This window comes from Erythrolamprus reginae, chromosome 1 (assembly GCF_031021105.1).
Source record: "Erythrolamprus reginae isolate rEryReg1 chromosome 1, rEryReg1.hap1, whole genome shotgun sequence".
Taxonomy (NCBI): Eukaryota; Metazoa; Chordata; class Lepidosauria; order Squamata; family Dipsadidae; genus Erythrolamprus; species Erythrolamprus reginae.
Genome location: NC_091950.1, coordinates 166,102,556 through 166,552,054, shown reverse-complemented (window position 1 = coordinate 166,552,054; position 449,499 = coordinate 166,102,556). Strand labels below are relative to the sequence as shown.

Genomic DNA, 449,499 nt, shown 5'->3' with positions numbered 1-449,499 from the left:
TATCACTTTGAATGTACATTAATTGACATACATTAAAATAAAATTTTGTTGCATACAGCTCTCAAAGGGTCTCCACCTCCAATACACACAACATAAATATGACAAATAAATGATAAATAAATAAATACAAGATTATGCATACATTATGGAAAAACAACAGTCTAGTTAAGATGTACATGGCGAGAAAAACAAAGTTTGCAAATTTACCAGATGGATGGCATAAGTAATAAAGCTGTTACAGAATCTGGTAGTTCTGCTAGAAATACTTTAAAACCTCCTCCCAGAGGGGTGAGCAACAGAGACAGACCATGAAGTGGATGTGTGGGGTCTCTAGCAATGCTTTCAGCGCTAGGCACATAGTGCTTATAAGCAGCATTTATTTATCTATTTATTGGATTTGTATGCCACCCCTTTCCATGGACTCGGGGCGGCTCACAACATGTCAACAATAAAAGTGTAAAAAATACAATTGGATCCAATTAATATAAATAGTTAGTAAAAAACATTATAAAAGTTAGATATCAGAAATCATTCACTCAAATACAAACCAAGCATACTAAGCATTCAGTGGCCAGAGGCTGGGATCTAATGACTCCAAGCCTGGCGGCATAAATAGGTTTTCAAGTTCTTATGGAAGGCAAGGAGGGTTGGGGCAGTATGAATCTCTGGAGGGAGCTGATTCCAGGGGCTGCCACAGAAAAGGCTCTTCCCCTAGGCCCCGCCAAGCGACATTATCTAGTTGATGGGACCTGGAAAAGGCCGACTCTGTGGGACCTAACCGGACACTGGGATTCATGCAGCAGAAGGCGGTCCCATAGGTAATCTGGTCCAATGCCATGTAGGACTTTATAGGTCATAAGTATCCTGAATAACAGGAAGGGAGCTTCCTATAATCTCCTCAGCTATGCTTACCTCTCTCTGAATGGACTTTCTCACTCAGGCACTGCAGCCTGAAAAGGTCTCAATTGTGTTCCTTTAAAAAGTAGCCAGGACAGGAGAAAGATGTGCTCTCCTCATCCAGGAGATGTAGACGTTGGTTTGCATGCTTCACTAAGGATGCTGTGTGGAGAAACCAGATTGTTAATTATCTGTACCTCCAGATACTTAATATTGCTGACCACTTCTACAGCTGCTTCCTTGATACTGAGTGGAATATGACCATGCCTGCTTCTACTAAAATCTATGATGCTCCCCTTTCTTTTATTAACATTTGGAACTAGGTTATTTTTATTACACCAGCCCACAGAGCCTTCACCTCTTCTCTATAAGCATCTTCACTGTAGTGCTGGTTAAGATCCATCATTGCTGTGTCATCCGCATGCTTCACAATATGATTGTAACAGATTTGGCATAGCAATCGTAGGTCGTCAAGGTGAACAGTAGTGGACTCAAGACACAATCCTGTGGGGAACCTGTACTCAAAGAGATAGAGATGGAAGCTTTTCTCCCAACTCGCACAAACTTGGGCGTATCAATAAGGAAATCCAGTATCCAATGGACTTATATCCAAGTATACACTGAATATATTCACTGATAAGTTGAAACTGTTTTTTAAATGCATTTGGGATCCTAAAATACTTGATTTATTTGCAAGTACAGTATAAATTAATATGGTATTTACTGGAATTTTGTTATATTAAGAATTGGTTTTAATACTATGCTGTAAAATGTCCATACCATCCACTTGCAAATGGAAGAGCAGTTTTCCTTACTACCTTTAGCTCCTTTTTAGTTATCTTTTGGTTTCCATTGTAAACTTCTTCTGACTCATCCTATCCTTAGACTATCTACTGTTGCCCTCTCCCGATTCCTAAGAGGTCAGTAAGAGGCGTGCATAAGTGCACCAGCGTGCCTTCCGTCCCCTGTCCTAATGTTTCTTTTTTACTAGCATCATGTATATGAATATTATGATATCTTTGCATATCACCAATATATACTTGACAAAACAAATAAAAATAAATAAAAAATAAATAAATTGTCAACATTAACACATATTTATGTTTATAGCAGTCCCCTGCCTTGTTTCTTGCTGGTCTACAAAACATTCCTTCAATGTTTTTAGCAAATGTATCTTTATAATGAAATATTTATGAATTGCAGTAATCTGGGAACAAAGAACCTAGTAAAAATTCTCATCTGCAGATTTGGTATCCTTCATATATTGCTTCCTATGTGAAAAGACAGTAATTGAGAAGCATGCAAATTTGTACAGAATAAGAAATCTAATTTCCCTTAATTTCACATTATATTTTTTATACTAAATATACCCTTATCTAGAAGTAAATTACTAATTGTCTGCCTTCTATGTTTCATACTTAAAACTGGCAGTGAATTCTGATAATTTTTAAAAAGATCTCTGTATTTGGAATCTTGCAGTTTCTGTGTGAAACATTTAAAATGCTTCCCAAAACCATATATACCAGTTGCTCAGATTCCTTTTAATGGGTAAAGAAATGTGAAAACTTATTTTATTGCATATTTCTGAAATTGACCAGATCATAGCAGCATAACAGCATGAAAATTGCTTTGGTCGCGCTGACGGATGATTTCTGGCAGGCCCAGGATAGGGGTTTATCCTTTATCCTGGTGCTTCTTGACCTCTCAGCAGCTTTCCATACCATCGACCATGGTATCCTGTGCTGGCTGGAGGGGTTAGAAGTGGGAGGTACGGTTTTACAGTGGTTCACCTCCTACCTCTCCAGTCAGCTGCAGTCGGTGTTAAGTCCTTCCCTTGTGGGGTTCCTCAGTGGTCGGTGCTCTCCCGTTTAATATCTACATGAAACCACTGGGTGAGATCATCCAAGGGCATGGGGTGAATTACCATCTGTATGCTGATGATACTCAGCAATACATTTCCACCCTGTGTCCACTCAGTGAAGCAGTGGAAGTAATGTGCCAGTGTCAGATTCAACTCCCCCCACTCGCCTTCCACAAGAGTCTGAAGACTCGTCTATGCCGGCAGGCTTGGGGCCACTAGCACACTGGCCGACAAACATAATTATGTCTGTTGTTTTTGAATGGGAATGAGTGATTTTTAATATTACCATGGCTTTTAGATTAATTAATTCAATTGGATTTAGGATATTTATATTGCTTCTTTTATATTGCATAAGCCTCCCCAAGTCCTTGGAGGGGCAGCATATAAATCCAATTAATTAATAAATAATAAATAATTGGAAAGGAAATAAGTTTCTTCTGAAGTAAATATTTTAAGCTAGTATTATTCCCTAATACAGCAATGGATGTGCCAGTCCCAATTCTGCTTGTAACTTGAAATTTGCCTATAATTTATTCAAGCTTAAATATGAGCCACCTCAAAATAAAAAAAATCCATATTTAAATGCAAGAATCAAAGTCATGCATGTATGAGTTAATCAAAACTCAGAACAGTAGTCTTTGTCAAAATGAATTAAATATAGTAGACAGAAATGTGATATTTTCAGGGTTTGGCTTTATAAGGCTATCACTTCTGATGTCTGACAAGGTCTGCTAAGATTCATTGCAATTATAGTCAAAATCAACTTATCTACAGTGTGGGGAGGAGTATTTAGTCACCCACCAATTGTGCAAGTTCTCCCACTTAAAAAGATGAGAGGTCTGTATTTGACATCATCGGTAGACCTCAACTATGAGACAAAATAACAAATCCAGAAAATCACATTGTCTTAATTAGAAAGAATTTATTTGCAAATTATGATGGAAAATAAGCATTTGGTCAATAACAAGTTAATCTCCATATCGTTATATATCCTTTGTTGGCAATGATAGAGGTCAAATGCTTTCTATAAGTCTTTATAAGGTTGACACACACCATTGCTGGTATGTTGGCCTATTCCTCCATGCAGATCTCTTCTAGAGCAGTGATGCTTTGGGGCTGTTGCTGGACAACACAGACTTTCAACTCCCTCCAAAGGTTTTCTATAGGGTTGAGATCTGGAGACTGGCTAGGCCACCCCAGGATCTTGAAATGCTTCTTACAAAGCCACTCCTTCATTGCCCTGGTGTGCTTAGGATCACTGTCATGCTGAAAGACCCAGCCACATTTCATCTTCAATGCCCTTGCTGATAGGATATATGGCCCCATTCATTCTTTCATGTACATGGATAAGTTGTTCTGATCCCTTTGTAGAGAAACAGCCCCAAAGAATCATGTTACCGCGCCCATGCTTCACAGTAGATATGGTGTTCTTTGGATGCAACTCAGCATTCTTTTTCCTCCAAACACGAGTTGTGTTTCTACCACAGTTCTACTTTGGTTTCATCTAACCATGTCTCTCTCCCAATACTCTTCTGGGTCATCCAAATACTCTCTAGCAAACTTCAAACATGCCCAGAAATTTACTGGCTTAAGCAGGGGGACACGCCTGGCACTGCAGAATCTGAATCCCTGGTGGCATAGTGTGTTTCTGATGGTACCGTTAGGTTGGCCCCAGCTCTCTGCAAGTCATTCACTAGGTCCCCCCTGTATGGTTCTGTGATCATTCTTGTGATCATTTTTGTGATCATTTTGACCCCACAGGGTGAGATCTTGCATGGAGCCCCAGATCGAAGGAGATTATCAGTGGTCTTGTACGTCTTCCATTTTCTAATTATTGCTCCCACAGTTGATTTCTTCACACCAAGCTGCTTGCCTATTGCAGATTCAGTTTTCCTAGCCACAGTGCAGGGCTACAAGTTTGTTTCTGGTGCCCTTTGACAGCTCTTTGGAGCGTGACTGAAGTTGGGGACAGGTCTTCTATACTGATAACAAGTTCAAACAGGTGCCATTACTACAGGTAATGAGTGGAGGATAGAGGAACCTCTTAAAGTTGTTACAGGTCTGTGAGAGCCAGAACTCGTTTGTAGGTGACCAAATACTTATTTTCCACCATAATTTGCAAATACATTCTTTCCAAATCAGACAATGTGATTTTATGGATTTGTTTTCTTTTTCTCTCATGGTTGAGGTCTACTATGATGTCAATTACAGGCCTCTCTCATCTTTTTAAGTAGTAGAACTTGCACAACTGGTGGCTGACTAAATACTCCCCCCCACTGTATACTCCAAGCTTCACAATTATGCTTTTTCCCCCCACCAAATGAAAACCTATTTTCTTTTGGCAAAAACATCTTTATTTTCAGAGATTTCAAATTTCTTACACTAATTAAATGATTTTTTGTTACAATACAAATTGTCTAATTTTCTCATTTCTTTCAGATTCTCTGAACTTTAGTTATTTAAATCAGATGCTACTACTGTATATGCTATTCTTACCCAAGACTATTTCCTTGCAACTTCACTGTTCTTCTATAATAGTTTCATCTCCAATCCCTCTTTGCTAAAAATGCAAAAAAACCCACACCCCTCCCTCTTTGATACAATGTTTACCTATTTTCTGAATGGAATAGATTCCTTAAAAGCATATTTGGAATGAGAGGAAATATCTTAAGTTCCTAAATTAAAAATAATTTTCAGTTAAATGCTAGAGCCACATGGAATACAAAGTTAGCAGTTTCAGGTGTTAAATTGATTTTCAGAGATTTTATACATTTTTAAACTTTAAATAGTGCACGCGCTCCTAGGGAGCCTGACATATGCTTTAAACAGGATGTATACACTGACTACATTATTTCAAATTAAATTTAGAATATAAGAATATGAATAGAATTCCTCCACTGAAACGAGCAGCAAGAGATCAAACACTTCTTCTTTGTGATTTTTCTCCAAATTTCATGGCCAAGAGTAGACATTGAATTTCATTCTTATCAAAGCAAATGTCCAGGAATTAAGCCATGTTTTTGCACTTAATATTTATCTTTCTTGGGACCATTCCTTCTTCCCCAGAGTAAATTTCTTAACTATAAGAGTTAATAATGATTATAAACAATTATAATGGATTATAAAATTCAGTAACTTTAGATCATATTAATTGTAAAGTGAGAATGCAACCTGATCAAAGAATTAAGCCATTACAATTCCATACATCTCTATAAACTGCCTTGAAAGTTACATGGAATAGACTTCTGCTGTGAGTTTGTGTGCCTAAAAAGGGGAAGATTTATATAAATCCCTCAAGTACACATTCCAGTGTACAATAATGGAGAAATGTAAAAGTACATTTCCAAGTGAAGTAAAATAATCCTTCCTCTTCTTCTCCAGTAGGACCCATTTTCTATGAACAGGAGTTCTTGTATTGAGGGAACAGCTAATCATTATAAACACATTAAGCAAAATTCTACAGATCTGTTAGCTTGATCAACATCATAGAATTTGGAGTTTATTTGCAGCTCTTCAATTAGGTTTATATGTTAAAGAGAATCCAATCTGTAGGAAAATGAAAATGTACAACCCCCCCAGGCCCCATCCCCAGTCCATAGATACTAAATTTAAAGAGCAGGAGAAAGGGCAGACTTGAATCCCAATCCTATGGGTTACTTGTGTTGAAATACAAAGGATTGGGTTCCAAGTATCTAAATTGAAATTCAATTATTATTTCAACAAATGTAAAATTCAGAAGTTGTTTTTATTTAAATCTATAGCCACGTGTCCATTATATCTTCAAACTGTAATGGATAAAATGCATTCCAAGGCAAAGCTACAAGCTGGGAAGCAAATACTATGAGATTTTGTAAATAAATTTTATTTAAAGCAAACATTTACTGGTTTGTCTTCTTCCTACTGGGAATCACAGTTTAAAACATTTAATCTTTCTTACACTGTATGTCAAAAGCTCTTGAGGATTTCATAGCATAAATGAGGTAGTGAAGAAAGTCTAAAAAGGCTTAAAATGCAACAACGCAGGATCAAATTTCACAATACAGGGTTTAAGAAATATTCTCAATATAAAAATTACAAGGGTGAAGAAGTAACAAGTATGGATGAAAGAGACTGAAGAGCTAAGGAGATTAAAATTTGAATATACATTATTCATAGTGCCCATGTTAAAGTATTAAAAAGACACCCATAATTCAAATAAATGTATTCAAGTATGCAGTACAAAGTTTTGCATTACCGGCAACTAAATATTACATAGTAATTGATGCAACAGTAGTTACATTATTTTGTAACCACTAATTGGATACATGCTCAACAATTATCTAAAGCACTTTCAATGTAGCTAAAGGGCTTAAAACTTCAGATTTTTTCTGAAATGTCTGTAACCAATTAGAGCATAAACTGTGCAAGAACTGATTTTACCAAGTAGTGGATCCCTCTCAGATATGAGGATAACTTAACAAAATCTTTTAGATTTTACACCCAGTAAGCAACAGTTGCTACTGTACTGAATTTACGCTGAGGTAATTTCCATGCACTTAAGTGTCACAGCTGGTAATAATGGGACATCAGCTTGGAACAAGAACTCATCAACATTTACAACAATAATTTGATTTTTAAAAAAGGCAGGTGAATGAAAACAGTAATATGACACAGCCATAAAAATGTATACTAGTGGTTTAATTGGAGAGTGATTATTCAGATCTGAAAAAACCTCCATTTTCATTACTACAATCACAAGTACAATTCATGTAGCGCACATGACAATTATTTTATTGTCTGAGATAAGGGAGAAGTTGGTATACCAACAATTGTACTTATTTATTGCAAAGATAGTATTCCACCTGTAAAGGAAATGGCATTTTATTCACATAGCACTTTTTAAATTCAAAATGTGGCATTCTGTATGAAATGCTAATGGAAAACAGTGATACCTGTCCACTAATAACTTAAGTTTTAAAAAAAATACTTAATGTCACTATAGAAATTTTATGTATTTCAGCTCTTAAATCACTTTAATCTATATAACCATTATTAACAGCTCTGTGTGTCTATTACTGCATCAAGCCAAACATTTAAATGCACTTTCACATCAAAAGATTATTATATAAACTTTTTTATTTTCATTCCCCCTTCTGAAAGTTACTGACATTTCAGCACTCGATTGGTTTATGTCAAACTGAGGCCCATGCCATTTTCACATTGCGTGGCTGGGGTCATCCTGCCATGGTTGTTCATCCACTTCCCACCAGCACATGATTCCCCAGGCAGTGGATGGTGTTCAGGAAGTGGCTCCCAAATAAGGCCCAACGTTTAACATGAAGTGCCACTGAGGTTTCTTCCTTATCGATGCTGACACAAGGGAAAAAGTTAGGTACACTGGTTATACTTACAAGCAGCTCCAATCCTGAGTTATTTATGGTATATCTTAAACATACAAAAATGTATGTACAATCTCTCCACTTTTTGTTGTAAACATTGTCAGTATACTTTACATATCCCTTCTGTGAAACATGCAAATCATACATACAGTATAAATACACAAAAAAAATGAACACTCATTCATTCACTAAGCAACAAAAATCGTGGCTGGCGTAGTCAATTATAAATAATGCATGAGGCATTCCATACAGCTAAAAGCAGCCATTTCATCTGTTCTTAACTGTGGTTGTGGAAATACTGTGATTTTGCACCTTCTGTATCATTAGAGTATTTATAACACTATCATATGTGGAGACAGGCTCATTTACTAATCTCTTCAGAGTGAAAGATAAAGCAGCACTTAGATATATATATATATACATATTTATATATGTATAAATTACATATATCTATCTATCTATATCTATATAAAGTGGACAACAGCTGCTGGATTTGCTCTTCTTAGACGATGATGATTTTTTGTCTAATATTCTTAAATTTTTAAAAAAGGGAAAAGGAATCTAAACAACTGATTACATATTCATTCCTTGGGCACTTAACAGTGAATCCAGCATGTCGAATGTGTCTTTGTAGTCCATATGCTGGCTGTTTGTACTGTACTCGTGACTGGCATCAGGACCGTTCTCCACTGGGTTCTTGTCCAGTTTCACGAGGGTGCTGAGATGTCCGTAGCCCACCTGGTATGTGACATGGGGAGGAGGGGGTAAGGGAAGGTTAAAAACAGAGTTGAGAGAGGATACATACTGCTTAACAGAGGAAGAACTAGATGAACTACCTGAACTTTTGGAACTTTTGCTCATTTTGGAATGATGGTTGTGAGAAGCATCATTGCTGAAGAGCCTCTTTCTTGAAGAGCCGGAACTAGAGACACTGCCATCGGAGCTCAAACCAACAGGACTCCTCAGAACAGCTGGGGTTAATCCGTCACTATGTTTACTGCTGCCACTATGCTTGTGACTGCCACCGTGGTGACGGTTCATGGAATGTTCCTTGTGCTTTTCCTTGCTAACATGGGGACTCGAGTGCTTGCTTTTCCCACTTCCTTCATCGGAAGAACTATGCCTCTCCGAGGAAGAGACTTTGATTTTCATTTTCAGATCTTCTTTAGTGTTATTTTTTTCCGTGGGAGGAATGGGTATCCGCAGCTTGAGCGAGCCACTTTTGTCTTTTTTGTCTGGCATGTATTTTTCAAGTTTCTCTGCACCCCCAATAGGAATTTTCATTTTAATAGGGGAAGTTACAGAACTGCTGTTTGCAGGTTGGGATTGTGTGTGTTTTTTATAGGGAGGCTCAGATCCCATGTAGTGTTCTCTTATATCCAGTTCTAGAGTTTCTAGCTTACGTTTCTCTCTGTATTTATCCAGTGACATTTTCTGAGGCATTATCGCAGGTGCAGAGGCAATCTGTCCATGTTTGTTTCCTGCTTTGTGGCCCATAGAATACTCAGAGAGTTTGTCGGCTCGATGATGCAGTCCAGAATGTAACTGCAGCGAAGAGCTTGGTGGATAGTTGATGTTGAACTGAGCACCTGGCAACGAAGTCTCCTGTTTCTGAGAATACAATTGCTCTGTCCTCGTTTGTTCTTGGTGCTGAGGCCATTCTTGGTGTGTCGACATATTATATGAGGTACTTGGCATTCCTGCAGCTAATATTGCCATATTATCTTGACTATCTTGAACAGATATATTTCCTGAGTTCAAAGGAACTGGGGCAGGAAATGTGGACGTTGATGGTTTTTGGAAATTTGCATTTGCAGATACACCAGCAACAGCATCCACCAAAATGGAATTCTGAACCAAAGAGGATCCGAGAAGAGAGTTTTCAGATGCCTGGCCATCTCCTTTAGGTTTCCTAGCAGCCTGATTAGCCTGTAGAAGAACATATGAGTAAGTCAGCATCTATTCTCAACTGTACAATCTCCAAGGATGTTTCAAGTTCTATGTGGGTTACACAGATCTCAAAGAGAGTAGAATGCGTAAGCATAATGATTACCTACGCTATGAACAGAAAGGCTAGCATCCAAATTTGGAAAACATTATTTGTACTCTCCCATGTCATTCCATTGCTCCTCATACTCTCTTTCATACTTATCCTAAGCCCTACATTTTTGAAAACATGGGAAAATAAAGAATTTTCAAGTATCATTCGCCAGCCCTCATACTTTGGTTTGAGCACAAATCTGCTTACACAGTAAACTCTCTTTTTTAGTGAGCTAGACTACGTAGACATTTTCATATTCTTGTTTAATAGCAATATAGAGTCCTTCCCCATTATCATCTTTCAGGATGTTTTCTTCAAATTACCAGTCTAGCCTACACTTCCTGGAAGTTTCCCAATCATGTTCCATGGACCGGCACCGGGCTGTGGCATGCCAAAAACTAGGCTACACAAACAAGCAAAGCCCCATCATGCCACACCCCGCTAGTCTGTGGAAAAAACTATCTCCATGGAACCAGTCTGATGCCCAAAAATGGCCACTGATCTAAAAGGTGACTCCTCAAGAAGTAAGGAATCTGTGCATTAGTCAGAGGTAGCCCAGTTGTATTCCATATTCCACCAATGAAGAGGAGCAAATCATTTAATTGCATTTTTGCTTCATACTTATTTAACAGAGATTTACCCAGAAAATCAAATAGTTTTAAGAACATCAAGGTTCACTCTAAAATTGAAGCAAATTCCAATTACCAAATGCAACTCTGGAGGAAGATGGACCCTCAAAATCTGCTCAGCAGATCTCTTAACAAACAAGCAGATAATTTAAATGGTATATGATGATTATAGAAGAAAAGGAAAGTAAAGGAAAATATATAACATCAGATTCTGTTTAGGATTTGTCCAGATACTTAAAGAAAGCTAAACTAGAACATCAGGGCCCACATATTAACATGTTAGTAACAACAGTATTTACCAAGAGAGATTCTTACCCTCCAATTTCGAATTCTCTTTAGTCTACTAGGAGTTTTCTCCAGTATCTGAAGAAATTCATGTGTTAACTCTGTGAAAGAAAATAGATGTAAAATTAATGTATTTGAAATGCTAGCTTAAATCCTTAAGTGAATTATCAGTCAAAGAAAAAAGATGTTTTACCTTTATAAAGAAAGCATACACAAATTAATGTTTAAGACTTGCTGTTAACTATTATTATCTCCTCCCATCAAAATTTACATATGACAATGCTTAAGGATATGAAAGAATTAAAGGAAGGCACTTTTTTCTAATACATACTACATGAAAAGCAAACAACATGTGTTGAATATTAGCGCTCTCTTCTGTACCCAAAGATTTCACTGGTGCAATGTTAGCTAGTGTTCTTATGGGGGGCTTTCCCTCAAGCAACATTTTGGTAATTTTTGAGAGGCTTCTAATATGTTGGCTATTCTCCTTCCATTAACATCACAGCATCACCATTTTGTTTTTGTTTTTAATATTGGGAAGTGGAGCTGCAAGTCCTCATGGCTCAAATATTGATCACATCATGTTAAGGCCTAATATCACTTGTTTTATCATAGTTTGATGTTTGAACCCAATTACTGCTTGTGTCCTAATGTAATATGGGAAGCAGGATATTATGTCTTTTCATACAATCACAGCTAAAATGTACTTTCAGTAATAAGCATTGAATTTACTACTTGCTTTGTATTAACAAGAGTCTTTATTTTTACATAGCATATTTTTTCAAATACTACAAACTATAGAAAAAACTACTTGGTACGTTTGTTATGATCTTAACGACTTGTAATAACATATAGGTTAAGAATTACTGATACGGTGAACCAGATTCTTCAAAAGCAGTTAATGGTTAAAGTGTCAATATTTTGTTATACGGTAATTATATCCTTAACCTCTGAAATTTATCCAATATGTAAAGGATGTTGACTAGTGCTAGGAAGAATTATATATTCAAGGAAAAATGTCTATATCCTAAGTCTAAATGCTGGTTTAAAGAAAGTTGTTGGTCTCTGAATTCATTTTGTATTCATGGAGAGACAAGACTGGATAATATAATTCCTTATGATCTAGGTTCAATTCATTGTTTAAAAGTTGAATTGCAATCTGCAGTTGATAATTCCAGAGGAAAAAGTTCCAAACATATCCATGTAAAATAAACAAGAAGGAAAAACCTGTCTATCAGGACAGTCATTTTAATTAGACAGAAAGAGAAGAGAGTAGCTTATGGAAAGAATGAAATTATGACATATCCTTAGAGAGAGAGAGATGGCCACCCATCTCACAAAAAGTGACCATGATAGCATACAACAACTTTTTAATATATTTCTGATTTTCTCTTACCTATACACTATTCTTCCTCATTTTCTTTGTTTCTTTTCTAATATGTATATTATTTTTATAGCTACAATTGCATAGGTACGTAGGAAGTCAGGAAGGAAATAAATTTCATACTCATTTTCTTACTTTTGAAAACAGACCCTTACCTCCAGAAAAACTTTTCCTCCCCAAATGGCCTATTTGACAGTTAATTGGCACTGAAAGAATGCTACTTGTTAGATAAATAGTTCTGAAAATCTACATTTTAATGGATTGCCTAAAATTAATTTAATATTTTTATTAGGATTTCTTCTTGTGCTGCAGTTGGCAACTAACTGAAAAGGTCAGCAAAAGATGAAAAATACAGAGCCAGACTGACTCTCCTCACATTATTTTCAATCAGAATACCAAAACACTTCCAGTCAGATAGCCACAACTTACTTCCTCTCTTACTAAATCTGCATCTACTAAACTTTGAACTTTCCGCATGCCCCATTTTAGGCCTGTTCCAGGCTGTGGGAATCGCCACAACACATCGCTGCCGACTGCTGCCTCCATGAGTTACATTTTTGGCTGGTTCCAGGTGGCAGGGACACTGCAGCCTAGAACTGGCCGAAAATGCAACATGTGGAGGCCAAAAATGCAATGCATTGAGGTGATGATGTGCTGCGGAGATCTCGGCATTCTGCAACTGATCTAAAACGGAGTGTACGGAGGCTGACAATATGATGTGCTGAGGTGGCAGTGGGCTGCGGTGATCCCTGCAGCCTGATCAGCTGATTGGTGGTACTTCAGAGGCAGATCCAACCGCTAATCATCTGGTAGTGCTGAATCAGGTTGCGATAACATGCTGATGCTGACCAGGTTGTTTGCTGCAAGAACACGAGCCAGATGAATACTGATGGAGGCTGGTAGGCAAAGGCAGATATGGTAATTTAAACCCAGAACAGAGAGGGGGTTTTGCCTTCAGTTTTGTAATTGTATCTATACCATCATCCCACTGATGATATCATATCATCTGGCAGAATATTTTCTCTCTCTTCCCAAATGTTTTGCAGAAAGATTGTTTTGAAATCTGAAGACAGCATAGATGGTTATGGAAAACTCTACTGCAAGCCAATAGCGCAAACATTCTTAATTAAAGTGTAGTAAGTTGGCTCACATTACATTCTGAAAGATCAAACATTAGTCTTCAGGAAACTAAACACGATGTATAAATTAGCCAATATCACCTTAAGAAAGTTAATATTAACACAGTGTATCACAATTAAAGTTAATTATTTTTAAAAGGATGTAGGGATTGTATTACTTACCATCAAGTAATTCTAAAGTTACAGAAGCATCTACATATTCCCACCAATGTTTTCCATCCGTTGATACGGGGATTTCCCAGTTAGACCACTTGCAAGCCAAATGTATACATACACATGCTATCACTGTTGGTTTGTACTGAAGACAAAATGTAGTAAGGTGCAGACTGTGGTCGGGAATGTTTCATAAGTGACAATCATGGAAAAGACAAAAAACAGGGGGAAAGAATTTGTCAACATATATTCAAGGCAATTGTTATGGATAGTATTTTTTTTTTTAAGTTTTAAATTTTGGACTTTATGAAAAAAATTAAGATATGTAACAATTTAATGCTTCTCATGCTAAACACATGGAAATATTCAGTTTTACATTTAAAACATACATTTAATATTGAAAAAAAGCCAAAATATTGATGCATATAACTTTTTTTTGCAAAAATCAGCTCATCTAGATTTTACTCCATCGTTGTTGTTGTTTTATTTTGAAAGTCACTGAGATAATAGCTGAGCTATCAAGGAAGGAAAAACCAAATTTTTATCTTCAAATCCATCCTGGAAATATAGAATGTATTAATTGTTATTGTTTAAAAAACGATGAATTTATGCCAATTTTATATGCTAAAATAGACTTAAAAAGGGTTAGAATAGCAGCTATCAACCTGTTCCTTTGCCCAAATTATATGTATACATCTGTTCTTGCATTTTTACATATAATAATGTTAATCTTATTCTTTAAATAATATCTGTCATTTCAAACACTTCACTTTGCCATTTTTTCCCTTTTTATTAGTTTAATATCTTAATTGAGTTCAAAGTTCCCAGGATATCTCCTCTTCCCTCAGGTTGTTTTTTCTTATAATTTTCCAGATGAAATCTTTAATCCCATTTTAATGTCTGTTACATACATGCTAATCAACTTCTAGCTGTCTTTTGTTTTTTTCTTTCATTGTCTCAAGGCAGAAACACTAAGTTAGAAACTAAATAACTAAGGCAGAATAATTAAGGAAATAACTAAGGCAGAATAACTAAGGAAATAACTAAGGTAGAATACCAGCAAGTAGCCCGAGCCTGTAAAGGTGAAGCAAGGAAAGCTAAAGCTCACAATAAACAAAGCCTTGCAACAAAAATAAAATAACAAAAAAAGCTTCTCCCAAAATATTAAAACAAGAAAAAAGTCAAGGAAACAATTGGTCCATTGCAGGGAGAAAGTAGTAAAAAGGTGACAAGCAAAAGGGAGAAAGCAGAGCTACTTAACACGTTTTTTGCATCTGTCTTTACACAAAGGGAAAAAACCAGTCCAACCTATCAAAAACAGCATCACAAAAACATATTAGGAACACAACTTAAAATAGGGAAGAAAATGGCAAGGGAACACCTGTCTACCCTAGATGAATTCAAACCATTAGGACCAGATGGATTACACCCCAAGATTCTGAAGGAACTGGCAAATGAGATTTCAGAACCACTGAACTATATCTTTCAAAGATCCTGGAGCACTGGGAAACTGCCAGAGGACTGGAAAAAAGCTGATGTAGTTCCCATCTTCCATAAAAAAAAAAGGGGGGGGACACAGATCCAGGAAACTACAGGCCTATGAGCCTGATCTTAATACCAGGGAAGATTTTGGAAAAGATAATCAAGCAATGAATCAACAAATACCTAGAAGCAAACTAAGTAATAATCAAAAGCCAACATGGGTTTGTCAAAAACAGATCATGCCAGACTAATCTTATTGCATTCTTTGACAAAGTGATAAAATTAGTGGACCAGAAGAATGCTGTTGATGTGGTTTACTTGGACTTCAGTAAGGCTTTTGACAAAGTAGACCATAACCTACTACATAAAGTAGAAAAATGTGGGATGGACAGCAACACCACCAGATGGATTCAAAACTGACTAACCAACTGCACTCAACATGTAGTGCTCAATGGAACTGCATCTACATGGAATGATGTATGCAGTGGAGTACCCTAAGACTCTGTTTTAGGCCATCTTCATCAATGACTTGGACGAGGGGATAGATGGGGAACTCATTAAATTTGCAGATGACACCAAACTGGCAGGAATAGCCAGCACTCCAGAACACAGGCACAAAATACATAAGGATCTTGACAGACTTGAACATTGGGTGCTATCTAACAAAATGAAATTCAAAGGGTAAAAAAGTAAGGTTCTACATTTAGGCAAGAAAAACAAAATGCACAGATACAGTATATGTGGTACCTTGCTCAACAGTAGTAACTGTGAGAGGGATCTTGGAGGATCTTAGTGGACAACCATTTAAATATGAGCCAGCAGTGTGCAGCAGCTGCCAAAAAAGCCAACATAGTTCTAGGCTGCATTAACAGAGGGATAGAATCAAGATCACGCGAAGTGTTAATACCAATTTATAAGGCCTTGGTAAGGCCATACTTGGAATACTGCATTCAGTTTTGGTCACCATGATGCAAAGAGGATGTTGAGATTTTGGAAAGAGTACACAGAAGAGCAACAAAGATGATTAGGAGACTGGAGGCTAAAACAAATGAAGAATGGTTGCAGGAACTGGGCATGGCTAGTTTAATGAAAAAAGGACCAGGGGAGACATGATAGCAGTGTTCCATTATCTCAGGAGTTGCCACAAAGAAGTCAACATATTTTCCAAAGCACCTGAGGGTGGAACAAGAAGCAATGGGTGGGAACTAAACAAGGAGTAATTTAGAACTAAGGAGAAATTTCCTGACAGAACAATTAATCAGTGGAACAGCTTGCCTCCAGAAGTTGTGAATGCTTCAACACTGGAAATTTTAAGATGGTGGATAACCATTTGTCTGAAGTAGTATAGGGTTTCCTGCCTGAGCAGTGGGTTGGACTAGAAGACCTCCAAGGTCCCTTCCAACTCTGTTGTTATTATTATTATTAAACTATGGTATTTCCCAATTCTTAAAAACCTTTTACCCACAAAATTACCAAATGAATTGCCGTGTATTTTATGCTGCGTTTCTTAGCATTAAATATCTGCCTTTCTCCTCTGATATGTTTACCAAGGTTACGTTGATTTTCACTGCTGTATTTTATTTTGATTTAAGTCTGAAGACTCACTGGACAGCATTTAACTAGTTAAGTTGTAAATAGGGTTTAAAAAAAAAGACAGTAAATACAGAACCAGATAGCTTCTGTAACGGGAAAATTGAAGCTGGTTCTAATGTATCTAAGAACGTATTTTAACTAATGCCTTAATTTCATTTTTTTAAAAAAACAATCTGATATTTTTATTAAGAAAAAAATTGGCATTAACTACAAGGGTAAACTAGAAACAGCTTTGTACTTACCAAGAAGCTCGGATTTCTAGGTTAAGTTTATCTCTCTGTAATCTTTAGCTGCTATTCAGGCTACCAATTTTAGACTTATGCACTCACAATCGAGAAAATGCCACCAGAAAGCACCACTACACTTCACATTGTGCATTTAACCCCTTTGTGCCATTAGGCCCTTGTACAATACACCGCACTGCAAACAGGAAGGTACTACCACAGTAGACAGCCCAGTCGCCTGTTGCAACAAGGGTTAGACACAGGTAGGGGACCCTGCAGTAAAGGAAGCTATAGTGTGCTACAACAGTGCAACAAAGAGGTTCAGGATAACAACCTGTTGGTAGCCATGAAATAGGATGTCTGTGCCAAATCCTTGCTTGCTGTAAGAAAGAAAAACAATTGAACATCAGTAACAAGGATTTAATTATTAAAATGCCATATATGCGATGCTCAAAAGCTTCTCACTTGCAAAAATAATTATCCAATACTGCACAACATTTTCACTCTCTCCACCAGAAAAACTAATTGCTTCTTTAAAACTGAGGTCAGAAGAACACAATCTCTCATCTCACATTATGACTAAGATAAATTATATGTTTGTGCTAAACCCACTAATGTGAATATTTGCATAATTTCAGGCTTGCATGTCAATTATGTAATTGCTTATATTATTCAATCCACAGAACAAGTGCTGCCAAATAAGGAAGTACAGCACGTGTAAACAGTACTTTCAACAGAAGATTTCCTTGTGCTTTCAAAGGACATTCTCTGCTACAGTGGTGGAGAAAATGCCTTTGTGCATTCAGTGGATATTGAAATACAATATAAATTAAAATCAGGACTATACGCACTAATCTCACAATGCCTTACTTCTTTTTACAGCAAACAGTCTCCCAAAGAGACTACATTTAGGGATGTTCCAGTTCAAATTCAATCTAAAGTGTACTCAAATGTTATTTATTTCAAATGTAAGTTAACTCTGAATTATATTTCATGTAAAAAGGATTTTTTTCCTTAAAGGACCAATAATCATAATGTTGCTAACATACTTGACTTCTACTTAGACAATGAAAATGCATTTCTTTTCTTCCTTTAAAAAATTCTTCTCCATTGCCTGAGTTTTGTGACCAGGGCAGGCCTCAAACAAGTGAAGGGAAGAACTTATGGAATAACTAGTTATGCAAACATATTAGTTTGTTCCCCATAAATTCTGTATATACTAAAAATGAAGTGGAAAATATATATATATATATATATATATATGACGGTCTTGGTATATTCGGGTTTCTTCCCGTGTAGGATTTGGAAATTTCTGGCGACGTTTCGACGAGGTCCCACTCGTCATCTTCAGGCTGGTGTTTCTGTCCTTGTTCTAGGGCGAACACTAGAACAAGGACAGAAACACCAGCCTGAAGATGACGAGTGGGACCTCGTTGAAACGTCGCCAGAAATTTCCAAATCCTACACGGGAAGAAACCCGAATATACCAAGACCGTCATACCTGTATCCGTGAAAATCTACGAAAACATATATACACACACATATATATATATATATATATATATATATATATATATATATATATATATATATATACACACACACACACACACACCTTTTTACAGGTAGTCCTCGACTTACACAAATACAACTGAGCCCAAGATTTATATTGCTAAGTAAGACAAGCTGTTAAGTGAATTCTGCCCCACTTTATGACACTTTAGTTATTAAGTTAGTAGAAAGGTTGTTAACTGGCTTCCCCATTGACTTCTTCTGCTTGTCAGAAGATCACAAAAAGTGATCCTAGGACAGGAGTCTTCAACATTGGCAACTTTAAGCCTTGTGGACTTCAATTCCCAGAATTCCTCAGCCAGCTGGCTGAGGAATTCTGGGAGTTGAAGTTCACAAGGCTTAAAGTTGCCAAGATTGGCAATCCTTGTCCTAGGACACTAAACTGTCATAAGTATTGTGCCAGCTGTCAAGCACCTTGATCATGTGATCTTAGAGATTCTGCAATGGTTGTTAAGTGTGAAAAACAATGCCACTTTTTTCAGCGACATTGCAACTTCAAGCTGTCACTAAACGAACTGCTGTAAATCAAGGACTACCTGTATATTATTTTTTCTTAAAAACATTTAATATGGGGAATTAAAAATTAAATAAATATGAAAAGTGATGTTAATTCAAGAAATTAAACATTTTGAATTAAAAACACCTTCATGTCAAAGTATTAAACAAATATAAGGGACAAAAAAAATCCGTAGACAAGATGGGAATGTTCTACAAATGTAGAAATCTAAAGCTTAGAAATAGATCAGAAATAATAGTACTAATAATTGATGTGTCACTGAGAAAGTTCAAGAGATTTATATTTCGCATCAAAAAGCCTAGAAGGGAGCCTCTGCATCAGTTATTAATATACTTGAAAGGTAATTTAGTCTAGCTCTTCAATAATCTGGATTTAAACCATCTAATGTCCATGTAAAGAAATAACCAATATTTTATACCTGGGTTCTGAAATTTTACAATATGATAATCACATGAATTTAAGATCATGGTGTTTTAAAGAGCCATATTGGTGCTGTGGTTAAAGTACTGTATTGCAGGCTACTTTTGTCCATAGCCAGGAGTTGGATCCTAACTAGCTCAAGGAGTTCTAACAAAGGCCCAGAACATAGCAACCCTCAAAGTGAGGTCTGCTCTCACCCATCCTTTTGGCCTTATGTAAGAACCTTAAGATTTGGCTCTGCCAGTTGGCCAGGAGTCCAAAGTGTTTTCCTGGAGGTGATCATAAGATTAAAGCCATGTTCTCACCTCCCTACTTCATTGTAAGGTTCTCCTATCTTAGCTACTTTTCTTAATCTTTTATATTTTATCAGACTGTAAGCCACTCATCAGAGTTGTATGAGTGTAAAATGGGTGTCAAATAAATTAAATAAAACACATGTATTTACAATTGAAAGAAATATTAACAGTTGCTAATGTCCCATGAAATTAATTACATTCGATTATGAATTTTGAACAGGACATTCAGCAAAAAGTATTTAAAAAGTATGACATGTTATTTCAAAGTGCTACAAATTATACTCACAATTTGCTTATGAAAACTATAAATTGCCTCAAAAACCACCAAATTCTACTGGTGGACGGTAAAATAGCCTATATGGATCTTTTTGGAAGAATTTCAAGGTCAAAAGACTAAAAATGTATATAAAAAGACTAAATTATTAAATCAAAGAGTTTCAAATTTAAAACTGAGTTTTCAATCCACATATGCAGCATTTTACAGTATCCATTCTGCTCTTTTTAGATATTTATTCCAGTTATTCTCCATTAATTCCAAAACTGTCACAAGGAATCAATAATAAATCCTCAATTGCATTTGAAGTCCAAGCTTGGGTGTAGAAAAAAGCAAAAAGGCAGTGAAACCCTGTACATAATGCTATGATTATCTGGCAATATGTCCCATTAAATTCAGTGAGAGCCATTACTGGGTTATTAAAATGAAATCACCATGGTTTAAAAGTTTTCCATTACATGGTGCATTATTTAAAAAAGTATATTAGTCATGTTCAGAAACTGAATTCTATCAATGTTCAGCTCATATTAATGCAGTGAAAGATTCTGTATTCAGATTTACTTGAAACCCGCCCCCACATAAAAAGATATGCTTTTTATGGCATGTAAACACAATAAAAGTCTTGGCTAGACAGCATTAGAAGTTTTAGATTACATTATTATTATTATTATTATTATTATTATTATTATTATTATTATTATTTATTAGATTTGTATGCCGCTCCTCTCCGAAGATTCGGAGTGGCTCACAAGAATATATTCCTGAAGGGAGATCAGTGTGAACATAAAGTCAGTGGCTATTGATAAATATAAATCATTTTTTTTTCTTTTGTGGTACTATAACTTTAAAGATTGTTTGGCAGAAGTAGTAAATAAAAAATGGGAAAGGAAACCCTTCAATAATAACTGATGAACAGAGTTTTTTTAAACTTATGTTTACTTTTGAAACAAGACCATGTTTAATGCTTTTATAAATCCCATATACCAAAGCAGAGAGTTGATATAATTTTTCTCTCAAAATTCTCCTAAAGTGACCAGTACATGAGCTACTTTTTAAAGAGTTTTCTTGCAACTGACTATACCACTGATGGTGAATCTTTTTGTCACCGAGTGCCCAAACCAAAACATGCGTATGTCTGATCTCTGAAAACTCAGACCAGATTGGCCAGTGTGCATGCGCAAGCTGGCCACCTGGTCTTCTGATTTCCAAAATGTGTATGTGCACCGCCAGTTGGTCCTCGGCATGTACAAAGATCAACTGGTGATGGCACACGTGCTCACAGAGAGGGCTCTGTATGCCACCTCTGGCATGCATGCCATGGGTTTGCCATCATGGGACTTATACCATTTATTTCAAATTAAGGAAAGATTTGGCATTTAGTTAAACTAATTCAGACATGTTTCCAAAATCAGTAACAGAAACAGTGGTGAATTCTTATTGTATTTCTAAAAAAGATCAAAATAAGATCAAAATAAGATAGATGCTTATTTCAATCTCTGAGAAAATATTCACAAAACAACATCAAGCTGTCAATTTTGAGTTTAGTAACTTTAAAACTGAAAAAAATCCCACTTATTTAGTGGTTAAAACTGTGGAGACCTTTTGGGGGAAAGTGTATTTTTGAGGTTTGATGACTAATAGCACTACTTATTCTTGGAGTAGTGTCATAAAATTATATAATAATGGAAATATAATTTTATCAATAATGTAATGCAACAAAATTTATTCAATTATCTGAATTCTATGAAATGTATAGCCAAATGATCAGAAAAAAGAAGCACAACTTGAAATTGGTATCATGTAGCTTTCCTTCATCTGTAGCTAATGAGCATGAATGTTTTAGAGAGCCAATCAGGTGTCATTTTGTTTTGGCAAGGGGCCAATGAGATCACAGTAGGATTCAGTTATTGATGTTATTAATGTAGCTGAGAGGACATTTGTTGGTGTAATGTGATCATTATCAAGTTGGTTGGGTTTTTTGTATTCTTTCATTTAGTGAGCTTGTAAAACGTAACAAAATTAAAGTAATGGTGCAAAGAGTTGACTGGTTGCCCAGAAAGCGATGTAAAATAGTATTATTAAGAGAACAAGGCTATAGTTATAAAGAAATTAGAAGAAAAATTGGTGGAAACTTAAACAAAGGTGGCATTTCTAAGTTTTGAAGAGATATAAGGAGACTTATAACCATGCTGGTAAAGACAGGAAGAGGTACACAACAACAAGTGATGATAGAAGAATTAAGAGGCTGTGCCTACATGACAGAAAAAAAATCATTTGGGTGTATCCAAAATGAAATGGTGCAATGCAATATGAAGTTGAGTGCAAGGACTGTTTGACGCAGATTGCAGGAATTTGGCCTAAAATCTAGTATTTCATGAAAAAAACCACTTTTATCTCTCAAAGGTTGAAAAGATTAAACTGGGCTAAAATCCATGTTACGTAGACAGGGTACTACTAAAAAAAAGAGAGGTGTTATTAGCCATCAAACCTCAAAAATATGGTAATTACCCCAAAAGGTTCCCACAATTTTGGCCACTACTGTAATTTATAATTCTTTAATTTTAAGCATGCTTATTGAACCAAGAAAACCAACATTTGAATACTGTAATGTCTTATTCACAAGAATAATATTCCACAAATAATTTAATAAGCCACAACATCACTATCTCCCTTGTGAGATGGAAAAAAGGAATCAGATAAATAGTTACTGACCTCTCACTAACTGCGTACATTTCACAACATCTGTATGTGGATGTTCAATGGTAATCTCAAAACCTGAAAAATTAAATGTGTTATTTCACAAATTATATGTTCTCGTAACCGTATCTTTAAATTTTATTCAATAACCTCATTAAGAAACAAAATATATCATTGATTGTATTGAATACTTTCTAAAATAATAAAAAATGTACAACATATTAGTATCATTCTGAGAGACATAAATATATATTTAAAAGATATTTTGTGTTACGAAGGCTCCTCTAAAACATATTAAATTAATAGGCACTCCATTATTGAAAGTACTATGCTTACCTAAAGTTTGAAGCATTATTGTTTCAAGTAATACCAATTCCTGGGCCTGCTGAAGATATGCCTAAAAATTGGGAAACAAATTTGGAAATATTAATATAATTTTAACATGTTAATAGTTCCAAGAATGATTCCCCAAAAATAGATGGGCTTGTTTTAGGTATATTGTTTGATCAGGTCACAAAAACTGAAGCAGCTAAAAAAATTACAAGGATAGAAAACAGAAAAGCTTTAATTCAAAAATTTCTTTTTTTCCAAATAGGTACAGGTAGGCCTTAACTTACCAACACATCTGGGATTGGAATTTCTGTTGCTAAACAATGCCGTTGTAAAGTGCTTAGTGATGCAATCCAATGCTAGCTGTTGTAATTCCAAACACATGGACGTTAAATGGGAAGTAGAGAATTCTCAAGTAAAGAGTGCAGGCCTGTTGCATGGGAATGGGGGAGTGCTGTGGTGCTGCACAAGGACAGGGAAAGAATATGCTGCAGCTCAGTGATTTTTTTTGGAACACTGTGGGTCTGGGCTCCAAGAAAACCCTGAGCTGTAGTAATTACTCCCGGAAGCCTTAGCTGCACAGGGCAAAGTCCCCCAAAGCAGCCACCACACAGGAGGCCCCAGTATGGTAGTGCCCCAAAAAGCCCCAGCAGAGCTGCACTGCACTCTGAGATTCCTGTCACCTACTGTTATTTCAAATATTACTTTCCAATTTTATTTTAGCCAGATGGGATGAAGAGTTTAGGATTCACAGTATTTCCTCTGATACTTTCTGCTGCTTCCGTCATTCAACCATGACAACTTATTCTTCAGGTATTATTTTCCAAAATAGCAAGGAATGGTGGAATAGGAAAATGTACAATATTCCAACCATTATTATTACTATTGGTTTCTGTGTTGCTTTGCAAGTTCGCTGAGCGCTTTTGCACTGGAGATAAATTCCTTGCGTGTCTAATCACATTCAGCTAAATAAAGTATTTGATTCATTTCTAGGAAAGCAATGCCATAATGTTCCCTGAGAGCAGAGATCCCCAAATTCCTCTCTGGATGAAGAGGAACATCTGGGATTGCCCATCGTTTTCCATACAGATGATCCCCATGACGAGACTGTAAAACCGTGGTCTTCCTTGGGTTTCAGAGTTATGGGAGTTGGAAGAATCAGTTTGCCCAAGCCACAATTCAAAGCCTTCACAGGGACACTAGTTCAACCATGTCCTTTCGTAATCACTTTTCACTGGGAATAGTTTGTAAACTGAGTTTTAGATGTTAAAAAATTCAAAAACACAGGGTGATTTTCTTCAATCCTCAGCAAAAAAAACCCCAAAACCATGCAAGTTTAAAACTTTAAAAAAAATATTTGGAAAACAAACAGCAGGAGTGATTGCAATGTTAATTTTGGAAAGCTTTTACATGGGCAAGGGGAAAATTCACTTGAAATAGGATTTTGAAGTAATTTTAAGAATACTTTCTGTGGTTTTAAAAAATCTTATTAAAATATATGTGAAGATTTTGAATTTAAGTAAGAAACATTTCCCTGGGAAAATATTATGGATTAGAAAAAAAATTAAAGACTAGTTACTAGAGGCGATCAAAAAATCCCAAAAAGATTACAATTAAAGGAAAAAAACCACTAATGCATAATAAACAGTATTTCACCTCTGAAGAATTCAAGGATATTTTGCAACAATGTACCAGAACTTTGTCTTAGGATTGTTTGATACTATACAACAGGTTCAAAACAAAAGATACAAAAAAATGCATGAGCCTTTGAATGAGTCTCATCTTTTGAAGTAGGGAGTCAGGTTGCTTTGCATATGTATTTTAAATTGATAGGCTACAAAACAATGATGCTGACAAAAATGCTATACAAGTCTTATAAATGAAACCAGCTGATGTTTTAATAGCAGGAAGGTACACATAAGTAATAAAAAAGAAAAATGATTTGGATATGTGGATTTCAAATAAGATAATTTCCTTAGTTTGGATTGGCAAGGTATTCCTTACAGTTATAAGGAATTTCTAGAAAAGTTAAGCAAAAAGAAATAAGCTTTTGGGATATTACTTAATAACTATCAAGCAGATATATTTTGTTATATTTTTAGAGAAACTGATAAGTCCTGGTATTAAAATTGAAAGGAAATGAAGGAGATAAAAATTTAATTTGTGGGACATTGAAGGAATTAAAAGATTAAAATTTTCAATGTTATTTCTAGTAGCTCCTGATACAATGTTTCTTAATTAACTTTGAATAGTGAGGCTTTAAAGATTTGTTTATAGACATATACATGTGAAAGGATTTGCTGTATTTTAAGAAAAAAATAAGACACTGTAAAATAAAGGAATACAACATTAATTTACAGTTTAAATACATTCTTATTTATTATACTGTATTGTTATTTTTAGTAATTCTTAATGGGCATTAGATAAAAGATGAGATACGGGATGAAGAGATTTTTGGCTGAAATGTTAGAAAAGATATTAAGTTACTGAAATTGCTTCTACTTGTCATAATAAATAGAGAAGTCAACTTTTTTTCACTTTTTATATATTTTACTCCATTTCCCTTCCCTTTTTTTCCTGCACTTTACATTTTTTGTTTGTATTATTTTTTTTCTTTGTATTTTTAAATTTCAATAAAAATATTATTTTGAAAAACACACAATGTCCTAAAGACTTTTTATTTCTTTACAACTAATACAGTATAGCAGTGATGGCGAACCATTTCCCCCCCAGGTGCCGAGAGCGTGTGTGCACGCACTATCGCACATGCCTGAGTGCCCAGACCTCTAATTCAGTGTATCAGGAGGGCAAAAACGGCTTCCCCTGCCCCCCGGAGGCACTCTGGAGGCCAGAAATGGCCCATTTACTGACTTCAATTGGGTTCAGTAGGCACGTTTTTCAAATTCCCCAGGATCCAGAGGCTTCCCTATAACCTGGGAAGAGCGAAAATTCCCTCCCCTGCCCATCGGAAGCCAAAAACTCCCTCCCAGAGCTGTGTGAGCCAAAAAATCAGCTGGCCAGCATGCACATATACAATGGATCTAAGCTGGGGCAACAGCTCAGGTGCCAGCAGATACAGGTACACATGCCACCTGTGGCACACGTGCCATAGATTCGCCATCACTGCACTATAATATTAATGGAGATTGACAGCAAATTAGAAGCAGAGAATAAGGAAAAACATTTTTTTTTTACAATTCCATAGGTTGTCACAGAAAATATAAATGATAAATGATCTTCCTGCTAAGGAGAATCTTGTCAAAGTGAAATAGTAACTATTTCATTTTGACAAGATTCTCCTTAGTAGGAAGATTTTCCCTCCAATGAAATCTATACTAAGTCATTTACTGATGATTACTGTGATAGCCTACTGTTAATAATTTTTAATAATGGTAGAATGTTAAGCAGAAGTGAATTACATTTGCATTTAAATTTTTCAAAAAGGAGAAATAATAAAAATATATATTGTTGTTAATTAACAATGAAAGTTAAAGCATATAAATGTTTCATTTGAAAAAGAAAAAATAGGCAAATCCTTCTAGTTAAAGCTCTATATAAACATACCTCACTCTTTGTGTCCAGCTGGGGCTCTAGAGGGTGAAGGCAAGCGTGTGCTACTTTGATAACATGTTCAAGTTTCCGTGGTTGTTCTTCTACTTTTGCAGCCAAAAATAACGCAGTAGGAGAGATAATCTGTGGGTAGGAAATGCAGTTTAAAATATTATTTATTCATCTATAATTAAATTATTTAATTATAAAGTATATGCTTTATAATATGCTATATTACTTACTACTGGTCACTGGGAGAATATTAACTAAGTACAGTGGTACCTCAAGATACGAAACCCTCGTCTTACGAACAACTCGTGATACGAACTCGGGGTTCAGAAAAATTTTGCCTCTTCTTACGAACTTTTTTCGAGTTACGAACCGGCGTTCGGAGACTGCTGGGAAGCCGCGCGGCTGTTTTAAAAGGTAACAGCCGGGCGGCGGGGCTTCCCAGAAGCCTCCTGAACGCCGGTTCGTAACTCGAAAAAAGTTCGTAAGAAGAGGCAAAATTTTGCTGAACCCCGGGTTCGGTTCGGGAGGTTGCTGGGAAGTCCCCGAGGCCGGCTGCGACCTTTTAAAACACCTGCGCCGCTTCGCAGCTGTCTCCCGAAGCCGAACGCGGAAGTTCGGCTTTAGCGTTTGGCTTCAGAAGACAGCTGCGAAGCGGCGCGGGTGTTTTAAAAGGTCGCAGCCGGCCTGGGGGGCTTGCCAGCACCCCCCCGAACTCCGAACTTTTGCCGAACTTCTGGGTTCGGGGTGGTGCCGGCAAGCCCCCCAGGCCGGCTGCGACCTTTTAAAACACCCGTGCCGCTTCGCAGCTGTCTCCTGAAGCCGAACGGCAAAGCCGAACTTCTGTGTTCGGCTTCAGGAGACAGATGGGAAGCGGCGCGGCTCTTTTAAAAGGTCGCAGCCGGCCTGGGGGGCTTCCCAGCACCCCCTCGAACCCCGGGTTCGGGGGGGTGCTGGCAAGCCCCCCAGGCCGGCTGTCACCTTTTAAAACAGCCGCGCGGCTTCCCAGCAGTCGCCGAAAGCCGGTTTTTTGCGGGGGGTTTTTTGGTTGCACGGATTAATTGACTTTACATTGTTTCCTATGGGAAACAATGTTTCGTCTTACGAACCTCTTCCTTGCACCAATTAAGTTCGTATCATGAGGTATTACTGTATAATAATACTGTGTTGTAAACATTGAGTATTGTAAGTCTTATTTTGTCACTTAAAAACATTAGACCAATTGTATACTTCGAAATATTTTTAACAGAAGTTAAGAATCAAAAGGTACACTTATTTTGGCTTGTGCCCAATGCAATGCTGATCACAATCAATGCGGAATTTTTAAAAGATTTTCAATGTGTGAAGCAACAAAATTATTTTAATCTTCATCTTATAGCCAGTAAATTTGATTGCTGTCTGGGATAAAAAGTCTAGTAAGTACCTAAATTTGGAATTTTAAATATTCCTTCTCATGTCAAACTCTCTCTAACTAATACTACTTTTATTAGAAGACAATTAGCTTCATCTCATGGATAGACCTTGGAGTTCTTGGGAGGTCGTTTCATGTAAAAAAAAATTTTAACGAAAAAGGACGCCGCAGCGGCGCTGCAAGCAGAGAGGTCTTTTCACGAAAAAATTATTTTTATTTTTACATGAAAGGACCTCCCTTTGCTTGCGCAGCCGCATCTTTTTTCGTAAAAATAAAAATAAATAAAAATAAAAAATCTGTTAAAGTAAAAAACAATGGGATTCCGGGGGCGGAGCTTTGGTGCCACGGACCGTTCGGGTTCGGGCAAACTTTGCGTGAAGTTCGTCCGAACTTGCCGAACCTGAACATCGTTGGGTTCGCCCATCATTAATACTAACATATAACCAGAAAATATTTGACCAATGAGCATTTGTAAAAAAAAAAAGGCTGTACAGTAAAGGAGGATATGGCTAGTCTCAAAACTCCAATTTATTAAATGGCAACTCTTCCCATCTACCTAACCCTCTTAATAACTCTATCCAGTTTTCTAGCTCAGAACAGTTCTTGAAAATAAAATAGTATTTAGAGGTAGAATTCTGTATCATGAGAACTTCCTTTTAAAAAACACAAGGCAACATCCCAAACATCAAGTTACCTGCAATTACATTTTGCCAGATTACACTAAAGTCCATTGATGGTTTTTTTGTTTAAAGAATATTACTTTGTTGTTGTTAGACTAGGCTATTAGAAAATACCTTCAGGGCGAACTGCATTCAGAAAAGCATGCTAGGCTGAGATTACCATTACTAAAGTACCTGCAGTTTAGTCTGAACTATAGCCTTTATGTTTTCATTGCTAACCTGTTGACTCCTGGAAATGCTAATACGGTTTACTTCCAGTGGACTTAATAAGCAGCATCCCATGAGAAAACAATTCCATCTAAGTTCATGAAGCTGAATACCCCAAATTACGTTGTCCCTTTTTAATTTTGTGCAAAAGTAAATTTGAATTAGGCTTTAGCTTCTTTCCAAAACATATGGATTTTCATAGCACTGACACAAGTTGAATATAGATCATTTATCATTTTAAAAAATCTTATTTCATTGGTTTGGGATCTGGATTTCTGATTAACCTCTTTTGCTCCCATGTGCTTGTTGACACCAAGCATATGGCTACTGGTTTCTATAGTATATAGTTCTTGGTTTACAGAAGACAACATGATTACTGGTCAAATATATATTGAAAAGCTATTAACTCATATATCTTGTTCACCCATTATGTATATTAGAAAATTGAAACCCTGATAAAAACAAACATTTTAAAAAAGTATTCTGGGAAACTGTCCAGAACACATTCTTTATCACAAAGAAGATACTATAAATAGATTATATTACAAAACAAACACATCCCCCCCCCCAAGTTTCTAAAGCCATGAATCACAGGATAATATTTCAAAAGCCATTTCTAGTTACATGTTATGTCAAGTTGAGATATACTTACATTTCTATTGAATTTTGTGAATGAATGGTGCATATAAAACCGGTGCATATAAACAATTGCAGTGTTTATTGTAAGTTGAGATCTTAAACTGTGTCAAGGAAATACTACATATGCATCCTCTATTTTAACTGTTTTTTATTTTTTATAATGTACCCTGACAAGAGACCCTTGTTCAGATGAGGGGCTATAGAAATAAAAACAAATAAAGCTTGCATTCAGCTGCTTTGTAAAAAAGTTATGATTTTTTTCAAGTTATAATTTTCATGGGACTGAAGTAGTTTGCTAAAATAGATCTCGTAAACACAAGCGTGCTATTTGCAAAAGTCCTAACCAGTAGGACAGGGATCCACAGCCTCCAGCCCATTCAGAATTTGGTTGCAAGGGCAGCGAGCATGTGCTGTGCATGCAAATGGAGCTGAGAGCGTGCATCTACCACTCTCACAGGATCATCTCCTCCTCCCCACCTGGCCACCAAGACAAAAAGGGTGAAGACCACTGAACTAGAACAAAGTTTGGGCAAAAAAAAAAGAAAAAAGCAATCCTTCTTGCCCCCAGGCAGTTCCCTATGCCCATAGAAAACCCATTTGGGAGGGAACTTCCAAAATGGTGTATACAGTTATTATACAGACATTACAGCATTCCTTTTCAATAAGAACATTCGGAAAGGAACTCTATGTGCCCACATTGGCAAAATAAAACCTGGATTCAATTCAATGATTATATCCAGTTGCACAAGTAAAATTTCTGACTTCTATGTTCCAACTAAAAAAAATCCATTCAGAGAATAAAAAGGTGTCCATGAAATTTTTGAAATAAGTGATTAAAAGTTACAATGGTGATACAACTGTGGATAATAAAGCATCCTTAGGGTTGGATCAGGCCCTCCTTTCAAGCACTTTCAGTTCTGAGTCACCTATGCCTGGGGGGTGAACAGGTCAAGAAAAGTTGCTGCCACCATGCAGCATATATAAACCAGATTCATCCTTCCACACTAGTCTTCTGGTGAACCAGGAGAGGACTTAATGGTAAATCACCACAGCTTTGGCCTGGCTAAACTACTGAAAGGGAAAACAAATAAAATTTCAGGAATCAATAGTTCAGTCAAGCTGAGATGTGCCCTAGAAGGCAGGCAGACAACTCCAGGATTTAACTATAAATCCACTTTATTATTGGTGCCAAAAGAGTGTAAGGTTCCACAGACACAAGATACAGTTAAATGTTTACAGCCATAATCCTAATGCAATTCCAGCTACAGCCTAACAACTTATTGTCTAAGGTAAACCCCCTTGTGCAAGTCCAGCCAACTCTCTCAAAAGGCACCAGTGTTTTTCCTGCTGAAAATCTGACAGAACTCCCTTTTCATTTATTGGCTTTTGGGATCAGACAATTCCCTGTGGGCAGATAAGGCTGGTTTGTGATTTAAAGGGCCAGATGCTCTCCACTAAAAGGCAAATGCAATTTGTGCTAATGTTACATATTAAACACTAATATTTTTTAGAAAATTATTTTTCCCATAGTGCCATTTTAAATGACATTATTCTATAACCTGAGTTTTAGAACCACATCTTGACTTAGCATAAATGTTGATTTTTTTAGAACTCAGACTATTCCATTTCAAAAGCTTAACAACTTGTGTCTGTTACAAAATGTTGGCTTTTAAAATTCAGCATTCATGTTGCCAAGATGATTCAGAAATAATCTTCTGTTAACATCTTGTGTACTAAAAACTAAAATAATTATAGAAATTATCAATTATAAAAACTATAAAATGTGTTAGCTTTAAACATTAAGTATTCACAAAGTTTATTTAAATAGATCTATTCTCCTTTTCAGTGGTTACTACTTTCACAGATTTCACAAGCAATATGTGAAATGTCAAATAACAAGTTTATTTCTAAAAATGTTCTAACTGATCTGCACTGTGCAGCTTTGCATTACATGAACCATAAAAACTCCAATTGATATGAAATATCTCAAGTTGAGGCAACTTCGATGATTTCATGGACATAGCCATGCAATTTTCTTGGCAACAGTATGAAAGTGATTAGTAGCTGCCTTCTGCTGGGAATTTATTACTTGCCAATCTAGAATAGTACTGTGGAGTTTCTGCAATGTTTCATCCAAGTAATAATCAGATCCAAATCTGGTTAACTTTTTTAGATAAGCTTACCAGAGTCAACTGAATTAAAACAGGCAACTATAGAAATGAAATATTGGTCTAAATTAGGTTTGCTAAAAAATTCTGAAAGTACTCTGATATCTTAATTACATTTCATTAAATATGTTCTTGTATTTATACAAAACTAATTCAGTCTGGATACAGAACTACAAAAAATAATGATAGCAGTCACTCCTTACGTCAAGCTCCAAAAAACCTGTTGAGAATACCAGAGAGGCTATACAGTATTTTCAATTTCATTACTCAAAAATACCAAAAGTTCGATTTAATAATCTTATTTTTCATGATATTTAACTTGCCTAGATTGTTTTACTCTCCTTTAAAACAATTTATACACCCTTTCCTATTTAAAACAACTGGATGAAATTTCTTTTCCATCGTTCCCATCAAATGTCTCAAAATTGGCATTTGGAAAAAAAAAGTGGGGGGAAACTGCTGTCTGTTCCTTACTCTGCCACCAAACCATGAAGTAAAAGCATCAAATCTTTTAAGCTTGACCTACTGATAAAAAGAGGGCATGGGGGAGGGGAGAAGGAATTTAGTTTAACCAACAGTTTTTTGTTTCCTGATTGCTTATTTGACCCCTATGAAAATCATTAAGTGTTGTACCTCACGATTCTTGACGAACTTATCTTTTCTTTTTATGTACACTGAGAGCAAATGCACCAAAGACAAATTCCCTTGTATATCCAATCACACTTGGTCAATAACGAATTCTATTCTATTCTATAAGTGTGGTACCTCATGATTCTTCACAAATGTATATTTTCTTTTATGCACACTGAGTGCATATACAGCATAAATTCCTTGTGTCCAATCACACGCGGCCCATAAAGAATTCTATGTACTAACCGTCTACATGTATTAACCAACGGAATGTATTAACCGCCTCTCTTGAATCGCAATTTTTAAAAAATCACCACCAACGGTAAAAAAAAAGGAAGAAAAAAACCACCATTACAAATCTGAGATTCCCAAACCGTGTTTAAGCAGCCATTAGACAGCCCACGATCCTTTTAACAATCAACCAAACAGAAAAAAAAAAAGGCCCCTGGCTAAAACTCCAACCGCCATTCTCCTCGAGACCCGGCCAACCGAAGGGAATTGAGTGGGTGGACGGTTGTAAAACAAGCCAACTCGCACGTGTCCGCGTGGAAAAACTTTAAGCCCCAGCCCGGAGCGCAAAGGGAGGCAGGCAAGCGCCGAAAACTCGGCCTCGCTTTTTTTTCTCCTTGACTCCCGGGGGAGCCCGTGGCGCCTTCCCGACTCTCCCCCCTGAAGACGGGAGCGGAGGCCGACGGGGGGTGGAGCCACAGCAGGCGAGGCCTCTCAGGCTCGCCATCGGGGCGGCCTTCCGAAAGGAGCCCCCGGGACCAGGCCTCGTTTCTTCCCACACACACGAAAGGCTCTTTTTCCTTCCCCTCACACACCACCCCGGCCTCCCCTTTCCCCGTTCCGAGCCCGCCGGGCGGCCGCTTTTAAGGATACACGTTGAGGCGCTGGCCCATATCCTGGATGAGATTGGCCGCCTGCTGCCGGTAGGAGAGCTCTTTGTCGGCCTCGACGCCGCAGTGCCGCGACGGCGTGTTCTCCAACCGTTCCCGGCTGAAAAACCAACGCGAACTCCCTTGGCCGCCTCCGCTAGGTCCGCGCGACCCCGAACTCGCGCAAGGTCCGGAACTCAACGCTGCCGCCATGACACTTCCTCCTCCTCCTCCCGAAGCAGCACTCGCCGCCGGCGCGCCCGGCTCCTCCTCTTCCATCGCGGCACTTCTCGCGAGAATTCAAAGTCAAAGCGCGGGCAAATCGGGTCTCGCTCTGCAACTCTGTGTTTAATAAATCACAGAGTTGCAAACTGGTGGGGGTTGCGCCGGAAGGAGAGGCTGGCGGAAGACTACTGGAGCGCGGATTTAAATAGTGTCCCTATCGAGTCGGAGGACACGCTGGGTCCCCCCCCCCCCCCCTCTATGGAGGCTGCGCTGAAGGTTTTTCATTTTTAGGCTGTTTATCAGTACTGTATAATAGAAGCTGAGGGAACAGAGCTCGTGCGTGCAGAAGAAGCCTCCTGATTTCTTCGGGATTTTTGCTCTCTCCATATTTTTCCGGGTCATAAATAATATTCAAAAAGGTATTATTAAGTAAACGACTCAGCCATAATAGTAAATAGGTGATTTCATCTTACGTTTTGGTCTGTGCAACGGTGCCTTCTACCAGCATCAAAATCTTTTTGAGGGGGGCAGTGCAATTTAAAAAGGGAATCCTCAACGCACGACCACAATTGAGCTCAAAATTTAGGTTGTTAAGTGAGAAATTTGTTAAGTGAGTTGTGCCCTATTTTATGACTTTTTTGCCACGTTAAGTAAATCACGGTGGCAGTTAAATTAGTAACACGGTTGTTAAGTGAATCAGGTTTCCTTGTTGGCTTTGATCGCATGACTTGGGGACATGGCAACTGTCATAAATGTGAGTCAATTGTCAAGCATCCCACTATAAATCATGTGACCATGGGGATGCTACAGCAGTTGTAAGTGTAAAAAACGGTCATAAATCACTAAATAAATTGTAAATTGAGGATTACAGTGGTACCTCTACTTAAGAATGCCTCTACTTAAGAACTTTTCTACATAAGAACCAGGTGTTCAAGATTTTTTTGCGTCTACTTAACAACCATTTTCTACTTAAGAATCCGAACCCAGAAAAATTTCCCAGGAAATTTGAGAACGGCATGAAGGCCCGGCCAGTTTCCTGCCATTTCCCCTTTAATCCCGGCCATCTTGGGCTTTTCTGAGCTGCCAGAGGAGCTTTTCGGTGGCGCTTAAGGAGGCTTTGACAGCCCAGAGCGAATGGAGCGTTTTCTCTGGGCGCTTGGAGAAGGAATAAACCACTTCGCTGTGGTGACTGCCTCATGCTGCCTCCCATACACCTGGCGTGAGGTTGCCTCCTGGAGCATCTGGGCATGGAAAGGCAAAAGGGGGTGCTTCGCTCTGGCCGGATCAATTCGGCTCAGAGTCCCTCTTTTTTTTTAAGCCTTAAAGTTTTGGGTTTTTTGATTCCCCTCACCTCACCTTCTTCCTTCAGCAGTGACTGTCCTCCTCCTCTTCTTCCTCCTCCTCCCACCCAAATTCCAAGCTTTTATTTCTTTCCTAATGGGTTTACACGCACTATTTGCTTTTACATTGATACCCATGGGAAAAATTGCTTTTACTTAAGAGCCTTTCTATTTAAGGACCTGGTCACAGAACAAATTAAATTCTTAAGTAGAGGTACCACTGTACTTGTATTAACACGAGAGGATCAACCACCCACCATTTCTCTTTAATTTAATTTATTCCTATCTCATTTGTTTCTTGCTAGATAGATGTTTCTGGTGAAAAAAAAAACCATTCTGTGTAATTTGCAATAGATTATCCTTCAAAATAATAGTAATTATATCATTTTCATTCATCACCCAGTTATAGGCTTGTCTTACATAGACTATCCTGTGGGTATTTTTCATTTCAACTGCTTTGTAAAACTTTCGAAATTCAAAAAAATCCCATGCCAAATGAAATGTCATGATTTGCAGAAAACGTTCTAAGGTTGATTCTCAGAAGGATGCCAGTTGCTGGACTTGGAGATTTCTCCATTGTTTTCAATAGGCATGGAAAGCCAAAGGACACATACCCCTGTAAGTCAGCCAGGCACAGGTAAGTCCTCAACTGAGCCCCAAATGTCTGTTGCTAAACAAGGCAGTTGTTAAATGATTTTTCCTCCATTTGATGATTTCATTTGCCAGGGTTGTTAAGTGAATCACTAGAGTTAAGTTAGAAACCCGGTTATTAACCCCATTGACTTTGGTTCTTAGAAGATTGCAAAAGGTGATCACATGATCCCGGGACACTGCAACGATCATAAATAAGAACTAGTTGCCAAGCATCCAAGTTTTGATCATGTGACCATGGGGATGATGCAACGGTTGTAAGAATGAAAAATGGGCATAAGTCACCTTTTTTCAGTGCCATTGTAACTTTGAATGGTCATTGAATAAATTTGTAAAGCGAAGGCAACATGTGTTCCTCTATGTACAGCTATTCTTTTAAGACCATTCTAAGTTACAATGGCACTGAAAAAAGTGACTTATGCCCATTTTTCACTCTTACCGTGTTTCCCTGAAAATAGGACATGTCCTGATATTAAGCCCAACAGGGCTTTTCAGGACATGTGCTGTAATAAGCCCCCCCCCAAAATAAGCCCCCCAACTACTTTCCTGGGAAAGGGGGGACCTGCCCCATGCACCTGGGATGAGCCCACTCGGCAACAGAGGCAGCCACTCCCTCGCCCAGTACAAGGGGCTCCTATTTGTTCCAAGCCCCTCATCATTTCCTTGGAAAGAAGGCAGTGGCAGCAGCAGCAGCAGCAGCAACTTATCCAGTGGGAGGAAATGTTTGTTGTCCATGTGCATGATTTCACTCATGGCCAGCAGCACCGAGTAGCAATTAGCGGTGGGAAAGAGCCGAGGTGGTGGGAGGGCCCCGCTATGGAGGCTGCTGAGACTCAACGCCAGAGTCAGAGGCGCAAGAAGGCAGATCCTGGAGCAGGCAGGTGGAAGGGCACTTTCGTATCTCTCCATGTCACGCCTGCTCTCTCCATGCATCTTTCAGCCTAATTCTAATGTCATTTCCCATTCTAATGTAAGATCTACAATAGCATTATAGTCCCCAATTATGCATATGTTTTCATATCCCAATTCTATTAATTTTTTATCTATTTTCTCATAAAATTCTAACTGATTATTGTTGGGTGCATAAATTACTGTTAATATTAATTTTTGTTCTATTTCCAATTCATTCATTAAAATCGTGCCTTCTTCATCCATATACATTAAACCAGTTTATAGTCTCTTTAACATATGTCACTATTCTCCCCCCCCTTATTTGTTAATGTTGTATAAAGTTTCCCCAATTTTGGGTTTTCAAGTAACTTACAATCTTCTTTTTTGATGTGAACTTCTTGAAAGCCTATCACATTAGAATTTAATTTCTTTAATTTTGCAAATGTTTGTTTTCTCTTCTTCGATATGTTTAATCCATTAATGTTTATTGAGGTTATTTTGATTTCCTCTTCCATTTTTACCTATATTGGGTTTTTTTTGTGTTTCTTGTTTCTCTTAATACTCTTTCTTTGGCTCCTTCTCTTTCTTTTTGTTCCCTTTTTTGTCTCCTTTTTTCTTCTCTTTCTTTTTCTCTTTCATTTGTCTGGTCTTCTTCTTCCTGACTTATAATTTTCACCTCTTATCTACTTTCGCTACTCTCTTGTTCTTCTATTTCACAATGATTATTATAGAATTATTGAGCTTTCTCCAACATGTCTACCTTGAATCTTTTATCTTCACAAATACACTTTTGGGCATTAACCAGAACATGTGAATATTGATTTATGTTTCACTAAATAATTTGTTAGGAGTTGATGTTGTTTTCTATTATTTGCCAATCTCTGTGAAATCTTCTTTAATATTATAATTTCTTTTCCTTTGTATAATAATGATTCCTCTTGTTTTTTTGTATATTTTGTCCCTTATCGTTCCCCTAGTAAATTTAATGTGGACTTCTTGTACTAATCTATATAATTTGTGTGTACCCTATATGTCTCATCCATGTCTCTTTTCACTTCTTATTTATCTATTTGTAAATAAGAATTTGTAGTACAGCGATCCCTCGATTTTCGCGATCTCGTTCTTCGCGAAACGCTATATCGCGATTTTTCCCACCTGATGACGTCACTCTCTTCCTTCCTTTCTCTATCTTGCTTCTTCCTCTCTCACACTCTCTTCCTCCCTCTCATCTCTTTCTTTCCTTCTCTCTCTTTATCTCTCCCCCTCTTGCTGGCGGGCGGCGGGCGGGCGGGCGAGCTGGGGCATCAGCGAGGAAGACCCAGGGAAGGTTCCTTCGGCTGCCCAGCAGCTGATCTGCTCGGCAGCGCGGTAGCAGCGAGGAGCCGAATCGGGGTTTCCCCTTTGCGTGGGTGGCGGGGAAACCCCGATCTTCGTCTGCTCGCTGCTGCTGCGCTACCGAGCAGATCAGCTGCTGGGCGGCCGCAGCAGCAGCGAGCAGACGAAGATCGGGATTTCCCCGCCGCCCACGCAAAGGGGAAACCCCGATCTTCGTCTGCTCGCTGCTGCTGCGCTACCGAGCAGATCAGCTGCTGGGCGGCCGAAGGAACCTTCCCTGGGTCTTCCCCGCCGCCCACGCAAACTCCACCATCTGCGCATGCGCGGCCATAAAAAAAGGGCGCGCATGCGCAGATGGTGTTTTTACTTCCGCAACCCTACATCGTGAAAAATCGATTATCGCGAGGGGTCTTGGAACGGAACCCTTGCGATAATCGAGGGATCACTGTAATTCTCTTTCAGTTAATTTATGTCTAAGGATAAAGCAAAATAGAACAAGAATAATCTTATTGATACACAAACTATATAAATAATACAATAATCAATTTTCAATATTAATTAATTAGAGAACTTCTTCAATAATTATCAACAATTTTGCGTAATATTGAACAGTTTTAGTTTTTGTTTCCTTTGCTACTCTGATCTCCCTTGTTAATACATTTCTGACCTGGTTGTACAGCATTCTATCACTTTTTCTGTAGGCTTCCTCTTTGGAATGACGTAGCTGCCTAAGTTTTGCTGTGAACCAAGGTTTATTATTACTCTATATTTGCAAGTTCCTGGGTGATACACATAGGTCTTCACAGAAAGTGACATGATGTTATAGTATCTGTGAGTTCATCCAGGTCTGCACAGGTATCTTTAAAAATATTCCAGTAGGTGCAGTCAAAGCAAGCCTGTAACTTTAACTTTGCCTCCTCAGTCCAGGTCCTCACTGATTTAATTGTTGGTTTCCTGGTTTTAAGTCTTTGTCTGTAAGCAGGTACAAGGTGAATCATGTAATGATCAGAGTGGCCCCCAGCTGCTCATGGTAAGGACCAATAAGCATCTTTTAGTGCTGTATAGCAGTGATCTAAAGTATTCCTGCCTCTGGTGGGACAATGGACATCCTGAAAGTATTTTGGAAGCTCTTTCCTTAAGTTACCTTTGTTGAAATCATCTAGAATGATGGCCAGTGAATCTGGATATTTGGCTTCAGCCTCCAGCTAGAGTTCAAAATGCTGATTAACAAATGTTGCAGGAAAAGTGGTAAAATGGGACAAACCTCACTTCATAAATGTCTTGCTTAGCAATGGAAACTTTGGGGTCAGTTGTGATAAGCTGAAGACTTACCTACTCAAATAGTTTTGCCTGATTTGGGGAGGTGAATACAGGGAGTGAAATGAAAGCGGAAATGATATTTGGTCAGAAGCAAGCTTATGATATAAACTTTCAGGCTTTCAGTAATTTACTGAGCACTTACTCCACATGCCATCCTTAGTGAAGCATGCTAACCAGCATTGTCATTTCCTGTGTTGGATGAGAAGAACATCCAAAGAATCTAACATTAAATTATCTACTGTTGACCTCTCCCCTTTTCTAGGTGGTCTGTAAGGGGCATGCATAAAAACACTATTGTGCCTACCATCCCTATCCTTCTGTCCTATTATCCTTTTTATCACCTCTTTATACTTTATGTTAATACAAACTATAATTCTATACTTGTATGACAAATATATAAATAAAATAAATAAATAAAATAAACACATCTTTCCCCTTCTCTTCTGGCCCCTTTTTACAGAGGCATGATCAAGAGCATTTGGTTTGGTGGCTGCAGTGTCTCAGAGAGAAAGCGAGTGGCAAAAGATGATTATAGGAAGCTCGCTTCCTGTTATTCAAGATACTGCTTATAAGCACTATGTGCCTAAGGCTCCAAGCATTGTTAGAGATTCTGCACATCCACTTTATGATCTGTTTCTGTTGCTCCCCTCTGAGAGGACATTTCAAAGTATTTCTAGCAGGACTACCACATTCTGTAACAGCTTCGTTGCCCTGCCATCCATCTGGTAAACTTGCAAGCTTCGTTTTTCTTGCCATGTACATGTATACATCCGAGCAAGATTGTGTTGTTTCTCTGGGTCATATAATGTATGTGGGCATGTGCATATTTATTTATTTATTTATTTTGTCATGTTTATATAGTGTATATTGGAGGTGATGATCCTTTGTGAGCTGTATGCAACGTAATTTTATTTCAATGTATGCTGATTAGTGTACATTGAAAGTGACAATAAAGTTAGTCTAAGTCTACTACAGGCCCTGTTCTCCCAGTATGAGGCCAACCCAGTACAGTAAATATTTTTCAGTTGTTGTGGTGGGAAAAATAGGAAGAGGAAGGTACTGCATGTGGGATATTTTCATTGACATGAGTTATTTTTAAAATTGAAAAGGCTGGATATAAATAAATTCTCCAAGTCTTTATATAACAATGCAAACTTTGTGTAAAAGAGGCAAACGTATATAAATTTAAGTGATAATCATTCATTAATGTCATGCTGAAATTGTCTATTCCATATATAACAAGAAAAATTCTTCTCAAAAGGTTCTTAGTTCATACAGTTTTATAAGGTTTTATTAAAACCTAGATTCAGGTTTTCAGCACATGTATATTATCTGAAATTGGCACGATACTGCATAAATATGAAGATGAAGTTTATGGTTGTCCTTCAGAACCTAAAGATGTTGATATATAATTACAGCAGCTCTGTTATTACTCAAATTGTTTTCTGTCAATATTCAAAAATGAAAGAGCATTGCCAGACTTGAGTTTCTCCTGTAACAAAAAAGAATGAAGATTTTGAAAAGCATACACACACACACATATGCAAATGATGTCTTAGAAGACTTCTTAATCAAATACTCAATGGATTGCTGTTTACAAATAAATTCATAAATTAATTATGTATTGTAATGAACTACATTAAGTAGATGCTTCTCAGAATCGCTCAGAACATGCTAATGATATGGGGAGAACAGATAGACAACAGATAGGTATGCCTGAAAAACCTGTCAAATGTATCTTATTCTCAGGTTAATATGATTTTTAATCACTTTATGTGGCTTCAGGTGCAGAGCAAGTTACCAATACATCTCCATCAGATATCAGTGTTATTGCAATAGAAATGTTCAGCCCTTCCTATTCTATCAAATATTGCGGAGAGGTAACTTGAATTAGAAGATAAGGGCATATATCAAAAAGTAAAATTGATGGAAAAAAGGCATGGATTCTCTGATAAAGTAAAAACTCTACTGAATCTAGTTGATTCCTGGTGACTATTTAAAATCCCTCTGATTATCAGGGGATTATCAGATATCCGCTGATAATAAGCACAATTAGGTTTTTGAGTGTGTGGCAATAAGGCCCAGTGCTTATTTCTGGGTTCCAAAAAATATAAGACAGGGTCTTATTTTTGGTGAAACGTGGTATCTTCTCACAAAAAAATGCCCACTGTTTTAAACATGGAATCATAACCATTTAATTTTTGCCACTGAAATTTTTAATTACTTTTCAAAAGCTTCCTGACATAATTTGACGTATTATCGTCAAATGATAGTGAGATGGGTTGCATATAAATTAAATACATTTTTAGAAACCCAAATTATAGCACTTGGATTTCCTGATAGTTTTCTACTCAGTTACTCACCACACATTAAAATAATTTAATATATTATTTCCTACAGTTTTTAAAATGACAGTGGGTAATTCTTTGCCAGGCTTTGAATGGAAATCTACTTTATGGTAGGGCAAAACAGGTTTACTGTTAAATGGCCCAAAGAGGCAACATTTATTCTATTCTGGAGGTAGATATTTTACTTTAAATCTCACTGCCATAATACTGAAACGATAACCTTAGAATTTTTATAGGGAGCTTGTTCTTTTCTATTAGACTTTTTAAAATTTGTAACCCAATACTCCAGCCATTGGAAAAGGGTGCTGGTATTATAGTCTGTTTCTCATTTATTCAGAGGACCAGTTATTAGGAAAAAATAACATTTTATAAATTCTTCCATTCTTGCCCTCAGATTTCCTATGATGGTAAGTGACCACATATTAACTTTGCTCCTAATGTCTCATAATATTTCAAAACATGATCTTGTGTGGAAACCAGTTTGATCCATTAGTTAAAGTGCTGAAGCAGGAATGGTGAAACTTGAATCCAGGGATGGGCATGGTCAGCACCTTATGCATTCTCCACTGCATCTGGAAGGAGAGTCTAACATGGGTAATTCTCTAGTCCTATTGGTAGAGACTGAGTTTAAATTAACATATTAACTAGGCACCGCCCCTTGCCTGCCCCCATGTACACCTCCTGTGTAGGTACAACGGTTCTTCAGCCCACAGGCCTCGAGTTTGACACCTCTGGGCTAGTTATTTCCTTTTAACCTTGAGAGAAAGCAGTGGGAAACTACCTCTAAACAAGAAGCTAAGAAAAATTATGAAATCTATGCAGTCACTAGGAATCAAGCAAATTTTAAAACAACTGTCCCCATTGTAAATTTTTGCGAATTTTCTCATAAATTTTTATTTACATTATTTTTAATCTACTTTTTTCCTTAAAAAGAAGTCTGTCTGACTAAAAGCTTATATATTCACCATAACTAATAAGATATGCCATATACGCTTCCCACCAAGGCCAATGAATTACAAACTACACTACTGACAGCCACATTAAACATTAAAGCATAGACTCAAAATCTGATAACATACTTTTAATTGCTCATCAAAGTCATCCATAGATTCAATCAATTTTCCAGGTTCATGTTCCCCAAGTGGAAATGGATAATCTGTTCCCAACATCACTTTCTCCTGAAAATAGAAACAAATAGATTGATTGACCTGTTGACATTTTAATAGATGTTTGTGGAATGATATTCTTTAATGGCCAAGTGTGATTGGACACACAAGGAATTTGTCTCCCGTGCACAAGCTCTCAGTGTATATACAACAATAAAATTAAATAATAATAAGATATCAATAGGAGATAGTAACAGGAAAGATGAGAAGGATATTATATTGTTTTTCATTGCAATAGCAAACTTATATATCACTTCATACTGCTTTACAGCGCTCTCTAAGCGGTTTACAGAGTCAGCGTATTGCCTCCAACAATCTGAGTCTCATTTTACCAAACACAGAAAGATGGAAGGCTGAGTCAACCTTCAGCCCGGTGAGAGATTCAGATTGGCAAATTGAAGTCAGCAGTCAGTCAGCAGAAATAGCCTTCAGTGCTGCATTCTAACCACTGCATCACCGTGGCTATGTATAGATAAAAGTATGTACTTTATGTACGGAGAGGGGAGGCATACAAATCTAAATAATAATAATAATAATAATAATAATAATAATAATAATAATAATAATAATTTCAATATGCAAGAATTTCTCGCTTTTATTTACTAAAAGATTATAATGAAGATGATAATTTAGAATAAAATATAGAATCTGTTTTTGAAAGACAGCATATAGCTGATGAACAATATTCATAAAGTATTTGAACCAAAGGCTTATGCAGGAGAAGAGACAATGTGCAACATTGTGACTATAAACATATGACTGTAGCCCACCATGTTTTTTTACACGGTGCACCACACAAACAACACATGTAAACATGGAGTAAGATGTAAACACGGAGTAAGTTTTCAATCACTGATTTTAAACCCCAAAGAACCCTGAGTGAAATTGCATTAAATTAATTCTAATATTGGAAAAAATATATACCTGTACTGCTCAAAAAAATAAAGCAAACACTCAAATAACACATCCTAGATCTGAATGAATGAAATATTCTCATTGAATACTTTGTTCTGTTCAAAGTTGAATGTGCACAACAGCATGTGAAATTGATTGTCAGTTTTGCTTCCTAGTGGAGAGTGACTTCACAGAAATTTGATTTACTTGGAGTTATATTGTGTTGTTTAAGTGTTCCCTTTATTTTTTTGAGCAGTGTAGTTTGCCTTTGGAGCATTTTAGTCAATATCTGTATCACAGGATGGGAAAAAAAGGAAAATTTTGTAAACTATCAATCGAAGACAATCAATTTAACCTTTCATATATTTTTAGTTAGCCACTTATTAACAGCTACAAATAGCTTTGGTAGCTATGCTTCCATCTACAATAGGAATCTTGTTCATTTATAAAAGTATGTCTTGCACCAAAGGAAATATGAGTAATAAATAAATCAGTAATGAACTTATGCTTCCCTCCATAATCCCTGTGTTTCTTCTCATCCTATTCCACCATAGAGTGTTTTCTGAGAATAAAGCATGCCTTTTAAGCATAGACTACAGTATATTGAACAACTGGGAGAAAGATACTTCCTGGACATATAGACTAAAATAGAAAAAAAAAGTGGCTTTCATATTTTGGAAATGAAGCCCAATTTATTGAACTGTGAAGTAAAAAAAGCAAAAAACAAAACCATTTTTGAGCCATGGCACATTTTTTACATTTACAAAATCCTAGGGCACATTGAGTTGGGGGGGGGGGGCCTAAAAAAAGTTTGGACAAAATTTTTTTCTCTCTCTTCCTCCCTTCCACTCTATTTCTCTCTCCCTCCCTATTTCTCTCCCTTCTTTTTTCTCTCTCTCTCCATCCCTCTTTCTCTCTTCCTTCCTTCCTCTCTTTTTTGCTCTCTTTCTCCCTCCCAACCTCCCTCTATGTCTTTCTCTCTCCCACCTTCCCTCCCTCTCTCTCTTTCTTTCTCTTGTTCTCTTTATCTCTTTCTTTCTTTCTCTCTCTCTCTCTCTCTCTCTTTCTTTCTTTCTTTCTCTCTCTTTCTTTCTTTCTCTCTCTTCCTTTCTTTCTTTCTCTCTCCCTTGTTTTCTTTCTCTCTCTGAGCTTCGCGGCACACCTGACCATGTCTCATGGCACACTAGTGTGCCGCGGCACACTGGTTGAAAAACACTGCTTCTTACAATTAGAGATGCAAAGAAAGAGTAATAATATGTTACATATTATTTCCAGTAGGTGTCACCACAGGGTTCTAAAATAAATGCTCCAATCTAAGCCCTTTAAGCCAAAATAGAGCTACCTAATTCAGTCTAGTCTCTCCCTCTCTGTCTCTGTCTCTCTCTCTCTCTCTGTGTCTGATCAAGAGATGATATTGTAAAACAATGCTAAAGGTTTGTACCTCTGCCAGGATGTCAGTCTATCAGAGATGCCACTTTAAATTTTCTTTAAATTTAAAGAAAATGTTCATGCTGTTGCTAATTGAACAAATGGAATGATGTCTCATTTGGCTTTCAGTCTCAAAGACTTCTTTTGTGGAATAGTATTTACCGTCTAGGGATGAACAGTATCTTGTAGTAGAGATTCTTACTTAGAGAAAAAAGTGATGGTACCAAGGCGCAAGCAAGTAATATATATAAGATGTTAGTGCAGTAGATGGGTATGTGACCCAAGGATTGACGAAATGGTGGCAGAGTGAATTACAAGTAGATGTGCAAAAGATGAAGAGCATAGTGGAGAATATAAGGAAAATTAAGAATACAAGGGTTAAGGAAATGAGAAGGAAAATATTACATGTGGAATTATACACCCGCTCAGCTTGCATACTTTCAACAGAATGTTAAGAACACTTGTTGGCACGGGTATCAAGTTAAAGGGGTATTTATGCATATGATTTGGGAATGTCCTGTAGCCAGTGTTCCCTCTAATTTTTTTTTTGTGGTGGGCGGAAAAGTATAGTGTCTGAGCGGCAGTCCCTTCGGGACTGGGCGGCACAGAAATAATAAATAAATAAACAAATAAACAAACAAATAAAAAACCCACCCTGTTTTGCCTCAGAGAATTTCAAAATAAAATACTGTACTGTGTGTCTATAACAGTGAGCTCATAATAGGGCAACTCTATCAATATCAAAATGCCACTTAAATAGTTGAGCTAGTTTCAAACTAGATTTTGATTTTCTTTCTCTCTTCCTTACTCCCATTTTTTTTCTTTCTCTTTCTCTTTTTCTTCCTCTCTTTTTTCTATCTGTTTCTCTCTCTTCCTCTCTTCCTCCCTCTCTCCTTCCCTCTCACTCTTTCCCTCTCGGCTTCTGGGCAGGTTTGGAAAACTCTGAGTTGATGATGATTTTTAAGTGAGCGATTGCTCACTGCTCAGCTTAGAGGGAACTATGCCTGTAGCCAGAACTTTTGGAAAGAAGTGCAAGAGGACATCAATAGGATGTTAAACATACGTTGGACAATTACAAAGGAAATGGCGGTACTAGCCAAAAGGAACGAGATGGGAGAATTTAGAGAAATAAAAGAAGCAGTGATAGAAAGTGCTCAGGTGGTAATAATCCTAGATTCGAAGGATGTGACAAAATGGACAATACAAAATTGGTATTGGCACATGGTGGATCATATTCAGTTTGAGATCATGAATAAGAGGATGAATTCAGCCAATGAAACTGAGTTGCGGGAACTGATGGGATGATGGGACAAGGTAAGAGGATATGTGGTCAGTAGAATTCGAGAGCAAGCTATAAAGAAAAAATTAGAATTACTTTATAATATGTAAAAAGATATATTGCTCTTGAGTTAAAGTGGTATATAGAAAATATGTCCCCATTTTGGTGGAGGGGTATGAATGCTGTCTGGTGGTGAGCACATTGTTTTATGTGGTGTGAATGTTTTCTTGTAATAAAAAAATATTTTTTTTAAAAAAAGAGATTCTCACTCACCTTTCCTATTACGTTTACCAGCAGCTTCAGTGCTTGTTCATCATGAACCAGTGAATCTGTGTAGAATGAACCAAGGTATTGTCTTGGATCAGTGTTGTTATGGATTGCACACAAGTCAGGTCTCACTGTGAATCCATGGGAGATACGTCCCACTGTGTAAGGAAAGGAGCCACCTAGAAATATTTTTTAAATGTTAATTTACATATTTTATGCATTCCTTTATATTCTACCTTTCTCTGCAGGAGTACCGGCTGGCATATTACTCTTTCTTTCATGATTGTCCCTTCAACAACAATAGCAGGTGGCGAGTTGGGTTCAAAAATAGGACTGACCGTCAACTGAGTTATCATGGCTGAGAGATTCTGCAGTTCTACGCCAATAGTGTAATCACAATACTACCTTGGCTCTGATACTTACCTCCATGGGCAAAGCAAACTCTCAGATTGGGGAAGCGCTCAAAAGTTCCTCCCATAATCATGGAGCAAATGGCAATAGTTGTTTCCGTGGGCATGCCTAGTAATAAGAATATTCAGGATTGAATGATTGCTACTCATATGATGGTATCGTACCAGAAAATTCTTACAACGTTCTTGGACAGATCTTCAACCAAGGAATAGGAAGAAGAGCAGGAGCAAAAAAACCCAACAACTCTCAATTCTGGGGACTCAGCCTAGCACTACTGCAGAGATAAGCTGTACAATTGCTGGCACCAATGGATTTCAGCCCTAAAAGTTCACAAACCCAATCCATGAGAAACTTTATGTCATTTATTGGAGTCCTAAAGGACAGAGAGTGGTAGTAGCTTCCTTGGAAAAGCATAGTGGGATATAATATTCACACTGTGATATGAGAGATACTGAGTCCCATGTAGCTTTAAGTAAAATATTACAAAAAGTATATTGACTCTAAGGAAGAGGGCATGTTGCTTGTTTGATCTACTGGTATTTAGTATAACCAGTACTGGATTATCATTAATATGTTGGCTAGCCATACTATTGGAGAACATAATGTAGGTGCTACGAAAGAATCTTGTATATTTATTCTTTCTTTGTTCTAGTACTGATATTGTTACCTGGTCGGGTAATGAAACGTCTATAAGAAAACAACCAAGCTCAGAGAGCACCAGGGACCTTTCAGATAGAAGCACTGCTGTTATACGCTTTGCCTTCTACACACCACCACCTCTGCCTGAGCTGCTGGATTCTGACACTGAATTGATGATTGAGATTCCATGCCATGGAGTCCAGAATGATTCCAGAACTCATGGTCTCCATGACAACCAGGGAACTTCCCTTTGTAGGCAAGGTGGTACAGCAGTGATGGCGAATCTTTTTTTCATCAGGTGCTGACAGCACGTGAGTGCACAATATCGCATATATGCGAATGCCCATACCCATAATTCAATGGCCTCCCCTGCCACCCCAGAGGCCCTCTGGAAGCCAGAAATGGATTGTTTTTCAACTTCTGGTAGGCTGGGTAAGCTTTCCTGGAGCCTGGGGAAGGGAAAAATGCCTTCCCCCATCGCCCCAGATGCCCTCTGGAAGCTGAAAATACTCTCCTGCAGCCTCTGTGCAAGCCGAAAATCAGCTGGCTGGGCTGCACATGTGTACTCGAGCTGAGCTAGGGCAATGGCTTGCATGCCAGCAAATATGGCTCCGTGTGCCACCTGTGGCACATGTGGCATAGATTCGCCATCACTGTGATAGAGAATATGCTTAGGCATCAAATTTGGAGAAGTCTGGAGAAGTGGATTATTTGGACTCATTTTTGTTAGGTTTTCGGATAGGGTTTCGTATGAGGATGGCATTGGTCATGCTTGCCGATGACCTGTAAAGTTTTGGGGGTCCTTTACAATAAATAGAAATACAGCCAGTTATTGAGTTACCACCTTTCATTTAGTGGTCATTTGAAGTTACAATGGCCCAGGAAAACAGTGACTTATGACAGTTTTTCACACTTACAACCACTACTCATTCCCACGGTCACGTGATCAAAATTCAGATGCTTGGCGACTGGCTCATACAGTGGTACCTCGAGATACGAGTTTAATTCGTTCCGGACCTGCGCTCTTAAGTCGAGCAGCTCTTATCTCGAACGACTTTTCCCCATAGGAATTAATGTAAATAATTTTAATTGGTTCCAGCCCTCAAAAAACTCACAAAGTTAGTCTAAATTATGCAAAAAGACATTGCAAGAATAAATGTAACTTTACTTATTAATAAGATGATAAGCTGAGAGCTTTCCTTCCCTTCCTCTTTTTACCCAAAACAATCAACATGGCAAACTTTTATTTTTATTCATTAAACTGTAGTTATTTATTCAACTTCACTGCCACCCAATCCTGTAGAGGGAGGAAAGAAGGGAGGAAGGAAAAGGAAAGCAAGAAATGGAGGGAGGAAAGGAAGGAAGGAAAGAAAGAAAGGAAGGAAGAAAGAAAGAAAGGGTGAAGGGACAGGAACAGAGGAAGGAAGCAAGGAAACTTATGAAAGGGGAGAGTAACTTCACTGCCACCCAATCCTGTAGAGGGAGGAAAGAAGGGAGGAAGGAAAAGGAAAGCAAGAAATAGAGGAAGGGAAGGTAAAAGAGAGAAAGAAAAAGAGCAAGAAAGAAAGCAAGCAAGAGAGAAAGAAAGAAAATGAAAGAAATAAAAATAGAGAGGGAGAATGAAAGAAATGGAAGGAGGGAAGGAAGGAGAGAAAGCAAGAGAAAGAAAGAAAGCAAGAGAAAGAAAGAAAGAAAGAAAGAGAAAGAAAAAATAATGAAAGAGCAAGAGAGCAAGAGAGAAAAAGAAAGAGAGAAAGAAAGAAAGAAAGAAAGAAAGAAAGGCAACTTCAAAGAAAGGCTCACTGAGCATCTCTCACTCTCTTTCTCTCCCTCTCTCTTTCTCTCCCCCCTCTCCCCCCCTTTCCCTCTCTCTTTCTCTCTCTCCCTCTCTCTTTCTCTCCCCCCTCTCCCCCCTTTCCCTCTCCCCCCCCAGGCCGGCAGCGATGTTTTAAAACAGCCGCGCCGTTTGCGAGCTAACTCCTGAGGTGCGGAAGTTCGCCTTTGGCGTTTGGGCCACTCGGAATGTGAAATTCAAAACAGCATTCGGATCCCCCCACCCCCAGCAGAAGCCAAGGACCCCCAGAGTGGGGCGGCAGGGGAGGCGACCGCCTCTCCACTCACCAAGTGCTGGGATACGAGCCGAGAAGAGCCGGGCTGGCTTACTTTCCTTCCTTCCCGCGCTGATGCAGAGCCACTCGAACAAAGCGTCACGCCCCCCTGACGCTTTTGGCGGCAAAAGAGCCCAGCGTCGCTTCGGAAGCCGCCGAAAGCATCAGAGGGGCGCGACGCTTTGTTCGAGTGGCTCTGCATCAGCGCGGGAAGGAAGGAAAGTAAGCCAGCCCGGCTCTTCTCGGCTCGTATCGCGGAGAGGGGCGGCATACAAATCCAAGTAATAAATAAAATAAAATAAAAAAATGTCTCTCCTCTCCCAGCTCTTATCTCGAGTAGCTCTTAAGTCGAGCAGCTCTTATGTCGGGGTTCCACTGTATTTATGATATTTGCAGTATCTTGGGATCATGTGATTCCCGTTTGTAATTTTACGGCAAGCAAATTCAATGAGAAAGCCAGTTTCATTTTACAACTGTTTTACTAATTTAACAAATAACTGCATGGATTCACTTAAAAAACAGTGGCAAGAAAAATGTAAAAGGGGACAAAATTCAAGTGTTTCACTTAGTTGAAATTTTATGCTCAGTTGTGATTGTAAGTCGAGGACTATCTGTAAATAGTTCCTCGTCATAAATGTAATTCCTGTGCCTACTTTAATGAGGCTGTCCGAAAACTTCCTTGTATATTTCCAATCCTCCCATGTGCATAAGTGATTTTAAAAAAAGTCTCTTGATTGCAAAAATCAAACCAATAAATCAAACCAATGATTGTCACAGAGAATGCCAATTCTGCACAGTAATTACTGACCTACAAGCCAGGGAAGCCAGTATTTTGACATCCTTCCATCTGTCTGCATGTCCCAAGGATGCACAAAGAGGCAGCAGTTTAATTGTTCAGCAGCCTTAAATCGCCGAGAGAGAATTTAAAAGATTATTAAATAGAGGACAACAGGGATGGTATCTCAGGCCATTAAGCTAAAGCTTTTAGATAGGGGAAAAAACAATAAACTCTTCTCATTACAGGACTTGTGGGGGCAGGAGAGACAGAACACGTTTACTTACGGCATAAATGGGAGCAAGTTCTGGAGCACTCAATTCCCAGTTGTTGATATGGGATCCTATCTGCACCCCTGGGAATCCAAGTTCCTTCACACAGCGGTGCATTTCCTTCACGGCCAGATCTGGAGCTTGCATGGGGAGAGTGCCGAGTCCAACAAATCTTTTTGGGTGCCTCTTTACTGTAGCAGCTAAGTCGTTGTTTAACAACTGACACAAGTCTAGAGTATCCTGTGATTTAGCCTGGAAACAAACGATTGGAGAATTGAGTAATTAAAACATCATTTTCAGGTTAAAAGGATTGGCTGAACCTTAAGTAGAAAGAGTTTTGGAAAACAATATTGAACCAGAGGCCAAAATATATTTACTTGATGCAACAATTAACCCATGTAGAGGTAGTCCTCAACTTACAACAATTTTTTAAAGTGAAATTACGATGACACCGAAAACGTGACTCATATATTGTTTATGCAACTGCAGCAGCATCTTCATGGACATGTAGACGTGGTATTCAGCAGGTTCAGACCGGTTCTGGCAGACTGGTAGCAGAAATTTTGACTGGTTTGGAGAGTCGGCAAATACCACTTCTGGCTGATCCCACCCATAGAAACATAGAAGTCTGACGGCAGAAAAAGACCTCATGGTCCATCTAGTCTGCAGTCTATATAGCGGGATCATAATCTCCCTCTTCCTGCTTGTTATACCTCTAGCTATGCAGCCAAGCATCCTACTTGCTTTCCCTACCGCCTGACTGCACTGTTCACCCATTTTGAGACTGTCAGAAATCACTACCCCTAAATCCTTTTCTTCTGAAGTTTTTGCTAACACAGAACTGCCAATACAATACTCAGATTGAGGATTCCTTTTCCCCAAGTGCATTATTTTACATTTGGAAACATTAAACTGCAGTTTCCACTGCTTTGACCATTTATCTAGTAAAGCTAAATCATTTACCATATTACAGACGCCTCCAGGAATATCAACCCTATTGCACACTTAAGAGTCATTGGCAAATAGGCAAACCTTCCCTACCAAACCTTCCTCTATCCTCACCCATCCTCACCAGAGGTGGGTTGCTCCCAGTTCGGACCAGTTCTATAAAACCGGTAGCTGGAATTTCCCCCCATTCAGTGAACTGGGAACGATCGCCAGCCGGCCACAACTCCGAATCATCTCTTGCAGCGCCATAGGTGCCACCATTTTCTTTTTTTGGCTTCTGAGCACCTGCAGAAGCTCTTTTTGCTTCCGCACATGTGCAAAAGCCAGGTTGTTGGTACTACATATGGGCCCATGGCTATGTGGCATACAATGCACATGTGCTCACGCGGCACAGGAGGAAGTGAACTGGTGGCAAGATAAATTAGAACCCACCCCTGCTTCCCACTCTTTCCAGAAGTCACCATGTGCCCAATTTTGACTCCCAGGTAAATGCAGAAAGGTCCACTGGACATTTTTGACCTGCAAAATGCTTTGGGAGGCAGGGAGAAAGAGGGCACCCAGATGCCCAAGGAGGCCAAAATATGGACCATTTTCAGCTTGCAGAATGCTTTGGGAGGCAGGGGAGGTGAAAACGGGAGCTTACAGATGCCCCAGGAGGCCAAAAAATAAGCCATTTTCACAGAATGCTTTGCGGGTTGGGGAGGTGAAAAAGGGCCCATTTTTCACCTTCCCCGCCTCCAAAAGATAGAAAGAGAGAGGGGGGGAGAGACAGACAGAGAGATGGGGGGGAGAGATAGACACACAAGAGAAAGACAGGGAGAGAGAGAGAGAGAGAGGGAGAGTGCAGTCCCCTGAGCTCCATTATATCTGGCAGAGGGTTGCAGGAGGCCTTCCCCACCAAAAACGGAGCCTGGGAGGGCTGTATGTAGCCCTCCCAAACTCTATTTTCATTGGGAGAGGCACTGTGAGTCGGTCTGTCAGGGCAGTCCTGTGGGTCAGATCTAAACACCCTGTGGAGCAGATCCGGCCCACGGGCCTTGAATTTGATACCCCTGTTGTAAAGAATCCCTACTCGAACAATCACCTCCACATGCTAACCATTTTTTCTGTTGGAATTTTTAACTTATTGCTTGGGCTTTAGGAACAGAAGTGGAGTAGATGCTTTAGAAGTCAAGAGGAATTGTGTGCTGCAATTGATGTTGTTAACTGAACACTGTTGGCATGGTAACCTCCATCAGCAGGAATGTTTCTTAGTGAAGAGCTTCCTGAGAAATTGGCAGGGGGCCTGCTATGAGATTAAAAAAAACAACTTAAAGTGTGCTCATTGGTTAAGACAACAATTACTCTTTCTTTCTTTCTTTCTTTCTTTCTTTCTTTCTTTCTTTCTTTGTCAAACAAGTATAGAATTATAGTTTGTAGTAACATAACGTAAGTAGGAAAGTAGTGATAGAAAAGATAAAATGACAGGACAGGGACGGTAGGCACAATGGTGTGCTTATGCATGCCCCTTAGAAAAGGGAAGAAGTCCACTATAGATAATGTAAGGTTGAAGATTTTGGGGTTAGGGGAAGAAACAACAGAGTCGGGTAGTGAATTCTAGGCCTTGACCATTCTATTGCTGAAATCGTATTTTCTGCAATCTACTTAGAAGCGATTTACATTTTGTTTGTATCTGTTACATGCTCTTGTGTTGTTGTTGAAGGTGAAGTAGTCACCTTCTCTTGTTTTCTATGCTTTCTCCATGACATTTTCCTCTCATAGACACATACATGCACCCCATCGCCAAACATGTAGCATATTTTGATCCAAACCAAAATATAATTTACATACTGTTTAGCCAACCTCAGAGTGACTGAAGGGTTAGAGATATCTCCAGCAGGTGGAAAGAGAGGGGGACAGAGATTTTAAAAAAAAACCTTTAATCCTGAAGAATCTCTGCTAAAATCATGATTGGTTCTCATTAGTTGATTCAAATGTGGCAGATAAATCTGGGATAATATCAGGGGTGGGATTTAAATTTTTTAGCAACCAGTTCTCTACCCAGTTGCTGGGTGGGCATGGCCATGGTGGGCATGGCCTACTCACCCTCTTGAACCACAACGGCAAGGGGGGCATTTTCACCCTCCCCAGGCTTTGGATGCTAAAGCCTCTGGGAGGGTGAAAACGGCCTTCCCTGGGCTTCGGAGGGACACCAGAGGCCAGAAAGGGGCCCATTTCTGGACTTCTGGAACTTCAGGGAAGTCCATTTTTCACTCTCCTCAGGCTCCAGAGGCTTTCCTCGAGCCTCCAGAAGAGTGAAAACATCTCTCCCAGACTCCAGATGCCCTTCAGAGGCTGGAAATTGGCTTGTTCAGAGGTTGGAAATTGGCTTGTTTCTGGACTTCTTGAACTTCTGGGAGGCCTGCTTTTCACTTCTCACAACCTTTGCATGGGCCCTGCACCTTCCTGGCATCCAAAATGGGTCATGAGAAGACTCCTGGGAGTGTTGGAGAAGGAATGGCAGGGCCAACCAGTCCTTGCAACTACAGGTTCAGCGAATCAGATGTAAAATTAGTATCTGGTTCACGTGAACCGGCCCAATCTGGCTGAGTCCCACCCCTGGATAATATGCCTGAACACTTCCATCTTTGGAACTTTCAAAAGAAGATTGTTGATAAATACTCTTTTGAATAGCTAAAACATGAAAACGAAATATGGAAGCACTATTTACTCAATTGTTTTGGCAAACACATTTCTAACACAAAATCCTGTTGGAAGAACAATATCTGTTCAAGCTATTGCACAGTGGAAGATCAGAATTTACATAAGGGATTACAGTCCTAGTTATAATTCTGCAATGGTTTTAGTTCTCCCGGCACTAATACGTGAACACTATACACACTTGAACACTCTTAAGGACTGAAGCTACAGTAATTAAAGAGTAAATAAGTGTAGAATTGGTGCCATAACACTTAAATGTATGGGAAGCTGTAATTTCCAACTTTATTATGTTGCAATAATACACATTAATTTTAACTGTTATCTGGATTTAAATGTGGGAAGATTTTAATTCATTTGATGTGTTCATCATGTTAGAGAAGGAAGAAGAAGGTTATCTGTTTTCAATTTCTGTGAAATCAAAATTGCATGCTTGAACACATTTTTTCATGGTGTTGAAATATTACTGGGGAGGAGGAATTTTCCTAAAACTTTAGGCAATGGCAGTCTCCTGTGAAAATTGTACCAATATCTCCTCTTTAAGAATTCAATTTCTTTGGAACAATAAAGAATTTGCTTGTCATTGCTTTCTTCTGGAAACAAGTATCAGGCAATATCAAAATTGTATTGTTGGAGGAGGTATTTGGAATACATAATACTGATGACCCAATTGCAAGATTTCTTGAATCAAACCAATTATATAGAACTATTCCAGTTTCACTTCAATAAGAACTGGCTCCCTATAAACAATACTTGATAAGTGATACCCTATGCCTCCTGCTACTGGGACACTATTCACCAATTCTTAATACTATTGATGTTGGTATACCTCTGAATAATTGTGTGTGCAAACTATTCTCATTCCGAACAGAACAACAATAAGAGAGTTGGAAGGGACCTTGGAGGTCTTCTAGTCCAACCCTCTGCTTAGACAGGAAACTCTACACCACTTCAGATAAATAGTTATCCAACATCTTCTTAAAAACTTTAAAAAGTGTTGGAGCATTCACAACTTCTGTAGGCAAGCTGTTCCACCAATTAATTGTTTTAACTGTCAGAAAATTTCTCCTTAGTTCCAAGTTGCTTCTCTCCTTGATTTGTTTCCACCCATTGCTTCTTGTTCTACCCTCAGGTGCTTTGGAGAATAGCTTGACTCCCTCTTCTTTGTAGCAACCCCTATCATGTCACCCCAGTCTTTCTTTTCATCAGACTAAATATATCCAGTTCCAGCAACCTTTCTTTATATGTTTAAGCCCCCAGTCCCCTAAATCATCTTTGTTGCTCTTCTCTGCACTCTTTTCTGGAGTCTCAACATCTTTTTTATGAATCATTTATTATTCCAAAGCTTTTATTTGCAGAAATAAATGAAGCAAATGATACTTTGGAAAAGAAGAGAATGTTCTAGTGTTGCTTAGAACATTCTGTCCCTGGAATGAAGAACTTTGCACATGCCTAATTCTGATCCATCTTTGGGATGGTCTGAGCAGCAAAGTCCAAGTTCACCCGGGCAAAAAAAAGAGTTCAAAATGAATAATAATTTAAGAATACAGTGGTACCTCGAGATACGAGTTTAATTCGTTCCGGACCTGGGCTCTTAAGTCGAGCAGCTCTTATCTCGAACGACTTTTCCCCATAGGAATTAATGTAAATAATTTTAATTGGTTCCAGCCCTCAAAAAACTCACAAAGTTAGTCTAAATTATGCAGAAAGACATGTTTTTAATGAAGAAATGTACATGTACATATAAATGAATAATGAAGTTTCTTTCACTTAACTTGTAAACTTTCTTAAACTTTTAAATTTACATATGTTCAACTTCTCTGCCACCCAATCCTGTAGGACAGAGGTCCCCAACCCTTTTTGCACCAGGGACCAGCTTTAAGCGATCAAGAGAGGAATGGGTGAATGAATGGACGGAGGGTGGGAAGGAAGGAAGGAAAGAGGGAAGGGACAGGAACAGAGGAAGGAAGCAAGGAAACTTATGAAAGGGGAGAGTAAGAGAGGAATGAGTGAAGGGAGGGAGGGAGGGAAGAAGGTGGGAAGGAGAAAGAAAAGAAGAAATAGAGGAAGGGAAGGTAAAAGAGAGAAAGAAAAAGAGCAAGAAAGAAAGCAAGAAAGCAAGAAAGAAAGAAAGAAAGAAAGAAAGGGGGAAGGGACAGGAACAGAGGAAGGAAGCAAGGAAACTTATGAAAGGGGAGAGTAAGAGAGGAATGAGTGAAGGGAGGGAGGGAGGGAAGAAGGTGGGAAGGAGAAAGAAAAGAAGAAATAGAGGAAGGGAAGGTAAAAGAGAGAAAGAAAAAGAGCAAGAAAGAAAGCTGCAAGCACCCCCCCCGAGCCCCCCAGGCCGGCTGCAACCTTTTAAAACACGCGCGCCGCTTCGCAGCTGTCTCCTGAAGCCGAACGCGGAAGTTAGCGTTTGGCTTCAGGAGACAGCTCCTTGGCGCTTGTATCTCGAATTTGGGCTTGTAAGTAGAACAAAAATATCTCTCCCCTCCCAGCTCTTATCTCGAGTTGCTCTTAAGTAGAGCAGCTCTTATGTCGGGGTTCCACTGTATTGTGTTCTGTCAGTTAGACCATAGGAAACCTATGACATTAATGTACTGAGAAATCAGCATACTCTTATTAGAAGCAAATCAGCATCTTGTACAAATTTTATTTTTACATGTTCCATTGGTTTTTTTTTAATGTTCCATTCATTTTCAATTGTTAGATCTTTAGACTGAAAAAAATACTTCGCATAACTTACCCAGCATAGGTAAGTTGCATTCTATAATGTAAAGCTAAGGGTTTTTTTGGTATAACTTTGCCTATTTTTTTTTCTACACAGTCCTCTGAAACCAATTTATTTCTAAAGAAGGAAAGGCTAAGATCCCTAGTCTTATATACTTTGACACTGTATGGCCAAGAGTTGGCCTTAGAGCAATTATTTATTTTTCACTTTTACTCTGTAATTGCCAGGGTAAGGTACTCCTTTCTCTCTCATGTGCCAGAGTTAGAAGGAAGGTGCCAGAAAAGCACCCCTAAAAAATGAGAGGTATGTAGTAACAAGCCACTACTCCAAGGGTCAAGAAACAGGGCAGTGTGTGAGGACTATTAAGAGAATGAGATGAAAACCTCCACCCTTCCATACCGTGAGCTCTACCAAGCTGCCACCTGTATTCCAAGAACATGGAGTGGATTTTTATCACTTATTGAAGATATTGGGCATTGTATTTCTTTTCAAGTATCAGAAGAGACTTGAGAGAGGGGAGTATCAAATCGATATTTGGAAGAGTGAGCTGCAACTGCAGAGGAAATAGTTTAAAAAGCCAATGACTTACCCAATAGCTAAACATGACAGGAACTGTCGAAAGTACCTGAACGGAGACTCCTATGGAAGTGAAAAGGCATATGTGATTTTAAATATTGAGCTGATTTATCCAATAGCAATGAGAGAGACTAAAAAATGCTGAATCAACATACGTCTTTTTGTTACAGTTTTACCCAGAGTGACAGGAATTGCTTCAAAAGTCATCTTGTCAGTGGTAGACATTAAATTATTATTGGTTTACCACAACTGATGGCCATCATTGTATAACTTACAAAAATCTCTTTGACCAACGGGGCTTAGAAAATAATGGTTCCTTTTGATATTTATCCATACATTTTTGAAGGGAGTGTGTGGAAATCTGTAGACCCTCCAAAACCGTCTCTCTAGGGCAGTAAAGAATTTGGTAGTGTTAAGTGAAACTCGCAGTATGCTACTGAATGTTAGTTTTGGAGGAGGGTGGCGGATCCCTAAAGAACCAAATGCCATCCTTCACAGAGTAAGTACAGATAGCATCTATTGTATTTAAGAGTCTCAGAGTCCTCAGAAAAGACTCTGAATACATATTATACTTGTTATTAAAGACAAAATAATAGCTCCAAAATAAAAACCAGGAATCATTTAATCCAATCATTTAATCCAATTACTACCCTACAAAATTACTACCCTACAAAAACTCTAAGCAGAGAATATTACAGTACGGATAGAATAGTCACAGTACAATTAATCAAATGTTGATCAACCCAAATTAACCCAAAGGGGTGCAATTGCATTACCATTTGGAATATCTAAATTAAACTGGGATTTAATAAATGAACCGGTATAAAATGCAAGAAGGGTTGTGTACTTTGAATGTAATTTTTAAAGAAGTACTATCAATATGAACAATGTTTGAGGAAAAGAAGATAATATTTAACGGGAAAAGAAACATTCAGATACCTTAGCAAAGTGATGGCAAACCTTTTAGACACCGAATGTCCAAACTGCATTAGCGTGCATACCAAAACTGAAAGATGCATGAGTTTGTGAAAGCGCACATGCACAGACATGCATGTAATGTGCAGCAGAGACCCAAAAACTGTCTGGTCGGCGGGAGGCAGGGCATCCCAATATTGTCAGCACGGCAAGAGGTAAGATCTTTTTCTTTCCATGAGCTGCTGTTTCATTGTTTGCAGGGAAACAGAAATTTGCGAAATAACGTAACAAAAATCTGACCTGGGGCATGTGTGCCAGCAGAGAGGGCTCTGCGAGCCCCCTCTGGCACGTGTGCCACCGGTTTGCCATCACAGCCTTAGTGGGGTAACACACTTAGTTTACTAAATAAATCAATTCATCAATGCTAAAACATTCCCAATTGTTAAAATTCATAAAACGTTCAAATAATACATCTCCCAAACTTTTATACACAAATAGAGAAAGCAATATATACTGCTCAAAAAAATAAAGGGAAAGCTTAAACAACAGAATGTAACTCCAAGTAAATCAAACTTTTGTGAAATCAAACTTAGGAAGCAACACTGATTGACAATCAATTTCATTTTGTTGTCAGCACATTCAATTTTATACAGAACAAATTATTCAATGAGAATATATTTCATTCATTCAGATCTGGGGTGTGTTATTTGAGTATTCCCTTTATTTTTTTTGAGTAGCATATTATTTAAAATAATTTATTTAGTGGTACCTCTACTTAAGAACGCCTCTACAGTACTTAAGAACTTTTCTAGATAAGAACCGGGTATTCAAGATTTTTTTGCCTCATCTTAAGAACCATTTTCTACTGAAGAACCCGAGCCCAGAAAAATTTCCCAGGAAATTTGAGAGCGGCATGAAGGCCCGGCCAGTTTCCTGCCGTTTCCCCTTTAATCCCGGCCATCTTGGGCTTTTCTGGGCTGCCAGCTGTAGCACTTAAGGAGTCTGTGGCAGCCCAGAGTGAATGGAGCATTTTTCTTTATCTGGGCGCTTGGAGAAGGAATAAACCTCTGCCAGCATCCAGAGAAAAAAACACTCCCCACTGGGCAGTCCCTCTTTTTTTAATCTTAAAGTTTTGAATTTTTTGGATTCCCCTCACCTCACCTTCTTCCTTCGGCAGCGACTGTCCTCCTCTTCTTCTTCTTCCTCCTCCTCCCACCCAAATTCCGAGCTTTCTTTCCTAATGGGTTTGCACACATTATTTGCTTTTACATTGATTCCTAAGAACCTGGTCACCGGAACAAATTAAGTTCTTAAGTAGAGGTACCACTGTATTTTGTTGTTGGCTCTAATCTTTCTTGATGCCACAGGATATCCTATCACTTGTTGGGGCATCTTGTGATCCAGATCAGCCAACAAAATGTATTGACACCACTTTTAAAATCCCATATGTGGCAATGCAGCAAAGAGTATAAATTAATTGAGTTATGGGAATTTATCCAATTATAATTCAGAACATTATGAATTTAATCTTCAATAAAGATGATGCTCCTAAATTTGGATCCTTGATACTGCCTATTTATTTATTCATTTATTTATTCATTCATTCATTCATGTATTTATTTATTTATTCATTCATTCAATCAATCAATCAATCAATCAATCAATCAATCAATCAATCTATTTATTTATTTATTTTTCTATGCTGGCCTTCTCTGTAGACTCAGGGCAGCTCACAACAGAGATAAATACAAAGAATAGAACATATAAGAAATCTAAACTTAAAATATAATCGCAAACCCCAATTCTTAAAAGCACTCCTCCACATTCATCCCATAAATTATACATTCACATCATTGGCCAGAGCTGGATGTTAGCACTCAACAGCCCCAGGCCTGTCGGCACAGATAAGTTTTTAAAGCCTTGTGGAAGGCCAAGAAGGTGGGGGCGGTACGAATCTCTGGAGGGAGTTGATTCCAAAGGGCCATTTAAATATGCTGAAGCAATTGATTAGAGATGTTGCTCAGGAAAGATTTCAAAAATAGGTTGGGTTGGACCCATTGAAGATCAGTCTATGCTAGCCTTGCTGGCAGAGGACCTACCTTGGAAGGCCATCTACTGGGAGATGAGGGTTCTTCTTTGGATGGCCACTGTAAGAACAGACAGCTAGGCTAGATGAGTCAGGGGACTGATCCAGGAGAGCATGGCTTATGTTCTTATATTCTAGGACCCCTTCCCCTCCCTCCCTTTTCTTGTTCTTTCTGAGGACAAAAAAGCAGCTACTCTTTCCACACGATCTATCTTGGTCAGGATTCATCCTCAGTTTATTGCCCCCCCCCCCAAAGCTATCCTATCGCTGAAAACTGGTTCAGATCATGCACAGGTCTTAATGGAGAAATAGTGTTGAGCGTTATCAATGCACAGATAACATGTATAAGAGGATTCCTGATTATCAGCCCCAGCAGACATGATACTAAAAAAAAATAAAAATAAAATCTTCTCATGATGTTGCAGATCATTTTGTTGATAAGGATTGATAAGGTTTAACTGATTTGACATAAAGACATTTTAAAGGTTAATTACAAATGTTTCATTAAAACTGCTGCTATCACAGATACCTAAATTGTACACACTGAGGCTGAGGGTACCTGATTCATCCATCTGTTTAATCCGAACTTCTGGATCCCAACAGTTTTCTTGGATAACTCTGAAAACTTTTCCATCTTTCATCATTTTGGCTTCCCCCTGCAATATACATTTATGTATTGTACTGTACGGTATGTTAGCACATTTTTTTCATTTCTTTCAGAAGTATACATTTCACAAATTGTCTTGAAGCACCTAAAGGCTTTTGTTGACCTTCTCTTAAAAGTATGGAAACTCCTGCAATATAGTTTTCTCCTGTCAATACTAAGCTAATATTGGATACCTGCCTGGTATTGTATCTCATATAAGAAATCTACCATACAGCTACAGTAATATTGCCCTAATGTGTATAGTCTTCTCCCATGTGATCACAGATTTTTGAACCTATATAATAACACGAGCCAATGTCATGTACTGTAATGATTAAAGTGGTGACCTTAGAATTGAACACAATTGGATAGGGAAACCTTTTATGTATGTATGTATGTATGTATGTATGTATGTATGTATGTATGTATGAATGTATGTATGTATGTATGTATGTATGTATGTATGTATGTATGTATGTATGTTTGTGCAATATCTATTTATGTATATGTAGAAGAAAATAATTCCAGGAAATAGTAGAATGAAAGGCAAAGAATTGAAGAAGATCACAAAATATTCAGATATGAAAATCAAAATTGGAACATTATGCATAAACCAGCCATAGTGATCCTAGTGGTTATTGGCATACTGAATGTCATACTGAAAAATGATACTTAGAAAGTCTGAGCATTCATAAAATTTCCATCAGTCAATTACTAAAGGTTACATTACTCGGCTCCACAAATATACTACATCAATACATTATGACAACTTAGGAAAGAACTTGATGCATTTGAAGGTCAACACCAGCTAAAGAGCTGGCAGCTGTGATTTCACATTTTTATGTATATAATAATATTGGTTGATAAGAAAGACAAAAAGGTCTGATTAGGGAATATTGCTGCACCTGAAGACAGCAGAACAAAAGAGAAACAACTGTAGAAAATTACCAAATAACAAAGATCTGCAAAGAGTATAATGACATGGTAAAATTAAGCAGGTAGTATTAGTAGTATTCCCAAAACACCTAGAGCACTATTTGAATGTCATTGACATTGATAAAATCACCAGTCAATTACAAAAGGTGATTTTTCATAGATAGCTTATGTTCTGCTATACCTTTAACACCATCAAACAACAATATCTATCATTCAGTAGACTTGCAGAAATTGGCTGGAAGCCCGGAGCTAATCAGTGCAGCTAAGTATGTGGTTCTTTTAAACACAAGCTGAAGACACGAGTTGCAACAAGATTTCTGAAACAAACTGCATTGTTCCCTGCGCCAAAGCAACACGTGACTCCCCCTTAAATAGCCTGAGTGCATGTCCCAATAGCCAACAGTACTACTCACGAGAAAGCCTCCTCCTGAGTAACCACTCATGCCTCCTAGAGGCCCTGTGAATCCTAGCATCAAGAAGAGGCTCCTCCTCTTCTGAATCTCAAGAGGTGCAGAAGGCCCTAGTTACTCTTCAGCCTTGGACACCACGTCCTCTTTGCTGTCAATCTCGGGTGCCAGAAACACAGGATGTCTGTACTGCGCCTCCACTGTCTCTGAGTCCTCTGGGTCCATTACTAATTGTGCAGGACACGAACGGACCACAACATATATATTACAAAAGGGTACCTAAAGTTAAGAAAACCCATGAGATGTTCATGTAAAACTGCAAAAAAGAATCATGCCTAATATACAGTATTAGTATAAAGCGTATATAGTATTTAAAATGAATAATAATTAGTTTGGCTGGGAAGGTAGTGACATTTCTTTTGTAAGTCCAGTTCCAGGCTCAGTCTGTGCCTATAGCTAGTATTTGGAACTTAGAGGCACACCCTGAAAATCAGAAATAGTAGTTTTTATGTAAGCCTGAGTTTATTCCTTAGGTTAAAAATAATCACTTGTAGAGGAAATTCTTCAGCTATATTGTTTTCTGAATCAGGATAGGACAGTTGGACTAAAAGGTCTGAATGCACATATGTACACTTACATTTTTATACATAGGATTCTTAAGTATTTTTTTAATCCTAAAACTAGATTTAACACTGCCTGTATTATGGATTTATATATTTTTCATAACTAATCCTTTTTATAACCTCAAAGTCATCCTCCCCATTCCCTGTAACTCCAAATTCTGTCATGTTTTAATAAAATAGTTCCAAATATCACAGGCAATAATTACACAGCCATTATCTAATTTTTCTGGCAAAACACTGTTGGAGAATTGATTTTCCAAAGTGCAAGTAGAGCAAATTTTAATCATATATTCCTACAGGCTATGAATAATGGATGTGATCTTTCTGTTGACTGTTACATAACAATAGATGAGAAAGTATTTAGGGAGAAAGGATATTCAAACTGACTTGGTTGTATAAAAATAGATCTTTGGGATTCATTTTAGTTCAGCTCAACAAGAATATTTTTGATATGTGATTATTTTTCAAACAAGCTGTTAAGGTGGAACCATGAGAGTGATGAAGGCAATGCTAAAGAATTGTAATTATTCCAAGAATTCTCTTAAGTCTTCAGACATAAATGCCATCCGTAGCAAGAGAAACAATAGTTTTTCTAATGCTGAAAAGAGCTGTAGTGTGAGCGTAGCAGAACAAGAATACACCCAAATAAACTGCTTTGATCAATATATAGCAGAGCCAGGGTGTATAGTTTTCAAAATGATTTTATACGTCTATTAATTTTTTGATTGGGCGCTGCCCAGCGTGGGTTGAAAAATGGGTGGCCAGATAAAGGATTTAAACGAATACATTTCTGAATCCCAGAAACGATGGAACCATTCTGCTTTCTATTTAAAACTAGATTTCTGGCAGCTTTGTCTTTCACTAAAACAGCATGAGCTCGGATCTGCACCAAGCTGTTCAGTCCTGCGTGAGTTCTGAATATTTAGTCTGCCAGAAAAAAAATCTATACACTATCGTTCTTGCCTTCCTTACCTTGCTTCATGGAATTTTTAGTTTTGTAGTAGAACCTCTGTAAGACTGAGAACACAGCTCAGGACAGAAGAATACACTTCTATTAACCCTTGCATTAAATCCTTGCATTTACTATACACTTGTTACCCTCCGGGTCCTTTTAGACCCGGATTATAAAAAGGTTGGTTCTAGCTACTGGAATGGTCTTTTTGAATACTTTTTTCACTAGTATACTAATTTGAACATTTCTGAACACAATGAAATGAAAATTGAAGTGAAAAAAATGATGCTGATTTGTTTATTTTGCTCAGAGAAGGGCCTCCCCCCACACACCTGTGTGCACTTTTTTCAATTTATAGATAGAATAGCCTGCCAAATCAGAATTTTTTCACCATCTTTGGCATTGGCATACTAATTTGAACATTTCTGAACCTAATGAAATGAAAAAAATATGTTTTGAACACTTGGAGTCCTCCGGGTCATATGTGACCCGGAGTAAAAAAGGTTGGTTCTAGCTACTGGAATAGTTTTTTTGAATACTTTTTTCACTAGTATACTAATTTGAACATTTCTGAACACAATGAAATGAAAATTGAAATGAGAAAAATTGATGTTCGCAAAGATTATACACTTGTGCTCCTCCGGGTCCTTTTAGACTCGAAGTATAAAAAGGTTGGTTCTACCGTGTTTCCCCGATAGTAAGACCCCCCCGATTGTAAGACATATGGGGGGTTTCAGGGGGGTCGGCTTATATAAGCCATACCCCGAAAGTAAGACATATGTCTTACTTTCGGGGAAACACGGTACTAAAAGCGAGGGAGCAGTTCGCAGCGCCCTGGCGGCGGTTCCCTCCGCTTTGACGGCGCTGGTCCGCTCGCTCGTCCCCGCAACCGACCCGTTTCTCCGACACGCGTCTGGAGGGGAGGAGCCGCTCTGCGCAGTTGGGCAGCCCCACCTGCCTGCCGGAAAGGAGGAGGGCGCAGCTCCGGCCGCCCGCTCGGCTCGCTTCTACAACTTCGGACCAGCGCCGTCCTTCGCCTCGCATTTCCGGGTTGGCGAGCCTGGATTGTTTTTCCTGCGAGCGCTGGTCCCCGCTAAGCCTTCTGCGCCTGACTCTGCGAGGCGAGAGGGAAGAAGGAGAAGCGCTTCTCCTTCTTCCCTCTCGCCTCGCCGAGTGAGGCTTTGGACCAGCGCCGTCCTTCGCCTCGCATTTCCGGGTTGGCGAGCCTGGATTGTTTTTCCTGCGAGCGCTGGTCCCCGCTAAGCCTTCTGCGCCTGACTCTGCGAGGCGAGAGGGAAGAAGGAGAAGCACTTCTCCTTCTTCCCTCTCGCCTCGCCGAGTGAGGCTTCGGACCAGCGCCGTCCTTCGCCTCGCATTTCCGGGTTGGCGAGCCTTCTGCGGCTTAGCGGGGACCAGCGCTCGCAGGAAAAACAATCCAGGCTCGCCAACCCGGAAATGCGAGGCGAAGGACGGCGCTGGTCCGAAGTTGTAGAAGCGAGCCGAGCGGGCGGCCGGAGCTGCGCCCTCCTCCTTTCCGGCAGGCAGGTGGGGCTGCCCAACTGCGCAGAGCGGTTCCTCCCCTCCAGACGTGTGTCGGGGAAGCGGGTCGGTTGCGGGAACGAGCGAGCGGACCAGCGCCGTCAAAGCGGAGGGAACCGAGCAGATCAGCTGCTCGCCGGCCTCCCTGGGTCTTCCCGACTTCACCCTGTCAATTTGGTTAGTGGAGGCGGGAAACGGCAGGGGGGGGTATGTAAGACATACCCCGAAAGTAAGACCTAGTGGGGCTTTTGCGGGTAAAAAGATAGTAAGACACTGTCTTACTATCGGGGAAACACGGTAGCTACTGGAATGGTTTTTTTAAATACTTTTTTCACTAGTACACTAATTTGAACATCCCTGATCACAAACAAATGAAAAATGAAATGGAAAAAAATGGATTTTGCAGGCTAATCTATCTATAAATTGAAATAATTGCACAGAGCCAGGGGGGGGGAGCTTTTCTCAGCAAATTAAACAAATAAGCATTAATTATTTCATTTCAATTTTCATTTCATTGTGTTCAGAAATGTTCAAATTAGTATACTAGCAAAAAAGTATTTTAAAAAACCCATTCCAGTAGCTAGAACCAACCTTTTTTACTCCGGGTCACATATGACCTGGAGGACTATAAGTGTTCAAAACATTTTTTTTTCCATTTCATTATCTTCAGAAATGTTCAAATTAGTATGCCAATGCCAACGATGGTCAAAAAATTCTGATTTGGCAGGCTATTCTATCTATAAATTGAAAAAAGTGCACACAGACGTGGGGGGGCCTTTTCTGAGCAAAATAAACAAATAAGCATCAATTTTTTTCATTTCAATTTTCATATCACTGTGTTCAGAAATGTCACAACTATCCATGAGGTAATATATTCCTCATTAGTGGCACAAAGACTGTTGGTTGACTCTCAAAAATCCCATGAGTGACTTGGAGGGAAATGACTTTATATAGTAAATGAGATTCAAGCAATAGTTGTTAGGATGACCTTCATTAAAATAGTTTAGATAACGATTCGGAGAACAAAAACCACAGGAACAAGCCTCTTAGTGTTTGAAATGTAATATTTGTTCAAATGCATATATTGGTTGTTGTTTCTCCTCTAGAGAATAAGTGCTAGGGAAAATTGAGAAGAACATCAATAGCTGCCATATTGCCTCCATGGATTATTTATTCAATTGCTTGCTGGTTCCTTAAAAGCCAATTTGGGAAATCTATAGAATTGGAAGAGAACTGGTATCTAGTGCATTTTTATAATGGAAAATTCAGCTTTCTGACATTCAATTGTTCATTTATGTGAACAGAAAGGAGAGTTCTCACAAATATATTTATGATTACTTCTATGGAAAGCTAAAGTACAGTATAATTTTTAGGTCACAGATGTAATTTTATATTGATGCTCTGCTGCTAAATTATGTGCACATTCATTTTACCATGGTTTGGGCAGGTTGTTTTTTAAATCCCTGTAATTAATTTATGGAATAACAAGAGACTAATATTTATAACACCAGTCTTTCACTTGTAATTTTTGTTCAATGTGTTCTACTGATTATATTTCTCTTGAGCAATCTTAGTGATTTTTTTCAGCTTCATTTCTCAGTCAACTTTAGGTAATAATTAAAAAATTTATATCAACAAAAAAAGAAAAACCTATAAAATACACTCAAATTATGCAGTCAAATACAACTATCAGAAGCAAGGTCAGACATTTTAGACCATCTAAAATTATTTTTTATATTATACTATTTTATATTACAGGTAGTAATTTACAGCTTTAATTTAGCTCAAAATTTCTGTGTTGTTCAGTGAGTTTTGTTCCATTTTTCGAACTTTCTTGCCACAGTTGTTAAATGAATCACTGCAATTGTTAAGTTAGTAATATGGTCATTAATTGAGTCAGATTTCCTCATTGATTTTGCTTATCAGGTGGCAAAAGGTGATTACATGACCCCCAGGAAGCTGCAGTTCTTATAAATATGAACCAGCTGCTAAGCATCTGAAGTTGGATCATATGAGCATGGGGATGCTGCAACGGTTACAAGTGTGAAAATGGCCATAAGTCACTTTTTTCTAAGCCATTGTCACAGCCACCAAATGATTGATTGTAAGTTGAGGACTACCTATATAAGTTGAGGACTACCTGTATATTGTTTATTTTGCATCACCTTGTTAATTACGTAAGGCTAGAATGAAAGAGAAATGTGGAAAATAGAAAAGGTGACCAAATCTGTAAAGAGATTCTTCTTACTCTAATTCAGGGGTCTCAAACTCAATTTACCCGGGGGCCGCTGGAGGTAGAGGCTGGGTGAGGCTGGGCCGCATCAGGTTTTCGACAAGAAAAGTTCTTACAAAAACATTCCAATGTTCTCAAATGTCTTGTGTTAAAAAAATAAAAATAAATTAACAAATTCATAAGAAAAAAATAAATAAATCAGTAATAAATAAATAAAATGAAAATAATAATAATAATAATAATAATAATAATAATAATAATAATAATACAGAAGAAACCACATACAGTTGCTGACTAGATAAATTTAATTATTATTATTCAGATTCAAATGTCTGTATCGACAGTTCTTTAACATTTAACTTTTGAACATGAATGGAACATTGAACATAAACTGTTTTGAACATGGCTTCTTCTGCCTACTTCTTGCTGCTAGAGATCTGGCAGTGCTTACTCTCGTATAGCCGAGCCACATTTGGCTTAAGGGAGGAAGCAGTTGAGAACCTCAGTAGGGCTTGAAGATGCTCATCAGTAAGTCTGGACTTAGACTTATTGAAGTTCAAGGTAGAGAAGAGCTTTTTGCACAAGTATGTGCTCTCCAAAGGACGCATGGTCCGCTTGAACATTTGGGAAAGCTCAGGGAAGCTGGGGGGCAATTCTCTCAAAAATTGTCCGAGCTTGTCTGCTTTTCCACTCACCTCCCTGAACTTGGGTTTGAGTTCAGAGTTGCACTGCTGATCAATGAGCTCCATTTGAAGCACAGGAGGGGCATCTTGCACATCAAAGGAGAAGGGGTTCGCAAAAATTTGAAATGTGGCTCTGTGCGTCTTGAAGTCTGCAAATCTGTGATCAAATTCCTCCTGTAGTTTCAAAATGACATCCACATGCTCCTCACCACTGAATGGTGTGCCTGCATCCATGAGTGCCTTGCATGCTGGGAAATGGCAAAGGTTTGTCTGAGAAAGCTGGGCTTTCCATAAGTTCTGTAGAGAATGCCCTCACATTGTCATAGGCAACACTGACAAGTTGCCCCTGGCCTTGTAATTTATTGTTCAGTACATTAAGCTCATGTGTGATATCAACAAAAAAAGCTAAATCCATAAGCCATTTTGGATCACTTAGCAACCCCATCTTTCTCCATGAAGGTTTTCACTTCCGCTCTCAACTCAAAAAATCTCTTCAATATGTTTCCCCTGCTGAGCCAACGTACTTTGGTAAAGTAGAGCACATCTCCATATTCTGACTCCATTTCCTCTAAAAAAGCACAAAACCTTCTCTGCTTTAAGCCCCTGGATCTGATACTCCTCAGCATGTCTAGTTGTATAATGACATTCCAAATTGTATTCTTTGTTCACCGCAACTTTCTCTGTGCAAATAAGACACGTCGGGATACCCTGTGCTCAACAAAGAAATACTGCACTTCCCACTTTTTCTGAAATTATCTGTGCTCATCACCAACCTTTCTCTTCACTGCAGGCTTTGAAAAAGACATGTTTGGGGCTGTGTAATATATAATTCCACTTGGTGTCACGGTTTCAGTGTTTAACCGATGTGTCTTTCCCGCTTTTTTTCCTGTCTTGCTGAGTAGCAATTTCCGCAGCCATCTCTGTTTATGAGCCCGGGGTAATGGAGCAAGTTTGTAATAGCCCTGGCTGATGTCCCACCTCTGCTGTAGTTCAGCCTGAGGCTGGACAGGGACCGGCTGCGTCTCTGCTGGCTCCATGCCCGGAGGAGGATGACAGCGCAGAGGAGGGGGCTGAACAGTCGGACGGGGGAGAGGAGAGTCAGGAATGGGATGAAGGAGAACAGCATGAGAGCCCCCGGGGGGGGGGCTCTCCCCAGCCAGTAGCTTGGAGTCATTAGGTGATGACGCACAAGCTGTCATTGACATGAGACAGAGACGTTCAGAGCAACGAAAGGAGCAGTTAAAGAAATATTATCACCATTGAATTAGAAACAGCTGGGTTTGGGTGTGGTCCTCATCAGCAGGGTTTAAAAGGCAGGCAAGCCCTTGAAGCCATGTGGAGTGTTATCAATTGGAGTTGCGGTGGCCTGCTTTGATTCTCAGCGTCTCTGATCTTGGCTTGTGGCCTAGCAGTCTGGAAGACTCGTGGGAGGCGTATGTTTGCTATCTACAGCTTCGTCTTGGCAGCAAGAATCTGGTATTTCCTTCGTTTTTCCTGTTTGTAAGGACATTTTCTGTTACCTGTGTTTTCCTTGAATTATATAAACTGCCTTTGCCTTTTACCCGTGTGTCTGGCTTCTCTTTTTGGGTTGGTCTTGGCTTCCGGAGTGACCCAGACAGAACAACCTCCAAGAGCAATATACCCCATCGTGATTGGTAGGTTCATTCAGCTCCGCACACAACACTGAAAAGTGCCGTTTGTATCAAACTCGGACCGCACTAACATTAAACTTTGATATTGAGGTGGGGACCGCAAACTATTGTCTCAAGGGCCGAAGTTGGCCTGCAGGCCACGAGTTTGAGACCCCTGCTCTAATCAGAATAGAGCTGGAAGGGACCTTGGACGTTTTCTAGTCCAACCCCTACTCAAGTAGGAGACCCTATACCCTTGATGGCAAACCTATGGTACACGTGCCACATCTGCTGCCATGTGAGCCATTGCCCTAGTTCAGCTCCAGCTGATTTTTGGCTTGTGCTGAAGTTCTGGGAGGGTGTTTTTGGCCTCCAGAGTACCTCCAGAGGGGTGGAAGAGGCGGTTTATGCCCTTCCCAGGCTCTAAAAATGGCACCTGGGGAGGGTGGAAAACAAGTCTACCAGACCCACTGGAAGTCGGGAAACATTCATGGGGGTGGGGCAGTGTGTGGGGGTCATACACACATGCATGGGGACTGGGGAGCGGGGCCATTGAATTATGGGTGTGGGCACGCAGGTATGTACATGGGTGGGTGCTTTCGGCATCTGGGAAAAAAAGGTTTGCCATTTCAGACAGTTCAGCTGGGGGAAGGCAAAAACACTCCCACTTTTGCAAAAAAAAAGGCAAAAAATTGACCTTTTTTGAAAAAACAGGAGCCTTTTTGCCTTTCGTCAGCCCTCAGGAGCTCTCTGCAGGCTTCCCAGATCCTCTACCCAATTCATTTGTGCGAGAGAAAAAAAGGGTAAAACGGGCTGTTTTTGTCAAAAATTGGGTGGCTTTTTGCCTTCTCCCAGCCCTCAAGACCTCTCTACAGGCCTCCTAAACCAACCCAAAACAAAAACCTTTTTTATTTCTTGCCTCTTTGAAATCTCGGTGTGTCTTATACACCAGTCCATCATAAGGTCTGAAAAATACTGTAAGTACTTGTTCACACTAAATTAATTATAGTAGTGTCATTCATTCCCAGACCTATTGGTCTTTATTATGTTAATATATCTATCAGTATGGTTCCAAGCTATTATTTCCACTGAGTATCTCTAGAGGCAGGAACTGATATTGTCTTTAATACCAGAAGTGCTACATTGGAAATAAGATGCTGAATTTGATAGTTCTTTGGCCTGATTCAGCATGACTACAAGAGTATTCTTTTCAAAAAAATTCAAATATATACTGGTGCTTATCAACCACAAATGTAACCTACCTTATGGTCTTTCTCCAACTGCACCCATCCTCCATAGCCGTATCTCTGTGAAAAGAAAGGCAGAGTTAACCAATACACATAAGTCATACATTATGGTTCACCAACTAGGACATGTTAATTTAAAACCAAGCAAATCATTTTTTTTATATTCAGACTGTATAATATGCAGGTAGTCCCCAATTGTCTGTTGCTAAGTAAGATATTTGTTAACTGAGTTTCGCCCCATTTTACAACCTTTTTTTTTGCCTCAGTTGTTAAGTGAATCACTGAAGTTGTTAAGTGAGTTAGCAACTGAATTTGATTTCCGGATTGATTTAGCTTGTCAGAAGGTCGCAAGAGATGATTACATGATCCCGGGACACTGCAGCAGTCATAAATATGAGTCAACTGGCAAACAGCTGGATTTTGATCACACGTCTACAGGGAGGCTGCAGTAGTCGCAAGTGTGAAAAATGGTCATAAATCATTTTTTTAGTGCCATTGTAACTTTGAACAGTCACTGAATGAACTGTTGTAAGTCAAGGACTACATGTATTGCAACAGTATGATATTTTCCAGATGTAGATCCTTGGGTATGAGAAAATTGCTATAACATTTTTCATTGCTTAAAGTCAAACTATAAATAACTATCAATTATACATGCATACTCAAATACAAATCTATTTATTCTAATTATATTGAAATGGAGTATAATTATTCATATCTCCTTTTGAAATAAAAATAGCAAATACTATATTACACCAACACTGTAATGTATTGTACTGTGAATACACCAAGAGAAATGTGATGTTACACAAAGTGAAGACAGAGAAAGGGAAAATCACTGTAATGTTTTGTTGTTTATATATATATCTATATATATATGTGTGTGTGTGTGTGTGTGTGTGTGTATGTGTGTGTGTGTGTGTGTGTGTGTATATATATATATATATATATATATATATATATATATATATTTATTTATTTATTTTCGTAAATTTTCACGGGTATATGTATGTAGATTGTTCTGAGTTCGGGTTTTGCCCTGTGTAATATTTTGCATGTTTATGCGACGTTTCGGTGAAATCACATTCACCATCATCAGGCTGAAGTTTCCAAGCTTCGTGCTGTTGTAAAATGGAATGTTTGCAACTGTCATTTCTTCCTAGTATATAGTGTGGGGGTGGAGATTTGGTTTGAAAAAAATAGATTGGGTGATTATGTTTCAGTGATCTGATTGGTTGGTGTAATCATAATTATTAGAAGGATTGACATGGTGATTTTTATGAAGTGTTTTTTGTTTAAGGTTGGTTTCCAAATTTCAAAATTCCAAATTAATAATTATTAGAAGGATTGACATGGTGATTTTTATGAAGTGTTTTTTTGTTTAAGGCTGGTTTCCAAATTTCAAAATTCCAAAATCATAATTATTAGAAGGATTGACATGGTGATTTTTATGAAGTGTTTTTTTTGTTTATTTTGTTTAAGGCTGGTTTCCAAATTTCTGGTAGGCGGGACGTGTCATCTCTTTTATTTATGCAAAGGGGTCTCCTCTCAATTTCTATGGCTTCTAGAGCAATTCTTCTATATAAATTCTCTGTTTTGTGAAGTAATTTAGTTTTTTCAAAGTCAAACACCCGCGCCGCTTCGCAGCTGTCTCCCGAAGCCGAACGCGGAAGTTCGGCTTTAGCATTCGGCTTCAGGAGACAGCTGCGAAGCGGCGCGGGTGTTTTAAAAGGTCTCAGCCGGCCTGGGGGGCTTGCCAGCACCCCCCGAACCCCGAACCCGGGTTCGGGGGGGGGTGGCAAGGCCCCCAGGCCGGCTGCGACCTTTTAAAACACCCGCGCCGCTTCGCAGCTGTCTCCCGAAGCCGAACGCGGAAGTTCGGCTTTAGCGTTCGGCTTCAGGAGACAGCTGCGAAGCGGCGCGGGTGTTTTAAAAGGTCGCAGCCGGCCTGGGGGGCTTTCCACCCCCCCGAACCCCGAACCTGGGTTCGGGGGGGGTGGCAAGCCCCCCAGGCCGGCTGCGACCTTTTAAAACACCCGCGCCGCTTCGCAGCTGTCTCCCGAAGCCGAACGCGGAAGTTCGGCTTTTGCGTTCGGCTTCAGGAGACAGCTGCGAAGCGGCGCGGGTGTTTTAAAAGGTTGCAGCCGGCCTGGGGGGCTTGCCAGCACCCCTCAACCCTGAACCCGGAAGTTCGGGGTTCGGGAGGTTGCTGGGAAGCCCCCCAGCCCGGCTGTGAAATGCCGCTCATAGCAGCTGCTACGAGCGGCATTTCACCTTCCCTCCCAGGCAAAAAGATGCCGGCATTCTGGGATGATGGGGCTGGACTTCCCAGGCGGAAGGCGTGCCCCTCTCCCCGGCATCTTTTTGCCTGGGAGGGAAGGTGAAATGCCGCTCGTAGCAGCTGCTACGAGCGGCATTTCACTTTCTCTCCCAGGCAAAAAGTTGCCGGCATTCTGGGATGATGGGGCCGGACTTCCCAGGCGGAAGGCGTGCCCCTCTCCCCGGCATCTTTTTGCCTGGAAGGGAAGGTGAAATGCCGCTCGTAGCAGCTGCTACGAGCGGCATTTCACTTTCTCTCCCAGGCAAAAAGTTGCCGGCATTCTGGGATGATGGGGTCGGACTTCCCAGGCGGAAGGCGTGCCCCTCTCCCCGGCATCTTTTTGCCTGGGAGGGAAGGTGAAATGCCGCTCGTAGCAGCTGCTAGAGCCGCCGGCATTTCACCTTCCCTCCCAGGCAAAAAGAAGCCGCGCTGCTGCTCCAGTCGCCCGGTCCTCTCCTGCCTCCCGCGCCGATGTTCCCCACTGTGTCGGGGGCCGCCAGCCCCGAATCGGACGCACCCTCGCCGCTACCGCTGCTGCCGCACCCACTGCCCACCCCATTCTCGCTGGAGGTCTAGCCGGAGCCGGAGCCAGGTCCGCTCAGCTGCGCCTCCTCGCCCGCCGCCCAGCCGCCCAGGATGCTGACCTGCTACCTCGCGGCGTGCCCACCGCCGGCCCGATCCTGCGCCTCCTGCTTCCCCCCCCCAGCCAAAAATACAAAGGCGGTCTGCCGCTCCTGCGGAGCAATGGGAAGCTGAAGCCGCCGGCGGTTTCAGCCTCCCTTTGCTCCACGCTGCTCCGCCCTGCCTGTCTTTGTGTTTTTGGCTGGGGAGGTGAGCAGGAGGACCTTCCTGACTCCCTCCCCCCAGCACTTCACCCAGGACAACAGGCAGGGCGAAGCAGCGTGGGGCAAAGGGAGGCTCAAGCCTCCTTTGGTGGTGGCGGCCGGCTTCCCGGTTTCTGAGTTTTGGGCTTGCACGCATTAATTGCTTTTCCATTGATTCCTATGGGAAACAATGTTTCATCTTACAAACTTTTCACCTTACGAACCTCCTCCCGGCACCAATTAAGTTCGTATCTTGAGGTACCACTGTATTTCTGTCTATGGTGTCCCTGGAAAAAACGGTCAAAATTCCGGTTTCTTGCTACAAAAGAGGTGATATAATTTTGTTATCATTTAATTGAAAGAGAGATATACTTCCCCTGATATATCTTTTACTATTTGGCTTCCTAAATCTCATATAATGAGGTTTCTGATAGGGCAGGTTTTTGCACATCCTGAACCTACAGTCTTCATTATGTAACTAGAAGCAAAATAAAGATACAGTGAAATGCTCAGCTGAGCAGCATTTGTTAATAATTAGTGTAGTCATGTATTGACCCTCTTTAGGCCTTGATGATTCAATAGTAGGGATGAAGGTCACCTTTGTCTATTAATATTTAAAGAGCAGTGAAAAGCTTCTTGTACATAAGTAAAATATCTCCTCATTATCCCAAAGAGGATTGTATCTTTCCTTACAGCAGAAAATACCACGACAAGAATAAGGGCAGTTTTTTCTTTATTTCACTTTCGTTTCCTTTGAACTATCTCATAATCACAAAAGGGAAAAGTACTCAGCATTTTTTCTTTCTACTTATAAAAAGGTTCACCAAAGGGCATTTTAAGAAATCAGTAACAACATCCTGGCATAAATCCTCTGATGTGGTTTTCAAACTGATGTCAATCTATATTTGAGTTACATTTTAAAAGAGCAGAATCGAGGTGTTAGCAATAGCAACACCTCCATTGTTCATTCATTCATTTACATGCATATAGGAGAAGATCATTAAACAACCTTGTGAAATTTGATACAACCAGTATTCATGTTCAAATATTTTTGGATGTGAACTTGAGTTTGCTGAAGAATCTAGAGAATCTAGAGATCTATTCTTATAACAGAATTACAGACAAAAATTTACAGCAAGACAAGAGTTATTTTCTCATTTGCCTCCCCCTGGTCTTATTCTGGATATTCTATTCCATGACTAAAACCTTTGATAGTTATTTTCTCAATAATCACAAAACAGGTTCATTTTTAACTGAGCTGTTTTCATGAAAAAAACTGAGGGTTTTCTTTCCTCTGTGTGTTTGTGTGGATGTGGGTGTTTGCGTGCACGCGCACATGTGTTCTCCAATATTTGAGTATAGCAGGATAATTCGACAGAAAAAAACATGTATAACTCCTCCCTGGTACAAGCTGATACAGGAGGAGAAACTGGCCTAGAGGTTAAAAGCTACTGCTCTTATAGGCAGACTGTCCAGGTTCAAATCCCAGTAAAAGTATGGCTAGCTGATTCAATTCAATTCAATTCAATTTATTGGATTTATATGCTGCCCCTCTCCGAAAACTCGGGGCAGCTAACAACAGTCATGAACAATATACATGAATAATATACAGTAAAAATCCAATACTAAAAACTAACTTAAAACCCCTTAATGTATAAAACCAGCATACGTACAAACATACCATACATACAGTTGTATCAGCCTAGGGGGAGAAGAAGTCTTAATTCCCCCATGCCTGGCGGCAGAGGTGGGTTTTGAGTAGCTTACGAAAGGCAAGGAGGGTAGGGGCAGTTCTAATCTCTGGGGGGACTTGGTTCCAGAGGGCCGGGGCCGCCACAGAGAAGGCTCTTCTCCTGGGTCCCGCCAAGTGGCATTGTTTCGTTGACGGGACCCGGAGAAGACCCACTCTGTGGGACCTAACTGGCCGCTGGGATTCGTGCGGCAGAAGGCGGTCTCGGAGATATTCTGAGATATTCTGATGAGAGCTAAATAGCATGACTAGTCTCCCTTCATTTTCATTATCAGCAAAATGTCACGCTGTGTATTGCCAGCCCCAGAGACATTCAGAGACATTCAGTAATTAAATAGTTAACTGTGTGTATGTTAGTTTAGCTCCACCCATTATGATGTGAAATCCTGCCTGGACTGCCAGCATCACTTCCTTTCTCCTCTGAAGGATCCATCTTTTTCTAAACCTTCAACGATGTAAGACGCATAGAAATTGCCTGGGATCAGGCATTAGCTATTTTTGTTATTTTTATCATAAAAGTAACTTTGTTTGAAAGCCGTTTCTGTAACTTAATCCATCACCTCCAGATTTGATTTATTATAGCTCACGCGGGCTGTAATTTATCTACAAAATCTGTCACAAAAATATGTTATATATGTGTAGCTTATGGGGTGCTCAAGGAGGGATATCCTGTTACAGCAGCTCATTTAGGGCAGCTTGTTCACCTTTGGTCCCCACCTGTCACTCAGCTCCCACCTGTGGCTCCTAGTAACTGTAGCATATGCAGTGGGTACACCCCAGACCACAGGTTGCCCAAACTAGGCTGAGAGCAGCCGATGGGTCATTGACCTTCAGCGAGATAGGGAGTTATCTATCCCGAGCACGTGAAGAGATTCCAGCAAACTGAGTGGATGAAACCTACTAGAATAAGTTAACGGTGATGAAGGCGATCTCTGCAAACGATGTGGTACGCTAAGAGCACGACAAGACACGAAAGACACCCTGGTCAACCACTAGGAAAAGGGAAACTCTGACTGCAAACCTCCATTGTCTTGTGGCTATATCCATCATTGGAAAAGGCTTCAGGAGTAAACCTCGAGGCAAAATCCAGAGCCGGAGTCCCAGAGGCAGTTTGTGACTGTACAGCCAAATTTTGATAACTCCTGCAATGTAGCTGGAACCAATTGTATTGGCCTTTGCCATTCCATTGGATTATTTCAGAGAGGTGGAGATGGGGGATCTGCTACTTGGGTAACAGTCTATCCTCCATACTAACCTACCCAGGCTTCATGCTCCAGAGACATGATACCATGGTCTTTCGAGACTGAAGGATGCTAATGCAATGCATATACAGTGGTACCTCGGTACTCGAACGCTTCCTTTCTCGTACATTTCGGATAACGAACAAAATTTTTGGCAAAAATTTGCTTCGGTATCTAAACAAAAATTCGGATACCGAACAGCAACAGAAAATTTTGTTTATTATCCGAAATGAGGGGACGGGGTGAGAAGGAATGGGAGTCAGAATCCGACACGCCCATTCTGGCTGCCCACTAAACAGCCTCCCAGTCGTGCTCCAAGCTGTAGGGAGTGGGGGGGGGGGCGGCTGCAATACCGTCAGTTTCGGGGGAGCTCCTTTCCTCAGTGGTTCATCTTCCCTTTAAGCAGTTACACCAACTTTCTCTTTCCCGAGAGTAGCGACGGCAGCAGAGGCTTTCCTTAGAGCAGTAGCAGCGCCGGGAATGTCAGCAGCTTCCCTTTCTTATCTCACGTTCCCGGCGCTGCTGCTGCTCTAAGGAAAGCCTCTGCTGCCGTCGCTACTCTCGGGAAAGAGAAAGTTGGTGTAACTGCTTAAAGGGAAGACGAACCACTGAGGAAAGGAGCCCCCCGAAACTGACGGTATTGCAGCCGCCCCCCCCCACTCCCTACAGCTTGGAGCGGAAGGGTGTAGGAAGGGTGGGGCGGCTGCAGTACCGTCAGTTTTGGGGGGGGGCTCCTTTCCTCAGTGGGTCGTCTTCCCTTTAAGCAGTTACACCAACTTTTTCTTTCCCGAGAGTAGCGACGGCAGCAGAGGCTTTCCTTAGAGCAGCAGCAGCGCCGGGAACGTGAGATGAGAAAGGGAAGCCGTTGACGTTCCCGGCGCTGCTGCTGCTCTAAGGAAAGCCTCTGCTGCCGTCGCTACTCTCGGGAAAGAGAAAGTTGGTGTAACTGCTTAAAGAGAAGACGAACCACTGAGGAAAGGAGCCCCCCTGAAACTGACGGTATTGCAACCGCCTCCCCACTCCTTACAGCTTGGAGCGGAAGGGTGTAGGAAGGGTGGGGGCGGCTCAATACCGTCAGTTTCGGGGGGGGGCTCCTTTCCTCAGTGGTTCGCCTTCCCTTTAAGCAGCTACACCAACTTTCTCCTTCCTGACGGCGGCAGAGGCTTTCCTTAGAGCAGCAGCAGCACCGGGAACGTCAACGGCTTCCCTTTCTCATCTCACGTTCCCAGCGCTGCTGCTGCTCTAAGGAAAGCCGCGGCCGCCATCGCTACTGCCGGGAAAGAGAAAGTTGGTGTAACTGCTTAAAGGGAAGAAGACGAACCACTGAGGAAAGGAGCCCCCCCCCGAAACTGCCCCCACCCTTACTACAGCTTGGAGTGCTTAGACCTCATATCTTTATCCCATAGGAAATAAAGGAAATAGGGGCTGGAAACCAATTAAACCCATTTCCATTATTTCCTATGGGATAAATTAATTCGGTACTCGACCAAATCGGTTCTCGACCACACTTCTGGAACGAATTGTGGTCGAGAACCGAGGTACCACTGTATATATGATTCGACACAAAAATATTTAACCCTTCCCTGGTGCAGAGCTGAAGGGATTGGATACTGTAGCCTAGAGATTAATTCTCTGCCTTACAAGGCAAAGGTTGCAGGTTCAAGTCCCAGTGAGGGTATGGCTAGCTGATGAGGCCAAATTAAGGCCGAAATAGATCTATCCTAGTCTCCCTTAATTTTCAAATTCAGCAAAAAAACATGTGGCACATACAGATAGAATTGTCGGCAATCAATAAAATTAACTGCCTTGGAAATGGCCCTGGGTTGGGCCGAGAGGCAAATAAGGAGCTGTGATGTTCCTTCAATACATCAGGGTGATTCGACACAAAAATATGTAACCCTTCCCTGGTGCAGAGCTGAAGGGATTGGATACTGTAGCCTAGAGGTTAATTCTCTGCCTTACAAGGCAAAGGTTGCAGTGAGGGCATATAGTCCCAGTGAGGGTATATATATATTTCTTCTTTTCTGTCAAATCACATAGCAGCTTTTTTTTCTGTCAAATCACATAGCAACATAGAAATCCAATTAATAAATAGAAATCCAATTAATATTTCCCCCCCTGTCAAATCACCCTGGTATACCCAAATATGGGAGGGAGCATAGCTTGAAATAGATCTATACTAGTCTCCCTTCATTTTCATTATCAGCAAAATATGTTACACACCCACATGCACACACACACACACACACAATCATAAATGGACGTTATTAAATTTTTAAATATAATAATGATTACATTTGTAGATTTCTGTCTTGCTTCTTTTCAACCTTTTTATCTTAATCCATAGGTACATTTTAAAATAGTTTATCTTGACAGCAGGTGCCCTTTTCAGACAAATAAGTGGCCCATCTTTTACAACATCAAATATTTTATTGTTGCATTGAACTATATACGACAAATCTATTAGCTAACATTTTAATTGCCACATATTTTAAATGTCATATATATATTTTTTATGGGAGAAAAAAATTCAATGTACAGTGATACCTCTACCTAAGAACGCCTCTACTTAAGAACTTTTCTAGATAAGAACCAGGTGTTCAAGATTTTTTTGCCTCTTCTTAAGAAACATTTTCTACTTAAGAACCTGAGCCCAGAAAAATTTCCCAGGAAATTTGAGAGCAGTACGAAGGCCCGGCCAGTTTCCTGCCATTCCCCCTGGATTTCTCTCTCTGGCGCAGTGTATGGGAGGAAGCCTTGTGCCGGGTGTATGGGAGGCGCGTGCTCCTCCTCGCCGCCTCACAGTCCCTCTTTTTTTTTAAGCCTTAAAGTTTTGGATTTTTTTGATTCTCGTCACCTCACCTTCTTCCTTTGCCAGCAACTGTCCTCCTTTTTCCTCCTCCTCCCCCCACCCAAATTCCGAGCTTTTATTTCTTTCGTAATGGGTTTGCACGCATTATTTACAATACAGCATGTCAAGCCCACAATTAAATTATTTTTATTGAGGTTCTTTAGCTAATGCAATTAATATAATGTTGCTAATATTGTTCATAAGCAATTTAAAGCTTTGTAGAAGGCACAATTTACATAACAAATAGTCAAAATGAAAACCCAATTGATATAAGTAGTGTTAATTTGCAAAAAAATGGTTCGTTGTTTTACACAGATGCTGCCATTCATGCATGCATCAAAATCTATCCTAAAAAAAACCACACAGTGTTCAATACTTTATTTATATTGTTTGTATCAATGTATTAATTGGAAAAACTAAATCCATCTAAATTTATTGAAGTTAGCTGCAGTGCCAAATATGTTATATGCTCTAGCAAATAAATTGACTTACAATTGCACTGCACAGCGATCCATTGCTTTTGACCAATTCTGAATACAGCTAAATTGATCTTTATATACTGAGAGCAATTTAGAGAGAAGTTTAAGGATTCCATTAGTTAAACATATCTTTGCACAATACTTAAACTCAGCATTCCTCCTAGGCCATTTTCTTTGGCCACAGTACAAGTAAAACTACACATTATTAATGATCATAATTTGAATATAGTGGAATTTAACTGGGGAAAGTAAATAAATACTCTGAACCTCTCCGCCCCACTTTTCTTTTGCAAAGAGCTAGCACAGAGATACATCCACCCAAACTTTCTGCTTTACCAAGCAGTTCAATAAATTTAAATGTACACCACTGTTCAAATATTGAGACACAGAGAGTTAGAGTACCAGAAGCATTTTGAAATGAATATCACTCTAGTTTCTCACTTCAAGGAAGTTCAGTCTTAAAGGAAAAGAATAAGCAAATAATTTAAAATTGGGAATTACCCAAGATAAAGTTCTAGTGAACCCATCGAGAACAATCAGGACAAAGAAGACTTCCTAGGAATTCTTTTTTGGTACTAGTTATCCAAAAACTGCCACTGTTACCTGTTTCAGATCAGGCCATTCCTTAGGCAGAATGTGACAATGAATGTCAATTTTCATTTCTGCAGGTTCACCTGAGGATTAGCTGGCAATAAAGGTGTTTTTCCACACTTTTTAAACTTCAGCTAGGCCTATGTGGTATTTGTTGATTAACCTAATTGGCTACTCAGATCCTCCAACCATCTGATTGGGGTGGCTACCTAAATGAACCAATCAGGCAGAGTTTCAGGAGAGCTGCACTGTGCAATACTAAGCTACGGATGACTTTGCAAAGCCAGATAGTTTTATGTAAAAAATTGAGCCACACAAATATAAATTTCCTTACATTAATCTGCCTGAGAGGTTCAATTGCAGGACAAAGTAGTATACCTTTAATTTACAAGCTGAACAGCCTATAGACAAAGTTGTACACCAATGATGTAAATTCCATAGATTTAATAGTGAGGTTTTAACTAATGATCCCTTATGTTTTCCTAATTTATCTGAAACCCCTTTTCATTTAAAAAAGAATCTCAAGTTTACAATAACAAACATAATGCAAATTTATATTATTGTAAATCACCTGAGATTTTTTTTTAAATGAGAAATGGTTTTACATAAATTAGGAAAACCTGAAATAGTTTTAAAATTTTCAAATACAGTAATCCTATGCCAGACACAAGAGCAAACAGTAAGAATACTTTTCACAAAACAAAACATGATATGTAATTGTCCAATGTCAATTCATGTTCTGTATTTTCTAAAGAATGTTCATTTAAAGAATGTCATGCATTCTAAATTTAAAAAAATGAATTAGTGTGACTCCGTCCTTGAATAAAATAATTTCATTGCATTAGAGGCAAAAATATACCACTTTTAATATGTGGGAAGGAAATCAACCCCCCCCACCAGTTAACCTCCTATTACATCTCTCATCTTCTGATCTTCCTTTCAGCCAAATCCTGGGCAAAAGATTAGAGATTGTATTTACAAACAGATTTAACACCAAAACTGAAGTGAGCAAAAGGAATCTGCCTATTCAAATAAAGGAAATCTCTTTATGATATCTTCATGACTTCCCCTTTCTGACCAACATTTCCTCACTTTCTATGACGGAAGTGGCAGACTTGCATTGCTGCAAAAATGTTGGTTCTAGACGCAACAATTCTAATCCTGACATGCTTTGGCCCCATTCGAAGGACAGAAGGAAAGTGAAAGTAGTCCCCCACTTATGACCACAACTAAACCCAAAATTTCTGCTGTTAAGTGAGACAGTTGTTAAGGGATTGAAGAAGAAGTTAAAGAAACTTTACACCCTTTCTTGTCGTAGCTGTTAAGTGAATCACTGCCATTGTGAAGTCAGTAGCATGATTGTTAAGTGAATCTGGCTTCCCCATTGATGTTGCTTCTCAGAAGGTTGCAAAAAGTGGGATGCTGCAAATTGTCATAAGTACATGCCAGTTGCCAAGTGTCTGAATGTTGATCACATGACAGTGGGGATGCTGCAATGGTCATACGTGTGAGAGATGGTCATAAGTCACTTTCTCAGTGCCGTTAATTTTGAATGGTCATTAAACAAATGGTGGTAAATCCAGGTCTATCTCTATATACACACAGCTATGTGGATATGCCCACAGAAAAATAGTAACATAAAATATTTTTCTGTGCATAGATATGTTTGGGGAAAATGGGTTAAATACTTTCTCTTCTCAAGTTATGGACCCAATCTAGACTCTGACTTCTATTTAGCAAATACAAATACAAATAAGCACAGGTTCATCTTGGGAATAGTCCGATGCTTTTATTAACTTCAACAAGGCCAAATGAAAAATGATGAAGTAATTAAGCGATAGAAAAAAATAATTACAGCCAAATTGCTGTACTGGCATAATAGTTCCAGCTTGTAACTGAGAAAGATAAAGCACAAAAGGGAGTCACAAAAGAATGATGGAAGCGTGGTAAATGTTGTTGCTATGGAGAAAAAGCCAAGGATAGTAGCATTGTACAACCTCAGCCTCTTGACTTCACATCGGGGCAGGGGGTGGGGGGGTGGGGAGGTAATTCTGTGCTGCCTGATGACATATTTCAACAAATTATAATCAAATCTAGATTGAAAGAATATAAAAATATTGACAAAACAGTGTTGCTGCTGAGAGGATATTGATTTGTTTATCCAATAGATGTTGTGAAATAAGTGATATCAATCACTGACCTCAGCATTTTAGAGTAAGCCTTCCAGGAATAGCAACTAATTTTTATCCCAAAGGTGCTTCCCCCTGCCCCCGCAATGGCAACTGAACTTTCTTGGTTTTTTTAAAATTGGAAAACATTTTCTAGATAAGAACCGGGTGTTGAAGGTTTTTTTGCCTCTTTTCAAAAACCATTTTCTACTTAAGAACCTGAGCCCAGAAAAATTTCCCAGGAAATTTGAGGGCGGCACGAAGACCCAGCCAGTTTCTTGCCATTCCCCTGTTAATCCCGGCTGTTGAATCCTATGTAAATAGTTGCTCCTATGTAAAAAATGCTGTCTCTATGCAAGCTGTGTAAAAATAGAAGTCGCGCCTGATTGGCTCAGACGCTGACAGTTCTCTTTTGGCGGGAGCCGCAAAAGTATAAAAGGAGCGCTTGTTCTCTGTTAAAGTTAGACGCATTCCAGCTGAATGTCACTTGTCTTAAACAGCTGAAATAAAGGAACCGTCTTGTTAGCCTCCTGTCTCTGGACTCTTCACTGGCGACGTCGGACGGAAGAACCACGCTCTCACCATGAACAACCTTCCAGTCGGCCGGGCTCCTGAGTTCTTCGATCCGGAGAAAACCTCCTGGGATGCCTACATGGCCAAGTTCGAGATCTTCCTCGAAGCTGCCGGGATGAGGGACGCCAACACCGAACGGAAGCGGGCAATCTTCCTGAACTACTGCAGCTCAGAGATATTCGATCTCGCCCAGACCCTAACTGATCCGCTACTGGCCAACTCCGTCACTTGGGATGTCCTGAAAACCAAGCTCGCCACCCACTTCAAGCCCACGAAGCCAGCCGTCGTGTTCCGGCACCAGTTTTCCAGAATGGGCCAGCTCGAATCCGAGTCAATAAACCAGTACGCTACGCGTCTTCGTACGGTGCTGTCAAAATGTAAATTTGACAACCCAGAAGCTCGCCTCACCGATGCCCTCATTTTCGGCATGAAAAATGCTACGGTCCGCAACAAGCTCCTCACAGAAGACGAGCCTTCTCTCCAAGCAGTAATCAAGCTGGCACAAACCGCAGAAGTCGCCGACGTTGCTGCCAAGGAGTTGAAGAAACATGACAAGCAGGAAGTCGTCGCCCAGATCGACTCCAAAGCTTCCCGCGCCGAGGCCCCAGACGACCTCAGCCCACCTGCCTTCTCCGAGGACAGCTGTTTCCTGCTGCAACAGGACCAGTCGAGACAACCCAGATACCCTCGCCCCGTCGCCCCCTGCTCCGGCTGCCGAGGGAACCATCCGCGCCAACGCTGCCCTTTCCGGGACGCCATCTGCCGCCTCTGCAACCTCCGGGGCCACATCGCCGAAGCCTGCAGAGCCCCCATGCCAGAAGACTCTTTTTCCACCCCGCGGCCTCCTCGGTTCCAGACCCAAACAGCTCAACCGCGCAAAAACCGACTTCCTCGGTTTTCCGGCTGCAGAAACTACTCAACCGTCAACCGCGACTACGCAAGAGGTAAAAAACATTTTTCCGTAAATAGCATGGCAACAAAAAACAGGAGCAAAATCATAATTTTGCTGCTCCTAAACAACAAGCCGTGCAACATGGAACTGGACACTGGGTCTAAGTATACCATTATGCCATGGGAAAAGCTAAAATTGTACATGCCTAGTCTCTCAAAATCTGATCTTATGCATACTACTTTAGTAATTAAGGATTTTCAAGGGGGAATAATACCAGTATTGGGAAAGGTAAATGTGCCAATTATGTTCAAAAATGTCAAATGTAACCTTCCCTTGATTGTTGTTGCAGGGGCTAGGCACTCTCTTCTGGGATTGGCATGGATGGATCCTTTGGGTATTGAAATCTCTGGTATTTGTAATGTCAAATCTGATGACATTCCCAACTTCTTGCAGGAGTTCCCTGAGGTCTTTAGCTCCACTTTGGGGTCTTACAAAGGGCCACCTATCTCCTTTTCTATTGACCCTAAGGTCCCCCCTGTCAGGCTCAAACCCCGTAGGGTTCCCCTACCGCTTCTTCCAAAGCTTGATCTACAGCTTGACAAGCTTATAGGCCAGGGCATTTTAGTCCCCGTGGATCAAGGGCCTTTGGAAACACCCATAGTCACGCCTTTAAAGCCTGATGGCTCTTTGAGGGTTTGCGCTGACTATAAGTCAACGCTTAATAAGGCCCTCCAACATCACCCTTACCCCATTCCAGTGGTGCAACAACTTCTTCACTCCCTGGGGGAAGGGAAAGTGTTCGCCAAGATCGATTTGGCGCAAGCTTATCAACAGCTCCGTCGATGAGCCAACCGCACTCGCGCAGACTATTGTCACTCACAGGGGGGCGTTTAAATGTACCAGATTGCAATTTGGGGTAAGCATAGCCCCTGGGATTTTTCAGAGCATAATGGAACGCTTGTTGTCAGGAATTAAGGGCACTATTCCCTATTTTGATGACATATTGATTTCAGGAGAAAACCAATCTCAACTCAACCAGAGAATAAGGGAGGTATTACATAGACTGCAAGCTAAAGGTCTAAGAATCAAACCAGACAAGTGCGTTTGGGGAACTAGCAGTGTGGAATTCTTAGGGTATAGGATTGATGGCGAAGGCATCCACCCCACTACTGAAAAATTAAAAGCCATTAGAGAAGCCCCAGAGCCACAGAATAAGACAGAATTGCAGGCATTTTTAGGCCTTCTAAATTTTTATTCTGTTTTTTTAAAGCAGAAGGCAACAGCAGCAGAGCCTCTACACCGGCTGCTTCAGAAGGGAACTCCTTGGACATGGGGGAGAACTGAGCACGAAGCCTTTTCGCAAATAAAGCAGTTGTTAACTTCCAAAAGTGTGGTAGTTCAGTATAGCACTTTGCTACCCGTCAGGCTTATGTGCGATGCGTCCCCGTATGGGGTCGGGGGGGGTCTTGGCACATGTCTTGCCAAATAATACAGAAGCCCCAATTGCTTTCTTTTCCAGGACAATGACTAGTACTGAGAGAAATTACAGCCAGCTAGATAAAGAGGCTCTAGCTATAGTGGCTGGGGTAAAAAAGTTTCATAACTACCTTTTTGGCAGGAAATTTGAGTTAGTCACTGACCACAAACCCTTGCTAGGCCTGCTAGCCCCTAACAAACCAACACCTCCGTTTATGTCTCCTAGACTAATCAGATGGGCATTGTTTCTTTCAGGTTACCAGTATGAGCTTATTCATAAAGGAGGTAAAGCCATCAACCACGCAGATGGTCTAAGTAGGTGCCCCATGGCAGAAATAGTTGAGGACCCAGCCCCATCTGCTGATGTTTTAATACTAGAGCTTGAGGATAACCCACTAACAACAGCAAAAGAGGTTGCTGACCACACTCAGCAAGATCAGATTTTACAAAAGGTGGTAAATTGTGTACTCAAGGGGTGGCATAACAACTCTTTAGAAGCAAACTTAATTGAGTTTAAAAACAAAAGACTGGAACTGTCATATGTAAAGGGTTGTCTGTTGTGGGGTGATAGAGTAATCATTCCTGAAAGTCTAAGGACTAAAGTACTCACTATGTTACATGTGGGCCATCCTGGTATTGTCAGGATGAAGGGTTTAGCTAGGGGGCACTTATGGTGGCCTGGTCTGGATACAAACATTGAAAGGTGGGTAGCCAAGTGTGACCCATGCCAAGAGTCACAGCCAAATCCCCCCAAAACAGCTCCAGTTGAGTGGGAGCAACCTGCAGGGCCTTGGTCCAGGGTCCATATTGATTTTGCAGGGCCAGTGGGGTCTCAATATTTCTTGATAGTGGTAGATGCATTTTCAAGGTGGGTTGAAATTATTGCAATGAATAATATAACCACTAGTGCTACAATTAAGGTTCTGCGCCATTTGTTTGCCACCCATGGCTGTCCTGACATCTTAGTGTCAGACAATGGGCCACAATTGACAGCCAGGCAATTTGAATTGTTCTTGGATAACTTGGGGGTCAGACATGCTCTCATCTCGCCTTACTCGCCATGGGCTAATGGGTTGGCAGAACGGTACGTTCGGGTGGCCAAAGAGGCATTGCACAGGTCAGGCCCTGGGGATGTACAACAGCATCTGGACCAATTTTTGTTAACACAACATATTACACCTAACTCCCACTCCCACTGATTGACCATTAATATTGACCGTAGTTAATGCATCTTAAGAGCTCTTTCAAGTTTTCATATGTTTCTTTCATTGCAACTGCATATGCAGCTGAAATGGATGGTAGCTGATTGCCATTATGAAGCAATACAGCTGCATAATATATCATATACAGTGGTACCTCGTGATACAAACCCCTCGTGATACAAACACTTCGAGATACGAATCCGGGGTTCAGAAAATTTTTGCTTCTACTTACGAACTTTTTTCGCCTTACAAACCCACCGCAGATCGCAAAATGGCGCTCCGCTGGGTGCCACCGCCCGGCTGACACCTTTTAAAACAGCTGGGGGGCTTCTCGGCGTTCTCCTGAACCCGAACCCAAACCCGAACTTTTCGGGTTCGGGAGGCCGCCGAGAACCGCGGCCGAAATGTGGCTTCCAGGAAGGATGTCTTCGAGACGTCAAAGTTCCGCCCATGGAATTCCCTATTGGGATTCCCCACCTCCTTTCCAGCCTCCAGATCGGCCGAAAATGCCGCCATCGATCGCAAAAACGGCGCTCCGCCGAGTGGCACCGCCCAGCTGTAACCTTCTGAAACAGCCGGACGCTTCTTGGTGGCCTCCGGAACCTGAACCCGAACCCGAACTTCCGGGTTCGGGTTCGGGAGAACGCCGAGAAGCCCCCCTGCTGTTTCAGAAGGTGACAGGCGGGCGGCGGCGCCCAGCGGAGTGCCATTTTGGGATTTCCCCCCCCTTGCACGCATTAATCGCTTTTACATTGTTTCCAGTGGGAAACGTTTCGTGTTACGAACTTTTCGCCTTACGAACCTCCTTCCGGAACCAATTAGGTTCGTAAGACGAGGTATTACTGTATATCATATCATATTGTATCATGTAAACTAGAGTTAATATACATTTTTAAACGTTATTTTCATTTTAGCACCCCAAAATTATGTAAGAAAATCTGTTTTCATGCTTGCAACATTTTACCTGTAAAACAGTGTAATCTTTATTCTTGATGAACTTATCTTTTCTTTTATGTACACTGAGATCATATGCACTAAAACAAATTCCTTGTGTATCCAATCACACTTGGCCAATAAAATTCTATTCTTTTCTGTTCTGTTTGTTTGTTTATTTGTTTATTTAGTCCAATACAAATTGAAAGTTAAAGAGAATAAAAACAGTAGTAGTAAATATCAGGGAAAGGATAGAAGAAAAGATATGAGAATAGAATACGTCAATGAAGAGTAGAGGAAAGGATATATGAATGGGAGAAAAGATATATAAAATATAGGAGAGACAATTGGACAGGGGACGGAAGGCATCCTAGTGCACTTATGCTCGCCCCTTACTGACCTCTAAGGAACCTGGTGAGGTCAATCGTGGATAGTCCATTCCGTTCCATTCTGTTCCATTTCATTCCTTCCTATTCCATTCCATTCTATTCTATATAAAGAATAATAATTCTTACCTAACAGCTGGTATGTGACCCACTTATTTGTAGATTAGTCTGACTTGTGAATTCAGTCTACATTTGGGATTATCTTCTGATTGTACCTTTATTTTTTTTCTAGGGAATAAATAAATTCTGCAAATTGAACCAGAGGTGGCTTCTTCCCAGTTCGGACATCTTGTTTTTTGGTTTTTGCATCTGCGTGTGCTCAGAAGCTGTTTTTTTAGCACTGTGTGTGCGTGTGTGCGCACAGCATGCTACACACATGCGCATCTAGGCAGAACATCAAGGAGCGAACCGGCAGCAAAGCAAACCAGAACCTACCCCTGGTTTGAATATTATTTAGGAGTTAACTAGAGGTTTCCAAAATCTCTATGGAAGAGAGAGCAGAATGTAATATAGTGTAGACCAAAACCCTGAAAGTTGAAAACTTTTATCTATGCTAGTCAGACCCATACCTTACCAATAAGGAATTTAATTCCTGCTAAATGTAGAGAACAGCTTCATACAATACCTTGACATCATAAACAATTCTAACAATGGGAAGAGTTTTTAAAAATTATTCTAATATTTAACAATAGTTTGAGATCGTCCGGATTTCTAGAGTGGGAGAGTAGAATTTTAACATTTTGGCAGGAATTGAATTAGATTATTCTTTGTACTATTAGTACTAACATTTATTTTCATTATGATTCAGTCTTCAAGCAAATTCTATTATTATCATTATTATTGCTTCTGCAGTTTGCAGTACTGTACTGATAAAATGACCATTCACAAATATATATTTAAAGTTAATGGACAATGCCATCTAGTGGCATGACCCATAACTAAATTTCTGCCTTCATATTTGTATTGACAAATGACATTACCTACAGTAATTTAACAGAAATAATTAAAATAAGAATTTAAAAATGTAATGGAAACGACTAGTTACATATTATTGCTCGTATACGAAGAGTGCATATTTTTCTAAGTTCAGTGTCCTCCACTGATACCTTAAATTGGCCTGTTGTTCAGATCTGTAAAAGTGGTTACAATTCCCAAACCGTGCTGCAACACCCTGGTAAACTCTGAGGGTTGCTGTGGGATATATTTATTTATTTATTTATTTATTTATTTAATTTTATTTTATTTATTTATTTTATTTGTCATACAAATATAGTATTGTATATATTATGTTTAACATAATATAAGATTAAAGTAGAGATAGAAAAGATAAAAAAGACATTTGGACAGGAACCGTAGACACAAAGGTGCACTTATGTACATTCCTTAAACCAACTATGCTGATATTTTATCCTGAAAGAAAATTTATATGTGTGTGTGTAAATACATTAATGCTCAAAATATTAATTATATACAATTAACTAACCCCAGTCTTTCTGTTTGTTTTTTTAATTTTTAGTTAATTATGTTTGCCTAGCACAGAAATTTCCAAATGTTTCAATTGATGGCATCCCAATGGTTCCTTACTTCAGCATCTACACCAGCAAACTTTAGGATTTTAAATATTTCTCTTGGAACAAATGTTGATAACAGTTTTCTCAATTTATTTATAAATCTTTCACATAACATAACATTATTATTGTATAGTGGACTTCAATAGACAAGAAGCAGAACAGCATAGTTACAACAGCATTTATTGACTCAAAATTGGAAACGAGAAACTGCAGGCAATTCTTTTTTTAATTTATACTCTGGGCCCACAGGACCTTAACCAATCATAATACTTCAAAAAGCCCACCCAAATATGAATGTGATAAATTTCCCACCAAAACAGTTGGAGTTAACAGTTAGGGTCATCTAAAGCAGTGTTTTTCAACCAGTGTGCCGCGGCACACTAGTGTGCCGTGAGACACGGTCAGGTGTGCCGCAAAGCTCAGAGAGAGGAAAAAAAACAAGAGAGAGAGAAAGAAAGCAAGAGAGAGAGAGAGAAAGAGCAAGAGAGAAAGAAAGAGCAAGAGAGAGAGAAAGCAAGCAAGCAAGAGAGATAGAAAAAAACAAGAGAGAGAAAGAAAGCAAAAGAGGGAGAGAAAGAAAGCAAGAGAGAGAGAGAAAGAGAAAGGGAGAGAAAAAGAAAGAACGAGAGAAAGAGAGGGAGGGAAGGTGGGAGAGAGAAAGAGAGCAAAAAAGAGGAAGGAAGGAAGGAAGAGAAAGAAAGGAATGGAGAGAGAAAAAAGAGGAAGGGAGAGAAAGATGGAGGGAGAGAGAAATAGAGCGAAAGGGAGGAAAAGAGAGAATTTTTTTTGTCCAAACTTTTTTTAGCCGCCCCCCCTCTCCACTCAATGTGCCCCATGGTTTTGTAAATGTAAAAAATGTGCCGCGGCTCAAAAAAGGTTGAAAATCAATGATCTAAAGGTTAGTTTCACTTTAGCAGGACTTAACACAACCATATATATTTTCAACACATAACAATTATCTTCCCCAAAGAAACCTCTAAAATATTTCTTCTGTATTCTCTTACTATATTTTATTCCAAACCATTCAACTGCTCTGATTTTTAATTCCATTGACCATATTTTTGGAGTATAAAACACATTGGAGTATAAGATACATCTTAGTTTTTGGAGAGGAAAATAGTGGTAAAGAATTCTGCCTACCAGGTAGTCATCTGGCTAGTTTTCTTAGTCTGGTCAGCTTCAGCACATTATTTCGCTGTTTCTGAGTACACACATGCACCTTTTATCCCCTGGTGGGGATAAAAAAACCAGCTTCTAAAGCACAGCTGATTGTTGAAGAGAGAAACAAAAGTGGAAGATCGCTTCACTTGCTAGCGCCTTATTAGGGCTGAAAAACAGCTTTGAAATAGCTACATTCTGAGCATAAGAGGCATCCAAATTTTCAGCTTCTTTTAGGGGAAGCTGAAAATGTCTGAAAAACATAGTACTTTGCTGAAAGCTGAGTTTTTGGGTCACTTTATCCACTTCTAAAACCACTTTGGTTTTCATCAAGATCATTCTGCATTTTCTCTCTCGCTTTTAGTTTTAACTGCTCCTTGCTGTCTTGGACTACTACAGTCTTTTATCTTTTTTTCTATACTCATTGTATTGTATTTCTGTGTCATCCTCATGTGCCATTATGTTGGTATTAGCTCTTAATGTTTACATTGATCAGTGATGGCGAATGTTTTTTTTCCTTGGGTGCCAAAAGAGCGTGCACATGCACTATCGTGAATGCGTGAGTGCTCACACCCATAATTCAATGCCTGGGGAGGGTAAAAACAGCTTTTCCCTGCTCCCCAGAAGTGATGGGGATGGCGATGGCTGGTGATGACGAACTTATGGCATGGCCATATCTGCTGGCACACAATCCGTTACCCAGCTGAGCTCCCCAGAAGGCCTCTGGAGGCCAAAAATGGCCTGTTTCCCAACTTCTGGTGGGCCCAGTAGGCTCGTGTTTCATCCTCCCCAGGCTCCAGAGGATTCCCTAGAGCAGGGGTCCCCAAACTTTTTACACAGGAGGCCAGTTCACTGTCCCTCAGACTGTTGGAGGGCCGGACTATAAAAAAAACTATGAACAAATCCCTATGCACACTGCACATACCTTATTTTAATGTAAAAAACAAAATGGGAACGTACTATTTGGGGGGGGAAAGAAGTCTGAGATTCATATATGTTTATGTTTTGTTTTTAATTTTCTTTTGTTAACATCTGATTGGTTATAAAAGGTTTTCTTGGTTTATAGAAAAATATATAAAAATATTTATAGAAAAATATATAAAGAAAGAAGAAAGCACTTTGGCATAATGGTTAAGTTAGAAATATAATTGGTGTTGTACTTTTAGAAGGAACATTAAGGAGGGAATTTAATTAAAAGAAAAGTATGTACCTGGATCACAACATTAGAAAAAAAAACTTTTGCAACTTTTTTGATGATTGATATTAGTTACTGACAAAATACTGCATTTTATTCAGGGAAAATTAGATGGTACATTGTATTGTTTGAATGTATGTTGAGAGAATTTTTTTAAAAAATTTACACCGCCCCCCCAAAAAAGTCCTTCCTTCCTCCACCCCTCAATTCATTTCATTCTTCCTTCCTTCCTTGTTCCCTCCATTTCTTCTTCTTTCCCTCCCTCCCTCCTTCCCTCCTTTCCACTTCTCTCTTCCCTCTCCCTTTTTTTCCTTCTGTCTCATTTGTTTTGTTTCCCTCTCCCTCGTTCTTTCCCTCCATCATTTTCTCATTTTTCTCTTTCTCTCTCTCACATTCCCTCCCCCTCTCACTTGTTTTCTCTCCCTCTCTCTCATGCTTTCCTTCTCTCTCTCTCCTTTTCTTCTCTCTTCCTTCCTCTCTTCTTTTTTTTTCTGCCCTGCAACGCGCCGCGAGCCAGTCGGCTGCAAGCAGAAGCTCCAAGACAGTGGCACCAACGTCGGGTCGCAGTACATTGCTGGCGCTGCGCTGGGCCTGGGCACAGGGCTGGCACTGGCCCGCTGGCTGGGCCGGGACGGAGGTGCCAGCCCCATGTCCAGCGCAGCGCCAGCAATGTACGTAACACATCAAGCCGCCGGCGCCGGTGCCTTGCAGCCAACCGCCCCACCGCCGCCTTACGGCTACTGCTTAGTGCCCCCCCCCGCTCGACCCACATTTGGCGGCGCCACCTTCGCGGCTTGCCCTGCTGCCCCGCGCCCGCCAGAGCTGCCCAGTGCAGCCGAAGCCCGGGGCAGAGTAGGCGGCGGTGGCTGCTTCAGGCCCGCCCCCAAGCTGAGCTTCCTTTGGCTTCCTTCGATGCAAAGCTGCAAAGCTCACCTGCCGCCTCGAAGGAAGCCAAAGGAAGCTCAGCTCAACGAGGACCGGGTGTTGGTCCCTTGAAGCTGCAGCCGCCGCCGCCCACCAAGGAGTTCCCTTCGCCCGAACGGAGGCGGCGGCGGCGAGCTCAAGGAACCAAGAGCCGGTCTTTCTCCGTGCTGAATTGTTGCAGCTTCTGAGGCCGCCTCCGCCTCCAGGCGAAGGGATCTCCTCGGTAGGCGGCCTCGGTCCGAAAAGGACCGACTGTTGGTCCCTTGGCGGAGGCAGAGGCGGCCTCAGAGGCTGCAACAATTCAGCACCGAGAAAGACTGGCTGTTGGTCCCTTGAGCCCGCCGCCGCCACCTCCGTTCAGGCGAAGGGATCTCCTCGGTGGGCGGCGGCGGCGGCAGCTTCAAGGGACCAACAGCCGGCCCTCGTTGAGCTGAGCTTCCTTTGGCTTCCTTCCTTTCTCCACCAAGGAGATCCCTTCGCCCGAACAGAGGCGGCGGTGGCGGGCTCAAGGGACCAAGAGCCGGTCTTGTTTACTGCCCCCTCCAGACGCTCTTGCAGGGCTTCCAGGCTCCCCGCGGGCAGCGAAGAAGCAAAAAAGCAGCACTCTCCCGCTCTCTCTCTCCCTCTCTTTCTTGCGTTATTTCTCTCTCACACTCCCTTTCTATGTCTCCCTCTTTCTCTCTCTCTCTCTCCCCCTCTCTGCAGCAGACCCCCCACACGCCAAAAGTGCCCAAGCGCGCGCAAACCTCACCGGTGCAAAAAAAAAAAAAAGCAAAAAAGCGGCACTGGAGGGACAAAGACGGTCTGCAGCTGAGCGTCTGGAGGAGGAGGAGGCGGAAAGCCAGTGGGCGGGGAGGAAAGCAATTGGCCAATTTCTTTCTCAGAGGAACTGTTGCTGCTCTGCCATAGGGTGCTTTCCTCCCCGCCCTCCTGGCTTTCCTCTTCCTTGCCGCCGCCAGACGCTCGGCAGCAGAGTGGAGATGACATTCGGAACTTAGTATATTATAGATGGTAAAATCTCGTACGCTGCCACGGGCCGGGTAAATGACCTCAGCGGGCCGCATCCGGCCCGCGGGCCGTAGTTTGGGGACCGCTGCCCTAGAGCCTAGGAAAGGGTAAAAATGCCTTCCCTCACCCCCCCGGAGACTTTCTGGAAGCCAAAAACACCCTCCCAGAACCTCTGTGCAACCTAAAAATCAGCTGGCCAGCACATACATACATGTTGTAGCTGAACTAGGGCAACGGCTCGCAAGCCAGCAGATATGGCTCCGTGTGTCACCTGTGGTACCCGTGCCATAGGTCTGCCATCACTGACATAGATAGATTTTCTCCATGACAATCTATTCTTAACCTGTACTTTTGGTCTTCCAATGTTGCTCTCAACTGCCACAGAGTCCATCTGTCTTCCATCTTCATTTTTGCTTTCCATCCACTGTCTCCAGCATTAGAGGCTTCTCCAGTGAATTGTGCAATGGGTGCAGAGCAGGATCATTTGAACCTGGTCATTTGTGCCTTGAGTGAGAACTGAAAGTTGATTTTTTTTCATGATCCATTTGTTTGTTTTCTTGGATGTCGAGAGTATTTTCAGGACTCTTTTCAAAAATGAAGTTCAAAAGTATCAATATTTTCTCTATCCCACTTTTTCAAAGTCCAATTTAAGCTGCCATTGAGTACAGTACAACAGAGAACACCATTGCTTGCACAATTTTAATCTTCACATTTATTACTACAATTCTCTTAATGGCAGAGTATCATTTATTACTATAATTCTTTTCTCCTTTACTTTGATATTCCACTGAGCATCCCATTTGAGTGACTCCACACATTTCCATGGTTGTGACTTAAAGTGCCATGGTTTCCACATCCTCTTTCCAAAACAATGTGTGTCTTAACACATTTTCATGTGGCATGCTTTCCCTTGTTCTATTTCCCCTTTTGTTTGATTTACTTCTTTTGTTTTCTTCTATCCCCCCCCCAGTATATTCTTGATACTATATTAAAAAAATGGTCATACAGAATGGTCATCCTTCACCAATTTTCATAATAAACGATCAGAAAATTCTCACTTTGGGAGTTAGTCATTTGACATATATTAGGGCAGTGTTTTTCAATCAGTGTGCCGTGGCACACTAGTGTGCCGCGAGACATGGTCAGGTGTGCCACGAAAAAGGAAGCTCAGATTCCAGTCCCGCAACTTTTTGCTGAGAGAGAGAGAGAAAGCAAGAGAGAGAGAGAAAGAGAGAGAGAAAGAGTGAGAGAGAAAGAAAGCAAAAGAGAAAGAGAGAGAAAGCAAGCAAGAGAGAGAGAGAGAGTGAGAGAGAGAGAAAGAAAGAAAGCAAGAGAGAGAAAGAGAAAGAAAGCAAGATAGAGAGAAAGAAAGCGAGAGAGAGAGAGAAAGAGAAAGAGTGAGAGAGAGAGAAAGCAAGAGAGAAAGAGAGAAAGAAAGCAAGAGAGAGAGAGAGAGATAAATGAGCAAAAAGGAGAGGAAAAAAGAGAAATGAAAAAATGATTGAGACAGAGAATGAGAGGCAACAGAGAGAAACAAAAGAGAGAGAGAAGTGACTCTTGATTTAAAGCATATGATAAAAAGCACCCAAAGAATAAAAGACAAAAAAACCCCAGCCCTCACCTGTTTTTGGAAAGGGTTCAAGAGTGTGTATACACATACACACACAAGGGTGGGGAGGAGACAGGGATGGAAAAAGAGAGGAAAGTGTCTTAGGGTGTCATTTTGGTTGGTGGTGTGCCCCAGGATTTTAAAATGTAAAAAATGTGCCGCGGCTCAAAAAAGGTTGAAAATCACTGTATTAGGAAGAATAGACCTATCCTCAGATATTCCTCAGTCATCATGCCAATTTATTTCTGGGTCTCCAAAGGACCCAATTTTTTTTTGTACTTTCTCATCTTGTTCCCACCCCTCTCCTTCATGTGCGCTAACATAATAATGTTTTCCACTGGATTTAATTCATTCAGAGTGTTGCATAATTTCCCCCAAAATGTCATGTGTAGTTCTTTCATTTATAACCATTCCATGAAGTTTCTGTGTAAATATGTCATCACATAGGTAGTACTTGAGTTCTTGCTTAATGACCTCCTTTTTTAGTGACCATTCACACTTATAACAGTGATGAGAAAATAACTTTGCAACTAACTTTTGTATTTGTAACCTTTGCAGGTCTGAAAGCAAAGGTGAGATTATGATTGTAAACTTGCAGCTGCAATTTCATTTTGTGATTCTGTTGCTTGTTGACCAAGTTGCCAGTCCCAATTGTGGTTGCTAAACGAGGGCTACCTACCATACTTTTGGAGTATAAGACGCACATTTTTACCCCCAAAAAGAGGATAAAAACTTGGGTGCATCTTATACACCACATGTAGTCCTACCCATCCACCCTACCCTTTGGTCTCTGCCTGCCAGCAGTTTACCTCCTTGCAGCAAACAGCAGCAGAGTCTGCTTAGCACAAGCCACTGATTATCTGCCTTTCAACACTCAGCTGATTGATTGAAGTTGCTGGCAAGCTCATGTGCTAAAATGAAACTAAAGATTCACTGAGGCAAATTGCTAGAGGGATCAGACTGTGCTGAAACTGGCTGGCTGTTTTTTGCTGCAAGGAGGGAAGTCAATAACTATAAATGCCTATGTTCAAATTATTAGAAAAACTGCTTTATTATTAACTGAACAAAATGAAGAACCTTTTTAAAATAAATGCTTGATTTGAAGAGACCAAGTGCTATTGTAATTAGCAATAGCAGAGAATAACTATACAGTGATACCTTGTCTTATGAACTTAATTGGTTCCAGGACAGGTTTGTAAGGTGAAAAGTTCGTAAGATGAAACAATGTTTCCTATAGGAATCAATGGAAAAGCGATTAATGCGTGCAAGCCCAAAATTCACCCCTTTTGCCAGCCGAAGCGCCCATTTTTGCACTGGTGGGATTCTCCTGAGGCTCCATGGGAAACCCCACCTCCGAATTTCCACGTTTTTGTAATGCTGCAGGGGAATCCCAGCAGGGGAATGCCAGCATTGCAAAAATGGGCACTTCGGCTGGCAACGGAAGTCCGGAGGCGGGGCATCCCAGCGGCGGGGGCGGGTTCGTAAGGTGAAAATAGTTCGGAAGAAGAGGCAAAAAAAGCTTAAACCCCGGGTTCGTATCTCGAAAAATTCGTATGATGAGGGGTTCGTAAGACGAGGAATCACTGTACTTCCAGAAAACCATATGAAATTTAAAGATTTGTAAAAGTATAATTTGAAATGTAACAGTGTCCCTTTTAGTATTAAGATAAGGCAGCTGAGTTAAACCCTGATTTAGTCATGTTTGGAGTAGAATTATATAAATAATTGGGAAGAGTTAGTGTGACTACATTTAAGAAAACTTTCTGGCATTAATATATTGCCATAATGTACATTTCTCCAATTCTTTTCTATTACTATACATGCTCAGAAATACAGAGCAGACAGTGTATATCATCTGTGCTGCTTGCTATTTGGAAGAGAGGCAGAGGCCTTTTTTCCTTGTTTTCCTCCCCCAAAACCTACCATAAGTTGTGTCTTATACTCCGAAAAATACGGTAGTATTAGTCTGCAATCTTATGCTCCCTTACAATAATTTGATGGTCCCTATGTTTTGTGGATTTTCTCCTCCAGGTCTATAAAAAGACTTCTAATGACAGAGAAATTCTATAAAGGAATCTCTTTGCCAGCTTTCTGGACTGACATGTCTGACATTGGAAATAGCAACTTGCCAAGAAATACAAAAAAAGATTAGGTGGGAAGGGGGATAAAACCAAGAAAAGGAGGTGCTAGATTTTTAATCCAACAGGCTTCTAACCCTTCTTGGAATTCTGACATGTTCCTACCTAGCAAGTAGGTAGTCTGAATATTTTTTATCACTGTGAGAGGAACATGAGCCATGAAAAATGGTTTGGGGCTTTGTTTGGTCAAGTGATGCGCGCATATTTCTGTCTTGATTTCCACCTGCTAAGTGGAAATAGCTCTGAGAGCACCGGTCGTCTCTGAGCCATAAAGTCTGAGTGCTTTGAAATGGGAGACAGAATTGCTATATAAATGATAGAATTGGATACTTTTAAAAATACACTGCCTTCATTAAGTGTAATAATTTAGGGCAAGTAGTGCATGATCCAGATGCTGGAGATTTCTCCCTGGATTAATTTCACATTCATTTAAAATATAAATGTGGCATGGATAATAAAAAGAGAAAAAAAATTGAAATCCAAGGCATAAATGCATGTGCTTAATTTAAAATAAATAACATCTACAGCATATTTACCAATAGTTGCCTAATTCCTGATTTTTAGCTCACTCTTGGGATACTGTCCTGTGCCAGCTTGTTTAATTTTTTTTAAAAAGCTTGTTAATTTAAAAAATGCTCTCACAGGTACATATCACATGATGTTTTCACATTAAATTAAATGCAAATTAGATCTCAGCTAATCTCTTGCAAATTAGGTTTTGCGGGTGAGCGTTGCATGCCCAAGTCACACAATCCGTGTTTGTGGCACTTCTGCTGTTATTCTTTTCAGCTCTCAAGAAGTGTGATGCCAAGAGGAAGAGGGGAAAGAACAGGCAGCTTGACAAAACAAGAAATACAGAAATAATGAGTTAGAAAGGAAGCTGCATATCCAAAAACAGATGATATATTAATTTTGTTTAAAATCCAATGACATCAAATCAAGGAGATCCTAGCGCACCATTAAAAATATATGTAGAGAGAAAAAAAGCAGTTGATCAGATGTCGGCTTCCTATCTTGTGCTAATTCACTATGCAGTTCAACTTTACCACACTATGCTACATAAACCTGGTTACTATGTGTTGTGGTTAGCTCTGGCCCAGCTCCTGCCCCAAGGAATGTGGAGGTGCATGTGGGGGAGACATCCACATGCTGCAGGCCTGTTTTGCTCCCAGTAGAACCTGCTGACGAAGTCTCCTCTGACCAAGGAAGTGTGAGTGACAGGGAAGAGGGGAGTTTGGCAGACATCCCAGGAGGAGATCAGTCATCTGTATCATCCCTGGATTCTGAACAAGAATTAATGACATATCCATGCATGCATAGAGTGATGCATAGGAGACAACAACTGAAGGATTATTACAAGAGAAAATGAGGCCACCTGTGGTTGGGGAGGCTGCTGTAATTAGTGCTACAGATAAAAGTGTTGCCTGGTGTTTTAGCCTCATGGCAGTTTATCTGATTCATTGTTTCGTCAAGATCGTGGTTTTTGCTGCTCAGGATTGTGTGTGTGGACTCTCTGGACTTTAGAATTGGACTCAATTTCCCAGTTATTGGGTGAGCAATTGGACTGCATTTAACCTGTGCCTTGTGTGTACCAGAAAATCCCTTTGACATTTAAAAAGGGAGCTGTTTCTGTTTTTCTGTTTATAAAAACTTTTGGATTTTCCTTTTATCATGTGGTGTCTTCCTGGACTAATTACCCTGTAATTACGGGCGGTTGAGACACGCCGGCAGAACACTATGGTTTGTGAATCATATCTTTTGATATTAACTGGTATGTGAATTCAGACATGCATGGAATACTGAGAGAGAGAGAGAGAGAGAGGAAGAGAGAGAACACAAAACTGACCGAATATGATTGTTCTGTTTCAAATACCCACAAAACCTCCTCCCAGAAGATAACAAGGAAAACAGATCATGAAAGGGTTGCATAGCATTCCAGACAATCCTACAGACCTTGCTCAAGAAATGCTTATATGCCAGTGATGGAGAACCTATGGCATGGGTGCCATAAGTGGCACATATCTGCTGGCACATGAGATGTTGCCCTAGCTCAGTTCCAGAGTGCATGTGTGTGCCAGCCAGCTGATTTTTGACTCGCACAGAGGCTCTGGGAGGGCATTTTTGGCTTCCAGAGAGCTTCCAGGGGGATGGAGGAGGGAGTTTTTACCCTCCCCTGGCTCCAGGGAAGCCTTTGGAGCCTGGGGAGGGCAAAACACGAACTTACTGGGCCTAACAGAAGTTGGGAAACAGACCATTTGTGGCCTCCAGAGGGTGGGGGAAGCTGTTTTTGAACCAATCAACATTCAGCGGGGACACAACACCATGGACTGGTTGGGGACCCCTGCTTTAAGTAAGATCCAGTCAACTAATTTGTGATATAAATGTTTGGCATAGAGCTTGCCTTGCTATACTTAAAAGGATAATGATCTTATAATTAACAGGCAGGTGCCCTTTCAATAAGTAGGTACTATGAGAAGTAGGCCCAAATCCTCTGGGATTTGTGCAGTGACCAGTATAAATAAACAGCATAGAACAAAATAACTTTATTGTCACTTTGAATGTATACTAATCAGCATCGCCTCCAATATACACTATATAATCATGACAGAATAAATAAATGCATATAAAAATATGCATATAGGCACCTATATCATATGACAGAAAGAAAGAACACAGTCTAGTTCCAATGTATACATGTACATGATAAGAAATAGCAGGAAAGCAAGAACTGGGGTCAACCATTTTGAATTGTTAGCGTATTTTTCGGAGTTTAAGACATACTTTTTCCCTCCTAAAAGAGGCTGAGATTTTGGATGTGTCTTATACTTCAAATGTAGCCCCACCCACTCATCAGCCTCCACGTGTCCTCTTCCTGGCCGCAGAGATTGCCACTGACAATGGCTTTTGTTTTTGGGCTCCGCATGTTGCATTTTCAGCCTTTAAATGCTCACACGGTGGCCAAAATGGCTACTTGGAACAGCTGCTGCCCTTCAATGCTTTGCCTGCTTTAGTCACTAGAGCTCCCTCCGAGGATCAGCTGTGCTTTTGAAGCTGTTTTTCAGCCCAAAATTGCTGCTCCCTCTGACAATCAGCTGTACTTTAGAAGCATAGCCCCAACCGCCCCCAACCCGAAAACCAGCAAATGAACACATGTGCTGAAACAGACTCCCCCCTATTTTCCTCCCCCAAAACTAAGGTGCATCTTACACACCGGTGCATTTTATATTATGAAAAATATGATATGTAACATTTCAGCATTAATACAAATAATTGCTTGGAGCTTTACCAAGCTGTAGTTGATTCGAAAAATTCCTTATTTCAGCAGCTGAGATTGGGATCTAATTGGGATTTAAGTCGAATATTGAGATTTAAGTCGAATTTAGGGGATTTTTCTTGTGAATATATGAAATAAACAAAATATTAAAAAGTTATGACATGTATGTAGTTACTTACCAAACACATCTAAATTATATTAAAGTAACCAAAACATCTTTACAATCCCCAAGGCATGTCAAAACTTTTGAGCACCCCTAATGTGTGAAATTGAAAGTTGAAAAATTAACCCTCCTAACAGAAATATTGAGAAATTACTTGATTCTGTGCATATAAGAGAAGAAATTATTGATTTAATCTAAGAAAACTGCTTGAATGTAATCACTGTATAAGTATGTGATTGTTGTACAGTATACATTATTTTAAGTAATGGTGTGTATGGGGTGTTCAGGAGGGGTAGCACCTCTGGTGTAGGAGCATGTCATGTCCTTTTACCGCAGCCCATTTTAGGGCAGCTTTAAGGGCAGATTGCTCACCTTTGGTCCCCATCTGTCACTCAGCTCTCACCTGTGGCTCCCAGTAGCTGTAAAATGCGCAGCGGCCACACCCTGGGCAACAGCTCTGACATGCTGGCCAAATCAGGTTGAGAGTAGCCATTGGGTCATTGACCTTTGGTGAGATAGGGACTTGTCTATCTCGAGCATGTGAAGACAGGTTCTGGAGGACTGAGCGGATGAAATCGACTAGATTAGGACAATGGTCAAGGCAGGTCTCTGCAAGCGATGTGGCATACTAAGAGCATGGCAAGACACAAAAGACGTCCTGGTCAACCACTGCACCCAGACCATTTCCAACTGTCTTGACTGTTGTCCTGCTATTAGAGCAAGATGGAATCTGGGAAGAGAGAGTAGGGCTGACTATGTGCACCTCTCCCTCACTTTAATCCAATTCACATGCAAGTCTTGACATCCCCTCTAAGATGTCACGGTCCTCTTCAAAAACAATGGAGGAACATCATTTTAAGTAATGGTTTGCCTTGTGTTGATTGAATATATAGTTATAATTGTTGACTGAATGTTTACATTATATTAGCCACAATTAATCAAAACACATAAAGTTTTAACTTCTGTTAAACTTAGCCTAAACACAGATTAAAACTATAATTCAGCATCTAAATATGTACTGCTTTCTCCTAAACTAATATGAAAGAGTGACTTTATATTGTTTCTCCCAGCCAATTGATTTTGATTAAGTGTCATTAAGTTGGTGTCAACTCTCAGCAATAATAATTTATTTTCTCTATGACGATATGTCCCTAATCTTTGTGTTGTGTTACATGCAAAGTTATGGAATCAATTATAAACCAATCCATCATTCTCCACTTAAAGACAAATAATTTGCTAACTGACAAATAGTTTGGCTTTAGAAAAAAACTCATCCTGTAATTTACAACTTTTGCACTGTAAAAACCTTTTGACTATGTCTTGATTAAGGTAAAGCTGTTGATGCAATTTACACAGATTTTTGTAAGGCTTTTGATACAGCAGTACATGATAAATTGCTGTTGAAATTAAACTCTTGTGGCATTTCTGGACCTTTGCATAAGTGGATTGTTGCTTTCCTGTCTAATATATTGTGGAAAGTCAGAATAGGGAACTCACTGTCTAATCGTGCATCAGTTAATAGTGGTATCCCACAAGGCAATATTTTAGGTCCCACACTTTTTTTGCTCTATTTCAATGATTTATGTGGGTTCTTTTTGCCTATGGCGTACAATTATTCAATTCTACAGATAATTCTCTTTACAAAGTGATCTGGACTATGTGGCTGAATGGTCATTTGTTTGGCAAATTCAAATTTCAATTAATATATGCTCTGTTTTACATATTGGTAAATGTAATCAAGTATAAGCTAGGTGGCATCGATCTAGCAGAGGATCCTCACTTTGTTAAGGACCTAGGGATACTTATCGCTGATGATTTATGCTCCAAAGTTCACTGTAACAGTGTTGCAAAAAAAAGCATTAAGAGTTGTAAACTTAATTTTGAGCAGCTTTTTTTCTAGAAACATTGTACTGCTAATTAGAGCTTACAAAAGTTATTCTAGACCAATTTTAGAATATTGTTCAACTGTTTGAAATCCCCACCATATATCTGACATCAGTACAATGCTACTAGGCTCAAAATTCTCAGTTTGGATAACTTAGAACTGTGTTGCTGGTAGGTATTGCATAGAAAATTATACGTAGTAATGTATTACCTGTAAATTACTTTTTTTGTTTTAATCGCAATAATATTCTTGTGAACAACCACTTTAAACTCAATGAAAAACATTCTAAATTTGACTGTAAAAATATTATTTCTGTAACAGAGTTGGAGTCTGGAATGCCCTACCTGATTCAGTTGTCTCAGCTACAAATTTTCAGTTTCAGTCACAAATTTATTTATTTGGACCTTACTTCATAATTAAGTGTTTAATAGAGGGAGTGTGTATAAGTGAACTAATATGCCTATAATCTCTGTCATTGTATTTTTATTTTCTTATTCTTGTTCACATTTTAGTTTAATAAATTCCAATAAATAAATAAATAATGTGGTTTATTGTTGTTATTATTATTATTATTATTATTATTATTATTTATTAAATTTGTATGCCGCCCCTCTCTGCAGACTCGGGGCTTAAGTTTTACTTAATAGACCATTGTTAAATACTGTATTTTTCAGAGTATAAGATGCACCTTTTCAACCCCCAAAGAGGGTGAAAACCTGGGTTGTCTTATATACCGAATGTACCCCACACCCACCCAGCCACCCACACCCTTTGGCCTCTGTCTCCCAGCCATTTACCTCCTTGCAACAAACAGAACAGACCCTGTTAAGCCAAGCAACTCACTATCAGCTTCCCGACGCTAAGCTGACTAAGGCTGCAAGGCAAGCCACGTGCTAAAATGAAAGTGAAAAGTGCAGCTTTAGCTGTAAGGAGGCAAATTGGGAGCAAGGCAAAGGCAGAATTTTATTTTCTTGTGTTAATCATTTGAGTCTGGATGCAAAGAGGTAAGTCAAAAACTATAAATGTTTATAGAATGTTCAAATTATTAGACTTATTTTTTAAAGACTGTTTTATTATTGTTGTAGGCAACTTAACAAAATGAAGAAGCTTTTTAAAATAAATACCGGATCAGAACAGGCCCAGTGCTATGGTATCTTCTTTTAAATAATAGAGAATAATGTATACCTCCAGAAAGCCACGTCAGTTTTAAAGATGTGTAAAATTATAATCTGAAATGTAATAGTGTCCTGTTTTAGTACTAAGATAAGGCATCTGAGTTAAACCTTGACTTAATCATGTTTGGAGTAGATCTATTTAAATAATTGGGAGGAGTTAGTGTGATTACATTTAAGAAAACTTTCTGGCATGAATATACTGCCAAAATATATATTTCTCCAATTCTTTGCTATTTTTACAGGTCAGGTTCACATGTACAGAAATACACAGCAAACAGTGTATATCATCTGTGCTGTTTGCTCTTTGGCAAATTGCTGGGAGGCAGAGGCCTTTTTTTCTTGTTTTCCTCCCCCCAAACTAAGGTGCGTCTTATACTCTGAAAAATACAGTAGCCATGGCCAGATGATAGATGAAATATGCATGCCTGCCCAGTCCTTTTGGATGATAGAATGTAATACAAGTAGTCTGACATGATCGGGGTGGGTTGTTTACCTTTTCCTACTGGTGCCTTGCATGCGCATCTCAATGTTTCACACTTGTGCACGCTCCCAGCATGATTTTGTTTCTGCGCATGCACAAAGGGATGATTTTCCTTCTGTGCATGCTCAGAACCCACCACTGCTTGTGACCACAACTGAGCGCAAAATTTTCATTGCTAAGTGAGTTGTTAGGGGATTTTGCCCCATTTTACAACCATTCTTGCCACAGTTGTTAAGAGAAGCATTGCATTTGCTAATTTAGTAACGCCATTGTTAAGTGAATCTGGATTACACATTGCTTGTCAGAAAGTGGCAAAAAGTGATCACATGACCCCAAGACCCTCATAAATATGAGCTAATTGCCAAGTACAGTGGTACCTCTACTTAAGAACTTAATTTGTTCCGTGACCAGGTTCATAAGTAGAAATGTTCTTAAGTAGAAACAATTTTTCCCATAGGAATCAATGTAAAAGCAAATAATATGTGTAAACCCATTAGGAAAGAAATAATTACTCTATTTTTCTACTTTAAAATTTTTGACATTATTTTTACTTTCTTTTTACCCTTGTTTTTGGACTTGATGGGACTATTTTTCTGCGTTATAATAGAGGTGTAAGGATATCTTTTATATTTTTACTTTTTTCTGCCTTTTCTATAAAATAAAGAGACTTGGATTATTTTATAAGTATTTGAATTTGGAAATTACACTGGACATTGGTTTTGGATTTATTCCTATCTTTCTTGGATAATTTTATTGGAACATAATTTAGGTTCACTTTAATTGGATTTATTGTTAGAAATATCCTTTTTTTTCTTCTTCTATGGACTAAGTGGAACTATTTTTTTTTCTTTTCTTAACACAAATTTGGAGGCGTAAGGATACTTTTTGTGCTTGTCTTTTCTCTCCTTGTTCTTTTTTTCCTTTTTATACAATAAGAAGATACTTATTTTAACTGGACGTTATATTGGATATTACATTGGACATTTGCTTGGACATTTTTGAGATTTTTATCAAAGCATAACTTATATTTGGTATTTTTTGGACTTAATAGTTTCCTTTCTTTTTTGCTATTTTTTCTACCTGTTGGATTTTTCCTTTAGATTTTTTAGATCTTCTCCTTTTTTACCCTTTCTTAGTTAATAATCATTACTATTGTATTGTTATTATTTTCTTTATATATATCCTTTCATATTTTCTTTTTCCCTTTTCTCTTTTAAAGAAATTTTTCCAGTTTTTTTTTCTTCTTCCCTATCACTTTCCTCTCCTTAAAGAAATCTCCCTACCTTTTTACTTTTTTTCTTCCTTATCTCCCTTTTTCTCTCTCTCCCTTTTCTATCTCTGATCTTTAATTATCATTAATTTTTAATTATTATTAATTTTTCCCCCTTTTTTCCCTTTTAAAATCACATTTATATTATTTCTTTCTTTTAGTATTAAATAGCTATGTGCTAGAATATTGGTTTCTTCCTTTCCCCCCACCTGACCCCCCCTTTAAGGAGCCTAGGTACTTACTGAAATATTTTTCTACCTTTCCCCCCTTCTTTCTCTTTCTCTGTCTTTTCCATTTTCCTTTCCAATTAAACCAAAATAATTAATTACAACATCAATTGAATTGAATTGATATACTCAATTTCCCTATTTTTTGTTTTCTTTGTTCCATTTTCCATTTAAGAATATATAAGATTTAGATTAAAATAATTTTTAAAATAAAATAATAACAGTGATTTTGCATGATGAAAGGTTCCCACAGGACACAGAGTGTGACTTCAGTGACTACATTAACATCGCGAAAACAACCAACTACTCCCATCCCAACCTCTTCACCCAGGGTCTCCCCAACTTCATCACCGTTACAACAAAGGACCATACCCACAATGTTGGCCAAAGAGAAAGAAAAAGACAAGCCTACGATGGACCTTAGCCTCCAGATTATTCAAGAAGCATTAGCAGACATCAAGGCATTACAAACCCAGGCAAAAACTGAAAGTGACACAAACAAAGAAGAAATGAAAACCTACTTATAAGAACTGAGGCAAGAGATGAAGGAGATGAAAGATGAAATTAAAAAAGAAATTGCGGAACTTAAAACTGAATTAACTGAAGTAAAAGGAAATGTTGTCGTAATGGATGGTTGTCGTAATGGATGTCGTAATGGATGGTTTCTCCTCCCGGAGGCGCGCTCGGCGCTCGCTGCAGCCGAAGATCCTGGTTTCCTCTTTCCGTGGGCAGCGGACGAAGGAACCTTCCCTGGGTCTTCCCCCGCTGCAGCGAGCGCCGAGCGCGCCTCCGGGAGGAGAAACTCAAAGCGCTGCAGACAGCGAGCGGGTTGCCTCCGGGTCTGGGCTCTTGCGCTTTGCGTTGGGCGAGGCGGCGGCTGGCGCCGTTCATTGACTCTTCTTCTCCCTTCCTGGCGACCTCGGCGGCGAAGGATGGAAGAGCGGGGAAGAAGAGGAGGAGGAGGGAGAAGGAGACACGGCCTGGGGGATCGGAGCCGGCCTGGGGGGGCTTTCCAGCAACCCACGAGCCCGGGTTGGGGGCTCGTGGGTTGCTGGAAAAGCCCCCCCAGGCCGGCTTCGATCTTTTAAAACAGGCGTGCCGCTTCTCCGCTGACTCCTGGCGAACTTCCCCGCTTTAGGAGTCAGGAGAAGACCCAGGGAAGCCGCCCAGCAGCTGATTTGCCCGGCCCATCTACGCATGCGTGCCCATAGAAAAAAAAAGGGCACGCATGCGCAGATGGTGTTTTGACTTCCGGGTTCAAAAATCGCAAATTACCCTGTTCGCAATGGTTGGGGACGCAATAACCGGGGGATCACTGTATTGACAATAGGTAAATTACCAAAAACCTGGTCAGAAACTTTAATAACTTTAATACATAAGGCTGATACTCAGAAAGAAAAAATCGAAAATTATAGACCCATATCATTATTGAACGTTGATTATAAAATCTTTATATCAATATTTGCTAATAGACTTAAAAGTATTATGAATAATATGATACATAGTGATCAAAATGGATTCTTACCAGGAAGACAAATCAAAAACAATTTAAGAATAATAGTTAACACTCTGGAATACTATGAGCAGCATCCAGAAAAGCAAATGGCACTTATATTTTTGGATGCCAAAAAAGCATTTGACAACGTGGATTGGAATTTTATGAAAATACAATTAAATAAGATGGAAGTAGGAACAATTTTTTTTAATATAATAGACGCTATATATTCTGAACAAACTGCTAAAATTATTATAAACAGTGAACAGACAGAAAAAGTAGTTATACAAAGAGGAGTAAGACAAGGTTGCCCAATATCACCATTGTTATTTATTCTAACTTTAGAAGCATTGTTGATAAAAATAAGAGCGGATAAGGAAATAAAAGGATTGGAAATCAGAAAGGAAACTTATAAAATACAAGCATTTGCTGATGATGTAGTGTTTGTTTTGGATGACCCAATAGAATCTATTTTAAACTTAACAAATGTGATCGAAGAATATGGGAAAGTCGCAGGATTGAAAATAAACAAGGAAAAGACACAGATATTAACAAAAAATATGACTGAAACACAGAGAAAATATTTAGGAGAATTATCAAACATGAAGATCACGAAAAAAGTTAAATATTTAGGGATATGGATGACTTCTAAAGCCTTATCCTTAAAAAAATGATAATTATTTAAAATTATTAAGTCAGATTAAAAAAGACTTAGAAATATGGAGCAATTTTCAATTATCACTTGTAGGAAGAATCTCCACAGTTAAAATGAACATTCTTCCAAAAATATTGTTTCTTTTCCAAGTGATCCCAATAAATCCAGGTACGAAATTCTTTGCTGACTTGAATAAGATAATAAAAAAATTTATTTGGCAAGGCAAAAAAATCAAGAATAAAACAAAATTCACTAGAAGATAGCAAGGAAAGAGGAGGCCTAGGTCTCCCAAATTGGAAACTATATTATCATGCCACAGCCTTGACATGGCTAAAAGAATGGCTGACACTAGAAAATCAAAGATTGCTCAATCTAGAAGGTCACGACCTGATGGTCGGATGGCACGCATTTGTATGGTATGACAAATTAAAAACTCACTCATATTTCAAAAACAATGTTATTAGGAAAGCATTAATAGAAGTGTGGAATGAAATAAAGAAAAATCACTTTTTAGTTATGCCAGAATGGGTTTCACCCTTTGAAGCTATTGTACACCCGAATCTTAAAGGAAAAGGTAAGATCTGGAAATATAGTGACTTGTTAGATAACCAATTAAAACTAAGAACAAAACAAGAGTTATACGAGTTAGGTATAGATTTAGATTGGTGGCATTATATGCAGATTAGTTCTAGATACCAAATAGACATAAAGACTTATATTTTCAAAAAAGAAAATAATGTATTGAGTAAATTATTATTCCAAAGTCAAACAAAGACAATTGGAAATGTTTATAAATATTTATTAAATCATAGAACGATAGGCTGGATATTGAAAGATAATATGATCAGTTGGTGCAAAAATTTTGGTAAAGAGATTGATTTAGATACTTGGGAAAAGGTATGGAAGTATAATTGGAAAATAACAAAATCAATCTCGTTCAAAGAAAATCAAATTAAGATGTTTTATAGATGGCACCTTCCACCATACAGAATTTCTAAAATGTTTCCATCTGTATCGCCTATTTGTTGGAAATGCAAAAAAGAAGTTGGCACATATTATCATGCATGGTGGACCTGTTCTGAGACAAAAATATTTTGGAATAAAGTAGAGAATTGGATAAATGAAATAACAAAGGAGAAGATCAAAAAATCTCCTGAATTTTTCCTATTGGGTATTTCAAATATAAAGTATAAAAAAGAAATTTACTATTTAATAATACATATATTGGTGGCGGCACGAATAACATTTGCACAGAAATGGAAAGAAAAGACGATACCGAAAGATACGGAGGTATTTAAAAAAATTATAGAATGTGCAGAATTAGACATGATGACTAAACGTTTGAATAACCAAACTGAAACAGAATTTTACAAAATATGGGATAAAGTATATGATTGGTGGAATGTTAAAAATAGTACAAAAAATTAAATATATAAGAATAAATGACTATTTGAAAATTATAAGATAGAATTAAATAGTTTATATGATAACTAACTTAGAAGTGTTTATTTTATTTTATTCTTGTATTACTAATAACTTGTTTATTGTTCTTCATATATATGTATATATATATATACAAGCATATTATCTTTAAAAAAACATAAAGAAATTTAATTAATGATTTTAATCCTAAAAACACAAAATTAAATTTAATGATAAAGTAATCTGCTAAGATCTGGTAATAGTTATAGTTTTTTATATTCTGTATTAGGTAGACTTCTACGATAAGCGGAGCAATGGTAGCTCCTTAAATGTTCAATGTTGTATGTTTTTGTTTGTCTTTTTTTTTGAAAATAATAAAAGAAGGTGAGGTGAACGTCGCCTTTTGCCTTTCTGCACCCAGATGCTCCGGGAGGCAACCTCGCGCCATGTATATAGGAGGCAGTGCGAGGGAGTCACCACAGTGAAGTGGTTTATTCCCTCTCCAAGTGCCCAGAGAAAGGAAAACGCTCCGTTCGCTCTGGGCTGCCAAAGCCTCCTTAAGCACCACCTCCTCTGGCAACCCAGAAAAGCCCGAGATGGCCAGGATTAAAGGGGGAATGGCAGGAAACTGGCCGGGCCTTTGTGCTGCTCTCAAATTTCCTGGGAATTTTTTCCGGACTTGGGTTCTTAAGTAGAGGCAAAAAAATCTTGAACACCCAGTTCTTATCTAGAAAAGTTCTTAAGTAGAGGTGTTATTAAGTAGAGGTACTACTGTATCTGAATTCTGATTATATGACCATGGGGATGCCGCAACAGTTGTAAGTGTGGAAAATAGTCATTGGTTGCCTTTTCCCAGTGCTGTTTTAACTTCAAATGGTCACTAAATGAATGGCTGCAAGTCAAGGATTACTTATAACTTGTTTTAAAGGAAACTAGGAGAAGTGGAAATATCTTGGATATTTGGTCTCCTGCTCTAAGGGTGTGAGAGAATGCTTGAGAGACAGGAGGAGAGGACAGACTAGGCAAAGGTCTCAAAATATGCAAATGAATGTTTTTAGTACGATTGTTGAATGAATGGTAATGGAAGTTTTTAAGGTAGATTTTTATGGATTATTTTTTATGTATTAATTGGATTGATTTTACTATTGTCTCTTTATATATGTTGTGAGCCACCCCGAGTCCTCAGAGAGGGGCGGCATACAAATCCAAACAAACAAACAAACAAGCAAGCAAACAAACAAACAAACAAACAAACAAACAAACAAACTCAAAATTAGTTTCTTTTAATTCCTAACAACAAACTTGCTTAACTATTTTCATGTCAAAATATACCAAAGTTCTTTGTTCTTTAGAAAGGCCAATAGACAAATGAAATGTTTCCAAGTATCTGTAATGTAACACTTGGTCTGTAGTCTGTACCCAGTGATGGGCTCCTACGGGTACGGTCAGGCACGCAGTACCGGTAGTAAAATTTTACTCAGGTACACAGTACTGGTAGCAAAATTTGATTTTTCCCCCTTTTTTTCCCGTTCTGGGCTCTGGGCATGTTTTTCCTATCACAGTAAATGAGGTTGAATGTGTATAATTTTAGAAGAGCTGTGCGTGCGTGTGTGTACATACACTTTATGAGGTGTTCTGGTTTCTGGTAGAACTTTAGCTATTAAAAATAACTCTTACTAAATGCAGTATTTCATAAACAAAGAAACTCCATCTTTATTCTCTTTGCTTCCATATTCAAAATGCAGTTCATACTAGCACATTCCTTTTCTCCCATTATCTGTCTTAATTACATTCCACATGCTTTTCTCCCAGCCTTCTCCGTCTACCAAGATTTATGTACTCACTGATTCAAAAACAGCAGAAATGACTGTAAAATAACACAGAATGAACTTGCTCGCTCAGGGAGCTGAACGAAGACACCTTTCATTTTAGCACTACAACATTGAAACTCCACCCTTCTTCCCCACTGGCCCGCTGATGTACCAAATACATCACTCCAGTATTTAACTCATTCCTCCCATTAAGATCTTCTTCCAAACACTTGTTCTTTACATTTTTGGACCCTTCTGAATTTAGGATTGACCCAGTGAATGTCTGTTTCTTCCTCACTAGATTCTGGACTCATAGCAACATCCTGTGGCTGGCCTCCCACTGTTCTACTAACTGTAACCAGAGCCTACCACTAATTCATAAACACTATCTGTATCAGAGTCCTCAAGTTCTTCATCATCCTCCAACTGACCAGGAGTATGTACAACATGAGGTAGATAATCAGAAGTGGGCTACTGCCCGGACAGGGGGGAACACAGTGGGATAGTGAAAATGGAGCTCCATCTCAGAACACCCAATTTGCACTGAAAGATGTTGAAACAAAATGCATAAGCCACACCCACGGTGTGGTAGTGAAAATTGTGGTAGCCCATCACTGTCTGTATCATATTAACCTGAATAACAATTTATGATAACATGACACATATTGTATTTTTAGAACACTACTGAGGAAACAGTGGCTTTTAGTTGTTGTTTTTACTCCCATCAGATGTTTTAAAGCACACATTACAGTTTAAGCACACATTACAGTGAGTTCTTTGCCATAATTTTGTGGGAAGTTGTACTACTGATTTTTTAAAATGATAAAAATGTGAACAGCTGGGAAAGTCTTAAGAGGTTCAATTCTTCAATTTAAAAAAATTAGAATTCGGAGTCTTCTGTATCCTTTCGCTATTAATCAATCAACTGGTAAGATAAAACCAAATTTTACAGTAATTATTTCTCCCATTGCACATGTGAACCAATCAACTAGAACTATTGTGGTATTTCAGTACGCTGGCTATTTTGTTGAAATTTAAATGTAACAATATTCCTTTAACCGATGAAATTATTTCTGAAAAATAGTCAAGTTCTTTGCAATATTATTCTAACTTTCTCCATTGGATGATTATAAACTTGTTTTAATGCTACAGTCAAGATTCATAATGACTCATTCATAATGATCTAGAAAATCCCATTCAAAAATATACAAGAGGTGTGGCATTTTAAACCCAGTCCTGATGACTTGGAGTGCTAATAGGCAACTGGATGAGTTTGTACAATTTTGTAAGTTAAAGTGAGCTTGATCGAGTTGTGACTTAGCAAACAACAAATCTGTCATTAATTTATAGCACAATGCATAATGCAGACCCTGTCTATAGCACTAATTGGTATATGGTACTGTAAGAAGTTCAAGTCACAATATATGGAACAGAGGACTATTAAATGCATGGATGGGGAACTATGGCCCTTTCATACTTATGAACTTCAACTCCCAGAATTTCTAAGTCACCTATTGCTAGACATTGAAGTCCACAAGTCATAAAGGGGCCATTTTCCACCTTTGATGTAGTGTAATTATCATGTTGCACTTGTGGACTGCATCCCACTGGCGCTTGCTTTTCAAATATAAATTTGCACCTCCTTTCTTTCTTTCCTTTAAGCATCACCATATGAAATGATAGATGTTGCTAAGAACTGCATTTTCAATCTAATAATTTAAATCGCCTGCATTTATTTTCTAGGTACAAAATATAATCTTCAGAACAAGATACCCTTCTCTTTTCTCTCTGGCTAAAATAAAGTTTCTATCCCCCCAAAAAGTGATATGGTTAACAAAAGGTAGGGGAGAAGGAAGGAATGATCTGCTATGTTGGCTGCATTTCACCAGTATACAGAAACTATTATTTCCACTCATGATAAACAAGATGTTGACAGAGTCAAGACAGTTTAGGCACTGTGCTAAGCTGGAATTTATTTAAGGATGGTTTATAGAATAAGTTGTGTTTCAAATTTTTATTGATTTTATGTTGTGAGATAAAATAGAAATAAAAATATGAAGTAAAGTCAAGAGAGGTGCAAACAAAGAAAAAAAAAGTAGTGACTTCCATTTTTATCCCTCAGAAGAGTAGGAAAAAAAGCTACAGATTCAACCTTTTGTTTTGTATTTCCAATTGTTTCAAACTGCTTATATAGCAACAAAGTCAATCTAGACATTAAAAACTAAAATCAAAGTTTCATATTTTTCTGCCCAAGTCCAGAAAAAGTTAACAAGTAAAAAGAAAATGAGGTAGATTTTTCTCTTTAATTAAAACAGTCAATTTTGCCATCTCACCAACTCTTACTGCCTTTACCATCTATTCTTCCATTGGGGCAATTAGTGTACCTTTCAATCTTTGTGCATAGAGATTTCTCATAGCTGTCAACATACAGTATATATTAACATAAAATAAACTGCAATTCACACAATAATTAAACAATTAAAATTACAAATCTGTTAGTCACATTATACAATTTTTATGCTAACTCATGGACTCCTTAAGTAGTTAAGCACCATAATTTACATACTTCACAAAAAGCCAAATATGATGTTTAAAAATGAATAGCTGTCTTCACCCAATACACTAAAGCCACATTATAATTTAATATAATGTGTGAACCTCTTTATACACTTATTAATATAACTGTATTTACATATTACCAATTCCAGAGGCTGTATTCACACCCTTGAGTAAGTCAAAAACTTTGAGACACATTCATGATTTCTATTGTTTTCTTAGATTTTGACCTCTTTATTTGGTATGGGGCTAATAGCAAAAATAAAACAGAGCACCCTTTATTTCAAATCTCAGTTTTGATTACCATCAAATTGTTTTGTATTGTATGTTGTGAGCTGCCTGGGGTACTCGGAGAGGGGGCGGCATACAAGTCAAATGAATGAATGAATGAATGAATGAATGAATGAATAAATAAATAAATATTGTTTATTGCAAAACAATCATAAGAAAATATTTGCAAAAAAAAATAATTACGGTACATTAATATGTAAATACCTATAGGAGGTGGGGAATGAATGAAACTGTCAGCTGAGTATACCAAGTAGTACATAGTATAGGAATAATTCTCATAGGCATAGTAGAGTATGGGGTCCTCACTACTACAATTTGATTTAGAAAGTCAGTGTATTTAGTGGTATTTACTATTTCATAAATATTTAGGATAGATCTTAAACATTTATTTATTTATTTTATTTATTTATTGAATTTGTATGCCGCCCCTCTCCAGAGACTTAGAAACATTCTAAGTACCTAGATGATATTTGTTCAAAGCTTAAAAAAAAAATTACAAGAAAAACTAGCAGATGAGATTCAGTAACATAATTACATGTAACATTACAATCAATGAATAGCTAATAAAGACCCAAACTTAGGATAGAAATTATAGAGACTGGGCAATTAGATGAAAAGAGCATTTTAGCCCATGCAATTTGGTAGAGTGCTACTTCTGCTAAAATCTTTTTTCAGACATTAATTGTTCCTTATAAATGTTCCAGTGCCTTCTCTGATGGCACATGAGCCATCACCCCTGTTCAGCTGGTCTTTGGGTCTTGGCTGTGCATGCATGGGGGGGCATGCGGGGGGGGTCACACCTGCATGCACGGGGGCATGCAGGGGAGGTCATGTGCACATGTGGTGTGGTGGTGGGGTATATGTGAAGGGGTGCATGCATTACATTTTGGAGGTTCGGATGCATGGGCGTGCATGGTTGCGTGCTTTCGGCACACTGACCGAAAGAGGTTAGTCATCACTGCTGAGTGAGTAGGCAACCATGGCAATTTTAAGCAGGAATTCTAGGAATTGAAGTCCACAAATTGTAACACTGCTATAGTTGCCCATCCCTGCGCTAGTTACTCCCTCTTTTAACACTTCTTACATGACACTGAAATCTTAAAATAAATTGGATTTTAGTTTAACTAAAGCATTTTTGCATAATGACATTTTTTCATTTAATACATTTATGTTTAAAATTTTAGCTGAATCCACCTTGGGCATTAGTTTCAGAACTCTATTCAAAACACTGTTATTATATGCAAATACTTCTAAATGACTTCTACAAAAGACCAATTTGCTCTCATTAATGGAAATGCTGACTTTAGCAAGCATCCTTGTTCTAAAAGAACAAGAAGATGTGTTTGAGCCAGCAAGTTTATTTTTAAGCTCATTTTTAAAAAAAAATTGCTAATAATGTCTAATAATTGTTTACAAACACACATTTTCAGATGACAGATTTTCAATCTTGCTTAAGAGATGAAGGTTGTCAATCTTGTTCTTCATTACCTAGAAGTAAGTTTCAGCAAACTATAGTTTGCTTCCCATAGTGATGTAGTAACTACAAAGGTGTCAAAAGGACTCGAATCTAACGTGCTGCATGAATCCATCCCATATAATTAGGTCATAGTTCAAAATATCATAGGACTCCAGGGAACTGGGGATGAAAAACCATGGGTAAGCAGGTCAGGTAAAAATAGGCATAGGATGAGAAAATAACACTACAGTACTCGTGAGAAAAATGGGTATGCATAAGATGGTTAATTTAAATAAACTCAATTAACCTAAAATACTTTGAACCATAAGCCAACTATATAACATGAATTTGAACAATGTGATAACTAAAATCTTACCAAACCATTTGGTAATTCATTGCCATGTGAACATAGCCTATTTATTGTGACTACATAACAATATATTTCATGTTAACTTATTATTCAGTGTCTTATAAATTCAAGCGATTGGAATATTTCAACAAGCCATGATTCAACCAACTATAGGTGACCTTGTTGTGTAAGTTTGTGTAAGTTTATGAAAACTATCTCCTTCCATTTCCCCCATTCAGGGCTTTACTACTATTCTAAGATTTTCAGAACTTCCTTCCAAAGGATTATGGCTATCTTGGCCAGTAGAAAATAACTATTTCATTAGGTATACCTCTTCCTGGGAGTATAGCTCTCAGCTGCTCTTGGGTCTGGCTTAGATTGGAAAGCCAGAAAGAATCCAGAAAGCAGTAAGGACAAACCACATCAATACTTACTGCCAAGGAAAAGGCATTAAAGTGCCCACAAAGCCTTCCGAAATTAGGTTTTTCCCAAGATCCATATGATCCCCAATATGCTGTTGCCTAGTTCAGGGGTGGGCAATTAATTTTGCCATGGGGCCGCATGAGAAACTGGGATAGTTTTAGAGGGCCGGATTAATATAATTAACTCAGTTCTACCCAATACTGTATATTATTGGGTAGAACTGAGTTAATTATATTATAATTATAAATTAATTGCCCACTCCTTCCTTCCTTCCTTCCTTCCTTCCTTCCTTCCTTCCTTCCTTCCTTCCTTCCTTCCTTCCTTCCTCCATTTCTCCTTCCTTCTTTTCTTTCTTCCTTCCTTCTTTTCTTCCTTCCTTCCTTCTCCGGGTGGAGAGAAGCTTATGTCTCTCTGATTTTATTTCTGCTTTTGGGCAGTTCTTTACTTCTCTTTCAAAATATTCCTTTCAGGTGCCTCTCTTCAACTGACCTACATTGTCAGTTGAGAAAACATAGTGGAGGCTTTGCCTGAAAGTAGCTTTGGATTCCTTTTCTTCTTCCTCCTCCCTCCCCCCCCAGAGGTGGGGTGGGGGGGTTTGCTTTACATTTCTTGGAAAGGCCAATGAAACCAATGAACAATTAAAAAATGAACATTTATTGGACTTTTGCAAAAGGGCATGGAAAGATAATTTCTCCTTCCTTCCTCCCTCCATCCATTTCTCCTTCCTCCCTCCCTCCATTCCTCCTTCCTTCCTTCCTTCCTTCCTTCCTTCCTTCCTTCCTTCCTTCCTCCATTTCTCCTTCCGTCCTTCCTACCTACCTACCTCCGCGGGCCGCACTTTGCCTAGGTCTGGCCTAGTTGGTTGTCCCAAAAGTGCTTTTTGTTTGTTCTGAAGCTGTTTTTTCAGGAGGCAACTGGAGTTTCTTGTTTTTTCTTTGAAGACATTTTTTTCTCATCCAAGAACCTTCTTCAGCTCTGACAGGAGCTCCTTCCATTCTCCATTATCCTGTCAAAGCTGAAGAAGCTTCTTGGATGAGAAAAAAAATGTCTCCAAAGAAAAAACAGAAAGTCCAATCGCCTCTTGAAAAAGCACTTCGGGACACTTTGCAGTTTTTTACAACAAGCCCTGGTTCTTCATCCAGGCCTTTAGAATGGGAGAGTGAGATCCTTTGCTTCATTCAATCTGGCCTGCTGTGCTTATTGTTTATTCATTTTATTGCAATTTCTTCATTGCTTGTTGTGAGCTAACCAGAATTGTTGGGAGTTGGATGGAATACAAGTTTAATAATAATAGTAATGATGACGTTTCAAACTTGAATCAAGGCAGGCATTGCCTCAGTGGTGAAATTCTTTTTTTTTTTACTACTGGTTTGGGATGTGTGGCTTGGTGGGTGTGCAAAATCTCCATTGCCATCCCACTCCTGGGGGGAGGATACTGCAAAATATCCATTCTCACTCCACTCTGGGGCTAGCCAGAGGTGGCATTTGCTGGCTATCTGAACTACTCAAAATTTCCGCTACCGGTTCTCTGAACTACTCAAAATTTCCATTACCAGTTCTCCAGAAACTGTCACAGCCTGCATTGCCTTCTATACTTATTCTCAAACAAAACAAAAGGCCAATGATTTCAGTAAAGCTCATTCCCAAGTAAATGAGGGTTGGATGGTATGGTCAGAATAGTGGGGGGGAGGGGGAGAGAAGGATTCATATTCTTCATAATGATTCAATTAATTACAAGTCAGTAAACTATGACTTAATGGCCAGTTATCAAAATGGGTTCTTTCAAATACACCCAATGAAGCAACATGGTTCTAAATGAGTGATTGGAAGAACAGAACCCATCACGCTTATTCTTCCAATTACCACTGCTTTGGTTGAAGTACCCTCACTCTGACCCTCTTCCTACAAAGGTATAGGAATTGTCTTAGTCTTATTACTCTCATGTCTCTTCATTGAACTGTACCCCTTTTGCATTCACTGTGACCCTGAAGTAGAAGATGGATTGTAGACTACAATCCAAAATGTTATCACCCTTCTTCCTTTCCCACTGAAAACTCTGTCAATAGCTGGATGGGTTCACTAGCCAATCTGCTTTTGATTATGCTAACTGAAATAAATATGCCACCAGTTCCAGGTTCACTCTTCTCTTTCTGTTAAATCTCTAGCTGGTGAGGGCTGTATGCAATGAAATTTCAATTTGATCTATGCCAATTAGTATACATTCAAAGTGACAAAGTTATTCTAAGATGGATTCTACATTTGAAGAGTTGAGTCTAATAAATGTAAGTGCTACCAGGGAGTAACAGCAGGTGTGTTAAACTAAAGGATTTGGAGCCCTGAACAGGGTTGCATTGGAAGTTCATTCCTTATTACAGCATAATCACCTGGAGCTTCCCAACAAAAATCCTTTGGGCTGCCGTTAACCGGGAGGAGGCCCAAATTTACTGGGAATGGGGCAACATATACATTTAATATATGATGGTACAGCAGAGTTGGGAAAACTCCAGCAATTGCCTTAGTCCCAATGAGAGGGAGTCCTTGGTGCTCTCTGAGCTTGATTGTTCTTCTGCAGACGTTTCATCACCCCCCAAAAATGGGTAATTAAACATCTGCAAGAAAGCCACCAAGCTCAGAGACCACCACATTTCAACTCTGAGTTACAAACCATCATCTTCTACCATGGTCCCAACCAGTGAAGGGCTACCAAAATTTTTACTACCACATTGTGGACGTGGCTTATGCAGGATGCCCTGCATTTTCTTTCAACATCTTTCAGTGCAAATTGGGTGCTCTGGAGTGGAGGTCCATTTTTGCTACCCCACTGCTCCCCCCTCCAGGCAGCAGGTCACCCCTGGCCCCAACCCATGGGACACTTCGTGCTAAGTCCTTAGTTTACAACCCCACCAGAAATGCAAAGTCCTCGACTTATGACTGGGGAGGAAAGCTGATGCTGAAGCACAAGAGGCCTTTTGAGCGAGAAGTTAAAGCATTGTGATTGGTCGGCTGTCTGACAGCCTCACTATAAAAGGAGTTTTCAACAGGCTGCTGGCTGTTCTATTTAAGCTGAGTGGGAGTGGTGCTGAAAAAGCCAGAATAAAAGTTCCCTGTTTTAAAAAAGTCAAGCCTCTGCTATGTTCTGTCACCTATCCAACACTTAGAGACTCTTCCGCAGATAACCTTCTCTTCAGGGTCCCCCCAAACTTGTTAGCTTTTAAGACTTGGGGACTTCAACTCCCAGAATTCCAGCATAGCTGGCTGGAGAATTCTGGGAGTTGAAGTCCCCAAGTCTTAAAAGCTATCAAGTTTGGAGACCTCTGGCTTTTACAAGTTAAGAAGTCGAGGGGGGGATCTTTCAAAGGGGGAGGGGCTGAGGCACGTGGCCGATTCCAGCAGTTCCCTTTCACGTCCAGCTTTTTAAGGGGCTCGGGGCGGCACGGGCCAACAGCTTGTGGTTGGGAGGCGAGAGGGAGCGCGCAGCGGGCACGAGCGCCAGGCAAGAGCTCCGCGCCGAGCGAGCCCCTTTCTGGAGCCGGGACGTTCTTTCTCTCTCCCGCTTTCCCAAATCTCCCGCTTTCCCCTCCGTCGAAGGAAGAGTTGGCGCGCGCCGCCGCCTCGTGAAGGGGGAGGAGGAGCAGCACCTCAGCGGCCAGGCAGATTGCTGGCGGGTCCCACCTGCGGTTGATTGGCGAGGCAGAGCGGCGGGTCCGGGTGGGGAGGGAAAGCGAGACGAGAGGCATTTTTCCGCTTCTCCGTCCGTCCGTCCCCGCAGCTTCAAGTCTTTCTCTCCCCCTTCCCCACCTCTCCCCGCTCTTTCTCCTCCTCCTCCTGGAGCCGCCGCCGCCGCCTTATTTCGCCGCTCCGCTTCCCATCTTTCTCGCTCAGCCCCCAGCCATGGATTCATTTCCAGTCAGGGACGAACCGGGCAGCACCCCAGAGCCCACCATTTTGCAGCCCGGCGGGACGGCTCCCGCGCCGGCTTATCCTGCCCACGAGTCGCAACAAGGCGAGCACCTGCGCGTCGGGGAGGACGTCCAGTTCAGCGAAGAGGTGGAAGACCGAGGTGAGCCCTTTCGGTCCGGGGGACGCTGCCCGCCGCCGTCACCGCCGCCTCGTCCCAGGTCCAATCCTGCGGCGCCCGTTGCCCCACCCACCTTCCTACCCACTCACTCGCTCAAGCCTTTCTCCGCTTCTTCTGCTCTTGGCTCTCTCCCGGCGGCTTCGTGGCCGGCTTAAAGTTGCCGCTTTTTTTCGAAGCCCTCGCGCGCGGCACCAGCCGCCCCCACCCCACCCCGGCGACTTCTGGTGGGAACCCCGTTTGGATTGATGGATGGATGGATGGAGGTTTCTCCACAGAAGAGCGCCCCTCCCTTCCCCCCCTCCCCGTTGACTTTCTGTATAGTCGGCACCTTGCCCGGTCTTCGCTTCGCTTTTTAAAGCCGCTTCGGCGGAGCCCGCCAAGCTCTCCTCAACACCAAGCCCTCCTCAACTCCTTCCCACCGACGGCTGGCTCGCGCTCCTTTGCGCAGAGCTACATTTTGCTAGGTCACTTGGCCACCTCACACCCGAGCGTTGCCTTTACTCCTGCAGCTCGTCCAATGTTTTACGACCCCCTGGCCCGGTTTGGGGCCTGGGACCTCGACTTGGCTGGGACTCGCTCGGATCCTCGTCCCGAAACCCCACGGCCTTTCCCTTCCCTTCCCCTCAAAGCCTCCATGTCTCTGCCTCAAAACTCTCCTTCCCTCTTCTCACCTCAGAAAGCCTCCCTTTGCCCGCTCCTGGCCTGACCGTCGTTCCTGAGGCGCTGAGGCGTCAGTACAAGTTTATGCGACAAGAAATCGCCTTTATTCACCTTTGAGGGACCTCCGTTGACTTCTCCCTTCCTAAATAGGAGGGGGGGGGAGGTTTTCCTCATCTAGGAGCCTGACAAATGAATGGTGGAGTTGGTTCCTGCATCTGCTCCCCCACCATCCTTTATTTGAAAATATGCAGTAAAAGCATCTGCCAGGGTAGAAAAATAAAAACATCTCGTGCCACCCACTTTTTTGTGTTTTTTTGTTTTGTTTGGGTGTTCTTGAACACTAGCATTCAAAATGCAAATCCAAAAGCATTCACTGACGGCCTCATTCATTTGTCCTCATTCATTGCAAAGAAAGCGCGCTGTGTATCCATCTCCACCCTTCCTTAAAGGAAGGGACAGTCGGTCTATTGTCTCCTGCTGGTGGTGTTACCTGCCCTGCACGTGCCTATTCATTGGCTTTGCATATTTCCCCCCCCATTTTTCTCACCCCCCCCCACTCCCGGTCTTTGGTCTCCCATAATGGCAAGGGAGTTCCCTTTGAATTCATACATTCCTTTGAACGCCTTTCAGTTATTGTTTCTAATTCTTTTCATCTTTTTAGATCTGTTCCCCATATAATGTTCTGGCTGTAGTTCCATTGTCTAAAATTGGGTGGGGGTGGGGTGAATGAGATGGGTGTGTGTCAGTTTTTAAATTAAAAGTCTTAAATTTTAAGTCTTAAAATCTGGAGGTAGCTTGCTTGTTAATTTGCAACTCAAGAGGAATGTGTCAACTATATAAGGTGCAATTTCAAGAGTTTGTGGACAGGAATAGCATGGTCTTTATTTAAACAAGGATACTGCTCCCACTGTTACCTTTTGCAGTATATGCTCCTGCATATATTTTGCTCAGATATGAGAGAGGGGAACTAAAATGATAAAAAAGAAAAATAATTGTTGGGGACATAGATGCGCGTTGGAGACAAAGAGTCCCCTAAACTTATTTCTATATTTATCTTATTTCTTCTCATCTCATCTGGTTGATTATTTCCAGGAAAATGCTAGAAATATTTGTTATCCTTAAATGTTTGTTAATAACACTATCTGTAGTTTTCAAGTGCTTTTCAGTGGAGGTTTTAAATGCAGCCCATTTAGAAAGTTTAAAGTCAGCCTCTCAGAATATTATTTATATATTTTTCTCTATCCAATTTGTTAGAAAGCAGAAAAATTTATGCCATTAACAGAGCAAGAAATGATCAGAAAATATAAAATGTGATATTTTATACAACATAAATTTCATTAAGTGGTGAGCAGAAATAAATTTTAAAACTTATGTTTAAATAAATGTAGATATAAAACAGATCACATCACAATGTATGGTAGAATTTTATAATATAAAAGCATTTAGAATAATTTTAAAAGAGAATAATTTAAGTAATGTGTATTCTATAAATTTTTGTACTGCTTTTGTAATTTAATTTATTTTTGAACAGTTATTCTAGAGGAATTTTGTGCACTTGGCTCAGATGTATGCACATAAGAAAATATTTTCTATATAGTTGGTAGGAATATTATGTTTGTATATAATTGCAAATGTCTCATGTATCTGTATAATGCATAGCTCTTTAAAGAATTAACAATTGTAACTAAATAGCAACTATATCACTTTCAGCCCGAAGAACAGAGTATCTATTTTATCTGGCTTAATTTAACAGATTTAGTTATTTTTGTTTCATTTAGAATGTATTGATTTTAATTAGGTAGCAATAGTAAACATATTAAATTAGAAAATATAGAGAAAGGTTGTAAGTCTTCCACAGACATTACGATTTTATTATTATTATTTTATTGTCTTGTGAATAGCTTTGCTTAAGGCCTTGGCAACAAAGCCCTACAGTACTTTTTATCCTAGAATTCACTAATTCAGAGGGCTTTGTTAATCCTCTGTTAGACCTGATTTGATAAAATTATTTGTGTTTCCATGTAAGATAATAGTACTAAAGTAGGAATGTGTTTTTTATCCAAAAATTTAAATGATATTTAAAGGAAAGGGGGAGCCAAGAACAATTTTTCATATGTTGTTAAGCAGACAAGTTAAAATTGCTGATATAATAAAGTTAGAATTGAAAAAAAAAAGATAGAAATAAATTCTATTATCACTTATATCTACTGTAGATATGTCAGCTCTCTCTTCCTCCCTCCCTCTCTCTCTCTCCCCCTCTTTCCCCCTCTGTCTCTCTCTCTCTCACACACACACACCAACCACAAATCAGGTTTGTGCTTTTGACTGACCAGCACCCCAAGGAAGCGTTCCTTTGTGCTTTGTTATCTAATTAAGAATTGCAGTGTAAATACAGAGCCATAAGGATAGTGTGAAACCTCCATATATACACAACCTCCTGTATGATTACAGTATGCTCCAGGCGGTAATTAGGCACCTTCAGTTCTGAACCTAGATTTCTATAAGGCTGAATCAAGACATCTTATTTGTAATAGAATGATTGACTGGCCTCTACTGTAAGATACAAATACACATAGGGCGTATTTGGTAGATTTCGTAGAAATCCAGTTATAATTTGTGGTAAGGAACAGACTAAAGTAACAGACATATGTTTGTTTCTTCTCATCAGGTTTGCTAGAAAGCAGTACAAGATTAAAACCTCATGAAGCTCAAAACTATAGAAAAAGAGCACTGTGGGTTTCGTGGGCCTCCATTATTGTTACACTGGCTCTGGCAGTGGCTGCTTTCAGTAAGTATTGAACCACTTTCTCATCTTTAGATTGTATCTTCAGCAACTGCACGCTATACAATGCACAATATGATACTGCTGAAATTACATAGAAAAAGCTACCTGGTTCAGTTTTCCTGAAAAAGTCATAATTGCTGAAATTTAGAAGAAAGACTAGATGTTGAATTTTTTTTTACTTATATGGATATGGGTATGCATTATTAGTGGAAAAAATATTATATGGTTTGACTTTTTTTTAAACAAAAAAGAGTTCCTTTAATAACTTAAGTATCCTACAAGGATACAAAGACAGTGCATGCAATAACCTAACTAAAGATAGAATAATTATTGCAACATAACAGCTAGTTAATATTTGAACTGGAGCCTACCGTTTTGATGGGATTACATCTTCCTTGAGGTTACTAATGATGCCCATGTGGATATGATTTTCTGCTTTAGGCTATTTAAGTTAATATTCCATTGAATTTATTATTTTTTGTCAATTAGCCTATGCGGACACCAAAACTGAATGTAGCTTTTAAAAAAAAATCAGATGAAGGAAGGAAGGTTATTTCATTTTAAAAGAAAGTAAATAGCTCAGCACAAAACGTTGCACTCTTGCTTGTAGGGAAAGCTAACCCATGAATAATGCAAAAATGATCTTGAATTCAACAAAGTGAGCTTGTGGTTGTGAGATGCAAAATTTGTTAATGATTACAAAAATCAACTGCATTTTTATTTGAGTTGCCAGAATATTTATTTATTTATTCACTATAAAAACAGAATGAAAAAGACAAAGGATTTGTGTGAGATAGTGAAAATAGGATTTTAATGCGAGAAAGGCAGACTGGATGCCTCTGCAGCATATGTTCTAGTGCTAATCTGCAGTAGTGGGCTATTGCTGAAAGTTGGTGTCAGCTCCCTAGGGGAGTTATTAGTCTTTGGCCAAATGGGCTCTGCAGAATTTAGCATATATTACTTGGAGTATTTTGTATGGAAAACGCACACCCATGTATCTATTTTTGAGAAGGAAGGAAGGAAATATAAATGCAGGACTCATTTGTAAATCAAAATACAGCCCTCTGTAGATTTGTTCTATGTCACTGATAAAATTTGTTACCTAGAAACTGGGTCAGTTATCAAACCAGGGGATAGCAGTCTTTGGCATTTTAGGTAAAAGGATTAGTGGGGGAAAATCATCTTTCCAGAGATCTTTGCCATTTTCTTTTAATCTGACAAGAGATAGTATCAGTAATACAGTACTGCAGTGTGTGTGTTCTAGATATGTTAATAATCCTGTTGTAGCATTTGCTTTGAAGCATGTACAGATGAAATCACTGGAGTGTAATTCTTAACATTGACCAAATGTGCTAATTTGCATTAAAAGTTTGGGACAAAACTTTCTAAGCATCACTTGATATTACTGTATTGAAATATATGAGTAACGGGCTTTCATTGAAAGTGGGGGAACAGACTATGTTTGAAACTGAAGTGCCATATCTAAGGAACTGAGAAGATAAAGCTAAAGGTTTTTAGAATTCCAGTTATTTATTTTTATTATTTATTTATTTAGTGAATTTATAGGGTGACTCAAGGCGGCTTACAGAATATAAAACTTCATTTAAAACAATAAAACTAATAAAAAAGAATCAAATGAATTAATAAAATATAATAAAATTACCAGGTCTTCAGTGCCTTGGTTGGGGGCCATTCTAATCTCTGAGGGAATGATGTTCCAGGGAGAGAGAGCCACCACAGAGAAGGTCCTTCTTCTGGATCCTACTAAGGGATGGGACCTGCAACATTCCCTGCCTCCCCGCTCTGATGGGTCGGGTAGATATTGTTTATTATCCTTAGCCAAATTCTTCAAAGTTGTAGTTTATATTCACAAACTTGATAATTGGTCCATTGCAACTTTTTACCATCATGTAGAGACATCTTGTTTTTTAACTGAAGCTCAAATCTCTCTTAGCCAGCAACATGAACAGATTTAGTGCAATGCAGTACAGCCCTAGGCATTTTATTGAGAAGGAACCATCATTGTATTCAATGGAAATTAAATTCCAAATAAATGACATTGAGAAGACCTGTGTGGGTAGATGAACAGGTTATAAAGTGATAGGTAAGATAGAATAGTTTCAAAATTTTTATTAGGAAATCAAAAGTGCAAAGCACAAAAGTATTTCAATATTTGTGGGATAAAAGGCAAACTTTTTGTTCAAGGTTAATAATACAGGAAAAGGCTAATGACCTTCAGAATTAATTTCCTATGTTTTTATAATGTTATATAGGAAAGACCATAGGAGTTTGAGGTAAAAGGTGCTATTTAGGGAATGCTCAGATAAATGAGGGTGTGGCTGAGACTGCAGCTGCATGACCTGTGCAGGAAAAGAAACATCCTTCCTAAATATCCGTTGAGATTCTTAATTATCCATGTCATGGTTGTCCCAAAGGTGCTTTTTCAAGAGGCAACTGTACTTTCTGGTTTTTATTTGAAGACATTTCTCTTCTTATACAAGAAACTTCTTCAGCCTTTTGGGACATCCTTCCTAAATTATTAGACTGTAAAAAGAGACTGATAAGGATTTGAAGTTTTAGACTTGCAAAATTCTGTTAATGTACTCTTAGAATAAAATAGAATTAACTCTTCTTGTTTCCCGTCTTCTCTAACTGGGAGGACTGATAGTTTCAGCACTGTTTAAAAACAACCCACAGGTATATAGATTTAGAAGTACAGTGGTACCTCTACTTATGAACTTAATTCATTCTGCGACTAGATTCTTAAGTAGAAAAGTTTGTAAGAAGATTCAATTTTTCCCATAGGAATCAATCTAAAAACAAATAATGTGTGAGATTGGGGAAACCACAAGGAGGGTGGAGGCTCTGTTTCCTCCCAGGATATTCCTAGAGAGGCCCCACGGAGACTTCTCCCGGCCTTTTCCGGTTACAGTTTCAGAGGCTTGGGTTTGTAAGTGGAAAATGGTTCTTGAGAAGAGGCAAAAAAAATCTTGAACACACGGTTCTTATCTAGAAATGTTCGTAAGTAATAGAGGCATTCTTAGGTACCACTGTATTTGTTAACATATTTAAATTCAGTAGCTGGGGTAGAGTGATCTGTAATTTACCTGATGATGCTTCTGTTTGCTTGATGTACAGTATATCAAAAAGCCAGCTGCACTGTTCACTGAAATACATCATTCTGAGCACTGGGAAACATAGAAGAAACTAAAGGATATAGGAGTTCCATAAAAGATGCAGGAAGTTTCAAATGTAATTATGCTGCTCAGATGAGTAGTGGTGAACATTCCTAAGAATTTATTTCATATTTTTAATCAAAGTTTAAGATACAAAGATAAAAAACTAATACAACTAAGAAAAAAAGTGTAGAGAAAAAAAAGGAAAAAGAAAAAAAATATTTAAAAAGCAAAAAAGGAGCTGTTCACCAAGACAACTACAATTTCAGTAAATTGTAACTTTTTTCTAACTTTAATTTTTCAACCAAATTTTCTTCATCCCACATTTTATCTTTTATCTATTTGGAAATAATACATCCCCACCATTCAATCGTAACCAGTAATGGTTCATTAAGAGTTTTTGGAACTTAAACAAGTAAATCATTTCATATCCACTTTACTTTATAATGATTTACCATTTTCTTTTGAAATATAACAAAAAACTCTTCTTCCCATTTCTTATCTCATTTCTATAAGCAAATCTTTAAAGTCTTATTTATTTTTAAGAAATACATTAAGACTACCAGAAGCAAAAAAAAAAGTTGATTAATCTCTTCAAATATTTAACTTTTTGTCTTATTCTCTTCTCAGAAACCCCTTCACAAGTTTATTACTCTACTTTTAATATCATAGCTTCTCAATTCCTCTAAAAATACAGCAATAAAAACCTATTCCAATATTTTATCTATAAATAAATATTTAAAGCCTCTTTCAGCTGTAGACAAAAACCTATTAAATGCTACTGCAAAAATATACATTTTAACCTTGATCAAATAAGCTAACTTTATAACACTTCTTAACTTTTAAAGTTAACTCTTAAACTTCTTTTCATTTCTTTTAAGAAATGTCCCAAACCAAAAGATTATTTCTTTTCATTTTCTCTTTATTTTTTCTCAGGAACACCTTCAATTTTGTCAATATTATTTTAAATAATTCAACTTTGAATTATATCCAGAACAGTCTGATTCACAGTTGTATCATCTTCTAGCTCCTCTTTTAATCTCATTCAGAGAGGGGCGGCATATACTGTAAATCCAATTAAATAAATACAATTTTATAATAACAGGAAATCTTAACAGAATGTTCTGAGTTCATTATTGCTAAATAGTCTTACAAAGTTAAAATACATTTTTCCATTCCAAATTAGTGGGTCTTTCCCTTTAATTTTAATCTTTATGGTCACTTTTAGTGACCAGCCTTTAAGGTTTCCTCTTGTCATGTTTTTCCTCTAATTCAGTGGTTCTCAACCTGGGGGTCAGGACCCCTCTGGGGGTCAAATGACTGTTTCACAGGGGTCATCTAAGACCATGGGAAAAGACAAATTTCCCATGGTGTTAGGAACTAAAGCTTTTATTCTGGCGCCTTGGAACATATTTTTACAATCTGACCAATCAGGCTTTTACAGTGTGTGTGTGGGGGTCCCTCTGACTCTCCTGCCAATCTTCTTAAAGCTCTGTTGGGAGAATTGGTGCTAGGCTAATGGTTCAGGATTACCACAACATGAGGAACTCTATTAAGGGGACGTGGGATTAGAAAGGTTGAGAACCATTTGTCAAATTCACAACATTTTCCCAGTGAAAGATTTCTTACACTGAAATTAAAGATCTCCATATATTTTAATGGATTTAAAAAAAACACACAGGAAGTATTATAATTATTTTATAAGTATTTTAATTATCTTATTCCAGTCAATCTGACCACTTAGTCCATTTAAAACTTTTTAAAATCAAAGTTCTAATCATCCTTTTGCTGCTTATTTTGAAATAAAATATTTTTCTTTGAATTCTTCAACTTACATGAAACTTTTTTCACTGAGGATTTAAGGAAAAATTACCCAATGTAATAAACGGTGTCCTTCTGAAGGTTGTTAGTATACAAAAAAACAATTTACAAGTCATTTCTAGCAAAAGTGATTAAAAGGGCAAAATTTGTGTCTTTTTATAGGCTTTGAACCATGGTTTGGCCAAAGCTGATTTTCTTGACTCCCAGAGTTCTAAAACTTGCTGGAGACTACTGTGTTACCCTCACAGTCTTGTTATGAGGAGCATCAGTGGGGAGCATTCTGGACAATCCCAGGTCCCCTTTTAATCTGGGGAAGAGTTCAGGGAAACTGATTCATTCACCGGATCCTCTTTCCCACCGTGATCATGGGCTCTGCTCTTGTGGAGCCATCTTCAATTCCATAGTAGATTAGATCCCCCCCCCCCATATAGATTGTGTCCAAAGAAATTTCTCCAACAAAGACTATGGTTATCCATATGCATCACTGAAACAGTTCTTTACAAGTTGTGAGAGCATAAATTATTCATGGAGTTAGGATTAGGATTCCTTATTGTTCAATGAAACCTTGGAGTATTTTCATTTTGTATTTCTCTTCTACTGTCAGCAGTTTCCATGTTTAGGCAATTCAAATGCTAGTTGACAGCTTGCTGATAGTCACCTGTGTGATGTGATTGGTTTTTGCTGGCCTGAGAATCCTTTTAGACACCTGCTATTTATGGCACACGTTTTCTAGCACACAATTCTTTAGCTGCTGCTGTTTAGTCAAACTGCTTCTCATTCAAACTGTTCACAATAGCAAAGTACTCAAAAGGCAAGTTGGATCATGTAGTCCATGATTGTAACTATTTTTTGTGCTCCATTGACACATAATACTAAATTATAATGTGATTGTTGGGCTCTGTCTCCATATGTTGTACAAACCAGTTAACACGACTTGTTTAATGAACCATGGTTAAATTACCATGCAGGGTGCAGCCATTTATATGTATACATATAACAGATAATGATGAGGCATATGAATTCATCTATAGTTGCAAAATAACATTTCTAGAGTATGGCTGAATATGTAAGCTCTATTTTAGACTGAAAAATAGAGTATTTTCAGTAGTAAATAGAACTATTTGTTCCTACCTAAACATATCAAGCTGAAACTATAAATTTAACACGAGTTCATCAAACATACTTAACAGACCATGGCTAATAAGATATCATTTGTCATTGGTGTTACCAATTGGCTTTTCTAGTTAATAGGAGTGTTTTTATTTTAAGGAGTAAGAATAAGATTAAAAGTTATTTTTATTTAGTAAAAATATCAGGATCTAGTTTTAGGTAATACATTGATTTTGACCAGAAAGAAAAGTCTTAGCTTCTCTGTCAAGATCATTTCAACTATCAAAATTAGTTTTAAATTTCTATTTCATATAGTTACTTTTTTCTTATGGTGTGAGAATTGGTAATGAAAAATATATTGTCGTAAAAAGAAATTTATGCTTTCTTTGATGTTGATTGCAAAAAGAAAATGGAGAGCATTATTTCTTTACTACATTTCCTTTGGCATAGAAACATGACATGTCACACAATATAGTTTGTTGTCTTTAATATTTTAATTGGTTGAGTTTTATCATTTCTGAAATGATTTTATGGATCTTTTAATTTTTGATGTGGAACTGCCCAGAGTTATTTGAAACAAGGGGACCTGTCATAAGTGCTTTAAATAAATAAATAAAATACAGTAATTTGTTTGCTTCCGGCTTAGTTTGTTTCTGTGGATTCAGCCACTGTAGTTTGTAAGGTATGGTTTATGGCAGGGGTTGGCAAACTTAAATGCTCTAAGAGCCATTTGGATGCGTTTCTCACAGAAACCCCCCCACAAAACCTGGGTGGGCATGGCCAACTTGACAGCACTCACTCCCACCTAGTCATATGACCTCCTAGCCACGCCTGCCCAGCTGATCATTAGGACAAAGAACTGGGAACAAAACCTTTCTCTCTCTCTATCTCTCTCTTGCTCTCTCTCCCCTTTCTCTCTATCTTTGCCTCTCTCTCCACCCCTCTCTGTATCTCTCTCCCCTTCTCCCTATCTCTCTCCCCCTTCTTTCTGAATCTCTCTCCCTCTCTCTGCATCTATCTATGGCTCTTCCAGCTTTCCCTCTCTATCACTCCCTTCTCTCCCTCTCTCCCTCTTTTTATCCTTCACAATTTCTAATTTAACTGGAATACATTGTTTTCATTCTCAGTTCTTCTGGCTACAGAAATCACTCATAATTTCTCGCTTTAATTATGTTTGCACATACTTGCAAGAAAAGGAAGCATTTAATTTTGGAGCCGCCCGGGTGAGGGCAGCCCACCGGATTCAAGCCCAGCTTCATTCTCCACCTTCCAGTCAGAGCTGAAGAAGTTTCCTGGATGAGAAGCAAACCGTCTTCAAATAAAAACCAGAAAGCCCAGTTATCTTTTGAAAAATATACCTTTGGGACAAGATAAGAGAGTATTAATAAAGATAAAAGAAAAGCAATGTAGAATTTGTTGTTCAGTTGAATAAAGTATTGTGGTTGATGTATCTCTAGAAACAGAAACCTGTATTCTATATCAGGGTTTTTCAAACTTTGTTCCATGCAGTGTGATTATATAAGAGATCTGGAAGTCTACCTTTCATGGGGATTCTATAGAATCTAGTCTACAGAAGGAGGGAAAAAAAGCTAGTTTATGTCTTATTAAACTACATTGTATGAATGCTGCCAATATTTGTAATGAAAAAAGATTATGTTGTATGCTTTGATTTTGCTGGTGGTATGCATCCAAATTTTAATCTTGCAACAAATAGCTCTATGTCTATTTTAAAATATGATTATGACTTCAGTATGAAAACAAAACTGTATCAAGAGTACATAAATATTGAGTTAGAGTGCCATGAAAGAGAACTCCAATAAATGAATTATATCTATATTACATAAATATTGAATTAGAGTCTAATGGAACAGGACTCATATAACTGGAAGTCCACGCTGGAGGACAGAATTAGATTATTTATTAAATTTAGTGGCTGCGCAACTTTATCACAGTTAAAATAATGCAATACAGACGATATTAAAAGCAAGTATATGAGGGGGAGAAACCCAATTCTGCTTCTATTGTCCCAGTAATCTCCAGGTGCACCTCTAGTTATTGATTACAAAGATTCTTCACAAGTTAAGAGAACTTTTTGAAGGCCAAAGAGCCCATCAACGTTCCTCTGCCAGACCAGGGAAATTCAAATGAAATCTTCTGATTGTCAACAAACACATTTCCCATGGTCGAGAGGTTTCAAACTTACAGCGTCATGTTGTCACGGGACGTATCATGACTTTTCCCCTCTTTGCTAAAATGGGGGTACACATGGCCAACACATGAGATATCTGGCCCACAGGCTGTGAGTTGGACACCCCTGCTGTATTCCTATGCCCCTAATCCTGTTTTCTCTTTGACAGTCTTTTCACATAGTTGTTGACTGTTTAAAGACGGCTATCAGATTTTCCATCTTCTTATGTAGGCTAAACATATCTAGATAATGATGTAGAAGCCACAGGCATCTTCTGTGACATCATGATCATTGCCTATTCACATGGCTTGAAAATTAATGCCAGCAAAACAAAGGTTTTGAATCACAGTAATGAAAATGTGAATGGCCTTGTGTGAGGAGGGGAAGAGATGCTGCCTAGGAAACAGTAAGACAAGAGAGGCAGGAGCCCCCAGTAGCTTAATAGAGAAAGACACTTAGGAAAAAAATCCTAATTGCCCAGGTGGTTAAAAGTGGCAGAGAGAGGTTTGTACTTTCAGACTTGTAAGAATATGTTGATTTTACTTTATAATAAAATAGTATTACTTCATTTAGTCATGTTTCTTATCTAATTTACTTGGAAGGGCTAATATAAGGTGAATATTATGATTAAATTCATGGAAGTCTTTGCTAAGGTCCAGGTATACTGTCATTCGCTTAATTTACTAAAATAGAAATTCTATCATATTACATTAGTCTGATATACAGTAGTTTGTGATACTTCCATGCTGGTTCCTATTAATTGTGGTATATCTAAGCTCCATAAAATTGCTATTTTACAAAATGTTTGATGATTTTTTCCGATAAATTGGTTTGGCAATAAATGCATATCACGCTGACTGATCTGTAATTTTTCAGATCTTCTTTCCCTTTTTTGAAGATCACTATTGCATTATATTTGTGGTACTCTATTGTTTAAGGACTTTACCAATCTTCCCAGGAGTTCTCAGAAATTAGCAAAAAGATTTCTGCAAACATCCTTACCAGTTCCTTTAGTATTCTGGTATATAAGGCATCTGATGCTGGAGACCTGAATCTATTTACATTAGCTAAGTTCTCTTTTATCCTCTCCTCATTTATTCTAAGATGCACAAACCTTTTTTTCCAGTGGCATAACAATGAGCAACTAAGGATTCATTCCTTGCTGAAAAAAGACAATACGAAATAAAAGTTCCCTTGAGCACCATTTGTTGGGGGTCAGTGGAAAGGGGGGGGATCTTGCCTTCTCTTTGTGCTCAAGGATAATTGGTGGGCCACTGTGTGACACAGAATGCTGGATATGATGGGCTTTGGCCTGATTCAGCATGGCTCTTCTTAAGTTACTGTATTTTTCGGTGTATAAGACGCACCTTTTTACCTCAAAAAGGTGCATTAAAAACGGGTGCATCTTATACACCGGATATGGGCTGGGGGTCAGCAGCTGCGGGGCTATTCCCAAGGCCGCCTGGCAGTCGTTGGCTGGAGGCTGGTGGCTCAGCCCCAGGGATGAATGGGGTACATGGCTGCAGCTTTGGAGAAGTGGGCAGGTGTCACTTCAATGCATCCAGCTGGCGGAGGAGCCCCTGGGGCGGCTTGGATCATCTGACAGGATGGGGCTCGGCTCCATCATCCCCCACCCCAATCTACTACCTTTGGGGCCCCTTTGGGAGGGCGCAGCAGTCGGCGAAGGCACTCCAAGAAAAGCTGCCTCAGCTTGGGAATTTTGCAGCAGGCTTCCTCTGCTCGGAGGACAATCGCTGACCGTTGCACCTTCCCAAAGATGTTCCCGAAGGTGGGAGATTGGGGTGGGAGCTGATAGAGCCGAGCCCTGTCCGCTACCCCACGTTCTCCTCCACTGTCTGGATGCCATGTGCCCCACTCATTCCTGAGGCTGAGCTGCCGGCCTCCAGCCAATGACTGCCGGGCAGCCTTGGGGACAGCCACCGCCACTGCTGGGGCAGTGCCAGCAGGGACCCTGGGAGGAACGCCTGGAAAGCTCACCGCTGGGCAGTTGAGTTGAGGCACTTGGCAGCAGCTTCCAAGAAGTGGGAGGATGTCCCCTCAACATATCCAGCCGGCAAAGGAGCCCGCGGGGCAGCTTTGATCATCTGATGGGATGGGGCTTGGCTCCATCAGCCCCCACTCTAATTTCCCACCTTTGGGGGTGCCTTTGGGAGGGTACAGCGGTTGGCGAAGGCACTCCAAGCAGAGGGGACGGGGGCTGATGGAGACGAGCCCCGTTTGGATGATCGAAGCTGCCCCGCGGGCTCCTCCGCCGGCTGGATGCCTCGCGCCCCACTCAACCCCAGAGGAAAAACTAAGAAGTGGGGTAAGCTGCTGGCCTGTCCCTGGAGAGACAGAGAAAGGGGAAAAGAGAGGGGAGAGGGAAGTGAGAGGTGGAGAGAAAAGGAGAAAGAGAAAAATGAGAAACTGATGGAGGGAAAGAACAGGGCAAGGAAGAACAAACAAATGAGAGAGAGAAGGGATGAGAAGGAAAAAGTGAGGGAGAGGGAAGAAAAAAACAAATGAAATGAAAGTGAGAGAAATGAGAGCAAAAAGGGGGAGAGAGAGAGAAAAAAAGGGAGAGAGAAGTGGAGAGAAAGAAAGAAAAGGGAAAGAGAGAGGGAGGGAAAGAGGAAGGAAGGAAGGAAGGAAGGAGGAAGGGAAGGAAGGAAAGAAGGAAGGGAGATATTTCTCACAGAAAACACTATGAGCCACAAACCCACCCCCTCGTGGTTGGAGAGGTTACTATTACACTGCACACCAAGACAACTAGACACAAGAACAGTTTTTTTTCACCTGAACGCCATCACTCTACTAAACAAATAATTCCCTCAACACTGTCAAACATTTTACTAAGTCTGCAGTACTATTACTACTATTTTTTTCTCATCATTCCTATCACCCATTTCCTCCCACTTAGGACTGTATGATTGTAACCTGTTGCTTCTATCCTAAGATTTTTATTAATATTGATTGTTTCTTCATTGCTTATTTGACCCCTATGACAATCATTAAGTGTTGTACCACATGATTCTTGACAAATGTATCTTTTCTTTTATGTACACTGAGAGCATCTGCACCAAGACAAATTCCTTGTGTGTCCAATCACACTTGGCCAATAAAGAATTCTATTCTATTCTGTTCTGTTCTATTCTATTCTACTATTACTATTTAATACTACACCATTTGGTTCAGAATACTTTTTTCCTTGTTCTCCTCCTCTAAAATCTAGGTGCATCCTAAACACCGGTGCGTCTTATTTATTTATTTATTTATTTATTAGATTTGTATGCCGCCCCTCTCCGTATTTTATACACCAAAAAATACGGTAGGTAGTTCTGCCTTGAAACCATTGCTGTTCATTACTTTATCCTTATAAAGGATCTTACTCATATTTAACTTTTATTTCTAATATATCCAGAGAAACCTTTGATATCTCTTTTACTATCTTGCACAATCCTTAGCTGATTCTGAGCTTTAGCGTTTTTGACAAAATCTCTGAAATTTATTTACGGTTATCATTTCCTGTATACGTCTCTTTCTCTTTTCATTATTTTACAGGTATTTATCCGCTTTGCTCTCTTTTCATTTCTCCTATTTTTTCTTTTTTGGGAGGGGTTTTCTGCACTTTTCTTTTAAAGGATTTAAGCTGAATCTGACTTAACTTCTCTTGCAATTTATTAACATCTGCTTTTCTGATATCCAGTATTTATGTTTTAGTTGCCTTTCGTCTGGATATCATAAATTCAAATATAATATAATATAATCAATTTTCCCCCTTGGTTCTGGTCACCGTCACTGTTTCCTCTAATGTGCAGAGCACGCTGGGGCACAGGCAAATACCAAACACGGCACAGCCTTTTTCAAGCCCGTACAGTGGAGCCAGCACTGTTTGTCCCTGCCGACAGCTGATCTGCCCCTCCCAAGCTGTCAGCGGGGGAGAAGCCCCTGGTTTCTCGGCTCTGTCTGGGGCTGCCGTCGCGCATGCCCACCTCCCCTGCAACCTCCCGAAAGTAGAAGATTGGGGTGTGGAGGCTGATGGAAGCCAGCCCACGGGCTTTCTCGAGCGTCTGGATACACAGAGCACCAAGGGATGCCCTTCTGCTTCCCCTCAGCTGCCGGTGTGCCTCGTTTCAACCCATCTAACATTTAGCCAGTTAATACTTATCTACATTTCTTACTTAATTATTAATCTTAAATTTCAGTCAATTTGAGAAAAGAAAAAAAGGGAAAAAATTCTAAATATTCTCTATTTTCAATCAATTAAAAATCATTAATATTAATCTCCCCAACAAGTCTAAATTCAATTCCATCCATGCATTAATCCAAATCAGTATCACCTACTACATATCTTATTATAATCAATACTAACTTTATTAAAACAGATCAGCAATTCCTAAATTCATATATCCAAATAGAAAAAATAATTAAAGTTTAAAAGGAGCAAACAAAACAATACTCCAAGCTTAATCAACCCTTCTCAAACTTCAATTTCTTTAATCTGAGCAGAACTTTGAACCAAATCCTTTTCTTTTTTATTTTTTGTATCCCCTTTTAATCCCCTTTTCCATTTTATTCTTTCTATTCTTCCTTCTAGGAAGGAAGGACTTTGTTAGAAAAATAAAGGGATTATTGAATCAAACTTTGGACACTTGACAACGTAGTTATGTTGGTGGCAAGGTCCCATGGTTATGTGAACATCTTTTGGGATCTTCTGACAAGCAACTGCAAGGATTCACTTAACAACTGTGGCAATAAAGGTGGTAATAATAATAATAATAATAATAATAATAATAAATAATAATTTATTAGATTTGTATGCCACCCCTCTCAATAGACGGGGCGGCTCTCAACAAAACAGTGACAGTGTAACAAATCTACTATTAAAAACATTCTAAAACCCAACATTGGAACCATACAACACAAGAACCTCGTCAAATGCCCTCCTCGCCACAGCTGAAAGATGGTACTCTAATGTTAGCTGAGGATCGAGGAGGATGCCCAAGTTGCGGACCCTCTCCGAGGAGGTCAATAATCCCCCTCCAGAGTAATGGATGGACAGATGGAATTGTCCTTGGGAGGAAAAATCCATAGCCACTCCATCTTGTCAGGGATGAGTTTGAGCCTGTTGACACCCATCCAGACCCTAACAGCCTCCAGGCACCAGCACATCACTTCCACTGTTTTGCCGACTGGACATGGGGAGGAGATGTACAGCTGGGTATCATCAGCGTACTGATGATACCTCATCCCATGCCCTTGGATGATCTCACCCAGCAGTTTCATGTAAATATTAAATAGTGGGGGAGAGGACCGACCCCTGAGGCACCCCACAGGAGAGAGACCTAGAGGTTAACCCCTGATCCCCCACTAACACTGACTGCAAACGACCGGAGAGGTAGGAGGAGAACCAATGCAAAACAGTGCCTCCTACTCCCAACCCCTCCATTCAGCACAGAAGGATACCATGGTCGATGGTATTGAAAGCTGCTGAGAGGTCAAGAAGCACCAGGACAGAGGACAAGCCCCTGTCCCGGGCTCGACAGAGATCATCCATCAGCATGACCAAAGCAGTTTCCGTGCTGTAGCTGGGCCTGAATGCTGACTGTTGAGGGCCTAGATAATTGGCTTCTTCCAAGGATCGCTGGAGCTGGCGCGCCACCATCTTCTCGACAACCTTCCTCATGAAGTGAAGGTTGGAGACTGGACGATAGTTATTAAGTACGGCTCGGTCCAGGGAGGGCTTCTTGAGGAGGCGGCGCACAAGTACCTCCTTGTAGGGAGCTGGGAAGGACCCCCTCCCCAAGGAAGCGTTGACAATCTCCTGGACCCAGCTCCGTGTAACCTCTCTGCTGGCTGAAACCAGCCAAGAGGGACATGGATCCAGTAAACAGGTGGCGGAACTCACAGCTCCAATGGCCTTGTCCACTTCATCAGGTGTCACCAAGTCAAACTCCTCTCAGACAGGTGGACAAAGATGAGCCCCAGTCACCTCGACTGACTCATTGTCAATCAACTCTGCTATCCAATTGGAGTCAAGTTCCATCCGGATCTGAGCGATTTTATCAGCGAAAAATTTATTAAAATCCTCAGCACTACTCTGCAAGGGCTCCCCAGCTCCTCCCAATTAAGAAGGGAGCAGGTCACCCTAAACAGAGCGACCAGGCGAGATTCCGCTGATGCAATCAAGGTGGCATGATATGCACATCTTGCCGCCTTGAGCGTCACTTTGTAAGTCTTAATATGAGCTCTTACAAGTGTTCGATCGGACTCGGACTTACTTTTCCTCCACTGCTTCTCTAGACGTCTTTTCTGGCATTTCAACTCCCGGAGTTCCTCGGTGAACCAAGGAGCTCTCTGGGGTCTAGTGCCACAGAGAGGTCATAATGGCACAATCTGGTTAAGAGCCTCAGTCGCAGCCTTGTTCCAGGCCATGGCAAGAGACTCTGCTGAGCTGTGGATGAGTGAGTCTAGTAGAACCCCAAGAGCCCTCTGAAAGCCCTCTGGGTCCATCAGGTGTCTGGGGCGGAACCACCTAATTGGTTCCACCTCCCTGCGGGGAAAGATTGGAGCTATAAAGTTGAGCTGTAGCAGAAAATGGTCTGACCATGACAAAGGCAAAACATCTAAGCCCCTTAGTCTCAGACCATTGCTCAGTTGCTCTGAGAGAAATATCTCATGAGTTGGACCCTGAACTACTTGAGTCAGGTCCATGGCTCTCATGGTGGTAAAGTGAGGCAGAACTCACTTAATAACCATCTTACTCAAGAGATAGAAACGTTGACCTCCATTGGGTTCAGAACAGAAGTTGAGGAGTATCTGTCTGACTAGTGCACTCTTTTAGAAGCAGATCAGCAGATCAGGAGTCCACTTTGAAGCTCCACAGAAAACATCTAGGGGCGGAGGCAGGTTGTCCTCGACTTACAATGGTTCATTTCCTGACCGTTCAAAGTCGCAACGGCCCTGAAAAAAGTGACTTATGCACCCTTTTCACACTTAGCACCTTCGCAACAGCCCGATGATCGCAGGATCAAAGCTTTGCTGCCATTTCATATTTATGACCGTCGCTGTGTATCCTGAGGTCACGTGACTCCCTTTTGTTTCTAACCGATCCACGCCCAGGCATGAAAATGTGCCGCTCAGACATTATACTTTTCCGCCCACATCAAAAAAAAAAAAAAAAATTAGAGGGAACATTGGACACTGACTGTTATAACAAATTTCTCTGTTGGCAAGGATTAGGTACAAGGAATAGTTTATTTCTTTTATTTTTTTCTTCCATCTGAAAAATAAAGTTGTCAGCAAGAGGAGAAAAGAATTTGTTGGTCATATGGTTATTGACAGTTAGATTCCCAATAGATGTCAAGATAATTGAAACTTCCTTTATCTTTATTATATGCTTTTTTAAAAAAAAGACTGATTATCTGATGCAGGTAAACTATATTTGTATTTTCTGACTGCTCAGGTGGGCTTTAGTACAGTATCTTCAATGGTATCCTTTTTTTCAGGAGTGGGTTCTAATTTACCTCGCACATGTGCAATTGTAAAAAAAAAAAAGTCCCACCCCCTTCAAAGCTGAAAACAATATGGTGACATATGCACATTCCTCAAAACTCTGCTTCTTCACATACGCAGAAGTAAGGAAACCAATTAAAAAATTCCCCCCAAAGGATGGTGATGCCCATGGACCAACTGATGCGGTTCCATGACAACATTGTGACATCGCCAGTTAGGCTACTATTTGGACAAACTGGTCCAAACCGGGAGGAACTGACCTCTGCTTTTGTTTCTCTCTTTTTACTATTTCACACACATCTCTAGGCCTATTTGATAGAAAGTAAAGTAATAGCAATGTGTGTTTACTTTTTGATTAAAAAGTATTTATTTGACAATGTAATGCTTTGAAATCGGAAAATAAGTCTTATGATTCTGTGTATCATACTGATCAGATTTGCTAGCATGACATTCTTCTTAGAATGTCAAAGTTACCATAAGGTTGTAGTTTCTGGTTTAAATTCAAAGCTCAAAAGTTGCTAAAATATGTGTCTAATTGCACGGACCTCTTGATTAATTGCAAAACTTTGTGGCAGTAGATAGATATAATGTTATTTGTTAGAAATAAAATTAGTTTTCTGTTCAAATATTTTTGCATATTCAGAGAACATACTTTAATAAGCTTTTTATTATTGGAAAATAAAACATTTATTGTAAATTAAAGTGCACATTATAGAAAATTATTTTGTTTAGCCTTAGTACTTAATTCATAGGTATAATTGTAATCAAAATTCAAATGTGAATCTTAGATTAGATAACCTCACTGTTACATTATGTTATATACGTACACATCAATTTGACAGAAATGTTGCAGACCATCACACATTGCATTTGTTTTTGTTTTTTAAAAGTTTAAATTTAAAGATGAAACTATATATTTTAGAAGAGTTTTGTTCAAAACAAAGCTCATTAAAACTTGAAGCTCATTGGAGTTTCTATACTATTAATGCAAATTAACTATTTGCTGAAATAATAGAAATTAATGACCTGATTTTTTTCTAGCTATAATATATAATTTTAGTTAGAATAATCCAGTTTCTGGATTCAAATGTCAAATGATTTAACTGTGGTATATGGAATAAATAATTGGCTGGATTACACAATGTACTAAAACCAAAAGAAAACCATACTAATCTAATAATGCTTAGAAGCATGATTCCTAAAATTAGATACAGTGAATGCCTAATATGACCCCTGCCTAGGCTTAGTTTCCTATCTGACATTTTATAACATAAAAATGATGAGGGATACATCCTGGGGAAAAAAGTGGTAACCAAGCATTTGATATTAGCACTATCTTCTTTTCATATATTGTTTCATATGTATAAATCACATTTGTGATTTTGACTTGCTTGACTAAAGTTGTTACATAAATAAAAATTGAATGTGTTCATTATCATCTAGGTCAGTGGTCCCGAACCTTTTTTGGCACTAGGGTCCGATTTCATGGAAGACCATTTTTCCTGAACTTGGAAGGAAAGGATAGTTTCAGTTTTGGTCATTTGTCCTCTTCTCACCTCTAGCTGTACAGTCTGGTTCCTAATAGGCCCCAATCAGTCCATGGCCCAAGGATTGGGGATCCCTGATCTAGGGTATAACTCTAATTGTAAATCATGTTTGGGCTTGTATATCAGAAGACAAAATTATCTTCAAGATGTGCATTGAACCATTGACTGGGAGGTGTAGCAACATATTACCTTGAACCATTATGCAACAGCATGAACTAAGTTTTTAAAATTAATTTCAAACTCTTATCAATTGAAAAAGAGTGATTAAGAGGTGCTGTAGGTAAGAGACTCTTTGTAGGATATGAAACATTAATATTTTGAGTAAATAAACCCATATTACTTAATCCTTACTTCATGATACAGTAGACCTACTGTTCTGTGATTTGCTTTGCTTTGGCAGTAAACATTTATCAGGCCATCATTTCCTGCTGTGTGGAACTAATAATACCCAAAGGAGTCTCTTTTCATGGCTTTGACATGTGAGATATGAGGTCTGCAAAAACCAACTCACCACTTTAATGAACAAGGCATAGTATTTCAGATATAATGAAGTGTAACTAAGTAGAATAAAATTTTAATTAAAAAATTTAGGAAATCTAAAGGGCAGGCTTTCATAATGTCTGTTATGCAATGTATAGGAAAAAAATACTGATCTTAGGTAAATAAAACACACCAGGCAAATAGATTAACCATTGTTTTATTCTCTAATATATAACATAGAATGATATCCTTTCTATTCTTTCCTATTCTTTCAATATTCCAATGTGTTTTGATTGGGTGAGATCATCCAAGGGCATGGGGTGAGGTACCATTAGTACGCTGATGATACCCAGCTGTACATCTCCACCCCATGTCCAGTCAGTGAAGCAGTGGAAGTGATGTGTCGGTGCCTGGAGCTGTTGGGGTCTGGATGGGTGTCAACAGGCTCAAACTCAATCCTGACAAGACGGAGTGGCTGTGGGTTTTGCCTCCCAAAGACCATTCCATCTGTCCATCCAATACCCTAGGGGGGGAATTATTGACCCCCTCGGAGTAGGTCCGCAACTTGGGTGTCCTCCTCGATCCACAGCTAACATTAGGGCACCATCTTTCGGCTGTGGCGAGGAGGGTGTTTGCCCAGGTTCACCTGGTGTACCAGTTGCGGCCCTATTTGGACCGGGAGTCACTGCTCACAGTCACTCATGCCCTCATCACCTCGAGGTTCGACTACTGTAACACTCTCTACATGAGGCTCCCTTTGAAAAGTGTTTGGAAACTTCAGATCGTGCGAGCAATCATGGGCTTTCCCAGATATGCCAATGTTTCATCAACACTCCGCAGCCTGTATTGGTAGCCGATCAGTTCCCGGTCACAATTCAAAGTGTTGGTTATGACCTATAAAGCTCTACATAGCATCGGACCAGAATACCTTCAGGACCGCCTTCTGCCGCACGAATCCCATTGACTGGTTAGGTCCCACAGAGTTGGCCTTCTCCGGGTCCTGTCGACTAAGCAATGCCGTCTGGCGGGACCCAGGGGAAGAGCCTTCTCTGTGGCGGCCCTGGCCCTCTGAAATCAACTCCCCCCGGAGATTAGAACTGCCCCCACCCTCCTTGCCTTTTGCAAGCTCCTAAAACCCCACCTATGTTGCCAGGCTTGGGGAAGGTGATATTCTCCATAGCTACTGTGATTTATGTATGGTTTGCTTGGTTTTTGTGATTAATTTTTATGATAAGGGGTTTAATCTGTTTATTAAAAAATTTGTACATCATGTATTGTGTTGTGAGCCATGATCTATGAAAGAAGACTGACTGGATGGAGATAAAGGAGAAGGTTAAAGTTGTAGTTGCATGAGGGTGCTGAAGAAAGAGGGAGGAGAAAGTGTATGAAAAAGAAAGTGGAAGTGGTGGAAGCAAGATTGTCTTGTAAAGATAGAATAACATGAAGGGATATAATAAATCTAGTTGTTATCTCATATCTGTAATTTCTTTGCTTGCTATTTCTTCTTTTCATTAATGGGTATGTACTAAATTATTTGATAATTATTTTGGAGATTTTTTGTTGTAGTTTATTTATTAAAACATTTAAACAAATAGAATAGATAGCTATGTAAAAAAACGAAGTTTAAAAAGGATACACAGGTGGTCCTTGGTTAATGACAACCTGTTCAATGTCAGTTTAAACTTATAATGTCATAAATGATACTTATGTCCAGTCTTTGGAATCCTGGCCAACAGAGCATCTCATGATCACATGGTTGCCATTTAGAGTATCCAGTATCTTTTGGGAACACCTTTAAACATGGGATCACATATCAGTTGCAATGGTCAGTCATTGGAATCCAGGAAAAGTTGTGGCTGCTTTAAGAAATACTTATCAAGTGCTATCTGCACGCCAAATTTCATTTTATGTTTCAGATCTGGATTTTATTCAGAACTAAGAAGGAAGACAAATATTGTATCATCCTTGTACTATACTAGTTTAATTCATACTAGACAACTCATGACCTGTTGGGTCATTATTTCAGAGATATACTTTAAATGATGGCAGAGATTCTAATGTAATGGGCAAGTTCTTTAAAAATTCAGGAAAATATTAAGAAATGCATCTGCCTTGGAAGTAGTCCATGTTGAATTGTATAACATAGTCAAATGTCAACAGTTGACCAAAGGAAATTTTTTTTGACATGTTGTATTGTATTGCTTTATGTCATAAAATAACATTTTATAAAATTTGAGGAGATACCTTGGTTGAAAAGATTTTGCTCCATGATGCACCACTTTACTCAATTATAGGTTAGAGGCACAAGAGATTTAGTAATATATAGAAATATGCTTTAAGAATACTGGATTAGAAGAGATGGCAGTTGTAATCAAACTAAAACTTGTGAAACAGTTCAAATAAACAAACAACATTACTTTAGTAAATGAAAGACAATAAAAGTTACAGAACTCTTATGTGCTATCATGTTGGTGAGGTCTCTTAGCTGTCATATAATATATTTTTCACCTTTTTCCTCCTTAAAAGTGGCTGAAAATTTGGGTGTCTTATATTCTGAATGTAGCTCCCCCCCCTGCCCGCCAAAGCTTTTGCCCCCCAGCTCTAACTAGGTGCTAATGATCTTCTCAGCTCTTACCTTTCAGTCTCTTTCATTGTTACTCGCTCCAAATAAGGTTTTATTAAGCCCTAACCAGTGGATAAAATAATGTGCTAAAGCTAACCAGACTAAGGATGCTAGCCAGATGAATATCTGGCCAGCAATTTTTCCCACCTATTTTTCTCCCCAAAACAAAAATGCACCTTATACTCTGGTGCATCTTATACTCCAAAAAATATGGTAGGTAGATTTTTCCAGGAAGATTTGCACCTAATTTGGTCCTTGGGATCTTCCAGCAGTGTACCTAGTGTAATTGAGTCCATCCATCTTCTTTCTGGTCATCCTCTTTTTCCTTCTACCTTTCCAGGCTTCTCTCCAGAGAAGTCTAATTGAGTCTAATTATTATGCTTCAACCTAGGTTAATTTGTTCAATGATCCATTTGTTCTTTTATTTTGTTTGGCTATCTATGGTATTCTCAAGAATCTTCTCCAACACCAAGTTTTAAAAATATCAAATACTCTGTTTATCCTACTTCTTTGAAATCTAGCCTTTGCTTTCGTAGAGTTTCATATGGAAAAGCATTGCCTACACAATTTTCAGCTTCCTTAGTATATAACCATATCCCAGCATCTGAATATGTTTTTCTAAAGCTCCCATTGCTGTCCTAGCAAATGGTAATTTGTGGTATATTTCTTGATGGCTGCTTCATTACTTTTGATAGTCAATTCCAAAAGGCAAAAATATATTCATTGTTAATTCTAAGACTGCTTGCTGTATCTATTGTCATTAGTTTGACCTTTTTATTTAATCCTAGTCCTATTTTTTTCCATAATGTGCCTTGGCTTTCATTATTTGAGCTTGCAAAGTATTTGGATATTCAGTTATCAGAATAGTGTCATTAGCTTGGGAGAGGTTATTGATTTTTCTTCCTCCAATTTTAAAACTCTGCTAAATTTCTTCCCATCAATATATATTCTGCACATACAGTACATTGTACAAGGGAGTGTACAACTTTGACTTATGCCTTTGTCATTCTGGAGCTGGTCTGTTTTACTACTTTTCCTGACTTACATATACGTTTTGTGGCTTTCCATTTTTCTAAACACGTCCAAAACTGATATATTGACACAATTGAAGGTATTTCTATAATCAATGAATCACAGACCTACTTTGACTTTTTCAAATATCTAAAATGCATCAGCAATAAGGTCTAACTTGAACATCTGGCATCCAACTAGCCTGAATTGAATAATATTATTTTGCTAGCATATGAAAATAAAGTTATTGTATTCTAAATCACACATTACCTTAAATCTTTTTTCTTTGGTAGTGGTATGTAGTTAACTTTTTCCAGTCTCTGCACCACTGTGTTTTTCTCCAGGTTTTCTGGAACCACTTGATTAGAATAGTTTCTTCTGTTACCTCCCAAATTGCTGTAAATAATCCATTCCATTTCTTTAGCCTTCTTATTTAAAGTTCAGAGTATTTATCTATCTTCTAGTACCAGTAATTCTTGTACGTAGAGGTAAAGTATCCTGGATGGGGACTTCTGTTCTGTAGAATTTTGCTAGATTTTCTCATTTTTGTTTAATCTTCTTTGAATTGGTTACTATCTATCCGTTGATGTTCTTTAGCATACCAATTTAAGGTTGAAACCTCAGAACCTGATAAATTCAGAGATGGTTGGAAGACAGTTTTTCCATGTTTGTTTCCATTTTCTTAGTAAAATTTTTGCACTATTCTTCTAACAGCTCTCTGAAATTCTAAGTTCCTTCTTCAGATCTTTGTGTTTGTCTTTCTTGACTTGGCATCTTTTCCCTTGTCAATTTCCACAATTTGGTCTGGTATTTTCACTGAAGGGCTACCAAAATATTTACTACCACACTGTGGGCGTGGACGCCCTGCATTTTCTTTCAACATCTTTCAAATTGGGTGCTCTGGGTGGAGGTCCATTTTTGCTACACCAATGTGTTCCCCCACTTCCAGGCAGTAGCCCACCCCTGGATATTTTAGTTTGCTTTCTTTTGCCTCTTGATCTCAACAGTCTCTTTTCATAGTCATCCTTAACAATATCTTTGATTTTATTCCACAGTCCCTCTGGTTCTTGTTTCAGTGAGGTTCAAGACTTTAAAGTGATTCCTGATGTTCTTGAAAATGATGGTTATACATAAGGTCATATGGTGGAAAGAGATTGGTTTTTCATTTCTGCTTTAGTTTAACTTGAGATTGACCCATGAGCAGTTTCACATTCTCCATCCTATAGGAGAGTCTACAGTTGGTGGGTTAACTTCCGTCTGTTAACCAATCAGGACTGAGCCCATGTTATAAAAGCTCAAGTTCTGTCAATCATCCCGCTTTTTTCCTTAGTCCTCAGCAGGACATGACGTGTGGTCAACTCACTGATTGTTGTCTTTTCTCTTCAAACTTGATCTTTACCTACTACTTTCCTTCAGGTAATTCTTAAAAACAAAAAAAAACCCCAAAACCCCCCTCCCATTCTTGTTCCTCCCTTTTAACCGCTGCCTTGGGAAGGGAAGAAGGCTGAGCCTTCCAGGCTGGCTTGCCAGCCGAATCACTAGGGAAAGCGATTCACTTGCCGCTTATTTTCCTTTTGAGCAACCGGACAGGGAGGGAAAATTATTTAATTATTTCAGCAGCTGAAAAGACCTTCCCAGAGACTCACATAACCGGCAAGCGAGCCCCAAAGCGGAAACACCCGAAAGATCGATTTCGGCTTCTTTTACTTGATCGGCTTGCTAATCCACCCCGTTCCTCATAAAAACAAGAGCCAGCACCTAACAGCTGATCGGCTCTGGCGGCAACGCGTTGCACTGCTCCTGCTCATTAGGCCATCGACAAGCTAACCTTTGCCAATTCCCAACTCTCGCAAGGCAATTCATGAGTGCTATTATAGCGGTTAAGCCAAAATCAAGTCCCCTTAATTGGTTGTATCAGGGTAGAGAGGGAAAACCAAAAGCGCCGCTGGGCAGTTGAAGAGATTCAGCTCTGAGGCCTTAATTAGTCAGCCCAATAGGCCTTCCACCATTTTGTTCCTTGCAATCACCACAGCAGCGGCCATTTTGGGTATCTCAACTGCCTTTTTGCCTCTTATTATTGGGCCTATCTATTATATTTAACAATGTCAGATATTTCTGTAAACCGGGAGGCAGGGCCTAGTAGTGCCCCCCCTGAAGGGGATTCCTATTCTCCAGGCCCCAGCAATGTGGGGTATTCCTTTGCACATTCAAGGAAATGAGCCCTTAAGGCCAAAGACACATGGCCTAAAGCAACCAAGGCCTCCAAAAAATCAGAAACTCGAATGCATAAAGCATTAACTAAAATGTGTGACAAGGCCTCCAAAGCAGCCTCTATTGACGAAGCCCTGCCCTCTCCTGACCCGGCAGACAAGGCCTTAATGGAATCACACAATTTAATTCTTGTGGATTCTGATATCTGGGGGTCCACTGGACAGTTTTTACCCTCTACTCTTCCTCCTCCTCCTCCCTCTTCTCTGCCTTTCACATTCCAAGCCTTCCCTCAGTCTCCTCCACCTTCTGCCATGCCAATGCAGCCTTTCCCAGCCACGCAGGGCTTGCATGACCCAGCAAACATTCAGGCTATTATTTCTGCTGCTGTTTCTCAGAGTGTCTCACAGTGCATGTAGATTATGAAAGGCTCTAGCATGAATCAGGCAGGCGCGTTAGGGGTAAACACAAGTCAAACTCCTTCTCAAATAAGTCAGCCATTACTACAGCCCACTTATGTGGCAGAATTTCGTAGCCTGGTGGAGGAGGACAATAGGGGCCCAGATCTAGAGTTATCAGATGATGAGGGTATTCCACCAGAACCCCCATCTGCTGTAGGCCTTTTTCACCCGGCCTTATTTTGCTCTCTGTTGTTTAAGGCCAGGAATGCTGCCAATATAGCGAATGCGTCTCCTTCTCTGAATACTGGATCAGACATTAATCCTCTCTTTTTCTTAAACACCCCAGAGACTCAGGTGATCCCTTGTCCTCCCTTATTCGTCCAAGCAGTGCAGCAACAGTGGCTCTTCCCTTCAGCAGGGGCTATGCCATCAGCCAATGATAAGAAGTTTTTTAATGTAGGGCCAGAGTTAGATCCTTGTCTCCAGCCCCCCTCAGTGGATGCTCCCATCACCGCCCTCCTTTCTCCCACGAATCTTCGATTGGAAGACAAGAGCTGCTTCGATTGGTAGACAAGTGGGCTGAACAAACTCTTGTCAAGAACCATCAGACGGGCGCCTGGGCGGTAAGAGCAGCCACTTCGGTTTCCTTCTTTGCTCGTGCTAATCTAACCTGGTTGCAAGATTTACAGGACAGAATTCCACCTATAGACACCAGATTGCACCAAGACATTGCCAAGATGCTAGTTGCAGCACACTTCATGGCAGATGCTTCCCTTAAAGTGGGCAGATTTGCGTCACGTATCATGGCCACCTCTATTGTAGCCCGCAGGCTACTTTGGCTACACTTCTGGCAGGTGGACGCCAAGCACAAATGGAAGCTTGCCATATCCTCCTTTGATGGACAACACTTCTTCGTCTCAGCTTTGGATCCACTTCTGACCGAAGATAAGGACAAACGTAAGATTTTGCCACCCACTAATCGCAGGGGTAACTCCAAATCTATTCCTAATTCTAGAAGGTCCTTTCGTTCCCCTGCCCAACCTGCTGCCTCCTTAAGGCAGCCCTACTTTTATGGGCAACACAATTTCTATGGTGGGAGGCAGAGACCTTTCCAGAATCAGTCCTTTCGGGGTAGGGGGTCTAAATGCCCCTTTCAAGGCGCAGGAGGCTGTTCCTTCCACTGCACCAAGTGAGTCACTGGAGGATCTGGGTCCTCCCATTGGGGGCCGCCTGTCTCTTTTTGCAGACCAATGGGAGGAAACCACATCTGACGTGTGGGTCAGGGAGATGGTAAAATTTGGCCTCTCCCTAGAATTTCTCTCTACTCCCCGCAATTCTTTATCCAGTGCCCTGTGTCTAACAATTTAGCCAAGAAACGCTTCATGAGGGAGGCTATTGACCATCTTCTTAAGATCAGGGCCATTCAGCAGGTACTGGGTCCAGAATCTGGATCAGATTTTTATTCCATCCTATTTCTGGTTCCTAAAGCTTCGGGGTGGGGGTGGGGTGGGGGTGGGTTGGAGAGCCATTCTGGACCTTAAAAGATTGAACCGTCATATTCGATACCGATGGTTCAAGATGCACTCACTTCAGTCCATCTTGGCGTGCATATGAAAGGGCGATCTCCTGGCTTCCATTGATCTACAGAGGCTTACCTCCATATTCCCATTCATCCTGAATTTCAGAAGTTCCTTAGATTTTGTTATAGCGGTGTATATTATCAATACTGGGCTCTGCCCTTTGGCCTTTCCTCTGCTCCCAGAGTGTTCACCAAGGTGCTAGTAGCCCTAGCGGCCCATCTTAGGACTCTTCCAGTACGAATTCATTGCTACCTTGATGACATTTTGTTGTTGGCTTCCTCCAGGTCGCAAGCCCTACAGGACATCCAGGTAACCCTATCTGCGCTAGTTGACCATGGGTTCTCTATTAACAAGGACAAGAGTCACCTTGTTCCCACTTCCTCTATTGTACACCTGGGAGCCATTATTGATTCCCTGGAGTGTAGGCTGTTCCTTTCCCAAGAGCGCCAGGCTAGTATTGCGGATTTAAATCTTTCCATTCTGCGACAGTGCAGAATTCCACTACGCCTACTCTCTACACTTCTGAGAAAATTCATAAATAGAATCAAATGAAAATCCTTGGAAGAAATAAAGTTGTCATGAGAAACAGATCATCATGATGAAAATAATTAATTATTAGAAATCAACTTCATTTGATGACCTCTAACGATTTTTAGCACAATATAGTCTTGTGTTCTTTATGCAGTTTGTAGCTTTATGAATCCAATGTTATTGATATTTCAGGGTGACACAGCAACTGATTTAGAATAAAAAGATCGCTGTTATGTCATGGAGTATATCTAATTGTCTATTTAATCTAATCAGTTCTTGATTATCTCTGCATTAGTAATTTCAAAAAAGACTTTTTTTTATATAAAAAAGTTGTTTTTGAGGATGATCTGTAAATTGAACTTCAGAAATCAGCTTTTTTAAACTAAGTAAATGTAAAAGTTTTAAGGTGCTAGCACAAATGGTAATGGCTTCTGCCCAAATAAAAATGAAGTCTTGACCACTTGCCATCATGTGCCTTCTTAAAGTTTGAGGCAGTGGTTAGGATATAAATTGCTAAAGCTGAAAGAAGCTTTGGATAATATTGCTGTCACAGCAAGATTTTATACAGAACACATCACATATTTGAGGTTGTCTGGGTAGCATAATACAGTCTCATGAGGGGACTTAAACTAATTTAAATTACAATTAGGCAGCAATTAGGCAAAAATTTCTTGTAGGAAAGCAAGGTTTACTAGAATTTGGAGCTGATATATTACAGACATAAAATGCTATTTGTTGTATCCTGAAATGGCTACCTTGTATCTCTGTAAATAGTTTGTTCCTTGCTAAAGCGCTGTCTGAGCTGGAAATCAGGAAGTCGCTCCTGATTGGCTCAGACGCGCCCTGCTCTTGCTTTGGCGGGAACCGCAAATGTATAAAAGAAGCGGTTTCTCCCAAGCAGAGCAGACGGTACTCGCTGAAAGTCACTTACCTATGCTGAGCTGAATAAAAGTACCGTTCTAACCAACCCTGCCTCTGGGTTTACTTCACTGGCGACGACGGACGAAAGAAACTACGCGTGCAACATGAACAATCTCCAAATCGGCCGGGCTCCTGAGTTCTTCGACCCAGAAAAGACTTCCTGGGACGACTACCTAGCCAGCTTCGAGATCTTCCTCGAGGCAGCAGGAATACGGGACGCCGACGCCGATCGAAGACGGGCCATTTTCCTAAATTACTGCGGTCCAGAAATCCGCGCCCTCGCCCAGACTCTCACCGACCCGCTGCCGGCAAGATCCGTCGCTTGGGACGTCCTACAAGACAAGCTCGCGAGCCATTTCAGGCCAACAAAACCAGCCATGGTTTTCCGGCACCAATTCTCGAGAATGGCTCAGCGCGAAGCGGAATCAATCAACCAATTTGCAACGCGACTTCGAACGGTGCTTGCGAAATGCAAGTTTGACAACCCGGAAGCTCGCCTCACCGATGCCTTAGTCTTTGGCATGAGAAACGCCGCGGTCAGGAATAAACTCCTCACCGAAGACGAACCGACCCTACAAACAGTGATTAAGCTAGCGCAAACCGCAGAGGTCGCCGATGCCGCTGCTAAAGAGCTGATAGATCACAAAAAGAAAGAAGTCATCGCCAAGATAGACTCCACGTTCTCCCGCGCCGAGGACCCAGATGACCGCAGCCCACCAGCTTCCAACGAGGACAGCTGTTTCCTGCTGCAAGACCAGCCGAGACAACACAGACTTCCTCACCCCGCCACCCCCTGCGCCGGCTGCCGAGGAAACCATCAGCGCCAACGTTGCCCTTTCCGGGACGCCATATGCCGCCGCTGCAACCGACGGGGCCACATCGCCGAAGCCTGCAGAGCATCAGCACCGGAGGAAACCTTCTCCACACCGCGCCACCAACGACCCCAGAATCAAACACCGCAACCGCGAGAAAACCGACCTTTTTGTTTTTCGAGCCGTAAGAACTACTCAGCCGCTAACCGCGACTACTCAAGAGGTAACACTCAATTTTCCGTGAATACCACGGCAACAGAAAATGGGGGCAAGATTGTTATTTCCTTACTTTTAAATAACAAGCCATGTTCTATGGAACTTGACACGGGGTCTAAATACACCATTATGCCGTGGGAAAAGCTTAAATTGTACATGCCTAGCCTGTCTAAATCTGAGCTATTGCAAACCTCGTTGGTAATTAGAGATTTTCAAGGGGGGATAATCTCTGTTCTGGGCAAAGTGAATGTACCTATCGTATTTAAGAATGTTAAATGTACCCTACCCATGATTGTTGTTACAGGGGCTAAACACTCTCTCCTGGGGTTGGCTTGGATGGAACCTTTGGGAATTGAAATTTCTGGTATTTGCAATGTTAACTGTGATAGCATGCCTAACTTTTTACATGAGTTCCCTGAAGTGTTTAGCCCCACCTTGGGGTCATATAAAGGGCCCCCTATCTCATTTTCCATCGATCCAAAGGTCCCACCTGTCCGGCTCAAACCTCGCAGGGTACCCCTTCCGCTACTCCCCAAACTTGACCTGCAGCTGGATAAGCTCATAAGCCAGGGCATTCTAGTTCCTGTGGAGCAGGGACCATGGGAAACACCCATAGTCACCCCTCTAAAACCGGATGGCTCCTTAAGAGTTTGCGCTGACTATAAATCTACGCTAAATAAGGCCCTCCAACACCACCCTTACCCCATTCCAGTGGTACAACAACTCCTGCACTCCCTGGGGGAAGGGAAAAGGTTTGCAAAGATCGACCTCGCCCAGGCTTATCAGCAATTGCCGGTCGATGAAGCGACAGCAAATGTGCAAACGATTGTGACCCACAGGGGTGCCTTTAAATGCACCAGATTACAGTTTGGAGTAAGCATAGCCCCAGGGATATTCCAAAGCATAATGGAAAGATTGTTATCAGGGATTAAAGGGGCCATTCCCTATTTTGATGACATCTTAATTGCAGGGGAAAACCAAGAACAGCTCAACAAAAGGATTAGGGAAGTACTCCAGAGACTTCAAGACAAAGGGTTGAGAATTAAGCCTGATAAATGCGTATGGGGAACCAACAGTGTAGAATTCCTAGGGTACAAAATCGACAAGGAAGGTATCCACCCCACCACTGAGAAACTGAGAGCTATTAGAGAAGCCCCAGAGCCACAAAATAAGACTGAATTGCAAGCCTTTTTAGGCCTTCTTAACTTTTACTCCGTTTTTTTAAAACAGAAGGCAACAGCAGCAGAGCCTCTACACCGTTTGCTACAGAAAGAAACCCCTTGGACATGGGGAGAACTGAACACGAAGCCTTTGTACAAATAAAACAATTATTGACCTCTAAAAGTGTGGTAGTCCAGTATAGTACTTCGCTACCTATCAGGCTTACGTGCGATGCCTCCCCGTACGGCGTGGGAGGAGTCTTGGCTCACGTTTTGCCTAACAAAACAGAGGCCCCAATTGCTTTCTTTTCCAGAACGATGACCAATACTGAAAGGAACTATAGCCAGCTAGATAAGGAGGCACTAGCTCTAGTGGCAGGAGTAAAAAAGTTTCATAATTACCTTTTTTGGGAGGAGTTTCGAATTGGTTACCGACCACAAGCCTTTATTAGGCCTTTTAGCCCCCAACAAGCCTACTCCTCCATTTATGTCCCCAAGATTAATCAGATGGGCCCTTTTCCTCTCAGGATACCAGTACGAGCTCATCCATAAAGGGGGTAAAACCATCAACCACGCAGACGGCCTCAGTAGGTGCCCCATGGCAGAGTTAGTGGAGGACCCTGCCCCTTCTGCGGATGTCTTAATGATAGAGCTCGAAGACAACCCACTAACTACTGCAAGGGAGGTGGCTGCACATACGCAGCAAGATCCAATCCTAAAACAGGTGGTTAACTGTGTACTAAAAGGATGGCAATATGACTCTGTGAAACCTGAATTGTGTGACTTCAAAACCAAAAGACTTGAATTGTCATATGTAAAAGGTTGTCTACTGTGGGGGGATAGAGTAATCGTTCCTAAAAGCCTAAGGGAAAAGGTACTTGAAATGTTACATGTGGGCCATCCTGGGATTGTCAGGATGAAAGGCCTAGCTAGAGGGCATTTATGGTGGCCAGGTTTGGATGCTGATATTGAAAATTGGGTAGCCAAATGTGACCCATGCCAGGAATCACGGCCTAACCCCCCCAAAACAACTCCAGCAGAGTGGGAGCAACCTGCAGGGCTTTGGTCACGGGTCCATATTGATTTTGCAGGGCCAGTGGGGTCACAATATTTCCTAATAGTGGTTGATGCATTTTCCAAATGGGTGGAAATCATAGCAATGAACAACATAACCACAAGTGCCACCATCAAGGTTTTACGCAGACTGTTCGCTACCCATGGTTGCCCCGATATCCTAGTGTCTGACAATGGGCCTCAATTAACGGCCAGGCAGTTTGAATTATTTTTAGATAACCTAGGGATCAGACATGCACTCATCTCACCTTACTCGCCCTGGGCTAATGGGTTGGCGGAACGTTATGTTCGCGTGGCTAAGGAAGCATTACGCAGGTCAGGCCCAGGAGATGTACAACAAAATTTGGACCAGTTCTTGTTAACCCAGCACATTACCCCAAACTCTCACACGCACGTGAGTCCTGCTGAGTTACTAATGGGAAGGAAATTAAGGTCCCCACTGGATAGGTTACACCCAAGGTTTTGTACTAATGACCCAATATATGTGAATCCGGAAAGACAAATGTATTTGGGACAAAATGTATTTGTAAAAAATTTTGATGGAGGTGTAAACTGGATGAAAGGAATTGTTATTAAACAGACTGCTCCAAAAACATATTTGGTGAAACTGGAGGATGGTCGAATGTGGAAACGGCACATTGATCACATTCGGAAATGCATGGGAAACCCCCTGGAGCAAACCGCTGACAAAAACTCTCCCATTCCAGCAGACTGTAACTCGCAACCCGATTTACTAGACATTCAAATGGACTTATCGGGTCAGGGGGAATCCTCCAGCGACGCCGAACCATCGTTCTCCTCCGAAGCCATCGTCGTGCCGGCCAGGCCGAATCAACAGGCCGGAGCCCCAACTAGGCCCCAGCCGCGCCGGGGGAGCAACAGCGAGCCAACCTCCACCGCCGATAGCGAGGACGCAACTGAACTGCGCAGGTCGGAGCGAGCCTCGCAGCGACCCAACAGATTGGACGACTTCGTCACATGGCTTTCGTGATGGATGCATCCAACTAAGGAGGGAGGGGTGTTGTATCCTGAAATGGCTACCTTGTATCTCTGTAAATAGTTTGTTCCTTGCTAAAGCGCTGTCTGAGCTGGAAATCAGGAAGTCGCTCCTGATTGGCTCAGACGCGCCCTGCTCTTGCTTTGGCGGGAACCACAAATGTATAAAAGAAGCGGTTTCTCCCAAGCAGAGCAGACGGTACTCGCTGAAAGTCACTTACCTATGCTGAGCTGAATAAAAGTACCGTTCTAACCAACCCTGCCTCTGGGTTTACTTCACTATTGATATCAGATAATCTGATTATTCTTTCAGGCTGCAATGCATTACAATACAATGTAAGCCCCCCAGATTCACCTTTTAGGGGAAATGGGTACATAAAAATTTAGTAAATAAAATAAATAATAAATGCCAGTTAGATATCTGTTTTTTAATCTTTATTTAGAAATCTGAGATATATGGAATAAATGACCTGGAAACACTAAGTTACAAATTCATAATAGGCATAGCTAAACCATGCCCACCAATCAGCAGACAACACAATGACCAACAGACTGAAAAAAGTCAGCCTATATATTAATACCATAGAAAAGAGATTTAATATATTATTATTATTCCTGAGAATATCATAGATATGAAAATAAAACAAATGGATTGTGAAAGAAATCAATCCAGAGCCCTTGCTCATGGGACAAATGTCCAGGCTCAAAGTCACATTTTAGACACACTGTGCAAATGTACAACTCCATTGTGAATTCCATAATGCTAGAAAAGATAAAGAAAAAGGATGAACAGTAATAAGAGGGGTGCATTTGATTACAATATCAGTGAATGCACTATTGAAAAGACTCTTGAATCAAAGTGTTTATGGAACATATTTAATTAATATTAACTTACAGTTGTTTTTTAAAAATATTTTTTTGAAGTTTTTCAAGTTAAAAACAAAACAACGTAAGTCACAAACAAATACCGTAAAACACACACACATAAAATATAATTCCACTAATACAGCTTTACAACATTGGAATTTTCCTTCTTGATTCTACATTCTTCTTAATTATGGCTATTGTTGTATACTTAAACATTTTTTATCTTTATTCATTTTATACACAATTAATAATTATACACTATTACATACATTATTTTACAACCATTTAGATTTTAAAGTTACGTCTATCACATTTCCACCCCCACTATTGTAACACTTCTTTTTTATCTTATTTTACAAATTAATTTTACTTTTCTTTTCGAGCCAATCATACCATCTGTCCCATGTTTTATAGTAACCTGTTTCATCTCTCTCTGTCTCAATTCCATTGTTAGTTTACTCATCTCTGCACATTGTAGCACCTTTTTTATGATCATTGAATTCAGTGGGTTGTTTTCTTCCAATTTTGTGCAAATGTGATTCTTGCTTCTGTTATTATGTGTTGTATGATATAGTAGATTTCTTTTCTGATAGTTGCTTTTACTATTCCCAAAAGAAATAATTCTGGTCTCATTTCAAACTTTTGCTCTGTTATTTGCTCAATCCAATTTTTAATTTTCCTCCAATATCTTTGTCTTTGCATTGGGACATTGGGTTTTTTAAAAAGCTAATGATGTAGTTTTTCCATCAGAATGATGCAAAATCAGCTTTCATAAATTTTTTAACATACTTTTATGTTGAGTATGCTCAAGTATACTTTTCAAGTCACTCTATTTGATATAGTATTGAATTGATACTGTAGCTGCTGGGCTTTCAAGCAGAATTGAAGCTTTTTTAAAAAAACTGACTAATACAGCTCCTATGAAATAATTAGCAAAAGTATGGACATTGCATAACTACATTCTAATAGTACTTTAAAAAATAAAATCAAACAATCATGTTGGATTTCCCCTCCTGTATCTAAACTACTAGTATAACCTTTATGGGTAATATTAATTTGATATAGAAAAATGGTGTAGCCTTTAAAATAGGTGTTTTAAACCTGTTTAATGCAGCAACATTTGCACAGCTCTATAAAATTTCCAGACAGAGAACTTAAATTATTCATGTATCAATCATGCCCCGGTCACATAATGGTCCTTTGAGAAATCAGCGATGTAAGTCTTCAATCAGTTGATAGCGTGACAGTTTAGCAATTAGTGCCTGTGTAAAGTCAATAGAAAAAAAAACCAGCAATAAAATTGCCTCAGAAAGTGTGACATTGTGCATGTATTTTCCTGGGCACTCTGGTATACTTAAAATGTATACAGAAACATGTCCATCTCTTTGGGTTTTTACTGTTTTTCTCATGTTTTTTATCATTATCAAGCCAAACTAGATACAAGGCCTGTCTGTTTATTGCTGGATCCTAGCCAACAGCATAGAAATGGATGAGGTTTAACCCTGCTCCTATGCTTGGGTCTGTATGACCTGAAATGAAATTTGAGACCCTGTAGATTATTTGTCATGCGGATCTGAAACTTGTGATTAATTGACTTTTCCTCATTTGAGGATTTCTTACTATAAGTGTGGGGTTTCCCCCCCCCATTTTGTTTACTTTTGTTTACTACACGCTGATTGTTACATTTTGTTACACCCAAAACAGTACAAGTGTATAGTAAATGCGAACACAACAGCAGGGTTAAAAGCAAAAGGTACAGTAATACCTCGTCTTACGAACCTAATTGGTTCCTGGGGGAGGTTCATAAGATGAAAAGTTCGTAAGATGAAACATTGTTTCCCATAGGAAACAATGTAAAATCAATTAATCCGTGCAACAACCCCCCCCCGCAAAAAAAACGCCACCACCTGGCTGTCACCTTTTGAAACAGCCGGGGGGGGGGGCTTCTCGGCGGCCTCCCGAACGCCGAACACCAAACCCGAACTTCCGGGTTCGACATTCGGGAGGCCGCTGAGAAGCCCCCCAGCTGTTTCAAAAGGTGACAGCTGGGCGGCGGGGCTTCTCGGTGGCCTCCCGAACCCCAAACTTGGAAGTTCGGCAAAAGTTTGGTTTCGGGAGGCCGCTGAGAAGCCCCGCCGCCCGGCTGTCACCTTTTAAAACAGCCAGGGGGACTTCTCAACATCCTCCTGAACCTGAACGCCAAACCCGAACTTCTGGGTTCGGCATTCGGGAGGCCTCCGAGAAGCCCCCCGGCTGTTTTAAAAGATGACAGTCGGGCGGCGGGGCTTCTCAGCGGCCTCCCGAACCCGAACTTTTGCTGAATTTCCAGGTTCGGGGTTCAGGAGGCCGCCGAGAAGCCCTGCCGCCCGGCTGTCACCTTTTAAAACAGCCGGGGGGCTTCTCAGCGTCCTTCTGAACCCGAACGCCAAACCCGAACCTCCGGGTTTGGCATTTGGAAGGCCGCCGAGAAGCCCCCCAGGTGTTTTAAAAGGTGACAGCGGGGCGGCGGGGCTTCTCGGCGGCCTCCCGAACCCCGAACCCAGAAGTTTGGCAAAAGTTCGGGTCCTCCTGAAGCCGAAGCCCCCCGGCTGTTTTAAAAGACGACAGCCGGGCAGCGGGGCTTCTCAACAGCCTCCCGAACCTGAACTTTTGACGAACTTCCGGGTTTGGGGTTCGGGAGGCCGCCGAGAAGCCCCGCCGCCCGGCTGTCGCCTTTTAAAACAGCCGGGGGGCTTCTCGGTGGCCTCCTGAACGCCGAACCCGGAAGTTCGGGTTTGGTGTTCGGGTTCAGGAGGATGCTGAGAAGCCCCCCGGCTGTTTCAAAAAGCGACAACCGGGCGGCGGGGCTTCTTGGTGGTGGCGGCGGCAGGTTCGTAAGAAGAAAAATGTTTGTAAGAAGAGGCAAAAAATTTCTGAACCCTGGGTTCGTATCTCGGGTTGTTCGTAAGACGAGGGGTTCGTATCATGAGATACCACTGTATATCTGAATCTCTGCCTTGCATTTAGATTGTCCCTCTTTGAGGGAGATGGGCAGTTTAGAAATATGAAAAACAAACAATAAAAAGGATCGAAAGACACTGGAGAAGAGACCACACAATAGGAAGTTGGGAAGAAAAGACTTTGTTATTGGTTATTTGCTGGTGTCAGACCTTACTCCATCCAATCCCTTAGGAAACAAAGGCTTTTGACTCCATGGTTAAAAGCAAAGGGTTCTTTACCAAGGGGGTTGTTGTTGTTGTTATTATTATTATTATTATTTAGATTTGTATGCCGTCCTTCTCCGAAGACTCGGGGCGACTCACAGGACACAATGTAAACAATACAGCAACAAATCTAATCAATTAAAACTAAAAACCCAATACAGTAAAATCAATCAGCCCATTCATTCACAACATGAATGCAGTAATCTCAAGCCAGCTCTGAAACCAACCAATTAGATACAAAAAGGCGTTGATTTGCTCACAGTCCACCTCCCCACCCCATGACCAGTCCCATTACCAGCCAACCAGAGCTCACCAAGATGTTTTCAGAAATCTGAGATGCATTGGGGTAGTCCACATATTTCTCAGGGCACCTGGCCATGGGATGCTGGTACAAACAGGATCTGGACACTCTAGTCCTTATCATCTGTCATTCCCCCTCCTGATTTCCCATCACGCACACACTAAACTTTATTGCCCTCTTATCCTGCACCCCTTCTTCCCCCTTCCATCTTTTGATGGCAGAATGTGAGGTGCTTAGCCAAATTAGGCAGAACTGACAACTGGTGTTTCTAAGATTGGATCCTTCTGCATGTGACCATTGATTCTATGTGAATAGAATAGGAACTTGCAATAAACTTGGCAGTTTAAGACTTGTGGACTTCAACTCCCAGAATTCCTCCCCTTGGCATGCTAGGAATAGGAGTTGAAGTCCACAGGTCTTAGTTTGAAGGCCATTGCATCCCTAATCCCTAACCCAGGGGTTTTCAAACTTGACAGCTTTAAGACTAGTGGACTTCAACTCTTAGAATTCCTCCTCCAATCATGCTTAGATGGGGTAATTAGAAGGCAAAAGCAGCCTTGTTTTTGTGAAAACCAGGCTGTTTTCACCCATTTCCCCCCACAAAAATGGGGTGGGCAAAGGGTCTGGGAAGCCTGTAGAGAATTTCTGGGTGCTGGGGGAATGCCCCCATTTTTGTGAAAAACAGGATGCGGGGACAAGGCTTTGGGACAGAAAAAAATGTCTGCATTCGGTTTATAAGGCGCACGGACATTTCCACCCTCTTTTAGGGAGGGGGGGGAGGAAAGGTGTGTCTTATACTTCAAAAATGCGGTAAATGATTTAGTTACATCAAATTGCTGCTTACTGTGTTTGTATTCCCTAGGCAAGTATGTTGCATGTACGAAAGACTGAATGCAGTTGTTCAAGCATACCTTTTAAGTGAAGTAGATATTTTTAATCTTATCCACAAAATTTCTAGTCACGGTGGTTATACTGACTGGTGATTCTGGGATATATAGTTCAAGATATCTGAAAAGGTACACAATAGGAAAAACTGCCCTAAAGGTTCAACAATAGCCTGTAAATTAAGATTGTTTGTGTAATGGTCTACGTGGGTTTCTCTAGGGAGGGTGGAAGGAATTTTGAAGCTTGGTTGGCAAAGCTGGGAGGTATTAAGTGGAACATTGAATTAATATTTATGGTGACTGTCACATTGAATCATGACAAGACCTTGTGCTACTGGAAATCTATACACTCCATACAATGAATATATATTATTCAGGGACAGTCCTTAAATTCATTTGGAACACAACACTGGACTATAGTTTTTGGAGCATCACTGGCTTTGTAATGAATTGTATATGTAGTATGTTTATTTACAGGATTTGCTTATTTCCTTCTTTATTTAAAAAAAATAGAAACAATTTGAGAATTTAAAAAAATGATTGTAATAGTCAGATAACGTAACTTTAAAGATACATATAATTTTAACATATGGTACTGAAACTATACTGCTCAAAAAAATAAAGGGAACGCTCAAATAACACATCCTAGATCTAAATGAATGAAATATTCTCATTGAATATTTTGTTCTGTACAAAGTTGAATGTGCACAACAGCATGTGAAATTGATTGTCAATCAGTGTTGCTTCCTAAGTGGACAGTTTGATTTCATAAAAGTTTGATTTACTTGGAGTTATATTGTGTTGTTTAAGTGTTCCCTTTATTTTTTGAGCAGTGTATTTTCTGCCTTTCTTTTTAAGTGCAAAAATTTAAAATGTACTATTCCATCACCACCCCTGTATCTTTGGGACATCTATAGAACACATTAACGAACCATATTCTTTTTTCCAGATTTGGACAAGATTGTGAATTTTTTTGAATTCATTGATTGATATTCCTTCACTAAATCATTGCCTTGCTCCACTCTTTCTGATTTTTTTTCTACATAAAATAAGTTCCAACATTGGACTTGGCTAAGGTTAGATAGGTATTTCTGAGGTGATCTTAATTTGTGAAATCCTTTTACCATGAGTGAAATGCTACCAGTTTGGGCCACTTCTTCTGAACCAATAGTAAAAAAATGCTACAAATACTCAGAACAGGTAGTAAAAAATAGTAGTAAAAAATACTTAAATAAGTTAAAAAAATGTTCCGTACAGCTTATCTTCAGAGCTTGCCAATTTCCTTGTTTCTTCTTATTTTGTAAAATGCAAATTTGTATTTCCCAAAGGTAGAGAATAGGGTGGTGTAAGCCTGCTAAATGGATTTGTAATAGATAAAATTGTTCAATTAAGCATGCCTTAGGGGTGAGAGTGTCCAGGACATGTACTTCTGCATGCTTGGAACAAAAGATGACCCTATAAACATGAACCATTGGTGTCTGAAGTACTGAGAGGTCTCAAGGGAATCACAGAAATAGGATCAGATTGACCCAAACTGGACATCATTTTGTGACTGTTGGTATTGATGTCTTGGGCTTCAGTCTACTTAATTATCCAGTTCTTCCTCCTTGGAGGTCTAGTTGTTATCCATTTAAGTGCTAGGAAAATTTTTAATAACGTGGGAGAGCTGCATTTTCTTAGACCAGTGTTTCTCAATTATTTTTGTTATGCCCCTCCCCCGGAAGAAGTAAACATTTCATGCCCTCCCAAACTCCCCCTGGGATGATTGTTTGCAATATTCAGCATGTTTTCGCTGAAAAAAACCTCAAGTGGTTTATCAGCGTGATTGAGATGTAATGTGTTTAAGTGTCACCTTAATTTATTTGGCTTCATGCTGTCCGCTGCCAACATTTTTGGACACAGTAAACATACCGGTCTTTCTTCATCTCTTACCATAGTTTCAGTGAAGCCAAGTGCTACACATGCTTCATCATATTTCCTCATCTTAGCTTTCATAAGACTTATGTTTGTCTCATTATTTTCGTCCCTCTCCTCCTCTCTTTTCATCCCTGTTAAATATTTTTCCATGGTGTCTCTTAAGGGTTTGTTATATGCACTTCATATCTCCCACTTTGTGCTGTGCAAAAAAACCCTACTGCCTGTGGCACCACCCCCCACATTCCCCATGGTCATGCCCCCCCGGCACTATTTGGGAAATACTGCCTTAGACTCAAATATTTTTTGAGTTATATTTCTCAGTCTTATATTTCTACTGCAAATTGAGTGCAAAACAAAGACTTTTGATTTACACATATAAAATTACTAATAACTTTCATCTAACCTTTTTCCTATTACTTTTAGAGTTCTATAAATTCTAAGTCCTTTCTGATCTTTAGTTCTAAATACCATATTTTTTGGAGTTAAAAACACACCTTAATTTGGGGGGGGGGGGGAGAAAACAAGAAAAATTTCTACCTCTGCCATCAGTATTCATCTGGATAGCATCATTGCAGCAAATGGTGTAGTCAGCTTCAGCACATTATTGCATCCTTATTCAGCAGGAGCAGCTGATTGGCAGGTAGATGGGCCTCCTGGAATACTCCCAATCAGTTGTTCTGGGCTGCAGGGATTGCCACAGACCATCGGCACCTCTGTGGCCATCTCATAAAACATGCTGCAAGCCCCATGTGCCTTGGTCGGAGCCTGATTCCTGAAACAGCCCAGGGAAGTGCAGAGATTGGGAATTGGCGAAGCAGACACTGCAGAGGAGGCATAAGGCAAGGCAGTTCACTGCTCTACCTGCCCCTTCTCCAAATGACCCAGGTGGAGGGTGGTCAGCTTTTGCTCCTGGCCCAGGAGACTGATGTGGCCAGGAGAAAAGAGAAGGTGGAGACTGCAGAGAAGGAGGAGGACAGTGTGGGACTCTGCGATGTGCATCGGAGAACTGGGGAGGAAAGCATTTTCTGGCTGCAGCGATTCCATTTTTGGAATCGGAGAGGAAAGCTTTTGGAATCGGAGAGGACACCGCCAGCCATATGCCCTGTTTTGGAATTGTGGAGGAAAACATTTTTGGGCAGCAGCACAGGCCCCCATGACCCATTTTTGGAATAGGAAGGAAACCATTTTGGGGCACCAGTGCCAGCCGCATGCTCCATAGAAACATAGAAACATAGAAGACTGACGGCAGAAAAAGACCCCATGGTCCATCTAGTCTGCCCTTTTACTATTTCCTGTATTTTATCTTACAATGGATATATGTTTATCCCAGGCATGTTTAAATTCGGTTACTGTGGATTTACCAACCACGTCTGCTGGAAGTTTGTTCCAAGGATCTACTACTCTTTCAGTAAATAATACTTTCTCATGTTGCCTTTGATCTTTCCCCCAACTAACTTCAGATTGTGTCCCCTTGTTCTTGTGTTCACTTTCCTGTTAAAAACACTTCCCTCCTGAACCCTATTTAACCCTTTAACATATTTAAATGTTTCGATCATGTCCCCCCTTTTCCTTCTGTCTTCCAGACTATACAGATTGAGTTCATTAAGTCTTTCCTGATACGTTTTATACTTCAGACCTTCCACCATTCTTGTAGCCCGTCTTTGGACCCGTTCAATTTTGTCAATATCTTTTTGTAGGTGAGGTCTCCAGAACTGAACACAGTACTCCAAATGTGGTCTCACCAGCGCTCTATATAAGGGGATCACAATCTCCCTCTTCCTGCTTGTTATACCTCTAGCTATGCAGCCAAGCATCCTACTTGCCTTTCCTACTGCCCGACCACACTGCTCACCCATTTTGAGACTGTCAGAAATCACTACCCCTAAATCCTTCTCTTCTGAAGTTTTTGCTAACACAGAACTGCCAATGCAATACTCAGATTTAGGATTCCTTTTCCCCAAGTGCATTATTTTACATTTGGAAACATTAAACTGCAGTTTCCATTGCTTTGACCATTTATCTAGTAACGCTAAATCATTTACCATATTACAGACCCCTCCAGGAATATCAACCCTATTGCACACTTTAGAGTCATCGGCAAATAGGCAAACCTTCCCTACCAAACCTTCCCCTATGTCACTCACAAACATATTAAAAAGAATAGGACCCAGAACAGACCCTTGTGGCACACCGCTTGTAACCTGTCTCTGCTCAGAATACTCGCCATTAACAATAACTCTCTGATGTCTATGCTTCAGCCAGCTTGAAATCCACTGAACTATCCAGGGATTAAGTCCAATCTTCACTAATTTATCTATCAGCTCTTTATGTGGAACCGTATCAAAGGCTTTGCTGAAGTCCAGATAGGCAATATCCACGGCACCACCTTGATCCAACACCTTTGTGACATAGTCAAAGAACTCAATGAGATTAGTCTGACACGATTTGCCTTCAGTAAAGCCATGCTGATTTGGGTCCAATAAGTTATTGTTTTTTAGATGCTGATTTATCCTCTTTTTGAGTAGAGTCTCCATCATTTTAACTACAACTGATGTCAAGCTAACTGGCCTGTAGTTTCCAGCTTCTTCTCTACTGCCCTTCTTGTGGATAGGCACAACACTGGCCATTCTCCAATCCTCAGGAACATCTCCTGTTAACAGGGATTGGTTAAACAAATCAGTCAGGGGGGTAGCAATGACAGATCTGAGTTCTTTAAGAACTCTGGGATGGATGCCATCTGGACCCATTGCCTTATTTATCTTTAATCTTTCAAGTTCTTCTAAGACATCGGCTTCTAAAATCACTGGAGCTGAATCCGTACAGCTGGAAGCAATGCTATATCCCTCTATAGTATTATTTTGTAAGGTGTCCTTTGAGAAAACTGAACAGAAGTAGCTATTGAAATGGTCAGCGATCTCCTTATTCCCATTAATGCATATATTATTCCCGGTACTAAGCTTTGTGATGCTGCAGTTTTTCTTCTTCCTATCACTAATATATCTGAAGAAGGTTTTATCCCCCTTCTTTACAGATTTTGCTATTTCTTCCTCTTTTGAGGCTTTAGCAGCATATATTATCTGTTTCGCCTCCTTCTGTCTCATTTTATACACCTCTCTATCAGCTATACTTCCAGACTCTTTATACCTCCTATAGGCAGCCTTTTTTTCATTGACTATAGCCCTTACATCATTGCTAAACCATAGCGGTTTCTTCTTCCTTTTACCTTTAGTTACTTGCTTTACATAAAGTCTTGTGGCTTTTAGGATGGCCTTTTTTAATACAGTCCACTGGGTGTTCGCTCCTGCCATTTTATCCCTCCCCTTTAATTCATTATTTAAATATTCCCCCATTGCATTAAAATTTGTTTTTCTGAAATCCAATACTTTGGTTGCAGTATAGGATTGCTCACAATCAGTTTTTACATCAAACCACAAACATAGATGGTCGCTGCAACCTAAATTTTATCCCACCTTGACCTCTGAAACCCGATTCCCATTTGTAAAAACTAAATCTAGAATATTCTCCCCTCTAGTTGGTGTCTTAACTAGCTGTGCCATAGCTGCTCCTGTAAAGGCCTCTACTATATTCTTACTTTTGCATGTAAGGGCACTGGGGATATTCCAGTCAACATCAGGCATGTTGAAATCACCCATAACCACAATATCTCCCTTTACTGCCATTAGGGTAATCTCATCCACCATCTTGTTGTCATGTTCCTCAGATTGCCCTGGAGGCCTATAGATCACCCCAATTCTAATGACAGAACCGTCTTTATTTTGCATGCAAATCCAGAGGGTCTCCAGATCTTTACATGTATTTTGAATTAGTATTGTTTTTAGACTTTCTTTAACATAAATGGCTACACCACCTCCCCTTCTCTCTATTCTATCCTTCCTATACAGTGTATATCCTGGTATGGATATTTCCCATTCATTGGAATCCTTAAACCATGTCTCAGTTATGGCAACCAGATCCAAATTATCTCTAGATATTATGGCCATTAACTCACAGAGCTTGTTGCTCAAGCTTCGAGCATTCGTGCACATTACCCGAAGAACATTATCAGCCCCTTATCATCAACAACTACATCTATTTTATTTTCAGCTCCCTTTTCATAAGCTTCCAGAAACTGATGTATCCTCATTGGTCGGGGACAGAAATCCTCCACATCTGGTACATCTCTGTCCCCTTTACCTAGTTTAAATGCCTGTCCAAAAAAGCTCTGAATTCCTCACCGAGCACCTGGGTACCTCTGTATGATGGATGCAAACCATCCCTCTTAAACAACTCCCTATTAGACCATCTACTGACATCATGACTTACATAACCAAAACCTTCAGCTTTACACCACTGCCTTAACCACACATTAAACTCTCTGATACAACTTGTTTTACCCTCCTGGCCACAAACCGGTAACACCTCTGAGAAAGTCACTGAATCAGTTATTTTACCCAGCTCCACACTTAGACTTTGAAAATCTCTTTTTACTACATTAACATTTCTCTGGGACAGATCGTTTGTGCCAAGATGCACCACCACATCAACTTTATTACCTTTACTCACAGCCCTGACAATGTTTGTAATCCGCCTCCTGTCCCTGTGGGCAGTGGCTCCATTTTTGGAATTGTGGTGCTTCCACCCGAAAATGCTTTCCTCCCCAATTCCAAAAATGGGGTATGTCAAGTCCAAAAAAGTGCATCACGTTTCAGGCAGTGGGTGGCTCTGGCCTATGCTGCTGCCCAGTGTGGCTGGCACTGAGCCTGAAAATGCTTTCCTCTTCAGTTCCCCAATGCACACATAGGTTGATAGGGTTTGTTTTAAATGGATAAAAAGATTCTGTGCTGCTCGTCATCAAAATCCAAGTGGAAGTGAAGATCCCTGCTGCCTGGAACTGTCTGAAAATGTGACATGTGGAGGCTGAAAATGTCCAAAGGGTGGGGGCCAGTGGGTGGGGCTACCTTTGAAGTGTAAGGCGTACCCAAATTTTCAGCCTCTTTTGATGGGGGAGAGTGCATCTAATACTCTGAAAAATATGGTACTTATATATCCATCCTAAGATAAAATACAGGAAATAGTATAAGGGCATACTAGATGGATCATGAGGTCTTTTTCTGCCATCAGTCTTCTATGTTTCTATGTTTCTCTGCTTTTCTCACTCTGTTTCTAAGAAACCCAAATGCTGATCTGCCCCCTATGTTATCAACTATGTTATCTGCATTTCCTGCTGTTACTATGTATTATTTTGGGGTATACACTCTATGGCTCGCTTTTTAAAACATTTTTTTTTTCATGAAACAAGCACGAGTATGAAATCTACAGGTTTTCCACAGCTGATTTTGTGGTGTAAGGGGAGAAGAAGAAAAGGAAATTGCAGTCATGGAACTATTCCCGCCTGTAATTTCTAAGTGAATTCATAATTAATGTAATTCATAAGTAAAATCTTGATTTTATGCACCCCCTTCAGTGGACTGAATGTATCGGACAACATCTGGATTCAGATTGTTTTTCCACATAGAATTTAGTCCAGACAATGTTCATACATTTTATGTAAATTATATAAATTTTAAATAATCTATGAAAATTTCTGTGTTAGATATCATGTGAAGATAGTAACAAGATGCGTTGTTTGAATTAATTACTATAATATTTCGTTGCCTGTTGTTAAGATCACAGATTACATGCAAAGCATTGCCTCCTTATTAAAGTAGAGCTTTTACATGTGCATGGACAACTTTAATAATCAGACCAGGAATACACTATGTGAAATTGCTTTTCAAGATGCTATTTGTATCAGGTGCATTTGAGTCTGGGGGCATGACTAAGAGATGCTCTTATGAAATCTCTGGGGAATTTCAGTAGGACATTAATTTATCAGTGCTTCTGTTACATTGTAATAAACTATGCTGGAGTGGGTGGATATACTGTAATGAATTTAGATGACAGATATGTTCGTATAATTGATCATATGTTATATCAGATTTTTAAATTTAGAATTATTTGCTTCTGCTTATGTCTCCAAGTATACTTTTTATTGTTCTTTATATATATACATAACTCTGACAGATTTTTAGAAATACAATCTTTTAAAAAATAATTAATTTAAAAAAATAAAACTTAAATAAATTCCTTAGAGGGTATCATTGAGTTTAGAAATACATAAATGTACATGTCAGAATATTCTTTGCATAATAATAACTGGTCTTTGCTATGAATTTCACAGCATTCTACTTTAAAAGTCATTACTTACCTTGTTTTAATGAGTATTTGTTTGCTAAGTGTTTAAACTTGAGCAACTTTGAAGCTAATTTAAAAGCAATGTATATATTTAATAGCAATAGCAATGCCATTTAGACTTATATACCGCTTCACAGTGCTTTATAGTCCTTTCTAACCGGTTTACAGAGAGTAAGCATATTGCCCCCAACAATCTGGGTCCTCATTTTACCGACCTTGGAAGGAGTCAACCTTGAGCCTACTGAGATTCGATCTGCCAAACTCCTGGCAGCCAGTCATCAGCAGAAGTAGCTTGTAGTACTGCACTCTAACCACTGCGCTACCGAGGCTCTTAATCACAATGTGAAATGAAGGTACAACAAAAGAAACACATTTTTAAAAAGCAGCCTCAATAATGCTTTCTTGTTTTTAAATAGAAAGGAGGGACTATGAGACCAAATTTAAAATACTTATAAGATTACATATTAGGAAGTGTGTGTGTGTGTAATTCAAATATGATACAGGGATAGAACAAGTTTTTAAAAGCATGATAAAGTGGATGCAGATAAATGATTACAGTACAACAATGGAAAGAGCTATGGAAAACTAATAAAACGTACAAATTTTAAGGGATTATTTAATTAATGTCAAGTGTTTTTTCAGACAATACATTACTGTTGATAATTATCAAATCATATAACAATAAATGCCATAAAAAGAAAGAACATTTAAAAAGAAGCAACATTTGATCGAAGGTTAAAATGAAATGTGTCTTGGGACTGTCATTTACTCTCTGCATACAATTTCATGTAGATTAAGTAGTATGTTTTATTAGAAAGCCTATGTGCCTTCTACATGCCTTTTAATAAAACGTGTTAGTCTGAAAGAATATAACCAGGCTCCTCCTCATTCAGAGGTTGTAATTTACCTTCAGGTTAATAGTTCCTTGCCCATAATATAATAATACTTAAATCAAGCACAAAGGGATATCTCATTAATCTATAATTTCTTATGGAATTAAATAGTTAGAATAATTGCACGGCTAGAGCCACTTACTTTCCCTTTCTTGTTAACACCTTATTGAATACATGCATTTTATTTCAGTAAACAATATGAAAAAAGCTAGAAAAGATGTATGATTTTTGTTTTCAATACCAGTACTTGGTACTGGGGTATAACTAAAGTCTGTGAAGTTTAAAGAGGCGATTTAAGCATGCAGACACAGAACAGAAGGAGGAAATACATATACCAAATAGATTGTGCTAAAAAAAGATTCTTTTTCATCACATTTTGAAATACATACACATTCATTTTTAGAATCAGTTTTCAAAGATAAAAAATAATTAGGTTTGGGCTCCTAGCAATGAAACAAGGACCAGCTGCCTATCCAACCATTTATCAGAAATATTTGGAATACATAATGATAAGGTAAAATAAATCTATCATCATTTAACTACAACAAAAAATCATCGGTTTTAAGGCATATGTCCTTTCAGCTCTCTACAATGTAGAGATAGTTACAACTTTTCTTTATAGACTATTCCTATAAATGATTGTGTGCTTGTGTGTGTGTATGTGTGTGTGCACGCACATGTGTGTGTGCCTATTTGTTATTTCTAGTCTTAGTGGGGAAGGGCAGTTTGGAAAAAAAAACATTTTCTCCTTTTCATTTTGTATCATTCTTATATGATAAATGGAGCCCACTGAATCCCTATGCAGGTCTGACAAATAGTTGGGTTTGTTTGTTTCTTGTCCTAGTGCTTAGAGGAGTTCTTCCCAATCTTTTACCTTCAGAGAGCCAGTTTGGTCTACTAATTAAGGCTCCAGGATGGAAACCAAGAGACTGAGAGTTCTAGTCTCACTTTAGGTATAAAAGCCACATAGGGTGGTTGTTGTGGGGGATAATAGGAGGAAGAAGGAGTGCTGCATATGTTTGCCACCTTGAGTTAAAGTAATTAAGGTAGGATAAAAAAAAAGAATCTAATAAAAAAACTCCCAACCCCATTTGTAAGAAAATCCTTTTTACCCAATGTAAGTGTTGTGGTTAGCTCTGGCCCAGCTCCTGCCCCAAGGACTGTGGATGTGGGGGAGACATCCACATGCTGCAGGCCTGTTTTGCCCCCAGTGGAATCTGTTGATGAAGGCTCCTCTGACCAAGAAGACATGAGTGACAGGGAGGAGGAGAGTGTGGCAGACAGCTCAGAAGGAGATCAATTATCTAGCTCCTCCTTGGATTCAGAATAAGAGTTAATGATACAGCCACGCATGCGGAGAGCGATGCATAGGCAACAACAACTGAGAGATTATTATCAAAGAAAATGAGGCCACCTGTGGTTGGGTGGGGCTGTGGTAATTAGTGAGGCTGCTATAAATAGCAGCCTGTGGGTTTGGCCATTGTGGAGGATTATCTGATCGTTGTGTTTCGTGACTGCTTTACTGACTTTGATCTTTTTGTGTGCTGATTTTTCCCCACTTTGAAACTAAACCAGAGCAAAGTGTGTTTCACTTTGTGAAAGAAGAAAGACTGTGAATTGCCTCACAGCTGCAAGCTAAGTATCACAGAACTGATAAGGGACTTGTACAAATTACCAGTTTGTTTGGAGATGAGTGCTCTTTGCTATACCAGAAGAGGGCTTAGTTTAAGTGAATTTTCATTATAAAGAACATTGTTTTGAATTTTCAAATGTGTGTGTGTGTCTGAAATTTGTACCTGTGAATTTTTGGGAGAAATCTACCAGCGAGCCCGACAGAACAGTAAGTAAGTTAATTGTTCCAGTTGTGGTTTATATGTCATTACCTTTTTGGAGAGCTGAGACTTCAGACCTTGCTTGTTTGCTGGTATAGCGTAGTTTGCACTTCTTTAAGGACCCACACTGATTGGCAAGCTGATAGCAGCCATTTTGAGGGTGACACCTTCAGTGTCTTTCATCTGCAATAGCAATAGCATTTAGACTTACATACTGCTTCATAGTGCTTCTACAGCCCTCAGAATTAGCATATTGTCCACACAATCTGGGTCCTCATTTTTCCCACCTTTGAAGGAGGGAAGTCTGAATTAGCCTTGAGCTGGTGGTGAGATTTGAACTGCTGAACTACAGCTAGCAGTTAGCTGAAGTAGCCTGCAGTGTTACACTCTAACGACTGTGCCACTCTGGCTCTGCAAGCCTCGGAAAAAGAGCTTCTTGCCCAGAGGATGACTTTGAGGCTGCGAAAGAGCCTCCAATGACTGAGGCTTTGGTTGGGAGCCAAGAAGGCAGCTTTTACACGCAATTAACCGTGTTGCCAGCTTCAGGCATGGCTAGTTGATTGAAGGCATTAGTAACTGTGTTGCTAGTTTTGCACCAATTTATTTCTGTAGCTACTTGTAGATCACCCAGTGCTAACAAATGTCCCCCTCGCCACAGTTGAAAGATGATGGTCTAAAGACAGCTGTGGATGGAGGAGGATGCCCAAGTTGTGGACCCTCTCTGATGGGGTCAGAAGCCCCCCCCCCAGGGTGAGGGATGGACAGATGGAGGTGTCCTTGGGAGGCAAAACCCACAGCCACTTCATTTTGTTGGGATTGAGCTTGAGCCTGTTAGCACCCATCCAGACCCAAACAGCTTCCAAACACCGGCACATCACTTCCACTGCTTAGTCAAAATGAGAATTTGAATAGGCAGAAAGAAGTCAGAGAGTCAGTGGAAAGAGGCAGTTCTTGCCGGGGGGATGCAGGGGGATCTATATGAAACCCTTGAAACTCTCTTCCAACAACTGAAGAAGAATTCCCTACAATGTGTTCCTTCCCCTGAAGCTACAATCTGTATGTTGAAGCTCTTCTAATCCGCAGTGAAATTTGTCAGGCAGAGGTCACAGGCTTTTCTCTAGCAATCTTTGTTCTTTTAGTCTATTTCTCTCTTCTTATGTTCACATAAAGAAAGGGAAGGTTTACTAATGCATATTTTGAATGGTAAAAAATTATAATTTGACGATGGTTTATATGCTCAAAGCTCTTTATGCTGTAATTGTAGGACTAGCAAAGTTGGCTGTGGAATTCTGTAGTTGAGGTCTACCCGCCTTAAATTGCCCAAGGTTGAGAAACACTCTCTTAGGATGTTGAATACATCTGAAATTTATATTTCAGCTTAAACCATAACAACACAAAAACGAAAATTGTTATTGGCTGGGGTTGATCTGAGCAACTAATGAAAAACAAACATATGAACGTTTTATTTCTTAAAAATGGTTCTGATAGCAGTATCCTTTATTTCAGTAACAATAACTCTACAGAAAATTCTTGTGAGCAGAAATCAAAATATAATTTCAAGGAATTGAAAGGATTCAAAGAACTGCAAGTAATAGGAAGAAGCATCTCTTGTCCTTCCATATAAAAAAACAGAACAATATAACTGCATAGAGACACTCTTCTATGTTTAATAGATTATATCTCACTAAAATTTAAAATTAATTCTAAAAATTATTGTTTATAAATATTCGTAACAAAACAGTGAATTTATATATTCAGCATGTGATGCATGTTTTCTTTTCAGATATTTCTTATTGTTCAGCCTTTTCCTAGTTTCTGAATAACGATTCTGATATCTTCATTTTGAGGCTATTGTACTATAGTAGTATCATTTATTTAGAGTGAGTGACGGACTAATCAAGAATGCAATTTCAATGAATGTAGATTTTAAAATTTCTTTTTCCTTTTAGCTGTCTCTGTAATGAGGTACAGTGCTTCATCATTTGGATTTGCAGTAAGTATTCTCATAACACAAATGTATATTTGCTTTTTCTGATCAAATCCACCCAATAGTTTCATCCACAGTTGCTACAAATACTATCAATTCACACAAAGAAATTTAAGAAAGAGAGAAGCCATAAGTAAAGTTAAACAATCAGACCAGAAGATTAATTGGATTTTAGTAGGATTTCTTATTTGAATTTCACAGAAGTATTAGAAATGGGTCCCTCTAAAGCATGTTCCTAGCATGGACCATTATTTGTTGTATTAGCTAGTATAATTCAACAGAGGCTTAGTCTAATTTGTGGAGGCTTGTTTTATCAATAGTGTTAAGCAAGAGCTAACTTAATTTTCTGTGTACAGTGATCCCCCGCTCGTTGCGAGGGTTCCGTTCCAGGACCCCCCGCAATGAGCGGGTTTTCGCGAAGTAGCGCTGCGGAAGTAAAAACACCATCTGCGCATGTGCAGATGGTGTTTTTACTCCCGCAGCGCTAGCGAGGAGCCGAAGATTGGGGGCGGCGCGGCTGTTTTAAAACATCGCCGCCGGCATGAGGGGCTTCCTAGCAGCCCCCCAAACCCGGGTTGGGGGTCCGGGGGGTGCTGGCAAGCCCCCCCATGCCGGCGGTGACGTTTTAAAACAGCCGCGCCGCCCCCAATCTTCGGCTCCTCGCTAGCGGGCAGGCAGGCGGCGAGACCGAGCGCCAGCGAACGGCTTGTCCGCGCTCGGCCTCGCCGCTTTCGAGCTGAGTCCTGCAGTGAATTCGCTTCAGAACTCAGCTCGAAAGCGGCGAGACCGAGCGCCAGCGAACGGCTTGTCCGCGCTCGGTCTCGCCGCTTTCGAGCTGAGTCCTGCAGCGAATTCGCTTCAGAACTCAGCTCGAAAGTGGCCGCTTTTGAGCTGAGTCCTGCAGCGAATTCGCTTCAGAACTCAGCTCGAAAGCGGCGAGACCGAGCGCCAGCGAACGGCTTGTCCGCGCTCGGTCTCGCCGCTTTCGAGCTGAGTCCTGCAGCGAATTCGCTTCAGGACTCAGCTCGAAAGCGGCGAGACCGAGCGCCAGCGAACGGCTTGTCCGCGCTCGGTCTCGCCGCTTTCGAGCTGAGTCCTGCAGCGAATTCGCTTCAGGACTCAGCTCGAAAGCGGCGAGACCGAGCGCCAGCGAACGGCTTGTCCACGCTCGGTCTCGCCGCTTTCGAGCTGAGTCCTGAAGCGAATTCGCTTCAGGACTCAGCTCGAAAGCGGCGAGAATGAATGGCGTGGGCGGGCGAAGGGCGGGCGGCAGCGAGGAGTTTGCGTGGGCGGTGGGGAAACTCCTTGCTGATGCCCGCTGCTCGCCCTCCCGCCAGCAAGAGGGGGAAGACCCAGGGAAGCCACCCAGCAGCTGATCTGCTGGGCGCCATCTACGCATGCGTGCCCATAGAAAAAAAGGGCACGCATGCGCAGATGGTGTTTTGACTTCCGGGTTGAAAAATCGCGAATTACCCTGTTCGCAATGGTCGGGGACGCAATAACCGGGGGATCACTGTATACTCTCAGGTTAAATCTCAGTACCAGGAGATTAATCAGTTTCATATGCTGATTTGCAAGAATTGGGAGCTCTGTTAGAAGCAAAGTCTTTACAGTAGTTCACTATTTGCATAGTATTAAAAAGTTATAATACTAAGGGAAAATTTCAAATAAACAATCCTCCTCCAACCCCAAAATTAATGATTATATTCCACCTCTATGTTATCGTAATGCCATAGAGACCTGACATTGTACAATGGACTAGGAGTTTAAGGCCATCCTCATCCACAGAGGTTCAGTGGGTGATTTTGATACTGTCACAGCCCAATCCATTAAATACCGGTAGTGTTTTTTTGAGAAAATAGGAAGGGAGGGAGGGAGGGAGGGAAGGAGTGCTATGACTGCCTCTTGAGCTGGAGGAAATTTGGAAGATCTATCCCATAAATACATCAATCAGTTAATGAAAGAAATCCTCTTTTGATAGCTCTGTTCATGTTCATATATTCAATAAGGACTCTTTTAAAATGTTTGTTCCTCTGTTCATCATTATCATCATCATCATATGCATCTAGTAAGAATTTTAGTTTGAACTAGTAACTGTTGTCATTCAGGTGTCTAAGAAAACAAGTAATTCTGGAAGTGTTGTTCATGTGAATCCATCAGAGATATGAAGTTGGTACTATAATTTGCTAATTTGGAAAATTCAGTAACAATCTGCATTCTGATTTTTATTATTTAACAGTAATGTTCATTGCTTTGCCATAGTTTGATCCTTCTGCCCTGACAGAGGAGTCTTGTTTTTAAATATGTATGTGTTTTGCAGCAGAAAAGAGGTTGCACTGTACGATTGATGGGTTTTAAAATTTTATTACTCCTAGAACTGACATAATTGTATTGCCTTTTGTTTCTTTTAAAATAAAGTCCATTTTTAATGTCCCTTGCTTTTTATTCCAATGATTAATGCTGCATCTATACATAGCCTTGCAGCACCTTTAGCAATCTTTCATTGCAACATATTTTGCCTTAGTTGCCCCAATTAAATTGTTTATTATCTTTTCTAGTTTGATGCCACTTTGGATGTGTTGTCTTCAGTGATAGTTCTGTGGCGTTACAGCAATGCAGCAGCAGTTCATTCGGCACACAGAGAATATATGTGAGTACTTAAAGCTATTTTTATCTCTGCTGAAGCTTTCATTAATACTTTATTTCCCTTGGACCAATTATTTTTTTCTGCCCTCATGATTTCTGGAAACCTCCTGGTGGCACCATACTAAAAATCTTTTCACAGCACCACAGGAAAGCACCCTATGTAATATAGCTCCTTTGAACAGTGGTTGCTGAAAACCTTGGATGCATCTTTCAGTGGGGGATGCATACATTGGTACCTTCAGCTTGAAATTCACATTGAACAAACTGACCCTGCTGCATTAAGTTGCACGGTGGGTGATCTCAAAGCAGGCAATTTATCAAAGCATAATTTGTGTAAAGGTGCAGCAGTAACTCATTATTTTGATTTTATCTTATTCCACTGACATAATATGATCTATCAAGATTCAAAGTGCAGTGGTACCTCAGTTCTCGACCACAATTCATTCCAGAAGTGTGGTCAAGAACCGATTTAGTCGACTACTGAATTAATTTATCCCATAGGAAATAATGGAAATGGATTTAATTGGTTCCCAGCTCCTGTTGACTCACTGGGAACCAATTAAATCTATTTTCTTTATTTCCTATGGGATAAAATTCTGAGGAGCTCTATAGTCTAAGTGCTCCAAGCTGCAGGAAGGATGGGGGAGGCTGCAATCCTGGCAGCTTCGGGCGGCTCCTTTCCTCAGTGCTTCATCTTGTTACCTGTAGGCAGCTCCACCAACTTTCTCCTTCCTGGCGGCGCAACGGCGGCGGCTTCCCTTCGAGTAGCAACAGCGCCGGGAATGTCACGTAATGAAGGGAAGCTGCTGGAGTGGCGGCAACTGCTGAGATGACTCTGGCGGCTTCCCTTCATCACATGACATTCCCGGCGCTGTTGCTCCTCGAAGGAAAGCCACCGCCGTTGCCGCCGCCGGGAAGGAGAAAGTTGGTGCAGCTGCCTACAGGTAACAAGATGAAGCATTGAGGAAAGGAGCCCCCCCGAAGCTGTCAGGATTGCAGCTGCCCCCGGCGGTAACATTTCAGATAATTAACAAAATTTTCTGTGGCTGTTTGGTATCCGAATTTTTGTTCGGATACCAAAGGAAATTTTTGCTGAAAAATTTGTTCGGTATCTGAAATGTACGACAACCAAGGCATTCGAGAACCGAGGTACCACTGTATAATGATTTTGTGAGATACTGTTACTCAGATATATTGTTGTGAGCCGCCCTGAGTCTATGGAGATGGGCAGCATACAAATCTAATAAATAAATAAATAAACAAATAAACAAACAAACAAACAAACAAATAAATAAATAAATAACTATCTGCTAAGGTGGTGCTTTTTAATAAACTTTTCAACAAACTGCTATTTGACTTTTAGTGTTTCATCACAAAAAAGGTAGTTACTTGTTTTAGGTGCATAATTACCAGGTGTGTAGCTATATCGGAAATCCATGATTTTTATTTATTCATCCTGCTGAGGTTGCAATTGGTTAGGGTGTCACCCCTATTGGATTATTTGTTTGGGGCAGGAAAGATACAAATTTTATTCTCTTATTTTTATTACGAAGGCGTTTCCTACAAGAGGCGGTGACTGGAAGGAGAAGTAAACTGAGTGCAACTGTGCATGTTGGGAATGTAGGGCTTGTAGAAAACATGCTTGCTCCTGAGTGATTTTGTGAATGTATGCAGGAAAAATAAATGTTTTATATAATGAAACAGTACTGAAGGAAGTTACTTATAGAGGGAAAGTACCAGTAAGAAAAGATTAAAATAATTGATACAACTCTCATGTACACCTGTCTAGCAAATCTTAGAAAATGATATGAGCAAATGAGTTCTATGGAGGTATCTTCTGAAGAACTTTGTAATCTCATTGAAAATGAGGGAAAGAACTGAGTACTGTATATAATAATCCATGGCTTTATTTATCATAATTTCACCTAGTCTAGGTTCAAGGTTCTAGGACAGTGATGGCAAACCTTTTTTTGGCTTGGGTGTCAAAAGGGTGTGCATGCATGTGATAGCATGTGCATGTGTGCCCACACCCATAATGCAATGCCCTCCCATGCGCATGCTCACAGGCCTCACTGAAGACTTCAGCCTTCTTGTTGGCCTATTGGACCATTTTTCGCCATCCCCAAAGCCTGAAGCCAGAGGAGAGCGAAAACGGCCAAAAAGAAGGCTGAAAATCAGCTGGCCAGTGCGTGTATGCATGCTGGAGCTGACATAGGGCAACATCTTGCGTGCCCTCATATGTGATTTGGCAGGCCCCCTGTGGCACACATGCCATAGGTTCGCCATCACTGTTCTATGATATCAGGGCATGAGTACTGATCTTGAATTTCCTAGACATAGCCTAGGGTTGAGTAAGTGTGATCAGAAAAGTGGCATTAGAAGTCAGACATGAATAAACAACTATATAGTCAGGCAAACTTAAGTTATACTTACAGTATACCTCTTGCATTGCTCATTGTTTTGTAAATAACCAAAACAAGGGCCCTCTGGATAGGAAAAAAAGGATGGAGCTGTAATTAATTTTACCACTGCATACCTACTGCAACATTTGGTACAGAAAAAAATACAAAGTAAATAATCTTATGTGAAATTACTTGGAATCATTAGATAGATATAATCATATTGTGCTTCAGTGTTTCATATTCAATAGCTAAGTAAATATATTGTAAATTAGAATAAATGTGAATTACTAGGATAAGCATGAATACTTCTAATCATAGTGCTTTGATATTTTCTAGTATGTTTCTCAGTTTGTATTGTAGAATAGGTAGGTGAGCGATACTTTTATTTTAAATTTTTGGGTAAAGTTTTTAAAGATAAATGAGGATTCAGAAGAAAAGAAATAATAATAATAATAATAATAATAACAACAACAACAACAACAACAATAACAATAACAATAACAATAACAATAATAATAATAGAAAGATGGCAGTGCCCACGGACCGGCACTGACCACATCGGAACAGTGACGTCATTAGCAGATTCCTACAGCCCCGAGTCTTCGAAGAAGGGAGGCATACAAATCTAATTAATAACAATAATAATAATAATAATAATAATAATAATAATAATAATACCGGTGAGGGCATACTGAACTGCACCAGTAGGAACCCACCCCTGATTCAGTTCCAGATTGTTCCGGTTGCACCAAAAGGTTTGTTTGTTTGTTTGTTTGTTTGTTTATTTATTTATTTATTTATTTATTTATTTATTTATTAGATTTGGTTGTTCAACCTCTTGTCTATATGCGGATTCATCATTGTCTTGAATGAGTCTTGAATCACTGTTGTGTCATCTGCAAACTTCAGTAGTTTAACAGATGGATCGTTAGAGATTCAGTCATTGATATATACGGAGAAGAGAAGTGAAGGAAGCACACAGGCTTGTGCTGATTGTATAGGTATCCGATGTGATTCTGCTTAGATTCACCTGCTTGTTAGAAAGCTTATGATCCACATACAAATGTGTTCAGGTACTGCTATCTGGTTCAGCTTCATTAAAAGAATGCCTGAAATGATGGTATTGAATGCTAAACTTTGAAGATTCAAGATGTTGTAGGACAGTGGTGGCGAATATATGGCACAGGTGCCACAGGTGGCACGTGAACCGTTGCCCTAGCTCAGCTCCAATATTGATGTGTGTGCAGCCAGCTGATTTTTGGCTTGAACAGAGGCTCTGGGAGGTTGTTTTTGGCTTCCAGAGAGCCTCTGGGGGGGGCATTTTTACCCTCCCCTGGCTTCAGGGAAGCTTTTGCAGGCTGGAAAGGGTGAAACAGGAGCCTACCGGGCCCACCAGAAGTTGGAAAACAGGCTGCTATCCGACCTCCAGAGAGCCTCTGGGGTTTGGGGAAGCTGTTTACACCCTCCCCAGGCATTGAATTATGGGTGTGGGCAGTCGCATATGCACGATAGCATGCACACACACTCTTTCAGCACCTGAGGAAAAAAAGGTTCGCCATCACTGTTGTAGGATGTAGTGCAGAGCCATATTAACAGCATCATCTGTTAAAGAATGCATCATATATGAATGCAAACAATTTATCATATTAAATGTACTAATGTGGTACTTCCGGAACAATCCTTTTAAAATTCTGCATTCAGAATTATTAAAACAAGTTTGCGTATGTTAGAATAGAAACCTATCATTTATATTTCAAAAACAGATATAATGAACTGCTCTGTAGTATCAAGAGCAAAAGCTCTTGTCACTTGCACCGAGAGTCCTATAAATAACTTTGCAAACATATTGAGTGATTCTGTTTGCTCTGTCTGGCCCTCAGAATTACGATCTGGCTGTAAAAAATTATGTCTTCCTTCTATTCCTTGTTGACCCTTGCATCATTCTGAACTCTTCATTCCCTCAGCTGAACTCCCTTGTTCAGAAACAGAAATGCTACTTCTTTCCTTAATTGTTTTGATGCATGAGACTGCTTTTTTGGTGACTTTTTCCTCGCTGAATCCTCAGCCTGATTCTATATCTGTTGTACAGGTTCCCCTTGACTTAGAAACACTGTTGAGCCCAGAATTGCTTTGCAGAAGAGACGGAGTAATGACACGGACACAAGAGCTGGATTTAAAACTGGGTCATTTTTATTAAAATAAATTAGCATAATTTATTCAACTAAATTAGCATAAATTAACATATTTAAATATGGCCCAAACAATGGACCTGCAGGGTCAAACAATTGCTTCCGGGGCGGAAATGACGTAGCAATCAACATTCCTGGGCAACTATGGGCGTAGCTCGATGCTAGTCCAGGTGAGGGACCACTCCCTCACCTGAGACCCTGCCATGCACTTGCATGAGGGGGGTCCCGCCGGCTAACCCCTACCCGGGGGCTTCAAGGTGCGGGACCCAAAGACAGGTTCCCCACAACTGCTCAGGTAGCACCCCACCATGAGCTTGGAGAGAACCTGTCAATCATCCCCAAAGATGCCCAAGGGAGAACGCGCAGTTGCTAAACCACCACCCAGTTTTCCGCCCCTAACCTGCCTACCCAAATGACCAAAGGTAAGCCAATTAGCCTAAAAAGGTGCAAGCACCCCCTAACCGCTTATCCCCTTCCCCAGTGTGGAATGGGCGAAAAAACGGCCCAGCTAAAAGGCCAAACCGGAAAAAATTCCCATTCGGCCCCCTAGGGCGACCCATAATAGCACACTGCAAACATAGGGAGGGCGGGCGGGTGTCTGCTCTTCTGACGTGGCCCGGGCGAACAGGCCGAACCTGGGCCTGCACGCCCTTTTATAGGGCTGGCAAGTCCCACCCGGCCACGTCAGCAATCAGGCCACCCTGGCCTGACTCTCGGCCGAAGCCTCGCAATCTCGCGAGACTTCAGCTGAGATCCAAGATGGCGGCGGCCATGTGTCCGTGTCGTCCCGACCCTCCTGCAAAAGGCACCTGCCGGTAAGTCTGCTGGTGCTATTGCAGAAGAGACGGAGTAATGACACGGACACAAGAGCTGGATTTAAAACTGGGTCATTTTTATTAAAATAAATTAGCATAATTTATTCAACTAAATTAGCATAAATTAACATATTTAAATATGACCCAAACAATGGACCTGCAGGGTCAAACAATTGCTTCCGGGGCGGAAATGACGTAGCAATCAACATTCCTGGGCAACTATGGGCGTAGCTCGATGCTAGTCCAGGTGAGGGACCACTCCCTCACCTGAGACCCTGCCATGCACTTGCATGAGGGGGGTCCTGCCGGCTAACCCCTACCCGGGGGCTTCAATGTGCGGGACCCAAAGACAGGTTCCCCACAACTGCTCAGGTAGCACCCCACCATGAGCTTGGAGAGAACCTGTCAATCATCCCCAAAGATGCCCAAGGGAGAACGCGCAGTTGCTAAACCACCACCCAGTTTTCCGCCCCTAACCTGCCACGGAGCGGGGGTCAGATCTCTATCTTGGCCCCCCGACTCCCCCCTCTAACTGCGCCAGCTCACGCAGAGACACTGCAGGTCCTGTAAGAAAAATGGTGTTCCTCAGTTCTGACAGAGGAAGACCAGCAGCCAGGTAAAGCCACAGCTGCTCTATGGTGATGCGGGGATGGGCCACAACCACCCCGCCTAACCCTCTGACTACCGTACCCAGGGCCTTAACTCCCCGTCTAACCCGGTGAAGGGCCCTAAGGGAAATGGCGTCCCACCAAGCGATCCCCGTGAGGATCTCGACCACACCCCTTGCGTGGAGGGCCGCACAGTGCGAAGCCACCGCAGGCTTCGCGAGCCTGGCAGATCTAAAGTAGACCCCCAGGCCCACACAGGTCCTTGCCACCGAGGTGCAAGACCCACCACCTGGGCGCCGCAATGGGATGCAGCCCTCCCAGTACCATCTGGGCGCAGCAATGGGATGCCGCCCTCCCAGCACCAACTGGGCGCAGCAATGGGATGCCGCCCTCCCAGCACACATCCAGGCACAGCAATGGGATGCCGCCCCCGGCACTAACTGGGCGCAGCAATGGGATGCCGCCCTCCCAGCACCAACTGGGCGCAGCAATGGAATGCCGCCCTCCCAGCACACATCCAGGCGCAGCAATGGGATGCCGACCCCCGGCACCGACTGGGCGCAGCAATGGGATGCCGCCCTCCCAGCACCAACTAGGCACAGCAATGGGATGCCGCCCTCCCAGCACACCTCTGAGCGCAACGATGGGATGCCGCCCCTGGCCACCGACTGGGCGCAGCAATGGGATGCCGCTCTCCCAGCCCCACTGGGATGCCAGCCCCACTGGGATGCCGCCCCCCCCCGACACCACCTGGGCGCAGCAATGGGATGCCGCCCTCCCAGGACCAACTGGGCGCAGCAACGTGATGTCGCCCTCCCAGCACCTCCTGGGCGCAGCAATGGGATGCCGCCCTCCCAGGACCACCTGGGCGCAGCAATGGGATGCCGCCCTCCCAGCAATAGCGGTAGAAACGCCCGTCCCACCACACACCCCGTCTCCCCAGCCAGACAACCAGGACCCAGCCGCCACGACGGCAGGGTCCCCACCCCCGATGGTAACTTGTTGCTGAGTGGTCTCGGAGCGCTCATGACCCCAAGCAACACCGTCGGTCGCGTCCTGGCGGGGTTGAATAGAAGGGGACCAAAGGAGGAACCTGGCCTAAGATCTTACCCGGACCCTCAACAGGCCGTTCGTACCCTAAAACAGGCCGTTGACCGCCGGCGAGCGACTTCCCGAATCCTCCGTATCGAGAACGCCATTACCGCACTAGTGGCAGCGCCTCTCGAGAACGAGCGTTCCCTAATGGCGGGATCCATACTTGGCCTGGCCAAACCCTACACACTAGCACCCACCTAACTGAAGTAATGAGATGGAAGGCACCAAATTGACCTGGCGGCCCGCGATGCGGCCCCGGCCCAACTTTCCCGCACTGTCACAATGCGGAAGTCACCATAAAACCAATAACCCCGCCCCCGCCTTAAACAAGGCGAAGCTGGCCAACCTGGACCTAATAGTCCTAACCGAAAGGCCACGCTGCCTAAGATGGACACAAATATGGCCAGGTACACAACTGGGGCAGGCCAGTTATAGGGGTAACCCGTATACTGCCTGCAATCCCAAACAGTTCACCTGCCCGCTGCTAAGCCCCCCAGAGTGCCAGACACTCCCGAGAGTGCCGTAGCCCAGCAAGCCTCTACTCTCTACTGCCCAGGAGCCCCCCGGCCCCAAGGTGGACAGGAAAAGCCCCTGGCGACATACGTGCCCGCAGGGCCAGGGTCCAAAACCGGGACAACTGACCATGGGACAAGGCGTCAGCAACCCCGTTATCTAACCCGGGGACATGCCTAGCTAAAAACAATGTGGTCAGGGACAAGGACCTGTGCCCCCCAAAAAATTGGCAGACAAGCCGCATGACCCTGTCCCTCTTGGAGGACAGGGCGTTCACAACATGGACAACCACTAGGCTGTCACACCAAAATGCACAGTCTTGTCCCCAAACTGCTCACCCCAAAGCTCTAGGGCCACTATCAAGGGGGAGAGCTCCCAAAAGGGTCAAATCCTTAACCAAAGAAGAGGCCCTCCATTCTGGAGGCCGCGCAGACCAGCACCACTGGTCACCCAACACAACCCAAAGCCACGAGTACATGCAGTATCAGAACACAACTGCAATTCAGCTTCCAAAAGAAGCTCTTGCCTCCAAAAAGGACAACCCATTAAAACGTTCTAAGAACTCCGCCACACGCAGAGGTCAGCCCTGACCCCTGCACATAAGCGGGTACGATGATGGGGCAAACGGAGCCCCCTCATCGCAGTATATAACCTCCTAGAAAACCCTGCCCGTCACCACGACCCGGCGGGCAAAATTAAGTATCCCAGCTAGCTCCCGGAGCTGCCGAAGAGGACCTTCCTGCAGCCCCAGAACCGTACCAAGGTTATCCCTGATTTGTGTCAACTTGTCCAGGAGCAAACTAGAAGATTGCACCTCTGAGTCCAATTCAATACCGAGGAAGGTAATCCCGGTGGCGGGGGCCCCGGTCCCCGTAGAAGCTAAAGGCACCCCCAACAGAGCGCAAAGGGCTTCGAAGACCCGCATTAGAGCAAATCAGTGCTCTGCACGCGCAGTCCCCGCCATCAAGAAACCCTCAAGGTAGTGAACGCCGAGCCCAGACCGCTGCGCCTCCTGAGCGCCCACTCCAAGAAGGTGCTTGAGCTCTCCCAAAAGAGAGCATGAGACGGAGCCACCCGTGGGTAAAACCCCGACCACATAAAAACCACCTATGAAATGGAAGCCCAACAGCTCGAAGCCGTCCGGGTGTATGGGGAAGAGCCGGGATGCTGACTTAATGTCGCATTTATCCATAAGGGCTCCAACCCCACACTGCCTTACCATGGCTACGACCGCATCAAAGGATGCGAGCCGGATTAAACAAAGTTCGTCAGGAACGAAATCCTTCACTGACTCCCTTTTAAGAAAAGACAAGTGGTGAATCAACCTAAATTCATCACCCACCTTTCAGGGGACCCCCCTAATGGGGAGACCCCAAGCTTCGGGAAGGGCGGCTCCGGGAAGGGCCCAAGGCCCCTCCCCACGGCCACCTCTTATGCTATTCCGGACCGAACAATGCCGTCATGTCCTACAACCAACCTGAGGTTGTTGAACCCAAAGGCTTGCTCGAACCCCCCATGTAAGGGATCCTGAATCCCTTGGAGAAACCTAGCAAGAGAGCGGCCGCTCTCGAGCGAGGGTGGTCGTCCCTCAACCAACCCCCATGTTGTTGTTGTTGTTTTTGTAAATTAATTGGGCTGGGCCCAGTTTCCCCCCAGTAGGTGGGGTTTGTACCCTGGACCCCCTCCCCTCCTAACCGTCCCCTTTTAGGGGCAGGGGCACATTGAAGCAGCATGGGAGCCCCGCCTTCCCGCACGCATGGCTGTACATACAAAAGGGGGGAAACAAGTCCCTCTGCAGCAAACCCATGACATGCAGCAAACGGGTCCCACACTGTGGTGGCCCCCATGTCCAATCTCCCTGGCCCCGACGGGTAAGCCGTCAAAAGGGGCGGAGGCCCTATGGCCTGCGTTGGCGGGGTCAAACCCCCCGCCCCCGACACATCAGGCCCTGGCAAAAGCTGCCCCAGGGGCCTGTGCTCCCGCACTAGGAGCCGGGGGGGGAGGGGGCAAACCTGGTTACAGGTGTGTCCCCCCCGAAAAAACCCCAAGAAACTGGGACCGAGTGGCAACAATATTTAAATAATTAAGTTAGACCATAACTGTACTGAAGTTTGGCCATGATTTTACTGAAATAGTAAAGGCTTGGAACAAACTTCCAGCAGACCTGGTAGATGAATCCACAGCAACAGAATTCAAACATGCCTGGGATAAACATATATCCATCCCAAGATAAAATACAGAAACAGAACAAGGGCAGACTAGAGGGACCAATGGGTCTTTTCTTGCCGTTATATGTCCATGTTTCCATATAAATATATGAAATAATTTCAACCATCATCAGTCTCATTATTATTATTATTAATATGTTCTTGTGTACACCATGGTTCTTATTTTACACATGAAGGAACTGGGGCCACCCAGGCCCCAAGAGGGCAGCAAAAGGCCTCTGCCCAAATAGGCAGCGCAGCAGCAGGAAGCTGCCGCCAAGGGCCCAACTGTCCTCCGTTTTTATTTTATTTTATGTTTTATTTTATTTTTATTGTTTTTCGGGGGCCACGAACCGGGAGGGGCCGCACACGCGAGCCCTCCGCCCGAGCCCCCCACGTCCCCAAGGGGGCTACCAGAACGATCCCCCCCCAGAAATAGGGGGGGCAACAGCCAAACGGCACAAGGCCCGGCCTTCCCGCCGGACCCGAAGCCCCCAAACCATTCCCCGAGCCTCCAATGAGGCTCTCAAAATGGCGACCGCAACACGCGGCCGCCTTTTACCGAGCGGGGTGGGGGTGGGGGCCTCACGCGGGACTCCTGCCGAAAGCCCGTTGCTGCCCAAGAGCTCCCATTGAAGATGGGCAGACCGCCAGCCTCGGATGGGCCGAAGCCTGCTGCCCGCGACGAGCAGTGCCACCTCAAGCCTCCAACGAGGCCTCCAAAGCGACGGCCGCCTCCACGCGGCCACCGAAAGGCTCCAAGAGCAGACAGCCAAGTGTCTGCTCTTCTGACGTGGCCCGGGCGAACAGGCCGAACCTGGGCCTGCACGCCCTTTTATAGGGCTGGCAAGCCCCGCCCGGCCACGTCAGCAATCAGGCCACCCTGGCCTGACTCTCGGCCGAAGCCTCGCAATCTCGCGAGACTTCAGCCGAGATCCAAGATGGCGGCGGCCATGTGTCCGTGTCGTCCCGACCCTCCTGCAAAAGGCACCTGCCGGTAAGTCTGCTGGTGCTATTTGCTAAATGAGATATTTAAGTGAATTTTGATGCATTTTACAATTTTTCTTGCCACAATTGTTAAGGGAGTCACTGCAGTTGTTAAGTTAGTAATAGGCTTGTCTTAAGTGAATCTGGCTCCCACCTTGACTTTGCTTGTCAGAAGGTCACAAAAGACGATCACATGACTCCGGGACATAAATATGCCAGGTGCTAACTGTCTGAATTTTGTTCACATAAGCAACAGAGATGCAATGGTCATAAGTGTGAGAAACAATCATATGTCCCTTTTTTCCAATTGGTTTAAGTTCAAATGGTTACTAAATGAATGGCTGTAAGTCCAGAACTACCTGCATTCCTAATATTTCTGGTCCTTGAGTATTTAATGAAGCTCCTGAAATACAGCATGTAACAACATCTAGATATCTACTTCCAGGTTTCACAGCAAAGGCCATGCTATTTGAGGAATATTATAGTTTAAGTACACATATATGGAGAATGTCAGAGTCAAGGAAGACGAATGCAAGTACATTTCTCTTGCTGATTATTTATTTCAGTAGTGAAAGAACCTATGATGAGTAAATTGGTATAAAAGCAATGTTAACTAGTTGCATTATTGATTACTGTACAGTTAAAGCTAGTTGAATAGGCTTGGATGCCCAATTACTTTAATAATGAATTTAGCTTCTGTTTAGTCTTTTCATTTCAGGCAGACTCTTTGTCCAGAAGATGTTGTGGGCACCACAAACATAAGAGGCATTTGATCTTGCCTACATTGGCTCTACTTTATAGATTGCAAAGTCTAGCCTATTGTAGAATTATCCAATCTAAACAATATAACTCACACAGAGAAAGAAAAAAACCCATTAAAATAAGAGTTTTATTGTTTGTATTTTGTGTGTTTAAATAAAGTTTATTTTTAAAATAAAAAAAAATTATCCAATCTAGGACTGATAATTCTGTTTAGCAGTTATTTTTCTTCTCTTATTAATTTATATTCTGTATCTATCAACTTATTTTCTAAATGCTCTATATAACCATCCTTTTCCTTGTATTCTGTCAATACTGTTTCTTTTCTCTCCACATTTTCATTTCTTAAATTAGAATACGTAGAACAAGCATGCTAGTCAATATGTTAAGCATGTGTGCGTGCTAGCTTCCAGCTCTCTTTTGTAAACGTATATGACTACTTCCCCCCTGCTATTTATATGTAAAGGAAATTGTCAATCTTTTTTGAACTTTAATACCTATTAAATCTCCTACTTGAATACTGTGTGGATCTTTGTTGAGCTAATTACCCTTGTTCAGAGACCTATCACCTTCTTCATTATAGGAAATTAGCCCATCAGAAATAACTATTCCCCAAATTTTAAAAAATTGGCAATCAATAAAATAATATTATGCATTTCAAACCTTTTCAAAATATCCTAGAGGTCAGATCTTATCTACATACCTGAAATTATGTGTATAGGTGGATAAATTCTGAAAATTATGCCTAAAATACAATTATGCCTAAAATATTATGGCCACTGCTTCCTAATGAATTTAGAATGTAGAGGCATACTATATGCAAAAGGAAAGAAGTTTTTGAAGGTTTTTTGATGTCATTTGGAATGTGAAATGCACTATTTTTAGTTAATTTAATGAAAATTAAATTACCAGTTTCCTTTTCTCTTTTAAACTTCTTATATTAAATGAATAAAACAAGATTTGAATTTCTGACAGCTCTGTCAGACTGTAGGATAACCACAAACTAACAAGCCCACCCGCTAGTTATATGACTGATATTGATAATCTTGTTTTATTCAGCAGTGTCATCACAGTTCAGTGAATATTCTAATTAACTTTGTGGAGAGCTGCTAAAATTCGTTCCAATTCCTTGCAAAACACATACTGCAAAAATACAGTGGATAACATGAGGAAGACAACACAATTTCTATGTGTTGTCACGTTCAAGTGAAAACGTTTGCACAGATTGTATTTGCATGCATCACTGGGTTTTTCTTAATCCTTAATTCTGTTGCCACACCTTTATTGCTCTTAGAACAGATTGAGTCAAGAGTAGTAATTACCAAGGGCTTTATTATATTCCCAGTTAGACATATTGTTGTCACTATATTTCATTTGCTGAAAAATTAGGAGGTGATTATGTAGTGTTGTTTTTCAAAAACTAAATTATATAAGGAATGCATAATTATTTAGGTACACAAAAGAAATGTTATACAATACAAGATTTACAACAAAGTATATATATAAAACATATATATATATATATATATATATATATATATATATATATATATATATATATATATCTCACATGTTTTTGCTGAATATTTAAAATTAAGGGAGACTAGGATAGCGCTATTGCTATTTCAGCCTTGTTCTGGCCTCATCAGCTAGCCATACCCTTACTGGGATTTGATCCTGGGGCTTCTGAATTAACCTCTAGGCCACCAGATCTGATCCCTTCAACTTTGTATCAGGGAGGGGCTATATGTTTTTTCTGTTGGATCACCCTGGTATGGTATATTGAAGGAATGTCACAACTCCCTTTTACCTCTAGGCCCAACCCAGGGCCATTTCAAGGCAGTTAATTTATTCATAGCCAACAAACTATGTTCTGTATGTATCACATGTTTTTGCTGAATATTTAAAATTAAGGGAGACTAGGATGACACCATTTTGGCCTTATTCTGGCCTCATCAGCTAGCCACACCCTTACTGAGATATATATATCAATACTTTGTTGTATATCTTGTGTGTGTGTGTGTGTGTGTATGTATATGTGTGTATATGTATATGTATGTATATGTATGTATGTATATGTATGTATATGTGTGTGTGTGTGCGTGTGTGGTACAGAGCTGGAAGGGATCAGGTCTGATAGCTCAACTGCTAATTCTCTGCCTTACAAGGCAGAGTCCACCAGATCAAATCCCAGTAAGGAAGGGTGTGGCTAGCTGATGAGGCCAGAATAAGGCCGAAATGGGACCTTCAAATTCATCAAAAACACACACACACACACACACACACACACACACACACACATATATATATTTGTTTGTTTTTGTAGATTTTCACAGGTACAGGTATGACGGTCTTGGTATATTCAGGTTTCTTCCCTTGTAGGATTTGGAAATTTCTGGCGGTGTTTCGACGAGGTCCCACTCATCATCTTCAGGCTGGTGTTTCTGTCCATGTTCTTTTGCTGAATTTGAAAATTAAGGGAGAGTAGGATAGATCTATTTCGGCCTTATTTTGGCCTCATCAGCTAGCCATACCCACTGGGACTTGAACCTGCAACCTTTGCCTTGTAAGGCAGGGAATTATCCTCTAGGCTACAGTATCCAATCCCTTCAGCTCTGCACCAGGGAAGGGTTACATATTTTTGTGTCAAATCTATATATATATATTTGTATTTGTATTAATGGCAGAGTGATTAATGTTACTATCAAATGTTGGTGATAGTAAAGCCTGTGTTTGTTGTTAAAGAAATGGCTAATATATGCCAAGTATGCAAGAGTAAAGAGTTGAGGCTATAATTCTATTACCTTTAGTCTACTGTGCTGAAAAGAGTTGAAGTTAATGCTTTTTTCCTTTCCTCCCCCTTTACCCCATAATTCTCTCTTTCCTTTCTTTCGGTCCACCACTTCCTTATCACATTTAGTTAGTGTTTATATACTGCTCAAAAAAATAAAGGGAACACTCAAATAACACATCCTAGATCTGAATGAATGAAATATTGTTCTGTACAAAGTTGAATGTGCACAACAGCATGTGAAATTGATTGTCAATCAGTGTTGCTTCCCAAATGGACAGTTTGATTTCACAGATATTTGACTTACTTGGAGTTGTGTTGTTTAAGTGTTCCCTTTATTTTTTTGAGCAGTGTATTTTGATTTATATATTGGTAATATACATAAATTGAAAAATAGTAAAGCCTAAATTACGGTAATCCATTACTGTAGAATGTTCCACTCTATTCTTCCATCTACTACAGGTAGTCCTCAACTGACAACCACAACTGAGCTCCAGATTTCTGTGGTTAAGTGAGACATTTGTTAAGTGAATGTTGCTCTGTTTTATGACCTTGTTTTGCCAGAATCTGGATTCCTCATTGATTTTGCTTGTCAAAAGTTTGCAAAAGGTGATCACATTACCTTGGGACACTGCAACAGTCATAAGTATGAACCAGTTGCCAAGTATCTAAATTTTGATCACGGGGTCATAGTGATGCTACAAAGATAGTGTGTGAAAAATGGCCATAAGTCACTATTTTCAGTACTTCGATTGGTGACTAAATGAAATGTTGTAAGCCAAGGACTACTGTATCTGTATATACACCGATACATTTTTCATTTTGATAATATGACTTTGAAGTGTGATGGTCAGAACACCAACTGCAGCTGTATTCAGTTTTATTACTATACTAACTATTTTTATTACCATTTGTTTTTTTTTACAACTATTACAGTGGGTTTATATTTGAATTGGGTTGTTTAACATGAGACCAAGGTCCCTTTCTTGATCAACTCTAATATCACTGAACTCCTTAGAGGGTTAAACGCATTGTTTTGCTTTTACTGTTACTGTATTTTGTTCCCTCAGGCAAAAATTATAAATCAAGGAAGCAATAATACTCAGGCTCCTGATTCAATCAAGTTTATGTTACTTAAATTTGGCAATCAACTAATAGTCAAGTATGATTGTCCACAGAATTTTGGTAAACAATCAAGACAAATAGATTCATTAAAGTTGCAAGAGTTATTAATATTTTTTTAATTGAACAAATATACGAAAACATTACTATTTCTAAATTGATATACCGTAGATGTTTTCTGACTCATGTTTGAAGAAAATGGAAACGATATACATAATAATATGGATAAACAGGAGCTAATTGTTTAAAGAGAAATATTACATAAGGAATTGACTTGTGTGTCTATTGGAAACAGAATTTAACCCTAATTTTAAAAAGAAATGTAAATGACAATGGCCTTAGATAATCTCAAAAGGGAATCAAGTTCACATTGTTTAAAATGGCTAAGTAATACTCCAGTTCAAGCAAAGCCTTCATTTGTTGCTGTCAACAGTTAAGAAACTGTGAGAAACACATTCCTTATAAATTGTATAGGTTGATACCACTGAGGAAATGATTTCTGAATACAGATTGTCTGTAGTGGGAAGATTGTTTATATATAAGAACTTTCTTGTGTGATGAATCATCACCAATTCATAAGTGTTGCATGTGTTACCTGAACAGAGTCAATATTGGGGTGGGGAGGATACTGCTTCTGTTCAATTTCTAAATTGAATTTTTTACATAAAAGTAAAGCTGAGAAATATGTTATGACAGCAAATTATGTTTTATATTTTGTTACTAAAATATGAACAGTTCTTTTTTTATAACAAGGATGTCGTACTTTACAAAGGATTAATTGATGTACAATTTAAAATATAGGTATTTATATCTATTATTTATTTTCTTAAATTACTTTCTGGAACTAAAAATAAATAGTGATTAAGCATTTCATGGTTAAAGGAACATATATGTTGTATCTAAACCTTAGTGTTATTCTTATCTGTAATTGGGTGTTGTTGTTTTTTGGAGTAGATTGATTCTTTGAGAATCAATCCATTGAGTTGAACTGGGGAGGAATCTTAGAGGTCTTCTAGTCCATCCCCCTGCTCAAGCAAGAGATCCTATACCAGTGATGGCGGACCATTTTCCTCTTGGGTGCCAAAAGAGCAAGTGTGCACGCTATTGTGCATGCATGAGTGCGTGAGTGCAATGCCTGGGGAGGGTGAAAACAGCTTCCCCTGCCATCTGGAGGCCTGCTGGAGGCCGGAAACAGCCTATTTCCCAACTTCTAGTGGGCCCAGTAGGCTCATGCTTTGCCCTTCCCAGGCTCCAAAGGCTTCCCTGGAGCAGGGGGAGGGTAAAAACGTCCTCCCTTATCCCCCCAGAGGCTCTCTGGAAGCCAAAAATGCCCTCCCAGAGCCTCTGTGCCAGCCAACAATCAGTTGGCGGCACACACATGAACATTGGAGCTGAGCTAGGGCAATGGCTCGCCTGCCAGCAGATATGGCTTCATGTGCCACCTAAGCCATAAGTTCACCATCATTCTCCTATACCATTTCAGAAAGGCGGCTGTCCAGTTTCTTCTTAAAAACCTCCAGTGACGAAGCATCCACAACTTCTGAAGGCAAGCCATTCTGCTGGTTAATTGCTCTCATCATTAGGAAGTTTCTCCTTAATTTCAGGTTGCTTCTCTCCTTGATTAGTTTCGGAATCAAGCTTACATTACCTGTTTTATCTGCTAAAGTCAAATATGATCCTTTTGATATATTTCAATCAAAACTTCCACAGTCAACTTCTATGAATATATGTAGAGATGATAATACAATCAGGAATACTGGTAACTGATGGAGACAGCACTGAAAGAGAAATTTTTAGCTTTACAACAATATAACACAATTTGATCATGAAAAGCTAAGGAATATCTTTAAAGCAGAAACTAAGTGTCCCAAACTGGATGTCTTAGGAATATGAGTCAAACGTATAGATATGGCCACTTTAAAGCAGATTATTACATGATCTACCATACAGAGCATGAGTCCATACAAAGGAATAGAACGTTGTTTGTTTGCTTGGTTACTTATTTATTTATTTATTCATTCATTTATTTGATTTTTATGTCACCCTTCTCCTTAGACTCAGGGCGGCTTACAACATGTTAGCAATAGCATTTATTAACAGAGCCAGCATATTGCCCCCACAATCCGGGTCCTCATTTTAGCCACCTCGGAAGGATGGAAGGCTGAGTCAACCTTGAGCCGGTGATGAGACTTGAACCGCTGACCTACAGATCTACAGTCAGCTTCAGTGGCCTGCAGTATAGCACTCTACCTGCTACGCCAGCCCGGCTCATATTTGTTAGAATTAATTCATGATATCCAGTGCATCAATGTTACATAAATGCATGGGCCAACCTCAGATGCTTTAGTGGAAGCAATTGAGAAATTTTATGGCAAATTGTAAGAAAGGCTAATTGCAGCATAAAGAAGGTAGTGGGCATTTGGAATGCAAAAACTGGAAAAATAGAGGAATCCTGAATTATTGGAAAATCTCAATTATGTAAAACAATCATATTAAGTTTATAAAAGAGTATTATTCATTTATTGCATCACCTGTTTCAAGCAGCATAAATGAGGACATATGACATAATCAGATAAAAAACATCAGAATAAATATGTTATTTAATGAAAGATGGAAAACTCTAGTTCAGTCAGGTTATTTTATATCCCAATACTGATGATAGAATCACTCATGAATTATTTGGTAGCAAATACTGTATTTGGACCTAAATTTAAAAAGTTAAAGATGCTATATATACTAGTTGTGTATGATCAGATGACAAGTATGTTATAAAACACAGAAATTAGGACATATTGCTGTATATGCTTGATTTTTCAGGCAAGGGAAGTGGGATAAAACAAAACAACTAGGCAGAGATTTTAGAAAAAGTGGAGATTTAATTTTTGCTTCAGGGACTACAGCAAAGTTTGTGAGTTATATTAAGGAAAATGGTATTCCAGACCAATTAATTATCTTCTGCAAAATCTTTACAATGAATAACGATAAACCCTGAGAAAACTAAATTGGAAGCTGTGGCCCAAACAACATTATTTTGCTCAAGTGCACAACTTATACTCACTACAATTAAGATATCTGCAGCTATACAAGATCAGAACCTTCGGTTTCCAAGAGAGGAACACAGATGTTGGTTATGGGGTTGCCAGACTGACATCCTCATCCATGACAATATCATGAACGGGGGCAGATTTATTGCAAATGGACAAGGCATGCTCCAGGGTCATCTGATTAACTGATTGAATACTGAAATCTAGACAGAGGAAGTATTCTCCAGCAGTGACCATGACCTCCTTGAGTGTAGTTTGTCCCCAGATTCATCCTGTATTTTGATGATGATGCTTCACCAATAGCTTTTGCCATCCTAATTCTGGAGAAGGACTGAAAGAAGGAGCAGAAGTCTTGCAATCTGCCCTGGAAAATTCTCTTTCCACATTCTGTAGGTTGGTGCTATAGAAACCATGGTCTATATCTATCTTCATTGCAACTTTTACATGGATGTTCATCTCGAATTCGATTCTAGGCATTCTAATAATTTTTATTTACACTGTTTATTCTGCAAATATAAGAAAATTCTGATATACTATATATAAACTCTACCCCCACCCAGATGGCCGATAACAGCTAATGATTTAGTTTAGGTACTTATTTTATTATATACTGTATGATCCATGACTATACTGCCACAATAAATTTACCCATGCCATTAGGACCATTTAATTGGTAAAACCTATGCCCATAAATGTGCATATTATCAATTTTAAAGTATTAATTTTTATATTATTTTATTTTTACAGTACTATTATTATAATTTTTACTAAAGAAATTAATGGTATTGTGATTTTACATTTCACATTAGCTGTTTTTATTTCTTTTTAGATATTCCCCTATGGTTTTATACAAACGATCCTTCTAATTTTTGAATCTATACAGCTACTATATTATAAGAATGGCAGGATGAAAGGTTGAAACCCTTATAATGCAGACAATTTTACATTGTTAAATTAAAATAAAAAAACATTTAGAAAAAAAATCCATTATGAAAGTTAAAAAAAAAGATTAATCTTCAGTGAAAGTGGAAAATAACTTTTCTTTTAAAAATAGAAGGGACATGATGCTTGAGAAATAAGGAAGTTTAATTCTAGGAATGAAAATAATCGTAAACTTTGACAAGAGCTTAAAGATTAGGAAAATCCATTGAGGAGAAAGATCAAAATAATTAAAGCTATGTTTTTCCAGTATTGATGGATCACTGTAAAATTGAACATGGTGAATTTTTTAAAAAAATTATGTGTTTGTAGACAGTAAAATAAAATAATGAAGAACTACTCTATTTTTTGGAGTATAAGATGCACTTTTTCTCCCCCTAAAAGAGGCTGAAAATATGATTGCATCTTATACTCTGATTGTACCTTTTTTTCAAAGCTTTCCCCCCCAGCCTAACTAGTTGCTAATGACGTTCCCAGCTCTTACCAGCTTGCAAGTGCTTTCATTGTTGCTCTCTGTGAAGACTGTTTTTCCAGCCCTAAGTCTTTCCAGCCTTTTTTTCATTGCTCTACTTGTTCCAAATATTTCTTTCCAGCCCTAACAAGGTGTTAACAATGTTCCCACCTCTTACTGGCTTGCAGGCTCTTCATTGTTACTCCCTACGAATAAGGTTTTTTTAAAGGCCTAACCAGGGGATAAAATAATGTGCTGAAGCTGACCAGACTAAGGACTAGGTAGATGGATACCTGGTAGACAGACCCCCCCCCCTATTTTCCTCCCCCAAAACTGAGTTGTGTCTTATACTCCAGTGTTTCTTATATTAAAAAAAAAATACAGTAGTCAGTTTTAACCAAACAAAAACTTATTGATCCCTTGAATCGATGGACATGTGCACTTTGGACATACAATTTAAATGAGGAAGTAGAAACAAATTTACACATGGTACAGCAAGTTAGAAAAAAAATCAAAGAATGCAAATGTAACATTTTAGGCAAGTAGATGGATGGGACATTTCCCCCCCTGAAATAGCCTTTGAATAGCTATGTGCTGTTTTGAAACATTTATTCTTGTAAACAAGTTAAGTTGATGAGCATTTGTCCATATTATGACTGAATTGAAGGCACCTAATTCTATCAATCCATACACACTCTCCATAGATTTTAGATGAAGTTAAAACAGATTTCCATTTTTATTCCCACATTACCTTTCCTTCCCACACCATGTGCCAAATACCTTTGCTTTACTGATTGTGAGGCATCAATGGGAGGTGTACTGTCCTTCATCTATAACATGTCCAGCCGGTGGCTCTGCAACTTGGTAGTAACTTGTATCCTAACATGCTGCAAAATAGCCCATAAGGCCATAAAATGGGAACAGAGACTAGCAATGACTGAGGAAGAGATTGACAACTGTCTTTTCCTTTCTTATTTGATACCAAGCTAATCCAGTAAATGAGGAGAAAGGTAGATAGTGTGGCTCACTACGGAGAAAAAAGAAACTCTAGATTTTACTAAGGTTGAAAATAAGAAAATGATTACATAATACAACATTTTTTTTTGACATTTCTGAATAGGCTGTATGAAAAATAAATAAAACTGCACTTCTAAAGGAAAGCTTTTCTGCAGTCTCTTTCATGCATCTGGTCTCTATTTGTGTATGCTTCCAAACCAGCAGATTGACTGATGTGTATAGGTTAAAAAATAGTAGCACATTGCTGTGCTAATTATAACAGACTCAAACTGTCTTAGCAATAGGTGACAAATTTTTGAATGTTACATGGAAAATGTCGCTTCCTTTTTCATGTAATATGTAAAAGAAACAGATGCTTGTTATAGAGCAAATGGATGTACAGTATCATTTGTTTGAATAAATGCCAAAATATTAAAACATTTTTCTGGCCAAAATGAAGATCTATTTGAACTAGTTAATAAAATCTGTTAGTTATGAACTTCAACTTCCATCTTGAAATGTTTTAATCAGTTTATTATGGTACAGCTTCATATGTCAATTGAAAACAGGGTTGCCCTCCATCAAAACTCAGCCTAAGACAAATGCTACACACCAGGTCTCAGCCAGTTTAAGTGGGCCTGGCAGAATAAACTGAGCCAGGACACAAATATGGCAAAACTCTAGTTTACAGGCCAAAGTTTCAGAACGCGACGAGATGGCTTAATCAAGGTCCATGAAGTCAGCGTTGGGAGCGTCTGCCTCCCAGCCATGCTTTTAAGCTTTTGGGCCGCACCCCCAGTTGTCCAGCTGCCATGCCCACTGGTAGCCATAATCCAGCACCAGGTTAATTCACATTTATGCAATTTACATTTTCAGACTATTTCCTAAATCCTGAATAAGTGACAAGAGCAATGTGGGTATCTCGCTATATGAGCAATTGTTTGAAACTTTGGCATGCCTGACAATGATTTTGTTTCCGTGTCCTGCTCTTGAATGTTGTTGTGTAAAATGTTGATTCTTTAAAAATGTTTACTGTGTGTTCTGCCGGCGTGTCTCAACCACCCATAATTACAGGGTAATTAGTCCAGGAAGACACAAACCACATGATAAAAGGAAAACCCAAAAGTTTTTATAAACAGAAAAACAGAAACAGCTCCCTTTTTAAATGTCAAAGGGATTTTCTGGTACACACAAGGCATAGGTTATATGCAGTCCAATTACTCACCCAATAACTGGGAAATTGAGCCCAATTCTAAAGTCCAGAGAGTCCACACACACAATCCTGAACAGCAAAAATCACGATCTTGATGAAACAATGAATCGGATAAACTGCCATGAGGCTAAAACACCAGGCTGCACTTTTATCTGTAGCACTAATTACAGCAGCCCCACCCAACCACAGGTGGCCTCATTTTCTCTTGTAATAATCCTTCAGTTGTTGTCTCCTATGCATCACTCTACGCATGCGTGGATGTGTCATTAATTCTTGTTCAGAATCCAGGGATGATACAGATGACTGATCTCCTCCTGGGTTGTCTGCCAAACTCCCCTCTTCCCTGTCACTCACACTTCCTTGGTCAGAGGAGACTCCGTCGGCAGATTCTACTGGGAGCAAAACAGGCCTGCGGCATGTGGATGTCTCCCCCACCTCCACTTCCACATTCCTTGGGGCAGGAGCTGGATCAGCGCTAACCACAACACTGTGTAACCGTTCTGCATATTATTTAGTCCCATGTTTTCATTAAACATTAAGCTGCAGGGCATAAAAGTTCCTAAAAATCTTTCTTTCTTTACAGAGCTTGTGTCATTCTGGGTGTGATATTTCTTCTGTCCGGTTTGTGTATAGTGATCAAAGCCATCCACGACCTTGCAACTAGGTTGCTTCCAGAAGTGGTAAGATCTTTTTTTAAAAAAAAATTCTAAATTTCAGTGTTTCAGAAAGAAAGGTGGTTTCTTTGCATAGTTCTATGGAATTGTATAAAAATTGCAAACTTATCTTTTATAGCATCAGACAATATGATGTCAATTTTATCTTTATTATTTCCTTTTGTATTAACATACTAAATCCATTCACTTTTAGAAAAAAAAAATTCCAGAAATGTACTGTGGCCAAAAGTTGGATTAGGAGTAGTTAGCATTGGGGAAATGTTAAAAAACTGGAATTTGCTCAGATTTCCTGTGTTGTACTCTGCAGGGTATGTTACAGTTGAGGAAATTTTGTAATGGTATAGTACAAGGTTATTCAGAATAGTTGCATTGTAGAGTGCTCTAGAAGCAGTTTACTCTGCTGTAGCTAAATGTTGTTACAAGGTACTATTTTCTTGAGGTGCCACAGATTTAGAGCTGCTTAAAGTGAAATTATATTCTCCAAAATTCTATTTTATGTACAATCAAAATTGCACTTATTATTATTATTGTTCATCACATATCCAGCCAGATGTTTAGGCTAGATTTGCCATTTTTATCGATCTATTAAGTCCTTCCCAAGGACTAGAGATAGCCAATAGAGTTGCTGTTTGATGGTATTAAAACTATTGTTGCAATATGTAAACTTTTCCAAGTAAAGCTGCCTTTTGCAATTGACTGGTTGTGATTTTGTTCAAAGCTATTATCATCATCAGATTTAGATGAGATATCATGCATTTTTATATGTAACCCATGATGGCAATCATACCTAATAGTCTTATCAATTTTCTTCTTAACAACAATTAATGAGGGGGATTGGGATGATAAAGTTCATCAGCCAATTTTTGTGCTTAAAGGAAGCACAAAAACTCCAGGTTTTACATATTTACATACTATTGTCTAAGAATTAAGTCTAGAAGAAAATCAACTAAATCCTCTGTAATAATGGCACAAGGGAACTAAGCTTGATAGATTTCTTAACTATCTTCGTACAATCATTTTACAAAGCTTGGCATGAAATTTTAATAGCATGACTTTCATTTTTAATTATATGATTTTGGCACAAACTTTCTAATACACAATTTTCTCTTCATGATCTGGTAAGAATACTAACTAACAATATTAACTAATCGAGCAAAACAAAGTATTAATGGAACTATGATTTAAGGATATTATGGTTTAAATCAGTTTTAATGTATTTATAATTCATATTTTAAGGCCACACAATCCATAGTTAAGCAAATGTAGGATATAGAATAGAATAGAATTCTTTATTGGTCAAGTGTGATTGGACACACAAGGAATTTGTCTTGGTGCAGATGCTCTCAGTGTACATAAAAGAAAATATAGATTTGTCAAGAATCATGAGGTACAACACTTAATAATTGTCATAGAAGTCAAATAAACAATAGTATGTCAAGAGAATCCAGTCATAGGTTGTATTGTCATTTGCCCTTCTGCATTAGACTTACTTTTACAGGGAGTCCTTGACTTAAAACCGATAATTTAGTGGCCATTCAAAGTTGCAATGGCGCTGAAAAAAATGACTGGTAACCTTTTTTTACACAATTGTTGCAGCATCCCTATGGTTACATGATCAAAATGTTATTCAGCTTGGAAACTGAATAACAGATTTAAAAACTATTCTAACTTGGAGGTCTTCTAGTCCTATTCTCTGCTCAGGCAGGGAACTCTGTACTATTTCAGACAAATGGTTGTCCAATTTTTTCTTAAAAACTTCTGGTGACAAGTTATTCCACTGATTAATTGTTCTAATTGTCAGGGCATTTCTCCTTAGTTTTAGGTTGTTTCTCTCCTTGATTAGTGTCTATCCATTACTTCTTGTCCTCCATTCAGGTGCCTTGGAGAATAGCTTGATTCCCTCTTTTTTGTGGCAAAAAGATATTGAAACATTATTGTCATGTTGCCTCATATCACTGGCTTGTATTTATGATGGTTGCATTTAGCCAGTATCATTTTTTGCAACCCTCAAAAATACAGAAACCAGATTCACTTAACAACATGATGCTAACTTAACAACTGTAGTGATTCACTTAGCAAGAAAGTTGTAAAAAGGGGCAAAATTCATTTAATAACTATCTTAATTAGCAATGGAATTTTGGGCTCAATTGGAATAGTAAGTCGAGGACAATCTGTATTAAAAGGTAAATAAGTTGAGAAAGGAAAGGGAGAGAACATTCCTAAATCCTAGGCCAGTGATGGCGAACCTTTTTTCCCTTGGGGGCCGAAAGCGTGTGCGCACACACTATCGCTCGTGTGTGAGTGCCCACACCCATAATTCAATGCCTGGGGAGGGTGAAAATTGCCTCCCCTACCCCCCTGGAGGCCCTCTGGAGACCAGCCCATTTCCCAACTTCTGGTGGATCCAGTAAGCTGGTTTTTCACACACACCCCAGGCTCCATAGGCTTCCCTGGAACCTGGGGAGGGTAAAAATGTCCTCCCCCATCCCCCTGGAAGCCCTCTGGAAGCCAAAAATGCCCTCCCAGAGCCTCTGTGCAAGCTGAAAATCAGCTGGCCAGTGCATACATACATGCTGGAACTGAGCTAGGGAAACGGCTTGTGTGCCAGCAGATATGGCTCTGTGTGCCATCTGCGGCACCCATGCCATAGGTTCACCATCATTGTCATAGGCTTAAGACCTGCTTTAAATCTCTGCTAACTGTAAGAAAATGAAAAAGAAGACTCTGAGATATACAGTAGAGAAGTCCAGCCATTTTTTTTTCCAAAATGTATTTTGTCAGCTTCCAATTTTGAGTCAAGTTATTAATTGTATGTCTAATGTAGTCCAGTACTCTTAAGAATATTGAATCACAGTTTGAAACCTTCAGATTAAAATGCTTGATTTGACATGATGACTTGCGTGTTTTCAAAGCTTCTAGGCAGTAGACCGTATATCTGTAATTAAGCCCATTAGAAGAGGTTTGAAGAACTAACTTCTCAACTCTAATTTTTAAAAAGAGTTTAGGTTTGTCTGTCACATGTATTCTACTTTCCTATGTAAAACAAGCTTGATCAGATTTGACAAGGATACATGAAGAGGCTATGATGTGATTCAATGTTGTGATCAAAGATTCAGGGGCAAGCCAGTTTGATTTGAACCATTTTGATACTCAAGATTCTATTAAAAAGATTTCTTTGTTTGGGCGCAATGGGAAAATTATAAAATGCCTGAAACTGTCTTCCTTTTGGGGAAGGTTTAGACAATTTTAAACTTTAAGTGGGATACCTTTAGGAGTTTTACCACAAGACATTCTTGAAGTCTGCCCCTTTAGCAGGGATGAGAAAAAGATAATAAAATGGTCTCTAGGTCTGTGCTGGTGAACCTATGCACGTGAAGGCATTTCTACGGGCATGTGAAGTGTTGCCCTACATCAGGGCAGCTGATTTTTGGCCTGGGGGAAGGCCGTTTTCGCCCTCCAGAGGCTTCAGAAGCCTTCCCTGACGCCTAAGGAGTGTGAAAAATGGCCCAATGGGCAAACCGGAAGTTTGGAAAAACAGACTTCCGGTTTGCCCATTGGGCTATTTTTTGCCATCCTCAGGCTTCAGAAGTCTGGAGGCTTCAGTGAGGTCTGTGAACATGTGCAGGGGGGAAGCATGGAGGGGGTTTATGCGCATGTGTGTGGGGAGGGTATGGGTGTGGGTATGTGCGTGCACTAGCATGCACACACACAGGGCCACCATCAGGAATTTTGGGGCCCCATACAGCCTAAGTGTCTGGGCCCCCCGCCATTTTAAAACTATTTTAAGTCACCAAGTCACTCCATCCCCTGGGGATCATTTCCCGCTTCACGCCAAGCGAGGCGGTCCCATAGGCCAGTGTTTCCCAACCTTAGCAACTTGAAGATATCTGGACTTCAACTCCCAGAATTCCCCAGCCAGCAAACGCTGGCTGGGGAATTCTGGGAGTTGAAGTCCCGATATCTTCAAGTTGTCAAGGTTGGGAAACACTGCCATAGGCTATTTCAGGAACTGGGTTAAGCCGATTGTGTGGACTCATCCATGAGAAAGAAAGAAGCGGGAGCAGCGAGGGAAAGAAAGAGCCTCCTGGCATTGGTCAGGCGAAGCATGGCTTATTTACGGCTCCTTGGCACTTCTCCCTTCTTGGAAGAGGCCTTGTTGACAAAACCATGTGCTTTCTAGCGAGGGGAGAGGCGAGGGGGATCCCACACCTGGCAGCCACTGGCGAGGAGCTGGAAAGGATACCAGCAGTCGGGCAGGTGTCTTGAGGGGGCATTCCCATCTGGAAGGAAGGGAAGAAAGGCGAGGGCGAGCTATGAAGGAAGGAAGGAGAAAGGAAGGAAGGAAGGAAGGAAGGAATAGTAAAAGGGGCGATCAAGAGAGGAATGGGTGAATGAATGGACGGAGGGTGGGAAGGAAGGAAGGAAAGAGGGAAGGGACAGGAACAGAGGAAGGGTGCAAAGAAAGCAAGGAAAGGTGTGAAAGGGGAGAGTAAGAGAGGAAGGAGTGAAAGAAGGGAGGGAGGGAGGAAAGAAGGGAGGGAAGAGAAGGAAAGCAAGAAATGGAGGGAGGGAAGGAAGGAAAGAAAAAAGGAAGGAAGGAAAGAAAGAAAGAAAAGAAAGAAAGAAAGAAAGAAAGAAAGGGGGAAGGGACAGGAACAGAGGAAGGAAGCAAGGAAACTTATGAAAGGGGAGAGTAAGAGAGGAAGGACTGAAGGAAGGGAGGGAAGAAGGTAGGAAGGAGAAAGAAAAGAAGAAATAGAGGAAGGGAAGGTAAAAGAGAGAAATAAAAAGAGCAAGAAAGAAAGAAAGAAAGAGAATGAAAGAGAAATAAAAAGAGAGATGGGGAATGAAAGAAATGGAAGGAGGGAAAGAAGGAGAGAAAGAAAGAGAAAGAAAGAAAGAAAGAGAAAGAAAAAAGAATGAAAGAGCAAGAGAGAAAGAGAGAAAGAAAGAAAGAAAGAAAGAAAGAAAAAGAAACGAAAGAAAGAAAGAAGGAAAGAAAGAAAGAAAGAAAGAAGGAAAGAAAGAAAGAAAGGGAAAAGAAAGAAAGAGAATGAAAGAGAAATAAAAATAGAGAGGGGGAATGAAAGAAATGGAAGGAGGGAAGGAAGGAGAGAAAGCAAGAGAAAGAAAGAAAGCAAGAGAAAGAAAAAAGAATGAAAGAGCAAGAGAGAAAGAGAGAAAGAACAAAAGAAAGAAAGAAAAAAAGAGAGAGAGAGAGAAAAAAAAGGCAACTCCAAAGAAAGGCTCACTGACCGGATGCATGAAAAGAGGGACCTGGATCTCCACTTGCCTCCCCCTCGCGCTTACCTGCTCCCAGCGCCAGCAGCAGGAATGCAAGCGAGTAAGCCGGCGCCCGCCCAAAAGAAGCTATTGGCTCCGGGTGGCGGGTGGTGTTCACGGCCTCCCCCCCGAACCCACAGCCCAGCACCTCCGGAGGCCGAAAGGCGCGGCTCTCTTGCCCTCACAATCCTCCGGGGGACACAAGACCGGCAGAGAAGCCGGCCAGGCTCAGCCCTCTCCCGGCTTCCTCAATTCTGCTTCTCCAGCAGCGTGGCATGGCTTCCGGAGGGCCGAGACACCCCTGCGGTGACTCCTCCTTCCGCGGCTGCCATCGGGGCTCCCTGCCTGTCTGCCGGCCTCCCTGCCTTCTTTCCTCGCGGGGGTGGGAAGAAGGTGCGGGGCTGCTGTCGGAGAAGCTCCGCATAGGCAGAGTTCGTCGCAATCGGGATTGGGGAGTTTTTGGCGGGCGCCGGCCCCCCCCCCCATTTTTCAATTTGGCCGGGCCCGTGACACCACTCCCAGTAATACCGGTCTATCGGCGGCCTGCACACACACCCTTTTCACACACAAGACAAAAAAAGATTTGCCATTACTGCTCTGGCTTGTCTCGGTAGCAGTTGTAAGACAGCAGAATTATGCAACAATGCCACAGAAATAGGCAAGTAATTCAAAAGTACTTTAGGTAAGAAAACAGACTTCCTACACTATACCTCCAAAAGCAGGAAAAAGTTTGGACAGTGTTTGTAAATGTTAGCCTGGCAACTATTCACTCCAATTTTCCCCAGTCGTGCAGGATTAAACAATTAAATTTGACTAAATCAGTAATTGTTTGCAATATAGGCAGCATCTGCATATTGCATACAATTTTAATATGCTTGGATCCTGCTTTCATTCCCGTAGGGAACAAAACAAATCATTTATGTATTTCATCTATTACAACAAAGGAGGACACAATTATTCAGTAAAAGATATTTTGATATGATTATTTATGCATGACACTTACAAGACTTATTTGGTCACCTGTGTCACATGATGACTTCATTAAAAATATAGCTAAAAATAAAAGTACCCTCCTCTTAAAGACATTCAAGAGGACCCCTCTAACAAATGTCCCGCTATGTCAAGGGAAAAAATTAATAATGTGACAGCTTGAGGGAAGAATTAGTGGAGTGCTAAGAATACAAGAAGAAAGATCAGTGGGCAGGAGCCTGCAGTTGTGACATTTTGTGCAAGTGGCATGATTACCTGATTGTCTAAAATTCATATATTCATTATTATATGAATTGTCCTAAGATTTATGGAAAAGCATTTGGTAATAAAATATGATTAAAATGGTTTTTTTTAAAAAAAATACAAATTTGATCCTTTTTTTAAGTGCCAAGTAAAAAAAAAAATCAGAAATATATCTAATGAATATACAGTGCTTGTTTATGTAAGTTTCTGTGTCATTCGAATAAATAAGACTCTGAGAAGTATACAGTTTTAATATTTTATAGTAATTGTTACAGCAATTAATATTAAAGTAATATAAATATATGCCCCAAAGATCCATAAAATAATGCAGTCTAAAGTCATATTCTCTCTTTTAAATAAATATACGAGTGTTATTTCCCTCAAAACAATGGTAGCTGCTTTATATTGAAAGGCCCTTCAGAAGGACCAGCTCTTCACTGCTGCATGAGATATTAAGTGGGAAGGAGCCATTGTTATCTCTAGAGGTAAGCTATTCTAGAGAGCCATCATCAAGATTGTTTGCCATCATATTTCCGAGGTCAACATGCCTCTCAGAGGTGGAACTTGCTGCCTACTTTTTTTTCAAAGACCTCACTGAAGTGGCATATTCCACAATTAGCATGCATTCTCAAAACATACTCAGATCATAAGCCATATAGCAGTGATGCTGAACTTTCTTTTCCTTGGGTGCCAAAAGCATAGCATGAGTGCTATTGTGCAAGTGCTCACATCCATAATTCAATGCCTGTGGATGGCAAAAATGGCCTCCCGTGCCCCCCCCCCCCGGCAAGGCCTGTGGAGGCCTGAAACAGCCTATTTCCCAAACTCCGATGGGCCTGGTAGGCCCATTTTTCACCCTCCCTAGGCTCTGGAGGCAAAAATGGCCTTCCCCATCTCCTAAAAAGGGCCCTCCCAGATGAATCTCCTGTAATTTGTATTATCTCTTTTGATATTGTGTCAACACAGGTTTGCAAGTCCATAGAAAACTTCACCTTTTGATTATTTGCCATTTGTTTGGGACATTTTTGCTCATTTTGTGTCTTTAAGTAAGTGTTGATTGTCTGGATTAGTACTTGAGGTTTTCTTGGCAAAATTTTAAAAGTGGTTTGCCATTGTCACCTTTCTAGGCTGAGAAGAAGTGAATGGCTCAAGTTGGCTTTGGGTCTAAGGTGTGAATAGAATTCCTGGTGTCCTGATTTCTTACCTGATGCATCAACCACTATATCAAACTGGTTCTCAAATGGCATGGATTTGGATCATCACAATATTTTGATAGACTTGCTTTTGATTTTCAGTGTAGATCCCACGTGTAGAAGACTTTACAGTTTTTTATAATCAAAGTTTCACTATTCTCCACCTTACAACATTTAAGTGTCCCGGTGCAAAGGCTGAGAATTAAAAATTAAAGACGGAATGTAGGCTGAAAGTTTCTACTTCATAATTTGGTGATATTCAAATACATGTTTCTTCTCCCTTCATGAAAACAACATTTGCCATTCATTGTGCAGGGGCATTAGACAGTTTGGAAATAGTAGGTTCTCTGCCACTTAAATGTGATTTTATGTTTATAAAATCTTTTTAAAAATTATAGGCTGTTTATAAACCAGTCTTTCAAAGAAGCTGTAATTCTTGATCCAGGCACAATGGCGACTTATATGAAACAATTATTAGGATTTTTTTCCCATCCAGCAAAGTGCTGATCTTGTTTGATCTTTATTGTATAGTTTCTATGGCAACCCTCTGGCAAATACATCTCGGTACACCTAGGAAAGTATTGAGATATATTTACTAATAAGACACAATGTATGATAAGATTAATACATTTCATAATACATCTCAATAAATACGTAATGTAGATTAAAAAAAATGATCTCTCTTCCAAATGTGCAAGGAATTTAAGGTAATAAAAAAAATCTGTTAGTGTCCTTTTGTCTTTTGATCTTTACTTTTTTTGAAATGTTAGCACTGGTTTCCCATAAAATTTAAAGTATTGTGGCAGAAAGCTTAGAATGTTGATGAAGTAGCAAAAAAGTAACATCATTGTATATAAAAGGAAAATATCCATAGGCTAAAATTCATACATTTTATTTTCACTTTTTACCAATAGAAGATACGTTTTAAGAATAATAATAATTTAGTAAAAATATATAAAATAATTTTTCTGCTTCTGTACCTAAAAAGCCTTAATGAAAAACAATACATTTATTGCACAACAGATAAAGGAACATTGCTATTATATAATTTAATTCCGTTATCAATTAAACCAACTTTAATTTTTACTTTGGCTCCACTTATATCTTTCTATTTATCCCAGCTGCATATTTAGCTGACTTGTGCAGAAAGCCAAAACTGTACATCCCTACCGTAATGAGTAATGTAGAATAAAAATGATCTCTCTTCCAAATGTGCATGGAATTGAAGGTATTTTTTTTAAAATCTGTTAGTGTCCTTTTGTCTTTTGATCTTTACTTTTTTTTTTGGAAAGGTTAGCACTGATTTTCCCTAAAATTTAAAGTTTTGTGGCAGAAGGCTTGGAATGATGATGAAGTAGCCAAAAGTAGCATCATTGTGTTTAAAAGGAAAATATCCGTAGGCTAAACACACAAACACAGAGAGAAGCAACATAGAGAGCAGCTCCTTCCCTAGAGATATCCTTTTGAGAATGAAGCATAGTTGCAAAATACTGTCTATTGGAAGAAAAGTAATTATTGATGCTAGCAAGACTTCCCACTGATATTTAATATTTTATGATCAAAAATAGAATATTATTTTATACTGTTGTCTTTGTTCTTGCAACCAAGTCTTGCCTTTCTCTCTATCTCTATTTTTATCCACCTAAATATAAATATTCATGTTTTGTTTTCAATTTTTTCCAATAGAAGATGTTTTAAAAATAACAATTTAGTAAAAATATTTAAAATATTTTTTCTGCTTCTGTACCTAAAAACCTTAATGAAAAACAATACATTTATTGCACAAGAGATAAATGAACATTGCTATTATATAATTTAATTCTGTTATCAATTAAACCAACTTTAATTTTTGCCTTGGCTCCGCTTATATCTTTCTATTTATCCCAGTTGCATATTTAGCCGACTTGTGCTGAAAACGAAAATTTACATCCCTACCATATGGAGTCTTCCTTGCAACCAGCATCTGTGAGAGTTTATGAAAAAAACAGAATGCAAAATAATCTTATAAAACCATTTTTTTCTTCCTTTTGGGTCACTTAGTTTAGCAAGTCTAGCAATATCCATGTGCTATCTAACCATTGTTAGAAACAAATGCAGCCTTTTTTGAGGTTTAAAATGAAAAGAAAATTTAAGTTAAATATAATAGAAATATTTGCATATTTGACCCAAAAAGAAATATTTCATCACTTCTATCTGGTTAGAAATCAACTGGAAAGTCAGCTTGCTCTAAATGGTTCAGGCACCAGGCTATAAAACAGGTCATGGTGAATTTTAGTCCCACCATAGACAAGAAAGCTGGCTGGGTGACTTTGGGCCAGTCAATCAGTTTCAGCCCTATCTTCCTCACAGGGTTGTTGTTATGGGGGAAATAGAAGGAGCAAGAGGGATTAGGTATATTCTTTGCCTTGAGTTGTTTACAAAAATACAATAAATCCTCAACATATATGATGGACCCTGCCCATTACAGTTGAATATAGCAACAGTTGTTGTGTGAAGCTCAGCTCAGCTCAGCTAACTTCCCATCCCAGTAAGACGAGGAGGGTTACTTTAGACCAGGGGTCCCCAAACGTTTTACACAGTGGGCCAGTTCACTGTCCCTTGGACTATTGGAGGGCCGGACTATTAAAAGAACTATGAACAAATCCCTATGTACACTGCACATACCTTATTTTAAAGTAAAAAACAAAATGGGAACGTACTATTTAGAGGGGAGGAAGAAGTATGAAATTCATGTATGTTTATGTTTTGTTTTTAATTTTCTTTTGTTAACATCTGATTGGCTATACAAGGTTTTCTTGGTTTACAGAAAAATGTATAAAGAAGGAAGAAAAGTATGTACCTGTATGACAACATTAGAAAAAAAAACTTTTTGCAACTTTTTTGATGATTGATATTAGTTACTAACAAAATACCGCATTTTATTCATGGAAAATTAGATGGTACACCGTATTGTTTGAATGTATGTTGAGAGAAAATTTTAAAAAAAATTACACCCCCCTCCCAAATGTTCCTCCTTCCTCCATCCCTCCAGTCATTCCTTCCTTCCTTCCTTCCTTCCTTCCTTCCTTCCTTCCTTCCTTCCTTCCTTCCTTCCTTCCTTCCTACCTACCTACCTACCTACCTACCTACCTACCTACCTTGTTCCTTCCATTTCTTCTTCCTTCCTTCTTTCCTTCCTTCCTTCCTTCCCTTTCTATCCATTTCTCCTTCCTTCCCTCCTTCCTTCTCTCCTTTTCTCTGTTTTGCTTTCTTTCTCTATCTCTTTCTCTCTCTTGATTTCTCTCTCTCTCTCTCTTGCTTTCTCTCTCTTGTTCTCTCTCTCTTTCTCATTCCTTCTCTTGCTATCTCTCTTCCTCCCTCCCTTTCTCTCTCTCTCTCTTTCTCCCCCTTCCTTCCTTTCCTCCCTCCTTCCTTCCTCTCCATGTCTCTTTCCCTCCCACTTTTCCCCTTCTCTTTCCCTTTTCTTTTTTCTCTCCATTTCTCTCTCTCTCTCCTTCGGGCACAATCCCCACCTTGGCAGGAGGTGCCAGCAATAGACACAGGCGGTGGGGAAGGAGAGGGAGCCACTGTGCCCCAGGCACCACCCACTGCGGATGGGCCAGTGCTGGGCCTCTTTGAAGTTCACGGTGGAGTGCTCAGCCTCCCCACACACCCCCAGGCGCATGGTGGGCTGGCAGTGGAACCGGCTGATGCAAGACTTCCCTGCACTTTCCTTGCCACTCCCCACCCAGCTCCCTTGGAAAAGATTGCGTGGGGGGTTGTTTTCGTGTGCGCGGCCGCACGCCTTACAGGGAACATTGCCGTGGTCCCTGGACACAGCCGGAGAAGCCAGGCAGGGCTCAAAGCCCACAGGGGTTTCTCCTGGCCAACAGACGCACCCGCAGGCTGGATAAATGGCCTCAGTGGGCCGCATACGGCCTGTGGGCCGTAGTTTGGGGACCGCTGCTTTAGACCCTTAGAGACCTAGTACAGACCCACATCCACTTTCCCTGGCCTTCCCCAGGCCTTCCCACCCCATGAGCTTTTCCACACCTTGGGTCTCAAGAGGTCTTTTCTCACTCCCAGAGAGTCCTTCCAGTGCTTGGGCCTGTTTCCCACCCCACCTGGGCCAAACATCTTCTTCCTTTCTGATCTTTTGAAGAGCTCCAAGGGTTTCCAGAGGACTGGGATGGATTGCTTCATTGCATAGTCTCATGGCATGATTCTGGAAGCAGTCATCATGTTTCCAGCAGCTAAATTTCATTTTGGTACAGCCACCACTTGCAGAATTGTATCATGCGGCCAGATAATAAAGCAATCCATTTTGATGTGATTTGCACAGTGCTGCAGTTGATTTCTGCAGCATTCAGAAGCTTCTGCAGTGCTATGCAGATCTTGTTAAGGCATCAAAATGAAGCGGTTTGTCTAGCCAGCCTCCTTCCCCAATATAAGATCTGGAGAGCTTCAAAAGGTAAGTGCAATAGGAGAGGGGGTGGTGGTGCTGGAACAATCCTTTAATCAATCATAACGGTGAATAGCCGCAGGTGCTGCAGCCATTATAATTTGAAACAGGGTCATATATCTTTTTTGGCATCTATTGTAACTTTGAGTGTTTGTTAAGCGATCTGTTGTACCTCAAGGACCATCTGTAATAAAGGTGGGGTAAAAATAAACAAACACATCAGTCAATAAATATTAGATTAACCTAACTTCCAAGGCAATCCTTTGTAAAGCTTTAAACTTGAATCTTCAGGTGCTCCAGGAACTTTGTGTTTTTTTACCCCAGAATCCATAAGTCATAACTACTCCCTCGTGGTTATTCAATTGTTGTTAAGCAAACAAGAAAAAAATCTCTCTGAAGGAAAAACAAAAAAGGACAAGTTTCCAACTTCAAAAGCTGATATAAAAGCATTTGCAATCAAATAAAAGCAGAATGCCTCAACTACTACAGCAAACAAGAAGAAAACCCCCTACGCACCAAATCTAATGGAGCTTTCTACAACTTTGTCAACAATAAACTCAAAGACTCTAGACCTATCCCACCTCTCAAAGGACCCAACAACAAAGAATACCATGATGATTCATCCAAAGCCAACCTTCTCAACTCTTTCTTTGGCTCTGTCTTTGTTAACAGCAATGGCTCATTCCCCAATTTCATCAATCGCATCTCAAACTCCCTCAATGACCTAACCCAAGTAGACTTCACTGAGGACCAAGTTGAAAAAGCATTATGTGACCTTAAACCTTCTCTATCAGTCAGATCAGATGGTCTATGTGCTTCCTAAAAAAGCTCTCTTCTGCCATAGCTGAACCACTAAGCATACTTTTTGAAAAATCCTTTAGAACCAGCACACTTCTTAAGCTATTGTCGAAAGCAATGGTCATCTCCATCTTCAAAAAAGGAGAGCCCTCTCTTGTCGATAACTACAGACCAATTTTACTATGCTGCGTCCCATGCAAAGTCATGGAATCAATTATAAACAAATCAATTACTCTCCATCTAGAAACTAATAATTTGCTCTCTAACAAACAATTTGGTTTCAGAAAAAACCTATCCTGCAACCTGCAGCTCCTCCACTGCAAAAATATATGGACAACTCATCTAGATCAAGGGAAATCTATCGATGCAATTTATATCGACTTCTGCAAAGCCTTTGATTCAGTGGTCCATGACAAACTACTCCTAAAACTCAAATCCTATGGCATCTCAGGATCCTTCCATAGCTGGATTACAGCATTCCTGTCAAACAAACAATAATTGGTCAAAATAGGAAGCACCATATCTACCCCTCCGTCCCAGTTAAAAGCGGTGTTCCCCAAGGTAGTGTACTGGGACCAACGCTCTTCATTCTCTACATCAATGACCTTTGCGATTACATCACAAGCAACTGTGTCCTCTTCGCCGACAATGTAAAACTCTTCAACACCACCGATAACACAACTACTCTCCAAAAAGACCTGAACTCTGTTTCTGAGTGGTCTAAAACATGGCAACTCCAAATCTCAACTAGCAAATGCTCTGTCCTACACATTGGAAAGAAGAATCTGAACTCCAAATACGAACTGAATAATCAAATTATTACAGATAATCCCCACTTGATTAAAGACCTCGGTATACTAATAACAAAATATTTAAGTGCTAAAGCCCACTGCAACAACATAGCCAAGAAGGCTTCAAGAGTTGTAAACCTAATCCCACATAGCTTCTGCTCTGGCAATCTCACACTATTTACCAGAGCTTACAAACTTTTGCCAGACCCATCCTCGAATACAGCTCATCTGTTTGGAACCCATATCGCATCTCAGACATTAACACCCTTGAAAATGTCCAAAGATACTTCACCAGAAGAGCCCTTCACTCCTCCACTCGAAATAGAATACCCTACGAGACTAGACTTTCAAACCTGGGCCTAGGAAGCTTAGACAAGATCTAAGTATTGCCCACAAGATCATATGCTGCACCGTCCTGCCTGTTGGCGACTACCTCAACTTCAACCACAACAACACAAGAGCACACAACAGATTTAAACTTAATATTAACCACTCCAAACTTGACTGTAAAAAATATGACTTCAGTAACCGAGTTGTCAAAGCGTGGAACTCATTACCGGACTCCATACTGTCATCGCCAAACCGCCAACACTTTACCCTTAGATTATCTACGGTTGACTTATCCAGATTTCTAAGAGGTCAGTAAGGGGCGAGTACAAGTGCACTAGAGTGCCTTCCGTCTCCTGTCCTATTGCTTTCCTATATCTCCTATACCTTCCTTCTTTTCCTATATCTCTTCTTCTATTCTTTCATCGATATGTTCTATTACTATATTTTCTTTTCTATTCTTTCTTAAATATATTTCACTATGAGTATCTCCTCTATAACCTTCATCATGTATTTTACTATGTGTGTATATATATATACCCACTAAAACCCCCATTGTGTATTGGACAAAATAAATAAATAAAATAAATAAATATTTGACTTCCATAATTGACTTTGCTTGTCAGAAGCTAACTGGGAAGGTTTCAAATAGTGATCACATGGCCACAAGATGCTGCAACAATCACAGTCCAAACACTTTGTCCTTTGTTTATAGGGGTGGTACGATGGTTGCAACTTCACCTTTTGCAAGACCATTGTAACTTCAAACTCTCATTAAACAAACAATCTTAAGTTAAGGACTATCTTTATATTGATTTGATGCTGTATGATATTCAAAGTAGATGCATTGATTCAAATAAACAGTAGGGGTAATAAAGGCATATTTACATGTAAATATCTAAAGAAATATACATCATAGACACATGCACTTATATAAAATTTATATGTTTAATATAAAATGTTAAATTTATTTTAAATAAAAATGTTTTTTTCTCATTATGGTAGTGTTTAAATGTTAATCTTCTGGTTGTAATTCAGCACTGCTGTTCTAATTAAAATAGTCTAGTGAAGCAATGAACAATAGGAGTCGATGGATTTGTTGCCCTGTTTAATGATTTTCAGAAGCAATATCAAGAAGATATGTGGCATCAGAGAGGAAAGGTCCTGAGGGATATGGCAGCAGATGGCTAGGATTATTTTATTCATTTACCGCTGAATTAAAGTATGTCTCATCATTTTTGGGAGGTGAATTAATTCTGAAAAGTAATAATTCACTCCTAGGGCTCTTGTACTGTTTCCAGAGATTGTGGACATATTCTCTCATCTCTGCATTGGACCCTTTGGCTGATATCAAAAATTTGGATGAGAGGTGTTTTTAAACTCTCCAGAACTTCATGACCTTAGTCGTACTCAGTCGCAGGCTGTTCATTTTCCAAAGTAGAATAGAAAGAGGACCGGTTTAATTTTTGTGTGTGTAAATACCTGTGAGATATTTGCAGAGAGAGTTAGGAAAAGCAGGCAGGTGTTGCAGTCAGCAGCTCTGATGCAGAAGTGTTAATAATAGTTCATTGAACATGTTCTGGTGTGTGGTTGTTTGTTTGACAGCCTTTGGGCCAGAAACCAGAATTCTCTTTATTTTGTGTTCTCTTTTATTCCTCTTCTTTGTTCAATCCTTGGTTTGCACATCAAGAAGCTGCAAATTGTCAATAATATTTTGATCACCAAATATGAAAGGGTCATGTAGCAGTATTTTTTAATGCAATTGTCAGAAAAAACAGAGTACCTTTGCGTTAGACGCAATTAGTAGGAAAGCGTAAATTTAGACAGCTGTCAGGTGTGTGTGTGATTTGGCACAAAATGCTTCTCTCCCCATTCTCCATAGCCTTCTGTTCCAAAGTGGCTAAAGCCCTGACATATTGTTGTCTGCCTGGCAGAAAGAAAGAAAGCGACAGGGAACCAATTCTTTTTTCCCAGGTTTGAGTCTTGGATCTTCTGCTCTCTATAGTGTCCAAGATCTCAGATTTGTTTTTCTGCAACTGCTGGCTCTGAATGTGAATTATTTCTGTGGGTGTGTGCAGGGTGGTGGTGGTTTGCAGAGAAAGATCGATTTTCTTGCTTCCTCCAGAGGCACACAGATGTCTTCTATTGAAATATTCATCTGCAAGATACCTCTCTCGTCCCCCTCCTCCCATGCCTAAAGTCAAGTCTTTGTCAAGCTAACTTGGCTGTGTGTGGCACCACCTAGCAAGGTATTAAAAACGAGGCATCTTGCTTTCCAGAGTGATTGCAATTCATACAGCTGCTAAAAATTATAGCATTCTCCTTGTTAACACTTGTTGTTTATCTTAAAAGTTATTTTGTTTCATATTATTAATCTTTATTCTTTTTCAGAATATATTAATTTTTTTACCAAAAATATTGTATTTTTCAGAGTATAAGGTGCACCTTTTCCCCCCTCCCTAAAAGAGGCTGAAAATTTGGGTGCATCTTATACTCTGAATATACTCAAAAGCTTTTTCAAAGCTTTTTTCCCCAGCCCCAATGAAACTCTAACAATCTTCCCGCTCTTCCCAGCCTTTTTTCATTGGTACTCCCTCTGAATAAGAGTTTTCTAGCCCTAAGTCTTTGTAGGCTTTTTTTCCTTGCTACTTGCAATGAAGAAGGTTTTTAAAGCTTTAACGAGAGGATAAAATAATATGCTGAGAGATGCTAGCTAGATAAATACGTGGTTGGCAGATTTACGCCCTATTTTCCAAAAACCAAGGTACATCTTATACTGTGTTGTGTCTTATACACTGAAAAATATGGTAGATAAAATACAAAGATAACTCATGGGGGAAAAAAATCACACAGTACTAAATAATAATTAAGAAACAATGCTAGCCCCTCACTTAAAGCTAAAATAAATGAAACAGAAAAAAGACTCCAAAGACTAATATAATGTAATATCTTACAATAGTAAAAAATCTAAGATAATGTCTTAAATGCCACTGCTTTACAAAAGTTCTTGTAGTATACTATATTAGCACGAAAAACAAAAATTTAGAAAGAAGTGCCCTAATAATATTTCTGTATCATTGTAAAATATCATAAAATCTATGCCAAAAAAGAACATATTATTTCATAATTTGATTAGTTGGAAATACTGCCTTTTTCAGAAGGATAAATTACCCTTTTTCAAACACCAATCTTTAGAGCAGTATACAGTGGTACCTCGTGATACGAACCCCTCGTGATACGAACCCCTCGTGATACGAACCTGGGGTTCGGAAATTTTTTGCCTCTTCTTACGAACTTTTTTTGGCTTATGAACTCCGCAAAATGGTGCTTTGTTGGCCGCCGCCACCAGGCTGTCAACTTTTAAAACAGCCAGGGGGCTTCTCGGCATTCTCCCGAACCCGAAAAGTTCGGGTTCGGGTTTGGGTTTGGGAGGCCGCCGAGAAGCACCGCCGCCCAGCTGTCACCTTGTGAAACAGCCGGGGGGCTTCTGGAAGTTCGGGTTTGGGTTCGGGTTCTGGAGGCTGCCGAAAAGCGCCCGGCTGTTTTAGAAGGTTACATCCGGGCGGTGCCGCTCGGCGGAGTGCCATTTTTGCGATCGGCGGTGGCGTTTTTGGCCGATCTGGAGGCTGGAAAGGAGGTGGGGAATCCCAATAGGGAATTCCATGGGCGGAGCTTTGACGTCACGAAGACGTCCGGATGGTGCCTCTTTGGAGAGGACATAATTCTTGCCCCAATGCTGGGCTATTATTACTTTCAAGACCCTATGTGATACAGTACCAGGATTTATTGAGTCCAACTATCAAGAGGACGCCTGAACTAGTGATTCCCACTTTATGAGAATCACTAGTTCACCTCGTCGAGCACCTTCTGAAGATACAGATTCATTCAGTTTGTAAAGCTGCCTAATTAACAAGTGAATTTGAATGTCAACAGCTCAGACTCTGTTGAGGTTTTGTAAATCAAAATCAAAACAGGGTTTTTTTCTTAGCATACTTTTGGGCTTTAAATTGGACAAAGTATTTGCTGGCAATAGTTTGTAATTGTTTTCCATTTTTATTTTATCTTTGTTATCCTACCCAAGTCTGCCAGAATGAGGGAGTTTGTATATATTATAAAACCAATTAGTCAATCTTAGTGAACTTTGATTCAGAACTATTCTATCTTTAAGTTTATTATTTGAACTATGTGGCAAAATGCCATAGAACGTTTCCCTTTTCTTTTTCAGGATGACTTTCTATACAGTGTTTCAATTTTAAGTGGAATCCTTTGTACTGCTTTAGCAGTGATCAAATTTATGTTGGGAAAGGTGCTTACAAGCAGAGCATTGTTAACAGATGGTAAGTAGCAAACAGGTATTTCTTTCTTGATATTATTAAATCAAAGGCTAGTGAACTAAGAGGTAAGTGACGGTTCTGTGTGATTGGATGAAATTACAAAGAGGAGACTTGGTTAATGTATATATAACAGGTTTGGTTAACTTTTTGGAGTTCACTGAACCTTTTGTCCTCTCACCTGTTAAAAAAAATAATTTAGAAGCAAACATTATGCACAGAGGTCATTCAGGGACTACCTAATCTTGTAGCTTGTTGCTCTAAAATTATGATCATTATTAAAGCCACTAATAGTTTGTCTAAATTTGAGGTCTTCAAAATTGGCAACTTTAAGACTTGTGGACTTCATCTCCCAGAATTCTCCAGCCAGTCCTCAAGTCCTATAGTTGCCAAGTTTGAAGACCTCTGATCTAAATAAATAATACATGGAAAAATAAACTTTGAAATGAAATTGCCAGATAAAATGTTTTAACGAGTCATTCAGTCAAATTGAAAACATTGTACCAAAATTGACTGTAAAAATCAAAATTACTTTTCACACTCAACATTTGGCCAAACATTAAAAAACAAACCCTAAGCATGTTCATTTTATTAGATTCAATAATTGTCCACCTGCATTTTGCTTGAAATTGCTGTTTATCTTTTGCTTGTTGTTTTTCAGACTTCAGGAATTCTGTAAATTGTATCACTCTTAAATCATGTTAATGTGTGCAGTGACAGGATTTTCAGAAATCTGGTGTTTTACTATTTCAACTGATACACACTTACATATACACGTTTCTTTAGCCAATAAATCACTTTTAAAATTAAAATTTAAAAATAGGACTTGGATAAAAAAAGCCCTTAGCACAAATTTAAAAACTGGATTTTTTACTTATAACTATATTTATGGTTTGGAACTGAATTAGGTTAGCTAAAACTGGCACCATATAACTGTTATAAATAAATAAATAAAAGTAGTAACATCAACAATAGAATAATCCTTCAAAAATAATATTGCAGCTATGATTTTATAAAGGTCATGGAATTTTCTCCATGTTGCCAACATCATTTATTGTGTTTCTCAGCAACAATGACTAATAGTTCTCACTGGGAATTTTTAATTCTGGTGACATTATCTTTTTTCCTCTGCAAATTTTTAGAAGAAGCATCAACTGATGTATCTCTTGTGAAAAATAAAAAGATGTGTTTTTTCTGCATGACAAATTAAGGTATTCACCTGAGATAAACAAACTGAGTGAGAAGTGCAACATTAACAGGCATAATTTCATTCTTTACCGTGTCTCTCATGCATGTACAAAGGAAGTCCATATTTTTAAAAAAAATAATGTGTGGTTTTTAACCAGGTACTAGCGTAATTGAATGCATCAAGAGAATTCCCAAAGAAAATGGGCAAGAGTAATCATATTTATGAAACATAGAAAACATAGAAACATAGAAGACTGACGGCAGAAAAAGACTTCATGGTCCATCTAGTCTGCCCTTATACTATTTCCTGTGTTTTATCTTAGGATGGATATATGTTTATCCCAGGCATGTTTAAATTCAGTTACTGTGGATTTACCAACCACGTCTGCTGGAAGTTTGTTCCAAGCATCTACTACTCTTTCAGTAAAATAATATTTTCTCACGTTGCTTTTGATCTTTCCCCCAACTAACTTCAGATTGTGTCCCCTTGTTCTTGTGTTCACTTTCCTATTAAAAGCGCTTCCCTCCTGAACCTTATTTAACCCTTTAACATATTTTAATGTTCCAATCATGTCCCCCCTTTTCCTTCTGTCCTCCAGACTATACAGATTGAGTTCATTAAGTCTTTCCTGATACATTTTATGCTTAAGACCTTCCACCATTCTTGTAGCCCGTCTTTGGACCCGTTCAATTTTGTCAAGGGTCTAGTAAGTTTCCTACTCCAAATGAAAATGAAATTTTTTTTCAGGAGCCAAGACATTGGAAAGTTAATTTGTGAAACAAGTTGTAATCCAATAACACATTTTAACACACAAGCAAATTGTTTAGAAATAAATTTAATTCAGTTGGCACAGCCATTATCTCACAGAGCTGTTCTATCAATTAAATTTTTAGGTTACCAATCCTGAATCCTGAGATTCATATATTTACTAATATTTGGGCAGATAGCAGTGTGAAGCTTGAATTTTCTCAGACATACCAAAGTTGAACATCAATATTTAATCACTACTGTTAGACCACAGAAACTGAAAAATACATCTTTGGCACTCTGGGCATCTTCATTGAATTCTCTAACAGAAATGCAAATCGGAATACTTCCTACCCGATTACCAAGCTTCTGCCCTATCCTGTAGCCAGAAAACTCTGCCCCCTTATGTGACATCAGCCCTGAGACTCTTGGAAATTAGAAGGGAGACTCCTTTCTTATTGATTCAAATTTTACAGGATCTCCTTCACTTGGGTATGAAAAAATCTGTGACACATTGGCCAGCTCTTATTCCTTTCATTATTTTTTAATTAATAAACGTATACATTGCTTTGAAGGAAAAACTCTTGCAGCTCTATGTGATAATCAGCCAACTGGACATTTTGGAGTATTTGTAACTCATCTCTTTCTCTACAATCTAAGGCCATAATGGTGAATCGTTGGCACATGTGCCATAAGTAGCATATGGAGCATTTGTGGGCATAGGAATTCAAGTCTAGCATGCATGCGCACGCTGGCCAGTGATGTTTGGGCCTTCTAGGCCCACTGGAAGTCAGGAAACAGCCTGTTTTCAGCCTTGGGGGGGGGCATTTTTTTTGCTCTCCCAAAGCTCTAGAGCCTTTCTAGGAGCCTGAGGAGGGTGAAAATGGCCTCCCCCACAGGAGGTCTTCTGGAGGCCAGAAATGTCCCATTTGCTGACTTCTGGTTGGATCAGAAGGTCCGGGTTTTTTGTTCTCTCCAGGTTTCAAAGCCTTTCTAGGAGCCTGGGGAAGGTGAAACTGGCCTTCCCCATCCCCCTGGAGGCTCTCTGGAGGCCAGAAATGGCCCATTTCCTAAATTGAAATGGGCCATTTCTGACCTCCCGAGGCCTCTGGAGGGTGCTAGGCTGTTTTGCCCTCCCCAGGCTCCTTGAAAGACTCTGGAGCTTGGGGAAGGCTGTTTTCATCTTCCCCAGCTCCTAGAAAGGCTCTGAAGCAAGGGTAGAGTGAAAAATAGGCATGCCACTGTGTGCCAGGAGTGTGGGGGGGTCGCATGTGGTTGGCACATGGAATAATGGGTGTGGGCCCACAGGCATGCCATCCCCCCTGCACTCTCTCTTTAGGCATGCAAATAAAAAGGTTTGCCATCATTGATCTAAGGTGACCTTATGTTAGGATACTTCTGGAACTTTATGTCAACTTACAGAAGATGTCTCCTATATGCAAGGCCAGGCAAGAATGGCCAACAGTTCATAGACTTGAAAGGGCATGAAGAAAATTCTATGATTAGAAAGTTTATACTGTTGTCTATAGAAGGCTTGATTCTGGTGTTCCACAGTAAATCTGGTCTAACCCTGTCAACTCTGTGACGATTTTGCTGCTAATGAATTTGGGGCAGGTTGCCGGAGACATGAATTTAAGTCTTTTCTGATGCCTTTAGGAAAGTAAGATCTATTCAATTGATATTTTTTCTATTATTCTGGCTCCCTGATGATTTCCAGCATATTATACAAAAAGAGCATGTCTTCTTACTTAATTAAATGTATAAATCTTATCCCCGCTCTACCACTCATCTAGGGCAAAGTATAATGAAATATAAATTAAGGCTGATCAGAAAACAAAATAACACTTGAGAATTAGCATTAGAATTTAAAGAGTGATGCCGCATCATAGAGTTAAAAATCAAGCTGGGTCTTTATTGCACGTTAAAACCTGACCAGCGAAGGAGACAGTCTTACCTTGAGACTGTTCTAAAGCAGTGGTGTCATGTGAAGGGCACACTACCCCAGATCCATGAAGGGGGGAAATGTCATGAAATGTCAAGTGACGGTAACGTGATGCAGTGAGTTTGACACCCGTGTTCTAGAGTTATGGTTTTGTTATTGAAAATGTTCTGTCTGAATATTTTCCAAGCTGGGCTTTCTATTTGGTAGACAATGTCAGAGGCTCTGATGCTTTAAAATATATTATAGACAGGTTCAGTAAGGGGGTCTTGACTTTTTAAATATCTCAACTCCAAGCTATTTAGGCTTATAATCATACTGATTTTGTTGTGGCCTATTGGCCATTGACCCCTCTAGCAGCTGAATCAGAGGAGGAGGAGGCGTGGGAGTCAGGATCACCATCAGCATCAGCATCAGGGCAACATTAGAGCTCTGAGGGGAAAGAGAGAATGGAGCTGGCAGAGAGAGACCAGAGGCAGAGCCTGGATCATCCGTCAGCCCTCAGATGGAGAATCAACCGCTCCCAGGACTGGAGGTGGTTGATAGGGAAGAGAAGAAGCAGCTGGGTCCAGTGCCTGACCCGCGGCAGAAGGCAGAGGAGAACAGTGGAAAGGTGTGGGCTGATCCTGGGGAAGGAAGAGCTACTGCTATTGGTGAGGCCCCACTCTAGCTCTGGAGATGAAAAGCAGATGAATAGATGTAACAGTAAACTATTCATCTTCCGACCTGACTTGTTAGTTGGTGAGATAAACTTTTTGTTGGGGCTGCCAGCATTCCTAAGAAAGGAATCTTTTGAGTTCATGTCAGAGGGTTTATCGTATTTGTTAGAATGTCTAGGTAATATAATAAACCTTCAACAATCTTTAAGTAGAGTTAATGTAGCAATGAGGATTAGTCAGTCAATGAATCAGATTTAGTACAAAATAGAACAATATTATTATATACAGATAGGCCAAAACAATAGTAGTTCCAATATAATACACATATAAGTCTAATAATGGTTTACAAACCAGATTATCGCACACTGCAAGTATACATACAGCAAATATAAATCTCTCTAGTATAAACTCCCCCAAGAGGAACATCATTGGCTCCCTCTTATGGCCAACCAGCACATGTCTCTTAAAAGTACAGTCTTAAACTTACATTGTTAGCCTATTGCATACAGTATATTAACAGTATTTGGGGAGCTGGGTCAGAACAAATTTCACACACAAAGGGCTCCCTGGAGAAGTTTCCAAGTGAGCTCCTCTTTGAGGGATATGGTGGTACAGAAATGTAAGATAAATACAAATAATCATAGACAGATATGGAGAAGGAAAAAGATTGAAAGAGTGATTCTGCCTATAAAGTTCTTGCAATAAATATGAATTTATTACTATTAACCCTGCTGGAGCTTTCAGCAGTATTTGATTGTCCCTAGATACCGTCTGAAAAGTCTGTTTCTGAAATAGATGCCATGCTGGACACGAGCAGCTGCAAACATTTATCTGATTTAAACTGATTCTCCCGAGTGCTGTAGAGCCATAGGCATTACTACAAAATATATACCGTGATATAATATCAGAAAATTATTTTCTGATGTGGATTTTTATTTAATTTTACTATTGGCAAAAACTATGGATGTGGTAAACAAGAGTTGCTTTACAACATGTAGAAGAATATTCTGCTGTTTTTAAGCAAAGCTCTGCATGGAAAAATGTAATTTAGTAAATAGACATAAACCTTCTTGACATTTATGCTAGACCCTTTCCTAAGACTGTAGCACAGTGGTTCCCAAACTTTTTTTGCCCATGCCTCACCTAAGCATCTCTAATTATAAATCATATAAACAATATATAATTGGCATATAAATTCAATAAACAAACAAACAAACCTACCTGGCAGGGGAGACACCATGATCAACAAACAAACAAACAAATAAATAAATAAATAGCTCATCTCCCCCCCCCACCCCGACATATAATTCTTACTATTCAAAAAGTGAACTCCTACTTGTGTGGAGGGAGCCTAAAAAGCCATTAACTTGGTTTAAACAAGGTTGCAATTGCCACTATTAAAAATCAAATTGCTCCCCCTGGGAACCAGGGCTGTAGCATCTCCCTAATTTCTGAGTTTAGAGCAAACAGACTTCTAGTTTCGGCAAATAGCTGAGAATGTTCCTTTTTTTCTTTTAATTATATGCTTGTAATAATTGCACTGCTGCTATTTTTTCCCATTAACAAAATTAAGGAGTGAACTGTGTAATTAGTCTGCTGTCTATGTGTTTAACCTATTTTAGTTAAATATAGCTAAGCCCAGATTTCTCTAATTTTGCATCATTATATTGAATGGAATAGAATCTCTGGAAAATGAAGATCTCACTCACAAGATATGAAAAATAGGGTAATCTCTGTTTACAAAATTCTTAATTTTAAATTTAAAGTCTCTTTTGATCAAACTCAGCTCCTGGTAATTACATACCAGTAGACATGTTGAAAAAGTGGCTTTCACTTGGATTGCTGTGAAGTTTTGTGTTGTTTGTAAATAGATGGCATATATATAAGTTTGAGACACAACAAGGAAATCCAAGGATTAAAAATTAAAAATGAACACTATAAACTTCAAGCTTTTGCTGATGACATGGTGTTCATTGTACAAGACCCCTTAAAATCTGCACCTATCCTAATTAATGAAATAAATAAATTTGGAGAGATTGCTGGATTAAAAATTAATAGAGAAAAAACAAAAATGATAACAAAAAATATGACAAAACAGCAGATATCGAAATTAGAAGAATCCACTAAAATAAAAACCGCCAAAAAAGTTAAATACTTAGGATTATGGATTACCGCAAATTGCAGCACTATCAAGAAAGACAATTATGATAAACTAATCAATGAAATGGACAAAGATTTTTGCAGATGGTCGAAACTCCCACTCTCTATAATGGGGAAAATTGCTGTAATTAAAAGCAATATACTTCCTAGATTTCTATACCTTTTCCAAACTGCACCCATTAAACTAAACAGGACCTTTTTCAAAAACTTACACAAAAAAATTCGTAAATTCATATGGACAAAAAAAAAGGCCAGGATAAAACTTAAGGACCTACAAGACCATAGGTCAAGGGGTGGATTTGGGTTACCAAACATGGAACTATACTACCATGCCTCAATTGTAAACCTACTGAAAGAATGGATAATACTTAAAAATTCTAGAATATTAACACTTGAAGGCTATGACCTTCAATCCGGGTGGCACAAGTTTCTGATGACAGACATAGATAAAATACCAACATATTTCAGATCACACTACATCCGAAAAACCTTAATTAACACCTGGCACTTCATTAAAAACCCCCACTACCTCTGCATCCCAAAATGGATTTCACCAACAGAAGCCATTATATACCCGAATGCATTAACCCCTGATAAAATTATAACATACGACCAACTACTAAACGAAAATAATGAACTAATCCCTAAGCAAAAACTCATGGAAAAAGGTATTAAAGTAGATTGGTTACACTACCTACAAATAAAATCAAAATATAATGAAGATAAGAACAAATCAGACTTCCAAAAAAATAACCCCCTCGATAAAATAATTTTTGGTCCACAAAAAAAGCAAATATCAAATATATACAATATCCTCCTTCAACACGATACTGTTGAAGAAATAGTTAAAGGAACTATGATAGCGTGGTCACAAAACTTTGGGTACACAATTTATTTAAACGAATGGGAAAAAATTTGGACTGCTAACTATAACGATGGCAACCTCATATAAGGAAAACCACTATAAAATGTTCTACAGATGGCACTTGCCACCTGCTAGACTTGCAAAAATGTATCCAAATCTATCACCATTATGTTGGAAATGCAGGGAAAAACCAGGTACATATTACCACATCTGGTGGACATGTGAAACCACCCAAAAATATTGGGAAAAATTTAAAACTATACTAGAACAAATTACTTCTCAGACTATCCATGCGAAACCCGAACTATTTCTACTAGGAATCACAAGACAAAATTTTAGTAAAGAAAACAGATATATTATAAATTATTACAGCCGCATGGATTTTATATGCACAATTTTGGAAGCAAGAAAAAAACCCAACTACCCTATCACTCTTGATTAAAATAATGGAATGCGCAGAAATGTCCAAACTAACAATGGAACTGCAAAACAAGGATGAGACAGATTTCTACAAAGCTTGGGATAAATGGTACCTCTGGTTAAAAAAAAGGAATTATCTAAAAATTATTCATCAAGAAAAATATCCAACAAAAACAACTTGAAAAAATAGCAATTTACACCACAAATCATAACATCAAATTGAAACAACAAACTGTAAACATCGATCGACACGAACTCCAACTTTACAAAGAAAATAAACCCCTAAATCAATTATACATATTGGCACTAAAAACTACATACAAAACATATTGATAAAGCCTTAGGGTAAAACACACCAACTACGAGCTCAAACTACAGGCCGCAAATCATGAAAGACCCAGCTCTAACGCTGGTTTTCGCTTCTCTATCCCCCCCTCCTTCTTTTCCCTATCCCTCTTCCTTCTATATCTACCTCCCTCCCTTCACAACCCCCTTCTCCCACTCCCCAATTACTACATAAGTAGAGTGTAAATGTTAAAATGTACAATATGTATATCTCTTTTGTCTTTCTGTATTTGGTTTTTATTGTATATATTTAATAAATTTATTAAAAAAAAAAAGTTTGAGATGACACATGTATAATTTCAAGATGATGTTGGGGCAGTCTCAGAATGATTTTATCATAGCTTATAAAGAAGTCACCATGTACTATATATATACCGTGTTTCCCCGAAAGTAAGACAGTGTCTTACTTTCTTTTTATCCCCAAAAGCCCCACTATGTCTTACTTTCAGGGTATGTCTTATATTGGAAAAAAATTGTCGAATTTTTTGTTTTAACCATAAAATTAACATTTAGACGTGGTGACGTATGGAGGGGGGGCGGCGCGGAAGTGGGCAGGAGGCGGCGCTCATTAAGATCAGAGGGAGGTGGCAGACGCGGCGACGTATGGAGAGGGGGACGGCGCAGGCGGGGCAGGAGGCGGCGCTCATTTAGATCAGATGGAGGCGGCAGACGCGGTGACGTATGGAGGGGGGCGGCGCGGAAGTGGGCAGGAGGCGGTGCTCATTAAAATCAGAGGGAGGTGGCAGACGCGGTGACGTATGGAGAGGGGGACGGCGTAGGCGTGGGCAGGAGGCGGCGCTCATTTGGATCAGACGGAGGCGGCAGACGCGGTGACGTATGGAGGGGGGGCGTCGCGGAAGTGGGCAGGAGGCGGCGCTCATTAAAATCAGAGGGAGGTGGCAGATGCGGCGACGTATGGAGAGGGGGACGGCGCAGGCTTGGGCAGGAGGCGGAGCTCATTTGGATCAGACGGAGGCGGCAGACGTGGTGACGTATGGAGGGGGGCAGCGCGGAAGTGGGCAGGAGGCGGCGCTCATTTGGATCAGACGGAGGCGGCAGACACGGTGACGTATGGAGGGGGGCGGCGCGGAAGTGGGCAGGAGGCGGAGCTCATTTGGATCAGACGGAGGCGGCAGATGCGGTGACGTATGGAGGGGGGGCGGCGCGGAAGTGGGCAGGAGGCGGCACTCATTTGGATCAGACGGAGGCGGCAGACGCGGTGACGTATGGAGGGGGGGCGGCGCGGAAGTGGGCAGGAAGCGGCACTCATTAAGATCAGAGGGAGGTGGCAGATGCGGCGACGTATGGAGAGGGGGACGGTGCGGACGTGGGCAGGAGGCGGCGCACAGCTAGATGAGAGGGAGGCGGCAATACCCCCGTGTTTCCCTGAAAGTAAGACATATGTCTTACTTTTGGGGTACGGCTTATATTAGCCGACCCCCCTGAAACCCCCGATACGTCTTACAATCGGGGGTGTCTTACTATCGGGGAAACAGGGTACCTCTCAGTCTATCTGGGATATTACTTCCAATAAGGTTTTAATTCTGTCTTTATAGAATTGTCATTTTCAGTTGCTTCTGGAGAAATGCATTTAAAATGTCCGTGAAGCCCACAAAGGCCATTAAACATGTCAATTAAGCTATTCAGTAAAGCTAATTAACATATGGGGGGGAAATTGATGAGGTAAACAAAGTATGCCGCAGAAGAGCATCTCTGGAGCCAATAGAGGGAATGTTGCTAATTTTAGAGGATTTTTATTGTAATCACTTGCCTTAAACCAAAAAGCAAGAGTAAGGGCTGTGTGTGTGTGTGTGTGTGTGTGTGTGTGTGAGAGAGAGATAATATCATAGTGGGGAGAGGTGATACCTGGGAGTGTCAAAGGAATTAACCATGCATATTACTTAGGCAGTAATGTGGGTGGTGTTTAAATTTAATAATAAATATCAGATTGTGGCTAATCTGGGTTTATGGATGTGTGAGAGAGATGTGATCAGGCTGACATCTTATGGCCAGAAGTTGAAAACACAGAGCTGGAATATGACCATTATTTTCAGCTTTACTTTTTGAGAGTTCTGTTGTTATTAGTCAATGCCTAGCATTCACGACTCCAATGGGTGATTCGGTGGAGTACTGAATTCCTCACAAACTCTGATGGAGCTCTTGGCTGCAATTATTGCCATTGGAGAAACCCTTTGGTGTCTCTTGTGAATCCAAAAGCACAAATTGAAACTTCCCCCGCTTCTCCCTCTCTTTTTCTCTCTCCTTTCCCCTCTTCCCAATCATTGTATATTCAGTGTGGCCATTTGTTCCCTTCTGTCCTTCTGGTTAAGCCTTGCCTGTGTTGCTTGAGCCTGAATTGCTGTGAGTGAGAGCTGACTAATTTAACAGTTCTAGGCTGCAGAGGGATCGAATCAAGATCACATGAATTGTTAACACTACTTTATAATGCCTCGGTAAGGCCACACCATACTGCATCCATTTTTGGTTGCCACGATGTAAAAAAAGATGTCGAGACTCCGCAGAGAAGAACAACAAAGACGATTAGGAGACTGGAGGGTAAAACATATAAAAGAAACAGTTGCTGGAATTGGGTAGGTCTAGCTTGATGAAAAGAAGGACTGGGGTGACATGATAGCAGTGTTCCACTATCTCAGGGGTTGCCACAAAGAAGAGGGAGTCAGGCTATTATCCAAAGCTCCTGAGAGTAGAACAAGAAGAAATGGATGGAAACTAATCAAGAAGAGAAACAACCTAGAACTAAGAAGAAATTTCCTGACAGAACAATTAATCAGTGAAACAACTTGCCTCCAGAAGCTGTAAATGCATCAACATTGGAGTATTTCCAGTGCTAGGCAAACGGGTTGTTACAGTATGTGAAGCCCACCTCTGATCATGGGTAGAGGGTATTCTGCCTAAGAAGTGGGTTGGACTAGAAGACCCCCTAAGGCCCCTTCCAACTATGTTCTGTTAGTTCTGTTCTATTCTATTCTATTTTATTCTATTCTATTCTGTTTGATTATGGGGTGGGGATGAATTGGGAGCATCTTGTAGGAATGGAATGGACATTTACTTTAAATAGTTTTTATCAGATTTTAGTAATAAAAGTGCAACTTTGCACTTTGATATAGCCCAAGTCCTAATAAATAAAGGAAACTAGAACATTGGATGATGGAAGTAAAAATAATTGATTAAAAAAATCACAAAAGAACAACCTTTGGGTTGTCAGTAGCCTTTTTGTCAATAATGAGTTCAAACAATTATTTTATAAACATTGATGAAATATCAAACCTGGCTAGCCTTTCCTTCTTGCTGCACCATGTTTCTGCTGTTGGGGCTGTGTGTTTTCTAACCCCCATCTACAGCCAGCATGAATGTGCTGTTTGTTTGTTTTACAAAACTGAATAGACTTTCCTTAGCAGCAAGCTTCATTTTCCTCCTCTGCCATATTTGCATAGCTGTCATGTTGTCCCTGCAGGATTGGATCTACTGCAGAGTTAGTAAAGTTACGACTCCAGCTTCTAGAAAGCAGATGGTCAGTATTAATTTGAATGCAGTCCACAGAATTTGACATTGCCCTGCCTTAAAGACCCAGAACTCAACTCTAGTCCAGCAGCAGCACTGATGGGATAAATGGTTTTGCCTTACGTTGTGGTGCGACTGGCTATTTAAAAAACAATACTTCCAATTCCAAAGCCTTGCACGGATGGCCATATTAAGACAGCAGTTGCAAAGGATGAGGAGAGTTAAAGGGTTAATAGGAACCTCATTGTGTGAATTGGGACAACAAAGATTTATGATAACAATCCTGGGCCTAGAAAGCCTAGAACTACGGCGCCTAAAACATGATTTGAGTATTGCCCACAAGATCATATGCTGCAACGTTCTACCGGTCAATGACTACTTCAGCTTCAACCGTAATAACACAAGAGCACGCAACAGATTCAAACTTAATACGAACCGCTCCAAACTTGACTGTAAAAAATATGATTTCAACAATCAAGTTATCGAAGCGTGGAACTCATTACCAGACTCAATTGTGTCAACCCCTAACCCCCAACACTTCTCCCTTAGACTCTCTACGATTGACCTCTCCAGGTTCCTAAGAGGCCAGTAAGGGGCGTACATAAGTGCACTGGAGTGCCTTTCGTCCCCTGTCCAATTGTCTTTCCTTTCTTTGACCCATCTTATATATTCTCTCCCTTTCATATATCCTCTCCTCTAAGTTCACTTTCACCCTCATTTATATTACCACATGTCTATTTTTCTTCTTATGTATTTGTGTATTGGACAAATGAATAAATAAAATAAATAAATAAATAAATAAATGATATTGTGGATTAGGTTTCTGAGCTGTAAAATAACCCTCTCTGAAGTGGGCTTTGGTTAGTCACAGGCTACATTTTAAAGCTTTAGGGAATTGTAATTCGGCTAGTGGGAATCGGGGTCCTGAGCTCAGACGTAACAGAGTACAAATCTTGCATCCATTGACTTTTGCTATTTATTGACTTCTCCTGTTTTTGCTAGGAGGGCCTAATCTTAATTTATTTCATTGTAGGTTTCAACTCCCTGGTAGGAGGAATTATGGGCTTTTCCATCCTCCTGAGTGCAGAGGTTTTTAAGCACAATGCTTCTGTTTGGTACCTGGATGGAAGTATAGGAGTTCTGATTGGACTTACAATATTTGCCTATGGTGCCAAGTGAGTGAAACCTTTTTGTTTTAAAGAAATCATGTTACAATTGGCATTTGAATGTTGCTCCATGATTGTGGCATTTCTCTCATGTGCCATTTATTCAATGCTGCATATATACTTTTGATTATTATATTCTTACCAAAAAGCTATATTGATTGAAATGTAATGTCTTCTTACCAATAGAAAAGAATATTTGTAGCTCAGGGTTGAACTGAGGGAGCCTCTCTGATGAAACTTGGTGGTTTTCTTTGCAGACGATTCATTACCCACCAAGATAACATCATCAGAGATGATGTTGCCAAACTGGATAAATGGCAGAAATTATGGGATAGGAATTCTAAATTAACGATGTCAACTGCGTATAAAGAAAATTTATATAAAATGTTTTAAAGATGGCATTCCCCCCCAACAAGGTCGACAAAGATGTTTTAAGGACATATCCACGAAGTGTTGGAAATGAAACCATACACCTGGTTTGTACTATCACAGTGATGGTGAACCTATGGCACGGGTGCCACAGGTGACACTCTGGCACACAAGCCGTTGTCCTAGCTCAGCTCAACACGTATGTGTATGCCGACCAGCTGATTTTTGGCTTAAACAGAAGCTCGGAGGGCATTTTCGGCTTCTAGAGAGCCTCCAGGGGGATGGCGGAGGGCATTTTTACCCTTCCCTGGCTCCAGGGAACCCTTTGGAGCCTGCGTAGGGCAAGCATGAGCCTACTGGTTCCACCATAAGTTGGAAAACAGGCCATTTCCGGCCTCCAGAAGGCCTCTGGGGGCCAGGGGAAGCTGTTTTCACCCTCCCCAGGAATTGAATTTTTGGTGTGAGCATTCACACATGCACGATGGCACATGCCCATGCTCTTTCAGCATATGAAGGAAAAAAGGTTTGCCATCACTGTACTATCATATGTGGTGGACATGCCCAAAAGCAAAAACATATTGGATGAAAATAAACACATAGTTTGAAAAAATGCTAAAGCAACATATAGATCTAAACCCGGAAATATTTTTGTTGGGCATTTTATTGGAAGAGTATGATAAAGAGACTACAACAGGGGTGGGTTCCCTTTACCTTTGCCACCAGTTTGCATCATGACGTTTCGCGCACATCCACCCCCATGCAATCTCACTTCCATGCATGCTCAGACATTGGATTCAGCTCAAAACACAGCTAAGGAGCTGATCAGCTGGGCTTTGGGCAGAGAAATAAAGGTCAATATTAACCCGCGAGTGGGTGGGAAGGCTTTTTTCAAAGCACAGAACAAGGACAAAGCAAACACAGGAAAAGTGGCCGAAAATTCAGAAAAAAAGATGGTGGCGAGCACGCACTGTCACAGAGAGAAGCAGAATCCATGATGCCAAAATGAAATCACCAGCGGGTCACTAACGGTTTGGGCAATCTGGTCCAAACCAGGAGGAGCCCACCCCTGGACTACATATTTGATTTTACATGTGCTAAATACAAGAATTGTATTTGCACAACAATGGAAAAGTGAAGAGATCGCTAGAGGGGAAAAGGTAATTTTAAAATTACTAGAATGTGCGGAAATTGATAGGTTAACAGTTACAATTAAGGGAAAGGAAGAAACTTTTTGGCAAGGGACTTATTTTATCTATGGTTTGCTAATAAAAACAGAAGTTAGAGACATGGAAATATAAGAAGATTAATGTTATAAGGGAGATTTGTTAAAATGGATAAGTAAATATTAGTATTATTATAAAATTAATACCAATGCAATGAACATTGCTGTAACAATGATTATTAAAATTATTATTAAAATTATTTGTAATCGGACAACACACTGTTTAACTGAAAATTGATTTTTTTATATGTTATAAAATAATACTTTAAAAGGAGAGATATTACCAAATTGGATAATGTCACCAATAAAACATCAATGATAATGTTGCCTAGTTGGCTAATGAAATGTCTGTATGAAAAAAAAAACCCCCAAGCTCTCGGAGCACCCAATTTCCTGTTTTGGGGATAGACAAGTACTGATTAGGAGAATGTTTTAGAACATGCAAAAATTTATGGCTGGATCTTTGCAATTATAACTGATAGGCTTGATCTGGGCTTGTTTTTATTTTCAGGCTGCTTATGGATATGGTTCCCCGAGTACGGCAAACACGTCATTATGAAATGTTTGAATGAAGGCAACTCAGCTATTGGACTGAATACATTTTGCGGGATTTGGAAACATCCTACATCCTGGCAAGTGGGACCAATCCTACTTGCAAGATTGAATTTTGCGGCTGTTCATATTAGTTTTGCATCATCATTCAAGGGGACACCAATCTGTACAAATAGGCAAATACATGCACTGCTTAGATCTCTGCAATCACATTTGACATATGCTCCCTCAAATACAGCAAGCTGCAGTAGAAATGAATAAGACTTCTAATCCTTTTTGCTACATGTTTAAGTCACTTGACAGCTGCCCATTTAAAGGGGCCAAATTAAGATGAGTCCCAGTCTGACTGTGACTGTTTAGAGACAAACAGATACCATGGAGTTTGAGTTTCACCAGGAAAAGGGACTAATCTTTTAGTTTTGTTACTGCTAAAATCCACAACGGGTGAAGGGCACTACCTCATTAGTGTCTCATCAAGTTACCAACAGGTTTCCAACAAATCAGACTTGCTATTTTTATTCATTCAGTATTAAAAATATGAAGTATTTTCTTCCTACAAGATGCACAGTTTCAGTAAAAGGTGCAGTTCACTCCCTTAGCTGCTCAGTCTCCCAAATGTTAGGATATGGTTTAATTTCATAGTTTTATTACAGTATTTAAAATGTCTCACTCCTTCTCCCCATTCCCTCTTTCTCTCTCTCTCTCTCTCACTCTTTCTCTCTATATATATATCAAGCAACATATATTAAGCTGCACAGTCAAAATAAGCACAAAGTGTTCATGTACAGTTAAAAAGCCAAAAAAGGATTGAGGTTTCATGTGTTGATTTATAGTAGGCACTTATGTAGCAGTATGTCTGGCAAAAACACGGGTGTCATGTGGAAATCATGGTTCCATTCTGACAGTAATGTAGACTCTAACTATGAAGGGTTAGGCTTTTCTATAGCTATTCATGTGCTCACTCATTTTATGTTATTTAACATCTGGATTACAGAATCCATTTCCCATCTTGTATAATATATAAAATGTTTCTTGTTTTATAAAGGACCTATAACTAACCTTTAAAAAAGTGGTGTATATAGTACATTAAATTGAAAGTCTTCCTGTACAGAAGCACCTTCCATAGACAGGTTACTTCTGTCATTTTTTTGTAGGTGGAATGTTTTAGCACAAATTTAACATATGGCTAAGTAAATTATGTTCTGGAAGTTTACTGCTTAATCCATGTGTTATTAGCTCCACTAGTTTGAAAATGGTGCATTTGTAAAGAAAACAAAGTAATTTTATATCTGGCAAAAAGTGAAAAGTTTATTGAAAGTATGTATATTGGTGTGGAATAATGATTTGCAGAGGGACATCAAATTTGCAGTTGACATCTTTAATAACACTCCCTACTGTCATTTACTGTTTTTTTTTGCTTCTATATGCCATGTTTCAGTGAATGTATTTTTGTGGAAATGCAAATAGAAACTGACAGAAGGAATATTTATTTCATTTCATTGAATCGGATGCAATGCAATCTTAATTAACTGTTTGAAGATGTTTCCATAGGAATAGAAATTTCTCCAGTACATTTCATCACCTCGGACCAAAAGTGTCCAGCCTTGTAGTAATGTTTTTATTACATGCAGTCTTCTGAAATAAATACATTGAACATGATACAAAATCAGTATGTATCTTGGTGTGATCATAAAAATAACTTTCTGCAGAGGGGCAGTTAAGCTAGCAGCTCATTAATTTATCAAGTTTTCTAGAGGGATTGATAGTGGGATTAAATCCTCTGGCAAGTTAAAATCTAACAAATGTATTACTACATGAAAGGCATTTTTGTGTACTGTATTTTGACAGAGCAAGTCATGATTCAACCAAAGCTTATGGAGTATAGTAGACCAGTGTTTTTCAACCGGTGTGCCGCGGCACACTAGTGTGCCGCGAGACATGGTCAGGTGTGCCGCAAGGCGGTTCGGCCCCCCCGCTATTGCCCCCCCGCCGCCGCCGCTATTGGCACCCTCCCACCGGAGGCCGGCAAAGGTTGCTTTGAAAGTCGGCCCCCTCGCGCCCATGGCTTCTCGTCGCTTCCCCAAATAGACTATGTACAGTATATGCTATAGCATAGATTACATGGCCATTTAAAACTTTCACAAATCTTCATGAACTCTGAGAGTCAACAACATTGTTCATGAAGATGTAAGGGATAAAAAGGTAAAGGTAAAGGATTGCCTTGCCCAGTCATGTCCAGGATTAGGGGGCAGTGCTCATCTCAGTTTCTTAGCTAAGAGAGTCAACATTTCCAGGGTCATGTGGCCAGCATGACTATATACTAAGGTATATGAACCCGTTACCTTCCAAAGTGATATTTATCTACTTGCATTTGCATGCTTTTGAACTGCTAGGTTGGCAGGAACTGGGGCAGGAAGAGGAGCTCACTCCATCACACAGTAGCATTTTGGTCTTGGTCTTGAACCTGGGCTGTCCATTTTCCAGCTGACAAGCTCAGCGTCTAACAACTGAGCCTTCGCACCCACTGTAGGGACAACAGGTGTCCAAATTCCAATATTAAGAGAGCCACAAAATTTCAAACATTAAACTTTTAAAACAGCTTTGACATCCACAATTACAGTATCCATATGGATATGTTGGAAACAATTGGACTGAATAGGCAAGCAGCATATATTCCTATTTGCATATAAATACAAAACTCATCTCGGTTTTCTCAAGTGCAATAAGCATTCATCAATTATCACAGTGAGCAGGCAAAGGTGAGTCACAACAGAATTAGAACACTTACAATTGATACATTCCTATGGTGCCATTTTAAGAAAATCAAAGTTATTCACTGTATCATTAAATTTAAATATAGACTTACATGATAATATTAGCATCATGGGGGACCCAGTGGTATTGTTTAACAATGTAAATAACTTCTTGCAACTTTTCAGAGGTAAATAGATCAAATAGAGAAAACAACTTAATTTACTGAAAAATAAGATGCTTCCTTGTGATAAGGAAAGCCTGCATGTTCACTTTTTAAAAATGATTGTGATCAAATCTATATTTTCCAGCAACAATTTTCTGGAACAAAATTGAGCAGGACACAACGTGCAAATAAATCCAAATACTTAGGTTTTTTAAAAAGTGCTTTTCGAGTGGCTTCAGTTGAACTTAAAATACATGCTAAAAATTTGCCCAGTTCTTAACTGAACATAATGGTGAAATTAAGCCTATCTAGCTTATTTCCATCACTGGCTTCACAAAGAGGGGCACCTAGGTATTTAATGCCCATAGAGACTGTTTTGGGATGCTTTCTCCCACTTCTCCCACTAGAGTTATTGAGGTATTATGCAGACAAGTGATTAACAAGAATAAGCAGATGTTGGAATTTGTACCTGCTTAAATTAGACCGGGAAAAACCCAGGAGTATTTATTTTTGAAAATGGAATTTTTAAATTCACATGAAGAGCTTTACAGTGACTAATTTTCTTTATTTTTTAAGAATAATCTTCACTTCTGCTGTGAAGTATTATTAGAGCTGCTCTCAATTTTAATATTTAAGTTTGAGGAAGTGAAAATAACATTGGATAGATGGCACTAACAACTCATGCAATCTAATCAGCTATAAAATATATAATTCCCAAATCATTCTTTCCATGCAATTTCCCCTCTCCCCAAAGTTGCTGTGACAGATGCTAATTCTAGAATTCTTAGAAATTATGATTCCTTCTTTGAACATGTTTACATGGAAGAATTGATTAAAAATAAACTGAATCCTCTTCAATTTATAGATTTACTTATTTATATTGTTTGGTTCTTCCGAATTGCTTCATCCAATTCTCACTTTATTGCACTTGCCTTTTTAAAGAGTTTTCTTTTATTGATTTTCTTTGTAATTTATTTGATAGAGCCACCCAGAGTTGTTGAGGGTTTGGCAGCATACAAATTTTTTAAAAAATTACTACCTGAAAAAAAGGGATAAAGCCACTTTAAAGCAAGATGTGTGTTCGTCTTGTCATTGTAGACTTTGCAAGCAGATTCACAATGTCATACAAACAATTATGAGACCTTTCCTGTGCCAGAAGCTGGGAACTGGATTTTCATAGCGCAATGGACATGAGCTCAGGCACATAGAAGATGGAATGAATGAACTGTACTATAATGTCATTTTGTTAAATGAAAAAGCATGACAGTAGATTTTCCCTTCCCCTGCAGTCTGCTACTTCACTGTATTTAGTGTAAGTGCTACTGGAGTCTTTTCCTATTTTCCATTTACAACATTGAGTGGATTTAAGAACTGGTAACAATATATGACACATAGGAATACTAAGTACTGTCAATCACCCCTATGCATCGGGGCGGGCTCATCTTACCTTGATACTGGCACGCATCACCATGTATTCCCATGTGTGCATGTTTGCTACGTGCATGCACATCCTCTCGCATGATTTTGCTTCCTGTGCATGCGCGGAAGCAAAATCTCACGAGGGGAGGCTCTTTTGTGCGATTTCAGCGAGTTTTTGCTTCCTGTGCATGTGTGGAACCAAAATATCGCCAAAATCTCATGCGCACGAGCATCCCGAGAGATTTTGCTTCCACGCATGCATAGGAAGCAAAAAAAAGAAGCAAATTTAGGGGGGAAAAGGCACACATGATGCCCTGGCAAAGACAGTACTGGAGCCATCACGTGCAAATTACACAATCGGTGGGCTGCTACTGAAATGTAGAGTGGACCGTAGCGGTAGGAACCCAATACTGATGTGCATTCAGGAAATAATTTGGCTTATCAAGGGCTGGTTTGCTGTACTATAAATTATCCTCTAATGCTGATCAGGGATTGTGACATATATATTTTCCATGTTGACATCACTGAAACAAAACAAATGAAGCTGGGAGGCCGAAAGTTGCTTAGATTTTGGGTGGTCATTTCTTTTTCCTTTTACAAAGCACACTGTAGTTTTCCCTAGTTGTTGTGGGTGTTCCAACACTGGAGGTTTTAAAGAAGAAACTGGGCAATCATTTGTCTGAAATGAATTTCCTCCCTGAGCAGGGGGTTGGACTAAAAGACCTCCAAATCCCTTCCAACTCTGTTATTCTGTTTGCTGTTTGGATTATTGGGTTATCTAGCACTAAACTATTAGAAAAGCACAGAACAATGAAACCAAAGTGTATGCACCATCAGTATCTAAAAAGACCCATGGTCTCCTAAATTTCCAGTGTTCTAAAATAACATTGAGAACATGAAGCATGATTATGGGAGTGCACATATTGGTCTTCATTTAAATGCTGTTCATGATTCCCTACATTTAATATTTGGAATTGACTGACACTGGTCTTTTATTTTCCACTTAGAAATTCATTATGCTGAGATCCCTTCAAGCACACACATCAATAAGCAATGATGTATTTTTGGTGCTGGATGTAGAATATTCTCTTTTTTCTTCTTCCAGAAAACCCCCTTTGAAACATAGATGAGCAATTTTTATTGCATCTATTATTCCTCAAGTCTAGTTCTAGTCATATTTCAATTCACCATTGTTTGAAAATTCAATTTATAAAAAATAAAGGCACCATTATTAACAGAATGAGTTAGATACCACCATGGAAAAATCAAACGCAAACCAAAACTAAGATGAATTACATAAAAGACTATATAAAATATATTTGAGACAGAACTATAGATAGATGTACAAATCAACTTAAGTATATGAAATAAATGAGGTTTTTATTGGCATTTTTAAACAGTGTATTCATTCTTTTCAAAGGCAAACTCAATGTTATTTTTAAAATAAATTATGCAAATGCTTTATCAGGTTTTGGTAATCTCAGATTTTAAAAATATCAGTTCAAACAAATTTGTAAAATAATGTTCTTGACACATGAATATTCATAGTTTAGGATTAATCTTTCCATGTTTTTATTTTTTAATCCATATCTAATTCATTCACCCATGTTTATTTCTAATAATCTACCCCTAAATTTGCACGATGAAATTGTAGTTCTGCTTATCTTCCACCCAACATTCCTTCGGTTGGTTCTATATTTTCTTTAAGAAAAAGGAATAACAGGTTCATCTATACATCAGTAATTTTTAATGACATATTGGATAAACCCTTAATATTCAGCTTATATAACTGCTCAATAGAACTTGATATTGTTAATATCTGTATTTTAATAGATATGGAAAAAGTGTTAAGTCAATCTAGCCTGTATTGACAAAAATGTATTTGGTTCAAACTTTCTGCTTTTACTCCACCAAATTGGGATAGTAAATAAATACGTAATTTCAGCAGAAAGGCCTGATATACAATTTTCCTTCAAGGATCAACACTATTTTACTGTCATAAAAAACTTCAATAAACTATGAAATAATAATGGAATGAACTTATTGAAGATCTGACCCTACTTTCAATGACATCATACATCCTACTGCAAAAATATAAGAACTATAATAATTCTACTTTTCCAAAAACTGTCTTCATTTTTTAACTTGCAACTGTTTTTCCCTCTCTCTCAGCAAATGTATATAATCTATGTTTAACTACAAGACTCAGTTAGCAAATCTACCTCTGCATGAAGGTCTCTAAGTACTGATTCGACCAACCAACAATTTATTCTAGGTTTTAGGGTTTGTTTGAACGTTAATATATTATTACTCTCTGAAGCAATTTATGAATACAAACACACACACACAGGCACACGTTCACAATTCAGCATGAGAATATAAAATCCACAACGAAGTTGAAGGAAAGATTCTAAGCAGATCTGGTTTCTGATCATTTTCATTCTTTCCTGCAAAATTTGCCTGGATTTTTAAATTCGTGCTTTATTGTTAACTTTTCTGGAAAAGAAATACTGGACTTAAAGCAGTCCACCATTATGCAGGATAAATTAATTTGAACACATTAACAAAGTTGTATTTACAGCACAAATATCAAATTCTTTTGCTGCTACAGCAATTAGAAGTGCTAAGTCTGTGGGTTTAGGTGAACTCATGATATACATACATATAATTCTTGGCCTTAGAAATTATCTAGGTTTGATAACTTAAAAAACACACATGCTTAGATCCCAAGAGTTACATTCTGCAGAACCAAGAAAGTAATGTTTACAATCTGACATTCAATTCACTGAATCCTAATTTTGCGTTTTAATCCTTAGTCATTTTTAATTCTACACATAACATGTTTCAATTTAGGTAATATATTGTTACAAAGTGAGTGTTTCTGAATATACAATGTAAACTTTTAAAAAATGTCATTTTTCTTGTTCAAATTTTATTCAGACCTGGCAATATGTCCCTTAAAATAAATAACGGGCTTCCGTAAATACTATGTTCATACAGATTTCAACTTATTTTAACCAGATTTTCTTTTGAAAAATCGATTTTAAAACTAGGCAATTTCTTTGAAAATGTTTCTTTTGTGGTCTTCTGCAAGTGAAGAGATATGCAATGACCTTCAGATATGAAATAATGCATCAAGTAATGAGTTGATAGATTACAAAAGATTAAAAGCAGGCATATTGTTCTATCAGTAGAAATAGCAATTAATGATTACAAAGTAGGGAAATAATAGTTTTGATTTTGCAAATGGTCCAGGAGTCTCCTCTCTTCCCTCCCACTCGCATCCAAATCTGATAAAAAAATGGATAACACATTCATTTTCGATTCAATGCTACTTTCCTACCCACTAACAGTGCATTTAAAGATGTGTCAGTTGTGCTAAAAAAAAAAAAACATTAAAAAGGTACTGTGCATTTTAAAAAAAAAGAAAACAGCTTACGGTATATCCTGTCCACGAACAATGTTTAAGTTAAATATTCTGGATTAATTGCAATTTAAAAAATAAATGGCCCATTTCTACACATCCACTTTTTAACAAGGGCTGCAGAAAATAAACCATTATTTCAAGACCAAAATTGCTCTTTAAATTGTTATAAGATACCAGGGCAGACCGTTCTTCCACCATGTATCTATTTTCATTATTTTAGACACTGTTTTGCTATCTTACAGCAAATTCAAGAAATTAAATATTGCTTCAGTGAAACTATTTTATCTCCAATGATTACACAGTATTCCTAACACCCTAAGCAAAACCTTTGGACAAGTCAGAAAGGGAATACAGAGTTGAAAAGAAGTATTTTTAAAAAACAAACAAACAAACAAACAAACAAACAAACAACAAATTGAGTGTTTACGTGGCTATTTAAACTCTGATTAATGCCACCATCATAACCCATCATCAAGCCTAAACGATCCTTCAGTCTGTCAGCTACTAGTCCTATTTTGGAGGGCTCTCTAAAATGATGGTCTCAAAAGAGCGATGCTGGAGAAAGTCCATTGAATTAGGCTGGGTTAGGCTAGAAAGTGACCAAGAGTGTGGTGATGTTTTTCAGCAGCTGCCTGGCCTTTTTTGACGGGAACAGCACCACCATTTTGCCTACCTACGGCAAGTCTTAAGTCCTTTCTGCACCATCCAATCCTTTCAGGTTGATATTTTGTTCAGTGATAAACCGTCAATCAAGGGGTGTCACTGGGGAAGAAGCCCCAACATTATCTCAAGCTCTTGTCGGGCCTTGATTTGTCGTTGAATAAAGAGATTTCTGTGGCTGGAAGTAACTCACTTCGGAAAACAAAAACATAAAAAGTTGAGGTTTATTTTCCTAAACATTTAAATCGCTTCTCTGCCCTTTCCCCAGGGCAAGATTTCTGCTCTTTTGCAGTTTTGTTTGCAGTAGCAAAGTGCACAGTGTGGCTCTCTCCAAGCCACTTGGAAAAGTCACATTAACTTCCTGCTATAGACAGTCTTTACATAGTGCAACTTGTCCTTTAAGGTAGTCTCTACAAGGGCAAATCCTTTTATGGTTTAGATGAGATCCTGCACAGCTGAACAACAAAAGATCGCCCTGGAAAACACAGTGCTTTCTCTTTTCATCAAAAGATGGAACCAGAATATCATTTGCAGACTCAGTGGTATGACACTGAATGTTGTATCTGGAAAATGAAGGGGAAAAACTGATGAGGTGTCTAATTCTATATTTTACATATTGTAGTACAAACAATTCAGGTAATATTCATATTTTATTATTTTCATTCTTGCTCACGTCTCAGGTCTGTCTGTCTGTCTGTTTACCTATCCATCTGTAGTGAGTGGTCCACCTCTGGTTCAGTTGGCCACTGATTTTGAGGACCAGGAGACGGATGAGTACCGGCATCGCAGGCCAGTGTTCTTGTCACCCGAGTCTGAGAGTGAGAGTGAAGGGGAGTTGGAGACTGGGGAACCACCAGAGATTGTAGAACCCCCAATTATGGTATTGTCTGATTCAGAGGACGATGGGGACTCTGAGGATCAGGACCCCCTTTTAGATGCAAGTGTAAGGAGGATGAAATCAAGACATGAATATCTGTCAATAAGAGGTTCTTGGCATTACGATTTATGACTCTACCAGGCTGGCATCCCAGACTATTCTTATCTCCTGCTAATCAGAGAAATGAGGCCAGCATAGAATTCCTTGTGGTTAACCCTTGTGTAGCAGAAATTGTGTTACAGTGATCCCCCGGTTATTGTGTCCCCGACCATTGCGAACAGGGTAATTTGCGATTTTTGAACCCGGAAGTCAAAACACCATCTGCGCATGCGTGCCCTTTTTTTCTATGGGCACGCATGCGTAGATGGCGCCGGGCAGATCAGCTGCTGGGCGGCTTCCCTGGGTCTTCCCCCTCTTGCTGGCGGGAGGGCGAAGCCCCCCCCAGCACCCCGCTCGCCCGCCCTTCGCCCGGGAAGTTCGCCAGGAGTCAGCGGAGAACGGCGCGCCTGTTTTAAAATGATCGGAGCCGGCCTGGGGGATCGGAGCCGGCCTGGGGGATCGGAGCCGGCCTGGGGGGATCGGAGCTGGCCTGGGGGGGCTTTCCCTTTCAGGGCGGGCGAGCGGCGGGCACGGCAGCAGCGAGGAGTTTGCGTGGGCGGCGGGGAAACCCCAATCTTCGGCTCCTCGCTGCTGGGAAGTAAAAACACCATCTGCGCATGCGCAGATGGTGTTTTTACTTCCGCAGCGCTACTTCACGAAAACCCGCTCGTTGCGAGGGGTCCTGGAACGGAACCCTCGCAACGATCGGGGGATCACTGTACCAATAGATTTTGCCTATGGGTACTTTTGAAACAGTGTGTGGGTCTTTATTTCTGATAATTGATCCAGCCGGACAGAACACTATCTATCATCCTCTATCATCTTCTATCTAATCTAACTTCTAGCTCTATAATCTATTCATCTATCATCTATATCTAGCTATCTGTCTATCTATCCAACTACATCACCACCTTCTGTCTCTCTCTATCATCTATCTAGTATCACACCTTTATAATTTTTTTACAAATAACTTAAGGCAGCAAACATACTTACGGTAATATTCCTTATTCTTCCCATTTTCCCCACAACCACCATTCTGTGATTGAATTAATTAACCAAATGGCAAAATATTTTCATGTTAATTGTTCCTCTAGGACTTCAAGCAACCTGAAGAGCACTGCACCACATATGCAGGGGTGGACAATAAAGACTTCCTGTACATCTCATTGGCACCAATCAGCATGGGCAATACACTGCTAGAAGTTGCCACTGAACAACTGCTAGAGGAACCCATGGCTTCACGCTTGTACAATCTGACACAACTGGAAGAAGGCGGCCAGCTGATTTGCTTTTCCCCCCAATTGCAGTTAAACTGTAAACAATTCTACTTCCAACATCAACAACTCCAAGTAGTGAAAGGGAATCTTAATGAACATAGAAACATTCCTTATGAATTTCTATATAATTGTATCAATAAATTACACTGGGCAATTAATAATGCTAAAGCTGAAAGTGAATAATGTCTTGCCACAGGTTGTCACACCTAAGTATATTGGGAAAATTCTCTATTTAAGATAATTTATTTATTAATCAAATCTATATAGCTGCCCAACTCATAAAAAAGAAACTGGGAAACCACCAAATGAAAAAAACAAAAATTCACAATAAAAATTCACAAAAATAAATATTGTAAAAAGGAGTTAAACAAGTCCCAGGCAAAGAGGATAAAAATGGCAACCTCAACAATGGAGTCATCTAAGTACATTTACAACTAATGCAGGATCCCCATAATCACACAATCAAAATTCAGGTGCTTGGCAACTGGCATGTATTTTGTGACAGTTCTACTGTCCTGGGGTCATGTGATCACCATCTGTAACCTTCCCGGCCAGCTTCCAAAAAGCAAAGTCAATGGGAAAAGCCAGCTTCACTCAATGACTGCATGATTCACTTAACAACTGCAGTAATTCAGTAATTGACTGTGGCAAAACATATTCTAAAATGAGGCACAACAGCATGTGAATCTGAACTTGTGTCACCAGTGCAAGGGTTTCAGGGAAAACTTGTGGCCACTGCTTGTATGATATGCATAACCCCTTTTGTAATATTTCTGTAGAGAAGTAGTTCCTCAGTATGCATTTCAGATTAAGGAAACATTTCAGAATTTCCTTGCATTCATACTTACTTCAAGAGGTCTTTGTCCTTATTCAAGTGCTGGAAAAAAGATGGTTCACAGATGAGCTGGTTTTCTTGACAAACCTGCTTACAAGATTTTCCAGTATCAGCTATTTTGACTTGAAGAGCACTTAACGGAGGCCACATCACTTGACCATGACAAAAATCCTGAAACAACACATGAGTTATTCCCATGATTTCCTGAGGGAGAATTATTATTCTCCTATGAAAAGCTGAAAAGACTGCAGTGCTTAGTAGCTGGGATGCATAGATAAATAATACCAAATGTATCCCTTTAAAAATGATAATCATCCACACACATTCTCACTCACCCATTTTGGGGATACATGTGGTGGTATAGGTCTTATAAGATGTATATTCATCATTGAATATACAAAGGTATAAGATGGTATTCATCTCTGGAATGAACTCCCTCCGGAGATACGTACCACCCCCTCCCTCCTAAGCCTTTCGTAAAGCTTTAAAAACCTACCTCTGCGGGCAGGCATGGAGACCGTGAGTGATGAAACTGTCTCAGGCTGTTACTAGATATGATTGGATTGGATGAATGTGTGTGAGTGTATATGGGATCTTTTAAAATGTGGTTTTTTAGTAATTTTTAATAATTCCTATAGTTATTTAGTTTTCTTGTATATTGTTATATTTAATGTTGTATGCCGCCCTGAGTTGTCTCGAGAAGGGCATAGAAATCTAATTAATAAACAAACAAACTAACTAATCAATCAATCTTACTGAGTCTGTCATCTGCACCTCCATAGCTTTCTAATTTGGCTCTGATACTAAACAAGACAAACACAGACTTCAAACGGATAATTAGAACTGCAAAAAACCCCAAAACAATTGCTACCAACCTGCCTTCCATTGAGGACTTGCATACTGCTTGAGCCAAAAAGGGGGCTGTAAAAATATCTACAGATCCCTCACATCCTGGACATAAATTCTTTCAACTTCTACCCTCAAAATGGCGCTATAGAGCACCACATACCAGAACTAGACACCAGGACAGTTTTTCCCCAAATGCCATCACTCTGTTTAACAACTAATTCCCACAACACTGTCAAATAATTTACTATGGCTGTATTATTATTATTTTTCTGTCCCTTACTAGTATCTCTCTCTTTCCACTTATTTCTATAACCATGTTGCTTGTATCTTTCAATTTACATTGCTTTTTTATTTGTTTCTTAGTATGATTTGATAGCTATTAGTAACCTTGACTATAACTAAGTGTTGTATCTTTTTATTCTTGATGAATGAATTTTATTCTCCTTATGTACACTGACAGCATATACACCAAGTGTGTCCAATCACACTTGACCAATAAAGAATTCTATTCTATTCTATTCTATCCTATTTGAGTAACAGCATAGTTGAACACAGTATATCACAAAAACTGTAATGTTTAAAAGTTGAAATCTCTGTCCGTCAATAATTTTTGCCTCTATCCTTTTGATATAGCACATAATTAGACAGAATGTGAAGAAAAATGGCAAAGTTCAAAGCCCATTTTATAAAGGTTTAACAACCAATTCTCTTGGCTGGGAAATTTGAAGGATAAAACAGATAATTTCATTCCACTGAAATATTTTATCCTCTTAGGCTAACATTATTTAACTGACAATCCGAAATGAATGCTTAATTGGTCTTGCCTAACCCTATATACTCATTTATCTGTTACTGCAAATAATTTATTATTGCTGCCCTGAATCATGCAGATATCTGCAACATTATGCACAACCGTCACTATTATTCTAATTGCCCAAATATATTCCTGTAGAAAAGAAGTAGGCTCGCTTATCCCAGTTTCCAAGGACTACTTGGGAATATCAAAGCCTGCTAAATCCCCTCCTCCTGAAATTTTTTTTTTCAATTATTGTCCCAAAAGAAAATTTTGTCCCAATCCTTCTTCCTCCTACGCTCGAATCTGTCTTGCATAATGGGCAGGCTAGAACTCATCAGCACTTATCTTTCAATTGGAATACTGCTCTGTTAATTACAACTCCCATTGATTTTTGTAAACAAAAATGGATGGGGGCAATGCAATTAGAGCCGTGATAGCTCGGTGGTTAGAATGCAGTATGACAGGCAAATTGTGTCCACAGGAGTTCAATCCCTTTGATCCTGACCAGAGGTCCCCAAACTTGGCAATTTTAAGTCTTGTGGACTTCAACTCCCAGAACTCTCCAGCCACTTATGCTGGCTGGGGAATTCTGGGAGTTGAAGTCCACAAGTCTTAAAGTTGCCAAGTTTGAAGACTTCTGATCCTGACCATCAAGGTTGACTCAGCCTTCCATCTTTCCAAAGTTAGTAAAACGAGGGCCTAGATTTATGAGGGAAATAGGCTGACTCTGTAAACCGCTTAGAGGGCTGTAAAACACTATGAAGCTGTATATAAGTCTCAGTGTTATTGCCAAGTGGTATTTCTGTAGCCCCAGTATTTCATTTCTCTATGTTTCCCCTCCGAGATACAAGTTTGTTGCAAGCTGATTTCCTGCTGCTAAATAAGATATTACTGGATTCTGCAGAATGACTGCTCACAAAAACAAATACTTTCCACATAAGAGTTCAAGATAGAGCTGAAGCACTAGCAGATCTACTTTCTATTTCTGGGTTGAATGATAATAGCATGTGTAGTACAAATACTAGGAACTGGTGTGATACCAATTATCCTACATGGAACTCTATTGAGCAAAGTATTGCTTTATGGTGCCCACTTTGTTTTGAGTCTTGATATTATCTAAGAAATCATATTATTTGATTCTAAAGAAAAAGAAAAAAATATAGTACTGTATATACAATGAACCTACTTAACATTTGGGGCAGAGAAATTATTAGCATTTTGTCTAGAGATATTTAACTATAAGTCAGCACACTGTAACATCCAAAGCTAAGGAATATTACTGAAACGAAAAACAGCTTAACTGGACAGCCAAGGTTGGATCTAAAGTAGGATATAGCATGTGTAATTGCTTTCAATATTTGCAATTATTCAGCAACATTTAATAGAGAAAATTGAATCAGAGAATTCAATATGTCAAAAATCTATATGCATTTTCTTAATGGGAAAGTAGCTTTGAAAGCATATTATTCTATTGGTGAGTATGACCCCAGACAGAGATCTGATTAGAGGTGCAGGCAAGGAATAAATGCCATCAATCCCTGACTTAAATCTTGAGGTATGCTCAAAATAAAGGAAGAGAAAAGATCAGCATATCAAAATTGCTCGTAGAAGACAATTAAAAGCTAATGGGTATTTGGTTCTGAAAAATAACTGAATTAAAAAATAAATTATGAACTATGATTTCTTACGGACAAAGGAAATGACTATTGATACAAAAATCATACCTGTTTCTCAATGAACACATTCATTCTCTGAAGCATCCCTTCACACGTGAATTCCAAAGGCAAGTAAGGTTCAATCTGTTATGTAAGTAACATAAATACATTTCAATTGTGCAAATACAGAACACACTGTTCAAAGCGCATCAGTCTGCTAAGTAGTTGAACATATGCTCAGTTAAATTCCTTAGCAAGTTTTGAGTGGTCGCCAAGGGTTGATGGCATGGCCAACAGGAGGAATTCCTCCTTACAACCTTAGGTGTACTGGGATCTTTTGGGAAGGTAATAAAAAGCATTAAGACCATGAACCCCAATGTTCATTTAAGTAACATTGAATTATACCAGTAAATATCAGATTTCTGGGCATTACACTTTCTAGTATTGTCAGTCATGTGGCTGGGAATTATATCAGCTGTAACTCTATTGCATGAAAAGAGCACATGGTTTGAGAAGGCTTCCATTCTCATCTATAATTCACTTTTTTCCCCATTGGAAATATTCTGGTTCTCAACAGAGCAGGATACCCAGCAAATACTGTTAGTCCTCAATATACGAGCACAACTGAACCCAAATTTCCACTGCTAAGGCAGTTGTTAAGTGAATTGTGTCCCATTTTACAACCTTCTTTTTGGCCGCAGTTGTTAAGCATTCACTGCAGTTCTTAAGGAAAACATGCAGTCCTTAAGCTAAACTGGCTCCTGCCACTGGACTTTGCTTATTGGGAAGGTTACAAATAGTGACCATATGACCTGGGAAAGACAACTGCCATAAATTTTATTTATTTATTTATTTATTTATTTATTTATTTATTTATTTATTTATTTACTTACTTACTTACTTACTTACTTACTTACTTACTTACTTACTTACTTACTTACTTACTTACTTACTTACTAGATTTGTATGCCGCCCCTCTTGGTGGTTGCCAAGAGAACCTAATTTTGATCACATGATCAAGTTTAAAAAATGGACTTCAGTCACTTTTTCCAGTCCTGCTGTAACTTCAAACGGTCACTACATGAATAAATGGAGCTGGCTGTATTACAGCAACAATATCTTCAAATCCAGTATTTTGTTAATTAAAATCTCTTTTAAAATTTTATGCTTTCCCTAATATCCTTATTCCAAGTATCTAATCTTCAGTACTGCAGCAACCTGTTTCAGTGCATAATGTGGTACTATTTCTGTTAAATAAATACCCATGAAGTTAGAGACATCCATGCAGAAATGTATGAAGTTACATAAAAACATGATGTTTTAGTGATCTCAGATGAGCACTCCCTTCCCCCTAAATGATCAATGTGAATACTAAAATATGTGAGTACCCACATATTCCTCCAATGCATCTTCTCCTCCAGACAATGGAAAAATACTTGACATCTGTTTTGATCCTACAGATTTTAATATATAGGTAGTCCTCACTTAAGCCCTATATGGCTCAGGACCAGACTATCTTCGGGAACATCTTCTGCTGCATATCTCCCAGTGTCCAATAAGTGCCCACAGAGTCGGCCTTCTCCAGGTCCCACCAGCCAAACAATGTTGGCTGGAGGGCCCACAGGTAAGTGCCTTCTCTGTGTGGGCTCCGACTCTATGGAACTAACTGCCTCCAGAGATTTGTATTCTTCCCACTTTACCAGCCTTTTGCAAAGCTGTCAAGACCTGGCTCTTCCGGCAGGCCTGGAATTGTTGAGTGAATGGATCCTAGATTACTAGGTATATGATTGAGAGTATGTGTGTCAATCAGGTTTATTAATGTTTATAATGTTTTTATACTTCTTTTTATATAGGTTTTTATACTGTTGTTATATTGTTTTAATGTATAGTTTTTATTCCTTGGAAGCCACCCAGAATCCTTTGGGAGTTGCGCAGCATACAAAAACAGCTAACAAATAAATAAATAAATAAATAAATAATAACCAAACTTAATTGGGACTGGCAACTTCACTGCTAAGCAAAATGGTTGCTAAGTGGGAAGTCACATGGCCGTGATTAGGCTTTTTGAATGGAAAGAGACAAATCCTGTCAGTTCTTTGGCTTTATTTGCCTCCTTTGGAATCCTTACTGCCTTGGCTTTGGAATACCAGGGATTCCCCTACCCCCACCTTTTGGAATACTTATTGTCTTGTACACATTGAAAGCATGATGTGGGCATGATTACTTTGCTTTCAATCTATGAGAAAACAAAAAAAATTACTCTCTTGAAATATCTCCAATCTCCACACTCAATGGGGGATAGAGGGGCCAGGCAAAGGAGAGATGGCTTCCAGAAACCCTTTGATTTTCCCCACTTCCTCTTTGCAGAGCAGAGAGCATAAAGAGGAAAACTTTTCAGGAGAGTATGGTAATCTGTTTGTATAGCATGCCCACAACGTGGGCTGTGTAGAAGATCAGATTACTCCCTTACAATCCCCTTTTCTCCAATGCCCCTGTTCTGAAAGTAGTGAAATAAAATAAAACCACAGATCAGGCACAAGATAATGCACACTAAATATAATGGCAGTCACATGATTGAGGGATGCTGCATATGCGGAGTTAAATGGTCTGTAAATTTTTTTTTCTATTTTAATTTTAAATGGTCACTACATTAATGGCCAGTAAGCAAGGATTACCTATAATTTATATTATGTTAACATTATTATACTCAAATTCTATGTTACTTTCTGCTAATATACTTAAGGTATTTTTATTCATAAGAAATGTTTAATGCTACTTCATCATCAATGGAATTAGCCGGGGTGGCCCAGCAGGTAGAGTGCTGTACTGCAGGCCATTGAAGCTGACTGTAGGTCAGCGGTTCAAATCTCATCACCGGCTCAAGGTTGACTCAGCCGTCCATCCTTCCGAGGTGGGTAAAATGAGGACCCGGATTGTGGGGGCAATATGCTGGCTCTGTTAAAAAGTGCTATTGCTAATATGTTGTAAGCCGCCCTGAGTCTAAGAAGGGCGGCATAAAAATTGAATGAATGAATGAACGAACGAACGAACAAAACAAACAAACAAACAAACAAACCTTTCTCTGGGTTTAAGTATTAAAGCAATTTTTTTTCTAGAATGTTTATGTTTGTTTGGTAAAACATTTTCTTCATAATAAACTCTTACAATACAGCCTAGCATGTTTTATTTCATAGTAAACATTAAGAAGATAATTATCTTTATTAACCTTTTGGTTCAAAATTGCTTTCACGGCCTGTTCCACTTCAGAAAGATCATTGATATTTACTGTCCAAACATGAGGTTTCCCGATGTAGACTTCAGCATAGGGATGTTGAGATGTCAACTGAAAGAAAAGGGAGAGAAATGCCATATTTTCAGAGCTTATGTTCACTTAATAACATTCAAAGTTGTATATTCAGAAGACTTTAATTATTATTTGAAACCTTGGCTATTAAAAAAAAATTACTTTCTGGAAAAAAATCTGCAATTATCTCTGGTATTCTTCCTACCAGCGATAATTGCAGATTTTTCCAGAAAGAAATTTTTTGCAGGGTTTCCTACTTTTAGGAAACCTTGCAAAGTGATGAGAAAGAAACAATTGTAAGCCCTATTTTTTCTTTTTCAGAGTATCTTGGAGTCAGTTTTAACTCCTGGTTGACTGACTGCGGCTTGCCTGGAAATTCAGGAAAGCTTCTTTGGGCAGAATGTGGCCCAGCCAAACTGATATTCAGAACATCTTGATTGTTCCAGTTTTGAGCTGAAACTAAAGCTGGATAAATCATCTAAGGCATGGAGGACACATCCTGGCCTTCCAATGCATGGCTCGTGATTTTGTGATCTGCTCAGTGCCCCCTAATCCACTGAGGTGTCACCATGCTTGAATTTAAAGGAGATATGTATGCAGTGGGCTATCCCGTCAACACATTCTTTGCATTTCTCTTGTACTTACCTTCCCTTAGCCGTCACTGTTAAAAAAAACACCACTGCCAAGGGTTTACTTTTTTGGGGGCTTTTTTTAGATCTGTCCCTGTGTTCAGTTGTCTGCCTGAACACTCTGTGCCATCCCTAACTTTGTCACCAAGAAGCCAAAAGACCGGGAGCTAACTTTAGCTTTGATGGAAGTCTGTTCTGTAATTTATGGTGAAACAGGCCAACTTTTATCTGATAAGTAGGTCTATCTGTGAACAGAGATGTTCTCAATATAGCTGCTTCCACAGGCCTTAATAGCTGGATAAGTTAATAATGGAATTGAGGCAGAGCATTAAGCCATAAGTGGTTCTTTAAAACATGAGTGATCAAAACTAGCTTTCAAAAAATTGTTGAACAGCCATTCCATCATGTTTACTGAAGAAGATTCAATGGGATGGAAGCCAATGATGGAAATTATTGCTGGATCAGCCTGATTAAAAACAAGAACATTTGCGAAGTAAATTATACAATGTTCCCTTGACTTTCGTGGGTCTGACATTCGTGAAAAGTCTATACCACGGTTTTTTGAAAAATATTATTAAAAAAATACTCCGTGGGTTTTTTGCACACCAAGGGTTTCCCGGGGCTGCCCAATGTACAATTCTGTACTGTCTCCTCCCTCCCTCCCGCCCTCCACCCCAGCCGTCCTGCTTCTTTAAATAAAAGCTCCGCTTCCACCCCAGCCTCCCGATCCCTCCCCTTTAATTCTCGGAGAGATGGTACGCTCCACTTGAAGCCGAGCCTTACTGCTGCCCGCCACCACTGCAGCGAGCGCAGCAAAGCCCCCAGTGGGTTCTGGGGGTAAGTAAAACCAGGAATGAAGGAGGGAGGGGGAGGGAAGAAGGGAGGGAGGAAGGGAAGCAAAAATTTGACTTTCGTGAGCGGTCTTGGAACATATCCCCCGTGAAGGTCAAGGGATCACTGTATCTTTCTATCTTGGATTTCTCCTCTGATTTGAACTCTGTCAATAGCTTGGTAACAATATACCGTATTTTTCGCTCTATAAGACGCACCTGCTGATAAGACGCACCTAGATTTTAGAGGAGGAAAATAGAAAAAAAATATTTTGAGCCAAAAAGGGGAGAGGAAGAGAGGAAGGAGTGAAAGAAGGGAGTGAGGGAGGAAAGAAGGGAGGAAGGAAAAGGAAAGCAAGAAATGGAGGGAGGAAAGGAAGGAAGGAAAGAAAGAAAGAAAGAAAGAAAGGGGGAAGGGACAGGAACAGAGGAAGGAAGCAAGGAAACTTATGAAAGGGGACAGTAAGAGAGGAAGGACTGAAGGGAGGGAGGGAGGGAAGAAGGTAGGAAGGAGAAAGAAAAGAAGAAATAGAGGAAGGGAAGGTAAAAGAGAGAAAGAAAAAGAGCAAGAAAGAAAGCAAGAAAGAGAGAAAGAAAGAAAATGAAAGAGAAATAAAAATAGAGAGGGGGAATGAAAGAAATGGAAGGAGGGAAGGAAGGAGAGAAAGCAAGAGAAAGAAAGAAAGCAAGAGAAAGAAAAAAGAATGAAAGAGAAAGAGAGCAAGAGAGAAAAAGAAAGAAAGAGAGAAAGAAAGAAAGAAAGAAAGAAAGAAAGAAAGAAAGGCAACTTCAAAGAAAGGCTCACTGAGCATCTCTCACTCTCTCTCTCTTTCTATCCCTCTTTCTTTCTTTCTCTTCCTTTCTCTCTCTCCTCTTCCTTTATTTCCTCTCTCTCCCTCCCTCTCTCTTTCTCTCCCCCCTCTCTCCCCCTTTCCCTCTCTCTTTCTCTCTCTCCCTCTCTTGCTATCTCTCCCCCCTCTCCCTCTCTTTTTCTCTCCCCCCTCTCCCCCCTTTCCCTCTCTCTTTCTCTCTCTCCCTCTCTTGCTATCTCTCCCCCCTCTCCCACTCTCTTTCTCCCTCCCACTCTCTTTCTCTCTCTCCCCCTCTCTCTTCCTCTCTCTCTCCCCCTCTTCCTCTCTCTTCTTCTCACTTTCTCTCTCTTGTTTTCTTTCTGTCTCTTTCTGTCCCGGGCTCTCAGCAAGGGGGTTGCAGGAGAGGCGGGGCCGGCGAAGGTGATATTCAATGTCGGGGGCGCTCGGGCGGTTGCGCGCGCTCCCTATCTCCCTGCTAGCCCACTCGGAATATTCAAAATAAGAAAAACCTTCGCTGGCAAAGGCTTTTCTTATTTTGAATATTCCAAGTGGGCTAGCAGGGAGATAGGGAGCGCGCGCAACCGCCCGTGCGCCCCCGACATTGAAGACCTCCGCTGAGAAAAACCTTTGCCGGCATTTCCTCTCGGCGTCAAGGAGGCGCAGCGGCGGGCGGAGAGAGGGAAGGGGGGGCAGCGGCATCCCTCCTGGCCTTGGCGGGCCGCCCAACCCTCCCCACCTCCTGCAAATGCGGCGGGCGGCGGGGGGAGAGCGAGGAGCCGGTTCTGGCGGGGCGCGGGGCTTGGCTGGCTGGCTGGCGGGGGGGAGCGCCGCTGGTGGTGCGGAGGGAGACCCTCCTCTGGGAGGGAGGGGGCCAGGCAGCAGCTAGCCAGCCAGCCAGCCGGCGGGATGGCACTTCCGAGTTCGCAGCCTCCCCCCCCTCCCTGCCTGCATCTTCGCTCCATAAGACGGGGCTGATTTTTCTTCCTACTTTGGGAGGAAAAAACCTGCGTCTTATGGAGCGAAAAATACGGTAGTATTGTCAATGGCCTGGTAACTCTGTCAATGGCCTGGTAACAATATACTATTGTATTTCGGTACAAGGTTGTGCTAGAAGATGTGCTTCAAAGGACACTCTTCATGAATCTAATCAACAGTAATTACAAATAAAAACATACCTCTCTAAGAGTTGGCTTTCCTTTGAAGAAGTCTGTGTTTTTGCTGCTTTTGGGTGGATTAAACTTCGGGTTCAAAAACGCACATCCATTTGCAATAGCCTCCAAGGGCGCGGGGCCCTCATATGGGAAGCCAAGGCCCACAAAAAGCTGTAAAATAGAAACTTCTGAGTCAGGTTTTTCTACATTTGCACCTTCAGAAAACTTGCTTGAACCCAAGCTTATATTTTTGAACAGTCCTGAGAACCTGAAAACTAATTAAGAGTCATTTCTTTCCCCAAATCTTTCATCATCTTTGCAAGTTCTGTTCCAAAATATCTTGCAATTTCTTACTTTTGCTGTCAAAAAAAAGGCTTTTCTGACAGAAAAGGTAACTAGGATTTAGGTTAAGCTTGGCTGGGCTTGAGTGTGTTGTCAAGCAGAAAATAACTTGATGGCAAGAGGGGGAGACTCTATCTTTTTAGAAAAAAAACATTTCCAAAAATGGACTATGCTGTCTTTTGTGATACAGTTTAAGGACGAAGAAGAATTCTGCTTTGTTTAGTTGTGTTCATTTTCTCAATAATCGTTTCAGAAAATAACTCAAGCAGGAGAAGTAACAAACCTGTAATATCAAAGTACAGTAGTATCTCTACTTAAGAACTTAATTCGTTCTGTGACCAGAAGTAGAAAAGTTTTTAAGTAGAAGCAATTTTTCCCATAGGAATCAATGTAAGAGCAAATAATGCATGCAAACCCATTAGGAAAGAAATAAAAGCTCAGAATTTGGGTGGGAGGAGGAGGAGGAGGAGGGAGAAGAGGAGGAGAACAGTCGCTGTCCAGAGCAAAGGGAGAGTTTCATTTTTTCTGAGTGCTGACAGAGGTTTATTCCCTCTCCAAGCACCCAGAGAAAAGAAAATGCTTTGTTCGCTCTGGACTGCCAAAGCCTCCTTAAGCACCACCAAAAGGCTCCTCTGGCAGCCCAGAAAAGCCGAGATGGTCGGGATTAAATGGGGAATGGCAGGAAACTGTCTGGGCCTTTGTTCTGCTCCCAAATTTCCTGGGAAATTTTTCTGGGCTTGGGTTCTTAAGTAGAAAATGGTTCTTAAGAAGAGGCAAAAGAATCTTGAACACCCGGTTCTTATCTAGAAAAGTTCTTAAGTAGAGGTACCACTGTATTCAAAATTCTTCACAAACATGTTCAGCCAAGAAGCTTCAGTTGCTCAATCCAAAAATAGCCCTAAAATATGTTTATAAATAACATTAAAATAGGACTGTTAGAATCATGTCTTCATTCACAGCTCTTAAAGCCTATCTAGCCCAGATTAGAAATTAGTGTGATGTGTATTTTAGTACAAGTTTTCTTAGTTTGTATTTCTTAAACACAGTGATCACAGTGATATTTAATAATTGTATTTTTGTGAATTTAGCAGCAGCTTTGCAAAAAAAGTACAAAAGTGGAAATAGGTGGAAAATATTCACAAGTTGTATGTGAATACAAACATGAAATTAATTAAGAGCAATATATTATAATGGGGCAATTTGATCTAAAATGTCTGTGGAAAAGTGTCCCAAATGCACAGAAAGCAGATTTTACAATTAAATTTAATCGCTTAAGCCATTTTTTGTCAACAGTTGCCCCCAGTGCTGTCGATTGTTAAATGGATGGTTAAATCATTCAAGGAATCAAAAAAATCCCATCTACAAACAGTAGATGGCAGCAAAGTTTACGGGAATGTGAATTTATCCACAGCTGCACAACTTCATGGAAAGTTGTATTAAAAAGCTATTCTTAGAAATTCACATATTGCCAGGGAATTGAACGGAAAACACCAATTATTTTGAAACAGAAAACACAACAATTATTACTGGAATTCTAATACATTTTAAAACTGTTTTCTGAAGACTAAAATACTACGAAAGTTTGTAGGGAAAAAACAGGATGAAACCACAGGAGAAAGCTGCTGTTTGATTGTAAGACATCATATTGCTTATAATAGATATATTTTGGTAAGAGGCTAAGAATGACATTTAGACTTTTTAAGAATACGTGCCAAATAAAATGCAGAATGGTAGGTTAGGTCAGAATTGTTTGTTATCCCCTTGTATTTTACTTCCTCATAAACACACTGGTTTAAGCAACACTGTGACACACGAAATTACCCAGTTCTGAACTTTTGACTAAAATGTCTGATTGAAGTAAAAAATTAGGCAACCTGAGATTTTTTAAATATTAATTGCTGAGTGGCATAAAAATGACCAATAATTTAGTACTGATTTGATCTTAAATAAACATTCTTTGTTACTGCAGTATAGAGTCATTGTTTTCTTGTCTGTATACCAATATGTTAAGGAAAATCTCCTTTTCACTGAACCCAGCAGCTTTGCTTTTTGACAGATCTAAAGCTTCTGTCACCATTTAACAATAAATACAAACCCAATTGCTTTTCAATCACTTTAAATAACTATTACAAACTATAAAGCCTATTTTAGAAGTTACTACATTATCCACTATGTCAACCCGATTAAACCAGAGGTAGCACATTGATATACATCTTCATTTTAAATGAAAAGATTTTGTCTATACAGTATCATTTAAAGTTAGTCATTCTGCAGGCATGACCTTTTAGAATTAATACAGCCCATGCCAACTTATGTAATATAAAATCTTCAAAATATTATTAGTAATGTCTATGCTGTGAAGGGATAAACTAGAGTTTCATCCAGATCCTGGCTTAGGTTAAATTACAAACTATCCAGGGTCCAAATTAGATCCAACGACCTAAATTTCTTCTTTGGGATTTTCAGAAACTCTATCCGCTTGCCACTTCCAAACTTTAAAGTGTACGATTTCAAAGAAAATTAATATGAACAAAAAAAATCTATGATTCATGATTTCTCAATGTGCCTGGCCATATTGAAAGTCAACAAAATTGTTCTAAAAACAAGGAGATCTGATTCCCATTCCCCCCCTTTTTTCTTCCTGTCATTTTGGAAAACCGATAGGGTGTTCGGAGGAATGCCGTGGTTATTTTGCACAGCATTTCAGGAACCTCTGGAAATGAACAGGCAGAGATAGTCCATAGAAGAAGTGATCCTCAATGGCATGAAAAGAAAAACTGCAGCAGCTGAATAGAATGGATTTGGAATAAACAATATGGTTTTTCTCATTTGTAGGCTACTCTGGAGGCTTCTCTTCCTTCTTTGAAGATCATTTCATATTTTTAAGGGAAATTCTAAATGTTTACTGAGAATGTCAATATATATATATATATATATATATATATTATAAACATAGCTGTGTTCGCCCTAGAACAAGGACAGAAGCACCAGCCTGAAGATAACGAGTGGGACCTTGTCAAAACGTTGCCAGAAATCTCTAAATGCTACACGGGAAGAAACTCGAATATGCAAAGACCTTCATACCTGTATGCGTGAAAATCTAAGAAAACACACACACACACACATATATATGCAGGTTCAAATCCCAGTAAGGGTATGGTTAGCTGATGAGAGCATAATAAACTCGAAATATACTAGTTAAATATACTAATAGTCTATACTAGACTACTAGTCTCCATTCCTTTTCATTATCTGGGATATATGTTATATATAGATATATAGATATACAGTGATCCCCCGATCATTGCGAGGGTTCCGTTCCAGGACCCCTAGCAATGATCGGGTTTTCGCGAAGTAGCGCTGCGGAAGTAAAAACACCATCTGCGCATGCGCAGATGGTGTTTTTACTCCCGCAGCGCTAGCGAGGAGCCGAAGATTGGGGTTCCTGTTTTAAAACGTCGCTGCCGGCATGGGCGGCTTGCCAGCACCCCCCCGGACCCCTCAACCCGGGTTTGGGGGGCTGCTAGGAAGCCGCCCATGCCGGCGGCGACGTTTTAAAACAGCCGCGCGGCTTTCCAATGAGTCCCGAAGACAAACGTCAAACTTCCGTGTTTGTCTTCGGGACTCATTGGAAAGCCGCGCGGCTGTTTTAAAACGTCGCTGCCAGCATGGGCGGCTTGTCAGCACCCCCCCGAACCCGGGTGAGCAGTGAGCGAACGGCGGGTGGCCGGGCGAAGGGCGGGCGAGCGGCGAAGGGTGGGCGAATGGGTGCTGGGGAGGGCTTCTCGCCCTCCCGCCAGCAAGAGGGGGAGCGAACGGCGTGGGCAGGCTGCGGACAAGCCGTTCGCTCGGGCCGCTTCCCAGCTGAGTACTCAGCTGGGAAGCGGCCCGAGCGAACGGCGTGGGCGGGAGAAGGGCGCGCGAGCCGCGGGCAGGCAGGCTGCGGACAAGCCATTCGCTCGGGCCGCTTCCCAGCTGAGTACTCAGCTGGGAAGCGGCCTGAGCGAACGGCGTGGGCGGGAGAAGGGCGCGCGAGCCGCGGGCGCGCGGGCAGGCAGGCTGCGGACAAGCCGTTCGCTCGGGCCGCTTCCCAGCTGAGTACTTAGCTGGGAAGCGGCCCGAGCGAAGCGGCAGCAGCGAGGAGTTTGCGTGGGCGGTGGGGAAACTCCTCGCTGATGCCCGCCAAGAGGGGGAAGACCTAGGGAAGCCGCCCAGCAGCTGATCTGCCCAGTGCCATCTACGCATGCGTGCCCATAGAAAAAAAGGGCACGCATGCGCAGATGGTGTTTTGACTTCCGGGTTCAAAAATCGCAAATTAGCCTGTTCGCAATGGTCGGGAACGCAATAACCGGGGGATCACTGTATCCCATAGATCTATCCTAGTCTCCCTTAATTTTCAAATTCAGCAAAAAAACATGTGACATATATATATATATATGTGTGTTTGTATATGTGTGTGTGTATTTATGTATATGTATATGTGTACCTATCCTATCTATCCTACCCTACCCTACCCCATCCATCCATCCATCCATCCATCCATCCATCCATCCATCCATATATCTATCTATCTTACCTAGAAGCAATGTGCTTCCCTTTCAAGAAGCTATTGCTTCTTGGTAATGTCTGACTGGTCTTCATCTTCAGATTGATGAGAAAATAATGGGGATCTGGAATAAAGAGATTACTTAGACATATTTCACTCAGCTTCTGGCCCAGGTATGATATGGATATAGCACTAACTGCAGTTATGGATGATCTCTGGTGAGACCAAGATAGGGAGTGTATGGACCTTCTATATTACTTGTCCTTTCATCAGGTTTGAATATCGACAACTACAGGTAGTCCTTAATTTACATCCACAATTAAGCCCAAAATATTCTTGCTAAATTTTGTCCCATTTTTATGACATTTCTTGCAACAGTTGTTAAGTGACTCACTGCAATTGCTAAGTTGCTAACGTGGTTGTTAAGTGAACCTGGATTCCCCTCTGGCTTTGCTTGTCAGGTCGCAAGAGAGGATCGCATGACCCGAGGACACCCCAACCATCACAAATGTTGCCAAATGTCTGAATTCTGATCACAGGGCTATCGGGATGCTGCAACAGTCGTAAGTATGGAAAACGATCCCAAGTCACTTTTTACAGTACTGGTATAACTTTGAAACATCACAAAGTGAACTATTGACAATCGAGGAATAGCTGTATGGTATTCTTCTTCCCCTGAAAGTTGAGAGTGATGGATACTGTTCTGCAGGAGTTCTCCTCCTTTTAAATGGGGTGCTTCCAGTCATTGGTGGTAGAGAAAGACTGGGGCCGTAGTTGTGGGGTGTCACAAGGCACAGTTTCCTCCTTCCTTCTATCCAACATCTGCATGAAATAGGTGACAGATCCTTGGTGAGCTTGTTCTCTTGCAGACATTTCATTACCCTACCTAGGTAACATCACCATTGCTAGTAAGGAGTGCTCTTTGCTATCAGTTTATATTCTAATGTCTTGCCTGTCTGGATGGGCAGCCATTTGCCAACATGGCAAAGAGTGGGTGTCAGTTGTTAGATGGTAATATTCAATTTCAATTCCAACTCTGGGCTAACCAGTGATGCCAAGAGGCTGTTTGGATCCTTTAAACTCAAAACAAGGCATGTCAATGTTCTGAGCACAATTAAAAGAAAGGTTGAATTGGAGCCATGGTGGTGCAGTGGTTAGAATGCAGTACTGCAGGCTACTTCTGCTGACTGGTGGTTGACCAGGTCAAAGTTGACTTAGCCTTCCATGCTTCTGGGGTCAACAAAATGAAGACCCACATTATTGGGGGCAATATAATGAATCTGTAAATCACTTAGGGATGGCTGTAAAGCACTGTGAAGCGGTATATAAGTCTAAGTGCTATTGCTATTAAAAAAAACCCAATTTCCCTTAACAATGTAACATCAAAAATTGAGGATGAAAACTTTTATGAGCACAGAACTAATTCTGAAAGCACCTGATTGGGAAAAGACAGTTGAATTGAACTGCAGCAGAATATGTATTACATTTATGTATTATTTATTTTATTTATTAGATTTGTATGCCACCCCTTTCCCTAGACTCGGGGCGACTCACAACACAATAAAAACATTTAAAATATTTAAAAAACCCCATTATTAAGCAGACATACATACAAGCATACCATACATAAATTGTATAGGCCCAGGGGAGATATTTCAGTTCCCCCATGCCTGATGACAAAGGTGGATTTAAGGAGTTTACGAAAGGCAAGGAGGGTAGGGGCAGTTCTAATCTCTTGGGGGAGCTGGTTCCAGAGAGTCGGGCCGCCACAGAGAAGGCTCTTCCCCTGGAGCCTGCCAACCGACATTGTTTAGTTGACGGGACCCGGAGAAGGCCCACTCTGTGGGACCTAATCGGTTGCTGGAATTCGTGCGGCAGAAGGCGGTCTCGGAGATATTCTGGTCCAATGCCATGAAGAGCTTTAAACATTACCCAACATAATGAAAAGAATGAAATACAATGGGGTTATTGTGAAATTGGACTGAACCAATATTTTGGGTTTGTTCTCCCCAAATGCTTCAAGACATAAAGGTTCACAAATTAACTTCTATCTACAACATTTAAAGCAATCATTCCCCCCCTCCCCAACATCACATAGTATAGTTGCAGAAAATGGTCATGTGATTCTGAGAAAAAATTCTGGTCATTTAGAAAGGCGTGGAGAGGTTCTACAGTATGTTGACCCTTCGGTACATTCCAAATGACTTTTTTGGACCTGAACATACCCATTTCAACTTTTGAAAAGGCCAGCTAACTTACTTTTGTTCCTCTCAGCAAGAATTGTAAATCTCGGCCGCTGAGAATGCCATGGTTTTTGACGTAGCTGGGCATATGGACAGCACTTGTGCCATGGACAGTCCCATGAACTTCTGTATAGGTATGAATGACATCCAAATAAGACTTTTTATCCTAGAAAGAAAGAAACACAAATTAGGTAGAAGAAATAACCTAGAGCATCTGGGTGCAATTGTTTATTAATCCAGCAGTGATTTACCTATTTTAGGCAGTCCTCGATTTACAGCCATTCATTTAATGACTGCTCAAAGTTACAACAGCACTGAAAAATGTGACTTATAACAATTTTTGACACTGCCTGAATCTTATGGAGTATAATGGCAAGTGCCCATAATTTATGTTTAAACGCCTCAAAAATAAATCAGACATAAAATGATCCTTAACAATAAATTATATTGATTAGGTAGCAACAGTAAAGTAACATAATAATTTTCAATCTTATCAGATGGAATTATGACCTATTATTTATATTATAAATGTGTTCAGATTATATACTGGCAAGCATCAAAAGCATCTCTTCACTAGAACAATAATACAATTTTGTCTGCATTTTGTAGATTTGTTTTTGCAGGATCCTCTTTAAAAAAATCAATATACTCGATAGTCAAATACTTGATTATTTATACAACAATACACTTTAGTCTCCTTTTGGGATATTTTTTTTACATAATGAAGTTCTTAGGCATACTTTAAACTGAATTGCAAAATTCTGATTAATGGATGCTAGATAAATACTTTATAGATTCAGTATATCCGTGGTGTCCAGGTTTAATACTGCAGGAGATAATAATTGCACATTTACAGAATACATTTCTGTACACTGCTTTGAAATTGTGAACTCTGAAAATGTACAAGAGGAAACTGCAAAGAGATAATTTTATTTCTAAACCATAACACAGTTTTAGAGCTCATTATGTATGAATGCAGCAGAAGCTGAACATCATAATTATAGCATTCTCAGCATGTCCTCACAACATATCCAAAAATACCTACTGACCTAATGAAGCAATATAACACAGACAAAGGAATAATTAGTTGGACTGATTATAACATAATGTTCTTGATTTGATAATTCATTCACAATCCAAACTTGATCATGCATCTGTAGTCTGCCTCATTTTCTACTTCATTCCCATAAATTACAATTTTTCCATTCTGATGTGATTCGCAGAAAAATATGAATTAAGCTATCAAATTTGTAAATATAGTAAGAAGAAGAGGTGGAAATATATTACTTATTTATAAATTGATATATCATAAATCACACTAGACTGCTAAACAAATAATTCCTTCACCATTGTCAAATTATTCACTAAGGCCGCATTACTATTACTATTAGTTTTCTCATCATTCCTATCATCAATCTCCTCCTGATTGTAATTTGTTACTTGTATTATTTCAATTTATATTAATATTGATTGTTTCCTGATTGCTTATTTGTACCCTATGACAAACATGTGTTGTATCTCATAATTCTTGACAAATCCATCTTTTCTTTTATGTACACCAAGAGCATATGCACCAAAGAATTCTATTATTTCTGAATGGTGCTATATTTGAAGTCAATCAATGTTAAATGAGCAACACTATGACTTAGTGAACCCCCAAAAACTGAGTGTGCTTATGTTTGTTCAGAGAAGAATCAAATAATAAACCAAGGATTAAGGGAACTTTAAGGTTCTGGGTTTTTGAGGGTTTTTACTATTGAAAGTTTAAAAAAAACAGGAACACAAGAAACTCTTTGGATACATGTTGGTTAGAAACAGAGAATGAGCTAGTATACAGGTAGTTCTTGAATTGTGACCACAACTGAGCTCCAAATTTCTGTTGTAAAGTGAGACATTTATTGAGTTTTGCCCCATTTTACGACCTTTTACGAAGCCAATTCCTCTGTTTCTCCAGAGGAAAGAGGTTTAAAAGATAAGTTGGAAATTTTTGGAGGAGAAAAGGGGACAAGAATGTTAAAGTAATCATAATCCATAAAAGGGAACAAGATTTTTAAAGTAATCATAATCCATTCTAAAAGTAAGGATACCATTCTCAGGTTCTCTTCACCTCTTGCCTAGAGAGAATTTAACACTCTGTCAGCATTGTGACTTGAGCTGGAATTGGCCAATGCGGTAACTGTATATCCTCAATTGCTCTATAATTATTCTTACAGAGAATAATTCTTATAGAGCAAGACATACATGATTAAAGCTTGAAGATTAAATAAACATTAGAAATGGCAGAATATGGATTAAAATATTTTTCCTAACATTTAATGCAGCAAAATGAGCAGAAAGAGAAATTAATTATAGCTCGTAATGATATTCCTTTCAAAATTTCATAGGGGCATAAGCTCAGGCTAAATCCATTTCTGGCATTACTTTTCAAATCTGCTTATTTCTTTCTAGAGCAATACTAGAGTTTCTGGGGAAAATATTTTCCAAGAAACATGTGTGCATACTATTTTTCCACAAGTATTAGCTGGATGAAATCTTGTGTAAATATTCTTATGATATAATTTGATGTATATATCTCCCTCCTATCCTTCATCTCATTAGAAAATTTAAAGCAACAGAATTGACTTAACAGAAGAATGTTTTTTACATCAGATACCTAATGTGAAATTTTCCATACTTGCACAATTGGAAGGAAATTATAGAAACTGAAATATAGTGCATCTGGAGAATTGATTAGGAAAGACTATTTTGAAAACTTTTAATAAAACTATAATTTTATATGCTTTCCTCTTTGTTACAAAAATATGGTAGATTGATTTGGGGAAGGAAAAAATAATAATTTTTAAACATCTAGCAATAAAATAAATAGTACTTACTGAAGTATATCAACATTAAAGATAATTTTGTACTTTATTAATTCTAGAAACTGCAAAAGCAAAATCAACATATATACTCTACAGAATACTGAGCTGATTAAACTATGTAATATATTTTCCCAAAATGTAATAGGGAAATATTAGATGACATTTGGGAAGAAACTGCTAAACAGAAGAGACACTGATAGATGGACATATATGTGTTAGAGCCAATGGCCAGTCTTTACAAACAAACAAGGAAATAAATAAATAAATAAATAAAAGGAGATACAACTATTTTCAAAGCATAATGTGACACAGTATGTAAATCTTTTATATATAAGCAACTGTAAATGTATGCTTTGTCCCCCATATATATATATATATAAACTTACTTATGCATATATTAATAGTGTGCTGTAGTTTTAAATTCTATGACTTGGTTTTGAACCGTAAGTAAATAAATACAAAAGATTCTACATGTGAGAGCCAGTTGGACATAAAGGTCTTAAAAAGTATAATCAAATTAAAAGTTTTCAATCTTGTCTTATGCTCAACTGAAACAAATTTGCTTAACCTGACAAACTCACCTTCCAGAAGTTATCAACTTTCCCATAAACAAGTGATTGATCCTGCCTTTTAATGACATTAAAGTGTTTGATATCGCTGGAATTCAGATACTGTTCCACAACAAATCCAAGGAAACTGTTATCTGGAGTGTGAGCTGCAAATTAAACAACAAAAGTATGTTAGTGTATCATTCATTGTAACACTTGCAAAAAAAGGGATAACTCATAGCCTGTAAATGTCTGGAAGATGCATTGACATGAATTTGTTTCAACTATTGAGTTACATTTTCAAAGGAAAATATTTGTAATCTTATTTATCATCTTATTTATCTGATTTATCTCTTATTCATAAAGGACTTTTCTTTCCTGTATTGCATTTATTTTAAAGTTATAAGAGACTAATTAAACATTATCTAATGCAACTCCTTTTGGAAAAGAATACCAGGACAAAATGTCAAGCTCCTTATTCCAGAAGTTGCACAAAAAACTTGTTCAAATCCCTTTAAAAATTGTTGTATTTATGGAACCAAAATTAATTCCTGTAGAGCAGTAGTCCCCAACATGGGGCCCACGCCCTACAGGGGGGCAATTTTATTTTTAATGGGGGCAATTGGAACCTTGTTTAAACCAAGTTAATGGCCTTTTAGGCTTCCTCCGCATGAGTAGGAGCTCACCTTTTGAATAGTAAGAATTATATGTCATGGGGAGGGGGGATCGGGATTTTAGAGATGCCTAGGTGGGGCATGGCCAAAAAAAAGGTTGGGAACCACCATTCTAGATTCTCCAACTATTGTGGAACTTCAGGAGCAGGAAGAACATCTGAATCAAGCAAAAATGCATGAGTTGAATGCTCTGTTAAGAAACACTCTGAGCCAAATCAAACTTGCTTTTTATTTCTGCAAATATTTTAAAAACAAACTCTTTGGACTGAGTTAATTATTATGGGAGACTCTGTTTATTTTAAAAATATATTTTTCCACTTTTACAATACCTAGGATTATTCTATTACCTAAGCTTTTCACAGTGAAATTATATTTGCTACTGGGGTTCATATGAGTAACCATCTCTACATTAAAGTAAACCATGAGAGATTGAGAAAGGGATAAACTCTAAGAATCTCTCTAGATGAACTCACAGCAATTAGCAAAATGGCTAAACAATTTGGCTTAAGTGTGACACAGGGTCTTATTGGATGGAAGCATCATGAAGTTAAATCTATTTTCTACTCCCAAAAAGGGACATTTCATAGACCTTAGGGTGTCTTTACCATATTATTCAAAAATCTAAGACATTTTTACCACGTGCATATTTGAAATAATAAAAAAAGTAGTCTTTCTCATCCAAAAGTCCATTAAGTGCATTATCTCCCCAAGCTCAACAATATAATAGCTATTTTAAGCAATATATTACTAGCTGGGGCAAAATTCCAACTAGAGACAAAGGAGCCCTAGCGGCACAGTGGTTAAAGTGCAGTGTTGCAGGTTAACTCTGCCCATTGCCAGGAGTTCGATCTTGAGGCTCGAGGTTGGCTCAGCCTTCCATCCTTCTGAAGTTGGTAAAATGGGGACTCAGATTGTTGGGGGCAACAAGCAAATAATAATGCTGATATTGTAATCCAATCAAAAATGTAAAGCACTGTGGAGCAGTATATAGCGTATTTTTTGGAATATAAGATGCACCGGAGTATAAGACACATCTTAGTTTTGGGGGAGGAAAACAGGGAAAAAATCTGCCTACCAGATGGCTAGTGTCATTAGTCTGGTCAGCTTCAGCATGTTATTTTATCCCCTGCTTAGGGCTTAAAAAAACTTTGTTTGGAGAGAGTAACAATGAAAGAACTTGCAAGCCAGTAAGAGCTGGGAACATTGTTAGCACCTGATTAGGGCTAGAAAGAAACATTTGGAGCAAGTAGAGCAATGAAAAATAGCCTGCAAAGACTTAGAGCTTAGAAAACATTATTTGCAGAGAGTAACAATAAAAGAGCCTGCAAGGTAAGAGCTGGGAAGATCATTAGTATCTAGTTCGGGCTAAAAAAGCTTCAAAAAAGCTACAGAGTATAAGATGCACCCAAATTTTCAGCTTCTTTTAGGGAGGAAAAAGGTAAGTCTAAGTGGTATTGCTATTGTTAATAATGCAATTATTGGCTTAACTTTGAAGACAGCATGAAAAATCCTCCTAAGACAAAGTCTGAGTGACATTGACTTATTTTATTGACAAGACTAACTTACGAAACATTGTATAAAACTGCTGTGGATTAAGATTCCACTTCCCCCATGGTGTTTTGTGGCCTTTAGACTGGGCGTAGTGAGCATGATTAAACTCTGGTTCGGTTCCAAAGGAGTCTAGCACCCGTAACATACACCTGGAAGGGAAAACAAAGCACAATCCCAAAAGAATGTTATAAACTGAATGTTATAAAAATGATACAATGTGGGAAAAGAACTGTGCGGAACAGCAAGATGCTTGGACATCGCCTGCATTCCCTTAACCCCCTTCTCCATTTGTTCACGTGACCATTGGCGGGTGCTGCAACAGTTGCAGGTGTGGAAAATGGTCATAAGTCACTGGTTTTTAAATTAGCTTTTTAAATCTTTAAAATAAATTTAATGACAACAGTCAAAGACAAAAGAGGATATAGAAAGTATTTTATAGTTGCTCCTAGATCTTGGTTAAACAAAAAGGTTTCTAATTTTAAACACGGGTTAAACATTTTGTTGTTTTTCTCATAACCATAGAAGGTATCATTAAAGAATGCACGGACTTTATATGAAGTACAACATTTATATTCCACATCCGAACAATCTTGATGTTTTAATATACAGCTCTCCATCCCAATGGCCTTCAGTGAGATATAACTCCAATTTACAAAATGTTCAGCTAATGAAAGCAGCAAATATGCTGGTTGGGAATTTTAGAACATTCCCAATGAGCGCTTGGTTAAAGAAGACTGTTTTCATCCAATATGAGAATAAGATAAATGACTTGTGTTATGTTATACTTGTGTTACTTTATACCAGTGTTGGCAAACCTAGGGCACGTGTGCCACTTGTGTTACTTTATACCAGTGTTGGCAAACCTAGGGCACGTGTGCCACCGGTGGCACCCGGAGCCATATCTGCCGGCATGTGAGCTGTTGTTCTAGCTCAGCTCCAGTACGCATGTGCGTGCCCGCTGATTTTCAGCTTGCACAGAGGCTCTGGGGGGAGGGGTTCTGGAGGGCTTCTGGCGAGAATGGGAGAGGGTGTTCTTGCCCTCTCCAGACTCCTGGGAAGCTTCTGGAGACTGGGGAAGGTGAAAAACGGGCCTACTAGGCCCACTAGAAGTTGGGAAATGGTTTGTTTCCAGCCTCCAGAGGGCTTCCGGGAAGGCCATTTTCACCCTCCCCAGGCACTGAATTATGTGTGTGGGCACTTGCGCATGTGTGATAGCTTTTGGCACCCGAGGGGGAAAAAAGTTCACCATCACTGCTTTATACTTTAAAAACCCCTATCCACTGCTTTTCATAAGAATATTTTAAGCAGTAGATGTAGGTTTCCACCTGAGTATCTCTAATGGAAGCAGCTTACAATTTCACAGAATAAAGCCATCTGTGCAGCTGAATGTTCAAATCACAGGGACGCCTATGTCTGCAAACAGCTATTCATCCATAAAGATTTCTTCGTCTAAGCTCAGCAAATATACATCAAGCGCTAAGCCAGGTATGTAATAGAGGCTTTCTTTGTCTGTTCTGTCTCAAAATGCTCTGTGTGAAAGCTGCTCATGAATAGACAGAAAAACGAAAATGTCAGGATCAAGAGTTAAGTATGGAAAGAAATAAAAAAATTACAGTTAGTATAGGTAGGTAGTCTTCGACTTACAAGCACAACTGAGCTCAAAATTTCTGTTGTTAAGCGAGACAGTTGTGAGTTTTGCCCCATTTTATGACCTTTCTGGCTTCCCCATTGTCTTTGCTGGTCAGAATGTTGCAAAAGGTGACCATATGACCCTGGGACACTGCAACCGTCATAAATACATGCCAGTTGCCAAGCTCCTGAACTTTGATCATGTGACCATGGGGATCCTGCAATGGTTGTAAGTGTGAAAATCACTCATAAGTCACTTTTTTCAGTGCTGTTGCGACTTTGAATGGTTGTAGGTTCAGGATTACCTGTAAAGAGATTTGTTTTGTAAAGGACAAATACTTACTGATAATGAACCCAGGATGGCCCAAGAGTTTTCTTAAACTGAGTGAGTCCCACAATGTCGATATAAATAAGTTCCACCACTTTATCCCCTTGTGTAGGACACCCAGATCTGTTACCAACTACCTTCTTCATAATCCTAGCCAAAAAACAAAAAAACCACAGTAAAACACATTTTAAGGAAAATTATTTTTACAGACAGAATAATTAATAAAATGCTGATGTAAAGGCAAGTTTATTGAAAAGGAGCACTATATCTGAAGTTACGAAATTTCAGGCATTTTCCCTAAGAAGTACTCTAACCCAGAAAATTAGTTCTTCTAAAACTGTAATAATTAATGTTAAACGTAAGACTTTCATTCATACAAGAAAATAATAACATTTGATAGCCTGATAGATATATAAGCAAAATAGTCTGCTCGTACAACTTATGTATATATATTAATCCTGGCTTTATTAATTTTGTAAATAACTCCAGGCACACAACATACAATATTCCTATTGTTTACATTATCTATCTATCTATCTATCTATCTATCTATCTATCTATCTATCTATCTATCTATCTATCTATCTATCTATCTATCTATCTATCTATCTATCTATCACCATCTCCTAGCATTATTACTTTTGTAAATAACTGAAGATGGCAAATACACACAATATACAGTATACCCATTGTTTACATTTCCTATCTATTTCCTGTCCATCCGTCCGTCCGTCCATCCATCCATCCATCTATCCATCCATCCATCCATCCATCACCATCTACCATGTCCTGGCATTATTCCTTTTGTAAATAACTCAAGGCGGCAAATACACACAATATACAATACTCCCAACAACCCTATGAGATGAGTGGAGTTCAGAGAAAGTGACTAGTCCAAAGTCACTCAGCCTGCTTTCATACCTCAGGCAGTACTAAAACCCATAATCTCCTGTCTTCTAGCCTACCGCCTTAACCACTAGAATAAATTTATTGTTATACAAGAAGAAAGAATGTCAACAAGTGTTTAATATCTGAAGTCAACAGTGTAGATACTTGCTTTCATTACACTTTCTATATAACCGAAAGCAGGACAGCTACAGCTACAGCCTTGTTTGCTTTATGGGAAAGCAACCTATAATGTCTTTTGGGTTTGTTCTAATAGAATGTGAATAGCTTAACATATCTGTGGCCTTATCATTAATTGTCATTGATTTGTTGCTATTCAGTCGTTAAGTCCTGTTTGATTCTTCCTGACCCCATGGACCATAGCATGCCAGACTTTTGTCTTCCACTCTCTCCCAGAGTTTGCCCCAGTTCATGTTTATTGTGTAATTGACACTATCTGTGGCTTCCTCTTCTCTTTTTACCCACAACAACAGTCATTGATGTGACATAACAAAGTTCTTCTATTAAATAACCTCTGCTGTGAAACAAAATCTTCAGTACTCAAGGTCTTTCCAGTGTAATATTCTAAATCAGTAAATTTAGAAATTATGCCTCTTATGCAATAAGGCTGTCAAAATAGATCAAAATCATAGCAAAAGAAGTATTTTCACATAAATTACAGTCAATTTATCCATAACAAGTTTCTTATTAAGAAATAAAGTTTCATTTAAGAAAGAAAGGCAACAAATTAAGCCCATTTAGTTTTTCTCCAGATGTCTAACACACCTGTAACGGAAGGGAATAAAGCTCCATAGTCTAGTATTCATTTATTCAAAACTCAGGAGGAAGCAACTACAAGTATACTATCTGTTTCACAATGCATTTATTTAGTTTATGAATGTAATTTTTATCACTGTTTAGGGAATTTATCACTTTCATTTCCCTCTTTCCAAAATTACAGGCTGTACAATGAGAAGAATAGTTTTGCTGCTTCACTTTTCAAGTGGATTATAAGCTCCTTACTCCTTGAGTTCTGCCAGTGAAGCCGAAATCCTTATGTCATGGCCCAGTAAATAGAGAGATGTAATTAAATCACTCCACTGGACTAGTTCTCCAAGTGGGCCACCACTGAAGGCATTTTCTGCAATCTTGAATCCAGATTCTTTTGTGAGAAGTCCCAGATGAACAAGGACCTGAAAAAGGAATAGACAATGAGGAACAATTTCGGCATCAACTGATGAAAATTAACAACCGTGTTACCACCTTAACAACTGAAGTGATTCACTTAGGAACCATGACAAAACAAGATTATAAAATGGGGCAAATTCCAGAACAATTGTCTTGCTTAGTAACAGAAATTTTGGGGTCAATTGTGAGTCAAAGACTACCTTTACACAAGGACTAAAATTAATATTTTATATGTTAGTTTTCCTTATTACTTTTCACCTTGAACATCTCCAGATTGTCATAAGATCTAATTTTCTAACAGTTTTCCCAGTGTTGTTCTAAACAATTTTGGCTGAAAACACTGAAAACTATTTATGAATGAATATATACAATTATTCATTCATTATTACATGCACTTCAACCAGGTAAAACAAAGAACCCCCCCTCTTCATTTAATCAATCAATCAATCAATCAATCAATCAATCAATCAATCATGTTTGATTCTTGGAGATTACCCAGACAAGTTCCTTCATTTTCTTGACAAGGTTTTTTTTAGAGGTGATTTGCTATTGCCCCTTTTCTTGATCTGAAAGAAAGTGACTGATCCAAAGTTACTATGGAGGTTCGTGCCCAAGGCAGGACTAGAACTCACAGTCTTCTAGTTTCTAGCCTGATGCTTTAACTACTACACTAAACTAGAACTCTTAAATAATATAATTATAAAACTGTAAATAATACCATAATATAAATTAATCAATAGTCCAATCATCTGCATATTTCAGCCTTCTTAAAACCACAAAAATAGCCTCATCCATATTTAGGTTTTTCACACCCATTCAATCCTTTTATCCCCACTTAAATAACAATTTTGGCAGTATTAATCATCAAGGTACTTCTCATTTATTCTTCATATTTCTAAGGATATAGAGTTCCACAGGAAGAAAGGTTTAGTCACAAATGTATTTTCTCCAAATCAGTTCTTTCTGCAGTTTTATTTTCTACTGACCCAAATTGGGCAGGCAGATTTTAATTGAAGCTAGTGATCTCATGGAAACTTAGATCCTATGGCCTGTAAAACCTAAGTAGGCTATTACCAGCACCTTTAATTGCATCCAGAAATAAATTGGTAACCGATTCAGCTCCTTCAGTACAGGCTTTACAAGTAAGCATTTCAACACTGTCGTACACAAACTGCTATATTCTGTACCAGTCTGTGGGTGGTTTTCAAAGTTAGTTCCATGTTGAGAAAATTGCAATAATCAACACACGTGGACACATATAGAAAAAAACACCAGGAAAATTCAGTGCTATAATTAACAAGCAAACCCAAAACTCATTGGGTTTTCATTTCAGGGATATTGCCTCACCTAAGCAATGGAACAGAATGGCCACATGGAAGCAAAAAATGTAGTGAGAATTGGAGCAACTTACAATTTCCTACCAGCTTCCCCACTGAGTCTGCCTGTGAAAAGCTGGCAGGAAACATTCTTCCCTCCCTCCCTTCCTCTTTCCCTTTTCTTTGGCATGGATCAAAAAAGATATGTGGTATCAGTTAGGAAAGGTGTGTGAGAGGGGCCAGAATGTCTGGGGTGGACATCTGGGGATGCTGCAGAGGTCAGGTGACAAGAGCTGCCAAGTGAGTTGGGGAGACCTGCAGGGAACAGCAAGGCAGATATCACATGGGAGATTGCATAGGGTGCAGCTGTGTGGTTATGTATGGATGCCTGAGAAGGGTGAAATACGGGGGTGGGGGGGTGGAAACACCTTGAAAAACCATCAAAATATCTTTTAATATGGTGTTGGTCCACCTTTTGCAGCAAATTCTCCGAGGTGTAGATTCATACAAATTGTGAATTGTTTCCAAAGGAATTTTAGCCCATTCTTCAGCTAAAGCACCCTCCAGTTCTTTTAGAGACGATGGTGGTAGAAATCGTCTTCTTACTTGAATCTGTAAAATCGACCATAAATGCTCAATAATGTTGATGTCTGGTGATTGTGGTGGCCAGATGAGATGCTGAATCTCATTAGAATGTTCCTTGTGCCATTCTTTAACAATTCTTGCTCTATGGATTGGCGCATTATCATCTTGAAAGATGGCATCCCCCTCTGGAAACAGTTCTTAAATCGTAGGATGAATTTGGCCGGCCACAATTCCTAAATAGTGATGGCTGTTAATTCTTCCATGAAAGGAAATCCACCTGTGGTATCTGCCTGGACCAAGTTATTTCCTATGATGCAGTATTTTGCTAATTCAAAATTACAAAGTATCATACAGACATGAGAATTTTTGCAGTATCTTCTAGATTAGGGATTCCCAACTGGGAGAGTGAGACAATATTCCAGGAGTTGCGAAAAACTTGGGTTCAGAAGTTTCAAAATTATAGTGTATATGCATTATTATATTCATATAATTATTTACTTTTGTAAGGGATGTGAGAATATATTAGAAGTGTTCTAAGGTTAGCAACCCATATTCTAGATTGGTCAATGGGGCCGTGGCACTGAGTTATTACCAAGAAAACTACGTAGACCTGTCCATCTCATCAACAGAACTACAGCTCCACTTAAGGGGTCTTTCCCTTTTTAGGTATATGGAGTTGCAATGTGCTTTTCAAGTTAAAACAATGTAAAAATATATTTTATGTAGTGAACTCACTTTTTTTCGTTTTCTCTTTTCCAAGTTTTGCTTTTCAGCAAGTGATTTTATTGCTTCTATCCAAGTGTCAGCCATTCTTTTTATTCGCAGCACCATCCACCGGAATTCTTCGTGTCTTGACATCATTTTATACAGCAAATCAAAATTGGTTCTAATTTCAGCCTTCAACTAAATAATACATTTTAAAAATCAGTGGTAATGCAAAATCAAAATTTCCCTGTATAGAAGAAGATCTTTCTGAAGTCTAGCAATGGCACTTGGGGTGACAAAAGTTGCTGATCCTTGAAAAATTCTGATTTATCAAATTTGGCTCCGTTACTGATCAAAATTCTAGTGAAGATATGCTACATCCAAACATGTTTCACTGACTACCATCAAATAAAGATTCTGAACTTAAATCTCAAATACCTTTTGCAAATTCAATAAATCTAGTCATTAGAAATTGAGCTACTCACATAAATATTTGCTTAGTGGTTAAGTTTTAAACTTTTTTTTCTCAAAACTTATTTCCAACTTATTGGTATTTTCCATAATAGTAAGAGGGGAAGGAGGGGTGTGTGTAACGGGATAAACATTATCAGAATATCAGATTAGATTAGATTTATTGGATTTATATGCCGCCCCTCTCCGTAGACTCGGGGTGGCTCACAACAATGGTAAACAAAACATAGTAACAAATCTAATATTTCGCAATCTAAATTACAGTTTTAAGTTAAAAAATCCAAAAGAGCCCCAATATATAAAAAACAAGCACACAATCAAATCATACATAAAAACTACATGGGCAAGGGGGAGATGTTTCAATTCCCCCATGGCTGACGGCAGAGGTGGGTTTTAAGGAGTTTCCGAAAGGCAAGGAGGGTGGGGGCAATCCTAATCTCTGGGGGGCGCTGGTTCCAGAGGGTCGGAGCCACCACAGAGAAGGCTCTTCCTCTGGGTCCCGCCAGACGACATTGTTTAGTCGACGGGACCCGGAGAAGGCCAACTCTGTGGGACCTAACCGGTCACTGGGATTCGTGCGGCAGAAGGCGATCCCAGAGATGATACAGTTGGACTAATTCTCTGTTTTACTATCTATACTTTATTTTTCTTAGTGGAAACATTGAGAAATCTATTTTATAAAAACTAAAATAATTACAAAGCCAATTTTAAATGGGGGTAAAGCTTACTGTTGCCTTCTGATCCATTTCTTCATTGGGATTTTTTGTTCTCCAGGGTAAACGAGGACACCAATTTTCAACCTGTAGAAGTGTTAGGTTAAGTTTCAGAATCCAGTAAAATAAACTGTATTGTACTTTGTCGATGTAATTCTACCCTCATTTAATAGCAGAACAGTTAAAGTTCAGTAGCAGGTGACAAAAATGTTTTTACCAAGATAGCAAAAAGAACAATGAAGTTCAAAAGATACAGGAAATAGCATCACTTTTAAAGGTTTCCTTCCATCCTTCAATAAATTGGTTACTTTTTATTAGGAGGTCATATCAGTAACATAAAAACAATAGTTCTCAAGACCTGGAAATACTCCTATCAGAATATTCACGTAGCCTGGAAGATAGAACATACCCTAGATTAGCTGCTCCTTAAATATTGAGGGTGGGGGAATGCTCTAAATTGCTAGCCAGAATATCCAACAGCCCCCAGTTGGGGAAGTTCATTCCAGGCCACTATAAATTTTAGAAATGAAGATATAATACTCATCACACAATGCATCATAGATAGTTAATTTTTTTGCCTGGCAGGCTAAACAGGAGCCAATTAAGCATATAAGAACCCAGGAAATTCTGATAAGGAATTGTTTTGAAAAAAGCAAAGAAGCATTATGAAATAATTCCAGTAACTTGCATGGCATCTAATACAAGGTTTATAAAAAGTCACAACCATGTTCCATTTTCCCATTCTTTATACTGCCTGAATTTTGCATAGGACTAACTGCTCCCCTGTTTTAGAAAGGGTGGCCTAGTTTCAATCTTTTTGTGTTACAATAACAGCTAGAATGTGATATTGGGTTAACTTCTTGAAGCATATAGGTATGAGAACTCAGTCTCTATGATCAAAAACTGGAATAGGTTATAGAAATAAGAAAAGGGGCAATATTAGAATAGATTTTTTAATATTACAAAATGAAAGTAATAAGAAAAAATGTGGAATAATTGAAAAATGATAAGACTATAAATTAATATAAGTATACATTATTATTAGAAATACGTTAAGTGGATTGAATGTAAGGATTATGATTAATTTGATTAGCTTTACTAGTGTAGTGTGTCTAACACTCGGGTGCAACACTGTTCACCCATTGATTTGATATTTTAATACAAACATTAAAAACTTGAAAAGAGAACTCACCCTCATGTAGTTTCTATTGCTTTGGGGAAGAGTACTGAAATTCAAAAACTGACTGCTGGCTTTCTGTTATCAAATAATGTCTAAAATGCTATCCACAAGATGAAACTCTACACCAAGGCCTAAGGACTTCCAAATATACATCCAAATATAAATTGTTTACTACGCAGTAAGCAATCATTAGAAGAGAATCTAATTCCTGATAGACAGAACAACCAATAAACTACTGGGAAATAAATGTCATATTTAAACAATGCTCTTGTTCACCATCAATGTTCACTTTCTCAATATACACAAGAGCCATACAGGGTTTCTGAGCTATGTGGAAAAAGACCATTCAAAACATGGTTCTGAAATTGAAAGGATCAGTGATGTGATATTATATAATGTACTTCCTTCCATTCAATTATTTCAATTATTTGGGTCTGCTTTCAGTCATACCTGACTTCAAAAGAAAAAGAGAAAAAGTTACACATAAGAGGAAAAATTGTGTGTGTGTGTGTGTGTGAGAGAGAGAGAGAAAGAATAATGAATATTCATTTTCCCTGTGGCGGTCTGCACTGGATATGTTTCCACAAAGACTGAATGAAGGAAAAGGTTATTATGTGTAAAAAAAAAAGATAGCCAAAATATTTTGGAGTTTTAGTCCATAAGCAACAGAAAATCGAGAGGGGCAGAGATACTGACCTGGTAACTTGGAACAAACCAGTATTAAAAATTCTCAAATAACATTATTTTGTGAATAGCATCCAATCCTTGCTTTTGAACTGTTCCAATTAAATAATTATTCCTGAAGGTTCTTGTTATTAAAATATTATAATGCCATTGTGCTTATTTGTACAGATGCAACTCCTTGAGCCATACAGAACTTTATAAACTGCATGTACAACTATCATGCCAGATCATTGCCCAGCTCTTCTATGTCTTAGAGCAGGGGTGTCAAATTGGTGACTCACAGGCCGTGAAGGGAAAAATTCATCGTGATACATCAGGTGACAGCAATGTGACGCCTTGAGTTTAACACCTGTGTCTTAGTAAAACTAAGTAAGCACAGCACCAGCACAGAAGAGAGTCATAATCAAGTTAATGTTACGTTTTCAATATGCTAAATGAAAAACTACAGTGCCCTTAACATATCTAATTCCTCACTATTAACATTTCTAGTTCCATTGTTCTACTTCTTCCAAACTACTTTAAACGTAGCCACAAGAGTTAGCATTCAGCTTTCAGCCTATCATAAATAGTTAATTCTCCACTACTGTCCATTTTAACAGTCATATAAATGTCAATTCTAAGTGACATTGATCAGCCAGACTAATTCATATCTCCACATTGTTGTAATGGTTACAAGAATTTCCTTTTGTGCTTGTGATCACAAATACTTAAGTTTTCATCTATAGATGTTTCATCTTTAAACCGCAACATGAATGGTAGGATTAAGAAGGGATGTCGAATAACTTGTGGTTGATATCATGATGGCACTTCTTTGCTACGGATAGCAGAAGTTCAAACCTTTTGCCAGGCGACCCAGTGCCTTTGAACAATATGGAAATGAACAAGCCCTTTGTAATTCAAGATATGGCTTTTAGCCAGAACATCAGTCATCCAATATTCTAGTACTAAAGGTTTCCGAAAGAAAACAATAATAATAGGCAGCCTTTCGAAATTGTTAGTTCTCATTCATAACCACACTAGCAGTAAAGCACAAAGCTCTGCTAAAAAAAGAAAAGAAAAACTGAATTCTACAAAAAAGGGAGTTATTAAAAAATATGCCCCAATGGGATTAAATGGCCCACATACATACATATTTCTAAGCCTTACTGAAAATAACATGATTTTTACAAAGCTGAAGTATGAAACGGCAAAGTTGACCTATACTTCCCAATGGATGGATGGGAATATACTACTAAAACTTTTAAAATAATATAGTACAAATAAATGTGTACTTGCTTCTTGCAAAAATTGTATCTTGAAAAGATATCTACCAGTGGTGGTATTCAATTCCCCCCCCCTACCAGTTCTGTGGGAGTGGTTTGGTGGTGGTAGGATCTTGTGGGCATGGCCAACTCAACGGCACTCACGGCCAAGCTACACAGTCACATGACCCCCACCACTAAGTCATGCCCACAGAACCTGATAGGGGAAAAAAATGCATTTCTATCTATCTACCTATTTTCTGTCCAGACTTGGCCTAATCTTTGTCATTTCTTCCTATGCCCCCAGCCACCATGAAAGGAAGGTAATCTGGAAAAAAGAAGTGGTCATGGGGGAGGAAGCGAGCTATCATCTCATGGCAAGGGGGGTGACAAGCGGGCTGGTGGAGAGCCCAGTGGTGATGGGTCAGCCTGGCTTGCCTTCCCCTCTGCCACCAATGGTCATGGGAGAGAAAGTGGGACTAGGGCTGGGGCCTCTGAAGGAGGTGAAATGGAGCGATGTGTGCGACTGGCAAAGGGAGAGTGGGGTGTCAGCTTTGGGGCAAGGCGCATCTCCCGACCCTGCTGAGGCGGACTGTCAGTGGCTCCTGGGCAAGACTGGAGCCAGAGAATGGCGCATCCCCTGATCTGGCTGAGGCGGGCAGCGGCTCTGGAGCCTTGGGGACTGGCACATCCCTGGGGCCCGGGGGCCCGACCCAAGGTGAAGGGTGAGCGGGCGACATGCATTGCTTACCTTTGGGGAGCTGAGCGGGCGTCAGCAAGGCAACTGGCAAGGCGAGTAGCATGGTGAAGCGAAGGCAACATATATAGGGCTGGGATGGGATGGGCAAGTGTCAGGTGGGTGGGGCAAGTGAGTCTCAAGCAGGTGAGAGAGCAGCGACTGGCCGGGGTGTAGCCAGCCAGAAGTTGCTACTGGTTTGACGGCCGAGGCCAAATTCTCTGTACCGGTTTGCCTAAACGGCTGAATACCACCTCTGGTATCTACATATTTTTAAACTTCCAAATAAGCCAAGCAGATCAACAGCATAATGCCAAAAGACAGCTACTGAACAGATAAAATGATGCTTTGTAGTGGACATGTGAAATTAATGCAGGTATTATTAGTCACTTAGAACCATATCCGTACATGTCAATTTGAGAAATATGAGTGATCATTTTATTATGCTTGGTGCTATTTGTAAAAATGTTTTAAAATTCCGATTGCTCTTACTTGCTGTTACTGGTGTGCTGCATGTGCAGCTTGAGTCGTCTTGTGTGCGTGCGCATATCCTCAGCATGGTTTTGCTTCCGCACATGTGCATGAAGCAAAACTGCACCGAAATCTTGTGAAGGGACGCGTGCGAGCACGAGATTTCAGCGATTTTTTGCTTCTGTGCATGCGTGGAAACAAACAATTGCTGAAATCTCATGCACGAGAACATCCCCTCGTGAGATTTTGCTTTTGCACATGCGTAGGAAGCAAAAAATACCCAAAATTAAAGAAAAAATATGGTGGCACCTGAAGGACTGGCACTGGAGCGGTCGCACACAAATTGTGCCATCTGGCGGCCGTTACCTGTACGCAGTTGCCTACTGCACCAGTAGCAACTCATCCCTGATTCAAATACATATAGTAATACAAAGAATTTTAAAGATTAATATTAATTTATTTATTTATTTTTAATTTATTTATTTATTATTTAGATTTGTATGCCGCCCCTCTCCGCAGACTTGGGGCGGCTCACAGCAAGATACAGCCATCATGACAAATCCAAATAAATTTAAAATATTTAAAAATATTTAAAAATCTCAAACCAGAACTTTTATTGCTATAATTTATGGACAAGCAACTGTAACAAGTTATGGAAAGTGATAACTAAACTAAGATGCACAAAGACAGAAGACACTTAAATATTCACAATAAAGAACATAAGGGAGCCACTCTTTTATATCTTTTTCCCTTTTCTCCTTTCTTTTTGTCTTTCTTTATTTCTTATTTATTTATATCTTTTCTTTCCTTATTCTTTACATTTGTATTTAATCTGTGAAAAATTCTTCAATATAAATTAATTTGGAAAAGGACCGCATCCATACATAGCATTGAACTAAGTTTCTAGCATCTATGAACTTAATCTATCTGATAGGATAGATACCATCCAATAAAAGACACAAAGGAGCAAATGCAACCTAATTGATGACAATTTAATTGGCCCTTTCTTTTCAATGTCTAGTTAAGTTTTATTCTATCAGAGCTTAAGGCAAGTAGGCTACATGTCAAACAAGTAATGGTGGTAACACTAGCTAATTATTTGGCCATTGTTTTTATTATCTGTTATTATTACAACTGTTAATGTGCCAATAACCAAAGTTTTCAATGTGGACTATTAAAATTAAAAAACACCAAACAATAAAACACATATTATAAAATATAAAATGATTATTCTACATTGTTTGTCCATTTAAAATAAAAAAATGTATGTAAATATTGCAAAAATACCTAGATAAGAATGCCTGGATTGCCCCCAAAATCACATTAATATGGGCACTATTTATGACATCCTACAGAAAATATAGATAGTCCTCAACTTACAGCCACCATTGAGCCAATATGTTTGTTGCTATGTTGGACATTTATTAAGTGAATTTTGCTCCATTTCATGACCTTTCTTGTCACAGTTGTTAAAAAAACCACTGCAGTTGTTAAAGTCATTAACGTGGTTCTTAAGTGAATCTGGTTTTCCCATTGACTTTGCTTGTCAGAAGATCGCAAAAGGTGATCACATGACCACGGGGAAGCTGGAACAATTGTACGTGTGAAAAATGGACATAAGTCATTTTTTTAGTGCTGTTGTGAACTTGAACAGTCACTAAATGAAGAGCTTGGCTTGGGAGGCTCTTAGGGGCTGCAGGAAGGTAAAAACACCCATGTTTTGGCAAAAACGGCCCATTTTTTTTTTGCAAAAATAGGGTTTGGGAGTCTTGCAGAGTGTTCCTAGGGGCTGGAGAAAATCAAAAAGCTGGGGTGGCGCAGCAGGTAGAGTGCTGTACTGCAGGCCACTGAAGCTGACTGTAGATCTGTAGGTCAGCGGTTCAAATCTCATCACCGGCTCAAGGCTGACTCAGCCTTCCATCCTTCAGAGATGGGTAAAATGAGGATCTGGATTGTGGGGGCAATATGCTGGCTCTGTTAAAAAGTGCTATTGTTAACATGTTGTAAGCTGCCCTGAGTCTAAGGAGAAGGGCGACATAAAAAATGAATAAATAAAATTAAAAAAAAAAATAATGGCCCTTTTTTCCCTACAAAAAATGAGTGTGTTTTTGCCTTTCCCCAGCCTCCAGGAGCACTTTGCAGGCCTCCCAAACCTTCCCCACTCATTTTTGCAAAAAAGGGTACATTTTTCACAAAAATGGGATGCAGGGGCGGGGCTTCTGGAGGCCAAAAATGGTTCTATTCAATGTATAAAGCACACCAACATTTCCATCCTCTTTTGGAAGGGGGGGGGGGAAGGTGCATCTTATACTCCGAAAAATATGTTAGTCAATTCAAACTGAACTAGATGGGATCTCTGAACTATTGCCGCATCCAGATACTGACTGCAGCTGCTCAAAATGTTTACATACAAAACTATAATTGTAATAAAGAGATCTAAACTACACTTCTCATAATAGACAATGATCATGCAAGACTTTTAATTGATAACACATTTACCAGACCCGATAAACAAGAACAACACAGGAAGTTACTTCTGAGTAGCTTCTTTGTTGTTGTTCACATAGAATCTTAAAACAACTATCTGCGTATAGTCTCTGAGCGGCTAGGCAGAATTCATTCCTACTCTCTTCCTATTCTAATCTCCGCTGCCTCTTTACTCTCTGGGAAGTAGCTGCCTAGGACTTCTGGACTACATTGCAGCACACAATCTCACACTGACTGAACATATTTTTTTAAAAAAAATTCTGAGGCCATTTAATATAACCCTAAGATTTGCTAGAAATACTCTTTGCTGCTCCTCTTTTCCTTTTTCTATTTATAAGTAGAACTTTGGTGCTGTATACAACTAACAGCGAATTGTTATGTATGAACTGGAACAAATTGAAGCGTTAACTCTGTCCTGTTGTAACATGCAGAGATAACAACTGGGAACAAATGAGTGTATTCACTGTTCAAAACAGAGGTGGCCAATCAACCCAGTGTCTGCAAAACACATGGAAACTTTCAACAACTAATAATACATGGCTGCCAGGCCTTCCTCTGAAATTCCATAACAATGGAAAGAGCATTTGTTTTATATAGTATAATACAAGGAGTTAGAATTATGTGAAACAAATAATGTATTCACTGCAATGACTGAAATAAAAAGATATACAGTCAGGAGCCATAATTAATTACAGCAATAATTATTAACTCTTGACTATTTTATTATTAATTAATTGTTACTTTGTGCATACATACTAAACCAATCAATAATAACAACTGTGTTTATTTTTATTCAATATAACATACTGTATTGAAATTAAATTGGCCACTGGTTAAAATGTAATAGGAACAAAGGGACTGGTACTGTAGTTAAGCATATTTAGAAGACAACTTGCAACAACAAAAGCAGTTATTAACCAGGGAGTTTTCTTATACAGGTAGTTCTTCATTTAAGATTGTAATGGATCCTGCATTAGTAAAGAAACCATGTGGTACATTGCTCAACAGTAGTAACTATGAGAGGGATCTTGGAGTCCTAGTGGACAACCATTTAAATATGAGCTAGCAGAATGCAGCAGCTGCCAAAAAAGCCAACGAAGTTCTACACTGCATTAACAAAGGGATAGAATCAAGATCACGCCAAGAGTTAATACCACTTTATGATGCTTTGGTGAGGCCACACTTGGAATACTGCATTCAGCCACGATGAAAAAATGATGTTAAGACTCTAGAAAAAGTCCAGAGAAGAGCAACAAAAATAGTTAGGGGACTGGAGGTTAAAATATATGAAGAACGGTTGCAGGAACTGGGTGTCTAGTTTAATGAAAAGAAGGATTAGGGGAGACATGATAGCAGTGTTCCAATATCTCAGGGGTTGCCACAAAGAAGAGGGAGTCAAACTATTCTCCAAAGCATCGGAGGGTAGAACAAGAAGCAATGGGTGGAAACTAATCAAGGAGAGAAGCAATTTAGAACTAGAAACAGAAACATAGAAGACTGACGGCAGAAAAAGACCTCATGGTCCATCTAGTCTGCCCTTATACTATTTCGTGTATTTTATCTTAGGATGGATATATGTTTATCCCAGGCATGTTTAAATTCAGTTACTGTGGATTTACCAACTAAGGAGAAATTTTCTGACAGTTAGAACAATTAATCAATGGAACAGCTTGCCTCCAGAAATTGTGAATGCTCCAACACTGGAAGTTTTTAAGATGTTGGATAATCATTTCTCTGATGTAGTATGGGGTTTTCTGCCTAAGCAGGGGATTGGACTAGAAGACCTCCAAGGTCCCTTCCAACTCTGATGATGGTGATGATGATGATGATGATAATAATAATAATAATAATAATAATAATAATTTATTAGATTTGTATGCCGCCCCTCTCCGAAGACTATTGTTGTTGTTGTTGTTACTACTACCGTACTACTACTACTACTACATTGAAATACTTCCTCATGTTGTTCTTAGTTCCTTGGGTTTGGCATCTGATTGCTGAGTACTCAAAATGCAGTGTTAGTACATGGTACATACTGATATTTGGGATTGCCATGTATGTTAAACTGCCTCTTGTAGTTTATGCTTTTACAGTTGTAATATCACTTTAAGGACTTTGGCTGGCTAGCCATAAGAGGGTGCCAGTACTCTCTCCTGACGATGATACTGGATTGCTCATTCAACTTTTGCCTTTACCTTGAGAGGGGAGTGTATTTTGCTTTGTGCTTGCTATGTGCGGTTTTCTCATTATTTCTGCTTTATGTATATATGTAAATAATATTTATTCAGCATACTACGTCTGTGTCATTACTGGCTGTATCACACATCCACACTCTTCCTTAATCTCTGCTCAGCGTATGTCGAAGGTATCGTAGCCTAGCTGCTCCGAGACATACCAACACAGTCATATGATTGCTTCCCTGTCCACTGATTGGAACTTTGGAATCCAGTTCTAAGTATCCCCAGGAAGGTCTGTTGTAGCTGAATGGTCACTAAGTGACTGGTCAAGAACTACTTGGCACTTTTGACTGGTTAAGACAATAGCAGGCAAAGGAGAATGGCTGCTTTATGATGCTCTAAGAGGGGCTTCATGCAAAAAACCCTAGAGCAGCTATCATTAAAGCAAAGCATTTGCTCAGAGAATGGCAGAGCTCTGTCTAGGACTAAATACAGCTTATAGAGGTGCAAATATTGATGGACTATAATTAGTTGAAAAGAAGATACCATTTTCCTCAGGGAAAACAATTTGCATGGCAAAATGAAAATTTTAATATTGTCATGCTATTAGATTATTAAATCTTAGTCATTTTTTTCATAGGAATATCTATAGTTATCTCTTGCAGCATACGTGATACAAACTGTTTTTTACTCTTAAAACTGGCAAGTGTTTATAGCCCAAGTTTTTACACATTACAACCTGTTTATCAGATGCATTCAGATAAACCTTAATGTATTGGTTGAAATGAAAATTTACTGACCTCACTGAGGTAAATAAAGAATGAGCATGTGGACCCATCAACACCGTAACTTGCATAACAAGGATCAGATTTCCACATATCTTTCATCCACTAGAAAGGAAAGTAATAATAATAATAATAATAATAATAATAATAATAATAATAATAATAATAATAATAATACATGTGCCTTCAGTCAACAGGTTTTGGTTCTTATGAATTTAGACTGCAATATTAAGTACACAATTAATTAATTCTCAGGAAGCTGCTGTAATAGCATTTTAAATCAACAAGATCAAGGCAAACTTCAGTTATCAGAAAGAGATAATTGCTATGATTAATAGGGAAATGCTGGTCAAAAAAACTTTCCCATAAATATAAAGTTCAGCACTGTGAGCATGATCATTTACCCACATACACGTTTACATTGAGTTTCATCAAACCAGGTTTGTCTCAGTAAATGAGACTGAAAACTTCTAATATTTTTTAAAATTTAAAATTTACATATTTATATCAAGATTTTTTAGATGCCCATCTCCCCACAGAAAGACACTTTTTATCTTTGCCCTTCAAATATAACTGCAATCTACAACATTTTACTACTCAACTTCTTCATAAATAAGAGGTTTATATACATTGCTAAAAAAAAATAAAGGGAATACTCAAATAACACATCCTAGATCTGAATGAATAAAATATTCTCATTGAATACTTTGTTCTGTACAAAGTTGAATGTGCTGACATGTGAAATTGATTGTCAAACAGTGTTGCTTCCCAAGTGGACAGTTTGATTTCACAGAAGTTTGATTTACTTGGAGTTATTTTGTGTTGTTTAAGTGTTCCCCTTATTTTTGAGCAGTACATTATGCATCTGGATCAATATCTTATCAATGACTTGATCCCTTATGAATTATTAGATACTTTGCCTTCAGTTATCATAGTTGTATGTCACAAGCTAAGAGAAAAATGTGTTTTCCCCTCACCTCTGGTCTTTTGATCAATTAACAAATTGTCAGATGAAATCAGGGCATTAGAACATTTTCTGTTGAAAAATGAATACATCCAGACAAATAAATAAATAAATAGTGTAATAGATGAAGCTTACTTTTGTTTTGCCCTCACAGTGAGGAAAACCATCCATAGGAGGCAATTCACACTGTTCCTGGGCTCCATTAATGAGATCTGAAGAAGAAAAATTAACACAATGTAATACGTAATATTAAACACATGAGAATAGATTAGCATTTTTCCACCTCAGCTGACTGTGAGGATGAATCATCGCTGAGGTACTAATGGAGTTCTATAAATGCAGCAGTCTTCTTCCTCATTTCTCTGCTGGGAAATGGGAAAAGGGCCATGAAACCAGGGAATAATAAATGGAATGTGCATCAAATGTGCTCAGACATGAGAGGCTATTAAGAATTAATGGAAATAATTGTTCATCATTTATATTTAAGCACAACTAACTTTTAAAACCAGAAATGCAATTAACCTATTCGTTAAACTAAAGTACAGCTATCATTCAATTAGCTGATGGAAGTCAAAGGTCTGAATGACAATTTTAATAAGAAAAGTAGATAAAGGCTCAAAACCTGTTAAAATTAAAATGGGGTTTTCCAAGAAATCTATGTTACACATATAAAAACAGACAGAAATGGATATTAGTGAGAACCCTAGGATCCAAAACCTTCTCTCATTTTGTTATTAAACTCAGACGGGATTCCAAAATTTTGGCAACCTGTTGGACGTATTGAAGATTCTCAAGCTAACAATTTTTGATAGCAACTTTCACATTATGACAACTTGAACCAGAATAACTCTGCACTTCAAAGTTGCCATGACAACAAACAAGACAGTAATCCAAGATTTACTTTGTGCCACACTCTTATGTTAGTATTGACTGGGCAGAAATTTTACAGTGAGGTAAAATTGGAAGTGGATCCCATTTCAGTCAGACCATTTTATTTTATTTAGTTCATTTGGATAAACAGTCCCCCCCCAGCCTGAAAATAAGAAAAAATAATCTATTATAATGATTTATCACTGGACACTGATATAGTCTGATGGGCCCACAAGAGCTTTAGGCAACTTTTTAGCTGGCATGTTTGTTACACATGATAAAGCTCAATCTGTATCATATGGATTCTGTTAATTGCACCATATGGAAATGAGTTTGGAGTAGGCATAATTAGTTTATAGCCATGTACAGTGGTACCTTAAGATACGAACTTAATTGGTGCCGGGGGGAGGTTCGTAAGACGAAAGGTTCGTAAGACGAAACATTGTTTCCCATAGGAAACAATGTAAAGTCAATTAATCCGTGCAACCAAAAAACCCCCCGCAAAAAAACGGCTTTCCGCGACTGCTGGGAAGCGGCGCAGCTGTTTTAAAAGGTGACAGCCGGCCTGGGGGGCTTCCCAGCACAGGGTTCGGGGGTGCTGGGAAGCCCCCCAGGCCGGCTGTCATCTTTTAAAAGAGCCGCGCCGCTTCCCAGCTGTCTCCTGAAGCCGAACGCGGAAGTTCGGCTTTGGTGTTTGGCGTTCGGAGACAGCTGGGAACCCAGCGGTCTCCCGAATGCCGAAACCGGAAGGGGCAAGGTGGGGGGGGGGGAGAACGGGAGGCTCAGCATTCTGTCAGTCGCAGCGCTGGCTGTCAACTTTTCTTTTTAGCACTGGGGAGGCAAGTCAGCTCCTGCCCAGTTTTAAAAAGAAAAGTTGACAGCCAGCGCTGCGGCTGACGGAATGCTGAGCTTCCTGTTCTCTCTTCGCCCCTTCGCCCCCCTGTGTTCCTAGGAGAAGTGCTGGTGAGGAGCAGAAGGTCTGTCTTGCCTCAATCCCCAGCACTTCTCCTAGGAACACAGGGAGGCGAAGGGGCGAGGGGGAGGGAGAGAAAACGGGAGGCTCAGCATTCCGTCAGTCGCAGCGCTGGCTGTCAACTTTTCTTTTTAGCACTGGGGAGGCAAGTCAGCTCCTGCCCAGTTTTAAAAAGAAAAGTTGACAGCCAGCGCTGCGGCTGATGGAATGCTGAGCTTCCCGTTCTCTCTCCGCCCCCTCGCCCCTTCGCCCCCCTGTGTTCCTAGGAGAAGTGCTGGTGAGGAGCAGAAGGTCTGTCTTGCCTCAATCCCCAGCACTTCTCCTAGGAACACAGGGAGGCGAAGGGGCGAGGGAGAGAGAACGGGAGGCTCAGGAAGGGAGCTCGGGAAGGAGCCCACAGTCAGTCGGCTGCGGGCGGGAGGAAGGCGATTGTTCCGCTGCCGCCAGCATGGCCTGGCTGGCAGCGGAAGATGTAACGGAGCCCACAGGGGATTCGCCTTCCTCCCACCCGCAGCCGACTGATCGTGGGCTCCTTCACAACCTCGGAGAGCTTCCAGGGCATGAAAGCTCACGAAAACCAGGAAGCTCTCCGAGGTTGCGAAGGAGCCCACGATCAGTCGGCTGCGGGCGGGAGGAAAGCGAATGCCACGGGGCTGGGCTCGGCTCCCCCCTCGGCTCCCCCCCTTACCAGGCCTGCCGCGGAAGGCTCCATTCTGTTCCCTGAATGGAGACCGCCGGCCGCTCAATCGGGCCGGCAGGGAACAGAATGGAGCCTTCCGCGGCGGGGCTGGTAAGGGGAGGAGCCGAGCCCAGCCCCTTGGCATTTGCTTTCCTCCCGCCCGCAGTTGACTGATCGTGGGCTCCTTCGCAACCTCGGAGAGCTTCCTGGTTTTCGTGAGCTTTCATGCCCTGGAAGTTCTCCGAGGTTGCGAAGGAGCCCACGATCAGTCTCGGCTGCGGGCGGGAGGAAAGCGAATGTGACGGGGCTGGGCTCGGGAAGGGGCAGCGAAGTCGGTGCCGAGGCACCCTAAGCCCACCGGTGACCGCCAAAGGGTTGGCGAAGGGAGGGTGCTGCGGCGACCCGACCAAGCCTATGGACGCGCCTCCCGCCGCTCTGCCCAATCGCAAAGCCAAAGGAGGCACGGGAGGCGGTGAATGTCATGTCCTCTGGCCAGTCACGGGGGCTGGGCTGGGCGTTTTCCTGGAAGGAATGCCATCCACCACCGAGCTTTTCGTAATCTGTTTAAATTTCCTTCACTCCCCCAACATTCCCCGCCTTGCCTCGCTTGACTGGCCAGAGGACATGACATTCACCGCCTCCCGTGCCTCCTTTGGCTTTGCGATTGGGCAGAGCGGCGGGAGGCGCGTCCAATCGCAAAGCCAAAGGAGGCACGGGAGGCGGTGAATGTCATGTCCTCTGGCCAGTCAAGCGAGGCAAGGCGGGGAATGTTGGGGGAGTGAAGGAAATTTAAACAGATTACGAAAAGCTCGGTGGTGGATGGCATTCCTTCCAGGAAAACGCCTCCGGGGGGGGGGGGGGCTGGGCATTTTCCTTGGCGATCTTCCCTTGGCTTCCCTGGCCGCCTGGCGCTGCGATCTTCCGATGTTCCCTTGGCTTCCTTGGCCGCTTCCCTGGCCACTTCCCTGGCCACTTCCCTGGCCGCCTGGCGCTGCGATCTTCTGATCGCAGCACCAGGCGGCCAGGGAAGCCAGGGAAGATCAGAAGATCGCCAAGGGAAGATTGGAAGATCGCAGCGCCAGGCGGCCAGGGAAGCCAAGGCGGCCAGGGAAGCCAAGTCGGGAGCAGCGGCAATGCTGCTCCGGTTGCCTGGTCCTCTCCTGCCTCCCATGCTGTTGTTCCCCGCAGCGTCAGGCGCCGCAAGCCCCGAGTCAGACGCACCCTTGCTGCCGCGCCCAGCCGCTGCCCGCCCCGTCCTAGCCAGAGCCTGAGCCGGCCCGCTCGGTCACGCCTCCTCGCCCGCGGCCCGCCCACCCGCCCAGGATGCAGACCTGCTGCCTCTCCCGTGCCCGCCGCCGGCCTGATCCTGCGCCTCCTGCTTCCCCCCCCAGCCAAAAATACAAAGGCGGTCTGCCGCCGCCCGCGGAGCAATGGGAAACTGAAGCTGCTGGCGGTTTCAGACTCCCTTTGCTCCACGCTGCTCCGCCCTGCCTGTCATGCGATGGCAGACCGTCTTTGTGTTTTTCGCTGAGCGGGGGAGCAGGAGGACCTTCCTGACTCCCTCCCCCAGCGTCGGACCTCCTGCCCTCCCTCCCAGCCAAAAACCCAAAGCGGCCTCCTGAACGTTTTCCGTCTTACGTACCTGCCGCTGCCGCCGAGAAGCCCCGCAGCCCGGCTGTCACATTTTAAAACAGCCGGGTGGCTTCCCAGCAGCCTCTCCAAGCCGAACGCCAAACCCGAACTTCCGGGTTTGGCTCCGGGAGGCAACTGGGAAGCCCCCTGGCTGTTTTAAAAGGTGACAGCCGGGCTTCCCAGCAGCCTCTGGAATGCCAAACCCGGAAGTTCGGGTTTGCCGTTCGTAACACGAAAAAAGTTCGTAAGAAGAGGCAAACTTTTTCTGAACCCCGGGTTCGTATCTCGGGTTGTTCGTAAGACGAGGGGTTCGTATCTTGAGGTACCACTGTATATCCTTTTGCTTAGCAGGAATGCTTGAAAAAAAATCAAATAATGAGGTAGAACACCAGGAACTACCAGTAGGTAGTAGGTGGTCTGAACTCCGACATAAAATGCGATGCAAGTAATAACTAAAGCAGATAAGCTTATTTCAATCCTTGTGTAGCAATAATCATGGTAAAGAAGCAATAATTCTCTACACCCAATTCTATTCTTAATATAGATTTTTTTCCAGCAGAACTTTGCTCTGTAGCTCTGTAGTAATATCTAATTTTGGCTTGCTCTATTAATAGTTGCTCCGTTGACAGTTACAGAAGTATGAAAACTCTCTTAAGATGGGAATGTCAACCCAAACATTTGGAATCACCTTTCTAAGCTCCCTATTTCCCTTAAATATATCAAACATTTTAGGCTTTATGTAAAAATACCACAGGTTAGAAAGTTAAGAGGTGATAGCTGTAGAAATAAAAAGTGTAAAGTTTTTTTTACAAAAAACCCCACACTTGTTTTTATACTAAAACACTTTTAAATGGAATTTATGTACATCTTGCTTGATGTTTCTACTTCTAACAGGAAGAAGATGACAACCCACAAACTGAAGACTTCCTGATGGAGCAAGTCCAGATCTTGGCAGGTCTCCTAAACACATGGCTATTGCCAAATGGAAACCATACGAGCATTATCTGCTGCATCCATTCCTGGAGGAGCTGCCCTGGCTACTTCTGATAGCACTACAATGACTCAACACTTTATATTGTTATTTGGAAGAGTGCAAAATGCAGCAGTCAGCTCTATGAGAGTTCCTATGTGGTGGTAAGTCAAGAACTACTTGTACTTTGAATTAAACTTTTATCACAGTATAATTCAACGTACAAGTAGTCCTTGACTTACCATCACAATTAAGCCCAAAATTTCTGTTGCTAAGTTAGCTACAACTTTCATAAATATGAACCAGTTGCCAAGCATCTGAATTATGATCATGTGACTATAGGGATGCTGCAATGATTGGGTGAAAAATGGTTGTAAGTCACTCTTTTCAACATTGTTGTGCAATTCAGATAGATCTTCTAGTGTCTAGCATATGCCAGCATTTCTTCTTTGGGTGAACAGAATGGGTGCAGAAGGAAGGAAGGATGAGTTCCTGAGAGTGATGGAAGACCGAGTTCACCTTTGGAAGAAATGAGGGGTCGAGTCTGAGAGTCACTTTTATCTGGTTGGAAAATACATAGATCTCCTCTGACTGAGAGCGCTGACTGTTCTGACATATGTCTTGCTGATGTGACTGCCACCAAGAATGCCTAATGCATAGGTGCCTGAAAAATGCCTCCCGTAGCAGTTCATAGGAAGGCCCTGTAAAGGATGCCAACACTTGGCGAAGGTTCCAGGTGGGATAACGATGTACTGCCAGAGGATGAAGATTCGTAGCCCCTCTGAGAAAATCGATGGTGAGACCACACTTGGAGTACTGTGTACAGTTCTGGTCACTGCACCTCAAGGATATAATGGAACTGGAAAAGGTGCAAAAAAGGGCAACAAGAATGATAAGGAAATGGAGCACCTCCCTTATGATACCAGGTTGCAATGCCTTGGTCTCTTCAGCCTTGAAAGACGGCGCTTAAGGGGTGACTTGATCAAAGTGTATAAAATCATGCATGGAATAGAAAAGGTGGATACAGAAAAATTCTTTTCTCTATCACACAATAATAGGACAAGGGGGCACTTCCTAAAGCTCATAGGTAAGAAAGTGAGGACAAATCAAGGGAAATATTTCTTCACCCAGAGGGTCATTGGTTTATGGAATTCACTTCCAGAAGAGGTCGTGACAGCTGTCAGCCTTGATAACTTCAAGGCAGGATTAGACAGATTCATGGATGCCAAGTGTATTGGTGGTTATTGAAACGGATGTCCACGTGCCGCCTCTATGTTGGTTGAGGCAGGCAGGATTCCCTTGAGTACCATTTGTTGGGGGTCAAGGGAAAGGGAGGGTCTTGCCTTCGCTTTCTGCTCAAGATCCCCAAGGACAATTGGTGGGCCACTGTGTGACACCCAATGCTGGACTCGATGGGCTTTGTCCTGATTCAGCATGGCTCTTCTTATGTTCTTATGTCTAAAACGCTGGAAATTGCAAAAGTGATTTGCCCTAGTCGAATGACAGAACTGATGAGAGTGCTGCCGCTTGCCTGCAAAGGATGTTGGGAGACAGACTCCAGTCACGGCCATCCTTCAGGAATCTTAGGACCTTTGGAAGAGAGATGTGCACTGGAGAAAGCTTGTTCTTAGTGCACCATTCGCAAAAGTTCTTCCATTCGGCATTATACATGCGATCAGTGGAGGGGCGCCGAGATGCCCGAATGATTAAAATGACATCCTGGTCATAGTCCTGTCATGTTAGATAATGCCTTTCAATTTCCATGTGGTCAGTTGCAATCAAGCAGGGTCTGGGTGAAGCAATGTTCCCTGTGAAAGCATGTTCTCCTAAGGGGGCAACTGCCATGGCTGGCCAAACCATGCTCACCGAGGCCAGAAAGGACCACTAGGATCAGATCTGCCTGTTCCATCTGGAGCTTATGCAGTAGCTGCGGAATCACTGGAAATGGAGGGAATGTATATAGGAGAGTTTGTGGCCACAGGCTCCGAAGCGCATTTGTCTATTCTGCTCCCTGGGAAGGGAAGCGAGAGAAAAACCTGGGTAGTTGTATGTTGATGTGTGTGGCGAAGAGGACAACTAGGAGTCATCCAAAATGTTGGGTGATCTGGTGGAATATTCATTCATTCATTCATTCATTCATTCATTCATTCATTCATTCATTCATTCATTCAATTTTTATGCCGCCCTTCTCCTTAGACTCAGGGCGGCTTACAACATGTTAGCAATAGCACTTTTTTAACAGAGCTAGGCTATTGCCCCCACAATCCGGGTCCTCATTTTACCCACCTCGGAAGGATGGAAGGAAGAAACTGTTACTCTGCTTGGTCCACCCATGAATAGCTTAGCCAGTCTGCCTGTGAGTTGCAGTGCCCCGATATGTGGTCTATGGTCAATGATAGAAGATGTCTTTCTGCCCACAGACTCAGTCTTCTGCTTGGAGAGATTTGGATCACGTGCCCCCCTGACGATTGATGTGAGCCTTTGTCGATGTATTGTCTGTCAAAACAGGACGTTGTGTTCTGTGATGATGTGTAGGAAATGTTTTAGAGCCAGGTGGACCACCTTCAACTCCAACCATTTGATTGAGTGGGAGACTTCATGAGAGGACCATTGACCTTGAGCCATTGCTCCCTGGACATGGGCTCCCCATCCTGTCATGCTGGCATCCATGGTGTTGTGGTTGGCTCTGGGCTATCTCCTGCCCCAAGGACTGTGGGGGTGGATGGGGGTGAATCTTCGCAGTGTCAGAGGCTAGTGTTACTGCCGTCTGCTGCTGACAGAGACACAGGGAGTGAATGTGAACTGGGATCCTCAGAGGGGGGCCTGGCAGACAGCCAATTAGGGAGCAATTCATCCTCCTCCTTATCTTCGCTGGACTCAGATGAAGAAGAATTCATTGACGTACACAGCCGCAGGGCAATGAATAGAAAAGAGCAGCTACGTAGGTATTACAAGAGATAAGAGAGTTCACCTGTTGTTGGGTGTGGTTCAACTAATTAGGGCTGCTGTTAAATGGGCAGCAGCCGGCCTCTGAGTGTGGAATATTATCTATTTGGAGAAAGAGGAAGTGGCTTTCGTCTCAAGGATTCTCTTTGCATCGTTCCCAGGACTTTGAAACTAAACCATAGTCAAGTGTGTGAGTTGCCAACGGTTGAAGAAGGGTAGTTATGATGTTTTCACAGCTGCTTGCTAATTGCTTTGTTTTTTTATTGCTTTTCATTGCCTTTAGGTCTGTTGCTTTGAAAGTGTGCCCTTTGACTGCAAAAAGGGTGTTTTGCTTTTCTTTTATTTTTGATAAAAACTGTGTTCTTGAATTTTCAAGTGTGTGTGTTTGAATTCATACCTTTGCACCTAATTTGGGGCTCGTGCCGTTGAGCCCGGCAGAAGACATGGTAACCACTATTCTGTGCTGCTTCTACAGCAGCCTTGGCCCAGATCCTCTGTAACGCCCTGTGGTGTCTCTCCTCTGCCTACTCTGTGGCCTTTGATGACTCTTTGCGAGACCCATGTGACTGGGAAGGTTCTGACTGGGAGGGGGACGGATCTGTTGAGGATCGGGACACTCCCTATTCTTCTTTCATTTATTTATTTCCCCTCTTTGGAGCTGGGGTGTGGCTCCTTCCCCTGAGATGGCTCCAAGATGGATGCATTCAGTGAGTCCATGTGGAAGTACTAAAATGGCCATCTCCTGTGATTCCACATGGTCCAATGCCGGCCAATCTGCAGGTCGATTAAGCCTCTGTCGTTTCACTCAGCCCATATCTCCTTTTCCCCTCCTTTTCCTTTTAGCGTGCAGTTTCCTGATTGGTTCAGTGACCTGTGGGAATATGCTGGCTCTTCTGCATCCAAGATGCACTGGCGATGCTAGGGCTCACGTCTGAACCTTTCTCTGCGGCCGGCTCTGGTAATCAATTGTGTGCCACAAGAGACTCCAATGGTGCCTACTGCTGAGGAGCTGCCCAGGAGGGGGGATTGTGACTTGCCGGCAGGGCCCAAGGGAGGTCTACTGGAGAGGTCTGGTCTTTTCCGGTCAGTCATGTGCTGCTGTGCTGCATAGAGCCATATGAGTTAAACAAAGACTGCGTAGAGCCATATGAGTTAAACAAAGACTGTGGCTCTTCAGCTGGTAGGAGGGGGCAAAACACTTCCAGCCGACCACATGGCTGCTCTGCCATCTAGATTACTATTAGTTTTGCCGCGCGATGCAAATTGAGTTTAGCAGTGCCTATGGCACTTTAAAAGGCTATTTGGGGCTGGGGCAGGATTCCCATAGCTGAGCACTTGCATGATAACCAGTTGAGATTGTCGAGTTCTCCTCCCTCCAGAATCTTGGCCACAGTGTAGCTGTGAGATGGAATTCCCAGCTCTGAAGTGTTGGTGAACTAGGCCTGATAAGTGCTGTTGACTAAAAGGGGATGAAGCTAATTTTAAAATTAATTAAGAAATTTGTAAAATTTTGAAAAATTAGGAAAGGTTAACACTAGATAGGAATTTATCTAGGATCAAGAAAGGTTAAAACAGATTAGAATTTTTTAAAAAAGAATAAAATCTACTGTCTGTAATCTCAGGAAGGAGTTCAGCCATGTATCCTCTTGAAGGATAGAGTCAGATCTGGGGTCTTAAGGCGGATCCAAGCAAGTATTTAAATTGACTGACTCGATCCTCAAGTTGATATAAGGAACTCCATAGTGAAGGCTGGTTCCACCGCAGGATGGAGAACCTATATACAGTTACTAATTTGGCTGTGCTCTATGCCTGTCATTCAGTAGATGATCTGTAAGTAATTCAAAGAGCAGTCTGCAGAAGACTCATTTTTCTGTCATGGAAGAAAGTAAGTGTAAAGTCTTTTTATAATTATCACCAAGCGGTTTTTTTAGCAGGACAGAAATATCTCTTTTTTTCACTCCACACATCACTATTTCTGTACAGTTTAAAGATCACAAGGCAATATGGAAAAAAATTCAACAAAGCAACTGGCAATTCAACAAAGCAATGATTATTTTTTATGTATCTTGACAGAGACAGGCTTAATTCTTCTACTACATCCCACCTTATTAGCTTCCTTAGTAAGTTAAATATGTCACAATAATCAATTTCCCCCTCCATCCTCCAAGATGCATAGTTTGAAAGGATGTATTCATCTCAGGGGGAAAAAGGAAAAAGAAAAAAAGGTATTTTCAGAAAACCTTATAAATAGTTAACTCACATGGAGCATGACACATCAGAAACAGAGACCTATTCTATTCTATTCTACTCTATTCAGATGTTGATTCCATAATCTGAAAAATTGAAATCAGCAACAGGTACATACATCCTTTCCTGCTATGTCTATGCTGTGATGCAAGTGTTAAAGAAGTGAGGATGAGTTTGAGTTAAGCTTGTAATTAATTCTTAGTGGAACCTGTTCCACATTAAGGAAAAAATGTTGGAACGGTATGTGTTGTATCTTGCATTGCTAGAGGAAAGGTGGAATATATATCCAAGGAATTTAATCTTAATCTGACACAAACTACATAAGAATATTCAGTTTTTATTTAAGCATTTTAAAAATCTAAATATGTGAGTGCTTTTAGAAATATATGGCTCCAAGATTCACACCTAATTTCATCAAATAGTGATAAATTGGGTTGTGTGCTGACTCCCAACTTCAGGCCTCCAAATAATTTTCTCCAAAATTGCTGCAACAGTTCTAATAGAAGGCCAGAAAAGTTAATAAAAAACCTCACACTTAATGTCATCGCTTTAAGAACATGAAATGTATCACAACTTACAGCACAGCAATTTTATTTATGAAGAAAATTTAGGTATAATTTCTCTTAATTAAACATAAATTACCACAGTAGCCAGTTGCAGAATGCAGCACAAAACAAAATCGAAAACATGCTCCTTTGTGGCAACCAGAAAAAAAGTGAGCAGACTAATTGACAAATAAAAAACAAACCAAAAAAAATCAAGAAACCAAGGGATGGGGGGAAATATTGTTGAGACATGGTAAATAGGACAAAGGCCATAACAATTCTACTTTGTAAAACAGAAGAAAGAACTATGTTTCTAAAGAAAAAACCCTCTAAAATCAATATCCTGTAATGCAATTAACATTATTTTCATTCATCATTTTTAAAGCAATTACAGTGATCCCTCGAGTATCGCGAGGGTTATGTTCCAAGACCCCTCGCGATACTCGATTTTTCGCAATATAGTGGTGCGGAAGTAAAAACACCATCTGCGCATGCGCGCCCTTTTTCCATGGCCGCGCATGCGCAGATGGTGTTTTTACTTCCGCACCTGGGAAGACCCAGGGAAGGTTCCTTCCGCCGCCCAGCAGCTGATCTGCTCGGCAGCGCCGCAGCAGCGAGGAGCCGAAGATCGGGGTTTCCCCGCCGCCCACGCAAAGGGGAAATCCCGATCTTCGGCTCCTCGCTGCTGCCGCGCCCGCCGCTTGTCCGCCCGCCGCTTGTCCACCGCCTGCCTGCCCGCCGCCTGCCCGCCGCTTGTCCGCCCGCCGCTTGTCCGCCGCCTGCCTGCCCGCCGCTTGTCCGCCCGCCGCTTGTCCGCCGCCTGCCTGCCCGCCCGCCGCTTGTCCGCCCGCTGCTTGTCCGCCGCCTGCCTGCCCGCCGCTCGGTGCACGAAAGAGGGAAAGTGAGAAAAAGAGGGAGAGCAAGAGGGGGAGAGATAGAGAAAGAGAGAGAGAGAGAAGGAAAGAAAGAAAGAAATGAGAAAGGAAGGAAGAGAGTGAGAGAGAGGAAGAAAGAGAGAGAGAGAAGAGTGGAGTATTTTTTAATTAATATTTTCTGAAAAATTGCGATATAGCGTTTCGCGAAGATCGAGATCGCGAAAATCGAGGGATCACTGTACTCTTTTTAGAGCTTCCTCCTTTTTCTTACAAACTGCTTTTCTGCCACAAGTTGGGAGGAACAACAGATTCGGGCCTGATGCCATTACAGATAACATGAGTGATAAGAAGAATGGAGGGAAAAAAGAACATGCAAGGAAAGGAGTGTATCTTACCCCCGTGTCACACATTCTGGAAAGGAAAAGCAAAAAAAGAAGTGGATGACAGTGTGACATAGTGACTCAGATGTTGGATTGTAACAAGAGATAGCCAGGTTTAACTGCCTTTCGTAAGCTCCTTAAAACCCACCTCTGTGGTCAGGCTTGGGAGAACTAAACTACCCTTTTCCCCCTAGGCCTATATAATTTATGCATGGTATGTTTGTGTGTATGTCTGGTTTTAAATAAGGGTTTTTAATTATTTTAAACATTAGATTTGTTATATGCTGTTTACTACTGTTGTTAGCCGCCCCGAGTCTACGGAGAGGGGCGGCATACAAATCTAATAAATAAAAATAAATAAATAAGTAAATGCCCACCCAATCATGAAATTCACCAGTCACGCTACGATAATTCTTATTTCTTAGGCCAGTGATGGCAAATCTATGGCATGTGTGCCACAGGTGGCACGCGGAGCTATATCTGGGGGCACATGAGGCGTTGCCCTATATGTCAGCTTCAGCGCACATGTGGATGCTGACCAGCTGATTTTTGGCCTTCTTTTTGGCCATTTTTCACCATTCCCAGGGTTCAGGAAAGCCTCCTGAACCCTGGGACAGTGAAAAATAATCCAATGGGTCTACCGGAACCCCAGAGGCTTCAGTGAGGCCTGTGCACATGGGCGGTGTGTGTGTGTGTGTGAGTGCAGAGGGATGCAGGGAAGGAAGCACACATGCACAGAGGGGAAGTTGCATTATGGGTGTGGGCACGCGCATGCACACTATTTCACACATGTGCACTCTTTTGTCACCCGAGGGAAAAAAGGTTCGCTATCACTGTCTTAGGCCAACCTACAAAGTTGCTGAGAGAGTAAAACATATTTCCCCACCATATTTATATCCTACATGAAAGGCAGGATATAAATTAAATAATCACACAGCTGTAACAGCTGTCAGGATGTTGCTAAGAACAGATAGCCCTGAGGGAATACAGTGCAAAACAGAAAATGTTACTCATTCATTACGCCCTTATTACTTTTTTAAGCAATACCACACAGCTGCCAGGTTCACATTACATTGGAAGGCTTTTCATAATATAGTTTCATCTTTTGGCTTGAGAAGTTTTGAACTACTACTGCCTAAAAGGAGCATATGCCACCTAACATAAGATAGATAAACACTATTGAACAGCATCAAAAAAGAAAATAAACGTTTGTATTTCAGAATGTACAATACAAATGGCTGTAATAATATAGTTGGAAATGCAACTTCAAACAAGCACTGCAAATCTTTATTATGTTATGCCCTTAAACCAAAGATAAATATTTGACTTCCAAATGTCTCTCAGAAGCAAATCTTTAATAAAGCATATGTTCTGAATTTAAGCCCAAGTACTAATAGATTACAAATTTTCAGGTAAATTTTTTGAAAAAAAATATTTACACTGGCTTAATTCCAAACCATAAGAGTTGCTTATAGTTTGCTTACAATTTGTACATAACTGTAATGTGTTAGGGTTGGCCATCCAAATATAAGCTGAAGGAAGCAAGCATATCCTTTAACATAAAACTATTATTTAAACTAGTGTTTAAATAATAGTGTTTACAATGTTTCGTTGTTATAAAATATGGATATGAGGTATTTCCTGAAATGGTACAGGGCCATGATGGTGAATACATGGCATGCATGCCATATTGGTGGGCACACAAGCTCAGCTGAATTTTGGGCCTTCTGTGAGTTGGGAAACAGGCTGTTTCCAGTCTACGGAATGGGTGGAGAAGGCCTGTTTTCTGCCTTTCTAGGAGCTTGGGGAGGGCAAAAATGGCCTTCTGCACCCTCCCTGGAGGCCCTCCAGAGGCAGAAAATGGCCTATTTGCCAACTTCCAGTTAAACCTGAAGCCTGGGGTTGTTGTTTTTGTGACCTTCCTAAGCTCCAAAACCTTTCTAGGAGCCCGGGGAGGGTGAAAATGCCCTCCTCCCACACATTCCGTTTGCCGACTTCCAATTGGACTAGAAATTCCACTTTTTTGCTCTCCCCAAGCTTTAGAGCCTTTCTTGGAGCCTGGGGAGGGTGAAAAAGGCCTCCCCACAAGAGGCCAGAAATGACCCATTTCCCAACTTGGGCCCCTTTCCCAACCATGCTCCTAGAAAGGCTCTAAAGCCTGGAGAGAGCAAAAAACAGGCGTGCCATTGTGTTCTGGGAGCCATGTGTGCATGTGCAAGGGGCCACATGGAATTATGTTGGGGGCACGCATGTGTGCAACCCCCCCCCCCCCGCACTCTTCCTTTTAGCACGCAAACCAAAAAACATTTGCCGACACTGGTATAGGGTCTCCTGCTTGAGCAGGGAATTGGAGTGGAAGAACTTCAAGATTTCCTTCCAGCTCTATTCCGATTGATTGAATCTCTCTTCATTTAAGAAGAAAATATTTAGCCCAGGATTCATTTTCATATACGGTACTGAATCAATATCCAAGATGGTAAAGATAAGTGGAACACATAGATTTAGTTTAAAATGGTTGGGAAAATGTGACCATTCTAGACCAAGCCAAGTCCAAAAAGTGCCAGGGAATTTCTGGAAGCCTTGCAATTGACAATTCTCAAGATCATCCTTTGTTCAGTACCTGCCCAGAAGCTGGCGGGAGTAACAGACACGTTGGCAGAAGAAGACTGGTCAACATGATGGATTTGTGGGTGTGAGAACAAGGGAATGAACTTTAAACTGGGTGGAAAAATCCTCATAGCTTTAGATTCGGATTTCTCCCAGATGTGCCAACTACTAAGAAATTGGAACTTTGAAGAATACTTTGCCTCGGACTCTGATTTAATTTTCGATACTATTTGGAACCCTGACAGGTGAATGTAGCATGAATGAAAGCAATTAATAGAGTTAGAAGGGCCTTGGAAGTTCAACTCCCTGCTCAAGAAGACCCTATATTTCAGAAAAATGGTTGCCCAATCTCTTCTTAAAAACCTCCAGTTTTGGAGCACCCATAACTTCTGAAGGCAAACTGATTAATTGTTCTGATTAATTCATTCCACTGATTAATTTGTATGGGGCATTCCTGTTAGATGGAGATATGAGAAGGGAGGCATGGTGATTTGGAGTGGGGATGCATTTTAGCTTGAAAGGAGAGGTTGAGGATGGGGATTTAAGAAACCAGAGGGATGAATAGGATGGGGTGCATCATAGCAGTGTTGGATATGAAGAGATATAATGGTTGGGAGACAGAGAGAGCCATGCAAAGGGAACACAATTCCAATGTTTTAACCTGTTTCATGCTCTGGCCCCCTGGGCTGAACCTATTTACCTGCTCAGCTGAACAACGGCGGCCCAGGTTTTGGGCTATTGCTTTTAAACGCCAGGTTAATAAGGCTCCCCTTATTTACTGACTTGATCATCACAGAGAAGGCTGATTTGGTTGGCATTAGGTTCCTGCTATAAAAAATCCTTATTTTTATCATGTGACTGTGAATTGATGCAAAAGTCCTGTAACTAACTTTGGTCACAGGTCATAACTCCCTTCCCTTTGTTTTATTGTAATTTTGAATAATTGCCAAATGGTTGTAAATTGAGGAACCATCCTTACTTTGCCTCCTCCCCATCTTTAAAATAATAATAATAATAATAATAATAATAATAATAATAATAATAATAATAATAATAATAAAATCTATTTTAGACTATTTTATATTATGCTATATAGTTGAAAATTAAATGGCAGAAGTGAAGGGTTTTTAGACCTACCTGCAACATTCAGCTTTTCAGCTGTTCCCGAACTAGGAATTGCAGTGGTGGTACTATTTGTGGAATTTGCACCTGTGCCATTGATTACAAGGTTCTCAACCTTAGACTCAAGCTTCCCAATACGTTGCAATATATTATCTAGTAAGACCGCAAGAGTTTTCTTCAAATCTAAATCAGGAGAGGAAAGGAAACCAATTAGTATTACAAAAAAACACATAAACAAATAGCTAATCAATATTTCCATTGGTTCAAAGCAAAGATGCAATATATCATTGAAGCAAATTATTAGAAGTTCTCAATTCACTTTATTTGCTTAAGTAATGTAAGGATAAAGATATACCATGTGCACACAGCATTAGCATTTAGGGCAACCCATGTGAATGTATCGTGACAAAAATCATAACTTTGCTATTTGAAATGGAACCAAATATAATACCGTTTCTTACTATATATTTGAACACCAAACCTTTTATCATGCTAACTGCAGTGATTGTTTTCATTCTACTGTATAGAAAGGCCAAAATATGTGTGTAAGAGGGATGTCTACGGAGAGGGGCGGCATACAAATTTAATTAATTAATTAATTAATAATAATAATAATAATAATAATAATGTGCAAAGTTTTTGGAGGAGGTTTTTCAGAATGTTCAGGAGTATCTATGAAGCATTTCTTTTCTAATAATTAAAAACATCTCCTTATTTTTAATGCATGTGGTTGCTTTACACAGTTTTCAGCTATCTCTAAACGTGCATCAACTTTGCTTGGCTTTCTTCAAAGCAAAGTAAAGGTAAGCTAAAAATATAGAAGACGCAGCTGCTTTCATAATTCAAAAGGGCTTTATTTATGCTCTCATAATAATGATGAACATCTTTCAAAGGCTTTACACAGCCCTAGGAGGCAAGTTATTTCATATGTCTCTGAACATAAAACGTTTATTAATCACATTTTTAACTCATTTATTTTCAAGTGAACTACCGGTTTGTGAGCCATTAATTGTCTCTAGCAATTAAATTGAAAGAAATTCAGTGGATAGTAATACAGGTGGCCATTTAACCGATCACTCATATACAACTGTTCAAATTTGTGATGGTGCTGAATGTGTGTCAGTTAAAATGGTCCTTGAAATTCCATTCCTCACAGTAATCCTGTAGAAACATGATTGCAATCTGGGTGCTCAGCATTTGGCTCAGATTTACCAACTGCTACAGCATCCCGTGTAATTGCGATTTGGGTCCTTCCCTTTCTCACAAGCAAAGTCAATGGGGAAGTCAACATAAACTTGGAAAATGTAATAACATGAGGTCTCTTTACAACGCGCAGGGTCCCTGCTTAATGACGGTAACCTGAGACTTGCCAGAACTGCCACCACTAAGCAGCTGGGTCAAACAACATTGTGTTTTATGTATCATTTAGTAGCAATTATTGCTGTTAAGTGAGGGTTACCTGTACAATGCCACTGTGCATAACAATAACAGGGGTGATGGCAATGGTAGAAATCATATGTCTGACTTTTTTTAACCTTTTGACAAAAATGACTTCAAATGATTTTTTTCCCCTGCAGAAACTCCAGTGTTGACAATAAATGCAATTTCCCAAAGGAGATTTTTCTAACAAGCAAAATTTCTTGCTTCCTTGTTACTGAAAACTTCTGCAGAACCAACAGTCTGACAATTATAGCTAACAAAATTATAGCTAAAGAAACCACAAGGCAAATGAAGTTAAAATTTAGATGGGGTGTCATTTTCAATAATATATTTGGTTTCCCTTGCTGTACAGAATTAAGGCACAAAACCTTTGCTTTCAGAACAGCTTTTAGCATCTACTATCTAACTGAAATTTCTTTTCAGGCTCAAAAAGAATAAATTATGGATCCTTGTGAAGAGAAATGTGGCACATCAATAGACATTACATATATTCTCTCCAAGGACAAGTTAGCGCAAATTCTGGCCAATCTGCAATATTTAGCAGAATGTAAGTCTTGGTACATGGTGTCATTGAGGTTCTACCATGCCTTACAAAACAAGCACTAATGTTACACGGATAACAAAAGCAGTGCAACAGGCCTGCTTCTACGGATGGTGACCTCCACCTTTTCAAGCAAATGCATACACAATGGTCACAGAAACTTGTCAGAAAAAGACACAAAAGGGAAAAGCAACAATTGGGCACTTGTTCTAAAGCCCTGACCTGCAGGCAGGTCTATTCAGGGATGTTGCAAATAAGAAAGATTTCATGATGATAAGATGGGATAGAGGGGGAAAAAAGAACAGTTGTTGAGAGAAAACAAGGGAAAACCACTAAGTTTTAAAAATAATTGGCAAAATAAGCAGAAAGGTTAGAAAGTAAAAACCAATAGCAAAAGGAACACAAATTTATATAAATCAGCACTGATCCCATTTAGGAGCCAGAAAGCATTTTTTTCCAAGTTGGACTATAAATAATCATGGGTCAGCATAATTCTTCTTCTTGTTCCAATACAGGAGGAGGAAATAAGTTTGCATCTTTATTCAAAATTATCTTAAGCCAGGGGTCGACAAAGTTGTTCAGAATCTAGGAGCCAGCCAAAAAATTTAGGAGCCAGAATTTTTTTTAAGCAAACTTGGTTTTTTGCCGAGTCTCCACCTGACATCGCTTTCACCCCCTCTGTCTCCTCCTTCCTCTCTCATCTCTTTCCTTCCTCTCCCTCCCTTTCTCTCTTTCCTTTCTCTCCCTTTCTGTCTATCCTTTCTATCTCTCACCCCTTCTCCCTCTTTCATTCCCTTTCTCTCCCTCCCTTTCTCTCTCATTCCTTTCTCTCCCTCTTTCCTTCCTATCTCTCTTTCTTTTTCTCCCTCCTTCATATCTTCTTTCTCTCCCCCTTCCTCCCTCTTTCCTTTCTCCCCCTCCCTTTCTCTTCCTTTTTCTCTATCCTTTCTACTTCTTACTCTTTCTTTCTCTCTCTCCCTCCTTCATTCAATTTTCTCTCCCTCCCTTTCTCTCCCTTTCTCTCTCTTTCCTTTCTCTCCCTCCCTTTCTCTTCCTTTTTCTCTATCCTTTCTACTTCTTACTCTTTCTTTCTCTCCCTCCTTCATTCAATTTTCTCTCCCCCCCTTCCTCCCTCTTTCCTTTCTCTCCCTCCCTTTCTCTTCCTTTTTCTCTATCCTTTCTACTTCTTACTCTTTCTTTCTCTCCCTCCTTCATTCAATTTTCTCTCCCCCCCTTCCTCCCTCTTTCCTTTCTCCCCCTCCCTTTCTCTTCCTTTTTCTCTATCCTTTCTGCTTCTTACTCTTTCTTTCTCTCCCTCCTTCATTCAATTTTCTCTCCCTCCCTTACTCTCTCTTTCCTTTCTCTCCCTCCCTTGTTCTCCCCTGGGGCTGCCTGTGCCTGCCCTGCACCACCCAACACGGACGGACAGCCCCCGGTCGTCGGTTCGTCGCCCCCCACCCCCCCACGGAGGGAGATCAGGCTGGCGAGGGCGGTAGAACTACGTCACCAGCCACTGGAGGGAGATCGGGCTGGCGGGGGCGGCGAATCCACCTCCCCAGCCGCGCGGAGGGAAATCCGGTAGGCGGGCGGGTGGCCGCGGCTCCCTGCGCGCCCCTGGAAAAGCGTACAGGGAACGGTGCCCGGGGCCGCTTTAGCCGCCCCCCGCTCCCCCCGCCATCTCCCCGCGACTGCCTGTGCCGCTGCAGCCGCGGCCCCCCCCCCCGCTCCCACCGCCAGTGCCCTCCCGCCGGGCCCCAAAGGACACTTGCCGATGGCGACAGGGAACCTTCAGCTGGGCGGGCGCTGCCGTGCCGGTGCCTCCGACCTCCCGGTTCCTGCTCGATGCCGCGGTTTCTGGCGCTCTCCTGCTGGGCTCCAAAGAAGGAAGGCGGGAAAAAGGCGCGAAGAATGGAGCTCTCCTTCCTGCCTGCCTTCTTTGGGACCCAGCAGGAGAGCGCCAGAAACCCCGGCATCGGGCAGGAGCGGAGAGGTCAGAGGCACCGCAGCGCCCTGCCCAGGCGGCTCTAGGCGCCAGACAACATTTTCTAGGCGCCACTGGCGACCAGGCGCCTGGGTTTGTCGAACCTTGTCTTAAGCTGAAACAGAAAATGATACTTCTTGTTCTTAGGCAGTGCTTCTCAAATTATTTTGTCGTCAGGAAGAAGTAAACATTTTGCACCCCGCAACTCTCCACAGTGACTGTAGTCCCCAAATTGCGCCCCACTGTGAGACACGTATCCTACCTGACACTTGTATCAGTAACTTCATCGCGTTCCTTGGCATTGTGTCCAGGGCAGCCTGTTCTAAAAGAAAATGTTTTGTGAGTTCAAGAAGTTTGATTGAACTCATGAGATGTTTTCCTATAGAAAGGGCTGCCCTGGCCATAACACCAAGGAATGTGATGGAGGTACCGGTACAAGTGCCAGGTAGGATACGCGTCCTACTCCCTGCGGCAAAAAAAGCATGTTCCCTGGGGTCACGCGCTTCCAGCTGGCATTGCTCTGCACCGGAATTGCATGAAGAATGTGGACCATTCTTCATGCAATACTCATACTGTATTATTGAACTATTTCAACTAAAGATTGGTCCACATTTAAAATAAGTTACAGTGATCCCCCGGTTATTGCATCCCCGACCATTGCGAACAGGCTAATTTGCGATTTTTGAACCCGGAAGTCAGAACACCATCTGCGCATGCGTGCCCTTTTTTTCTATGGGCACGCATGCGTAGATGGCGCTGGGCAGATCAGCTGCTGGGCGGCTTCCCTAGGTCTTCCCCCTCTTGGCGGGCATCAGCGAGGAGTTTCCCCACCGCCCACGCAAACTCCTCGCTGCTGCCGCTTCGCTCGGGCCGCTTCCCAGCTGAGTACTCAGCTGGGAAGCGGCCCAAGCGAACGGCTTGTCCGCAGCCTGCCTGCCCGCGGGCCCGCGGCTCGCGCGCCCTTCTCCCGCCCACACCGTTCGCTTGGGCCGCTTCCCAGCAGCTGGGAAGCAGACCGAGCGAACGGCTTGTCCGCAGCCTGCCTGCCCCCGCGCCTGCGGCTCGCGCGCCCTTCTCCCGCCCACGCCGTTCGCTCGGGCCGCTTCCCAGCTGAGTACTCAGCTGGGAAGCGGCCCGAGCGAACGGCTTGTCCGCAGCCTGCCCACGCCGTTTGCTCCCCCTCTTGCTGGCGGGAGAGCGAGAAGCCCTCCCCAGCACCCGCTCGCCCGCCCTGCCCGCCCTTCGCCCGGCCACCCGCCGTTCGCTCGCTGCTCACCCGGGTTCGGGGGGGTGCTGGCAAGCCGCCTAGCAGCCCCCCAACCCGGGTTGGGGTCCGGGGGGTGCTGGCAAGCCCCCCATGCCGGCGGCGACATTTTAAAACAGCGGCGCGGCTTTCCAATGAGTCCCGAAGACAAACGCGGAAGTTTGACGTTTGTCTTCGGGACTCATTGGAAAGCCGCGCCGCTGTTTTAAAATGTCGCCGCCGGCATGGGGGGCTTGCCAGCACCCCCCGGACCCCAACCCGGGTTGGGGGGCTGCTAGGAAGCCCCCCATGCCGGCGGCGACGTTTTAAAACAGCCGCGCCGCCCCCAATCTTCGGCTCCTCGCTAGCGCTGCGGGAGTAAAAACACCATCTGCGCATGCGCAGATGGTGTTTTTACTTCCGCAGTGCTACTTCGCGAAAACCCGCTCGTTGCGGGGGGGGTCCTGGAACGGAACCCTTGCAACGAGCGGGGGATCACTGTATCTGCTTCTAGAGTTATGGTGGCACAGTGGTTAGAATGCAGCATTGCAGGCTAATTCTGCTGACTGCCAACAGTTAAATCCACGCCAGCTTAAGATTTATTCAGCCTTCTATCCTTCCAAGGTCAGTGAAATGAAGACTCATATTGTTGGGGACAAAACACTGACATTTGTAAAACACTCAGAGAGTGCGGTAAAGTACTATGAAGTGATATATAAGTCTAGGTGCTAATGCTACTGCTATTATGTTTGTATGTCCAAGTAATTCCTAAACCAGTGATGGTGAACCTTTTTTGACAAGGACGATCCGGAGCTCTGTTATCGGCTACACAGGCCTTCAGGAAAGCCTTCTGGATACATAAGAAATGGGCCAAGATGTGAGAGGCCTGGCTGCAACTGTCCAAAGCCAAAGAAGTTCCTGAAGACCTTTGACAGCAAAAAAGAAGTGTAGGCCTAACACACAAGTAAACTTCTGGTTGTCCCATTGGGCTGTTTTTGCTATAGTGAGAGCGAAAACAGCCGAAAAGAAGGCCGAAAATCAGCTGGATGAAGCTGACATAGGGTGACGCTTTGCGTGCCTTCACATATAGCTCCGCACGTCAACTGTTGCACGTACCATCACTGTCCTAAACTCTTTTATAGATACAGAGACCAAAATAAAATATGTAGACATACCTCAAGGGTATACATAAACAGTAATTAAGCCTTGTTGTTTATAAATGCATCCTCCAACTCTTTAATACTAGAAAGAACATTATTTCAAAATTCTTCTAACATCCTCCTACACTTTCAAAACTTTGCTGAGTGCAGTGTTCATCAAAATGATTTTATCCAGGAACTCTTTCTGCTACTTGATAGACTACGGATCTTTTAAACATAATCAGAAGTTTCTCACTTGGAAATTACTTGAAGAACCTGAATCCCTAATTAGCATCTTGAAGAGATGGCAGTTTTGTAAACAATATCCTGTCAGGGTACCAAATAGCATCTAAAATTAAATCGGAGTCTGAATCAAAGTATTCCTCCAAGTCTCAATTTATTATTAGAGCCATGTTAGTACATCTGGGTGAAACCTGAATCTGAAGTCCCCAGGGTTTCCCCACCCAGTTGAAAGTTCAAGCCCTTGTCCCACACCCACAAGTTTATCATATTATCCAATCTCTAAGTGCCATGCTGGCAGATTCCACCCATCTCCTTTCTTGCAGGAGAAGAGACAATGGATGACCTTAGCTTTCTAAGAAGGAATTTGTTATGGCTACATACTAACAACCTCATAGTATCGCCCTCTCCCATTTTCCTACAATAGAAAATGCATAATAGAATAGTATATAGTGTGGCAGGCCAAAGAATCCAAATCAAATGATTTCAGCCTGACATATCCAGTGAAATCTAATTTTACTATACTTCAATGCAACAGATTTCTCCTGCAGCAGAGCATGTTTCCACTGCAGTTTGCTTCACAACTTCATTACACGAACGTTGTCTGCACCATTTTATATAGTGACATCATGGAAATGATGTGTACTGACTTAAATAAATCCATGTAATGCCCTACTCTCCAATTCTTATCTCAATAATGGATAAGCCCTTCTACTATTTACTGAATGCCATTAATTTCCTTTTTTTATTGCACATACTTTACTTTAGTACTATCCATAATGTGTGAAATGAAAGCTTCTTATATATTATAAAGTCCATCACTGGCTTATTTCAAAGTTCCTAAGGATAATCAGACAGAATTTGGATGCAGAGGTCATTGCTTATAATACAAATGTTCTATTAATTTCCTGCTTGGGAACTATCCTTTGACATCTGGTTGAAGTCTGTCAGCCCTTTAACATAGGCCTTGTCAGGAAACAGGGACATTAGAATTCCAGAATTCTACTTTACTGAAATAAGCCATAAAACAGGTAACCTTGACTTACAACTATTCGTTTAGTCACCATCTGAAGTTACAATGGCACTCAAAAAATGTCTGACAACCGCTGTAGTATTTCCATGGTGACATGATCAAAATTCAGTTGCTTGGCACTAGCACATATATATGACGGTTACAATGTCCCAAGGTCATGTGATCACCTTTTGCCACCTGACAAGTCAAGGGATAAACAGATTAACTTAACAACCATGTTACTAACCTAACAACTGCAGTTATTCACTTAACAACGATGGCAAAAAAGATTGTAAATTGGGGCAAAACTCACTCGGAAACTGTCTTGCTTAGCAACAAAATGTTTGGGCTCACGGTGGTTTGTAAAAATTTTAAGGCCTAACAATAAAGTGGCATGATCTTATATTTCTTTCTTACACTTTCTTCTTTTCTTGAGTTACACTCATGTATACTAGTAATCATCATGTAATTTCTTTAAGGTCATCTTTGTGGTTCACTACAGATTCTAAATGCTGTATTAAGTAGGTCTTCAGGTTTTGATTTAAAAAAATGTTCTACCTTTTTTCCCACGTGTAACTCAAGATGGGAAATAGTACCATACTATATTAAATAAGTCTTTAAAATGGACTATCACCCACTGAACTGGAACCATGATGCCATTGTAATGTCACCAGCGGGACAATCTTGACCAAATTGGGAGGAACTTACCTCTGATTCTAACAGCTTCTTAATATATCTGGTTAATACTGGCATAATTATGTGAGGCAATGTGTCCTAACACTCAGGAAAAAAGAATTTTTCATCTTTTATTTATTTGTGGAGATTATTCCTATAAATGTTTAGGCTCTGCATGAAACAATGGGAAATGTCACTCGAGATTTAGAGCATGGTATACAGTAAAACAAATGCCATTGCAACTAGCCTTCCAATTCAACAAATTTCAAAGAGATGGTAAAAATTCTGCCCTGCCTCTAGGCAGAGTGGGACTGATTATGGATTAACAAACTAAACTTAAACTTAATATTAATGCTAACATCAGATAAGCTACCTATGTCACTTCCTGAAAAAAGCAGATAGAGCTAGCCAGAGTCACTTGACAATGAGCAATTGGCAGCATGTGAATGAATGAATGACTCAAAGATCCTTATAAAAATCCATTCTAGGTGGGTCTCCATTGAAAAAAATTCAAAGGCAGAGCAAAAAGCACCCATTTCCCAATCTAGAAATCTTCCAGGATTGTGAACTTCAACTCCCAGGATTCCATAGCCAGAATGATCACTATGGAGAATTGTGAGAGTTAAAGTCCATACAGGGACCTTGTGAAGGTGGAAACCCCCTGGCACAGAACATTACCTGATGTCTATGGAGATTCTCAGTCATCCAGGTCGTGGTTGTCCCCAAAATGCTTTTTCAAGAGGCAACTGGACTTCTTTAAAGACATTTCACTTCTCATCCAAGAAGAAGAGAGCTGACGAAGCTTCTTCGATGAGAAGCAAAATGTCTTCAACGAAAAACCAGAAAGTCCAGTTGCCTTTTGAAAAAGCATCTTTGGGACAACGTTAGCTGACATGTGCTTTGCAGAAGATGTAATCTGAGTTTGGATCAACATTATCTTTCAACTGTTATGAAACCAAAGCGTAGGCGCTAGATTTTACTGTTAAAGCTATGAACAAGTCTGAGACCAACGTATCTGAAAGAAAGATTACAATCGTCTGGAGAAGCAGAACCAAAATACATATTTATGATGTCAAATCCTATATTTGAAAGAGGGACTTTACACAGAAAGTATGTACTGTGTATTATCTTTCTCTTAAATGTCATTCTTACTTAAAAAACTGTACAGTATTGCTTTAACCAAGATTTTACAGTATACAGGTAGTACTTGAGGCATGACCATAATTGAGCCCATAAGTAAGGCAGTTATTAAGTTACCATTGCTACATTTTACAATCTTTCTTGCCATGGTTGTTAGGTGAATCATTGCAATTGTTAGGTTAGTAACATGGTTGACAAGTGAATTTGGCTTCCCTATTGGCTTGTGAATTTGGCTTGTCTGGTCACAAAAGGTGATCATATGACCCCAAGATACTGCAATTGTCATAAATATGAGCTAGTTGCCAAGCATACAAATTTTGATGATGTCACCATGGGGATGAAAGTCACTTTTTTCTGTATCGTAACTTTGAATGGTCACTAAATGAATGGTTGTAAATACAGGAGTATCTGTAATTAGGGAAGGTCAGTATAGTATAAACATTTGCTTTCTGAAAATAATTTATATGATTTTTTTTTAAAGCAGCAGTTCTTTGGTCAAAATTAAATCTTAATTTTTTTTTTAACATAGTGGAAAGGCTGAGCTCATAGTGCTCGCTGCCAGTTTTTAAATATAAGTCTCCTAAACTTTGAAATTTCTTTATAAAAATAGCAAACAAATGAAACATCATATCCACAAGAATCTGCAAGATTCTTCTTTCCTGTTATGGACAACCACTTAAACCAACATTTAAGGAATTGGGGATAAATTTGTCTCCTCTTACTGATAATTCTCTAAAATAAGTTGGTTACTGTCTAAATCTTGGGCATTTACTAGCTTGTACAATTTCTTTCCCCTTGCTTTTAATTGCATACCATTTATCCCTGAACAAAGAGATATAATTACTTCAACACACAATTTTCTTTAATTTCAAAAGTCTAAAATCAAACTTGGGGAAATCTTGTGTATACGTTATAAATATAAACAGCTGCTAAGAGCTACAATGATGTGAATGCACTATTCAGGCTGTTGTAAACATCCATAATCCAAAGGACGAAAACCAATGCCACATCCAGAAAGAGTAAAATTCTTGTTAGCTTTGAGGGGCAACTTTAACATTTAAAATTCCTAAGAATCTGCTATATTTGCTCTGGTTACAGCTATTCTATTTTTTTCAGACTGAAGGAGATGTGTAAGAAATGAATAGTTGAATCGTGTTTTTCCTTTAGCAAAATACCCTTGAGATCCAACCAGGTTCTCGCCTCTCCCGATATATATATACTGTATATTAAAATTGTCTGGGAAATTGGATGCCATTACTTATTTATATTCTGAAAGCCTGCTTACAAAACAAGAGTGAAGCTGCCTCTGCACCAAATATGAAAAGTTGGATACTGCTTCTTGCAAATTTTAGTTAAAATGGTTTTAGTTATAATAACAGTAAATGACTTCACGGAATTTTGGGAAATATCTATCCCTATTGTTTTTACTAAATGAAATTTTAAATGTATTAAAATTAATGCATTGTAGCACTTTTTGTTAAGGACTAAATGAAGTAGGAGACCCTCAACTTGAATCTCCTTTGAAAGCTCCTTTTGATTGGGCAGATGATAAACATAGTAGCCAAATGGCCCTTTACACAACCTTGGCTCATGTGCCAGTTCCAGAGGTATCTGCAACAAAAGGCCTTAGTCACAGTTTAAATCCATGTCTTCATTGCCCAGCTGGACCACTGCTCCCCATGGGACAGCCTTTGAGGACCATCAGGGAGTTCAAGTTGTTTTAAAATGCAGTGTCCCACTTATAAGCTAACATATATTGGGCTTGTTTTTATCAAGTATCCAGGTCTAGGTTAATTTCTATGACCACACTATTCTACTAGAATCAGCCCAATTGATAACGATTGCTGGTTTAATCCCATTTTCTTAAAATTGGGGATTTTGTGTAAGGCTACATGTTATTGATATACAAGCAATTATTAACATATACATATGCTCATGGTAATACTTCATTAAGTTATAATGTAAATAATTTAAGTAATATAATTTAAAACAGAGGAGATGGGTGTTCCTGTGTACTCTAGAGAAACCTTTTATGTGTCTGGTTGGTTTAGCAATAGCACTATCACTTAGACTTATATATTGTATCACAGTACTTCACTCTGTAAGCGGTTTACAGAGTCAGCATATCGCCCTCAACAATCTGGGGCCTCATTTTACTTTCATTTGACCTTGAAATGACGGATGGCTGAGTCAACCTTCAGTTGGTGAGAACTGAAGTACTGCAGTGAGCTTGCAGTACTGCAGTACTATCACCGGGCCACCATTCATTCATTCATTCATTCATTCATTCATTCATTCATTCATTCATTCATTCATTCATTCATTATTTGATTTGATTTGATTTGATTTGTATGCCGCCCCTCTCCGGAGACTCGGGGCAGCTAACAGCAATAATAAGACAGCAGTATAACAATAATCCAATACTAAAAACAATTAAAACCCATTATAATAAAAAACCAAACATACATACAGACATACCATGCATAAAATTGTAAAGGCCTAGGGGGAAAGGGTATCTCAATTCCCCCATGCCTGGCAGCAGAGGTGGATTTTAAGTAGCTTACAAAAGGCAAGGAGGGTGGGGGCAATTCTAATCTTTGGGGGGAGTTGGTTCCAGAGGGCCGGGGCCGCCACAGAGAAGGCTCTTCCCTGGGTCCCGCCAAACGGCATTGTTTAGTTGACGGGACCCGGAGAAGACCCACTCTGTGGGACCTAACTGGTCGCTGGGATTCGTGCAGCAGAAGGCGGTCCCTGAGATAATCTGGTCCAGTGCCATGAAGGTTTACAAAATTTTATTTTATTTATTTATTTATTTTGTCAAGTAGGTATTGGTAGCATACAAAGAAATAACACTGTTTATATACATGATATTGGTACTAATAAGAGAGAAATCTGGGACAGGGTAGGACAGGTAGGCATGCTGGTGCACTTATGCACAATTCTTTCCTGTTATGGACAACCACCTTTTTTGGTAAAAGTTCTGGAAACAAGTTGTAAAAGGATATATTGTTCATTTTTGTAAATGAAGGGAGGAAGTTCTAAACCCCAGCTATAATGGGCTAATGAGGTGACTGGCCAGATGATACTGAATAAGGCATGAAATATTAGTTTCAGTGTAGAAATCTACGCAAACCTACTCACCATATGCAGTCATTGTCCCAACATAAGGTCCATCCACTACATTTCTATTTTCTTCCGCTAATGCTTTTATGTATCTTTTACTGAGATCCAGTATTTGTTCACGAAGCACTGAACTGCTTTCATGCTGAGTCTTCTGTTGAATAGTAAAATGCAGGAGCATCATTCCCCAAATAAAGCCAAAAGTCACCAGAAAGAAGCCAAGTTTCTGAGAGGACAATTTCCATGGAGTGAAGAGTGCCATGGCTGTTGAAACACTTCTGGAGTCCCTTGGAAAGATTTTGCAGCTCAAACTCACAGTGCAGGCCACACAAATCACAATTTTGAAGTTACAGATTCTGGCTTCTTAGTCAGCATGCTTTCTCCGTTCAATTCCATCCTGCTGCTAAAAGAAAAAAGGAACAGTGATTTCCTCCCCAGCTGGTTTTATATTTACTTATTTAACTCTACCTCTGAGTAGCATAATATATTTCCTCAGTGAATTGGCAACTTCCTATTTTATGACATGAGTAAAAATATCACAGTCAAGACCATATTTGGAACAGCATCAAAAGGTGTGTGTCACTAAATGTAGAATCTTATTTAACTCTACCTCTTTCAAGAACTTGAAATCAATTTAACAATATTTTCAGTTTTCATTTTTACAGACAGCTTTTTCACATGATAGCAACACAGTGGCATATTTTTAGGCGGATATGACTGCAAAGCATTCAATTTAATTTCAGTTTCATTATAAAGTCTGAAGTTTTGTTAAGAACAATGGCATATCAAAAAATGTATTCAGCATATCTTTCAAAAGGAAAAACAATTAGAATTTTTTTAAAAAGAGCTTTCCTTAATATCCTTTCTTAAATTTCAGTTTTTGAATATTTAAAAATCTCATTGACACTTCTCTAAAAATAACTTTGGAATGAATCTTGAATTTTCTCCAATTTATGTAATCTTGTTCGAAACTTCACTTTATAGATTGAATTAGACTCCTGAAGTGTAAAATAAATTTACATAATCTACCTACATTCCAGGGAAATTATACATTCATATCATAAATGTAAATAGCTACAATGGTCTGTAAAGGAGTCATTTGGGTATATTTTTTTATTTAAATGAATTCATATGGCTATCCAGCTCATAAAGCATCTCTGGGTGGACCTATAAGTCATAATATGTATGGCTAAAAAAAGACTTGGCAGTATTCAGGTACACTACAAGTTGAACGAACAGAATTTTGATTAACAAGAAAATTATCTAAACTATCTAAAATTAAGAATGATGATCCAGAAGAAAAAAGCTGAAGAGCCTGCCTGTTGACTTCTAAGTAAAAATTTCAGATAGTCATTGCCTTTATTCCCCTTCCTGAAATAGACCCTAGTTATCTGAAGTGCAGTCTCTCTAGCTGCCTGTTTTTCAGTTGTGTGGAGTATCCATATCAGGGGTGGGTTTCTCTCGGTTTGGAGCAGTTCGCCTGAACCAGTTGCGACCTGCTGGTGACATCATAATGACCTCACAGATCCCATTCAGGCAGTCCTGATGCCACCATCTTTTTTTAAAAAATTAATTAAATTTTAATTTAATTTAATTTTTTATTCTGAGCATGAACAGAAGCCGGGTATCCAGCACTGTGCATATGAGTGTGATCATGGTTTTGGCATTTTTTAAAAACATGGATTTTGCAGCAATGCACATGCGCCTGCAAGCTGCACCCACACGGCACTGAAGGAAGCGAACCAGTAGTGAGGTAAGTTAAAACCCACTCCTGATCCATATTATTAGGAAATTGTTGAAGACCTGGAGCTTAGAAAAAGATTAGGGAAAACCCAATTTCCTCCAAGCCTTCAGAATAGGGCAAATATGGAGCCTCCTTTTGGTTTTGTTATATTTTGGTTATATCTCTATGTGTGTGTATATAAATAAATAAAACCAAAATACAGTGGTACCTCTACTTAAGAACGCCTCTACTTAAGAACTTTTCTAGATAAGAACTGGGTCAAGATTTTTTGCCTCTACTTAAGAACCATTTTTTACTTAAGAACCCAAGCCTCGAAAAATTTCCCAAGAAATTTGAGAGCAGCACGAAGGCCCGGCCAGTTTCCTGCCATTCCCCCTTTAATCCCGGGCATCTCGGGCTTTTCTGGGCTGCCAGAGGAGCCTTTCAGTGACACTTAAGGAGGCTTTGGCAGCCCAGAGCGAACGGAGCGTTTTCCTTTCTCTTGGCACTTGGAAAGGGAATAAACCACTTAGCTGTGGTGACTTCCTCGCACTGCCTCCCATACACCCGGAGCGAGGTTTCCTCCCAGAGCGTCTGGGTGCGGAAAGGCAAAAGGGGGTGTTCACCTCACCTTCTTCCTTCAGCAGCAACTCTCCTCCTCCTCTTCTTCCTCCTCTTCCTCCCACCCAAATTCCATGCTTTTATTTCTTTCCTAATGGGTTTGCATGCATTATTTGCTTTTACATTGATTCCTATGGGAAAAATTGCTTTTACTTAGGAACGTTTCTACTTAAGAACCTGGTCATGGAATGAGTTAAGTTCTTAAGTAGAGGTACCACTGTACATATTGTGGTTTTATATATATATAAAAGTTGCTTTTTCAACTTTTGAACTTCCTTGTTTGAATTTTTCTTTTAATTAGTTGGTTTTTTAGTTGTAAGACACCCAGTCATTCGGGACTCAGACATGCTAAAAGTTAATTGAAATAAAATATAATATTTTCAACAAATAATTTTTACTTCCAGTAAGAAAACACCCACCTTATTTTTGTTGAGAATGTTATTGAACAATCAACACGGTAATGAATCTAACATAGAGGCAATTCCTTAATTGCACGATGCATTTTTAAATGTCTCAAATTTTCTGCTAAATGTATTTTTTTATATCGCTGAGCCCTACAAAATGAAATCCATCACAAAACATTTGTCCTATTATGTTTGCAACTGTACTGCCTTTTAAAGTAAAAGATGGCCTGCTTTCTGTAGATGGTACAACTTTAATGACCCTGTCCTTTAAGTCCAGGATAATAAAAGACTATTTCACATTAGACAACCCCTATAACTAACTGATTCCAAGATATAAATTGCAATTGGAAGAAATATTCCCAGAGAAAGTAGCTAAGTAAGAGGCTATATTTTTCTCAGGTGCTCTTCCCTCAGCTAGGTTAAGACACTAAAACACTAACAAGCAGAGCTAAAGCAGTTTTACAGTGATCCCTCGAGTTTCGCGATCTCGAGTTTCGCGAAACGCTATATCGCGAGTTTTCTACCCGGAAGTAACACCACCATCTGCACGCATGCGTAGATGGTGGAGTTTGCATTACCGCCGGGCAGATCAGCTGCTAGGCGGCCAAAGGAACCTTCCCTGGGTCTTCCCGCCGGCATGGGGGGCTTCCTAGCACCCCCCGAACCCCCAACCCGGGTTTGGGGGGGTGCTAGGAAGCCCCCCATGCCGGGGGAGACCTTTTAAAACACCCGTGCCGCTTCCCAGCTGAGTCCTGAAGCCAAGCGCAGAAGTTCGCCTTTGGCGCTTGGCTTCAGGACTCAGCTGGGAAGGGCGCGGCTGTTTGAAAAGGTGGCAGTCGGCCTGGGGGGCTTCCCAGTACCCCCCCCCAACCCTGTCTCCTGCCGCCGGTTTAGCCAGGAGAGGAGCGGCAAAGTGACTTGGAGGAATGGGAAACTCAAACCGCCCAGTTTCAGCTTTCCATTCCTCCACGTCACTTCGCCGCTCCTTCTGGCTGGTGGGGGGGGGGGAGTTAGGAAGGTTCTACTTCTCCCCCCCAGCCAAAAACTCAAAGCCTGTCTCCTGCCACACAGTTTAGCCAGGAGAGCAGCGGCGAAGTGACTTGAAGGAATGGGAAACTCAAACCGCCCGGTTTCAGCTTTCCATTCCTCCACGTCACTTTGCCGGGGGAATCTGGGAGGGAAGATGACGCGCCGGCAGCACAGGGGCGAGGGGTGGGAGGCAAAGCTCTGCGGGTACAGCCCCTTTCGGCCAAGCCTCCCCCCCCCCGCCAAGCAGCCAGGGAAGCCGAGCCGGGCGTGGAACATCGGCGCGGGAGGCAGGAGACGATCGGGCGACCGGAGCAGCAGCGCCGCCGCCGCCACGCCCGGCTCGGCTTCCCTGGCTGCGTGGCCGGGGAGGCTTGGCTGAAAGTGGCTGGAGCCGCAGAGCTTTGCCTCCCCCCCCCCTGTGCCGCCCGCGCGTCATCTTCCCTCCCAGACAAAAAGGCCACCCTTCGGCTCTGCAGTTTCAGTGGGGTTTCCCCGTTGCCCAGGGATTCCTGAACACACCACAGCCACCTCCGTTCGGGCGAAGGAATCCCTGGGCAACGGGGAAACCCCACTGAAACCGGGCGGGTTAAGCCTCCTTCGGCGACTGCGGAACTGCTTGCTGTCAACTTTGCACTGGGCAAAGAACTCTTCACCTCCCGCCAGGCACGGACGAAAGGCGTGGAAGTCTATTGTAGCAGCTGCTACAGCGGAGACATTTTGGGGGGGAGGCAGGAGGCAGGAGATCTGGCCCTTCACTTGCCCTCCCAGCAAAAGGCAAAGCCGCGCAGCTCCCCAGCCGCCAAAGGAGGCTTAACCCCACCCCTCTGTCCCACCCATCGCCCGTGGCCGGCAGAAAAGCGGGGATAGGCAGGAGGAGGTTATGCCGACCACGGGCGATGAGTGGGACAGAGGGGTGGGGTAAAGCCTCCTTTGGCGGCTGGGGAGCTGCGCGGCTTTGCCTTTTGCTGGGAGGGCAAGTGAAGGGCCAGATCTCCTGCCTCCTGCCTCCCCCCCCCCAATGTCTCCGCTGTAGCAGCTGCTACAATAGACTTCCACGCCTTTCGTCCGTGCCTGGCGGGAGGTGAAGAGTTCTTTGCCCAGTGCAAAGTTGACAGCAAGCAGTTCCGCAGTCGCCGAAGGAGGCTTAACCCGCCCGGTTTCAGTGGGGTTTCCCCGTTGCCCAGGGATTCCTGAACACACCACAGCCACCTCCGTTCGGGCGAAGGAATCCCTGGGCAACGGGGAAACCCCACTGAAACCGGGCGGGTTAAGCCTCCTTCGGCGACTGCGGAACTGCTTGCTGTCAACTTTGCACTGGGCAAAGAACTCTTCACCTCCCGCCAGGCACGGACGAAAGGCGTGGAAGTCTATTGTAGCAGCTGCTACAGCGGAGACATTTTGGGGGGGAGGCAGGAGGCAGGAGATCTGGCCCTTCACTTGCCCTCCCAGCAAAAGGCAAAGCCGCGCAGCTCCCCAGCCGCCAAAGGAGGCTTAACCCCACCCCTCTGTCCCACCCATCGCCCGTGGCCGGCAGAAAAGCGGGGATAGGCAGGAGGAGGTTATGCCGACCACGGGCGATGAGTGGGACAGAGGGGTGGGGTAAAGCCTCCTTTGGCGGCTGGGGAGCTGCGCGGCTTTGCCTTTTGCTGGGAGGGCAAGTGAAGGGCCAGATCTCCTGCCTCCTGCCTCCCCCCCCCAATGTCTCCGCTGTAGCAGCTGCTACAATAGACTTCCACGCCTTTCGTCCGTGCCTGGCGGGAGGTGAAGAGTTCTTTGCCCAGTGCAAAGTTGACAGCAAGCAGTTCCGCAGTCGCCGAAGGAGGCTTAACCCGCCCGGTTTCAGTGGGGTTTCCCCGTTGCCCAGGGATTCCTGAACACACCACAGCCACCTCCGTTCGGGCGAAAGAATCCCTGGGCAACGGGGAAACCCCACTGAAACCGGGCGGGTTAAGCCTCCTTCGGCGACTGCGGAACTGCTTGCTGTCAACTTTGCACTGGGCAAAGAACTCTTCACCTCCCGCCAGGCACGGACGAAAGGCGTGGAAGTCTATTGTAGCAGCTGCTACAGCGGAGACATTTTGGGGGGGAGGCAGGAGGCAGGAGATCTGGCCCTTCACTTGCCCTCCCAGCAAAAGGCAAAGCCGCGCAGCTCCCCAGCCGCCAAAGGAGGCTTAACCCCACCCCTCTGTCCCACCCATCGCCCGTGGCCGGCAGAAAAGCGGGGATAGGCAGGAGGAGGTTATGCCGACCACGGGCGATGAGTGGGACAGAGGGGTGGGGTTAAGCCTCCTTTGGCGGCTGGGGAGCTGCGCGGCTTTGCCTTTTGCTGGGAGGGCAAGTGAAGGGCCGGATCTCCTGCCTCCTGCCTCCCCCCCCCCCCCCAAATGTCTCCGCTGTAGCAGCTGCTACAATAGACTTCCACGCCTTTCGTCCGTGCCTGGCGGGAGGTGAAGAGTTCTTTGCCCAGTGCAAAGTTGACAGCAAGCAGTTCCGCAGTCGCCGAAGGAGGCTTAACCCGCCCGGTTTCAGTGGGGTTTCCCCGTTGCCCAGGGATTCCTGAACACACCACAGCCACCTCCGTTCGGGCGAAGGAATCCCTGGGCAACGGGGAAACCCCACTGAAACCGGGCGGTTTGGACTTTCCATTCCTCCAAGTCACTTCGCCGCTCGTGTCCTGGGTAAACCGGGCGGCAGGATACAGGCTTTGAGTTTTTGGCTGCAGGGGGAGGGAGTTAGGAAAATCCTACTTCTCCCCCCGCAGCCAAAAACTCGCAAGGTAAGGTTCGGGGCGGGGCGGGCGGGGCCCTTTTGTGCCAGTCGGGGAGGCGGCGGCGGCTGCAGCAGAGGCGGGCGGGGGAGGCCGGCCCGCCGGAGGGGCGATGCTGGCGGCGGAGACAGGCGAAGTCCCGCCCGCCCCCCGCCCGCTTGGCCCCGGGGGGCTGAAGGGAGCCAGGCGGGGGAGGGCGGGGGCTACTCGGTTCTTCCTCAGCCGGGGGTAGCCGGAGCGCCGGCCAGGCGGGGGCGGGCGAGGCGAGGGCTGCGGGGCGTGCCGGGCTCCAAGTTGCCGCGCTGCCTTTGTAAACCTGCCCGAGGGAGGCGAGGGAGCCCCTTTGTTGGCCGGCGGCCTGGCCGGCCCTTGGCGCGCGGTGCCCGCGGGGACTGCTGCGGCGGGGACTGCCCACTGCCTTCGCCCAGACCAGAGGCATCGCTCGGCTGGGTTTGCAGATCCGCGGAGGCATCGCCGAGGGCGGGCTGAGCGGCGCTGTGTTGGGAGCCCGTGCCGTGGGAGCGGGCGGCTTGGCCTCGCTGCGGCGGCGGCGGCTTTGCGGGTCCTCGCTGGCGGCCTCGCCGGGCGGAGGAGGCTGCGGGGCTTTCTAAAGGGAGGAAGAACTTGCTATCGAGCCTGCTAATGAAATCCAACCGGCGGAGGGTCTGAAATTCCACCCGAGGGGAAATGGGGGAAAAAAGCCCAGCCGGGAGCGCGGCGCCAGGCATTGTTCTCCGGACCCCTCCCGCAGCCTGGAGAGGGAAAGGGCCGCTGCGGGTTGGATTTCATTAGCAGGCTCGATAGCAAGTTCGATAGCGGCGGGCGAACGAGGCGAGCGGCGGGCGAACGAGGGGAGTGGGGGGCGAACGAGGGGAGCGGCGGGCGAACGAGGGGAATGGGGGGAGAACGAGGGGAGCGGCGGGCGAACGGGGCGAGCGGCGGGCGAACGGGGCGAGCGGCGGGCGAACGGGATGTGCGGCCGCCGAACGGGGCGAGCGGCAAACGGCGGGCGGGCATCAGCGAGGATCCGAGGCGGCGGGGAAGACCCAGGGAACGTTCCTTCGGCCGCCCAACAGCTGATCTGCTCGGTAGCGCGGCAGCAGCGAGGAGCCGAAGATGAGGTTTCCCCGTTGCCCAGGCAAAGGGGAAACCCCATCTTCGGCTCCTCGCTGCTGCCGCGCTACCGAGCAGATCAGCTGTTGGGCGGCTGAAGTAACCTTCCCTTGGTCTTCCCCACCGCCCACACGCAAACTTCACCATCTGCGCATGTGCGGCCATGAAAAAATGGCCGCACATGCGCAGATGGTGTTTTTACTTCCGCACCGCTATATCGCGAAAAATCGAGTTTCGCGAGGGGTCTTGGAACGGAACCCTCGCGAAACTCGAGGGATCACTGTATTTCATATGAATTTTAACATCTAAATATTACTTCAAGTTAACTCAATGCGGAGGAGGATGATGATTTTTGTTTGCAAAAATATTAGGTTGCAGCTATTTAGCTGTAGTGTTGCAAAAGCTTAATGTGAAGAGGCCCCAAGTACAAAACAGAAAACATTGCCCAGAATATAGAGCAGTGATGGAGAACTTTTTTTTGCTCAGGTGCCAAAGGGGTGCGCACACATGCAATGGTACGATGGCATGTGCCCACACCCATACTGCAATGGCCTCCCCAACTAACCTCAGATTGTGCCCCCTTGTTATTGTGTTCACTTTCCTATTAAAAATACTTCCCTCCTGAACCTTATTTAACATATTTAAATGATTCGATCATGTCCCCCCCTTTCCCTTCTGTCCTCCAGACTATACAGATTGAGTTCATGAAGCCTTTCCGAATAAGTTTTATGCTTAAGACCTTCCACCATTCTTGTAGCCCATCTTTGGACCTGTTCAATTTTATCAATATCTTTTTGTAGGTGAGGTCTCCAGAACTGAACACAGTACAGTAGTCCCTCGCTATATCGCGCTTCACCTGCCGCGGCTTCACTTCATCGCGGGTTTTGAAGTCAGCTTCATTTGAATGATTTTACCACACAAACAAGCGCTAGAATCCCCCAGCGGGACTCCCAAATGATGAGCGGGGTGGGGACTGAGCTCCGGTGGAGGCCCGTCCCCTCGTTCAATCCCCCTCGCCAGTGCCGAAAGGAAAAAAAAGAAAGGAACGCGACGCGGCGGGGATTTCCAGACTGGGCTCGAGGGCGGAAGAGGAAGTGCTCAAGGGCGGAAGAGAGAGAGAGAAAAAAAGAAACAGCCGGGGCAGCTCACCAGGGACTTTACAGCCGGGGCAAGGCAAAAAACACAACATTTGGCCGAACTGCTGCAAAGAACAGAGTAAGTAGTAGTGGGGGGGAAAGGTTAGCCGGCCGTTGCTCGCCTCCAGGCATCCGGAGCTGGTGGGAAGGAGGATAAATTCCCCATCGCGGATTTCACCTATCGCGGCAAGGTCTGGAACGTAACTCCCGCGATAGGTGAGGGATTACTGTATTCCAAATGTGGTCTCACCAGTGCTCTATACAGCAGGATCACAATCTCCCTCTTCCTGCTTGTTATATCTCTAGTTATGCAACCCCAAAAGCCATTGTCTTTAAGATACAATGGTACCTCTACTTATGAACTTAATTAGTTCCGTGACCAGGTTCGCAAGTAGAAAAGTTCATAAGTAGAGGCAATTTTTCCCATAGAAATCAATGTAAAAGTGAATAATGCGTGCAAACCCATCCCAAAACTCACCCCTTTTGCCTTATTACTGCCGGCATTCAGATCCTTGTTCGGGGGCAGGTGGAAGAGGCGGGTGGGGGAGCCTCATGGGCAGATTGAAACACGTGGGAGGCTGTCTGGCTTGTCAGCCAGCAGGGCTTCCACCCTCCTTTTAAGTTTTCGGTGGCAGCGGCAGGCAAAGGGGAATCCGGAGGAGTCCCTTCAAGGTGCCCAAAGCAGTGGGCTTTAATTCCTCCTACCTTCCATCCCTGCAGACCCTTGCCAATGCCTCCCTGCCAACTGCTCGAGGAAGAAGAGGAGAGTGGAAAAGTTGTGAGGGATGGCAGAAGGAACCACGTGAGGAATAGAAGGATGCCCATGGGGCGGGGTGGGGAGAGCCAGGCAGAAGTGGAGGAGGGCGCAAGGCAGGGTTTATCCTCAGCCTTGCTCCTGAAGGCCAGGCCGCAAAGCGAGTGTCTGAGCCGCCATGGTCTTTTGGGGCAGGCTGCATCATGGAGGTCTCCACGTTTTGGCTACTGAAGGCTTCGGCGCACAAAATGAGGTAGGAGGAATTAAAGCCCGCTGGTTTGGGCGCCTTGAAGGGACTCCCCCGGAGGAAGTGGGTGCCAGGCACGGAGTGAGAGACAGGGAGCCTTGTCTGAGGTTGAAATGCTGGTCCTTGCTACAGCCGGGATTCACTGCCTCCGGGCTGCTGCCTTAAGCAAATGGGAAATCCCAGGCACTTCAGTTGGCAACAGTTGGCGCTGGCAGTCCGGAAGCAGGGAATCCCTGTGGCGCGGCAGTCACAAGGAAGGGGAATTCCTGCGGTAATAAGAGAGCGCACGCACCCAGACTCGGGTCAGTAAGGTGAAAATGGTTCGGAAGTAGAGGCAAAAAAATCTTAAACACCGGGTTCATGTCTCGAAAAATTTGTTAGTAGAGGAGTTCGTAAGTAGAGGTACCACTGTATTTCTGAAACATATTTCTCTTGGGACTCACATGCACAATTGTGAAGGATGCCAGAGGCTTTTGTTTAGCAAGATCTGCTGGATTAAAGATTCTCCCCCTACCCAGGAATTAAAAGATACTATCTTATATTTTTCAAAGAGGTTTATCTGATTTGGGAGCCCTTCAAGCATGTGGGCCTCAGTTCATAAAATTCCTTAGTCTGACCATGCCTGAGACTACAGTACTACAGTTGAAAAATGTCTGGACATCGCCTGGGTGAAGAAATCTTTTATAAACAAACATTTCAAATGTCTTTTTTTTTAACAGCAACTAAAACTCCTCTTATATCATCTACCTGAAGTACAGAAGAAATCTGCAGAATATCCAATAAAATGGCTGAAAAAAGACAATTGGGACAAAGGTGGGAAGGTCAGTGCATTTTATTTAAATCTTTTCCTCTAGGGAAAAAAAAGATTGCCTTTGGGTAAATAGTGTTTTTTAGTTTTGGCTCATGATATATTTAGAAAGTTAGCTCAAAATAGAAATGATTTTTTAAAATTGCTGGTTATATAAAGTGAGGAACCGTTTTAAACTGACTCTTAAATTAAGTCTCTAATCAGATTGGCAACAAAAGAACAGAGTTTTATCTGGATGATCAGCAGGAAACCATCATAATCACTTAAATAAATTCTGAGAAAGTACTCTAGCTTAGAGTTTTCTTACAAATTAAACTCTGCATTGTTTCTAACAAAGATCTTAATGCACCCACCCATTGATAGGCAAGTTTTTCAATCCTTTGTATTCTATGATTCTGATCATTATGCGCTTCTTAAATCTTATTGTCATTATTGCTCAGCTCCCAAACTACTTGTTATTTGGTTTTAATACCAAGAGGTATTAAGCAAGGTCTTTGATGGTCACACTTTTAATCTATAAATTAATCTATAAAGTGGTGTTTAAATTTGGAGAGCATTTAGAATTCGTTTCTTATTCACCAGACCTTATTAGGTTCTTCAGCATCTATTTTATATTATAATTTTCTGTGTAGCTGCATTCTAGCATGGTTTCAGACTACAAATGGAGCTACAACTATTTTTCATCATACTGAGAGTGGTTCAGATTTGCAGTTAATCAAAGTTAATTGAGTGATTTGCCTTTAAAATTAAAGCTAACATGCCAATCTAAAGGCATTTTGCATTTCAATCAGCATGTGCCTCACTTTCCACAATGTTTAAATTAGTACCTTAAGTTTTCATGCAATGTCTTTTGTTTAACAGGTTCTCCCAGATTTTAGTCCTGTAGCAAATCAATAAAACTAGAAATAATAGTATAAACTATTAAGTATTTAACCTATTTTTCTTCATTTTTATGCTGTTTGTCATACAGTGGTATCTCTACCTAAGAACGCCTCTACTTAAGAACTTTTCGAGATAAGAACCAGGTGTTCAAGATTTTTTTGCCTCTTCTTAAGAACCATTTTCTACTTAAGAACCCAAGCCCAGAAAAATTTCCCAGGAAATTTGAGAGCAGCACGAAGGCCCGTCCAGTTTTCTGCCATTCCCCCTTTAATCCCAGCCATCTCGGGCTTTTCTGGGCTGCACTGGCTTTTCCTATGCTGAGGGGAGCCCTTCAGCATAGGAAGGAAGAGGTAGAAGGTAGCAGCAGGTAGCAGCAGCAGCCACTTTCGGTCAAAGGAGTGGGATGTTCCCGCCTCTTGCCCGCCTGGGTTTCTCTCTCTCGTGCAGTGTATGGGAGGCAGCCTCGCGCTGGATGTACGGGAGGTGCGTGCTCCTCCTTGCCACCTCAGAGTCCCTCTTTTTTTTTTAAGCTTTAAAGTTTTGGATTTTTAAAATTCACCTCACCTCACCTTCTTCCTTCAGCAGCGATTGTCCTCCTCCTCCTCTTCCTCCTCCCATCCAAATTCCGAGCTTTTATTTATTTCCTAATGGGTTTGCACGCATTATTTGCTTTTACATTGATTCCTATGGGAAAAATTGCTTCTACTTACACACTTTTCTACTTAAGAACCTGGTCACGGAACGAATTAAGTCCTTAAGTAGAGGTACCACTCTACTTTGATCTGAATCTTTTAAACCAAATAAAATGATAATTTAAAGGTGTAATACATTTCATTCAAAACTATAATAACAAGCTATTCAGCATTAGCTGTGCTTTGATTTAGATATTAAAATTTGCCAAATATTCGTCTTCTACTTTACAGCATATCCTGTGATGTGGTTTCACTCACCTATATGAAATGCATGTCTTTTTAATGGGCCTGAAAAGAAACGTATCATGATCACACCTGAGGTGCCTTAGCTTTCCCTCACAGATTTCCTCTTTATTTTTTTTAAAAATATACAATAACATATGTTATGATAATATGGTGCAGAACAGGGAAATAGCCCATTAATTTTTGTTTCTATCAGAACCCATTAGTTAAGGTATAAAATAGAATATTAGAATATATATGTGTATCACATGTTTTTAGATTATTATAGAGAGAGAGAGGTTAATTATCTGTCTTACAAGGCAAAGGTTGCAGGTTCAAGTCCCAGTGAGGGTATGGCTAGCTGATGAGGCCAAAATAAGGCTGAAATAGATCTATCCTAGTCTCCCTTAATTTTCAAATTCAGCAAAAAAACATGTGACACATACACACACACACACACATATGTGTGTGTGTGTGTGTGTTTAGATTATAATCCAATATTCTATTCTATATATAGATAGAACAAGGACAGAAACACCAGCCTGAAGATGATGAGTGGGACCTCTTTGAAACGTCGCCAGAAATTTCCAAATCCTACACGGGAAGAAACCCGAATATACCAAGACCATCATATATATATATGTATGTATGTATGTATGTATGTATGTATGTATGTATGTATGTGGTTTTTTTGAGACTGAAGGATGCCAATGCATGCATATATACTGCTCAAAATAATATAAAATAAAGGGAACAGTAAAATAACACATCCTAGATCTGAATGAATGAAATATTCTCATTGAATACTTTGTTCTGTACAAAATTAAATGTGCACAACAGCTTGTGAAATTGATTGTCAATTAGTGTTGCTTCCTAAGTGGACACCAAGGTCTCCCTGGGTTAAGATAGCAAAACTATTTAATATGTAACATGCTACAAACCTTTGACAGTCATTGCTGACATGCCTCATTTTTTGGAATTAACTCCCACTATAATTATATTTGAAATCCGATCTCTTTAAGGTTAGGAAAGCACTAAGAATGCTTCTTTTTCCTAGGTCCCTGTGAAGCTGTCCTACATGTTTTATTTATTAATATAAGGATGTTTATATTATTATAAGTTATAGACATTTTACTCTAGAGCGGTGGTTCACAAACTTGGCAACTTTAAGACTTGTGGACTTCAATTCCCAGAATTCTCCAGCCAGCTATGCTATGCTATGCTGGCTGGATAATTCTGGGAGTTGAAGTCTACAAGTCTTAAAGTTGCCAAGTTTGGGAACCACTGCTCTATTGGATCCATGTTTTAAACTGTGATAATGTATAGCATGTCATAAAATTATAGCTGCTTTTATTTTACTTATATACTCCACTTTTTTTTCTTCCTTTGTGCCTAATTCTTGGAGACTATCTAAAAGTCCCTGAGATTTTTCAGAAGTAATTTGCCACTGTCTCCTTTCTACACCTAAGACAAAGTAGCTGGTCCAAGGTCACCCAGCTGGCTGTGTGCCCAAATTGGAGCTAGAATTTGGTTTCTAACCTGATGCTCAACCACAACACCAAACTGATTCTTACACTCTGCTGAGCTACTTATGAACAATTAAATTAAAATTAAAATCCATTTTAAAAACACCACCTCTATAGTTAGCAATGACCAGTGGAGTAAAATCTGCAGGGACTCCTAAAAGATTATACACCTATTGTATTTTTCAACAGAAAATATACCTATCATCCATTATTTAATGCATGATACATAAGGAGTCAAAGCTCTACACCAGTGATGGCAAACCTATGGCATGGGTGCCACAGGTGGCATGCGGAGCCATATCTGTTGGCACATGAGCCGTTCCCCTAGCTCAGCTCCAACTGCTTGTGTGTGCCGGCCAGCTGATTTTTGGCTCACACAGAGGCTCTGGGAAGGAGTTTTTAGCTTCCATGGAACCTTTGGGAGGGGGGTGTTTTCACCCTCCCCAGCTCCAAGGAAGCCTTTGGAGCCTGGGGAGGGTGAAACATGAGCCCACTGGGCCCATCAGAAATTGGGAAACAAGCCATTTCCAGCCTCCAGAGAGCCTTCATGGGGCAGGGCAAGCTGTTTTCATCCTCCCTAGGCATTGAATTATGGGTGTGTGCATTCGCGCATAGGTGATAGCATGTGCACACATTCTTTCAGCACCTGAGGAAAACAAGGTTCACCATCACTGCTCTACCCCAATCTCACATAGAAAAAGTAACCATCAAATAATTGATTCAATAATATAATTGAAACTCTTAACTATAATTTATTAAAGGTACAACTTAGTCAACCAATCTTTGAAGTGATATAAGTTTACTGAGTAAAAAAAAAAGTTTTATGCTATGTATATGTACTGTATATTTGTTATGGTAGCTTATTATGGTCAGGATGCCAAATATCTCCAGATTTGGTTTTTTTAAATAGCCATTGATAGTAATGTAGTCATCACCATATACCCATGATGGTGAACCTATGGCACACGAGGCCACAAGGGTCATGTGGAATCATATCGATGGGTATCTGAACTCAGGTTCGGCACTCATGCGCACAGTGGCCAGTTGATTTTTGGGCCTTCTGGGCCCATTGGGAATCGGGAAACAAGCTGCATCCAGCCTCCAGATGGTGTGGAAAAGGCCTGTTTTTGCTCTCTCCGAGTTTCAGAACCTTTCTAGGAGCCTGGGGAGGGGAAAACAGCCATCTCCACACACCCTGGAAATCTTCCAGAGGCCAGAAACAGTCTGGCTAGACTGTAAGTTCTATTTTTTGCTCCCCCCAGGCTTCAGGGAATCCTTTGCAGGAGCCTGGGGAGGGCAAAAATGGCCTTCCCCACCCTCCAGAAGCCAGAAACAGCCTGTTTAGCAACTTGAAATGGAACATTTCCAGCCTCCAGAGGGTCTCTGGGGGGGCCTCTAGAAAGGCCCTGAAGCCTGGGAAGAAGAAAAAAATGGAACTTCCAGTCCAACCGGAAGTAGTTAAATGGACCGTTTCCAACCTCCAGAGGACCACTGGGGGTTCGAGAAGGCCATTTTTGCCCCGGCTCCTAGAAAGGCTCTGAAGCTTGGGGAGAGCAAAAAACCCGGCCCTCCTGTTTAGCTGGAAGTTGGGAAATGAGCCATTTGCCTCCAAAGGGCCTCTGGGGTGGGTGGGAAAGGGTCTGAAGCCTGAGGATAATGAAAAATTGACCTACGATCACATGCTGGGAACGGGGGCAGTCAACACCCCCCCCATGGAATTATGGGTGTAGGTATGTGCTTTCATGATCCCACCATCACCACGCTCACCTCCTTTTGGCACACAAACCAAAAAAGATTGGCCATCACTGCCATATACTGTATTTTTCCACAAATCAGCAACTCCAATTTCACTACTTATATAGTTAAATATGTATATGACTGTTTTCTATTATGATGCATTGTGAATCTAATGAAATGAACAACGTAGGATCAAACACATAAAATCCTCAAGTAATAGGTTTACGGTTGTAAGAATTTAGAAAGTACAAAAATGAAATACAGAATACTAAAAACATAGAAATCAAATAGCATACAGATTAGGGAATCTTCATCAATTTATTATTTGAAAGAAGCATAATCAGTTCCATCAAAGTATGCTGTCTCATACTTTACTTCATTATACAATTAAGTGCTTGGGAAAACTGGTATCATTAAAGGAACAGCTAAATAAGATACACTACTAATTTCAAAGAACAATGCTGATGCTAATGCTCAAAGGATAATGTGTTCTAGTGTCTCAAAAGTACTATACAGTAGTACCTCGTGATACGAGCCCCTCATCATATGAACTTTTCGAGATACGAACCCGGGGTTCGGAATATTTTTGCCTCTTCTTACGAATGTTTTTCGCCTTATGAACCCACCACCGCAAACGCTGAACCCGGAAGTTTGGCAAAAGTTCGGGTTCGGGTCGCCGCCGAGAAGCGCCGCCATCCAGCTGTCACCTTCCAAAACAGCCGGGGGGCCTTCTCAGCATTATCCTGAACGCCGAATCCAGAAGTTTGGCAAAAGTTCGGGTTCGGCGTTCGGGAGAACGCCGAGAAGCGCCACCGCCTGGTTGTCACCTTTGCAGAAGAGCTGTGGAGTTGTCGGCCGGTCGGGAGACTCAAACGAAGGTGGGGAATCCCAATAGGGAATTCCATGGGCGTAGCTTTGACGTCACGGAGACGTCCTTCCTGGCCGGCCAAAACGTGGACTCCAACTTCTGGGTTCGGCGTTCGGGAGAACGCCGAGAAGCGTCTGGCTGTTTCAAAAGGTGACAGCCGGGTGGCGGTACCCAGCAGAGCGCCATTTTTGCGAAATTTTTTTTGCTTGCACGCATTAATCGGTTTTACATTGTTTTCTTCTTTCTTACGAACTTTTCACCTTACGAACCTCCTCCCGTAACCAATTAAGTTCGTAAGACTAGGTATCACTGTATAATTAAATTGCATGGGCAACATGTTTTTCCCCTAATTTTTTATCCTCACATAATCTAGCGATAGTTTTACATAACCACTAGTGTAAAGTTGTATAGGGTGGGCAATTTAACCTGGATAGACAAGTGTTATCACCACTAATACCATTTTTAAGGTACCTGTAGTTTTGTATGGAAAAATGATCCTGAAAATGACTTGGAAAATTTAACTGCTTATTATTCAAATAATAGCCTAGTAACGTGTATGGTACAGATATTCCTCAATTTACAACAATTCATTTAGTGACTGTTCAAAATTACAATGGCACTGGAAAAAAACACTTATGACCAGTTTGCATGGTTGTTCACCTATTATTGTTTGATCATGGTCACATAATCAAAATTCAAGTTTGGGAATTGAATCATATTTATGGTGGCTGCAGTGTACTGAGGTCATGTGACCACATTTTACAACCTTCTGACAAGCAAAGTCAACGGGGAATCCAGTTTCACTTAATAACCTTGTTACTAACGTAACAGCTGCAGTGATTCATTTAACAACTCTGGTCAGAAAAGTGTAAAAATGGGGCAAAATTCACCAAACAATTGTCTTGCTTAGCAACAGAAGTTGGGTACAATTGTGGTCATAATAGAGGAACTACCTATAGCGGTTTTAAATGTTATAGGGCAATATAATTATCATCTAAAGCAGGAGTGTCAAACTGGTGGGGGCCAGATGTGTCACACACAGGCTATGCCTACCCATTCCACGAAGGGGGGGAAAAGTCACAAAGTGTCACGTGAGGGCAACATGACACCATGAATTTGATACCTCTAAAGCAACAACTTCCAACACTTTGGGTGCCAGGATCTGGTTTCATTATGGGAGATGTTTCTGTGACAGGGGTGTGGTTTTGTGTGCTGCGTGGATCTTGCATGTGTGGATGGAGCTTCGCTTGCTTGCAAGGGCTAGTTTCTGGCAGGTTGCAGACTGGTGCTGGTTCATGGACCAGCAGTTGGGGACCCCTAACTTAAAGGTTCGAGAAAATTTGGCTATGTATTATTGTTTTTAAATATTTTTTCTCTGCTCTGTCCTGAATAGTAAAACATAACAATTAAAAACGAGATCAGAAGTTTACTATGCATTTGGTGCTACATCCCAAAATGCCCTACCCTGGTCATATAAACTCAGACTACACAGAAAGCATTAGACTAGAATTAGGCACTAGAAATAGTAAATCAGTTCAACAATACAGAAGTTAGGATAGGCAGATCTATCAATTGTAAGTGTTATTTTACTGTGACAACATGGGTGAAGGCAATGCTCGGAGCAAGCTATTCATTACTGCTTGGCTGAAACTTTACATGCAGGGACAGATATTACAGAATTCTCTCTAAAAGTCAACATTTCCTATACACCCTTCAATTAAATGCAGAGCTACCTGCAGCTCAGTCCTCAAATTTCTTATGCCTTTAAGTCCTGTGGTTTGCAATCAAACAGCAAAATAATAGTGTTGAAGGTTTTTTTCAAAAAGGAAATAAATGGTTTTTCAAAAGGATGAGATCAAACTTTTCATGCAACAGCATATTACATCTCAGGGGTCAAAGCTTATCTTCAAAACAAATGTTGCAGTTGTCACCAATCTTATAATAAGATGCTTATTCTGCAGACTTCTTTGCTTTAAATGCATAGAATAATATGAACAAAGATGTCAGGTACAGTTAAGATGGTTCTCCAGAAGCTACATCAGATGCCACAAGTAGACTTTTTGAAATGTATACAATAAATATGGATATTAAATTCCTAACTTGGAAAATATATGGGACAAATATCTCCCAGCAAAGAAGACATTTTATTATTTGAAGAAATTAAAATTGGATGTAATTTGTTTGCAAGAAACATGTAGAAGAAAGATTAAAAAATATTTTATTAATGAAAACTTGGGAGAGGAGCTCAGCTGCTTTAAGTTAAAAAAGATTTTTTCTACATAAATCCACATTTGCAACCAAATATTATATTATGTAATGATCAAGGCAGATATATGGGAGTGGAGATTAATTTTAATAAAAGATAGACTCTTTAGCGGATTTGTGCTTCAATAAAAATAAATCTGCATTTTACAATGGATGTATGGGAAAATTAATGGACCTGTCATATAAAAATTAATGGCAGATTGTAATGAAGTAGTCACCCCACAGCAAGTTAGAACATTAACCAAAAGAATTAAAATGATGCAAGGCAAGCTACCAAAATATTCTTTGAAATGATGGATAATCTTGAATGAATGATATATATATGGCGACATAAAAATGGTGACTCTAAAGAATATACTTACTTTTCAGAAAGACATAGTTCTTTTTCCAGGATAGACATGTTTTGGATTTCCAAAAGTTTGACCGCTTGTGTCAACAAAGTTGAAATATTGCCAAAGACTTTCTGTGACGATAATTCAGTGACTTTAATATACAAGAAAAAACTTAGAAGTTGTAGATGGATGCCAAATGAAATATATGTACAACTTGATTTAACAGAGAGTACCATAATGGGAAAATAATCTTTTTTAAAATAACCTCAATAAAGTTACGGATATTAAAATGAGATGGGATCCCAGCACAGAATTGATAAAAGAAGAATTTATTTAGCAGAATAATAAACTGAACCAGAAATATAAGTGAAAAATTCTAAATGATGTAAATACTTTTTTTTAAAATGACAAACTAATGAGATCTCTGGGGAGAAAAAAATTAAACTCCTGCACTGTAAACTTTCTATATTAAGGGTGAGAAAGATGGAAATGAAATTGAATTTTGTCAAAAAACAGGAACTTTGAGTCAGCAACTAAACCAGGGAAATGGCTGTTTTTTAGCATGAGAAAGAAATTTAAAAAAAAGGTATTAGCAATACAAATCAGAAAGCTATGAAGCTATAATATAAGGAGTCAAACAAAATTCATCAAGAAGGGCAGATGAATATTTAAAGAAACAATCTTTACCAAAGTGAATAGATGCATCAAAATGATCTATTAATAACAAACAATTCTCTCATGCCATAGAGAAAAGTGAAAAAAAATAAGAGTCCCCTGTCCAGATGGATTATTTGCTTCTTATAAATATTTTGAAGATGAGCTTTTATTGCTTTGGAAAAAAATGATGAACTCAATTTTAAACAATGGAAAGATACTGGATAGTTGGACAGGGCTACAGATAGCACTGATTCTTAAGGAAAGGCAAGATTTGAATTTGAAAAACAAAAAACAAAAAGCCTTACAGACTAATATCATTACTGAATAATAAGAGGACTTTGTGAAACAGAGGGGCATGCTGAAACACAGCGAGGTGGAGAGCAGTCTCCACTTTCTGGCATGAAAGTATCCTGTCATTTTGACAAGGTGGACCTCAGGGTTGGCTTCCAATTTTTTTGAAAGGCAAAACAACAGGAATAGTTTTAGTCACCACCATTGTTCCCTCTAATGTGGGCAGTGCGCTGTAGCGCACGCAAAAACCAAGCTCAGCGTAATTTTTTCCAAGCCCGCGCAGGTGCCGTTTCTCCCCACCTGATAGCTGATCTGCCCCTCCCAAGCTGTCAGCTGGGGAGAAGCCCCTGGGGGCTCTGAGCCCCGCCCAGCTTCTACGGCTCTGTCTGGGGCTGCTGTCGCATGCGCCCACATCATCTGCAACCTCCCAAAGGAGGGAGCCCAGCCCCCTCCCGCTGATCAAGCGGGCTTTCTCCAGCATCAGATCAAGTGCCGCGGTAGGTCTGAAGAGCGTGCCGATTCGAGCGTTTGGAGCTGGAGCTGGGACAAGCCAGGGCAGGACAAGCAGGCAGCAGCTGCGTCCCCCTTTGGAGAGGCGTTGGCTGGTGCCGCACGCACCACTTCTCCTCTGCTGGGGGGTGCTAACGTTTCCCGCCGCCTGTTGGGGAGGCAACAGACGCGCTCCCTTCCTGGCCGGTGGGAGGAAGGCGCTGTGGGTCCGGCCTGGTTTTGTCCTCCTCCTCGTAAACACTTTGCATCTTTGCACTGGGTGCCTGCGCTTCCGTGGCTATCTAATAAAAAATATCCACCACAAGCTTTCTAAATACTTTCCTTTTTAAAAAATCTGAAGAAGTTAAGTACCAGTTGTTCTGGGCAGTTTTAAAATCAAACGTATTTGCAAACATAGTGATAGGCAAACATAGTGGGATAATTCATTTAAGGTTAATGATAGTTGGACTTTGGTATATTTGATCATGGTTACTGAGGATTTTTTTTACCTTGCTAGTAAAATTGATTTGATTCCCTCAGCACCTAATGCACTCTATCTCAAAAAATGAAATATCAAAAAATGTTTTCAAAAGTTGCAACCATTTGCATCTTCCATTCTAACCAATATGAGAAATGACCTTTAATTATTTAATTAGTTTTAGATTAGTTTAAATTTGTTTTTTTTTAAATATTGAACTGTGTGTGGTATGAATTGGTACAATTGAAATATGTTTGGTCTCCAAATTGTCATGTCCAAACTTAATTTTAAGATCAGCATATATCTTTTGCATTATTTATGCAATTAAAACATCCCATTCTAGTGACGACTTCTGCTATTCAAAATGTATTACTTTTCTGCATAAAATACGATTTCTGCATAAATGTCATGTCTGTGAATGGTTTCCATTAAGTAAAGTTTAAAATAGTATCCAGGAATGTCAGCAATTAAAAGTAATTTTATATATCTTTAGATCAATTTTATTTATTTGTTTGTTTGTTTATTTATTTAATTAATTATTTTGATTTTTATGCTGCCCAGTCCCGAAGGGACTGTCGCTCAGACTTTTCCACCCACACCAAAAAAAAAATTAGAGGGAACATTGGTCACCACCATGCAAAAAGGATGTTGAGACACTAGAAAGAGTACAGAGAAGAACAACTAAGATGATTAGGGGACTGGAGGCTAAAACATGAAGAATGGTTGCAGAAACTGGGTATGTCTAGCTTAATGAAAAGAAGGACCAGGGGAGACATGCTAGCAGTGTATCTGCTATCTCAGGGGTTGCCACAAAGAAGAGGGAGTCAATCTATTCTCTAAAGTTCTTGAGGGTAGAATAAGAAGCAATGAGTAGAAAATAAATAAGGAGAAAAGTAACTCAGAAGTAAGGAAAAAATTCCTGACAATTAGAACAATTAACCAGTGGAACAGATTGCCTCCAGAAGTTGTGAATACTAGAAGTTTTTAAGATGTTGGATAACCATTTGTCTGAAGTAGTGTAGGGTTTCCTGCCTAAGTTGAGGGTTGGACTAGAAGACCTCCAAGGTCCCTTCTAACTCTATTGTTGTTGTTGTTGTTGTTGTTGTTGTTGTTATTATTATTATTATTATTTATTAGATTTGTATGCCGCCCCTCTCCGTAGACTCGGGGCGGCTCACAACAGTAATAGTACAATATATAACAAATCTAATAATTAAAAGTCACTAAAAACCCCTTATTAAAAAGAAACATACACACAAACATACCATGCATAAACTGTATAGGCCCGGGGGAGATGTCTCAGTTCCCCCATGCCTGGCGGCAGAGGTTTTAAGAAGTTTACGAAAGGCAAGGAGGATGGGGGCAGTTTTGTTAACACAAAAAACACAAAAACATAAAAGATTATGGAAATCTTTTATATGGTCAGATAGGAAGAACGGACGCAAGTAATTATGGACAAGGAGAAATATAAGCGCAGGTAAAAGAAGAACCTTTGGATTCCACAATGTGATACTTTCAATAACTGGTTAACTATTTTTTAATTCTGGTCAACACCAGGATGGAATATTATTCTAAAAACTCAAGAGAAAGGGAGATCATAAATATTAAGCTACCATAATGATAAAATTCCCTCCAGATTCACTTCATGCAGGAAAGGATCTTACTGAAGAAACAGGGTTAGAGATTTAATGACAGCATCTAGAATCAATTTTCTTTTCATAAAAATTGGTTTTGAAGAGCATCAGCATTACTCTATCCATTAAACCACTAGCATTCATAAATAATGCTAATATTGATCACAGGGCACTTTCAATTTTTCCTCATCTTGCCACTTAATTTTCATCAATAGCTTTCTCCAGTAAAATTCTTTTTTCTACAGTTTATTTCCCTCTATAAGCCTTACCCTAGTTAGTGATTCATTCAGCTCAAGAATCTATTTCTGAAATAGATTTTAATTGGTATCTAACAATAACATGAATCCCTAAAATGGTATTATGGCTCCACTAGAATGTACATTGTACTTTTAAGTTTGAAACAATAATTAAAGCCAAGGTCAATGCTTTGAGTTAAACTAAAATATATTTTTAAGAATGTCACCTGTTTACTTTACAGAAGTATATATTCCACTAATACCACAAAGACAGAGATTCCAGGGATTATACAGTATAAAATCCTGTATGTTTTGCTACTGATTGCCTAGTTTCCATGTTATCAATCAAAGTAACTGAAGGAACAGTAAATTTATTGTTTTTTCCAAACAAAATCGATGCAGATTGTTATCACAGAATTTTACATTTCAGGGGAAAATGCTTATTATACAAGATGTCAACATTTTCAGTTTCATTAATATGTAGTTCAATAGAACTACATATACCGTAGTTCAATAAAACCAAAATAGTAGCCACAGCAGGGGGCAAACAAAAGATTCTCTAAAAATATGTCTTACTTTCTTTTTACCCCCAAAAGCCCCACTACGTCTTACTTTCGGGGTATGTCTTACATTGGAGGCGAGGGGCGCGCGGGGAGCTGCCGGAAAGGAGGTGGGCGAAGGAGGGCGCCTGACCGCGCCACTCACCTTTTGGCTGTGCTGATTCTGGCTGCTCATCTTGCAGGGAGTCCCCAATTCTTCTCCCCCGCGTGACTTGAGCTTCTTGTGGGCCGGCCGGCCGAGCCCTTCATGGCGCCGCTTGGATTTGTAGGGGAATCCCCCCTCGACTTTGATGTGGGCCACCCCCTTCACCTTGGCTTTCGGGGGCTCCCTCAAGGTGGCCCCCACGCGGAGGCAGGTGGCCGAGGCAAAGGGGGGTTCGGGCTCCACCCGCTCCTTCTTGATCCGGCTGAAGTCCACCTGGTGCACGGGGCAGGGAGAGACCTCGACGTTCGGCGGGTTGCGGGGAGCATCCCCTCGCCACTCCCGGCAATGTTTCTCGGCAGGGGAGGCCAACTCCGCGGCGACACGGACGCTCGGCTGGCTGGCTAAAGGCAGGCCGTGGGGCGGATGGGCAGTCAAAAAGGGCGGGCGAAGGAGGGCGCAGCTCCGGCCGCTCACCTCGGAGCCAGTCGGCCTCGCTGGCCGCTTGCAGCCGAGCCTCGGCAAGGGAAGAGGCGGTGGCGCCGCGGCAAGGCGAAGGCGAGGGGCACGTGGCCGACCGGCTCCGAGGCGAGCGGCCGGAGCTGCGCCCTCCTTTGCCCGCCTCCTTTCCGGCAGCTCCCCACGCGCCCCTCGCCTTCACTCGCCGTGGCGCCACCGCCTCTTCCCCTGCCGAGGCTCAGCTGCAAGCGGCCAGCGAGGCCGACCGGCTCCGAGGCGAGCGGCCGGAGCTGCGCCCTCCGTCGCCTGCCTCCTTTCCGGCAGCTCCCCGTGCGCCCCTCGCCTTCGCCTCGCCGCCACCGCCTCTTCCCCTGCCGAGGCTCAGCTGCAAGTGGCCAGCGAGGCCGACCGGCTACGAGCCTCGGCAGGAGAAGAGGCGGTGGCGCCGCGGCGAGGCGAAGGCAAGGGGCGCGCGGGGAGCTTGGAAGCGACGTCATCGGGCTCCCCCCCCGGCAATACCCCCGTGTTTCCCCGAAAGTAAGACATATGTCTTACTTTCGGGGTACGGCTTATATTAGCCGACCCCCCTGAAACCCCCGATACGTCTTACAATCGGGGAAACACGGTAGCACATAAAACAATGTTGCTTCTTTGAATATTTTGATGTCTTTTTCAATCATAATTATTAAAGGTTTTTAAGAACTGCTCAATCTCATTGGACATTATCCCAAAAGGTTTTTTTTTAAGAAATCCCAAAATATTTCAGGGAAAAAAATCTGCAGTTTTCTTATAGGACAGAGATTTGAAAAGAAGATGAGAATGTAACTTATCAACTGGAAATACATTAGAATAATAGTTTAAGAATACAGTACAATGTTTAAGGAAAAGTCTTCCACAAGCCCTCCTCCACAGAACCCTTGATGGATATCTAAAGATAGATCCATTTTCAGTATCTGATACAACCCATATATAAATGCCATTACATTTCAAGAAACTTGCTAACTTCCTAGATTGGGGTGGACAACTGGGGGCCTTTACAACCTGTGGATTTCAACTCTCAGAATTCCTGAACCAGCCATGTTGGAGCTGGAATTGGAGTTGAGATCTACAGATTGTGAAGGGGCCATAGTTCCCCCTGTCCTATTGTTGAGGTAAATCTTATTATGGTAACTTGGAGAAAGAAATTGGTAGGCAAATATCATATCTCATCATACCATGTAATTACCATGCAATCCTGTAATAAGACTAAGATTTGTGATTTGCTCCTAAAGTGGGATGTAGCTAAGACAAAAAGCTTGGTCCATTGTTAAAAGCTCTATCAGATATCCTCACATTTCATAAAGAAAGATTATTTCTGGCATAATTACCAATGTTACAATCCCAGGGAGAGTTTAGAGAAAGAGAGAGATTTTTCTCTTACAACATTTATTACTTAGATTTGTATGCCGCCCCTCTCCGAAGACATCCAGACCAGTGATGGCAAATGTTTTTTTGCTCAGGTGCCAAAAGGGTGCTCTCTTGCAATAGTGCAGGTATCCACACCTATAACGCAATGCCCTCCCCTTGTGCATGTGCACACAAGCCCATGCTTCCCCTCTGTGCATGCGCACAGACCTCACTGAAGCCTCCTGACTTCCAGTAGATCCATTGGGCCATTTTTTGCCCTCTACAGGAAAGACTCTGGAGCCAGTGGATGGCATAAAAAATTGGGCCCAAAGGCCCAACTGGAAGTTTGGAAATGAACTTGGGCCATTTTTTGCCCTCCCCAGGGTTCAGGAGGCTTTCCTGAAGCCTCGAGAGGGTGTAAAGCCACCCAATGGGCCTAATGGAAGTTTGTTTCTGAACTTCCAGTAAGCATTTTGGGCCCATTATTTACCACCCACAGGCTCCAGGGGCTGGGAGGGCGTACTTGGCCTCCCCACACTCTTTAGAACAGTGTTTCCCAACCTTTTTGAGCCGCGGCACATTATTCACATTTTCAAAATCCTGGGGAACATTGAGCGGGGGATGGGGGGGCGCAAAAAAGTTTGGACAAAAAAATCTCTCTTCCTCCCCTTCGCTCTATTTCTCTCTCCCTCCATCTTTCTCTCCCTTCCTCTTTCTCTCTCTCCATGCCTTTCTTTCTCCCTTCCTTCCTCTCTCTTTTGCTCTTTCTCTCTCCCTCCTTCCCCACTATGCTGTCTCTTTCTTTCTTTCTTTCTTTCCTTTCTCTCTCTCATTCTGTCTCTCTTGCTATCTCTTTCTTTCTTTCTCTCTTCCTTCCTTCCTCTCTCTTTTGCTCTTTCTCTCTCCCTCCTTCCCCCTCTTGCTGTCTCTTTCTTTCTTTCTCTTTCTCTCTCTCTCATTCTGTCTCTCTTGCTGTCTCTCTCTCTCTTTCTTTCTCTCTTCCTTCCTTCCTCTCTCTTTGCTCTCTTTCTGTCTCCCTCCTTCCCCCCTCTTGCTGTCTCTTTCTTTCTTTCTCTCACTCTCATTCTGTCTCTCTTGCTATCTCTTTCTTCCTTCCTTCCTTCTTCTCTCTTTTGCTCTTTCTCTCTCCCTCCTTCCCCCCTCTTGCTGTCTCTTTCTTTCTTTCTCTCTCTCTCATTCTGTCTCTCTTGCTATCTCTTCCTTCCTTCCTTCCTCCCTCTCTCTTTTGCTCTTTCTCTCTTCCTCCTTCCCCCCTCTTGCTGTCTCTTTTTTTCTTTCTCTTCTCTCTCTCTCTCATTCAGGTTTGTGCCGGAAGCAGGAGCCGGGGGACAGCTGCGAGTGGGAGCTCCAGGTCCGAGGCACCGACAGCGCCCCACCCAGCTGGAGCTTCCCTAGGAGTTTCGCGGTACACTAGTGTGCTGCGGCACACCAGTTGGGAAACGCTGCTTTAGAACACCAAAAATCAGCTGGCCAGTGCACATGCGCATTGGAGCTAACATAGGGCAACACCTCATGTGCCCTCAGATATGGCTCCGCATGCCACCTGTGGCACTCATGCCATAGGTTCGCCATCATGAATCTAGACCTTTGAATGGATATTATTTTAGAGTTAGCATTACACTACCTTTGGCCACATTAGTGTGGTAAACTTAGAACAGCACTTCTGCAATTATGGATCACTGAGCACTAAAAATAATGAGATTAACAAATATACCTGCTAATGTTTTAAGAATTTAGGAGTTAAGAGTTTAATTTTTATATATATATGCTTTCTCACCCTTAAAAACAATTGTTTACAAATAATAAACAATTAAGCATTAACTTACCACTTAAAATTATTTTACTCACTCAAAAATATTAATAATTATAAGCACAAATAAAATGCTCTTCAATATATATTTCTGAATATTAATGAGGGACATAGCTCTTCTGTTCCCATACCAGGTGGTCAATTTTCAATCTTTGAGGCATAAGGCATAACTAAACAGCACTAAGCAGTTATCTGTGGCAACAGAGATACAGGATGAGGTGGTAAACAGATTCTGGATTATTAATTAGGAAACCTAAAACAGATCAATAAATGCTCAGATCACATTTTGAAAATAACTACCTTAAACATATGTACAATTAGTCCTTAACTTACAACTACAATTAACTATCTGAATTCTAATTTTATTTCATTTTAATTAGGAATTCTGCTTTGTGTACTGTATTTTATAACCACAGTGTAACTTGTGGTTTCAACCCTAATCTGTATCAGGGACAAATATGAAGGGTGGCCTTAGGTCAAATTCAACAAAAGTATCAATTACTTGTATTAATTACTCCATGCTGGAAATGTGAATAGTATGCAACATTGTTCTTGTCCTGTTTATTTGCTTCCTGGTGTTATTTGAATAATTAGTGTGGGAAACATCATCAGATCCTGCACCCAATAAAATTGCTATCATCTACGGCAGTGTTTGCCAGACTGAACAAACAGTTCAGATTTCAGTTCCCAGAATTCCCCAAGACTTACTGTAATTATAAAGAATTCTTAGAAAATTCATATTATTGAGAACTCTTGAGAATTGCATACTTCCCTTTTTACTTATGTCACTCATAAGTCACTTTTCATAAAATGCTGTTTATTCCTTTCTCAACAGTTGTTTTAACCCAGAAGCCTCATATTGCAAGTCAGACAAAAGAGTAATAATGAATTTCTAACCAAAATAATATATGGTGATTGATTCTTCTGCTTACTGAACATTACCCAGGAATAGAGGCCCTTCTAATGGGATAATTACATAACTACAGTAATAGAAATTGCTAATATTGTTAATACACATACATAATTTGAAAGATCTGGGATCAAAGAAAAAAGTAGGGAGCAAGCTAAATTCAAATTTAGTATTAACCTATCCTCTCCCTCAGATACTATCTACAAACTTGTTTTCATTTTTATAAGAAAAGGGGCACTGGTGTTACCTGATATGCGCCTTCTCAGTGTGCTGAGGGAAAATCCAAGAATGGGTTGACTTTGTCCTTTCAGCCCAGAAACTGAGTTGTCAAACTTCCAGCCACGCCCCCTTGCTTCTCTCTAGACCCAGTTTCGACAAATGCATAGCTGTTGACAAAAAAGTCTGTCCAGTGTGGAATGGTCACTCCTGGACTCTGGACCATATACGGTCATCAAAAGCTCCTTCTCAGTGTGCTCCCTCAGCACACCGAGAAGGAACATATCAGATAAGACCAATGCCCCTTCTCCAGTGGGTTGACGGGAGAATCCAAGAATCGGACATACACCCTAAGGGTGGGTAGCTGTCTAGTCTATAATCTCAAAGCTGGAAAAAAACCCCTTTTGGAGGACTCTCCTGCTGAAGTGGAATGAGACTGCCTCCTCCATTTCGCTGCGCCCGTTTCGTCTCCAGCCTTCCACCTCCAGCCTTTCAGCGCTGCCTCTTCTCCCTGGCTCTTTCGCAGAACAGGCTCAAAAGCTCTCCCCCCCTGTGTTCTCTCTCGCTCTCTCTCTGTGCTTTTTAGGAGAAGGAACGGGACAAACACACACCTAATACCTTTGATGTAAAAAAATATCAAACTGGAATTAGTAGACCAAAAGGAGGGTCTGTGATAGTACGGTGAAGGACAACGGTCTGCCTGCCTGAACATAGAAGGTAAGACCTTCCTCCTTTCTTTGTTTTCTATGAGTTATTTGGAATCAGATGGCAGAGGTGTCCATTATACAGTATATGTATATGGCATCGGACCAGAATATCTCCGGGACCGCCTTCTGCCGCACGAATCCCAACGACCAGTTAGGTCCCACAGAGTTGGCCTTCTCCAGGTCCCATCAACTAAACAATGTTGTTTGGCGGGACCCAGGGGAAGAGCCTTCTCTGTGGTGGCCCCGACCCTTTGGAACCAACTCCCCCCAGATATCAGAGTTGCCCCCACCCTCCTAGCCTTTCGCAAGCTCCTTAAAACCCACCTCTGTCGCCAGGCATGGGGGAATTGACACTTTCCCTCCCCCTAGGCTTATAAAATTTATGCATGGTATGCTAGTAGGTATGATTGGTTTCTAAATTGGTTTTTTTTAATTAACTTAAATATTAGATTTGTTTGCATTGTATTATTATTGCTGTGAGCCGCCCCGAGTCTTCGGAGAGGGGCGGCATACAAATCTGATTAATAAATAAATAAAATAAAATATCGCTATCTAAATAACCCTACTCTACACATAGTCTCTAATGGAGGTATGTCAGAGATACATAGTGGGGAACTCAGATCCAGTGTCATGAACCCAGTGATGTTCAATATTTTGATAAATAACGTAGACAAGGAAACAGAAGGGACATCCAGCCAATTTGCATAGTTGCTAACAATTCAGAGAACAGAGTCAAGATTCAAAAGGATCTTGACAGACATAAACACTGATGTGTTCCCTGCAAAATGCAATTCAATAAGGAGAATTGTAGGTTTCGACACTTAGTTAGGAAAAGATCAGGTGAACAGGTACAAAACAGGCCACAATTGACTCAGCTGGAAAAATCCAGAAGGCAAACTCATCATTCAAAAGGATCTTCATAATTAAATATTGTCCAAAAAAAAACCCCCTTCTGCAATCTTGGGTTAGATCAACAGATGTATAATGTTGAGATCATGGGGGGGGGGGGAAATCATCTTTTCTACGCTGTCAGGTCAGACTGCTCCTGGAATATTGTATCCAACTGTTACCATCACAATACTAGAAAAATGCTGAGATCCTGGAAAGAGTACTGAGAAGACCAACAAAGATGGTGAGACTTGAATGCTAAATTATATGAAAAAACAGTTAAAAACATTGTGTATGCTTAAGCCTAAAACAGGGCTGTCAAACTTCCGGCCCAGTGGGGGCGTGAGTTTGACGTGCTGGCCATACCCAGGCCCAATTTATCGAAGGGGGGGGGGGTCCTGAAATGTCATGTGATGCCACTGTGATGACGTAAATTTGACACCCCTGGCCTAAAAACAAAGAGAAGGCTGAAGAGAGACATGATAGCAGACTTTTTACAGGAAGAGAATGTAGATTCAAAATTGGTAATTTCCTGACTGTGAGACTATTATTCAGAGGAACACCCTAATTCTTAGAAAAATGGATGCGGGGAATGGACCAGAAGACCTCTGAGATACTTTCCAATCCTATATTTACTTTTTCAGCAAACAGTACTTACTTTTTAAGCTGAAATCTGTTGACTCCTTTTCTTTGAAAACTCTTAATACTTTTGGAGTCCTGCCACTGCACAATCTGTTTGAATTGCAAGCCATATCCAGCACAGCATAAACCAAATCTACTTTTTCCTTGTTTCGTCCTCCCCAACTGCTGATCCCAGATATTTTCAGAAGCTAGTTGAGTGAGTATGAAACCTGAGCTGGGAAACAAAGGGTATGATGGGCAGCTACCAGCAGAAAACAAAGCACGGGAGAAATGGTCTTGAATAGCATTTCATACAGTTTCAAAGAAAAACCGGTATGAGATTGCGGAACAGTCAAATATTTTGCAGGGGGTGCTGTGCCATTGATCTAAGCAGATATGAGGTAAAATTCTAATATGCTGAATCTTTAGTCTACAATATGCAACATTTATAAATGAAGTTCAATAAAATCCAGATGATCTCTTTTTCACTGCAGGAGGAAAATAGTCAGGCATATGGCTACTATAGATTTTTCTTGTTTTGTAATGAACCTCTCATGCTGTCTAACAGCAAAGACATATCTATCATCACCCTCCCTTCTTTAATCATGTGTTGACAAGTTATAAGGAACATTTACAGGGGAAGAAAACAGAAAACATAGTTACAGGAATTTTTGTAGGGCCACACGGATAAGACCTAAGAGACCAAACGAATGTGATCAACAGCAATTATACAGGAGACAAGTCTGAGCATATTTAGAACTTTTCCAAACACTGGTACATAAATATCTAGCATTACTGCTGTGCGAATATGACAATGAATTTTTTAAAGAAAGAATTATAATCAAGACCAACTCGTGTCCCCTTCTTTTTGTTACCCTGCATGTAAGTTTCATTCAACCAGCGTTTGCTTCATGTGCAACAACAGAGCAAAACCAATTTAACTACTGAGAGAAAATAAATTTCTGAACAGGAATCATTAAAAAAGAGGAAAACAACAAAGCCTTCTTAAAAGGAGGGGGAGAACATGATGCAAATGAACTAGGAGGAAAATTACTAACTTGTTTTATGAGGAGTCATTCAAGAGCTGTTCCAAGGAAGAAACTTAAGAGACCTCACTTATTCAGAGTGACACAATATTATACAACTGCATTATAATCACTACTTGGGAACTAATCAGATTTTTTTTTGGTGATTCTTGCATGTTGCTCTCTGGACAATGATGTCATCATTCAATAGAATGAGGGCAGATTATGTTCTCTGAATGGATCAAGCATGTATTACATTAATAAAAATAGCTGAATACAGGCCATAGGATCAATCATTTAATTGATATTGTTGCTGCAAGGAAGATAGGACTTGAATACTTGCATCCCACTTAGGGTTTCAAAGCTGTTCATAAAACAATTGGATTTTCAAATTGTAATTCACCTCATTCAAGTGCCTTATTATATTCCGTAAAACACAGAGCTTCCTGCTAACCCAATGCAAAAAGGAAATAAAAAATGAAAAAGTAAGCTGTGCATTAAGCCCAATGCATCTGAGTATACAAAAATCAATGGTACAATTGTCTTAGACAAGTCACTACAATTGAATCCAACAATTTTTCAAAGAAAATTGAAATTTGGAGAGACAGTAACTTGAAATTAATACTGTTCATTTATTTTTGTTCTCTGCTATTCTAAAATTACATTGCCTTAAAATATCATCCAACATGCAAACCTATCTAGAAAATCTTCTAGAAAAAAAACAAGCAAACTAGGGTACCCACAATAGCTAGTCCTTTTACAGTAGCGATTTGGACACTTTCTACCCATTCTTAAGTTGCTTTATACAATTCTTTCAGGATATTATTGATCAGATATTCTAATCTCATCATGCCCTCCATATAATACTTCCTTTCTACTGTCTGTAGAGATGTTCTGAACAAATGTCAAATGTATTGATTCAACGGGCACTTAACAAGAAGCTTGCATTTATTTTCAGCTCCTCTCAGGCCAAAGAACAGTCCATTAACAGAATATAACAGAGCCTCTGCTTCCTTAAGTGCAAAATTCTGCAACCTCATTTAACATTTATAGCCTGGTCCTGTTCATTTCTATGTATCCCCACTAGCAGAAGAACTATTTCACCCTGCAGGTTCATAGACCATTACAGAAAAAAACCCTTTCTCAACAGCTTCTACTGGTGCAATATTACAATTTATTATGAATACAGTACCAGCAAAACATGAAGCCTTGCACCAAGGTTGTTCTCAATGGTCATAAATATTTTTTTAAAGAAATCATAATAGAACAGCATTACTCATAAATGTGAAAAAAAATCACATCTTTTTATTTAAGTTTTATCAAAATGCCTTTTAGTTCAAAACAGATTTATGGATGTTTAAAAGAATTTTAAGAAGTCTGCTTCTACATTTTTCAAAGCAATAATCAGTAACCAATAAGCTATTGATGTCACCTTTTACAAATGATCGGCTTTGTAACTTTCTCCCTATAAACATGAATATTAAGATTTATATCATAACATGTCTCAGTAACTTATTCTGGTTCTGCATCTAAGCATTAATGACTCATACGGAAAGATACTAAATGGATAACAAGCTTTGCATGAAATCCTAATTGCTGCTTTTGAGATGAAGATGGCTGGAAAGCCCAGGTCTCTCTGTTGACCACAATGATGTTGTAGAACAAAATAATCATTAATCACATTTAAAGTTTATTTTACAGGAGCAAAAAAGCTCTTCTAAACTGAAAGACAATTTATTCCACAGTTTCTAACGTAATACTTGTATAAATATGTACATCTGCACAAACATAAACAAACTTTTAAAAAATAGTCCTACTATGAAAAGGGAAGTGACACAAGTCTAAATTCACTTCTGAAAAACGTTTTAAAAATACAGCGTTGCATATTTTTAAATAGATAAATAACACTGTCCATCTCTGTATATATTTTAACATAAGCAAAATTGTACTTTCGCTTACCGGGAACAATATAAAAGTGGACTATACTGGTAGTCCTCTACTCACAATTCATTTACTGACCATTCAAAGTTACAACAGCACTGAAATATGAGACTTGTGACCATTTTTCACTCTTTTGACTGTTGCAGCATCCCCGTGGTCATGTGATTTACATTCAGATGCTTGACAACTGACTCATATTTATGACGGTTGCATTGTCCCAGGCTCACGGGATCAAGTTTTGTGAGTTTCTGACAAGCAAAAACAATGGGGGAACCTTATTCACTTAACTGCCATATTACTAATTTAACAACTGCAGTGATTCACATAAAAAATGTTCTAGGAAAAGTTGTAAAATGGGGCAAAACTCATGTAACAAATGCGTTACTTAGTTAGCAGCATAAATTCTGGGCTCAATTATGGTCATACGTGGAGGACTATCTGTACTCCAAATAAAACACAAGCTCCTCATCATTCTTTTCCTTTACTGATTTTTATTTTATTTCTGTTGAAGGAAATAAAGATTATGGTATATAAGAATGACAACAACATCAGCGGCCTAAGCTTTTACCTCCATGTACTTCCTGTAACTGAAAATAAAATCTCTATTCCAATATGATATGAAGTTTAACTCAAAGGTATTGTTGATTTCTGTCCATAAAATGTGGCACCTCCAGATTATACAATATTATCTAAACAATATGTCAATTGCATTTTCCATTGTATTCAAAATATGTAATCCCCATCATTTTCATGAAGAGACAGAGAAATCAACAGATTGTGTTATCTTGTAAAACAAAAATGATTTTGTGGCTACTGTTATTGGACAAACTTGAAAATGCTTCTGATAAAGAGACTCCATAGAATGAATTCAAAGGTTATGTTAACATTTACTTCTGAACAAGAAGTATTTTTTAAAGTTGGCTGCTGCTGAAAATGTAAGGATATAAAATATTGTTCCAAATATTGAAACAAAATCCAAATTCATACTTTCTCTCTATATATTACATGATAATGTGGTACTTATGGAGTCCAATACATCACCATGGTCATATACTGTGTCTAGAAAAAAACCCCTCCCCAAATCAGATTAAAATGAAATAAAATCTAATGGGGGGAAAGGTACTTTTTCAGGTTTCAATTATTTTTTTAATACTAGACCCAATAGTAGGGGAAAATGTCAAATATCACAAGAAGTTGGCCTTTATTTTATACAAATGTGCGCACACCACCATGCAAGGTCAAAACATTGAAACACAACATCTGAAAAAGATAACAATATATTACAGCATCACATTAAATATACTGTATATACTTAAAAGGCTTAAGCAAGTTAAGAAACATTCGAAAGGTAAAGAAAAAAGTGAAACAAGAAAAGAGCAATAGCACTTAGCTTACATACTGCTTCACAGTGCTTTACAGCCCTTTCTAAGCAGTTCACAGAGTTAACATATTGCCTCCAACAATCTGGGTTCTCCTTCTACCAACCTTGGAAGAATGGAAGGCTGAGTCAATCTTGAGCCCTGTCAGGACTGAACTGCTGGCAATGAGCGGAGAATTAGCCTGCAGTATTGCTTGCTAACTATTGTGCCATAAGGCTAAGGTGGTACAGAAGGTAAGGTAAAGAAATAACTCTCCTTCTAGACAAGTATTGACCTTTAAAATCCTGCATGGCATTGTGCCAGCTGTTTTGAGAGACCATTACCCATTAATTTACCTGCCTGCCTCACCACATACAGTGGAGAGTGCATGTTATAGATTCTGATTTTAAGTACCTACATTTGGTGGGACCTAGGCAAATAGGGCTTTTCTTCTGTAGCCATTGGCTCTGCTCTCAAGGAGCCATCTTCATTCCCCCATTACGTCCCTGGAAATGAGGCAACCTGGGGTATATCATAACAATATTGTGTTCTTCATCCAGAAAAAAACATCAGAAGAACAGAAAAGAGCAAAGAAGCATTATAGGGCCTGGAAGGAAAAACCTTTGAGGAATGGTGTTGTTGTTGATGCATCATCTAGATCTGGCCATAAAAGATATGCCTGGTTTTATTATAGGTTTTTAATTGTCTTTTTAATTTTTTTTTCTTTTTTCAGATATTTTAATATTTAATATTAATATATTTGTTCTTTTTGCCTGTGAGCTAACTAGTCTTTAGGGGACTCTGGTTACCCTAAAAAATAGGATAAACAAATAAAGTTGATGGGAAAGCCAACTTCACTTAATGACTGTACTAAATAACTGCAGTGATTCCCTTAACAACTTTGGCAAGAAAGGTAGTAAAACAGAGCAAAACTCACTTAACAAATGTCTCATTTAGCCGACATAAATGTTGGGCTCAAATATGGTTGTAAGTCTAGGACTATATTTGGCTCTTATTAAAATCCAATAATGCTGAGAAATATTTACTTCTGAAAAAGATCTGAATTCATGCAATTTTAAATGAAAATCATTTCAACTAGAGTGCTTTCTAAATACAAATACCAATAAAATAATGTTAATACACACACACACACACACACACACAAATTAATGTTATGTAGGTGTTTGTATACACATACACACAGATACAATTTGTATATCAATCACAGGGAGCAGTATATGAAATATATATAATTGAGAATCAATCTCAATTTCACTCATCAACACATAGGTGTGTACCATAGTTTGCCCTGAGTTTTGATTGGGGTGTGGTTTCTTCCTTGACTTGAGCAAGGAATTATTCCTTCTCTAACTCATCATCTTGTTTCATTTCCTGCTTATCTGGCTACTGTTGCTAGGATGGATATATTCTCAGTTGTTTCCTTGACTTTTGGTTATATCTTTCAAATGCTATGAACCTGTTGCTGGGTTATGTGAATGCTCCACTTATAGGAATTTTCTAGCATCTGGAAATTTCTGTTGGTGTAAAATATCAAGTTTCTCAGCTTGAATTGTGGTTGAATTTGTGTGTCAACAAATTAAGAAATTTTCACTCTGTCTTTTTTCTTCATTGATATTGGTAGGCTTTCTGTCACTCTTGTATATCTGTCCTACATAGTAGCTGTTATCATCTTTACACTGAATGTTGTAAATTACCTGCATTTTCTTCCATGGATATTGAGTCTTTGGGTTTGCTTAAGTTATTTTGGAGGCATATCATTGATTTGTGTGTTACAGTGATACCAATTAGATGTAGTAGTCTATTGGTTGCATCAGAGATGTTTTTGATGTATGGAAGTTATCCTTCCCATAGATTAGTAGTGATACTTTTACAATAGGTTGTATAGCTTGGCACTTTTTAATGGATATTTATTCTGCTGAAAGAGGTTATATAAATAAGCCTTTTTCTCTTTTTGGAATTCTGATGTTCTTAACATGCGGAGGGAAGGTTTTAAAGTAAGCAATATTGATCTGTTCTTAAATGAACAAGTAACCTAGACTTTTAAAAATCTGTGTTGATTAACATCAATCCTCTTAAGGCATGAAATAAAATCAACTTTCAAAAGTGATTTTGTAGAATATTAAATTTTGTTCAAATAAAAATGGTTACAGCTATGGCACGTTGCAAACTTATACATGCATTTGCCTTTCAAAATTGTTCAAATTTTAATGGCTAGATTTTTTAAAAATCCTATTTAAACGCAATTTACTATTGCCAAAACACAACAGTGTAACTCTGAAAACAGAGAAAGATAATGAAATAGATTCTGAGAATATTAAGTAATTCATCCTTCAGTTATAACATTCAGAAACTCGGAAATTGTATCACTTCCTGAATTGAATTACCCTACATATAGGCATTTGCATTTTGGAGCAATCAGAATTGCTTAAGATGGAGCACCGATGGGGACATTAAAAACAAACGAACACCTGGATGTTGGAAATGCTACAAACAACAGACGGCTAATGTTATAGTTGGAATCAATTCCTAATTTCCTGGTTCACTTCAAAAGGTGCAATAGTAAATTCAATGACACATTAAAGGTAGGAGGAAGAAAACGATAAACTAACACTATATTATTCATATTTAGAGTCCCTTGGACTTCTGTTTTTCAGATTTACGGTCACCTGGCACTCACTCAAAGTAGCATATAATCAGAGCAGAGAGGGAGAAAAATAAATGAACAAAACCCTCTTTATTTCCTGGGTACAAGAATTCAGATTACTCAACATTATATTTCTTTATTTCTGAGCATCCTGTTAATTCTCATTATGAACATTTGCTGTAGCAGGATAGAAATCTTTTAAACTTGAGGAAACATTATGCCTGCTTATTTGTATGGATTATAGCTCTGTAAAAGAATCTCATCCTAAAAACATGCAGTTTTCCCCACCCAAAAGATAATGCAACATACAAAAACAAACTAAAGAGTAAGGGTGTTGTAACATATAAATGGCTACCTTGAGAGTAGCTACCCAGGAAAGGAGCTTCCTTTCACTCTGATGTCATGGGTAGCTCAATATCATAAAGATTTTGTAATCCTATTTAATCCCTTCCAATTTAGTATAAAAAGACCTTAACTAACCTTTGACAGTTTTTCATTTTTTTCAATCCAAAAGAGGAATTTAAGAACAGGAAAGGAAAGAAGCTGGATTTGGCGTAATCCATGTATAAGAACAGATTTTAGTTGGCATAAAGTGGTATTTTCTATTGAGTACTCTCAACAGAATTTTCACTTAAAATAGCAACAAAAATTACATTACAGAGAAAATAACCAATGGAAATAGGAGAAATTTCTATAATGCAAAGAAAGACACACTGATATAAAAATAAATCTTCATTCCAGTAAAGATAGTGGTTTAGAAATACAAACAGTCAGACAATATATCTGTTATATCTTTTTATTGATTAGTAATATGAATAATAGCAATTTCAGAAGCCAAGTCCATTATGATTTTTGCTTTCTTTACCGAGTACATCTCACTTTAATTGAAAGCACACAGTACCTTCAATTTATCAATCGTTTGTCTGAAATGGTATAGGGCAGGGATGGCGAACCTATGGCACGGGTGCCACAGGTGGCACACGGAGCCATTTCCGCTGGTAAGCGATCTATTGCCCTAGCTCAGCTCCAGCACACAGGTGTGCACCGGCCAGCTGATTTTCAGCTCACACGCAGGCTCTGGGAGGGCATTTTCAACTTCCGGAGGACCTCCAGGGCCATAGGGGAAGGTATTTTTGTCCTCCCCAGGCTCCAGGGAAGTCTCTGGGGGCTGGGGAGGGTGAAAAACGGGCCTACTGGGCCCACCAGAAGTTGGGAAACAGGCTGTTTCTAGCCTTCAGAGGGCCACTAGGAGGGCAGGGGAGGCAATTTTTGAATTATGGGTATGGGCACTTGTGCAGGTGCGATAGTGTGTGCACATGTGCTTTTGGCACCCGAGGGAAAAAAAGTTCACCATCACTGGTATAGGGTTTCCTGCCTAAGCAGGGGTTTAGACCTCAAACTCTGTTATTTTGTTCTCTTCTCCTCTTCTATCATTATAAGCGGGTTGTTAAGTGGTCACACGATAGTGCACTTTATAACTGTACTGCTTAGCAGTGGGAATCCCGGTCTCAAATGCAGTTATAACTCAAGAACCATCTGGAGAAGATCAATTTTTCCTAACTATTTTCTTGCTGGTATGTTAGCCTTCTTTTTTCAGAAGACAAGTCCTATGATTAAATGAGATTCGTGATGAATAATGTCTAAATTTTAGGTTCTAAAATTTTTCCTTCTTATATGAAGTTAAAATTCTTCTTACTAAAAATTAATGCAGACTATGGTATTTCAACCAACATGAAGAGTCAAAATAGGTTTTTTTTATGTAACAATTTTTTAAAAACTTATGAAATAATACTTTTAAAATAAACTTACAATAGTTTTATTTACATATTTTCAATTTACTTCAATTATACAGCAGATTCATTGTTTTTCACATCTAGTTAAAAAAACATGTAGCATTTTGGATATACAGTATTTTATTCTTGTAGGTACTGTATTTTCGGACTATTAGACTATTAGACCTTTTTCCTTCCTAAAAGAGGCTGAAAATTTGGGTGCATCTTATACTCTGAATGTAGGTGTGGTTGGGTTTTTTTTGAAGCTTTTTCTTCAGCCCTAACTAGGTGTTAATGATCTTCCCAACTCTTACCTTGAAGGCTCTTTCATTGTTACTTTCTGCAAAGAATATTTTTTTCCAGCCCTAAGTCTTTACAGGTTTTTTTTCATTGCTCTACTTGCTCTACTTGCTCTGAATGTTTCTTTCCAGCCCTAACCAGGTGCTAACTATATTCCCAGCTCTTGCCAGCTTGCCAGCTTTTTCATTATTACTCTCTCCGCATAAGGTTTTTTTTTTAAAAAGACCTAACCAGGGGATAAAATGATGTGCTGAAGCTGACCAGACTAAGGACACTAGCGAGATGAATACCTAGTAGGCAGATCCCCCCCCCATTTTCCTCCCCCAAAATTAATATCTGTCTTATACTCTGGTGTATCTTATACTCCGAAAAATACGGTATTTACTTGGGATCAGATATCTATCCTATTCCATTTCACTTACATTCCTAAAAGCTTAGTTACCTTAAATTATACATAATCTCTCTCTTTCCTATAATCACACTGCTGTACAATGAAACAAAAACATTAAATATTTAAAAAGCTTTAAGATGTGACCATAACTGATTGTATTTATAGCTCATAGGAAAAAAAATAAGGAAGTCTATACCATCAAAATGAGACACAGAATAAAAACCTTTACCACCGTAGGGAAAGAACATCAAAAGAAAGGTTGAACTATACAAAACTGCTGACTTCAGAATATTTCTTCTTTAAAAAGCAAGCCTCTTTCATTGGAAATATACATTCTCCACCACCACCAAATTATTTCTGAATAAACACAAATTATTTCAAAAATTGCCTGGAGTTAAACATACATTTCAAAATATTCTCCTCCAATAGTGCTTTTAGGTAATTTAAGAATCTGAAATTTACCTTGCCAGCTGTAATATTTCAACTGTGAAGCACACATATAAAATTTCATTTCCTCCCCCCCAAACCATCCCACGGTTTGAAATTGTCTCTGCATCCCTGATATATTAGAACAAGAAAAACAACATCAGCAGCCCAGAAGCAGCTGCCAACTCAATATAAAAATATTGTAAACAAATAGATAGCAAAAAAAAAGACCCCCATGACACAATGGTTGTTGCTTACTTTACCAAAACAGCATTACGGCACATTACAGTATACAGTGCACACCCATTTTTAATATTCCCTGTACTTTATGTTCCCTTAGTAAACTGAGGAACCTTATTTTGGTTGAACAGTCTGCGTCTTACGTAATACATAGATGCGTTGCCCAACTGCACATTCAAGTCATCCCTCTTGCAAAATCATTATGTGACTGATGGTTTTCAAAAGAAAAGCCTGGGTCTGTTGCTTGATCTCTCAAAGAGCTGGTTACCTCATATGGTGTCTGGACACAGATCTTTATTTTTTTTAAAAAGAAGTTCCAGACAGTTCGGAGAAAAGAGATGAAAATTCAGATCCCTTCATTAAAGGATATCCCAGGATTTGATAATTAATACAAGGATGAGTAATTTAAAATCACCCTGGACATCACCTTTAACACCTTTAATGCATGTTTGAATATCTGCAGCAGCGGTGAAATCTACTTACCTTCCCTACCGGTTTGGAAGTGTGTGTTTTTTCACCCTCTGTGCATACAGAGGGTGAATGGCGATATGTGGGTGGGCATGACCAAACCACCAGCGGCCACCACTACCGGTATTCCCAAACAGGTAGCATTTCACCCCGATCTGCAGGGCTACCTGTATTGCAAGACAAGTAGAACAGGCGGTCTCCATGTCCCATAACGGAAATACTATCACCTTCACAGTGACAAGATGACTTTTATGACAGTCTTTCCTCTGGAATAACATATTCTGGCACCAAAAGCCCCTTTCCCTTTGGCATTAAGAAAATCTTAAGGAATTAGCAGTTGAATGTATGGTTGGCTTTGTGGTTATGTATTCCATTCTAGACTTATCATTGATATGGATTTTGGTTTCTGATACAATCTGAGTTACAGAGGTAAGAACTGTACAACACTGAAATTGGAATGGCTGTAAAGCTCTATGAGCTACATCCGTATGTTTTCCTTAAATTAATGCCTGCCAACTGGAATTGTAGTTGCAATTTGTGGTGGAGTCTAGAATCCCTGGAATTAGGGAATAGTACTTTAAGAAACACTAAGAGAAGAAAAATATACAGTACTTTTCCCTGGTAGTCCTCCCTTAATCACAATTAAGTCTGGAATTTTTGCTGTAATTGTTGTTTAAATATTCTGAATATTCATAGAATTATACATTGGCTAATTTCCTATATCATCAACCCAGTTTACTATGTTTCTCTATATATCTGAAACTCCTTTAGGTAAATTTTTCTCTGTTACTGACATTACAAAGATCCCAGATCCTGCTGCAGAAAATTAATAGCTGGGCAGTAAAATAGTTTAGAAGAAGAAAATTACTTACAACAACTCAACATACGCCACAAATGGCATCATGTATATTGCAAAATAATGGGAACAATGATTCATCTATGTCATGGAATGATTGAAACATAGAAACATAGAAACATAGAAGACTGACGGCAGAAAAAGACCCCATGGTCCATCTAGTCTGCCCTTTTACTATTTCCTGTATTTTATCTTACAATGGATATATGTTTATCCCAGGCATGTTTAAATTCGGTTACTGTGGATTTACCAACCACGTCTGCTGGAAGTTTGTTCCAAGGATCTACTACTCTTTCAGTAAAATAATACTTTCTCATGTTGCCTTTGATCTTTCCCCCAACTAACTTCAGATTGTGTCCCCTTGTTCTTGTGTTCACTTTCCTGTTAAAAACACTTCCCTCCTGAACCCTATTTAACCCTTTAACATATTTAAATGTTTCGATCATGTCCCCCCTTTTCCTTCTGTCTTCCAGACTATACAGATTGAGTTCATTAAGTCTTTCCTGATACGTTTTATACTTCAGACCTTCCACCATTCTTGTAGCCCGTCTTTGGACCCGTTCAATTTTGTCAATATCTTTTTGTAGGTGAGGTCTCCAGAACTGAACACAGTACTCCAAATGTGGTCTCACCAGCGCTCTATATAATTGGTTTCATTTGTATTTGTGAGTTGTTGGTGATCAGATGTTTGATGGAATTAAAGTTTTAATAGAATTGGGAATTTATGCTTCTCAGAAAATGTGTAAGGATGTTGGAAAAAAAATTTATGAATCAGAATATTTTAAAATTATGGATTGAGACCCTTGTCTTAGTACTGATGTTATTAATTTATTATTAATCTGCTATAATGCAGATTTTCATATTACAAATAAAGAAATGGATTCATTGTATGTTTTAATTTTATTAAGTCCACTTATCAGAATCTTACACATTTACTAATTTTAGAGAACTGTTTTGATTATTGGGTACATCATAAAATTACAGAAAGGGCTGGTGCCTTAAAGGCTTTCAGAACCAAATAAAAACATTTTAAACTAACCATTTCCTGCTCTTCCTTCTGGGTGAGAAATGAGCTCATCTTACAGCCACATGGTGACATGGCAATGTAAGAAGGCATTGCTTATGTGACATGCAATTACTCTTCACTCTCTATGCAGCTTTTCATATTATCTGCCCTGGTATTCCAAGTTAGGGGCTGGGAATATATCTTTGGAGGTTTTACTTCTTTTGTTCCTCCTGGACAAAAGGCTTCAGATTGTAGTTTGGGTGATTATTATTCCACTTTATAACTTTTGAGTTACAGTATGTCACAAACTTTAAGTGTATCCCCCATGTTTCTAGCATTTGTATAAAGTTGCTAGAAGTGACCATCAGAGATTGTGGGACTGAATACCACCTATGGTAGATGACAACCCAAGTCTACTTCTTTCCATGTTGATCAAATATGTCTTTGGCCAATTCCTGGTTGATCCCAAATTGTAACCGGAGAAGCGGTAAAAAAAACTTGCAACTGAAACCAGACAAATTAGTAGTTGGAAAGAATTTATTGATGTAGAGAATCTCTTTATGACTTCTACACCTCTTCTTGGTTAGATCTAATCAGGCTATTATTGTTCATGTATGGGCTATTTGCTGATTAAATTACTGTAAAGCACCTTATCCTTGAAAGAAACTCAGAAGTTGCATTGGGTCCAGAATGTGTCATTCAGACTTCTGTTGTGTACTTCCCAATGACAGCATATAACATTTCTTCTGTCAATACTATAATAGCTTCCCATTTTGTTCTTGTTCAAATTCAAGGAGCCTGATACATAAATCCTTTAATGCTCTGAATCCTGCCAAGCCATAAAGAGGCTCATCTGAAAATGACTAGAGGGGTCAACTTTCTCAGTAGCATCACTGCATTTATGGATTTCCCTCTCCCTAGAAGTTCAGACTATTCCATTCTTGGTTTGCTTTTTTCAAGAAGTTAAAAATTATGTTTACATCCAAGCTTCCTTCCACCATCACCCAATATATTACTTAATATATTACTTAAAATTAGTGCTCGAATATTTTATGATTGCAGCTATGGATATTCACCAGCTATGGATCATAGTAATTTATGAAGATTATAATAGATCTGATGTAGTAAAATGTATTCGATTATCAAATCTGTATTGTCATTGTTTTAGATATATACTGAGCTGGTAAATGAGACAGAATAAATGAATGCTCTGGCTATTTCTGAAGCAGTGATGATAATAATAATAATAATAATAATAATTATTATTATTTATTAGATTTGTATGCTGCCCCTCTCCGGAGACTCGGAGCAGCTTACAACAACAATACATAATACAAATCTAATGGGTTAAAAAAACAGTTTAAAACCCTTATTATAAAAAACAGTCATGAATCCCAAACAAACCATACATAAAATCAATTTCCCCATGCCTGACAGCAGAGGTGGGTTTTTAGGAGTTTGCGAAAGGCAAGGAGGGTGGGGGCAGTTCTGATCTCTGGAGAGAGCTGGTTCCAGAGGGCCGCCAGAGGGCCGGGGCCGCCAGAGGGCCGGGGCCGCTCTTCCCCTGGGACCCGCCAGATGACATTGTTTCATCGACGGGACCCGGAGAAGGCCAACTCTGTGGGACCTAACCGGTCGCTGGGATTCGTGCGGCAGAAGGCGGTCCCGGAGATATTCTGGTCCGATGCCATGAAGGGCTTTATAGGGCTTTATAATATGCTATAAGCAGAGGTGTCAAACTGGGTGTCAGTGAACCAGATGCGAAACGTGCAGGCCACATCTGTGCCACTTCTGAGAAGCAAAAAAATGTCAGAAAAGATCACATGACAGCAACATTCACGAGTTTGACATCCTTGGTATAAAGCACACCTCTATTTCTATGAAGGAAAAAATTAAATCTGTAGACGGGTTTACAGACACTGAAAAATGCAATGTAATTTTTGTCACTAAGTATACTGTATGAACTGTGATTTCCAAGCTGTGATTTATGATTTTAAAAGAATATAATTGTGGTTTATGTAATAAGTCACAACTGAACAGATCATGGTTTGGGAAAGGTAAATATCCAAGTATCATGAAGTATGAAATTAGGCGTTGAATTGCTTACCTGAACGCCTCTTCTCGTACGGTGAGCGGGTACAGCAGTCACACGGGGTTGCTCATGTCCAATCCGGTGGAACTGAGCCTAGTATTAAAAAAGCCTGCCGGATCCGCCCCTTCCCCAGAATTCGCGAATCCATAGACTAGGCTCAGTTGTGAAGCTCTGTAGTGTTCAACTCTCATTGTTAGAGGAAGAAAGATATAGAAAAAGGTAAAGAAGACACATACAAGGGCGGGAAGTGACTGCTGTACCCGCTCACCGTACGAGAAGAGGCGTTCAGGTAAGCAATTCAACGCCTATTCTCCGTACTGAAGGAGCGGGTCCAGCAGTCACATGGGACATACCCAATAGATGGTCCCTAGGGTGGGATTAGCTTGCTATCGTGTGAGATAACGGATTGGAGTACCCTTCTGCCGAAGGCAGCGTCCGCTGAAGCGTAAGAATCAATCTTGTAGTGCCTGATGAAGGAATTTGGTGAGGCCCAAGTGGCTGCTTTGCAGACCTCCTCCAACGGGGCTTGAGTCGCCCAAGCGGCTGAGGTGGCTGCGCTCCTGGTGGAATGCGCAGTGATGTTCCTTGGAACTGAGAGGGAGGCCGACTCATAGGCCTTAGATATAGTCCCTCTGATCCAACGGCCTATTACTGTAGAAGACACTTTGGCCCCCATGACTCTGGGATGATAGGCTACAAAAAGTGCTTCTGACCTCCGAAAAGGTCCTGTGCGTTGGATATATATTCTCAGCGCTCTGGTGAGATCCAGGGTGTGCCATCTAATTGCCAATGGATGGTCTCGTTGGAGGCAGAAGGAAGGTAGGACAATATCCTGAGATCTGTGGAACATGGAACTGACCTTGGGTAAGAAGGTGGGGTCCAGTCGCAAGACTACCTTGTCCTGATGAAATTGACAAAGGTCCCGCCTGATCGAGAGAGCAGCCAGCTCCGAAATGCGCCGGGCAGAGGTAATAGCCACCAGAAAGGCTACCTTAAAGGATAGGTACCTGAGGGACGCCGATTTTAGGGGTTCGTATGGTGCCTGCGTGAGGGAGTGGAGAACCCGTGGCAAATCCCAGGATGGATACCTGTGGACCTTGGAAGGTCTGAGGTTGGCTATGCCCTTAAGGAATTCCTGAACTTCAGGGAAGGATCGGAGAGGCTGTCTGCGGGGACCTCCTAGGACAGATGAAATGGCTGCCAGATGACGCCAGAGGGTGCTGGTGGAAAGTCCTTTATGGAAGCCTTGCATAAGGAAGGAAATAATTCTGTGAATGGGGATGCACAGAGGGGAGATACCTTCCTGTAGACACCACTGGTGAAACTTGGACCACGTGTGGTCGTAGATTCGATTGGTCGAGCCCCTCCTGGCCTTTAAAATGACCTCCACTGAATCTGGGTCATGACCACGCAGTTCTAAATCTCTCCTGATAACAGCCAGGCGGTGAGGTGGAACCACTCCGGGTCTGGATGGAAAGAGGCCCCCTGCCGCAGCATATCCCCCGAAACGGGGAGTCGCCAAGGGTCCTGGACGGACAGCTGTTGGAGATCCGCGAACCAGGGCCGGCGGGGCCAATGAGGGGCGATTAAGATTACTCTGGCCCTCTCGGTGAGGACCTTGTGAATCACGTCCGGGAGGATTGGAATCGGAGGAAATGCGTAGAGTAGGCCTGGAGGCCATGGACTCCGGAGGGCATTGATTGCTTCCGCTCCCGGGGATGGAAATCTGGCATAGAAGCGAGGGAGCTGGGTGTTCGCATTGGTCGCGAAGAGATCCAGGACTGGTAGGCCGAATCTGAGGGTGATTTGATGGAACAGGTCTTGATGGAGGTTCCACTCTCCTGGGTCTATCGTTGCTCGGGATAGCCAATCCGCCTGGACGTTGAGACTCCCGGAGATGTGATCGGCTAGGAGCGACTGGAGATGTTTTTCCGCCCAAAGGCCCAACTTGAGGGCCTCCCTCATGAGAGCCTTGGATCTCGTGCCCCCCTGTCTGCAGATATGGCTTTTTGTGGCAATGTTGTCGGTGAGAATGAGAACGTGCCGGTTGGGAATGCGAGGAGAGAAATGCTTCAGAGCCAGGGAGACGGCTCTTAACTCTAGCCAATTGATTGGCCTGGAAGCCTCCTCCGGGGACCACGTGCCCTGGGCTATCATCCCCTGGGCGTGGGCGCCCCATCCCGATAGACTGGCATCTGTGGTGATGACAAATTGATCCGGGCACCTGAACGGGGATCCTCTGTCCATGGCCGGAGACTTCCACCACTTGAAGGATCTGCGAACACTCAGTGGGATGACAATGCGTCGATTTGAGTTGCTGTGCCCTGATCTCTGAAAAGGCAACAGAAGCCACTGGAGTTCCCTAGCATGAAGGCGAGCCCAGGGAATGATGCCTATGCATGACACCATCTTCCCCAAAAGGGAAGATAGAGTAACTATGGATGCTGAAGGATTAGATAAAATGTTAGAAATTAACTCCACTATACTGAGTTTTCTCTCGGGAGAGAGAAAAACCTGGGAGGATTTTGAATCAATAATGGATCCCAGGTGAGAAATGGAAGTGGAAGGTTGGAGGTGACTTTTATCAAAGTTGATGGAAAATCCATGGTCCTGAAGGACAGACATGGTGACAGCAAGGTCTGTTTTCACTCTCTCTAGGGAGTTCCCATGAATTAAAATATCATCAAGATAACATAAAATGTGAATGGGAGACGCCCGGATATAGGCCGCCAGGGACCCCAAGAGCTTTGTAAAGACCCGAGGGGCCGAGGAAAGGCCAAATGGCATCGCTCTATACTGGAAATGCCTGCCTTGAAAGGAAAAACGTAAAAATTTTCTGTGGCATTTGGCTATAGGGATGTGAAGGTAGGCCTCAGTGAGGTCTAAGGAGACCATGAAATCTCCTGAGTGAATGGCGGCCAAAATAGAAGACAGGGAGTGCATTTTAAACTTCCTATATTTGATGAATAGGTTTAGTTTCTTTAAATCCAAAATAGCTCTCCAACCTCCGGAGGACTTTGGAACCATAAATAGGATGGAGTAAAAACCTAGGCCCTTCTGACCGGCAGGGACCGGTTGAATGGCTCTGATGGACAAAAGATGAGAAATGGCCTCCTCCATACGGTTACAATCTGAGGATGACCTGGGAGAAGGGCAGGAAATGAAACGTTTAGGGGGAGGAGAAATAAATTCTAAAAGAAGGCCTGTTTGAACAGTGTCAATGACCCAAGGGTCCTTGGAGGTGAGACGCCAATTAGAGGCGAAATGAGCCAGGCGACCCCCTATGGGAATGGAGGCAAGATTACCATCTAGGTTTCTTTGAAGCCCTGTTAGAGGAAGCTCCCCTTTGGAAACGAAACCCTCTACCCCTGGAGTTCCTGCCTTGGGAACGAAAGCGGGGGGAATACTGACCTGAAGATCTCTGATAGGAAGCCGCTTGATCTTGCTGGCGCCCTGGGCGACGAAAAGACTGCGTTTTGGTAACCTTTTTAGTGGTTGGACCCAAAACCTTCTTCTTGTCCGTGGTCTCCGTGAGGAGTGGATCCAGAAGATCACCGAAGAGAAGGTCGCGCTTTAAGGGGCCCTGGGATAACTGCCACTTTTGGCGAACTCCCGCTTGCCAAGGGCGAATCCATAGGAGTCTTCTTGCCGTTGTAGAGGCTGCAATAGACTTAGCAGAAAATCTAGTAGATTGCAAGGTGGCATCAGCCACGTACTGGGCAGCTGCAAAGACCTTGTTGAAGTCTTGTTGACCTCTCAAGTCATCAGGAGGAATGTGCTGTTGAAGCTGGCGAAGCCACAGCAGCATGGCTCTGGAGAAGAAGGAGGCCGCTGCAGAACTTTTAATGGACCAGGAATCAGCGGTGAATCCTCTTTTGAGCATCAGCTCGATGCGCTTGTCCTCTGGACGGAGGACTTCCTCCGCCTCGCCTGGTACAGCCGCTGCCGAGTGAAGAATCTTGACAGGTTCATCTGGTTTGGGAAAGGAAAGAAGCTCTTCATAGGAAGAGGAGAGTTTATACAACTTTCTGTCCTTGGTAGAGGGATTAAGGCCAGAGGCTGGAAAATCCCACTGTTTGAGTAAGGCATCTTTAAACAATTTAGGCATAGGAATTACCTCGTTATCCTCCTGTTCCTCTGTGAAGTAAGGTAAATTCTCCTCCGGGGGATCAGTGGAAGTGGAGGCTTGTTTCTCCTGGGCCGCTAATCCCGTAGAAATTCTAGCTTTGAGGAGGAGAGATTTGAATAGTTGAGAAGGAAAAATAGTAATTGGAGGAGGAACTTTTATTTGGGATTCCTCATCCTCTGATAAGCCCTGAAAAGGGTCTTCATCCTCCTCTACATCCTCATATTCATCCTGGGAGGATTCTGAATCATCCTGAGTAGGAGCTCTGACCGCTGGGGAAGAACCCAAGGGGCGGGAGGAACGAGAAGGAGGAAGAGGTACAGGAAGCTCATTGATGGAGGAGAGTTTGGCATCAATGGCTTTGGACAACACAGCAAAAATAGATTGGAACTCAGGAGGTAAACTGGAAATATCAGCAGAAATGGCAGAAGAATCCCTAAAGGCCTGGGAGGATCCTGGCTGGGGGGAATCTTCAATAATATCTGGTTCCTCTGGACCTATGCCCCATAGGTTAGGTTGGGGTCTGTCTAGGTTTGGCTCATCCAGAGATAACACAGGGACCCCAGAAGGAGGCAGACTAGAGGCCTCTGGTGGGTCTTGGCTACTGATTACTTGGGCCTGCACTTTTAAACGTTTTGCTGATTTGTCATGGATTTTTTGTAGGGCTAGGTCCCTTCTCTTCTCGGCCCTGGTGACCTTGGTCGAGGGGCGGGCCCCTGGAGAAGAGGAGGAAGAGGCCTGGGGGATACTAGTAATCTCATCGCCTGTAGGCCTGGCCTCTCTGGGACCTTTAGTTGTGCCTCTCTTGGGAAAGGTAGCCATAGTCTGACAATTAACAGAAGACAAGGCTGAGCCAATGACTGAATTAAAAGGAGAAGATTTCAAGGACTTCCCAAGAGGAATGGATCCTGCTTCGAGGCCTCGAAGCTGCTGAAACGTGAGGACAATCTGGGCAAACCCAGAGTTCGTGCCCCCAAATCCAGCGGGGCCAGCCTCCCTAAACTTAGTAATTAAGTAAACCAAGGCACTCTGGTTGGAGGCTTAGCCGGTGGAGAATTTAGCCTGGGACCCCCAAGGCCCGCTCCCGGATCCACGCGGTGGACTGAGGCCTACGCGGCTGGCAGAAGGCCAACACGAGAGGCCTAGATTTTAAAAAAAAGGGCGCGAAGGCCTTCGCGCCGAAAAGATCGCTGCTGAGAATTTCTAAAGGGAAAGCGATCGACTAAGTCCAGGAGACTAGAAGGCGTCTCACTCCGCAGGAGGTATATTATAAGCCCTTAAATATTTATATACAGTAAATAATCAAAATTTCAATGGTATAAATACTTGCACTAGGACCTCCAGGCCTAAGGATTAGAAGAATCCACAAGCGGCCGCAGGAATCGTAACCGGCAAAACCGCCGGGGGAAAACGAAACCGCAACTTCTCCCAAGGAAAGAAAGCCAAGCCGCGTTTTTTTCTTTTTTCCTTTTAAACGGCTGGCGCAATTAGTGCAAGTAATAAAATAAAGACAATAAATCTTACTACTTTTTGAAGGAAAGAACGAAGGGAAGGTGTTAGAATGTCGAACGAGCTATCACAATACAACCGCAGGATATGCGAACTGAGCGAATTCTGGGGAAGGGGCGGATCCGGCAGGCTTTTTTAATACTAGGCTCAGTTCCACCGGATTGGACATGAGCAACCCCGTGTGACTGCTGGACCCGCTCCTTCAGTACGGAGAAGTGAGTCTTATCTTTAAAGCATCTCTTTCTAAACAACTAAATTTTCCTCTTAGATTTTATTAGAACGAAAGGTGTGGTTATCTCAGGGTTTGTACTCTGTAAAAGTTAGTTAATACGTTACCACCCTACAAGATTTTGACCATGACTGCAACACATTTGGCTCAGTAATGGGTTCTAAAACCCTTTACGTTCCACCACCAGCGCTACCGGTTCTAAGAACCAGTCTAAAATGGGAGCAACCTACTGTTGATTTGGCTTACCAGGAAAGCTTTTTCTCTTGGGGAGAAAACTAAGCCAAAACTCTGGATGACAAAAAAATTATGTTACAGGTTTTACATGCCTCATATCTAACCAAATCTTTTTCACAATTTTTTTTGAGAGATGAGATCTCATGTTCTTTGAATTCTGAATCTCACAAGTGTATATCTTCTGCAATTATCTTCTGCAATTTGTTATTAATTCTTTCCCACTATGCTTGTAAAAAAAAGTATACTTCTGTAACGTTTTAAATAAGTGTGCACAGTGCATATTAAAGTTCATGTTAATTAAGCATAGTGCAAGAAGTACCAATTTAATGTCAAGTTCTTAATTGTGAAGACCACATACTAGAGAGTTTGTTTCTTCTAATTGGAGAGACCTGAAAGCACATAATGACAGAGAGAACTGCAGGGTATATGTGACCAGCAGTTTCCACAGGTCTTCAACGCAACCTTTTAACGATCTTCCACACTATGAATGGCAGCTCTGCATTTGTTGTATCTCTACAATGTTTCTGAAGCAGCATTTATTGTGTTATCACTGCAAAGTCAGCAGTGATGTTCCTTCATTGTAATTGCTTTAGCTCAGTGTTATAAAATACTTCAATGTTCAGCGAACAGGGCATCAGTAAAGTACTTTAAGTCATATTAAGATGATCACTACATCCCACAAGGCATCTACACAGATTGCCTACTCTGTTACAGATCTTTCAGGTAATTTCCCAACAAAATTAATTCTCCTACCAACTTGTACAGTAATTATTTCCACATGGCTATTCTGTGTGCTAATGCTTGCCATCTGGAAAGAACTTAACAGTATTTCAATTCAATTTAATTCAATTTATTAGATTTGTATGCCGCCCCTCTCCGAAGACTTCCTATGACAACTTTTAGCTTTCTACTAAAAACTAATATTTTTACCTAGGTTTTACCAGGGGTGAATTCTTCCCGGTTCAGACCAGACTGGACAAACCACTAACAATCTGCTGGTAACATTAGGATGGCATCATGGACCTGATTCGGTGGGTCTGTGGGTACTGCAATCCCCCCCCCCCCCCGGAATTTTTGACAAAGTTTTTACTGTTTGGATGTTGTTTCCCCTGCTGTTGCTTGATCAGCTCCTCAGCTGTATTTTGGGCAGATTCCAGCTACTGAGCATGCACAGAAGCAAAATTTGATGAGGGAATGCACGCTCATGGGCACGAACAGAGCATGCACACACATGCAAAAGTTGTTATGAGAACCAGCATCAAGCTAAGTAGGAACCCATCCCTGGGTTTTACTCATGTGAATGGCTGTCTTTTTATTCCTCTGACCTCAATTTTAAACGAAACCTTTACTCTTTTTGCATTGTTTTAATTTGTGTACACCTATAAGTATATTTATAATAAATATAAGCTGTATATGCATAGAAAAGTATATTGAAATACAGTCATACCTTGTCTTACAAACTTAATTGGTTCCAGGACGAAGTTCTTAAGTTGAAAAGTTTGTAAGACGAAACAATGTTTCCCATAGGAATCAATGGAAAAGCGATTAATGCGTGCAAGCCCAAAATTCACCTCTTTTGCCAGCCGAAGCACCCGTTTTTGCACTGCTGGGATTTCCCTGAGGCTCCCCTCCATGGGAAACCCCACCTCCGGACTTCTGTGTTTTTGCGATGCTGCAGAGGAATCCCAGCAGCGCAAAACGGGTGCTTCGCTGGCAACGGAAGTCCGGAGGTGGGGTTTCCTAGCAAAGGGAGCATCAGTGAAATCGCAGCATCGCAAAAACACCAAAATCCTCGAAACCCCACCTCCGGACCTCTGTGTTTTTGTGATGCTGTGATTTCACTGAGGCGGGGCATCCCAGTGGCGGCGGTGGGTTTGTAAGGTGAAAATAGTTTGTAAGAAGAGGCAAAAAAAATCTTAAACCCCGGGTTTGTATCTCGAAAAGTTTGTATGACGAGGCGTTTGTAAGACGAGGTATCACTGTATATTAAATGCATGGATACATACAATCGGTACTGGCTGTGTTCCAAGTAGGAGTGAGAGATTGGCTTAGGTGTGTCAAATTAACAGAAATTATGCCTTAGCTATGTGAAACCTGCTATAGGTTAAGTTGAGTCACCAAAAATGTTGAAATAGCCCAGGCACTTTCATTTAATCAATATGTACAGCTGTACTTCATTTACTAATATGCTCCTCAACCACTTTATTCGGCTGCCTTCTTTTCATGTATGTGTAGGCTACTTGTACTCAGAAATTCTAGTGATTATATTTAGATTTTCTGTGTTTCCATTTATATTCTGGAAATCTTTTTCTAGCATTCAAAGCTGGCATGGATCCTGAAAACTTTGGTTTTAATCTGAAATTAAATATATAGAAGAGTTAGAATGGCTTTTCCCCTAACAACTACCCTGCACCTCATCAAAAGAACTTTTAGAGCCCAGTTAGGGATGCACAGAGAGAGAAAAAAATTCCATGCATTTCTGTATATTCACTTATATTAAGAGGTTCTCATTTCTAGTAGGAATGAGAAATATGTTTATGCACAGCAATGCTCTCTTGAAAAAGTAATTAAAATCCAGTCACAGTGCCAGCATCGTTAATGTTTTTAATACGTCATTAAAAAAAAGAACACATTTGTTATTCAAGTTGACAAAGATCCATGCTTACTGTCTCTTATTTCATTGGCAAGCACAGGTAAAATGCAACTCTCAGAATATCTGGTATGCCCCCAAGCACTCACTTATGTTCTAAGAAGAATGTAACATGACTAACTAGTTCTTCTAATGTTGTTTTCAAGCCAGTTCCTCTCAACAACGAGTCTTTCAAAAACAATGGGTTAGAACTTGAGAGAACTAAATAACCTTTTTTATAATTGCCAAACCATCTCATGCTTTTGGTGGAGAAGAATTAGATGCTGTGGAAAAAACCAAAACTATTTGGTAACTATAGTTCAGAATAGGCTGAAATTCTACATTGGCCTCTGCTTTTCCTCTTCACCTGCTTGCTTTGGCTGTCATAGTAAGGGGGAAAGGGAGGTCAGTTAATTGGGAGGTGGGAAGTGTACTGGTGAATGACCCGTTTAAAGTTTCAAATATTGCTAGGGAGGAATTTTCTCATCACTGTCTGCCTGGTACAGCATCATGGACTTGGCTTACAAGCTTCGGCGAACCCAGGTGTCGAAGACAAAATTGCTGGCGCACCCACCTGACATCTTGGGACATGGGGATTGGAGGGATGGTCCAGAGGAGGGTTACTTGGGAGGGGTTTGGGTTTCTTTGTATATGCATCTTGCATGCCTTTCGCCTCGGAACTTGCTTTCCTTGCGTTGCTATCACTTCTTGTCTAGTAAAAATACTCATCTCTATCAAATGGAGTTAGGGTTTTTCTTTCCTGGACTTTGAATGGAAGCACACTTGACACTCTTAGGTATTTTCAGAAATGACTAGAGAAACAGAAAAGGGAACAAAATGTTCTATTTTGCCACAAAGTGGAAGATACTTTTATGGATATATTCTAATTTTTCTTCCAGGCCTAAGTAAGTATACCCTTTCTGGTGAGAAAAATGTCATAGGTCAAATTGATGTAGATATCTACAGTATGTTTGCTTTTTATTACTTACAGTCAGGGGTGGGCTACTAGCCGGAACGCTAAATTGGGCTCACCACCGCAGCTTATGATTGCTAGCGAGGCCAGCATGATTTTGCTTCTGTGTCTTTGGGGGTAGCAAAATCGTGCACAGAGCCGCAAGTGCGCCCGTGTTTTGGTGAGTTTTTTTGCTTCCGCGCATGCCGAAACACGGGTGCATCTGCGGCTCAGTGTGTGATTTTGCTACCTCCACAGGTGTAGAAGCAATATCACTCTGGCCCTGCTAGCACTCATGAGCCGTGGTGGCGAACCCAATTTAGCGTTATGGCTAGCAGCCCATCCCTGCTTACAGTTAATTCATTTGGAACACCTTTCCTTGGAATTCCCAGCCTTCTGGAAAGCCTTAAAGAGCTGGTTTTTTCCTACCTGTATTGGGGTATAGAAAAATTTGAACCCAGAATTTTTGATGGAGGAAGTTTTGGAGAGTTCTAGAAGTTTCTACAATGGTTTTATGTATTTGTTGTTTTTATTACTATGTGTAAGGCCCATGGTGTTTAAAATGAGCAGCTATGTGCCTTTTCACGAAATAAAGCTGATAATTTTTGCACATTTGTTGGGCTCTAATTTCTGAAACAAATTCTACAAGAATATCCCCCCACAAAAGAACCACATAGTTTTATTTAAAGCATATGTACATCTTTGCTCTGTTCTCACTATTCAATTTTTCTTAATTTAAGGCAGAACTGGATAAAGTAGCAGAGAACACCACCTGGCAGAATATAATTAAATAACCTCACACTTTATTAAATCAACTTCCTCCTTGTTAGTTTATATTCAAAACGAATATAAAATGTCTTGGGCATAATAACCATAGCGATTTTGTTAAAAACTCCTGAGGGATACTAACTGCAACCACAGTCTCAACAAACAACAGAATACTGAGATGGAAAACTACTGTAGCCACTTCCTCTACTAAATCAGAAAACCCCTCTTTGAACCACTTTCCAGCAAAAATATATAATAACTGTGCAAATGTTACAACATTAAGATGTGCTATTTATAACAGAAGCAGCCTCTTTTCTCAACCATATTTAAAGCGATCAACTTAATTATAATTTTCTTCAAACTTCTTTGAAGGACAAGACAAACTTTCTTGTTAATTCTGATTTAAAAGATTAAGACAAGGCAGTCTTTTAGTATTTTGTGCTTTGTTTCCTTTCCTCAGGCACCAAGCAAAAATAAATGAACCACTCAAATATTTTACAAAAATGAGACTGGACTAGAAATCAGGACACCATGAAATGAAATCCAAATGGGCATGAAACTGGTAAAGAAACAAGGCAAACAATATCAATTCACTCCCTTATTAACATTCATCACTGCATTAGAAATATTGGCAGAAAAATTACAAGGTGATAAAGAATCAACAGGCTTTAAAATTCATAGAGAAAGAGATGGAGGAACCTAAAGGTTTTTGCAATTCCTACCCAAGATAAACTATTTCAACTGGCACCAATCAGAATTTTAGAGAGAATTTTACATGAAGAAGAAGAAACTTTCTGGTCAGTGAGGGCAAACTTTTTGCTATTGTGTGCCAAAAGCGTGGGGAGCATAGGGGGTTGTGTGTGCACATGCCCGCACCCATAATGCAATGTCCTGCGCATGCTCTGCCCCCCCGTGTATGCACGCATGATCCTCCACACGTGTACGACTGTGTGTGCTCCCCTCTTCCTACTTGAAAGCTGCCTGCATCAACCTGGACCCCAGAATTTGGCAGGCAGCTAGTTCCAGCCAGCCGCTCCCTTGCGCCTGCCTGCAACAGTCAGGAAAGGCCCTGAAGTTATGCTCCCTGGGATCCACATTGGAGGCCATTTGCGCCACTGCCTCTTTGCCAGTGACTCCTCCTCCAAGATCCTTTATGCAGGAAGGCAGACCTAGGAAGGAAAGAAGGAGGAGGGGTGTTTCAAGCAGTGCCAGGCAAAGCTGGCGAGAGGTGGCTGTGCCTGTGGAAGAGTAAACTCTTGAGTAAACTCTTTTACACTCTTTGAGCATAAAAGCAGTCAAAGGCACTCACTTAGCCCACAAATGGAATGGAATTGGTGTGTGTGTGCCCACACAAACAACCTCCAATATGGATCATGGGCAGCACACGTTTGCAGCCTTTCTTGATGATGACGGCGAGGCAGATGGGTGCAGGGGAGTGACTGGCGGCAGTGCTCCTAACTGGCAAGGGGATCAATGGCACACTCACGCATGCACAATGGACAGATTCTGGTTACTGGCGTGCATGCATGCACAATGATCAGCTGGACGACTGATCTTCCGGTTACTGGCACTGCTCATTCATGAAGGCCAGCTGATTGTCATGCATGCATGTGCGCCAGTAATCAGAAGACTAACTGGCCACTGCGTATTTGTGCAACGGAAACCCGGATCAGCAATGGGTGACGCTGCATGAGCCAGGTGACATGGCTGACACCCATGCCATAGGTATAGGTAGTCCTTGGTTAACAACTCATTCAGCAACCATCTGAAATTGTGACGTGTTAAATGACTGGTACTTAAGGCCTTAAGTACTTAAAAGTTTCAACTGCCACAGCACCCCCTACAGAACGTGATTGCAATTCAGATGCTTGGCAACCATTTTGCAGTTTCAAGAGTCGGAGTGTCCTAGATTCATCTTATCACCATTTGCAACCTTCTCTGCTGTCTTCACATGAGCAAAGTCACTGGATAAGCCGGCGGGGAAATTGCTCTTGCTGGTTTTCCTTGCCCATGACTACAAGGATCTCATACTTATCTCATAGCACATGCTAGCCTGATATACCCTTTATTCACACTCCATAGCACACCCACCTGGCAATGCTCAAATGTCAACACTCTCCTGCCTGTGGGTAGCACCCCTACCCTGCCTAGGTGTCTCTATATCATTCACACCATCTGCTTGTGAGCTGCCTGGGACTTGTGGCTTCTTACTGGCTTCCCCGCTGGTTCTGATGGATTGTGACAGCAGGATTGTGACAAGTCACAGTCATGTGAGGTTGTTGCTTAACAACCAGCAATTCTCGCTTAACAGTGACTGCCAGACTGCCACTGCTAAGCAATGTAATCAAATTACACCACGCTTTAAGAGTGCTGTGGTTAGCAATGGAAATTCCAGCACCAATCATCTTTATTAAGCAAGGATTACCTGCAAATTCATATGGAGCAAAAGAATCAAACAAAACATCATACACAGAGAGAAGTGGCCTCACCCTTCCAAATTTTATATAGTATCTTAAAACAAGCTGCCTGCCACATTAGCAAGTAGATAAAATTTCCAAATAGCAGGATGACAATTTTAGGAGCTGGCTTAGCCAATGAACCTAAGCCATAAGTATTTATGTTTGAGCGTTACACAGGAGGGAAAAAAACTTAAGAGGACATATTATTGCACAAGTTTTCGTAAAAGTATAGAATTTTGCAAAGGGTATAGTAAGTCTAACAATTTACCTCTAGCTTCTCCTTCAAATGTTTTTCATGTCAAAGATAATTACAGCAAGAAAAATGTAATTGCATATGCAGATATAGTTCACTCAGATTCTACAAATAGACTAAAAACACTACTTACTGAAAGCTCAAATATACCACGGCCAATGTATTTACAAATAGCCACAAGCATAAAATCAGATCTCAAGGAAGGAGAGTTATTTAAAAAAAACAAACAAAACAGAATTTAAAATTTTATTCTATTTATTTATTGGATTTCTATGCTGCCTCTCTCCGAGGACTCGGGCAGCTCACAACATATGATAAACAATATACAATATCTTGTATCCAATTAATTAATTAATTAATTAAAAATCTAAAACCCCAAAACCATGGAAAACAATCATTCCATTCGCTCAACATTCTCTCAACACATTCACTGGCCAGAGGGCAAGAATTTAATGGCCCCAAGCCTGGTGGCATATATGAGTCTTAAGACTCTTAAGGAAGGTGAGGAAGGTGGGGGCAGAACGAATCTCTGGGGGGGGGGGATCACCATGGACCCCACAGAGAAGGCTCTCCCCCTAGATCCCGCCAAATGACATTGTCCAGTTGACGGAATTTGGAGAAGGCCGACTCTGTGGGACCTTTATTTATTCATTCATCTATTTATGTATTTGTAAAATGCAAAACGAGCAATACTTAATAAGGTTGAATTAGGCTAAGAGAGGGAACTGGCCCAAGGACACCCAGCTGGCCTTCATGGGTAAGATGGGAGTGGAACTCACAGTCTCCCACTTTCTAGCCTGGGAACTTAACCAAACTGGCTATGTACAAACCAAAAATAATGCGGGGGGGGGCAGTCCATGGGCCGGATGGATCATGCTCAGGCCATGCCTATCCTAGCTCCGCAAAGGGGGAAAATGGGATTTCAATGTGACACAGTGAGTTTGACACCTGTTATAGAGAAAACATGATGGGAATATTATACATCCTGCCTTGAGTTGTGTAAAGGTATGATATCAATCAAATAATAATAGCAGTCAATGAAAAATCCTGTATTATCAATAGTGATTTTAAAAAGAGCTAAATCAAGGCTTAGTGTCATTTACAACCATGTTTGATTATGCTGCAAGTCCTAAATAAATTACATGACAATTCAATAAAAACTTTAACATGTTAGCATACTTTGTTGAGATTATCTGGAGATTTCCAGTTTAAGAATTATAAAATAAATATTACTGTATTTGCGAGCCATGCTAAGCCAATATTTTGAAGAATTCTGGTTTACTGCAAATGCCCAGCATAACGAAAGAACAGCTTGTTGTCATTTGATTCTCCTGCCAATGAACACACCTGAACAAATTTAAAAAGTTTCATGGTGGAATCATATGCACATTGAGATGCCTGTTTTGCCATTCCTAAAATGCTGTTTCAGTTTTTAAGTTTTTAAGGGAACCCTCCAACAAAAGGCATCCAGATGGAATATAGAAGCCAAAACATCCCCTTTTGGCACCATATGTGCATGAAATCTTAAAGTTAGTTAGCATTCTTTTCACCTTAAAACAACAGGAATCTGAAAGCCACTAAATTAATTGGGACCACGCTTTTCTTTGTTATCATTTATCTTTTAGTAAAAGTGGCCATCAATACAAGAGATGAGATTATCTGGAGATTTCCAGTTTAAGAAAAGGCTTTAGAATTATAAAATAAATAATTTAAAAATGTAAGTTAGACGTGTATATCCATTTTTTTAGCCTTTCCCTAGAGTGGCCAATAATGAAGTCAACTAAACAGTTGCCACAAACTGAGGACAAAGATAACAGAAAAACAACCACTTAGCACTTTATTAGCTTCAAATTTATAATGTTAAAACATACTGTAACTTTAAATAACTATGAGAGTATTATAGGTTCTGCATATAAACAGACATGTATTAGCAATACTAATTTGCCTGGCCCATGTGACTTATTTCCAGAGTACTTGTAGGTTAAAAAAAACAATAACAACATTTACATGCTTTGTGAAATACTCTCCCCTCAGATACCCCAACCCTGTTGACTTTTTGTAAAAACATAGCTATGTGTTGGGGCCTGGGGCTTGGAACATATTAAAGGCCCAGTTACTTGGTTTTACTATTAGCTGATTATTTATCACAGCTGCTGTTTGTACTTATTTGGTGGATGGTTTATTTTAATGTTTTCATAGCTTTATATTTTTCGAACTGTAAGCCACCCAGAGTGGTTGAGTTGGGCGGCCATAGAAATCGAATAGACAAACAAAAAAAACAAACAAATAAAGTTTAATTAAACAGATACAACACAAACACAGAACACTGGATAAAAGGCAGTGAATTGTTAAATCTGTTCTTTCTCAGTCACCTTCAGAGAAAACCAGCTTCACTCCTTGTCAGCTCTCAGTCTGCCTGAACTCTATAATGACGTATTGCTTGTTTTAATTTTGGTAACCATATGCCTCAGATACAGAAATCTGTGCCATTCTTAGATAGTAGAAAGCATGTTGTAATACAGTATCTCCAAAGGCTACTTCAGATATTACACAGTTCAATGTACAGTGCTAATTTTAGACAGGCTGAGTAAAATATGTAACTCATTTCTCAACAATACTGTGGCATAATCTCTATGGGGGATTTTTTGTGTGTGGAGTAAATAGGCTTCAAAATAATAATGAATATCCAGACTGTTCCAAATATTATAATTTGGAAATCTCTAGACTACAATTAAGAGCTGAATGACAAACAAGATGAACCTGGGTCTAATCAAAACAGAGCTTCTGCTGATCTTGACATCAAAATCAAAGTCCCAGAATTTCCCAGTGAGCATGGACACTGGTGAGAATTCAGGAATTTGAAATCTAATGTCTATATTACAAAAAAATCACTATTACTATATAGCAACAGATAAGCATTTTGGCCAGCTTATTTATCCAAAATACAAGCAAAATATCATACATGGCTGTGGGTTTTGCCTCCGAAGAACAATTCCATCTGTCTGCCCATTACCCTGGGGGGGGGGGATTATTGACCCCCTCAGAGAGGGTTTGCAACTTGGGCATCCTCCTCGATCCACAGCTAACATTGGAACACCATCTTTCGGCTGTGGCGAGGAGGGCGTTTGCCCAGGTTCGCCTGGTGCACTAGTTGCGGCCCTACATGGACAGGCAGTCACTGCGACTGCTCATGCCCACATCACCTCAAGGTTCAATTACTGCAATGCTCTCTACCTGGGGCTACCTTTGAAAAGTGTTCGGAAACTTCAGATCGTGCATAATGCGGCCGCGAGAGCTATCGTGGGGCTTCCCAGATTCGCTCACGTTTCTACAACACTTTATGGCCTGCACTGGCTGATGATCAGTTTCCGGTCACAATTCAAAGTGTTGGTAATGACCTTTAAAGCCCTACATGGCATTGGACCAGAATATCTCCAGAACCGCCTTCTACCGCACGAATCCCAGCGGCCAATAAGGTCCCACAGAGTTGGCCTTCTCCAGGTCCCATCGACTAAACAATGTTGTTTGGCGGGCCCCAGGGGAAAAGCCTTCTCTGTAGTGGCCCCAGCCCTCTGGAATCAACTCCCCCTGGAAATTAGAATGGCCCCCACCCTCCTTGTCTTTCGCAAATTACTCAAGACCCACCTATATCGCCAGGCATGGGGGAACTGAGACACCTCCCCCAGGCTTTTATATTTTATGTTTGGTATGTATGTGTTGTACAGTTTTAATTGCTGGGGTTTTATATATCTTTTTCTTTTAATATTAGATTTGTTCACTGTTATATTGTTTTTATTATTGTTGTGAGCCGCCCCGAGTCTTTGGAGAGGAGCGGCATACAAATCTAATAAATTACTATATTATTATACTACTAAAAACCATACAATTCTAAATTAATATACTTTTTAATGGGCCAACTGTAGTCATTGAAATAATTTGCAAATTTATTTGCAGGCTATCAAAACATTGCTTTTTTGATAGATAGGAAGCAGAAGTTAAAAGGAATTAGACAGATTTAATAATAACAAGCCAGAGACTGAAAGAGAGAAAAGAATATTCCCTCTCTGCTTACCTATTGCTTGTCATACAATAGCAAAATTACCTTAACTGGCAAACCATCTGTGATAATCAGAGAAAATTACAGGAAACTATATTAAATGTATATTTACCTTCACTGTTGACTCCATGAGGAGATACAACACATTTTCCTACTGTTTGCACACACGTCAATTAGTCATTATAAGACCAGTGATTTCTTGAATTGTATATTCAAAAAAATTAGACCTGCCAAAAATAGGAAGGGGGAAAAAATGAAGTCTAAAATCCATAAACTCATTTTTCTCACAGCAATCTTTAATGGCCCCATTTCTCAGGAAACAAATGAGGAAATTCAGTAAAGGCTTGATCACTTGCTAATTCTTCATCACTGTGCTACCACAACCCAATTTCCTAGTCCGTCTGCCAAGTATATTTGGTCAATTATGTAGTTATGTTTCCTACACAAACACACACTACAAAGCAATACTTAAATAGAAAGTTTTAGTATTGCTTAATATGTTACTAATATATCAGAAGTATCTATTATATAAACCAGTTGTTACTATGTGACACTAAAAACACAGCCTTACAAATAAAAATATTTTAAGAGCCAGTTACCAATATCTTGTCTGATCCTGTTCATACTATATATCAAGCCATGATCTCTGTTGCTTAGTGTCCAAGTACCATTACAGATTCACAATAACCAAATTACTATATTCATAATTACATTACTTAAAATTGATGTAATTTTATCATCAGCAAATGTAAAAGTCATACCAAAATCAAATTAAGTACTTCTACTGAAAATTTTATTGAAGCCTATATAAATCATAGCCAGAGTAGGACAAGGCTTAAAGAGGCTGTATCCATAGACTCAAGGTTGCTTGGAAATTTAACAGCAAGGAAGGCTTCTTCTCATTGCTTGTTAATTATTGAAATCCCCCAAAGTAGGAAAAAATATTAGAGAAGAAATGTACAAAGCTTTTCTCCAGTTAAAGAGATTTTATTGTCCTACTTCAGAAGAGAAGACCAATGGTTTCAAATTCCCCAAAACTCCTTTGAATCTGTACATTTGTCCTAAATTAGGTGGAGAAAAGTTAGAATGAAATATTTTATGATATATTAAAAAAGGAGAGAAGGTATAAATACCCTCTCCAGTCTCAACTATTTTCAAGAAGTCACTATTTCTTTATTTATTTCTCTTTACACCTTTTTTCACCTTTATCTTCCTTTTTATTTCTATTTCTTTATTTCTTTTATTTCTATTTCCTTATTTTTATTTCTTATAACAAACTTTAATAAAAAATAATTAAAATGAAAACATTTTCTCCATGATAATCTACTCCTAACTTGTTATTTTTTTCTCCCAATGTTGCACTGATTTAGTGCTACTGTGACTGAATCCATTCATCCTGCAGCTGGTCATCCTCTTCCTCTCTTCAGTTCCACTTTCCCCATCATTAGAGCCTTTTTCAAAGAGCTAAGTCTTCACATAATACATCCAGATTAAGATAATTTGTCTCTGGTCATTTTGTTCGATGATCCATTTGTTTGTTCTCTTGGCTTTCCACAGTATTCTCAGGGCTCTTCAACATTGAAGTTCAAATGCATCAAATTCTCAGTCATCCAGGTCAGGTTGTCTCAAAGGGTTTTTTCCCCACAAAAGGCAACTGGACTTTCTATCTTTTTTTCTTCTCTTCTTGAAGATGTTTTGCTCCTCACCCAAAAAGCATTTTGACTTCTGACTGAATGCTGGGCAATGGAAGAATTTATATTCCTTGCACCTGGTTGTTTGCACTTTGAAGGTGGGTCAGGAACTCCCTGAGAATTGTTGAGGACCCTTTGGGGTTTAAATAAAACAACCACTTCACAAATAAAATGGCACAACAAAGGAGAACAAACCCATTAGGACAAGATTCAGCAATCCATCTACATCTGATAAAGGTCACTCATTTGAAGACAGTGAAGTCCACTTTCTGGACAGAGAGGATCACTGGTTTGAAAGAGGTTTTTTTTAAAAAAAAGGCGATCCCTGTTAAATTTGAACAGCCCTCTCTCAACAGAGGGGGTGGGATTTAACACCCACTAGCTTCTGTTAACAACACAGTCCTTTCAGCAGTTCCAAGAAGATTCCACAGCCACAGTCAACCTTAAGCCGGTGATGAGATTTGAACGGTTGACCTGCAGATCTACAGTCAGCTTTAGGGGCCTGCAGTACTGCACTCTACCTGCTGTGTCACCTCGGCTCTTGCAAATTATGGGTGTGGGTACTCACGCATATGCGATAGTGCGTACTCATACGCTTTCGGCACCCGAGGAAAAAAAGGTTTGCCATCACTGTCATAGGGAATACTGTGACTTGCATAATTATGATCTTTTTAAAGTATAAATGCCTGACAGAAACTGGCTGAGCCGAGGGAAGGAGTCCAGCAGGTGATTAGCTTAGTCTTTATGTAGGCACACAAAAAAGGCAAAATCTGATTCCCCCTTGAATACTGTTGAATGGTATCTACAGCAGTCTGGTCTAGTTGCAAAATGTCAATCTGGAAGATTCCTGTAAAAGAGGCACAAGCAATACAGTAGCTAACTAAACTCTTATGTGGATCTGATGGTTTGGGCCTGACATTAGATGACATCATAGCATTTGAATATCTTTTCCAAAGTCTTCAAGGTTGCTCTACCAAGTGCTAGTCTATGGCATATTTCTTAACTGTTGGTGGTTGATATTAAAATATAGATGGTATTTATTATTTCAATATCTTTATTTTCAATTCTATGGCAGGTATAACAAAAGTTGGATTAAGTTGGATGCCAATTTCACTTCCTACATCATGTACAATACATTCTTCCAAATCACATATTGGCATTACTATGGTTGTAATTATCATACAATGTTGATGCTGACAAAATATATTTGTATCTTTTTATGGACTTTACTTTTCTGATATTCAAAATTATATTGTATTCATCAATAGATATTATGATCCATTAATTACAGTTGTTAGATACAATAGCAGCACTTTCTGACAGATGGGGAAGCTCTCTCACACCGCCAGATGCAAAAGCACAAAAAGCTGTCTTAAGTCAAACATCTGACTCAGTACTGTTACTGTTCTTTCCAAATTTGATCTCCAGATTGCCAAAAATTCCAATTTGGAAATTCTGTAGATTCCCAATACTACAGATTTGATTGAGAAGGCTGATACAGATATAATGTCAAGCCTTATTAACCTTCAAGATTTCAAGTAAGATATCTATTGAGTCAAACCATAATGTGGTTTCACATTGGCTTAGTACATTATGCAAATCAGCCTTTGTGTTTGAAAAGAATCATTCATGGCTTAGTATAGAATGTGACTCCTGCCAAATGTGGTTCATTATAGTTAACAAAATGTAGCTTGGAAATCTACAAAGTCAGCCAGCCAGTTTTCCTAGTCCCATATGAAGATGCCAAAGCCTGAAGTTATGACATGTTCCATGTATAAACCATGTGCTCTAGTGGCGAGCTAGGGTCTTTCCACATGATATATTAGATAACCAGGACTGCTGTTACATTTGTTTTTACATCTAAGACCTGGCTTTTAGAACACATATTTTTGAAATATAAACTGTTTGATCCCTGCTATAAGCAAAATATTGGATTAGCTGGAACTTGTTCTGAAGAGTTTCTTCTCATGGCATACTTCACAGCATTTCATGAAGAAAAAATAGTAACCTATATAGTAGTCCTCGACTTACAACCACAATTGAGCCCAACATTTATGTTGCAAAATGAGAAATTCATTAAGTGAGTTTTGTCCCATTTTATGACTTTCTTGTCATATTTGTTAACTGAATCACTGCATATTGTTAAATTAGTAACAATAGCAATTAGCATTTAGACTTATATACCGCTTCATAGTGCTTTTACAGCCCTCTCTAAGTGATTTACAGAATCAGCACATTGCCCCCAATAATCTGGGTCATCATTTTACACTCCTCGGAAGGATGGAAGGCTGAGTCAACCTTGAGCTGGTGGTGAGATTTGAACAGCTGAACTACAGCTAGCAGTTAGCCTGCAGTACTCCACTCTAACCACTGTGCCACCACAGTGAATCTGATTTCCAATTGACTTTGTCAAAAGGTTGCAAAAGGGAATTACACTGGGACACTGTACCTGTCATAAATATGAGTCGTCTGAATATAGATCACATGACCATGGGGATGCTGCAATGGTTATAAGTATAAAAAGTGGTCATAAGTCACTTTTTTCAAGACTGACATAACTTTGAACAATCACTAAATGAATGTCAAAGACTACTTCTGTATTTTGTTCTATTTGGATTCACTTAATGGCATTTATTATGACTTTATTTCTTAAACAATTTATAAGACATGCATCTCACCAAAATGACTCTAGGCAGCCTACAAGGCATATCTGAGTTGAACAATCCCAATCTTTATGGGGGGGGAAACTGAACACAACAAAACAAGCTTTTGAATCAGCTAAGTAATTATTTGTGTCTGAGTTAAATTTAAACTCATCTTAAGGCAGTGGTTCTCAACCTGCGGGTCGGGACCCCTTTGGGGGTCGAATGACCATTTCATGGGGGTCGCCTGAGACCCTGGGAAAAGACAAATTTCCCCTGGTATTAGGAACTAAAGCTTCTATTCTGGCATCTTGGAACATATTTTTACAATCCAACCAATCAGGCATTTACAGTGGGGGCATCTCTCTGACCTTCCTGCCAATCAGCTCAAAGCTCTGTTGGGAGAATTGGCACTAGACTTATGGTTGGGGGTCACCACAACACAAGGAACTGTATTAAGGGGTCGCGGCCTTAGAAAGGTTGAGAACCACTATCTTAAGGTATTAATTTCACTGCCACCCCAAGATTACCCAGTTATCCAAGACCCAGGCAAGTAATTTGTATACAAGTCGACAGAATTTGGGAATCCAGGCTGGAAAAGTTATTATGGTAACTAGTTAATTCTATTGCTATCTACTAGAAAATAAGACCCATTGAGACCAATTAAGCTTTCTTCATTTAAATAAATACAGAATTGTAACTATAAAATTGTCGCTTGAGTACGAAATAACATTTCTTTCTATAGATCCATGCTCTAGCATTATGGAATCTCATCAGCGGTAGGATATATGATACCTCCCTACTATGAATTCTTCCCACAAAAGAGATTCAATCTTGGTTCTTTCTTTTCAAACCCTGCAGTCTGCAAAATATCCTACCCTAAATATTTTATCTCCAGGTACAACCTAAGATGAAAGAGTTGATTGATATAATAATGACCAGACTTTAGACAGAACAATGTCTCAAGTCAATTATGTTCTTAAATCAACAAACTCTGGGCAGCTTCACAAAGTTAAAAGAGCAATTCCATAAAAAGCAAATATCTATACAAGTATCTATAAAACCACCACCACTCAAAGAAATAAAACTACATCACGCAGATTCATAAATAATTTCTGATGTACATAATTTTCCTCCTACTCACTGCAATGGGAAGGAACACAGTAGATTCTCCTAACAGGAAGAAATGGGGAAGAATGATAATTCTCCCACAAGAGTTTTTGGATCTAAAGAAATTTCCAACATCAAATTTGAACAACTTTTTACAACTTTCATAGTATCCTGAAGAGTGAAAGTTTAATGTGAGGTCAAATGAATCAAAATAACTTTGGAATTGAGATATATATTTTGAACCATGGCAGTACAACAGGTTTGTTCTGTCTTCAGAATATTTTTGAGATGCTTGTTAAATAATTTGATATAGGTAGTCCTCAACTTACAATTGTTTGTATGTGACTGCGGTAAGTTACAGCAGCACTGAAAAAAAAAGACTGATAAGCATTTCTCACACAACCATTGTAGCATCCCCATGGTCACATGATCAAATGATCATGATCAAGTCAAATTAAAATTAACAACTGAACAACTGCAGTGACTACTTAACTGTGGCAAGAAATGTCATAAAATGGGGCAAATGTCTTGCTTACCAACAGAAATTTTGGGCTCAGTTGCAGTCATAACTCAAGGATTAACAACTGTAACGTGTTGTGAAAAATAATGGTAAATTTTTTTGAATATGCCATCAAGATGATTTCAGAACAACTTTTTGACGAAGTTTAAATGGGTTATCAATACGTACAGGTCTTTCTGATTTCAATGGTATAACTTAATCTTGTTTAATCTGCAGCCCATGTGCCCAATGTGGCCCTGGACAAATTAGTAATGAGGCCCCACGAGACCCCGCCACAAATAAAAGAGGTTTAGAGATACACACACTATAGTTTATACAGACAATTCCTCCTCACTCAGAGCAGCCCAGGCAAGTCAAAAGATTGGACACACCTGCTGTAAATCAATTCTTATGCAACTGCAACAAACTGTCTTTGGCAATCTTTGGCAATTATTGGACCCAAATCAGCATGGCTTTACTGAAGGCAAATCATGTCAGACTAATCTCATTGATTTCTTTGACTATGTCACAAAGGTGTTGGATCAAGGTGGTGCCGTGGATATTGCCTATCTGGACTTCAGCAAAGCCTTTGATACGGTTCCACATAAAGAGCTGATGGATAAATTAGTGAAGATTGGACTTAATCCCTGGATAGTTCAGTGGATTTCAAGCTGGCTGAAGCATAGACATCAGAGAGTTATTGTTAATGGCGAGTATTCTGAGTAGAGACAGGTTACAAGCGGTGTGCCACAAGGGTCTGTTCTGGGTCCTATTCTATTTAATATGTTTGTGAGTGACATAGGGGAAGGTCTGGTAGGGAAGGTTTGCCTATTTGCCGATGACTCTAAAGTGTGCAATAGGGTTGCTATTCCTGGAGGGGTCTGTAATATGGTAAATGATTTAGCTTTACTAGATAAATGGTCAAAGCAATGGAAACTGCAGTTTAATGTTTCCAAATGTAAAATAATGCACTTGGGGAAAAGGAATCCTCAATCTGAGTATTGCATTGGCAGTTCTGTGTTAGCAAAAACTTCAGAAGAGAAGGATTTAGGGGTAGTGATTTCTGACAGTCTCAAAATGGGTGAGCAGTGTGGTCAGGCGGTAGGAAAGGCAAGTAGGATGCTTGGCTGCATAGCTAGAGGTATAACAAGCAGGAAGAGGGAGATTGTGATCCCCTTATACAGAGCGCTGGTGAGACCACATTTGGAGTACTGTGTTCAGTTCTGGAGACCTCACCTACAAAAACATATTGACAAAATTGAACGGGTCCAAAGACGGGCTACAAGAATGGTGGAAGGTCTTAAGTATAAAATGTATCAGGCAAGACTAAATGAACTCAATCTGTATAGTCTGGAAGACAGAAGGAAAAGGGGGGACATGATCGAAACATTTAAATATGTTAAAGGGTTAAATAGGGTTCAGGAGGGAAGTGTTTTTAATAGGAAAGTGAACACAAGAACAAGGGGACACAATCTGAAGTTAGTTGGGGGAAAGATCAAAGGCAACATGAGAAAATATTATTTTACTGAAAAAGTAGTAGATCCTTGGAACAAACTTCCAGCAGACGTGGTTGGTAAATCCACAGTAACCGAATTTAAACATGCCTGGGATAAACATATATCCATTGTAAGATAAAATACAGGAAATAGTATTAGGGCAGACTAGATGGACCATGAGGTCTTTTTCTGCCGTCAGTCTTCTATGTTTCTATGTTTGCCCATGATAATAGCACCATATACCTGATTATTGTAAATATGTTTGCCCTTCCTAGGTTGTTTTATTGCTATTTTTGCTAAATGAGATCTAATTCTCTGCAGATTAGATCTTCTTTTTCCAACTTAGTACAATATATTGTTTGTATTAATAATGCAAAAAATGACAGCATGCTAGACCAGGCTGGGGAATTTTAATCAAAAGATTTCAGATTCCATCCTCCCCATTTTTAGCATAACAAGTATTAACCAAATCATGAAAACTCTTTTTGTGTGGTACCAGTCACAAGCCTGATAGGCTAAATAATAACATGAAGCTATAGCTCACATCATGCTATACTGCATCTTCTATAAGGACTTGTGGACTCAGTTGATAACACTTTACCTGATAAAAAAATCCAGGAACACTGATCTTTTTTAATATATTCAACTAGTATTACCAGATCAGTATGAAGTAGTTTCTTTGAATATGGCCAAATTCTACTGTGCTGTATGTAAAATTAGTGTCAGAGTTCCAGGTAGCATCCAAAGCTAAATTAGAGTCCAAGTCAAATGTTTCCTCAAAGTTTCAACTTATTGGCAGAGCCATCCTGGCACCTGCGCTGGGAAACCTGAATCTGCCCCCCAGTTGAAAGTTCACTTCCCTTGTCCCCCACCCACAAACCTGTCACACTGCCCACTCAGATTGTGCCAACGTGGCAAGTTCTTCATCCGCTTCCGCCCAAGTGGTTGGGCATAGGATGGTCTTGAACCACTTGAAATAATGCTTTGTGACTGCTTCTGTTCCCTCTTGAAAATCACCCCTCCCAAGTTCCCATAAACATCAGGCCTTCTATAGATCACCAACTTCTGCAGTGGCTTGACAATTAGGCAAACTTTAACTCACCATTATTAATCCACAACCAATCGCAATACGTATATTATTACGGCTGTCTTTTATTTTTATTTTTTACTATTACCTTTTAATGCTTTTATTTGCTGACCTGTACTGACCGTAATAAACATTGATTTATATATCCTGAAATGTAAATGCAACATTGACATGTCAACACTGCTGTATTGCTGCATTTTCCTAATATGCTATTACTCCCCCCAGTAATATTAGCCATGAGACTACACTGATCAGTCAACAGAGGTCCTCCAAGCACAAACACCAGTTCTAACATTTTTGCTCACATTTTCAATACTAATACTTTAGCCCCCCCCCCAAACTCAATATCCTAGTACTATTACCAGGAAGGGAAAATACTATATGACCTGAACTCTCTCAGGGAAGCAACACAGAACAAGGCCAAAGAAAAATGGGATATATAAAGAGAAGGCCAACAAGTGGTTTTGTTGTTGTTGTTGTTGTTGTTGTTGTCATTGTTGTCTTTACTCAAGGCTATCCACAGCATTCTAAGCTATGGGGGGGGGCTGTTATCCTCTAAAAAACTGGGATGCAGGGAATCATTGCTAATGGGATAGGGAGGGAGTAGAAAAGCTCATTTCCTTTCAGAGGGAATAAAATAACAGCAACAATACAGGCTGGAGGAAAAACGGCACTAACATGGTACTAAAGGTCGTCGGTCTGCCAAGCCATAGGCAGAGAGGCGCCTCCTGATGAATTCAACAACTGAGAAGCAACCTGCAAAAAAAGACTGTCAACATTGGTTCCCGGATCCTCTTTTTAAAACAAGACAAGCGGAGACTTTAAGCAAGCAAAGGAAGATCCGGCACAGCAAATGATGGTTATATTACCAGGAGAATCAGCCACCTCTCTTCCAAAGCGCCGCCAACCTTTAATTTAAAAATTGAGGAAAAATGAGGAGGGGGGGGGGAAGCAGGAGAAAAAGCAGGTGTGGCAACCTGCTCTCTATCTACGGTCAAGGGGGGGGGGGGGAGAGGACAACACTTTTGTGCAAAGGGGAAAAAATAACGCCCCTGCCTTGCGTCAATCATACCACCCCGGTAAGAATGAATGGTCTCCCTTTTCTTCTGCTCACCGGAGGAGAAAGACACACACACAAAAAAGCAGCAGGTGACGAAACGGGGCGGGCGGCCGAGCGAGCGAGGAGAGAAGCAGCCTCGCCTCCAGCGGTCCCGACTTTTACCGAAGTGTCCCGCGGAAAAAAAACCCGGGGGGGTGTGGAGAAACCGGGTCGTTCGCCCGCTTCTCCCAGAAAGAGCGAGGTCAACGGGAAAAAGAAACCGAGGAAGGAAAGAAAGAAAGGAAGGAAGACGACAACGCCGCTCCCTCAGCCCGGCAGGCATTGCACGCGGGCGGGCAGGCAAGCAAGCGAGCTGAAAGGAGCAAAACCTACCTATTCCCGGGCTTTTCCCCGACAGGAAAAGGCGCTCGCTCGTCAATGCGGGCGAGGAAAAGGAAACCGCTGGGTTTTCCATTGCGACCGGCCGACCCAGCACGCCAGCAGACCGCACAAGGGGGAGGGGGGGAGCAGCGGCGGCACGAGAACGGGGAGAGAGGAGAGGAGGGAGGAGTCAGCAGCTCCTTCCCCACAGGCGCCAAGCAACACCACGGTAAACCGCGGGCCCTCACACGGCGCGAGCTCCGCCGCCGACAGGAAAAGCTCCTCCTCTTCTTCTGATCGGAGCGCACAGATGCTGCTTGCTCCCCTTCGGAAAATAGGGCGCGTGAGAGACAGACATACACACACACAGAGGGCAAAAGCTTCTTACCAGCTTTCCTGGCGTCGCCGGCGAGGCGGACACGCCACCCCGACCCCCCGTTTTTTCTCCCTCCTCCTCCTTCCATCTTTCGCTCTCTTTCTCTCGCTAAGCGGGGGCCGGGGCTTGGGCCCCCCCACCGCCGAAGTGGCGGGGAGGCCGGACATGGAGCGGCGCTCTGGCTGGCGGCGGCGCTTGAGGGCCGAGCTCAGCCACTTGTGCCGCAGCGAAAGCCCTGTGAGAAAGCCAGCCGGACGCGGAGTTCCCTTCCCCCAGCCGCCTCGCTTTTTTCGGCTGCGGCGCGCGGGGGCCCCGCGACCGAGCAGGGAAGCGTCTTGTCAGCCGTCTTGCCCGCCCGGGCGTGTGTGGGGTGTGTGTGGAAAAAAAAAATCTCAACAAAACAGCCTCGCCGGAGCTAAGGGAGCGTCTGAAAACTACCCACCAAGAGCGGGAACGAGCAATGCCGAAAACGCTGCAAAGGACGGGGGGGTAGGTGGAGGAGGAAGTTGGTAGTGGTTGTGGTAGTAGTAAACGACTCTATTAAGTGTAACGCGAGAGTGCGTCCTTCTTCGACCTAGGAGGACTCGCTCAAGGCAAAGGCTGGTGGGCGAAGGCTTTTGGACCGGCGTGTGACCAGCCTGGAGGAAGGGGGAAGCAGGGGAAGGCTGAGAACGGCAGCACGTCCCCGGTTCTCCAGAGTGCAGTCGGAAAGAGACCCAGAGAGGGGCAGGAGAGAGTTAAGACCGTTGATCGCCGGGTTGTAAAATCACCCGTGGCCGAGCAGCAAGCATCCGCAATTTCGGCAGGCAGGCAGCGTACAAAACATGCCCTGCCTCATAAACCCATCGGGTTTCTTAAAGCGTCAAAGACATCCATTTGTGAGGAGAAGGGCGGTGGGGAGAGAGGAAAAGAAAAAAAGCTGCACGGCGGCAAGGTTTGCTTCCTCCTAAACGCGACCCCGATGCCATGCATTGATTCTTGACAAATCTATATTTTCTTTTATGCACACTGAGAGCATATGCACCAAGACACACTTGGCCAATAAAGAATCATATTCTATTCAATGCAATGAGCCCCTCCTGTACTGCAGACTTTCCTACCTTGGGGGAAAACAAAAAAACAAAAACGGGAAGCGAGATAAAAGCGCGAAGTAAAGCGGGCAAACCTTCGGAATTGCCGGCAGGGAAAACCAACAACAACCGTGCGGAATCTCGACACTGTTGCCTTGGAGGCGATTTTTTTTTTTAAAAATGGAGAAGTTGGCGAAAAGCGTGGTTGGAAATGGGTCCGAGGTCCAGCGATTATCAATGCAGTTGCAAGCTGGCCGCCGCCATCACTAATACACAAAAAAACGCCAAGGGCGCTCAGATAGCAGCTTTATCTGCTTGGCCACAACCTGAAGGGACAGATAACCTTGTGAAGAAACTGGATCACATCCCTTCACGTTGACTACAGCGATTAGTCACCGTGATATTCTCTGTTAACCCCATTTTCTGCGTAAAATACAGCCAGTCAGGTTGGCTGGATTTGTTCAGCATACTGGACTGAAATGAGGCTAGCTACTTTTTGGTTTAGCGTGTCACACACAATCACAGCAACCGGCTGTCAGTGGTAACATTTAAGCTAAATGTTCTCTCCCATTCCCACATTAGCTCCAGAACTCTATATAAAGTTCTACATATGCTCTGTGGTATATTACTATGCAAGGTTGTTTCCTAACTAGAAACATTTTGTTTTATGGCATAATTCTGTGCATATATATATATATACTGATGGTTGAATCAATTATTTAAATATTAAACTAATTAAACTGTTAGGAGGACTCATCTATTGATTTCAGATTACGTTTTTCTCTATCTTTCCCCCTCCCTCCACTTATCAATAGATCTCCAGAGCAGGAGAGGTCCAATGTCTAGAAGCTGTAAAAAACAGGATAGATAAGATCAGACTTAGAACGAATCTCAACAAGATAAGATTGCCACTTGTCCTGAAGTTCTCTAGTTCTATCTTAGCTTCAATTTCAGCTGTGCATAGGTGACATTTTCCCTAAAAGAGCAAATGTTCAGTCTAAGGATTTGTACACTGCTCAGAGCCACCCTATGAGACGGTGACTCCATGAACTGCATTGGTTGCCCGTTAGCTTATAGGCCCAACCTGTGTTCATGACCCAGATCCTTGCTGCCTTCATGACTGTTTGCTCTAAGTAGAACCTGCTCATCTGACTGATAAGATATGCTGAGGATTCTGCCATGCCCCAAGATATTGAAGCGAAAGAACCCAGAGGCAGCCACCTTAGGTCTAAGACAGGGCTCAGGAACCTGTGGTCTGGAGCCATATGCGGTTCTTTGGGCCCTCTGCCATGGTTCCCTGCCCCTTAATGGGTTGGTCTGCCCTTCACTCCTATTTATTTTTCTGGACTCTAGCCCAAACAGTAGGAAGCGAAGGCTGCCTTACGCACAAATGTGGCACAAAGGCAGGTACAGGGCTGCTTCGCTCCTGCACTCTCCTCCTCCTCCTCTCATGACCCTCTGGCTGGCTGTGGGTGAGCCAGGAGTGTGCGCATGCACATGGAGACCTGAAACAAGCACCAAAGCTCAGGAAAGGCACGCACGGGTGGGCGACCACTCACTTAATGAGGGTCTCAACAGGCTGCTGCTTCTCTCCTGCAGTAATGTTTCAGCAAGAAATGAAGGCTGCCTTACATGCAGCAAAGTTAGATACAGAGCCACTTCTCTCCTGCACTCTCCAGCGACCCTCCTCCCTGTCTCGTGATGCCTTAGCCAGTGGTAGCTGACCTGGGAGCATTTGCACAAGCGGGTAGACAAGGGGCTTCTTTCTAATGGGTGCGATTTTGGAGACTGAAAGAAACGGGGGTATCCACATACTTGCCAAGCTTTGAGCTGAAGATGTCCTGAAATTCTTGGATTAGGGCACCGGCGCAGCTGCTGGAGATGGTGTTGATTCCCATCACTCCAATGCGCAAGGCGTAAAATCAATAGGCCAAGCAGACTAGGGAGACTGTTGCAGACCACAGTCAGAGATAGTTTGCCGTTGAACTTGCCGAACTTTACATTGAAGTTTCTCCAGCCCATCATCAGAATTCTCTTGGCAGTTGCTGAACTTGTGATGGTGTTTTTTCAGCTACTCCCTTTGGAGAGTAGAAACTGCTTGCTTGAGCACCACTCAGAAGATGATGGTAACTAATGATACTGTGTCAATTTCCATCGTTCAGGGTGACCTCTCAATGATGATTGTCACATGGATCTTCTTGTGGTTCGGGGTGCTTGCTTGCCCAATTCTTGTTTGGTTCGTTTCAGGTGCCCCTACATTGTGGAACCTGCACCTTGGCTTCCATGCTACTCCCTTAGGTGATCTCATGGCTTCAGCTTGGGTGGCTGCCGGGATGACACGACGGCTTGCCAGCTGACTTGCCCGGCAGACTTGCTAGCTGCTTGGACCATTCACACTGTCGGCAAATGGTGTCACGGTAACAACAAGTCACCCTTAGGCAGGGCCGCCATCAGGAATTTTGGGGCCCCATACAGCCTAAGTGTCTGCCCCCCTGCCATTTTAAAACTACTTCATTTTGCGCCATACCAATTATGTATTAAACCGCCCCCCCATTTTTCAATTTGGCCGGGCCCCTGACACCAGTAGCAGTAATACTGGCCTATTGGCGGCCCTGCCCTTGGTTGTTGACCCCTCCAACTGGAGAATTGTTGTGATTTGACTGGTTCCTCACCCTTCCATTGTTCCTCACTATTCTCAGATTCTTTGGCCTGGAAGTGGCTTTTGTGCCTCAGGAGTGATTCTGCCACCTTATTTGACGACTTGGGAGCTCTTGCCTCATCTAAAGTAGTTTGTAAGTTGAGGTTTGTTGTAACCAGTAATCTTCGCTGTAAATGGAGGTCTTGCACCCAGCAGATTAGCTGGTCTAGGAGAATATCATTCAAGTCCCTGAATTCCCAGGGAGTTGTGGCTTTTTGTAGGGCCACCATGTATTTGTTTATAGATTCATCATCCTTTTGTATTCGCTGTTGAAACTCGTGGCGCCTCACAACTTTGGATGGAACCAGGGCATAATGAGTCTTCAATGTGTTCTGCAGCACTTGCCATGATTTGATTTGATTATTAACAAACACTGAATCTCCAGCTCTACCTCTCTCCTATGTAATATGAAGATTTTAAAAAAAAAATAGTTAAAGCATGTGACATATTAAAAGGATAAATGTTACTATCAATCAGAGCCTAATGAATTACAAATTATTTTAGAAATGAGCTCAGATAGTAATTCATCCCATTCAGACTTATTTTGAGGAACAATATTTTACCCAAAGTATGGTTGAAATTGCAATTTTGAATAAAGGTCATAAAACATGATATCAAACAACATCTAAGTCTAAGCTTTAATTTATTTGCCAAGATGTGCAACATGAAGTGCAGCTTTTTTTTGGACTCAGAAATATGCTCTATTTTATAGAGAAGTGGTTGTGCAAGCAGAAATTAAATTATATATCCATAGTGTGTGGGTGTGTTCATTGCAGTTTCCTAAAATTAAAATGTGTTGAGTAGGTTTTTTAAAATATATATTAATTGATGTGTATACACACACACACACACACACACACAAAAGCACAAACTTCCTCCATGAGGTAGATGGATGGTTTTTAAAAAATGGAGTCTTAATTTGCAGGAAATGCCTTTGTTTAAATTTCCTGTTTTGACCATTGGAAAATAATTTATAACATTATACTTTTGTAAAGAAATATAAACATATATATTATATTATATCAAACAGCTATTTGTAATAAAATGTCCATAGAGTATTTTCAATATTTAATAGGAAGATCTTTTGTGCATCCAACCATGAAAGAACTAGATAATCACTTTGTAACCTTCCCCACTATAGTGAAATAGTCATTCTTTCTTGTGAATGAGGCAGGAGTGGGTTGTGGTTGTGTACAAAACATTGTCATTTTCAGAGATGCGTACTTTTACTTTTCACTTTCAATATTTGCAATTGTTAGAGAAGAAGAATAAATGTTCCAGCAATGTTTAGAATTCATTTTCATACAATTCCATTGACCCTACAATGCTAACTTAATATTTAAATAATCCAAACATAGGAATGCAAACTAATGCTGGAACACAAAGAAAAGGATGGAATTGGCACAGCCTCAGTTGTGCACTGCTGCATCGTATTTGTTTTTGAAGAGCAATGAAAAGTCCATGAAATCTGGTGGTTAATTTAATTCTTAGAAGTGGGAGGGTGGGTTGGCTGGAGGGGGGCATTTAATAACAGTTAGATTTATATACCACTCCATGGTGCTTTACAGCACTCTCTGAGTGAGTTATAGTGTCAGTATATTGCCCCAACACTGGGTCCTCATTTTACTGACCTTGGAAGGATGGAAGACTGAGTCAACTTTGAACAGGTCAAGACTGAACTGCAGTGTGGGCAGAGGCAACCTGCAATCCTGCATTCTGACCGCTGCACCGCCACAGCTCTTTAATAAAGAACTATTTTAATTGGTTATTACCACTGAAATTAGGGGCACTTTTATTCCATGCAAATGATAGGATGCTTGTGAAACATATTGAAATCTATTGCTTCCAGGTTGTGAGCAGAGATTTTCTTATAAGATGATTTTTAAAATATTTATGAATTGGATAATCGTATCCAGTCTTGTACCCAAGCAATAGAAGAGGCATAGTAATAATCTTCCCAGTTTGGTATTGCCAATCCTCCATCCTCTTTTTTGCCTAACATATATTTTAGGCGTATCCTGGGGCGTTTGTTTTGCCAAATAAATTTGTTGGTTAGGTTTTTAATTTTTTTGAAGAAATCCTTTGTTAAATAGATGGGTATTCTCTATTTTTCAGCTGTGCCTTGAAAAGGTTGTGTATTATATAATGTCCAACACCTGACATGAATGGTTCCCTGTATGCATGGATACTATCCTCAAATGTGAAAAAAATAAATGGCAAGATAGCATTATTTTGAGGATTAGAGCAGGCAGACTGGTACAGGTAGTCTTCAATTTATGACCACAATGGAATCCAAAATTTCTGTTATTAAGTGAGACATTTGCGAAGTGAGTTTTGCCCCATTTTATGATCTTTCTTGTCTCAGTTGTTAAGTGAATCATCATAGTTGTTAAATTAGTAATGAAGGGGTTAAGTGAATCGGGCTTCCCCATTGGCTTTAATTGTCAGAAGTTCACAAAAGGTGATCATGTGACTTTGGTCCAGCAACGGTCATAAATATGGACCAATTTCCAAGCATCTGAATTTAGATCACACCATTATGGGGACGCTGCAGAGATATAATAACTCTGAAAAATATGTCATTTTTTTCCAGTGCCATTGTAACTTTCAATAATCACTAAATAAACTGTTATAAGTCAAGGCCTACCGTGTTTTCCCCAAAACAAGACCCTGCCTTATTTTTTTCTTTACTCTCAAATAAGTGCTTGGCTTTATTTTTGGGGAGGTCTTATTATTTTGGGGTGCCTGGAGCAAAGGGGCTGCCTCTTGTCGTCTTACCGGATTTCCAGCTCTGTCTTCCTCGCCCTACCCAGAGGAAATGGTTGGGACTGGCTGTGCATGCGTTTAAGTATTTTTGGGGAGGGCTTATTTTTTGGGGGGAGGGCTTATTTTTGAGGGAAGGGCTTATTTTAAGGGAAGGGTTTATTTTCCTAGGAGGGCTTATTTTAGGAGTTTGTTTTATTTTGGGGAAAACATGGTACCCGTAGTTTAATACTTTTCTTTTGTTTCCTGGAACAGTGTGTTAGAAATAGTAAAATATGCAAACATTAAAATCATCTGCAATAAAACTGTATGCACAGTAATCCATGACTCTGTATTATAATATATCTTTTATTACTATATCACTTCTGTTTTCTAAAACGCCTTTGTTACTTAATTTAGAAATTGTAATTCTCACAGGTGACTGATGATCAAAGTCTTGGACCTTTTCCCTACAAAGGATGAGCTACTTCTGAAGTTTCTTCTATGATTCATGAGCTTTGTATAATTGGGTCTTTTCACAAAATGAAAGCAGCTGAAATAATGCTGTTTTCAACCGCCGCAACAAAATCCTTTTCAAGAGTCTCAAGGTGAGCCAAGGTTCAGCAGAATTCTCTCCTGTATTTTATGCAGAAGTGTTTTTCAGCATTTGTAAAATATGCTTCCATCTTTCTTTTTCCCCACAAAGCTCATAAGCAGAACAAAGAAATAGAAAGCACAATACTTTTGAATATTGCAATCTTTTATTTTTGTACGGATCATGTCTAATTACACCTTTGAAAAGTGTTCGGAAACTTCAGATCGTGCAGAATGCAGCTGCGAGAGCTATCATGGGCTTTCCTAAATTTGCCCATGTCACACCAACACTCCGCAGTCTGCATTGGTTGCCAATCGGTTTCCGGTCACAATTCAAAGTGTTGGTTATGACCTATAAAGCCCTTCATGGCACTGGACCAGAATATCTCCGGGACCGCCTTCTGCCGCACGAATCCCAGCGACCAGTTAGGTCCCACAGAGTTGGCCTACGGGTCCCGTCAACTAAACAATGTCATTTGGTGGGACCCAGGGGAAGAGCCTTCTCTGTGGCAGCCCCGACCCTTTGGAACCAATTCCCCCACCCTCCTAGCCTTTCGTAAGCTCCTTAAAACCCACCTTAAAACCCACCTCTGTCATCAGGCATGGGGGAATTGACATGTTCCTTCCCCCTAGGCTTATAAAATTTATGCATGGTACGCTAGTGTGTATGATTGGTTTTAATTTGTTGTGTTTTTTAAAATTAATTTAAATATTGGATTTGTCTTACATTGTATTGCTATTGCTGTGAGTCGCCCCGAGTCTGCGGAGAGGGGCGGCATACAAATCTGATTAAACTTAAACTTAAACTTATAATCTGAGACAACCTTGAACATTTTGAAGTTGTAGTCAGTAGGTGATATGTCTTTCCAATAGATGAATTAATTTGTGCAGTCCTATTTAGTAAAGATAAGTACCTTTCGCAGATCGCAGGTTTCACACAAGGTTTCTGAGGGTGTTGGCAAACACAAGTCAGAAGAAAAACGTAGGTGAAATCAAGAGAAAATTCATATGCTTAATTCATTAACTTGATTTGACTGAAATTAGTATCAATATGATTACATTTTAGATATTCAGCAGGCCTAGGACCTTAGAGTAGGTACACCTGGCAGCATTGGGTTGTGTTATAAAGTATTAATTAGCCATTCATACAAATTATCACAGAGCCCAATGACAATTAGTCTGATTCTTGATGGAAGTCTATTTCCTTTGTTCTATTTAGTTGTAAATCTGTGTTTAGGACAGAGTTTTCATTCATTGCCTGGTCAGATAATTATTATTTGGAAATGAACCAGGGCAGTGTGAGCATGCTCATTCTCTTACTAATTTTGGTGGCTAATGAAGTAAGCCACCCGGCTGTTTTTCATAATGGAAATTAGGGGCTTGTAGAAATGTTTTAGAGTGAATACTGTTTTGTTTCACTACTCTGCCTCTTTTTGAATATTTCTTTGCAAGAGGAGGAACCAAAAGGCATTCTTGCTTTCAGAATGTGACTGATAAATTGGGCTGCAAGTTCCTGGATAACCACCACATGACAGCAGAAAGAGAGAGACAGTTCCTTGCTATCCACATTAGCTCATAGTTGACTCAGCCTTCCATCCTTCTGAAGTCAGGAAATGAGGATCCAGATTGTTGGGTGCAATATGCTGACTCTGTAAACCGCTTACAGAGGGAAGTAAACCACTGTGAAGAGGTATACAGTGTTCCCTCGATTTCCACGGGGAATGCGTTCCGAGACCGCCTGCGAAAGTCGAATTTCCGCGAAGTAGAGATGCGGAAGTAAATACACCATTTTTGGCTATGGACAGTATCACAAGCCTTCCCTTAACACTTTAAACCCCTAAATTACCATTTCCCATTCCCTTAACAACCATTTACTCACCATTATTACTAGTACTCACCATGGAATAAGACACTTAGTGATCCTGATATTTATAAACATAATTATTTATTAACAATAATTATTTTTTTTGTTATTTATTTGCAAAAATTATTAGTTTAGTGATGACATATGATGTCATTGGGTGGGAAAACCCGTGGTATAGGAAAAAAACCGCAAAGCATTTTTTAATGAATATTTTTTAAAAAACCATGGTATAGGCTATTCGCAAAGTTCGAACCCGCGAAAATCGAGGGAACCCTGTATTACTCTTACGTGCTATTGCTATTACTATATAGTCATCATCTGGATCTTTGAAACCTACATATGTATGCCTACTAAAATCCTTTTAAAAATTGTATTGGGAGATCAGATACATTCCAAATCCAATTCCCTTTTATTCCAACACCTAGTTTATTAAGATAGGAACATATATTGTACTGTAACCTTTAATTGTTCTTTTGTCCTCTTAACTGTATTTTTCTGTTCTTTCTTTTTGCTATAGACCAGATTTTCTCCACTTGGCACCTATTGTATTTTTTTTTAAAGTAGCTGCTATCACACATAAGGAGGCACCAGGTCGCGAAAGGCTGTGTGTTAACTGATTTTCATTTCAGAAATATTTTTTAACCGAACCAACAGAAATACGACCAGCCAAGTATAGGTTATGAATTAATGGCAACTCTGTTTTCAAAGGGCATTGAAAAAGTTTAACCTCACATAACCTTTATTTCTCAGGGGCTAGACATTCAACTGGTAAATATTTATCACAGTGCATGACTCTCTCCAAGTTCCCTTCTAAATCACCATAATTATAATTTCCTTGGTATGAATTTAGGACTTTGAACTTTAAAAGCTGTTGGCTTGAACAGAAGACTTGAAAATGGAGAGGGAACTAGACCACATTTTTAGCCTACTTCCTGCTCTTCCTGATCTCTGTGCATTCAACTCATATTGTGAAGAAAAGTTGCATTCTTGCATTATCTTAAGTGCTAAGATTTCACCCAGCGTGATGCAGACAGAAGTCCCAGATGTAAATATGAATGCTGTACAGATCAGGGGTGGGTTCTGACTTACATTATTATTATTATTATTATTATTATTATTATTATTATTATTATTATTATTATTATTATTATACATTGATATCATATAATGTAGCTGTAGTAACTTACACAATGCGTAAGATATTACTATATATCCCAAATTGAAACTGAGCTGGGAATTTTTTGTGTATAAATTTGAGATTAGAAATTCCCTCTCTTGTACAGATAGTCCTCTGTACTATTGATCTGAAATGACATTTGATCTGTTATTGTATTTACAACTGACACAGCATCTACCAGTCATGTATTAAAATTTCAGTGCTTGGCAACTGGCATGTAGTTACAACAGTTGCAGCATCTTGCAGTAATGGGATCACCACTTGCGACCTTCCCAACTGACCTTTTCCAGCCAAATCAATACAGCAAGCGAGAATCAGTTAATGACCATGCAAATCACTTAACTTCAATGATTTGCTTAACAACTATGGTGAAAAATGTTGTCAAATTGGACACAATTCACTTATCAATCGCCTTGTGTAACAAATTCTGATCTCAATTGTGTTTTTAAGATTTTTTTTTATTTAAGAAAGTTTATATGGCTGCCCACTCACTCTCAGTGATTGACCAACTTACCAAATTAAAAACCCAACATACAAACAATAAAAGTGGTAACTCCCTCCCCCCATCCTGCCGACAACAATCAATTAAACAAGCCACTTGTTGCAGGAGAGGCGGAGTAACGACACGGACACAAGAGCTGGATTTAAAACTGGGTCATTTTTATTAATTAAATTTGCATAATTTATTTAAATAAATTAGCATAATTAACTATAACCCTAAAATGGACCCGCAGGGTCAAACAATTGCTTCCGGGGCGGAAAATGATGTCAGAAAAACTTCCGGGATTTCGGCCGAGATCTCATGAAGCCTCGTGAGATCTCGGCCTTCACCAAGATGGCAGCTACGCCGGTAGCCGTGTCCCCCCGGGCCTCCTGGAAAAGCCCCGGGGGATGAAGACCACCAGCGATGATGTGTTCCATCCCATTTTGGGTTCCTCAGGCCCTTCTGCAAAACCAGGTCTTCTGTGCCTTGTGAAAGAGGGTCAAACTGAGTGCCAATCTTATCTCCACATGGATGATGTTCCAAACTAAGGGAACTACCACAGAAAAGGCCTTTCTTCTGGTTCTGGCAGATGTAGTTCCTTAGGAGAGAGGACCTTTGACATTCACTGCTTCACATATATCTCAAATGCTACATGATTGCTGCTATGTAAATATGTAGTTCACATTTCCACTGTCCGAAATCCAGAGCTTTGCTATTTCAGTGTGACTCTATGGTTTCTTTGTTGCTTCCTGATAGAACTCCTGCCAAAGTAAAACTGTAGTTTCTGCAAGTCTTCTTCTGGAGAAGTTATTTGGGTGCTGTGTTACATAGATTATTTTTCCTTTGGACTTTATGAACAAAGCCACTAATTGGTTAATTAGTTTCTTTCTTCCCTCCCTGCCTCATGCATATAGGCCACTTCATTTGCATATAAATGGGCAATGCTGTAATACAGCAGAAAGATTAAAATAATAATATGGTGCAGAAACAAAATAATAAATTTAATCTCCACCATCATAAAGCATATCACTCTCAATAACATTTTAATGGCAAACCACAGAGGAAATCCATTGTTATATAAATCCCTGTAGACTTTTCACAATAGTCAGGGCTTGGCAGCTTTTCTAAATGCCAAGAGTTTTGGTAGCGATGGAAAACACCCAACTTTGTTATCCCTAATTATGACATCCCTGCAAAGACAGGACTTGAAGGATGCCCTAACCTCACAAAATCTGGAATAGGTGGTCTCATGTAACCAGATTGTAAAATAATGGCATTGTAGGAATTTAGTTCCCACTTTGAATTGCATTCATAAACCAGTAGCAGTTTCAGTGATAATGTGAAATAGCAGTTTCCATAACAAAGTGCAGTTTCCATAACAAATATGTGACACAAGAATAGCAAGTTTTGTTATAAGTAGCCACACTGTGTACCAATTAAAGTTTATAGACAGTTTGCAAAGGAACCTCCAAAAGTAGAACAAATTACAGTAGTTCCTTTGAGAGATGGCTGGGATATAAATGACAACAACAACAACAACAACAACAATAATAATTTATTAGACTTGTATGCCGCCTGTCTCTGGAGACTCGGGGTGGCTCACAACCAGCAGACATAAAGAACTCTTAAGGACTTCCATGAAAGGCCATGACTGTTGAATTAGCTGAAAGTGAGCAGTAGCTGAAAGTCCAGGAATATATCCAGATTAAAAGCCTTTCTCCCCCCCCCCCAGGGGAGTGTAACTCCAAGTTCAGTAAATGTTATAATTCTAGAATAGACTAATTTTTGAATTAACAGCTCCATTCTTTTGCTTGAGTTAAGCTTGAGCTTGTTTCTCCCTATGTATACTTTGGTATCTTCCATCTACTGTATAGCATCACATTAAGAGTTCTATTGTACCGCCTGCTTGGCTTGGAATGGAGATCAATATCAGACTATCAACTGCACATTGAATGATACAAGGGCTTCATGTTGATTTTAAACAAAATTTGAATGGGCCAAGCCTTGGTATATGCCATACATCACTGCATGGAATCACTACAACATAATGCACCGTAATCCTGTGAGTAGCCAGAAGCAATAACAATGGCATTTAGAGTTATATGCTTCATAGTGCTTTTACAGCCCTTTCTAAGCGGTTTACAGAATCAGCATATTGCCTGCAGCGATCTGGGTCCTCATTTTACCCACCTCGGAAGGATGGAAAGCTGAGTTAGCCTTGAGCCAGTGGTGAGATTGGCATCACAGCAATGGCTGCCTAGTATACCTTCAGTGATGCAATATGTTCATTAGAATGCTTGATGTACTTCTTTGTACTCAAATGCCATAAACAGATGTGGATTGCATATATAGATTATCCTTTGGAGCCCATTTTTGAATAGGTAATAGGCTACCATGTTTAGATAAAAAAATACAGACACTTACGAGCCTCGGTGGTGCATTGCAAGCTACTTCTGCTAATCACTGGCTGCCAGCAGTTTGGCAGATTGAATCTCAGTAGGCTCAAGGTTGACTCAGTCTTCCATCCTTTCAAGGTTGGTAAAATTAGGACCCACATTGTTGGAAGCAATATGCTTACTCTCTGTAAACCGCTTAGCGAGGGCTGTAAAGCACTGTTAAGCAGTATATAAGTCTAAATGCTATTGCTATTATCGGATAGTAGCAAAGAATTCAGCTTTTCTGCATCCCTTTTTATCAGTCAAAGTAGCTCAACGTTTAGAACATTAAGTAATAGTCAAACAGTAATAGTCAAACATGGTCATAGAACCATAGCCTTATAAAAAGCAGAGGTACAGAGAGAACTGGACAACCAGTACCCTACTGGATAATCATTTCAGAGATGTTTCTTACTAAACAGAGAAACAGAATGGGCATAAGCAGACAAAAAGCCATGGGAGCAATCTCCTGCCAGCTTCCCCATTACATTTCCTTGGGGAAAACTGGCAGAGAGCACCAGAAATCTTCCCTCCTGCCTTCCTTTCTCCCTCCCTCAAACTCCTGCCTGCCATTTAATTTGCTTGTAGGAAGTTTGCAGAAAGAAAGTCAGTGGGGAAGCTTGCAGGAAGATGTAAGTCTGTGGCTAGCAGGCAGTTAAGAGGTACCATGTGCGTAAAAAAGAAAAGGTTCACAAGAAGTGCCATACATGTCAAGGAAGGCATATGAGAGGGTAGTGCAGGTTGGGGAAGGCACACAGAAGGGCAGTGTGGGCCAAGAAAGGTACACAGAAATTCCTTTCTCCTTCTCTTTTTTCCTCTTTTTCTTCCCTTCCTTTCATTTTTTCCTTCCCTCTTTCTCATCTTTTCCTTTCTCTCCACTCTCCTTCCCATCAGACAGAGAAGTGTCTGCTGCTCGGTGTGGGAAGGAACAAGGGATTATGTGAGTGGCTGAGAAAATGTCAATATTGAAAATATGGATCATGTGCAGTGAAGGGCTGCAATATTTTTTACTACCACACAGTGGGTGTGGCTTATTTTGTGGTGTGGCTTGCTGGCCATATGACCAGGTGGGAGTGGCTCGACAATCATGTGACCGGGGTGGCTTAAAGGTCATGTGACTGGCTTAAAGGTGGCCAAATTGACATCACTGACATCAAGGGTTTGGGTTAGGGTTAAGTTGCCTGGCCTCTCCTTGCCTCAAAGAGATACTATTTCCCTATCTATTTACTATTGCTGAACATCCAAAATATACTATTTAATTCTATGTATATATGCCATATGTGTACATACATATTACACACGGGTACACAAAAATATACATTATCTGTATATAAACTGTATGGGTATGTACACACACAGCTCTTCTAAAATTATACACATTCATTTACACAATAGGAAAAACATACTCAGAGCCCAGAAGGGAAAAAACGGGGGGGAAATCAATTTCTTTCTACCAATTCTGCGTACCTGAGCAAAATTTTCCCACCAGTTCTACATACCTGATCGTACCCAGGAGAGCCCATCACTGATCATGTGACTATAGCAGTCTAGCAGCACTAAAGTAGCCATAACTTCCCAAATTTCATTATTTTTGGAGTAAACGTTCCCAGCATTCTGAAAATTAGACTATTTGAGTTAACTTTGGTTCAAAATTTGCTGCCCTATGGTGCACTGTTTTGCCCAGTTAAAGGTCATGATAAAGATAGTTGTAGCAGTATGTCAGAATATGGGTTAGAAAGTTCATGAGCTTTTGCAGCCCATAGCACTGCAGTAGCAGCCCCTAATTGCTGCCGTGTTTGTTTGTTTTTAAGTCCTTTAATTCTCTACAATCATGCTGCTTAGGGCCAAAACAAAGTTTAAAAATAATTTGATCTTGATTGCAAGTACAGTTTCATTCATGCAAATTTAAACTAGCTTTCAAATAAGTGATAATTCCCACCTGTCAAACCCTTCTCCTAAAAAAAAATCAAAACACATTGGAACAGTAACTGTTAATAGTGTACTAGCAGCTATTTACAATTTAACTCTTTGCTGGTCCTAATTTAACTGATAGAAAAGTTTAATGGAACATACTGGGTGAAGGCAATTGGAGTCTGAAACTATTCTCACAAGCAAATTGGTGTCGTGGATTTCATATATGAAAGGACCTGGCAGTATGCAGAAACTGATATTACAGAAAAGACCTGTAATAAAATGGGAAAAACTATGTTTCAGGAGGACAGGAGAAAGTAATCTTGATGTCTTCCTAAATGAAGTGCTTTAAATTCTTCAAGAAACTTATAGCAGTCAAGATAATATTTTATTTCATCTTCTGCAAGCTGTTGAACTGGAAATGTTTAGTTTCTATTATGTACAAATTTTGAACAAAATCACATCGAAGACTCCACACACCAGTCTTTCCTAATCTGGTGTCCTCTAGTGATTTTGAACTAGAATTCCCAGAGTTCCTAGCCTGCATAAAAGACCGTCAGGCGCAAGCAACCAGAACCACTGGAGAATAGCATCAGTCAGTAGCTATATTGTCTAACATTTACTTTAAAAGGATATCTTCCCTCTCCTGGGAAAAGCCAGATAAAACGTGGCGGGAAGGGGTGGAGGTCAAGTTTATGCAGTTTGCAGCTGTGCAATGACTCCAAACTAGGCTCTTGTTTAACCTCTCCCTCCAAACTAGCTGGCAATTCTTCAACGTTAGCTTCTGCTCTTGAACACGAACATATTTTAAGGTATTGAGTTTTTTTTATTTGAGCTCATGGTAGAGGACACCTCTGAATGTTCCTGAGTGTTCTGAAGGCAATGTTATATCTTCCTCCTATTCTTTTTTTCTCACGTTACATAAAAAGAAATAATTACATTTCATATTTCACATTTGCCATACATTCACGCCATATGGATTAATGTTTCTCCCTTTCTATGTTTATATTTCTCTAGATAAATTTCATGTACGCTCAGGGTAAATATTCCAACCTAGCTCAAACTCAACTGGGTTTTACTAGCAGATTTACAAGTAAGCTTTAAATGAGCTACCCCTAATTACTTTATTTTGCATATTATGTAAGGGACTTCATGTATTATAGATGCAGATTAATATTCATTTTCTTTCCACAGAAGAATTAAGGATATTTGTGTAGTATAATGCAGTGAGGGCAACAGCTTTTTAATCGTGTAATTTAAGTAGATGAAAAATAATCTTGAATGAAATGTAGAGCTGTCTTTTAGTACATTTAGAATTCATATAGTCAGAATGGCACGAATCCACGCTATCTGAGGAACCATCTCACACCAATGGGACTGGCCTGTCCACTGATGTTGGCAGAAGGAGCATGCTACTGACTGCGTAAGTTAAGGAATTTCAGCCGCCAGGGTCCCAGGAGAAGAGGCTTTTCTGCCATGGTTCTTGCCCTCTGAAAGATTCTTGTCCCCCGAAGGCTAGATCTGCCTGACTTTCAATAAAGGCCTGAAGACCTGGATTTGCCACTTGGCTTGGAGCCCAATGGGGGTGATTCACTCTGGAGAAGGTTGATGGGTTAAGAGAAGACTCCCCCCCCCCCATGGATCTTGTTCCTTTCTTCCCTGTTGTGGTTAGCTCTGGCCCAGCTCCTGCCCCAAGGACTGTGGATGTGAGGGAGACATCCACATGCTGCAGGCCTGTTTTGCTCCTGGTGGAATCTGATGATGAAGGCTCCTCTGACCAAGAAGACATGAGTGACAGGGAGGAGGAGAGTGTGGCAGACAGCTCAGAAGGAGATCAATTATCTAGCTCCTCCTTGGATTCAGAACAAGAGTTAATGATACAGCCACGCATGCATAGGCAACAGCAACTGAGAGATTATTATCAAAGAAAATGAGGCCACCTGTGGTTGGGTAGGGCTGTGGTAATTAGTGAGGCTGCCATTGTGGGGGATTATCTGATCATTGTGTTTCGTGCCTGCTTTGCTGACTTTGACCTTTGTGTGCTGATTTTTCCCCGCTTTGAAACTAAACCAGAGCAAAGTGTGTTTCACTTTGTGAAAGAAGAAAGGCTGTGAATTGCCTCACAGCTGCAAGCTAAGTATCACAGAACTGATAAGGCACTTGTACAAATTACCAGTTTGTTTGGAGACAAGTGCTCTTTGCTATACAAAAAGTGTGCTCGTTTATTTGCATTTTCGGTATAAAGAACATTGTTTTGAATTTTCAAACGTGTGTGTGTGTCTGAAATTGTATCTGTGCATTTTCGGGAGGATTCTACCAGAGAGCTCGACAGAACACTTCCCCATATTTTTAATTGTAATTTATTTGTAAATTAAAATTGTAAATTTTAATTGTAAATTAAGAATATTTATTGTTGATAGTTTCATTATCTTTTAAGGTTTGTAAGCCACTCAGAAGCAAGGGGGCATGAGGCTTGCCACTGATTGAGCGGGCCAGTCAATGAATTAATTTAATTCAGTTTATACATTTCTCCATTATGGAAATATGAGGAATTGACAATCAGGTAATGCAGAGGTATTTGGAAAAAATTATGCAATGTTTATATTAACGAATATGTTGAAGTATGGCAGAACCAACTTTCCCACTTCAGGGAAAATATCATTGCTTTATTTTAAATAACTGCTTAACTTATAAAGGAGAAAATTTGTAGCTCGGGGTTGAAATGAGGGGTTCTTGGCGCTCTCTGAGCTTGCTTGTTTTCTTACAGACGCTTCATTATCTAACTAGTAGTAGTAATAATAATAATAATAATAATAATAATAATAATAATAATTTACTAGACTTGGGGCGGCTCACAACAACGATAAAAACAATATTATACTGGCACAAATCTAATATTTAAAAAAACCCTAAAAACCCTATCATAATTAAAAACCAAACAGCACATACATACCAAACATAAATTATAATAAGCCTGGGGGAAAGGTGTCTCAAATCCCCCATGCCTGGCGGTATAGGTGGGTCTTAAGTAGTTTACGGAAGACAAGGAGGGTGGGAGCAGTTCTAATCTCCAGGGGGAGTTGATTCCAGAGGGCCGGGGCCGCCACAGAGAAGGCTCTTCCCTGGGGCCCGCCAGACGACATTGTTTAGTCGACAGGACCCGGAGAAGGCCAACTCTGTGGGACCTTATCGGCCGCTGGGATTCGTGCGGTAGCAGGCGGTTCTGGGGGTACTCTGATCCAATGCCATGTAGGGCTTTAAAGGTCATGACCAACACTTTGAATTGTGACCGGAAACTGATCGGTAGCCAATGCAGGCCACGGAGTGTTGTAGATACGTGGGTGAATCTAGGAAGCCCCACGATGGCTCTCGCGGCCGCGTTCTGCACGATCTGGAGTTTCCGAACACTTTTCAAAGGTAGCCCCATGTAGAGAGTGTTGCAGTAATCGAACCTCAAGGTGATAAGGGCATGAGTGACTGTGAGCAATGACTCCCTGTCCAATTTTTTTATTATTTTTCATAAAATAGACATACAGACATACAAACATTAAACATAGAGTGGGGATGTATTTCCCCGCTTCTTTTGAAAGTATACATTCAAATAGAAAAAAGAATACATAATCAAACATTTGTTAAATGTTAAAAAGTCTAATAAGAAATTTTCAAATCTTAAATGCAATGTTAGTACGGTATAAGTAAAAATTCTTAATATGTTGTTTATGTGTAATATATTCATCTAATCAAACATTTAAACAAGTCTCAGTTACTAAACATACATAAAACAAAATTCTTAATATGTTGCTTGTGAATAAACTATTATATCATAATCATCAACAAATACATTTGAACTAATATTAATATTGTTATTACCTAAATAAAAACAGATCTATCTCTTATTTTTTCTTATCTAACCATTTATATATATTATTCCATGTTTCATAAAATTTAGTATCTTCTTGATCGTTTAATCGTCTTGTCATCATATCCATTTCGGCGCAATCTAATATTTTAGCTATAACTTCTTCTTTCTTGGGGATTTCCTCCCCCTTCCAGTTTTGCGCATATATTATTCTAGCCGCAGTTAATATGTGTATAATTAAATAAAGAGTTTCTTTCTTATAAGTCTGATTGGTAATTCCTAATAAGTAAAATTCCGGGGTGTTATCTATATCATGCTTTAATATTTCTTTTAATATCTTCTCAATCATCTTCCAATAAATTTTAGCTTTACCACATGTCCACCATTGATGGTAATAAGTTCCTATATCTTTCTTGCATTTCCAACATAGTGGGGATGTTTTAGGAAACATTTTTGCTATCCTATTTGGTGGGAGATGCCATCTATAAAACATTTTAATTTGGTTTTCTTTTAATGAAACTGACTTGGTCATTTTCCAATTATTAATCCAAACTTTTTCCCAAGTATCTATATCTATTTCCTTACCTATATTTCTGCACCATCTTATCATAGTATCTTTTAAAGTCAACTCTATATTTTTGTGAGCGATAAGAAATTTATATATTTTCCCTATCATTTTTACTGGATTGGTGGTAATTAAATTACTTAGCAAATTCTTACTTTTATTAAAGATGTAAAGAGTTTTATCCTTCTGGTATCTGGATTGAATCTGGGCATAATGCCACCAGTCTATTATTATCCCTTCTTCTTGTAATTTATTCCTAGGTTTTAGCTTCATCTGGTCATTTAATAATTCTTTATATCTATAAAATATTTTCGTGTCTTTTATAGACTTTGGATGTGTTATTGCTTCTAGGGGGGCTATCCATTCTGGAACATTTAAGAAGTGATTTTTCTTTATGTCTTTCCAGACCTCTAATAGATACTTCCTTAATGTGTGTCTTTTAAAATATGAGTGATTTTTTTCCTTGTCATACCATATAAATGCATGCCAACCCAACATAAGATCATGTCCTTCTAAATTTAATATTCTTTTATTCTCTAAAGTTATCCAATCTTTAATCCATGTTAGGGCGGCAGCCTGGTAATATAATTTCCAGTTTGGGAGACCAAATCCTCCTCTTTCTTTAATGTCTTCTAAACAGTTTATTTTTATCCTTGCTTTTTTCCCTTGCCATATAAATTTTTTAACTAAATTTGTCAAAGTTCTAAAAAAAGTTCCCCCTGGATTTATTGGAATTACCTGAAAGAGAAATAAAACCTTAGGCAAAATATTCATCTTAATTGTAGCAATTCTTCCTAAAAATGATATTTTCAGGTTATTCCACGTTTCTAAATCTTTTTTAATTTCTGATATTAATTTTATATAATTATCATTTTTTAATGTTATTGTTTTCGCTGTTAAATTTATTCCTAAATATTTTACTTTCTTTACGGTTTTTATTCCAGAAATATTTTCTAATTTAGTTTCTTGTATTTTATTCATATTTTTAGTTAAGAAAAAAGTTTTGCTTTTATTTATCTTTAAACCTGCTACCTTTCCGTATTGTTCAATAGTTTGCAATAAAGAAGGAACTGTTGTTATCGGTTCTTCAATTATAAACGTTAAGTCATCTGCAAAAGCTTGGAGTTTGTAAGTTTCGTCTCCTATAGTTAAACCTTTTATTTCAGAATCCGCTCTTATTTTAATTAATAAAGTTTCAAGAGTCATAATAAATAACAATGGTGATATAGGACATCCTTGACGAACTCCCTTATTTATATCAAGTGTTGGTAATTGATTATTATTTAATATTATCTTAGTCGTTTGTTTTGAATATATAGTATCTATTAAATTAACAAATTTTGGGCCAAATCTCATTCTGTTTAATTGCATTTTTATAAATGTCCAGTTGACGTTGTCAAAGGCCTTTTGAGCATCTAAAAACATTAAGGATGCTGTTTTATCTGAATGTTGCTCATAGTATTCTAATGTATTTATTACCGTTCTAAGATTGTTTTTAATTTGTCTCCCTGGTAGAAATCCATTTTGGTCTTGGTGTATTATTCCATTTATAATTCTTTTAAGTCTATCTGCATAAATGGCAATAAATATTTTATAATCTACATTTAATAAAGATATGGGTCTATAATTTTTGATTTTTACTGGGTCAGTGCCGGATTTGTGTATTAAAGTTGTCAACGATTCTGACCAAGATTTCGGAATTTTACCCTCAAGTCTACATAAATTAAAAGTTTCTAACCTATGGTTTCTTATTATTTCGTTTTCTATCTTGTACCATTCTGCCGGTATAGCATCTGGACCAGTGGCCTTATTGTTTTTCCGGTTTGGCAGAGATCGCGGCGGGACATCTTTGGCAGGGCTCTGCCAGGCGATCCCTTCTACCCCCTCCGAAGGTCGCATTTGCGATCGGATCGGGCTCGGATGGCCCGATCCCAGAACAGGCGGCTCCCCTCTGCCCGAGGAGCCATCGCTGAGACTCCGGAGGCAGCGGTTCGCCCCGCAGCTTCGAAGACGGGAGAACCGATCCTCTTTGCCTAAGAGGACCGGCCAGCGCTTTCTCCCCTCACCCAGCGGGAAGCTGAGAAAAATTCTTGAAGTGAAAGTTTTACATTTAACCAACTGAAAAAGAATACATTCGATAAAGGACTCAAGGTAAAAAAAATCCTCTTTGTTTCAAGACTAAAATTAGAAGATTTGATCGTTCTGAAGCCTCAAGGGAAAGCTTTCTTTAACAAGGCGAAAGCGAAAGTTTTTTTTTTCTCTTTGAGACTCATCCGCAAATAACAGCCGAGACTAATTTTTCTTATTTTTATTGTTTCCATTTTGCATTTGAACTTTGGAATCTATAAAACATCTTTTCTACCTTATGCTCTAATAAAAGAACTTAAACTGGAAATGACTATTTAGAAAATTTTAATGCCTAAAAGAAATCAGTAATGATGAGTAAAATTTCTTTTTTATAGTCTGTTAAAAACATTGTGTTCCGGGCTGACATTTCAACAGCGGAGGAATATAACTTTGTTGCCTTATTTTTTTTCTCATCCTGTTGTCTCTGCAACATAATAACATAATATAACAACTTGAAAATAAAAGGGAAATAGAAGGAACTGATACCTTTCCTTTGGAATATTCACCCTTGGATTAACCTAGCTGGATTATTTGCTGATTGCCTTTGGATTACTTTGGATTACTTGCTGATTGCCTTTTACTTGGGATTATTTTTTTTTGAGAACTTTTTCACATCTGCCTGGTCATATGAACTTCTGACTTCTAACCTGACTCCATTTTGAGATCTACTTTTTTTTGCCTTTGTCTTGAATTTGGAAAAGAACATAGACTCCATTTTAACCACAAGAAAATTATTAATTTGTCTTTCTTTTTGAGACCTGCAACTGGGATTAATTATAATTGTATTTTCTGACATTTGGATTCACATTCTTCATTTATTTAGTATAATTTCTTGATTTATAAGAAGACTATAACTATATATATTGTGTTTTCTTTTTGATTAATTAATCCTTCTTTGATCCCCTTCTGATTTTCTTTCTTTTTACTCCTATCTGTAAAAGAAGTTTGAATTGAAGACTATGCACTGTTAGCAAACCTTGGTTTCCTGCTCTATTCTAATTATTTGAATTGAAATATTCCCCCTTTTTTTTTCTTTCTCTCTCCTTTTTTCTCCCTCTTTTTACTTTCTTATTAAGTCTCTTTTCTCTTCCTCTTTCCTCTTCACCTCCTTAGAATCTCCCTTTTTAAAATAGTTATTATTTTTTCTTCGCTGTTATTTACTCTGTCTTCGTATTAGACCATTTATTTTTAACTTTTATTTGTTTCTTATTCCTAAAAGTCTCACATTTGTTTTCTTTGGTATTATATTTTTAAATTTTTAAATTTCTAAAATAATAACAATAATAATAACAATAATATATATTGGATTTTGAATTTTGAATTTTCTTGACAACTGAATAGTTATAATTTAAGGGTAACTGTTAATAAAACAGATTGAATAGATTTGGAATTTATAGAATTTTCTCCCTTTTACTACATATAAATTTAGATTGATTTAAATTAATTTGAATTTTAAATAGTGGATTCAAAATTGATAATGTCGAGTTCTTCAACTGTTGTTAAAACGGTTAAAAAACAAACTACTGCAACAATCTCTTCTCCACAAGTGTCGCCGCGTCCTTCCCCGACGCACCAGGCGTCAGCTATGTCTTCCAAGGATAAAGAAAAAGACAAAACAATGCAGTCCAACTTTGCAACACTACAAGAAACTTTAAACAATATGCAGGACTTTATGTTTAAATCTCAAGAAAATGCTACCCAACAAAGAGAGGCTATAAAAGAGGATGCAACACAACAAAGAGAAGCTATAAAAGCAGACTTGACAGAATTTAAAAAGGAGATGGCCCAATTGAAAGTTGATATGGGTGAGGTGAAAGACCAGATAAGGGAGATCCAACAAACACTACAAGAAAGTGATGATCGAGTGAAAAAGGTTGAAGAGAAATCCGACAAAAATGCAAAAAGAATAGACTATCTTGAAGGGAGAGCTGATGCAAGACATAGAAGACATGATGAATCAATCATTCAGCTGGAGATGCAACGTGCTTCGTATGGACTACGATTTCAGAATATGAAAGAGGAAAAAGATGAAGATTTAAAAATGACTATGGCGGAAACTATTGGAGGAATACTCCAGGAGGATCCTGCTGCGCTAGTGAAAGAAATCGATGAAGTTTACAGAACTTCGAATAGCTACATCCGTCGCCACAACCTCCCAAGAGAGATTCATATCAAATTTACCAGGAAAACTTTGCGAGACGACATACTCCATTGGGCAAGAAACTCCAAACTCCAACATCAAGGAGTTGAAATAAAAATATTAAAACAAGTTCCAAGAAGTGTCAGAGAGAGCAGAAGAGATTACCATTTTCTTACCAGAATTTTGATCAAAGAAAATATAACCTATCGTTGGTTAATCCCACAAGGTCTTTCTCTGACATGGCGCTCTACAAGATACAAGCTGGAAAACGTAGAACAAGCTAGGTATTTCTTTGAAAATAGTGGCATCAGCCACATGGACTTTTCAGATAAGCAACAAGAGGCTCAACAACAATCAGCACAACAGCAACCAGGGGAGAAATTAGCAATCCAACAAGAAGAACTTTTGGGGGCCACTGCCCAGGCAATAGAGCAGGACCAAGGTGCTAGAAGAGTTCAACCCCAGCGAGAAACCAAAAAACCTACTAAATGACAACAAGTAAAGATCTAAAGATCTTTTCGGTAAATGTTAATGGACTTAATGAACCAAGGAAAAGGAAACAAATCTTTTCCAAAATCAGAAGTCAAAATGCTCAGATTGCAATATTACAAGAAGTACATATTAAAAAAGATAACCAAAAATTATTGTTGAATCCTAAAATTGGAAAAATGTATGCTGCATTAGCAGATCAAAAAAAAAGAGGTGTGGTGATGTATGTAGAGAATTCTATAAATTCCAAACAAATATATAAGGATAATGATGGTAGAATACTGATTGTACAAGTTGATATTGAACCTAGACCTATAGTGGTTGTTTCTATTTACGCTCCCAATGAAGACCAAATGACATTTTATAAAAATTTACATCAAATAATAATAGATTTAGCTATTGAGAATGTATTAATAATAGGTGATTTTAATGCTATTGTGAACAGGCAACTAGACCATTCGGGGGGGGGGGAGTAATAATAAAAGGAAAAAAAGTAAAAAAACAAGAAGAAATTTACTACCTAGTACTTTCCAAAAAATGAAAGCAGAATTACTGTTAAATGATATATGGAGGGAAAGACACCCCCTTAAAAGACAATTTACGTTTTATTCTAATCCCCACAAAATCTGGACAAGAATAGACATGGTATGGACATCAAAAATGGTCGCAGAACAAATAAGGGAGGTAGAGATAGATGTCAATACATGGGCCGACCACAATCCAATAGTGGTTTATATAAGAATGAATAATAAACAGAATATTTGGCGGATGAATAGAAATATATTAAATGATAAGAAATATAAGGAATGGATCGAAAAGGAATTAAAAATATTTCTTGAAATTAATAAAACTCCAGACACCACTCCACAGAATTTATGGGATACACTCAAAGCTTATATAAGAGGGTTAACAATATCCTATATAGCAAAATACAACAAGGAAAATAAATTAAAGTATGTACAATTAATAAATGAATTAAAACAACTGGAATTTGCATCGCAGCAACACACCAAGAACAGAGATTTTAAAACAGAAATAAATGTAATTAAACATAAAATCAGAATTATAGAACAAAATCAAATAACTGAAAAAATTAAAAGAGCAAAACAACATTATTTTGAACATGCAAATAAACCAGGCAGATGGTTAGCATATAAACTTAGAAAGCAGAGTCAATCCAAATTGATAAAAAAATTAGAAGATAAAGATGGTACAATAAAATATGATACAGAAGGAAAGGCGGATATTGTGTATAATTTTTATAAAAATCTCTATGCCAAAGACAATGTTAGTGAAGATGAAGTTTTTAACTACTTACAGGCTTCAAAATTACCACAAATAACAGAAGACCAACAGACTATTTTGGATGGACCAATAACAATGGAAGAACTCCTAACTATAATTAAAAAAAGACTCCCTGTCCAAATAGGGCCGCAACTGGTGCACCAGGTGAACCTGGGCAAACGCCCTCCTTGCCACAGCCGAAAGGTGATGTTCCAATGTCAGCTGTGGATCGAGGAGGATGCCCAAGTTGCGCACCCTCTCTGAGGGGGTCAATAGTCCCCCCCCCAGGGTAATGGATGGACAGATGGAATTGTCCTTGGGAAGCAAAACCCACAGCCACTCTGTCTTGTCTGGGTTGAGTTTGAGTTTGTTGACACCAATCCAGTCCCCAACAGCCTCCAGGCACCGGCACATCACTTCCACTGCTTCGTTGACTGGACATGGGGTGTTAACATAGTTAACATTATCAGTGCTAGTGGGCTGTCACCAGTGAAGGGCTACCAAATTTTTTACTACCACACTGTGGGCGTGGCTTATGCAGGATGCCCTACATTTTCTTTCAACATCTTTCAATGCAGATTGGGTGCTCTGGGGTGGAGCTCCATTTTTGCTACCCCACTGCATCCCCCCCCCCAATCCGGCCAGCAGCCCACCCCTGGCTGTTAGTTTATATTCTAGTGGCTTGCCCTGGCAGTGTTGGTGAGGGTGGTCCAGTAGTGATATTTAAATAATTTAACAGCTGGTTCAGCCAGGGTCAGGTTGGCTGTCATGGGGGGCATGGTCCATTCCAATCCTCTAGCTCCGCTGCACTTTTGCACTTGTGGGATGAGCCTCTCGTGATGGACAACTTGATTGTGGGTGAACTGATTAATCCCACCGCTATCAAAGTGGATCCTGGGCTCTGCGCTGCAGTGGAGAAATGGGAAATGGAGCCGCCGGCATAAGGAAAGGAGGAGGCGCAGGGAGAAGAAAGAGGGAAAGCAGCCTTGTGCTGGCCGCTCCATTGTCTGTTTCGCCATTGCAGTGCAGCACCAAGGATCCTCGTTGATAGCGGTGTGTGTGATTTAACAACTGGTTTGTCTGAACCAGTACAAATCAACTGAATCTCACCACTGGGGTGGTCTTAAAGATCTGGGGTGGTCTTAAAGAAACTGAATCTGAAGTCCCAGGTGTTTCTCCATCCAGTTGACAGTCCTTGTCCCCATACCCCCAAGTTCATCTTGTCGACCAATCCTCAACTGCCAACTTGTCGATCATCCACCCATCTCCTTCCATGCAAGTGCAGGGGTACGAAGGCAAAGGATGACCTTAGTTTGTCTAGAAAGAATTTGTTATGGCTACATGCAGACAGCCCTCATGCAATTACCCCTCCCAGATTCCTACTGTAAAGATTGTATATTAAAATACTATAAAGCGTGGCAGACAAAAGACCCCAACTAAAATGGTTTCCGCCAGACATTTTGGGTAATGAAACTTTTGTAATTATTATTATTAATTATTATTATTATTTATTAGATTTGTATGCCGCCCCTCTCCGAAGACTCGGAGCAGTAATAAAACAAGCAAGCTCAGACAGCACCAAGGACCCCCCAACTTCTTAACTCTTGGAGGTGGTAATAGAAGATAATACTGTATACCGGTAGGAAATAATGTTTGAATCCACTTGATTTATGTTAGTCAAGAACTACACAGCATAATCCTACACAATTACCCTAGACCAGTGATGGTGATCCTTTTTTTCCTTGTGTGTCAAAGGGATGTGTGTGCCTGCTATCACACACACATGCATGCCGAAACCTATAATTCAATGCCCCCCTGTGCCCCACACCGCTGCACATGTGAGCACAACCCCCCCTGCTCTCATTTCCCGACTTCCAGTGGGCCTGGTATGCCCATTTTCCGCCCTATCCAGGCTCCAGAGGTTTCCCTGGATCCTGGGGAGTGTGAAAACACCACCCCTGCTTCCCCCACAGGTCCTCTGGAGGCCATAAAAAACCCTCCCAGAGCCTCTGCATGAGCCAAAAATCAGACGGCCTGCATGGACGTGCACACTGGAGCTGAGCTAGGGCAACAGCTCACGTGCCAGCAGATATGGTTCCGCATGCCACCTGTTGAATGCATGCCATAGGTTCACCATCGCGGCCCTAGACTCTTGGTTCAGGCATCATTCTATGTCATTAATTTGTTTGTTTTTAGCTTAGCAAGATATACAGACTCATATACAAAGCAATCCATGGTTATAAAAATGAAATGGATGAGATCATGAATCCTTCTTAAAAATATAAATAAATCAAACTATTGTTTAGTATGATGCATGAATTGAGCGCATTTAGTAGAACAGACTCCTTCATAAGATGGATGATAGTTGCTGCCGTGAGATGAGAATAACTCAACATAGGGAAAAAAAAACATTGTCATCTTAAGGCAATTCATGATACCTATTCATTAAGTATGCAAATTAAATATCAGGAACAAAATTCAAATCAACCAATATTCTCATATCTTATAAATGTGAACATTTTGAATGATGAACTTGTGAATCTTGGTATTATTTAAGATTATTTTCCCCCTTTTGGCAGAGTATTATATTTTATGCTTTTATTTGTATGATCTTTTTTTAATGTTAAGGTAAACACTAGAACTATCAAAAAGTTGAGTCAAATTTTGGGGGGCTGCTTTTTAAAGAGATATTGCATGTTTTAAAAAGTACATTATCCTTATGTTTCTGTTTTGCACTTCATTAAGAGGACCACAAAAATAGAAACTAGAGTGGTAAAAATGAGAGGATTTATCACCCCAACTTTCAACAAATGGGCATGAAGATATGTGGAGAATTGTGGCCTATTGATACCTACATCTGGTTTGAAGGAAATAACATCATAGGTTCATATGAGATATGTATTCTACTCTTAACATTTACTCAAAAGTAAGTGCTCATGTATACATTAGTTTTTCAACAAATATGAATGATTAAATTAGAATATTGTATGATTACTTAGAATATTGAACCAGAGACTAATATCAGTAATAGTATAGATAAGACTCAATTGACTGTAATGCAGCTAATCCTCAATTTACGATCATAATGGTGTTCAAAATTTATCTTGTTTTTTTTAATAAAGTTTTATTGATTTTTAAAAGTTTACATAGAACAAACATATAACAGTGCACAGTGCATGTGCCCATCACCTAACAATAACACCCCCCCACCACCCCCACCACCCATACAAGAGGATTCAAGAAAATTTAATTATTTATCTGTTATTCCTTGGCTCTATCTTGCATCAAGTATTACTAAAAGAGTGATTGCAATTTATTTTTCATATTTACATCACAGATTCTACTTAACATATAATCTTTTACCTTATTCCATCGCACCATCAACTTCTCCAATTTGTTCTCATCGAAATTATTTAATCTTATTTCCATGATTTCAAAATGTATGTGGTCCACCATGTACCAGTACCAATTTTGTAATGTCCATTTTGTAGAATCTTTCCAACCTAATACCATCACCGCTTGGGCACTTTCCAATGCTGCGGCTTTGATTTCCTTAAATTCTCCTAGTTCCCTATATTTAATTAAAATTGCTATTTCTTTTGTGATTATCCAGTTAATGTTTAACATTTTGTTAATTTCGTTCTGCACTACATTCCAAAATTTCTGAATTTCTGCACACTCCCAGAGCATATGCATAAAAATTCCCTTTTCCTGGCACCCATGCCAACATTTACCCTTCTCTTTCCCCTGGAAGTGTGCAATTTGTACTGGTGTATAGTACCATTTATGTAAAATTTTCCTTCTCATCTCTCTAACTCTCGTATTTTTAATCTTACATATATTTTCTATTATTTCTTTCATTTCCCTTTCATCTATTTGTAAATCATCTTGCCAGCATCTTGTCAAAGTTTTTGTTACTTCCTCTTCCATCTGCAATAGCATTCTGTATATGTTGCCGGCTTGTGCTTTGCTCTCATTTATCTTTTCTCTTATTATTTTTTCTAAGCAATTTTCTTCTCGTAAGAAAACTTCTTTATTCTCACTTTTATTTAAATATGTACTTATTGCATTAATCTGCAACCATTTCTGTTTACCAATCCACCATTCCAATCGAGTTCTGCTGACTCTTCCATCTTTCTCATATAATTGTTCAATTCTCGTTATCCCTTTACTATTTAATACTTTGCAAAATTTATCTTGTTAAGTGAGAATTTGTTAAGTGAGTTTTGCATTATTTTATGGCATTTCCTGCCACAGATGTTAAATGAATTGTTGCAATTGATAGTTAGTAACTTGATTGAGAAGTGAATCTGGCTTCCCATTGATTTTGCTTCTCCAAAAGTTGCAAAAAGTGATCACATTACTCTGGGCCACTGAAACAGTCATAAGCATGAACCCATTGTTAAGCATCTGAATTTTGATCACATGATCATAGGGATGCTGCAAAGGTAACTGTGAAAAATGTTCATATGTCCCCCTCAGTACCATAGTCACTTTGAACAGTCACTAAATGAACTGTATTAAGTTGAGGACTACATATAAATAGAATTCGCATTACCTAATACTGTGATCTTCCTCTTGACAGTAATATATAAAATAATTCTTCTTCTTCTTCTTCTTCTTCTTCTTCTTCTTCTTCTTCTTCTTCTTCTTCTTCTTCATCATCATCATTATTAATTAGATTTGTATGCTGTCCTTCTCCGAAGACTCAGGGTGGCTCACAGGGTACAAAAGCAATACAGCAACAAATCTAATTAATTAAAAGTTACTATTAAAATCCCATATAATAAAAAACAGCCAGCTAAACAGGGGAGGGGGGCTTGATCTAATTGCCCCATGCCTGGTGACATAAATGAGTTTTGAGGCTCTTGCGAAAGGCGAGGAGGGTGGGGGCAGTGTGAATCTCAGGAGAGAGTTGATTCCAGAAGGTCGGGGCAATCACAGAGAAGGCTCTTCCCCTAGGCCCCGCCGGACAACATTGTCTAGCCGCCGGGATCTGGAGAAGACCAACTCTGTAGGACCTAACCGGTCACTGGGATTCATGCGACAGAAGGTAGTCCTGAAGGTATTCTGATCCAATGCCATGTAGGGCTTTATAGGTTATCATCAACACTTTGAATTGTGTCTGGAAACCAATTGGCAACCAATGCAGTCCGCAGAATGTTGGAGAGACATGGGCGTGTCTGGGAAGACCCATGACCGCTCGCACGGCTGCATTCTGCACGATTTGAAGTTTCCGAACACTCTTCAGAGGTAGCCCCATGTAGAGAGCATTGAGGTGATGAGGGCATGAGTGACTGTGAGCAGAGATTCCCTGTCCAAATAGGGCCACAATTGGTGCACCAGGTGAACCTGGGCAAATGCCCCCCTTGCCACAGCCGAAAGATGGTGTTCTAATGTCAGTTGTGGGTCAAGGTGGACACCCAAGTTGTGAACCCTCTCTGAAGGGGTCAATAATCCCCTCCCCCCAGGGTGATGGATGGACAGATGGGATTGTCCTTGGGAGACAAAACCCACAGCCACTCCGTCTTGTCGGGGTTAAGCTTGAGTCTGTTGGCATCCATCCAGACCCTAAAAGCACCAGCACATCACTTCCATTGCTTTAAACCTCTGTCTGCAAAATTAAACCTCTGTCTGCAAAATTTAATCATAACTCCTTTCTATAACCTATTCTTTCCAATCATCAAACCATAAGGCACAAAATCATTTTCTTTCTTATGCAAGCAGTCAATATGGGGTTTCCAATCACTGATGAATGTCAAAAATAAAATATCTTCCATGGCTAAAGAGGAATTGAGCTATATCCCGTGGTTGCCTTGTTCTCACACAGTGCAACTCAATAATCTTCACTATTTCCTCTTTATCTACTGAAGTCAACCAGATCCCTGCAAAGTTAATTATGAAAATTTAAGGACTTTCTAACTCATCTATTGTGTATATGGCTATTAGAAGCTGTCCTATTCTTTATATATGCCTGGTTATACAAGTTTGTATTTAGAATTTTGGCCTTCTGTGAAAATAGATTAAGTAGCCTATCGTATACCATACATTAAAATGAAAACATGTATTTTTGGTATATGAAATTAACCAAAATATTATAATATGTATTTTCTCTGTAGAAGAGTCTTGCCTCTTCTTCACAGGTTGACAAATTGTTCAAAATCTCTTACTATACAATAAAATTTCAAAATTCTCTACTGAAGTTACCGTATACAGTATAAGAATTGGAACCAACCCCCCCCCCCCCAGAAATCATAGTAGAAACGCTAAAATTTCATAATATTTGTGGCATTTTTATTATTTTAAATGGTATGGATCCTGGAAACTGTAACTATTAGACAATTAGTATGATCTTACCACAACTCCTGACAATTTTCATAAATTAAAGGCTTGAAACTACTTTAAATAACTATTACTGTGTGGAAAAATCAGTTACATACAGTTACATACATTACTGTAAATAAATCAGCATTTTTGTTTGGCTGGAGAAAGAAAAATCAAGATAAATTCCACTAGAAATAATTGGAAATGCAAGGAATGTTCCTTTTAACAATAATTTTTTAAAAAGTGGACACACACCTTTTGTCTGCCTATTTATTTTCTAATAAATAAGCTGTCTGTTTATATCTTCAAAACACTTTGAGAAAACAGCATTCACAATTTTTCAAAGATTACCCAAATTATGAGGAAATGGCATATAAGGCAGTTGTATAATAGGGATTTTATTATTCCTTTGTGTTAGATCCATCAATGGAAGAGGCTAGACACTCAGGAACTTACTAACAAACAGCTCTTTATTGTTCAATAACCCAGCAAAGTCCTGTCTGACAGCTAGACCTTTTATAGGGAGCTGTCAGACTGTAAACCAATCACATTCAAGTGTTTTCTCGCCATAATGGTGGACCTACGTGAAGCCTTTGCTTCTCTTGAGTTGAATACATAACACCTTGCAATATTTCAAAGAAGAAATACAAGAAAATCTGTGAAATTGTGATCTAATCAGGTAGGGTAATTCTTACTTTTTTAAAAAACACAATCTGTTAGTAAGTATATTTAGGAGTTATGTGGTGAATATGTTGATGAATGTTTCGAAAGCAGAGGCAGATGGAAAATGAAGTTTAGAAGAATAATAATTGGCAATACTAAAATGTAAGGTTGGAAGTAATTTACCTATATTTCATGTACGTTCTGTTATTTTCATAGGAGAAGTGCATAGATGCAAAATCTAAGATGTGGAGGCTGTATAGGACTCTCAAAGATCTTGGATTCAACTCTGAGAAAGCTCCAAATGCTGCCGTCAATTTATAATTCTTTATGTCCAAAAAGAAAATTATGGTACAAGCTCATTATATTAACATTATGAAAATGCCTAAGTAGATTCTGCTGGGGTGTCTCACATGTGCACATATTCCAAACAAATGTAAAACAATTCTCTATCTTCCTCACATTTAGGCCATCAGTGGAAACACCCAGGTTGAACCTAAAATAGTGTCCTCGGCCTCAATTTCAGGCCTAATGCAAATGCAGCAACTCAAAAACGCCATCTTGCACTGTTCCCCACAGTGTGATTGTTTCCGCAACCCAGGGCTCTCCAGGATCTGCTGCAAACACATCTTACTTTCAAGCTTTCTGTTGACAGACCTCTATGATCTACCCCAGCTAGCTAGCCATACCCTCTCACTGATTTGAATATATCTATCTATCTCAATCGTTAAATACCGGTACTTCAGAATATGGAAGATATTGATATTCCACAATAACCAGAGATTGGAGCAATAGCTGGATTCAGAATGTTGAGATGTAAGAAGTTATGCAAGCTTTTCTACTCCACATCTGAAAGCATAATGAAGGCAGAATGGTCATGTCTGACACCCATTTCATTACATGAGGAAGGAAGTTTCCTTCATGCAAAGAGATAATCTTATCATTGAAATGTGTCTTATCACAATTCTTAACTCAGGATATCATCAACATATCCTGAGTTAAGAATTTTCTCTGCATCTCCTCTTTGTCTATAACTTTGACTGTTCTTTGTTTAAGAATTTGCAATGATCACTTCCTCCTCTTCTTTCTAGGCACAAACAAACAGATTGCATGTTCCTTAACTCTTTACTGATGTAATTAGCTGGAGGCTAATCTCATATGTACGGTATGTCCTGTAAACCATCCACCTTTCTCTTATAATACCTGCTTCACTAATCATTGCTCAGATTCCATCACTAATCATTGATCAGATTCCAGTTTCAAAGAGAACACTTCAACCTTCAAAAGCTTTGTTCTTCACCTTTGATTAGAGACAATAACTTCATTAAATTTCTTGCCGCTTGGAAACCACTGTTAGATTTCCTAAAAGAAAAAGAGAAAAATGAAGATTTGATTTTGGGATTTGAGGATTAGATCTGATTTGATTAGAGAAATATTGTGGATTTTTATTTATATGGTTATGATTTATTGATAGTTGAAGTTGTTATGCTTTAAATTAAAGTTGAATTAGGAACATAATATGAATCTTGGGTTTTTAAAAATGTTATTTGTTTTTAAAGAGTTTTTAAAACTGTGCTGGCAGGCTTGGGGGCCATGAATACTACCATCTGTGATAGCCAAATTGTGTTGCTTGCATAGGTATGTATGTCTGGTTGATTGGATTGCTTTGGGGTATTACAGGATTTTTTTGTTTTTATTATTTTAATGTCTTTAGTATCAATATTGACTTCTTTATTATTATATTTTATTGTGTTTTATATTATTGTAAGCCACCCTGAGTACTATGGGATTGGGTGGCATAGAAGTCAAATAAATAAATAAATATATAAATGAATGAATGAATGAACAAACAAATAAATTTTATTTTATTTTATTTTATTTTATTTTATTTTATTTTATTTTATTTTATTTTATTTTATTTTATTTTATTTTATTTTATTTTATTTTATTTTATTTTATTTTATTTTATTTTATTTTTTGATTTGATTTGATTTGATTTGATTTTTAACAATTAATAATAATTTATTAGACTTGTATGCCACCCCTCTCCTAAAAATCGGGTGGCTAACATTTATTGTATTTATATGCAGCTCATTCTGAAATGGACTCAGAGCGGCTAACAAGTAATATAAATACATGTACAACAAATATTAATAAATATTATTGTCATTTAATTAAATTTAGAGCGAGATTGTATTCTTTCCTCTGTACTGGAAAAGGTTGGGGATTTTATGTATTTCTTTGTCACTTTTTAACTTTACCCTTTTAGTCCTTCCCTTTTTCCTTTTATATTTTTTTGTATTTTAATGTTTTTTTTAATTTAACAAAAAGTTTTTTAAAGAAAGCTTTGTTCTTTAGGAACCATTTCTCTCTCTCTCTCTCTCTCTCTCTCTCTCTCTCTCTCTCTCTCTCTATGTATGTATAATCTGTATTTCACATGGAAGTACAACAGAATGAGGCTAAAGTAATTTGGATTATTTAAATGGAAATTCTTATCCAGATTTAAACTGTATTAAAAGATAACAGACTGATGGTTTTCTGTTGAAATAATAATTTCTAGTTGTGACTTTGGGTTTAAAGTGGGGAGAAAATCATCCCAAATAGCAGTTAAGTTGGATTGTAGCAGATTGCTTTCGTTTGTTTCGAAGAGAAAAACATTTATTTATTTATTTATTACTTAGATTTGTATGCCGCCCCTCTCCGAAGACTCGGGGCGGAGAATAAGATAGAATAAGATTGTTGATCCTCTTAATTTTTGAGGATGGAGATGGTTCTGCAGGATTTGAAGAAGGAGAAATAGAAGAAATTAATTGTTTAGAGTGTTTGTTCCATCCAGGGGCAATAAAAAGAAAGAAGATGGAAGATACCACCTCCATGCTTCCCTAGATTCGCCACAGAATGTCTAAGCTAGGGCACTGTTTTCAATGGGATCCTCATAAGAAAGGTACCTTAAACCAAATATTGTGTACCAAAGGTTAACATAATTGTTCTGGCAGGCACTGGAGAGAAAAGAAAACAAAGGTTAACCTATTGAGTAACCCCAAAATAAAGAATGCACAGTAGTCTAGTACAAGTAATCCTTGACTTATGACCACAACTGAGCCCAAAATTTCTGTGGCTAAGTAAGACATTAATTAAATGAATTTTATGACCTTTCTTGTTGTTAAGTGAACCACTGTGATTGTTAAGTTAATAACACAGCTGCTAAGTCAATCTGGCTTCCCTTTTACCTTGCTTGTCAGAAGCTTACAAAAGGCGATTGTATGGGGGGACAAGGCAGCCATCTTAAATATGAATCAGTAGCCAAGGATCTTACTTTTGATCACATGATCATGAGAACTGCTGCAATGGTCATAAGTGTGGAAAATGGTCATAAGTCACTTTCTTCAGTGCTGTTGTAACTTTGAACGCTCACAAAATGAACTGTTGTAAATTGAGGTCTACCTGTATTCCCAATAAATCATGTCCCAATGGGGCTGCACATCTGATTTCAGCTTCTTCTGGACATCTACTTATACAAAACAAATCTACTTATGCATATGAATGTAAGCACAGCGGCTTCCATGCAAACTGATCTTCATGTTCTCTGCTTTAAGGACCTTGGTAATGACATTTATGAGTGTTTCTATATTTTGTGTTATGTAGAATAAAACTTTAGTACATTACTTGGGGTTAAGTACTATCTCTATCCAAGCAGGAGGGAACAAAAAAGTAATAATTGCTACATTTGAAAGTACTTATAGAATCTATCTAATTAACTAATTAGTTTAAAAGCCTGCTGCCAGATCATTTACTGAATGTCACTGAGTGCAGAGCGAAATACTTCTCATTAAATACATTCATTGCAAGCAACATTTATGCATGAGAAATTCTTCTTTCTTATTCTTGCTTATGAATACACTGCGACTGTTAATAGCAGAAAGTGGTCATAACTTTTCGATGCAGAAAAATATAATAATAACCGCGCAACGCTTGATGCAAACCTAACTGCTATTCTGGAAATGCATACATTTAAATAATTTTCTAGGGAATTAATTGCTGAAGATGACTATTATGTTTATATATAGATAAAGAGGGCAGACACAAGAAGAAAGAGAAATGCAAGAAGTTGATGCTGCTAAAAACAGCTAAAATCATTTAAAAATATTAGGCCTAATCCTAGTATCTCAAACATGGTTGAGATGCAAAATAAAGCAATTCTATGTATTTTGATATGCTTCACTAAATTTAATGGAAAGGAAATTGGCCAGGGTTACAGCATTGTTGAAATTTATAAAAATATAGTATAGCTGAATATGATCAGTGATTGTGATTACTGGAAGCCAGCCTCTTTTACAATATATGAGGGTCACCCAGAAAGTAATGCACCACATTTTTTTCCTTCAACAATAATTTATTGAACACAACAAAACTTACACACAAGAAAGAATGATGTTTGTTCTACACTCCCTATTTTCCCACATAATCTCCATCCCGTTCTATGGCCTTCCTCCAGTGAGACACAAGGGTGTGTATGCCCTGTAGGTAGGTACTACTCCTTGTTTTGATCAGGAAGCTATTTCTGTACTGTGCAAAGCACCTCTTTGTCTTCTAATGACCTCACCCTCTGTGCCCAGCAACTAATGGTACTTCTGTCAATTGCAGATTCTCCATAAACCTTAAACAAATGTTTGTGAATGTTCCCAACAATTTCTTTCTCTGCAGTGAGAAATTCAATGATGACACGCTGCTTATAGCGCACACCACTTGCAGATGCTGTTTTGAAACACTGCTTCAGCTACACTATCTGTTTGAAGAAATGCAAAATTCACACACTCACTCCTGACATTTCAAATAATGTATATCTAAAGTTTCGCATTTGTGCCATTACTGTAGGCTGAGAAGAAACATGTGGTGTATTACTCTCTGGGCGACCCTCGTATGTTTGACATCGACTCAAATATAGGCAGTCCTCAACTTACAATAATTCCCTTATGAACCACTCAAAATTACATCAGCCCTGAAAAAAGCGACCTACAACTGGTTTTTCCACTTGTGATCATTGTAGCATCTCCATGGTCACATGTACAAAATTTGGGTGCTTGGCAACTGGCATATATTTTTGCACTGCTGTAGAATCATGTGATCATCATTTGCAAGTTTCCCAGTCAAGCAAAGTCAATTCATTTAATGATCGCAAAAATTCACTTCACAACTGCAATGGATTGCTTAACAATGATAGTGGAAAAAAGGTCATAAAATCAGAAGTGATCCACTTGACAACTGCTTTCCTTAGCAACAAAAAATCTGGTCCCAATTGTGGTTGCAAGTCAAGGATTACCTGTAAGCAGTGATGGGCTCCTACGGGAATGGTCAGGAATGCAGTTTTGGTAGCAAAATTTGGAGCTCCACCCCAGAGCACCCAATTTGCACTGAAAGATGTTGAAACAAAATGCATAAGCCATACCCACAGTGTGGTAGTAAAAATTTTGGTATTCCATCACTGGCTGAAAGTTAATGTTGTGACATGGCCCTGAGGACATACAATGCTCAAATTCAAATAACTGAAAACATTTTCATACCTTAAATAATTTATTTTATTGAATCTCTGGAATTAAAATATCTTCCCGACCTTTTTAATTTCTGAAGCTTCCAGCCCAGTGATCCTCAAGAGCAGAAACATGTTCTTTGTATCGTATTTATTTCGGAGATAGGATGGTGTGTTTATTCTACCTTGACTTGAAGAATTTTCTCTGCCCAAGAAGACAATTACAGATTAATCTGATTTAATAAGAATAAAACAATGCTACTAGGAGGTCAATGGTAAAGGAGCATCTGGATGAAATAAACAATAAAAATTTCTATAAGCTCTGTTACATAAATTATTCATAGCACATTTCATATATACTTCATTGGGTTATTCTCCCTACCATATTCTGGACATCTTTAACATATGTTTATATCCAATGTTTTTTTTTAATCTTGAATTTTATTTACTCTAAAATCAGTGTATGCTATTGCAAAACTGCATAATAATCTCTCTTACTGTTTTTCGAAGGCAGAACTTTGGATGTTTCCCTACTTTTATAAGAAGGTGGATAGATATCAGGAATATGTCTTTCTCGGTAGTGGGTTTTTGGTCTTTCTCCTTACATCAGTGGGGCTGGGCATGTGGATAAAATGCATGCCCTCGATAATACCTTGGTTTCTTACCCAAAATCGTGAAGCATTTTAAGTTGCTCAAGACTGAATAACAAGGCTTTCAGGATTTGCTTATAGATGAGTTATGGGAAGAAGAGGATCATTTGTTCTCTTTAAAGAGAAGGAAATATTATTACAATTGTTTAAACTTGTGCTGAAAGGAAAGATTGTTTCTTTGAATACTTTTTTCTTTTTCTTAATTATTTTTTCTTTCTTTTCCTTCTTTTCTGCACCTATTTTTATTTTTTTTATTATTTTTAGTTTGTATGTTGCCTTTTTAACTGTAATTTTAATAAAATACTATAAAAAGCAAATCTGAAATAGCTTATGTCCATACAAACAAAGTTAAAAAAAAATCTTCATAGTTTCTTTAATCATTTTGAAGTATTGCAGTAACTGGAATCCTCTGCAACATAATTCTGTTATCCTTCAGAAATAGTTCCATGGTCTCTATTTTATGTTGACAGAACAAATCAAACTAACTGTCGACTTTCCCATCCAGTGGTTTGATGTACTGTCCAACATATCTGTTCCCCAAAGAATCTTCAGCTTAGAGTCTTTCAGCAAAGAGAATAATTGTACATATCCATACTCTGCAATATGCCATCTTATATGAGATAGCGCATCCCTCATGTGCCATGAAGTCATGCATTATGAATTATTAAAGTAATAGTGTACAGAAGTAAAGAAATGACTTTCAAGAAAGAACTCAACAGCAATTTAATAAATACCAGTTTAGCCTTAGAAGGGAGGAGTGACTGAGGAAGAATTTTGAAAATACTCAGCAAGTTTGGTAAAGGGAATATAAGAAAAGAGAATTTCAATCAGGCTTTTGAGATTTTGTTATAAAATTTAAGAATGAAAATGAGTTTTGCTACTTCTTGTGATATCAGCTTCTTTACTTTACTTGGCCTCTCTGAAAGGGATGACAATTAGCTTATACATAGCATTTTAATGGTAGCTGGGTTAATGTGTAGCACAGTGTTTTTCAACTGGGGTTCCGTGGAACCCAAGGGTTCTGCAAGGGCTAGCCAGGGGTTCCATGACTTAATGATTAAAAAAAATTGACCAGGATCGTATCACGCAGCAGCAGCAACCTTTGCCGCCCCCTCAGGTCTGGGCTTTCATCATCCCCACCGGTTCGTTTCTCCACAGTCCCTCCTCCGCCTCTTCTTCTTCCTCCTCCTCCTTTGCTGGGGTCTCCCTCAGCAGATGACATTTAACGGAAGCCCCCCCGGCAGCCGAGGTGGAGGAGCGGCTCCTTCTCTCCTCTCCAGCCAGAACAAAGAAAGAGAGATGGTGGGGGTGTTTCTACCTGTATTCCCTCACCTACCAAGTGTTCATCTACATCGCCTATGATAGTTTGGGGTTTCTTAAAATCTCTATACATTTTCATAAATCTGTGTCTGCAAATTCAGATGGAAGCTTGGGGCATCATCTAAATAAAGGTTCAGGATGGCATGATGTGTTCCTCAGACACACAGTGTTGTATCTCATAATTCTTGACAAATGTATCTTTTTAAATGTACAATGAGAGCATATGCACCAAAGACAAATTCCTTGTGTGTCCAATCACACTTGGCCAATAAAAGAATTCTATTTCAGCTTCAGGATGTGCAACTTAATGCAGTATTTTTCAACCAGGGGTCTGCCAGAAATCTGACGACACCAAAGGGTTCCCCTGAAAAACACTGGTGTAGCAGTTTGGTTAAATAAATGGGCTGTGCACACTGAGTAACCTTATTGTAAAAATTAACACAGTGATAACAATGACAAGAAATGGTGTTACCTTGAGTTGCTGAAAGTTATATCCAATTCCTGATTTAGAACTTCAATGAATAAAACAGATTCTTAATATAATGCTAAATTTTAGGGAGACTTATAGTATGCTACTTGTAGAAGGAAAGTGCTGGATAATTCCATTAGTAATTGGGTTTAAGAGGATACAATTTTTGGTTCTGCCTGGGGCTTTGTACATATGTTGTACAGTGACAATAAAGATTTGAAGTCATAGAAGTTTGGAGCATCTGCCTAGAAAGTTAAATCTTGAAATTCTGGATTAAATCCTTTCATCCAAACCAGATCTCATGTATAGGAAGAATTGAATATGTACTTCCTATTTAAACTAGGACTCACTTCTCTAAATTCCTTAATATTTTTCCTTTTTAACTTTGGAGGGACTTTTTCTGCCCAGCTTCTTCCCTTCAGCCTGGACATTCTGCTGTCCAGGTCTTAATTCATCTTATATAACCACAAAATAGTCAGCCCTTTGTGAAGAAAAGCTGGATTTCATCAGCTGTTTCTGACTTAGCAGTGAAGTTATGTTTGTCTTGGACTTTGTTGGTAACAGGAGCTATAATATTTTGAGGTAATATCTCAAAGGAGAGCGCAGTGAGAGGCAATTCCAAGCAAAAACTAAATTGCAAGAAAGAAAAAACATCATAAACTTCGAAGTCACTACTAAATCAAGGAGGAATGCCTTAAATTTGTCTCCTGATTTGACAGCGCCCTTATAAACTTACTGTTTTCCATCTTTCTCCCAATTTACAAATACAAAATGTACAATTGTATTTTCATCATCAATCTTGCTCCCCCCACAAAATATTGACATTTCAAAGGTTAATGTATGTGACCATATTGCCAGATTATTTACTTGTGAAAATATTGTATCATAAGCTTAATATGTGCAAATATTTGCTTAGAGTTTACATTGGACAAAGGATACAATAGGTAATAGCTTAACTAGAAGAATTTACTTCTAGAAAATTCAAATAAACTCATTTCCCAGCGTGTGCAATATATGGTATGTTGTTAAACAAAGCCTTGAATCTTTCATCTTGAATATATGAATTCAAAGAGAGTGGGATAGTAGGAAATATTTAGTAAAGTTAAAATGTAATATATCCTGAAAACACAAATAGCAAACGCATAAAAAGAGAATACTATCTGTATTATAAAGCAAATAAGGATTTCATAGAAGACAGGTTTTATCTTTATAAGTTCTGCTTAAAGGAATCCCAGAACTTCACGGAAGGAAAGATCATGACATTTTCAATGCCTTCAATAAAATAAAATAGGTTGGCTGGAACTCAATTCAAACACAGCTGCTGCTCAGAACATACTTTATTACTTTATTTTGCTCTCAAAAGCCTATAAGATTTAAAACAAACAGCTGGTTGTACAAATGGTATTGATAGAAGAAATCTGATTTATGAAACCATGATGGTATGCTGGTAGGTGTCAAGAAGATTAAAATTCTGAATGAATTAAGGTTGATGGAGGATTCCATAAAAATATATATTTTTAAATATGCTGTTTGGTGAAGAGAACAAAACACAACAGATGACAAAATAAGCTGTACTGATCAACAGTAACTCAGAAACGTGAGATGGTGGATACTGTTCACTGCAGTACTAGAGGCAGTGTTCCCTCTAATTTTTTTTTTGGGGGGGGCGGAAAAGTATAGTGTCTGAGAGGCAGTCCCTTTGGGACTGGGCGGCACAGAAATAATAAATAAATAAACAAACAAACAAACAAATAAAAAACCCACCCTGTTTTGCCTCAGAGAATTTCAAAATAAAATACTGTACTGTGTGTCTATAACAGTGAGCTCATAATAGGGCAATATCAATATCAAAATGCCACTTAAATAGTTGAGCTAGTTTCAAACTAGATTTTGATTTTCTTTCTCTCTTCCTTACTCCCATTCTTTTTCTTTCTCTTTTCCTTCCTCTCTTTTTTCTATCTGTTTCTCTCTCTTCTTCTCTTCCTCTCCTTCCCTCTCACTCTTTCCCTCTCGGCTTCTGGGCAGGTTTGGAAAACTCTGAGTTGATGATGATTTTTAAGTGAGCGATTGCTCACTGCTCAGCTTACAATCAAAGAATCTCAGCATGCTTAATTTATACTGGAGACTCCGTTTATATCAAGCACTGGGGAAATCAGGATTTATTTCAATGTAAGCTCTCTACAAGAGTCTGACCAACTATCAGTCAAGGAAATGAGCAGGAGATAAGAAAGGCATTCAAGGTGGACTGGACTTAGATAACTTGTGGGCGCACAGGGACTCATGACTTATTTGCATTTGACCCCTCCCTTAGGCTCAGCCTCATCATCTCATATAGTTTATATTCAATCCGTATTTATCCATGCCCATTGAATAAATACCCTCTTGACCCTATTTCTTGTTTTACTTCCCCCCCCCTAAGGAATTCTTTCACACCGTAATCAGCATTTAACTTGTTCTTAAGGTCAAACTATTACTTTGATATAACAAAGTCAGTAGTGGATTGCTTCCATTTCGGTCTGGTTCAAAGAACTGGTAGCACCAGTGGTAGGAAGCTCCGCCCACCCATCTGGGACTATTCTGCACATTCGCAGAAATGTTGCGAGTGTCCGCAGTGCATGTGTGACCTGATAGTAAAGGGTTTTAGAACCTACTACTGAACAAAGTGAGCAAAAATACCATAAATGACCAGTTTCACTTCTTCAGACAAACGTTCATGTATTGCAAAATTTCTAGATATTACTGATTACCTTCCTACCAGCACCCACAATTCTATGCTTTGAAATTTCTCCTCTTTCTCCATCAGTAGAAAACACTTTAATAAGGTAAACAAACATATATGGTTGCCCTAAATTTAATCTTGTATGCATAATGGACAGTTATATTATTTCCTTTAGATCTCTTTCATTCAAAAAAATGAAAAAAAAGTTCCCTAAAACTCATTTCTGTCTTCTTGGTTAGTAGTACTCATGTATCATTTCCAAATTTCATGCACATTGAAAACAACTTTGATGTCAACCAGCTGAAATGAAATGTTGAGTGAAATGAAGTGAATGGCAATTAAAATGTAGGATTGAAGGAACTCTTTATATCAGTCCAATCCATATCCACATATTCTATTGCAATAAAATTGACAATCTGAAAAATCTCCACTAATAGGGTAGCATTTTTGTCATTTGCCAATTGAAATCCATTGCTCACTTTTATAATTTGTTGGTCTATGTATTAACAAAGCGCCTTGTTGCTATTGATGGATGTGCAGTATTTATGTCATTGCCAATCTTCCAATACCATTTAATGAAGACTAACTTCAAAATTATATTTCACAATACTCAGTTTATTATAGAAATGGTTACAAAATTAACTGTAATGAACTGTTTTTAAAAACTCACTTTCTCTAAATAGATCATCTCTAATTTCATTCTTTGGTGTCTTAATTTGCTTCATTTGGCTGTTCAAAGGAATAAGTTACTTTCCCATAGCCTGAAAATCTTCAGTTATGGACAAGGATTCCAGTAGTAAGAGGGGGAAGACTGGCATATATAGAAAAAAACCCCATCAAAGGCAAACAAGGCAATATAGATGATGAAAGTCCCGTCAAGTGAAGATAAGATATAGATCAGATTCTATTGAAGTTTCAACTTTTAGCTGTAACTGCCACACATAAAGAAGCAATTAAGAAAGTTGGAAGCTGAACTTTCCCTAATTGTTTAAGAGTTATGTACATTGTTAGATACAGGTAAAGATGTTCCTTCTTTTTAAGCAGCTCTTGGAGAGTTGAAAATCAATATCTATGATTTGTTTGAAGGTAGTGAAAATAAATAAAGCTTATGCAGTGCTTTTTATTGATTTCCTGTTGCTCCTGAATCAACTTAATTGAGAAAATGGGTATAGTGCTGAGATACACTACAGTGAAATATTCTAATCATCTTCAAAAACATTTTTTTGGCATAGCTCTTATTTCCAATATTTTTTTAAATTAAAAATGGCCTCCTCTCTTTCTCCTATTATGAGTAGAAGCTTCCACTTGATTTTGAAGTTGTCATCGCTGTAGGATGAATAAAAACTTTGTGTTCAAACATATTAGACATTTATTTCTTCTGGAGATTCTTCAGATAGCACATTTTTCCTACCAACTGGTAGAGCATGATTCATAGTCTGGGAAAATGGCTACAAGTATTTATTTCTCTCACTCCTAACAGTGCTAGAATTCAGGATGAAGTGTTGCATTTGGCTGGAATAGAGATTTGGGAAAGATGAAATATTTGATCATCAAAATGCATAATGAAAAGTTTTTATACTAGTTAGATAGCATTAAAAAGGGGATTGGGGAAATTAATTAGAAAGATAGATCTATTAATCACTGAAGCTAAGCATTAACATTCTAATATAACATTTCTCCTACTACTAGTTGTTTGTGGTAGTGGAGGAGTGGTTCCTTTACTTCCTGCTTGTAAGTTTCCTGGAAACATTCAAGCAATCATCCTTTTCCAATCTGACATTTTCCAGGTTTTGGTACTGCAACTCCCAGCATTAGCAACAAGCACGATAGTTACATCTGAAGGATGCAAAATTGGGAAAGGATGAGTTCAATGGGCCTTTAATCAGATCCAGTTTTGTCTTTTGCCTTCCTCAGGAAATCTTCAGTGTTCGAATTAAGTTTGGTAAGAAATAACAGATGCTTACTTTTATTGCAGCCTTTTTTAAAATTTCAAATTTTTTATTAGTTTATTAAAATATAAAATACAAAAAAAAACATATGAAAGTGTAGGGTAAAAGGGAAAAAGAAAGAAAAAACATTGACCTACAACTCATTTCAGCACAGTAGAATAAAATTATAATATGCAGTCCAATAGTGGGTCCTAAAACCCTTTACTACTGGTTCTACTATGTGTAGAAGCATCCCAGGAGGGTGGGCAGAGCCTCCCGCTGCCTGTGCTACTGGTTCTTAGAACTGGGCCAAACCAGGACCAACCTACCTCTAATGCAGTCTCAGCTTTTTATGTTTACATAGTAGTATATATTAGCCATTTCCATAAGAACAAACTTACCTAAACAGCAACATCCAAAGTCAGTTTCATTTTTTTCCACTTCAAGCACAAAGTCCAGAAATGGTTTCCAAGTTAACTGTATTCTTTTCTTCAATTAAAGTATACAATTTAGCCACTTCTGCTAACTCTATCAGCTTTTGCAACTAGTCATCCACGTTTTATTGCATCCCTTAATGAATAAACCTTCCCTTGGAAAGTTGTGATTGATAACCAGACTATTAACCTAATCAAATCTATTGTTTTCTACAATAAATCAAGTTTCAGCTCTAAATGTAACCCTTCACATAGTCTGTAAAGACAGCAAGCATGATTACTGCCATATAATTAGAAAGCATTATAGCTATTATCATCATGTAGGAATCACTAATAAACATGTTTCTAAACATATAAGTGTATTGTCACATGGGGCAACAACATTATCTTGGGAAAGGTTGAAGAGCAACAAGTTTGGATCATGGTCTTGCTTCAGATTTTTTTTTGCAAGACATCTGTGCAAGATATTTCCATGCTCCTCATTCCTCTTCCCTGCTAACATGCTTCTCAAACAATATCAATTCACATCATCATCATCATCATGCTCCATTTCCTCACACTTGTCAAAATATATGTTGTCCAAAGGGGCAGTTGAACAAGCCAATAGCCAAGTGAACTAGGAAGAGCAAAGTTTTGGAGACATCTCCAAATTGACCTCAATAATTTTTTAAGAGAATAAATTGGAAGGGATCTTGGAAGTCTTCTGGTCCAACACCCTGCCCAAACTAGAGTCCCTATACCATTTGAGGCAAATGGTGATTCAATGGTTGTCCTAAAAACCTCCAGCATTGGAGCACCCACAATTTCTAAAGGCATGTTGTTCTACTCATTAAGGGTATTCATTGACAGAAAATGTCTCCTTAATTCTAGGTTACTTCTTTCCTTGATTAATTTCCATCAGTTGTTTGGTGTAATGCCTTCTGGTTAGTGATGGAATTAAAAAAATAATAATGTCGGTTCTATAGGTGTGCCTTGGTGGGCATGGCGTGATTTGGTGGACATGGCTTGGTGGGTGGGGCAGGGGAAGGATACGGTAAAATCTCCATTTCCTCCCTGTCATTTGGGACTCAAGAGGCAGAGAATAGAGGGGAGGGAGGAGACAGAGCTGATATTTACCGGTTCTCCAAACTACTCAAAATTTCTGCTACCGGTTTTCCAGAACTGGTCAGAACCTGCTGAATCCCACCTCTGATTTTGGTGCTTGGAGAAATTGATAATTTACCCCCTCTTCTTTGTGGCAGCCCCTCAAATATTGGACCACTGCTATCATGTATCCCTAATCCTTCTTCCCAATTCCTGCAACTGCTCTTTGTATGTTTTAGCCTCCAATCCACTAATCATCCTTGTTGTTCTAGAGTATCAACTTTTCTAGAGTATCAACATCTTTTTTTGATATCATGGAGACCAAACTGGATGCAATATTCCAAGTGTGGTCTTATTAAGTCATTATAAAGCAGTACTAATATTTCATGTGATCTTGATTCTGTCTCTCTGTTAAGGCAGCCTAGGACTGTGTTGGCTTTTTTGACAGCTGCAACATACAGCTGGCAATATCTATGTTGACACCATTATTCTTGTTTAAAAATGATTCATAATACCTATGCTCTTGTTTATCTTGCAGTTAAATACTTTAAGCTATGGGAAGCTATAACCTGAGAAATGGGAATAGTGTAACTATCAATTGACAGATAAATATTTGTTTATTTGTTTATTTTGTATATTTCTAGACTGCCCATCTCCCCAAAAGAGGGTCCCAGTATGATGAACAATATAATATATAAATATATAAATTATCAACTACAATGTCACACCTTTAGAAACAAGATAGTTGGTAACAAAACAGTAAATGCCACATGGAGTCATCAAAAGGAAATAATAGGCATGGAAGAAAAAAAACCCCACAGTATAGAAAATGTGTGCCTTCAATCCTCAATACAGTGATACCTCGTCTTATGAACCCCTCGTCATACGAACTTTTTGAGATATGAACCCAGGGTTTAAGATTTTTTTGCCTCTTCTTCCGAACTATTTTCACCTTACGAACCCGCCGCCGCCACTGGGATGCCCCACCTCCGGACTTCCGTTGCCAGCTGAAGTGCCCGTTTTCATGCTGGTGGGATTCCCTGAGGCTCCCCTCCATGGGAAACCCCACCTCCGGATTTTGCGGTGCTGCAGGGGAATCCCACCAGCGCAAAAATGGGCACTTCGGCTGGCAATGGAAGTCCGGAGGCTGCGATTTTCCTGAGGCTTCCCTCACTGGGAAACCCCACCTCCGGACTTCTGTTGCCAGCCGAAGCGCCCATTTTTGCACTGGTGGGATTCCCCTGCAGCATTGCAAAATCCGGAGGTGGGGTTTCCCATGGAGGGGAGCCTCAGGGGAATCCCACCAGCACGAAAATGGGCGCTTCGGCTGGAAAAGGGGTGAATTTTGGGCTTGCATGCATTAATTGTTTTTCCATTGATTCCTATGAGAAACATTGTTTCGTCTTACGAACTTTTCACCTTATGAACCTCATCCTGGAACCAATTAAGTTCGTAAGACAAGGTATCACTGTATTTGTTTTTGCTATCCCAATGTTCTTCTAAAATTTAGTAGAAATTTCCAATTTCAAAAGCGCACAAGCCTTATTTTTGGAATAAACTCCAGAGCATCCATGCATAGAAGGAACAATTTGAAAGCTGAATTCAGCCAATCATTAAATATGTGAGAGCTAGTTCTCACCATGTTCAAAAGCAAACAGGCTGATATTGGATCTGGTTATTCTCACACAAGAACAGATGGAAGCAATCTATTTTGCCCTGAAGAACGTTGCTTCTACTTAAAGCAGCTGGGGAAAAGAAGTGCAAAAATCAACATTGATTGCCGTTCAAATAAAACTCGTATTTCAACTGTAACGAGCAGGGGATGTTTTTTGATTTCTGAGCTTTTCTCCAATATAAATACGTTTATTTTATTTATTTATTTATTTATTTATTTATCTATCTATCTATCTATCTATCTATCTATCTATCTATCTATTTATTTATTTATTTATTTTGCCGAACAAGTATAGGATTGTAGTTTGTATAAGCAGAACATAAGTAGTAAATAGTGATAAAAGAAGACAATAGGACAGGGACAGTAGGCACAATGGCGCGCTTATGCACGCTATAGAAGTTGTCCTTCTATGCTTGTGTTGAATTGTTCCATCTAGCTTCCTGGGAAAAAGCTTACTAAAATCATAATATTCCTAAAATTAAATGATTGCTGCCCTGCTATGAGCTAGGTCAAGGGTAGGCAAAGCTGGTTCTTCTATGACATGTGGACTTCAACTCCCAGAATTCCTGTGTTAGCATGATTGGCTCAGGAATTCTGGGAGTTGAAGTCCACAAGTCATAGAAGAGACAACTTTGCCTACCCTTGAGCTAGGTAAATGGCAAAACTTTCTCTGAAAGAAGGAGGTTGGTGTGAAGCAGACACAGACTTTCAGTGTCTGAGTAGGAGGGGAGAGGAGGAACCCTATTCTATGAAACCAGTGAGGGTTTGGGAAAAAATAAATAAGCAGCGTACAAGAGCTAACATTTTGAATCTTTTTGCCAATGTACATAACACACCCACACTTGCAAAGCAAAAGAGAGGACTTGTTTTCATAAACCTACCTTCCTTTAGCTCTAATCTGAGCATGAAGTGTGGGTGGGTTAGCATAGACAATTTCTGGCCAGCCTTTTTTGGCTCGGGTGCCAAAAGGGTCCGTGTGCGTGGGATTGTGTGTACATGTGTGCCCACACCAGAAAGCAATGTGAGCCGCCCCGAGTCCTCGGAGAGGGGCAGGATACAAATCCAATTAAATCTAAAATCTAAATCAATGTCCTGCACATTCATGTAACCCTCCCCTGCTGCCCCCACCATCACATACGCACAGGCTCACTGAAGCCTCCCGACTTACAGTAGGCCTGTTAGGCTGTTTTTCTTTCTCTCCAGGATTCAAGAAATAGCAATAGCATTTAGACTTATATACCTCTTTATAGTGCTTTTATAGCCCTATCTAAGCGGTTTACAGAATCAGCATATTGCCCCCAACAATCTGGGTCCTTATTTTACCCACCTTGGAAGGATGGAAGGCTGAGTCAACCTTGAGGCGGTGGTGAGATCTGAACTGCTGAACTACAGCTAGCAGTTAGCTCAAGTAGCCTGCAGTGCTGCACTCTAACCACTGTACCCAGGGCTGCCATCAGGAATTTTGGGGCCCCATACAGCCTAAGTGTCTGCCCCCCCCGCCATTTTAAAACTACTTTATTTTGCGACATACCAATTATGTATTAACCCCCCCCATTTTTCAATTTGGCCGGGCCCCTGACGCCAGTAGCAGTAATACTGGCCTATCGGTGGCCCTGACTGTACCACCCCACCTCTTTTCAGGAGGAAAGCCTTCTGAAGCCTGGGGACAGCAAAAAATGCCCCAACAAGCCAACTGGAAGTTCGGAAACGAAAGGAAGTGGAGCTACCCTAGTACTTACCCCGGATAGTTGCAGCCATACCTTGCATACCTCAGCCCATTTCTTCTGCAGCTTTCTTTTCTGAAGGCCTGTGTAGACGATAACAGAGCCTTCAGGAAAGGCTTCCTGGCTGCAGAAGAGATGGGCTGAGATGTAAGAGGCTTGGCTGCAACTGCCCAAAGGCAAGTTCCTGAACACCTCTGACAGTGAAAAAGAAGCTGAGGGTGAGTACACAAGTGAACTTCTGATTGGACCGTTGGACTGCTTTTGAGCTGGTGAAAGTGCGCATGCGGGCTGGAGCTGATATGGGGCAACAACTCATGTGCACTCAGATATGGCTCAATGTGCCACCAGTGGCACGCGTGATATAGGTTCGCTATCACTGGCATATACTGAACATTCTTTGAAAGACTTTTTATATTTTGCTACTTCTAATGCATTACCGCTTTATTTGCTTTATTGTGTTCATGTATTTGCTTGATCAAGAATTGTGGAGAAGATGAAAGATGCTTTAAATGGTCCATGAATCCCATACTTGATTAATTTTCAGAACCAATCTCCCTTGATATTATTTTTTAAAGAGTGATAATGGAAGTCTAAGAGAAGTGAAGTGGCTGAGCCTCCTTTAGATGCCAGAAAATGTCACGTGTTGCTTATGAGTGCATCTTGACTCAGGGAAGTGCGTACTGTATTACATTACATTGCTTCACAGCAGATTCTTGCCCAATGAAATTCAAACAAGTACTGTGCCCATTGTTCATGTTCATAATAACACAGGAGCTGAAGGTGACTTCTTATCTAAGCCATAGTGTGAAAATATATTTTTCTGAAAATAATTTGCTCCCTTTGGCATCCTTTTTGGCTTGCTCCTTATAAAGAACACCCAGCCAAGGAATAATATAACAAACTATTAAATTCAAAAAAATCCTCACATTTTCTTTGAGGTGGAGAATAAACATTAAAAATGAATGAACTGATTCATTGGCCATTTATAGTGATACAGATCCAAGAATGTTCAGTTACATTAGGATCTTTCGCCCCACTTATTAACATTTCCATTGGCAATGCAAAGGATCTTGTTTATCGCCCCCATTTTTATCTTGAATAAATTTGAGAATCAGCATATAGCACAATAGTTTATCACATTTGAATGCTGTTTCTGTAAAAGCTCTTGAAAAGACCTTCAAACCCAACGATTCAGATCTACTTTGCAACCTCAGATGAATTGTTACAGAGTTGGACTCTAAGATTTGAATTGGTTATATTTAATAGCACTTTTTGCAAAATCTGTTTTCCTTTTGCAATTTTTTTTCATTCTTGAAATACTTTGATATTTATTTTGAGTTACAGTGGTATCTCTACTTACGAACTTAATTTGTTCTGTGACTAGGTTCTTAAGTAGAAAGGTTTGTAAGTAGAAGCAATTTTCCCCATTGGAATCGATGGATAAGCAAATAATGCGTGCAAACCCATTAGGAAAGAAACAAAAACTTGGAATTTGGGTGGGAGGAGGAGGAGGAGGGAGAAGAGGAGGAGGACAGTCACTGCCCAGAGTGAAGGGAGCATTTCTTTTTTCTGGGCGCTGGCAGAGGTTTATTCCCTCTCCAAGCGCCCAGAGAAAGAAAAGTGCTTTGTTCACTCTGGGCTGCCACAGCCTCCTTAAGTGCTACCAAAAGGTTCCTCTGGCAGCCCAGAAAAGCCGGAGATGGCCAGGATTAAAGGGGGAATGGCAGGAAACTGGCCGGGCCTTCGTGCCGCTCTCAAATTTCCTGGGAAATTTTTTAAGTTTTTAAGTAGAAAATGGTTCTTAAGAAGAGGCAAAAAAATATTTAATTCCTTTTTTCTACCTCGATTTTGACCGTGTATTGACTTTGCATTCTTGTTCCAGTTGTTAAAAAACAAACAAAAACTACGAACTTTGATTTCTTATTAAACTTACAACGCTGTTCCCTTACTGATAGAGATTGTCAGAGACTGTCAGAGACTCTCTTACTGATAGAGACTGTCAGAGACTGAACTGTGACTCAGCACTACTGCATAAGCTCAAGGAGAGAGAAAAAGAAAAAGGAAGAAAACGTTCCTCGATACTACCTGCTTCTTATTGTTTTCCTTCCCACTCCTGAATATTCTTGTCTCCTGTTGCTCTCTCTCTTTCAATTTCAATTATTTTTTGAATACTTTATATCAGTATATATTTATACAAGTAGTCCTCGACTTATGACCAAAATTGAGCCCAACATTTCTGTTGCTAAGAGAAACATTTGGTAAGTGAATTATTGCCCTGTTTTACGACCTTTCCTGCCAGTTGTTAAGTGAATCACTGCAGTTGTTAAGTTAGTAACATGGTTATTAAGTGAATCTGGCTTCCCCATTGACTTTGCTTGTCAGAAGTTCACAAAAGGAGATCACATGATCCTAGGATACTGCAACTGTCATAAATATGAGCCAGTTGCCAAGCGTCTAAATTTTGATCACGTGACCATGGAGAAGCTGCAAAGTCATAACTCACTTTTTTCAGAGCCATTGTAACTTTGAACCATAACTAAATGAACTGTTCTAAGTCAAGAACTATGTGTATTGGAGGTTTTGTGTTTGTATAGGTTTTCCACTGCTATTCAGTCCAACGGCATCTGATTTAAAATTGCATTGATGTGACTTTTCTTAGGATTTAATTGACAAAACCTGGATGATGGCAAACCATGATAAAAATAATTGCACAGTACAAGGCAGAGCACTCCAATAACTTTTAATCCAGAGACTAAACACCATTTATGATAGTTTCATGGGATTTTATTTTACTTGGTTTTAAAAAAAAGAAATCAAAATAAATTTATTCTTCCATAAAACTGAAGTGGAACAAACAAACAAACAAACAGCAGATGAGCAAGATTAAGGACAATGATAATGAGTTTTCTAGAACTGGCTACAACATACTATCAGTTATATTTATACCAGCATCTGGAGGTGCTGTGTTTTTCATTTGAAATATTAACTGCATGGGCTTACCTGATTTAAAATCAGTGTTCTGTTGCTCTTTTAGTAGCTGCTGACTCAGGCATATATTGCATTCATGATATCTTAAAGAAGATATTCCTTGGCAATATACTGCATAATGTGAATGCCTGTTAGATTGATTGAATGGACCAGCATTATCATTTCTACTTTACCTCAGCGAAAGGATGGAACTGAGCTCTGCATTTTATTTTGCTTTCATTTCACTAGTTTGGTTAGGGTTCTTCAGGAAACCTTTTCTAGTCACATGGCTGATATTAGTATTATTTTTGACTTTCTTTTTAATTTCACTGTTATTCAGAAAAATAGATGATGCATAAGTAGGAAACCCTTAAGGGCATCCCTTCTAACCATTCCTAAAGTTCATCCACTTTCTTAGATTTGTCCCCTCAATCTATAGTTGTTCTTCCTTATCTTCTTTGAGTATTGAGTTGATGGTCTTATCTGTTCACTGTGAGGTCTTTGGTGCTCTCTGAGCTTCGTTGCTTTTTTGCGAACATTTCTTTACTGAACTAGATTACATCATCAGTGCTAGTAGGAAGAGAGATTTGTTCTCATTTTATATACTAGTGGCTTAACCTGTCAGTGTTGGTTATGACCTATAAAGCCCTTCATGGCACCGGACCAGATTACCTCAGGGACCGCCTTCTGCTGCACGAATCCCAGCGACCAGTTAGGTCCCACAGAGTGGGCCTTCTCCAGGTCCCGTCAACCAAACAATGTCGCTTGGCGGGGCCCAGGAGAAGAGCCTTCTCTGTGGCGGCCCCGACCCTCTGGAACCAACTGCCCCCAGAGATTAGAATTGCCCCCACCCTCCTTGCCTTTCGTAAGCTGCTTAAAACCTACCTCTGCCGCCAGGCATGGGGGAATTGAGATACAGTTTCCCCCCAGGCCTTTACAATTTTATGCATGGTATGTCTGTATGTATGACTGGTTTTTATAATAATGGGTTTTTAACTGTTTTTAGTATTGGATTATTGTTATATGCTGTTTTATTATTGTTGTTAGCTGCCCCGAGTCTGCGGAGAAGGGCAGCATTCAAATCAAATCAAATCAAATCAAATCAAATCAAATCAAATCAAATCAAATCAAATCAAATCAAATCAAATCAAATCAAATCAAATCAAATCAAATCAAATCAAATCAAATCAAATCAAATCAAATCAAATCAAATCAAATCAAATCAAATCAAATCAAATCAAATCAAATCAAATCAAATCTTCTTGGTGGTTCCTTGATTAGACTGTTGTTCACTGTTAGCTTGTACGTCTTCTATCCTCATTCACATATTCATCCTTCTTATGCTGCTTGCCCAAATGAGCCCTCTAGACCAAACCAGCTATAAGTAGAACTGCCAGGTGGGGTCAAACAAGATTTTCCCATTGCCAGCGTGTTCCCTCATATCCATATTTTTCTATAAATCACCTGAAGTTGGGAATGGTTGGAAAAGCAGAAGATGAACAGATGGAGGGAGGACAATTTTTTCTGGCAGACAGAAAAAATGAAGAGATGATGTCATAAAACAATGGTATACAAAATGATAAAATGACATGAAGGAAATGAAATTACAAAGAAGTAAATGACTGTGTAAGTATGTAGCTGTTTGTGAATCAATGGTAGCCTAAGAAAGAAAACAAGGTGAAATTCAAAATGTTTTTTACCAGTGCTGTAACATTTAATTGGTACATGTAGATATTTCATCCCTATGCAGGGACATCTTCTCAATGAACTGGATGCAAGTTATCGTTAAAACAAAGGGATTTCACTGAAACAGCTATATCAGTGTTCCTTTCACACAGTTCCCATATCTCCCATCCCCCCAACCCAGTTCTCGGCTGAAATATTGAAACTTTAATAATTATGTGTGATAGCCGGAGGACAGGTTTCTCTTAACCTCATTCTCTGCATATTTTGAAAATGTTAAATATTATTCATACTGGGTAACTGCTAATAGCCTAACTGGTTTTGGAAACTGAAAATGTTTTATAAATTTCAGGTAAAAGATCCACCGAGAGGGCGTCGGCTGAAGTTTTTCCTCTCCTTTTCCCCACAAAAAAGGTGAAAGGGCTTGTTTTTAAGAATAGAATAAAACAGAACAGAACAACCCATGGGATTTTTTAACATTTATTTATTCATTTATGTATTGGATTTGTATGCCGCCCCTCTCCGTAGACTCGGGGCGGCTAACAACAATGATAAAAACAGCATGTAACAATCCAATCCAATACTAAAATAACTAAAAAAAACCCTTATTATAAAAACCAAACATACATACAGACATACCATGCGTAAATTGTAAAGGCCTAGGGGGAAAGAATATCTCAGTTCCACCATGCCTGATGGCAGAGGTGGGTTTTAAGAAGTTTACGAAAGGCGAGGAGGGTGGGGGCAATTCTAATCTCTGGGGGGAGTTGGTTCCAAAGGGCTGGGGCCGCCACAGAGAAGGCTCTTCCCCTGGGTCCCACCAAACAACATTGTTTAGTTGACGGGACCCAGAGAAGGCCCACTCTATGTTTATATTGCTGTAATTTTGAATAGCAACACATTCCCTCTTTCCCCCAAATTAATAATTAATAATAATAATAATTTATTGGATTTGTATGCCGCCCCTCTCCTTAAATTGCCAGTTTATTGTTCATTGGCTGTCCAGTTTTAGGGAATTTACAGAGCATGCATGTGTGAGCTATAGTTTGTCCACCATTCTTCGGCAGAAAACTATTCTTTCTGCATTTACCTAGGAATTTTATACAGGGAGGATTTCACTTGGGTTGATCTGCAGGGACACGACAGCAACCCAAGACTTGTCGAACAAGAATCAGCATCATTGCTTGAAGCAAACAGAACATTCCTGATTTTGTTTGCAGCACTCTTAGAACAAGTACTTTGAAATAGATATTTCCTTTGTCTTGATTTCTTCTGGGGAAAACTCTATTTGATTTCTGCAGAATTGGCTTTTTCACAAAGATGCTTGGGATCTGTCATAAATGTCAAATACATTTTTTCCCCTTCTCATTTAATGTTCAAAATGAGATAAATGGCATGCCTGATTATAGGTAATTAAACTATTATCTTTACAATAGCATAAAACCTCAGTTCTACTTGTATTCTTTCCCCCCCTGCTGCAACTGTTTTGTCTAAACTGACTGTTACTATGCGATTCATAATTAACCACTTCAGAATTTGGATTGTTCATTCTTTCAAGGATGCCAGGCTGAAGCCTTTTGATCTACAATAAGTAATGTAGGTTGAACAAAGGTATTAGCAAGTATTAATTAATCTGTATACAGGGTTTTCTCATGGTAATAGCAGCAGTAGTAATCTTGGTTAAGGAAGAATTTACTAAAGATTTCTTAATTCTAGTCCATGTAGAGCAGTGTTTTTCAACCAGTGTGCCGCGGCACACTAGTGTGTCGCGAGACATGGTCAGGTGTGCCGCGAAGCTCAAAGAGAGAAAGAAAGGAAGAGAGAGAGAAAGAAAGAGAGAAAGAAAGAAAGAGAGAGAAAGAGTGAGCGAGAGAGAAAGAACAAGAGAGAGAGAAAGCAAGAGAGAGAGAAAGAGAACAAGAAAAATAAAAAAGAGAGAAAGAAAGAGAGCAAGAGAGAGAGAAAGAAAGAGAGAGAAAGAAAGAGAGGGAGGGAAGGAGAGAGAGAAAGACATAGAGGGAGGTAGGGAGGGAGAGAGAAAGAGAGCAAAAAAGAGAGGAAGGAAGGAAGGAAGAGAAAGAAAGAGGGATGGAGAGAGAGAGAAAGAAAGATGGAGAAAGAGGGAGAGAGAAATAGAGCAAAAGGGAGGAAGAGAGAGAAAGAGAATGTTTTTGTCCAAACTTTTTTTAGCAGCCCTCCCCCCTGCTCAATGTACCCCAGGGTTTCGTAAATGTAAAAAATGTGCCGCGGCTCAAGAAAGGTTGAAAATCACTGATGTAGAGAGCTTATTAGCACTAGCTGGTTGCTCTGTCACTAGAATAGGCCAGCCATCATTCATGGCAGGAATGGACAATAATGTAGTATTAGTAATATGCAACTGTCATTGCCCTTATTGCCCTTATTGTCTCTTTTTCCCCTCTTCTACTGGTTGCACAATTTTATTATAATTCTCTGTTATTTTTCAAGTGCACTGAGTGCTTCTGTACCAAAGACGCATTCCTTGTTTGTCTAGCTATATTTAGCCGAATATTCTGTTCTGTTCTGTTCTATTCTATTCTATTCTATTTATTCTATTCTATTCTATTCTATTCCATTCCATTCCATTCTATTCTATTCTATTCTACTCTTGTTCCACTCCCCTCCCCTCCACTCCATCCCATTCTTAACTTACTTGGATTATTTGGGAACTGAGGGTGAAGTTCTCAACTGAGTGGAGAAACAATGAAATAATGGGGTCCCAGGTCTTAATATTTTTTAATCAAGCCAATGGCTGGTTTTTACACACATCTGTGAATGTGTGTAAACATGCATATTCTGTTTAACTATTTCCTTTTTCATGTTCATGTGCAGAGTGCATGCTAATTTTACAGTTTGCAGTGACCTAAAACTGGAGATACATCCTGACATTTATTAGGCAGGAAGCAAGTTAAGATACTTCCAGTTTCTCTCTCATACAAAAAGAAAGTAAATAATTATTAGAACACAGTTATGAATTTTTAAATAGCTGGAACTTATACCACAGCAATACGAGTTCATTAAATTAATTTCTAAGTCTTGGCAAGGTGCCTTCTGAACAGAGAGATGGAGAGCTGACTCATGAGTAACAGCAGCCAAACATTGGACTCTAAAGATATAGAAAACCTGTAACACTTTATTCTTCACAAACTCTTAATCATTTGGGGGTGGAAAGCAAGACAAGTCTCTTTGGAGTGTCTGCAAGCCAGATCAAGCACACAAAGAAACATTCTTAAACATAAAAATATTTAGATTGAGGGAGAAAATTTATTTCTTTATTTATTTATTCATTTGTCCAATACACAAATACATAGGAAGAAAAACAGACATGTGATAATATAAAAGAGGGTGAAAGTGAACCTAGAGGAGAGGATATATGAAAGGAAGAGAATATATAAGATAGGTGAAAGAAAGGAAAGACAATTGGACAGGGGACGAAAGACCCACCAGTGCACTTATGTACGCCCCTTACTGGCCTCTTAGGAACCTGGAGAGGTCAATTGTGGAGAGTCTAAGGGAGAAGTGTTGGGGGTTAGGGGTTGACACAATTGAGTCCGGTAATGAGTTCCACACTTCGATAACTCGATTGTTGAAATCATATTTTTTACAGTCAAGTTTGGCGCGGTTCGTATTGAGTTTGAATTTGTTGCGTGCTCTTGTGTTATTGCGGTTGAAGCTGAAGTAGTCATTGACTGGTAGGACATTGCAGCATATGATCTTGTGGGCAATACTCAAATCGTGTTTTAGGCCCCATAGTTCTAGGCTTTCTAGGCCCAGGATTGTTAGTCTATTTTCGTAGGATATTCTGTTTCGAGGGGAGGAGTGAAGGGCTCTTCTGGTGAAATATCTTTGGACATTTTCAAGGGTGTTGATGTCTGAGATGTGGTATGGGTTCCAAACAGATGAGCAGTAGTCTAGGATGGGTCTGGCAAAAGTTTTGTAGGCTCTTGTGAGTAGAGTGAGATTGCCTGAGCAGAAGCTGCATAGGATCAGGTTAACAACGCTAGAGGCTTTTTTGGCGATATTGTTGCACTGGGCTTTAGCACTTAGGTCATTTGATATTAGTATTCCAAGGTCCTTTACAGAATGTGGGTTAATGGTGAGAGATTGTTTATTCAGTTCGTATGTGCGGTTAGGATTCTTTTTGCCAATGTGGAGGGTAGAGCATTTGTTGGTTGATATTTGAAGTTGCCAGGTGTTAGACAAGTCTGAGACAAAGTCCCCTCCTACTCAGACACTGAAAGTCTGTGTCTGCTTCACACCAACCTCCTTCTTTCAGAGAAAGTTTTGCCATTTACCTAGCTCAAGGGTAGGCAAAGTTGTCTAGGTCTTTTTGGAGAGTGAGTGTGTTATCAGTGGTGTTGAAAAGTTTCACATCGTCGGCAAAGAGAACACAGTTGCAAAAATGGGACAAACAGCAGTAGTTTGAGGCTTGCTATCTTCCTTCATAAAGTATTTCCTTTGAAGGCTTCTCCTTGTCATTGTGCCTGCCTCCTCCATCTTCTTCTCCCACCCCTACAGCTGCCCTTTCAATTGAGCAGCCTTTTAGCTTTGTTGCTCTGCAGTTGCTAAGTCATGTCTGACTCTTTGTAACCTCATGGAACATAGCACATCTTTGTTGTCACCACTAGTTTGCCCAATTTCATATTTATTGCATGGATGACACTATCTAACCACCCTTTAAGTTTAGCCAGCCCTGAATTTTCAGTAGGGGTGTCAAACTCGTGTTCTCGCAGCATTGTCACATGATGTATTGGGACTTTGCCCCTCTTCACTAAACCAGGCATGGGCATGGCAAGCACGTGACATATCCAGCCTATGGGATGACAGGTTGACAGCCCTGATCTACGGGTACATATAATCAGGAGCTGTGGCTTACTTTCAGGGAATCATAGAGCTTGAAAGGATCTTGGATGTTTTCTAGTCGAGTCCCCTTCTCAAGTCAGGAGACCTTATACCATTCTGGACAAATGGTTGTCTACTCTTTTCTTGAAAATCTGCAGCAATGGAGTACCCACAACTGGAGGCAAGCTGTTCCACTAGAGGCTGGTGTTTTTGTTTCCTCACTCACCATTCAACTTTCTTCAATTGACTGAATTTTCACATTGTATACAGTAAAGGGTTTGGAGCCTGTGAATCCAGCTGTTATGGTTGGCAAATCGGAATGGATAGCTTAGCATGACTGTATATGTGAACTCAGCCAATTTAGTTTCTTGAATAAATCATGAATATAGCAAATAATAGCTCAGTGTATATATGAATAGAAAAACCTCTTTTGGTTTAATTTGAGGAACTCTGAGGAATATCATTTTCATGTTTTGGATTTCCCTGTTGTTTCTCGAGCCTTCTTTAAGAGAGAGCAAAACTGAGAACATGTTCTTGAAAGCTTCTTTCTGGGATATCCTGTTCTATCATCTGTACCTGTTCCAAGTGCGAAGTGGCTCAGGACTGAATCCCGGAGAACATCAAAAAGATAGAATGATGCTGTATCATCTCCTTCCTGGCTCATACATTCCCACCTTCCCAGCTATGTGGGAGAAAGGGAAACAGCAAAGGGGTATTCTATCAATAGAACATCTCCAAATCATTTTAAGGTCCTAATAACCTCAGAATCTGAGATTGCAACAGGAAATGGTTTTCTTAGCCTGATACATTGTGAGCAGTTGCATTGTTCTCCATCGGCAGTTTCCAGATTGACTTGAAAGACACGACAAACCTGATCATAGTCCAGCCTTAGTGAATGGATAACTAAAGCTATACTTGTTTTCATTGCTCCAGACTTTCATGACTCCAGGCTGCTGTCACCCACTCTTCCCAGAAAGTACAATATCTGTGAGAATACTCGTGCTTCAGATTATGTCCTTCATTCAGAGTATAGCTTCAGCACAGACCAATTCTCCAGCTGGAGTGACTGATCCTCCTCCTCATTGCATCCATACCCTCTGTCTTGTCTGAATTAAATCTTGTCTGAGATTGTTGGAAGGAAGCCACCAAAAATAAATTAAAATGGCAATATTATGTTTCCTTCCAAGCAGTCAGCAAAACGTTCTCTGGAAATCATGCGGCAATGTTTTATTTTACAGAGAAAAGGAGGGGAACCAACTTTCTCCTTCCTTCAGAGGGAAACAGGGACAGCATTTGTTTATTAAATTGTTTGTTAACGAAAGTGTAATGTTGACTGCACTCCATTTGTAGAAATGACCTCATATGTTTCTTGGCAAGAAAGAAGCATAACAGGTAAGAACAAAGGCTTGTTGTTGTACTCTGCATTAGATAATCAACACTGCAGAAAATGTGGTACTTCCTATAGTTGGCAAAACATCTATAGTTGATAAAAAAGCTGATATAAATTTTACAAGTAAATGGAAGTATAGAAGATTAATATATTTGGTGAGCTTACTTTTTGCCTTGTATTATTCTTAATGACTTGGAAGGTGCATTTCAGGAATTTCCTCCATGTTGGTTCTTATCATTTAAGCCTCAAACAAGTCAACATTGCAAGCATTTCAAACAACATTACAAGCAACTGTGTTCTCTTCGCCGACGATGTAAAACTTTTCAACACCACCAATAACACAGCCTTGACTTTGTGTCTGAATGGTCAAACATCTGGCAACTCCAAATCTCAACCAAAAATGCTCTGTCCTACACATTGGCAAAAAGAATCAGAACACCAAATACAAGCTGAATAAACAAAACCTTACAGACAACCCTCACTCTGTAAAAGACCTTGGAATAGTCATATCAAATGACCTAAGTGCCAAAGCCCACTGCAACAACATTACCAAAAAGGCTTCAAGAGTTGTTAACCTAATCCTACATAGCTTCTGCTCTGGTAATCTCACACTAGTAACCAGAGCATACAAAACTTTTGCCATACCAATCCTTGAATTCAGCTCACCTGTCTGGAAACCACACCATATTTTGAACTTAAACACTCTAGAAAATGTCCAGAGATACTTTACTACAAGAGCCCTCCACTCTTCCACTCGCAACAGAATACCCTATGCAACTAGACTTACAATCATAGGTTTAGAAAGCTTAGAACTAAACATGACCTAAGCATAGCTCATAAAATCATTGTCTACAATGTCCTTCTTGTCAATAACTACTTCAGCTTCAACCACAACAACACACTGGCACACAACAGATACAAACTTAAAGTAAACCAC

At 40.2% G+C, this 449,499-nt stretch overlaps 4 protein-coding genes and 1 long non-coding RNA gene across 13 annotated transcripts; 2 read left to right on the top strand and 3 right to left on the bottom strand.

The window, feature by feature from the left end:
- Positions 1-6,604: 6,604 nt before the first annotated feature.
- CCNT2 (cyclin T2) lies at positions 6,605-371,897 on the bottom strand. 4 transcript variants are annotated; one of them, XM_070731337.1, is made up of 10 exons: positions 33,348-33,619; positions 29,681-29,762; positions 26,737-26,865; positions 23,179-23,239; positions 22,858-22,920; positions 17,401-17,446; positions 13,777-13,940; positions 11,122-11,192; positions 8,973-10,065; positions 6,605-8,874 (listed from the first exon to the last, which is right to left on the bottom strand). In XM_070731337.1, exons 1-10 carry the CDS (start codon positions 33,554-33,556, stop codon positions 8,810-8,812), a joined length of 1,983 nt encoding a protein of 660 aa, XP_070587438.1. In that variant the 5' UTR covers positions 33,557-33,619; the 3' UTR covers positions 6,605-8,809. The 4 variants fall into 4 exon arrangements, 3 of the variants coding, with proteins under 3 accessions (XP_070587438.1, XP_070587429.1, XP_070587446.1); XM_070731328.1 differs by having other exon boundaries at positions 6,605-10,065; positions 33,348-33,620; XR_011557138.1 differs by lacking the exon at positions 6,605-8,874 and having other exon boundaries at positions 9,357-10,065; positions 17,085-17,446; positions 33,348-33,608.
- On the top strand, positions 33,834-40,287 carry LOC139155899 (uncharacterized). Its single transcript, XR_011557130.1, has 3 exons — positions 33,834-33,987; positions 35,425-35,545; positions 39,566-40,287. It is a non-coding gene; the product is annotated as an uncharacterized lncRNA (long non-coding RNA).
- On the bottom strand, positions 40,368-81,716 carry ACMSD (aminocarboxymuconate semialdehyde decarboxylase). 3 transcript variants are annotated; one of them, XM_070731236.1, is made up of 10 exons: positions 81,611-81,715; positions 71,558-71,602; positions 61,205-61,301; positions 57,658-57,707; positions 50,708-50,944; positions 50,454-50,547; positions 46,911-47,006; positions 46,494-46,666; positions 42,533-42,631; positions 40,368-40,597 (listed from the first exon to the last, which is right to left on the bottom strand). In XM_070731236.1, the coding sequence occupies exons 1-10, from the start codon at positions 81,665-81,667 to the stop codon at positions 40,535-40,537; spliced, it is 1,011 nt and encodes a 336-aa protein (XP_070587337.1). In that variant the 5' UTR covers positions 81,668-81,715; the 3' UTR covers positions 40,368-40,534. The 3 variants fall into 3 exon arrangements, with proteins under 3 accessions (XP_070587337.1, XP_070587356.1, XP_070587346.1); XM_070731255.1 differs by having other exon boundaries at positions 81,509-81,671; XM_070731245.1 differs by lacking the exon at positions 46,911-47,006 and having other exon boundaries at positions 81,611-81,716.
- On the top strand, positions 121,081-235,444 carry TMEM163 (transmembrane protein 163). Its single transcript, XM_070731225.1, has 8 exons — positions 121,081-121,824; positions 125,171-125,290; positions 174,738-174,781; positions 177,334-177,425; positions 200,136-200,232; positions 218,518-218,629; positions 231,503-231,644; positions 233,738-235,444. The coding sequence occupies exons 1-8, from the start codon at positions 121,656-121,658 to the stop codon at positions 233,796-233,798; spliced, it is 837 nt and encodes a 278-aa protein (XP_070587326.1). The 5' UTR covers positions 121,081-121,655; the 3' UTR covers positions 233,799-235,444.
- MGAT5 (alpha-1,6-mannosylglycoprotein 6-beta-N-acetylglucosaminyltransferase) lies at positions 239,474-388,073 on the bottom strand. 4 transcript variants are annotated; one of them, XM_070731355.1, is made up of 17 exons: positions 387,723-388,073; positions 315,024-315,405; positions 302,487-302,654; positions 286,761-286,837; positions 285,677-285,766; positions 275,916-275,987; positions 274,747-274,914; positions 271,946-272,115; positions 270,053-270,187; positions 268,096-268,229; positions 265,889-266,022; positions 262,463-262,612; positions 255,340-255,486; positions 251,816-251,932; positions 248,659-248,733; positions 245,303-245,460; positions 239,474-242,764 (listed from the first exon to the last, which is right to left on the bottom strand). In XM_070731355.1, exons 2-17 carry the CDS (start codon positions 315,262-315,264, stop codon positions 242,566-242,568), a joined length of 2,235 nt encoding a protein of 744 aa, XP_070587456.1. In that variant the 5' UTR covers positions 315,265-315,405; positions 387,723-388,073; the 3' UTR covers positions 239,474-242,565. The 4 variants fall into 4 exon arrangements, with proteins under 4 accessions (XP_070587456.1, XP_070587462.1, XP_070587471.1 ...); XM_070731361.1 differs by lacking the exon at positions 387,723-388,073 and adding an exon at positions 387,347-387,462; XM_070731370.1 differs by lacking the exon at positions 387,723-388,073 and adding an exon at positions 387,347-387,444 and having other exon boundaries at positions 315,024-315,402.
- Between the last annotated feature and the right edge of the window lie 61,426 nt (positions 388,074-449,499).

Coding starts and splice junctions, on each gene's coding strand:
- CCNT2 (XM_070731328.1), bottom strand. CDS start 33,556: ATGGCGGCAGCGTTGAGTTCCGGACCTTGCGCGAGTTCGGGGTCGCGC. Junction 29,763..33,347: donor ATGGGCCAGCGCCTCAACGT/GTATCCTTAAAA, acceptor ACACAGTTTAAG/ATCTCAACTTACAATAAACA. Junction 17,447..22,857: donor ATGTACGCAGTTAGTGAGAG/GTCAGTAACTAT, acceptor TCTTTCTTACAG/CAAGCAAGGATTTGGCACAG.
- MGAT5 (XM_070731355.1), bottom strand. CDS start 315,264: ATGGCACTCTTCACTCCATGGAAATTGTCCTCTCAGAAACTTGGCTTC. Junction 266,023..268,095: donor GCAGTTTTATACAATGTTTC/GTAAGTTAGTCT, acceptor TTTAATTTGCAG/CTCACACTCCAGATAACAGT. Junction 255,487..262,462: donor TCTTGCTGAGAGGAACAAAA/GTAAGTTAGCTG, acceptor TCTATTTTACAG/CTTTTTGTGGGCCTTGGCTT.
- TMEM163 (XM_070731225.1), top strand. CDS start 121,656: ATGGATTCATTTCCAGTCAGGGACGAACCGGGCAGCACCCCAGAGCCC. Junction 177,426..200,135: donor TCGGCACACAGAGAATATAT/GTGAGTACTTAA, acceptor CTTTCTTTACAG/AGCTTGTGTCATTCTGGGTG. Junction 200,233..218,517: donor CTAGGTTGCTTCCAGAAGTG/GTAAGATCTTTT, acceptor TTTCTTTTTCAG/GATGACTTTCTATACAGTGT.
- ACMSD (XM_070731236.1), bottom strand. CDS start 81,667: ATGAAAATTGACATTCATTGTCACATTCTGCCTAAGGAATGGCCTGAT. Junction 50,548..50,707: donor AACTTGCTCCCATTTATGCC/GTAAGTAAACGT, acceptor CGGCGATTTAAG/GCTGCTGAACAATTAAACTG. Junction 47,007..50,453: donor CTGGCTTCCCTGGCTTGTAG/GTCAGTAATTAC, acceptor TCTTATTACTAG/GCATGCCCACGGAAACAACT.